General features: G+C 44.9%; 2 protein-coding genes, 1 long non-coding RNA gene and 2 pseudogenes across 14 annotated transcripts in view; 1 reads left to right on the forward strand and 4 right to left on the reverse strand.

The window, feature by feature from the left end:
- Window positions 1–345: 345 nt before the first annotated feature.
- LOC129460261 (programmed cell death protein 2-like) lies at window positions 346–11,990 on the reverse strand (annotated as a pseudogene).
- On the forward strand, window positions 3,609–362,917 carry WSCD2 (WSC domain containing 2). Of its 3 annotated transcripts, XM_063614375.1 has the most exons (10): window positions 3,609–3,840; window positions 11,915–12,054; window positions 305,535–306,467; window positions 316,575–316,689; window positions 320,385–320,569; window positions 335,120–335,241; window positions 338,843–339,017; window positions 344,691–344,855; window positions 352,295–352,495; window positions 360,793–362,917. In XM_063614375.1, exons 3-10 carry the CDS (start codon window positions 306,086–306,088, stop codon window positions 361,143–361,145), a joined length of 1,698 nt encoding a protein of 565 aa, XP_063470445.1. In that variant the 5' UTR covers window positions 3,609–3,840; window positions 11,915–12,054; window positions 305,535–306,085; the 3' UTR covers window positions 361,146–362,917. The 3 variants fall into 3 exon arrangements, with proteins under 3 accessions (XP_063470445.1, XP_063470446.1, XP_055092711.1); XM_055236736.2 differs by lacking the exons at window positions 3,609–3,840; window positions 11,915–12,054 and adding an exon at window positions 238,828–239,761; XM_063614376.1 differs by lacking the exons at window positions 316,575–316,689; window positions 320,385–320,569.
- On the reverse strand, window positions 288,345–292,829 carry LOC134732157 (uncharacterized). The gene is made up of 3 exons (XR_010115041.1): window positions 292,433–292,829; window positions 290,127–290,328; window positions 288,345–288,599 (listed from the first exon to the last, which is right to left on the reverse strand). It is a non-coding gene; the product is annotated as an uncharacterized lncRNA (long non-coding RNA).
- Window positions 362,918–394,578: 31,661 nt separating the features above from the next.
- LOC129460262 (DNA dC->dU-editing enzyme APOBEC-3G-like) lies at window positions 394,579–395,752 on the reverse strand (annotated as a pseudogene).
- A 7,306-nt stretch (window positions 395,753–403,058) lies between these two features.
- Window positions 403,059–576,716, reverse strand: part of CMKLR1 (chemerin chemokine-like receptor 1) — a 224,620-nt gene continuing 50,962 nt past the window's right edge. Inside the window, exons 1-7 of one of the 10 annotated variants that reach the window (XM_063614379.1) lie at window positions 570,511–570,589; window positions 567,833–567,913; window positions 562,855–562,983; window positions 562,482–562,611; window positions 407,657–407,855; window positions 407,150–407,225; window positions 403,059–406,539 (exon numbers count right to left, since the gene is read on the reverse strand). In XM_063614379.1, the coding sequence (XP_063470449.1) occupies window positions 405,421–406,539; window positions 407,150–407,152 (1,122 nt within the window). In that variant the 5' untranslated portion in view covers window positions 407,153–407,225; window positions 407,657–407,855; window positions 562,482–562,611; ... (1 more) ...; window positions 567,833–567,913; window positions 570,511–570,589 and the 3' untranslated portion in view covers window positions 403,059–405,420. Of the gene's footprint in view, window positions 406,540–407,149; window positions 407,226–407,656; window positions 407,856–434,153; window positions 434,218–443,922; window positions 444,136–452,938; window positions 453,224–454,983; window positions 455,034–562,481; window positions 562,612–562,854; window positions 562,984–567,832; window positions 569,127–570,510; window positions 570,590–576,716 lie in introns of those variants that run through there. The other 9 variants (XM_055237627.2, XM_063614378.1, XM_063614382.1 and 6 more) reach the window with 9 other exon arrangements.

Consider the following 576,716-nt stretch of genomic DNA (forward strand, 5'->3'; position numbering starts at 1 on the left):
TTATCAGCAAATTCTGGAATTGCGAATAATGAAAAAAAAAAGCGGCCGGGCGCGGTGGCTCACGCTTGTAATCCCAGCACTTTGGGAGGCCGAGGTGGGAGGATCACGAGGTCAGGAGATCGAGACCACAGTGAAACCCCGTCTCTACTAAAAATACAAAAAAAAAATTAGCCGGGCGTAGTGGTGGGCGCCTGTAGTCCCAGCTACTCGGAGAGGCTGAGGCAGGAGAATGGCGTGAACCCGGGAGGCGGAGCTTGCAGTGAGCCGAGATTGCACCACTGCACTCCAGCCTGGGCGACAGAGCGAGACTCCGTCTCAAAAAAAAAAAAAAAAAAAAGCTATGAAGAGGGCCTAGAAACAGTTGTTTTTCTAGTTAGCTGATGTGGTTTGATTTGTGTCCCTGTCTAAATCTCATATCAAATTGTAATCCCCAGTGTTGGAGGAGGGACCTGGCGGGAGGAGATTGGATGGTGGGGTGGATTTTCCCCTTGCTGTTCTTGTGATAATGAGTTCTTACGAGATCTGGTTGTTTAAAAGTGTGTAGCACCTCCCCCCGCCCCCTTTCTCCTGCTCTAGCCATGTAGGCCATCCCTGCTTCCCTTTCACCTTTCACCATGCTTGTAAGTTTCCTGAGGCCTCACCAGCCATGCTTCCTGTACAACTTGTAGAATCGTGAGCCAATTATACCTCTTTTCTTTATAAATTACCCAGTCTTGGGTAGCTCCTTATAGCAATGTCAGAATGGACTGCTACATTAGCTTTTAGGAGAAATATGAGTTTGGTAAGTCCTGAGCTCCCGTGATAAGGACTCGGTGCTGGTGAGGATGCAGATGTTGAGTTGCATGACAGCTGTTTCCACTCTGCTTAAAAACACTCAGCTTCCTCCTAAGCCTGAGCCCCATACATTAAGGGTACATCTCATCATCATGGACCATGTGATTCTGAGAGTGGTTACAATAAAACGAATTTCTGTTAAAGGATTGTTTCCCATTGAATTTTTTTCCTTTAATTCTCCTTTTATTTTGGAAAAATTTGAACATATACAAAAGTGGAAATACTATAATGAACCACCACATACCATTAATCAGCTTCAACACTATCAAGTCCAGTGTTTCCTTTCTCTGCCACTTCTAACTCAATCACTCTGAAGTAAATCCCACACATATCACTTCATTCATAATTAAGTTATGTACCCCATAAGGCAAACTCTTTCCTTTTATTTACCAATTTGAAAATAATGAATCTGTTCCCAAGTATCCTACAAAGATGATTACTGAGTTTTTTTTAAGTATTATTTTGAACCCGTTAAACATATCTGATGCAGGATGTGCAAACTGTCTATCTTTTGCCAACAGGAGCCTTTTCATGTTTCTTGAGTTCTTCTGACATGGCCCTAGTAATCCTTGCTAGCTTCCTTAATCTTTGATATGACCATGTTGATGCGACCACGTTCCCACATTATTTGAACATTTCCTGACCCAGTTCTAGAATCAACGACCTCTCCAAAGAGCCCGGAGTTCCTTTTAGAGAGAATGGTCAGTAGACACAATCAACAAAATCTTCCTCCCATGCCTAACACCTCAGTTCTCAGTAACACTAACATAATTACTCATTTGCTTTATCCCCCAATACACACACAACCATCTCAAAATAACAGCAACAGTCTAGTAATAACATGTTTATTGAAAATACTAACACTGTTACGTTCTTTTCATTCTCAGGGTATATTCCACTAGAGATGTACTGCCCTACCTACGTTTTGAAGTCACCTAGAAGAGTTCTTAGTGTGGTTATATGACTACATCAAGAGTTTTTTACTTTTGATGATTAGGGACTGCTTCTTAAAACTGATTTTAAAACTGATTTTAGTATCTAAAAATACTCACGCAGTTCCGAAGTCACATTTACATAAACAAGGCATATTTGAAGTCCAGGTTTCATCCTTGACCCTCCTACTCTAGGCTCTTCCTTCTCCTAAAGGTAAGCATTTTCATTCTTTATCCTTTTCATCGTATTGGTATGAACACACGTGTGTCCCCTTCCAGGCAGTCTTCAGTGATATCACATGTTCCCATGACACCTGTATTGTACTCTTATCAGTCATTACATGGAATTTATCTTCCGTAAGTATTATTCAGGCTCCTCCATGAGACTGTGAGCATCTGACCACTGGAGGGTTGCTTCCCATTATATCCATATTATCAAGCACAAGGTCAGGCACAGAGTTAAGACTCAAACATGTTTTGGAATGTATGACTGGTATGAACTACAAACCAGTAAGCTGATGTTTTCATTTTGAGTCTATAAATCTAATTTTGTGGTGGTTTTGTGTATGGCTCAAGGCTCAAATTGTAAAACTTAACATTATGTGTCCAAAGCAAGTTATACCCAGAACCTCAATTTCCTCACCTTCAAAACGGGGCAGAGCTTCTGACTTACTGGTCTACTCTCAGGATTTTAATGAGCTCATGCATAAACAGCCCTTTACATAAGGTTAAGTGCTGGATAAATGTTGGCTACTATAATAAAATAAGCCTCTAAGATACTTGGTCAGCACAGGCAGTACCCAAGAGTATGCACTGCAGATAAACTGGCAAAATTGTGTATCTACAACTGGCCAGATGAAAGAGAAACTTTTAAGGGGCCCTTCTGCATGCCGGACACTGTGCTAGGCACTCACACTATCCAGACCTGAGAAAAAGATCTGGGATCCAGGAGAACTTACCAAGCCTCCAGCATCTTGTGTAGCCCTACTCGTGGGACCATCTGGATCCCCGCCTCCCCTTGTCTTTATAGGGAGCAGAACACACCTGATATATGTCAGGAAACAAAGTCCAGGAAGTATATTTTCACCTGAGGCAATCTCTGAAAATTGTAGGCTCCAGCCTCTAAAGTGAGTCTTCCTCTCAGTACCTCTCTTCTAGACAAATTGAGACCTTTCTTCCAAGCATTAAGTTTAACCACTTAATGAATGAAATCCTGAAACCGCTTAACCATGCTCCCAATAATCTCTGAATAATCTGCCTTTTCCGCAACCTCAGGCATAATCTCATCTTTTGTTTCTATTACAATTTCAAATTCTGGAAAAAGGAAGTCGTGGTCTGGAGTTGTAAGGTCCAAATGATCTGGTTGTGCACAAGCCTGCTTATGTCCCAATCTCCAGTCTAGGGTCTGATGCTCCATGCTGCAGTAATACGCTTTGTGACATCTGGAGCAAGTTTTGGGGCCTAAACAGCCACAAACCCTGCAGAGATGAGCACCAGACTTAAGTTGGAGATACATCGATTCTCCTGTTTCTAGGGGAGGATTCTCAGAAGGTGGCTCATATGAGTAAAAATCATTTTTCCTGGGTAGCTGATTCCTAGAAACTCGCAAGGCGGCACAGCACGGCGACTCGTTGCAGCAGAAGAGGAAGATACCGCGGTGCAAGGCGTCGGCGCGGCCCGGCAGCGACGCGTACCTCTGACGCCCGAAGAAGAGCGACGGCCGCACCGCGCGCAGGCAAGGGGCGGGAGCCCCGGCAGCGCGGCCGCGCCCAGCCACGCCCAGCCACGCCCAACCACGCCGGCTGCCCGCCCACCCTGCTGGGGAACCGCTAGCTGCGCATTCGCCACGCCTGCGCCGACTCGGTGAAGGCCAGCTCCACAGGTCTAGCGGGGCGGCCGCCATGCGGAGCGCGGGCTGGCGTGGGGAGCAACCCACAGCTGGGCCCCCCATTGAATTTTGATGTGTTTTTCTTTGGAAAACTTTCAACTCGCGCGTATTTTTCTCTCCAAGATACTCCAAGTATATTTTCACCTGTGAGGCAATATCTGAAAATAGTAGGCTACAGCCTCCAAAGTGAGTCTTCCTCTCAGTACCTCTCTTCTAGACACACTGAGCCCTTTCTTTAAACTCTGATTTTTACTTTCTTGGCCGAATTGTTATAACATGACACAGTAAAACCATCTTGTTACAGAAACTGGGAAAATGATGTTTTGGGGAAACAGATTTGATACGTTTCCAATGCACCTTCTTATTGGCAATGTTGATAATCAAAATGCAAGGAGAATCTTTTAATTAAGTTGAATTTTATTTTCCACTCGGATTCTTTAATATTTCTGCTGAAGGAATTGCTAAGAGGCCAGTACAGTAGACTATTATAAGTGAACTTGATGATTTTGGAGTAGGCTTTGAACTTAATGACAATAACATTCCATTATTTTTTAGTTAATTCATTCAATGAGAGCAAAGGACATTTGGAAACTTGGCATTTTCATATTGAGTTTTATGGTGAACAGTTAAGACAGCCACGGCTTGTCAATCAAGATTAGACACTAGAACGCCATTATCTGTTTTGGAGTTAAGAGTTTTTATTCCCCTTTTAATAGACTGAAGGATAAATTTAAGGCACTTTTTTTTTCTCAAAAGAAATGGAGCAATTTAGTTAAAACAATCAAAATAAACTTTTGAATGGCTAATCTTCATCTGAGATCAGATAGTTCCCTTCAACTTCCAAATTCACGAAAGGCTCTGTGAGTCTGTCTTTGCATTTGCAAGCCATGGAAAACTTTGAGTTTCACTTTTACCATTTAAAGGAGACCTGTGTGCAGTTCTTATCTAACTGGATCTTATTATTTGGTTTATATTTCTATTAAGTGACTGCCACTTCATGTACATGTGTACATATATATACATATATATTTAATTGCCTTTCAGAATTAGGATAGACTATATTACTTTACAAATTATTATGTGTACCTGAAGTGTTGCTTTTTGGAGGAGTCTCAAGGATTTTTCTCAGGCTATCATATTGTTTGTGTGGCTTTGCTTATTAAATAGTTATTTGTTTTGGAGGAGGTGACATTGGTGTAAACTAAGCCCTGTGACAACCATTAGAAATAAGGTTACTACTTGGGGTTATTTATTTTTTTTACTGTGGCAAAATTCGCATAACATAAAATTGACCATGTTAAAGAGTACAATCAGTGGTATGGTACTGAGTGCATTCACAACGCTGTATGACCAACACCTCTATCTAGTTTCACATTTTAATAACCCCCAAAGGAGACCCCCATACCCATTAGAAGTCATTCCCCATTTCCCTCATCCCCAGGCTCTGGCAACCACTAATCTGCTTTCTGCCTCTGTGGATTTACCTACTTTGGATATTCCATGTAAATGCAATAACACAGGATATATTATTTTTTGAATGGCTTTTAAAAAATAGTATGTTTTCCAGGTTTATCCACATTGTAGCATGTACTAGTACTTACAATGGAGTGAATGTTTCTGTTACCCCCAAACTCATATGTTGAATCCTAACCTTCAGTGTGATGGTATTAGGAGATGGAGCCTTGGGGATGCAATTAGGCATGAGGGCAGACTCCTCATGAATGGGATTAGTACCCTTATAAAAGAGACCCTAGAGAGCTCTGGCATCCTCTTTCACCATGTGAAGACACAATGAGAAGTCAGCAGTCTGCAATCCTGAAGAGGCTACTGCCCAGAACCTGACCGTACTGGCACCCTGGTCTAGGATTTCCAGCCTCCAGAACAGTGAGAAATAAATTTCGATTGTTTGTAAGCCACCTAGTCTATGGTATTTTGTGATAACAGCCCAATCTAAGACAGTACTTCATTCCTTTTTATGGCTGAGTAATATTCCACTGAATGCATAGACCACATTTTGTTTATTCAGTCTTGCAATGATGGATATGTGCATTGTTTCTACCTTTTGTCTTTTATGATTAGTGCTGCTATAAACATTCATGTACAATTACTTGTTTGAATACCTGTTCTCAATTCTTTTTTTTTTTTTTTTTTTGAGACAGAGTCTTGCTCTGTCGCCCAGGCTGGAGTGCAGTGGTGCAATCTCGGCTCACTGCAAGCTCCGCCTCCCGGGTTCATGCCGTTCTCCTGCCTCAGCCTCTCCGAGTAGCTGGGACTACAGGCGCCCACCACCACGCCCGGCTAATTTTTTTTTGTATTTTCAGTAGAGACGGGGTTTCACCGTGGTCTCGATCTCCTGACCTCGTGATCCGCCCGCCTCGGCCTCCCAAAGTGCTGGGATTACAAGCGTGAGCCACTGCGCCCAGCCCTGTTCTCAATTGTTTTGGGTACATACCTAGGAGTGTAATTGCTAGGTCATACCATAATTCTACACTTAACTTTTTGACGAACTTGTCAAACTGTTTATCACAGTGGCTGTACCAATTGACATTCATGCCTGTGATATACAAGTGTTCGAATTTCTCCACATCCTTGGGGAACTTTTGTTATTTTCTGTTACTTTGGCTTGGGCTATGCTAGTAGATGTGCAGTGGTATCTCATTGTGGTTTTGTTTTGCATCTCTGCAGTGACTAGTGATGTTGAGCATCTTTTCATGTGCTTCTTGACTATTTGTTTATCTTCTGTGGAGAAAAGGCTATTCAATTCTTTGTCCATTTAAAAAATTGGGGTTTAAACTGGGTCACTGGTTATTGAATTGTAACAGTTCTTTGGAAACTATTATAGAAGCCTTTTTACTTGTAGCTGTTTTTTCACTAAGGCCAAGTTTGAGTCTAGCAGAGGGGTCTCATGTTCCCTCTAGATAGCTCTGTGCCTGGGAACTCTCAGAAGGATCATCTGTGGGAGCAGAACCTGTCCTGTGAGCCAAAAACTTAGGTTTCCCTTCCCTTTCTTTCTTCCTCAGTTTCTGTTCCTTGGTTAGTTACTGCCTAGGCTTGGCATCAGCAACTGCTAGAAATCTGAACCACTATCCACGTTGCCAGGAAATGTACAAATTTGCCTTATAGGGATGACTTCCCTTTTGATATCTACCTTATAATTTTGGTGTAATAATTAATATTTGGATAACGATGATAAGTTTTGCATGTTACAGATGACCACCCAGGTGAGAAGAGCTGCTTTTGAGTGTTTTTCTGTCATGTTTTTTGAGCAGTAAATCTTAATTCACTTCAGTCAGTATTCTAAGTGTGTAATAATGACCCTTGGTGATCTCCTTCTTACTCTCCTAGACCCAGCTCAAATATTACTGATTCTGATTCCCTGAGATAGGAAGTCATCCTTTGGGTTCTCTTAGGAGCCTGTCTGTACCACTAGTTCCACATTTCTGGTTAGGCGTGTGGGGGTGTGTACATGCACACATGTGGAGATTGTGCAATAATCAATGTATGTTATTTTAAACTGATAAATTTGTGGTAATTTGCTACACAATCGTCTGTAGCAATTACATTAAGTAACCTGTGAAAGGCCGCCCAACTTCTCAGTGATGGAGCTGTGAAGAATGAGGAGGGGGAACCACACACTTCTTGGAAGATTCTTAGCCACAGGAACTGAAAGGCAAAGGGTTTTCTGATTAGCACTCAAATAACTGGAAAATTCAATGAATGAGAGCCTCTCATTCCAGGCCCTAAGATTCATCAGGGGTTTCTGGATTTGAAATCATGGTTTCTGTAGCAATTGGGAAAAATACTGGTGCTACCTTGATGCAGCTGAGAAGTACGGTGACTGCAGAGTTGGGGGAAGAAAGTTCTACGTCAGATGCATGCAAAGAGCTGATTCAGAACAGCTTAGCTTTTCCATTTTTTAAATGTGGTTGGGGTTTCTTATTGAGGAGCAGCTATCTGACTTTGTGCCTCTGCTATATTTCTCTCCATTGGACCACATGGGCTGAAAAATTACGTCTCTGGGCTATGACCTATTCCTTTTAACAACAAAGAATGACTCTGTGCAGGTGGCCACCACCACCGCTACCAAGGTTACAATAGCAGCTCACAGTCATTTCAACCTTTCCTGAATCTGACACAGAGCCCACCTACGAGAGCCATGGAATATACGGGCAGGCTCATAATTTGGCACCCTTTAGTCATCATTCTGCAAAATTTACTTGTCATGTATTTATTGGAGGTCAGGAAAATGAAATTGCTATTAATAAACTCATACACCTTTTTCAAACTTAGAACTTGGTTTAGATTCTTCACACAAAACAGGAAAGGAGAATAGGAAAGGAGAAAAAGTAGGCAAGGAGAAAAATAGGAAAGAGAAAGAGTTGATTCTAGTCACTCACACCCAACAGCCAACACGGAGTCAACGACCTGAAAGTATGGGGCAAGATATTCTCTCCTTTTCTCTACTCCATTTCCTCACTTCACTTTTCCTTTGCAGCTTCTTAGGAGACAGATTAAAGGATCAACATTTGGATCATGAAATAAACCACATTTCCAGGAGAAAGCTCTGTATTATGGCGGAGTGCAGTGCAAATCCTCAACAGACAAGAGTTGATGCTAGTGACGACAGTCTTCACTTGTTTTTTTCACTTGTGTTTGCTATTTTGTCTGGAAGAAGTGTCTGATTTGCATTGTGCCAGTTCTGAGTGTGTGCGAACCTGAGATAACTGGCTATGCATTGCCAGTCTAGTCTAGGGCTAGATTTTGTGCTCCCTGCCTGAGTGGCCCATGTCTTAACCTTGTCAGTCTCTGCTGAGCACTTTGAAGAAGTCACTTCATGTTTTCCTCCCTATCACTCTCTGAGGCAGGTGCTGTTGTTGACCCCATTGCCCAAGCTCACTCAGCCATTAAATGGCAGTGCTGAGATTTGAACCTAGCACAGCCTGCCCCGGTGCCTGTGCTCTGCGATTCAGCACTAGGATTCAGCACTTCCTAGGAGCTTATTTAGTGTTTGTTGAGGGGTGGCCACATCAAAGGTAAACCCCAGTGTAGCCAGTATGAAAGCAAATGTGAGCTGCTTCGTTGGGAGAAGCAAGGCAGGGAAGGTGCAGGGAGGTGTACATGTGCCTAAGCCTCTGTCACAAGTGACAGATTCCCTAGAGGCTAAAGAACCAAGTCTTTAGCATATCTCAGATTTGGACAATACTCATTTGTTTTTATACATTCAATTCATTCATTCATTCAATAGGTATTTATCAGGAGCTCAGAGAGCTCTATGGAGGGTCCCACTGACTCAAACTCCCTCTTCCTTCTCTGAAAATGTCCCTTTACCACCTGGCTGCTTCCTCCTTCTTTTGATTTCCAGCTGCAATTTCAGCTTCCCCAGACTTGGTTAGTGCTCCCTCTAGCGTGTATTTCTCAAGTTCTCATTGTTGGTTCTTCATCCATTTCTCCCACTAGATTGTAATTGCCCCGAGAAAAAGACTTGCCTTTCAGCTCTCGGTGCTCAGTGCCCAGCATGAGGTCTAGCACAGAATCATCACTCTATACATGTTTTAATAAACTGCTATAAAGCACTTGCCTTTTTCTACCACCTGTAAGATGACTTTCCTGGGTGGCGACATGGTTTACAAGGGTTGCATTTTTAGCACTTGGGTGGGGTGGAGACACAGCTTGGGCTTTGGGGTCAGCCCAACTTGTGGTGGAATTGTAGCACTTGTGGTTTAGACTAGAATCCAGCTTATCTTCTGTACCCAAGACCTGTTATTAATTATTTGGGTGACTTCAGGCAAATTACCTGAGATCTTTATGCCTGTCCGTCACTTGTGAATGCGCACTTTATAGGGTGGGTATGAACTTTTTACCCTTATTTTAGTAAAATATCATGAATTTTATCTTCTTTTTCTGCAAAGAGCCCTCCATTCTAAATCTTGAAAAGAGGAAGTTACATACTTAGAGGTACTCTGCTTCTTTTAGGCACAAGTTGATTCTTTTAAGATGAAAAGAATTAATCTGAACTATGTCACATTCCAGACTTACGATTAAGCTTTTTTCCTTTTCTTTTTAAAAGATTTTTTTAAAATTTCCAACTTTGAAGTTCAGTGGTGCGTGTGCAGGATGTGCAGGTTTATTACGTAGGTAAACCTATGCCATGTGCCACGGTGGTTTGCAGCACACATCCCATCACCTAGGTATTAAGCCCAGCATCCATTGGCCATTCTTCCTGATGCTCGCCCTCCTCCCACTCCCCACCCTCTGACAGGCCCCACTGTGTGTTTTTCCCTTCCATATGTCCATGTGTTCTCATCATTTAGTTCCCACTTATAAGCCAGAACAGGTGGTATTTGCTTTTCTGTTCCTGCATTTGTTTGCTGACGATAATGGCCTCCAGCGCCCTCTACCTCCCTGCAAAGGACATGATCTCGTTCCTTTTTATGACTGCCTAGTATTCCATGGTGTATATGTAGCACATTTTCTTTATCCAGTTAGACTTAGTTTTCTATTGATTACAGAAGAGAGTTTTCTCCCTTGTTTGCCCCAGGCCAGGAGACTTGTTGCTGGGCCTATGTTCTCTAGGTAAGATGTATGTGTAAGTGATTTGTCCAAGTTTGAATTAAAAGCAAAAATTTTTGAAAAAGCAATCCACGTTAAAAAAGACTAAACGTGTAGAGTCTGGACTTCTAGGGATGATCCAGTCTACTCTAAGTCAGAGAGCGGTGCTTATAGGCAGGGGTGAGTCCCCCACCCATGCCTTCCTGGGGGCCACTTGATTCTGGGCTTAAATCCGAACCACCCCTTAAACCCCAAACACTATTTAATATTGAGTCCTTATAGCCATTGAGCTGTGCTGCTTTCCACACCCCATTAGGTAGGTTACAGGAAATTTTAATCAGTTAAATCTGTCACTGCTTATATAAGTTGATACTGTCTCCACACTTGATTTATGGAGCAGAGACACATGAGAATTCTTATTGTACAGGAGCAATAACAAAGCTTTGTTATAAGTTACATAGAAGACACACAAGGGTTCTGGGGGGAAAAATGGGAGAGGAGAGTCAACTGTAGGCAGCAGGGGGTATCCTGCCTGCTCTAGGACTGGAGTGAAATAAACCAAGGGCCCTCTGTCTATTGCTGTGAGGACTCTGACCACTGGGATAAGACAATTTAAGAGCCTCACACCACCTACTTTCAGACAAAGCTTCAGGGAAGGGGTGGGACTGGACTGCTACCTCTGTCTATTGCTATGAGGACTCTGACCACTGGGATAGGACAATTTAAGAGCCTCAAACTACCTACTTTCAGAGTAAAGCTTCGAGGGAAGGGGTGAGACTGGAATGCCATATCTCTAGCTCTCCAGGATGGCAGAGGTAGGGGCTAGCCTTGCATTTCCCATCTAAACAGGCTCACACAAAATCCAGCCTGGGGGGTGGTGGACAATGGCTCCAGGAAGTTCTCCTCTCAGACTAGCATTTCCCTCTTGGACCCCAAGGGAGTGAAACCCAACCTGGAGGAGGAAGGCCCTGCAGAACCCTGGACAGGGGATGAGGGAGCCCTAAAGGTGAGGTTCTGCCTTTCTGTGCCCACGTGGGAAGTACGGTTGCTAGGGTCAGAGGCTGGCGCAGGCATGCACCTAGGGGCAGCCTTGCTTGCAAGTGGCATTAGGCCCCCAACTTGAAATGTGGGGTTTCTGCTTGGGTAGTCCTCTAGGGATGTGACTCAAAAAACATGGGTAACAGTGCCTGCAAACAGAATTCTTCCTGGCGCTGGGTCCCATGGTCTGGGTGCTCTGGTTACAGGGACTCCTGCTGTTCAGGCCCAAGCTTCCCCCATGGAAGTGTGTGGTGCTTGGGACCTCTCTCTTTTTTGCTGCAGTGCTCTGTATCTGCCTGATGAGGAGGAGGGAGCAGGGTCAGCAAGTCTGAGACCAGGGAGTGTGAAGAGGTGGCTGGATGGAGCTCTGAGGGGGAGAACAGGGGCCCTGGTGAGCTGTGCTTCCTCCCAGACACAGGAGGCATAGAGGTAGCCACTGCAGCAGATTCCAGGAGGGCTACTGGGCCCAGGCAGTCTTGTTTCCTGCGTCCCTCCTGCTGTGCGTTAGTCCCAGGGGATGGAGGGGGTCTGGAGAGGCAGTGGGCAGAGGAGCCATTGCTGCTGCAGGTGGTGGCAAAATGTGGGAAGGCTGCAAGGCTCCCCAGTCCCAGATGGCCTTGGCCTCACCCCACAGTGCACTGTTGATGCATAGCAGCACTGCTTCCTTCTCCAGGTCCAGGTCTTCAGCCGTGACTCGGAACCCCAGCTGGGAGGGAGGTGGCAGCGTCAGAGGCTCCTCTCACCTGCATGGCAGCAGAGGAAACTTGCATCGAAGGGGCCAGAACTGTGGATGCGAGGGAGCCATTCTTGGAGGTGAGTTTCTGCCCTGGTGTTGCATCTGGTGCCTTTTCACTCCAGATCTTCCTCTGGGAAACCTCTGTAGCCAAAGAGGGAGACCAGGGTCCCTCTTCACTCACTGTCTTTGAGCACCGGAGGGGCAGCCGGGAGAGGAATGAGGCTGGCCCGCTCCTCCTCTTCAGTGGCGGGAAACCTCCTGTGGTGCTGTGTGAGCTGGAGACAGCATTTCGGGGGCAAGAGCTCACCTAGAAAGGCTGAGATTTCTTATTCAATCTGACTTCTGATCTCTGGGCATGGAGGTCTCTCTGCAGAGGCCCAGGCTTGGGCACGATAGAAGAGAGGCCTCCATTGACCCTCAAGGGCCCAAATGTGATCTGTGCACCCCCAGTATAATCAGGGACCTTTCTCTAATTATTGAGAACCTCTATGACTCCAAGGTCCTTGTCCTGCTCAGGCGTCCATTTCCTCAGGGTCCATCTGAGGGCCCTCAGAGGGCCCTCAAAACCAAAAACAAAACACAGGGTCTGCAGTATCTTAGGATGTTGTCTCCAAGAGGCTCTTAGAAAAGCCAATGTAAAGTCACTGAATTCTTGGAGTTGGTCCAGGACCAAGGGTAAGTGCAGAAGCCGGGGCAGCCAAGGAACCGGCCAAGGGCAGGCAGCCAGCTGTCCTCCCAGCCCCCTGCAGGAGGCGCTGTGGAGCAAAGCTTTCGCGGGTAACGGGCAAAGGGGAGCAGTAGTGTCAAGTCAGGTCTTGGCAGCACAGCGAGGTTGGCGAGTTCTCCTTGGCTGCCAACTCAGCCAATGGCTCATCCTACACTATTGGGCCTGTTGCTGGGTTGCACCTTTGGAATGTGTGAGCCAAGAAGGGGCGCGCGTGCTCATGGAACCCGCAAGGGAAGCGCTCCGGGGAGGAAAGGGTGGAGGCAGAGATCATCCTAGGAATGTGCACAGGGGGCAGCTGCCGGAGGAGGGTGTTTGCTACGAGGGAGTCAGGATCATGGGCATCACGGGGAAATGTGGCTGGCCCTCCCGCACTGGGGCCCCAGCGCTGACAGGGGACGGCGTAGGACGGGGGTCCCTTCGGCTAGGAGGGTGGGAACTGCTGCGCCATCAGGTGGCAGCTTTGGGGTCAGCACCCGTGAGATGTCCTGCCCTTTCTCCAGGGGAATTGGGAAGAGCCCCTGAAGGGCTAAACAGATTTTGATGGGTCTGTCGTGGTGGGGAGGGCAGGTGGAGAGAGACATGCTTCCCTTATGACCCAGCAATCCTGCTCCATGTATTTGCCCAAGAGAAATGAAAACTTCTGAGTGGATGTTTATTCACCCATAACCTGTATGTAGATGGTTTTGGTTGCATTAGTCTTATCTCCTCGACACAGGACTTTTCATTTTATCCATTTTGTCTTGAATGTGTATGGAATTATTTTTAGATGGTTGTTCTGGGATTAGAATATGTATGCCACACTTTTCAGTCTAATAAGAGGTGTATCTTACCAACTTGAGTAATATGTGAAAGCCTAACAGTCATATACATTCATGTGGCTCTTTATGTTATGGTTGTCATATGTATTCCATCTACAAGCCTTGAAGCCCCACATCCCCTTCAAATGATGATATGTGTTCATGGTTTGGAAGCAGCTCATCCTGGAAGTGCAGAACCTGCCAGGCGTCTTGCACTTCCTCCTCCCAGTCCCCCTAGAGTTGAAGACTGCACTCTAAGAAGGCACTAGCCTGTCCCCAGGAGTCTATCCAGATCCCTGGAGGGCTCCATTTCTGCAGGACGAGGCTACCCCTTGGAATAAATCCTCTCTGCTTCTGCCCAGCCCTGTAAGGGGCACCTTCCATTCTTTCTCCAGCAGGCTTTCCTCTGCTGACAGGGAAGGAGACAATGTGGGGCAGAGAGGGATTTATCCTCTTCTCCTTGGGCTGAGGAGAGGGCTGGGAAGTCCTCCAGGCAGCATCTCACTTCCTCACTCCTTGGGCTGCTGTAAATGGCCTTCCAGGTCCTTCCTGCTATTTTCATGTTCAAAAACTGAAATTGAGTTTTCTGAGCTGGAATTTCCTCTTTCTGTTTAAGGCTGCTAGGAAAAATGGCTGCCGGGGGTCCTGTAAAGCAAAGCTTGCTTGGGGAATGGGCGAAGATGTATGTGTAAGTGATTTGCTCAAGATTATGCAACCTCCCTGGGCATAGCCCCCACTTCCCTGGGAATTTCCTAGCATGTCCTGGAACGGGCCTCCATCATTCCCCATTTCCTGCTGCATGAAGAGACACTGCCCCTTACAAGAACTAGATAGTGTAATATCTGCCCCTGGTGTGTCCGGAATTGGTTCCTTCTGGTGGGTTCTTGGTCTGCTGACTTCAAGAATGAAGCCACGGACCCTCACGGTGAGTGTTACAGCTCTTAAAGATGGTTTGTCCGGAGTTTGTTCCTCAGATGTGTCTGGAGTTTGTTCCTTCCAGTGGGTTTGTGGTCGCGCTGACTTCAGGAGTGAAGCCGCAGACCTTCGTAGTGAGTGTTACAGCTCTTAAAGGTGGCACATCCAGAGTTGTTTGTTTCTCCTGGTGGGTTTGTGGTCTCGCTGACTTCAGGAATGAAGCCGCAGACCCTCGTGGTGAGTGTTACAGCTCATAAAGGTAGTGCGGACCCAAACAGTGAGCAGCAGCAAGATTTATTATGAACAGCGAAAGAACAAAGCTTCCACAGCTTAGAAGGGGACCCCAGCGGGTTGCTGCTGCTGGCTCGGGTGGCCAGCTTTTATTCTCTTATTTGGTCCCACCAACATCCTGCTGATTGCTCCATTTTACAGAGTGCTGATTGGTCCATTTTACAGAGTGCTGATTGGTCTGTTTTACAGAGTGCTAATTGGTGCCATTTACAAAGCTTTAGCTAGACACAGAGTGCTGATTGGTGTGTTTCTACAGAGTGCTGATTGGTGCATTTACAAACTTTTAGCTAGACACAGCGCTGATTGGTGCGTTTTTACAGAGTGCTGATTGGTGTATTTACAAACCTTTAGCTAGACACAGCACTGATTGGTTGCTTTTTACAAAGTGCTGATTGGTGCATTTACAAACCATTAGCTAGACACAGAGTGCTGATAGGTGCATTTACAATCCTCTAGCTAGATAGAAAAGTTCTCCAAGTCCCCACTCGACCCAGGAAGTCCAGCTGGCTTCACCTCTCACTGAGACCAGGAGGTGCTGACTGCCTGGGGTCAGGGAAGGGGAGCTTGGGCTGAGCCTGAAGGGTCCTGGAGCCTGAGACTAACTATTTTCTAAAAGAAAGTGCAAATACAACCATTATTTGTTTTTTTTTTTCCTTTATTAAGTAAGCAATGAATGTTCTTAGTAGAAAGTGTAGAAATTGCAGATGCACGAAATGAACTAAATGAAACCATTCCATAAAAATAATCCCCAAACCAAGGGACCCTTACCATTTGTATTTGAGTAGGCCTCGTTCATGTCTTATGTCTACATGAGCCCCCTCCCCATTATCCCATAGGAAAGAGAGAATGAGTCCTGAAAAAGTTGTTCATGGGGTAAGGGTTTCTTTCAACTTCATTTTGAATTGCAAAAGGAAGTTTAGAGAAGACACTTGGGCCTTAAAGGATCTCCATTAACATGAATATTGGGACCTAAAGAGGTGTCCCAGGAAACCAGGAAAACAAGTGGTAAAGAAATTGGACTCAGACTTAGCAATTATTCCTTGGAAGATGACCTTACACTTACATTCATGGATGGGGATGTATACAGTGTTTTTACAGTTACTTCAAAGAAGAATCTCACATTGATATTGTGGAGGTTTCACACTTAAAGGATTAATTAAAAAATGTCCTAATGCCACATGAATCCCTTCTTGTGGTCAAGAGTTTCCTGGTTCAAGGCTTCTGTTTCTGCCTCCACTTAGATGAAAGAAAAGATGTGAAGCCCTGGAAAACTGGCTTTGAAGATGCCAAACTCACTTTAGAGAAGAGAAAGGCATTGCTGTTGGAGATGCTTGTGAAGAATTTGAGTTAAAAAATTTGTTTTCTAACCAAATACCACATGTTCTCACTTATAAGTGGGAGCTAAACATGGAGCATCCGTGGACATAAACATGGGAGCAATGGATACTGCAGACTACTAGAGTGGGGAGGGAGGGAGGGAAGAAGGGGGATGGGGGTTGAAAAAGTACCAGTTGGGTACTAGGCTCAATACCAGGGTGCAATGTACCCATGTCACAATCTGCACATATGCCCCCTGTATCTAAAATAAAAGTTGAAATTAAAAATGAATAAATAAATAAAAGATGGTTGGCTGTCTCTGTAAAAAAACTAAATTATTTTCCGGCTAGGTGCAGTGGCTCATGCCTGTAATCCCAGGACTTTGGGAGGCCGAGGCAGGTGGATCACCTGAGGTCAGGAGTTCGAGACCAGCCTGGCCAACATGATGAAACCCCGTCTCTACTAAAAATACAAAAATTAGCCAGTGTGGTGGTGCATGCCTGTAATCCCAGCTACTTGGGAGGCTGAGGCAGGAGAATTGCTTGACCCCAGGAGGTAGAGGTTACAGTGAGCTGAGATCACTACACTGCACTCCAGCCTGGGCAACAGAGTGAAACACTGCTTAAAAAAAAAATGTTTTCTAATGTGAAAGAAACCAGCAATGCTTATAAAATATATCATATAGATAGATAGTTGCATCTAAACTAATATTATAAGTACATATTTGTTTTCCCTAAAAGCTTATATAATCAGGACAACCCCATCATTTCTGTTTACTCACTGGGACATACTTTTTTTTTATTTTTGCATTGGGAAAATTGACTTGGGCATTAGTGGTATGTATATTCCAATGTAATTCCCATTGACTTGGGCATTAGTGGTATGTATATTCATATTTTTAAAAATCTGTATTTTATACAAGCTCTTTGATAATCTATTTTTAAACAATACATTTTAGATATGTTAGTACACCTTTATGATTATCCATTTCCACTTAATGAATAGTAAATATATTTTTTCTTATGATTTTAATGTTTTCTTTTTTCTAGCTTACTTTATTGTAAGAATACAGTATCTAATACATATAACATACAAAATATGTGTTAATAGATTGTTCATATTATCAGTAGGCTTCCAATCAATAGTAGGCTATTAGCTGTTACATTTCCAAAAACGTAGTCAAACATTATATGAGGATTTTCAGCTGCACGGGGTGTCGGTGCTCCAACTCCTGCACTGTGCAGGGTCAATTGTATATCTATGTCATACTTTTTATGATCTATACAGTATAAGAATATCATATTGTGGTTTTGTTTTTGCTTTTGTTTTAAAAGACAGGGTGTTGCTCTGTCACACAATCTGAAGTGCAGTGGCACCATCATAGCTCACTGTAACCCCAAACTCCTGGGCTGAAGTGATCTTCCCACTTCAGCCTCCTGAGTAGCTAGGACTACAAGGGTGTGCCACCATGCCTAGATAATTAAAAAAAATTTTTTTTTTTTTAGTAGAGACAGGATCTTGCTGTGTTGCCCAGGCTGTTCTCAGACTCCTGGCCTCAAGTGATCTTCCTACCTCGGCCTCCCAAAGCACTGGGATTACAGGTGTGAACCATCCATGCCTGGCCCAAAAATTGTACTCAAAATTATTGAATGCTTTTCTTATTTCTTTTATCTCGTGTGTGTGTGCGTGTGTGTGTGTGTGTGTTTGTAAGCCACATGCTATGAAAAGCTTTAGCCTAGTCTACTGGGCCTGGAGTTCTAGCTCTGGCCTGGCTCTGCAGCTTCACATGTCATGGGCTGCCCCCACCTCCTCACTGGCTGATGTCTTTCCACTCCATGTGCTTTTCTGTCACTCTGCCCTTTTCTGTCACCCCTCCTGTCCCTGTTTCCCCTCTAGGCTGAGAGCCCCCAGGGGCCCCACTTATGCACCACTGTATCCCCAGTGCCTGCTGCACGCCTGGCATCTGGGAGGTGCTTATTCAATGGTTTTTGAATGAATATGTGTGAATGATGAGGCCTGAGAAAGAAAATCAGCCCCTGACATCCAGAAATGGGTCTGATGACCAAAAACAGCCCATTATCATTGTCTCTTTATTGGAGATAAGTAACCTCACAGAACATCAACATCAGACAAGGTACTCTGAGACTGTGATAAAATGTGAAATAAAAACAAGCTTCCTCTGCAGCTTCCAAAATTCCAACATCCTTGTTCCTTGTGGAGGGCTGGGTGGCTGCTGCTTCTTTACCAATCAGAACTTTATTCTCACTTGAGTGAGCCTCCCTTTACGTTCAATGTGCTGAGACACTTAATTGTATAATTGTCCCCACCTTCTGGCAGCATCCAATCACTATGGAGCCACTGCTTACTGACACCTAGCCCCAAATGACCAATCTAAAACTGACACCCCACAGTTCCCCCATGGTGCGTGCTTTTCCTCCCTGCAAGGAGTAATAAACCCAACTTGCTCCGCTGCATGTGTGTTCCTAGAGGGTATTGACTGGCCTCTTGAGGGGCTGCCTGGGCTCTGCCTCTCTCATCATGTAAAGATGATGGTGATCGACAACACAGGGCTTTCTGTGTGCCGGGCCCTGTTTTGAGTTCCTCGCATATACTCATCTGCATTTTATCCTCACAACAGCTCTGAGGATGGGTTCTTAGCTCTGTTTTGCAGATGGAGGAGCTGAGACACTCAAAAGATTAACCCCCTGGCCCAGGTCACTGTCTTGTAAGTTGCTGAAGTGGGATTTGAACCCATGTGTTCTGGCTCCATAGTCCATGCACTGAGCTAGGGCCTAACCAGGCTTCGAGCCTAGACAAAACACAGGTCCTGACCTGTCTTCATCCTGTGCAGGTCGTGGAGCTCATTGGAATGTGATGGGAAGGAGGAGAAGAAGGAGAAGGTGATGGAGAGTCTCTGGAGGCAGCTGAATTTTTGGCATGGCCGAGAGGACCTGGGGCGGACCCTTGACCCACTTTGGGCCCACTCTTGCCTCTCTCCCAGGAACTAAGATTTAGGATTTATGAATGCTGGTCTGTCTGTGTAGGAACAGTGCATAAGGGTATGTAAGCTAGGGAACTGACAGGTGACATCTACGCTGGACACTGGGAGGGCATTTGGGAAAGATGGAGCAGCAAGTAGAGAGAGAAGCAGAGATGGGGGAGCAATTCAAGGGGAGAGTGAGAAGGGAGAGAAGCAAGAGGGAGAGGGAGAGGAAGATAGAGAGGGAGGCAGAAGGACAGGGTCAGGGACAGGGCTAGGAAGGAATGGAGAGAGAGAGAGGGAGGAAAGGAGGGAGAAAAACAGACATATATATATATGTGTGTGTATATATATGTATATATATATATACACAGCAGACACACACACATACACACACACACACACACACACACACAATCCATTTCTCCTCTGTCTGCACGTTAGTCCCAGCGGTTCTCTGCTCATGCCTGGGAGAATCTACCGTCCCTTGCACCGGGGTGGCATAGACATGGGATGGTTGGGACCTCTGCTGGATCCTTCAGCAACCGAGACCCTGGTCCACATCTGATGCTGTGGGGGATGAAGGGAATCCCAGCAATTGTTGCTCTCAGGCCCCAAAAGAAGTTGTCCAGTGGAGTCAGGAGGTTTACAGTATGTCTGGGAATACATTTTCCTCCAATCCTGTCTTGCTCTTGCCAACAATTTCTCAGGCAAGTAGTGAATTGTTTTATTTGTTTGCTTTATGTTTTGAAGAGAGGGAGGCAGCATGATGATTTGTGAGGGGCTGAACTCAGACAGACCTAGGTTTAAGTTCTGGCCATCTCACTTGCTGTGTGACCTTGGACAAGTCACTTCACTTCTCTGAGCCTCTCTCCAACAATGGGGCTAATAATCCCTGACTTATAAGGTTGTGGTGATGATTAAAAAGTGGCTGGGAATGGTAGCTCTTGGAAATAGTAGACAGTCAGTAAATGTCAGTTTTCTGCTCTTCAGTCCTTTAAAGTTACTGTACAGCAGGTTCTGGAATAATGCTAAAATGTTTCATTATAATGTTGGTGAGAAAAAGAAAAATCAATTCCCAGCTAAGGCCATCATCTGGGTGCAGTCTATACATTCTCCCCATGTGTTCATGGGTTTTCTCTGGCTCTCTGGTTTCCTCTCATATTCCCAGGATGTGCACATCAAGTGAATTGGCGTGTCTAAATGGGCCCAGTCTGGGCCGGGTGCGGTGGCTCACACCTGTAATCCCAGCACTTTGGGAAACCAAGGAGGGAGGATCACTTGAGCCCAAGGGTTCAAGACCAACCTGGGCAACATGGTGAAACCCTATCTCTCCAAAGAATATAAAAATTATCGGGGGGTGGTGGTGCACCACTGTAGTTCCAGCTACTTGGGAGGCTGAGGTGGGAGGATCACCTGAGCCTGGGAGGTCAAGACTGCAGTGAGCTGTGATCGCGCCACTGCTCACCAGCCTGGGTAACAGAGAGGGACTCTGTTTCAAAAAAAATAAATAAAATAAGATGGCCCCATCTGAGTGAGTGTGGGTATGGGTGTGAGTGTGCTCTGTGAGGGGATGGCATCCTGTCCAGTGTGGTTTATTGCCTTATACCCTGAGCTGCCAGGATAGGCTATAGCCACCTGCAACCCTGAACTGGAATTACTGGGTTAATGATTATCTTACTTGTTTTTATTAGTCTTTCTTAAGTGTATGTATAGCTCACGTTTATTTCAATGTTTAATACTAGAAATGTTTTGGTCTTCATTTAGAAGTTTAGTGATGTTTGGCCGGGCACGGTGGCTCATGCCTGTAATCCCAGCACTTTGGGAGGCTGAGGAGGGGGAACACATGGTCAGGACATCGAGACCATCATGGCTAACACAGTGAAACCCCGTCTCTACTAAAAATACAAAAAATTAGCCGGGCGTGCTGGCAGGCACCTGTAGTCCCAGCTACTGGGGAGGCTGAGGCAGGAAAACAGCATGAACCCGGGAGGCGGAGCTTGCAGTGAGCCAAGATCGCGCCACTGCACTCCAGCCTGGGCAACAGAGCGAGACTCCATCTCAAAAAAAAAAAAAAAAGTTTAGTGATGTTTTTGTGGCCAGAAATATGCCTGTAGAAACTTAACTCTAGTTAATATCCATTAGCCTATGGTAACATTGGTGTTGTAGTACATTGTTTCACTTAAAGTTGCAGTTTCCAAGAATCTGTTGATGACATTAGATGAGGACTTACCCTATTAGTAAAATTTACACTTGACAAGATTTTAAAAAATATTTTCCACTGACAAATAGAAGTGTATTTACTTGTCTGTTATTTCAATAAATTCGTAGGAATGAAACTAACATCTGGCACCTATATTTTAACTTTTTAATGTTCTTAATAGTGACTGTAAAAGATAAATATAACAAGGAAATTTTTATCAACATATAAATGCTTTTCTCAGACATAGTGGGCTCTTTTCTCCTCTGGTTGATTGTGCTGATGAAGATGGCAGTGATGGCTTCCATTTCTTGAGCACTCACTGTGTGCCTGTCATGTTGGTGATGATGAAGATGGTAGTACTGGCTTCCATTTCTTGAGCACTGCTGTGTGCCTATCTTGATGGTGATGATGAAGATGTAGTAACGGCTTCCATTTCTTGAGCACTCACTACCGTGTGCCTGTCCTGATGGTGATGATGAAGATGTAGTAGTGGCTCTCATTTCTTGAGCTCTACCGTGTACCTGCTTTGCACTTCACTTGAGTTATCCCATTTGCCCTTCATAACTCTGTGAGGGGCTCCTATTGGGATCTCCTCTGCAGAAGATGACAGGGAGAAAAGGAGGATAGAGAAAGGGGAAGGGACAGCATGGTGCTCCTCCTTGCTGATCCACGTAGTCGGAATGGAGGCTCCGAGAAAAAATGGGCAGAGCCAGAAATCCCAGGACCTGGTGTTAGTGGGATGTGGGGCCCAGCTGCTAACCTGTGGCCCAGAGCAGTGGAGGATGCCTTGGCTGTGCCCTGGCACACAGCCCTCTACTGCCCTGGCATCTGAGCACTGGGGACTGTGGCAGTGGAGTCAGTGCCCTCTGCTAGACACAGACAGAGCAGAACTTGAGAAATGGCCCCTGAGCCTACAGGACCCAGAGACCCAGCACCCAGGGAGGCTTGGGAGAAGAAGAGGGACGCCCTCAGCTAGCACATGGGGGCTTGAGGTCCTGTTGACTTCTAAGGGACTTCACCTGATCTCCCCGCTGGGGACACCCAGCACGTGCAGGCTTCCTTCCTGGCTCCTCTGTCAACCTTTGTCCCAGCCTTCAAACTTTCTCTTCCCAATGCCATTGTGACACTTCGTCAGTTCCGCTTCTACTCCACTAGATGCTGCTCTGCACCCACCTGAGCACCACCATTTCTAATTCCTTTGATCCTAGTTTGGTAGAGACAGGTGAGCTGGTCAGCCCTTTCCCAGGGGCAGACTGGAGACCAGAGTGCTTACCAGGGCTCTTTGCCCTATGGTAATGATTTAAACTTCAATCACTGTAACTTGTGGAGCTCTTTTCACAGATTAGCTCCAGTAACCCCCACAGGCCCCCATGATGTATGTTCCCATCTTACATATGAGGAAATAGTATCTCAGGGAGATGATGTGACTTGCTCAGGGTTACACAGCAAATACCTGGACAGGGTGTGATTTGGCAAAGCTTTTTGTCCAAGTTCAAATGCCAGAGACATAATATTGCAATAATGCCAGTAGAAGTTGCTATTTATTAAGCTCCTACTACTGGGCGAAGCTTGCAGAATACAGAGATGAATATGACAGACCTATTCCATGGGCAGTTTGTCATGTGTCCACTCCGTTGGGAACCTCAAGGGCAGCACCCATGTGTCCCCAGCACTGAGCACAGAGCACGCCATAGAGGAGGGTCTCAGCTAATGTTGGCTGAATCAATGAATGAACTGCTGTAGGCTATACAATAAGCACTTTGGTCTTGTGACGTTTTTTCATCTATAAAAGGGAAGGTGGAGGACAGATTCTCCCACTTGTCTTATCAAGGGTCCCATTTTTGGGTGTGTTGGCTCAATCACACAGGCCCACCCCTAAGATCCCTCTGGTTCTTCAGTGCTGCCACCTATCATTGGTGGTTTAGGATTATCTTTTCCAGGAGTACATATTTCTTTATTTATCACCGATGTATGCCCCAGAGCCCTCTACTGCCCTGGCATCTGAGCACTGGGGGACTGGGGAGCAGGGGCAGTGCCCTTAGCTGGACACGGACAGATGGAGCAGAACTCAAGATTTCTTTGGAGCCTTAAACACTGTAGGGAATATGATGAACTCTATAGATACTTCCCCCAGAAAAACACATTCGTGCCTACATTTTACATACAATTTCAGGGCTTCTTAGAGCCTAAGTTAGCATCTCTACTGTAGAGGATTCTTGAAGAACGTAAGATATCCAGAATAAAAGAATCATATCTCAACTGGTAGCATTATCTGTTCAATCAGCACATTCTTATTGAATTGCTACTAAGTGCCATATATAACTTTAGCATCCAGATCAGTCAGGAGGGAGCTTTTGGGCAGCAGGGGGTCCAGTCAATGAACTCTCAGCTCTCAGACCACACCTGCTGATGGGGCTCTGGGTGGCTTTCATAGCTTTTCACCTCCGCGGTGCACTTGCAACTTTTTCTCCCTCCTGGTCCCTCTCTTCAGAGCCCTTTAGAGCAGGCTTATACAAGATGAGTGTGGAGAATCCTGAATTATCCCTGACTTGCAGCCTTGTTCTTTAGTGCTTATGGTCCAGAATTTATCCCAAAGTTTAGCAAAATCAGCTGCTCTCAGGGTTATAAGTTCAAAGCCACTCTCATCGCAACTTCCTCAACAAAATGTCAGAAATATCTTCCTCTCCACTTTTGTTAATAATAATTTTTTAAAAGCCTTGGCTGTTCATTGGGCACATATGTATTGAGTACCTTGGGGGTACCTGAGACTATGGGGTGAAGGAGATTATATCTTTGGATGAGGCACGGTGGATGGGAGCAGGATGAACTGATGTCTGGCTGTGTCAATCCATGTTTTATAGGGTTCAAAACTGCCACAGTTTTGTGGACTACTTTAAGAAAAAAAATTGTAAAATTTCAGTTCAAAAGTGAATAGTTATTTAGAATTAGAGGAGAAACTTCAAAAGCCATCAATTTAAGAAAACTGAGAAACATGACTGACATCACAAAATTCGGAAAAAAAACATTTAAAATAATTGTGTGTAATGCTTTATTCCTGACTTATTTATTTTTTGCCTTCATAGTGTTTGATTACTCCTACAGATAGCACTAATTTTATAATATTTGGTATAGAAAGAGTAAAAGTATATTACATGTTTTCTTCCATCATGAAGGATAGAAATCTGTTTTGTATTAATCAGAGTTTAGAAAAAAATATTGGTGTCACATATAATTATTTGTAATGTCATGTTGATTTTAAGGATTGTTGTCAAATTTAGGCAGGCCCTATATCAAGATTCTTACATGTGTGAACTGTCAGATTTCTGGGGATTTTGGGTTGTGTGTGTGTGTGTGTGTGTGTGTGTGTGTATGTGTGTGTGTGTGTGTGAGAGAGACAGACAGAGATAACTGGTTAAACTTAAATACTCCTGGAGGTAATCACACTCATTAATCAGTCACTAATATAAATATGTAAAGAGTTTTGTGTTATCTTCATTTTATGTTAAATCAGTTAGAACTTTATATAATCCTGCAATATGTTGATAAACTTTATTCTTCTTCATTAATTTGGTTATTGAACAATCTAAGTGCCTAGTCTTTGATTCTATTTGAAATGTATCTCTTCCTCTTTATGAATTTCTGCTTTTGATATGATGGGAAAGGTTTTGTTATAACTCTCATTGTTTGGCACATTTATAATTACATACACTGCACTATCAAGTATATTCCAATAGAGAGAACTATTTTGATTTACCTTTGATCAGATTAAAGTCTGCTTCTTGTGATTTTATATATCCTAGCATGGGAACAAAAAATGGAGCCTCTGGTGCCACTGATTTCAAAATTCATTTCTCCTTCACTTCCCACATGGTTCTGGTGCAAGCACTACAGGATGTGTTCCCATCGTGGGATTACATCTGACCCTGCACCTTTGTGTTAGTACATAGAGAGATGAACTGAAGCAGTATCCCTGGAAGTTACTCCTACTCCAGGATCATGAGCAATAACTTACCTATGTACTGAAGTGGCTGCTTACCACACTGATATATCTCACAGAACCTCAACAAAGAACATCCATAACTCAGCTGTCTCATACCCACACAACACGGGGAGAATTAACCAATGGGAAATGTCAGGATGCAAAGAAAAAGATGATTGCTTGGTAGGTTATTAATTACTGCCTCAATTTCAGAACTTGTTATTGGTCTATTCAGGGATTTGACTTCAGATGGATTCACAGCTGAATTCTACCAGAGGTACAAAGAGGAGCTGGTGCCATTCTTTCTGAAACTATTCCAAACAATTGAAAAGGAGGGACTCTTTCCTAACTCATTTTATGAAGCCAGCATCATTCTGATACCAAAACCTGGCAAAGACTAAACAAAGAAAACTTCAGGCCAATATCCTGATGAACATCAATGCAAAAATCCTCAATAAAATACTGGCAAACTGAATCCAGCAGCACATCAAAAAACGTATCCTCCATGATCATGTCAGTTTCATCCCTGGGATGCAAGGCTGGTTAAACATATGCAAATCAATAAACCTAATCCATAACACAAACAGAACCAAAGGCAAAAACCACATGATTATCTCAATAGATGCAGAAAAGGCCTTCAATAAAATTCAACATCACTTCATGTTAAAAACTTTCAATAAACTAGGTATTGATGGAACATATCTCAAAATAATGAGAGCTGTTTATGACAAACCCACAGCCAACATCATATTGAACGGACAAAAGCTGGAAGCACTCCCTTTGAAAACCGGTATGAGACAAGGATGCCCTCCCTCACCACTCCTATTCAACATAGTATTAGGAGTCCTGGCCAGGGCAATCAGGCAAGAGAAGGAAATAAAGGGCATTCAAATAGGAAGACAGGAAGTCAAATTGTCTTTGTTTGAAGATGATATGATTCTATTTTAGAAAACCCCATCATCTCAGCCCCAAAACTCCTTAAGCTGATAAGCAACTCCAACAAAGTCAGGATACAAAATCAGTGTGCAAGAATCACAAGCATTCCTTTACACCAACAGTAGACAAGCAGAGAGTCAAATCATGAATGAACTCCCATTCACAATTACTACAAAGAGAATAAAATACCTAGGAATACAGCCAACAAGGGATGTAAAGGACCTCTTCTAGGAGTACTACAAAGCACTGCTGAAGGAAATAAGAGAGGATACAAACAAATGGAAAAACATTCCGTCCTTATGGATAGGAGAATCAATATCATGAAAATGGCCATACTGCCCAAAGAAATTGATAGATTCAGTGCTGTTCGCATCAAACTACCATTGATGTTCTTCACAGATTTAGAAAAAAACTACTTTAAATTTCATATGGAATCAAGGGAGGCCCCATATAGCCAAGACAATCCTAAGTAAAAAGAACAAAGCTGGAGGCATCACGCTACCTGACTTCAAACTATGCTACAAGGCTACAGTAACCAAAACAGCATGGTACTGGTACCAAAACGGATATATAGACCAATGAAACAGAACAGGGACCTCAGAAATAACAGCACACATCTACAACCATCTGATCTTTGACAAACCTGACAAAAACAAGCAATGAGGAAAGGATCTTCTATTCAATAAATGGTGCTGGGAAAACTGGCTAGCCATATGCAGAAAACTGAAACTGGACCCCATCCTTATGCCTTGTACAAAAGTTAACTCAAGATGGATTAAAGACTTCAATGTAAAACCCAAAACCATAACAACCCTAGATGAAAACCTAGGTAATACCATTCAGGACATAGGCATGGGCAAAGACTTCATGACGAAAATGCCAAAAGCAATTGCAACAAAAGCCAAAATGGACAAATGAAATCTAATTAAACTAAAGAGCTTCTGCACAGCAAAAGAAATTATCATCAGAGTGAACAGGCAACCTACAGAATGGGAGAAAATTTTTCCAATCTACCCATCTGACAAAGGTCTAATATCCAGAATTTACAAGAAACTTAAATAAATTTACAAGAAAAAAGGAAAAGACCCTATCAAAAAGTGAGCGAGGGATATGAACAGACACTTCTCAAAATAAGATATTTATGTGGCCAATGAACATATGTTAAAAAGCTCGGGCTGGGCATGGTGGCTCATGCCTGTAATCCCAGCACTTTGGGATGCCCAGGTGGGCGAATCATGAAGTTAGGAGTTCAAGACCAGCCTGGCCAACATAGTGAAACCCCGTCTCTACTAAAAACACAAAAATCAGCTGGGCATGGTGGCATGTGCCTGTAGTCCCAGCTACTCAGGAGGCTGAGGCAGGAGAATCACTTGAACCCAGGAGGTGGAGGTTGTGGTGAGCTGAGATCACACCACTGCACTCCAGCCTTGGCAACAGAGCAAGAGTTTGCTTCAAAAAAAAAAAAAATAGCTCAACACCACTGATCATTAGAAAAATGCAAATCAAAACCACAAGGAGATACCATCTCATGCCAATCAGAATGGTGATTATTAAAAAGTCAAGAAACAATAGATGTTGGTGAGACTGTGGAGAAATAGGAATGCTTTTATGCTGTTGGTGGGAATGTAAATTAGTTCAACCATTGTGGAAGACAGTGTAGCGATTCCTCAAAGATCTAGAACCAGAAATACCATTTGACCCAGCAATCCCATTACTGGGTATGTACCCCAAAGAATGTAAATCATTCTACTATAAAGACACATGCACACGTATGTTTATTGCGGCACTATTTACAATAGTAAAGACATAGAACCAACCCAAATGCCCATCAGTGATAGACTGGATATAGAAAACGTGGCACATATACACCATGGATTACTATGCAGCCATAAAAAGAATGAGATCATGTCCTTTGCAGGGACATAGATGAAGCTGGAAGCCATCATACTTAGCAAACTAACACAGGAACAGAAAACCAAGTACAGCATGTTCTTACTCATAAGTGGGAGCTGAACATTGAGAACACATGGACACAGGGAGGGAAACATCACACACCAGGGCCTGTTGGGGGATGGGGGGCGAGGGGAGGGAACTTAGAGGACAGGTCAATAGGTGCAGCAAACCACCATGGCACATGTATACCTATGTAACAAACCTGCATGTTCTGCACATGTATCCTGGAAATTAAAGTAAAATTAAAAAAAAACATGATTGCAACTGAAATATTAAAATATATTGTTTCTATATATTGACTACATATATTTCACATACATTTTGTATTTTAATATATATTGACATATAGTACTTATGGAGATTAAAACAAAAACAAAAACAAATTGGCCATGCTTTTCAAGAAATGATTCTGAGTTAATTTCCCATAAGGAAATCTTCAACTCAACCTCACAGTTATATCCAAAAATCAGTTCAAGATTTACTGTGTATCTAACTATGCAAGATAGAACAATAAACTTTAAGAATAAAATAAAGGAGAATTTTTCGTGACTTTAGGGGTAGGCAGAGATTATATAACCAGGTCAAAGTTGCTAACCATGGAGGAAAAATAATGGACTCTTTTAAAACAAAGAACTCTTCATCAATAGACACCATTAAGAGTGTGACAAGAGAAGCCACAGAGTGGAAAATGCTTCCCATAATACACAGAGCCAACAAATATCTTGTATCTAGAAAAAAAAGAGAAAATGGGCAAAAGATGTGAATAGGCACTTTGCAAAAGAGGATATCCACATTACTAAAAAAAAAAAAAAAAAAAAGAAATGAAAACATGCACAGCTTCATTAGTTTGCAGCAAAATACAACTGACAAGCCAACAAGATGCTAACACATTTTCACCAGAATGACTAAAAAGAAAATTCTCAATATCTAGTGTCACTGAGAGGATATGGGGGAACTGCAAATCCGTTCATTGCTGATGTTTGGATAAGTAGATACAAAACTCTGAAAAATGATATACTAAAATCTCCTAAAACTGAATACGTCCACAGCCTTAGACTTTACAGTGACCCCCCTGTATTGTCCCAACACCGATATGTACTTGTGTCCATGAATACACATGATTTGGAATGTTCATAGCATCACTATTGATAATGGCTGCAGGCCTGAAACTATTCAAGTGCCCATCAACAATAGAATAAAGTGTGGTACAGTCGTTCTCTCTCAGTTTTGCTTTCTTAGGTTTCAGTTACCTATGGTCAACCTTGGTCTGAAAATAGATGAGTATATCACAATAAGATATTTTGAGAAAAAGAGAAACCACATTCACATAACTTTTATGACAGTATACTATTGTATTTGTTCTGTTTTATTATTGGTTATTGTTGCTAACCTCTTACTATGCCTAATTTCTAAATTAATGTTATCTTCGGTATATATGTATAGAAAAAATATATACATACAGTATGGTACTATATTGGTTTCAGGGATCCCTTGGGGGCCTTGGGATGTATTCCCTCATGGAAAAGGGAGGACTAACGTATATTTACATGCTGGAATATTACACCACTTTGAGAATGAGCAAATGATAACTGCATGAAAGAATGTGGACTAATCTCACATAGAGGGAAAGAAACCAGACACAAAAGAGTGCCTAGTATTTGTCAGATAATGTGATAAGCAAATCACACACACTACCTAATTCATTCCTTACCACAACACCCTTAGTTACTATATGTATTCCAACTTACAGATGAGGAGGCTGAGGCCCAGAGAGTTTAGGTCTCTTGTCTATGTCCATAGCTAACAAGCTTGAGTTAGCTCTGAGACTTGGAGTTGCACCAAGAGACGGAACACAATGTCCTCCCCCTACCCACTGAGGTACTCATCCCAGAGCTGGGAGGCATTTCCGAACTCCGGGGGGTTCCCACTTCCTTGCCTCTAAAGTGGGAAGAGAGGCTTCACTGTCCCAGGGTTCAGAGGATAAATGGGGTTATCTATGTGAAAGGGCACATTTGTTTTTGGCTAAAGAACAGTGTTGTTTCCAACAGCCAGGAGAGAAAATTCTGTTCTCCAAGTATCATTCTTTTTCTGATTTCTCTTTGCTTTCTAATATTCTGGAAGGAAATCCAAACTTGAACATGGAGTGATTTGATGTCTGATGAAAGGGATCTTTTCAGTCAGGATGGGTGGGTGCAATTGCGATGTACAATTTTTTGTCAATGAGCTGTGGGTACTGAAGACTTGTGTGGTTCCAGAGGAGCGTTTCAAGGGTGGTAGCACATCTCCCTAATTCATTGATTATTCGTCCTTTGGCCTCCAGACTTCTAATCCAGCACTGTTCAATAGACAATTAACATAATCCACAAATGGAAAACACATATATAATTCTAAAATTTTTAATAACCATGTTAAAAAACAGACAACAAGAATTTTAATAATTTTAATTTTATTTTACCTAGTATACTCAAATGTTATTATTTTGATATGGAATCAATATATAAACATATTAGCAAGGAGGTATTTTATATTCTTTTTTTCTTAAGAAATCTTTAAAGAGTATTTTACAGTATATAGCACATCTCAATTGAGACTTTCAAGTGGTCAGTAACTGCATGCCAGTGGTGGCTACTAACAGCAAAGCTCTAGTGTAATCAATTTCATACAATTCCCTAGATAAGGTCCCTTAATCTACACCTAGAGGTAACATTTATGGAACATCTGGTGCATGCCAGGCAGGATGCCCACGCCTTCTCTCATCATAACTCTAAGAAGTAAATATTATTATTCTTTCTATTTTACATACAAGGAAACTGAGAGACAGACAGGCCAAGACAAATGCAAGGTCACGGAGGTTGTAAATGACAGAGCCAGAATTTAAACATAGGCAGTCTCGCATTGCAGCTTAAGCATGTAACCGTAATGGCAAAACCTGCTGGCAAAAACCTGCAAATACTTTTACACCAACCTAATAGAGTAACATATAGGACTCCTTTATAAGAATTATATAAATATTATTCAGATTTTTTTACTATTTCAAGAATCCAGTTCCTGGTTTATTGAATAGCATTTTGGCAACAAGGTGTCTTTCTCCTGAGATTACTTATCCCAGTCCCTACAAGGAGAATATATTTTAATGCATACTGCAGGACACAAGGCAAAAATCTCAAGTTCAGGCCCTGAGGGTCACCTGGCACATTCTAATGAAATGCTAAATGGAGAAAGGTGCAGTTATACCCTGATTGATACAGCAGATCTGGTACTGCAATTAAGGTGACCAACCCTCCAGTTTTCCCAGGATGGAGTTTTCCCTGGCATGGGACTTTCAGTGGTAAAGGTCCCAGACAAACTGGGACAACAAGTTGGCTTCCCTACTTGAAATGGTGCAGGTGGGTGAGGCCCTTGCAAAAGGCATTGCACTTGTTCACCAGCTCACCAGAGCACTACGCATGAGAACTGATTCTTTTCCATTCCGCGTGGCAGGACCCTGAACACCTCGGCTTTCAGTTGAAATATTGGCCTTTGTCCATGTGACTATCATATCGGTACCATCCAGTGGACTCCTAATCTGTCTCCTCTCACTGACTGTAGCCCCTCTGACCTCTTCTCTCTCACTGCAGCAAGGGGATCTTTAAAAATGTAAGCACATCTCATCAATGGACTTCCTCAAGTGCCTGGGGCTAAAAACCTTTCAATGGTTCCCCAGTGTTCCCGAGATAAAGAGCAAGTCCCTGAATGAGCCCCACAGGACAAGGCTTAGCTTCTTGAACTTTGTCTTATGCTTTGTCCCCTCTGCTTGCTCTGCTCCAGCCCCACTGGTTTTCACTCTGGCCTCAGGCGTGTTTGTCTCCCTTCAGCCACAAGACCTTTGCTCATGCTCTTCCTAATGCCTGGAAGATTCTTCCTGCCTCTGTCATATTAACTGATGCCTATTTATTCTTCAGATCTCAGCTCACAAGTGGCTTCCTTGGGGAAAACTTCCCTGACCTCCCAGTCCACATAACAGCCACCTCACAGCATGCCGCCACCTCCCCTTCATAGCTCACAAGTTCACGTGTGTGTGTGTGTGTGTGTGCGTGTGTGTGTGTGTATTTGATTCATTCTCATCTCCACCAGTAGAGTGTAAACTCCTTAAAGGAGTAGCTCTGCCTCTTTTGCTTGACCTTGTATTTCCAGCACCTAGCACCAGGCTTTGCACAAAGTAGATGTTCAATAAGCATTTGTTATTGGAGTAAATGATGCATAGTAAGTGTTCAATGTATATTTGGATTTTTTTTGGAGTGGGGCAAAAACATTGCTAAGAATAGAAAGTTACCAACCTAATTCTTGTTGGATTAGTAGTGATTTTCCTCCAAGCTCAGCACTATATCTTGATCATCAGGAGAAATGCTCTAGATCTTAGATTATGAAGGCCTAGAGGGTGGGAGGAAAAGACATAGGATAGCAATTTTAAAATGTTGTTGTTGTGATTATTATTATTATTACTTGAGACAGGGTCTTGCTCTGTTACCCAGGCTGGAGTACAGTGGTACTGTTACAGCTCACTGCCACCTCAACCTTCTGGGCTGAAGTGGTTCTCCTTCCTCAGCTTCCCAAAGAACTGGGACTACGGGCACCTACAAGCATGCCAGGTTAATTTTTTTTATTTTTAGTAGACAAGGTCTTGTTATGTTGCTCAGGCTGGTCTTAAACTCCTGAGCTCAAGTGCCCCTCCCACTTTGGCCTCCCAAAGTGCTGGAATTACAGGCGTGAGCCACCATGTCTGGCTCTTTTTAAAAATTAATGGCCGGGCACAGTGGCTCATGCCTGTAATCCCAGCACTTTGGGAGGCTGAGGCGGGTGGATCACCTGAGGTCGGGAGTTCGAGACCAGCCTGACCAACATGGAGAAATGCTGTCTCTACTAAAAATACAAAAAAATCAGCTGGGCCTGGTGGCGCTTGCCTGTAATCCCAGCTACTCGGGAGGCTGAGGCAGGAGAATCTCTTAAACCCAGGAGGTGGAGGTTGTGGTGAACAGAGATCATGCCATTGCACTCTAGCCAGGGCAACAAGAGTGAAACTCCGTCTCAAAAAAAAAAAAAATTATTAAGGGCTAGAAATGACCACAACAAACACATCCACTGTCTCCATCATTTAATAAACGAAATACCATTTTAATACTCAAAGAGTAGGAAGGATATAACTTCAGAAAAAAAAACACAAAAAAACAAAATTATCCCTGAGCAGACAGTGGTAGTTGGTATCTTTGCACTTTTGCAGTGACAACTTCTGACACCAGTTTATGGATTCGAATCTTGTCTCCGTTACTTCCTAGCTTGTGACCTTGGATAATCAACTTCCCCTCTCAGCACCTCTCTGCCCTCATCTTGGAGTTGTCGTTAGAATGAAATGATTGGATGTATGTGAAGCACTTAGTGTCTGACTCCACAAATCACAGTGCTTAATACACATAGCAATAGCACCATCGTTACTAACTAGAGACAACAGTGTCACTTAGTGGTTTTTTGCCCCAGCTGAGCCCGTGGAGCAATAATATGGCATCTACAGGCAGTGAATGGGAAACCTTGTATCATGGCCAAAACTGAGACCAGGGCAGAGAGAAAAGCCATAAATATTCATGGAAACATTCAAGGTTCAGGCACATCCGTCTCCCTGAGAATAAAGTTTGTTTCTGGGAAGCCACTGTCCAAGCTGTCGGTCCCATAAGAGGGAGAAAAAATAAAATCTCTCTCCCTGGGCCTCCCCGCAACTGCGGAGCTGATTTACTGGGGTGGGGGAATGCTGTCTTTCCACAGTGGCTGGCAGGGCAGTGGGGCTCTGGCACCGTCCCCGTGGGGGTGGGTGCTGAGAAAGGGGTCGCTGTCAGCCAGAGCCCTCCCTGCCTCCTGCTTTCCTTCGAGGTCTGAAGAATAAAAAAGGATAAACAAACAGAATGTGTTTTGTGCAGGTCACAAAACAGCAACAAATGTAAGCTCTGTGCAATCCCTGATAAGGGTTTTGCATGGATGGAGCCATTAACCGTTGGAAATAACACTGTCCTCAGAAAAGCAGTTGCAGGAGAGTCTATGAGACCTGAAAGTAGACGTGAGCACTCTTTTTACCTTCCTTCCTCAGTGTGGGAGATGGACAGGGATTTTTGTTTCCTGTCTCTGCTTGCAGGCTTTTTCACCTGTGACTGGGAAGGAACCTCAGTGAAGGGCAGAGAAGATTGGCTCTGGAAGTAGGTAGGCTGGCATTCAGATTCCAGTTCTGTCACATGCTGTGTGACCTTAAGCAAGCCACTGTCTCCCTGACCCTATTTCTGTATCTGCTGGGGATGATCATAGTATATCCCTCAGTTTGATTTGATGTTGAGTGGCCTAATCTATTCTACAACCATAGATGCCTATAGGGGCCAGGCAGATGTCGTGAATGAGAGAAGCAGGTCAGATGCAGGGCAGTAGGGAGTGGTGGGGACTGCAGTAAACCAGGGAGCACAAGCCCCGTGCAACAGGTACAGCTGGTCAGCATCATCTGACCTAGGCACTCTGGCATTTGATCCAGGGCATTACAGACATCCTCAAAATCTTGGAGTCTGTTTCTTTGTTCAATAGTTTCTCGGTGGGCTTTGGCATTGTTGAGCTCAGCTGAGCTAAGAGACTAGATTTGGTCAGCAGTGAGTACGGTAGAAGGAAATGTGAGCTCAGTGTTGCTGGGGTTTTTAAATGCTCAAGAGAAGCAGGAAATCAGTTCCATTTTAAAATGCTGCCACTTCAGCAACATTTTTTTTTTTTTTTTTTTTTTTTTTTTTTTTAAAGAGACAGGGTCTTGCTCTGTCACCAAGGCTGGAGTTCAGTGGTGTGATCATAGCTTACTGCAGCCTGGAACTCCTGGGATGAAGCGATCCTCCCACCTCAGCCTCATGAGTAGCTGGGACTATAGGCATGCACCACCATGCCTGGCTAATATTTTAAATTTTTTGTAGGGATGGGGATCTTGCTATGTTGCCCAGGCTGGTCTTGCATTCCTGGCCTCAAGCAATCTTCCTGCCTTGCCTTCTCAAAGTGCTGGGGTTACAGGATAAGCCACTGCACCCAGCTCAACATTTAAAAATTAATCCACCACAATCCAGACAAAAACCCTGTGCCAGCTGTGTAACCTTGGGCAAGCCCCTTAACATCTCTGAGTTTCTGTTTCTTCATGAGTAATGGGGACAAGAATACATCTAGCTCCTGATCTTAGCAATTTATATTTCACTTTTACCTTTTTATGATGCAGTAGTTTTACTATTACCTCTCATTTCACAGATGAGAAAACAGAGGCACAGGAAAGCTAAGGATTTACTTGCACAGGACCCTACAGCTAGTAAGTGACAGGGCTATCGTGAGGCTTTAGAGGGAGATAATGCATGCAAAGTGGTCAGTGAATATTAGCTATTGCTGTGTTGTCGTCAGGTCATCAGGTTATTAATGACAGAAATGGTTCAAGGGCAGTTCTCACACTTAATTCAATGGTCGAAGGAAGCTGCAGGACTTCGATCTGTCAGACAAAGAAGATGGTTTAAAATTATGTGGTATGTACTTTTGCAGGTGGCTCTTGGCCATTTTAATAGTTCCTTTCCACATAGGCATTGGTCAGCCTTGCCAATGGGTTTCCTGGGACAATTATTAGATTTAAGCCTCTGGTCCAGTCAATAGATTCTCATCTCGGGATGACCAAGCTGATCATGACCAATAATTTACAGCTCGAGTTGTTCTAAAATCAATATGAATTTGCTTTTCATCGAGAGGGCTGTAAAACATGGGTGACAGGCAGCCCCCAAAAGCAGTTGACATGGGAGTGGAGAGCTAGCAGAGCTTGGAGAGAGGCCAGACAATTTAGAGGGAGATAAAGCAGAGGGTAGAGGTGGCTGACCTCTGTCCAGTGGGCCGTGGTCACGGCCGGCCAGAGTTCCCACTGGGACCTGCTCAGGACAGTCTTGATGAGAAAGTAGATTTGACTGACAGTGAGGTGTGGTAGAAAGGGAATAAGTTTTGGAGTCAGATAGAACTGGATTTCTATTTCAGCTGTACAGTTTTCTACTCTAGGGAGTTGGGCTCAATTCTTCAAGACTCGATTTTTCTAATCTGCAAGATGAGCAGATAACCGAACTTGTTGCACAGATGAAAGTGAAATGAAACTGTTTGCAAAGTGCTTATTTTGCTGCATGTGAGGCTATCAAATGCACTTGTTAAGAGGAAAGGACTGCAGAGTCGGGTGGACCTGGGGGCAAATCCTGCCTCTTACCTACTAGCTGAGTAAAACTTGGGTAAGTCATTCCACCATTTTGAGCTTCAGTTTCTTTATATTGGAATAGTAATAGGAACGTCTGTCCAGGGTGGTTGTTATAATTAAATTAGATTAGGTGATGCATATGAAGTTATATTAGCACACTGCATGTAACATGATGTGAATTCAGCAAGAAGAGGGCATCATTTTTGTCAATCTGATTCTCATCCATCCCAAACAGGGCACAGAGGAAGCTCTCTGTTAATATTGGCTCAATTGCATGATAAATTAATGTTTTTAACACCCTTAAATCGGGTAATTTGAGGAGAGTTTAATACAAAAATTAATGACACCAAAACATATTTAAATAATAAAACAACCATTAAAATTATACATGCATGATCTATTTACAAATATGTGGATGGGGCTCTGGGAAAACAAGATGCATGCTGAATGCCAGGAATACACCAGTGGGGAGCCATTGCCACTGTGGAGCCAATAAGAGTATTGTTCCAGCACTTTCTTTTTGAGCCATTGCAGTGCCTCCCAGTAGAACAGGAAGAATGAACCTGCCCATCCCATTTGTTGTGAGCTTGACCATATGACTTGCCTGGGTCAAAAGAATATAAAGTAGGAAGTGATTGGAGCAGAGGCTAGAAATATGCTTGCATGGCTTGGCTTGCCCTCTTGTGCTTCTATCATTTGCCATGAGAACATGCTCCTGGTATCTGATGGCCTTGGAATGAGGAGACCCATGGAGCAGATCTGAGCCCAGCTGGCAGCGTGACCAAGATCAGCTGAACCCACTAGCACCAAAGACCTCCTACAAATCCTTGAGCAAAGAAATAAATGCTTGCTCCTGTAGCCACTGAGATTTTGATGTTGTAATGCAGTAAAAACTAACACCTGCCCCCAGATTGTAATGGGTGCAGGAAGGTGAAGTTACTGGATTGGGTTGCCTCAGAGGAGCTGTGGCCTTCAAGAGGGGAAGTCAACAGCTCACCCACCCTCCCTTGCCTCCCTTCTGTCTCCTCCTGGTGCTTCCCATTGGCTGAACTCAACTAGAAGTGGAGAGGAAGGGAGTCAATGAGAGAACCACTGATGAACAGCTCCCCAGGGCACAACATGTGGTAGGGAAGGATGGAGAGTGGATGTGGAAGGGCAAATGGGAATTATCTTGTATTAGTCCATGCTTGCATTGCTCTAAAGAAATACCTGATACTGGGTAATTTATAAAAAAAAATCACTTAATTGGCTCACAGTTACATAGGCTATACAGGAATCATGGTGGCATCTGCTTCCGGGGCGGCTCCAGGAAATAATCATGGCAGAAAGTGAAGGGGAAGCAGGCATGTCTTACATTGCCAGAGCAGGAGCAAGAGGGAGAGCAGGGAGGTGCCACACACTTTTAAACAACCAGATCTCATGAGAACTCCCCCACTCACTATCACGAGAACAGCATTGAGCAGATGGTGCTAACTCATTCATGAGAACTCTGCCCTCATAAGCCAGTCACCTCTCATTAGGTCCCATCTCCAACACTGAGAATTACAATTTGACATGAGATTTGAGCGGGGACACAGATCCAAATCATATCATATCCAGTGCAATTAAGGGGGAAGTAGGGTTATGTGGGACTCACATATTAACAAATAACTGTGCTAAGACCTTTGCCCAGGGGCTCCATCTGTGGCCCTTTGGGCATCTTCTTCCCAACTCTTTCTTGGCCTCCTGGATTTCCCTTGTTCTCCTTGGTCACCAGGAACATTCTTTGGGATGTGAAGCTCAGGAAGTTAGCCAAGAGGGCTTCCTTGAAGAACCCAATTATTTCAGAATTTTTGCCCTTCTTAATCCATCAGCCACACAGGAAGTGTTTCCAAAATTGTCATGGCTGAGAGAGATTCGGGGAATATTTTCTTCTGTCTGTTCCCATTACTTTTTCCTCCTGTTGGCTCTCAACATCTTTAGCAAAACCATATGTTCTAGGGTATCATTCACAGGAGTCCCAGCTCCATCCTGTGCACTCCAATTTTTTTGCTAGTCAAAAAAATTTGACTTTGACAGGAACACTTTAGCACAAAAGTGCAGAGAGAGTTTTGAAATCAGATCTAAGTTATAAAGGTCAACTTATCTTCTTAGCAGCTGTGTGACCTTGAACAGAGGACCTGACCTTATTCCTGAGCCAGCAGAGATCATTTCAGCACCAGATCTTAGAGCAACTTTTGAGAATTAAATGGGATATCCATGAATGCCCTTAGCACAGTACTTTGTTAATGCTTAATAAATTCATTACTATACACTTCCTAAGTGAGGTCAGGGGTGAGACTGACTGTAGAATGGGGTGGCACCTAATGCTGTAGCTGATGCCACAGCACTCAGCTACCCACCCCTGGTATTCGGCGGGCTATGCACAGTTCTTCTGTCAATGGAATTCCATTAGCTCTTGGAAAAGCAAAATTCTTCTTTCCAGGCAGGTAGAAGCTGAGGCATCTCTCAGCCTTCCAGGGCTCCAGGCTGTACTGGGAAGGGGATTTCTCCTTGGATCACCCTGCTGGTGGTCCCTCTCCTGGTACCATCCCCCAATTAAGCAGTCATTCATTTCACTCCATTCTGGAGAAACAAGTATTTGCCAAACCCTGTAATATCCTGGGATTTGTGAATTATTAAATCTAAATATAGATTTATATGTCTCAATTCAATGGTGAATTTGGGTCAGCCTGACTCTTGTAGATAAGTGATATGTACAATATATGATGATTGCAGAAGAAAAGTATAGATTATTCTAGGAAGCTATTCAAATGCGAGAGAAACTATTATCTGTTTCCACTGTCACCTACCTCATGCCCAACCCTATCCACCACCAATCTAGCTGTTCATTCATCCCTCTCCCCACCACCTTCCTCGCTTCTTACCTACTACACATCCCATCCTCCATCCATCCATTCCTCCATCTACCTCATTCCCCTTCAGGCCCATATACCCACCTATCCATCCATTTACCCACCCACCCGTCAACTATGAAACCTTTATTCCATTCACTCCTCCACCTGCTCCATCTGCCATCTTCCCATTCACTACCCACCACCCAACCTCACAGCCACCCATGCATCCATTGCACATTCATCTATCCATTCTCTCACTACTCACCCACCCAATCTATCACCCCATGTCATCCATCTATCCACTAACCACCCATCCTAGCCCCAATCCCGTCCATTTGCCATCCACCAACCACTTCCTACACAGGCACCCACCCTATTCATCCATCCATCCAAACATTCACCACCCACCCAGTTCATCCCTCCATTTAGCAAATATTTATTAATTACCCATATGTGCCAGGGATTATGCTATGGACTTGGCACACACATGCCTAAGAAATGACTTTTTTCCCAAGAACTTCTATACCCAGTGTGAATGAGATATACTCTGAAATAAAAAAGACAAAATAAAATGCCGCTAAGTTTTAATAAGACATGACAAACACGAGGCAGCATCTTGCAGTGATTACGTGTGCATGCTTTCAAGCCAGACCTATTTGACTTTGATTTGGGCTTTGCCATTTGATAGATGGATTTCCTCATATCAATCACAGCACTTGGTTAAACCTGTTTCCCCACCTGCTAAACAGGAATAATAATTGCATTTACTTCAGACGATCATGGTGAACCCTAAACAAGTTAGTGTTAAGTAAGTTAACACATTGTGAGAAGGGGCCATTCACAAGGAACAGTGGACGTCCTCTACCAACCTAGAGCGGCCCAGCTGACAACTGACAAGACAATGGGAACCTCAGTCTTAAACTGCAGGAACTGAATTCTGCCAGCAAACACGTGGACTTGGAAGGGGACCCTGGGCTGAGAAGAGAGCCTACTAACACTTCAATTGCAGTGTTGTGGGATCTTGAGAAGAAGACCCAGCGAAACCACACCTAGACTTCTGACTCATGGAAACTGTGAGATAACAATTGTGTGTTGTTTTAAGCCACTTAGTTTGAAGTAAGTTTTTATGTGGCAATAGATAACTAAGACATGGAGTTACTCGCCCAAGGCTGCATAACTCCTCAGTGATAGAACCTGGATTCAGAACAAGAGCGAACCACCACACCTCCTGAAAGATAACCAGCCAGAGGGGCTAAAAAACCGAAGATTTTCTGATTAGCACTCAGCTGACCAGAAAATTAATTAATCAGAATCTCTAATTCCTTGGACCTTATGATTAGTCGGGATTTTCTGCATTTGAAATCAAGTTTTCCATGGTGATTGCACCAAATACCATGGCTGCCCTGATGCTGCTGTACAAGTGCAGCAACTGTAGAGTTGGAGGAAGAAAGTGCCACTTTGGATGTGATCCAAAGGTCTGATTCAGAACACCTAAGTGTTTCCATTTTGAAAATGTGATGAGCATTGCTTACTGAGAAGTAGCCATCTGGTTTCATGCCTCCACTGCATTCCCCCCCCATTGGACCACATGGGCTGAAGAAATTAGATCCGTGGACATAAGACTTACTCATTTTAAATATAGAGAATGATTCCATGGGGGCAGTGGTCTACCAATCAGACAGCCATGACCACCACTACTACCAAAATGACAATAGCAGCTCACAGTCATTCAGAGCTTTCCTGAGCCTGATGCAGAGCCCAGCTGTGAGACCTATGGGTTACCCAGGCAGGCTCGTAATTTGGCACCCTTTGTGTCATTACGTTTTAATATTTATTCATCATCTATTTATTGGGTGTCAGGAAAACTCAGTTACTATTAATAAAATTGCATGCTTTTTTCTAACTCCAAATGTGGATCAGGTGTTTCACTCACAGTAGGAATGGAGAAAAAGTCACATTTACTCATTCATACCCTGGGGCCAGCATGGAATCAATGAACTGAAAACATTGGACAACATGTTTCTCCCTTGTCTGTCTTACCTTTTCTCACTTGAGTTTTCCTTTGTAGCTTCTTAGGAGACATATTAAAGGGATCAACATTTAGATCATGAAATAAATCTCCTTTCTAGCAAAGAGCTCTGTGGGCTGCACAAGTGCAGTGCTAAATTCTCAACAGACCAGAGTTGATGCCAGTGACCAGACTTTTAAAGCTTTTTCACTTGTTCATGCTGTCTGCTCCAGAGTGAGGGCTCTGGTTTGCATTTGGCCAGTTATGAGTATGTGTAGCCCTGTGTTGACTGGCTCCACATTCTAGATCTAATCCAAGGGTGCTTTGGCACACACTGCATGACTGGTTTGTCCCTCAACCTCATCAGTCTCTGCTGAACACTTTGAAGAAATCATCTCGTCTTTTCTTCCCTATCATGTTGTGAGGCAAGTACTATAATTGGCCCCATTTTCCTGATGAAAAAAGTGAAGCTTAGAGAGGTTAAGAAGCTTTCCCAAGCTTAGACAGCCATTAAATGGCAGAACTGGGATTCAACTCCAAGACCGACTGCCCCCAGAGCTTTTATTCATTATATTTGATGCTCAAATCCAGCACTTTGCAGGTGCACATTTGTTTTCATGGAGAAGTGACTGTATCAAGGATGAGTCCCACTGTAGCCAGCATGAGCTGCTTTATTGGCGGAAACAATGCAAGGGAAAAGCGTGAGGAGGTGCACACTCACCTGAGCCTCTAGCACAGGTGTCAGAAGTACTATGAGGTTGAAGACTCTCAGCTGTAGCACATCTCAGATTTGGTCAGTATTCATTTTATTCATACATCCAATTCAATTCAGTTCAATTCATTTATTCATTCATTCATTTGAGATTGATTGAGAACCCACGATGACAAACAGTGTTTTATGAACTAGCCGGTGAATTAGACAATGTCCCTGCACTTATGGATTGCATTCTAATATGGAGGTAAAAGAAATAAGAAAACCAAGAAATAAAATACTTTTAGAAAATAATAAGCGACATGAAGGAAACAAGGGGGGTTGTGACAGAGCAACAGTGGGATCTGGGTAGAGAAAACAGTCAGGGAAGACCTGTCTGAGGAGGTGAGAGCAGATCTGAGATACAAATGGTGAGAAGGAGGTGGTGAGGACAGGACCTGGAGGAGGAGCATTCCAGGCACACGGAAGAGCAGATACAGTGACCCTGGGCTGGGAGTGAGCATTGCTTAGATGAAGGAGAGAAAGGATGCTGTTGAGGCAAAAGCACAGTGCCTGTGGTAATATACAGGGAAGCCTGGTGTGGCTTGAGACCAGAGAGGTCGGTATGGGACCCTAGGGCATTTTAGGGCAAAAAAAAAAAAAAAAAAGAACTTGGATTTTGGCCTGTGTCAGCAGGGAGCCATAAAAATGAACAGCAGGACCCATGTAATACTTTTTTCAATGATTTCTCTGAATGTCATGGGAAAAATGGAAAAAGAGACCCAAGAGTGATAATAAGAACAAGTGGGAGACTACTGCAGAAGTCCTACTCCATATAGAAGGCACAGCTGAGGGATTTCATGTTTCATTTCACTACAGCCAGACTGGAACCCTTGCCAGTTCCTTTAACTCACCAAGCTCTTTCATGCCTCGGGGTTTCCCCCACCTGCAATACTCTTTCAGCCCCTTTCTTTAGCTAAGTCCAGTTCTTTTTTAGGCCTAAAAAAGGCCCTCTTATCCAATGTCTTTTCATCTAGGAAGCCTTCTCTGACCCCAAGTGCAGGTGAGCGCTCCTTGTTTCTTATTCCCATGGCAACCAGCTCTTCCTCTTAATGGCACCCATCTGCCTTGCAACTACTTAAGCAAGTCCACTGTCCCCTGCTGTCCCCTTTATGAGCCCCACGAAGGCAATAATTACATCACTGCAGCCACAAATAGAATGCACAAAGAAGTCTCTCGGCAAATATTTATTTCATGAAATAATATTTTGTTGAAGTTTGTGGCAACTTGAGATTTATGCTACTGACCCTAAAGGATTTTTAAACAATTAAGTAGGGTCAGTCTTTCAAGCAATTTTTTGTTTTTTTTGAGATGGACTCTTGCTCTGTTGCCAGGCTGGAGTGCAGTGGTGCGATCCTGGCTCATTGCAACCTCTGCCTCCCAGGTTCAAGGGATTCTCCTGCCTCAGCCTCCTGAGTAGCTGGGACTACAGGCATGTGCCACCATGCCCAGTTAATTTTTTTGTATTTTTAGTAGAGACGGGGTTTCACCGTGTTGGCCAGGATGGTCTCAATCTCTTGACCTCGTGATCTGCCCTCCTTGGCCTCCCAAAGTGCTGGGATTACAGGCATGAACCACTGCACCCAGCCCTCAGACAAACTTTTTTAGAGCAATAGCTATGATGGCTACATGCCTTGTATGTGCCGGGAACAATATTAAGCACATTACACTCAGTTACTCATTTAATCATCTCAATAACCATATAGTATAGGAACATTCACCACTGTTTTTCAGATGGGAAGCTGAAGATGATCATGGTTAAGTAACTTGCCCAAGAAGACATTCTGATTATATGATGGAGATAACAATTCAAATTCATGTCCATTTAGATGCAAAGCCCATGCTTTTTAAACTAATCACTCCTGAAGACAGGCACAATCATTCCCTCAGCAAGTATTTACTGAGTGTCAGCTTCAGTGCAGAGGAAGATATGATGTTGAATTAGCCAGAGTTCCTGCTTTCTAGGAGATTAGCATCTGGTAGGAGAGCTGAGACCTGGAGTGAAGAATCTATGTAATGTTTGTAATGTGGGAATCCATATGGCTCAGTTTAGAGAACTGTTGAGATCAAGAGAATTCAGTCTAAAAATCTTGAAAACAATTTCAAAGTAACACACATTCACTTATTGTAATTCTCTAACACGATGAAGAGGACTCATAGTCTATAGAAATATTTCCTAAATCTTTCCCCTTTGCCACAGCTTCCCTCATATACTACAGCTTTTCCCAAACCCTTCAATCCCAGCCTCACCCCAAATCTCTTTCTCTAGTCAGCTGATGCACCTCTTTCCCTTATTCCTTCTGTTTTTTTTTTCTCCGTAAGATTCTATATCATTGAATCTCAAAACAGTTGACAAAACCCAAGCCAGCCCTTTTGCCAATTCTATGAAAACCATGGAGTTTCTTCTAGAGAAATACTCAAGTACATATACATGCAGACCGCCCCCTCCTGCCCCACACACAGACATTCACTTATTTTACTGGTTTGCCTCTAATTTCAAGGGTTCCACAGACCTTCTGAATCTTACCCACAGTTTCTGGATAATAAACCTTGGCATTGGTAATCTGAAAAGCCATTAGCTACTTAGCATTTGCCAAAGCAGTATAGCTCTTCCTCTTTCCATGTGCATGAGAGGACTTCAGAAATTTGTATAAAAATAGATGCTACCCCAACCAACCAAACCCCATGCCTGCTGCTTCAGATGCATGTCTTTCTTCACAGTTTCCAGCTTTAAGTGGCTTTATCTTGCAGGGAGAAGGAAACTCTGTAATTAAGATAGCCAGACAACAAAGGACTTATCTGGTCTCTAGCTGCTGACATTCTAGCTAAAAGAGCTGGACCCAACTCTCTCCTTTTTAAGTCCGGGTTCAGGCTAAAACCTGAACCCTGATACCAAGTGGTTTTAATTAACCCATATGGTATGGTTCTGCAAACCAACTGTTCTCAGCCACTGCATTATGTCACTAGTGGATGGCCATCAGTTATCAGAAATGTTGGAAAGTAATTGGAACTATTAGTTAAATCCTAGAGTTGGAAAATTATTTGCTTAATAAATTTGTGGAGACTTCTGGTTCCAAAATGGCAGTGTAGAAGCAAGCCGGCTTCACTACCCCACACAGAAAACCAAAAACATATATACAGTCCTGAGATTATTACCAGCAAGATCCCAGAACTCAAATATGAGAATGAGACATTTCCCAGGGCCACAAAGAAGTGAAAAAATACTGAGCAGATGGTTAGAGAATTGGATTTCTATATCTGCAATGTCCCTACACCCAATCTGCCTGGCACGAAGTACATGGAAAATTTCCCCCCAACTCATGATTTCTACATTGAAAAAAGTGAGACCAAGGGGACAACTAACTTACCCAGTATCTTATGTTCCCTGGCAGGAGACCTGTCCCTGCCTCAGCCTACAGGAAGCATCAGGAGTGCCTGAAGGAAGAAATATTTCTGAGGACAGGCAGAGACAAAGCAGGGAGGCAAGAGTATCATCCATAGCCCTGAAAGCTCTACTCTGTAACTTAGCCAAAAGAGATGCTAAATCAGAGTGGCTGTTCAGCTGCACCATGCAGAAGGAGGTTTGTTTCACAGGTCTACTGGACATGAACCCCTAGCCAGCCTTTCCATACTACTAGAATATTCCCTTTGAGACCTCATCCATTCAGGACAGGCAGTACTCTGATTATTTACCAGAGCTTGGCTTGGGCACCATCTAGTCCTGAAACAGAGGCAGCAACTTAGCAGAAAAAAAAATAAACAAATAAATTACAAAGACTCTCTAAGCAAACATACCCAGTAAAAATGAAAACAGGCCACACAGAGAAGACTGGCATACATAACTAATCATTCAATGCAAACACACACACACACATCCACAAAAACAATAACAAACAAGGATCCATGATCTCCCCAAACCAAGGAAACAGTGATGAACCCTAATTTAACAGTGATATGTGAGCTCTCTAACCAATAATTGAAAACAGAAGTTTTAAAGAAACTCAGTGATCTGCAGAGAAAAGCAATGCAGAAATTTATTGAAGAAATTTAACAAAGAGATTGAAATAATAATAAACAAACAAACAAATCTTGGAACTGAGAAATACATTTGCTGAACTGAAAAATTTATTGGAGGGTCTCAACAGTAAAGGGATCAAGCAGAGGAATCAGTGAGCTCAAAGATAGCTATTTGAAAATACACAGACGAGAAGAAAGAAAAAAGAATGAAAAGGAACAAAGATCATTTACAAAATACAGAAAATTACTACAAAAGTCCAAATCTAAGAATTATTGGCATTCAAGAGGGAGTTGAGCAAGAGCAAGGGGTAGAAAGCTTATTCAAAGAAATAATAACAGAAAAATTTCCAAAACTTGAGAAAGATATAAATATCCAAGTACAGGAAGGTCAGGGAACACCAAACAGATTTGATCCAAATAAGACTACCCCCAGGCATATAATAATCAAACTCTCAAATGTCAAGGACAAAGAAAGAATCCTAAAAGCAGCAAGAGAAAAGAAGCACATAGCATGTAAAGGAACTATAATTCGTCTGGCAACAGACTTCTCAGTGGAAACCATACAGGCCAGGAAGGAGTGGGACAACACTTTCAAACTGCTAAAAGAAAAGACCTGCTGTTTAAGAATACTGTATGCAGCAAGGCTATACTTCAGATATAAAGGAGAGGTAAAGTCTTTCCCAGACGAACAAAAACTGAGAGAATTCACCACCACAAGACCCATATTATAAGAAATACTAAAGGGATTTCTTTAATCTGAAAGAAAAAAGAAAATACTAATGTCCAGAAAGAAAACGTGAAGATACAAAACCTACTGGTAAAATTAAGTATATGGATAGACCTAGAATACTCTAATACTGTCATTGTAGTATGCAATCTACTAATAACTCTAGTATGAAGCCCAAAAGACAAATCAATCAAAAAGCAGTAATAGTTACAGCAACCTGTTAAAAGATAGACAATACAAAAATATGTAAATTGAGGCAACAAAAAATTTAAAATGTGAGAGGGATAGAGTTAAAGTGTTAGAGGTTTTTTTTCATTTTTTCTTTTTATTATTTTCTTTGTGATCTAAGTTGTCATCTCTTTAAAATATCTTGTTATATCTAAAAGATATAGATCTTTTTGTAAGCCTCATAGTAACAGCAATGCAAAAATTTTGTAATTGAATCACTAAAAATAACAACCAGTGAACTAAAACATACTATTAATAATAGAGAAAATCACTTAACTACAAAGGAAGGCCATAAGAAAGGGAGAGAAGAGCTACAAAATGATCAGAAAACAAGCAACAGAATGACAGTGGTAAGGTATTGCTTACCAATAATAACACTGAATGTAAATTGACTCAATTCTCCAATTAAAAGGCATACAGTGACTGAAGAGATAAGAAACAAGACCCAAATATATGCTGCCTACAAGAAACCCACTTCACCTATAAAGAGACAGATAGATTGAAAATATAGGAGGTGGAAAAATATATTCCATGCAACTGGAAACCAAAAGAAAGCAGGAATAGCTATTTTTGTATCAGATAAAATAGACTATATATCGAAGACTTTAGAAAAAGACAAAGAAGGTCACTATATAACAATAAAGGGATCAGATCAGCAAGAGTATATAATAATTACAAATATCTGTGCACCGAGCACCAGAGCTCCCAAGTATATATAGCAAATATAAATTGATCTAAAGGGAGAGATATACTGCAATACAATAATAGTAGGGGATTTCAAAACCCAACTTTCGGTAATGAATAGATCATCCAGACAGAAAATATACAAAGGAACATAGGAGTTAAACTATACACTAGATAAGATAAGCCTACCTGACATTTACTGAACATTTCACTCAACTGATGCAGAATACACATTATTTTCATTATCATATGGAATATTGTCCAGAGTAGACCATTTATTAGACCACAAAATAAATCTCAACAAATCCAAATAGTAGAAATAAAATCAAGTATTTTTTCTGACCACAGTGGAATAAAACTAGAAATGAATAAAAAGAGGAGCAAACTAGAAATGAATAAGAAGAGGAACCTCAGAAACTACACAAACACATGGAAATTAAACAATGTGCTCCCAAACAACCAATTGGTCAATGAAGAAATTAAGAAAGAAATTTAAAAAATTTTGAAACAAATGAAAATGGAAATACAACATACCAAAATCTATGAGATACAGCAAAAACAGTACTTAGAGGGAGGTTTATAGCAATAAACTCACAGGGCAAAAAGTAGAAAGACTTCAAATCAACAGCCTAAGGATATACCTCAAGGACCTAGGAAAAGCAAGAACAAACCAAACCCCAAATTCAAAGAATAAAAGAAATAATTAAGATCAGAGAAAAAATAAGGGAAACTGAGATTTTTTTAAATACTGAACATACAGAAGAGCAACAAAACAAAAAGTTGGGTTTTTGAAAAGATAAAATCAACAAATCATTAACTGAACTAACCAAGAAAAAAAGAAAGAAGACTCAAATAACTAAAATGAGGATTGAAAAAAGATACATGACAACTGAGAACATAGAAATATAAAGAATCATTAGAGACTATTATGAACAACTATACAACAACAAATTGGGAGACTAAAAAGAAATTGATAAATTTCTGAATTAATATCCTTGGTAGATATTAATCTACCAAGATTGAATCATGAGGAAATAGAAAATCTCAACAAACCAGTAATGAGTAACAAGATTGAAGCTATGATAAAATGTCTCTCATCAAAGAAAAGTCTAAGACCTGATGGCTTCACCACAGAATTTTGCCAAACTTTTGAAGAAGAACTCATATCAATTCCACTCAAATTCTTTAAAAAAAGTGAATAGGAAGGAACACATCTGAACTAATTCTATGAGGCCAGCATTACTCTGATATCCAAACCAGATAAGAACATAATGAAAAAAGAAAACTATAGGCCGATATTACTGATGAGCATAGATGCAATAATCCTCAACAAAATACTAGCAAATCGAATTTAATAACACATTAAAAAGAACATTCACCATGATCAAGTGGGATTCATCCCAGGGATGCAAGGATGGTTCAATGTATGCAAGTCAATAATACAATACATCATATTAACAGAACCAAAAATAAAAGCAATATAATTATTTCAATAGATGCTGAAAAAATATTTGATAAAATTCAACATCCCTTTATGATAAAATCTTCAACAAACTGGGTATAGAGAAACATACCTAAAAATAAGAAAAGACATATATGAAAACCCATAGCTAACATTGTATTAAATTGGGAACAATTGAAAGTCTTTCTTCTAAGATCCGGAACAAGACAAGGATGCCCACTTTCACCATGCTATTCAACATAATACTGGAAGTGCTGGGCAGAGCACTTAGGCAAGAGAAAGAAATAAAAGCCATTCAAATTGAAAAGAGAAAAACCCAAATGCTCCAACAAAAATTCTTAGAACTGATAAACGAATTCAGGAAAGTTACAGGATACAAAATTAGCATACAAAAATCAGTAGCATTTATATATACCAACAGCAAGCAGTCTGAAGAAGAAATCAAGAAAGCAATCCCATTTACAATAGCTACAAAGAATACAAAATACCCTGGCATCAATTTAACCAAAAAAGATAAAGATCTACACAAGAGACACTATCCAACACTGAGGAAAGAATTTGGAGAGGACACACGAAAGATGAAATTGTCATTTTAACAATATTAATTCTTCCAATCCATGAACATATATCTCATGCTCATAGATTGGAAGAATTAATATTGTTATAATGACAATACTACCCAAAGCAATTTACAGATTCAATGCAGTACTACAGAAATATCAATGACATTCTTCACAGAAATAGAAAAAACAATCCTAAAATGTATGTGGAATCACGGAAGACTCTGACTAGGCAAAGCAATCCTGAGAAAAAGAATAAAGCTGGTGACACTATACTACCTTACTTTAAAATATGCTACAAAGCTATAGTAAGCAAATCAGCATGATACTGGCATAATAACAGACACATAGACCAATGGAACAGAATAGAGAACCCATATGTAAATCCACACATTTATAATCAACTCATTTTTGACAAAGGCTCCAATAACATACAATGGGGGAAAGACAGTCTTTTTAATAAGTGATGCTGGAAAACAAGATACCCCATTTCAGAAGAATGAAACTTAATGCTTTTCTCTCACAGTATAAAAAATCAAATCACAATGGATTAAAGACTTAAACTTAAGACCTAAAACTATGAAACTAATAGGAGAAAACATTGGGAAAATCCTCCAGGATGTTGCTCTGGGCAAAGATCTTTTGTGTAAGACCTCAAAAGCATAGGCAACCAAAGCAAAAATGGACAAATGGGATTATATCAAGCTAAAAAGTTTCTGCACAGCCAAGAAAACATTCAACAAAGTGAAGAGATGACCCACAGAATGGAAGAAAATATTTGCAAATTATTTATCTGACAAAGGATTAATAATCAGAATTTATAAGGAGCTCAAACAAGTCAATAGCAAAAAAACAAGCAATCTTGTTTGAAAAGACAACCTGATTAAAAAATGGGCAAGAGATATGAATAAACATTTCTCAAAAGAAGACATGCAAATGGCCAATAGGTGTATGAAAAAAATGTCGACACTGCTAATTGTCAGAGAAATGCAAATCAAAACCACAATGTGATATTATCTCACTCCAGTTAAAATGGCTTTTATCAAAAAGACAGGCAATAACAGATGCTGATGAGGATGTGGAGAAAGAAGAACCCTCGAACACTGTTGTTGGGAATGTAAATTAGTATAGCCACTATGGAAAACAGTATGGAGTTTTCTCAAAAAATTAAAAATACAACTATCATATGATCCAGCAATGCCACTATTGGATATATATCCAAAAGAAAGGAAATCAATATATTAAAGAATATCCCCATTCCCATGTTTATTGGAGCACTATTCAAAATCAGCCTAAGTGCTTATCAGTGGATGAATGAATAGAGAATGAATAGAGAAAATGTGGTATATGCACACAATGGAATACTATTCAGACATAATAAGAATGAAATCTTTCTTTTGCAGCAATATGGATGGAACTGGAGGCCATTATGTTAAGTGAAATAAGCCAAGCACAGACAGACAAATATCACATGTTCTTACTCATATGTGGTAACTACAAAAGTGGATCTCATGAAGATAGAGAGTGGATTAGTGGTTATCGGAGGCTGGGAAGGGTAGGGAGTCGGAGGGATGAATAGGTACAGATATATGGTTTGGTAGAAGAAATAAGACCTAGTGTTTGATACATCAGTAGGGTGACTATAGTTTGCAACAATCTACTGTACATTTCAAAATAGCTAGAAGAGAATAGTTGGAATGTTTCTAGCATAAAGAAAAGACAAATATTTATGGTGATGGGTATGTCATCTTTACAAATTTTATGAATGTGTAAAATTATTACACGTGTGCCAAAAATTGTCCATCTATTATGTATCAGTTAAAAGTATTTAAAAAGAAATATGTTTGAGAACATTAAAATTACCTTTATAATGATACTGCTTTCAATGCCTTGTTTTCAGATGTGCTTTCCTGTAGATGGGGGATGGGAGGGAATGGGCAGTGGGTGCCATCAGGGGAATTCTGAATAACCCTGGGATTCCTGTGTGACTCAATCTTGCCCTTCATGGTTTCTGATTTTAAAAATATTAAAAAAGGCCTTTGGTAACTCCCCAGTTTTTATGTTACCGTTTTTCCCCTCCCAGAATGGCACTTCCCAAACCCTAGTTATTTTAACATTATCTTCAAGATTTTTGTTGTATTTTGACTTATGCCTCTTTAATTTTCAATTTAAGATTTGTTCTAATAGCCAATCCTCTTTAGCCATATCCTAAGCAATAATAATCATGAAATCATGAGATTGATGTGTTTGTTATTTCCGCACATTAAAATAAGTACGTAATTAAAAAAATAAAATCATGGTTCATGTACCATCAAAAATAATTCTGTACACTCCCAGTGGTGTGGTTACCACACTTTGAAGACACACTGTTCCAGTAAGTGCTCTCATGAGTTGAAAACCTTATCTTTGATCCACTTATTCATTGGTAAGTTCCATTTCTTCTTTTAAAATCATCTATTAGGTGCTTACTGTGTGCCAGGCACTGGTCTAGGCATGTGCGTTGCTTATTATTTTATTTAATTCTTTGAACAAAACTTTGAGGTTGTTATGGCTATTCCCATTTTGCAAATGGAGAAAAGGAGGCTCAGAGACATGTCTGCGGGTCTTGCCTAAGCTCACACAGCCTGTGGTTTTTCCAGGAGGACAGAATCAGGTATCTACATTGTGAGAAACTATTAGCAGTGATGGGGAGGCTTGTTGACGTCCTCAAGAACGCAGGCACTGCGTTTCTAAGACGGCCTCAGCTCCTCTAAACAGTCAAATCACAGAGGGGACATTTGTTTGTGAAATATGTCACAGTGTTCCAGCAGCCTAGATTCTTTCCAAGAGTTTCTCAAAATCCAGCAGAATAAATATCAGATTTTTTATTGCCTACCACATAATAGGAATATAACTTATTACCGTTGGAGCGCCAGGCTTTCGGCAGCCTCCATAAATCTGGCGCTCCAATTGACTCCATATGCATTTAAGCAAAACTCAGCCCACATAGGGGAGCAGTGGATGTAATTGGAATATGGAATGGGGCTTTTGGATTAATCACATTCTGAATATTAACTGTGTATTATGCTGATTTCCTTGCGAATATATTCAGAAGTCTCAGCATGTGTACCCGACTCAGGCTTATACAATCAGAATAGCAAATGTCCTGATTGTGAGGTTGGAAACAGTTCCAACTGCAGTGTATGAGGCCGAATTTCATTTCTCCTGAGAAAAAGAATATTTCAACACTCTCCGGGAGGCCTCGAAACACAATGTATGGTTTTTCGACACCAGGGGAAGAAGCAGTGTTTGTTTTCAACCGCCTAGTTCAGAATGGATTTTGCCAAGGAACAAGACCGTGTTTTGTAGTGAATTCTTGGAGGATTTTTCTGACCCAATAACTATTTTATTTTTAAAGGAATAAGCACTCTATAATTGTCTTTACTGGGTGGAGGAGGCAGGAGGGTCGGAAGGTGGTAGAGGAGGGAATAGGAAGAGGCACAGTGTGACCAAGGATTAAGGTTTAGAGGGGAAAATTCTGAATGACTTCATGCTCTGCCAAGGGCACTGCTGGGACGACCTTGCTGCATGACTACAGAAAACATCCTATGTTAGTTACACAATTCATCATTCACAAAGCAAGGCTATACCTGCAGAAACTCGTCTAGTACTCACAGCAATTCTGAGAGGTAGGTGGTATGATTCCCATTTCACAGATGTAGAAACTGAAGCTTGGACAGTTTCTGCCTTGAGCAAATGTGAATAAAAAAGTCATGGGAGGCCGGGCGCGGTAGCTCACGCCTGTAATCCTAGCATTTTGGGAGGCCGAGGTGGGCAGATTGCCTGAGCTCAGGAATTCAAGACCAGCCTGGGCAACATGGTGAAACCCCATCTCTACTAAAATACAAAGAATTAGCTGGGCATGGAAGCGTGCGCCTGTAGTCCCAGCTACTTGGGAGGCTGAGGCAGGATAATTGCTTGAACCCAGGAGGCGGAGGCTGCAGTGAGTCGAGATCGTGCCACTGCACTCCAGCCTGGGCGACAGAGCGAAACTTTGTCTCCAAAAAAAAAAAAAAAAGTCATCGGAGAAGGACCTGGACTGGGCAGGGAGGGGGGTGGCAAGTGAAGCACTTGCTTCAGGCACAATGTGAAGGGGCACCCCCAAACCTCAATAATTAAGAAAAATTATATTTTAATGTAATGATGTTTTAAATTACCGCAAAAAATCTATCAAATACCAAAATTCTAAATAAGGACAGGATTAGTAATAGTGCTTTGATGAACCATATTGTAGCCTAAGGCAAAAGGAAAAATCAGCAATTTTGATCTGGTCTTCATTTATTTTGATGATATAGTTTTCTTTCTTTTTTTTTTTTTGGCTTCCCTTTAAATGTTGTGCCTGAGGCCAGTGCCTCACTAGCTTCACCCCCGTCCTAGCCATGCATGGGAGCCAAAATTATCTCCCTAAAGCCTACATCTGCTCAGATCAGGCCTTGGATCAAAACCTTCCAGGGGCTCCCTGTCACCTAAAGGAAAGAGTCCAGATGCCCAAGCTTGACTCTGGGAGCTTCTGAAATTGAAGGTGCACAGACTGCAGGCTCTCAACTGGACTCTGCGGTTTACATACATAAAATGGGCTAACAGTTCAGGCCTTAGACTTAGGGACTTAGACTACCTGGGTTTGGATCTTGCTCTATAATGTACTAATAGTGTGACCTTGAATAGTGAACTTAAAGTCCCCAAGCCTCAGTTTTCTCACCTGAAAAGGGAGAGAGCAATGATATCCAGCTTATAGAGTTGCTGAGAAGATTAAATAATAAAAACAACAAGAATAATGAAAACAAGAACGATACCATTTATTAAGTACCAACCTTTCCAGCACCTAGCACATAGTAAGTGTTCAGTTAATCCACTCAACAAACATTTATTGAGTACCTACTATATTCCAGGTTCTGGAGCTTTTGAGACTCTAATAGATGTTAATTGTTATTACTATTATTTAATCTTTACAACAGTCTCATAGAATAGGTACTACTATTTTCATCCTTATTTTACAGATAGGGAAACTGAGGATCAAAGGGATTAAGTAGTATACTGGAGGTAAGCTAACAGTTAAATTGAAGAGCCAAGAGTAGAGTCCTATTAATTTTGGCTCCAAAGGCAACAGAATTCTTTGTGAGGTCTAACAAAGCCTTTGAGAGTATATTTGTCTTTTCCACGGGACTGTAGGCTTCCAGAGGGCAGACCTCATGGTGGATTTATCCTTCTGTTTTTCTCAGGCCTTGCAAAGAGTTTTGTACACAGCAAGTGCTCAACAAATGGCTAACAAAATAAACTGAATACTGTCTTAAAGCTTTCTTGAATGTGATTTGTGGTTTGTGTCTGAGTATTTACCCCCACTATGTCGAGTGCATATGGTGCTTCTCTAGTTCTTTGCAAGGAAAGATAACTTGGCTTGGTGGTGGAGATGGATGGGTGTCCAAAGTGAAACTCATCTTCTTCCTCCACCCACCTGTTCCTGCTTGAGGTCCCTATCTCTGTGAACATAGCACAGTCAACCAACTGCTCACACAAGATACCAGGGATTGTCCCTCCCCTGCTCTTCCCCCTCCCTCTTTGTTGATAGCCACTCAACTGCCATGTGCTGGGGATCCCTCCTCCTAAACCTTTCCTCTTCAGCCATATCTCTTCATCCTTGTCCACCCCCAACTTAGTCTAGGCTGCCTCTAGCTCTGGCTTGGATCCCTTCTCATTTCTCTGCCTGCTTCTAGCCTGGGCCCCCATCCCCTCGTCTCATTCCATTCTCTACTGGGCAACCAGAACCATCTTTGTCAACCACAGACAGATCAGACCAGCCTCTTTCTTGCTTCAAACTCTGCATGGTTCTGGTTACCTAGAGCACTGACCTCCAAAATAACGGACCCACAAACTGGGGGCAATGAAGAATGATCCCTTTGAGTATGAGAAGAAGGTATTGAAATTTCTTTTTCTGTTTATTTTCTACTTTATCCTTTAGAAATTATATTTCTGTACATGTTTTACATATTTCATTATATTTCTATGCTTAGTTTACATTCAGTAGACTCTGAGGCAGAGATTTGGTTGCATGGTGCTTACTGCAAGAGTGAGCTCAGGAGAAACCTATGAGAGAATAAGAGAAAAGGGATGGAGTCTCATGCCTGTAATCCCATGACTTTGGGAGGCCAAGGGAGGTGGATCGCTTGAGCCCAGGAGTCTGAGATGAGCCTGGGCAGCATAGTGAGACCCTGTCTCTACAAAGAAATACGAAAATTAGCCAGGCATGGTGGTGTATGCTTGTAGTCCCAGCTACTCAGGAAGTTGAGGTGGGAGGATCACTTGAGCCGGGAAGGCGGAGGTTGCAGTGAGTCAAGATCAAGACCGTGCCACTGCACTGCAGCCTGGGCCACAGAGTGAGACCCTGTCTCAAAAAAAAAAAAAAAAAACAGCAGGATGAGGTAGAGGAAAATAGCTAAGCAAAGGTGTGGCCTCAGCTGGAGTCTAGCTTCAGCCTGAACCCAGGGGGAGCTCTGGAGGGTAAATTGCACTACAAGGAGTCAAGTTGACTTTTTGTGTACCTGTGTCAGCCACCTGACCTTAGGGTGGTGAGGGGTGTCAATTTCCAAGTGAGTCCATTCTCCTTGGCCAAGGGAAATTCTCTGGATAGGAGGACAGCTGTGAGCAGTGAGCAGTAACACTCCTGCTATGTCCACAGGTGTGAGGGACAGATGGGACCTATTTGTTAGTTTCATATGTTCTTTATTTGAAAAAAGATCTTCAAACTATAGGTGTAAATACTTGTTTTATACCATTACTTTATCTTTTTTGGAATAGTAATATTGTGTATGTTGGATTTTATTATTTTTCTTCCATATCTGTTATTTTTCCTTTATTCTTTTTCACTTTAGTTTGTTTTGTTTTTCTCAAATTTTCTTCTGTGTCTCTTATATTTTAATCATGTCAATTTGACTCTGTTTACTTCTATTTTTACTGTACTTTTCATGTTTACACTGAACTTTGTGAGACCCACTTCCATCCCCTTCTGCTGCCTTTGAATTTCTTCCCTGAATGCTTTTTGCTCTGGGCTAGATCCCAGCTGAGGAGGCCACACCTTTGCTTAGCTTTTTTCCTCAACTCCATCCTACTTTCCTTATTCTCCCATAGGGTTTTCTTGAGTGCATGCCCTCGGTAAGCCCCATGCATCCAAATCCTTGCCTCAGGCTCCATTGAACTTGAAAACTAAGATAGTAACATGCAAAGAAATATAACTTTAAAAGGACAAAATGGAACTAGACATTGTCTCTTGTTTCTTAGAGGCAATGGTTGTTTTTTGTTTGTTTGTTTGTTTTTTGATGGAGTCTGGCTATGTCACCCAGGCTGGAGTGCAGTGGCGCATGTTGGCTCTCTTCAAGCTCCGCCTCCCGGGTTCACATCATTCTCTTGCCTCAGCTTCCCAAGTAGCTGGGACTACAGGCGCCTGCCACCACACACAGCTAATTTTTTGTATTTTTTTAGTAGAGACGGGGTTTCACCATGTTAGCCGGGATGGTCTTTATCTCCTGACCTTGTGATCCGCCTGCCTCAGCCTCCAAAACGGCTGGGATTACAGGCATGTAATCTAGCATGTAAACCACGCCCGGCTGGCAATGGTCTTATTAAGCATTTTAAACAATCATTGTGATGTAGTTTGCCCCAATTATGTCAACTTTTTATTATAGAAATATCTGGATATATGCAAAAGTGGGCAGACTTGCATGCTAAACACCCAGGTATGCATCTTGCAGCTTGAACACACAGTCTGTCTGTTCAGGCCAAGTCTACAAGCTGGAGCTACGGCCTGGGAGGGTGGTGGAATCACAGTGGACACCTTTGCAGTCTGTTAACAGCAGTGATGTCGTGAGACATTTGATAGGGGATTGATGTGTCATGCCTAGAACAAGGGCCCCAGAATGACCTTGTCTGTTTCACGTGCTGCTAAGTATTCAAAGCCCAGCCAAGGTCCAGCACAACATGGGCATCCAAACATTTGTTAAGAGAATGACCATTCTAGCTTCTTGTTCCTGGTCTATCATTATTATTATTTTTATCATTATTATTGACAAAATTGCATATAGCACTTAGTGCATGCCAGGCACTATTCTAAGTGCTTGACATGTATTAATAATTTACCCTCAGAACAACCATGTGAAGTCGATATTATTATTGTTCTCAGGAAACTAAGGCATGGAGAGGCTAAGTCTCTTGCCAGAGGCCACTCAACTGGTAACAGAGCCAGGATTCTCATTCAGGCCTGCTGGCATCTATGACCTTGCCTGGGAATGTCCTTGAGTTTACTTGTCTGAGGGCAGCAGTCAGCAGAAGGAGGTTGGGCGGTCCCTGTGGGTGGTGTCGGGATGCAGACTGGAGGAGAAGGGCCAGGGGACTCAGAAGTAGGGCTAAAGAGGGGCTGAGGGGCAAGGAGGTGTGGCAAGGGAGAGGAGGGCCTAGCAGAGTGGTAAGGATGGGATCTGGAAGGAGACAGACCAGGTGTGAAGTCCAGCTGCCCCTTCATCGGCTGCGTGTCCTTTGTCAAGTCATCTCTTTATTGGGAACTTCATTCTCTTGATTTATAAAACAGGCCTCATAACCTGACCTCAGGGTTACTGCTTTGTCACTGTCCTGCCTCTGATACCCCTAGATGGCTCCTGTTGCTCACCCACCCATTAACTGAATGAATGAAGCAGCGCAGCCTTCGATAGCTGTTTAAATCTCTTGCAGTAGTATTACTTGGTGCTGGCTACTGCTCGAAACCTGCAGGTTTGATCAGGATCTGGTGTATATTTTAGTTTGAGAGAGGTTTTCTCAAGGATTCTGGGGGTGCAATGGCATGTATTTTGGGGGCTTATCTCTCAGCATGTGGAAGGGACATAAGGCTTGCTTCCTCTGGGGTTGGCAGACACTTTGGTTCACACTAGGCAGGAGAGTGTATTGGTTGACAGTGGCAGCTCTGGGTTCAAACAAACAGGTTCAAATTTCAGGCCACTTCCTACACACATGATCTTGGTCAGCTTATTTAACATCCCAGGGCCTCAGTTTCCTCATCTGTAAAGTGAGGGTAAAGAAACGTATTCCAGCCCTGTTTTAAGAATTAAATGAGGAAATACAGGTGAACACAGCTTGGACAGTTCCCAGCACATGGTGGTGCCTGGTAAATGCGCACACCCGAATTCCTTTGTGCATCAAGGAAGGGGTGAATGTGAATATTTTCAGATGTGTCCTTACCCACACCTGAGTAGATGCAGATCATCGCAGGGCTCTGCCCACAACTGAGGAACTGCCTTCTTGTCATATAGAGTATGACTGAACACCTATAAAACAATTGCTGTATGCCAGGCACTCTTGCAGATACTTTATTTACATTACTTAATTTAATCTTCACAAAAATCCTAGGAAGTAGATACTATATTACCCTATTTTTCAATAAAGAAGCAGAGGATCAGAAATGTTAAGTGACTTTCCTGAAGTCACACAGCTAGTATGCGACAGAGATGGGCTTTAAACCCAAAGCCAGTGAACTGCACCAAAATGCTATCCTGCCTCTCTAAAGTCAGCGAAACTCAGTAGGAGAGGGATACAGTAACTTTCTGGCTGTCCCCTGTTCTTTTATCTTCTTCAGACAGCAGCTGTTCAACTGCGGTCTCAGGAGGGAGGAAAGGGCCCATTAAGGGAGTGAGGACAGCATCATTTCTGAGCAGACTCTCCAAGTCTCAGATGATGAGCTACTGCACTTCTGGACTGAGTTGATATCTCTGGAGCAAGGCACAGAGAAAGTGAAATGGGCAGAGCTGGTGAGATGTGCAGAGCACATCTTGTGTCATCCACAGAGCTAGGAGTGCTTGGCTGGTTCATCTCAGAGAATAAAATTTCCCATTGTTTACTTCTCAGTATATAAATATTTTTAAGTGAGCAGTATGAAAGAACAGCAGAAGGATTGTTGAATATGAGAGTGGAGGATGGGTGAAGACAACCAGTGGAAAATGGGCAGGAGGCTGATGGTGAGACCCATCAGGGTGGTGGCGGCGGAGAAGACAGGTGGGGTAAACTGACCAGAGAAACAGCAGTCAGCCAAACTCTTGAGAGACCTGGTAGCTTGACTCAGAGGAAGACACTGGGCTTTGGAATTGGAAAGTTTTTAACTTGTCACTTCCTGGGTGGGTAATCTTGGGTCAATGACTTCCTCTCTCTGACCTCAGTTTTCCTATCTGTAGTGTGGGGAAGAGGGTGGCTTGGTAATCTCTTTGCTCCCTGACATAACTCTCTTGTTCTCATATTTTGGGGCATGTTTAAAGATGTTAGGGGTGGCAAGAGTGGCCTCCCTCAAGCCCTCCGGGGATAGGACAGGTCATTCTGCATCTGTTAAAGTTCCTTGCTTCATTTGGCACATGAGGCTGCCAAAATGCAGGCCTGAAATTGGCACTCTTGCCTGCCAGGAGCCTGAAACTTTTGCAACCAAAGGGAGAAGCCTCATTAGATCTTGCCAGACAGCAATGTCCCTGGAATATGTCGAGGGCCCCAAAGTGCCCTGGAATCTTGAGCCTGGAGAAATGTGGACAATGGATAGGCTATGGGAGGAGCCCAGGACGCTTCAGGTAATGGGCGTGCCCTAGCACTCCACATAAGGTGCTGTGGAAGGTGCCCAAGTGCAGGGAGGGAAGCCTGATCTGAGGCCCCAGCGACAGCTGATAGGGTCAGACAAAGGCACCATGGAGAGCTCCTTAGGGAGCCATGGTCTACGGGGTGACTTGGCCAGAAGCTTTGCCCAAGCGGACTGTACCATACTGAATGGTAGCAAACTGGGCCAATCAGGGTCTCTGTTTGTATACGTAAAAATTCTAGGTGAATAAAGAGAAGATGAATCTCTTGGGTCAGGCTGTGATCCATGATGTTGACACTATGCTATCAAGATGGAGGTTCACCTCTGTTTTGGAAGCTCTGGGACCAACTGCGGTGTATGAGGCCAAATTTCATTTCCCCTGAGAAAAATAATATTTCAACACTCTCCAGGAGGCCTTGAAACACAATGTATGGTTTTCCAACACCAGGGGAAGAAGCAGTGTTTGTTTTCAGCTGCCTAGTGGGTTTTACCAAAGAACAAGACCACGTTTTCCAGTGAATTCTTGGAGCATTTCTCTGGCCCAATAATGTCTTCTTCTTTTCCTCCTTCTCCTTCTCCTCCTCCTCCTCCTCCTCCTCCTCCTCCTCCTCCTCCTCCTTCTTCTTCTTCTTCTTTTTTAAGGACTAATTGCTCTGTGATTGTCTTTACTGGGTGGAGGAGGCAGTGATGTCAAAAGGTGGCAGAGGAGGGAATAGGAAGAGGCACAGTTGACCAAGAATTAAGGTTTAGAGGGGAAAATTCTTTTTTTTTTTTTTTTTTTTTGAGACGGAGTCTTGCTCTGTCACCCAGGCTGGAGTGCAGTGGCGCAATCTCGGCTCACTGCAAGCTCCGCCTCCCAGGTTCACGCCATTCTCCTGCCTCAGCCTCCCAAGTAGCTGGGACTACAGGCACCCGCCACTACGCTCGGCTAATTTTTCTGTATTTTTAGTAGAGACGGGGTTTCACCTGTTAGCCAGGATGGTCTCGATCTCCTGACCTCGTGATCCGCCCACCTCGGCCTCCCAAAGTGCTGGGATTACAGGCATGAGCCACCGCGCCCGGCTAGAGGGGAAAATTCTGAATGACTCCGTGCTTTGCCAAGGGCATTGCTGGGACGACCTTGCTGCATGACTGCAGAAAACATCCTACGTTAGTTACACAATTCATCATTCACAAAGCAAAGGTGTACCTGCAGAATCTCGTCTAGTACTCACAGCAATTCTGAGAGGTAGGTGGTATGATTCCCATTTCACAGATGTAGAAACTGAGGCTTGGACAGTTTCTGCCTTTAACAAATATGAATTAACGAGTCATGGGGGAGGTATTCTCTGCCCACAGTCCTACAATGAAAACTTTCACCAAATGCAAAGAATCTGAGGCCCAGAGAAGTTAAGTGACTTATCTGTAGTCACACAGCTAGCAAATGGCAGAGATGGGTTTTAAACTGAAAACAGTCATGTCCAAAGCCTGTGCATTTAACTATTATGTTACACTGTGTTCTGGTTGATCCATCCATCCATCCATGCATCCATCTATTTTTAAATTTACTGAGCACTTCACTGTGTGTGTCCAAAATGTGATTCTTCCTTGACTGCCAAGAGCTAGCTGTCTTCTATCATTCTCCTTCCATCCACCCATCCATCCACTCATCCATCTACCCATCCATCCATTTATCCATCCATCCTCACACTTACTGAGTTCTCTAGTAGGTTGCAGGCACCTAGGCTTTGAGGGTATAATGATAAGCATTACAGGCATGGCCTGCCCCGATGGGTTAACAGTCTATAGGGGGAGACAACAAACAAGGCGACAAATGATTACAACCCTTGATAACCCACAAAGGAATGAATTCGAGGATAAGAATCTCTCTGATCCTCAAATTAGGGAACATTCTGGTAAATGAAGAACAGGTAGGAGTTAGCAGAGCAACACAGTAGGAAGAGGGTTCCAGGCACAGAAAACATGTTCCCAGCCTTGAGGTGGGAAAGACCATGGAGGCCAGTGTGGCTGGAGCAGAGTGACTGTAGGAGAGAGTGTCCGGGGATGACTTCAGAGAAATATGCAGGACCAGATGTACAGGGCCTCATGACTACAGTAGATGTGGGAGAAAGCCAGGAAACGTTTTATCCAGGCAGAATGACATGAATGGACTTGAAGGCTACTGTACCACTCTTAGTACACCTCCACCTGGTTTCACCTGGGGATTGGACACATTCCAATTGCCTTCGGGGATGGTGCTGGAAAAAAATAACTGTCATTTATTAAGTGCTTAGTGCATGTTTTATGTGTTTTTCCTGTATTATTACATTTATCCTTATAACATCCTATGGATTAGGTACCATTATTATTTCCTTTTACAGGGAGAAACTGAGACTCAGAGAAGTTAAGACATTTGCTCAAGGCCAGCTTGAGGGGGATTAGAATAAAGGCTCATGTTTGTTTGACTTATTTAGGTGTATATACGAACTTGCATCCATGTCTCAGTCCCAAGCCACATGGCTAGAATCAAATCATTCAGAGAAGCCAGGGCTGGGATGAGAAGGAATGCCTCTCAAGTAGCTGGAATTTGGCATTAGAGGAGACCAGGCTTATTTAGCTTGGAATCCAGCATTAGAACACCTTGACCCTGTGTCTTCTGGGTGCCTCATTACTCACTGGGAGTGTGAGAAGCGAACGATTGCACCAAGGGGAGTTGCTGCAGCTGTTGTTAGAAGGCCTGATGTTTCTGACCCCTTCCTACCTCTTCCTATGCCTCAACCCTTAGTGGCTCCTCCAGATGCTATGAAATCTACAATCCGTGTCATCCTCGGCCACAAACAGCAGCCAGAGTGGAAAGCTCCATAGGACCAGAGCGCCAACGATACGAAAGTGATCTGCTTCGTCAAAGCAAAGGCTCTTGCTCTGTGCCTGGCTGGCCCTTGACGCAAATTACTCTGATCTGAGCAGCTGGGCCTGGTTCTGGGAGATCTGAATTCAGACAAATCTGGAATAGAGTGCAGTGAAAAAGGAGAGACTCAAAAGTCAGATATAGCTGGGACCCAACCTCACCTTGGCCAAGTACCAAGCCTTCTAGCTGTGTGACCTTGAATAACTTAGATAATTTCTCTGAAGTCAAAGTTTTTACAACATCTAGATCAGTTTCCCAAAGCCAAAATCAGTACAGTGAGCTATAAGCAGAATACTCATAGCTGATAATAACTGAGCACTTGTTATATGCCCAGGACTGTGCCAAATGAGATGTGTATATATTTGAGTATATATGTAATGAGTGTGCATGCATATGCATATATATGTACATATTTTAATTTAATAATCTTGAAAACCCTATTCGCTGCACATACTATCCTTATTTTATAGATGAGGAGCTGAGGCTCAGAGAGGTTGAGTAATTCATCACAGTTTAGTAAGTGGCAAAGCTGAAATTTGAACCAGGGCAGCTTAACTCTTCATCACTCCCTTTCATTGCCTTAAATATCCTCCCTTTTCTAAGGTATTAGGACTTCAAGTACAAACTCCAAAGCCTTCTGAGACAGCAAAGGCCTTATTTATAGGCATCTGGAAGTTATAATTAGAAAGTGGAAGTCATCTTTACTAAATTCCACGTCGTAGTCAGCTGGGTATGGAAACTGCACAATTCCAATGGTATGAATGTCTTCTTTATCCCAGTTGGTGCCTGCCCTAAATTAAAATCCCCTGAAGGTACTGCTCTCTTAATTAACTGTTTGCCTTGTTAGGATTGTAAACATTTTCCTTGTTGTGGAGTGGGTCACACCACTTAAAGGCAGAGACAATGTTGAGCAGGAGGGCAGTGCGTCCAAGCCTGCTGGGAAGCGGAGCCTTCCCTTGCCTGCTGCGGTCCTTGCATTTCTACTGGGAGGTCACAGAGACATAGAGCCTTGGTATGACCGCTTCTCCCTTACAGCAAGCAGCTACCACATATTATGGGCTACCTACAGATGTTGGGAACATGCGTTTGGAGCCATTGAGACCTGGGTGTGAGTTTTGGCCTCTTCCTGTGCCTCAGTTTTCTTAGCAGTGACATGGGATGGGATGGTATTTGCCTCACAGATGGAGATGTGGCTTGAATGAAGAGATATGTGCACTTAGTATAGGGCTGATGCTTAACAATGAAAGCTTTTCTACCCTACTCCTTCCATCTGCTCCAGTTCACATTTCTTATGCTTTTTGACCAGCCAGCAACATTATAATGTTCTCCCTATGTGTAGGTATTTTCCCTTGTTAAGAGTCCTACCTTCCCAAGGAAAAAACCCAGAAACTCACTTTGCCATCTGCTTTTCAATCTTGTGGCCCAGCCCTGGGACCCAATTCAGATGACCTGATTTTTTTTTTAAAGTCTTATTAAAGAATAACAGATGGCCGGGTGCGGTGGCTCACACCTGTAATCCCAGCACTTTGGGAGGTCAGGAGATCGAGTCCATCCTGGCTAATATGGTGAAACCCCGTTTCTACTAAAAATACAAAAAATTAGCTGGGCGTGGTGGCGGGTGCCTGTAGTCCCAGCTACTCGGGAGGCTGAGGCACGAGAATGGCATGAACCTGGGAGGTGGAGCTCGCAGGGAGCAGAGATTGTGCCACTGCACTCCAGCCTGGGCGACAGAGCAAGACTCTGTCTCAAAAAAAAAAAAAAAAAAAGGAAGAATAACAGATATGCAGAAAATCACATAAAGCATTAATATATTGCTTGTTAAATATTTACAAAGTGAATATATTCTGGTAACCAATGGCTAAAACACAAAAAGAGAACACTACCAGCTTCCCAGAAGACCTCACTGAACCCCTTTCCGGTCCTTATTCCATGTAAGTATCTACTATCTTGACTTTTGAAGCATAGGCTAGTCTTGCTAATTTTTTTTCTTTTTTTTTTTTAAAACAAAAACAAAAACGGGATACATGTGCAGAATGTGCAGATCTGTTACATAGGCATACATGTGCCATGATGGTTTGCTGCACCAAATGACCCGTCCTCTAAGTTCCCTCCCCTCACCCCCCACCGCCCAATAGGCCCCAGTGTGTGTTGTTCCCCTCTCTGTGTCCATGTGTTCTCATTGTTTAGCTCCCACTTATGAGTGAGAATATGCAATATTTGGTTTTCTGTTCCTGTGTTAGTTTGCTAAGGATGATGGCTTCCAGCTTCTTCCATGTCCCTGCAAAGGACAGGATCTCATTCCTTTTTATGGTTGCATAGTATTCCATGGTGTATATGTACCAAATTTTTGAACTTTATATAGATAGGATTAAACAGCATGTGTTAGTATGTATCATTTTGCATCTGGCTTTTTCAGTCACCATTTAGGTTGTTGTTGGGATTTTTGTTTGTTTGTTTGTTTTTAAGACAAGGTCTCATTTCGTTGTCCAGGCTGGAGTACAGTGGTGCAATCTTGGCTCACTGCAGCCTTGAGCTCCTGGGCTCAAGTGATCCTCACACCTCAGCATCCTGAGTAGCTTGGACTACAGGCATGTGCCATCACGTCCAGCTAATTTTTGTATTTTCTGTGGAGACAGGGTTTTGCCATGTTGCCCAGGCTAGTCTCAAACTCCTGGGCTCAAGTGATCCTCCTACCTCAGCCTCCCAAGTGCTGGGATTATAGGTGTGAGCCACCGCACTGGGCCTCACTCAACACTTTGTAAGATATCCATATTGTTGCATGTGGTTTATTCATTCTGATTTCAGTGTAGTACATATTACACTGTGTGAATATACCTGTTTATTATTCTATTCAACTGTTGATGGACATTTGGGTTATTTCTAGTTTTCAGCTAATACAAGTAGGGCTGGTATGAATATTGTTATACATGTTTATTGATGAACACATGAGCATTTCTTTGGGGCATATATATATGAATAGAATTGTTGAGTCATAGGTTATGTATGTGATGGCTTTTGTTTATAGCAATTTATACTGCCACCAATAATATATGAGAATTCCAATTGCTCCAACACTTGGCGTTAGCTGTCTTTTTAACTTTAGCCTATTATGGTAGTGATAGGTATTGCACTGTGGTTTTAATTTGCATTTCCCTGATATCCAAAGAACTTTTCTTTTTTTTTTTTTTGAGACGGAGTCTCACTCTGTCGCCCAGGCTAGGGTGCAGTGGCGCAATCTCTGCTCTCTGCAAGCTCCGCCTCCAGGGTTCACGCCATTCTCCTGCCTCAGCCTCCTGAGTAGCTGGGACTACAAGTGGCCGCCACCATGCCTGGCTAATTTTTTGCATTTTTAGTAGACACAGGGTTTCACCGTGTTAGCCAGGATGGTCTCGATCTCCTGACCTCGTGATCCGCCCCCCTTGGCCTCCCAAAGTGCTGGAATTGCAGGCGTGAGCCACTGTGCCTGGCCTTTTCATGTATTTATTGGCCAGTTGGATACTGACTTTTGTGGACTTCCTATTTATGTCTTTTGCACATTTTTTCTCTTGGGTTGTCTGGCTCTTATTAATTTGTAGGATTTCTTTTTATACTTTGGATAAAAGTCCTTTTTGATTTTGCAAACATTCATCTTCATTCTACTTGTTGTCTTTTCATCACTAGTAGATTATATCTTTTGATTACTATTAAGAGTTGTAGTTTTGGTCCAATGTGATATTTCCCTTTAGTTAGAACTTTTGTCATCTATTTAAGAAACCTTTGCCAACGTCAAGGCCATGAGGATATTCTCTCACGTTTTTGCCTAAAAGCTTTATTGTTTTACCTGTCACATTTATGCATAATCCATCTGGCATTGATTTTTGTGTATGCTGTGAGGTAGGGTTCAGGATGAATCTTTTCCTCATATGAATGTCCAATTAACCTAGCACTAGTATTTGAAAATGACATCCTCTCTCTTCTGCTTGCAGTGATACTTTTGTTATAAATCAGATGATTATGTATGTGTGAGTCTGCTTCTGGACCCTATATTTTTTTCCATTGGTCTCTATATCTAACCTTCAGGAAACTTTCCCTTGGAAGAGAGATTTGTGAAGAAGGAGGTGCCCTGAGGAACGCATTTTTTGGTGATGATTGTGGGAGAAGCATAGAGAAATGTATTCAGCTTCTAGAGGCAGCTGTGGAATGGTCCTAAAGCTGTGGTAATTTGAATTACAGTATCTAGGGCCTCTGTGGCACTGGCCGTAGGGTCTCCTTGGAGCAGTCCATGGGTATAATGTGGGCATTGCCCTTGGCTGTGTAGGCTTTAAGCTTCGTTCTTGGTTCCTTCCATTAAGGATGAATACAAAAAATTTGAAACCTCTGTGCTTGCCTTCCCCTGAAACCAATTTGCCACTGCATGCTCCTTTCCCAGTAAGCTGTGAAATACAAGGTCTCCTTGTAATACTTTTATACACTGCTAGCTGCAGTTTAATATATGAGACACTGTATCATAGTCTGGAGGTTCAAAATTACCTCGAAGTAATCATTTCCTAGAGGGCTGGTAGTAAACATTCTGTCATAGCTATAGATTGTTGCCTGTCGCCATCAATCAGCCCCCCAGGGAGATATTAGGGAGAGTGATACAGGAGCAAACTGAGAACTGGTGAGTGTCTGCATGTGGCTGCCAGCTCTCTGCAAAGGGAGACAGGCTTGGTGGTCTGTGGCAAACTGGCTTTGTCGGGGGTGGCTCCTTCAGCACTAAGGAGCTGGAGGTGTGGGTCTGGGCCCTGAGTGGCCTGTTGGCCTAACTCAGTTTCAGGTTCATGGGATCCTCTATCCTTAGCCTTGGCTCTCTGATACCTTCCCTAGTGATTTGGACCAAACCCATCACCTGTGTTTGCAAAGTAATAGTACTTGCCATTAATGAGCACTCACTCTGCCTCAAGAATCTTCTAATCATTTTCATGCATCATCTCAATCTTCAGAGTAACCCAAGGATAAAGTTACAATATTAGCCCTATTTTAAATCTGAGGAGACCAAGGCTTGGAGATCTTGGCTAACCTGCAAGATCATGGCAAAGTTAGGATTTGAACCTGGGGTGTTCTGCTTCCAGAGGCCGGGTGCTAAGTCACTACGTACTCATTCTCTTACACATCCAGCTCTGCACTGGGTCCATTTGCCTGTGATCTCACTAAATATTTAAGGATGCTGCTTTTGTCCTCATTGTATAGATATAGAAACCGAGGCTATAAGTGCAGCTGCTCATCCAAGTTCAGTGAGTAGATGGCATTACTGAGGTTCCACCCCAGGGCTCTCAGGCTATACATCTAAAACTTCCTTTTTGGGTAGGCAGATAAAACATCTCTGTCTGCAGAGTGAAGAATGTTTGCAGGTTCATCTCATGGATCTCATGTCTTGGTGAACTTAGGCCTATGTCCCCAAAAGGGACAGATCAGGTTTTGGCAAACTGACATATAAACAACTTAAATTACCCTCTTAAAACACAAAATTATTAATAAAACTTAGGTATGGACATATATATTTATTTAGTAGGTGCATTCAAGTAAGGGGCCCTGAAACTTATACTTCCTAAACTTCATGGTAAATCCACTCTAGTCTCCAGTCTTCTGTGGACTCCCACTTTGGATGCAAATCTCCAAAACTCAGAAGACTTTTCCTGCCTCTGCTGGACTTTTAGAAATCTGAGCATGGTTTTTTTCCTTGCGATAGTTTACTGAGAATGATGGTTTCCAGCTTCATCCATGTCCCTACAAAGGACATGAACTCATTATTTTTTATGGCTGCATAGTATTCCATGGTGTATATGTGCCACATTTTCTTAATCCAGTCTATCGTTGTTGGACATTTGGGTTGGTTCCAATTCTTTGAGAAATCATGGACACAGGAAGGGGAACATCACACTCTGGGGACTGTTGTGGGGTGGGGGGAGGGGGGAGGGACAGCATTAGGAGATATACCTAATGCTAAATGATGAGTTAATGGGTGCAGCAAAACAACATGGCACATGGATACATATGTAACAAACCCGCACATTGTGCACATGTACCCTAAAACCTAAAGTATAGTAATCAAAAAAAAAAAAAGAAAGAAATCTGAGCATGGAAAGAAGCACAATGTGGATGATTTGGAAGTGTCCAGCATCTCAGTGTCATCTGTGGTCCCAAACCAGGACTGGAGCTGCAAGGGGTGAGGACTCCAAGTGACTCTAAGCTAATGTCACTCAAAATGTGGTCTCTGAGCTGTGGGTCTATGAGATGTTTGTTAACAGTCCAGGACAAGATCAGTCAGACACCAAGAACTGGCATTTGAAAACTTTTATAGCAATTCAATACTGCAGAGTGTCCAAGTGTCCTGTTAAACAGGGTGTAGACAAGTTTCCATCTGACTTTTTTAAACACTGATGAGTTGCTTGTGGTGCCAGCTGGTACTAGTCATGCACAGCAGAACCATGTATCAAGCCATAATATATTGGGAGAAAGCCAAAGCTGGTCCTTTACCATAGACAGTTTGAGAAACACTGGTCTAAGCCTTATTGGGGATGTCATTGTTTTGAATACACCCAGTCATCAATCAGCATTTCATTTCACAAACAACCAAACCTCAAACTAGACCACACCAAGACAATGATAACAGCAACAGCAAAATCCCAAATCTGACCCATTCATAATTTGTTTGTGGTCTGGTTTAGTTTTGATCTGGGTAATCTCATTGGCCTCCATTTTTGTGCAGGCTTAGAAGAAAGTAGTTCCAGTCTCTTTCAAAGTGTAGCCCAAGGACAACTGCCTTTATCCAAATTGCCTGAAAAGCTGTGTTAGTTCCTACTGCTTTGTAAGAAATCACCATGCACTTAGCTTAAAACAACACAAATTCATCTTGCCATTTCAATGGCACAGAAGTCTGAGTCCTGTGCTCAGGATCTCATCAGGCTGAGATCAACATATTGGCCAGAGATGGGCTTGAGATCCTTTTCCAAGCTCACCAGTAGGTAGCAGAATTCAGTTCCTCAAGGTTGTAGGACTGAGGTCCTCAGTCCCTAGTGGCTGCCCACTGTTCTCTGTCATGTGGTCATCTTCATAGTATGAAATTTTGCTTCTTCGAGGCCAATAAGAGTGTCTCTGTTACCTTGATCTCCCCAATGTCTTCCATCTCTGACCTCTACATCCTCTTCTAAAGGACTCACCTGATTAGGTCAGGCTTGCCAAAGATAATATCCCCTTTGATTTACTTGTTAATTGGTTAGGGGCCAAATCCCTTCAGCTTGGCCACATAATGTAAGCTCATCAGAAGAGTGACAACCATCATATTGACAGATCTCAGCTACACTCAAGGTGAGGGAATTATACAGGGGCAGAAAGGGGCAGGTATCTTGGGGGCCGTTTCAGAATTCTGTCTATACAGAAGTCAATTTAAAAAGTAGGTTCTTGGTTCCAAACCCAAGAGAATTGATTTTGCAGGCATTGTGGGGCTCTAGAATGCACATTTTAGCAACCTTCCCAGCTACTTTGAGACTGTAAGTTATACAAATCTGGGCCTGAGTGTCAGATTTGCCACTTATTAGCTGGGAGGCCTCTAGATAATCACTCCTTGTCTATGACATTCAGTTTCTTCACCTGCAAGGTGGAGTGGGCAAGCCCTACCTTGAAGGATTGTAGAGAGGATTAAATGTGATGCAGATTGATGTGATGCAGATTAGTGTGATGTGGATTGGTGGATTTTTCATCGTGACTGCACATTAGAATCACTGGGATGGTACCCTGAGTCACCTCAGACCAACTTAGTCAGAATCTCTAGGATGGTGTCTAGGCGTCAACATTTTTTAAAGCTCCCCAAATTATTATTATTATTGTTGTTGTTATTATTATTATTATTATTATTATTATTATTATTATTATTTGAGACGGGGTCTCCCTCTGTCACCCAGGCTGGAGTGCAGTGGTGCAATCACAGCTCACTGCAGCGTCGATCTCCTGGACTCAAGCAATTCTCTTGCCTCAGCCTCTTGAGTAGCTGAGACTATAGCACAACCACACCTGGCTAATTTCTTTCTAAGTTTTAGTAGAAATAAGGTCTTACTATGTTTCCCAGGCTGGTCTCAAATTCCTGGGATCAAGCAATACTCCTGCCTCAGCCTCCCACAATGCTAGGATTACAGGCATGAGCCACCACACATCCGGCCTCCCCAAGTGATTCTGACATGCAGTTGATATATTGATCAGCCACTGCTACAATAATGCTATGAAATGAATAACTCTGAAATCTCAGTGGCTTACAATAACAAACATTTTTCTCACTCTTTTATCTGCAGATGGGCTACGGTTTGTTTAGTCAGGCTTTGCTCCAGGCAGTGTGGGTCTGTTCTGTTTCTCATCCTGAGACCAGGAGCTCTGTGGGACATGCCCTTATTATGGTGCTGATGGCCGGAGTGTTAGAGATTGGAAACATGTGCCACCTCTCGAAGTTCAGCTTAGAACTGGCCTCCTATCATTTCCTCTTACATTACATTGGCCAAGGCAAGTCACATGACTAAGTTCAACAACAGCAGGGCAAGGAAGTAGACTACCCACAATGGGAAACACTGCCAAGTCACATGGCCAACGACTCAGATGGATGAGTCTGTTGAGAGCGGAGGTGGAGGTGGGAACAGTAACCCAATTTACTGCGGCTGATAACTATGGATGCTAGGAAAAGCACTTCACAAGGTACCTGGCCAGAGTGGATGCTCAATAAACATCATGTACTCCCCTAGAGCATACAATCCCACAACTTCCTCTGAGGCTCTTGGATGGGAATGATTCCCCTTCCGTGACTAGTTCCAGGGATGAGGCGCTTTCCCTCACTGGTGTGAAGTCCGTCTCCAGGAAGAGAGGAGCTCGCCATAATGTACCAAGTGGTTTGAGTTCCTGGGAAGCGAGATCCCTGTGGAGGCTGCAAGAACTATGATTATCTACTTAAATATCCATTTTCCCATCCACCACTCACAAAGTGCTCTATTTATTTGCACACTCTCCATAATATAGCAGCGGAGGGAGAATTCATTAAGGCAAATTGTGAGGATAGCTTTCAAAAAAAAATTCATTGCTCTGTTTTATGCAGTACATAGTTCCCTGTTTAGTGAGAACTCGGCAACTCCATTTTCCTTAAGGGTTTAATAAAAGTATAATTTAAAAAATTAAGACAGACGGAGAAAGTGCCGAGAGAAGCTATTTTCCCCATTAACTTGCAGAGTAGACCTTCTTGATATTGCAAGATGGGTGGAGAGAAGAAAAACTCCAGGAGCTATCAAGAATTCTTTAAGGTTACATAAAACTCCGGCCGGGGTTTATGTCGCCTAGGGATTCTTGCTGAACAGATAGGAATTAGATTTATTAGTTGAGTAATGGGGCTGTTACTAGCTGGCAGTTTAATTAATGCTGATATAGGAGCTTTGCTTTCTCTTAGAATTTGAACTACAGAGCACTGGAGGAGGAGACATTTACATTTTTAAAATTTTCTGAATATTCTTGATTGCCTTTGGATGATAGAGGGAGGGATATTATTGGTGTGGCAATGGCCAATGTCCAGGTGATTCTCAGCTCTCTGCATGTAGTATGTCAGGGGAAAATTGTTAACCACGATTTGGTTTCCTTCCATCCTGCTGCTGATACTGGCTTCTTGAAGCAGGGAAGAACCTGAGAGAGAGTCATTTTAATAATGTTATTAAAGAAGCTAAGAATTAGTATTGCTCACATTTTTGAGTGCTTATTTTATTAATTTTCACTGGGAGGCTAGTGTTATCATCATCAGGAAACCAAGGCTCAATCACACAGACAAAAAATACACAGCTGGGATTTGAACACTGTGTCCACGTCTCAAATTCTGTGCTGCCCCGTCTTATATGACAAATGGTCCAACTGAGGCTCAAAGAAGTGGGGTAAAATTCTCAAGGCTGAATTGCAAGTGAATGCAGAGTGGGAACTAGATTTCTACCTAGGGGCTTTCCCTGGTACAACCCTTGAATTTAATATGGGGATTCTGATGCACTGTGATATTAGTCTGCATGACTCTCATTGAGAGATATAAATATGCTCTCCTTTCTCATCTAGAACACAGTAAGCAGAACTCACATTGATGGAGGGTTTACTATGTTGCAGGCACTCTGCTGAGTGCTTTGTGTTCATTATTACATTTAATCCTCACAATAAAGGGTAGGAGGAAGGTATGTTACTACCTCCACCTTAGAGATGAAGAATTTGAGGCTCTGAGAGGTCAAATGACTTGCCCAAGGTCACAAATCAGGAAATGGTCCAGACGAGATTCTGACCCAGATCTGTCTGAAACTCCCCAGTCTTTGCACTGGTCCCCGAGAAAACATTGCTTGGGTTTTCCACTACTTCATTTTACCAGTGTTCCAGCCTGGCTTCATCCATGATCACTGGGAGTTGACTAATGCAATTCAGACTGACACTTTTGGGAATTCGTTTTAGCAACTTCCCATGCAAATCCTTCTTCTCAAAAGATCAGAAGGGGTCTGCTTTCCTTCCCTGCATTTCCTTGTTGGCATGTGGTTTTATGGCCTCCTTGATGTGCCGTGTTATAAATCAGGAGGCTCTTCTCTTGGACCTTGAAGAGATGAATGGGTCTTTGAGTATGGAGTAAGTGGGTCAGCAGTTTTGGAAACACGCTCTTCTCCATCTCTCTTGGGCTGCCATTTATTACATGATCCTTAAGAGAACCACATTCCTTTCCAACCAAGAAAATGTGTATGGTTTTCCTCTATGTTTGATTCAAAAGTAGTTAAAATTTTTTTCTTGACCATGTTGTTAAAGACATTTGAGTTGATGACTAAAGGTAGATAATATCCAGAGAATGGAGAGAATGATTCCTAAATTTATGTTCATATTATCAGGGTTGGTAACTGGCTTTAAGTATGTTAAGTTGCTTTTTACATTGACCAAAGAAAGTAAGTTTTGATTTTGCAGGGATGTTTGGATTTCCAATTTAGGACCAGCAGAAGTGACTTTTACACCACACAGATCCCTACTCTCCATGTCCTCATCCACGCGAGACATCACTAATAGATCATGACACTATTCCCTGCTCAGACCAGTTTTGATATTAAAATCCTTCCCAGTAGAGGGCTTCAGGCAGCCACTGCCACTCATCAAAACTGGATTATTTTGACTGGTCAAATTTCACTGGATGTTATTTTATATCCTTTTTGAGTTTTCCTGCCAGATGGCCTCAGCTACAGGCCAAACTGGGTTGAATTAAGATGCTAATCAAGGCTTCAATGGGAAATTAAATGATGCTCAAATTCTTTTTATTATTATTATTATACTTTAAGTTTTAGGGTACATGTGCACAACGTGCAGGTTTGTTACATATGTATATATGTGCCACGTTGGTGTGCTGCACCCATTAACTCATCATTTAGCATTAGGTATATCTCCTAATGCTATCCCTCCCCCCTTCCCCCACCCCACAACAGTCCCCGGTATGTGATGTTCTCCTTCCTGTGTCCATGTGTTCTCATTGTTCAATTCCCACCTATGAGTGAGAACATGCAGTGTTTGGTTTTTTGTCCTTGCGATAGTTTGCTGAGAATGATGGTTTCCAGCTTCATCCATGTCCCTACAATGGACATGAACTCATCATTTTTTATGGCTGCATAGTATTCCATGGTGTATATGTGCCACATTTACTTAATCCAGTCTATCATTGTTGGACATTTGGGTTGGTTCCAAGTCTTTGCTATTGTGAATAGTGCCACAATAAACATACGTGTGCATGTGTCTTTATAGCAGCATGATTTATAATCCTTTTGGTATACACCCAGTAATGGGATGGCTGGGTCAAATGGTATTTCTAGTTCTAGATCCCTGAGGAATCGCCATGCTGACTTCCGCAATGGCTGAACTAGTTTACAGTCCCACCAACAGTGTAAAAGTGTTCCTATTTCTCCACATCCTCTCCAGCACCTGTTGTTTCCTGACTTTTTAATGATCGCCATTCTAACTGGTGTGAGATGGTATCTCATTGTGGTTTTGATTTGCATTTCTGTGATGGCCAGTGATGATGAACATTTTTTCATGTGTTTTTTGGCTGCATAATATCTTCTTTTGAGAAGTGTCTGTTCATATCCTTTGCCCACTTTTTGATGGGGTTGTTTGTTTTTTTCTTATAAATTTGTTTGAGTTCATTGTAGATTCTGGATATTAGCCCTTTGTCAGATGAGTAGGTTGCAAAATTTTTCTCCCATTTTGTAGGTTGCCTGTTCACTTTGATGATGGTTTCTTTTGCTGTGCAGAAGCTCTTTAGTTTAATTAGATCCCATTTGTCAATTTTGGCTTTTGTTGCCATTGCTTTTGGTGTTTTAGACATGAAGTCCTTGCCCATGCCTATGTCCTGAATGATATTGCCTAGGTTTTCTTCTAGGGTTTTTATGGTTTTAGGTCTAACATGTAAGTCTTTAATCCATCTTGAATTAATTTTTGTATAAGATGTAAGGAAGGGATCCAGTTTCAGCTTTCTACATATGGCTAGCCAGTTTTCCAAGCACCATTTATTAATTAGGGAATCCTTTCCCCATTGCTTGTTTTTGTCAAATTCTTAAATAATTAGAAATGAAGGCTTAGAAAAGTGACTCGTTGACGATCACATAGCCAATAAGCCAGGGAAGAAGTTTAATAGATTTGGGAGTCAGATAGACCCAGGTTCAAGTCCTGTCTATACCACTTCCTAATTTAGTGATGTTGGGAAAATCACTTCAACTCCCTGAGCCTTGGTTTTCTCATCTGTAAAATGGGAGTATAATCTACTGACCTTGTTGAGCTACGGTGAGAATTAAACAAGATAATGCATATGAAATGCCTAGGGGAGGGCACGGTAGGTAGAAGAAGTACCTCATAAATATCAGAAGTTACTTTACCAGTGTTCTTAAAAGTATTTTGTGAACAAAAAGCTTAATATACATTATTACAAGATCTGAAAACTTTGTGAAGTGGGTACCACTATCCTCATTTACAGATAATGAAATGGAGACTCAGAGAAGTAAGATGGCTTTCCTAACATTATACAGAAAGTAAAATAGCAGAAGAAGAATTCAAATCCCAGATCTGGCAAGGCACAAGTTTTTATCTGCTTAGCCTTATTTAGGTATCCTCATTTCCATGAAACTTACTCTGACCATCCTTTATACATTTCTTTCCTTTTCCTTTCTTTCTCTTTCTTTCTTTCTTTCTTTCTTTCTTTCTTTCTTTCTTTCTTTCTTTCTTTCTTTCTGTCTTTCTTTTCTTTCTTCTTTCTTTTTTTCATTTCTTTTTTTTTTTTTTTTTTTTGAGATAGAGTCTTGCTCTGTTACACAAACTGGAGTGCAGTGGTGCAATTTTGGCTCGCTGCAACCTCTGCCTCCTGGGTTGAAGCCATCCTCTCACCTCAGCCTCCCAAGTAGCTGGGAATACAGGTTCAAACCATTATGCCTGGCTAATCTTTGTATTTTTTGTAGAGATGGAGTTTCATGATGTTGCCCAGGCTGGTCTCAAACTCTTGAGCTCAAGCAATCTGCCCACCCCGACCTTCCAAAGTGCTGGAATTACAAGCATGGGCCACCGTGCCTGGCCATCCTTTATAAATTTCAACACCTCTCTCCACATGACTATTTTCCCTTACTGTTCTTTATTTTTCTCTCCAAAGCACTTTTTAACTGTCCAACATACTATCTTACTAAATAATTTACTTATTTATTAAGCACATATTTTACTCTCTGTCTCTCTCCTACTTGATCATAAACCCCACAGGGTAGGGAATTTTATTTTGTTAACTGCTATATTCACTGATCCTAGTACAGAGCCCAACACACAGTAATAAATATTTGTTGAATAAATGGATGAAGTATACCTGGCTCAAAAGCTTCCATTGTACCACACCATGTCCTAAATAATTTATAATCAGAACTATCATTAGTTGAATGCCTACCATATTCTAGGCATCATGGAGGCATCAAAAATATATTGTTGCAAAGTTTGACCATAACCTTTAATGGAAGAGATTATTTTCTAGGCTTTGCAGTTAAGGAAACTAACATTCAGCATGGTTATGTGATTTGGTTTCATCAGACAGCTGTTAAAGAGTGAGTGAGGAGCCAGGTTTAGGTCAGCTGGTCAGCAAGACCTGTTCTCCTTCCCTGGCTCACATACTGTAGGAGACTTGCTTCACTCACAGGGAAAAGGAAGGTTCCTCAACACCTGTAAGTGTATGTAAGTATGAATAAATTATATGCAGGTACCACTCTAATAAAGTAATATGGATTGTACTAGTTTTCTAGGGCTTCAGTGACAAAGTGCCACAAACTGGGTGGTTTAAAAACAGACATCTAGGCCAGACACTGTGCCTCATGCCTGTAATACCAGCACTTTGGGAGGTTGAGGTAGGAGGACTGTGTGAGCTCAGGTGTTCGAGACCAGCCTGGGCAACATAGGGAGACTTTTTCTACTACTAAATTAACAAAACAAAACCAGAAATTTATTGTCTCACAATTCTGGAGGTTAGAAATCCAAAATCAAGGCGTTAGCAGGGCTAGTTTCTTCCAAGGTCTGTGAGGGAAGGGTCTGCTCCGGGACCTTTTCCTTGGCTTGCAGATAGCTGTCTTCTCTCTGTGTCTTGTCCCACTGTCTTCTCTGTATGCCTGTTTGCTTTCAAGTTTTCTTTTTTTTATAAAGACACTAATCATACTGGATATGGGGCCCACTCTACGCCAGTATAATCTCATACTGGATATGGGGCCCACTCTACACCAGTATAATCAATGACCCTATTTCTAAATAAGATCATATTCTGAGGTAGTGGGAGTAAGGACTTCAACATATAAATTTTGGGGAAGGCATAATTCAACCCATAACACAGATATTTTATATACAAAATTATATATATGTGTATATATATAAAATTGTAAAATGATAAGATAGAAAGATTCTAGTATCTTTTTCCTGGTGAATTAAAAAGTTAGCTTTATTGAGACATCATTCCCATACTATACAATTCACCTACTTAAAGTGTACATTTCAATGATTTTTAGTATATTTACACAGTTGTGCTACCATTACAAGAATCAATTTTAGAACATTCTTATCACCCCATAAAGAAACCTTATGCTGTTAACAGTCACTCCCCAACTTCCCCCATCCCCTGGCAACCACTAATCTACTTTCTGTCTCTATAGATTTGCCCGTTCTGAATATTTTGTATAAATGGGATCTTATAATATGCAGTCTTTTGTCTGTTTTCTTTCACTTAGCATAATATTTTCAAGGTTCATCCATGTTGTAGCATGTATTGGTTCTTCATTCCTTTTGATGGCTGAATAATATTCCATTGCATGGACATACCACATTTTATTGATCTGTTAATCAGTTAATAAGTATTTGGATTATTCCCACTTTTTGATATTATGAATGGTGCTGTTATGATTATTTGTGCACAGGTTTTTATGTGGACATATGTTTTTATTTCACTTGGTAAAATAACTATAAGTGTAGTTGTTAAATGATACAGTCACTGTACATTTAACCTTTGGAAGCAAAGTACCTTCCAGACTAGCTGCCCCATTTTCCATTTCTACCAACAATGTATAAGGGTTTTAATGTATCCATGTCCTCCCCAACACTTATTATTATCTGCCTTTTAAATTAAAGCCACTCTTGTGTGTGTAAATTGTGTCCTAGTGTGGTTTTAATTTGCATTTCCCTGATGACTAACAATGTTGAGCATAATTTCATGTGCTTATTTCATATCTTCTTTGGAGAAATGTCTATTCAGATCCTTTGCCCATTTTTAACTGGCTTATTTATCTTTACATTATTGAATTCTAAGAGTTCTTTACATATTTTGGAAGTGAGTCCCTTATCAGATACAAGATTTGCAAATATTTTTCTCCTATTCTGTTGTTTGTCTTTTCAGTTTCTTGATGGCATTCTTTAAAGCAAAAATATTTTAATTTTGATAAAGTCCAATTAATTTACATTTTTTGTAACTTCTGCTTTTGGTATTGAATTTAAGACATCAAATCTGAGGTTGTGAAGATTGTTTTCTTCTAAGAATTGTATAGTTTTAGCCCTTACATCTAGATCTGTAAAACATTTTGAGTTAGCTTTTGTGTTTAGTATACTGTAGGGGACCAGTTTCATTCTTTTGCATGTGAATATCCATTTGTCTCAGCACTATTTGTAGAAAATATTATTGTTTTTTCATTGAATGGCCTTGGCACTCATGTCAAAAATCAATCAGCCATTTTCAAGTATACAATACATTAACTATAGTCACCATTATGATGCAGGACAAGTGAGCCCCAAAATTGGGGCTTAGCCCAGGAAGGTTTTTGGCTTTTCTCAGGCAAGAATTCAAGGGTGAGCTGGTGGTGCTGGATGGCAACTTTTATTAAAGCAGCAGTGCACAGCAGCAGCAGAGGGACTGCTCCTTGTGGAGCAGGGTTACCCCATAGGCAGTGTGCCCAGAGCAGCAGCTCAGAGGCAGGTCTGCAGTCACATTTACACCCATTTTAATTACATGCAAATTAAGGGGTGGATTATGCAGAAATTTCTGGAAAAAGGGTGGTATCTTCCTGATTGTTGGGTTGTTGCCATGGACAGGGGTGATAACTTCCAGGTGCTGCCCTGGCAATGGTAAACTGACATGGCACTGGTGGGCATGTCTTATGGAGAGGTACTTTTTTTTTTTTGAGACAGGGTCTCACTATGTTGTCCAGGCTGGAGTGCAATGGTGTGAACTCGGCTCACTTGAGCCTCTACCTCCCAGGCTCAAGCAATTGTCCCATCTCAGCCTCCTGAGTAGCTAGGACTACAGGTGTGCACCACCACACCTGATTAATTTTTGTATTTTTTTTGTAGAGATGGGTTTTCGCTATGTTCCCCTGGCTGGTCTCAAACTCCTGGGCTCAAGTAATCCGCCTGCCTTGCACTCCCAAAGTGCTGGGATTACAGACGTGAGCCACCGTGCCCAGCGTGGAGAGATACTTTCACTTCTTCCCTGTTTCAGCTAGTCTTCAATATGGTCCAGAGTCCAAGCTCTACCTCCAGAGTCAGTTGAGTCCCGCCTCCTACCTCAATTATGTGCAATAAATCTCTTGAACTTATTCCAATCAATTAATCAGTAAACAATCACTTGGCCAAAATGTAAGGTATTGCATTGATCTATATGTCTATATTCTACTACTACCCTGTCTCGGTTTCTGTAGCTTTGTACTAAGTTTTGATTGGAACTTGTGAGTCCTCCAATATTGTTCTTTTTAAAGATCATTCTCCCTATTCTAATTTCTTTGCATTTCCATATGAAACTTAGTATCAGCCTGCCAATTTCTGCAAGGAAAAAAAGCCAGCTGATATTTTGATAGGTGTTGCATTGAATCTGTAAATCAATTTGAGGATTATTGCCTTCTTAAAAATCATAAATCAACATGAGATATCTTTCCATTTATTTAGGTTCTCTTTAGTTTCTTTCAACAATATCTTACAGTTAATGGACTGTCTTTTGCATCCTGGGGTAGAGGCTACCTGCTTTGATCATCTCTGGTTCAGGGATTTAGGCACATTCATGAGGCTAATTCTATTACTTGCTGTACAATATTTTCTTTAGCCACCCTTTACTTGACAGCAACTAAGATGGCTCTCAGTGTGACTCTTGGCAGGTAGGAGGATGAGCTGGACCTTCTGCTGAGTGTGCTATATTTCTTATCTATCACTACTGATGATGATGATGAGTACTATGCTAAGTGTTTGTTTTTGTTTTTTTAATCCATCATCTCATTTTGTCTTCAAAACATCCCAATGAGGTAGGAATGATTACCTCTGTTTTGCAGATGGAAAAGTTGAGCTTCAGGGAAGCACACATCTAAAAAGGAGCAGAGCATGTAGTTGAACCAGGTATCTTGACATCCAACTTTGGCCACTTCCAGGCTACCCCACTATGCCATCTCCCAGGTGGGTGTCAAATTTTGCCAATGAGCTGTCTTTCCATTCCCTTTCACTTGTACCGAAGACATAATAGTTACGGAGTACAGGGCATATAACTTGGCCCTGACTTGCTAGAGTCTCCTCTTCAAATTACCAAAACAGAAGTTGGTTGTTTTCTCAGCAGCTGCTTCTGATTTCCATTCTTGGACCAAAATTTTTGTTTGCGAACCAGAAACTTGTTCAACTCATAAAACTCATCAGACCTCATGGGAGGATTAGACTATATGTATGTTCCAGGATAGAGCCCACCAGAATTACTGAAACAGAATCCCTGGGGTGAGCAGGAGTAAAAGGGAGTCTAGGATTTTGAATTTTAATAAGAACCTCAGGTAGTTTATGATCCAGCTAATCTGGAAAACATGAGTAATGGAATTCCCCCCACCCATCCATCATTTTATTCCTTCATCCATCCATCCATCTTCTCATCTTTAAGATTGGGATAGTACTAGTACCCGGCTTATATGGTACATAAGTCAAATGAAGATATATGTAGGACATGCTTAAGAGTGCCTGGTATGTTGTGAGAGCTGATTAAGACTTACACGTGGGCATCTCCTATGGTCCTGGCTTTTTTCTGGTTATTAAAGACACGTTAGAAACAGGCAAGGCCTTGTCCTTCTAGTGATGACCATCTAGCTGGAATGAGGACAGATTTGGGCATCAGATCAAACTGGGTTCAAGTCTTGCCTCTGCCACCAAGACTGAACATGGACACACCACTGTACTTCCCTGGATCCATTTTATCAAATGTAAAGTGAGAATAATGATAGAGTTATTATTTAATAATAATCAGAATTAAATAAGATAATATATATAAACTGCTTCACTACATATTAAGAGATACTTTATTTTTCCTTCTTCACTGATAACTTAAAAAAAGTAGGTAATAGTAGTAGTAATAATGATGTCTGCCATGGATTGAATACTTACTATGTGCCAAGTGCTTTACATTCATTCTCAATTCATACGAAGAAGAATAAGAAAGTAAGTACTTACATGGGGCTTATCACACACCAGAAATTGTTCTAAGCACCTTATGGTATTAATTAACTCATTGCATGCTCACAACTACCTTATGAAGTAGGGATAATTATTATCCCTATTTTATAATAAAGGAGGCTGAGGCTCAGAGAGGCAAAGCAACTTGCCTAAGGTCACACAGCTAGTAAGTGGCAGAGCTGGGATTTAAATCCATATCTCCTTTTAATCTGTGGATGTTAATGTTTAACTGCCATGTTATGTGGCTTCCCACAGAAAGGTGGCTAAACACCCACAGGAAATTGGTAGAAAGGATTCCAAACTAATTGAGGGCTTCAATCACCACACCTGCAAATTGAAGCACGTTCCATGGAGCCCCTGTGGAAATTCTCATGTGACAAAAAGATATGTCCAGACGTACCTAATTTCCCCTCAACTTTGCACAGAGCCAGCCTTGCCAAGTTCTCCTGCCATGCAGGAATCTAGAGAGCCCCTTGGAGAGATTTGATTTCCCTAATCTCGCCAAGCACAAGGAGAATGTGGGAGACATGAAAGGCAGCAGTTATTTATTTCATGAATAGATAACGGCAAGCCATTTAGAGGGAGCAGTGGCAGGAAGATGAAAAAGCTATTAATGCAGTCGGAAGCTCGTTTCTTTCAGAGTGGTCAGCAGCAGCGGAGAGGACAAAAATGAGAAAATATTGCAATGGCTGCTCAAGACAACACAAATTATTCAGGAGATATTAAAGTGCATTGTTCACCATCGTAAACATTTTTTTTAATGTTTATGAGCTCTGTTTGAAGGCATCTTGATGGATGAAACCCAATAACATTTATGGGGGGTGTGCATGTACGAGTGTGTGTGTGTGTGTGTGTGTGTGTGTGTGTGTACTTGCATTTCTTTTGTTCTAGTATCCTAGTATTCTTTGTAAATCCTTTCTTTGAGCTGATCCACTCAGCAGTGGATAGACTGGGTCTACATAATGCAAAGAAGTCCATGCTCCCTAGTTCCCCGAGCAACTGTCCTGTTCTTGGTGTCCGCTGTGCTACAGATGAGGCTCTGGGAAGCTGGGAGCTGATTTGAAGCAGACTAATAGAAGCAAAAAAAAAAAAAATTGCTCTGATTCTGGGAGGTGTGAAACAAGGCAGAGTGTAGAGATATGTGGCAGTATTTCCTTGCATGTGTTGGGAATTGTATGTTGCTATCCAAAGTGGGGCCTACCAGGACAGGATTAGGGGAATCCTTGCACCACTGAGCCCTGTGAGAGATTCATAATGTATGGGATCTTGTTCGAGGCTGTGTGATTCGTGAAGAAAAATGATCCCTTTAACATAGCTTAGTCCACTTTTCCCAATCATTGACCATAGCGCAGCACCTGTAAAACTCTTAATTCCATAGAGAATTCTTTCTGAAACACTACAACTTTTTTTAAGTTAAAAAAATTGAACAAATGTGCCAAGTGCTTTACATTCATTCTCAATTCATACGAAGAAGAATAAGAAAGTAAGTACTTACATGGGGCTTATCACACACCAGACATTGTTAAGCCATGCTATCATTTCCATACACAATTATCAGCTCAATTATTTTGAATAAAATGACTTGTCAATTCAGGTTAAATAACTGACTGAATTAGACAACTTACTGGTTTGATAGCTTTTTTTCCCCCTACTTGAATTGGTTTACTTTTGATTTGGGACTCAGGCACATAACCAACTGAATTGTTAAGGGTGGATTAATTTTTGAATCCATTAACCAGCTTTGTAGACTGGTTGAAAACACCAGTATAGGAGTCCAATGCACCAGGGTTAAATCCTGGCGCTTTCACTTTCTAGAGGTGTAACTTTGGGAAAGTTACTAAACCTCTCTATTGAAGCTTCAGTTTCCTCATCTGTAAAATAAACAATAATAGTTAGACTTGTTTAATTGGATTGTGGGGTCTCATGGAATTAATTCAGATAAAAAGCTTAGCATGGGGTTGGCACATAATGAGTTTTCAGTAAGTGTTGGTTATCATCGTCATAATTATTATTGTTATCATAATTAGAAGGAAGGGGCTGAGGATAGCAGGTGAACTGTAAGTTTTTCTTTCAGTCTCAGGAATGCTTGAGGAAAGTTGGACTCTTGGTGGTATCAATAAAAGGAATGCATCCATTAGAGATAAATGATGGTCTTGCTGGGATGGCTATCTGCTCATCACTGACCCAGAGGTGTCCTGAGCACACTTTGTTGTCGGGTTCTTATTTGTTGGGTGTAATTACAGGTGATGTAATTATGGGCTTCAGGTGCATCAAAAAATGGGAGCGTGACATGCACCCTTCCCATTTTCTATAGAATGTCCTAGGTTCTATGTCACTAGCAAGATATTCAAGCTGAGGGACCTGAGATCCTGCAGCTTCGCTGCGCTGAAGTGACCCACAGTCACACCAGTACCCATCCCTAAAGACCCAAATGGCGACTAGGGCGCTGGACACTGGGTCTGGGTGTCCATGTCCTTTATGATACTGTTAGGCTAACATGCTACACTGCTTCTTATTCCATATTCCTTTTTTCTTTTTCTTTTTCTTTCTTTCTTTTTTTGAGACAGGATGTTGTTCTATAGACCAAGCCAGAGTGCAGTGGCATGATCATGGCTCACTGTAGCCTCAACCTCCTGAACTGAAGTGATCCTCCTGCCACAGCTTCCCTAGTAAGTGGGACTACAGGTGTGCACCACTATACCCAGCTATTTTTTTAAAGTTTTTATAGAGATGGGGTCTCACTTTGTTGCCCAGGCTGGTCTTAAACTCCTGAGCTTTTAAAATGAAGCAAAACTCATGCCTGGTAAGCCTATCGTATCTTGTGAGTTTCGGTGACAATTCAAACCTGAAACTTGCTCCAGTGGCTTTGAAAGTATTATGTGATTTGCAATTAAAAATGTCCGGACTTGAATTAGCATTGTAATTTATTCACTGCATAACTTTAAGCAAGTTACTTAATCTCCCTAAACCTCAGATTCCTCTTCTGTAAAATGGAAATAAAAATACACACGTCATAGAGCTGTGACTAATTAAATGAGATAATATATGGCAATGCCCAGAACAATGTCTGGCTCAAAAACTGGACAATGATTATATAAAATGCCCACAATAATGCTGTGAGCTGAGTCTGGCCAAGGGAATTTTCTGCAGGCTTCTCTTCTGCTTATCAGGGACCATCCTGAGCCAGGCATCACATTTCCAGTTAGTTATAAAGTTGCCCCCTGCCTGGCATTTAGCCTTCTCTGGACATTGACTAGGGGTGTTTTAATCTACAAATACAGCATGAATTCTGTGAGGCCAGAACATCTAATTCATGTCTAGTTCCCTCCCCTAGTCTTTAGCAAAATACTGTAAATATCTACATTATTTTATGGCTGAAATGTAGGACATATGTTAGAGTGCTGAGGACATTAAACCTGGACTGGTTTGATGATGTCCTGTAGTAAAGGCCAAGCTAAGGAGTTTGAACTCTATCCTATAGGCAGTGGGGTGCCATGGAAGGCTTTTGAGCAGGCGAGTGCTAGGATAGGATTCATACAATATTAATAATAATGATGATGTTAATAATGACAATGGTGCTGATGATGAGAAAATTTGAGCTTCTCCTTTGTACCACGAACTGTGCTAAATGTTTTACATGTATCTTGGCACTTAGTCCTGACAATGACTCTATGAGCTTAGAATATTGGATAATCGGCTGTGTGCTGGACAGATTGAGGGCAGAATGACTGGAGTCTTTTGAGACTTGATATAGGCTTCCATTAAGGAAGGACACTGAAAATGGAATTGACAAGCCCTCAAACACATAACGCACATTTGTCAATTTTACTGGTCAGCCAAATATTCCCTTAGTTCAGTAAAATGTTCGACCAAATCCATTTAATCCTTTATGTCAGAACAGCCAAAGTAGTCATGGCTTGTATAGAAAGAGCCTTATTAGGTTTAAAGGGATGTTGTGACTCATTTGTAGCTAGGTCATGTCTCCCAAGAGGATATTCTAGGGAATGTCTGTGGCAGAGGTTTTTATGGTCTAATGCATGAAGTCGCTGATTTGGGGCAATTTTCTCTTATCTAGAGGCTGTGCTCTCCTGACTTGAGACTTCCCTATCTCTTTAGTGAAAAGCTCTTCTGGGACTATTCTGAGAATTCTGATTGGCCACTGGTTATGTTGTTTGTCTTTCACAATTCCATTCTGCATGTCGCCACTATTCCCTCACTTACTTAAGTCACAAACTAGTGTCATCCTAGCAGCCCTCTCTGTCCAGTCTTGTTAATCACCAAGCTTGCCAAAATGAACTCCCCAAGAGCTATTACGTCCATTTCCATCTCCCCATCCCCTTTGCCACCTTCATCCAGGGCACCATTATTACTCATCCCAGGACTGAAACAGCCTCCTAACTGGTCTTCCTGCCCCCAGTCTTGCCTCTCCAACCTTCACATTGCAGCTGGAATGCTATTTACAGTATTCAAATCTGATATGCCATTCTCTTGCTTCAGAACCCAAACCGCATGTCCTGTCAGTTTGAGAGTGTCCAGGCACTCTCAAACTCTTTCGAGGAATCTAGTTCTTAACCTGACACTGAGAAGCCACAGTAGGAGACCCCATTTCCCCTGCCGCTCACTCCCTTTTTCATGCCCCCATCAGCATGGGGGTGGGGGAGCTGGTGAACGAGTGCTGTATTTCCCTGGGAGGTTCCTCTAGGGCTGTATCTGCAGTTTCAGTGGAGATTGATGAACTTTCAGATGATGAGGTTTCTGGGGGCATTTATTGACACATAAATCAAAATCCAATTTTTGTGAAAGAAAATCCCAGCTGGTTTACATGGCAGGATTATGAAACAGTTTTTGCTTTGTGCACAGCCTCCTGTATGATGTAAAATGATTTTATCTTCCATAAAGGAAGCCTGGCTTTTTGACTTCTGCTGGCATTTTCCTGGGTTAGTCCTGGCACTGGGTTCAGTTTGAATATTTCCCATATGATTGGCATCCTGAGACTGCCAACTTTTGAGGAGAGGAAGAGAAGTGAAATTTATTGAGTGCCTACTATGTACCAGGCTTGTCCCTATAATATCCTATTTTGACCTTCACAGCAATTAGTGGGGCCTTACTGTCAATCGTGTGGCCATCTTTCCATCTTCTTCCTAAGGAAGTGTGTTAATTACCTATCATTACATAACAAATTGACACATACTTAGCTGCTTCCACCAAACTCACACTTACTTTCTCATGGTTTCTGTGATCAAGAGTCTGGACGCAGTTTAAGTAGGTTTTCTGCTTAGGGATTTCCAAGTTTTCAATCCAAGTCTGGGCCAAGGCTGTGGTCTCATCTGAGCTTAAACCGGGGGAAGGATCTGCTTCCAAGCTCTCATGGCTGTTTTTAGTGGTCCATTCCTAGTGGGCTGTAGAACTGAGGACCTCAGTTTCTTGATGTTTCTTGGCCAGAAACCCCCAGTTCCTTGACACATGACCCTTCCCAACATAGTTGTCTACTTCTTCTGATCCAGTGGGAGAGAGAGAGTCTTCAAGCAGATAGATGTTACAATCTTATGTAACATTATCCCAGAAATGACATCATTCCACAATCTTTGTCATATTTGTCAGTTGGAAGCCAGGCACAGGTCCCACCCACACTCAAGGGGAGAGGACCATACACAGCATGAGTACGATGAGGCGGGAATCATGGGGGCCACCCTAGAGTCTGTCTGCCACAGAAAGATTAGTACATTCAATGTCGCCCAGCTACTAAGACTCAGGTTGTACCACTATGCTGTCCTGCCAACTGATTCCACAGACTGTGAAAGCACTGCCTGGGGGCTTTACCCTGAATGCTGTTGCCAAAGTCATTTATTCATCCCTGGAGCTGCTGTGCTGATTTTAAACCAGAATCATTAAAACAGTGAGGGGAAGTGAAGCAATTCTTCAAAAGACAACTGGGGTATTGTTACCCTAAATGGAGAAGGGATCCTGAGTGTGTCCACTCCTGCTGGAAACAGGCCTCTAAAGGCAGAGATTCTGTGATGGAGCCCAAGTGACCACAATGCACTGTGGCCTTTGGAAAAAGCACACATGGCTGCTCAGGGGTAAATGCCAAACACAGGCTCTTTCCTTCTGATCATCCTTCACAAAAGAGGTCCATGCCATCTGGCTTATTTAACGAAGTCTTGCTGCTCTGTTTTTATTTTCCCACCAACACTCACAGCCACCAGTTTGATGTTTGGAGCTCTTCCAACTCTTGAATTCTGACCAAGACTTTTAAATCCTACATAGCTGTCATATGTAGTTGTATGGGTTGTGCACTGCATAACAGATGCCAGTGAATCATATGGAGACTTTGTTTCCAATAGCAATGAACACACACATCATCATTTCCCCTTCTTTTTGTGATAACACCCCAGTTTTGTTTTGTTTTGTTTTAGATGCCTTCTCCCTCCATTCTCTAGATTTTGTACTACTCATTAAGCCAGGGAGTGTTTTCTGCCTGGGGGAAGAGTCACCTTTTTCCAATTCACATTCACAGACCCATCTAGGCTTGCAGCAACCTTGATGACTATTTTCAGGTTGGTGAGCCTTCTGCTGGAGTAGGTCATGACATAATCTGCCTAAGCTGACTTTGAGAGCAACTGACTCACAGTTTCTAAAACCAACTGACAGCTACCCAATCATGGTGGAAAATCTGCTTTCAACACACTGCACCTAAACTCCTAAGTCCATATGTAGAATCATTAAGCTGAAGAACGTGCAGCTCCAGCTGTCATGTGCCTTTAAATAAGCCTTAAAATCGACAGCCAAGATTGGACTCAATGCTGATTTTCAGACATAAAGGCTGTGCTAGGGGAGTGAGTATTGAAAAGCCACATTAAAAAATATACAATCAACACCAGCTGTGGTCCAATTAAATTCAATCGATGACAGGTGTTTATAGAGATTACACACATACACTTTACCCAACAAATCACTTCCTTCAAAATGTGAAGTTTGGTAAACATAGCAGTGGTTCTCATAGTGAGGTCCATGGACCATTCACACCAGAATGAAGTCCTTAATAAAAATGCAGATTTTCGGTCCCCACCTCAGACCTACTGAGTCCAAATATTTCAGGAGAGGGAGGTTCAAGAATCTGATTTCTAACCAGCGCTATGCAAAACGAGGCACTATTTTAAGGTTTCCAAGAATACTGAGATACATTGCTCTTAACTCTCAAGCCAGAATAAACTGTTTTAATTGGATTAAGGTTTTGGTCTCCAGGAGAAACCTCTGGAGATGCCCTTAGCAGAGTAAATGTCCTCCCTTTTGGGCCTTTGAAACTTTATAAGAACGTATTCCTCTAAGACTTTGCTCCTGTCAGTTCTGCCAATTCCCTGACATCTCCAAATGACTGCATCAGGAACTTTAAAATTCACCATGTATCAGGACCTGGAGGGAACATTTAAAAGTGACACCTACCTGGGCCCCAGATTTGCAATCAGTTGATGCATCCATCTGGATATGTTTCGCCATAAATAATAGAAAACCTAACAGTGGTTGAAGTTGTAAGCACATTTACCTCCATTAAGAGGAGATCTGGCTGGGCGCAGTGGCCCACACCTGTAATCCCAGCACTTTGGGAGGCCACAAGGTCAGGAGTTTGAGACCACCCTGGCCAACATGGTGAAACCCTGTCTCTAATAAAAATACAAAAATTAGCCAGGCATGGTGGTGCACACCTGTAATGCTGGCTACTTGGGAGGCTGAGGCAGGATAATTGCTTGAACCCAAGAGGCAGAGGATGCAGTGAGCCGAGATCATGCCACTGCACTCCAGCTTGGGTGACAGAGCAAGACTTCATCTCAGAAAAAAAAAAAAGAGAGAGATCTGTAGCAATCCCATTAATAGGGTATACATTCAAAGGAAAACAGATCATTATACTAAAAAGACACATGAACTCATTCATCACCATGCTATTCACAATAGCAAAGACATGGAATCAACCTAGGTGCCCATCAGTGGTGGAGTGGATAAAGAAAATGTGGTACATATATACCATAGAATACTACATAATCATAAAAAAAGAATGAAATCATGTCCTTTCCAGCAACGTGGATGGAGCTGGAGGCCATAATTCTAAGTGGATTAATGCAGGAACACAAAACCAAATACTGAATGTTCTCACTTATAAGTAGGATCTAAACATTGAGCACTCACAAACATAAATGTAGGAATAATAGACACTGTAAGCTACTAGAGGTGGGCAGGAGGGAAGGAGTCATGGGTCAAAAACTACCTATTGGGTACTATGTTCCTGACCTGAGTGCAATATACCCATGTAACAAGCCTGCATATGTACTCCCTGTAACTAGAATAAAGGTTGAGAAAAAGAAGTGGGGAAGTTCCAGGATTCACTTGGGACAGGGCTGCAAGATGGCTCTATAATTCTTCTGCCACTTCCCAGCCCCCTAACACATGGACGTGAGCTGACTGCAACAGCACCAAACCTCATGGCCTCACACAACTGCTTTCAAAAGGTAGAAAGTAGGGAATGAAGAAGCAACAGGGAGTTGGAAGCCATAGTGGTAAGACTGCTCTCGAGACCCTCTGTCTTTTGACCATGGAACATCTAGAAAGCTTCACTCTATGTCTCACTGGCAGAACTGTGTCACATGACTCCTCTGGCTGCAAGGGAGTCTGAGAGAGTGAGGATCTATTGAAGAGTAATGTTTGGCTTACCAAACATGCTTTATCTTCTAGGGCATATCCAAACAAAATCAGGATTCTGCTAACATGCTTTATCTCTTAAGGCATATCTAAACAAAATTGGGATTCTGCTAGTAATAAGGAAGAGGGTATGCTCCAGATGAAATTGAGCAGGCCAAGCTCTCTAGGTGAGTCTAATAACACACCAGAGAAGGCAGAGAAACACAGGATTAAATGCCATTCATTACTCGCAACCAAGGTCAGATTATCATCTCTTCTGTGAAGTCTCTACTAGATCGTTTAAGCTAGAAGTAACCTTTCTTTTTGCCATTCCCCTACCATGGTAGGTCACAATTCTGACTGCATATTAGATTCACTTTTTTAAAAACCACCAATGCTTTGGCCTTACCCAAGACTAGTTGAATCGGAGTCTTTAGGAATGAGGCCTGGAGCATTTGTTCTTGGAAATATCCTTAAGGGATTTGAATGTAAAGCAAGAATTGAGAGCCACTGTCCTAAAATATTCTGTCTCATCTCTTTTAAAAAAAAAATGGTTATACTAGTTGGTAAAATTCGGTTATGCTGCAACAAGAAATGTCTCCTAAACTCAGTGGCTTAATACTCAGATATTTATTTCTTGCTCGTGCTACTTGGTAACATGGGTTGGCTGGTATCTGGTGCTTTGCTAATCTCTCAGTGCCTCAGCTGCCAGAATCTTTATTGCCATGTGTGCTTCTACAATCACCTCAGCCACGGGAAGGGAAGGTTGATGATGAGCACTGGTCATTAAGTTATTTCACTTGGAGGTGATGGATCACTTCTGTCACCATTTCGTTGGCCAAAGCAAGTCTTATGGCCACCTCTAACTTCAAGGAGATAGGGAAATGCAACTTTACTAGGAGGCTGGAAGGTAGAAAGCTGGAATTTTTCATGACCAGCACTAAGGACTATCAAAATAAAGTTCACGGGGCTGTGTGTGGTGGCTCAGGCCTGTAATCCCAGTAGTTTTGGAGGCTGAGGTGAGAGGATCACTTGAGCCCAGGAGTTCGAGACCAGCTGGGGCAACGTGGGGAAACCTTGTCTCTACAAAAAATATAAAAATTAGCTGGTTGTTGTGGTGTGTACCTGTAATCCCAGCTACTTGGGAAGCTGAGGCAGGAGGATCATCTGAGCCCTGGAGGTTGAGGATGCAGTGAGCTGTGATGGGGCCACTACACTGCAGTCTGAGCTACAGAGAGACCCTGTCTCAGTAAATAAAGTTCATGAAGTATAAGTAGGTATTTTATGGCTCTTTCACAAGAATGTGCTAATATATAATAAATACAAAATCTAAAGAAAAACAAGTAATATGGACTAATTGTGAAAATTCAGTTGTGCAGAAATATGGAAAGTAAAAAATGTATTTTCTGTTTTCTGCTATTGCCCTCATCGTCTGATTCTCCTTTTCTCAGTGATTATGACTTCTCCCAGTGGTTGGTGTGTATCCTTTCAGAGATTTTCTGTGCATTATAAACACACACACACACACACACACACACACACACACACACACACACAGAGTTTTCTCTTTTCCCCAAATATGGGATTTCCTATGACTGCTCCATATTTTTTTAACAATGTCCAGGTGATTCTAATGTGGAACTCTGTGAGATTCATAATGAATATGGAGATGAACCCCAGTTTGTTCCTGCCACAAACGTTCTAGCAAGTGAGCTTCTCCAGGGCAAACACATGTAGTTGAATCTGCAGTAAAATGAAACAGCTCTTGTAGCTGGCTAAGCACTGGAACTACTTAATGAGCAGGAGCTACTGGGCACCGTCTCAAAGAGTTGTTTTAAGGAACTGAAATTAATAAACATAAAGTAACTGGCAACCAGTAAGAGCATATAGAGACATATGCAATTAACTGGGATAAAACAATCTGAATGTCAAGGCCATTAATGGTATGTGCATCTTGCACATATAGTGACACATAGTAAGTGCCCCAAATATGTGTATGGAAGAAAGGAAGGAAGGAAAGGAGGAGGGAAAGAAGGAGGGAAGGGAAGGATAGGGAAAGAAAAAGAAAGAAAGAAAGAGGGAAGGGAAGGATAGGGAAAGAAAAAGAAAGAAAGAATTATTCCAGAGAGCAGGATAAATGTAAATGCTGACTAGTGTGAGTTACAAGATTTTTAAGATTTCCTACAATGGGAATGTGTTACAAGACAGAGGAAGGTGGGTCATGAACTGAATGAAGGAGACGAGAGGGGTGGATGCCAGGAATGACTCCAGGTAACTGGGTAGATGGTGGATGGAACACTTTTGTGGAGCAGGAAGTGTGTGTATGGTAGAGATGTTTATTACCTGGCTCTTCTTGAACTTGAGTGACATATTTAGATCAGGGTGGCTTTTAGGCAAGGGAAACTACATGGATGAGGGCACAGGAGATGGTGGAGTTTCTAGGATTGCAGAAAAAGTAGCTAGTTTATAGTGGAGGCTGGTTAACATGAGGGAAAATGGGAAAACAACATCAATCTTATATGTAGAAACAAGTAGAGAAGGATTGTACTAATTAGCCATATTAAATGCATATAAAATGTTCACTTCTTTATTCTTATGAGCCTGGTGGCAGGAAATAGAATGTGTGTGTTTTGGCAAGAAATGTGCACTGCAGATCATAATCTCAGAAAGAAAGATAAAACTTTGTTTATTGATTGGGATTCTGTTTACTCTTGTATTGACCAGGCTAATCATTTAAATGTGATGCTTTATCTTGATCTGAACCCATAAGTAAACAAAATATGTTTAAATTCTGTAATTGTATCACATGTCTCATATTCTACATTTTGTAGCGGGGGATCAGGTAAGGACTATGTAACCTGCACTCAAGCAAAATGTTTTTACTTAACCAAACTCACTGGCTGAATGACCTTGAATTAGTTACTTGACCTCTCTGAGCTTCTGCATTCTCATCTGAAAGGGGGGATAGTGATAGAACCTACTTTATTGGGTGGCTAAGATAAATAAGTGAGCTAAGTGTAAAGCCCTTAGTGCAGTACCTGGAACAGAGTTAAGTGTTTAATAAACACCGGTGCTTATTGATTCTCAGCAAATTTCACCATTAACAACTGAAGTCTATTGAGAATGACCAATTCATGAATTTGTTCCATGTCTGTGCCTGATACAGATATTAGTTACTGTTCACTTCTAATCCACTTCCAAGAAAATCCTGCAACTGGAAATAGTTACTTCTTTACCTAACCTGGAAATGGGAACGTGTTCTTCCAGCTCTCTCTCTGATTCCCCTCAAGTCTGATTCATTATCAGGAGGTGCTGCTCAAAGTCTCTTGGTTAGCTTGCCTCATTCATTCATTCATTCATTCAACCACTTACCCTAAGTCATAGTCTGTAATACACACAGAGATGCAAGAAATAGCCCGTGCCTCCCAGAGCTCATTGTCTAGTGGTGGAGGGAAGGAAGAGAAAAACAGTGACAGCTCTGAGATCAGGGAAATGGGCAGGAAGCTGAGATCAGGGAAGGAAACTATGCCATCTAAGGGAAGACCTAAAAAGAAAAGAAATAGCCAAGCAGTAGAATAGGGAGTGGAGAGACTGCCTCAGCTCAAGAATGTCCTAGGCCTGGGAACTGCAAATAGTTCAGTATTGCAGGAAAGATGTGTTAAAAGAAAAACCTTAGCTGAATTAAATTTAACAGAGTATAATTGAGCAAAGAATGATTTGTGAATGGGGCAGCCTCTTGAGCCAGAGGAGGTTCAGAGAGATTCCAGTGCAGCCAGTAGTGGAAGAGTTATGGACAGAAAAAGGAAAGTGATGTAAAGAAAATGGAAGTGAGGTACAGAAACAGCCAGATTGGTTAGAGCTTGGCGTCTGCCTTATTTGAACACGATTTGAACAGTTGGCCACCTTTGATTGGCCAAAAACTCTGTGATTGACACAAGAGTAGACTACAGTCTGTTTACAACTCCATTTAGGTTATAGTTCACAAAGTATAGAGAAACCTTTAGGACAAACTTAAAATATGTAAGGAGGCAGCTTTAGGCTAAACCTGATCTAACAGGTATGTTTTGGTGAAAACATACAGGGAGAGGTGAAGTAGGAAAGCCAGCAGGAGGCACACACAGACCAAGAAAACCTGTCGAGGAGCCTGGTCCCAAGGGCAATGGGGAGCCATTGAAGGCTAGCAGGGGAGGGGTGAACAGACTCGTTCTTTGGAAAGATGACACTGGCTGCTCTGGGGCTCCTAAACTAGGAGACTAGGAAGCTGAACTGGTCGTTCAACTCTAAAGTAGGGCAGTGGCATGAAGTAAATAGATTGAGATATATTTAAGGAGCATAAGCAACAGGACATGGGGACTGAGTGAGGGAGAAGAGCAGCATGGCTGCTAAGAATGACCCTGGGTAACTAGGCAGACAGTGGATGGAGCGTTTTTGTAGGGTGTGGAGTACGTGTGGCAGAAATGATCGTAACTATTAGCTGGCTCTTCTCCACCAGGCCACACATCTCTTTAAGTCAAATTTAGGAAGTGCTATTGATTTTGCCAGTAATTCTTACTGAAGCTTGAACCAGGGTAATAATTACCTGAAGAGGTAAATTGGGCAAATTCCCCTGAAGGTATACTCTTGAAAGATAAGAAATAAGTCCACTGCCATTACCTACTCGTAGAGCTCCCTTTTGTGATTACTTTTATATCTGGTAACAATTAGGAGCAGATGAGTTCTTGGAGTATACATTCAGAAGATGCTCAACTTTCTGCACAATCTTGACACTCAGTACAACAAGATGTATTCATCCCCTGCTCTGTATCACTTGCTTCTCTCAATGGGTTGAACCAGGTAAACATGGCTCTTGCCCTCATGAAACTTCCATTCTAACATAGAGTTCTAATATCTTCTAATTGAAGTACTAAACCCTAATTTCCTGTAGGGGTGCCTGAACAAGAATAAGAGTGTATCAGTTAGGCATCACTGTATAACAAAATGTACTCAAAACCTAGTGGCTTAAAATAACAACCATTTTATTTGCTTAAAATTTTGCCATTGACAATTTAAACTGGACTCAGCTAGGTGGTTCTTCTTATCTTGGCTGGGCATATTCTTGCATCTATGTTCAGCTATGTTGGGTAGGCCACTTTACTGATCCTGACTAGGCTGTCACACATTGGAGGGCCTCAGCTGGGATAACTGTTCTTAATGGACTCTGGTCCACATGTGTCTCATCCTCCCATAGGCTAGCCCAGGCTGTTCATGTGGCAGCTGGGAAGGTACCCCAGAGAGAATGAAAGTATACACAGTCTCTTGAGGTCTAGGCTTGAAACTGACATAATATCACTTCTGCCATGTTCTACTGGCCAAAGCTAGTCACAAGGTCTGGTCCAGATTCAGGCAGTGAGGAAGTAGGCTCCATTCCTTGATGGAAGCACTAGCAGAGTCTCATTGCAAGGGCCATGGGCACAGGGAAAGGAAGAATTGGGGTAATTTTGGCAATATACTCCAAGGACTCATCTGCTCCTAATTCTTACCAGATGCAAAAGTAATCACAAAAGAGAGCTCTAAGAGTAGGTGATGGCAATGGACCTATTTCTTAACTTTTAAGCCAAACAGGAGACTTATTAAGACCTGCTGTTTCCCATGAGGGAATTTTCAGTGTCCCTTTTGGCTGCTGGGTTAGTCAACTTTTTCTATTTTAGTTTTCTGACTGTAGCTATCCTCTCCTTTTCAATCCCCAGGACAACAGCCTATGGTTCTCAGCACAGATGTCAAAGAAATGAAATGTCAGCAGAGTTCACTGTGACCCTAGAGGCCATTGCCTCCCCCCTCACTCTCCCATCTCCTCACAATTGCCTTTGGCAGGGCTGGTCTGCACTATTAATAAACCTTCTCCCTCAGCACTTTCTCTCAAGGGGACAGTATCAGAAAGACTCCATCTATCTTCCAGCCTGACTCCTGCCAGGCTGGTGAGAAGGTCTTCTGACGTGGAGATAAGAAATCCCAGACATCACTGCCGTGTAGGGGAAGCTCGGGAGCTCCATTTTCCTTATGAAAGGTCAAATCACTTCTTTTGCAGTGTTTGGAAAGAAAAGAGCTAACATAATGTGCTTTCTAAATGCCAATGATCTTGACATCCCTGATAAAGAGAAGTCAATGAAGGAAGAGAGTGGCTCAGTAGGAGAGCTGACTTCTAAGTGCCAGTGGGAGAAGTAAAACATTTTTAATAACTCACGTTAAAGGCTGTGGTTAATTCGATCCTGGGTTGTGGTGATGCAATTATTGCTGCTTTAAAAAAATCCTGCATGCTTGCAGTGAATATATTATATTTTATTGCAACAGTAATAGTTCTCCCTCAAGAGGCTGAGGAGGCAGGCAGGCCAGTCACAAACTGGTCCTATCAACTTTTCATTCCTTCTTTCCTTCATCACTAATCTGTTGAGTGGTCACTGTGTGTCCAGAACTGAGCTGGGATGTAAAAGAGGTAACCAGCACAGCATTTGGCTCTTAAGGAACTCACAGTCTAATTGCAGAGCATGACCAGTCAACAGACAATCCTGTAGAAAGTGATACATGCTACCCCAGGAAGTGCAAGATGTTATGGCAGCATCCCCATTGGAGGGTATGGGGAATCATCTCCTGCAGTTCCTTCCTCAAGCAGTAGAGGCTCCATGAAGTTATGAGCTAGGTCCAGCGCATTTGTTACTGGTATGCCTGGTGTCTGGCACTTAGTGGGAGCTCATTCCTGTTTGCTGGTTGATTTGCTGGTGTGAATCCTATATTCTCATTCCATAGGGCCATCGCCCTTATGCAAACATTCCAAGCAGTTTTACAAATGTGACTTGGAAAATGTGCCTTAGAATATACTGCTGTTTCTGTCTGGAATGTCTTTTTCACAATTTAGCACCTGGAAAGCTCTTATGCACCCTTCAAGACTTAGACCAAATGCCCTCTCTTTTGCAAAATATTTTCAGATTTACTGAGCAGAATTTATAGCCTCTCTTCATAATGGCTCTAAGCATCTTGTTTATATATCAAGTTTGCTTCTTATCGAAGGACTTTCTTATTGTAATTATTATTATTTTTCCTTTGGAATACTTAAAATTGCATTTTATTTTCTGCCTCTATAGATAGTAGCTTATGCCTTTTTTCTTTTATTATTATTTTTAATCAACACATAATAATTGTATGTACTTATGGGATACAGTGTGATATTTCAGTACATGTATACAATGAGTAATGATCAAATCAAAATAATTAAGATATCCATCACCTCAAACATTTATTATTTCTTTGTGTTGAGATCATTTGAAATCTGCTCTTCTAGCTATCTGAAAATATACAATAAATTGCTTTTAATTATAGTCACTCTATAATGCTATAGAACATTGGAACTTATTCCTCCTATCTAGCTTGTAGTTTTGTATCTGTTACACAAATTTTAGCTATCTCCCCAGGTCCCCTCCACCCTTACCTACCACCAATAACCACTATTCTACTCTTTACTTTTATGTGGTCAACTGTTTAGCTTCTGTATGAGTGAAAACATGCAGTATTTATATTTATGTTCCTGGTTTATTCCACTTAACATAATGTCCTCCAAGCTTATCCATGTTACTATGAATGACAGAATTTCATTATTTTTTATGTCTGAATAGTATTCCATTGTGTATATATCACATTTTCATTATCCAGTCATCTATTAATGGCACTTAAGTTGAGTCTATACCTTGGCTATTGTGAATAATGAAGCAATAAACATGGGAGTGCAGACATTTCTTTGACATAAAGATTTCCTTTCCTTTGGATATATACCCAGTAGTGGGATTGCTGGATCATATGGTAGTTCTACTTTTAGTTTTTTGAGGAATCTCCATATTTTTGTTCTCCATAATGGCTATACTAATTTATTTTCCCGCCAACAATGTATAAGAGCTCCCCTTTATCTGCATCCTCTCCAGCATTTATTATTTTTTGTCATCTTGATGATAGCTATTCTAACTGGGGTAAGATGATATCTCATTGTGGTTTTGATTTGCATTTCCTTGATGAAAAGTGATGTTGGCATTTTTTTCATATACTCGGTGGCCATTTGTATGTCTTCCTTTGAGAGATGTTTATTTATATCATTTGCCCATTTCTAAATTGAATTATTTGTTTCTTTTCTTTGGTGTTGAGTTGTTTGAGTTTCTTATATATTCTAAATAGTAATTCCTTGTTGTATACTTGCTAATATTTTCTCCCATTCTTCAGGTTTTCTCTTCACCCTGTTGATTCTTTCTTTTGCTGTGTAGAAGCTTTTAGTTTGATATAATCCCATTTGTCTATTTTTGCTTTTGTTGTTTATGCTTTGGAAGTCTTCTTCATGAAATATTTTCCCAGACCAGTGTCCTGAAGCATTTCCCCCTATGTTTTCTTCTAGTAGTTTCATAGGTTCAGGTCTTACATTTAGGTGTTTAATCTATTTTGAGCTAATTTTTGTATGGTAGGAGATATGGGTCTGGTTTAATTTTTCTGCATATGGATATCCAGTTTTCCCAACACCATTTATTGAAGAGACTATTTCTTCCCCAGTGAATATTCTTGGCACCTTTGTTGAAAATCAATTGGCTGTAAATATGTGGATTTATTTCTGGGTTCTTGATTCTGTTCCACTGGACTGTGTGTCTGTTTTAATGCCAGTATTGTGCTGTTGTGATTACTATAGCTTAGTAGTATATTTTGAATTCTAGTAGAGTGATTCCTCCAGCTCTGTTCTTTTTACTAAGGATTGCTTTGGCTACTTAGGGTCTTTTGTGATTCCATATAAATTTTAGGATTTTAAAAAAAATTTCTATGAGGAATGTCATTGTTATTTTGATAGGGATTGCATTGAATCTGTAGAATGCTTTTAGTAATATGGTCATTTTCACCACATTAAATCTTCCAGTTCGTGAATATGGAATGTCTTTCCATTTTTATGTGTCCTCTTCAATTTTCTAAAAATCAGTGTCTTATAGTCTGTCTAGAAGAGATCTTTAACCCCCTTGATGAAATTTATTTCTAGGTATTTTATTGTATTTTGTAGCTATTGTAAATGAGATTGCTTTCTTGATTTCTTTTTCTGCTAGTTTGTTGGTGATGTATAGAAATACTACTAAATTTGTATGCTGATTTCGTATCCTACAACTTTGCTGAATTTGTTTATCAGTTCTAAGAGATTTTTGGTGGAACTTTTAGGGTTTGCTAAATATATAAGATCATGTTGTCTGCAAACAGAAATAATTTGGCTTCCTCCTTTCCAATTTGTTTGCTCCTTATTTCTTTCTCTTGCTTAATTGTTCTAGCTAGGGCTTCCATTACTATGTTGAATAAACATGATGAAAGTAGGCATCTTGTCTTGTTCTAAGTCTTAGAGGGAAAGCTTTCAAGTTTTCCCTATTCAATATGATGTTGACTGTGGATTTGTCATATATGCCCTTTATTGTGTTGAGATATGTTTCTTCTATATCTAACTTGTTTAGAATTTTTATCATAAAGAGTTGTTGAATTTTATCGAATGATTTTTCTGCATCTATTGAGATGATCGTATGGTTTTTGTCTTTCATTCCATTGATATTACGTATCACATTTATTGATTTGCAAATGTTGAACCATTCTTGCACTCCTAGGATGAATTCTGCTTGATCATGGTGAATGTGCTGCTGGATTCAGTTTTCTAGTTTTTTTTTTTTTTTTTTTTTTTTTTTTTTTTTTTTAAGGATTTTTGTGTGTAAGTTAATCAGAGAGATTGACCTTTAGTTTTCTTTTTTTTTTTTTTTTTTTATTGTGTCCTAGTCTGGTTTTGATATCAGGGTAGAATGAGTTTGAAAGCATTCCTTCATCTTCAATTTTCTGGAAGAGTTTGAGAAAAATTGGCATTAGTTCTTCAAATATTTGGCAGAATTCTGCAGTGAAGCCATGGGGTCCTGGGCTTTTCTTTGATGGGGGACTTCAATTACAAGTTTAATCTTGTTACTTGTAATTGGTCTTTCAGGGTTTCTTTATCTTCTTAGTTCAATCTTTGTAGATTGTATGTACCTGTAAATGTATCCATTTATGCTAGGTTCTCTAATTTGTTGGCATATAGTGTTTTGTAATAGTCTCTAGTGACCCTTATATTTCTTTGATATCAGTTGTAATACATCCTTTTTCATCTCTGATTTTATTCTTTGGATGTTTTCTATTTTTTTCATGGTTAGTCTATGTAATGGTGTGTTGGTTTTTTTTATCTTTTCAAAAAGCCAACTTTTCATTTTGTTGATCTTTTCATTGCTTCATTTAGTCTCAATTTTGTTTATTTCTGCTCTGATCTTTATTATGTCTTTCTATCTACTTATTTTGGAATTGTTCTTGCTTTTTTAATTCCTTCAGATGCATCATTAGGTTGTTTATTTGAAATCTTTTTACTTTTTTGATATAGGCATTTATTGCTATAAACTTCCCTCTTAGAATTGCTTTTGCTCTATCTTGTAGGTTTTGGTATGTTATGTCTCTATTTTCATTTATTTCAATAAAATTTTTAAGTTTTTCCTAATTTCTATATTGACTTTTTGGTCATTCAGGAACATGGTGTTTAATTTCCATGTATTTGTACAGTTCTAAAGTTCCTCTCATTATTGATGTCTAGTTTTATTCCATTGTGGTTGGAAACGATACTTGGTATGATGTCTACTTTTATAAATGTGTTGAGACTTATTTTGTGGTCTAATATATGGTCTATTCTGGACAATGCTCCATGTGCTGATGGGAAGATTGTATATTCTGCAGCAGTTGGATGACGTGTTATATAAATGTATATTAAGTCAATTTGGTCTAAAATTCAGCTTAAATCTAATATTTCTCTGTTGATTTTCTGTCTAGATGACATTTCCAAAGCTGAAAATGGGGTGTTGAAGTCCCTAACTATTATTGTATTGGAGTATATCTACCCCTTTAGACCTAGTACTATTTACTTTGTATATCTGGGTGCTGCAGTATTGAGTGCATATATATTCACAATTGTTATATCTTGCTGAATTGACAGCTTTGTCATTACATAATGACCCTTTGTGTCTGTTTTTATAGTTTTTGACTTAAAGTCTGTTTTTGTCTGATATAAGTATGAAGGGGTGGCCTGCCCCTCCACATCTGGGGGTATTTCTAGTCAGGTGGGACAAGAGACTGAGAAAAGAAATAAGACACAGAGACAAAGTATAGAGAAACAACAGTGGGCCCAGGAGACCGGCACTCAGCATACCAAGGACCTGCACTGGCACCGGTCTTTGAGTTCCCTCAGTTTTTATTGATTATTATCTTCATTATTTCAGCAAAAAGGAATATAGTAGGAGGGCAGGGTGATAATAAGGAGAAGGTCGGCAACAAACATGTGAGCAACAGAATCTATGTCATAATTAAGTTCAAGGGAAGGTACTATGACTGGACGTGCATGTAAGCCAGATTTATGTTTCTCTCCACCCAAACATCTCAATGGAGTATAGAATAACAAGGCAGCATTGCTGCAAACATGTCTTGCTTCCCACCATAGGGCGGTTTTTCTTTCATCTCAGAATTGAACAAATGTACAATTGGGTTTTATACCGAGACATTCAGTTCCCAGGGGCAGGCAGGAGATAGTGGCCTTCCTCTATCTCAACTGCAAAAGGCTTTCCTCTTTTACTAATCCACCTCAGCACAGACCCTTTACGGGTGTCGGGCTCGGGGACAGTCAGGTCTTTCTTATCCCACGAGGCCATATTTCAGACTATCACATGGGGAGAAACCTTGGACAATACCCAGCCTTCAAGGGCAGAGGTCCCTGCGGCTTTCCACAGTGCATTGTGCCCCTGGTTTATTGAGACTAGAGAATGGTGATGACTTTTACCAAGTATACTGGTTGTAAACATTTTGTTAACAAGGCACGTCCTGCACAACCCTAGATCCCTTAAACCTTGATTTCATACAACACATGTTTTTGTGAGCTCCACGTTGGGTCAAAGTGGCTGGGGCAAAGTGGCTGGGGCAAAACTACAAATTAACAACATTTCAGCAAAGCAACTGTTTAAAGTACAGGTCTTTTTCAAAATAGAGTCTCTTATGTCTTTCCTTTCTACATAGACACAGTAACAGTCTGATCTCTCTTTCTTTTCCCTACGTAAGCATAGCTATTCCTTCTCACTTTTGGGTTTTGTTTGAGTGGAGTATCTTTTTCTTTGCTTCACTTTCATTATGTATGTGTCTTTAAAGGTGAAGTGAGTTTGTTGTAAGTAGCACATAGTTGGGTCTTGCTCTTGTTTTTGTTTTTAACCCATTCAGCCAGTCCATATCTTTTCAGTGAGGAATGTAATCTGTTTACATTTATGGTTATTAATAATATGTAAGCACTTATTTCTATCATTTTTAAATTATTTTCTGGTTATTTTTTATATCATTTCTTCCTTTATTCTTCTCAATGTTTATCATTGCTGTTCTGTGGTTTTCAGTAGTGATGAGGTTTGATTCTTTTCTCTTTCTCCTTTGTGTATTTGCTGTACCAGTGAGTTTTATACTTTCGCATGTTTTCATAATAGCGATTATCATCTTTTTGCTTCCAAATGTAGAATTCCCTTGAGAATTTCTTGCAAGTCCAGTCTAGTGGTGATGAGTTTCCTCAGTTTTACCTTGTCTGGGAAAGATTTTATTTTTCTCTCATTTCTAAAGAATAGCCTTGCCTGCTATAGTATTCTTTACTTGCTTTTTTTTTTCTTTTAGTGCTTTTAATATACCATTCTCTCTTTGCCTGTAAGTTTTCTGCAGAGAAAATCTATTGTTAGGCTAATGGAAATTCTTTTATATGTGACTTGATGCTTTTCTTTGCTGTTTTTGTCTTTGATTTTTGATATTTTGATTATAGTGTTCCTTGAGGTGGACTTTTGGTTGATTCTGTTTGGGGATTTTTGAGCTTCCTGGATCTAGATGTCCATATCTCTCCCCAGACTTGGAAAGTTTTCAGCTATTATTTCATTAAATACATTTTTCCCTTCTCCTATTTTTTTAGAATTTTTGCAGTACAAAAATGTGTTCGCTTAATGGTGTCTCATAAGTCTTGTAGGCTTTCTTCGCTTTGAAAAAATCATTCTTATGTCTTTTTTTTTTCTCTGACTGGGCAATTTCAAATGACCTATCTTCAAGTTCAGAAGTTCTTTCTTCGCTTGATGAAGTCTGCTATTGAATCTCTCCATTGTATTTTTTATTTCATTCACCGAATTCTTCAGCTGCAGGATTTCTGTTTGATTCTTTTATTTATTATTTCTATCTAGTTTTTATGTTTCTTATTCATATCGTGAATTGTTTTCCTGGTTTTCTTAAATTGTCTATCTGTATTTTTTCTCATTGAGTTTCCTTAAGATCATTTTGAATTCTTTTTTTTTTTTTTGGCAAATTGTTGATTTCTTTTTCATTGAGGTCTGTTACTAGAGAATTATCATGTTCTTTTAGTGGTGTCATATTTCCTTTTTATTTCATGTTTCTTGTGTTCCTGCACTGATGTCTATGCATCCGGTAAAACAATTGCCTCTTGTTGGCTTTCCGTAGAGAAAATCCTTCACTTGCAGTTGGGTTTTAGTGTGTTAGTTGGGAAGGGTGTGGTGAGTCTGTTTCCAGATAGGTGCAGTGGTATATTCTTGGTGCAACTTCTTCAGCTGTGTTCAATGTCAGCAATAATTGTGGATGCCTCAACAGCCTAGGCTGCAGAAGTTTGTAGCAGTGGCAGTAGTGGCACAGGTCGATAATATCCTCTGCATCAAGGATTTTTGGGATCTTTCTATCATCGTTTTTCCCCAATGTGGAGACTAAAATGAGGGAATCCCTCTTGGTGTCAGATCTGATACAATCTACAAACCACTACAGAAGGACTGGGTTCTGGGTGCAGGTATTTGGAGCAGCTGTGGAGGGGGTGGTTAGGCTCAGGGTCTCATGAATCTATTGTGGCACCTGGGTCTTGGGGTACAAGTTTGCTCTCTGTGGCAGGGTTGGATGAAAGTTGCCCACAGAGCCAGGATCTGTGACTTTGAGGCACCTCCTAGCGTTTCGGTCCCAGGGAACTTAGTTGTAGCTGTGGTCATACCTCTGGAGGGAAGAGCACAGCACTTGCCTGGCACCAGTGAAGAAGGGGTGCTCTGGAGTTTTGGGCTCAAGGAGCAGAGCATGGTTGCAATTTAGGAACTAGAGACAATAGAGCTTAGCGGCAACTCAAATCCCAGGAGATGAAGCACCACATAGTAGTAACTCCATACCCTTGGATAGCAGAGCTGGAAAGTATCCCAGACTCTTTGAGGCCAGGTGCAGTGGCAACAAGTACCCTTGAATGGTGGAAACAGCTGTTTGGATCCTGGTAGGGACAGGGAACTACACAGTGATTCCTCTACTCCTCAGGGGAGTCAGTATCTCCAACTTTTGGAAGCAAGTCCAGCTCCAGGGAAGCGGAGTATTAGAGCTGCTTGGCCTAGAGGGTGGAGTGTCTCAGATCTGCCACTATTCTGTTTCCCTGGGATGCAGGGTACTACATCAGCTAAGCCTTGAGATGTGCAGTTTCTCAGCTCAGCCAGGGCACCAATTCCCCAAGGGGGGGATATCCCACTTCAGCTGAGGTCTCAGGCACCATTTCCCTGAGATTCATGGCACTGCTTCGGCTTAGCTACTGGGGTGCATAGCCACTCTGAGTTGCCAAGGCATCATTTCCTGGGGTGAAAGGTGCTGCTTCAACTTAGGCACCAAGGAGGCATGACTGCTCTGAATGGCCAGGGTACTGTTTTCTCAGGAGGCAGGGTGCTCCTTCATCTCTGGCCCAAGGGAGTTAAGGAAAGGGTAGGTGGAATGGCTCCTCCTCCTCTTGGCCCCCTAGGAAAGAGTGTAGCAGATGCTTGCAGCTTGGCTTGGGGATGTGCCACTGGGCTGTGGTGTTTTGGCAATGGCTTGGCCTCAGGGGTGGACAGGAACCATGGCTACTCACCTCTAGAACAAGACACACTCTAGCCATGGTTGCAACTCCAAGATGGCACAATGCAGTAGCCACATGGGCTACAAGGAGTGGGACACATTAGTGGCTCCTTTTCTAGAGGAATCCCAGCCATATGGACTCCAAGTACTTTCCTCAGCCAGGCTTAGTGCCGTTAAGGACTACAGGGAACCTCAGTGGTGAGGTCTGTAGTGTCTAAGGTATTGATAGGAGTGACTGGGATCCTCTTGCTTACCTCCTCACTGCAGGGAGAAGTTCTTTCTGGTTCCCAGCTGATCCTGGTTGGGGAATGGGGTGGTGGAGGCCCAGAATTTGTCTCTTTTTTATGTGGCCATCCCAAGTTTTTGTGCTCACCAGGGTTTCTATTACTCCTCTGATGCACTGTAGCAATCTCCCTCAGTTATTTTCATTAGAATATAGTTGTTTATCTATTGTTCTGGCTGTGTCTTTGTGACAGGAATGAATACTAGGGGCTTCTAGTTGTCCATCTTGCTGATGTCACTTTTCCTATAACTATTCGTTTTTGATAAGTTTCTGTCTCCTTCACTAGACCATGAGCTTCTTTGGGGGAAGGGTCTGTATGTTAGGAATCTCTGTATTATCTGTTCCTGGTCCACATAGCAGCTCCATAAATGTTTATTGTATGAATAAAAGATTGCATGTAATAATTGGGAACACAGATCAGTGGATGCCATAAAAATGGTCATATTTTCTTACTCATGGGGACAATAGGATAAAATATGGTACCTAGTGAGGAGTACTAGGAGAAGGACCATCAGTTTATTTTACTATCTGCTGCTGTAGGGATGGCATCTATTATCTTTTCTAATCTTAGGGGTAGAGTGGAGGTCAAGGCTCGTGTCTTAGTGCCATAGCCCATGTCCAAGGGCAGATGAAACATTTCCCTCAGCAGAGACTGTGGGGGACCCTTGATCGAACATGCCAGACCTCCACCCCTTAGCCAAGCACAGTGGTAGGTGTGTGCTTTATGTGAACAGTTCTCACAATGCACATTAGAAAAACCTACAAGCCCTACCTTCAAAATATTAGGCTGGTGCAAAAGTAATTGAAATTTTTGCCATTGAAAGCAATACTTCCAGAATCTCAAAACTTCTCACCATCTCCACTGATACTACCCTGATCCAAGCCACCATCACGTCTTGTTTGAATGATTATAATAGCCTCAACTGATCTCTTTGCTTCTGTCCATATTCCAACCTCCACCTCGCCCCCTTTCAGTCTAATCTAACCCCAGCAGCCAGAATGATCTTGTGAAAATAACATCCTTTCTCTGCTCAAAAACCTCCCATGCTTTCTGTCTCACTCAGAGGAAAAATCAAAGTCCTTATGGTGGCCCTCAAGGTCCTACAGAATCAGCTCTTCACTTTACCTCCTGATTGCATCTCTGATCATGCCCTTCTTCTTTCACTTTGTTCCAGCCACATGGACCTTTGTGCTATTCCTCTATTATGCCAAACGTGCCCCTGCCCCAGGGCATTTGCCCTTGCTACTTCCTCTGCAAAGATGATCCTCCCCTAGATGTCCACATGGCTCATTTCCTCACGTCCTTCAGGTCTTCGCTCAAATGCTATCTTATCAGATAAGCCTGTCCCAAGCACCCTATAGAAAATAACACACACCACATTCCCAGGAATTACCAATCCTCTATTCTGCCTGATTTTTCTTCATAACACTTACCACCACAGATATATATTTGTGTGGTCTTACCTGCCTCCTCCTGCTAGGTGTAAAGTTTATGAAAGCAGCAGCTTGGGCCATGCTTAGCCATGATTGTATCTTTGGTGTCTGGCATGCAGTAGGTACTCAGTATTTGATTAATGAATAAAGGCATGAAGGAATGAGCTCATTAAACCCACTAACCCGCTCTGTGAAGGAGATATCAGGAGTATGATCCCCTTTCTTAGATGCAGTGGTGGAAGCTCTAAGTGGGGAGAGGCTTGTGGAAGCTGCTGTCTTACTCAACACAATACCACAATATTTGGCTGCAGGACTGTAGAGAACAGCTCCTTTAGACTGGCTGAAATAAACAGCAAGATTTTACAGGGAGGTACTGCATTCCTTATAGAGCTTCCAGAAGGACTGGAAGCAGGAAATGAAAGGCTGTCAAGAATTGCAGTGCAGGGATGTCACTAGGGGGTGTGGGTCCCAAGGTAAATGCTTACTGTGGATCTCCTGTCTCTGTAAACAATGTGCATCAGCCTAAAGCAGCATGTTGGCACCATTCTGTGGACCAATTGCACCCAGTGCCATTAAGGAAGTACCACACTGGCTAGCAGAGACTATCAGCTTACTAGGCCATGGGACCCAGAACAACTTTAATCTTTGGAGCATCTGGTTGACCCAATACATAGAGAAAAGGGTCAGAGAGAATCATGTGGGGTAGAGCAGAGACTAGAGTTCATACACTTGGTCTGAGTTTGGGGTACCCTGCCTGGATGGCACTGACAGACCCAGCAGGTTTCAGGCTCTAGAGACAGGACTTAGAAAGTTTCCAAAAGGAGAAGTATCTCCAAAGTGTTAATTCTGCTGATATGTGGGGACTGGGAAGGGGCCTTGCTATCCCAGGTCTAAGGAAAACCTCTCTGTTTGTCTAGCAATAACTCTGTCACATGTTCCCTGGGCCCCAACTCTGTTCTTTATTTTATTCTTCTCTCTCAACTTGTCTGAAAACTGGTTTGTCTGAGGAAGGCACTCTTTTTTTTCTCCCCAGCTACCCTGCTTATACCATTGCTAACGGACAGCACAGACTGACCAGTACCTCTCAATCCTAATTCCAAATTTCTGGGAAAGGTGGTTTGATTGCCCCACAGACTAATCAGCACCTCTCAATCTTAATCCCAAATTTCTGAGAAAGATGGTTTGATTGGCCATCAGGCATAAGTGCCTGACCTAATCACCAGTGGCAGGGGGAGGGCTATGGTGCAGGATAATAGCATAACACAAATGCAGCTCTCAGAGGAGGGGATGATGGGTAAGGGGAAATGCCCTCAAAGTAGTTACTGTAGCTCCAGCTGATTGGGGGGGGAGGGGAAAGCAAGGATTAATCCTGGATATTCAAACATTCAAAGTCTATATCTAGAACAACAATAGTGCACCTGAACACCACCCTTCTTAGACCCAGTTGAGGCACTGACAGGGCCACAGAATTCTGGTGACAGCTGCAAGATTTTAAGATGTGTGAACTACACACTGGATTGCAAATCTTCTCTGTTTATTTCTGCAAGTTGAAATGTGGGGGCCAAAGAAAGTAGGAGCATTCTGCCTGGAGACATTCTGAAATGAACAGCAGGCTACCCTCTGGATACCTGGATGCTGAGTGCATGCACACACACATTCATAAAAGTGGCAGATTACACTGGGGTGAAAGCAGGTTAATTGGGTTGCTTGATCCCCTGGGCCTACTCAAGGCACTTATTGCAGACTCTAACTGAGAAGGGCTTTGAACTGCTTATAACTGAATATGCAGATGCTAGCATTAGCCAAGACTTCCAGCTCAGCAATTTTACCTCTATCTCTATAGGCCACCTGATGCTCAGTTGGGATGTGCTGAGGCAGTGCTAGGAGAAAACAAACAAACAAAAACTGTGCTCAGTGATTATTTAGGACCATGGACAGCAACATATGTTTGCGCCTCTCCCAGAAACTCAGGTTAGGCTATATCCAGGTTGTCAGGCGGCATATTCAAGCAGAAGTTGTGTGGCCACCTACCCATAGTTCATGCACCTGGATTCCTATTTATTCATGTATTACATCCATTTGTTCATGTATTCATTCTTTCTATCACACATCTACAGAGAGAGGGAGAGGGAAGGCTAGAGAACCTAGTCATCTGATTACTTCTGATGAGATCTACCTTTGTCCACCTGTCAACTCCTTTTACCTGGGTTAATATAATAAAGTGCTCATTTATTGCAACCAAATGACTTCTTATAAAGACAGCATTATTGGATGCTAGGATGAAAGCCCCACCTCATCCAAAAAAATGACCAGTCTTATCTCTACCCCATAAGGCTTTGGGTATAGCAGGTTCTATGACCCAAACATTGATATCATGGGTGAAGGACAGAGCTTGGGACTGGCCCTCATGAGACAAGTGTTCTAGTCACAGCCAGAAATGGGCTCACTCTCTCTGCCCACGTGGGCAGAGGCAGTCCCCATCACTTTGGTGAAGCAGATGGCAAGCAGCAGCAATAAATTAAACCCCAGTGGTGCTTGCTTTACTGAAGCACTCAATTTAATGAGTCTTTCTTTGACACACAAAATTCTACTTACTACTTCAGCAAATGTGACCTGTTTGGTGTGAATAATTCAGTGTTTTACAGGAAGCCTGACTTCCACTGAGAATGCAGCACTGTCAAAGATTGTTAACTAATCCTATGGAGCAGAACTGAGCTCTGGTCCACTCTGAGCCAGAAAACACTTGGGAAAACAGTCTAAAAAGAGAATAAAAATGGAAAATACTTCCCCCAACTAACAACAGAAACTACCCTCCCCCAAACTCTCCCAACACGTACACATCAGTGTGCAGCTGTTCTCTCCTTAAAGCTTCAAACCTCGCCTGGGGAGGTTTTGATCCAGAAGAAACTTCTGAAGATGCATTTCCATGCTAAATAAAGAATTTTAAATGGAAAAGTTCAGCTCTGGATGAATATGCTGGCTGTCTCTGCCCAGAGAAAGTGAGGGGTCTGGGAAAATGAGAAAGACCTGACCACTCACATTTCAAAGAAGGGGTTCTTTTCTTTTTGTTTCATCTATCTAATTTTGGGCAAGTCACTTCCCTTCTCTGGGCTCTTTTTTTTTTGAGACTGAGTCTCTCTGTGTTGCCCAGGCAGGGTGGAGTGCAATGGCATGATCTCGGCTCACTGAAACCACTGCCTCCCGGGTTTAAGTGATTCACCTGCCTCAGCCTCTGGAGTAGCTGAGATTACAGGTGTGTGCTACCACACCTGGCTAATTTTTGTATTTTTAGTAGAGATGGGGTTTCACCATGTTGGCCAGGCTGGTCTTGAACTCCTGACCTCACATGATCCACTGCCTCAGCCTCCCAAAGTGCTGGGATTACAGATGTGAGGCACCACACTTGGCCCTCTGGGCTCATTTTTAAAACTAGAGCCTTGGATTAGAGATCATAGATTCTTAACCCAGAACTCTGGGGCTGGTCCATGTGTGGTCAATGAAATCTCTGCAATATTGGACAAAATTATGTTCATATGTGCACTTGGGGAAGGAGAGAGGCCACGTAGCTTCTGTCAGATTCTCAGTAGTGTCCCTGGGCTCCAGAATTGCAAGACTCCTGGGCTAAGATGATTGCTCAGTCTCAATTTGGCCCCAAATTGGGATGTGATCGTGATGTCTTCTGTGAATCTGAACAGTTGTGTTCTGCACGTGGACTCCTTATGATAGGGGCTGAGGGACCCTGTGAGAACTTCCACCTTTCAAGCTTGAGAACCAAATTAGGTAGCCCAACTGCTGGATGCAGCAAGCATGTGGCTTGTGTGGGCTTTTATCAGGAAAGAACATATTCATTCATTTGTTTAGTCATTTATTCATTCCATAAATTGTCATTTATGTATGCCAGCTGCTACCCACTGCCCACCTGGAACTCACAGTCTAAGACACAGGCAATGGAAAAACAATCACAAATGACTGTGATCACAAAGCATGGCAAGGGCTCTGAAGGGTCACTAAGCATTGTAGTGAGAGATTGTAAGAGGCATCTCTTTCTCCTTCACTGCCACATCTCAGACATCCAATGAGTGAGTGACACATTGGTCTGCCTCTTCAATCAGCACAGCCAATACCCTATTCCAATTCCCCATCGCCTTGCACCTGAATGTTACCAGAAAGGAGTCCAAATCCAGACCCCAAGAGAGGATTCTTGGATCTCATGCAAGGAAGAATTCGAGGTGAATCCATAAAGTGAAAACAAGCTTATTACAAAAGTAAAGGAAAAAGAATGGCTACTCCATAGGCAGAACAACCCCGAGGACTACTGGTTGCCCATTTTTATGGTTATTTCTTGATGATATGCTAAACAAGGGATGGATTACTCATGCCTCCCCTTTTTAGATCATGCCTGATGTTGCCATGACATTTGTAAACTCTCATGGCGCTAGTGGGAGTGTAGCAGTGAGGAAGACCAGAGGTCATTCTCATTACTATCTTGGTTTTGGGGGATTTTGGCCAGCTTCTTTACTGCAACTTGTTTTATCAGCAAGGTCTTTATGACGTGTACCTTGTGCTGATCTCGTATTTCATTGTGTGACTAAGAATGCCTTAACCTCCTGGGAATGCAGCCCAGCAGATCTGTCTTATTTTACCCAGTTCCTATTCAAGAGGGAGTTGCCCTGGTTCAAATGCCTCTGACACCTGCAACTCTCTTCTTGGTTGCATTCTTGCCCATTGACTGAAATGGGGACATCCTGCAAGGGAGAGTGGGAGTGAGTAGGATCCAATCACGTGCTATGTGTAAGAATACAAAGTCAAACCAGCACAGTCCCTGCCCTGGAAGAACCCTCAGAAGCTCAGGAAAGGGAGTGAGAGGAGGGGTGCTGCAGTGGTAATCTGGCTACTCAAAGCAGAGGTGGGGTGGGGGTGCAGGGAAAGTACCTTCTCAAGATGAGCACTTTGAAGGACAATGTTCACTTGGATATGTAATTTACGGTATTGCAAAAAAAATCATACATTTGGCATCACGCTTGGCATTGCACAGAACAAAATATAATACAGCCATTGCCTACACACTTATAGCTGATGCTGTTGATTCTCAGCCCACAACAGGATCCAAAACAGACTAAATAAAGCAAGCAAGCAACTCCAAACCCACAAACCAGGCAAATTAGGGGGTGATTACATCCATTTGTGTTTCAGAAGCGCTCCTTGATTTACAAAGGACTGTCTTTAAATAGCATCCCTGGAGTGTTTACAGATCTGTAACTGCTTGCTTGAAGGGCTGCAGGTAGAGAGGAAAACCAAAAACACAAGTTGTAGAATCCCTTTCCAGTTGAAGCCATCCTGAGGAGTGTATAACCTGATTCAAACCTATAAACATAGAGGGATCTATCCATGCTGTAAAGAAAAGCAAACCTGCAACCATCAACTCTGGGGAGCAGGCTGGGGTCTGAGTTCTTATCTGAGAAAATGCACATGAAAGATTTGTATGCACATGGCACATAGTAAGTGCACAGTAAACATCAGTTGTCATCATCATTCCCTATGTTCCAACACCGGCTGGGTGTTCTGCAATTCAATTCAATTCTGACACTAACTACCTAGAGTTAGCACAGGCCCCATAGGTTAAGATACTCAGTCTCACAAGACTATCCTCACTTCAGGCAGTAACAGGAAATCCCAGGTGTCCCCAGGCTGCCTACACTTCTGCTCAGCCAGCCACCAATTTAGCGGTTCCTATGACTCCCTTTCAGTTTCAGTAATTCACAAGAACGACTCTCAGAACTCACTAAAGGCATTATATTTAACAATAGCAGTTTTATTAAAGAAGGCAACTCAGAAATACCCACATGGAAGAGACGTATGGGTCAAGATCTGGGAGTCAATGCAGGGGGAAGGAGCACAGAGATCCCATACCATCTCCCATGGAACCAGGGTGTGGCACTCTTCCAGCACATCAATGTATTCATCCACCTAGAAGTGCCCCCAAGCCTTGGTGTCCAAGACTTGTTATGGAAGTTTCATTATGTAGGCACGGCTGATTAAATCATTAACTATGCGATTGAACTAAATTCCCATTCCATCCCCTGTCTCCTACCCAGAGGTGGGGTGTGGGGCTGAAAAGTTCAATCCTCTAATTATGTGCTTGGTTCCTCCAGCAACCAGCCCCTATCCTGAAGCTACCTAGATCCCCACCTCTCCCATAGGTTGTCTCATTAGCCTAAATTCTGGTATGGTCAAAAGGTGCTCATTATGAATAACAAAAGATACTTCTATCACTCAGGAAATTCCAGGGTATTTTGAAACACTATGCCAGGAACTGGGGATAAAGCAGATATGTATTTTTATTATATTACATTCCCTTAGCCATGCTATATCCTGCAAAATAAGGCTGAAGGAAGGTCTTAAGAGGTCTAACAGTTCACCCCTCTGCCTCCAGTTGAGCCTGTATTTTAATTATTGAAGACGGTTGATTATCATTTTTACACACACACTATCTAACAGAATCTTGCTGGCCAGAAAGCTTCCCAGTCAGTTCACTGTGGTCATACATTTCCAGATTTCCAGGGAAGCCTCACAGCGGAAAGATTTCCATTGGGACTGGCCATCTCCTTTCTCCATATCATCCCATATACTTTTATTAAACCTCTCAGTTCTCCTCCATATTCAGAAAGAGGACTGGCCACCAAAGTGTTGACTCTGGCCTGATCCAAGAGAGGAGGAAAGGCAGGTCCCAAGTTCTACCACATTAGGATGTACTTCATTGTACATGATTTTGGCTGCTCCTAAAATACTTCACACACATAAAGGTCTGTGTCTGGAAGAATTTTCAGATTTATTACTTTTGCTGAAGGTGTCTTCCCATGCTTAAAAATGCACTTCATGCTCTTTCCCTGCAATTACTCTGAAGTTACACAGTCAGTAGTGCATATCATCACAGGTACTATGACCCACAGTCTCCTCCTGACATTCTCCAAGGGCTTACTCATTAGGACCTCACAAAGATGGCACTATCCTCCCTCATTGTGCATGTTTCTTCATGAAGAATCTTCTTATGTTGTCTTCATTCACTCAATCCATCAATTATTATTATTATTTTTTTGAGAAAAGGTCTTGCTGTTACCCAGGATGGAGTGCAGTGGTGCAATTGTGGCAGGCCAGGTCTCACTAACGCAGGTCTCCATAACAACTGTTTTAGCACTGACTGAGTGGTGAAGTTAAATATCAAAAGCTGAAAGAGCCAGTGTCCTTATGTAAAGGCTGGAATGTAAAAAAAGCCCACCTAGAGTTTTGCCCAGGCCTTTCCTGGGCCTTGAAGCATGGCAAGACAAGGAAGGAATTCTTAACGGGATCCGCTTAGGATTAAAAAAGTTTTAGTAGGTGTCTGAAGAAATTCCCTAGGCCTCCACAAACAAGTGTATTGGGGGTCTGAAGGAACTCCCCAAACCTCCATGATTTAGCAGGAGATAAGATAAGGGTAATCATTCCAGCACCTGGACCCATTTAGATTAAGTAAATTTACTGAGGCTCCTGAGGAAGGTCTTCAGGACTTAGATCTTAGTTATAAATTAAAAGAAGTTAATCACTTATGTCTTTAGGTAAGTGCACACTTACACATAGACATACAGCTCAGAAGGTATATAAGCTCTGAAAAACTTTGTAACTTTGAATTGGTCTGGTGATATTTTTCAGGCCTTCTCCTTGTAGCCAGTTACAGAAATAAAACTCTCTTCCTCCTCAGTTCATCTGTATCTTGTTATTGGGCTACAAGAAATATCAGCCTGACCCTCAGTTTGGTCCGGGAACACAATCACAGTTCACTGTAGCCTCAAACTCCTAGGCTCAAGGAATCCTCCCACCTCAGCCTCCTGCATAGCTAGGTGTGAGCCACCACACCTGGCTTTTTTGTTTTGTTTTGTTTTGTAGAGATGAGGTCTCACTATGTTGCCTAGGCTGGTCTCAAACTCCTGGGCTCAAGTCATCCTCCTGCCTCAGCCTCCCAAAGTGCTGGGGCAATCCATCAATTCTTTATTCATTCATTTCTGCCTTTCTCTGGATTGCTCTCTCCACATTGTCTAACTGGTAAACTTCTCAGCATTCACAATCCAGCTTAGATATCACCTCCTCTGGGAAGCCTTCCCCGGTTGCCTTCAAGCCATTTATGTAATGTAGACATTGATCTGTGCACCAGAATATATAATGTAGTTATTGATCTGTGCACCTATCATAATCACTTATAATGTTATTTTCTGCATCATGTAATGGTCTTTAAAAATTTCCCTATCTTTTTCCATTAAAGACAATTTTCATTTTTCAGCTGGGCCAGTGGTGCCTTTCCATCAATGACATAATGCATTATCACTCAAAGATAATCCTGTTTGTAACATTTGTTTCCAGCATTATATTCATTTCTCATAATTGAATTGCTGCAATTAAATATTAAACCATAGTGTTTATCCTATATTTATAAAAATGGAATTGTCTTGCTCATGCAGTTCCATAGCCTGCTTTTTTTAACTTACAATGTCATGAGCATCCTTCTATGCCATTAAGCATTCTTTTACGGCATCCACTTTATTGCCTGCCTAGAATCCCAACATCTGAATGTATCTTCATTTATTTGACAAATTCCCTGCTGCTGGATGTTTGGAGGTTTCCAAATTTTTAGCACTGAAAAAAATGTCCTTGTAGCGAATCTTTCCCTGTATCTATTACTTTTTCTTTAGAATAAATCCCTAAAAGTGGGCTTCTCCAAAGTGTATACTTAAGGCTTCCTCTATATTGGTAACTTGCCTTTTCTAGAAAGATCGTACCAGCCTACATACATGTAACAATGTTCCCTCCTCAATCCTGTTCACCACATTCTTAAAACCAGGAGGCAGAAACTGAACAGGTGACAATCTAATGTTCAACACACAAATCTCTTTTGGGCAGGCTTTGTAGGTCTTATGTTTAATGCTCAATAGCCACAGCTGACTTGACTCTATTTATTTCTTTTATTTTATGGCATATATACTCAAATAAACTCAAGGAGATTTTTAAGTAGATTGCATGCATGTTTCCCATGGTTTTAATTCCTTCATTAGTTACATCTTTTGCCTCTCATGGGGGGCTTGATTTCTTAATGTGTTCTATAATTTTTAGCTGTGAGCTCATCTTTAGTGGGATTTTTTTCTTTGGGATTCCCAGGGACTCAAGACTGGGGAAGCTCATGGTATAGGCTTGATGTTTCCATTTCTCTCAGGGGATCTTTTACCAACTTCAGTCTGAGGTGATCAACCCACTTGTATGCCATGAGCCTAAGCCAGTAGGTAGAGCTTTATAGTGCCACTTTCATGGGTGGAAAGCCCTTTATGGTTCCTGCTTTGAGCTTTATAGATCGCTTCATATGGATGCGACTCTGCTCTCCAGGCATTGGTATTATGACTCCCTAGGTTTACAAAGTTCTGATATCTCACGGACCATTTGGCTCATTTACTTTTCTCTTCCTTTATGACACCTGGGCTTCTCTTTTCTTTTTATTTTTGATCCAAGCTATGTATTTGAAGCTTTTGATGCTACATTTTATCCAGTATTCCTATGTGTTCAGAGTCTGAAAGGGCTCCTCATGTCAGCTCAGCTACTGTATTGGCTGGAAGTCTCTGAGCTCTTCCTCTACCCTTAGGGGTGATTTGACACTCTTTGATGATGGCCAGAGGCAGAAGAGCAGTTGAAGCAACAATCACGGCAATTGCTAACAATTCAACACAGGTAGGACACTTGCGACTACATGAATTAATGTACACATGGTTTACTTGCAAGAGTCACAGTCATGTTATTGGGGGAAGAAAAGAAGAATGTCCTATGTCAAGAATTCATGCGTGAGCTCCTGGTTCAGTGTATACCTTTAGAACCACAACCCTAGAATCAAAAACAACAATTAATATGACTATTCATTGCTGAGCACCAGGCCCTGCTGTAAGCACATTGCATAGATTAACCCATTTATTTGTCACACAAAATCTGCGAGATAACAATTGTTATTCCCATTTCACAACTGAAGAGATTGGTTCAGAGAGGTTGAGCAATGTGCCTGAGGTCACAAATGAAATAGCAGAGAAGGGGTTTGAAAGTCCAAGTCCAGATCTCAGAGTCCTGACCACTGTGACACTTGGTATGATTTTTTCCTTGTCTTTTGCAAAACATCCTTCCAAAATCCACTCTGCAACCTCCTTTCTTTTGAGATGTCCTTAGTGCTCAGTCTCTGCTTCTTTATCATTAGACCCTTTCATCTAATTCTACTGACCCAGTATATTCTGTTGCTACCAACAAGAGAAAAATTAAACAATCACCTCTCTTCTTCTCTCCTCCTTTCTCTCTGACTCTCCCTCTCTCTTGCACAGAACTACTTATGAGGTACACGTACCATGCATGCATTCATTCTATTCCTGTATTTTCTTCTTTGTATTATGTTAATTATCCTTCCTGAGCAGTGTCACCATCACCTCTCTGCAGCAGCTGGGTGAACGTCAAAAGGCTAAATTATCAAGCAGAATTTCCAGGTGTATTAGTTCTTTGCCACTTTTGCCACACAGTCTATATGAAATAGAGACACTAGCTTCTCTTCAATGTCTATATAGCACAATCAAAAGGGGAGGCTTTAAAAAAATATGAATTCGTTGGTCCCATCCCCAGAGACTTTGGTTTCATTGGTCTGGCATGTGGCCTAGACATTAGGAATTTGAAAAGCCCTCCAGGTAATTCTAATGTGCAGCCAGGGCTGAGAAACGGTAAAAAGAAATTAGTTACACCCCAGGATTCTGTCCCTGATTGCCTTCTAGTTGGATTTTGGCAGACATCCCACTCTTTTTTCCCCTTATAATCTTAGAACTTGAGCATGCGTAGAAATGTCTGGAGGGCTTGTTAAAACACAGATTCCTGGGCCCCACTCCCGGAGTTTCTGATTTAGTAGGTCTGGAATGGTGCCTGAGAGCTTGCATTTCTAACAAGTTCCAGGTGATGCTGATGCTACTGATCCAGGGACTATCCTTTGGAGACCATTGTCTTAGAACTATTCTTGCTCTTTCAATGCCCCATCTAGGCGCTGTTCACTGCCATCGTTCAGAATGCCATGTCTCCTGTTCCTGTTTTCCTGACTTATTTTTCAAGGTCGTGTTCAAGTCCTTCCTCCTTCAGGTCTTCCAGGACTAGTCTAGCTGAGTGGCATCTCTTCCCTTCTCTGCACTACTGAGGCTTCTTCTCTTCCCTACCACTAATTGTGGTTGTTGACTAAAGGTTATAGATTTTAGAGCTAGCAAGTTTCTCAGAGTCCCAGCAATTCAAGACTTTGCCTTTAAACTGAAGGATTCTTTTTCTTACAAATGAGATCTTATTACAAGTGGCAATATTTAAAATACATGGATGGGGTGAGGCTAGGAGACTAGGGACATCACTGTTTGTTTCTCTTTCTGTCTGTGGGGTCTTGAGGTGTTTTGAGAGGCCACTTGGTTCCTGAGCATATAATTTGGAAACCCCCCATAGCCTGAGTCTTCACTTTACAGATGAGAAAACTGAGACTTAGAGAAGGCAAGTAATTTCCCCATGCATCCATGTGATATTGTTGATCACTGACTCTGTGCCAAGCCCCCTTCCAGGCCCTCGGGGGATGGTGAACAGGATGGGCAAGCCTCTACCCTCATGAGCTTATATTCTAGCTGGGGAGACAGACAATGTGTAAGTAAACACATAGATAAAATGATCACAGATTGTGATAATTGCTTAGAGGGAACCCAACATTTGCTAGAGTCACACGAGTTCAAGGAGGGTTTTTATGAAGCAATCTTCATTCCGAGTCTTGAAGGATGAGAAGAAACCAGCTAGGTGAAGAGCTGAGTGGGGTGGAGGAGGCTTCTGCTAAGCCTTGCTTGTAGGCCACAGTGAAAATTCTGAGTCTTATTCTCAATAGGATGGAAAGCCAGTGAAAGTTTTTAAACAGGAAATGACAAGATCTGACTTTGTTCCTCCTAATATTGTCTCCTTGAAGACTTGGATGGATATTTATCTTTGCATTTTTTTCACTGCACCCCATGCAGAGTAAGTACTGAAAATCTGTGTTGATCACTGATTGCTTCCTTGAAGTCAACAAATATTTATAAGATGCAGTTTCTCATCTTCTAGACAAGTGTTTTTAAATGTATTTTGGGTTTAAAACCGCTTGAAGTGTCTGTTCAGAGCTGCGGACCATTCCTTAGAAAATATTCCCATGTACACGTGCACACTATGCTTTGCATAAATAATTGATGAATGCCCTGAAGGTCAGCTTGGGACTTTGTACCCTGAGATACCTTGCTGTAGAATCTGCTGTCTTGATACTTTTCTTCTGAAGATCCCTTGTTTGGATGGAGATCATTACTATCTTGGATTTAGAGTCCGATTATCTTAATATTTTTAAGTCCTGCCTGTAAAATGGGCAAATAAATGTATATGTCACAGGGGGAATTTAAGAATTAAATGTGAAAATGTGGAAAGGTATCGAATACCTAGGTATACAGTAGATATTAATTACTTCCCCTCGCTTTTTGGAAAGGAAGTATTTCCTTGTGAGGCAGAATCATGCAGTTGTTAAGAACCTAACTGTGGTGGTGAATAGATAAGAACTGAATCCTAGTTCTGTTTTTTACTCAATTTTCTCATCTGTAGAATGGGGACACAGATGTAAAGACACTTAGGGTAGTGCTTGGCACCTGCAATAATTTTTGATAATTAATTTCTGATAATTTTGGTATGAATTATGATATTAACATTGTTCATTCTATGTCACTCTATGTCTGCTTGGGTAAGGAATAGGAAGACTTCTAAGACGAATTGAAAACACAGACCTGATTTTAAGGAGGTTGGATTTTGGCAGTTTGGTTAGCCTGTGGAAAATGCTTCCAGAGTGTTTCCCTGTGGGAACCACCTCAGCTAAAGACGGGCTGATGCTCGTGAAATCTGATCCCTTACACGGCTCTGCCAGCTTTCTGAACCCAAGCAAATCAGGGTGGAGAATAAAATTCCTCAGCTATCAGAAATGGAACTGCTTTTCCCTGGGAACACTTGGTAATGTGGAAAAGATGCAACACCAAGAGAGGGCATAAAACCAACGAAGTGAGGCCAATGCATATGCAAGAGCCTGCTTCCTCCCCAATTTAATTCCATTTTGTTAAGTAATGATGGAATAAAAATTCAGGGTAGTGGAAGATGAGATTTGCAGCCCTATTTGATCAAATGCCTATCGCTGTTGCTTCAAGTGAAATGGGTCGCTTCATAAACAAGTAAATAAATCAGACATCAATGGGAAATGAAAAGTCACGGCCAAGAATGAAATGAGATAGAAATCATTCCCAGCTATGATGTATGTTTGGGGCATCTCTGATGGGGAAGTCATACCTAGGCTGCAGTGGGAATCCCAAAGTGCCCAGTGGAGGATTATGATGGAGTGGGAATTCAACCTAATAAGCAAACCCTTATTAGGGAACCCCACCTACCTAGGCCAAGCTTGTCCCAGGGAATTGTGAAAGGCCAGCAATTGATCTTCCACTATTAGGGCTCCATTTGTGAAATTAACTAGGCAGTGTGGGTAATAATTTATGGGGAATCATTAACCTAATGATATTGGTTCTCTATAAACTGCTTAGCCTGTCTCAGGGAAAATGGATTTCATAAATCTAGGTGGAAAATTCCAAGTGACTCATGGAAGGCTTATCAGCAGGGTGGGGATGGGTCACCAGACAGTGGAACTGCACTTTTGGCTTGGTTGAAGGGCCTTGAAGGTGGCTCCTTCACTTTCTTTTCTGTGCTAGCCCAGGTAGACACTTAAATTAAGACAGGAAGCGTCCAGGGTTGAAAAGCACATGATGGAAAAAGGTGTGTTGATTTTCCTTGTCTTGAGTTTTAAATCCTGCAAGAGACCTGCTCTGGGGATTTTGGCAAAGGGGAGAAAGTGACATCCTCAGTGCAGGAAGTTTCTGAGCTGCAGAAATCATATCTTTCCTCATCTGGAAAAGAATCAACCTTAAAGCTTTAAACAAGTCAGCTTGTATATCTGCCATGTGCCAGGTGGGGAGTTCTACCACCTTGGATGGGCATGGTGGGGAAGCTTTGAGAAGGTGGCTTAAGGCACTAAATGATGAGGTGGAGCCAGCATGCCAGGGTGGGAGGGAGGGGCGCTTAGGGATGGATAGCAAGGAAAACTCAAAGTCCCTGAGGTCAGAGCAAGTTTTGAGATCAGAGAATTTATTACCATAATAAGGTAATATTTATCCCCATTTGCAAGATGGGAAAACTGAGGCCCAAGGAGGTTAGGTAGATAAACCTCATCCTACACTAAAATATGGGCAAACTGGGATTTTGCCCACAACCACTGGCTAGTTGTCAGCAAACTAGGGCTCCTGGTTCAAGGCAGGCCTTCTTCTGTTTTTGTAATAAAGTTTCATCAAAACACAACCATATTGTTAAAACAATTTACATATCGTTTACAACTCCTTCATTGGAACAGGCAGAGTGGAGTTGACATAACTAGCCTGACAAGCCTAAAATATGTTCTATCTAGCCTTTTACAGATCAAGTTTGTCCACCCCTTCACTAGACAGTGATGCCTTTGCCTTTTGTGGAAGCAAGTGGCAATCCTATGGTCCCTGGGAATATGTATCATCCAGTTCATTGTGTGTATCCCAGAAGGAAAAGGAAGAAGAGGACAAGAAGGAGAACAAAACGAACACATTTTTTCAGAAGGGAGAAAACAGAGTTTTTTGAGAGAAGAAACATCCCTTCCAAGTGGGCAGAAGATACTGATATCCAGAAAGAAGCATTTGATTCTTAGGTCCCTGGGGTTACCTGTGATGCAAACAATATAGGGATGGCCACTTTAAAGCATACCAGATGAGAAGCAGCGCTTGGGTTGAGAACACCAGCGGGTGTCTCTGTCAGCAGCAGCTAGGGCTGTGTGTCTCATTATCATGAGGGACACATACGGAATCTTGGCATTTCCCCAAATACTGTCAGGGGTTGGTGCACATGACAGAACCAGCCCAGGATGATAGGGAAGCTGTGATGGTTTTCTCCAAATGCATGGATTCAGAACTGAGTGGAAGGTATCTTCCCCACAGTGAAGCCTTGCTTAAAGAGGATTCTCCTTCCTGCCTTCTGCTGGCATTACAGCATTGCATAGGGAAGCAGAACTCCTAGCATTAGGATTAAACCCTCCTGGGTTTGAATCCTTGATCTAACTGCCATGTTAAATGATCTAACTGCCATGTTAAATCATCTAACTGATTTGAGCAAGCAACTTACCTCCTCCGAGTCTGTTCCTTCATTTGAATGTGCAGATAATAATAGCACTTGTCTAATTGGGTGTTGTTAAGGTTAAGTAAGAAAAATAAAAAACATGTGGTAGTTGATCATTTAAATTCTTGTTCTTGGTGGCAAAGGCTGCTAATATCATCTTGTTCTCCATGCTCCATTATGCATGTCTTCTTAGTTAGGGTGGAGAGTTTAGGGTTAGGGTTAAGAATAGGGTTCTAGCCTCGTCTTCTGTAATAAGAGAATCTCTGATTTTGAAGCTGCTAATAAAGACTACATTTCCCAGTCTCCTTGGAGTTGGATGTGGCCGTAAAAGTAAGTTATGGCCAATGACAGAAGGACAGGGGGCAAAAAAATTTGAGGTCATTTCTATCTCTATGCACCCCTGAATACCTAGAGCTTTGAGGTCCTGTCCACCACGGACAAATACTGCCATAATCTGTCTGCCGATTTGCAAGTCAGTCTAAATTATGCTGTGTTTATTCCATTTTAAGGAGTAAATGCTCTTGTCAGGATTCGTATATATAATGTAGATAAACATTTTAATGATAATCTTATAAAAATAACATAATGCTACATATCATCAAAGCCTTACAAGTTTATATTCTTCTGTTCTGTTAAATATGAGATGATGTATTACCAAAAAGAAAAGCCATTTGTATCTAATACTTCCAGGATGCCTCTTCCTTTTCTTCTTTCCTGGGGCTGAAAGGTGAGCATGATAGCTGGAGCTGGAGCACCCGTTTTGAGCCGTGAGGAGGAAGCCTCATGTTGAGGTGTCAGAGTAACATGCTAAAAGGAGCCTGGGTCCCTGAACTTCTTAACTCCAGTTTTTGATTCCATGAGAGAGAAATAAACTAGTGTCTTGTTTAAGTGATCTCTAAATTTTGCATTTTCTCCTAGAGCAGAGTTAATCCTGGTATACTAGTTGTGTGGGCATGAGTAAATTTTCTTAAATTCTCTGAGCCTCAGTAACCTTATCAACAAAATCGATATAAAAAGCCCTAAGCCCTCAGAAGTGTTATGAAGATTCAAGGACACAATGTGGTGGTCTTCTGCTGCCTCAGTAACATTTTATAATGCTCTTGAAATACAGATCTTCAGACCCCACATCTAATACCAGGTCTTGTGATGGGGCCAAAGAATGTTCATTTTTGTCAAGTTCCCCAGGTGACGTGACACCAAACCATGCTCAGGAAGCTTGGAGTTGAGAGACTCATCCTTTCTTCCTTGCTTTCAAAGTTGGAGTGAACATTAAGAGATGCAGCCTGCACATGTCCCATAAGGAGCTCAGCCTCTGTAAGGGGGCCTTACAATGTCTCCTGCCTGCTCCAAAATACCCTGCAACAAACATCCCTCAGCCCTTGCTTTCCTTCTCCTTACTGCACGTGTGCCCCCAGCAACCACCAACTGCTTCATCCCATCTGAACGACTTACTCTGAAATTCTGTTTAAAATGCAGCAGCATCAGTGGAATATGGCTTGCTGGTTTACATGCTCGTGATGAACCTTTTAATCTAATTAAGGAAGGCAAGATTTGCCCTGGATGCTTTCGGCTGCACAGAGCTCTGGTTTTTAAGCATAGTATACTGGCTGAAAGCACTTTTTTTTAGGGCCAGGAAAACCTGAGCCCTAATGTTTGCTGTGTAGCCCTGAGCAAATCACTTAACCTCTCTAAAGAGTCAGTTTCCTCCTCTAGGAGCTAGGCTTTGGGCCAAGCGCTATGTATACATAGAAAAATCCTCCAACAACCTGATGAGGTAGGCATCTTCATTATCCCCATTTTGCAGATGAGGAAACGGAGGCTCAGAGAGGTTAACTACATTGCTCAGCTCACATAGCAAGTAAATGGTATAAATTTAATAGAAGAAGAATATCTGACAGGTGGTCTATTCTAAGGACAAACTAGTCGAGATCCTCTAGAAAGTTTAGCATGGCTATTCCCCAGGGAGTACACCACTTGCTGTTATAACAATAGCTGCTGTTACTGTCATTATTACATGGTTGCCCTCAATGGAGGAGGCAGGGGATCCCAGGTGCATGAGGCCAGGCCATGGAAAGCAGCATTCCTGTTGCAGGTGGAGGAGCCCAGGAAGCAGAACAAGACCAATTGGTGCATTCTTTAGGCCCACAGACTCGTCTGATCTGGATATGGGCTGATGTTCCAGGGGATGGACGTCTCATTAAACATTGTCTCTTGGTTCTGAAAGTCTTGGTGGTGAAGACCCTGGTTTTTTGGTGATTGCCTCAGTTACCTTCATTCTAGCCACACTGGATTCCCTAAGGTGCTTGAAGCCAGACATGTGCACTCTCTCCTTCTTGTTGTTTCTCTGTGAGTCAGGATTCTCAGGGGAGGAGAAGAGAAACACTGGGGTGGCCAGGGGAAGTGAGGGAAACTGAAGGAATAGAGTAAAAATGGCAGAAGACATAGTTACAGTTTTTTTTAATCTGATATTTGATTAGGAAAATGTTTAAAGTTAAAAGAACATCCCAATGATTGGCTGACCATAAACCTTAAATCTACTGCTAGCATTTTACTGTACTTGCTTTATTATGTTTCTTCATCCATGATGCTTTTCCGAGAAAATTTCAGATGTCTGTAATAAATATTTCAGCCTTTAAAAAAAAAACAAACTTCAGAATCTGTTGTGCCGGTGAAACCTGCCTTGTCAGCCCAGTGTGTGTGGTTCAGATGGACTTGGAACCCCTTTGGTGGAAATGGAGGTGGGAATCAGGGCCCTTGAATTCCAGATCCACCTTCTCATCTGAACAGATCCTCAAGACACTGCGACTCTGAAGAGTATAGTCTGAAAGTCATTAATGTGGTCCAAGTTACTCATTTTAAGGAAGAGGAAACTGAGGCTTGATTGGTTATGGGAAGGCTTATCTCAAGTCATTTATTAATTCATCAAGGATATGTTAGAAACTGACTCCAGAATTCTTACACAACCCCTTTGATAATTTGATAAATGTGGTGAAACTTTGCCCTGAAAAGTACACATACAGAGGATGGGTGGGAGTCGCAGACCTCTGAATCCATTCATGTTTATGATCTCTGAATCATTAAGGTCCATTTGTGGACACTTCAGCCATGTGGTCTCCACAAGGTGCTGGGGGCAGAGGTTGTCCCTCATCTGGAGGCCCCTCAGACTATTAGGCCACCTTGCACAACCTTGCTGAAGAGAGTGTGAGAGGAGAGAGGTGGAAAGATGACTGGGAACAGTCGAGAGAGAGAGAGAGAGAGAGAGAGCACAGAGTAGAGAAACACATGGAGAGAGAAAGAGAAACCTCCATCGCTAGGAGACTCAAGGGTGGCAAACAGAAGAAAGACTCACTTGGAAAGCAGCTGCCTGTTGGCCCTGCCCTCTGGCAGCCTTCTAAACTGCTCCCATCCTGCCAGCTTTCTGCCAATGTCAAAGCAAATATTCTCAGATAAATGCTTGGAACCTAGAAGGTGGGAAAGGATTGCCATCTCCAGCAGCAGCCCAGCCATCACTGGCTCTCAAAAGCATAATCAATTTCACTACCTTCCTCCTTCCGCTCCTTCATCCACTGCCTCTGAATCTAGAGTTTCCCATGGGGAGCAGGCTCAGTGGGAGAGGCACTGGCCCAACACTTGGGGACTATGTTTCATAGGACAGGAGCTGGAAAAGAAGGGGTTTCTAAGCAGCCCTGAGTGGACTCTTGGGGTGAGGGAGTTAGGGTAGAGTGGCCCATAATTCCAGAGAGTGTGACCAGATCCCAAAACCCAGAAGAGCAAGTGAGGGCAGGGGCAGAGAACGAACCTCTGGTCTGAGCTCATCTGCTTAGTCAACCTTCAGAGCACAGGGAGGGTGGTAGAAGGGGTTAGAGTCAATAGACAATGAGAAAGCAAGAAAACAAGGAAGCATTATGGTGGTCAGGGAGGTGGCTAAGAACTTGGTCTGTGGAGTCCCTCCCTCCTTCCAACTATCTGTCCATCTGCCTGTCATCCACTCACTCATCCATCATTCCATCCATTCTCCCACCCACTTATTCATTCCTTCTCTCATCATTCATCATCCACTCATCCATCCATCCATCATCCATGCATGCAGCCATCCATCCATCCATCCATCATCCACTCATTCATCCATCATCTACTCATCCATCCATTATCTACCCATCAGTCATGCACCCATCCATCCATTCATCCATCCACCCAGAATCTGCTTACTCATCCATCAATTCATCCATTTTCCCATTCACTTATCCATTCTTTCTTCCATCATCCATCATCCATCATCCACTCATCCATCCATTCATCCATCATCCATGCATGCCTCCAGTTATCCATCCATCCAACTATCCATCTGTCATTCACTCATCTACCCATCATACACACATCCTTCCATCCATCCATCTGCCCATCATCCACTCACTCATCCATTTCCCATCTGCTTACCCATTCTTTTTTAATTCATCCATCATCTACCCATCCATCTATCATCCATCTATTATCCGTGCATCAGTCCATGCATTTATCCACCCATCCATCCATCATCCATTCGTTCATCTACCTATCCATTTGTAATGGTTTTTTTTGTTTGTTTGTTTGTTTTGAGATGGAGTCTCACTCTGTCACCAGGCTGGATTGCAGTGGCCTGATCTCGGCTCACTGCAACCTCCACTTCCTGGGTTCAAGCAATTCTTCTGCCTCAGCCTCCTGAGTAGCTGAGACTACAGGCATGCACCACCATGGCCAGCTAATTTTTATATTTTTAGTAGAGACAGGGTTTCACCATGTTGGCCAGAATGGTCTCGACCTCTTGACCTTGTGATTCACCAGCCTCAGCCTCCCAAAGTGCTGGGATTACAGGCGTGAGCCACCGCGCCTGGCCTGTAATTTTTATTTTCATTAAGATAATTCATGAACATAGTTTAAAAATTAAAATAGCATACGAAGGCTTATAATGAAATTCAGAAACTCCTAGCTCCTTTTACTCTTCCTACATCTCTCAAGGAGTGGGGAAAAGCTTTCAATCTAGAGAAGATGGTCAGGAAAGAGCTCTCTGAAAAAGGGACATTTCAACACGGATTCGAACAAAGTGATGAAGCAAACCAGGCAAATACCTGAGGGAAAGGTGGGCTATGCAGAGGGAACAACAAGGGCAAAGATTCCAAAGGTCTCAGTGAACCTGCAGAAGGGACACAAGGCTGGCGTGGCTGAATCCCAGGGGGTGACAGCAAGGATGGTGGAGCATGAGGAGGGGTGGCAGGGGCCAGAGCACACAGGTTCATGTAAGCCACGAGAAAGACCGGACTTTTCATTGTGATTTGAAACCTGATCCAAGACTAAGTAGGAAAGGAATGCACTTTTATTTGTGTTTCTATTTCTGTCCGATGAGAGTGGACTGGAGTATAAGGCAAAGGAGTGAAAGCCAGTTACCCTGGCAAGAGATAATGATGGCTTGGACTAGCATGGTAGAAGTGGACATGGAGAGAAGTGGATAGATTCATAATATGTCTTGGGATTATTGCTGATAGAATTTAGTGCCTAATTAGATCTAGGATTGAGAGAACCAGAGGAACAAGGATAAATCTCAAGCTTTAGCTTGAGCCATTGAGTAGAAGGTGAAGCTGTTACTGAGATGGAAGACTCTTGAATGACTAAGTTCTTAGAGAAATTGTCAGACAGACCTGGGTTCAAGTCTTAGCTCCATCTCTTTCTAGTTGTTTTATCTTGGGTAGGTCACTGCATCTCTCTAAGCCTCAGTTTCCTTAGCTGTTAAATGGGTATAGTAAACATACCTACTCCACAGAGGTTTTGGGAAGACCAAATGAAGTTTTGGATGGAAAGTGCTCATCCTAGTGCCTGTCACATAATAGCTAGCCAATACATAACATCTGTCTTTATTAAAAAATTAGAGGGCCTTGGGGAGATGATAGGGATAGAGATAGATGATAGATAGATAGATAGATAGATAGATAGATAGATAGATAGATAGATATAGATGATACGTAGATAGAGTATATGTTTTGTTTTGCCCTCATGTTCAAAAGCCAGGCAACCCTATCAAATCTACTCATATTACCAGCTTTTAGTGGTTTCTGGTATTTTCTTTAAGTGGTTTCCTTTAGGTTTCCAGCGTTTAATGGTAACTGGTATTTTTTCTGCTACCCTTACCCTTGGTGACAGGGTGGGAAGGATGGGTAGACAAACCCTCTCCTTCTGCCTGGATGGCATCTCCTATGATTCTTAGAGAAAACCCAGTGAGTCATGCCCTACCATACATATATTGATGGGAAAATGCTGCCAAGACCAAGCCTTGCAACAGATCTTGCTCCAGCTCATCAAAGCAATTTTACATGTTATGTTATTTGATTCTCACGAAGACCTGTGAAGTAGGAATTATCAGCCCCATTTGACAGATAAAATGGAGGGTCAGGGAACTTAAATAGATTTCATAAAGTTACATTCTTAGAAAATATTGGGACTGAGACCTTTGGGCCTTGGCTTTTATATGGGTTACATATGTAAACTGTGGACCCAGTGATTAATCCTAAGGAAATCATCTTGAATGTGTACAGAAATTTAGTTACAAAGATGTTCACCACAGTGTTGTTTCTAAGACCAATAAGTGGGGGAAAAAACCCTAAATATCCACCAATAGAAAATTGGTCAAATAAATACAGGCAAGGGGAATGAAGGCATGATACTGTTATCTATCTGTCTATCTATTTATCTTGAAAGCAATACATTTATCTTGAAAGCAACACAGATCTTTACTAAAGCCTCTCAAGGGACATCAAATGCAACTTTGTAATCCTTAGCAAACATTTAAAAAAATCATCTTTCCCTATTCCTATTTTCTCACATCTTTGTCTTTTTAGCAGACAGAGTCTTACTTTGCTGCCCAGGCTGGAGTGCAGTGGTGCGATCATGGCTCACTGCAGCCTTGAACTCCTGGGCTCAAGCAATCTTCTTAGCCTCAGCTTCCTGAGTAGCTGGGACTATAGGCACATACCACCACCCCTGGCTAATTTTTCTATTTTTTGTAGAAACACGGTCTTGCCATGTTGCCTCGGCTCATCTCAAACACCTGGGCTCAAGTAATCCTCCCACTTCCTGAATAGCTGGGACTACAGGTGCATGCCACCATGCCTGGCTAATTTTTATATTTTTTGTAAAAATGGGGGTTCATGTTTGGTGAATCTGACAATTATGTGTCTTGGAGTTGCTCTTCTTGAGGAGTATCTTTGTGGCATTCTCTATATTTCCTGAATTTGAATGTTGGCCTGCCTTGCTAGATTGGGGAAGTTCTCCTGGGTAATATCCTGCAGAGTGTTTTCCAACTTGGTTCCATTCTCCCCGTCACTTTCAGGTACACCAATAAGACGTAGATTTGGTCTTTTCACATAGTCCCATATTTCTTGGAGGCTTTGTTCATTTCTTTTTATTATTTTTTCTCTAAACTTCTCTTCTCGCTTCATTTCACTCATTTCGTCTTCCATCACTGATACCCTTTCTACCAGTTGGTCACATTGGCTACTGAGGCTTCTGCATTCATCACGTAGCTCTCGTGCCTTGGTTTTCAGCTCCAAGGAGAACTACAAACCACTGCTCAATGAAATAAAAGAGGATACAAACAAATGGAAGAACATTCCGTGCTCATGGGTAGGAAGAATATCAGTATCATGAAAATGGCCATACTGCCCAAGGTAATTTATAGATTCAATGCCATCCCCATCAAGCTACCAATGACTTTCTTCACAGAATTGGAAAATACTACTTTAAAGTTCATATGGAACCAAAAAAGAGCCCGCATCGCCAAGTCAATCCTAAGCCGAAAGAACAAAGCTGGAGGCATCATGCTACCTGACTTCAAACTATACTACAAGGCTACAGTAACCAAAACAGCATGGTACTGGTACCAAAACAGAGATATAGACCAACAGAACAGAGCAGAGCCCTCAGAAATAATGCCACATATCTACAACTATCTGATCTTTGACAAACCTGACAAAAACAAGCAATGGAGAAAGGATTCCCTATTTAATAAATGGTTCTGGGAAAACTGGCTAGCCATACGTAGAAAGCTGAAACTGGATCCCTTCCTTACACCTTATACAAAAATTAATTCAAGGTGGATTAAAGACTTACATGTTGGACCTAAAACCATAAAAACCCTAGAAGAAAACCTAGGCAATATCATTCAGGACATAGGCATGGGCAAGGACTTCATGTCTAAAACACCAAAAGCAATGGCAACAAAAGCCAAAATTGACAAATGGGATCTAATTAAACTAAAGAGCTTCTGCACAGCAAAAGAAACTACCATCAGAGTGAACAGGCAACCTACAGAATGGGAGAAAATTTTGGCAACCTACTCATCTGACAAAGGGCTAATATCCAGAATCTACAATGAACTCAAACAAATTTATAAGAAAAAAACAAACAACCCCATCAAAAAGTAGGCGAAGGATATGAACACACACTTCTCAAAAGAAGACATTTATGCAGCCAAAAAACACATGAAAAAATGCTCATCATCACTGGCCATCACAGAAATGCAAATCAAAACCACAATGAGATACCATCTCACACCAGTTAGAATGGCGATCATTAAAAAGTCAGGAAACAACAGGTGCTGGAGAGGATGTGGAGAAATAGGAACACTTTTACACTGTTGGTGGGACTGTAAACTAGTTCAACCATTGTGGAAGTCAGTGTGGCGATTCCTCAGGGATCTAGAACTAGAAATACCATTTGACCCAGCCATCCCATTACTGGGTATATGCCCAAAGGATTATAAATCATGCTGCTATAAAGACACATGCACGTGTATGTTTATAGCGGCACTATTCACAATAGCAAAGACTTGGAACCAACCCAAATGTCCAACAATGATAGACTGGATTAAGAAAATGTGGCACATATACACCATGGAATACTATGCAGCCATAAAAAATGATGAGTTCGTGTCCTTTGTAGGGACATGGATGAAACTGGAAACCATCATTCTCAGCAAACTATCGCAAGGACAAAAAACCAAACACCGCATATTCTCACTCATAGGTGGGAATTGAACAATGAGAACACATGGACACAGGAAGGGGAACATCACACACCGGGGTCTGTTGTGGGGTGGGGGGAGGGGGAAGGGATAGCATTAGGAGATATACCTAATGCTAAATGATGAGTTAATGGGTGCAGCACACCAACATGGCACATGTATACATATGTAACAAACCTGCATGTTGTGCACAAGTACCCTAAAACTTAAAGTATAATAATAATAAAATTTAAAAAAATAAAAATAAATAAAACATTTTAAAAAATGGGGTTTCATGTTGCCCAGGCTTATCTCGAATTCCTGGGCTCAAGCAGTCAGCCTGCCTTGGCCTCCCAAAGTGCTGGAATTACAGGCATGAGCAATAGCACCAGGGCATCTTTGTCATTTTCTTGATACTTCTTTCTGAATGACTCTACTTTTTCTGACACCCAACTGTCTTAGTATCTTGCCTTTGCTTACTCTTCCCATTTCCTTCCACCTGTATTTTTTCATCTTATAAAAATGAGAATTCCCTGTCATCTATTACCTAGTTATTTCTATATCAAATGTTGTATCATAAAAACTCAGGAACCCAGAAGGTTAAGAATTCTCTCTGTTGGGAGAAGAAGGGGAAATGTTAAAGGGGCAATCACCAAACTGTCTTTAGCAGGCAGAGGACAGTAAGAAGAGGTTAACAACCAAATGTTAAGATTTTTTTTCCCTCCATCACACATCTTAAAAGCTTTGTTATTTTTGGGCAAAGTCCCTTCCAGAAAATACATGCCACTGGCAGCCCCGTAAGTGTGTATGAGAGCATCAGGAATCCTCTCTGACTGTGAAAGTCTTCAGGATGATGTTTCTGAACTAGGGAAAGAATTCTGAAAATATTCAAAGTCAGTTGTCCCACCATGGTCATTGGCTTTCAGAGAGGCAGAAAGAGCTATACCCCAGGCAGTTGCTCTAAGCTCTGAGAATTGGATCGGAAGCAATCTCCTGGTTCCAGCCTCCAGATGAATGAAAATAAATCATGTTCCGTTGGCACCTGCTTCGGGAGGGAGATGCTCCACAATCTTGTCTCTATTCAGAATCAATTTAACAAGGTATTGACATTCCTGGATGGAGGGAAGTGGCCAAAGACAGACTGACTGGGCAAGCTCTAGGAAAACGTGGAGTTTATATTTCAAGTGACTACTGGAAAGGGGCATTTAGTGAGCTCACCCACACCTGTCTGGGGAAAGTCTTCAGTGTGGAGATTTGAGATGTGTTCCTGCTGGAAACTTCCCAGCCCTCTTCTCCTGGAGTGCAAACCCTTCTTCCCTGGGGTGAGCCCATTTTAAGCGGCTTGGCTTTCTCTTGCCAGCCACAAATGTGGGCATGAAGCCACGTGTAGTTAATCAGAATATCTCCTTCTTCAGGCTACAATGATCGGGTCAATGGTGCAATCATGAACCAAGCCAGCAATCAGAGCTCTCTCTAGGATGTTTCTACAGAAGCTCTTAGGAAAGATGATTCTTCTACTGACATGTCTTTGTCTTTTCAGGACCATGTGACTCCAGGGTTGCCAATGGCTATGTTTCCCATCACATCATGCGAGCCAAACACAGAAGAGAGGTCAAAGGCAGAGTTCCTTGACACAGTCTAATTTGAACTCCTGGATCCAGCTATATCTGAATCCCAAACTTACTTTGAGATTTCCTATGTCATGAACCAATATATTCCAATTTTTGTTGAAGCTAGTTTGTGTTGGGTCTCTATCATTTGCAACTCAAAAGAATTCTAATACAGGTCCAATATGCAAGGGATTAAAGCATTTTGTGTGGTCTCTCTGACCCATAATCTCAGTCTCCACCTACCTAGTGGCCAGAGTTCAATTCAGTTTAATTTAATTTCATTCCATTCAATTCCGTTTGATTCCATTGACTCTAGTCAATTAGATTCGGTTCAACTCAATTCATCTAATTTGTTTTGAGCACCCACTGTATACTAGGACTGCAGAGATGAAAAAGTGTCCATCTTTACTCTTCAGGAGTTTAAATTTATTTATAAATAGTTGCTGACCAAGGTGATAGATGTTCTTATGTGCCAAGTGTAGTAGGACCAGAGAGAAAAAATGAACTTACACAATTCTGATTTTTAAAAATTTATTTATTTATTTATTACCGTACTAGGAGCCAGTGTGGTTTTGTACTGAAAAGCAAGGGAATTGGGACTGGGTAGATTCACCTTCTACTGTTTTTAGCTCGGTGACTTTCAGTGAAGAGGCTTCACCTATCTGAGCCTTACTTTCCTCATTTGCAAAATGGGGATGATAATAGAATCTATGCAGTCTTGTGAAAAGTCAGTGGAAGAATGAGCAAGTCAAATGCCTGGCACGTAGCAAGTGCTCAATAAATGATCGTCACCTCCACTCGCTCCTCTGCCCATCCGGAGTGGTGGTGGCAGAGAGCAGTGGGGGTTAGTGACAGAACTCTCTCTACACTGCCTTTGACACACAGCCGTAAGGCCTTGCATACTTCTTAGCACAAAAAACATGCTTAAAACAAATTTAATAAACGTGTTGAATGAAAAGTCATGAGTTGTGGGTGGACTGGAAGAATTGGAAGCAGACAGAGGTCCAAGCCCTCAGCAGGGGCATGAGTGTTAATGTTAGTGAATTTCTCCTGATGGGGGCGGTTAGGGGTGCAGTTTGCCTGGAACCATTTGCTGGAGGGATTGGCTTGGAGAGGCACAGTGGGCAAAGCCCTCGATCTAACATTCAGAAAATGTGAATTTACATCAACAAATGCAGGCAGGTGATGGAGATTCTAGGAGGGGTGTCTAAATCCACTGAGGAGGGTCACTCAGTCCTTCCTCAGAGCTCAGAAAGCCTCTGGTTATCAGCCTCCTCCTTGGGAGAAGTGACAAGGAGCAGAGGTCAATAACTCAGCACAGCAGCCTCACTTTACAAAAGGGGAAACTGAGGCATGGAGGAACTCATCCATGGTGATCCATCAGGTTAATGACAGAGCCAGGCAGGGACCCATTTGTCCTGCTACTCAGCTGGGTGCGTTCCACCCCACCTTCACCCCAGAGATTTTCATGAGAGCTCATTTTATTTGCACTAGACCTGGAGGGATACAGAGGCAGAGGTGGGGTGGGGCAGTGGGACAGCTTGAGTGAGTCCTATACTCTCTGACAGGTCTTTCTTCTCCCCACCAGCATTTCCTTACTTTTTTAATGAGCTTTTCTTCATGTTTCTTGGCCTCCCAAATGTCTTCTTTTGAGAAGAGTCTCTTCATATCCTTTGCCCACTTTTTGATGGGGTTGTTTGTTTTTTTCTTGTAAATTCCTTTAAGTTCTTGTAGATTCTGAATATTAGACCTTTGTCAAATGGGTAGATTGCAAATATTTACTCCCATTCTGTAGGTTGCCTATTCACTCTGATGATTTTTTTTTTTTTTTTTTTTTTTTGCTGTGCAGAAGCTCTTTAGTTTGATTAGATACCATTTATCAATTTTGGCTTTTGTTGCCTTTGCTTTTGGCATTTTTGTCATGAAGTCTTTGCCCATGCCTATGTCCTGAATGGTATTGCCTATGTTTTCTTCTAGGGTTTTTATGGTTTTGGGTTTTACATTTAAGTCTTTAATCATCTTGAGTTAATTTTTGTATAAGGTGTAAGGAAGGGGTCCAGTTTCTGTCTTCTGCATATGGCTAGCCAGTTTTCCCAGCACCATTTATTAAATAGGGAATCCTTTCCCCATTGCTTGTTTTTGTCAGGTTTATCGAAGATCAGATGGTTGTAGATATCCAGCACTTATTGTAACAAGTCTTGCCTTCTCCAATTCAGCTCCTATACCAAGGGACAAACATTCAAGTTTGTACAGGGGCAATTCCTATAGAAAATGAGAGAGCCAGGCACAATAGTAGGGAATGGTGGGGACTGTGTCTAACTGGAGAGTTCCTGCCTGTTTAAAAGGAAGAGCTGCTACTCAGCTCATATCGATGCAGCTACATGAGAAAAGGTGGGCTTGGTGTAGCCAGATCTTGCAATTTTCAAGGGCAGCCAGAGATGGAGATTTTTGTATACAATTTACTGTTCAGAAAAATGGCATATCTGCTGGGGGAATTAGCCCATGGCCCTCAGTTTACAACTCTTAGTGGTGTCTCCTATCCATTGTTGACCGAGGCCTCAGAGTGTGCAGAGAAACCCTGTGGCTAGAAAGGGAAAAATGGAACCAGCCGGAGGCCTTGGCATGAAGTCAGCAGCTGAGAGGAAGGGGCCTCCACAAAGTTGCTGAGTTTCTGAAATCTCAGGCACTCCATGGTGCAATTTTTTTCTGCTACCCGTAACAGCCCTCCACCAGGCTCCTGGATGCTGACAGCCCTAGATGTGGAATTTACTTTGAAATGCTAATCGTGGGGGAAAAGTAATATTGATGTTGCTCACTAATTAAGGGCTGGCCTATTTTAAATTTTGGAGGGCTCCTGCCTGTCTCCGGCCTTGGCAGGAGCCAGGGAGGATGCTATTTTTATTAAATCAGAGAGATGAATCAAATAGCCTAAGTGGACAGGGAAGGCGGAGGGTGGAATCACAGAGGCGTGGAGACCTATGAGCTCTTCACAACTCATTTACAGAGACAGCAGGGACACGGATCTCACAACATTAGCACCGGCGCCATCTCCCTTCCAGGGTGGCTAATCGTGGTGAGGGGACAGCATAATGGGTCAGGCAACAGGGCCTGGCTTTATTGGAACTGAAAGCCGCACAAGCAGACTGATTAGAGTGGTCAACTGTGATTTACGAGAGGCCTCATTTGCAGATTGTCTCTGCAGGGTCTGAGTTATGCTTAGAGACTGTTCAGAATTAGTAGCCGCCAAGACGGCTACGTTCATGGCCTCTGAAGACTGGCACCCTGTTAGGAAGGAAAACAGGGGCTCAGAGCTGTCTCCCCACTTCCCTGTGCAGAATTTACTGGTCTCTGGATCTGTACTGACAGAGGATGCTTACTGCAGGCTGGGCAGGTGGTGCTCTGTTTGTTTCTACTTCACAGATGAAGAAACTGAGACCTAGAGAGGATCACATGGCAGATGAGCAAAGCTGGGCTTTAGACTCAGTCTGACTTCAGGTTTTAAGGTCTTAGCCCCTTGTTGTTATAGTTTCTTGGTCTCTGTTCAGTGCCTGGCACAGAGGAGATAGATGCTGGATATGTTTATTCATTCACTCACTCATTTACTCTCTTACTCACTAATGCATTCGTTCACTCGTCAACCTTTATTAAATGCTTCCATATGTTCTCTTATTAGATCCCACAAAAACCCAGTCAGGAAGCATGATTCCCAAGTTACAGACGATGACATGGAGATGGAGGCATGTTAACTGACCCTGCTCAAGGCCACAGAGCTGTAAGCATTGACAGCAGGAATCCCATCTAACCTTTTGGCCTTGATTCTATCATTTCTACTACTCTAGAGCTTTGCACTAAAATTTAAGTTCCCTAAAGGCAGGAAAGGGATGTCATATTAATTTTTCATTCCCCAGGGTGCCTAGTGCCAAGCTGAGCATGCTCACTCACTCATTTATTCAACAGACATGGATATGAAATGCTTCTGTGGCTGTGTCATTATCTGTAACATGGGCATCTTGCTTCTTGGCTGGGTTCTTGTAGAATAGGGATAGAGCTGTTAACTGGTGGACATGGTCCTACCCTTTGGAGCCTGTGTCCTGGAAAATTCACAGACAGGCAAACAGACAGTGATAGAAGCAAGAGATGGAGATGGGACAGGGCTATGATACTCCAGAGAAGGAGCTTTTAATTTGTTTATGTCTCTCACACCCAGTGCAGTAGTGAGTGAGAGGATGGAATCAGGTCAGCTGGAACCTGGGAAGGAGAGGTAGGGTCTGAAGGTCACAGAAGTCCCCTTTGTATATTAGAGTGGTTACAGGTATAGCCTTTGGATCCAGAGAGGTTTGAGTTAGAATCCTGTCTTTTTGATTTAGCAACCCTGTGTCCTCAGGATAGCTACATCACCTCTCTGAACCAGTTTGCTCCTCTGTAGAATGGGTATCCTAATACCTGCCTCCCAGGACTAAATGAGAAACAGTATATGACATGCTGAGGACAGTGGCTGCCGTGTCAGTTGAACTATAGCTATTGTTACTGTTATTGCCATCACTGGACTACTATGACTATCTCCTCTATCAACTCTGAAGGCCACCAGCCACATTTATAGGCCTCTGCCCCCTCTTGTTTTATTCTTCCAGCTCTTTCCCTCCTTGGCTGACACTGACTGACACTTGCTCTGTGTCTGATGCTGAGCTGGCCCCAGAGAGGCCAGACAAAGAAGAAGCTGAGAGCCTAGGTCTTGACAAACGTCTATTAGATTGTGCCTGAATGACTTCTTGGTTCACCAGAAGTGGGCCTGAGCTGATATGTGTTGATTAAAGGAATGTATAAAATAAATGAAATATATTTCTCAAAAAACTGCAAAAGAGGTCTCTGACTCTGTGGTAAAATGAGCGGTTCAGACTCTAGAACATAGTGGATATATGGATATTAGCAGCTCCCAGTGAACCTGCCAATACTTAACACCCTTGTGCCGTCCCCTCCCCTTGAATCTGGTCTGGCCCTGGGACTTGCTTTAACCAACAGCATATGGCAGAAGAGATGCTGTGCCATTTCCAGGCATAAGCCTTGCAGAGGGCTGGCGACCTCCATTTTTGTGTTTTTGGGAGCCCTGAGCTGCAGCATCAGATGTCTGGCTAACCTGCTGGAGAGGCCACATGGAAAGGAATAAACCATGAAAGTACACAAAGAGAGAGAGGCCTGTTGCCCCAGCGTGCCAGCTGGGCTCAGCCTCCCAACTGTCCTTGCCAAGGCACCAAAGATTTGTGTGCACCATCTTGGATATTTGAGCCCAGTCGAACTCCCAGATGACAGTAGCCCTGGCTGCCCTTGTGAGCCAGGTCAGCTCACGAAATTGTGAGACAACAGATCACTTGATCACTTGTTTTAAGCCCCTGCATTGTGAGGTGGTTTGTCAGGCATGCAGCCAGGTAATGGATAAAATGCTGTAGGCCTTCAGAGAAAAAAGAAGGACCCAGGATGTGAAGGAGAAGAGTTGGGGGTGGGAGGGCATTCGAGAAGATGGGAGGAGGTACAAAAGTGTGAGTCTGACCAGGAGAGAGTGCCTTTGCTGGGGAATATGGGAAGTTCTGAAGGTTGAATAAGCCAAGGTCAGATTAAGGGGTGTTGAGACCCAGGCAGATATAAGGACAATGGAGATGATAGTGAGTGAGCTAAATCTTCAACTTTCAGGGCAAAGGGTCAGTAGATAATTCTCAAGCTGATAAATTAAGAAACTGAGGTATAATCCTATTGTTTAGGGGTGGGAAGGTAATGACTGCAAGAATTAAAAGCCTTTGGGAATAGGATTAGAGGTGAGGGAGATGACAGTGTCTCATCATAAGCTTTTCTGCACTATTTTGTTTACCTTGTATGTGTATTACTCTAATAAAAATTTCAACAAGTTGAGCACACACACATAATTTATTTATTATTATTATTATTATTATTATTATTGCTGTTATTATTATTATTATTTATTTTTGAGACAAGATCTCCCTCTGTCTCCCAGGCTGGAGTGCAGTACACAATCACAGCTCACTACAGCCTCTACCTCCTGGGTTCAAGCCATCCTCCTACCTCAGCCTTCTGAGTAGCCAGGACTACAGTTGCACACCACCATACCAAGCTAATTTTTTCATTTTTTATTTTTTGTAGAGACGGGGTCTCACCATGCTGCCATGGCTGGTCTTGAACTCCCAGCCGTAAGTGATCCTCCTGTCTCAGCCTCCCAAAGTACTGGGATTGCAGGAGTGAGCCACCAGGCCTGGTCCCAAAATAGACTCCTCTTCTCCACATTTCCTGGGAATTTTCTCTCACCAACTGCCTGTTACTCTTTCATTTCTCTCATTAACCCACCCCCTGAGGGCAGGGACCACATACACTCTCATTACATCCTCATGCCTGGCATCATTCTTAGCACACAGAGAACACTCCATATATTTTTGCAGAAAGACAAAAGTAAGGGGATGGAGCATGTCAACCATGTGGTTTCAGATCTTTAAAATGAGGGACTGGCCTAGGTCAGAGTCTTTTAATGATTTTACAATTTTTGCCATATCCATGAATCACCTGAACCTTTACTAGTCAGCATTTTTTCTGAGGTGATTCACCTTTTGAATACTTACATACAATTATTTAAAAAGAAAACGACATTATCAATACCTTAAGCGGAAAACCTGCATCCCTTGCTGTGAATGGAAGGTTGCCATAGAAACAAACAAGAGGAAAACAAAAGAGTTAGTGAATTCTGGCTGGAGACTGTTGCCTGCCCAAGGGTTTTCCCTGGGGCCTGATGCTCTTGGCTAAATCATGACAGATTAGCAAGTGTGAGGGGTTAAAGACCTAATCAGAAGGATTAAAGGAAATTGAAAAGGGAATGATTTTCTTACTACTATTTAAGATCCCATAAGGGGTGGCTTTCTTGAAATGTTATTTCATGCCCTGCCCCCACCCCCAGACAGCTAGGGATGACCACTGCCCTTTGAGAAATACTGGCTCAGGAGACTGACCCATGGTTTCCTGTAAATTCTGTCTAATCGTGGAGTCTTGCATCCTATTGGGACTTGTTCCCTTGGATGTCCCTGATTCCCAGGGCTCTGGGAAGGGCACTGTTTGCCCACTGTCTGAGTTCTCCATCTGGAATTCCATGCCTTCCCCCTGGACTTCTGGTCAGTTGGCAGAAAATAGTATCTATGGCTCAGCAACCAGATGGAGCTGGAATGTCCTGTATCTGAATATAATGGTGAATGAAAAGTCAATGGATCTCAGTCCGGAGTTCATCCAGTGTGGTTGAATTGCAGTTTTTGCTCTTGTCCCAGATGGGATATTCATTTTGTGCCAGTCACGTCAGTTTCCTGTTAATGCACTCACTGGCTCCTGCAGGTAGGAAAACAATTGGTTGCATAGAGCGGGGTGTGCTCGTGACATTTTCAAACCAGGGACTTAACCAACCACAGCCACTTGCAAAGGATGTGGGCACTTTGGTTTGTGTGCCTTCCTCCTTCCTTACCCCCGATTCCTGACAATTTTCTGTTGAAATTACATACAGGATATTAATAATGATGCTGATTATTCCCCTGTCTTTCTGCTGCTTGGGCCAGGGACCTTTCTGGCTCTCAGTAGTTAGAAAGATGTTAAATTCAGATGGAAACTTAATCACAAGGCATTGAAAGGTCAGCTTTTCAGGGTCACTGGGGATATGCTAGGAGTCTGACTGGGCAAAAGTGTTTCTCATTCTGGGTCAAATTCCTTGACATCTCTTCACCTTCATCATGCTTTGAATTGACTTGACTTATTTTCCTATAAACAAAATTATTTCATGTTGATGTGGACTTTAATTTGATTGACAAGCAGGGATCTCTAGTATATGATCCCTGCTGTCATTCAGGAAGTCTCAGCGGGAATCTTCAGGGAGAGAATTCACACTCTGAGGGAAGAGATGGCTTAGCATGATGAGACTATTCTGACAGCAGAGCCCAAGTTGTGGGAGAGTGACGATCCTGAGTATGTCATGGTGACTGTTGCCCAGATCTAGCCCCAAGCCAGGTCAGCCCGAGAGGAGCAACTTCTTGAAGCTCTGTAGCACCTTGATGCCCAAGCAGCAGCACTGAAACCTCTCTAATATGGGTGTCATATATAGGGGAGAAATTCATTCATATCCTCCTCTTCAGCCTAGGCCAATGGGCAACATCAGCACAAAGAAAGTTCAGGATATTGGAATGGGCTCCTAGTGTTTCAGTGGAAGAGATGATGGTGTCTGTGGAAGAAGAAATAATACCTGGTGGTTGTTGTGCCCAGTGGAGCCATTTAGGGGAGGTGCCATGCCTGGGGGTGATTTTGGGGTACACTGATATTTCCCCAGTAAAAATTGGTAAGAGGGCCTGTGTAATGGCCCAATGACCTGGATATCTGCACTAAGCTCAGGAGAGAAGAAAACTAAAGCAGAAAGATAAGGAGGCTCCTTGAAGAAAGTGAATAGGCTTGCAGATCAGGAAACTGATGGGTTTCTCAAAGTTATGGCACTACAGGGTTAGCCAGAGAGAGGCACATAAAAGGGCTTGAGAGAAGCCAAAGCTTCCCGCAGAGAGCAGCCAATTAAGAAGGATAAATTTTTTAAGCCAGAAAGTTGATGTCCAGTGAACAATCAATGTCTCATCTTGAGATTGTCTCAGAGCACAAGCCAGAGAGAAAGAGACCAGATCAAAGGGGTCCTTGGACAACAGGCTTGAGGTATGAGAGGCCATGCAGTCTTATGGCAGGGGTGGTGACTGGTACCTGGTCCTCAAGTGACTACACTTGGTGAGCAGCCAGAGAGGGCATTGCTTTCCAAGGACTGAGGGCTTCCTAAAAGAGGGGCTTCCCATTCAGATGTTGAGGGGCAAGGTAGAGGTATAGCAGCAAAGGAGGAACTTAGCTTGTATCTGGAGATGACAGACCAAAGGTACGGAGTGAAAAATGAGACAATGCACCAATAATTGGGAGCCCTGATCTAACCTGTGTCAGGGAAATGATTTCTGCCTTATAAACAGCCACATCAGCACAAGGCACACAGAATACAGGAGGAGGAAGAAATCCCATGAGGAAGATGTGGAATGTTAGATCATTGTTCACCAAATATCCACTTTGTCCCCCATCACCAGGGGAGAAGTGTACTTCCCACCTCTTGACTTGGGCTTGGCCAGGTGACTTGCTTTGGCCAATAGGAAGTAACAGGACATGATGCAAATGGAGGCTTGATGTGTATTTGTGCAGTTGGGCTTGCCATCTCTTGCTCCTGCCTTTGGCATGAGTAGAACATGCCTCTCAAAGGTCAGGTTGCTGGTCTAAGGAGGGTGAGAGACCTGTGGAGCAGATGTAGATCCAGCCTGTCCTGAGCCCAACCCAGCTGACCCCAGCCTAGATCAGCCAAACCCCAACCAAACTGAAGATGTGTGAATGAGAAATAAATGCTTAGGTGGTAGAAGGAGAACTTTACCTGCTTCTAGACGCAAATGCTTGGAACCCTTGTAAAACTCACGTCTGCTACTAAGCACGAAGTATGTCCCACAGACAGCCACACTGGACTTGTGTAGACAGTTCTGGTGCCTCTTTTCACATCACTCTCCTTTCCCTGGGGTTTAAGAGTCAATGCTTCCTGGTTTCATATCCTTATTCCAACTCTTTCTAGATTTGTGACTTTGAGCCTCAGATTCCCCATCTGCAAAATGGGAGTTATGACGACCAAACTCAAAGGGCTGTGAAATTTAGATGGGATAATACCTACAAAGCATTTTGAACATCACCTGGCACATAGTAAATATATTTTCAGCAAATAATAGTTGATAATTTTCTTTTCTTTTTTTTTGGTGGGTGGCACTCATTACTCAATTGCACGCATTGCTTTTGGATTTTATTCATGGTTCGTTCATTCAGACTTGGAGGCTTGAATGTCTCAACTCATGTCTCCTTGCTGGTGAACCTGACCTAGCTTCCCAAATACTGTTTCTGGATAGAAGGAGGGCATGGTTCTGAAATGCCCATACACTTTGAGTTCCCACTAGAAAAGCCTCAGTTTCTGGGGGGGTGGAGATCAAATGTTGAGAAATAAGACATGAATCATGGCTTTCCAGGGAGGTTCAAATCCAGGTTCTAGGCAGTTGCCAAGGATTACAGAGAGTGGAGTCAGGTTCTGAATGTCTTGTAAAGCTGGATTTTTTTTCTCACTTCTGTGAGTCTAAACCCTGTAAGATGAATATCAAAAGCACAGTCAGCCAGCCAGGTACGTAAACACACATGCTGGATGGCTGGAGGATTACACCAACCTGGGCCAGAAGAGAAGGTACATCCATTCCATTTTGCCTGCTTCAGCCTCAGTGAGGGAAAGGCCACCATCTCACCTTGCCCAGGAGACCTTGTCTCTCTCTAAAGTGAGAAGGTTATGGGGTTTTTTTTCAGATCTGTGCTCTGTGGATGGAGGGGTGTGTGGGAAGGGCTGCTCATCAGAGGCACAGAGTTGTCCCAATGAGGGTGTAATTGAGAAAGACAGATATATCTCTATACTGCAGTTATTGATGCTAAGATGCATATTTTCCTCCACATTTTAAGAACTCTGAAATCAGTATGTTTCTTGCCATGAACTGACTGAAAGTGTTGTGTCAGAATAATTGATATCATTTTCTTTTTATCAGTGGTTCATGCAATAACAGTGTGTCTTACAACCTATGGCATCTTAGATTTGGAAAATATGGTCTTTTTTAACAGCTCATATTTCTATAGATTTGCTCTGTGCTAAATGGGGCAAAGCTAGTGGAATGACTGAAAGGTGACCCCCTAAACTGAAATTTGGTAAGGCTGGACACAAACCGCAGTCAGCATGTGCCAGCATCACCCAAATCCCATTCTGGAATCTTCTTGATAGTTAGAGTGAGGCACATTCATTGCACAGAATCTAACACCTCCCTGGATATCCACTACTCTTGAAACGGAGCTCCACAGGGAAAAAAACAGCTTGAACACAACCCGCTGACAAAGTGAATGTATTGAACTGATCTCAACGCTCATGCTGTTAAAAAAAAAATCCTACTGCATGAGGAAACACCAAGAAATTAAATCAGACTGATTTGCAAAGGCCAAATGCAGTCCCTTCATCCTCCACAAAACATGGTTAGAATGCAATCATCTGGAAAGATGAAGGCTGAGCGAAGGGATGACCAGAAGCTGTAAAACCAAGGAATGTGGGAAGCAGAAATATAATCCAAATCATTCATTGTCACTGTTGAATGTCAGGAAAGTGCTACTTCTCTGTGTCAATATGCCTCGAGGTAGGTGAGTTCTCTGGCCCACAGGTTACATTGCCCCTACCCAGTCTGCACCCCACAGCCCCTTATATATACTGACTATAGCACTGGTCACACCCTGCTATTGTTTCCCTGCCCCCGTGTCCTGTGATCCCCTAGAAGGCAGAGCCTGTGTTGGCCATCCCTGTGGACATCGAAGGTGCCCTATCAACCTTTGTTGACCAAACACACATGCTTGATGCAGAAGAGGACACAGATGAGACTTAGATCTTGCTCCAAAAAGATGAGACTTAGATCTTGCTCCTAAAAGATGACATTCCAGGACCAACGAAGAGAATTATTGCATCATGGTTGTTGAACAGGAGAATCTTGTTACCCTAAGATATATGATAATGAGGTTAGATAAACAACTAGATTCAAGGAGGGGCTGGGGATATCTGAGGATCACAGAGCCCTGGGCACTGTGAGAAAGGCTTCCACTTTGGAGACTGAGGCACAGTGAAGCCTGTGTCTCCAACAGGTGGTCTGCTGAGAGCAGCACCCTGGCCTGGAGGTGGGGTCTGACCAGAAGTTATAGCAATGAACATTCATTGTGGGGAGTGAAGAAAATATATATATATAATTTCATATATAGATATATCTATATATGAAGTTGCAAAAACACAAAATCATCTAGTTGTGTCCCCTGTGCTTAGCACAGTTCTCAATGCATAGCAGGTGCTCAACAAATGTTTGTGGATTGAATTGTCAAGTGTATAACACAGGTAGGGATGGGGAAAAGGCCTTTCCAAAATGCTTCTTTCACAAGATCTCTTCTTGCCCAGAGATTAACTTACAGCCACCGCCACCACTGACATTTTTGAGCTCTTCCTCTGTAGCTAGTATGGAGTTTCAGTGCCCTCTAAGTTGAGAAAGGAGGTGGAGAACTAGCCTGCATAAAGCCCTTCTCTCTGCTGCTCCTCATTACTCAATGAGTTGGGTCCTATTATTATCATTATTTTACAGATGAGGAAAATGAGGTGAACTAACATATTAACATCACACAGCTTATAAATGTGTGATAGACATACAAACCCAAGTCTGCCTCCATGACCCACCACACTTTGCTACTTCTATCCCAGAGGATGGGAGGAAACCCCCTTCTTGCTAAAACAAGAGCCATGATAATGACATTGCAACAGTAATACTCTGCATTCCCCAGCATGTTCCACTGTCATACCTCAGGAACATGATGGGGTTCACATTCCCTTTGAGCACTTGTTTTATGATACACTATAGGAAGAAAGTGTGTAAATGGGGATATTTTCCCACATTTCAGCCCCTGACAGCCTCTTTCACACCAGTCAATGCCTGGGATACTGACTAGGCTGCATGTTATTGGTGGGTGTGATTACTGGTCCTTAAAGACAGGACCCCAGACCCCACCTTTCTCTTTGTCCTCATGCTTGAGTCCATCTCCTTTTAGTCTATGCTCTCTGAATATTCAGCTTGTCAATAAGTTAGATGAGGACTTACTTTGAAGATCTATCTATCTATCTATCATCTATCTTATCTATCAAATCTATTTATCTATCTAATCATGTTCTCATCTATCCATCTAATCTATCTTTTTTTTTTTTTTTTTTTGAGATGGAGTCTCGTTCTGTTGCCCAGACTGGAATGCAATGGCTCGATCTCAGCTCCCTGCAACCTCCACATCCTGGGTTCAAGCGATCCTTCCACCTCAGCCTCCCAAGTACCCGGGATTACAAGTGTATGCCACCATGCCTGGCTAATTTTTGTATTTTTAGTAAAGGTGAGGTTTCACCATGTTGGCCAGGCTGGTCTCAAACTCCTGACCTTAAGTGATCTGCCCACCTCGGCCTCACAAAGTGCTGGGATTACAGGTGTGAGCCATTGCGACTGGCCAATCTATCTTATCTATCCATCCATGTAATCTATTTTATCTATCTATCCACCTGTCTATCATCTGTCTATCTCCATCTCTCTCTCCCTCCCTCTCTCTCCCTTTCTCTCACTCTCCTTCCATCCTTCCTTCCTTTGTCTTTTCTTGTCTCTCCTACTCTCCTTTCCCTCCTCCTTCCTTTCCCCTTTTCCCTTCCCTTGCCTTTCCTCAGCTCCTCTTTCCTCTCATAAATGCATGTAGGCCTCAGGAGTTCTTGAGTACCTGGTCCCCAAATCTTTCTCTTAACCTATAACACTCCTGATAAATTGATGCATTTTCTCATTCAAAACATATTTATTGAGTATTTACTATTATCAAGGCCCTGGGAAAAAATTATTCTGTGTGAGTTTAATGAAAAAAAAAATACTGATCTCATGAAGTTTACAATCTTATATAATGTACAATTTTTCTTTGTTCTAGGCCGATTAAAACCCATTTAAAATGCACTAGGAAAATCTATCATCAAGAAGTGGTGAATTGCACCTTTCTGTTTTCATGATATAACAGATACTCACAAAAGGTATAAAAAACTCACTTGGACTAGCAGAGACTGAAAAACTCCCATTTTATAACTGGAAGCAGATTTCTGCCTGGCAAGTGGTTGGGATTTAGACACCCTTTGGGGCCAACTGTTCCTTTGTTCTAGAAAAACCACCTGAACGGGTCCTTTAGCTATACTAAGTACAAAGCGAGTGGGTGTCAATTGTTTCAAGGAAAGCTGTGAATTATCAGCTATCTTAAATGCAGATGGTTAAGCCAAGCTCCTCCTAATTCTCTGGAGACTTTGTTTTGTTTGGGGTGAGTGGGGGTATATTTCTTTTTTTCCGGTATGGATTTGGGTGGCATCATGCAGGAGGCCTGGATCCCACTGCTTGTCTTCAAGGCTCGCTGCATGCTGGTGACAGAGCATAGCTGATGGGGAGCTGGATCTGAAGCCCTGGTGGCTGCAGGAAAGATGGGAAAGTCCAGCTTAAAAAGTATGTGGTCCAAGTTGAGAGATCCCAAAATGTGGACTCTGCAGTTGAGGTCATAGATATGGTACAGTAAAAAATACATACATACCACATAAGCTGAAAAAAAAATACAAAACTGAGTCTATTAAGTTGTCAAGCAAAAGAATGCCAGTGAGAAATTTCACTGAGCAGGTCATGCACAGAGGAGATGAAGTCAGGAGTTTTAAGTGCTAAAAAGGGATTTTCATGGCACTATCGTAATGAGGCGTTGAAAGCTAGTCCTGTGGACAGGATGAATGAGCTCATCAGTCTGCACACAGATCCACTGGTCAGGAAAGAGTCTTCAGTTACTTCCAGTGAGGGCTGGCATGCAGGGTCACCAAGAGCTTGTGGTCCTTTATCAGCTTCAGTTACTTACAATTTGTAATGAAACACAATAGTCAGTTTGGATATCTCTAAGCAAGCACTGATATAAATGGAAATGTTTCTTTTGACAGTGCTATTGAAGACTAAATAAGTCAGGCTTCAGGAAAGGTGCTGATGCTGGCAGATTTTATTCTTATGTGCCAACTCACCCCACTGGTATTGATGAAGCTTCTCATAAAGGAAGTTGACCACTCTGAGACTGAACATAGAAATGGACAGTGGCCAGATCATGTATAAAAATAGGACTCTGACCTACAACTTCTGCAGTAAGCAACCCAGGAAGCCAAACCACAACCTCTGCAGCAATTAGCCCTAAACAGCAAGGACTTGATCAATAATGCCAGGTTCCCTAATTTTCACCCCCACTTCCAATTTAGGACAAACCAGGAAAGGAAAATGAGCTCTGCTAACCAATCCTATAGCGTCTTATTCCATTTTTTGTTGCTACAAAGGAACACCCAAGGCTGGATAATTTATAAAGAAAATTTATAAAGAAAATGAGTTTGTTTGACTCACAGTTCTGCAGTTTGTACAAGAAGCATGGTGCCAGCATCTGCATCTGGTGAGGGCCTCAGCCAGCTTCCACTTATTGTGAAAGGTAAAGGGGAGCCAGCATCATGTGGCAAGGGAGGAAGGAAGAGAGAGAGGAGAGGAAGTGCCAGGCTCTTTTCAACAATTACTTATGGTGGGAACTAACAGAGTGAGAATTCGCTCATTACCGTGAGGACAGCACCAAGTCCCATGATTCAAACACATCCCTTGGGCCTCACCTCCAACCTTGGGGATCAAATTTCAACATGAGATTTGGAAGGGACAAATATCCAAACTATATTCCGTAGGATGCCTACTTTTAGTTAGCTCACTTACAGCTTCCCCATGCCAACAGCCTCCAATCAGGGCACACCTGCTACTTTTCATTTTCTCCCCTATAAAGCTTTCCCACTCCTTTGCCAAATGCATGTAATGGTGGTTGACTCTCTTTCTATAGCAAGCTATGAATAAACAGCTTTACTTTTCTCCTTTGGGTGTCTTTTGTTTGTTTCTACAATTCCCACTGTTAAATTAGGGATAAGGAGGACAGTGAAGCTGGCATTTTAGACAAGGGGGTCTGGACCCCAGGAGTGCAGGTGTGCTCTAGGGCATTCCTGGTGGGGCGGGGTCAGCTGCCTGTGGCTCTTGGAGGCAGGACAGCAGCCAGGCAAGGGACAGCCAGTAAAGGCCTCTGGGGCAGGCTTGGAGCCTGGGGTTCTGAGACAAGCCACCTCTAACAGCAGAAATAAATTGCACCCTTGATTGCAAATCCTTCCTGGATGTCCAGCAACTTCTGGACAAACTTGATGGTCAGGTCTTGCCTGTACCATGGAAGATTTAAAATAGGGATTTGCTTCCAGATGGGAACAGACCAATAAAGGGCAAGGGTAAGGTCAGGGTAGGCCTTGAACAAGACAAGAATGCTAGAAGGCATTGGGCTTCCACGTCTATCATGTTGAAGAACCTAGGTACATCCCGTGGTCTCTAGTGATAAGATGTTGCCCTTGATGTCAGAGGTAGACTTCTTTCTTCCATGACAAAGATCAAGTATGGTGTGATCACCCTTGAGGAACTTCAGAAATATCTGGGGGAATAGAAAGTCTGTGAAAAGACTATAAGTCTGGCCAGTAGTATGATTTATAATAATAAGGGCAGATGGCAGGCAACTAGCCAACAAGAGGAGATGGTTAAAGCCATCCAATGAACCATTACACAGTCATTAAAAATAATGGTAATTTATTTGCAAGGCATGAGATGATTCTCACAATACATCAAGCAGAAAAAAATAACACAAAAGTTTGAACAAGATCATGCTATTTTTATAATGAAAAATGACTACAGGTATAGAAAAAAAAAAGATCCTGAGGTTATTTACCAAAATGTTGAGCTACAATCTCCGTGTGGGGGCTTGGGTGACTTTTACTTACTTCTATTTGTTTACTGGCATTCTCTGAAATTGCCATAATAAATAGAAATTATAGATTGACACTAGAAAAAGCAAATGTTATTTCAAGTGCAACTTTAACAATGGAGCTGCTTTGTGTCTTTGAGAGTGGGACTTGACCTTACCCCTGACACTCCCGTGTGCATCTCTCTGGGCTCTGCCTGTCTGGCCAAAATGCCAGGAAATAAACACAAACTGCAGCTTAAGGAGATCTGTTCAGGAAAAAGCAGGGAGGAGAGCCAAATTCTTCATCCAATCCCTCAGCCAACTGTGTCCTTGTAATAATAAAAATGCAAAGCTCTGAGAAAGGAAGGATTTGAGGCTCTGGGGAGAGAAAATGAAACAAAGAGACTGTTTTGGGCATGGGGGCTTGCTGACACAGCCTGGGGTGGTATGGGCTTTATACCCCCTGCAATGATCTCAAAGGCACACCTCAAATTATATTATTCATTGATATGAGTGATGGATATTTTCTCTATTTTATGTAGGTCGGATGTGGATAAAAAGACAATTTGGCTATAGCAATTGAGATAAGATCAATGTACTTGAAGCCCCCAACGACTGAAATCATGCAGCTTTCACTGCTGAGTTTGCATGGAGTGGCAGTGGAGCAGCTGACAATGGCTGGCCTAATAAATGTCAGGAATGTGACCTGTCCCCATCCACACTGACACAGCCACTGTGAGCACTCTGCCTCTGGCCAGCGATGGTGCAAGTCCCTCCTGTCACTCACAGAGAACACAGCCAGACTCGGCATGGCCAAGGCCCTGGGCTGTGCAGAAATGGTGGGGCTGTATCACCCAAGCTCTGATGCCTGTCTCCTCTTCCCTGGGTCAGGATGTCTCATAGTGTGCCCTTTCTAAGCCTCCGGTGGGCTGTTTTTGGTGCTCTATGAAGGGAGCAGAGTTTTGGCCTTTATTACATTCTGCTGTGTAGTTTGATCTTGGCCAAATCTATGTTCCTCTTAGGAACATTTTCATTTTAGATATTCTTCCCCCAGCAGCCTCCCAAATTTCATTTTGCACACTTGTTACTTCCAGGAGGAAAAAGCAAACATCCCTTTGGAAACTGCCGGATGGGTTTGCACCATGATTAGATCCATATGATGGTAAGGCAGAGCCTCCCAGAGCCACCAAGGACAGTAAAAGCCCCAAGAGACAATCAGCAGCTGAGGCAAGTTGAGGTGAAGGATCCACATTTGGACCCAAAATTGTACAGGCAGCAGTTTTGACAACAAGCTAAAGATGTGCAGTGGAGAGAGAAGCACAACTGGCTTTAGTTTATGTCTTTCTGTAATTTTTATGTCTGCATTGGAATTAGCTCCTATTCCCCCTCTTTCTTACTTGAAAAACTAAACTCTGATAATTAAACTTAAAAGTGTGCTGTATATATCCACCATGTCACATACATACATTTCCAGTTCTTGGCTCTCTTATTTTTAAGTGGTACAATTATTTATTATACATGGTAATACATTTCTTTGTTCTCCGGTACCTTCTAGACCCTAAAGCTGAAAAAAGCCTTTAATAAAAATTGGAATACTGTATTATTGAAGCAGGGAGGCTGTATTATTATAGATTGTAGAATGGTTGGGCTTTGGGATGTTTTTATGAATCATTGCCTAATATTTCTCTTCTTGTGACACATATATGATTATTAAATGTTGTCTGCTCACTGATTAACTTTGTTTATTTCCTAATTAGGTTTAGGATCAGCTGTCTTGTCGTTATAGAAATAATTGTTTTATTAATGTGTGGGAATTTACATTTTCATTATACTTCTGAGTAAGTTCTGTCCTAATTAGCCACAATGCCCCATGCTGATCTGGGGCACCAGAATTGCAATTTTCACCCATTAAGTAATAACTGTTAAATTGATTGGTGATAATTGGGTGTAGATAGTAAATACACATTAGCAGAATTTAAATTATGTAGCAACTACTTCTTTCAATTTGCTTCCAAAGTAGCAAAGTTCTAGAGATGGGCACTCATGATTTGGATAGAGTGGGGCCTCACATACTTGCCGATACTCTTTTTGATCAGTAAATTCCATGAAGTTTCAAGAGGAGCTCTAGGAATCAGCCAATCTGCTGGAATTTGATGTCTGGGTTTGTGAATGAGTGTCTCCCCAAGTTTCTCCCTAGGCATCTCTCTTACCTTAGCCTAGTGCCTGTCTGCTACTTTGTTAAGAACCTTCAATGGCCCCTACAGAGCCTGCTCTTAGAGGCTTAAAATATGCTGGCTGGTGCCCAGGAATCTTCAAAATAGGGTTCCTCCTTCATAGCCATTCATTGTGTTAGGCTTTCTGCTGTGAGACCCACTCAAGGTATCTCAGGAAGAAAAGCAGGATACATTGTAAGAACATTTGTGGAGTGGAGGTAGATCCAGGGAGTCCACGAAGGTGTAACTCAGGGTATCTCTACCTGTCTTCATTTCTGTCTCACTGCCTTTCCCTTTGTCTCTGTCTCTCCATCTCTACCTTTGTTTCCATGGCTTTTCTCTTCCCCTCTCTCCTCCTTCATGCACACCTTTTCAAGTCTCTTATCTCACCACCAACCAGGTTTCCTATCTTCTTTGTTGTTTCATTTCCTTCGCAGCCACTCATGGTTTTGGTTTGCTGTGGTTCCAACTCAACCCCTTCACCTTCAGCCCTCACCAGCTACCCAGCCTCTCATTTCCCTGAGGGAGGAATGTAGACCTTGAGACTTTGTCGTGTGTTAGTCATTCGCCTGCCACTGTTTGCCATAGACATCTACCAACTGGGCTAAAAATTTACTTAACACTTTTTCAAAAAAACATTTTTTATACATCTTAATATTATGTATCATAAAGGGAACTTTATAGCAGTATCACAAATGGAAAACAAGCATTTTCCTGGTATACATTACAATGAAAGCATAACAACTTTTTTTTTTAAGTCACGTGTTCTCACCAAAATAGTTTCATGTCAGGTACCACCCACTGTGTGCGTCCTGCCTTTCGGGAAGCAGTCTTAGCCCATCCTTTTCAAGCTGCCACAAGTATTGTTTGTCACCAGCCTCAGGATTGGTTGATCTTCAGTCATGTGACTATGCTGGTTTAATCAGCTGTGACTGGAGTTGGAGGCTGTGGTCACGTGATGTAGAACACAGCCGCGTGGATACTGGGCTTCCCTGAGAAAGTGAGTAAGATGCTTCCAGCAGCCAGGTTTCAAGCCACATGCTGTGCGTACACGATCACAATTCGTCCTCATAGCAACTCCATGAGGAGGGCGTTAGTAGCCCCGTTTCTCTGTCCTTTAAAGCCTAAGAGAGTGGGATAACTTCCTGAGGGTCAAAGGGACCCACCATATGAAGCCCTGGGAAGACGCTGCTCCATTTGGGACCATTCTCAAGCAGTTCTATAAGAGCTGCATCTCTTTACTTAAAATCTAAGGTCAGCCACAATGGCCTCCAAAAACGGAACTCCTCTCCTCCAAATTCCAGAAAGGCAGAACTTTGAGCGAGCGAAAGGCCAATTTGCAGTCGGCCAGGGAGGCTTTCTGCTGAGCGGAGAGGAAAAGCGTTTGGGGAGTGCTGAGAACGCTCAGCGCACTGTCTCCTACAGAGAGACTCCTGCCTCTGTTCCATTCTGATTGCTGATGACCACGCCGTCAGGATCCGGCACCCAGGAGAGAACGGCTCTGGAGGTAGAACTTACTGTGTTTCCTGCATTTGTGGCTAGACTGACCCCAACACAGCGCTCTGTTCTCTGCGTTTAATCTACTCTGACTTTGAGGGTTCTATTGAGGATGTTTCCTGCCTGTATCTTGTTTCTCCTCCCTCAGCACAGCCTCCAAATTAAAAAACGAAACAAAACATTGATTCTTTGTGAAGGGAACTGAAAATATGGTAACCACCGTGTAGATTGTCGACTTTGGAGGGAAAAAGTGCAGCTATATATTTGGCTGTGGTGACACAGTGCCTGACACAGCACTTGACCCGTGGTAGGCTCTCAGTTATGATTTGTGAATGGATGGATGAGACAGAATGGTTGGTGGGGCCTCTGGAGTAAATAGCCAAGGAGGGAGAGAAAGTTCTTCATTTTTAGTAAGTATGTGACCAAAATAGAAGAAGTCCAAAATAGAACAGAAAACCACAGAGTATTTTTTCTGATGACATCAAAAATATCTACTTCCCTTGAAGGAAACCAGAATCATCTTTAGTTCCGGCAGAAATTCTTTCTTGGAGGCTCAGCCAGGAAACATTGCATAATGTAGTTATGTAATGCCTTCTTTTCAAAGTGTATCTCTCAATGGTCTCCATACTTTCCAAGGGACCCAGTGTGGAGTACAGGTTGACAGGGCAGGTTCTGAAGTCAGATTGCTTGGCCTTGAAAGCCGGCATTAGCTGGCTGCGTGACCCTGAACTACAGGACTTAACCTTTATGATACTCAGATTCCCCCAACTGTAAAATGGGGATTATAATAGTAATTACTTTGTAGGAATATTGTAAAGAATAAAGGAGATAATTCATGTGAGTCATCTAGTCCAATGCCCAGGGCTCAATAATTGCTCATGGTAAATTCCTACATCTCCCTTTGAGACTGTCTGAGTTTCTGGATTTGATATACTCTTTTCCTCGAAGGGTGGAAGGATGTTACATTGTAACCTTGCATTGCAAGGTCACCGCTGAGGGACAAGGGAGCTAGGGTATCTATACATCCACTCCCCTCACTTATTGGTTGAGGGCTGCTCCTTCAAGGAGTGAATTCCCCAGCACTTCTTGCTAGCATGCAGAGCAGCCCTCTGAGGTTTGTGGAGGGGGCGGGGGAAAGCTGCACATAGTGGTGTAGAAAGTTATCTGAAGCACACTGGAGTGGTTGGGTGTGAGGGATGTAGGTGAAGAACTGACAGTATCTGTTACAAGTGGTAGCCTGGAGGCGTCTAGAGTCCCCTGCTGGACACGGTTCAGCCGAAGAATATGAACTTCATCTTTGTGGTAACAGGGAGCCATTGAGGATGTTTTAAGCAAGTGGATGGCAGTCAGATCTGAATTTCAGGACTACATCTCGAGAACCCCAAAGAAATCCCAAAGAGTTTGTCAGCCTCAATTAGTGCAGAAATCATACCTCCTCCTTGCTGCATGATTCAGTTATAGAGAAAGCTGAGAGCCACGAGCCAGAAGGAAGGGATTTGGTAGGCAGCGGGGCCATCAAATCATTGCAGCCCAAGGCTCTCGGTGACAGCTGGAGCAATAGCTAATTGCAGAGTTGTTTCAGAAGGCGCTGAAGTTCCACAGCTATCCCAGACTCCCGGAGCCCAGGCAAGGATCTGTGTAGGCTGCTCTCTCCAGGAACATACTTGCTGGGGACATGGCCTGGCTCCTAGCAGGAGGCACAACTAGGACATCCTTCTACATGGGTCAGGTACATCATCAGTGTCTGAGTTCCCTGAGGCCTCGAGGCTAAGGCAGTCGAGGCAACATGACTACCACTGGGGACAGCCCTCTTACGTTCCATGAAATATTGGGTGAGAAAAAAAATGGCTATTTTTCCTGTTTGGTCTAAATTCATTTTTTTTCCCCAGTGTGAAAGTATGTTGGAAAGGAGGAAAAAAGGCTTCCAGCCAGTTCCTCTTCCACTAAGGAAGAAAGGGCATAGGATTTGGGCACAAGAAAACTACGACGTGGTCCTTCATCTGCTGTCAAAAGTGGTGTGACTCTAGTCTAGTCGCTGTGCCACTCTGGTGGGCAATTTCCTTACCTGTTAAAAATGATGGAATTGGGGCCAAGCACAGTGGCTCACACCTGTTATCCCAGCACTTTGGGAGGCTGAGGTGGGAGGATTGCTTGAGCCAGGAGTTTGGGGCTGCAGTGAGATAGGATTGCATGACTGCACTTCAGCCTGAGTGACAGAGCAAGGCTCTATCTCTTAAAAATTTTTTTTTAATTAAAAAAAAAGGTGGGATTAGAATGAGTGGCTGAGCTCAAGGGCTGTGTCATCCACCAGAAACATTTACAAGCCACAAATGTGAGCCACATGTGTAATCTTAAATTTTCTGGTAGTCACATTAACAAAAGCAGCAAAAGAACAGGTGAAATCATTTTTAATAATATATTTCACGTAAGCCAATGTAGCAAAAATATTTTAATCTCAGCGTATGCAATAAACATAAAATATCATTAGCGTGATATTTACATTCTTCTTTTCCCACTTCTTTTCCTACTGTGTCTTGAATTTAGATTGTGGAATTCTAACATGAATTGTGCTTTAGCTGCAACAAGGGAGTATAGGTTAAATACAGGAGAGAGCTTCTTGTGAGAGTAGATATTAAAAATGCAGACACTGGGTCCTGAAGGAGGCTGTGGAAGCTCCTCCACAGAGGAGTCAGACAGAGCTGGGTTCCAATAAATCCCGACCCCACTACTTACTGAGGGTCCCTGGGCAAGTCACTCTGTCTTTCTAAGGCTGAATTTTCTTATGTGTCAAATAGTTGGGATGATATCCTGTGCTAGTAATACAGGTTAAATAAGATAATATATGTAAAACACTTAGCTCAGGGACTGGCATATTTTAAGCACTTGATTATGACAGATATTACAATTATTCCATTGAGGCAAAATTAAAGCCAGAATTACATGCATTGGGAAAAAAATTATACGTTCTAGGCCTCAGAACAAGGATAAAAAACTGTAACTCTAGATCCTCATCATCCCCATCATATGTCCTGCAAAATGTCACTCATCAGTCAGTTTCTCTCTCTCTGAGCCCTGAGGAAACCTCGGAAGCCTTCTCAACACAGGTAACCACTGTCCATCAATCTGAACTGGCAAGTGGATCAAATTTATGTGCCATCCCTGCATTAGAGTTGCGTGATGGAAGATGTCGGAATCCCAGGAGGCAATGCTAAACAATGACAGAAAATGTGGGGAGGAGGAGAGATTGACAGAGAGAGAGAGAGAGAGAGGGAGAGAGAGAGAGAGAGAGAAAGAGAGAGACAGAACAAGAGCAAAAGAGTTTTCAGCAGGGAGCTGGATGTTTCTTTCATTTTGGGGTCAATGTGATTGAGCCTGCACAGGACTGCCTGTGAATCCTGCACTGACTGGAGCGTGGGTACCAGAGTCTCTCTGCAATGCCTTCCAGGGCCATGCATTTGGGCTGGGGTTGAACCCTGGCTATTCCACCCAGGGAAGCAGTTTCATTTAGAATTCCAAGGACCCAATTTATCTGTGTCACACTGCCGGCTCCTCCAAGGCTGGTAACAAATGGCTGATCATTTCCCCCACCACCCTGCTTCCCAATCATCGCGCTTGCTCAGCCCCTCAGTCATGGAGAGTCTCACACGGGAGAATTGCACAGCCAGCCTATCCATCTCCTGCTTATGGAGGGGAGATCTCCTTACAGAGCCTCAGGGCTTCTCTCACAAAGGTGAGAGAAGGAGAATCAAGTTGACACTCCTTTCCCTCTGAGACGATGTGGCAGAAACAGGAGGAAGCTTACAACAAATTTAAGGGAAACACATCCATCTGTCTTTTCTTTGTTTCTTTACTCATTCAACAAATATTTTCGGGGGCCCAGGGCAGTTTCTTAGGACCAGGAAGGATGGCATTGAAAAGATGAGCAGGCTCGGTGTCTGCCCTCAGAATTTACAGAACACCAATGACTAGAATCCAGCTCCAAGCTTGGAGTAAACAGATGAAGAAGCAGAAGAGAGCCCTGGGGTGGCTATGGAGGACATCTTTGGGTTTTGTTTCACCCAGAGAGGCTTGTTGAGTGCTTTACTGGCTGTTTTTTACCAGGAAGGAGGAGAGTGCAAGGATGGATCAGACTTGGTGTCTGCCCTCAGAATTTACAGGACACAGGAGGCAAGTGGAACAACGACCACAATCTCCTAAAGAAGATCATATTGCCCCTTGCTTGCAACTCTAAAAAGCCTTCTGCAGGTCTCTGAATAAAATTCAATCTCCTGACCTTGGCTTTAAAGTGTTATCCACTGGGCCTCACTTACCTCTTGATCTTGTCACCCACTTCACTCCAGCTGCAATGGCCAAGAGGTTCCCAGTCTCTCCTCAGTTCCTGCCTCAGGGCATTTGCACTGCCATTCCTCCGCTTGGGGTGCCCTTCCCTGACCTCCCCTTTCTTGTTCATTCCTTCTTTTCATTCATATCTCAGCCCAACAGCCTCTCCCCAGAGCAGCCCTATCTGACCCCCAGCTGACAGTTCCCACTCAGCTTTGATCACACTGTCCCGTATCATTCTCTGTAAAGCACTTCTCCCTGGCTGGTGTTTCTTTTTTGTTTGTTTGTTTAGTGTCTGTCTCACCTCCAGAATGAAAGCTCCAGGGACTCAGGGACTTGGTAGTTCTTGACTCTCCCCTGAGCCTGACACCTAGTAGAATAACTGTAAATACTGGCTTATTTAGTGAATGAATAAACTAATAGTGAACATTTTTGAGCACCTATCAGACATTAGGAAGAACGTTTCACATGAATTAATCTCATTGTCCTCCTAACGTTCCTAAAAGGTAGGTGGTGTGATTTTCCCCATTTTACAGTGAGGAAACTTAACTCACAAGAGGTTGACCTGCTGGCCTGAGTGCCCAGCTGTTGCGGGGGTGGAATCAAGATTCCAAGCCAGGTCTTGGGAGGCCAAGCTCTTAACTCCTAGCCTGCACTTTCTCTTCATGTAGACATGCCATGTATCTCAGTCCTTCATCTTTGTCATGTCACTTGCTCAGGAGGCTTCTATGTACCTGTGGCCTCCTCTAACTGGAGACCTGGTTTACATCTCAAGTCCTGGCTGTGACATATGAGGAGCTGCTTAACCCTCCCAAAGCCTCACCCTCCCCAAACTGATGAGAAAGTGGTTAAATGAGATTGAGGAGCCTCAGGGCTTCTCTCACAAAGATGAGAGAAGGAGAATCAAGTTGACACTCCTTTCCCTCTGAGATGATGTGGCAGAAACAGGAGGAGGCTTACAACAAATTTAAGGGAAACACATCCATCTGTCTTTTCTTTGTTTCTTTACTCATTCAACAAATATTTTCGGGGGCCCAGGGCCATGGGGGTTGTCAACCTAAGAAGCTCTGCTATCAGCTTCCACATGACCTACAATAGAAACCACTAGGCCGGGCGCCGTGGCTCACGCTTGTAATCCCAGCACTTAGGGAGGCCAAGGCGGGCGGATCACGAGGTCAGGAGATCGAGACCACGGTGAAACCCCGTCTCTACTAAAAATACAAAAAATTAGCCAGGCGTGGTGGCGGGCGCCTGTAGTCCCAGCTACTTGGAGAGGCTGAGGCAGGAGAATGGCGTGAACCCGGGAGGCGGAGCTGCAGTGAGCCGAGATTGCGCCACTGCACTCCAGCCTCGGTGACAGAGCGAGACTCCGTCTCAAAAAAAAAAAAAAAAAAAAAAAAGAAACCACTAAGTAGGCCAGCCTCCCAGGTTTCCTTTACCTTTCACATGCTAGCATCCTCTTCATTCTATTCTGCATCAAAACTGAGTACAATCGTGGCAGCAAACTATGCTTTAAAGTTTAAGCAATTTGATGTGGGGGGGTGGTTGCTGACTTTGTCTCAGTTGATCTCACAAGAAGATAGAGAGCATGTTTAAAATTATTTTTATTTCTTAGTATGTGTGTTAGTCCATTCTCACACTGCTATGAAGAAGTACCCAAGACTGGGTAATTTAAAAAGGAAAGAGGTTTAATTGACTCACAGTTATGCATTGCTGGGGAGGCCTCAGGAAACTTACAATCATGATGGAAGGCAAAGGAGAAGCAGGCACCTTCTTCACAAGGTGGCAGGATGGAGTGAGTGCAAACAAGGGAAATGCCAGATGCTTATAAAACCATTAGATCTCATGAGACTCACTCATTATCATGAGAACAGTATGGGGGAAACTGCCCCCGTGATCCAATTACCTCCACTTGGTCTTGCCCTTGACACGTGAGGATTATGGGGATTACGGGAATTACAATTCGAGAGGGGATTTTGGGTGGAGACACAGCCAAACCATATCATTATCGTTCAATCAAAAATAATATTTTAGAACATTTAGAAAATGAATCAAGATGGAGGACTTATCACAAAAACTTCCTTTCCTTCTGACCCAAGCTCCATAAAAATAAGAGAAAAAATGATTTTAAGCCCAATCTATCTACAACTTTGTTTTGGGGGTGGGGAAGTGGGTGTTTACCATGGACCTGTCATTTTGAAGAACTTCTGAAAGACAATTTAGATGCTATCTAGTCTATAGAGAAGGGACTCCAGAGAAAGCCACAGCGTAGAATCCTGCTCCAGGCTTGGAGTAAGTTGATGAAGAAGCAGAAGAGAGCTCTGGGGTGGCTTTGGGGGTGCTTTGTGGACTTTGTTTCACCTAGTGAGGCTGGTAGAGTGCTTTACCCTCTTCGCTTAGGGTCAGTAGAAGTGTGGACATCAGGACTCAAGTGCAGACAGTGCCCTAGGCTGCTCTGAACTCCAGGAGGATGGGACCTCCCACATGGAGAAACAAGCAGCTGATACTCCCCACCCACTCTGCAGCTTCTCACCCCCACATACCTCAGAGGCAGGTGTCAGGAAATAGAAACTCTGCTCATAGGCATGCAGCCTGTACCTGAAATACGAAGATGAGCATAAACCCAGGATCTTTAAGTATTTGAAAAAGAAACCACACCTGAAAGAGAAAAATGAATGCCCAAGTAAGCAGAGATCACAGAGCAAACAGAAGATGAAAGTCAAGGGTAAGGGAATTATAAGATAAATTAGAGTATGTCAGATTTAAAACATAATACAATTATGTATTTTTTTCTCATTGCTAAAGGACATATACTAATTGTAGGAAGTGTAGTAAATACAGAATACACATAGAAGAAAACTAAAACCACTTGTGATCACAACATTGAGAGGAAATAAGAAAATGTATTTTACTGTCTTTCTTTTCAATCTGCAAATACATATATGTATGCATATATAAATATATGTATGCATATCATTTTTCAAATAATTTTTATACAAAAGGTATCACATTTGTTGGTAACCTGTTTTAGAAGAACTCTCAAACTTAATTTTATATATATGCTGAGCATCTTCCCATGTCATTAACCACTTGTCTACATGTGATTTTTAACACATACACACTATTTACACTGTATGGATTTACCATAATTTATTATGCCAATGCTCTATCTTTAGACATCCAGATTACTTCCAACTTTTCAGTTATGAATAAACAATGCTGGAATAAACATCCTTGAGCATGAACCTTTGAGATGGTAGTCTTTAATTTTTTTTTTTTTTTTTGAGATAAGGTCTTACTCTGTGTCTCAGGCTGGAGTGCAGTGGTGCAATTTCAGCTCACTGCAACCGCTGCCTCCTGGGCTCAAGCAGTTCTCCCAACTCAGCCTCCTGAGTAGAGACCACATGTGGGTGCCACCATGCCCAGCTAATTTTTTTTTAATTTATTTTTGGTATTTTTTTGTAGAGACAGGGTTTTACCATGTTGCCCAGGCTGGTCTCAAACTCCTGAGCTTAAGCAATCCATCAGCCTCGACCTCCCAAAGTGCTGGGATTACAGGCATGAGCCACCACACCCAGCCTGAGATGGTAGTCTTAAAAGCCTATTTGAAGTATGAGATCATCATCATAACAGTTAACAGCTAACATTTTTAAAGCGTGTCACATATGGGCAAGTGACTCCAAACTAGTTTTTGTGTCTCCAGATTCCATGTTTCTGCCTTTGCTCATTAGTGCTGCCTTTATATACTATTTGGAATCTGAATTGTTGGCTTTGCCACTTGCTAGGGGCAAGTGTAACCTTAGGCAAGTCACTACAGCTCTCTGAGCCTCAGTTGTATTATCTGTAAAATGGAGATGACCACACTATCGAACTCACAGGCCTACTGTAAGGATGTCATGAGAGAGTAAAATAATGAGCACAATGCTTGACATGTGGAAAGAACTCAATAAATATTAGCCAATTCTCTTAGTCTGTCCGTGGAGCTAATCAGAAATTAACATTACTCTTTCTTTCACACAGTGGGGAGTGCTTAACCAGCCTGTCTTTAGAATCTCTTTGCCAACCACCCTGCAACTGGGATTTTTCCTCTTTTGGCCTTCAAATGCATCTAAAGAGGAGGGAGTTGGGGGGTGGTGGTGGGGGTGACAAAGTTCCCAGCATTCCCACCAGCCTCCTGCTGGCTGCAAAAATCCTATAGGAATCTGCTTCTGGAGGGCTGGCTTCCCATCTGGCTGTAATCACCCGCCTGCTACTCGAAGCACGAGTGCCTCACAAATTAGGGAAATCAGAGGCCTCCTCTTCAGACCATGCACAGGCAGCAGGATGCTGAGTGGCTGCAGAACCACTTGCTGAAGCTAAAATTAACAAGCTTCTTGGGTTGAAGGTTTTAATTAAAAAAGGCTAGAGAATTATTTCCTTAATTCAGATACTTCTTCTTAGTAATCACTTTCCCCTTTGCTGCCCTGTGATTTTTATCTACAGCAGCCTGAGCTATACAGTACCCAGTGATGGAGTTTGGGGACTTGAGTGCTATATGGAGTGGGTGGTCTTCAGGGATTCATTTTGGGGTCCCAGACCTCTTCATGCTGTGCACTTCCTCTTGGCCGTTGCACCCTCTCCCATGATTTTAGATATTAGCCATGTACTGTTGGCTTCATACTTTGGAGCTCTCCATGAGTCTCTAAACCCATATGTCCATGGGTAGGGAAAATATTCTCCTTTTTTTCCTCTTTTCTCCAATTCAGTACATGAAGTACTGAATACTCAAGCCAAGTTGCTGGGACACCCAAGATTCTTGGGGCAGAAACTGTACCTTTCCAGTATCTCTCATTCTTACCACTTCAGGATGCATCGGACAAATATTCAACTACGAGTTCCTGCATTTTGTGGCCTGAGGGTGTCTCTTGTCACTACAGCCCACTCTGCCGCCTATATGGTGGCTCAGATGCGCTGGAGAATATGTGCCCACCTCCCAGAAGCAGCCCTCAGCTAATACTGGCAGGAGCTGTGTATGCTCACCCCAGCTCCCTTGCTGCTCAAGTGGGATTACTCTGGGGTGATGTTCTACACTGTCTCTCACAGCTCCCTGGCAGGATTAAGCACCACTTTCACACAATGGTAGCTGAGCAGAAAACATTTCCTTTATTTGTTCCTTTCTCTTTTTTTCTTTTTCCCCTTCTCCTCCACCTTCACCTTCTAAATGTAATTCTCCCTCTTGAATCCCTATCTTAGGGTCTATGACTGGGGACCAAATTAAGGATTCTCCTGTCTCCCTCTGAGCTACTATGTCCATCCATCCTCAATGCCTGTCTCCTTCAATATCTCACCAAACTGAGCTCTTCCCTTTCTTCTTGTTGCTGCTTAGTCCAAGTTCTCAGTATCTCTCATCTGGACCGCTTCCCAGCCTCTCAGTCTGTCCCACAGCTTGTCCCCCATCTCACCCCTGAAATCTATCATATAGATGCACTCAAGGCTATCTTTGTAAAATGAAACCTGGTCATGCCATGCCTCTGCTTTATCCCCACAAGGGCTCCCCATTGCCTCTGGGAAACAGACTAAATTCCCTAGTTTGACTCACAAGCTCATCTGTGACATATTCTAAAGCCTTCCACATGGTGTTCCTGGAGACTAGGGTGTTCATCTTCCCCCAGCCACCCCCTTTGTCAGGCTCCCCTACTGATGCTCAATAACCACCCCTTAGCGGAAGCCTTCTCTGACATGTCCTCCACCCCAAACTGAATTAGGTCACTGTATTTGTTTGCCAGGACTGCCATAGCAGAATGCCACAGACTGGGTGGCTTCAACAACAGACAATTTTTTCTCACAGAAGTCCGAGGTCAAGGTGTCAGCAGATTGAGATTCTCTCCTTGGCTTGCAGATGGCCACCTTCTCACTGCATCCTCACATGGTCGCTCCTCCTTCTGTGTGTTGTCTGTGTCCTAATCTCCCCTTCCTATAAGGACGCCAGTAGTATTGGATGAGGACCCACCCATATGACCTCATTTTAGCTTAATGATCTCTTTAAAGGTCCTATCTTCAAACACAGCAATATTCCAAGGTCCTGGGGGTCAGGACTTCAACATGTGAATGGGTTGTGGTGCAGGCGGAACAATTTAGCCCATTATAGACCCTTCTCTTTTTCCCCACAGCCCTCACTCCACATGTTCCTCTAGCTCGGAAACCCTTTATCATAATGTCCTGTACACTTATCTTTCTCCCTAACTCTAGACTACACCTGTGAAGGCAAGGACCCTTTCCACTGCTGCATCCCCACAGTGACTAGAACACTGCCTGGCACACCATAAGTACTCAACAGCTATCTGTAAAGCAGATGCATGTAGTTGCCATCCTGGTTATCCTTAGAATCAAGTGAGGGGCAAAAGAAGGAGGACCTGTGTACTCAGCTTGAGGCTGACTGTAGCTGGAAGACAAAGGTGAGGTAATGTGGCATGGCCACACCACCATGCCCAGTTTCCCCTTTGGGACATTATCCCATGGGTTTTTCTTTCTTGAGCTGCTCTCCCTATCCTCCTTATTCTGATATCTCACCCAACTAGACGAGTGTGGTGAATATATCCAGCAGCGCCCAACAGCCCTGCAAACTGACAGGCTTTCTTTGACCATAACCATCTCAGACAGATCAATGTGAGTCCCTTCCTTAGCAGTTGCAAGGAAAGAGCAGTTAATCTTGCCCAGGGTGGGTCACCCTGCTTTAAAGGTGTGAGTGGAGGTAGAGGTGCCTGTATTGTTTCATGTCTAACTTTGACAAATCAAGTGATTTTTTTTTTTTTGACGGAGTCTTGCTTTGTTGCCCAGGCTGGAGTGCAGTGGCGCGATCTTGGCTCACTGCAAGCTCTGCCTCCTGGGTTCACGCCGTTCTCCTGCCTTAGCCTCCCGAGTAGCTGGGATTGCAGATGCCCGCCACTACGCCTGGCTATTTTTTTTTTTTTTTTTTTGTATTTTTAGTAGAGACGGGGTTTCACCATGTTAGCCAGGATGGTCTCGATCTCCTAACCTCCTAATCCAAGGTCTGTCTTAGCCTCCCAAAGTGCTGGATTATAGGTATGAGCCACTGCGCCCAGCCTCAAGTGGTATTCTTAATGACTTAGTGTGCATGTTTCAGAGAGGACTTCTTTTTTCTCATTGATCTGTTTACCAGCTGCCATCATCCTTTAATTATAAGTCTCCACTTCCTTCCAGCCTCTCTGACAAATAGATAATAATGATCTGTAAACAAACACATACGTGCACCAGGGGAGCAACTCTTGATAATAATTCTGCATAGCAGGAGGCAGGCAGGCAAGCAAAGCATGAAGTCACTCAGACTTCAGTTAGGATCATGGTTTTACCATGCCATCTGATAGAGCATTCTGTGCAGATGGAAATGTAGCATACCTGTGCTGTTCAATAAGGTATCCAGTAGCCACATATGGCTGTTGAACACTTGACGTGTGGTTAGTGTGATTGAAGTATTGGATTTTAATTTAATTTAATTTTAATTAATTTAAGTTTAAGTAGCTACATGTGGGTAAAGTGGCTACTCTGCTGAAAAGTGCAGCTTAGAGACCAGTCATGTCACATCTCTGAGCCTCTTCTTTCTCCTCTGTAAAATGGAGATTAAAATCCCTATTGCATTAGGATAATACTAGCTTCTATTACAAACAGGCTATGTGGCATTAGAGGCTCCAACAAGTCAGAAGTTTATTTCTCACCCATGTAACAGTCTAGGGCATGTCCCCTCTAAGGAATATTCAGGGATTCAGGCCGATTGGGTTTGCTATCTCCAACACATAGACATTTTAGTTATTCCCATCTAGTCGCCAGGAAAGGGAAAATAGCAGAATTCCAAAGCTAGGGATTTTCTTTTAAGCAATTGAGGTAGAATTTATAATGTCATTTCCGCTCTGCCAATTCTTGGCAAGAAAACACTCACATTACCACACATAACAGCAAGGGGAGCTAAGAAATTTAGTCCTCAGCTGCGTACCAGTGTCCTAACTAGAATTATCTTAGTGTAGCATAAGGAAAGAATATATTTTGGAAGACAGATAACTGTATCTATTACACCTACTTTGGAGGACTGCTGTATGGGTTAAATATGTTATGTATGTGACACGGTACTTGTGTAATAGTCAGCTTTTGCTGTTAATAAGAAAACAACTCTACCGTTTGGTGTCTTAAGTCAACAATGCTGAGTGAGAGTTAGCAATTTGGGCTGGGTTCATGTAAGCCGTTCCAGACTCAGTTGATCTCAGTGTGGCTTCCATCAGTGCTGCTTCCATCAGTTGCTGGGTCAGCTGGGGCTGGCTGATCTAGGATGGGCCTGGCTGGACCATCTTTCCTTGCTCTATTTAATTTTTTTCCTCCAGCTGGCAAGTGACAGGGTCCAAGACAGTGAGGGAACACTCACAGGGCCTTTTGAGGTTTAGGATTGGAATTGACACCCAATCACTGCTGTCACATCCTGTCAACTAAAACAAGTTACAAAGCCAATCCAGAATCAAGGGCAGGAAAACAGACTCCATCTTTTAATGGGAGGGGATGCAAAGTCACATTGCAAAGGAGTGTAGTTATAGGGAGGGGAATAATTCGAGCCATTTTTGAAACAGTCTACTATAATTTGATATACAATTTATTCAGTAAATGATGTTTAATGTTATTTTATTAATTCACTTATTAATTCTATATGGTCCCCTCATTCAAAAATTTATTGAATGTTTACTATGCATCAGGCGTTAGGCCAAAGACAGTGACTGCGTTTGGATGTGTTAGGCATTGAACTCTGTAAGAAGAAGTCAAGTTAACTTTTGTGTCATAAAAACAGAACAAATAAACCTCAGAATAGTTGTGGTTTTTCATTCTTTAGTCCTTGACTGATGCCTAGTGTCCTCTTGTCATTTCCTGGGTACCACTGATGAAAAGGTACCTTGTTAACCATGACCCCTGTTGTTTTGACTATGGTGTGGCCATCTCTCTGGGCCTGGGTGAATTACCAATGAGGTTTGCTGCCTGTGGCCTTGTCTGCTGGAGGGAAGCATTTTAGGATGAACCTGGACAGATCCAGCATGAGCTGACAGAGCCTTTGGCGAGAGAGAATAAACAGCCCACTGATTCAGAGGACTATTAAAGGAATCTTTCTTGCTTCAGCATAAAACAACTTGTCTTGCCTGCAAGATGAATCAGAAGCATAAAGGGTGATGAATGGAAGTGATTTCCAAAGCACTGGGAAATATCACGGGCCCCACAGTGAAGTCACACCTGGTGGCTTCAAGATATGTCTTGTGCCCAATGGCATTCATCTCTGTCACTTCCCTAGGTACCTATGGCCTGCTCCCACTTTCTTACTATCAAAGCCAGCAATCTCAGCTGAGAGCCTTATTAGGGACATGCTCTCCAGAACTGACAGCTTCCAAACAAAAGGAAAATGCAAGAAGAAGACTGAAGTGCTCAAGATAGGGAATCCTAGAAAGATAAGCGCTTCCAGCCCTCACCTTACTCTGCCTCACCTGTGTCTTGCTTTGAATTGCTTTGGGCATCAAATTGACTTATCAAAGGAGCAGACAGGGACCACTGCATCAAACGAGAATCACTTGGGAAGTCTCCCCAACATTTTGTTATGAAAAGTTTCAGACCTATAGCAAAGTTGAAAGAATTTTATCCACCCCCATTTTCTTTTTCATGCTTTATGGCTTATCTATCAATTTGCCCCTCCTTCTTTTTTGATACATTTCAAAGTAAATGGCACTCATCAGTGTACTTTGGTAGAGGATTTTTTAAAATTGCTCAAATCATCAATCCATATTCAGGTCCCTGAATCACTAGCCAGGGATCTGCATTTTAAATAATTATTAACCCCACTTTGCAAGTGAGAAAACAGGCCCAGAGAGGTGACAGGACCTGCATTACAAAAGCTGCCTAGGAGTTGAACTCCTCTCAGTCTCTTGGCCCAGAACTGCCTGGGTAGGAGGAGTTCAGGGCACATCAGCTTAGTGACTATGTCTTGGAATTCCCCCGGCTCTCTTGCTTAGAGTATGGGACTTTGGCCAGACTCAGGCTTAGAGCCTGTGTTCCATCTTCCTGGCCTAAATGTTCCTTGAGGAGTGGGGCTGTGTGTAAGACTTTGCTTGTAGCCCTTGCGCCAAGAGTTATTGAACCTCTTGAAATCTGTAACATGGAGATAACAATGATTTTCAACTCATGGGTTTAATGAGGTCATTCATAGAAATGTACAGGTGCTAAAAAGAAGTAGCTTTGTTATGATATTCATTAATAAGTATAACCTTTGTAAATCTCAGTCTGTAAACTCAGGCAGGCATGAAAACGTAACTGCATTTTTTCCCTATAACCAAACTCAGTTTTATTTTGAGCACCTGTTTTACATTAGAACCCTCAAAAAACACCCTGAGATGAAGGTTCATGTACAAGTGACTTATAAGGAAGTGGCCCCAGGAAAATCTGATCAAGGAATAGGTGACTGAGAGCCCAAGGAAGGGAGGCAAGCAAGGTCTCATGGAGGATAAGCTTTGCTCAGCCCTGCAGGGAGCTGGGGACAGTGATGGTCACCTTCAGAGTCTTTCAGATCAGGGGGCATGGAAGCTGGAATATTTGTATATCCCTCCCGCATACTATCAGGCATTAGTTAAGGGTTGTTCTGCGGGAGTGAATACCTGGGCACTCTAGGTTCTCTAGGCAATTAAGCCTAAGGGGTTCTAGTAGCTTGAGGGTGGTCCTCCCACCGAGAGATTTAAGTGCTGGCCATGCAGAGTCAAAGCACGTAGGAAGAATGGGTGGATGAAAATGATAAGGTGCCTGAGGGATGTACGTGGAACACTAGTAACATCTGCTGCAGAGCCCATTCTGCCACAGCAGAAATTTAGTCCACTTGGGTTCCCTGGAGAGCATACCTTGTATCAAAGCATGGCAGTGAGATGCAGATGAGTCCTTCCTTTCTAGTCTGTTTGTTCTGGCAACAGCTGCAACATCTTTGACCTGCCTGGCCTTTGTATGTCTACCCATCTAGGTCATTGCTGAATGAGTCTGCAATTCTGACCCACATGACCTCTCAGGCCCCCAGCCTGGCCTGTAAGAGCCCTTCTACTGCTATCACACCATTCTGAGATTTAGGAAACCCCATTCACAGGACCCACCTGGACACCTGGATTATTATTCTGCTCCCAAACCATGCTACAGCACTGGAGTCTCAGAAGGATGGGGCTCTGGTCCACCCTTTTACAAGGTACACCCAGGGAAGGGCTGGGGCAATGCCTGCTGCTCTCAGGTGTCCCAGCCTACCTGGGGGTGCTGCCTCACCACCAAAATCGACCTGAGAGTGGATGGCTGAGGAGTAGAGTTCTTTCTCAGGCTCCTAATACTGTCTGAGCACTTTGAGTCTCTTCTTACTCTCTTCTTCCTTAACATCAAGGGAGCATTTCTAAATATAGGACGCCTTGTCCTTACTAAATATTTTTCCACATAGGTTTTCTAAGCAGCACAAGAGTGCTTCTCAAACTAGTGTATATCAGAATCACCTGGGGAGCTTAATAAAACCATGGCTTTACATAGGTCAAATCTCCAAAGATTCTTATTCTGGGAAAGACTTGAAGACTCATGAGCCAGGGACTTGACTACTTTATTATGTCTACTCTTCTGTGTCAACTCTTTCTTGGGCAGAGATGCCTTGCCAGTCAATTACTGTTTCAATGAAGGGAAAGATGAGCTATAAGCAAATGCTGTGGGTAAAACAACTTCAGTTATTCCAGAACACTGTGCTACTTCACAAATCTTTATCCTAATTTGTGAAGCCCTTTTTAAAAATTATTATTATAAACTCTTTGATTATTTAGTCTCCGAGTGCTCTCCTTACTTCCGTTCACATGTCCTCATTATACAGATACCCCATTGTGATTTCTGTAATTTGGGGTGACTTTCTCTTCCCTTCTTACAGCAGCCTCTTTGCCAATTCCTCCTCACTGGATCTTTATGATAGAGGTGGGGGTAGACACAAATCCACATGGCCATTAATTCTTCTTAAAATTCAGATTGAAACGTTGCTGTGTGTAAAAGAGACCACTTGCTTTGGGGGAAAGGAGGTGGCAGAGCACCATGATCAAGAATGTGGATTCCTGTCTCTGCTACTTTTTAGCTGTGTGATAACTCAGCCAAGTTAATTTCTCTGAGTCTTGGTTTCTTCACCTGGAAAATTGGAGTAATACTATCATCTACCACAGAGGGGAGCTATGAGGACTTAAATGAGCAAAAGTACGGACTGCTTTGCACAGGAAAAGTGTGCAGCTGTTACAAGTAACCATAAAGGTGTTTAAAGTTGGGGTCTCAACCTAGGGTTTATCCTGGTTGTTTTCAAAGTACCATTTCATTTGGTTCCCACCACTGTTCCATTTGGGTATCCATTCCCATGTGGCTGCAAATAGGGGAAGGACAGATGAAGTGGGTTTAAGAAACAGTGGGAATTGGAAAGTAGTCGTGGGTGGGAAGCCAGTGAGAGTGAAGGTTCTTAGCTATTCTAGAGAATGTCCACTTTCCATTAGACCAGAAATAACTTTTGGGATCCCGTTGGCTCTGATCTGGCTTTGTTGGAAATGACACTTGCAAAGAGCAATGCATAGGCGGATGGTGAATAGTAGGCTTAGGTAATTTCTAATTTTACATTTTAGAGAAATTTCAGTTTGGGGTTGGGAGAAGAGGGAAGGGGAGTACAGAAACCAACTTTACGGTGGGTACCATTTATCAAGGACTACTATGTGCTAAGTTTTCTTCTAAGAACTTTACACATGCTATCTCATTTCATCCCTGCAACAGCAACCCTTTAGACTAGGTATCATCTTGACCCCCATCTTAGAGATGAGGAAATGGCTTCGGATGGCAACCCACTCACATAAGTTCTATCTCTATTTAGCAACAAAGCCAGAATTTGAACCAGTTCTGGATCCAGATCCCACATGCTCTTCACTGCTTTATGTGATGCCTTTCATCAAAGGGGAACCCCTGTTCTGTCTTCAAACAATCCTTTAAAGCAGTGGTCTTCATTTTTCTGAGGATCTGATGAAAGTCATGGATCCTGTCCTCAGAAAGCACATAAAATGCCCTGAACCACTGACGCTGTGCCTGTTAGGAATGCCCAACTTAATGCCAGCTTTTTGCAGCTCAAATGTCTCTCTTGGGGTGTCACCCTCACCTTATAACCCCTGGGGTGTTTGGGGCAGGGAATCAGCAATGAACTAAATATGTGGGGAAACATAACAACAGAATCATTCATCTATTCATTGGGGGTACGTTGTTATGACCTTGTCCCTGTCATTTTACCCTGCTAAGCCTCAAATTCCTCATCTGTAAAATAAGATGGTAACAGTATCTACGTCTTGGGTTTTGTGAAGATTTAATAAGATATAGTATATAAAGCTTTTAGAATGCAGTACATATCTCATAAGCTTTTAGAATGCAGCCTGGCACATCATGAGTTTTTATTAAGTATTTGCTATGATATTAATATTATTAGTCAAGAAATAATAGCCCTTACTGCCTTCTCTCTTCTGTTATTCATCACATTTTTCTTGAGTATGTATGTTGCCTCTTCAACAAGGCAGTGAGTTCTTGAGTGCAGCCAGGCTGCTTGGGATTGGATCCCAAAGTTATCCTTCTCAAACGTGTGGCCTTGGGAAAGTCTCTTCACTTTTCTAAGCCTCAGTTTCCTCTCCTGTAAAATGGGAATAATAATAACATCTATCCTAACAACATGCTACAGCAGTGCCTGAAACATAGCAAGAGCTAACTGCATGTTAGCTATTATTATTGTTGTTGTAGCTACTGGTATTATTATCAGTAATACTATCACACTGAGAGCTGAGCCCACAGATAGAGCTCAATAAGTGCTGGTTGGTTGACAAATGATCCCTTTCAGGTCAGATAATTAGTTACACTCCAATCAGTAGATTTCCTCTTACCAGGAAGGAGCATGGGGCCTTCTGTAATACATAAAGCAGCGGATCCAATATCCACCCTAGCCCATCCAGGAACAAGAATCTGGGGTGGAAACAGACACTGAAATATGATGCTTCCGACCCAATAAAAGTGTCAGATGGGCTGCTCTGAGCAAGTGCCTGATGAAGCGAATCTAACTGCAGCTGCAGGTTACTCCTCAGCACCATCGACAAGCTGGGAATCGATCGACTCAGCTAGAAGCAGAGGTGGTGTGGGGAGGTGAGGGTGTCCAGGCAGGCCTCCACTAGCAGAAACAAATTAATTATGTATCCAGGGCTGCCTGGCAGGAGGGCCATAAATCATGGCGATAATCAATGTTTTTTGGGGGTGGACAACGCTGAGATGGACGTGGGGGCTCCCAAAGAGGCGAAAAGACCTGGATCCCAGCAGGGACATATTGCAAAAAGTCAGACAGCCCCAAACCCAGCTCTGCTCTTTCTAGCTGTGTGACCTTGGGAGAATCACTTAACCTCGTAAGCATCATTTCCTCATCTACAAAATGGAGCTCTTGATACCTCGTGGGGCTACTGGGAACACTAAGTGAGAATCCGATCATCTGCTACTGCCCTGTTCACAATGGCAGCTTCCTGTGTCTATCGTGCAGTTTAAGTGCAGCAGGTCCAAATTAAGGTGTGCTATAAGTGTGAAAGTCCACATCCAATTCCAGCGACTTAGCATGAATAAAAGGAATGTGAAAGAACTCATCAATGGTTTTTCACATTAATTGCATGTTGAAATTATACTTGGGACATATTGGGTTAAGTAAAACATATGAACAGAATCAATTTTACCTGTTTAGTTTCATCTTTTGAAATGTGGCTACTATAAAAAAGAACAAGATTGTGTCCTTGCAGAGACATGGATGGAGCTGGAGGCCATTATCTTTACCAAACTAACACAGGAACAGAAAACCAAATACTGCGTGTTTTCATGTATAAGTGGGAGCTAAATGATGAGAACACAGGGACACAAACAGAGGAACAACACACACTGGGACAACACACACTTGCTTCCCCACTTCATAGCTCCACAGAGAGTGGAGAGCAGGACAAGGGGGAGGATCAGGGCAAATGACTAAAGGGCACTAGGCTTAATACCTGGGAGATGAAATAATCTTCAACAAACCCCCATGACACATGTTTACCTATGTAACAAAGCCTGCACATAAAATTAAAAGTTTAGAAAACGTCTTGAAAAGATGGGGAAAAAGTGTGGCTACTAGGAAAAAATGAATGCAAACTACTGAAATTTAAGTTTTCATAGTGATCATATGCTGAAATGATACTATCTGGGATATATCAGGTTAAATAAAATGTTATTAAATTAATTTCACCTATTCTTTTTTTTTTTTTTTAAAAAAAGTGGCTGCAAGGAAATCTAAAATCACTCATGACTCTAATTATATTGCAATTGAGTGATGCTGGTCTAGTCTTTTTCTTTCTATATGCTTTTTCTTTGTGAATTTTGATGAACCGCCGTGCTGTCCTGGACAAACTAACGTTTTCTTCCTTGAGTCTCAGTTTCCTCACCTGTCAGGAAGAGAGAATAAACATAGTTTACATTTATTGAGCCTTTATTAAATGCCAGGTACTGTTCTGAGCATGTTACATGCATTAGCTCATTTATTCCTCAGAACATCACTGAAAGTAGACATTAACCCATTTCACAGATGAGAAAACTGAGGTCTGAATGGTTAAGCCCTTACCAAAGCTGTGTAACTAGGAAAAAGCAAACCAGCCCAGATCTGAACCTAGCTCTACCTCACTCCAAGCCTATATTCATCACCACTACTCTATACTTGTTCTTTTTCATTGGTTTAATTTTAGGGTCTCAAGCATGTCAGGACACTTGGGCAGGTAGGGTATTTGCAAGCTCAGGTAAAATTCTTCCTTCAGCCAGTGAGATTTAAGTACCACATGATAGTGTCTTCCAAGGGCCAAAGTCCCACTGGATGACATCACTTCCTTTCTGATATAGCCACTCTGACAGCCAAACACCAAGGAGCATGTGGCCTGAGTAACCACCACCCTGGGGCTATTTTGCCCAGGGTTAGAGTGGAGTGCCTATTTTAATCTGAAAGCCAGCCCCCAAACTCTTCCTACTCATCCTCTTTGTGACATTTTCCTAGGTCTCTGAAATTGTTACTCTTATTCCTAAAAGGCATATTTCCAGATAAATAGACTGCTTTATTTGCCCTTTTCTCACTGAGGAAGCGTGCGTGTGTTTGTGGTTGTATGTAGAATAATTGCATTGTGATGTCAGTTTGTATGTACGAGAACAGTGGGTGTGGGCAGTAAAGGGGTGGGATGAAATGAGCATCTATGTGTGTGTGTGTTTGTGCACATGAATGTGTACACACATATGCACACACATGCCGATTATCTGCTCTCTCCTTATTCTAAATTACCCCTGCCCTCTTTTATTAAATACTCAAGAGGATCTTGTTCTGTTGCCCATGCTGGAAGGCTGGAGTGCAGTGGTATGATCATAGCTCACTGCAGCCTCAAACTCCTAGGCTCAAGCGATTCTCCCACTTCAGCCTCCTGAGTAGCTAGGACTACAGGTGTGCACCACCACACCTGGCTTTTTTTTTTTTTTTTTGGAGAGGAAATCTCGCGGTGTCTCCCAGGCTGGAGTGCAGTGGCCTGATCTCAGCTCACTGCAACCTCCATCTCCTAGGTTCAAGCAATTCTTCTGCCTCAGCCTCCCGAGTAGCTAGGACTACAGGTGTGCGCCACCATGCCCTGCTAATTTTTGTATTTTTAGTAGAGATGGGGTTTCACCATATTGGCCAGGCTGATCTTGAACTCCTGACCTCATGATTCGCCCACCTTGGCCTCCCAAAGTGCTGGAATTACAGTCGTGAGCCACCACAGCTGACCCACACCTGGCTATTTTAAAACTTTTTTCTTTTCTTTTTTTTTTTTTTTTTTTTGTAGAGACAGAGTCTTGCTGTTGCCTCGGCTGGTCTCAGAGTGATCCTCCTGCTTCAAGTGATCCTCCTGCCTTGGTCTCCAAAAGCACTAGGATCACAGGCATGAGCCACCACACCCAGCCTAGATTGCCTTTTTTAGGGAACTTTCCCTCCACCTCTTTATGTCATGCCAGACACACATCCCTAACTCTCTTCTGACTGCTGCGGTAACCATGTAACCCAAGCTAGGTCCTCAGTCTCTTCCTTGAAAATTTGAATCTTGGGTAGATACAAGAATAGTTGATTTATTTGTCCTTTGGACAGCCCACCATCCTGCTGCTGAAGTCCTGGCACTGCTTGGTCACTAGCCTTCCTGAGTCCTGTTGCTTAGCTCATGTTTCAATTCTGGGAGCTTCCCAGTAACTTTCCAGTTTACTTTTTCATTGCTTTTTTCAGTTAGATTCGATCTGTGCATTTTTGTTTTTAATAGAAAGAATCCAAAATGATGCAGAGCTGGCCACTAACCAAGAGGAAGGACCCCAAGTCTCTGGAATGTCTGCTTTAAAAAAGGATTTTGGTGGGGGGCAATGGGAAGAAGTCTTCACATAATGAGAGCTCAGCAGTGGCCTGAGCATTTCAGAGCCCTCCTCCAGATTTCTGTCAATTCTCAGAAGAAGCCATGTTTCCATGGTTCTTGCTTCCCCACTTTGTAGCTCCACATCAGTCCAGACATGAAACCGAGCTTCTTGCTTGAATCTAATTGTTTTAAAAAATAGAAAGACATCCAATTACATGACTCATTTTTGAGGTTAGGAGAATTTTCTGCAGATTTCAGGGGTGGTGGTGGAAGACAGAGGAGGGGTTAACTTTGCTTTAATGCAGACAATTTCCAAATGGAATGTTAGGTATCATGGCTTTTCAAATGTCCCCTGATCAACACTCTTTGGGGTGGGTGGTGGTCAAGGGGTGACTCAGACTCCCTTTCCCTCACCAGCTCCAGCTCTTGCCATCTTGCTAGATTTTCTCTTCCTCTCCTCTCTCTTTTCTTTCTAATCTCCCTTCCCGACTCCACACCCTGGAAGAAAACATAAATTATTCTTTTTGTCGAATACAGAACCAATTCTGACATTTCTCTAAAATCTTTGGAGATTTGGCATCCAGGTCTTTGTAATTTCCCTTCTATTCAGTAGCCAGCTGTTGGCATAATAATACTTTATCTACCTCGTTGCAATGATTATTTTTAGATGTGATCACAGGTAAGTACAGTAACCATTGTCATAGCCTCTCCCTATCACTTTCCACATAGCTTTCCAAGGATGTCATCCCAGGAACCAGGGATCTGTCTGCAATTCCAGGCATCTGCTGAGAACATATGAATTGGTGAGGTTCAATGTCAACATGTGGGTTGTAGGAGGAATAAAAATAAAGAAGAATGGCTTCCGTTTAATTGAGCCTCCATCCAAGCACTTTGCCTGCATTACCTTATTCAGTCTTCATGAGGGCCCAAGAGGTGGAGTACCAAAATGACCTCCCGCCCCAGATACAGAAATTGCAGTTTGGTGGAGCCAGGTATATCTGGGTCCCCAAGTCCCATGACCTCATCTGTTCTCTGCTGCCTCTGGCTTCAGATGGAATAGGAATCTTTCTGTCCCGCAGTTCAGATCCCCACCTCTACCCTCCTGTGAGCTGGATTGCATTTTTTAAATCCATTTTTGGATCATTTTTGCCCTCCAAATGGCATGGTAACAGCAAGAGCCTAGAGTCCTGCTCTTCACACTCCAAATTGAATTACATCCATCAGCCCCAGTGCCAGCACTATTGTTCCCAGGGCTTACCCAGCTCTAATTAGAATATTTTTATTTTCCCTGAGAGAGAGAGGACAGCCGATCTCAGCTTCAATAACCTTGCCGTGGGCTACAACCTGGAACTGCAGGGCTCATGGGCTATCAGATAGAGCAGCTAGCAGGGGAGGGCATGGGAGGCTGTGATGCTGTGTTTGCGTGGGGGACCTTCTGCCTTTTCCCACCATCTGTGCATTGTGATGTTAAAAATGGTGAAGAGGAAGCCTGGCAGGAAATGTCTTTGAAGGGGACACAGGAGCATGCACCCCCCCGCCCCAAAAAAAAAACAACACACTAAGGTGTGAGGGACAAAGCAGTTAATTCATCAACACAGAAACTGAAGTTCAAATGCAGCAACTTTGAAAGGCCCCATGTGGACAGGCTGGGAGGCCAATGTATGGTTCACCCCACAGAAGGAGAAAAGCAGCACAGTGTAGGGTGGCACTGCCCAGCAGTAATAGAATGCCCGCCTCCCATGCAACTTACAATTTTCTAGCAGCCACATTTTTTTTGAAAGTTTAAAATTTATTTCAAATTTATTTACATGGAATTGATCAAATACGTTTTTTGTGAGTCTTTTATTTCCTCAGTTTCTGTGATTATTTACCACGTACCAATTTTGTATTGTTTTTATAAGCTTTGCAATTCTTTTCTTTTTTTCTCTTTTTAAGCTTTTATTTTGGGTTCAGGGGTACATGTGAAGGTTTGTTACAAAGGTGAACTCATGCCATGGGGTTTTATTGTACAGAGTATTTCATCACCCAGGTATTAAGCTCTGTACCCAATAGTTATCTTTTCTGCTCCTCTACCTCCTCCCACCGTCCACCCTCAAGTATATCCCAGTGTCTGTTGTTCTCTTTGTGTTCATCAGTTCTCATCCTTTAGCTCCCACTTATACATGAGAACATGTGATACTTGGTTTTCTGTTCCTGCGTTAGTCTGCTGAGGATAATGGCCTCCAGCTCCATCCACGTTCCTGCAAAAGACGCTATCTTGTTCTTTTTATGGCTGCATAGTATTCCATGGTGTATATGTGCCACATTTTCTTTATTCAATCTGTCATTGATGGGCATCTAGGTTGATTCCATGTCTTTGCTATTGTGAACAGTGCTGCAATGAACATTCACGTGCATGGGTCTTTTGATACAACAATTTACATCCCCCTGGATATATACCCAGCCACATATTTTTTTTTTTTTTGAGATGGAGTCTCGCTCTGTCACCCAGGCTGGAGTGCAGTGGCACCATCTTAGCTCACTGCAAGCTCCACCTCCTGGGTTCCCGCCATTCTCCTGCCTCAGCCTCCCAAGTAGCTGGGACTACAAGCGCCCGCCACCATGCCCAGCTAATTTTTTTTGTATTTTTAGTAGAGATGGGTTCCACCGTGTTAGCCAAGATGGTCTCAATCTCCTGACCTCATGATCCTCCCACCTTGGCCTCCCAAAGTGCTGGAATTACAGGTGTGAGCCACTGTGCCCAGCCCCCAGTCACATTTTTAAAAAAGTAAAAAGAAACCAGTGAAATTAATTTTAATAACATCTTGCCTTTGACCCAGTACGTCTGAATATTATCATATTCACATGTAGTCAAAAAAGTAATGGTCAATATGTAATAAAAATATGAATGATATCTCTCAAAGTCTTCAAAATCTGATGTGTATTTTTTTTAAAAAGTTTTATTATTATTATACTTTAAGTTTTAGGGTACATGTGCACAACGTGCAGGTTAGTTACATATGTATACATGTGCCATGTTGGTGTGCTGCACCCATTAACTCGTCATTTAGCATTAGGTATATCTCCTAATGCTATCCTTCCCCCCTCCCCCCACCCCACAACAGTCCCCGGTGTGTGATGGTCCCCTTCCTGTGTCTATGTGTTCTCATTGTTCAATTCCCACCTATGAGTGAGGACATGCGGTGTTTGGTTTTTTGTCCTTGCGATAGTTTGCTGAGAATGATGATTTCCAGTTTCATCCATGTCCCTACAAAGGACGTGAACTCATCATTTTTTATGGCTGCATAGTATTCCATGGTGTATATGTGCCACATTTTCTTAATCCAGTCTATCATTGTTGGACATTTGGGTTGGTTCCAAGTCTTTGCTATTGTGAATAGTGCCACTATAAACATACACGTGCATGTGTCTTTATAGCAGCATGATTTATAGTCCTTTGGGTATATACCCAGTAATGGGATGGCTGGGTCAAATGGTATTTCTAGTTCTAGATCCCTGAGGAATCGCCACACTGACTTCCACAATGGTTGAACTAGTTTACAGTCCCACCAACAGTGTAAAAGTGTTCCTATTTCTCCACATCCTCTCCAGCACCTGTTGTTTCCTGACTTTTTAATGATCGCCATTCTAACTGGTGTGAAATGGTATCTCATTGTGGTTTTGATTTGCATTTCTGTGATGGCCAGTGATGATGAGCATTTTTTCATGTGCTTTTGGCTGCATAAATGTCTTCTTTTGAGAAGTGTCTGTTCATACACTTCGCCCACTTTTTGATGGGGTTGTTTGATTTTTTTCTTGTAAATTTGTTTAAGTTCTTTGTAGATTCTGGATATTAGCCCTTTGTCAGATGGGTAGATTGTAAACATTTTCTCCCATTCTGTAGGTTGCCTGTTCACTCTGATGGTAGTTTCTTTTGCTGTGCAGAAGCTCTTTAGTTTAGTTAGATCCCATTTGTCAATTTTGGCTTTTGTTGCTATTGCTTTTGGTGTTTTAGACATGAAGTCCTTGCCCATGCCTATGTCCTGAATGGTATTGCCTAGGTTTTCTTCTAGGGTTTTTATTGTTTTAGGTCTAACATGTAAGTCTTCAATCCACCTTGAATTAATTTTTGTATAAGGTGTAAGGAAGGAATCCAGTTTCAGCTTTCTACATATGGCTAGCCAGTTTTCCCAGAACCATTTATTAAATAGGGAATCCTTTCTCCATTGCTTGTTTTTGTCAGGTTTGTCAAAGATCAGATAGTTGTAGATGTGCAGCATTATTTCTGATGGCTCTGTTCTGTTCCATTGGTCTATATCTCTGTTTTGGTACCAGTACCATGCTGTTTTGGTTACTGTAGCCTTGTAGTATAGTTTGAAGTCAGGTAGCATGATGCCTCCAGCTTTGTTCTTTTGGCTTAGGATTGACTTGGTGATGCGAGCTCTTTTTTGGTTCCATATGAACTTTAAAGTTGTTTTTTCCAATTCTGTGAAGAAAGTCATTAGTAGCTTGGTGGGGATGGCATTGAATCTGTAAATTACCTTGGGCAGTATGGCCATTTTCACGATATTGATTCTTCCTACCCATGAGCATGGAATGTTCTTCCATTTGTTTGTATCCTCTTTTATTTCTTTGAGCAGTGGTTTGTAGTTCTCCTTGAAGAGGTCCTTCACATCCCTTGTAAGTTGGATTCCTAGGTATTTTATTCTCTTTGAAGCAATTGTGAATGGGAGTTCACTCATGATTTGGCTCTCTGTTTGTCTGTTATTGGTGTATAAGAATGCTTGTGATTTTTGTACATTGATTTTGTATCCTGAGACTTTGCTGAAGTTGCTTATCAGCTTGAGAAGATTTTGGGCTGAGACGATGGGGTTTTCTAGATATACAATCGTGTCATCTGCAAACAGGGACAATTTGACTTCCTCTTTTCCTAATTGAATACCCTTTATTTCCTTCTCCTGCCTAATTGCCCTGGCCAGAACTTCCAACACTATGTTGAATAGGAGTGGTGAGAGAGGGCATCCCTGTCTTGTGCCCCTTTTCAAAGGGAATGCTTCCAGTTTTTGCCCATTCAGTATGATATTGGCTGTGGGTTTGTCATAGATAGCTCTTATTATTTTGAGATACATCCCATCAATACCAAATTTATTGAGAGTTTTTAGCATGAAGTGTTGTTGAATTTTGTCAAAGGCCATTTCTGCATCTATTGAGATAATCATGTGGTTTTTGCCTTTGGTTCTGTTTATATGCTGGATTACGTTCATTGATTTGTGTGTGTTGAACCAGCCTTGCATCCTAGGGATGAAGCCCACTTGATCATGGTGGATAAGCTTTTTGATGTGCTGCTGGATTCGGTTTGCCAGTATTTTATTGAGGATTTTTGCATTGATGTTCATCAAGGATATTGGTCTAAAATTCTCTTTTTTTGTTGTGTCTCTGCCCAGCTTTGGTATCGGGATGATGCTGGCCTCATAAAATGAGTTAGGGAGGATTCCCTCTTTTTCTATTGATTGGAATAGTTTCAGAAGGAATGGTACCAGCTCCTCTTTGTACCTCTGGTAGAATTCGGTTGTGAATCCATCTGGTCCTGGACTTTTTTTGGTTGGTAAGCTATTGATTATTGCCTCAATTTCAGAGCCTGTTATTGGTCTATTCAGAGATTCAACTTCTTCCTGGTTTCCCTTCAAAAAAAATAGTGAATCCAGGAGCTGGTTTTTTGAAAAGATCAACAAAATTGATAGAACGCTAGCAAGACTAATAAAGAAGAAAAGAGAGAAGAATCAAATAGACGCCATAAAAAATGATAAAGGGGATATCACCACTGATCCCACAGAAATACAAACTACCATCAGAGAATACTATAAACACCTCTACGCAAATAAACTAGAAAATCTAGAAGAAATGGATAAATTCTTCGACACATACATCCTCCCATGATGTGTATTTCATACTCACAACACATCTCAATTTGGACTCGGTTGTTTCAGCGCTCAATAGCCACGTGTAGTGAACGGCCGCCATGTGGAAGAGGGTAGGGTTGGGGCGTGCACTCCAGATCCTGATTTTCTGGGCTGCAACCTTTCACTGGTGTTGGTTAACAGCATTATCTTAGAGATTTGTCTTCTCTCACTTCCTTTGTGGGGTATGCAGTAATAATGTCCCCTAACACTCAGGCTGTGAGGACCAAAGAGGTAATTCATGCAAACTCTTTAGCAGAGTGCCTGTGCACAGTAGGTCTTCACATATTAGCAGTTAGATGATCAGCTAGAATTAGAATAATGACAGCTAGTATATATGATGGCATTATACTAGCCATGCCTTTTGCTGGTTGCTTGATGCTCCTCTTCTATTTTAAGCCCCATTAACACTCCCCTGAGATTCAAAATATTGTCTATATTTACAGATAAGGAAACTGAAGCTCACAGAAGAGCTAACTCCTTTTGTCTACAGGATGAAACTGTAAAAAGGCTGATTAGGGCCTTCACAGCCTGGCCCCCTCTACTTCGTTAGCTGAGCAGAATGACTGCAAGAGCGGATTCTAGACCCAGCTGACCAGGATTAAAATCTTGTCTCTGCCACTCACTGGCTATGTGACCTGGCAGCTATGTGACTTCTCCTCTCTGAACCTCAATATCATCATCTGTTAAATGGGGACAATCTATTGCAAAGGGACCTTGTGAAGATTTAATGAGTTAATATATGAATGGTAGGCACAGAGTAAGTTGTGCATAAGTGAAAGTCACTTTTATTAATGGTCACTTCCTATCTCCACTCTAAGCTCCAGGAGGACTGCATTACTGACAGTCCCCTTCCCATGTAGACTACATTTTCTCTTTCCATAGTACGGGTCTCTGCCCAACCTGATGCAACCTAATCCCTGCATCATGTTTCTTCCTCCTCTATTTCTTTGCAACTTGCTGCCCCTTCCTGCAGGAGATCTGGACTCAGTCCCCTCCAAGGAGCATCAACTGTCCCTGCTCCTCCCTCTCCATGTTGCCCTGGGATGAATGCTTGTCCCTGTCCCAGGACAAATGCTTCATCAGGACAGGACTGTGTCCATCTTTACCCCAACCCTAAGCACAGGACCTGGCCCAGGGAGAACACTCAAAAACACCTTTGACCCAGACAGAGTCTTCCCAATCCTTTTAAAAGAGGCAGTGGCCGTACTTTTACTGCCTTGATTCATACTGGCTGTTGGACAATGGCATAGCTCATTTTCCACTTGTAACAGGGTGAGTCTTTTTCCTCCAATACTCAAGGCATAATTTTCACACAGCAAAATGCACAAATCTTAAGTCTACAGCTCAACTAATTTTGCCAAATAAACACCCCTGGAAGTATCACCAGATCAACTTATATAAACCAACTCCAGAAGTTTCCCTTGTACCACTTCTCATTCAGTAACCTTTCCCATGCAGGGCAGCTGTTCTGATTTCTATCACCTTCTAGTCACTTTGCCTGTTCTTGAACTTTGGATGGATAGAATCCTACAATATGTATTCTTCTGTGTCTAGCTTCTTCCACGGAGCATAATTTCCCTGAGATTCTGCCATGCTCTTGCCAAGATCAGTGTTCATTCCTTTTTACTGATGAGTAGTATTTCATTGTGTGGAGACATATTTTTTATCCATTCTCTTGTTTGTGGACATTGGTGTTGTTGGCTGTACAAATCTTTTTTGCACATGTATGTTTTTGTTTCTTTTACATAAATACCTCAGAGTAGAATGGTGAGGTTGTATAGTAAGAGTATGTATTACTTTATTATAAACTGGCAAACAGAGTTCCAAAGGGGTTGCACTATTTCACTTTTGGCTTTAAGCCTTTGTTTTCTCTGCTGTAAAATGGGGTTGATGCATGACACTCTGTGATGCAGGCATGTAAGGAGATACTAGTGTTGTTAGATACTTGCATGTCAACCGGCTTAGCTATGATAGCTGTCATTTGCATTTCCTCTCCTAGGGGGTAATTCGCATCAGTGGTTAGGGGGCAAAGAAAGGGGAAGGTCCTAGTCCTGTGGGCACCTGCAGGAAGCTCTCAGGGCATCATGGGACCCTCATGTCAACATTGAACAGGGGGAGTTTCACCTTAGAGGTGACCTTCCTCACCCACTCCTTGGTAGGATTTTATTTTCTCCTTGCTCTGTAAGACAATTCAAATAATGGTGATTATTTGCACATCCTCAGATGAGAGAGAGCAGAGGACAAATGACCCGCATAGCACACCCCTACCACCTTGGAGAGGGACATTCAGGTGTCCTTCCGGAGCTGGTGTAAACCTCCTCCCTGCCTGGTTTACCTTGGGGACGAAGGGACTTTCTAAAAGGAATTCGTAGCCTGCTCCCCATGTCCTGTAAGTGCAGCATAGTATTTAGGCTGTTGTAATTAAGGCTCTGTCACAGCTTCGACAGAAACAAGTGTTTCCTGGGGATCCGGATTCAGTTGTCAAAATGACTTTGCTGTGAAACCCTGCATATGATTTTCAAGCCCTGAAGCCTGTGAGTTTGAAGGTGTGTCTCCGTGTGTTTGTGGAATTTCTCCTCTATATCTTTTTATATGGGTCTCATTTTTTTCCATTAAAAAAATTATTGTGGTAAGTACACTCATGTTGAGTGTACAATTTGAAGTGTACAATACATTATTGTTGAGTATAGGTATAATGTCGTGCAGTAGATCTTTAGTGATTTTTCCTTTTACATAACTGATATTTCATGCCTGTTTATCAATAACTTCCTATTTTCCCCAGCCCTCAGCCCCTAGTAGCCACCATTCTAGTCTTTGATTTCATGAATTTGACTATTTTATTTATTTATTATTTTTGACTGTCACTATGTCCTTTTTATTTTTATTTTAAATTTTTTGTTTCCATAGGTTTTTGGGAAACAGGTGGACACTGCTGGTGGGAATATAAACTAGTACAACCACTATGGAAAACAGTGTGGAGATTCACAATTTGTAATTGCAAAAATGTGGAACCAGCCCAAATGCCCATCAATCAATGAGTGGATAAATAAACTGTGAGATATATATATATAATCTCATATATATATCTATCTCATATATGTATCATATATATCTCATATATGTTTCATATATATATCTCACAGTTTCTTGTGTGTTCATATACATATATGTACACACACACACACACACACACATATATATATCTCAGTTACAGGTACCTCAGGAATGGAAAACCAAACATTGTATTCTCTCATTCATAAATGGGAGCTAAGCTATGAGGATGCAAAGGTATAAGAATGGCACAATGGACTTTGGGGACTCGGGGAAAGCGTGGGAATTGGGTGAGGGATAAATGACTACAAATCGGGTTCAGTGTATACTGCTCAGGTGATGGGTGCACCAAAATCTCACAAATCAAGACAAAAGAAGTTTTTATATAGATTTCAAAAGACCCAGTGGCTCAGGGCCAAAGAAACATTGGTTCAACTCCTGGCTCTGCCATTTACCATCATACCATCTGCCATGTAGCATCATACCATCATCATATGGTACCATATACCATCATACCATCATCATATGGTACCATATACCATCATACCATCATCATATGGTACCATATACCATCATACCATCATCATATGGTACCATACCATCTGCCACGTACCATCATACCATCACCATATGGTACCATGTACCATCATGGTCACCTGTGATAAGTCACTTCCCCTCTTGGAGCCTCAGTTTCCTCATCTGAAAAGCAGGATTGTTAATAGTAGTGGCACTGTGGCCGAGACCACAGTCATCCTCCTTGCATCCAATAGCCATCCTTCCCATTTCTTTCCCTTACTTTTAACTTTTTAATTTCCACGTTCACCTGGAGTAAAAACTTCATATCCTAACACTCCCTGCTATTAGAGGTAGACATTGTGACTACATTCCTACATTCTGGTGGAGAGATATAAGCAAAAGTGTCATATGCAGATGCCTAGAAGGATCCTAAAAGATAAGAGGGAGGCTTTCTTTCTTTTTTTTTTTTGAGACAGAGTCTCACTCTGTTGCCCAGGCTGGAGTGCAGTGGCGAGAGGAGGGAGCCTGTCTTTGTCCCTTCCTCCTTCCTGCTGGTTGGAATGTGGTTGTGATGCAGAAGCTCAAACAGCTCTGTTGGGCCCCGAGGAGAAAGCCACATGCTGAGGATGGCAGAACCTCAAGAAAGAAGGAGTTGCAGTCATTGACATATGTCCTGGACCAACTATGCTAAGCTTGTTTAACATTGTAGAGAAATAAACTCCTTTTTTCCTTAAGCCACTGTTATTCCTGTCCTTGCAACCCATTCCAATCCTAATTAAGACCTGCTATTGGGAAAGAGGACAGGCTAAATTCCCATAAAGGCTTTAGCATAGTGTCTGGTACCTAGTAATCACTCTGTATATTATGGATATTTGTGTTATCTTAAAGGCAAGAGTAAAAGAAAGGGTGAATTGTGGATGGGCAATCTGGTGTCTCATTTCAGGTTTAATTTGGGTGAGAGAAATTAATTCCAAATGGAGCTCATTAAGTGGTGTGTGTGTGTGTCTGTGTGTGTGTGTGTGTGTGTGTGTGTTTGTAACACCCAGGGCCTGTACTTCTACCAGAAGCTCATAGATGCATGTGTGGAGTCTGTGTATTCCCAGGACTTTTGTCTCCATAGAGCTGGACCCCTCTCCTCAGGCAGCTCCTTCTTTTTCTGCATCTGGAATCCCATTTCTGCATCTTTAATCACCTGGTTTGGGGCCATGGTCTGGAAGCCCTTGGCTGTGCTGTTATTCCTAATCTTTTCACCAGCACACAGAACACTGCACTGATGAAATTGGCCCTAATGATTCTTTACTGCCTTTTAAAACTAGCAATTAGGTTCCTCTAGTACAGCTCCAGAGGAGGTTGGGGAAGAACAAGGAACCTGTTGCCCCGGCTCTGATTTCCTAAAAGAGGAAACCTGAAAACAAAGGCCCTGCAGTAGCCAGTGCAGTCCTCCCTCCCTACCTTTGCCCTTGCTGTTCCCACCAGCTACGGTGCTCCCCTCACCCTCATCCATGATAGCAATATTATTACATATGGACCCCTGCTCTGTGCTAGGCATGGGCTAACCTTCATGGCTAGTATTGTGCCCATCTTGCAGTGTGGAAGCAGAGGCTCAGCGAGGCCAAAGAACTTGCCCAAGATCACACGCCAGCCTAGAGTCAGGCTCCGTGGGCTCTGCTGGTAACCGTTCCTTCCCCAAGTTGCCTTTTCCCTCTGAGCCCTCTGCCATGAACCACGCATAGAGTAGGCACTCAAGACTTACTCATGGGCTCTCTGAGAATACACATGCTGTTGTTGCCATGGGAGACGGGGTTCTCAGACATAGCTGGCCTCAGAATCCCTCTGCTCATTCTTATTAAACAAACATTTTCCTTCCAAACAGAAAAAGCTTTATTGTTCCTTTTTGATTATAAAAGTAATCTGTGCTCTTTTTAAAAATGCAGATGGTACATGAAGGCACAGAGAAAAGGCACTTCACCATCCAGAGATTAATTTATGTGAATATGTTGAGCTTTCCTGTGGGTCAGCCCCGAATGGGTGCACAGCAGTAGACAAGGCTTACCAGCACAGATTCACCCCTGCTCCCAGGGAGCTTCCTACTAAAACCTGGACACAGATCCTTCCAGCCCCTTTTCTATATGAAAAGTCATGCAACACACTTTTTTTTAAAAAGAACGAGGCCATCCTACAGAATTGTCATAATTTTTCTCTTACTAGCAACTAATGATGCCTTTCCATTTGCTCCCAGAAAATAGACTGTGGAATGTCTATTCTGGAAAATCTGAAAACAAATTACTTTGGGTTCTGACAACCTGGTTGAGGACTGCTCTCCTCCAGCCTCAACTCTCTGCTCTATTTCCCTGATTTGCAAAACAAATGCTAATTTCTTCCCAATGTTCTGTTGAACAGTAATTGAGATGACACAGAGAAAGCCCCTAGCAATAGTGTCTGATACACAGTAGGTGTTTTTAAAATGCTGGATTCCTTATGCTATGACTTAATTTTACTCACAAGCCTAGCTGAGTGGTTTTGTCTTTGTGTTTCTTTACTTTTTCAGATCTGGGATGCTGAAGCTTGAGGCACTCATACTCCTTGGCTTATGACACATTCACATTATTGTCTGCAAGCATCTCCCGTGCGCCATTCATTCATTCATTTATTCCCCTTGATCTTCATGCCTCACTCTCCTCCTCTCCCTTCTCCTCTCATACACACCCCACAGGCAGCCAACCTAAACTGTTTGATGTATATCTTTTTATTTGTATTTGTTTCTGGGAAAGGTTTCGGGTGCATGAGTTTTTCATTTACCTAAATGATACTCTGCTGTGGTTTTCATCCTGTCTATTATTTTCTTCATGGCACTGTGATTTTAAGATCCACTCATGCTGTCATTCATACATCTAGGACTGCCGCATGGTACTCCCTGGTATGTGTTCTCCATATTTTAATCATCCAAGTATTTAGGGACAGAAACCTAGAGGGCTTCAGCTTGCTACCACTGCAGACTGCATGGTAGTAGTGTACATCTTCATGCATGCTCCAGTGTGGGTCTGAGTGGGAACTTCTCCAAGGTGGAGAAGTTCACCTAAACCCTCCAGGGCTGCTCTGGGCTGCCCTTGCAATCAATATCTTCATGTAATGCAAATGTCAGCAAGTATCTTCTGGTCAACCCCATCTGTATCCCTTTGCATCAGGGCCCTCCCCATCCTCTGCTTAGGATCATTTCTGAAAAGGCAAAGGTTTGATATTTAGGTGTAATTGCATAAAGCTTCTAACAGCTGTTCGGCATCTCTTTCCACCTCAGAACTGTTACCTCTCAGAGCCTCATCGTCCTCACTTATACCATGAGTGGGGTGGATGAGATCACCTAGAAAACCAGAGAGGGAAAAGTTGGAAGACCTTGGGTTCAAATCCTAGCTCTGCCACTTCCCAACTGTGTGTCACTGGGCAATTGTCTTCACTGCATTAAGCCTCAGCTTCCTCCTCTCTAAAATGAGTACCTAATAGTAGCTATCTCATAGGATTGTTGCAAGAACAAAATGAGACAATGCACGAGAACCCCTTAGCACCTTGCCAGGCAATACATATCAGCCACTTTTAGGCTATTGATGTGAAGATTGATGATAATTACCATAACAACAGGCCAACAACAACATGTCTCCAGTTCTGATCGTCCATGAGCCTATAATAATGGTAGTGGCATGATTGATTGACTGATTGCCTTTCATGTCTTCCTGCATTTTTTGGACCACCTTGAGGGGCACTAATGTATCATGGACCTGTGGTCTGAGTGATGAACATACAGTAGATGCATCCAAAACCTTCTGCTGAACCTCTTTCTGTGGGTTGCAAACCATGGGTCTTGCTTTTAGATCTCTTTTCTGTGCTCCCCAACTCCCACCCCATGCCAACTTGTTAAGAAGGCTGATGGGCAGTTGCCAGTCTTCTATGGAAACTGCCAGGCTCCACTAGTGTATCATTTATATTTTAATGCAGATGCCCAGGTTTCATTGCTTGTTCTATCTCTGGGCCCTACTCCAATGGGACTATATGTCTCACTTTTATAGAATCCAGTAGCTGTATGCCTGGCTGCAGGTTGGCTTTTCTCTAAACCATTCTCTCATACTGAATTCCATTTTTTTAGTATATCTGTGTATTAGTACAGTCAACAAATATTTATTGAGCACCTACTATGGGGCTGACAATGTGTTTGGCTAGAATAAAGCACTGTTCTCGTGAAACTGTCAGGCCATAGAAGGAGGATTTTGAAGAACTAATTACATAAACAATAAGTGAAATTAAATTGTCATAAATCATTAATTATTAATACAAAGTGCCATATGATAGCATATTATAAAAGGAACTATGATTATATTATACAACACATACACACACACACACACACACACACACACACATAAGAAGTATGGAAGGAGACCTACCAAAATGTGAATGTTGATTTTATTTGGGTGATGGATGTATTGAACCAGATTCTTTCAGTTGCAAGAGCCAGAAACTCAATTTCAACTTAAGTAGGAAAGGAAATTTGTTTTCTCATGTATTGAGTTAAACCATATGAAATCGTCATTTTCAGGTCAAAAATTGTCCAATACTGGCAATTGAATATGATTCAATTTACTACCTGAAAAGTCTAAGTGCACTGTCTTCAGGTATAGTTGGATCCAGACACTCAGATAATATCAAAATTCTACTTCTACACATGCCTCAACTCCCCTGTGGAACTGACTTTATTCTCAGGTAAGCTCTCCACAGACTGGGTCAAGAATGACCACTATCTGCTCCCATCCTCTTTGCAGTTAGGAAGAGGTAAAAAAAAAATGTTTCCTAATGATTCCATTGAAAGTTTTGGGCAGAACTCTTATTGGCTAGGATTGGTAGTATACCCTGCCATGAGCCAATCATTGTGGCCAGGGCTGTGATGCTCTGATTGGCCATTCTGGGTCACATGCTCCTCTAACCGCATTAAGGCGGGGGCATGGAATAAGCTTTACCTTAATGAGTTGGGTGGAGAGTGGGGGATATACAGCTTCTCAGGGCAAAATTGCAACATTTGAGTCCTATTACTAGATGCAACAGGATAAAATGACTACTTCAGGGAGATTTCAGGTGATTGTTTTCTTTCCTTTATTTTTTAATTTTCTTTTGCCTCTGCATTTTCTAAACTTCTGCAATGAACATGAATTGCTCCCCCAAAAATGTTTTTTAAGTTATAAAAAAAAAACCCCAAAAGTATTGAGAATGGAATTTGGACATGAATGTGGTCTGGCTTTGTTCCAGGCTGGTAATGGTTTTCTGTGTTATCCCTTCCAGGTATGATTTGCATTTTAACCAGAGTCAAAAAGCTGTGACTCCAAGGAGAGTGTAGTGAAGGAATTTAGGGCACTGAGCAAGCCTGCGAGGGCCCCAGTCTATTGTCTGCTTTTGCCAGGGTCATATAGACATGAAATCCAATCGGCCTCAAAGAGCTTTCCTGAGGATTAAATCAGTGACCTTGGAAGTGGCATTTAGCTCCAAATCTCAGTTTCCCCACCTTCGAGGCATGAGTAATGACAGTATAATTCCTCCCTTACAGAATTGCTGTGGGATGAAGGAGATAACAGGACTTATAGGACTTAATCCTTAAACAATGCTCGCCCCATTTCTTTCCTCCCATAGGCCCTCTTCCGGCCAGGTCATGTGGGGAAATGGTGACAGCATAGGATTTGGGACTGAGCAAAACTGAATTCAAAGCTAGCTTTGCCACCTACTAGCTGTGTGTCCCCAAGCAGGACATGTGCAGCCTCACTGCACCTCAGTTCCTGCACCTGAGAAACGGGGATGGTGATGCTCTCTGCACAGAGTTGTGAGAGGATCTGACAGGGTAGCATTTAATTAAACAACTTGACCCTTGGTGGACACTCAATAAATGCTTGCTCTCATTCCTTTCCCAGTGGCCTTTGACCTAATTCTATTCCAGAGGCATCAATAGAAATTGTATCCATGTATTTACAGACTGTCTTTATAAATACGTTTACATGCATGCTTGTGATTGTTGCATAATGCAAGTGAAGATGACAAATTCATGCAGCCAGCAAATTCTTAGCCTGTGATTTTTAAAATTTGGTTTACTTGTTCTGTTTTAAAAACATCACATACCTACCTATTCCAAAATGGTAATTTACCAAAGGTATTCATTTATAACATTTCTTAACCATGACGTGGGTCTGATATTTCACACTATGATTTGTCCATCCGTCAGTCCATCCATCTCTATCTGTCTGCCTGTCTATCCATCCATCCATCCATCTATCCATCCATCCATCCATCCATGCATCCATCCACCCATCCACCTACCTACCCACCTATCCATCCATCTACTTAACATGTAATGACTACTTTGTACCAGGCCCATGTTTCAGACACTGGGCACACAGTGATACATAAGCTAGGCATGTTTCCTGACCTCATGGAACTTACTCCAGATTCTTGGGAAGTGGGATATGACTAGCAAGCTGAGGCTAAGCACTGCAATTTGGTACGTGGGAGTGGAGCACTCCTCTCCTGACATCCAGTAAGTGGTTTGTGCAAAGTCCATTCCAGACTTGCAATGCTGCTGACCAGGCCACATCACAGCCATCTTCACAGCAGCCCAAAAGTTAGCCAAGCACAGCAATGGTGCCTTGCCTGGACTCCAGCCTTTACTGTCTTCTGGGGAAGCTGCTCCCTGTGGACATTCTGCCCCTGGTACCCACGAACTGTTCAAGAAGTGTTGGCCAACACCAAGTGAGGGTGCAAGTGGGATTTTAGGAGGAAGATGTTGAACTTCCTGCATGTGGGGGTCTGGAGTGATTGCTTGAAAATTTGTACATGACGTGACTTATTTTGCATCCTAAGACTGGGTTTGTGTCCTTTCTGAGCAAATCCTCACCCTGCTTTTTTCTGCTTTAATTAGTCTGAGTGGGTTTCTGATACAGCCAAAATGTCCTCAACCTCAGCCCATGAGGATTATTTTGCTTAATCTTTGAAGCAATCCTGTGAGGCTGAATCAATTACTGACACCATTTGAGAGATGAGGAAATAAATGATCATATAGATGAAATGACTTGTCCTGTGTCACAGAGTTAGACAAACTCAGAGCTGAGATTTGTACCTACAGTTCTAAAGGGTTTTAAAGACAAAAGTAGGAAAGGACATTCCCTGAAGTGTAAATGCACATGCAAGAGCTCAGAGGGGGCAGCAGTTCTGCAGTTCTGCTTGAAGAGAAGGAGGAGATGAGGTGGGTACAGAGGTCTTAGTCTTATTCCTGCACTCCTCTAATACATTTGGCCCTTATGTGCTAGAGAACACAGTCAAAGGAAAGTTGCTTTTCACAGCTCAGAATAGAACTATCATGAACACTCCTTATCCCTGCTTGTGCCTCCATTGGAGGTGACTGCTCTAGTGACAGCCTGGACTGGGGCCTTTTTCTGCAAACAGATTACATCATTACCACAAGAGAGGCTTGAGTTGTGAGGATGACAGTTTTATGGCCCATAGACCCCCCACGACTGGAACCATCTGGACTTTTAAAAGCTTGGTAATGTAACATCATAAACAACCCTCTGCATGAGATGCACAGTGTGCTAAGATTTAGAATCAGGAGTTTGCCATGGGGGAGGCAGTTAGTTCTAACAGAGGACTCGGGTGATAAGGTTTTAGGTAGGGTGATTGCTGTATGACCTCATGTGGATGTCTCCCCTTCTCTGTGCCTCACTTTTCCTCTTTAATCAGCCTGGTTTACGGAGCACATAAGGAGACTTAGAACTAAGCATTATAGAGACGTTCTTTGTTAAACACCACCCAAGCCCATTCTCTCAAGATCTAAGGACTTCCCATTATCCTGCATTATGGAGACATTGGCTCACAAATGGCTGGGAAATGGGATGGGTCCCAGAGTGACAAGGGTGCTTATAGCAGAGGTCTGCCTTGGAGGCTCTAAGTGATCCATGCCAGGCAGAGACAGAGACAGTTGTAGAAGTGCGGATGCACACCAGGGGTATGAAGAAAATACTCATTCTTAAGAGCCAGGTCATCTCTCTACCACAACATAGGCCTCCACCCCTGCAGCCCAGGTTTTCAAAACCTGACCTGAGAAAGATAAAGAAAATGTTGCTTTTAGAGTGAGCTTATAAACCATCTGCTCTCAAGTTGTCATGGGGAAAAGATAGAAAGAGAGTGCAGGGACATTTCTAGGTGTGATGCATGGAGGATTTCAGAGATTTTCATCTGAGCCACTGAGCTCAATGAAGGGGAAAAGACAAAATAAAATGGTGACAGACTAGTTTATATCATTTGGCTCATTAGCTTCCATGGTATCATTTCACAGAGCAAGCAGATTAAAAAGAATGATAATATGTAATTAGGCAATTGTGGACACATGGCCACTCTCATGCCTTTGAATATAAATTGGTCCAGGTAGGAAAATTTTGCAGTATATATTAAAAACTTTGAAATATATGCACTTTGATCAAACAATTTTTCTCCTAGAAATTTATTCTAAAATAAAATTGGACAAAGTCTCAATACATTTATTCATCATAGGGTCACTTCTAATCATGAAAACTTGAAAACAATCCACTTGGCTAACCAATGAGAGCAGATGACTAAATTACATGATATCCCCACACTGGAATATATATGGCTATTTTAGTGTGAGCATAAAATACTTTTCTAAGTTAGAAAAATGATGTCTATTTCTATTTCAAAAAGTGAAATACAATGACGTCAGAAAACTAGTCTCATATTCACAGAGTTGTTTCTTATTTTACTCACTCCCCATGCTTTTGCCCTCAGAGTAGTTCCTTCCTAGGCAGTTTCCTGGAGTTCATTTTGCACAGAGTTCATAAATCTTCTCTGGGGCTCCCAGCCCAGCTGGAAGTAAATGCTCTGTTTTCTCAACTGCTCTCTTCTGTTGGTTTTTATTGTCTGCCTGGTATTAAGATGATATGTGCCTATGATTTACATCCCTTCCTGGATGTGGAGATTTATGAGGGCTAGATCCACATCTGATTCACCTCTGATTCCTAGGCATGGGTGATGGTAGGGGAGAGAATGAAGTGATGCTTGGTAAATGCTCTAGCATGAGAAAGGTGTTTAGATGAAGTACTGTAGCCAATTTTTATACCAAACATGTTAGCTTCACTCTGATGTCCTAGGTGTTGTTGCCTTATACGCACTCTCTGTCCTCATCAAGGTTGGCACCACTTTTTGCACACTCAGAGCAGAAAACCTTCGAGTATCAGGTCTTATGCTGGAGGAAATTGGCACCATGATGCTCTCTAGTCCAATGAGCCAGGGTGAGCGACTTAGAGGTGTTTGTGGTAAGTGAGAGAAACCCCTTTCTGTCTGCCTCTGTGAAATTCTTGAGTCTAGGTTGAGGAGTCCACTCCCATCTGCATTCCTGCTTCCAAAGTCCCTTCAACCACCAGAGAAAGCCACAGAAAAAATTCAGAGAAGCAAGCGTGGCATCTCAGAATTGGAAACGGTTTGTGCCTTGATCCCCAGCTGCAAGGGAAGGCAGAGGTGCAAGGCACTCTCTTTAGGTTGGAGGCAGTATTCTTGGGGAGTGGTAATTTATCTCTCTAGACATCATGATTGATTCTTACTGAAGATAGTTTCAACATCCATTTCTACATTCTTTTCTGTTGTTTTCACTTTTTCCCTTATGATTACAAAAACAATATAAATTTTGACTGTAGAAACTTAAGAAAACACAGATAAGCAAAAAGAGAAAAATTTTAAAAGTCTAAATACCTTTTATTATTTTCATGAGGTTACCATGCCACTGATAATGAAGAAATAGATGCTAAAATAAAATTATGGTCAACCATCCTTTATTAAATTATGCAGAAAAATCATTAATCAAGTATTAACAAATCATATTCAGCTGTGTGTGTGTCGGGGGAGGGGAGCATATATGAAGGATATTACATGACTGATATGGTTTGGATCTGTGTCCCTGCCCAGTCTCATGTTGAAATATAATCCTCAGTATTAGAGGTGGGACATGGTGGGAGGTGTTTGGATCATGGGGGTGGATTTCTCATGAATGGCTTAGCACCATCTCCCTGGTGATGAGTGAGTTCACGTGAGATCAGGTTGTTTAAAAGTTTGTGGCACCTCCCACTCTCTCTTGCTCCTGCTCTGACGATGTGAGATGTCTGCTCCTGCTTCACCTTCCACAATGAATAATATCTCCCTGAGGCCTCCTCAGAAGCCAAGCAGATGCCAACATGATGCTTCCTGTACAGCCTGCAGAACCGTGAGCCAACCATTACCCGGCCTCAGGTGTTTCTTTATAGCAATGCAAGAATGACCTAATGCAATGACTAATGGGAGCTTCCTTAGAAATAAAAAATAAAGGCCGGGCGTGGTGGCTCACGCCTGTAAACCCAGGACTTTGGGAAGCTAAGGCGAGCGGATCACGAGGTCAGGAGATCGAGACCCATCCTGGCTAACACGGTGAAACCCCCTCTCTACTAAAAATACAAAAAAATTAGCCAGGCCTGGTGGCGGGCACCTGTAATCCCAGCTATTCGGGAAGCTGAGGCAGGAGAATGGCATGAACCTGGGAGGCAGAGCTTGCAGTGAGACGAGATCACGCCACTGCACTTCAGCCTGGACAACAGATAGAGCAAGACTCCATCTCAAAAATAAATAAATAAATAAATAAATAAATAAATAAATAAATAATAAAAATTATAACTCATGATATTATCAGATTAATGGAAAAAAACATATAATTTTAAGAAAAGCATTGAACAAAACAATTTTCATCTGCAATATTTAGAAAAACTCTCAGAAAACTAGGAAGAGAATGTACTTTCCTCAATCTGAAAAGGGACATCAGTAGAATACCTTAGGTAATGCCATACTTAATAATTGAATATTGAATGTTCTCCCCTTACTAGCAAAACAAGGACAGGCTGGACCATTTCTATTTAACATTTTACTGGAGACCATAATCATCCAAGAAGGCAAAAAGAAAAAAATATTAATAAAAAGCATGCTGATGAAAAGGAATGAGTTAAGTAAAATCTATTTGTAAATGATGTGATTATTTCCATGGATAGTATTTATAAAATCTACAACTAATCATAGGAAATACAAAATGAATATAGAATTCCATGTTAATATGCAAAATATACAAAAATCAATTGTATATACTTGCTACAAACTATTAGAAACTGAAATTAATTAATTCTATTTACACTGGTGTCAATGAGCACAGAAAAGTTAACAAAAAGTTAACAAAAGAATTCCAATAATGTTAAAGTAAAAAAAAATCATAGTATTGCTGAAAGAGCTTAATAAAGAATTAAAGAAATGAAGTGGTGTGCCATATTTATAGACTGAAAAATCAAGGTGCTAATTTTCTGCAAGTTGATTTCTTAAAATTTTATTTTACTTTAGATTCAGGAGGTACGTGTGCATGTTTGTTACATATATAAGGAAAAGAGGCAATTTAAAGACAACATTCTATTTCATGTTTTCTGTATGTTTATATATACACAAAAGTATGTATATTTTGTGTGACCAAACTATCCCCGTATTGTATATACAGTCTTTAGTTGCTTTTTACTCATGTAAAATATATTATGAATATTTTTTCATATTAAGTATTTATCAACACATTGTTTTTAATGGCTGGCTGGTGTTTTTCTGCAGCCAAGAGGAACCTCCAAAGTTCTGTATGTTCCAGATAAATGCCCTGTCCTCTGCCTTAGTCAGCACTGGCAGGCGTGAGGAGTATGCCTCAGGAGATCTGTATGCTCCTCATAAAACTCTCACCCCTTCCTCCTTCTCTGTCTCATCAAATGCTCACAGCCTCACTACAACTGTCTGCCAGGAGATGCTCGGAAACAATTTTGTCCTTTATACTTTTCACATTAGCCACCACAAGTAGCTCAGGACACCTTGAGTTTCTCTAATCCCAAAAGGACTCCATAGGCAGTGAGGTAAATCACCCTGCCAACCACAGAGGCATTGCCTAATGACCGTCCCTGATTTATTTTCTTCCTACTCCTACCATCATCAGAATATGTATGTGTGTGTGTATACATATACGTGCATGTATGTATGCATATATGTGTGTCTGTCTTTAATTACTAGGATACAAGCTATATGAGGTATATTGGATTTTTGAAGGCAGGAATTTTTGTCTTTTCTTGTTGGGTTATAATCTCCAGTGCCTAAAATAGTGAATAGCACACGGTAAGCACACACTAAATATTTATTGAATTGATGGATGATTTCATGATAATAAAAAATACTGCCATAAACATCCTTATAACAAATCATTGTACTCATTCAGAATGATTTACTTTTGATAAACTTTTAGATGTGGAATTTGCTGGATTAAAAATAAAAAATAGGCACCCTTTTTCCTTTTCTAAAAAAAGACATTTAGGCCATGAATGAGCAAACTGCAACATGTAGCATAACAGAGGCCTATTTCTTCATAATCTCAGTGATACTATTTAATAAATATTAGCATTTGAAAACATCATCACCCATTCTGGGAAAGACAAAACTGAAGAGAGAGTAAAATGAGCAGTTGATGCTAGGGATTTAGAGAGAGGGTATAGGGATGAGTAGGTGGAGCAAACGGATTTTTAAGAAAGTAATGAAATTCTGCATCATACTGTAATGGTGAATGCAAGGCATTAAGTATTTATCAAAACCCATAGAACTTTCAAGCACAAAGAGTGAACCTTAATGAATGCAATTTAAAAAAATCATTTAAGGAGCTGGGATCCCAGGAGGGAAAGCAGACTATGACAAAGAATCTAACTGTATGACAAATGCCTGAAGCAACCACATTGAAGGGAGTGTGAGGGGAGATGCTGGCATAACTTTGGAAATAAATGGAGTCTGCAAGACAAAAGGCACAAGGAACTGTACATAAGACTGTACTCTAGTTGATAAATTTGTTTCCCACGGGAATACAGGTTAACAATTCCAATACTGCTATACATGTATACTAGAGTTGAAGAATTAAGTAAATGGATATAAGTTGGTGAAAGTCATGTTTCTCACTGTTGGAGTGCGAGTTTACAGATAAGCCAGGGCAGGAGGCTGGATGATCCGTGTGGCGATGAATCGGAGCTGGGGACATCAGTATGAACTCAACGTTTAGCTTAACATGGATACAGATGGTTACATACAGAAATATTTATAGATATGTGTATTTACACAGGTTAGTGTATTCACAGTTCATAAGAAAATATGTCAGCTGAGAGGGCCTAGAAGCAAAGACACCCCTGTAGCAAGAAGAACACCTAATGCCCAGACCCTGGTTACTAATACCATTCTCTAATAAAAGTAACCAGAGGTACTTGGAGAAATAGCTGTTTCAATGACTGGGGCAGTAAAAGCACAAGATGAGCCTGGAGCATTTTATAGTGTCAGATTGCAAGGATGTGCTAAAACAAATGATAAGTGTATATCAAAGAAGCTCAGAAGCCAAGGAGCTTCCAATGGCCAAAGCTGGAAAAATTGGAACAAGATAAATAAACAAAGAATTGAGTTATAACTCAAGGTATAAATCATATATCTCTGAGTGTATACTGATATAAATAAGTGACTGAATAGCTTAATGAATGGGGGAGAAGAGACAAATCTCTCATGCAGGCTAATTCCAAACAATTTACCTAGATGCTCTGTCCTCAAAGAGGGATAGCATAACTCCTCACTCTTTCAGTGTGGGCTGGAGATACCTGACAAAGACTACCTTAGCCAGGTTATCAAGGCCAATACCAACAGTCATAAGTCATGCTGTTAGTATGTACCCTTGATATAATGTGATGAAAACTGCAATTACCTCTCTGGTCGTACTCCCACAGACCCATAACCTGAGTCAATCCATTAAAAAAAAATCAGCTAATAGAGGGACATTCTATGAAATACCTGACCAGTGCTCCTCAAAACTCTCAAGGTAATAAAAAACAAGGAAAGTGCCTAACTATCATAGTCAAGAGGAATGTAAGGAGACACGATAGCCATATGTAAATGCTACCTGGATGGGATTCTAGGCTCAAAACAAAGGACATTAGGTAAAACATAAGGATGTTTGACTAAAATATAGACTTCAGTTAATAATTTTCTATCAATATTGGTTCATTAGCTGAAACAAATATATCACATTAAGATAAGATGTTACTAATAGGTAAGACTGGGAACTCCAAACTCTCTTATTAAATTTTCTGTCAATCTAAAACTGTTCTAAAATGTAAAGTCTGTATTTTAAAACATCGCCAATTGGACATAGGTGAAAACTAACACCTTGTTTTATCTTTATTTGCCTTTCTTTGTTTACTAGCATGATGAAGCCTTTTTATGTGTGCATGCATTGGCTGCTTATATTTCTTCTTTGAATTGCCAATTTTCATGTGTCCCTAAGGTTTTATGGTTATTTATTGTGTGGCATTATTGTAGTTGTATATAACTGATACAATCTCATAGAATTATCATAGTCCTATGAAGTATTATTTACCCGTTTTCCATAATTATATAAATATCCATTTTACGGGTGAAGATATGGAGGCTGAGAGAGACTGAATAATTTACCCAGTTCGTAGAGTAACACCTAGGCTTTGAACTCACATCGGTCTAACTCCAGAATCCCCTAGCCACCATGTAATACCGTGAAGTACCAAGTGATGATGTTGGCAGAGGAAGGGGAGGGAGTCTTGGCAGATAGCTTGGGGTCCAGTGACAACCTTTGAATTCTGGGCTTTAGAATAACGACAACAACCCAGAGAGGGGCACCACATAGTCAAACTATATAGGAAGTCTCTGAGTGGCCGATGTGAGAAGTGGCTCGTGAGGACACCAAATTTCCTGCAGGTCTCTCCAGACTCTGCCGAGAACAGCAAAATGGGTTCTCTGGAGTTGTGCCTGGAAGAAATGTAATTGTCAGGGGTTAGAAGGCAGCAGAATTCCATGCCATATATCATCATAATTTAATGTTGAGCCTCTTAAAACTGAAGCCAGGAAGGAGAACCTTCCTTCCCCAGAGCGCGTTAACAGCATCCAGGCTGCAGGGCCTTCCACTCGCCAGTACTTGCCTTTGCAGGGCTTGACCTCTAGGACCTGGGATGTAAAGGGCCAAAGATGTGGAGGTTCATAGCCACTAGTACTGATAGATCTCCGATGAGTGGAGGAACACCAGGGTTCTCCGTCTCGCACTGAATTGGATAAAACGACACGGACACATGTGGAGTGGTTTTAAGAAGCAAAAACTTTAATAGGCAAGAAAGAAGTTAGGAAGAAGAAAATAGCTCCCTTTAAGAGAGAGTGGGAGGGGGTACTCGAACAAAGAGAAAACCCGTGTGTGGAACAAAAGTGGCTGCTTATATGAGGACGTTGGAGGAGGTGGTGTCTGATTTGCATAGGGCTCAGGGGATTGGTTTGACCAGACATGTCACTCATGTAGCCCGCGAAAAACCTAGCCTTCCCACCCTAGCCTTTTAATATGCAAATGAAGGACGCCATGATGTTCTACACACATGGGGTTATGTGGGGGCAGCCGTGTTGCCAGGCACATGTGAGGGCAAGGGCAAGAAGATGGCAGTGGGAATCGCTATGTTTGGGTGGACCCAGTTTCTAATGGTCGGCATTTGCATATCAAAGGTTGCCCCCCACTTCTCCCCCACCAAGAGCTGGGGCTTTCCTGCTAGACAAGAAACTTTTCTGAGGCTGCTTTAAAAGAAACGAAAACTTCCCAAGGACCCCTTTTCCTATCTGGCTAAAACAATTTCTTAATAACTCCTATAACAGTACCTGCCAGCTTAATGCTTGACCTCAAGGAGTTGGGATGATACCCAAAGAGTCTAGGCTCAAGGCACTAAACTTGATCTCTGACTTGGCTGCTTGGTCTTATGCAACCTTGGGCAGGTCAACTCGCCTCTCTGCTCCTTGGTTTGTTCATAACAAAATGAGGACCATAGTCTTGCTCTACTGACCTCACAGAATGTTTCAGTGGATAAATAATAGTGCTGATGGCTAAGAACAACTTCATGCTCTCTCTCGACCACCACCTTGCATGCATCATCTTGTTAAATATTCACAGAAATCTTTTTAGGCATGTGTTCATCTGATCCTCATTTTGTGGACAGGAAAACTGGTCCAGAGAGATGATGTCGCTTGTCTGAGGTCACCTGGCTTGCAAAGATTAAATTTAAACTTAGAGCTCATCCCAGTCGCCAGAGACTTATGTTACTAATCAAATTCCGACATGATGCTAGACAGAAAAAATGCTGCAAGGAACAGACTTCTGGGGAAGAAATTACGGGCTGGCTGGGGAAGCTGGACATGTGGGATGTGGCCAATAGCTGGAACTTGGTATTGATTGCAGGGTGGGTGTGCATGCGGAGGGAGTTTAGAGGAACAAGGTGGTTGAGGACAAGGGGTGGAGAGAGAAACAAGCATGACTGAAGAAGACTGGCAGAGAGGGAGAAGGGAGAGGCATGGCAACTTCCAGAAGAAATGGAAATCTAGGGAAGGCAGAGACACCAGAAGGGTAATTTTAGGGAGCTTTACTCTTGGATATGCATTGTAATCTCCATTCTCTAGGCACCATTAAACCATCAGTAAAATCCAGAGTTTTTTGTCAATGCCTTCAGAAGTGCATTCAAGTTTGCTTTGGGGATTCAACAGCTTGAGAGACTGATCATGGGGTGGGCAGAGCCCAAGAAGCAGCTCAAGGCTAAGGGCCACACCCACTCTCCTTCCCCAGGCTCCTCGGCCTGCGCCTGCCTTGGGGCCCAAAGCTGTCCCAGGGAGCTCCAAGGCTGCAGCTTCCATGTGCCTCACTTTGGGGCCACAGAGGAGACAGCTTTTTACAGGAGGTAATCATGCAAGGTGTAGGAGTCTGGCTAGATCCTGGGAGAGATAACTTCTTGAATATATGTTAGTGCTTTAAATTGAGGCAGAATCATCCTTCTCTCTCCTTCCCCTCCTTTCTACCTCATTTTTTCTTTCTCTTTTTCTCATTTCTCTCCTTTCTCTCTCTCTCCTTCTGTATTCCCTTGTTGCTCATCCAGCCCTCCCTCCATGTTCCAGGGCTGCATTTTCAACCTCTATGTGCAAGTTACTGTGCTCTGCCCAGGACGCAGGGATGAATGGCATCAATGTCCTGTGTTCTCTCACACATTTTTTATCTACCCTAGCTGGGCAACAGGGCTAGGAGCTGGAGATTTTACATATATCTCTCACAGTGCCTGGTCCCTGCTCCCCAAGTACCCAAATCCAGTGGGGAGACAAGCATGCGAGCCAATCCCCAAAATACTCACCCCTCCAGATTCAACTCCCCAGGGCAACCAGATCCTTACGAAGTTTCTTTTGTTTTCTCATTTAGTAAAATGCAGTTTTCACCTTTCACTGCCAGACTTAGTTTGTAAGCATCTTTTCCATGTTGCTACACAACCTTCATCCTCATTCCTTTAATGGCCACATCATATGACACTAAGTAGCCTAATTTACATAACTGGCCTCCTGTTGTTGGACATTAGGTAGTTTCTAGTCTTTTTTTTCATCTTTATAGTTTTAAAAGTATTAACTTTTTAGAGCCTGCCCTTTCTGGAGGATCATGGGTCCAATTTTAAATGAGAGAATGGAGGCATGGGTAGAAGGTTTGTGTCTTCCTGCCCTTTTCCCACCCCTGGTGCCACCGTGACTATATAGCATGGCTTGGTGGAGAGTACCTGCTGGCCCCTATTCTAGGACCCATCACATTGCCTTAGAACTCTCCATGAAAGTGTCATCTCCAACACCCGTGACCTTTTTTCTTCTTTTCTTTTGTTAGAGACAGGGTCTCGCTATGTTGCCCAGGCTGATCTCTAACTCCTGGGCTCAAGAGATCCTCCCGCCTCAGCCTCCAGTGTAGCTGGGAGTACAGGTGCACATCACCATGCCTGGCAAGACTGTATCTTTTCCATGGCCTTTTCATCTCTATGTCCCCAGTGCCTGACACAGGAAAGCCCCCTCAGAAATGAAGGGAAGGAAATAAAGAAAAGGAGGAATAAAGCCAGAGAATGGTTTCCTTTCTCATTCTGGCCACCTCTCATTAATAGGGCCTGAGACTGCTGAAGGGCATTAGTGACTGAACATGTTGACATTGTGTAATTTATTAGCCTGAACTGTTCAAATTATGCCTTCCCCCTAGGACTTGCCCACAATGAAAGCAGATTTTATCCTGGGGCCCTGAATAAATACTCAGAGAAACAGAAACCTCATGAATTTTTTAAAGAGCTTATTGGAATCAGGGAAAAACCTGGCGTTCTGAGTCAAAAGTATCCAGTAGATCAGCATTTGTTTCTCTTTACCCTCTTTAATCTTTTTTAATCCCCTTGCTTTCCAGTATTAATCTGTGCTTCTCCCCCCTGAATTCCCCTCCATTTTGGATCATCCGGAGAAAAATACCCCACCCACAAGACTCCCACCTCCATCTCCCATCATACTGGCAGGACTGGGGAACGTTGCCCAGCCCCTGTCAAAGGACAGGTCCTGGAACTCCAGAGGTGCCAAGACCCTGTCCCCTGCCTGCACCTGTTTGGGGGTGAGATTAGAGGTGTTGGGATCATAATGCTGAGGCTCTCGTGTCCTCTTGAGAAAAAAAGCTTCCTGGCTATGAGCGACACCTGAGCTTATCAACCCCCAAATGTCAGCCTTGCCGAAAGTTAAGCGGTTTACAAGGTCTTGCTGAGAAATTCTGTTTACTAGAAGCTAATAGAAGGTCAGCATTTTCCATTTCGATTTTTTTTCCTTCCCACTGCCTAGGGTCTCAGTAATGTTCCCTTTCTCTGGCATTTTGACACAGTTCCTATAAATTCTGGCAAGGTAGCTAACTAAACACTTTGACTTTATGCTCCCCACAAGCCTGGGAAATATGGGTTGTTGTTATTTCCATTTTATACACGAGGAAACTGAAGCTTGAACAGAGAGGGGTCCTTTGCCCAAAGTCATACACAGCAGCTGATCCAAGTGGCTTCAGAACTCATGTCTGTCTGAATCCAGAGGTCATGCATCAGTGTGCTATGATTTCTTCATTTCTTCTTCTGCTTGGCAAGCCAAGAATGACTCCTCCCCTGCCTCAGGTTCCCCCCTTGCAGTGACTTATAGATTTGATGTAAACAGCCTGAGATCTACCTTCCATCTCTGGTTTCCTTTAATTTCCTAGGTTAGAGGTGAGCAAACCATGGTCTAAATTTGGCCCACTGCCAGTTTATGTAAATAAAGTTTTATTGGAACACAACCATACTCATTCATTTACATATTGTCTGTGCTTGCTTTCATGGTACAACAGCACATTTGTGTAGCACAACAGACACCACATGGACCACAAAACCTGCAATACTTACAATCTGGCTCTTAAAGACAAATTTTCTAACCCCTGGAATCTAGGATAATCATTGCCCATTATCACAGAGTCTAAGGTAATGGATGATAACAACAACAGTAATAAGAATAGATCACATTTATTGAGGGTTATGTGATCTATAAGAATAGATTACGTTTCTTGAATGCTAGTTGCTTTCTGTGGAATATCTCATGGAATCCTTCAACAATAGTGTCTGGCAGTGCTCAGAGAGGTGAGCCGTTTCCCCACAGTCACAGAGCTAGAAAGAAGGGAATCTGGGACTTAAACCTGGAGCTCACTAACAAATAAATTCCGAAGTGCTCTATACTACTAAGGGCATAATGTTCACATACATTGTCTACCCAGTATCTGGCATTTGTGTTACCTGTTGGGATGGGAAGTGATACAAAATGAGTAAAGAAACATCTCTGTTTGTGGGAAACTGTGGGCTTGTGGGAAAGTCAGCCCTCCATATAGACCAGCATCAAGATGGCTGTCACAGACAACAAAGAGCCCAGAGGAGGGGATCAGGAAAGAGGGCTCCGAGGTGACCCATCACACCTTTAATGGTGAACAGAAATGTCATAATTGAGATGGAACAGAGAGGCGCATCCCAGGCCACAGGAACAAGTTAAGCAAAAGCTTAGAGCAAAGCAATTTTCATATGCCTGAGTTTAGAGTGAATGGAGGGGTAGGAGAGGATGAAATGTTGACAGAAGTAACAGTAGGGATTTGTTTGGAGTCAGGTGAGAAGAGTCTTGGATGTGAGGCTGAGAACTTTGGAATGTATTTCTTTCCCTTATCTAGAAAGAACCTCGGGTTTCTCATGGCATCCCATGTATTTCTGGTAAGCAGTAGGTGCTCAATAAATGCCTTTAAGAACAGAATGGCATCCCTCAGTAGGAGGGAGTGAGTCTCCTCTTGGCTTCTTCTACAGGATGCTCACACAGTGGCAGATGCTGAGATCTGTCCAGGTGACAATGACCCATCTGCCTGGGACCACTTCTAGACCTTCTGTAGAGTTACGAATTTGGGGTCAGATCAATGGGTCTCTGGAGAGGGGCTTTCCAGAATAGGCTTCTATTTTTCTGTCTATACCCAGATGGCAGAGCAGCGGTCTTGTGCCCTTAAGGAACTACACTTCTGTTCTTCTTTTTTTTTGAGATAGGGTCTCATTCCAACCCAGGTTGGAGTGCAGTGGAGTGATCTCGGCTCACTGCAACCTCTGCCTCCCAGGCTTAAGTGATCCTCCCACCTCAGCCTCCTGAGAAACTGGGACCACAGGCATGTGCCACCATGCCTGACTAATTTTTTGTATTTTATGGTAGAGACAGGGTTTCATCATATTCCCCAGGCTGTTCTCAAACTCTTGTGCTCAGGCAATCCACCTGCCTTGGCCTCCAAAGTGCTGGGATTATAGGCATGAGCCACCATGCTTGGCTGATGCTTGTATTCTTGATCATTCACTTGAGTGCAGCAAAAGAGAGCAGGACAATCTAGCCTTTGGGGCCATTCAAATCCCAGCTCTGCAGATTTCGGATTCTGTGACCTTGGACAAGTCCTCTAATTTCACAGAGCTTCAGTTTTCTCATCTCTAAAATGGAGATAATTATTCCTGTCTCATGACAAAGCCAACTGTATTTATTTATTTAACAGTCCTGTTGATCATCTGGGGATAGCTCTGCAGGTTAGGAGAGACCCCGCTCCCTTTGTCTTTCATTCTGGAGCTAGTGGCCTCACAGGACATGCTCTTCTAAAGGAAGGGAACAGAAATCTCAAGACAGCACATGAAAACACAGGCAAAACTGTGTAAGGCTTAAGCTCAGAAGTGGCCCAGAGTTACTTCAGCATTTCTAAACATTTACTGTTGGCTAACACACGTTGTATGGTCCAGCCCAGTATCAATGGGATAGGAAGGTACACTCCACCCACAGTGAAATGTGTAACAGTGGAGAAGGAAAAAAACTGTGAGCAAATTGTACTCCTGCCACAATTGCCAAAACTCACAGCATGACTGTGGGCCATATGATCCCATTTTCTACCCAGCATTGCCTTCTATGTTTCTCAATGTTTATCATGTCATCGAAACCCCACCTTATAGGTGGATAAACTGAAGTTTGAGCACCTTCCCATGGTTTGTCTCCAACCACAGAGAGTTGCCAAAACTAGGTTGGCTATTTACTCTGGACAGCTGTGTCTGTTATTAACCATACTCGTAGTGGTGGGGATGCTGTATCTCTCCTTTCGGTTAGTTGGGTTCTAACTGGTAGCCTTCAGCATGAATTCCCAGAGGGAGACTAATTTACTGGTGGAATGTGAGGACAGCCACTGTCCTCTCCCACTGTGCCTCCAATGTGAGGCAAAATAACCAGCCCCTATCTTGGATAGAGACCACCAAAATTCCAGTTAGAGGTAGTCAACCCTGCCCATTTTATTTCCTCTGGCTGAAATGTTTATTCTCCCACTGCCAAAACTAGGTTGGCTATTTATTCTGAACAACTATGTCTGTTATTAACCATACTCATAAAAAGGTCTTCCAAAATTATCTCAATACTAGGGACAACTCATTTAGAACACTGGCAGCAACACCACCACTGACAAAATCAGTAAGTGAGCCACGTGGTGTCCACCCTAACCCAAGGGAGTCTGTTGACAAGTTGATGAGTATTTTTGGACATAGACAACTTGGGCTTGGCCCAGATTCACTCATCTCTTCAGTAGAGCTTTCCAGAGAGTTCAAATTATTTCCTAATTTGTTCCAGATCCACCATCTTTTGTGGCTCATTTGGGCATTGAGGTCATCCAGAGATGGTTGAGTTGGGCAATGGAGAAAGCAATGAGAGGAAAGAAATTCTTCATTCATTCATTGACTCACTCATACCCTCACTCACTAGTTGCTGAGTGTTTCCAGTGTCCTAGATTCAAAGTTGAAAAAAAAAAAAAGCAGAAGTCCCACTGGGCTTGCCATTTAGCACACCTTATCCTTTTTGAATGCATTGATTCAAAATAAATAGTTGGCTTCTCATCAGACATTGCACTGCAGATGATTGGTTCCAACTAATCACAGCAATACTATTCCCCTTGCCAATGATTGGTTTAAGGGTTAGCATGTGACCCGGTTCTGTCCAATGAGAGGTGAGAGAAAATTTGTTAGGGGCTTTTGGGAAACTTTCCATTACTAAGAAGGAGGCATAAGAAGGGAGGGATACTCTTTACTGCTTGTAGCTATGTATTAATAAATGTGACACCGGCAATTCAGACAGCCATCTTACTATATGCCAGAAAAGGAAACTAACTCTGAAGATAGCAGTGTTGAAACATGAGGGAGCTACATCTTCCTTGACATTGTTGTGCTGCTAAATCTATACCCCAAAGGGGAATCTGCCTGGTGGACCTCCTGTTATGCGAGATGATAGATTCTGTCAATGTTTTGGCCAGTGTGTGTTGGGGTTTCTTTTACCTGCACCCCAAAGCATCCTAATGGGTGCAGCGCTATTACTGTAGAACCCTGATTTATCTCTGAAGGAGCAGGTGGACAGAGCAGTGGATTAACTTGTTTATAATCACACAGCTGGGAAATGTCTGATTAGGGTGTGAGCCCAGGACTCTGCCTTCAGTCCACCTCCCTCCCCACAGGTGACTTACAGCTAGCCTCTAAGAATGAGCAGCCAGAAAATAACAGTTATTGAGTACTATCTAGTTTTGGGGCAGTGCTGGGTGCTGAGTGGTCAGGAGTTGATGCATAAAGAAAGAGAAGACAGTGAAGATCCTGATGGAACACAACATGGCAGGTGGGATTGAGGGATCATGCATGTGGGCTCTGGGCTAAAGTCCCTGCCCCATCTGCCTACACTCTTCATAACCCACACCCGCTTTACCTGGGGTAATCTTATACAGTGGAGGACACTTCTGGTTTGGATTCAGGTAGACCTGGTCCAAATCCTGTCTCGGTTACTTCCTAGATGTGCGGGGTTGGGCATGTCCTGTCACCCTTCTTGGCTTTGGTAAACTCATGCTGGGTCACAGTGAGGAGCAGACATGTAGCATGACATCGCCAGACACCTAGAAGGTGCTGAATGAAGGATGACTGTGGGCACAATCATGACAGTTAGGACTATCCAGAAACCTGAGAATCATACAGCAGGAGTGCTAATCTTAGTCCCTGCTCTGCTATGATGGGTTGTGTGACCTCAAGCAATTCCTGCCTTCTCTGAGCCATTCACTTATGCCCCTGATCCTCGGAAATTGTGGGATTGGGCTTGATAGCCATTTTCAAACTCTGTTCCATGGAGATCTAGAGATTCTTTGGCTGTATAATGAGGATAGGGGCACAGGAGGAGAGACTGAAACCATCCCTTCCACACCCAACCTCATCTTCAACCATAGCAGCTCTTTGCTATTTCTTTCATGAGACTAGGACTTTCTGTACGATGTTATTTGGAGAGAGATTCTGCTGCTATATATATGCAACTTGAAAACCCTCTAGATAGATCTCTACATTCCTTCTAGTTATTTAGTAGTTAATAGCATAAGCTTTGGTGCTCATTGCATCCAGATTTGAATGATGACTCTGCCGTTTATTATGTGTTAACTTGGGCAAGCTGATAACTTCCTCACTCACAGTCTCCACATCTACCAGCCATTCAGGAGAATGTCCTTTCCCCTCATCTCCACCAGCAGGAGGTGTTATAACTCTTTTTAATTTTCGCCAGTTCAATGGGTATAGAATAATATTTCATTGTTACTTTAATTTGCATTTGCCTAACTTCTAGAGAATTGGAGCATCTTTTCCTCTGATTCTTGGCCATTTGGATTTCTTCCATAAATTTCTATTCTTTGCCCATTTTCTCTGGGGCCATTTGTCATTTTTCTGGTCAGTTTGTGAGAACTCTTTGACATCATATGGACATGATACTAATATAGTATGGATTTTATCTTTCACCTGCATTACAGTTTTTTTTAAGAACCATCTTTTGTTCCTTCTAAAATGTTGCTATAATGGTATTACTGCACTGTCACATGAGGATTAAATAGCCTAATGTATATAAGCACATAGCAGAAATCCTGGTAATTTCAATACAGCATTTCTATTATTTACAGGCTTTGAGTGTGGGTACATGGTTCTGGAGTCACCTGAATGTGTGTTGCTGATGGAGTTAGCTAAAATGACAGTGCCAGGCAAGGAAGTACTTGTGATCTATAATGTAAACACCTAGGAGAAGGGAAAAAAGAATGTTACTGTCTTGTGTCTGCTCATCTGGGAGAGTGAGCAGAAGAGATTGTCAGCAGAGTCGAGTCTAATATGCATGTGACTGATGAACTGTGGAATTGACAGGGCTCCATTATTTACTCTGTGATAGGAAAAAGTATACTCATGCTTGAGAGCTCATGAGCAATGGAGATACCAAATAAATCAGAATAATAACTGAGGGGTGACACCCATGAGTCAGCTCTACCAGCAAGTCCTGCCCAGAACATCCCTTTTGCCAGAATCAGACTCCACCAAACACAGGTCAGCATTAAGGGCTGCTCTTCTGTGCAGTCAGCGTGAATGGGTCCAAATTTGTATCAATTATTTACTGCTACCAAATGCTGCCTAACAAACAACATCAGTGACATTAAACAATAAACACTTATTGGTCATTGGTCATTTGTGACTACTGGGTGGTCAGCAAAGCAGCTCTGCTGATCTTGGCTGGGTGCACTCACATGTCTGGGGTCAGCCGGCTGTCAACCTGTCCTTCCATGCAGGATGTTGTCAGTGGCTTATGCATCAGAATTACCTATGGAGAAGAATATTAAAATACAGATTCCAGGGCCTCATTCCTAAAGAGTCCATTTTAAAAGGTCTGAGGGTAAGCTCAGGAAACTGTGTTTTAACTAATTGTAGATCCATGCTATTTCTATTTTAGACTGGGACTTCTCGGTGCTAATTTTGGGTGACAGTGGTGGATAAAGAAACATCGTCAACAGTGATGACTGGACTCTCCTCCACGTGTATCTCATCCTCCAACAGGCAGCCTGGGTGTGGTCTTATGGGAGAGGTATAGGCACAACCACTTTTTAAGCCTCATCTTGGGTCATGCTTGCTAAAATCTCATTGGCCAAAGCAAGTCACTTGGTGGAGCCAACTTGAGAGAGGAGGAGCATTACAGTCACATGGGCAAGGACATAGGCACAGGGACAGATGAAGAATTGGGGCCACCACTGCAATCTACCACAATGGTTCAGCATGGAGGTTAAGATTACAGGATATAGAAACAGTTGGACCTGGACTTTGGTGCCTCTTCCTGCTGGGATTTTCGTACTTCCTCCCATTTCTCCCCTAGGTGCCTACACCAAAGCCTTTTCCTGTAAGGCTTTGCTCTCAGCTAGCTGCCACAGTCAGAGATTTTCTTCAGTGTTGCCTCCCAGCTGCCAATGCCCTCTCTCTCTTTCAAGGATATTTGCATTAAAAGAGTCTTACTGCTTTTTCTGATTACAAGGGAATATGTGCTCTTTGCACAATGCTCAAGCCATACAGATAATCATGACCTAGCTCCATCACCCCTCTCTGAGAGAGAACTTTCCACTGTCAGTATGTTCTTTTCCATACAGACTTTTTCTTTGCCTATTTGAGATCTCTTTGTCAAATACGGGGTCAAGCTTTAGACAAGTTGCTTTATTCACTTAATATCAACAACAACAGCAACACTGTGTGGGTGTCTTTCCGTGCAGGATGTTGTCAGTGGCTTTTACATCAGAATTACCTATGAGGAGAACATTAAAATACAGACTCCAGGGCCTCATTCCTAAAGAGTCTGTTTTAAAAGGTCTGAGGGGAAGCTCAGGAAACTGTTTTAACTAATTGGAGCTCCACACTATTTGTATTTTAACAGGGTCTCCTTGCCTGGTGCTAATTTTTGGTGACAGTGATGGAATAAGAAATACCCAGTGAAGGGAGTGATTAGTGTAGGGGCTCTAAGCACTGTGATAGCCGCTAGGGGAGACACTTGTGGTTGAATCACATCACCTCAGGAGGCCCATTTTTTTGTTGTTTTTTGTTTGTTTGTTTCAGAGAAAGGAGGCTGTATTGACTTGCACCTTCAGTTTCTTTGGAACCTGTCCAGGTATGGCCCTGTAAGTAACCAAATAACCACTAACCTAGGTTCAGGAATTTCCCAGCTGTGTGTTCTTAGGCAAGTGACTTCACCTCTCTGGGCCTCAGCCAGTTCATCATAACATGGAAATCATAATATCCACCTGGCTCAGCAGTTGAGAAAAGCAATGAGTTCACACCCAGAAAACGCCCACCCAGATGGGCTCATAATAGGTCTTCCATAAACAGTAGCTTCCCTTCCCCCTTGCGATGTGGCGAGCAGGGACTTACTGGGCAGTCTGGGAAAAGCCAGAGAGTCCCCGAGGACAGCAGCAGCCATACCGTGTGCCTTGATTAGTTAATTATGGAAAATTAGGGCAAGTCAGGTTTCTGCCTTCAGGAATCTCCTATTAAGGTCTGGACGATAGTGCGAGATTTTAATCATTCTCCAGGGGCTGGTGACAAGGAAGGTTCTTCCTGCTGGGACTGATAAGTAGGGGAACCAATCAAAATGTACAAATACAGCCAAGAAAGAGGCTCGGGGAGGCCTTTGGAGTAGGCCACAGCCTTTTTTGGATGTTTGCTGGCTGGGGAGTCTGATCAGACAAATTCTGAGTGGGGCATTCCGGGTCTCCTGACATCAGAGTTATGTGTGGTAGATGCAGAAATGGTGGCAATTTGCTGCCCTTCTCTGTATTTACTCTTTTTCCAATGTGCTTTTGCAGCTCCTCTCATTGAAAAGTGGAGTCTGGTTCCCGAAAAAATCCTTGAATCTAGGCTGGCCTTATCACTTGTATTGGCCTATAGAGTATAGTGGAAGTGACTCAGAGAGTTCCTAGACATTCTCAGGGGTCAAGAGGACTAGAACACTTCTACTTTCTCTTTTGAGATCTTGCCCAGCCACCATGGGGACAAACCCAGGATATCTGCTAGCAGATGAGAACTTGTGGAGGGGAGCTCAGTCATTTCAGACAAGGTCATTCTATATCAGCCTACAGCCAGTTGACCCTCAAATACTGAAAAGCCCACCAAGACAATGAAGCCACCTACCTGACCTCCAGCTGTACTCAGACACTTAAGTGAGTTTAGCTGAAGCCAGAAAAATCACCCACAGACAATGAGAAAAACAATTAAAGCAATGAGTTTGGGGATGGTTTATTAGGCAGCAATGGCTAACCAATACAGTGTGTGTGTGATGATAATGGTATAAAAATAATACAACTCTAGTAACAATAAGGGCTACATTTACCCCATTCCAGAGACTTTGCTAAGGATTTTATGCCTATTAGCTTATTTAATTCTCATCAAGCCCTGCAAACTAGGTGTTATCATCTTCATTTTATAGAGGGGGAAATGGAAACTCAGGAAGTTTTATGTGCATTGTCTACTTTCAGTTGCTTTCAAGTGGGGGAAGGCAGGAGTGGAACTCAGGTCTGTACTGCCTCCTAAGGGGCCTGATCTGTAGAGAAGCCATTCTCAGAGTAAGGCCAGAATCCTTAGCCTGGTATATAGCAGACCTCCATGACCTGGCCCCTTGTGATTCTTTCCCTCTACCTTAGTTGACCTTCTCTCCTTCTTCACCTGGAAAACTCTTACTCATCCTTCAAAACCCAGCTCAGGTTTCCCCTATATTAGCTCTTAGAAGCAATTAATATAAATCATTTCTTCAAATTGGCAGAACCAGTAAGAACATTTAATGTTTCACATGAATGGAACTTCAGAAGTCAAGAGGGGAGGAGAGTCCTGGTTTGGTCAAGGCAGCAGTTCAATGGTGTCCTCAAGCATCCCTGTCCCTTCCATGTATGTACTCTAGAAGTGTTATGCCAGGCAGGTTTCAACATGGATGTAGCAGACCTGACATCATAACCAGACCCAGAACATGCAGAGAAACCAGAATTTTTTTTTTCTTATGCCTTGTTTTTGGAACCAAGGAAACTTTCCCGGCAGCCTCATAACAGACTGTCCTTCATGTGTCCTTGGCCAGGATTGGTCTCATGTCCTTCCCTGAGCCAATCACTGGCAGGAAGGAGAATTGCATCAGCATCAGTGGCTTTGACACATCCAATCACTTTTAATGGAGTGGATCTGGGAGAATCAACCACTATGGTGTGATATATCTCCCCTAGGAAGCCACCTCGGACTTTCCAGCCTGGATCAGGTGGCCCCACTGGGTTCTCTCAGCTTCCCATGCTTGTCTCCATCACAACTCTGGCCACCATTTGTCATAAAGGTGGCTTTCTTGGTAAGACTTCCCCTCCAACTTGGCTCTTTCTCTCAGTCTCATCCATTGTTTCCTGTGCCACCCTAACTCTCCCTACACTCAGAATTACTTGCCCAAAATCCCTCTTCCCCCATAGAACTTGAAGTTCTTAAGAGCAAGTGTTATTTCTGCCTCCCTTACTGCTGCGTTCCCAGCCCCTAGAAGAGTACCAGGCCCATCAAGAAGCATAATATTTGTTTTGGATGACTTATTTGCTAGGACTAGGACTCTGAATCAGGGATGGGAGATGCTGGAGAAGGAATTATAAGATAAATATTGAGATGTCACATTCAACGGAACCTTATGCAAATTTCCACCAGGGGTGGTCCAAAGCTCAGAAAATGCCCACTGAGCTGAGCCACTGGGCATCACACCCATTAATGGCTCTGAATAATACCCAACAACCGTGGGGTGTTCATGGCTCACAAATGACCTGCCCATATACTAGACCTCCTGCTTCTCTGGGCAACCCCATGTAGGAGGCTCATTTTACAGATGACACCTGGGGAGGTGAAAGGATAGGCTGAGAGGCTCAGCTGTCAATTCATGGTGCCAAGGCTTGGATCCTGAGTCTGCCTTGACTGCAAACTGGTGCTCTCTCCTCTTCATACAAATACCAATGGGTTTCTAGCCTCCAACTCTATCACCATCTAGGTGACTCTCCTTGGGATAATGAGTAACTGTCAACCGCCCCCTGTATTGGGTTTTGTGGGAGAAACTTTTTTTTCTCCCTTATAAAGAAGTTTATTAAACATATGGTATTTTGTACTATTACCCATCAAATATTCACTCTCTCCTTCCTGGTCAGTGGGCAGAGTATATTTCCTCACTCTGCTGATGTTGGGCTTAGCCATGTGGCTTTATTTGGCCATTGGAATGTGGGCAAGAGTGATGACATGGCATTTCCAGGCAGTAGCCTCCATTAGGCATGACAAATTTCTGCCAATTCTTGCTTTCTCCTAAGAGAATAGTATGCCTACATATTGCAGGAGGGCCAGGTACAGTGGCTGACTCCTGTAGTCTCAGCACATTTGAGGACAGGGTGAGAGGATTGCTTGAGACCAGGAGTTTGAGACCAGCCTGGGCAACACAGTGAGACTCGGTCGCTACAAAAAAATTAGGAGCCAATCCTATAGCCTTGATTGCAAAATGACAAGACACATGGAGCAGATCCAAATCTGATCCACAGCTAACCTGCAGACATAAGCAAGAAATAACTATTTGCTGAGGACCACTGAGATTTTGGGGGTGTTTGTCACATAGCTTTATCATCACAAAAGCTGACTGATACAACCACTCTGTGCCTGACTGTGCAGAGTATTTTGCATGCATTCATTCATTCAATCACCACAATAACCTCTGAGGTACTATGAAGTCCTCTGCTGATCTATAAATCCTTTTGTCCATTCCTGCATCACCAGAGCCCAGCACACTCCTTGGCATATAGTATATGCACAAGAAATATTTTTAGATGAATTAGTAAAGTAGAAACCATGTGACATTGGCCTGATTTGTGAACAATGTCTGAGTAATAATAATGCCCTACTCTGTGCCAAGTACTGTTAGGTGCTTATTTAATTAATACATTATTTCACAAATGTTTTTTGAGCACCTGCTTCATTCTGGGAATATAGCAGTGAACAAAACGGGCAAAACCTCTGCCCTCTTGGAGCTGATATTCTTACTGGGGAGAGAGAGACAACACATAAAACATATAAAACCATAATGTAGTGTGGTTAGTTGTAAATGTTATGAAGAATAAAACAGAGCAGGGAAAGGGAATGACAAGTGCTGGGGTGGAGTCGCAGTTTCTAAGAAGGCAGTGCTGAAAGGCTGCATGGAGGAAGTGGCAGCTGAACAAAGACTAGGGAAATGTGAGTGTGAGAGTCAAGCAATGTCTGGGGAAAGATTGTTCAAGGCAAATGGAATAACAATTCTTACATCCACCTTATGAATGAATTAAGGGGCTCACAGGCATAGAAACATAAGTACTGCATGATCTTACTTCTATGTAGAATCTAAAAAAGTAGAATTCATAGACGTAGAGAGTAGGATGGTGGTTACCAGAGGCTGGGTAGGGTGGGGTGGGATGGGGAGATGTTCAAAGGGCACAAAGTTTCCGTGTTCCTGAAGGAATAGGCTTTAGAGGTTTATTGTACAGCATGGTGGCTGTAGTTAATAATAATGTATATTTCAAAATTGCTCAAACAGTAGATTTTATTTATTTATTTTTTGAGACAGGGTCTTTCTCTGCCACCCAGGCTAGAGTGCAGTTATATAATCCTAGCTTACCACAACCTTGAACTCTTGGCTCAAGCGATCCTCCCACCTTAGCCTCCCAAATAGCTGGGACTACAGGCACACACCACCACGACCAGCTAACTTTTTAATTTTTTACAGTGACGAGGTCTTGCTGTGTTGCCCAGGCTGGTCTCAAGCTCCTGGCTTCACGTGATCTTCCTCCCTTAGCTTCCCAAAGTGTTGCAATGACAAGTGTGAGCCACCATACCTGGCCCTGAAAGAGTAGATTTTAAATGTTGCCATTAAGAAAAAAAAGATAAGTATATGGGATTATGAATATGTTAATCAGTTTGATTTAATCATCCCACAATGTAAGCCTTGTACTCCATATATATACAATTGTTATATGTTAACTAAAATTTTTTTAATAGAAAAAATAGGGGCTCAAAGGAATTAAATTGCTTTCCCATTGTCAGATGGCAAGTGGCAGAGCTGAGATGTGGACCCAGAAAGCCCAGTCCCGCTGCTTGTGCCGTTAAGCACTTTGCAGATGGTCTTATCAGGACTGCCCTGACTTAGCAGTTGTTTTAGGAATCCACCCACTGATCCTGGGGCCTCTACCCTGAGCCCTGAGCTGTCCAGTCATCAGATTTCAGCTAATGACAATGGGAAACCACTTTGGTCCCTAATGGATTCAGCATTCCCCAAACGCTCCATCATATTAGCCATGGAAATGGGCTCTGTCTCATCCAGGGAATTGCTTGATGAAATAAGCAGGCACTCAACCTCCCTAAGCTAAAGGTGATTTAAAATATTGCAGGAGGGCTGGGCACCGTGGCTTACATCTGTAATCCCAGCACTTTGGGAGGCCAAGGCGGAAGGATTGCTTGAGACTAAGAGTTTGAGACAAATCCAGGCAACATAGCGAGACCCTATCTCTGCAAAATAAATTTATTTAATTACCGGATGTGGTAGTTGCATACCTGTACTCCCAGCTACTTGAGAAGCTCAGGCAGGAGGATCCTTTGGGCCCAGGTGTTTGAGGCTGTAGCAAGGTGGGCTGGCACCACTGCACTCCAGACTGAGCAACAGACCAAGACCTTGTCTCTAACAAATAAAATAAAATAAAAATGTAAAATATTGCAAGAGCAAGCCTTGGATGAGGCTTATGCAAACAGTATCTTTGATTTCATGGGGTTGGGGATGGTGGTCCTCTGGCCCTCTCCAGTGACCAGGTGTTCCCGCTGTGGGCAGCAAGTGGAGAAAAAGCTCCCCAGGCTGGGCAGTCAGTGTCCACCACTTTTGAGGTCCCAGGCTGGGCTTGTCTTTGACCTCTCGTGGAATCAGGTTGACCTGGAGAGACAGGGTGTGAACACTGTCTCCAGCAGCTACGGTCAGAGAGGCAGACAACAAGGCTCCAGCCCTTTTTTGGAGATGTTAGTTCTGTTTCCTGCTGGTATGCTCTGGAAGATTCCCTTCCTACCTTCCTTTCTTCCTATTTCTCCATGTCTTTTTTTTCCATTCCCAATCTGACCTGTGAGTGGAAAGGTTTTCATCTCACACCGTGTTGTTCCATACAGCAGCCATGAGCCAGTTGTGGCTACAGAGGACTTAACATGTGGCAAGTCCAAACTGAGATGATTTGTGAAGGTCACATAAACATGGGATTTTGCAGACCCAGTACAAAAAAAGGTATATAATAGCTCATTCGTATTTTATATTGATTTCCTGTTGAAATGATCATTATCTTCAATATGTTGGGTTAAATAAAAAATTTAAAATATTGTAATATTATTTCACCTGTTTTATTTTTCTTTCTTAATGTGACTCCTGGAAAGTTTAAAATTACATGTGTGTGTTCTCACTTATAAGTGGGAACTAAATATTGGGTACACAGGGACAGAAGGATGGAAACGATAAACACTGGGTATTCCAAGAGAGGAGAGGGAGGGTGTGGGGTAAGGGCTGAAAAACGACCTACCAGGTTCTGTATTCACCACTGGGTGACAGGATCCTTAGAAACACAAACCTCGACATTACACAATCTACCCATGTCACAAACCTGCACGTGTACCTTCTGAATCTAAACTTTAAAAAATTAAATGAGAAAAAAATCAAGATGTGCACTTTAAATATAGATGTATATATATATAATTTTATGTGTTAGTGATAGCTCAATAAAGCTGTTAAAATAAAAATGCAAAAACAAAAATAATAAATATTGTTACTTCTATCATATTTCTATTGGAGAGCATAGGCCTAGAACCTGTTTCTCATCACCCCACATTTTTTTTTTCGAGGCGGAGTCTTGCTATGTCACCCAGGTTGGAGTGTAGTGGTGCAATCTCGGCTCACTGCAACCTCCGCCTCCTGAGTTCAAGCAATTCTCCTGCCTCAGCCTCCCGAGTAGCTGGGATTACAGGCACGTGCCACCATGCCCGGTTAATTTTTTTTTTTTTTTTTTTTTTTTTTTTAGTAGAGATGGGGCTTCACTGTGTTGGCCAGGGTGATCTCGATCTTGTGATCTCATGATCCACCCACCTCAGCCACCCAAAGTGCTGGGATTACAGGCATGAGTCACCACGCCCAGCCCACATTTTTAAATTAATATGTTTTTCTTACAACACATCAGTCAGGATAACTGTAACAGGTTAAATTCTGGGTGATTATAAAAAAAGAAAATAGGTCAGGTGTGGTGGCTCACACCTGTAATCCCAGCACTTTGGGAGGCCAAGGTGGGCAGATTGCTTGAGTCCAGGCATTTGAGACCAGTCTGGTCAACATGGCCAAACCCCCATCTCTACTTTTAGTATTTTTAATTTTTGCATTTTTAATACAAAAATTAGCTGGGCTTGTGGGTGCAGGCCTGTAATCCCAGCTACTCGGGAGGCTGAGGCAGGAGAATCACCTGAATCTGGGAGGCGGAGGTTGCAGTGAGCTGAAATTGAGCCACTGCACTCCAGCCTGGGGAATGGAACAAGACTCTATCTCAATAAAATAAAAATAAAATAAAATAAAAAAGAGAAAGAAAATAGAAGGGAACTAACATTTTGAGGGTAGCTACTCTATATCCACTTCAGTGCTATATGATTTACTTCTGTCAGCGTTTCTCAAAAGCAGCACTATTAATATTTTTAAAATTGTGGTAAAGATACAGCACATAAAATTTACCATTTTGGCCATTTTTAAGTGTACAGCTCAGTGGCAGTAAGTACATTTGTAATGTGCAACCATCACTGCCATCTGTCTTTAGAACTCCTTTCATCTGGGATGAAAGAGATGAGACTGTATACCAATTAAACAATAACTCCTCACTCCCTTTTCCCCTAGCCCCTGGCAACCATCATTCTGCTTTCTGTTTCTATAAATTTGACTATTCTAGGTACCCCATATAAGTGGAATCATACAGTCTTTGTCTGTTTGAGACTGACTTATTTCACTTGGCATGACGTCCTCAAGGCTCATCCATGTTGTAGCATGTGTTAGAATTTCCTTTCAAGGCTGAATAATATTCTATTCTATGAATACACCACATTTTGTTTGTCCATTCATCTGTCAATGGAGACTTGCATGGCTTCACCTTTTGGCTAATGTGACTCATGCTGCTATGAACATGCATATGCAAATATCTCTTCCAGGCTCTGCTTTTAATTCCTTTGGGTATTTGTCCATAAGTGGAATAGCTGGATCATATGGGCACTATTGACATTTTGTATCAGATAATTCTTTGTTGCTGGGGCAGAGGGATGGATGTCCTGTGCATTGTAGGATGTTGAGCAGCATCTCTGACTTCTATCCACCAGATGTCGGTACCATTGCCCCAGTTGTGACAACCAAAAATGCCTCCAAACATCATCCAATGTTCCCTGGGAACAAAATCAACCCCATTTGAGAAGCACTGATATAATTTATTCCTCAAATCCTCACATCTCTGTGAGGTGCTATTATTATCCACATGTTGCAGATGGGGAAACTGAAGCACAGAGAGGTAACGTCCCCTGCACAAAGCCACAGAGCTGCTAAAGTGGTGAAGCTGGGATTAGAACCCATGTCTTTCTGACTACAAAGGCTGTATGGCCACATGCAGGGAAACCCAGAAATTCTGTTGCACTTTTGGGAATATTGACCTTTAATATACTCACTTTAATTAGAGGTCAGAGTGAAAGTCATGGCTAAAAACCAAACAGGGTGAGCAGGAGGTAGTTGAGCTTTGGTTGGGAAGGACGCCTCCTTTGGGGAGGATGTGGGTCTGGATGGTGAGATAAGATCATTTTATATCCCTTTAAATGTTTCCACCATGGCCACCATGTTGTACAACCCCAGGCGTCACCACTCTCTGGAGCTTTTGCTATAGGAGGTGTTGTTTCTAGTCTTTTTTTTTTGGATTCGGACTCTCGCTCTGTCTCCCAGGCTGGAGTGCAGTGGCACGATCTGGGCTCACTGCAACCTCCGCCTCCTGGGTTCAAGTGATTCTCCTGCCTCAGCCTCCTAAGTAGCTGGGATTACAGGCGCACACCACCACACCCGGCTAATTTTTGTATTTTTAGTAGAGACAGAGTTTCATCATGTTAGTCAGGCTGGTCTCGAGCTCTTTACCTCGTGATCCACCCACCTTGGCCTCCCAAAATGCTGGGAATACAGGCGTGAGCCACCGCGCCTGGCCTGTTTCTAGTTTTAATATGAATAGTGGCCTGAAGATGGGCAGCATAGTAATACCTGTCTCAGGACAGCTTTGTCAGTGGAGAAGGACAAAGACTGAGGAATCCACAGAGAATGAGACCTGGAAGTTCATTACCAGTGAGATTGTCTTGAGCTCAAGGATGGTGCATAAGTCACCAAAATCACATGGGAAAGAGAAGTGGGCCACTGGACATGAAACCTGGCAGCCAACCAATCACTCATTCATTCACTCACTCCTTCACTCATTCATTCATTCACTCATTAGTTCATTCAGTCTTTCAAACATTCAACTATAGGTTCTTTCTGCCTATTTCCTAGGGAAGGAGTTTCCATAATGGTTCTGCAACTCCTGGACTTCAGAATCAGATCTGGGTTCAAATCTTAGTTATGCTGTTGTGTGACCTTGGACAAGTTACTTAACATCTCCTAGCCTTCCTTGCCTCAGCCTTAAAATGGGGACAGTGGAATCAGCACCCTATTATAGTTGTCAGAAGAGATGAAAATAGAATGTATACAAATTGCTCAGCACAGTCACAGAGACACAGTAAGTGCTGATAAGTGGATTGAGCACCTAATGTGTGCCTGGTCCCATGTTGAGAGAGAGAGAGAGTGTGTGTGTGTGTGTGTGTGTGTGTGTGTGTGTGTGTGTTCAGAGCTGGGCTGACCTTCAGGGCAACGTGGGCTTCCTCACTAGGTCATAGACTCCATTTTCAGGGAATATGAGTTCTCAGGGTTACGCATGAGCACAGCTAGTGTGGACTGGTTGGACATCTGGGGTATATACACGAGGGCCCTAGGAGGCCTGACTCCTCTACCACACGTCCCTTATGGGCCATGCCTTCCTTGACCCCCATGAACCAGGGTGGATAAGACAACAGAAGCCAGGTTACACTGCTGCCTTGGACATTACCATTAAAACTCTTACCTTCTCCCCTGAGCCCACCAGCTGAACAGGCAGAGCCAGGCTTTGAGAGGACCTTAAAGCAGTAGGTCTCTACCCTGACTGCAAATTGGAATCACCTGGGGAGATTTCAAACCTGCCAGTGTCCAGGCCACACCTGTAATAGATTTATCAAATCAGGATTTCTAGTGCTGGAGTGCAGACATCACAATCTTCTCCACCTTCTCCAGGGCCAGGTGCAGTGGCTCACACCTGTAATCCCAGTACTTTGGGAGGCCAAGGTGGCAGATAACTTGAGGTCAGGAGTTCGAGACCAACCTGGCCAAAATGGTGAAGCTCCTGTCTCTATGAAAAATACAAAAATTAGCTGGATATGGTGGCACACACCTGTAGTCCCAGCTACTCGGGAGGATGAGGCAGGAGAATCGCTTGAACCTGAGAGGCAGAGGTTGCAGTGAGCCAAGATCATGCCACTGCACTCCAGCTTGGGGGACAGAATGAGACTGTCTCAAAAAAAAATCTCTATCAGGAAGACCTCTTGGACCTCTGCTTGGCTGACTCCCTCTGATAAATGCTCCCTGCACCCTCATCACCAGGTCCCCAGAGCCCTGCACAGTGTCTGACACACAGTCACACCCGGCATAGATTTCAGTACATGGACTTCTGCTTGGCTCAGGCTCCTGGACTGCAAATGATTTCCAAAGTCTCTGGAGCTAAACATAAGCAGGAAGGAAAGTAGCTGCAGTGGATAGAAACCCACACCAGGGATCACAAGGCCACAGGCTGAAGATTTAGGGGCTAGTCACAGGTCTGCTTGCCTACTCCACCTGTCACCTTCATGAGCCCTGACAAAGAAAAGCCTGGCCCCTCAAGGTGAGAGGCTTCCCCACTCTTCCCAATCAGGAGCCTCAGAAAGTGTTTCAGTTTGAGCATCTCTAGAAGAAGCAGACACTGAGGCAAGGAGCAAATCCTTAGAAACGTCAGTAGGGAGGAAGGGAAGTGAAACAGGGAAGAGAAGAAAGTCAACACAGGTATGTTGATGAGCAGGTGAGTGGTGTGACTGTGGGAGGCAGCATAAGACTTGCTCACATGCTTGGAGTTATCCCACCCCAGGGACAAGGACCTGGGGTGTTTATTCACCAATTCCCATTGTCCTTGTTTTAAGGATCTTCCTGTGGGATCCACTCCCTAGCACTTCTGGATGGCCTGGCTCAGGGAAATCATCAGGAAAGAGACCCAGGCTTGCACTATGAAGCTGCTGCACTGGGTAGGAATATAGGCCAGGCACTGACAGCATCTGCCCCAGAGGGTGTAAGGGCCGGCTCCCTGCAAACGAATGCAGTCCTAATGGAAAGCAGCTCCGATCTCCAGACATGCCCTAGACATAGGTGGTTCCCCCAACACAGCAAGACAGTGTTCTCTGCAACACACAAATTTGATTCGAGCTCCCGCTCTTGGGGCTTGCAGTCCAATTTCTCTTCTACCATGGAGAGTTTAAACCAAGCAAAGGGAGATCTCAGAAAAGGCTGCAGCCCCAGTGGTGGGTGTGGAGGTAGCCTGGTTATTCTTAGCAGTGAGCAAGGGGAGGCAGAAGGGCTAGGCCAGCGTCGCAACTTCCAGCAGGGGCAGCCAGGCCACAGTCTTTCCTGGCTTGCCAAGTTTGGTTGGAAATTCTTTCCACCCTGAGGCAGTGGAGAATGCGGGGAATGCAGGGTGGGCCTTCAGAGCCCCTTAAAGAGAATTTCTCCATCCTGCTGTCAGAGGGGTGGTCAGAAGTAACGGGGGCTATTCAGACTGCCAGGCCTGGCAAGCAGGACCCTCGAGGCTGGGCTCCTGGCCCAGCTGTAGTTTTCCTTCTGCTCAAATGCTTTGATTCATGCCAGGACTGGCCCAGGGAGGGCGAGAGAAGCTGAAAAGGTACATGTCTTCAAAACCCAGGCAGGAAGCAGGACACTGTCCCAGCCTTGCTGAAACTCTGAGTTTGGAAGGTTCTAACAGAGCTGAATGCAATTGAGATTTGGCCTTTTGGTTCTAACTTTTGTTGCCATCTGGGAAGTAAACAAAGTATGTGCCTTAGAGTGGCCAAATGGAGGAGAGTATGACTCCTGGGGCCAGAGTCCTGGGTTCAAATTCTGGCTCTGCCTCTAACAACAAGCCACGTGGCACTGAGTAGGTCAATTCACATTGCTGTGCCTCAGTTTCCTCAATTATCATAATCTCTACATGATGAGGTTGCTATGAGGGTTGAATGAGCAAACAGTTCTTAGAACAAAGCCTGGCATAGAGAAAACAATAAATAGTAACCCATGAATCTTGCATACAGAAGTACTTAGAAAATAGGGACCACAGTGGGTACTGACTGCTTTTCTTTCCCTCTGTCCAGTTATAGAGTATTTCAGAACATCAGATGCAAAGTCAGATGGATCTGGCCTGGAATCTCTGACTTACTACTTGTTACCCATGTGGCAAATGACTTGGGTTCCTCATCTGTAAAACGGCAATAAACCTAGTAGCCATTTCATAAATTTGTAATGAGGATTAAATGAGTAAGTGAATATAAATTACATAGCACAGTGCCTGGCCCGCAATACACAACTGTTTATTTCTGCTAGAATTATTCCTTGATCCACTCACTCAATCATCAAACATTTATTGTGCTTCAGGCATGAGCTCTCAGAGAGAAATCAAGTGTGTGCTGTTACTCTCAACAGGCTAGTTCTAAGTACCTGTGGGTCCCCTCAGGAAAGGGGGGTTTGTTTCCAGAAGAAAGTGGAGAGAAATGTTGGAAAGTAGAAACAACTATATCCAACTCCAACTCCTAGATCTGTGGGTATAGTTGGAGAGGTGTGAGCTGGTGTTTAAAATGGAAATGTTTAGAGTGCCAGGAAGCAGGGCTCATGTTCTTGTCTTTCTGACTTTGAGTCTTTAACATACTGTTTGGGAAGCCCAGGACAGCATGGTGGATTGAAAATGATGTACATTCTATTGAGAAGCAGAGGCTATTTCACCTCCTGTGAATCTGGGCAGACCTTAGTAACTTGCTTGACCTATAGAATGTGGCAGAAGTGACATCCTGGAGGCGAAGCTTGCAGTGAGCCGAGATTGCGCCACTGCACTCCAGCCTGGGCGACAGAGCGAGACTCCGTCTCAAAAAAAAGAAGTGACATCCTGGAGCACCTAAGGCTGGGTCATAGATACCTTGCTGCAAGTTGGGTGTGGTGATGTGCACCTGCAGTCCCAGACTTGAGACTTGTGAGGCTGAGGCAGGAGGATCACTTGAGCCCAGAAGTTCAAGGTTGCAGTGAGCTATGATTGCACCTGTGAATAGCCGCTGCATTCCAGCCTGGACAACATAGTAAGACTCTGTTGAAGAAAAGAAAGGGAGAAAGAAAGAGAGAGAGCAAGAAAGAGGAAGGAAGAAAGAGAAAAAGGAAGGAAGAAAGGAAGGAAGGAAGGGAGGGAGGGAGGGAGGGAAGCCAGCCTACCTGTCTGCAATTGTACCATTGTATCCAGAACAAGCAGTGCCTCCCAAGTGGGCTGTGAGCCATGTTTTGTGAGATCACTCAGAGAAATAGGTGCATCTTAATTCAATAAACTTGCGAAATGACACAGTAGACCTGCCTCCCCGCTTCACACCAAAGAGACTTCTCCATACACGTTAGCATTTAAAGGTCCTGAGAAGTCCTGCATTAAGGAATCCTTTCACTTCTGTTTAACCTAGAGTTACCTTGTAACACCTACCAATATATTCCCCCGTAATTTACCAACACTTCAGGGAATGCTAACCTAGACCCACGCATTAAAGACCTTTGGGTCAGAGAAGTTTTACAGCTTGGAGAAAAAGCCTTTTTCTCTCCCACCTCCACACCCCCTCCCTCTTTTTCATTTCCCTCCCTCTGTCATGAGTGGGCAGGGCCAAGCATTGTTCACCAGCTTCTGCATCTGGTTCAGCTAAGTAGAATAAACTGGCAACATTAAAGCAAAAAAGTCATGCTGCAGGCATTTTCAAATTACCTAGTCTCTCTGGAGAAACCAACTGGGGGTGAGGCCCAGAAGTTGGGGAAATGTAATGCATAATAATAACCATTAAAAAAAACGGAGGAAAATGATTTGTAGGCTTATTGAGTGCCAGAACCCCAAAGCTATAAACAGGATGTTTGAAACGATTTCAAGCGTAAAGGTCACAATCTGCAATTTAAATGTAGGTAGTTTGCTGCCTTTTTTCTTGGTTATGGTTGGGTGCCACCAATTAGTTCAAGCGTGTGTGTGTGTGTGTGTGTGTGTGTGTGTGTGTGTGTCTGTATAAGGGTTTTTCAGAGTACATTGGGCTTCTCAATCAGGCTGAGTTGGTTGGCAGCCTGGAAACCCACACAGGAGTGGGCAAATCCTTTACAGCATGAAAGCAAGGAGGACCCTTCTGCTACACAGTGAAAGTCTTCTTCCTCTTTCTGCAAAAATAAAAATATAACATAACACAAACTCTTCACTCCCTTCAGCAGTCTGTAGTTATTTTACCCTGAAAAAAATGAATCATTGAAAAATCGTTCCTGGGGTGGGATTGCCACCAAACCTCAACCTAGTCTGGTGGTCTTATTAATGCCAATCCTATATTCTGACTTGGCAAATGCCTTGAGAGGGGATTTGTTGGGGTGAACATTGGGGTTGTTCCTTGATGTTCGTGGATAAACACCTTTGGAGTTTATTTTGTGGCTGGGGGAAGAGGTCAGTAAGCTGATGACCATACATGCCTGTATGTCTCTCTTGAGGTTGGAACCATCAATCCTGGACACAGGAAGGTGGGTTGTGACAGTCAGGAAGAGGGGGCTAAACTAGGAGTGGCTGTCAGGATGGGGTCTCTCAAACTTTAATGTACACGTGAGTCACTGGGAATCTTATTGAAATGCAGATTCCGGCTCTATAGGTCTGGGTTGCAGCTTGAGATTCTTTATTTCCAGCAAACTCCCAGGTGAAGCTGGTGCTGCTAGTCTTAGAATTAACACTTTGGCTAGTGAAGCTCTAGACCAGGCTGTCTGATAGAGTGATTTGCTCTGATGGCAGTGTTCTATATTTGTGCTATCCAGTGTGGTAGCCACTAGCCACATGTTCCTACTGAGTACTTGACATGTGGTGCGAGTAAATAACTGAATTTATTTGGAGAAATTCTTTATTTTTAAATACTTAAAAGGACAAACTTCTTGCAGGAATTTCCAGAGAATGTAACATCTGTGTTATGATGACATTCCATTTCTGGAATCTCTTGCTTAGAAATTGGCATCAGAAGGCTTACCAAACCTTTGAAATATGTGTGTGTGTTTGAAATGTATATGTGTATGTTTGTGTGTATGCATATTTATTTTTTCATATACATATGTACACACATGTATATACACATATATATTCTAGGGTTCTATAAGGACTTCAACATCAACTATCAAGTAGCTCTCAGCAATGAACTAAATTTCCTCCTTGAAAAAGCAGGTTAAGTATCAGAAGAGGATGAAGAAAAGACACTCTGATTTTTTTTTAACTAATGTGTTCTTTTTTCCACTGCTTTATTGAGGTATAATTGGCAAATAAAAATTGTATATATTTAAGGTGTATAACATGATGTTTTGATATGCATACATGTAAACATTGTGAAGTGATAACCACAATCAAGCTAATTAACATATCCATCACCTCACATCTTTATTATTTTTAATTTTTTGTGGTGATGTTATGGAACCAAACTGGGTCCATTTGCGAACATGTAATGCCAAGTCACACACTGAAACACCAGGTTTTTGCAGTGATAAAGGTTTACTGTGAATTGACTGGCAAGGAGACAGGAGGAAACGCTCAAAACTTGTCTCCACAAGCTGGGAGTTGGGGCAGGCTTTATAGTCAGAGGGTAATGAGGTGTGATCTGATTGGACCTTGCCATGAGGTGATACCAGGAGGTGTGTTCTGACTGGACCACACCGTGAGGTGATGCCAGGGCTCAATCTGATTGGACCCCAGACCCTGCCGTATGGTGTCCATTTCTTAATTCAGTATCCCCTCCTCCAACCAAGCACTTAGGTTCTATCCCTGGTTGCATGCTTGGTTCATCTGGGCATGCTCAGGTTACGTAACCTTCAACCTGGGAGTCCATGGCAACTGAAAACTCACAACTTTCTTACATAAAAGTTGAACCACAATAGTCTTGTGAAGTGACAATAAGAACATTTAAGATCTACTCTTTTGGCAAATTTCGAGTGTACTATAGAGTATTATTAACAATAGTCATCATGTTATATATTAGATCTCCAGAAGTTATTCATCCTGCATAACTGAAACTTTCTGCCTTTTAACCAACATCTCCCCATTTCCCCTCCCACTCTTCAGCCTCTGGCAACCACCTTTCTACTCTCTGCTTCTATGAGTTTGACCTTTTTTAGATTTTACCTAGTGAGATTGTGCAGTATTTGTCTTTCTGTGTCTGGGTTGTTTCACTTAGCATAATGTCCTCTAGGTTCATCCGTGTTGTTACAAACAACAGGATTTCCATCTTTTTACAAGCTGAGTAATATTTCAGTGTGTATGTGTGTGTGCCACATTTTCTTTACCCATTCATCTATCAGTGGACATTTAGGTTGATTTCATATCTTGGCTATTGTGAATAATGCTGCAATGAACATGAGAGTGCAGATGTCTCTAAAATATACTGACTTCATTTTCTTTGGATATGTGTCCAGAAGTGGGATTGCTGGATCATATGGGAGTTCTATTTTTAATTTTTTTAGGAATCTCCATACTGTTTTCCATAATGGCTGTACCAGTTTACACACCCACCAACAATGGACAAGGGTTCCCTTTCTCCACACCCTTGCCAACCCGTGTTATCTCTCATCTTTTTGATCATAATCATCCTAACAGGTATGAGGTGATAGCTCATTGGGATTTTTATTTGCATTTCCCTGATGATTAGTGATGTTGAGCACATTTTCACATACTTGATGACCGTTTGTGTTTCTTCTTTTGAGCAATGTCTATTCAGATGCATTGCCTGTTTTTAAATCAGGTTATTTGTTTTCTTGCTCTGAATTGTTAATTTAACTTAACTTTAATTATTTTAAATTTAAATAGCCACAGTGGCTAGTGGCTACTGCATTGGACTGTGCAGTTCCAGCCTGTCAGCTCTGTATGGGAGGGACCATATCTTTAGCTCACTGTTGTGTCCCATTGCTTAGCTGAGTGCCTGGTCCACATCAGTTTCTTAGTAAATATTTATTGATGACATTATGGCACAATAAAACTGGAGAAGGAGTTTTAAACCATTCACATGTCAGAACCCTATGATTGTAAGTCACCAAAACCCATCTTAAACTTGAACCTACCAAAGGCCTACCAGTTGGCTCTTTTGACCCAAATTGCAGAAAGATCAGGGGTGTAGCTGGTCTTGGGGTGGGAAGGTTAGATCCAGGAACTAATTCATCAACATATTCTTTCTCTCGCGTTTTGTCTGCGTTCATTCTTTCAGGACAGTTGTCCCCACTGGGCTCAAACCAACATCACAGGTGGCTCTGCACCTCCCAACTCAGAGCCTCATGACCACATCAAATAGAGCCGTTTTCCATTGTAGTGAATTCTGACAAATTTATGTTGCCTTAGCATCTGCTTGGAACACAAGTTTAATTTTCTCAAACCAGAAGCAGGGCTCGGTGACTCCTGACACAGTTTCAGTTCTACACCACACCCAATGGCTAGAGCCAGTGGCTGAAGATAAGAACTTGAGGCCTCTGTCCTGCCTAGCAACTGGGCTCCCCACTTTCCTGTTGAATCATTTAAAGGGGCCATTCAGACATTTCCTTGCAAACTGAAAGTGACCCACACCCTGTTCCCTTACATGTACTGCACACCATGTCCTCTCTCTCTCTGCCTGACTCTTCATTTCTGCCTTGCATGACCTGGGGACAGAAGACTGTCCTCCCAACTCATTATGCCCTCCTTGCCTTGGATCTTCTAGTAGAAAATTTTGAACTTATTTCCTCTTGTGACGGTGTATTGAATTTGCATCTTGCATTTGAAGAACTAGGGGCTGCCCCAGGCTGGGTTTGCCCCAGGCTGGGTTTACCCCACGGACACCAGGTAAAACAGAAGGGCAGGATCCCAGTGCCAATGCAATGGTCAGACAAGGATAAACTGGCTACAGGTCAGATGAGAGCCACAGGGTGTCTGCCAATATAAACAAGTTTCCCATGTGAGAGATCTCCTGGTCGCAGGTCAGACAACTAGGCATTAGGTCATCTGCCAGGTAAAATAAGTATCTCATGAAAGGCACTGTGTAGACACCCATGTCCAGCTCCCCTTTGTTTCCCATGAGAGCAGGGCCACTAGCCAGTCTGCTACTGGAACCCCAGTTGAGCTGGGGGCTCTCAAAACACCCACCAAGACCAAGTAGAACAATTATCAGGGAATGTTTCTGATTGGCTGGGCTTGAGTCATCATGTGCCAATTGCTGGACCAATCACTGTGGCTAGGGCGATGGAGTTCTAAGACTGGCCCAGCCAGGCTCAAGGGCATCCCATCTACATCTACATTCAGGGATGACTTCCTCCACACACATGTGTTGTAGTTCGGAGCAGCAGTTCCTACAAAGATGAGGTATGCTCTGCTGGACAAATGAAACAACAAATGCATGAGAGGAGAGGAAGGGTTTCAAGCTCATGAAAATGGTTGTTGTGATGTATTTCTTTGCACTAGACCATGGATACAAGGTAGTTGTGATGTATTTCTTTGCGTTAGACCACGGATACAAAACTGCCTTCTTTGATCATGTCAAAAGGTATAATGAGGGTAGTAAGATTCAACTGGCCACACCAGTTTCCATCTGTTCTCCCTGGCCCTGCTATATTAGTGAGGGTTCTAGAAACTAAGACATCCCAAAGGAAGGCAATATGTGAAACACAAGGCTGAGCAGGAGTTTGTTGGATGGAAAAATGGAAGGGAGGAAAGAGCAGTTCGAGGAGAGAAAACCACTCAAAGGCAAGGCAGTAAAGGAGTAGAGCATGGGGGGAGGCATGGAGAATCCGCCCTGGAGGGTGGAGGGGAGCTGTGGAAATGCAGCAGGAAGTGGATCTGAGGCCAGATGTCAAAAGGCCTTAGCAATGAGTGGAGGAGTTTGGGCTTTTAGCTGTGTGTGCTAGGAAGCCGCTTAGAGGTCTTAAGCAGGAGCGGGGTGTAGCCAGAGCTGTGTCTGTCCTAAAAGATTGCTGTGTCTGGGTTTGGGGGATGGACAAGATGGTGAGAGGAGGCAGGGTGCCAAGGACAACGATGTCCCCATATGTCTTTAAAGAGCTCCTGCTTTAGAGGTGGGCGGTGGAACAGCAAGCTCCATTCTGGCTGCCTGAGTGTTGACTCCCTGTCTCTTGCTCAGACCCTGGCTGGGTGAGGTCCAGATCTCAGCTGCACCAGTTCCCAGCACTGTGACACTGGGCAGGTGATCTAACTTTTCCCTGAGCTTCTGTCTTCCCATCTGGGGAATACCTGCCTTTCACGGCAGTAGTGAGATTGCAAAGCCAAAATGGATGTGAGGGCTCCGGCTCAGTGGACCCTGGACCTACACAGAATAGGAGCTCAGTAAATGTTGCTGTTGTTATTAACGGGCTGTGGCTCGTAAGTGTATTCACATGGAAAAGGTTTGAACTGTGAAGTCCTGGGGGAAAAATGACATTCAAAAGACTGAAGCTTCTTGGAGCAGTTCTGTAACCAGGTCAGGCCGACTCCTGCAAACTGCAAGGTAAAAATCATCCATCCAGCCCGTGAGCCCGTGGCTCTCAGAGTTCCCAGGAGGCTTGTGTGTCTAAACTGGAACGTGCCAGGAGAGGCTGCTTTCCAAGATCCTTTCTCTGGAGGCCAGGCTGGAGTCCCCTGAGAGAATGAGGGCATCGTGCTACATTTTAGACTGCATCTTGGATTGACCCATTTGCCAGCCTTGACAGCCACGTGTCCCAATGGAAAATCCCCAGGGTGGAGCCAGAATAACCTAGGCCTGAAACCTGCAAGTTCTGTGAGTTTGGGAAAGTCACTTCATCTCATGGGCCTCAGTATTTCAATTTGCAGGATGGAAACAATACTAGCCATGGGGGTCTGTTGCAAGGATTAAATCAACAAATGCACGTGGCATGTGGCTGTGGCTCCAGCCGGGGGTCAGGAACCTGCGTGTATTGAGTCCTAACAATGTGTAAGGCCATTGCTAGGTGCTAGCGATACACAGACAAATTAGATACGGATCCTGCATTCAAGGGCAGGCTTGTGGTACAGCTAACTGAACAGATAACAAATGATGATAAAAGATAATCTCTGCTCAGTACTGTTTCTTTCAACAAGAGATGTGCCAGTGTGTGCTGAATATGAGTTATCCATGGAAGTAAAAATATACTTCAAGATAATATTCATGTCTTGGAGACTGTGGCCCTACAGTTTATGGAATCATAGAAATACTGAAAGTAACCATCTACATACGATAAGTCTGTTCATTTTAATAATAATGGCAAAAATACTGTTATAGCATTTGACCTTCAAAACAACTCCACAGGTGGAGATTATTGTCCCCATTCTACAGATGAGTAAACTGAAGCTCAGAGAGGTGAGATGGCCTGCCTAAGGTCACACAGTTAGGAAGAGCTGGGTCTAAGACTCGAACCCAGATCCAACATCTAATCCCTCACCTGTATCATTAAAATACACCACATGGAACATCTTCAGGAAGTGCGTGGCAATCAACAGACACAGAGGAACTGGTCAGAAGGGTCTGTAAGTCCACAGATATTCATGGAGCATCTACTCTGCCAGGCTTGCTCTCTGAACAGGATGATTCCTGCCTTTGTGGAGTTTATAGTCCAGAGGGGAAGACAGCCATGCAATAAACAATTACCATGGATGCTCTTAAGAGACACTCTGCTCCCCACTCCATAATCAATTCACTGAATAAACTAATGCTCATATTCGCCTTCTGTAGAACATTTGGAGTGAACCCATGGGCTACTGAAGACAAGCAGGCAGGGCCATCCATGCCTAACCTGAGAATCCAAACCCACCAAAGAGCAGTCTTCTCCAGGCTCTTGCTAGGCTGGCTGAGACCTTCCCAGGGCTGTGCTGCAGTCTGAAGCTCTTTCTGCATAGCCTTCCTTCCTTCCTCCTCTCCCTTCCCAGGGGTCAGATCTGCATCACAGTCTGAAGGCACTGTCTGCTCTCTCTCTAACCTCCCTCTCTCTCTAGCCTCCACCTCCAATGAAAGTTTCCTCCAGTAAATCTTTTGTGCTTCCAATTCCATCTTGGTACCTGCTTTGCAGAGGACTGAGTGAATTGAGCGTCCTGCAGAAGTGAGGTTCACACCAAGGCCTGATGCCTCAGTAGCTGGGGCAAGTCATGGGGAGCAGTGCTCCTGGGGGAAGGAAGGGTAAGAGAGGGTGTGGCTGAGGAGAGAATCAGTTCAAAAATAAATAATTTAATAAATGACTTCACTCCTTTCTGGTGTTCACACTTGGGTGACCCACCGGAGCTTCAGTTTCCTCCCTTGCAAAATAATAAAAAATAATAATAATGCTATTACCTCCCTCCTAGGCTGTTGGATTAAATGAGGATTAAATAAAATAATCCATGCTCCATGGCTCAGAGCCATGTGTATTCTGGCAAGGGTATGGGAGGAATCACAGGGCAGGATGGCAGGAGGTGGGGGCCTACCAGGAGCCCCTCGGGCATCCCAGGCTGCCTTACCTTTCCGTGGCCTCTGCAGTCTCTCAAAGAGCTCCCACGGCTCTTCTTGCAGAAGCCACACCCGAGGGAGGCATCTGTTCTCTCTGCCCACAAATATGGCCCCAGTGAAAGGGTCAACCTCGCAGATATTTTGGCTGCAATATGTGGTGTCACTATGGCAGTTTGACCATTATCTGGGTCATTTGAGCCCGAGAATCTGCCAAATCAGATAATTTTGGTGGTTTACCTGTCTCTCTGGATCACATGTCCTGAGTAATGGCCCTTGTCTCCACCTGGCCTGGTTCTACGTTGACAATCCTCTTTTCAGAGAGCCTGAAATGAAAGCTGGCTCTGGCTGGTATGTTCAAGGTCAAGGCTTAATAGGGGATGCTAATTTAGAGTCCTACATTTACCCCCCTTATTATGTGACTCCATCCAGGATGGTGCTTAGGCATTGGTAACTGATAAAGGTTAAAATACTGAAATTTGCAAATTTTTACATTTAAAAAACACTTTTAACTGCAGTCGAACATACGTACACAAGTGTACAAATAAAGGTACAGCTTGACGCATTTTTACAAAGAACACGTTCACGTAACCAGCACCCAGATCAATATTTCAGCCCCAGAAATCATCCCTGCCCCACTAGCCCCCTTCTAGTAACAACCTCCCATCCAATTATAACCACTCTCCTAGCAGCTTGGTTAGTTTTGCAATTTCTGAACTTACATAAATGGCAGCAGACCACGTGTGCTCCCCCAGGTCTGGCTTCCTTTGTTTAACATTCGGTTTGTGACATGCATCCATGTGATTGTATGGTAGCCATGCTTCATTCATTTTTACTGCTGTATAGTATTCCACGGAATACTATATTCCAATGAAAGTTTCCTCCAGTACACCTTCTGCACTTCTAATTCCACCTTGATGCCTGCTTTGCAGAGGGCTGAACAGATCGAGCATGAGTGAATACAGCACTATTTACCCATTCTTCCACTGATGAATATTTGGCTCCAGTTTGGGGGTATTATAAATAGTGCATTCTAGGATGTGTATTTTTGTGCAAATATCTGCCCATTTGTGTTAAGTATCAAATTTTAAAAATCTTTTTAGAGATAGGGTCTGGCTGCATTGCCTAAGCTAGAGTGCAGTGGCATGACCTTGGCTCGCTGCAGCCTCAACCTCCTAGGCTCAAGTGATCTTACCTCAGCCTTCTGAGTACCTGGGACCACAGGCATGCACCACTATGCCCAGCTAATTTTTGTATTTTTTTTTTTTATAGAGACAGGGTCTCACTTTGTTGCCCAAACTGAGTCAAATTTTTTGTTATTTAAAAGTTTAATTAGAAAAGGATGGCCTTATAGGATTATCATTCTTAATCTCTTTCAAGATGATATAAATATGTTTTTGATTGAGAGAAGGGGTGAAACCATGTTAGGACTCCTGAAGCTGCACTTGTCCCCTGCCTCTGGGATCTGTGTCCTAGCTTTCACAGGTCTGCCATCTGACTGTCATTGGTCCCCTGGAACAAGGTAAAGGTTTCTGGAGATTTTGTAGGAAGTGCATTAAAGTGGAAGTCCCATACAGTACCTCACCCAGGAGGACCCTCCATGCACATGGAGAATTCATATGACCTCGGGCAACTTAATCTTGTTAGTCTCAGGGATTTCACCTGTAAAGAAATGTTAGCAATGAATGATCTTCTGAGATGTTTCCAGCCCTCAAATAATTTGAGACTGACTTGCTGTTGACCATTCATAATTATGACCATAGTTATCTGTTGAGTGTTTATATTGCTTTAAACAATTTCTACAGATTATCTCGTTTAATTATTCAAGGAAATCACATTGGAAGAATCGTAATGTTTAGTAAACTGAAGCTCAGAGAGGTTAAATCCCTTGCTCAAGGCACACAGCCAACAAACTTCAGAATGGGGTAGAAATGAGGCCAGTTCCACTCTGGCCTTGACTCTTAGCTGTGGCCCTATTCTTTTTTTTTTAATTAAATATTTCAGGCATACAAAAACATGTAAAAAATAATAGAACAAGCTTCTGTGAAACAGAACATGAAAAACACACTTAAAGCTCTTTGCAAACCCTCCCAAACCACTTTCTTCCCAGCTGTGGTAACCTCTGTCCTGAATTTGGTGTTCATCATTCCATCATGTTTTTATGATTTTACTATATATATATATATGCATAAAAATATACTGAATTGCTTTTCAGGTTTTTGCATGTTATTAAATAGTAAAATTCTATATGCGTCCTATGGCAACTCGCTTTTTGCCCCCACTCAACACTATAGTATTTTAGATTTATCTGTGATGATACATAGAGTTCTAGCTCATTAATTTTCACTGCTGCATGGTACTCTCCTTTAAGAATATGCTGGAATTGATCCATCCATTCTCTTGTTGGTGAGCATTTAGATTCCTTCCAGTTTTCCACCATTAAAAAGTGCCGCAATATATATTGTTCTACATTTGTATACTGAAATTCTGAGGATGAACTCTCCTGATCATACCAGGGGCTCTGGTCTGAATATGTGTGTCCTTCCAAAATGCATATGTTGAACCAAGCCTCCAAGGTGATGGTGTTAGGAGCTGGGGCCTTTGGGGGTGATTAGAGTAGGAGGGTGGAACCCTCATGATTGAGATGAGTGCCCATATAAAGGAGTCTCCAAAGAGCTAGCTAGCCATTTCTACCATGTGAGGGCACAGTGAGAAGGTACCATCTATAAACCAGCAAAAAGCAGGCCCTTAGCAGACACCAAATCTGCTAGTGCCATGACCTTGGACTTCTCAGCCTCCAGAACTATGAGAAATAAACTTCTATTGTTTATAAGCCATCCAGTTTATCATATTTTGTTATAGCAGCCCAAACAGACTAAGATACAAGGTTTTCTTCTAATTTCTATGTATCTATGATAATACTGGACAGTTTTCTTCATTCGTCAACTTTTTCCTGAGCACCTACTATGTGCCAGGCCCTGTGTCGGGTGCTAGGAACAGAGAAGTGGTTACAAGACACAGCTCTTTATCTCCAGGAGTTTGCTTGGGAGACCAAGCATCAACCTCTGTCAGATGGGCTAGGAGGATGCTGGGAGCTCACAGTAGGGCTCTAAATGGAGTGGCCAGGGAGTGGAGAGATTCCACAGATGATGGAGAAACACAGGGCTGTGGAGGTTATGACCAGCCTATCTTGGACACTGCGCCCAAGCTCCTTGAGTTCAAAGACCTCTTTCAGTGTATATTTGCCCCTAGGACAAAATCACAGTGACCCCTTGCAACTCCCTCTTCCCAACCTCATTCTCCCTTTCACATATTAATAATAATGTGAGTCAGTTGTTTTTTTGCCTGAAAAAAAAATCTGTGACAACTACACATGCTTGAATTCCAGGACTAGAATTCTCTCCAGTGCCCTGAATAAATGACATCCACACTTTGCCTTGGATATACACTGTCCATCTGGAATCATTATAATAACAGGTCATGGCTCGTGTGCATAATACATGTATGGTCGACACGATGGTAAACTGTCTGTATGAGCCTATCACTTAATCTGCACAAAATGCTCATAAAGTTAGAAATACTGTTCTTTCAATTTTGTAGAAGATAAGGCCCAGAGAGGTTAATTAACTTACCCAAGGTCACCCAGCTAGGAGATGGCAGAGCTGGGGTTCCATTCCAGGTCTGGCTGACTCCAGAGTCCTTCATCTCAACCCTTTGAGCTCTGTCAGGATATGCCTGACATTTCTGAAGGCAAGTCGCCTTCTTTCCACAATAGAGCAATACCATCTAAGGGAAGTTACTTACCGCCTGACACAGCCCACTCACTACTCGCACATTCTCTCCACTTGTTCCAGCTACTGAGGAAATTAGAGCAAATCCTATTTTTAGACACTGTGGTTCAAATGACAGTGATGTATGGGGTAGTGACTCGTTTTATGAACGTAGTTCGGAGGTGTCGGCGGATCTTAATGCTCGGAAACTCTCTTACATCACCCTGTTTTGCTCTTTATAATTTATTTCAAAGATCGCTTTGTTTCTTCTCCCTTCTCCTTGAGTCCTGCAACAGACTTCAGCCAGAAACAATAAAATTCTGAGCTGAAATAAAAGGCAACGAGAGAGGATGAGGCTTCTCTCAGAAACCTGAAACACAAATCATGTCAGGGATACATAGGGGTGGAGCACAAGCCCTTAGCAAAAATTAGAGTGTGCTCAATGGTTAGGTCTAGAAAAAACAGACTTCATCCCTTCTTAGCAAAATTGATTGTATGTGTGTTTTAGATGAAAATCCTACAACTTTACTGCTTTTTTTTTTTATGGCTAATTATAATCTGCTAGTTTTGAAGGCCAGCAAGAGGGCTAAACAATGCTTGTGCAGAGCCCTGGCAACCTCAAGACAGGTAGGGAAAAAGAGGAAGAACAGAAGAGGAGGGAGGGAGATGATTGACAGGAAGTGTAGGGAACAAATGTGGAGGGCTTAACATGTGCTGCTGGTAACACCCACCCACTTTAATCAGTTTCATTCTCTTGTCAACATTAGAAGAAATCTTTAGTCCTATTTTACCGATTGGGCAACCAAGGCCGGAGAGGCTAAGTCATTTACCTTAGGACACACAGCTGGTAATTACGGAGTTAGGATTGCAAGATGCAGCAAAATAAAATAAAGGACATCCAATTATATTTGGATTCCTTGTAAACAATGTAAAAAAAATAGTGAAAGTATATCCCATGTAAAATTTCAGACTTATACTAAAAATTTAACTGGGCATCCTGTATTTTACCTGGCAACTGTTGAGGAGATTCAAATTTAGTTCTCTTTGTTATTTCCCAGACACCCCTTACTATGGGACATATATAATACTGTAGAATATGTGATCAGTACCAGCAGATACTGGTTGAGTTCAGGCCTCAAGCTTTATATCTGCCATTTTGCTTGAAATGCCTTTAATCCTTATATCACCTATCCAGTAGGTACTACCATTGTTCCCATTGTATGGATGAGGAAACTGAGGCTCCTCAGGATGAAATAACTTGGTCACAGTGACACAACCAGAAAGTAATAGAGCCCATGCTTGAACCCAGTTCTGTTTTGCTCAAGAATGGTCACTCAAAAACAAAAACAAAAACAAAAAACAAAAATCAAAAAACAGTTAAGATTTAACCCATGTACAGAAAAGCTCTTGATATGTAAATATACAGTTCAACGACTTGTCACAAACACCTGTGGAGCCACCAGCCAGATCAAGAAAGAAAAGATGTCCAGCTCCCGTTAGGTGCCCTGCCCCATCATGAGAGGGGCTGTTCTGCCAGAGCTTCTCTGGGAATTCTTTGACTACGGGCATTACGGTCCCCATTTTACAGATGGGGACACAGAGGTTCAGAGAGGTGCTGTGACTTGCCCAAGGTCACAGAGCTTGGAAAGCAACAGGCTCAGAGAGGGCGAATGATCACCCAGAGGTCACACAGCTAAAACTTACCACCTGTTAAAACTACAAACGAAATACCAAAAACCGAAACTGCGCTTTATTGGGTGTTTACTATTTGCGAGGCACCGTGCTAAGCTTCTTGGTCGACAACAGTAGCAGCAGCAGCAAGCACTCTGCCATTTGGGGTGCATACTCCCCGTGTCAGGCAGCTTGGCACTTTGCGTAATCCGCCCAGTGAGTTCTTCCAGCGACCCTATGGCTTGGGCTTGGGTCTCGAACCCATTTTACAGAAGAGGACACTGAGGCCGGAAGTCAGAGACCCCTGCCCGATATGCTCAGCCGGCCTGGCACCGGCTATGCCCGGCTCCCCGAGAGGCTGCGGGAGGGCCAGGTGGCATGCAAGGAGTTAAGCGGTAGGCAGTGCTGTGGCTCCGTGCGAGGAGCGCGCCAGGCTGAGGCGCGCTGCTGGCGGCGGCGGCAGCGGCGCGGGGAGCTAGGGCTGGAGACGTGAAGTCCAGGGGAGCGAGCAAGGCAGCCGAGGAGGCAGCGGCGAGGCAGCGAGAGAGAGCCAGGCGGCCGGAGCTCCGCGCCGAGCCGCAGCCGGTGCCTTGCGCGCACCGGGCCCGGACATCTCCATCCCCGGGGCGGGTGCCCGCGCGGGGCCTCGCCGCGGCTCGGGGCACCCGCAGTGCCGCCGGCCCGAGCGCCAGGCTCGCAGGAGCCCGGCTTTCACTTCCTCTCGCTTCCGCCCGCCTCCCTGGCTCGCCGGCTGGCGTCGCCACTGCCTCCTAGTCCCCGGCCACCGCTGTCGCCGCTGCTGCAATTCAAGGCGCACGCTATCCCACTTTCCCGCTGGAGGCGCAGAGGACGCCCCTTGAGCCAGACCTGGAGAAATAGCCCCAGGGCCCGGCAGGAGCAGCCTTGGTGGCGAGAAAGGAAATCCAGGCTCCCCTTTCCTTAAAGCCACTGCAGCAGCTGGGAAGGCGCCCACAGAGCGGGCGCGCCAAGCGGGACGCGGGAGTCGCAGAGAGGGACCCCGGGCGCCCGCTGAGCTCCGCTGGCAGAGTTTGCAAGTGGCAGAGACCCTTCAGGTAAGGACTCAGGTGCCTGGACCTGGGAAGAGGGCTCCAGGAGGGAGCCGGGCGCGGAGCTGGTGCGAAATGTCTTCTGCCCCTAGATCTGGGCTTCGCTTTCCAGACGCTTCCCCGCCGGTTGGGGGCTCGTCGTCCAGAGCCCAGCGAGTGAAGAACCCAGAGTGGTGACAGCCCAGCTCTGCGTAGATGACAAACTTTCTCTCCTCTGGCAGAGGGTGGGACATTCCGGCTCATCCAGGCATCCTTCCTCTGGGCATTCCTGTGCCCCCTACAGGCATGCATTCAAGGGCTTCTCCCGCGGAGGTGGGCCAGCGGGGAGGCAGTGGGCCCCGTAAATTTGATTTATGAATCACCCTCTTTCTGGCCAGTGCAGAGTTCCAAGGGAGAGGGAGCTAGTCACATTTCCAAGTTGGCTGCAGAAGATGTTTCTTGGGGGTGATACTCTGGTGAATAAGGCTGCCTGTCATCTGATGCCAACAGCCAGAGCTGCCCAGGCAATGGGTTTTGTGTAGGGTGCCTTGCAGATTTGCTTATGTCTATTCTGGTGTGTGTGTGTGTGTGTGTGTGTGTGTGTACAGACAGAGAGGGAACTAGAGACTAGGGGACCAACTCAGCCAAATCACCTCCTTGCAAGCCTTTCCAGCAGCCCCAGGTATCTTGGAAAGAGCCAACTCACCTCCTTGGCAGAACCACTAGGAAGGGTGGAGGTCACTTCCTAATTCTTACAGCTTCAAAGGGGCTGCTCCTTAGGTGAGCAAAAAAATAGGGGAAGTTTCCTGGCTGCTCAATGAGACCATTCCTATTGGAGCCTGGGGAGGTGCAAACTTTTTGCAGAAAAGGGGCTGGAAGGGCCAGGTGGAGAGGGGCTCCCGACATTCTCATCCCCACACTCTAGGCCCCTAGAGGCTCTGCTGAGCCCCATACACCGTTCATAAGTTTGGCTAGATGATTTTTTTCTATTAGTAAAAAGCATGCTCCAAGGAGGTCACCTGGTCTCTGAGGATCATTTTTGAGCCGCCCCTGTGGTCACAGCCCCATAGATGGCATGGTGCTACCTACTTGGGCTGGGCATCTGCCTCTGCAGAGTAGCATTGCTGTGTTGTTTTTAAGACAGTTCTTGGGGTGTGAGGTGGGATTCTGATCTCAGGCCAAGTTAGAGCTGCGTCCCTAGGCTGCCAAAACCCAGGAATTCCTCCAGGGCATCAGAATCTGGTGCTTGATGTCCTGGAAAAAGCCCTGGGTCTGGGTCAGGAGATTGAGCTTCAAGTTGGCTCTCATTTGCTGTGTGACTTTGGGCAAATCACTAGACCTCTCTGGGCTTCAGTTGCTGCTTCTCAAAAATGAAGAGATTTCATGTATCCTCAGAGGTCCCAGTTCAGTTGAGACACTCTATGGCCCTGAGTGATTGTCGCTGATGAGATTTTTGTAATCCCAGGAGGGGATCTTAATTTAGAATTTAAGAGACCTAGGTCTAAGATCAGATCTAAGTTTGACCAGTCACTTCCCTCTCCACACTTCGGCTCCTCCACTATAGGATGGGAAGTTCACAGTTCCTACTTTAGAGGGCTGTTGAGAGGACTAACTGAGATGGTACCCGGAGGGTGCTGAGTATAGAGTTTAGCAAGGAGTGAAGCTCAACGGTGCCAAGGCTACCTGCTTTTGGGTCTTGTGTGTGGGCATCTATCTGGGTGCTCTTTTCCCCAGGGAGACTGGCCCTGTCCCACCGAGCACCAGGTGATCCTTGACTTCATGGCAGGGCCCTTGTTCTCTCCAATCACCTGACACTGCAGTCCCCGCCCTCTCTCTGCTTTCTCATAAAATCTCTGCTGGACCAGCCACTCCCAGTGGGGAGTCCAGGGTGGTCTGGGAGTGCTGGATGCACCCAGCTGCTGTATCACCAGGACATCGGGAGGTGGAGGTAGGCAGTCTCCATGGCTTCAACTTCGCAGCTGTCTAGGGACCAGGGCAGAGAAGTTCAGAATGTCTGCGTGTAGGGCACTCCGTCAGCTGACGCTTGAGAACTACCTCATGCTGGGCAGACAAGGCTACTGTTCTTGGCAGGAAAAGTCAAGCTGGGGAAGAAAGTGTCTTACAGCATTGTGTGTGTGTGTACGTGTGTGTGTGTGTGCTTGCATATGCACACACGGGGGGTTGCTGAAATTGTCAGGGAATGCAGTGGACTGGTCAGTGTGATTTTTTTCTGTGTGATTCTGAGGCTTGTGAGTTGCCCCAGGTTTATGCTGAAACCATCAGTGGGGAAGGCAGACCCCATCCCAGTGACATGGAGTGAATTCATGGGGGACAGGAGCAATTCCACTGTGTGCTTACTTAGACTTGACTTTTAAGACTCTGAGAAAACGAACAATTTGCTTTCATGGTAGAGTAAGGTGTATGTGTGGACACGTGTGTGAATGTGTGCATATGTGTGCATTCTCATGCAGGTGTGGGCTCATGTGCTTGTGTGAGCATAACTTACATGAGAACCATAAGTGTGTGCACTCATGTGATAGTGTCAGTGTGAGTGTGTACTTGGTGTCTGATGGATTTGTGAGTGTGAGTGTGCATGTCTATGGATTTGTGAGTGTGTGTGTGCATGCCTGCAAGAGAATGGGTGCACTTGTGAATCTGTGCAAGGGTGGGTATGTATATACACTTGTGAATGTTAAGCAGTTGTATATATGTGAGTCATGTGTGTCTGGGCTAAGCAGGTGTATGCCTGCACAGATGCACGTGTGTGCTCTAGGGGACCTGTGCAGAAAGATCCGTGTTTAAGAAGCTGTACTGTCTGCCTGGTGCATGTTTTCATAGCTGTGTGTGTTATTTGCACGTCTATGTGGGCGTTTCTCAGTGCCTGCATATATGTGGGCATTTCTCAGTGCCTGCACACATGTGCATACAGCCATGTGAGTGTGAGTTTGTGCTATGCACTTACAGGCATTATGTATCTGCGTGTTTTTTAATGTACCTTTGTGTGTGCCTCTATGTGCATATGTGTGTGTAGCATTGCACACCTGATTGTCTCTGTATGTGTGTGCATCTGTTTGTTGTGGTGTAATCTCTGTGAATGTCTCTGTGTATACGTGTGAGTTTCTGAACATGTGTATCTGTGAATGTTAGCGTGTGCATTTGATTGTGTCTGTGTATACATGTGTGTTTCTGTAGGTGTGTGACTGTGTGTATTGCAGTGTAAACTTTTTGTAGATCTCTCGACATATACACAGGTGTTTCTGAGTATATGTGCCTCTGCGTAGCATTGCATACTTGAGCGTATCTCTGTGTATGTGTGTGTTTGTGAGTGTCAGTATCTGGGTGTGTCGGTTGAAGTGTACATTTGAGTGTGTCTGTGTGCATGTGAGTGTCTCTGAAGGTGTATTTCTGTGTGTTCCAGTGTAACTTTTGCCTCACGTATGAGTGAATTTCTGAGTGGTGTTGTACTGTATGTTTTTGCACGTCTCTGGGCGTACATGTGTGTTTTTCTGAGCGTGTTTGCCTGTTTATGCAGCAGTGTAACTTTTGTGCATGCCTGTGTGTATGTGTGTACTTCTAAGCATGCACATCTCCAAGGGTGTGTCTGAGTGTCTCTAGGGGTATAACCAAGTGTGTGGGTAGAGGGGTGTGAACATACCTGTGAGCTTCCAAACAGAAACCATCTCTGAACCTTTGAGATCACTCTTCTCCCTGCTCCTCAGGACTGAACTGTGCTTGTGCCGTGCACCTTCCGAGTGTTGATTCAGCAATTGGTGCCAGCTCTGAGCAGAGTGTTTGTTGTTGCGTGCTCATTTTTCCAAGTGCCTTTGCCTTGCAGTGCTCCAAAGCCCGGTGTATCCCCCTGCCCCCGCCTCCCTCACCTTCTGTAACAGCCCAAATCTATCTTGCCAGAAGCTTCCACTTAGGACGGCTGCTGAACAAACTCGCAGATGTTAAAGGCACAGGTATAATTTTAGGCAGAATGTCTGAAAATAGGCAGCCTAGGATGTGCTGAACATCTCGACAGCAGTGTTTCTAATTAGGAGCAACTTGTTTTCCTTAAATAAACAAATCAAGTGAGGAAAGAAATTGCCCGAGATTAATGGCTCCCTGGAGCAGGTCCAGATGTTGGGAAGATAGGGACTGTGGTGGGGTATGGGTGGGTCTCTGGTTCCCCATGGACCGCAAGTGTTGCTGCTTAGGGGCCTTCCAGACTTTGCCCAAGAGCTGATGAGGCAGAACCTTGAGGTGAGAAGCTGGTGAGGAGGGCAGGACTGGGCCACTGTGGGGCCCCTTTTCAAGGTCCGCCAGTGCCTGATTATCGGGATGGATGCATCACTGTTCCCATTTCCTCCCTTCTCCCTGTATCCATGCCCTTAGCCATAAGACATCACTGCTCTTCTCATTCAAGGAGCAGGCAAAGCTTATGCCCCTGCTGCCTCCCTTTGGGGTTCGGCCATGTGACTAGGTTTGGCCATTAGAGTGAAGTGGAAGAGACAGTGTACCCATTCCAAGCTTACGCCTTAGGGGACCTTGTGTGTTTCTGCCATGGCTAGGTGGAGAGCTGCTCTCTCAGCCTGGCCCTAAAATGGGCAGATGTTAAGCCCAGACCTTGGTGAAGGGATGAGTCCAGCCAAGTTTCAGCTGGTCACAAGCAGATCAGCAAAATAAATGCCTCTCATAGATACCTCACTGGGGTTTTCTGGTTGTTTGTTACACACAATTGTCATGGTCATAGCTAACTGGTGCAGTTACCAGTAAGTCATCTTTATTTCCTTCTCCTGTTTGACCCTGGTACTTATTCAGAGGTGCATAATGAACACCTGTACTTCTCACTGTTGGTGCCCTATTCCTACCTTGCTTTCTGTCCATCCTAATATCAACACTAATAATAATAAGTAACACGTACAAAGTGTTTACCAGGTGCACACGCTGTGCAGGAGCTTTGTATATCACCTAGTCTTCTGTCAGAGAGATGAATGACTTGCCCAGGTGACACAGCTCAGAAGCCAGGCTTTCTGGGATTTGCACACAGATCAACTGATGTCAGAGACCGTGTTTTTAACCATGATGTCATATTGCCTCCCCAGTGCCAGCAGGCGTGTTTTATGTAACTGATGTCATAACATACATTTGACATTTCCCCCTTCACTCACCTGGAGGTTTGGTTGGCAGAAATGAATCATGTCACAGAAGTGGGAAGTGTCTATTTGAATGTGGTGAGATTTCTTCATCCATCCATCCTTCCATCCGTCCATCCATCCGACCATCCATCCATCCATCCATCCATCCATCCATCCATCTATCCATCCATCCGTGCATTCATTCAAGTATTCATTCAGCATCAGTATTTGCTGATATTCAGTGTTTGCTCAGAATCTTCTCAGCATATACTCTGTGCTGGGCACTGAAGATACAGAAATGAGAGACCCCAGCTCTGTCTTCAATGAGCTTACAATCTGAGGTAGAAGTAGGAGAACCTGGGTTCTGAAGGCAGATGAAGCTGGGCTCCAGTCCAGACTTTACCCTTTACTGGAAGGAACTTCAGGCCCGCCTCATTGGATTGTTGTAAGGATCAAACAAAGTAATGTTGGCAAAGTCCTTACACAGTGCCTTGCCTGCTGGAAGCCACAATAAACTCTTCTTCCTCCTATTCTTTTTCCTCCTCCTCCTTATGGTGGAGACAGTTGAATGTCACTGCCAGAGCAATGCAGAGATAAGAGAAAGTAGGGGCCTCCAGATCCCAGATAGGGTGACCAATCATCCTGACTGTCTGAAACTGAGATGTTTCTTTAGGATACAGGACTTTCAGTGCTAAAACTGGAAGAGTTCCACACAAACCAGGACAAATTGGTTATTCTCATCCCAGAGGAAATATTGGACCCAGCTTGGAATGGTCTAGAATAGAGGCCAACAAACTATGGCCCACAAGCCAAATCTGGCCCACTGCCTGTTTTTGTAAATAAAGTTTTATTGCAACACAGCTAAGCCCATTCATTGACCTATTGTCTATGGCTGCTGTCAAGCTACAACAGCAATGTTGAGTATTTGTGACAGAGATCACATGGCCTGCAAAGCCTAAAATACTTACTCTCTGGCCCTTTACAGAAAAAACTTGCTGACCCATGAGCTGAAAATCTCAGCCAGAGTCCTGGGCTTTGGACTAGGATGACCAAGGCAAAAATCTGATGGACTTGACTGAATCATTGTGAGTCAGGTGACATATGGGGTTTGCATTCATCCACAGGTGAGGCATCTGGAGGGTCAGAAGAGGTGCAATAACTCCAGAGACTGTGAGCTGGAGAATTCTTAGATGGAGAGATGGAGATCCAGAAAGGGAGAGAGACAATCCAAGGCTACATAGACAGTAGGAGGCAGGTGACAGTGGTCCTGGGGAAAGAGTTTCTGAGTGGGAACTGAAGAGGTCTGAATCCCAGCTCTGCGCCAACTGACTTAGTGGCCTTTAGCAAGTCCCTTCCCCTCTTTGGGCCTCAGTTTTCCCATCTATAGAGTGGGAGAGAAGTTACATATGATCACAAAGGACTTCTCCAGTGCAGCTTTTTATGGTTCCATTTTCTTTTCTAATTGGAGTAGCACTAAAGCCTTAATATATGTTGGCCTGTGCTCCAAGGTGGCCCTGCAGGACCCTGACCTGCGGACCTTCCTGATCACCATGGCTTCTGTATGCAAGGTGTTTACAGTGCCTGGCATTGTAATCAGAGCTTCACTTCCATTTTCTCACTGAATCCTTGTGACAGTCCTGTGAGTTAAGGGACCCCAGTCTCCACTTGACCCATGTGGACACTGAGGCTCAGAGAGATTCATTCACTTATCTAAAGTCACAGAGCCAGTGCATGGCAGAGCCCAGGTCTCTCTGATCTCAAAGCCCGTGTTCTCAGCTGCTCCTCCCCCTGCCTTCCAGCTCTGTCTTTCCCAGGTGGGGGTGATGCACGGTTTCAGGAACTCCTCAGGGGAAGCTTTCCCTTTTCTCTCCCTCTCATTTGTTAACCTGGAAATGGCATGCAGCAGGCCAGGTCCATCCCCACAGGCCTGAGGATGGTAAACATCGGTTTATCAGTGAGGCTGAGGCTGGGCAGGCTTGGGTGACTGAATGGCTGGAGGGTCCGCTGCTAGGACAGTTAAAGGCAGACTACTCACCAGGACTGGGGGCTGAGCATGCTGGGCTCTGGGTTTGCAGGTTCATAGAAAGCCCCTAAGCTTCCAGAGACAGTGGATCACCCATGTTTCTTCCCCACTTGGCTAAGATGGCCCTGATTTCTGCCTCTAGAATATCTGTTTACACTCCAGTGTCCTGGGCTCTTTGCATTTTGAAAGCTTCCCTGATGGGACAGGTAGAAAAGCTAGAATCTCTGGAACAATTAGATTAGTTTTAATTTTCACATAGCTCTTAGGTGTATCACCATCATAACTGCATGCCATTTACCCTGGGAACTCAACTCTCTATAAAACACAATAAGAAAGTCATCTGATTTAATTACTACAGTGCCCATATCAGAAAAGAGCCAGCATTCCCTCACTCAGGGCCTGTTTACTCTTTCTCTGCACACCATTGTGATGAGCTCAGTGACCTGATTTCCCAGGCCCTATAGCACATAGAAGAAGCAAGTGATGAGACTGTAGAATGGTAGAGAGTACACAGTGACAGCATGCAGAAGCAACAGCTGACAGCCTGGGAACAAGGGTGAAGATGAAGAGATTACAAAAATAAGAAGCATAGAAATAAAAGAATGACAGCTTGGGGGAATTTAGTGTAGTGGTCCAGCAACCTCATCCTGTAACTTCTGTCCAGCTGAATTTGTTATAGGACACTGAAATGGCCAGCCTCTGTGCTGGCCCCAAGAAATAGTTAAATCCTATTTAACAGGCAGGAGCAAGGGCAAGGAATAATTCATTGCATAAAGTATTTGATCGCATGGCTAAACTAATAAATGTTTCTGTGTAGGTAACCTCTGGTGTCTGAAAAACTCACTTACATAGAACTCTTCATTTTTCACAATGTTGGATAAGTGACATCTAACTGTACCTAGACCGTATCTGGTGTGTGATAGGTGCTCAAGAAATGAACATTCTTTGAAATCAGGAAAATCTAGGTTCAGATCTTAGCCACTTAACAGCAGCCAACGGCTCCCTCTCAGCCTCAGTGTCATCTGCTATACACCGAGGACAGCTGTACATGAGCTACAACTGCTGCAGAAACCCAAAGCACCTTGTCTGTGCATGGTAGAAGAAACAGCACCACAGCCTGTCTCATGACATTTGCTTTCAACTTCTATGTCTCATGTGGGAGGTGGGCACATGCAGAAACCAGGCTGGAGAGGACTCTGAGAAGTGAGGTTCTATCGTTTGATGGCCAGCATGCGGGAAGACCCACCACTGGGACGGGACATTGGATGGAGGTGGGTGAGCCAGCCTGCCATAGATGCCCCGGCCTCAAAAAAATACGATGACATCTTCATACATGTCCAGTAGCTGGGTAAAAAAATGACCCATTTAACTCTGTTGTGCCTTAGGAGTGAGGGCTAAGAACTTGGGCTTTGGGATTGAACAGGTTCACTTCCGATCCCAGCTCGGTAGCTTATAGGCTGTGTAATCTTGAGCAGGTTGCATGGGCTCACAGTGCCTCCATGTCCTCATCCGTAAAATGGCAATAATACCTACCTCATAGGGTTCTTACAGGGATTCAGTGAGATCATGCTTAGTGTAGAGTAAGTACTCAACAATGGTCATCTTAGCCAGAAGATAAGTCATTTTCTCCAATGGGCATAACTAAGATTCTTCCTAGCACTAATGTGTCTGTGGGCATCTGTTCAGGACTCGTGATGAATCAGTCGGTTTCTGCCTCTTCACACCATCTGGGGCATCTCCAATAAGTTTTCTCTTTGAACTTCAGCCTCCTCTGCTGTGAATGTTATTTAGTGATTTGCTTGATTCATAAACATATTTGTGCATCCATTCATTTGTTTAACACTCTTTATTAGGCACCTATTTCATTTCAGAGCTGCCAGGTCCTGTGCTGGGCCCTGGGAGATGAGCCCAACTTGATAGACCTGGGTAGCGATGCCCCCTGGGAGGACAGAGGAGACACATGGATAATTGTCCTGGGAGGGCAGCAGGCTTCATGTTCACAGCTGTGCGTCTGCACCAAGGTGGGACTGGTGCATAGTAGGTGCTCAATGTTTGTTGAGAGAATGAATGAATGAGTGTTCTGTACTTAGCACCATCAGATGGGTGGATCCTATTGCTATCTGAGCCTCAGAATTCTTGAGTCCCAGACTGAGAAGAGCAGCCTCAGCTTACCACCTTAGGAAAGAAAATAACGAAGGTGTGAGTTCCTGGATCATTCCTTAGGCATTGGAGGTCTATCTCCAAATAAAATTTGATAGATGCATGGGATAGAATTAATTGGGGGAAACATACTTTCAAACAAGAGAGAATTTATGGCTGAATGACTTGTAGTAATTCTAGGAGGTGTTCTTCTTGTTTCCATTTTTATGGAAGACTCCCTCACCAGCCCTTGTGAACTGGGGACTTGGAACAGACCCAGCGCCTGCACCTAGGAAGAGTTTTCCCAGCTCAGCTTCAGGTGGGGAGGAGATTAGGATCCAGAGTGGTACATGCTCCAAAGTGAGCGAATTCGAAGCTGTGTAGTGTTGGAGTCACCAACATGGGCTCTAGACTGAAACTGCTTGGCTTCACAGCCCAGATCAGCCACTTGCTCACTAACTTTGGACAAGTGTCTTAACCCCTGTGCCTCAGTTTCTCATCTGTAAAATGGGGATAACAATAATGCATTCTCCAAGGGTTGCTATGAGTGTTTTATAAGTGAATTCACATAGAACCCCAGCACAATACCTAGCACATAGTAAATGCTCAGAACAATATTCATCATTATTAGTAGGGAGAGAACAAGCCCATATGAGGTTCTGAAATGTCAGAATGGGACACGGCAGGTTTTAAATAACAGAAACTCTCTCACACTGGCTGAAGCCAGTGGCGAGTGAGCAGGAACCTAGCTCAGCAGTGAAAAGCTGAGAAGAGGCACCAGGCTTGGGTTAGAGAGACCATCGGCTGATCACACAACCTTGGGCCACTGGCATCACCTTTCTGTGCCTCGGTTTTCTCACCTGCAAAAGAGAGAGGGTGAGCTGATGTGTCTAGGATTGCTGTGAAGATGACGTGACCTTATGCATGGAGAGTTCTCAGCCCAGGGCAAGAACTCAGAAGGCACACGGGGTAGGATGATGGCATCATCCCGAGTCACGCCCAGGGTCAGCCTGTCTGGGTTTCAATCCTAGCTCTGCTGGTTCTCAGCTGAGTGGCCTTGGGCCGTGAGTTAACCACTCTTCACCTCCATTTCCTCATTTGTAAAACTGAGATACAAAACTGGAAGGGCTGAGTGAAGATTCAATGACGTAAAATGGCGCCTAGCATATGGTACAGGTTACATAAGTGCCAGTTAGTAACGTAATGATTGTGATTGGGTGGCTTTTATTTCAGGTCTTGTCAGAGGTGAGCTCCATCATAGAGTGGTGAGGCACCTCCTAACTGTCTATGAGCAGAGTGAAGAGGCGTGGGGATTCTCTGGTCATCAGGTCCTCTCCCCATAATCCATCCTGGCGTAGCTTTTACGGCAACCTTCTGCTCTGTCTGTCCGCCTGATTTTGGGCACTGGCTGATCATGAGAGGTAAACCTGTGTGTCACTCAAAAAGAACCAGGTGGTAGTAGCTGGGGGCCCACACAGCTTGTTCCTCAAGTGCTGGGGATTGAGGTGTCAGTGTCTTCTCCCCTGGACTGCCCAGATCTTCTGCCCTCACCCCTCATGATCCCCCCAGCCAGGGGCCTTTGCTGGCCCCCTGATCCCCTGCCAGCCCTTGCTACAGTCCTGAAGCCTTGGGCTGCTGTGACCACTGCCCCTGTGTGTGTGAACTTCAGCAGAGCAAGGCTGCCAGCTCTGGAAGGGGTCCCAGGGAGCAGCCGGCCAGGCCTCCCAAACCCTGGGCATCGTGGCAGAGCTGGGACTAGAACGTGGGCCTTTCACATCCTGATCCATGACAGGTCCTGTGGCCCCTTCGCTCCCAGGCTGCTTTTCAGCGTGAGTGGATGAGTTCCCTATGAACAATATCCACAAAGGTAGTGGCTTGAGCAAGACAATTTTTAAATTCTTTTCTTTTCTTTCTTTCTTTACTTGTTTATTTTTTAGAGATGGAGTCTCTCTTTTTTTTTTTTTTTTTTTTTTTTGGAGACAGAGTCTGGCTCTGTCCCCCAGGCTGGAGTGCAGTGGCACCATCTCGGCTCACTGCAAGCTCCGCCTCCCGGGTTCACGCCATTCTCCTGCCTCAGCCTCCCGAGTAGCTGGGACTACAGGCGCCCGCCACCACGCCCTGCTAATTTTTTTGTATTTTTAGTAGAGACAGGGTTTCACTATGTTGGCCAGGATGGTCTCGAACTCCTGACCTCGTGATCCGCTCACCTCGGCCTCCCAAAGTGCTAGGATTACAGGCTTGAGCCACCGCACCCGGCCGAGATGGAGTCTCTATCACCCAGGCTGGAATGCAAGTGACACGATCATAGTTCACTGCAGCCTTGAATTCCTGGGCTTAGGTGATCCTCCCACCTTAGTCTCCCAAGTAGCTGAGACTTACAGGCAAGTGCCACCACACCCAGCTAATTTTAAAAAACTTCTTGTTCTTTTTTGTTTGTTTGTTTTTGTGATTTTTAAAAAATTTTTGAAGAGATAGAGTCTCACTATATTGCCTAGGCTGGTCTCGAACTCCTGGACTCAAGCGATGCTCCTGCCTTGGCCTCCTGAGTAGCTGGGACTACAGATGGCCACCACCATCCCCGGTTCTAAACAATACAAATTTACTATCTGCCAGTTCTGGAGGTTTGAAGTCTAAAATGGGTCAGCAGGGCTGAGTTCCTTTTGGAGGTTCCAGGGGGAGAATCCGCTCTGTTACCTTTTCCAGCATTGGAGGGCCGCCCGTATTCCTTGGTTCATAGCCCCAAGCCACTCTGATGTCTGCTTCTGTCATCACATCTTTGTCTCTGGCTGCGACTCTCCATCAGGACCCTGGTAATGACATTGGGCCTGTTTGAGTAATCCAGGATAATCTCTCCATTTCAAAATCCTCCACTTAGTCACAGCTGCAAAGTTTCTTTTACTAGGTAAATGTCTCATAGTCACAGGTTCCTGATTTTGGGGTCGGAGGAGCTGGTATGTGATGAAACTGGAGTGTCCTCGGGGCCTTGTGAGCCCCTCCCAGCAGTGGGAAACCTTGTAAAGAGTTTAAGTAAAGGGGAGTTGAATGATTCCATTAAACCCTGGCCAGAGCAACAAGAAGAAAGGCCTCCCAGCTGTCCCCCCTCAACTTGAGGTGGGAGCCTATTGAAATCCCTGCAAAGAGCAGAGAGAACAGGGTGATTTCAGCTTTATTATGCAAAACACACAGCCTTCCAAGGCAGAGGTGAGCTTTGGAGAAAAGAGTCAACAAATTAGTTTCTTAATCTGCTTTAAGTTGCTAAAATTCCCCCGTCTTCCTTCCTTTGTCACCTGATGGGCCTGTGGGCTATTTTAACTTTTATTAGAACATTTTTTTTTTTTATTAAAGGAGCTTTTTCCTTTTTGAAAAACTAATCCCAGCTGTGTTTTGATAAGGTAGAATTAAAAATGGCACTGGGTAAATGCCACAGAAAGCTTTGATTTTTCTTCTTATGGCATCTGAACTGATTTAAATAGCAATTATGTATTTCATTTTTATGCAGCCTCCTCTCCTCCCTCCCTGGCCTCCTCAAAACACCACAAGTACCAGCAGCTCTGAATACATGCTATTTCTAAAATTTCCAACCCTCAGATCCTGGAGACAGAGGGACAGCCCTATAAGAGACCAATATTTCTAACCCAGCAGCTTCAGGTGTAAGGCAGATCTTGCTCAAGTACAAGTGCTCCAATTCACAGTTGTGTGGTCTTGGATAATTTACTTCAATCTCCTTGGCCTCTGATTCCTCATATACATGAGTAAAATAGAAATAATGATAGTGTTTGCATTCATCTGGATTCTATTGGTTGTAGGTGACAGAAAACCCAACTTAAACATCCTTACACTCTTTTATTCTCAGGCATAAAATGAAATTTATTGGCTTATAAAACTAGCAATCTAGCTTCAGGCTTGGCTGGATCCAGGAGCTTGGCATCTTAAGGTCTCTCTCTCTTTCTTTCTGGTCACCTCTCACTTTTCCTTCCTTTTTCCTTCCTTCTCTCTCTTTCTCTATTTTTTTTATTCCTCTTTAGAGACAAGGTCTTGCTCTGTCACCCAGGCTGGAGTGCAGTGGTGCTGTCATAGCTCACTGCCTCGACCTCCTAGGCTCAAGAGATACTCCTGCCTCAGCCTCCTTAGTAGCTGAGACTATAGGTGGGTGCCACTGTGCCCGGCTAATTTTTAAAAAAATTTTTGTAGAGATGGAGTCTGGCTTTGTTACACAGGCTGGTCTCAAACTCCTCGCCTCAAGCGATCCTCCCACCTTGCCCTTTCAAAGTGATGGGATTATAGGTGTGAATCACCACATCCAGCCTCTCCGTCATGCTTCACTAATCTTTTGGCTCCCATTTTCTCTGTGTGGGCTTCATTTTAGACTAGCTATCTTCTTCTAAACACAAATACCCATCAGTCTCTCCCTACTTATATCATGGCATCTGAAAGCCCAGTTCCAGGAATTCTGAAATTGAGACCTACAGCCTCCTGGCACCTGTCACAGCGACTAGGGAAATGATCTCTGCTGTTTGATCAGGTCAGGGTCATGTGATCAACCTTGACACCTCTTTGGGGGAGGGGCATGAATTACTGTCTGTGGCTTCCTGAGCCACAAAGACCAATAGCTAGGGAGGGGGTGAGCCCCCAGTGGAAAATCAGAACCTAGTTAACCAAGGAAAGGGAAGAGATAACTGGTCAGACTGAAATGACTGGTCAACAAGTTATCTAGTCCCCATCTCAGAGCCTTGCTGCGAGGATGATATGAGATCAGGCATGCAAGGTACTTAGCACTGCCCCCAGCATGCAATGTGCCTGGTAAATCACGCCTATTACGACTAATGTTACAATTGTGATTATTATCAGCATGGTGATAATATAGGCCAGACAGGGGCCCATCAGTATCCAGGGCAATGGGAGGCACTCCACATCCTGAAGACTCAACCTGAACATCCCACTAACCCTTGTGTAGCCTTGGATCAGTCACTTCCCTCCCATTTGGTTGACAAAAGTGGCTGTTCCCTAACAAGCCCCCACCTCCTGTGTCAGTTTACCAGTGGAAAGCTGTGATGGCACCAGGGATGCAGGGGGGGCAGCCACAAGTCCAGATGCCTCCAGGACAGGTGGGTCTCATAGGCATGAGACAGGCAGGAGGACTATGGTGAGCCAGAGACCAAGTGCTCCATCCACAGGGCGCTGCCCCTCCCAGCCCCAGCCTATTGTTGCCACACAAGAATGCCTGCTCAGGATGGTCACATATCTTGATTTTTTTTTTTCCAAGAGAATTCCACCAATTCGGGCAATTTTAAAACATAGGGCAGGCTAGATGAGTGTGTCTGTGAGCCCTGCTGGACCACTTCTTGTAAAGCCAAGTCTCCTCAGCATGTGGGAACCAGAGCCTGTACTGTCTGTACGTTGAGAGCTTGTGTTATGGATGACCTCAAAAGACACACTGGCCCATTGTTCTACCAACCTGGGTCATACGCGTTATGCATTCAGCATCCTTTTTCATGGCCATGGGAGCACCTGTCTTCCTCTGAGCTGTGCCATTTGTAACAGGCTTTGTGGATGGAATTCAGCGAGAATGGCTGCTTCGAAGCAGTTCATTTTGCTGCCTGAGATTATTAATGTTCTCTCTGATTTCCTGCTTCACACTATTGATTTCCTGGGATAAAACTCTCTGCAGAGGCTGAGAAGGTAATTCAGCTGCCGTCCTTATGTGTGCGGGAGGATTCTATCCTAGCTCTCTCCCAGTTTGTAGCTGTGTGATGGAGAGCAACTCACTTCACCTCTCTGAGTCTCAGTTTTCTCATCCGTAGCATGGAGACCCTTGGAGCTCCTGCCTTCTAGGAGGTGTCAGGAACATGGTAGGTACACAACAAAGCTTAGCCCCTCCTGTAAAACTGCAGCCCCAGCAGCCTGGTGAAAGGGAGTGAGATAATGATGCCCCTTATCGTGAGTGAGCACTCACTCCATACCAGGCCCTTTCCCAGCACAGCCTCCTTTACTCCCCAGCAGCCCTGAGCTTGGTGGCTTTCCCATCACTGTCCTCTTTTTTACAGATGAGGAAACTCTGAGAGGCAAAGGAACTGCCTAAGCTCACACAACTCGGACATGGCAGAGCCAAGATTTGAACTCTGGCCTGCCCGAATCCAGGCCCTGCCTCTTGTGACAGGGCCTTGCATTTCAAGGGAACCGGTTTACATTTGCACTGGCTGCATCCATGAGCACCAAGGATCCCTGAGCAGTGGAATCCAGGCCCGGCTCTGCTACTCACTTACTATGTCATCTCAGGGGACTTTCTTGACCTCTTTGGGCGTTTGTTTCCCCCAGCTCCTTAAACACACCTTGCTGCCTCCCACCTCAGGACCTTTGCATGTACTGTGTCCTTGCCCAGCATGCTTTGCCACTCAACCCCCACCCCTCTTCACCTGATTAATTGCAACTCCTCCTTCAGGTCTTGGGTGAAGCATCACTTCTGGAAGTTCCTCTGGGGCTCCCCTTGGCATGTGCTCTCCAAGCTCCACAGCATTCCTTAAGGCTTTGTGATTACAGCGTTGTGTGTTGATCTAACCAACCTGCATCCCCTCTACCGGACTGTCTACTTTTGGGGGCAGGGAACCAGCTGGGTCTTGTTCAGTAGACTTCCCAGGCTAACACTCCAAGCCTGCCACATATATACAACAAAACTGTGGAGTTAATAGATGGAGTTCAAAGAGGCCTTAGGACCCTCATACACTGCTGGTGGGAGTGTGAATTGGTACAACTGCTTTGCAAAACTGTTCAGCAGTATTTAGGCAGCACAATACATGCCCTGTGACTCTGCTGTTTTATGTCAAGATATACACTCAACAGAAATCGGTATACACATTCTTTTATTGTTTTATAATACTCGTAACTGTGAAAAACAGGAACTGCTGAAATGTCCATTATGGTAGAATAGATAAGTAAAATGAGGTTTAGACATACCAAGGAATAGTACACAGCAGCAACAATGAACAACCTACAGCTATAAGCCATGAAAGGAGGCATGGTGCAAAAATAATGGTGAGTGAGAAAACCAGCTACAAAAGGGCACATACTACAGGATTCTTGTTATAAAATGCTCAAAAGAGAAGCTAAACTACATTATAGTGTTTAGGGATGCATGCATGCTTTGGTGGAAACATAAAAACAAGGAAGAAATTAACACCATCGTCCTGAATGTAGTTACCTTGACTGGGGAAGGAGAGGGGCATGTTATTGGAAGGGGTCTCAAGGTGCTGGCAGTGTTGTTTCTTGTCCTGGATGGGAGTTACATGGGGTGTGCATTCATTGTGCAAACTGCACATCATTGTACATGATGCAAATTGTACATCTTTGTTTTATGTTATCTTCTGTATTGTGGTCATGAAAAAAATCCCTTCCATCCCCCAAGATGATTATCTTTGGGGGCCCCCATCCACCAGGACCATCACTGGTTGGGCTTTATGCACAGAGAACATCCTCTGAAATCCTGTTTTAAGCCAAGTTACTCTCTAGTTGAGTGTGGGTGTGCACCACTCTGTCCTGTCCTTCCCCCAGGGGTTCAGATTTACATGTGTGAAAAGAACCAGAGCAGCTTTTGTCCTGGCACAGAGGCCACCTGCCTAGAGGATACAGTTAGCCCCTTTTCTCAGAACATGATAAGGATGGAGGATTGATTTCATCAGAAAGTATTTTTAAAAGAAAATATGAAAGAAAAAGGAAACTAAAACCTGGGGAGAAGCATTTTCAGATACCTACTTTTGCTGGCCAGGGAGATAAACTGTCCCAGATGGAGCTCAGATGACAGGGCTGGGCAGGGATTTGAATCAGGACACAGGGCTCCAAGGTGGGGCAGCTGAGGCCCAGGCCTAGGGTGGGCTGGCGTCCAGGTTCAGGAGAACTAGGTCTTTGGACTCAAATGCTCCAAGTGTTCTCCAATGGCCTTGACCTCCCTTTCTGCACAGACTGACAGGTTGGCCTGGGCCCTGGCTAGAGAGCAGAGACGCTGTGATTTTTATAGGTCCTTCAAGCTCCAGTCAGGATGGATCAGGGTTAGGGTCTTCCAGGGGTTCCCAAAATTCCGGCTAGTCCTTTTGGATTATTAACTCATTAAAATGAACTTCATCCATCCATACAAAACATGTATACATCTCTTGCCATTTATTAAACAGATATTAATTGAGCTTAGCTGGGCCTAGACTCTGCTAAACATCAAGTATATAATGAGAGTGACCAACTGGTTGTGGATTGCCTAGGATTTTCCCACTTTTAGCACTGAATGTGCAACCGGCCTGCAAAACTGGATCCCAGGCAAACCTGGATGGTGGGTGGGTCACCCTGGAATGGTGAGCAAGAAGCTCTGATGCCCACCTGCACAGAGCTCAGGTGGAGGAGACAGGACATCACAGACCAGCATGCTCAGCAAGCACTTTGCTTGAGGAAGCTTCCTGGAGCAGGTGGCATCTGACCTGAGCCACTCAAGAGAAGCAGGGTCAGGCAGGGGTAGAGAGTGGGAAGGGGAGGAAGATTGGGGAGCCTGCAGGGCTCATGTCATGGTAGGCCTTTGGGTCAGGGTGGGTGCCAACAGCCATTGGGAGCCATGCGGGCTTAGAGGTTAGAGAAGGGAATAGAGGTGTAAAATTTCTATTTAAAGACTCTCCTGGCTGCTGTGTAGGGAACAGGGGAGAGATTGGCAGGGGAAGGGAGGGTTATGAGTGGATATCAAGGGATGCTTGGATTGGGCTGCCCTACTCATTTATTCTTCTAGACGCTCAGGTCAGAAATGTCAGGGACAGCGGGTATGGTGGCTCATGCCTGTTAATTCCAGCACTTTGGGAGGCTGAGGCGGGCTAGTTGCTTGAGCTCAAGAGTTTGAGACCAGCCTGGGCAATGTGGCAAAACTCTGCCTCTACAAAAAAAATTACAGAAATTAGCCGGGTGTGGTGTTGCACACCTGTAGTCCCAGCTTCTTGGGGAGCTGAGATGGGTCGAGGCTAAAGTGAGCTATGATCACACCACTGCACCCCAGCCTGGGAGACAAAGTGAGACCCTGTCTCAAAAAAAAAAAAAAAGAAAAAGAAAAGGAAAGAAAATGACCATACTCTTTCTCTCCTACCCCACATGAGATCTTTGGTAAATCCCATCACCACCACTTTCACCCCCTGCGTCCCATTCCTGGCCTCTCCCACCACAGCTCTGTCTTTTCTCCATAATTCTTATCACCTTCAAATCTACCCTGTGAATGACTTATTTATTTTGTTTCCTGCCTGTGTCTTCCCTCTAGAACAGTTTTGCCATATTGGCTTTATTGACATTTTGAGCTGGGTCATTCTTTGTGTGGCGTGGGGCCGACCTGTGCATTGTAGGATGTTGAGCAGCATCCCTGGCCCCCTACCCAGTAGATGCCGGTAGCATGATTTCTGTGACAACCAAAAGTTATCTCCAGACATTTGCCGAATGCCCCCTGAGGTGGGGAAGGGGTGGCAAAACCACCCCCAGTTGAAAACCGCTGCACACAAAGGCTGGGATGTTTGCCTGTGTATTTGCCAATGTAGCCCCAGTACCTAGAAAGGGGCCTGATAGGCGCTTTGTGGTGCTCAATACGTGTTTGTTGAATGAATAAGTGAGTGTGGTGTGAGATGATGAGGCCTGGGCTGGGGCAATGGCAGTGGGGGTAGTGTGGGAGGTAAGGGTTTTAGAAACAGTTCAGTGATAGAATCAATTAATAAATGGAACTATCATTATACTTATGATGGTGATCATTCTCATCCACTTCATTATCCTCTCCAGGGCTTGAATTCCTCTCATCATATGATGGAGGAAGATCAGAGAGGTTAGGGGTAACATGATGTGAGTAAAAACCACTCATTAATGAGTGGTAGAACCAAGCTGGAACCTAGGTCTTTGGAAGTCTTTGCAAGTGTTGGATGATGTCATACAATAACAATGACTGCTGTTTACTGAGCTCTTACTAAGTGCCAGAAACCGGGCTAAACATTGTGGATGGATCACTTCACTGAAGCCCCTGACAATATCCTGTGATTACTGTTATCATCCCATTTTTACAAATGAGGCCTCTGAGGATCAGAGAGGTGGAGTGAGTTGCCCACAGTCACACAGCAGATGTGGAGCTGGGCATGTCTGACTCAGAGTCTGAGGCTGACTTCAAGGTGGGGGCTCAAGGAGGCACAACCCACCTTCAGGTAACAGGCATCACCCCAATGTCCCTTTCCTTTCTGTTTAGTCAGCAGAGGAGACATGATCGAAGGATTCTCACTGGCATGCTAATTATGGAAGGCTTCACTTTAGAGTGATTTGCAGGAAACCCTGTAAAATTCACAAAGACCCCTGGCCATGTGAAACCTCTTGGTCCTTACCCTTGATCTCCCTGGCCCAGTGGGATGGGCAGGGACTGGGCAGAGAATGGGACTGAGGGATTGCAACAGATTTGCAGTCAAGCTAAACATTGGGAAACCTCTGAGCAAATGGACAGTCTTTTATTTCTTTTCACTTTCTAACTCGATGTTAACTTAATTAAATGCTGGAATGGAAGCCAATCACAACACTGGCTTTGCAGCTTAAACAAACAAACAAAAACTCCCTACATTTTACCACTCTATCTTTTTGGAAATCTCCCAAGTAGGCCTGTCAGAAGCTTTCAGTATGCACCAACATCGCCCCCCACCCCAGCCGGGCCCCCGTTCCTGTGATGAAAGTCCTGTTGAGGGCCCACTTGACAGATGAGGAAGCTGAGGCTGAGCCTTCAGTGCTCAGGCTTCCTGGAGTGGCAGGGGGATGCTCTCTGGAGGCCAGAGTATCTTATTTACCCCTACATATAGCCCCAACCAGATGGTGATGGTGTGGCTATGATGTGCCCCCCACCCCGCCACACACACACAATTAGGCTGTGTGCTACTTATGCAGAAACTTGGTGAACGAGTATTTATTGAGCACCTGTTATAGATACAGCAGTGAACAAAACAGACCCAGCTCCTATCCCCTGGCTCTTAAACCATGATTGTAACAAACCGTTATGTTCTGCCTACCATGCCCCAGGCACTGTTCTCAGGACATCACATACACTGGCTCATGTGATGTTCTCAATAACCCTAAGGGGTAAGAACTATTATTGTTCCCATTTCACAGACAAGGAAATGGAGGTCCAGTGAGGTTGGGCAATTTGACTTTGGATGCTTGGCCCAAGAGTTCATGCTTTTAACCACCATGCTAATGATGGTAATAATAATTATTGTAATCATGATGATAGATTATTATGTGCTGGGCATGTTGCTAGGAGGATCTCATTTAATCCTAACAACAGCCCTATGAGGGTGATGTTATTATTACCCTCATTTTATAGATGGGAAAACCGAGGCTCTGAGAGGTGAGGGAGTTTGCTCAACGTCATGCAGTTGGTGGCAGAGCCAGGGTTTGAACCTGCCTTTGACTGATGCCAAAGGCTGTGCTCTTAACCATTCTTCTGTCTTTCCCCTCTGGGCAGAGGATGGAGTACAGAATTCACCCCCTCTAATTGTAAATAAGTTCTTTAAAGGAAGTGTTGTGAGCTTTCAAAGGGAGAGGCTAGAGTGTTACGGGAACATGGAGGAGGGAGACTTGGTTTATTTCGGGGGACTGAAAGGGTCTCTCCCAGGAAGAGGTGTGGAGTCTGGGATGGGAAGGATGAGCGGGACTTGACCAAGCAAAGGAGTGTGTGTGGTGGGGATATTCCAGTGTGAGGGATGGATTTGCAGAAAGTCCCCTACAGAAGGTGGAGTTGGAGTATGGTAGGAACACAGCATGCCTGTCCGGAGCACAGAAGCAGAAGTAAAGACGATGCAGTGACACAGGAGAGAGGCAGGCAGGACCCCAATATGCAGTAGGTGCTCAGTGTATGCTTGGGAATGGATCCACTTTGACCTTCCCTTTGGCACTCTCTCTGCCCACCCTGCCCGGATACGACTGCCCCCGCACACAAGTCCAGGTGCCAAGCCCAGTGGGGTTGCTGCTGGGGCTGAATGTTGCTGGGCCCAGGAGGCACTTGAGCAGACCTCCATGAGAAGCTCTGGAAAAAAGGCCCCTTGTTGGAGCCTCCAGGAGCCGGCCTCCTGGTGCAGCCTGGCTTCGGTCCCCACCTCACAACCCTTCCTCTGACCTGAGTTTCTCCTTGGATTTGGGCTCCTGCCGCCTGAGCATGAGCCCACGCCCTGGCCCCTTGGTGCCCCGGTGCTCAGCTTCTGCTTGGCTGAGTCCAGTGTGGTCAGCACTCGAGCTTCCCTCACTGTCCCTCACTCCTTCCCTGTGCCATCTCCCAGGGAGCTCACTCCCATGAGGTCCCGCAGATTCATCTACTGGTCAAACTGCTGACCTACCATCTACTGAAGGCTTTCTCATCCTCAACCCTGTTGACATTTGTGGTGAGATAATTTCTTTTTGCGGGCGTTGGGGGCTGCCCTGTGCATTGCAGTGTGTTGAGCAGCATCCCTGGCCTCTGCCACTAGATGCCTATGGCACCTCCTCCTCAATCATGACAATAAAAATGTCTCCAGACATTGACAAATGTCCCCTTGATGCAGGTGGAGAGGGGGAAAAGTTAGCCCCAGTTAAGAACCACTGGTTTGGGCCAATCATAATACATTCCCTGGGAACTGGCAAATGACCTCCTTCCCAGGGGTGGGGGTTCTGTTAGCTAGGAAGAGGGAAGAGATGGAGTACAGGATTCACTGAATCAAGCTCAGAGGTGGGTTCAACTCTTATTATATATTTGGGGAAATTGATGTTCAGAGGGAAAGGGACTCGCCCAAGGTACACAGCCATTTAGAATGAAAGTCAAGATTAGAATCTAGGCCTAACTCTGCCATGCCTCCTGATCCATGCAGCCCTCCTGGGAATCTCCCAGAATGCCATGAATATTGATTAACCACACATTCACTAGGAACTCCCTTGAGGCCGCTCTCTGGGACCTGATCTAGTTCCCTCTCTCTCACCTCTGAGGGTTTTTAGAGATGAAAACCTACTCCATGGGCTAATGACCAATTAATTGCTCTCTTTGGACAGATAACACTTCTCATCTTTTTCTAGCATTGCGTTTGCCTCCCCTGAGGTCAAGCCAGTTCTTTCCAACATTCTCTCAGCTCCCTCCCAGCCCTCCTTCTGCATACACTGGCCCAGACAGGAGAATGGTCTGCAATAGAAGGGCCATCGATCTCCTTCCACGGGAGTCACTGCTCTCCTGGATCCAGCTCCAGGCATCAGGGACGCTGCAGTTGCTCTCACAATGAGGGCATTTAGCTGCACTCTGCTCCCCCCGGGGGAATGCTCAGAGGAAACCCGAGGAAGGGCCAAGAGGAAAAAGAAGAGAAGCAAAACCCAGCAAAACTGCCCACTCTGAGTGTGCTGCACTTGAAGAAGGAGGCCTAGCCAGCTCCAGTTTCAGAGATTTTTAGAAAGTGCCTCTGTTTGGCTTGGTTTCCCCGTTGGTGGGCTGTGACCAAGGAAGGATAAAGTGAGAGCCCCATTCAGGCCAAGGCAAGGGTTCAACCTGAGCAGGGCAGGGTGGGAGGCCAGGAGAACAAGGGCTCTGTGTGCTCCTGGGCACAGGACATGTGTGCTGGGCTCCCACAGGCTCCAGTCAGGCGCTGGACACAATCAGAAATACAGGGTCGGGCGGGTACTGATGCTGTGTAATTCAGCCCTGAATAGTGCATTTTCAGGGTGAGCCACATTAGGGATGATGACGAACTTCCCCTCTTGGTGGCAGAGCCTGCTCTGGGATAAAGATGAGTCCCAGGAATTAACCAGGGCCATCCCAGAAGCCCAAGGGGCCTTTGGAGGCCAGGTGGGTGGTATAAAAAGGGCCTGTTGCAAACCGTGGCAGAGCGAGGAGCCCATGCCACGTCTGGAGGCTCAGCTTACCAGAACCAATCGATGTGCTAGGTTCAGATCCCTAAACTCAGGCAAGCGGTTTAATCTTTGTGCCTTTGTTTCCCCCATTTAAAACTGAGTTTGGCTAGGCATGATGGCTCATGCTGTAATCCCAGCACTTTGGGAGAGAGGCCAACGTGGGCAGATCACCTGAGGTTGGGAGTTCAAGGCCAGCCTGGCCAACATGGTGAAACACCGTCTCTACTAAAAATACAAAAATTAGCCAGATGTGGTGGTGCACACCTGTAACCCCAGCTACTTGAAAGGCTGAGGCATGAGAATCGCTTGAACCTGGAGGCAGAGGTTGCAGTGAGCCGAGATCACACCACTGCACTCCAGCCTGGGTGACAGAGTGAGACTGTGTCTGAAACAAACAAACAAACAAACAAACAAACAAAAACTGACTTAGCATGAGTACTTACGTTATAGAGTTGTGAGGATTAAAGAAGTTAACACAGAAAGCACTTAGAATGGTGCAGCTCATTTTATCTTTCAAGAGACCTAGAGACTGGGTTTGTATTTAAAAGCTCCCACTGGCTCAATGTTAGTGATGAATTCAAGTCAAGAAAATAATTAAATAAAATCTGTGCTCTGTGGGTCTCTGTAGCCCACACTCCATGAGCCATCCTGGCAACCTCTGGCGGAGGGTTTTAGACTCAGCCTTCACCACTGTCTCTACCCCTTATTGGTTCCTGACCTTGGAAAAGTGATGGCATTTGTCTGTGCTGCGTCTGCATTTTCTGCAGTATCAGTGGGGATGCTGGTAAGAGTGAGGGCTTATAACCATAGGGGCAGGATGTGGGAAAATCACAAGGGATGGTGCAGCACCCCAGAGTTAGCAGTAGTGGGGAGCTATAATCACCCCAAGCCTGAAAAGGCAAAGTGTAGAAACCTAGAAAAATTAGCTCTATGGAGAGGGTCACCTGCAGTGCCATGTTCTTTGGTAGAGGGGCTCAGCCAACCCTGGTGGCTCCACAGAGGGAGAGGTGATGGGGAAAGAAATGTATGCCCTGACCGTCCTTGACCCAGCTTCCAATATCCTGCCAGGGCCTCCCGTTGGCCAAACTCTAGTGGAAGTTAGGGAAGCAGAAAGCTCATTGATGTGGTTCCCCCAAGCCACCTCCAGGTGGACAGCAGGGCAGATGAAGGGGAAGAGCGTGTCTCAAGGGGCAAATGGAAGATAGCAGACAGATCTGAGAAATGGGGGTGGTGGTGGTACTGCTTGCCTTGACACTGCTGGAAGGTTTTTCTTAGTCTAGATGAAGTGTGATGCTCAACACATGGTTGTAAAGCATTAAGTTGAAGGCATCTCTGTTGTTACTGGATTAGAGAAAGCAGAGGCACCAGGAGGGAAGGTCAGGGCCCCCTGAGTGTCCTCAGAGTGGGTAGATGGTGTCCTGGAGTTGCAAAGGGTGTGTTAGTTTCCAATAGCTGCTGTAACAAATCACCACAAACCTGATAGCTTAAAACAGCACGCATTTATTCTACTACAGTTCTGAAGGTCAGAAGTACAACGTGGGTCTCACCAGGCTAACATCAAGGTATTGGCAGGACTGAGTTCCTTCTGGAGGCTCCAGAGGAAAATTGGCTTCTTGCCTTTCCCAGCTTCTAGATGTTACCCACATCCCTTGGCTCATGACCCCTTTTCGTCCTCAAAACCAGCAGTTGTATGCCTCTGGGTTCTGTGTCTGTTGTCTTCTCTTTTCTCTGACTCTGACCCTCCTGCTGCCCTCATGAGGATGCTTGTGATGATACTGTATCCATGAGATAATCCAGGATAATCTCCCCTTCTCAAGATTCCTAGCTTAATCACATCTGCAAAGTCCCTTTTGCTTGCATGACAGGTCACATATTCACAGGTTATGGGGATTAGGACGTGGATATCTTTGGGGGAGCATTCTACTCGCCACAAAAGGGTTCCAGGAAGCTTCTCAGAGGAAAGGCATCTTCCCACTGTCATGCACAAGAGTCCATAATCACCTCCATTAACATTTCTTTTTCTGATTAATAATGTCCACAAACTCCAGCATTTATTAATCTATCTTCAATAATTTTCCCAGAGCTGCAAATTTTTCATGAATCCAAATGAACTCATTATTTATTATTGCTTTATTCTAAGCAATAATACATATGCAATCAAGGTGTGATGGGCACTTATGATTTTTGTAACTATTCCCATTAAAATAATTACTTAACTATTGACATTTTAAGAAGAGTTTACCTGTGTACCACCTAGAAGTACCACGTGAGACATGGTGACTATGCCCCAGATCCCAGCCTGCAGCTGCAGGGTAATGTTGTGGAAAGGATTCTGAAAGAGGAGTGAAGAGACCTGGGTTTTGGTTCTGGATCTTCTCTGTGACCTCAGCCAAGTCACATTCTTTTGTGGGGCCTCGGTTTCCTGATCTATATAATGGGGACAATTCCTAAGGTTAACTCCAGCTTAGATATGATAAGGTTTTGCTATTAGCATATTAGTATGTTGGAAGTGGGAGAATGGGGCACAGGACAGGTAAGTTTCGATATGGATGGAAGAGAGTTGGTATATGGGGGTACCGTTAGGGGCATGATTGTGGCCCCCGTACCCTAGGACCAGAATTACTGTTCTTCCTGATGCACAGCTAGTACCATATGCATACACCAATCAGGGCTCTCAGCAGGGAGACAAAATTTTATTCAGCCATGTGTGTCTTATTAAGCCTAGAATAAGGACCCGTTATATTTTCTGGTTGTTGACTGACAGAAGAAATGGCAGTATGATTCTTGTGATAGTCCCAAGAGGTCAACACTGACTGAAAGGCCCTGCTTACGACCGGAAGACCCCAGGAAACTTAGTGGTGGGTATGTGATCTCTGTGAGTCAGAGACCTAGGTTCAAATCCCAGCCCTAACACTTGTGAGTTTTGTGACCTTGGGCAGTTTACATCACTTCTCTGAGCCTCAGTATTCTTATCTAGATGATTGGGATAAGAATAGTACCTCCTCTGTAAGTTTGTGGTGAGATTTAAATGATATAATCTATGCAAAGAGCACAGCCCAGTGCCTGGCACATAGCTCCATAAATATTAAGAATGACAAATACTGTTGTTATCATTCTGCCTCCCATATTGTCTGGGAAGATGAAGATGATCTGAAAAGACTCCCAACCTCTTCCAGGCTATTCAAAAGATTTAGGAAACTGTTGGAGACCCCACATGGGAAGTGGTATGTTGAGTTCTTTGAAATATACATCTACACCACCCAGGCTGTGCCCCCCACACACATACCAACAAGCCATCTGCTGAAGTTCAAATATTGTTCAAATGTAATATTTTGAAAGTGTTTTTCAGATGCTTCCTAAATGCTTGCCAAAACTCTAAAAATCTCACGTGAGCAAAAAATATAATTTTTATTTGGCTTTGCGTTGTGTGAATAGATTGTCAGATGGTGAGAAGATGAAGGCAGTAGATTTGGATCTTCACAAAGAGGAAGGGGAGGAACACGTGCTCTGAAACTAGGCAGGCTCAGGTCCGTGTCCTGGCCCCACCACTTAGCATCAGGCAACCTCAACCCACCATTTAGTACCTCTGAGCTGTTTCCTCCTCTGTACAGTGGGTTAACTCACAGGTTAACAAGTCAGGCTAGCTCAGCACATAGTAAGCACTCAATCAATAGTAGCAGTTATAACTTTCTAAAAGAATATCCATGTACTGGCTGGTGCATAGTAGGGTCTTCATAGGTGTTCATTTCCCCATAAGCGGGACCCAGTAGTAGAGGGATGACCTTGGGTTGTTGAGCAGAGCCTTTCTAAGAATGGGTTGAAATCCTACCTCGTCTATATATTTAAGGAGCCAGCACATTAAAAAATCTGATCTGACAGATTGCTGATTTCTGCTAAGGTGGACAGATGTGGGTTGTGGGTATCAAGAAATCTATTTAAGCCCACAAATACAGGCATACCAGAATTATCAACTTTCTTAAATCTTTTTAAATTAAGTCAAATTCAACTTGGAGTCTCTACTGAGTTGTAGAAAAACTCTAATTTCAGTCATTACTGAGGCTCCTCGCTCCCAGGATGGATGAATTTCTCCCTGGTCACCACCAAACCCCGACTAGCCATCCAGCATGTTTCCTCTAAGTCTAGAAACTCTGCTGTTCTGAGCCAAGCTTGGAGCAACAGGCGAACCTCTGCCCACATTGGTATTTCTGGCACTGCGTGTCTAGACGCTTCCCTCAGGCACTGCCACACTTGTTTGGAACCTCTGGCTTGTTCCCTGTCCCAGAGAAATCAACTACTCACCTCCACTTTCCTCCCCAGGACCCCACCCTATAAGCTCATCAATGAGCTTTCAACAGAATTTGCAAACAGGCAGTTGTAATTGAATGAGGGCCCCAGATGTTTCTCTATGGCTTCTTGGTTGTTTGTTTGTTTGCTTTTTGTTTGTCATAATAGACTTTATTTTGGAGGGCAGTGTTCAGTTTACAGAAAAATTGAGTAGCAAAGTACAGAGTTCCTCCATATACTCTTTCCACTCTGTCCTTCACTCCACCATTATATGACCAAGTTGTCTTAGTGAGGGTCATTTGGCACAACCGATGAACCAATATTGATACATTATTATTACCTAAAGTTCATGGCATACATTGGAGTTCACTCTGTGTTGCACAGTCTTTGGGTTTTGACATGTGTGTAATGACATATGTCCACCATTACAGTGTCATACAGAAGAGTTTCATGGCCCCAAATCCTCTGGGCCCCACCTATTTCCCTCCTACCCCCGGAGGTGCTGGCAATGACTGATCTTTTTACCCTCTCCACAGTTTTCCCTTTTTTGTATCTTTTTAAATTAATTACTTTAGCTTCCAAGATTTAAAAAGTGGAATATTTTATATGAAAACCCAGATGTCCAAAGTCTCTTAAAAACTTAGGATATTCCAAGCAACCATGGGCTGGAGCTGAGTGCCAGCTGCTGTCTTCCCCAAGTTCCCTATCCAGAGTGGGGTGAGCTCCTCAGTTTGTTCTTCCTCATCATCTTGCAAGCGGCCTCCTCTCCCTTCCTTGGCCCTGGTAGACATTTGGGTTTGTGGGTCTAGCCTGGCCTCCTGCAAACACTGTCTCCTGCTCTGCAAATATATTCTTGGGGCTGAGGATCACAAAAAAATTGGCCACCTGCTTGAAATGAGAAAGAGAGAAAATTTTAGGGAAATCAAATACAAATGAATTCCTCTAGAAATTATCTCGTAACTTGTGGGAGGCTTCACTGAGGTCACACAAGCACCCAGCCACTACAGGCTGTCTGAGGCTGGTACCATGTCAGCCAACATCCTACACTCGGCAGATTCCTTCTGCGTTCTCCGCACAGCCTGTACTTACGGGATGTCTGAGGCTGTGAGCCCGGGTGTGGGCTACACATAAAGTCCTTCAGTGGCCATACACCTCTGGGTCAATAATTTATGCTAATGCTGCAATTCACCCTACTGACCTCGTTTCTGGAGCATGTCAGAGAACTGGACACCCAGAGATTAAATTGCCCCTGGAGAGGCGTGGGTGATAGCAGCCACAAAGGGAGAGAGTAGGAGAGGTTCAAGTTCAAAGCACACTGCTGAGACACAGCCAGCAATGAAGGCCACCCTTTAACTTGGCTGCAAGATTTCATTTTGCAGAAGAGCCTGAGGCTCTAAGCAGTGAAATATAACCTGGCGTTAGGCTGAGCATGTTCCCATCCTTTCTCCTATGACAAGTCCCTGGGGGGGGTCCTTACACACAGGGCCACTGGGCCAGGTGAGGAGTGGCCAAAACAGCCCTAGATGCAAGGCCCAGTATGTGCCCCTTCTGTGCTGTGTGATCTCAGGTAAGTTGCTTTGTCTCTCTGAGTCTCCATTTTCATCTCTGGAAGATAGAGGTGGCAATGATGCTTCTCTCACAGCAGAATAAAAAGGGATGTTATATCCCAGGGGACTTCCAGGTCTCCTGTCCCAGCCCTGCATCCCTCCCTGACGGTACCAACATCCTGCCGACTGCCCAAGTCATCATACTCAAGTCCTCCCTCTCCCTTGCCCTCCATGTCTACTCAAGCCACAAGTATTACCTGAGCACCTCCTATGTGCCAGGTACTGGCAATACAATGGTGAACAAAACAGATCCCACCCCACCCTCATGGAACCAGCATTACCCTCCTTGTGTCTTTGATGCTTGTACCTTCACCTCTGGCTATTCTGATCCAAACCATCTATCTTTTGCCTGGATTCTGTAACATCTTGCGCACTACAGCCAGAGTTCTTCCTGGAAACACACATCTGATGGTTAAAGACCTTCTGTGGCCCCTAGAATAAAATCAAAGCTCACTGTGCTCCAGCCATCTTAGCCTCTTCTGTGTCTCTGAAAGGGATCTAGCCCTGTCCCACCTCTGGAGGTTGCCCTGGCTGTTCCATCTGGTTTCCTTTTCTTAATATGACATCATCTTCTCAGGTGTCACTCTTGACACCTCCTTCTCCAGCTGACTCTCCTTAGTCCTTGCTGCTTCCCCATCACAGCTCTAGTGATGATGCTGGTGCTGATAGCCAACGTGCATGTCGTGCTTTCTGTACACCATACTCAGTCCTAAGCCTCTTTTGTTATAGTGACACATTTAGTCCTCACAACAGCTCTGTGAGATAGAAACTACTCACAGTATAGCCATTCTACAGATGAGAGAACCAAGGCAGAGAGGAAAGTGGCTAAGCTGGGGCTCTACAGTACTACAGTCTTATGCCTCTGGCCACTCATTTGTGATCCCCGTGGAGGGTAAGACTCTGTCTTGCTCATCTCTGCATCCCCAGCACACAGAGTCTGGCACATTGTAGATGCTCAGTGAACTCTCATGGAATGATGAATGGCTGTCTTGCTGAAACAAATGAGCTAGTGATGTTCTGAAATCCCCGCTCCAACTGCTTGAGATCATCTGAGCATGAGGGATTCTTATTCTTGCTCTTGGACTGTGAGTTGGTTCTGCCCAGGGGAGGAATCTGTCTCCTTGCCCCAGAAAGCCCCCGGCAGCCCCTGCAGCATCTCTTGCTGGGGAATGCAGGCGTGGGAGGACGGTCCTTGCCATCATTTGTTTTTTTTCAGCGTTGGCTTTTCTCCTATACAATCTGCCCCTGGCAGACAACAGAATCCAAGGATTCAGTACTGTTGAGGGTATTTCTGGCTGTGAGGGCTCCTGAGGTTTCCCCCTGTGCTGAGACAAAGGGAATTTGCCCAACCAGGGCTCTGCGAGGGGCCTTCGTGGAGATATTAGACACGGTACGATAACACGAGAGCCATGTTACATTCGTTACAGCTTCATAGTTAATTTAGGATCTTAGCTGGATGAAGGGTGTGGCTGCTTGGCCTTTAGAGGCTGCCAAGGATGGCTGCTGAAGGTAAGCTTCTTTCAAGACCCAACGTGAAAATGAACCGTTTCTGTGAGTTCTGCAGGAAGATGGTTGGTGGGATGGGCTGATTCTAAGGACTCACTTCAGAGCCTGCAGTCTGAGGTGGACAGAGCTTACTTTAAATCCCACCTTAGTTACTCTGTAGCCATAGGATAGGATACGACAAGATAGTATATTGTATTGGTCTGTTCTTGCATTGCTGTAAAGAAATACCTGAGACTGGGTAATTTATAAAGAAAATTGGCTCATAGTTAGGCAGGCTGTAGAGGAATCATGATGCTGGCATTTTCTTGGCTTCTGGGGAGGCCTCAGGAAACTTACAGTCATGGCAGAAGGCAAATGGGAAGTAGGATCATCTTACATGGCCAAAGCAAGAGAAAGAGAGGCTGGCAGGGGAGGTGCCATACACTTAAACAACAACCAGATCTTATGAGAACTCACTCACTATCACAAGAACAGCACCAAGAGAGAAATCTGCCCCCATGATCCAATCACCTCTCACCAGGCCCCACCTCCAACACTGGGGATTACAATTGACCTTGATATTTGGGTGGGGACACAAATCCAAACCGTGTCAGATATGATATATGATGTGATAGATAATACAACACAATATACTGTATTATATTATGCTATACTGTGTTGTGCAGCACACCCAGGATTTCTCAATAGGAGAGGGGTGAAATTGTCAAGAGCACAAACTCAGGAGGCAGGTGCCTGCATTCAAATCCCAGCTCTGTCATTGATGAGCTTTGCAAGCCTTGGCCTTGTCTCATCACCTCCCTGAGCTTCAGTTTCCTCATTTATAAAGTGGTAATAATAACAGAAGCCACCTAACTGGATTATTGGGATGATAGATGAAAGCACGTGTATGGAGTCAGGCAGGTGTGTGGTAGAGAGAATGAAATTTGGAATGGTGCAACCTTATGTTTAAATCTTGGTGCTGCCATCACACACATGGTGTATGTGGCTTTAGGGGGAGTTTTTCAGCTCTCTGAACCTCACTTTCTTCATCTGTAAAATAGAAATATTGATTCCAATTTACCTTGCAGAGCTGTTATAAGAAAATATCATAATGCATATAGGGGCTGTAAAGGGTTGAATTGTGTTCCTCCCTCCAAATTCATATGTTTAAGTTCTAACCCCCAGGACTTCAGAATGTGACTTGATTTGGATGTAGGGTCATTGCAGATGGAATTAGTTAAATTAGGATGAAGTCATAGTGGAGTAGAGTGGGCCCCTAATCCAATGTGACTGGTGTTCTTAGAAAAAGGGGAAATTTGGACACAGACTTGAACACAGGAGAAAGGACATGGGAACAGGAAGGCAGAGATCAGGGTGGTATTTCTATGAGCCAAGGAATGCCAAAGATTGCTGGCAAACCACCAGAAGCTTCAAGAGAGGCCTGGAACAGATTCTCTCACTGCCCCCAGAGGGAACCAATCCTGCTGACACCTTGACCTCTGACTGCCAGGCTCCAGAACCAGGAGAGAATAAATTTCTGTTGTTTAAGCCACTTGGTTTGTGGTTCTCTGTTGGCAGCCTGGCTTAGCACAGAGCCCGGCAGAAAGCGAGTGCTCACTGCGAAGTTCTTGTTTTGTTATTCCTATGACCAGCATGTTCAGTCCTGTGATGCCTGGGAAGCTTGTGGTGGGTCCAGAATGGGTCAGAACCCAGAACACAGCTGGGCTATGTGATGTGGGTGAGTTGCTTTCCCACTCTGGGCCCTCAGTGCCCTTATCTGTAAAACAAAAGCTCCACCTGATCAGAATAACGAATGAGACCCCTCACATGCAGGTTTTACCGTGGCTTCACTGTGCACTGTCATCTCAAGCCCTCACCATGGCCCATGCATCACCATCCTCCCCACTTTACAGATGGGGACACTGAGGCTCACAGAGGGAAGAAGTCGCTTGCCCAACGTTGCACAGAAGCCAAGTGGCAGAGATGGGGTAAAATGGTGGACAGTCCATGCTAAGGCCTGCCCTTGGCCACAGAATACTGATGAGGGTGGAAAGGAAGGACAGCAGAGGGACTGTGACCTCAGATTCTCTTCCAAGCCTGAAGACAACATTGGCCACGTTGTTCTCATTTCCTCCTTTGGGCTTCTTCAGCATCTTCCTTGCAGGCTCACATCTCTTCAGAAGCTCTTGGAATCCTGCCTGTTCATAGGGAGGAGTCACCAAGCCCCCTTCAGACTCACGGGTGGAATAATCAAGCACATATGCCTTGGAAAATGGGCTGGGGGATCCCCAGCCCCCCAACCCATTTCACACTCAGATGCAAGCAACACCCTCAGTCCCCAGGGCTCCCAGAGCTTTCTCATTCCGTTTGTATCAACGTGCCCCACACATGTATGAGCCAAGTTCTACTTCTGGGGGAAAGAAAAAAATCTATTTCTTTCTGCATCTTGGCATCTATTTTTCCCAAAGTGCCAAGGAAATTCCATCTCTGATAAATGACAGGCAGCCACCAGAAAAGCTTGGATGTTTATTCCCTGCTGGGGAGAGGAACAGGGCTCAGACCCCCTTCTCCGCATCCTGGAGAATGCATTTCCTCCATTTTCTGGAGGGGCTGGGAGTAAGGCCTTCTCTTTTCTCTCTCCAAACGACCTCTGCTCAGACCTGGAGGCACTTCCAGAACAGTTTCTGATGGATTCTGAAGTCCGACAGACCTGGTTAGCAAAGTACCCTGGACTTGGTAAATGGCTGTTTCCATCAATATCATTCATTCATAAGATATCACTGCATGCACAGGCTGTGTGTTGAGCCTGTATCTTGTGCCAGCCTCTGTGTTAACTGCCTTAAACATCACTTCACTTACTCCCCACAAAAACCTGGAGGAAGTAGAGTGATGCCTCATTGTATAGGCAGGAAAACTGGGGCTTCAAGAGAGGCTGAATCGTATTCCTATAGACATGAAGCTAATAAGTGGTAGGTCATCAGCTAAGTGATATCATTAATAAGTAGTATTTGAATCCAGATGGGTCTGATCTGATTCCAAGTCTGAGCTCATAAAAAGTCTATACCATCCTCCTGGCTAACACGGTGAAACCCCGTCTGTACTAAAAATACAAAAAATTAGCCGGTCGTGGTGGCAGGCGCCTGTAGTCCCAGCTTCTCGGGAGGCTGAGGCTGGAGAATGACTTGAACCTGGGAGACGGAGCTTGCAGTGAGCAGAGATTGCACCACTGCACTCCATCCTGGGCGACAGAGCAAGACTTTGTCTCAAAAATAATAATAATAAAATAAAAATAAAAAAAGAAAGAAAAAGTCTATACCATCCTTCTTTCTAAGTGTGGTGGGTTGAATAATCCTCCTCTGCCCCACCAAACCTGTCCACGTTCAAATCCCTGGAATCTGCAAATATGGTACCTTAAGCATGGTAAGAGGTACTTGACAGATGTAAATGAGTTAAGCATCTTGAGATGGGATATTATCCTGGATTCTCCAAGTGGGCCCACTGTCATCGCAAGGATCTTTATAAGAGGGAGGCAGGGATGATCCGAGTCAGTAGCAAGAGATGCGATGATAGAAGACGTTGGAGTGGTGGAATGCAGGCAGGAAGGGGAGGGGCCAGGAACCAAGACATGCAGGCAGCTTCTAGAAGCTGAAAAAGCAAGGAAGCAGATTCTCCCTGAAGCCCCCAGCAGGAACCAGCCCTGCAGACAACTTGATTTTACACTTCTGATTTTCAGAACTGAATAGAATGAACTTATGTTTTTTTTTTAAGCTAGTAAGTTTGTGGTCATATGTTACTGCAGCCACAGGAAACTAATATACTAAGCATGGATAAAAAAAATTAAGGAAAGATACTAAAAGAATAAGTGAATGCCTGGAAAGGTAGTGAATAAATGAGTGACACATAGTGGCATCAATGATGGCTTGCCTTTGACATCCCAGTGGGTCACTGTCTTCTCTACAGCCCAGGACCCATGACAGAGTGGTTGGCATTACCACTAGACCTGTAGCCCTTCACTTATTTATACTGTTGTTTAATCTTAAATCTTTTTTTTTTTTTTTTTTTTTGCAGAGAGGGAGATGTTTGAAAACTTCCTGCGATGGTGTACCTTACATACTGTAAAGTACAAAATCAATAAATTTTTACAAACTTATAGAGCCATGGAACCATTGCCAAGGTCAAGATACAGACCATTCTTATCACTCCAGAGAGGTTTCTTTGCATTGCTTCGTAATTGATACCCCTGTCACCAGAGATTAATTTTCCTGTCCTTGAACTTCATATGAATGGGATCTTGTACTGTCTTTTCTTTTGTGCCTGGCTTCCTTTGCTCAATGTTATTTATGTAAATCTGTGAGATTTATTCACGATGTTGCATATATCAGCAGTTTCTTTCTTGTTTGTTCAATTTTTAATCCTTTCTCCTTTTGAAGGACACGTGGCTGATTTTCTCCAGTTTGGGACCCTAATGAACAGAGGTGCTAGGGACATTCTTGTACAAATCTTGTGGGAGATTTAAGCACTCATTTCTTGTAGGTGTATACCCAGGAGTGGAATTGCAGGGTCCTAGGTATGTGAATGTTTCGCTTCAGTGGACAACACCAGTCTCCAGCCTGAATCTAACTTGAGGAATGCCTTCCTTGCCTGCAACAGCTTTCTCTCCAACAGATCTACCCACATCTCCACATTGTGTGGGTCACAATGCTTAGGAGACAAGGAGGCCCAGTAACTCCTCACATCCCAGTCCAGGAAAGCCTCATCTGACCTGATGTGTTTCAGAGCTGTGATGTTGGAGAAGGTGGGGACGAAGAGCGTACCCAGTCTCCTTTTCATGTGGGCTTATTTGCTAACCAGCAAATGGACTTGCTGCCCAATGCACATAAAAGCCAACAACTATGGCACTGGTTTTTGAGAAAAGAAAGGCGTTATTGTAAACCTGGCTGGCAAGGAGACAGAAGTCAGGCTTAAATCTGTCCCCCCAATTTGGGATCTGGAGCAAATTTTAAGCGATCAGAGGGCAAGGGAAATGATTTAGGAATGGTGGATTGGCAGGGTCTGATTAAAGGGCTTACAATTTGACCATTTATAGTAAAGTATGTTGAGGCAGATTTTAACCCTGGATCTTCTGGGCCAATAGACCCCTCACTTCTGAAAGACTTCCAGAGTTTAGGTCCTGGTCATGTCCCAGTCTTCTTGGTTCCAAGGGGAGGAATCATGGTTCCGGGTGTTGTTAAAGGTCAAAGATTTTTCTGTTGTGCATACCCAGGCTCTGTTACCCCAAAGGGGACTCTAATTTTTTTTTTGGTACAGACAGGGTCTTGCTATGTTTCCCAGGCTGGTCTTGAACTTCTGGCTCAAGTGACCCTCTCATCTTGGCTTCCCAAAGAGCTAGGATTATAGGCATGAGCCACTGCACCCAGTCTGCTCAGCATTTTGTCTTCAACAGAGCAGGCCCAGTTTGGGCTGGTACCAAGGTTACATGTTCTTTCTATGTGGGACCCTCCCATTTGCTGAGCTGATGAGACAGAAGTTTGGAGTTTAGTTGAATGTGAGGTGGAGACATCTCCCAAACTTAAATCATCAGCACACCACCCTTGCAATTTTTCCCACATTTGCTATTTTTCTTGGAATTGATTTACTTTTTTACTGAAAATTGTTTATTTAGGAAGTTAACTAACCTGCGAATATGAAATCAATATGACTTTCCCTAAATAGAGGTTAATCACTACAAACACTCCAAACCAAGACAAGGTAGATCAATTCTAGCCGGGCACCATTACCTGCCTGGGATTCTGCGCCTGAGGCCTCTCTCTGTTATAAAGGCAGATTAGCAAGCATTTGAGAGGTGTTGAAGCTCTATTAGCACCAAACTGAGATTTTTTATTGATGTCATCAGAGATATTGAAGGAAAATTAAAAGTGAATACTTTTCTCACTTTATGATAGAATGGTATTTAACACTGGAATCTTCCCTTATGATGAGATGGCTTCTACACTTTGAGAAACACTGATGTATTGAAAAGCCTCCTGGTTGGGAGTCAGATCTTTGTCCAAATGCTCTGCTAGGTCTGTAATATTGGATCAGTGACTTCATCTCTCTGAGCCTTAACTCCCTCATTTGTGCAGTGGGATGATCATAGCACCTGCCTCAGAGGCCTGTGAGTGCGAATGAAGAACTCAGTAAACGAATCTCCTCTTGGTATTTTTGTGATGGGGTCATCTAATGAATCTTACGTCTAAAGATTGATGCTAGCAGTGGGAATGGACATCCCAAAGATTTCTACATTGAGATTCTTAGGGTGTCTGCGCCTAAGCGAAATCTTCTGTTGGCTTCAGCAAAGTTCTCTGCCATTTTGGGGGAATGTTTATTGCCCTTGGGATTCTGCCAAGGTTAAATGGAGAAAGTGGTCCTAGTGAAATTCACACACTTTGTCATTGGCTCGCAGGCACAGATACTAAATCTGATCCACCGGAGAGTAAGCAGGATCTCTCCCATGCATCTGTTCTTATGGAGGTGGTGATGTGTTGGGACAGGAGATTCCCTGTCAGACCTACCTGTGTCCCATCCCAGTTTCACTGTCTATTTGCTGCACTTTTTTGCCTTTCTTTCTTTCCTTCTTTCTTTCTTTCTTTCTTTCTTTCTTTCTTTCTTTCTTTCTTTCTTTCTTTCTTTTCTTTCTTTCTTTCTTCTTCCTTTCTTCCTTTCTTTTTCTTTCCTTTCTTTCTTTCGTCTTTCTTTCTTTTCTTTTTTTTTTTTTTTGACAGAGTCTCGCTCTGTTGCCCAGGCTGAAGTGCAGTTGCATGATCTTGGCTCATTGCAACCTCTGCCTCCCGGGTCCAAGTGATTCTCCTGCCTCAGCCTCCGGAGTAGCTGGGACTACAGGTGCCCACCACCACGTCCAGCTAATTTTTGTATTTTTAGTAGAGGCAGGGTTTCACAATGTTGGCTAGGCTTGTCTCGAATTCCTGACCTCAAATGATCCACCCCCCTCGGCCTCCCAAAGTGCTGGGATTCTAGGCGTGAGCACAGCGGCCGGACTATTTGCTGCATGTTTTAGGGGATGCCACTTCTCCTCTCTGGGTTTCAGTTTGCTCATCTTGTAAATGGGAATATTCGAACCTTATAGAGTGATATGAATGATAAGATGAGATGAAGCACAAAATACAATAACCAAGTATTTAATAGACAAAAATCATTGCTATAATTGTTCTTACTTGAGGAAGCCATAGGCTGCATTTAAATGTTCTGCAGAGCTTACTCTGCCTCTTGGACTCATGATCATTCTAAATCTTTGTTTTGGAAAGACCCTTCCCCACCCCACTCCAACCCCTCAATTTTCATTCTATTCCAGATGTTCGCTTGTGTGTTCTCCACCGCCCAAACCCAGGTGGTCATTCTGCAATAGCTACAACTTGAGTAAGACCAAAACACAACTCAAGTGGACTTTCAAAAAAGAGACTAATTTATTTTGGCTCACAGACATCAAAATTCTCAAGGGATTGCTTCAGGTATGGCTTGATCCAGGCTCAAAGAAAGCTCATGAGATCTTAGTTTCTCTGCGTCTCTACCTTCCCCTAGGCTTCAGCTGCCCTGATGGTAGCAAGATAGTGCCAGGAGGCGAAGCTCACTTCTCCCAGATGCCCAAATCCATAAGAATCTAGAACCTTTCTCTCCCAGCCAAAGGCTTATTGTTTCTGATTAGAATACCTGCTTGTTTCTGAACCAATCACTGTGGTGGGAGAGGGATATGGGCCATGTTGATTGGCTTAGGCTAGACAGGACCTATTTTTGGAGGTGAGTGTTGGGTCAACCCCACACAAACCCCACTGTTGGGTGAAATGTGGATTCTGGAGAGCATCAATGCTAGAAGAGGGTGAGGGGTAAAATGATCCCGGGGCTGCAATCAACTGATGTCCCATTGTTTTTTCTAAATAAATAACAAATTTTCCATTAGAAACTCAGCAACGGAGCAGGATTGAAGGAGCCTCTCTCTCGTTTTCTGTCGCAACTCATTCTTAGTGCCATGTTGCCTGAAAATAACAAGGTTGAAGTCAGAGTGATGAATGGGGGCAACATTGACTTGGCACTAATTTTGCCTGGAAGCCGTAGCTATTTTGGGCTCCTGCTGAGCCCTGGTTTAGCTTAGCTGGTTAGACAGGAGGGCTCACGAGGTCAAGGGTATGAAGAAGGAGCAGAAACATGGGATTGGAGCAGAAGTCCTGGATCCTGATCATGCTCTGCCACTTTTCAGCCAGAAACCTTGAGCAAGTCACATATCTTCCCTGGATCACCATCTCCATGTCTCCCTCAAGTGTCCTTTTATTCTGCCCCCATCTCCTCCATTAGGTCAGCCCTACACATCTCTTATCCCAAGACTGACTGCCCGTCCCAAGACTGGGTGGGATGCTCCTCCGTGTGCATATACAGCCTTAGACTTCTGAGTTCAAATCCTAGTTATTCCACTTACTTACCAAATGACTTTGGACAAGTTTATCAATCTCATTGTGTCTCAGTTTCCTTGTCTGTCAAATGGGGAAACTGTGACTAGTACCTATCTCATGGGGTTGTTGCAGTGATTACAATGGATAATTTATGTAAGCATTTAACATAGGGCTGGGCTCAGCAAATGCTAGCTTGAAAGAATGGTTCTGAAATCCGAGTGGAATAACAAGCCTGTGACATAAAATTTCTCCCTTACTGTATAAGATTCACGGAGCTGTGTTTTTATACCATTCTCTACTGCACCTCAGTATCTAGCAATGGGCCTGGTGTATAGCAAGTCCTCAATAAAATTTGTTAAATCAATGTCCTAGTTCAGCATGTTCTAGGGTAGGGGTCCTCAACCACTGGGCCACACAGCAGGAGGTAAGCAGTGGGCCAGTGAACAAAATATCATCAGTATTTACAGCCGCTCCTCATTGCTCACATTACTGCCTGAGCTCTGCCTCCTGTCAGATCAGTGGTGGCATTAGATTCTCACCGGAGCACAAACCCCACTGTGACCTGCGAATGCAAGAGATCTAGGTTGCACACGTGTTATGAGAATCTAATGCCTTCCATCACCTCCAGATGGGAATCTAATGTCTTCCATCACCTCCAGATGGGGCCGTCTAGTTGCAGGAAAACAAGTTCAGGGATCCCGCTGATTCTACATTGTGGTGAATTGTATAATTATTTCATTATATGTAACAATGTAATAATCATAGAAATAAAGTGCACAATACATGTAATGCACATGAATCATCCAGAAACCAATCCCCCCCACCCCCTGGTCTGTGGAAAAAATGTCTTCAGTGAAATCAGTCCCTGGTGCCAAAAAGGTTGGGGACCACTGTTCTAGGGTATTCCCCTACCTCTGCTGAGAGCAAAGAATTGCAAAATTAGGCTGTCCGTGGGCCTTGACAGAAACGTCAAGTTTGAAAGGTCAGTGTGAGCTGGTAGGAGGCTTCGTCTGTGACTGATTTGAGTGGTGCCAAAGTCACTCCCCTTCTTGAAATCCCATTCTTGGCTCTGTCTGCTTCCCGCCCACCCAGAGCTTGGAGTTTAGGAAGACCCCTCTGACATGCAAACATCTGCATAAAAATCCACAATCACCGTCTTGTCACTGGCTTTAACGATCTCATTCGACTGGCAGCATGTTGGGGAACAGGGCACAGCACAGTTTTCCAGGGTCATGGATGGAGGAATGAAGAAGTCAGAGAGAGGCTACCTCCCTGGGTGAGAGGAAGGGTAGCCAGAGAGCACACTGTTGGTTTTGCCCAGAGCTTGACTGGCAGTGACTCTGTAAATTTTGTTGGCAGTGTTGACATAACACCCCAAACAAGGTCCTCACTATTTGAGCAGCACATTAAAGACCCAAGGGAGGTTATTTTACTTGGCGGCTTCCCCACAGGGTGGCCAAGAAGCTGAAGGCAGAGACTGTGCTCCCAAAGCCTTCTTGTACTGAGAAGGGGAGAATAAGCCCCGCGGAACCTGTGGCAGGTAGCTTGCTTTTCTCTCCCCAAAGGCATTCTTAAAGCTGTATGCCGGCAGTGTTCTGTAGCCAAAGAAAATGTCCTGGATGTATGTGTGTGAGCTTGTATGTGTGTCTTCCAAACAAGAACCACCTTTCAGCCTTACCTTTATTTTTTTTCTGTTATGGGTTAGTTTTAGCACAATTTATTGCTTAGCTAAGTTAGGAAACTCACTTAATGCAGGTCCAGCACTATGCAGTGTACTCACTACACACACAGAGAGAAATGGGAAAATAAGTGATAATGATGACATCGATGATGGTGATGACAAAGACAATAACAAGACAACAATGATGATGATGGTGATGATGTAAATATTAATGCTGCTGCTGATGATGGCAGGGTTGATGATATTGACAACAATGATGATGATGGTGATGATGTAAATATTAATGCTGCTGCTGATGATGGCAGGGTTGATGATATTGACAACAATGATGATGATGGTGATAATGAGAACAAAAATCTATTGCCCAGTACTCTTCCAAGTGCTTTAATTTACTAATTTATCTAAGTCCCATAATCACCCTATGAGAAAGGATCTATGGTCATTGAATCTATCACTGGCTAGTTGTGTGTGGCTGGGCAAGTTATTTCACCTCTCAGAGACTCAGTGACCCTATCTATAAAATGGAAATAAAAATAGCAGTTCTGGGTAACATGCTTAGTCAATGTCTGACATGATGCCAGCGTTCAAGAGATAAAAGTGATTCTTATGTAGCCCCACTTGATCCTCCTGTCAACTCTGTGAAAGAGGAAGTATTTTTCTGACCCTGATTTTACAGAATGGTAGGCAAGTTCTCCCAGCTAGGAGTGGCTGAGCTGGGTCTCAAAGCTAGTCATGGGATTTCAGTCCTGTGGGCTTGCAGAAGCTGTTTTAGGCATCTCTGCAGGGCTAGTTCTGATCCACAGGGGTCCCTGGGCTAAAGCTGGGCTCAAAGGTCCACATGAGACCAGACTGGCTTCAGAGCATACAAAGCCCTCAGCCAGGGTAAGGTTGTGCTAAGGTGGGAAAGGCTGGTGCTTTTGTGCCCATGAAATGAATCGCTGGGTACCTGGACTAGTCTGGGTGGCAGAGACACAAGTCACTCAAATCTGTTACCTCCCGCCCAGGAAGGCCGGTGGTGCTTCTTGATTTGTAGCCAAAAGAACCTAGTTTTCTAGCTCTTAGGAAGACCCCTCTGACATGCAAACATCTGCATAAAAATCCACGATCACCATCTTGCCACTGGCTTTAACGAGCTCATTAGACTGGCAGCATGTAGGGGAACAGGGCACAGGACAGTAAATTTTCCAGGGTCATGGATGGAGGAATGAAGAAGTCAGAGAGAGGCTCAGACACCCATATTGCTAGAATTACACCATTTATTACAGTGGCCACTGGCCACGTATGGCTGTTGAACATTTGAAATATGGCAAGACTGCAGTAAGGTGTGCTGGACATGTGAAATACACATCAGATTTTTAAGACTTTGTATGAAAAAAAGAATGTGAAATATCTCAATAATGCTTCACATTTATGTTGAAATGACATTTTAGATCTAATAGATTAAATATATTATCAAAATTAATTTCACTTGTTCCTTCTTCATTTTTTTAACATAACTTCTAGAAGATTTTAAGTTATATATATGGCTCATATTCTATGTCTCTGCTCTATAGTTTATAGTCTACTGAGGTGATTAAACAGCTGGATTAAGAGTTTCCATCCTGGAGTCAAACAGACTGAATTCAAATCCCCATTTCACCTCTAATCAGCTGTGTGACCTTGGACAAGTTACTTCCCTTCTCTGGGCTTCAGTGTACCTGCTTGTAAAATAAAGGTAAATATTTGGGAAGAATTTTGTCAAACTGTATGATTTTAAATAAGAATTCTTTTTATTCCTAAACAAAAAAGAAATACTATCAGAAACACTGACAAATATTATTGACGAGGAATTCTACTTGCCTTGAGAAAGAATAGGCTTTGCATTCAGTCAATTCAAATCTAGCCAAAAGCACAGAGCTGCACCATTGTTGAGAGTTAATATATGATTTCTAGGGTTTTTGGAAATCCTGAGGGGTCCCTTGGACCCTAGAGGGCTGTCAGAGACCTCTAAGAAGCTGGGACTATGGGAGAGGAAGGAGGACTGTGATCAATATTCACTCCTTACAGACAGGGGAATGGATGACCAGAGAGGTTAGGTAACTTGTTCAAGGTCACACAGCAAGTAGGTGGCAGACTAGATCCTGCCAGGGTCTGTGCTCATGATCACTTGCTATACTTTGTCATCATACCCAATTATCACAAAAGTCCTACTTTTAGCCCTATTTAAAGATGAAGAAACAGGATCAGAGAAGTTAAGGCACTTGTCTGTGGTCACACAGTGGCAGGTGGCATTTGATGCCAGATATACTGGGCTAAAGAGTGCCCCCCAAAATTCCATGTCCATCTGGAACCTCAGAATTGGATCTTATTTGGAAATAGATTCTTTGCAGCTGTAACTAGTTAAGTTGAGGACGTACTGGATTCAGGTGGGCCCTAAATTCAGTGACTAGTGTCCTTATTAAAGAAAACAGAAACATGTAGACACAGAATGCCACGTGAAGACAGAGAAAAAGATTGGGGTTACACCTCTACAAGTCAGCAAATGCTAAAGATCGCCAGCAACTGCTGGAAGCTGGAAGAGGGGCACGGAACAGATTTTTCCTCAGAGCCTCCCCAGAGGGCCAACTGTGCCATCACCTCGATTTTGGATTTCTGGCCCACAGAGCCATGAGAGAGTAAACTTTTGTTGTTTTAAGCCACCCAGTTTGCAGTAATTTGTTACAGCAGCTTTAGGAAGCTAACACACCAGGTGCTATGGTGTGAAAGTTTGTGTCCCCCCAGATTCACAAGCTAATGCCCTGATCTTCAATGGGAAGTGATTAGGTCATGAATGAGATTAGAGATCTTGCAAGAAGAGACAGAAGATAGCTTGCTTCCCTCCTCCCCCACCCCTCCCCCATCTCTGCCATGGGAAGGCACAGTGAGAAGACCAGGAATCGGGTCCTCCTTAGACACTGGATCTGCTGGCACCTTGATCGTGGACTTCCCAGACTCCAGAACTATGAAAAATAATTGTGTGTTGTTTAAGCCCCCCAGTCTAGAGAACTAAGACACAAGACATGGCACCCTTGCTGCTGCTTCACTGTCAAAGCCCCAGCTCATCCTGGGGCGCTGTCGAGATGTCCGCCTCCCATCCTCAGCCCAGGTCCTCCCACCAGCCACCAGCCTGAGCAGCTGCGGAGTCTCAGAGTGGCCCCACTGGCTCTTGGCTGTGAGAAAGGCCTTCTGCTCCAGGCATGGTAGCTCTTGCAAATTACTGTTTTCAGTTGAAAAGAGGCTCCAGAGGGCTCTTCAGCTGCTCAGCAGGAGACGTGAAGGCTCTTGAATTAACTCAGAGAATCAGAAGCTTCTATGGCTGATGGCCAGGAGGCCCCCCACCCTCCCCTGCCTTCATCCTATCCCTTGGTCAGGCCTGGGAGGGGAAGTGGTGCTTCTCAGGGGTTCCCACAAGAGCAGCCTTGGTGGAGGCCAGATCCAAGTCGCCTGTGGACTGGTTGCCAGGTAGATGCTGGGGTCAGGGGATGCTGAATGAGGTTCTGCTGTTTCCAGGGCGTCAGCATTCTTCTGACTCCTATGGTGAAGGGGCCCGAGTGTGCTTCCTGTCCAGCCAGGAGTCCTGTCACTGGTCTGCACACACAGTCGGCCTTTATTTGATCCAATCAGAAGGCAGGAAGCCATTGAGGAAGAGCTGATTCCTGGCTCAGTCTGTGTGTGTGTGTGTGTGTGTGTGTGTGTGTGTGTCAGGGACTATCAGGGGTTTGAACACCCTTCCCTACCAGATGATCTGGCATAAACTCACCTCTATCACCACCTTAGTTTGGGCCATTCTCCCCAAAGCCTGCTGTGCATTCATCCAACCATGCTCCTTGAATGTGGGGTGTTTGCCAGGCCCCGTTATGCACTTTACAGCGTCATCTCACTTGATACAAACCGCTGTGCTGAATTATGATCACTGTCCCCACTTGACAGATGACAAAACCGAGGCCCAGTCACTTGCCCAAGTACCCAGAGCTGACAAGTGGCTAAGCAGGATTTGGATGTTGGTCTGTCTTGCATCAAAGTCCACACTCCTTCTCGTAGTAATCTGGGCAGCTTCTCCACTCTCCACCCACATTCCCTCCCCACGTGTGTAGGCATCTTGCCCTCAAAAAATATTCAAGGCTGAAGCTGCCTTACATAGAGTGTTATAATTAAGAGACTGGGCTCTGGTGTCAGACATTTCCAGGCTTAAATCCCAGCTCTACCACCTGCCAACAGAGTGCCTCAGTTTTCTCACCTGTAAAATAGAGACAATCATGGATTTTGATTCGAGGGCTCCTGTGGGGATTTGGTGAGGGAATATGGGAACAGCCTGGCACTTAGTACATGAGTCCCCACATGGTGGCCAGAGTCTGATGTCATTGCTGGACAGTGTCCTGCAAACCAAGGAAGCTAATGAACACTGGGTCATTCCTATTGCCAGGGTTTGCTCATCCCACAAAATGTGTTTGAGCTCCTAATTTTTAAATTATTTTTCATTTTTTAGAGATAGGGTCTTGCTCTGTTGCCCAGGCTCGAGTGCAGTGGCACAAGCATAGCTCACTGCAGCCTCAAACTTCTGGGCTCAAAGGATCCTTCCGCCTCAGCCTCGTGAGTAGCTAGGACTACAGGTGCATGCCACTGCACCTGGCTAACTTTAAAACATGTGAGTTTTTTTGCAGAGGTGGGATCTTGCTTTGTTGCCCAGATTTGGCCTTGAACTCCGGGCTTCAAGCAATCTTCCTGCCTCGGCCTCCCAGAAGGCTAGGATTATAGGTGTGAACCACCATGCTCCGCCTCCTTGAGCTTCTAAAATGGAAATGTGTCAGTCACTGTGGCAGGAGCCAGGGACACAGAGGTGAGAGAGACAAGACTCGCCCCTCTCTTCAGAGTGCTGATGGTGGTCTTGGAAGGGAGGGGGACCCTGAGCTGAGCATGCATCAACTTTCTTTTTATAAGCAGGTGATTCTTCACAGGGGACAATTCCTTCCCTGCCCGAAGAGACATTTGGCAATGTCTAGAGACAGGTTTGCTTGTCACGACTGGTGGGTGTTACCAGCACACGGGGCAGGAATGCTAAACATCCTGCAATGCACAGCACTGGACAGTTCCCCTCATCAAAGAAGCATCTGACCCAAAATGTCAGTAGTGCAGAGGCTGAGAAATGCTGGGACATGCACAAGTGCGCCCCATGAGCACTGCTGTGGCCTTTGCACAGAGACCCCAGGGTTCCACAGACTAAAAGAGAGGAAGAACGTGCCCGCACCACCCTCTTCCAACCTGCCTTCTCCCATCAGCTGCTTCCAGCCAGATAATCAGGCCTCCCCTCAGTTTAATAGGATCCAGGCCGCTGAGGCAAATGTAAAAACAAAACCCTGTGCAAATGTGTTTTTATGTAAACACAGCAGGGGGTGGTGGCTGCCTGCAGAGAAAGAACCCTGTGGCTGGTACTTCTCAGAGCAAAAATAACCCCAGTGTTACTGCTCTGGGAGCAAAGCAGGCAATGGGATGAGGGGTGTGTGGGAACCCAGCTGTTCCTGGGAGCCATCCCTGCCCCACTGAGCCATCCCCTGCCTCCAGGTGAACTTTTCAGGTGCCTAGAATAAGTGAGCAGGTGTTAATCCTCTTGGAAGCATCCTTTCCTTCAGGGAAGCAGCCAGCATAGGAGGGAAAAAGCACAGCTGGTTATTGTTACATTTTCTTTTTCTTTTTCTTTTTCTTTTTTTTTTTTTTTTTTTGAGACGGAGTCTTGCTCTGTCGCCCAGGCTGGAGTGCAGTGGCGCGATCTCGGCTCACTGCAAGCTCCGCCTCCCAGGTTCATGCCATTCTCCTGACTCAGCTTTCCGAGTAGCTGGGACTACAGGTGCCCGCCACCATGCCCGGCTAATCTTTTTGTGTTTTTGGTAGAGACGGGGTTTCACCATGTTAGCTAGGATGGTCTCCATCTCCTGACCTCATGATCCGCCTGCCTTGGCCTCCCAAAGTGCTGTGATTACAGGCATGAGCCACTGCACCTGGCCTATTGTTACATTTTCTTTAATGTTTTGTATTGAGTATCATTTACTTACAGTAAAATGCACCCATTTTAGTGCACAGTTTGGCAAGTTTTGACAAATGTGTACAACCATGTAACCTCTACTGCAATCAAGATAAACACACGTTCCATCACCGTCAACAATTCCTCTTTGCCCCTCTATGGTCAATCCCTCTCTCATCTGTCGCCCCTGGCAACCACTGATCTGTTTTGTGTTGTCTTTTTTTTCTGCCATTACTAGAGTGTCATATAAATGGAATCATAATAGCCTTTGAGTCTGGCTTCTTTCACTCGGCATAATGCATGATGCTTTTGAGGTTTATCAGTGCTGTTGTGTCATCAGTAGCTGATTCCTTTTCGTGGCCGAGTAGTACTCCACTGTATGGAGGCACCACGGTTTGTTCATTCACCATTTGGTTGCTTTCATTTTTGGCAATTACAAATAAAGTTGCTATAAATATTTGCATGCAGGTTTTTGCCTCAGCATGGGTTTTCATTTCTCTTGGGAAAATACCTAGGAGTGGACGTTTAACTTTTTGAGAAATGGTCAAACTGTTTTCCAAAGTGGCAGTATACCTTTTTACATTCCTACCATGGATGGATGGGAGTTCCAGTTGCTCCACATCCTCTCCAGCACTTGGGATTAGTTTTTTTTGTTTGTTTGTTTGAGCCATTCCAGTACAATGTGTGTGTACTGGAGTTTAAAAACCTCCTGTTTAGACGATTAGAACAGCCCACATGAAAGCGATTAGAGGTGACTGGAAAAAATCAGGTGTGTGGTGGCATCTCATTGTGATTTTAATTAAAGCACAGTTGTTGAGTTCTGTGGTCCTGCTGCTGCTCTTAGCAGCAGGTGGCAGGAGGCAGCTGATGTCAGTCGTTATGAGCACGAGTTCTGCAAGCCATCCCAGCTCTGCCGCTTGCTGAGTCTATGACCTTGCATCCATTATTCAATGCTCTGAGCCTCAGTTTACTCCTCTGTTAAATGGCGCTTGTATTAGTATTTCTCACTGGTAATATTATGAGGTATAGAAAATTTAGTATGTATATATATGTAATATATATTATGTGTGTTATTTTATATAGATATATTTTTAAAATACTAAATAGGACTGGTGTGCGAGTTAGATGAAGTAATGTGGAGAGAGCTGGCATGGTGCCTGGCCCAGAGTGAGAGCTATTGCTTGTTAGAAGTCGCTGTGATTATAGTTACTGGGCACTTGCTGTGTATTTAAAAGCAGTAAGTACAGTGAGTGCAGCCAGACTTACCCAGTCAAATCCTGGCTCTGCCTCCTACACCCTAGCTGTGTGACCTTGGACAAGTTACTGAAGCTCTCTGGGCCTCTGATTCTACACCTGTAAAATGAAGATAATTATAGTGCCTGTCTCAAGGGGTTTTTATATGGCACAAATGAGTTTAAATGTAAGGGGCCAGCTTCCTTTGTTCAACATTGTTCAGCCATTTATGAGGCTCAACAGCTGGGCGTGATGGCTCACACCTGTAATCTCAGCACTTTGGGAGGCTGGGATGGGAGGATCACACTTGAGCCCAGGAGTTCAAGACCAGCCTGGGCAAATAGTGAGGCCCTGTTTCTAAAATAATAATAAAAGGCTCAATAATGTACAAAGCTAACCTATGGTGATAGAAGTTAGAAAAGTGATGGCCCCTGGGGAGGGTGATTCGCTGAGAGGGGACAGCAGAGAGCCACTAGGAGCCAGGAGAACATTCAGAGTCTTGATCTGGGTGGGTCACCCGGGTGTGTACATATGTGAAATTCCTGTGCACTTGTTTTTACCATGCCACATATAAATTCTCTCTCATTAAAAAAAAAGAAAAAGGAAATGTTGAGGTCAAATGCAGAGCACTGGTGTATCAGTTTGCTAGGGTTGCTGTAACAAAACACCACATGCTGAGTAGCTTAAACAACCAAAATTTATTATCTCACAGTTCTGGAAGCTGGAAGTCCAAAATTAAGGTGTCAGCAGGGTTGGTTCCTCCGAGGTCTGTGTGGAAAGAATTTGCTTCCCACCCCTCTCCTTGGCATAGATGGCCGTCTTGTCTGTGTCTTCATAGCGTCTTCCCTCTGGATGTATCTGTCCTGATTTCCTCTTTTTGTAAGGACACTTATAAAAGGGCTTGGTGGTGACCAGCATCTGTGGTGACCAGCATCTGAAAAACACACCCCCTAATAAAAAGTATAATCACTCATTCATTGACCTACCAGCACCATCAAATCTCTCTGCATGGTGAAACTTTGGCTCGCTTCTAGGCATTTGCCTGACCCTTCAAATCATGACAGGACTGTTCCTTGCTATGCACTATACATCAGATACTTTACCACCTTCTCCTCAGTCACACACATCTGTCAAGATGTAAACTATGGCTGAATCATTCGACATCTACATGCCAACGGCGCTTCAATATTCTTTATCCACTTAGTTTTACATGTAAGCTAAGGCCTATACTACAGATCCTACACCTTCTTAGAAACTTGAAACACTGGTATTATTCTTGTAGTCACAATAATAGCAACAATACTCATAGGCTACCTGTCATATTAGATTAAAGCACACCCCAATGACCTAATTTTAACTGGATTACCCCTGTGAAGAGACTGTCTCCAAAGAAGGCCACACTCTGGGGTACTGGCAGTTAGGATGTCAACGTATGAATTTGGGGAGACATAATTCAACCCACAACCACCTACATAGAAAGCACCCTCTGAGTAGTAGTTTGTGGTAATTATTATAAGGCATTCATTCTCATTTAATTCTCACAACCTCTGAAGGAGATACTATCCACTTAACATGTGCAATCTGAGGCCCAGAAAGGTTCTGGGACACGCCCTGTGTCTCATGGGCACTAATAGTAGGCTGGCCTTTAAGTCAAGGTCCACCTATCCCCTCACCGAGGACCAAACTCTGAGCTTTTTTTCCAGCCTCCTCTAATCACTTTCACATGGGCTGTTCTAATTGTCTGGACAGGAGGTTTTTAAACTCTAGTCCCTAGACCAGCAGCATCAACCTCACCTGGAAGCCTGTTAGAAACGCACATTTTCAGGCGCCACCGGAATCCTGCTGTGTCAAGAACTTTCAATGTGGGGTGGGGTCGGGGGTGGGCAGAGCCTGTATTTTAACAAGCCCCCCAAAGGATTTCCAAGCTCACTCCAGTTTGAGAACTCCTGCTCTATGCAGCCCCTGAGCATCACACTGTAGCAATGAGTTGCCTGATTGGATCAAACCAAAAGGCCAAACCAGATTCCATATGGGACATAAAACTGCAGCAAGCATGTGGCTAATGGCCAGTAGCTTTCTCTGGGCTGGAAGGTCTTCTTCTCTCTGATTCAGGAGACTTTAGAGACCAACTTGCTGTGTGAGGCCTCCCTCTCTCTGGTGGGATTGGCAATTGTACATGAGATTCCTTCAGGAATGGTTTGATCCAGACGATCTTCCAGGACTTGGCAATGAGCTAGCCATAGAGGAGAGGGGAAGACCCAGCTCCAAGGAGTGCATGTGTCCTCTGGGGAGGTGAGCTTCAGTACCAGAAGCAGTTGTGTCACTAAAATCCCTCTGGAGCCACACAGCCCTAGGTTGAAATTCCAGCTCTGCCACTTATGACCTGTGTCACCTTGGGCAAGTCGCTGGACCTATCTGAGCCTCAGTTTCTCATTTGTATAATGGGGAGAATAGCACTCACCTTATAGAGTCATGGTGAACATTAGAAATTGTGCATTTCAAATACAAAAGAAAAAATTAGTTGGGCGTGGTGGCAGGTGCCTGTAATCCCAGCTACTTGGGAGGCTGAGGCAGGAGAATCTCTTGAACCTGGGAAGCAGAGGTTGCAGCGAGCTGAGGTCGCTCCATTGCATTCCAGCCTGGGTGACAGAGAAAGACTCCATCTCAAAAAAACAAAAAAAAAAAAAAGAAGAAAAGAAAAGAAATCATATATTTCAAGGTTCTGGAAGCCCAACAAGTAAAATTGGGATTGATTATGCTTGAAATTAAGACAGACTCCAAGAGTTTACAAGCTAAAAAATAAGATTGTCATTTTCCTGATGGCAGGGGTCATATCATCTTCATGGATGTATTCACAGCACCTGACATACAATAGGTACTCAATAAATATTTGTTAACTGAAGATATAAAAACATGCCACCCACCCCCCTGCAGTGGAGAATATTTGGCCTCCACTGATTAGAATAGAGGTCTTTTCAGCCAAGGAGGGAGAAATTTTCCTCAGAGATGATGCATTTGTGCAGTTTGTGCAGGATACTCTCGCTATGGATAGATCCCTTGGTTCAGGCCAGGCCCGTGGGACAAACCTTGGCTTGGCAAGTGGCTGTCAGTCAATGAATGTTTGTTGAATGAATGGATGAGCTGTAGTTTGAATGTCGGGGAAGGGAGAAGTAAGTAGGAACCAGAAGAAATTTTAAGGTAGTTTTTATTTTTGTGTTTTACTAAGCAAGAGCCAGGGGAACAGAAAGCTCAGTCCACTTGCTCCAGGCCACACAGTCATTAGAATGAGGTTAAAAGGTGGGGACAGGAAGAAGGAAAGTTTGAGACCACAGCTTGAGCCTACTCCAATTCTCACAACCACCCAGCATCCATTACATAATTTGCAGGGTGCAAGGCAAAATGAAAATGTGGGGCTCCTTCTTCAAAAATTGTTAAGAATTTCAAGACAGTGACAGCAGAGCTTTAAACCAAGCACAGCAGGCCTTCTGAGTATGTGTCCTGTGGGACCACACAGTGCAGCCTGTGAGCCTATGAAAATGGCCCTGCAACCACTTCCTCTACAGATGGGGAAACCCAGCTCAGAGAGGCTGCAAATGTCACCCAGGACACCCAGCCTGTCCTGCAGGGGAGTCCGGATTCAAGCCCAAGAACCTTAGTGGTCATCTGGTTGACCTCTTCATGGAACTAGCCTGTCTGACTCCCTGTGCACTGCCATGGGCAGAGGGTGTCCTGTGCTATCTATGAGAACTGAAAGGAGCTTACCCATCCCCTCAGGAACCTGACATGCTGCAGCCGTCAGCATCCTATTCCAACCCTCGTGTCTTGCTCTTCCTCCCTGGGATGCAACCAGACAGACCTTCCTCCCTCCCACCCCAGCGGATTTATTCCTGGGGGTGTGTGGGCGGGTGCGTGTTTGTGTGTGGGGTGTTCATCTAAATTTAAAGACATCATGACAGCAAAGACCTATTAATGTTGGGGCTGGTGAGGACTCTCTTTTAAAAGAATCCCAAATAAATTAAGAGATACAAGACCGCCCCAGTTCTAACTTCTGTCCCTGTTCCACCTTACTCTGTGCCGGTCAGCCCTCTGGCCTGGGATAAGAAGAGTAAAGGATACCGACAGGGACTAGATGCCTGTCGGGGACCCTGAGAGGTGGCATGATGGCACCCACTTACAAGTTGGGAAAATGGAGGCTCAGAGAGGTGGCATGCGATTGTTAAGGGTTTTTTGTTTATTTGTTTTTAGCGACAGGGTCTCACTCTGTTCCCCAAGCTAGAGTTTGATGGCATGATCATAGCTCACTGCAACCTCAAATTCCTGGGCTTAAGCCTTGCCATGGTCTTGAGTTACAAAGTGACAGAGCTGGAGGAGGACTCCTACACATTCCAGAACTCACCTTCCGCCAAGCCATAGCTGCGCCTGTTGATACAGACGTGCAATTAACAATAACTGTGGTTGTGCTGAGGCCCGGGAATTACCTGGCCCCATGGTATGCATTTTAAACAGTTACTGCAGGTAACTCTGTCAATACGCAGATGGTTCGCATGCCATATTCTCATCCCATTTTATGGGCAAGGAACTAAGGCTTAGAGAGATTAAATGGTTTCCTCAGCTTTCTCACTGCTGTTAAGTGACAAGCCAAGATTCCAACTCAAGTCTAACTGACATCAAAACTCATGCTCTATCTCTTTCTTTAAATCACAGCTAATTATGGAAAACAGAAACACAGATCTGCAAAATGAAAAAATAAATCACTCCTAAACCTACCTCCAAGAGGTAACATCTTTCTGTACATCGTTGTGTTTCCATCCATCTGCTTTTCTCTGCCGAAGGGGAGGTTCTTGCTCCCGGCAGCTGACCTTGCTGTTCTGTAATTGCCAGGCAATTTAGAGATGACTTGAAATATATAATTCATGGGTGCATCTTTCATCCTGGTCACTGGAAGGCAGCAAGGCATGACTGTCTCCTGGAGAGAATTTCAACCTTGACATGGGAGATGAGATCTTAGGAGCTTAGAACAAAATTTCAGAATTGGAGAGCCCACCAACATTGAAACTGTAAACCAAAAACTATCTGAGACAGGTCTCAATCAATTTAGAAGTTCATTTTGCCAAGGTGAAGGACATGACCAGGAGAGAGGTCTGTGCATTTCTCCAGAGATGACTTTGAGGGCTTCAGTATTTAAAGGAGAAAAGCAAGCTGGAGGAGAAAGAGGGTATGGTCACGTTACTAAACCCACAGGTTGCAGGAGAAAAGGAGCAGGAAGAGGAGTAGTCAATTACGTTATTTGTCTCCCACTCAGTAAATCAGCACTTTACATAAGATAAGGTGAACATCAAGTAGCTACCTGTGGAGATATTTCACCTTTTATCTGTAGCTAGCTGCTTAGGAACAAAAGGAGAGGCAGTTTCTTGCCTGACTCAGCTTCCAGCATAACTTTTTCCTCCTTTTAATACAATTTTTTTTTCTTTGCACAGAACGGGCCCTAGTATCCCAGCATAGAGTGCTAGAAGTTGGGGATCCTAGTGTGGAACCTCACAATAGGATCTTATGATGGAGAGCTAGGATAAAAATCTTAGAAAGGAGCTCTAGAATCTGGCACCAAAACTTTGTAAGCCTGGATTCAGATGGGTCCACAGGCAGTGTTCTGGTTCTCTCTTCTGTTAGGTGCAGGCCAGGGATGCTGTCAACCACCCTACAGTGCACAGAAAAGCTCTCTCCAACAAATTATCCAGTCCAAAGTGTCAGTGTCACTGATGATGAGAAACTCTGGTCGTGACTTTTCAAGATATGTGCTTTTTTATTCTTTTGACAATCCCAGGGGATGAAGAAACCACCTTTGGTCAAAATGAGAAGATCCAATTTCTAGTTTTATCTCCAAGACTAACCATGTATCTCAGGTGGGTCCCATGGTGTCTGCTGTTTCTCACTCATGAAGTGGGAATAAGGATTCCTGCCATGTGTTATAAATGGGTATGGCCTGATAGGGCTGGTTAACTCTGTGTATGTGCTGGGGGTGAGGGGGATGACAGCCATGGGGCTGTGCACATGTTCAGCATGTGTGAGTCTCTGCACATATGTGTGGCCTTCTGGCACCTTCTCTTTGGTATGATGGTGTCCAGGTGATATCTTCATGGATGGAATGGTCAGTCAGTTTCTGGCACTTGTTGCTTGCATATGAGGGGATATCTCTCTGTTGGATGCCAGCAGAACTCCTTGGGCCACTGAAGGCTTGGGAACCCCTGTGCCTTCAATGCAGGCTCTGAGCATTCAGAGGAGAAAGGCTCTCTTGTACAGAAAGCCTCCAAATCACCCCACTTGCCCCACAGAGAGGAGGCCCTGAGGTCAGAGGTCAGAGGGTGGCACTTACACAGAAAACAATGTCACATAGAGGTTAGGATTAAGGGTCTGGAGTCAGACAGGCCTGGGTTGAGTCTTGTTCTGCCACTCACCAGCTCTGCCCTTCGGCAAGTTGACTGACCTCTCCAGGCCTTGGTTGTCTCATTTGTAAAGTGAGATTAAACCCAACCTACCAAGCAGAGCCCGTGGGGAGAGGCAATGGCACAGGGTACATGGAAGGGCCTGGCACATAGTAGTTGTGCAACAAAAGGTGTTTATCCATTTTTCTTCTTTCTCAGGAGGGTGCCAAGGCTGAAGGCTAGGATGCAGGAAAACTGGGTCTGGGTACAGTCACCCTCCACCTCCCCTTTAGGCCTCAGTTACCCCATATGTCTGTGAGGAAGCTAACCTGGAGGTTATGAAGAGTCCTCCCTCCTGCTTTGATGGCTGTGAGCCCACCTCTCAGTCCTGCTCAGAGCCGGCAGTAGGTGCTGGCAACCCCTCCAAGGGCACAAGGTTCTCCGGAGCAGGGGAAGAGAATTTGAATCTGTAGAGGTGGGCTGGGGAGCACAGAGACCACCTCTCCACCACCACCCCCCAAACACACACACACTGGCTTGGACAGAAAGATTGGGCTTGGGTGATGTGGGGGTGGGGATGGCAGTTATTTTTCACTCTGGAAAGTTCCTCTCTGGGGAAGGGTTGCTAATAGGTGCTGTCACCATTCCTAAATTAGAGTTCAATCCACTCTGGTCAGTGTGGAACCAGCAAATGGCAATTTGCTCGTGTTTGCGGCTGGGAGCGATGGGGGCTGCCAGGGAGCAGCATGTGCTCTGGGAAGAAACTTGCAGGGCAGGAACCAGCTCAGCCCTGGCCTGGCTGTGTGACTCTGGACCACTCCTCCAGCCTCTCTGAGCCCCCAGGTTCCTCATCTGTAAAACATCAGACTTGGACTAGCTGGTGTCTAAGGGCCCTTTGAACTCTAGGATTCTATGGTATCATAATCATAATCTTGGTAATAGCTAAAAAGTATTGAGCACTTACTTGGGTCCAGGTCTGTGCGAGACATTTTATATGGACAGAGGTTATTTCATTCAAGTTTCTCCGAGCCTCAGTTTCCCCTTATGTAAAGGAAGGCTGTTTCACTAGGTGTTGGATCTCCAGGCTTTCTTGTAGCTCTGTCACTTGCTGTAAGGAAGAAGCTGAGTGACCTGAGAGTGGCCTTTGAGCTCTGAAGAGGGACAGGGTGAACTCCTTCAGTGGTCCTAAGCCCCTTCCCCCATAAACTCTGTATCAGCTTCCATTGCTGATGAAAATTAAGGGTCAGCAAACACTTTCTGTAAAAGGCTAGAAGGTAAATATTTTAGGCTTTGAGGGCCACATTCCCCTGAGCCCCAGCCAGAAAGAAATTCTAGATCCTCCCACAAGCCTTGCCAAGCACCTGGACCTTGGCCCTTTCTAAGTTCCAGCAATCAACAAGCATTTTTCAGCTCAGCCTCTGAGAAGTGATCATATCCCACTGGGACAGGAATGTCCTCAATGTATTATTTAGGAAACGGGCTCCGGTCACACTGCAGTCCAACAACAGTCCTGAGCAGAAACTCTAGGCCCTTGTGGGATGGATGCCCACCGACCCTTTTCCACCTCCCAGTCTCTGCATGGTGTCTCCCGCTTCCTGGGACATTCTTGACCCAGATCCTCCCATGACTGTCTCCTTGTCATTTTGCAGATCTCAGCTCAAATGCCTTCTGAGAGGGGCCTTTGGGAACCACCCTACCGCACACAGCTTCCTCCTATTCTCCATTGCTAGGACTTTCCAATTATCTCAGTGACCCCACAGTGAGAAATGCATTTGACATTGTGATGCGCACACACAACCGAGGCAAAGGTTCACAAAATAACATGTATCCTTACTGCATGTGAGTCAATGATAGCTTACTCCATGCCATTCCCTTTCATCCTATCCTAGTCCGTCCTATCTCCTCACTCCTGCCTTCCTCCCTGTTCTCTGCCATTCCCTGTAGGTCTGCTTCTTGGGTAAACACTCTGCCCAGAACCAGCAGAGCCATCCATTATCTCCCCCAGACAATTAGCAGCCTATTAAAGAACTCTATGCAAATGTGCCCTAATTGACCCAAGACACAGCAGCTCCTGGAGGAGAAGGATGACTCCAGATGGCTTAATGATAGGGATTTAGAAGTCCCTTCAGAAGTCCCTCTTGGGGAAGAGTGATCTGCACTTGGAGAAGGGCTGCCAGCTGCCGCATGGGTTGGCCAGTGGACTGGGTGACCTGCGCCTTGGGTCCCTCTCATCAAACCACTGTACAAGGGAGACTGTCAGTTCACCCCTTCATCTCTCTCCAACCCCCTGACCCTTTCTGCAACATGGCCCCTTCCCCAGAGCCCACAGTTTGGATATTTCGTTGACATATACCTCCGTGGGTCTCTGCCTTTTCAAATAAATTATTGTCCCCCCTTTTTAAATAGACTTTTGAAAAGCCATTTTAGGTTCATAGCAAAATTGAGCGGCAAGTACAGAAGTTCCCATATAACCCCAGACCCTCCTCCAACAGCCTCCCCCTCCATCAACATCCCACACCAGAGTGGTCCATTTGTTACAGTCGATGAACCTACACTGACACATCATTATCACCCAAGTCTGCAGTGTCAGTTAGGGCTCACTCTGGGTGTTGTACTTTCTGTAGATTTGGACAAATGTATGACATGTGTCCACCATTATGGTATCATACGGAGCAGTTTCACTGTCCTAAAAATCCTATACTCTACCTACTCACCCTCCCTCTAGCCCTCAGCAACCACTGATCTTTTTACTGTCTCTATAGTTTTGCCTCTTCCAGAATATAATATCGTTGGAATCGTACAGTGTGCAGCTTTTTCAGATTGGCTTCTTTCACTTGATAATATGCATTTAAGTTTCCTCCATGTCGTTTAGCCCTGAATAATACTCCACTGTCTGGATGTACATACTCCTTTGGGTAAATTCCCATGAGCATGATTGCTGGATCATATGGTAAGAGTATGTTTTGTTTTATGAGGTGCCCTTTGAAGACTAACTGTAGCTTATTGTGCCCTTTTGGTGTACCTAGCACCATGGTAAGAAGAGACAAATGAACAGTTTTCTCATTCAGTGCTGTCTATAACCCTGGAAGGCTTGGCCCTACGAGATCAAGGACCCAAGTCTTCCTCGGGTTCTTTGTCTTTTCTTTGTCTCGGTTCAGTGTCTCTTCTCTGCTCAGCTACTTTCTTCTCCTTCTTCTCTTTGCAGACTTAACTTTTGCTCTTTCTTTGGGCACCTGATGACAGCTCCTGAGGCTACAGGTCCATAGTCTAAGTGATCAGCAAAGATGTGAATGTCTCAAATCCCAACTCCATATTTCTGGGGCCAAGAATGGATTGATCAGTTTTAGATCTGAGCCTACTTATTATCCACCAGCAATGCCAGTGGGAAGGGTAATATGCTGCAAACACAGCCCCTGGGGTCTGCCTCTGTAAGCAAGGGGTGGGTGTCACACACTAGACAGATTCCTCAAAATGTGTCCTCCACACCTACCTTAGGTAATCACCAATCATTGCACCAACTCATTGAACCTTTATCTTTTTCTGAAGTCTGGGCAAAGGGTATTGTCATGAGAAGAGGTAAATGTTTTGTTTAGTTGGCCAAAGTTGTGGCAGAGAATGACTACCTACCAAGAAACTGTCATGACAGGTTTAGCATATGGTTAAGAGTGCAGGCCCCAGAGCCAGACTCCCTGGGCTGGAAGCCTGTTCCACCACTTGCTAGCTGTGTGATGCTGCACAGATGACTTCTCTGATTTCCTAATCTGTAAAATGGGGCTAACAAGTGGAACCTTTCTTATAGGGTTGTTGTAAGGATTACAAGTTACTCTCTAGACAGTGTCTGTCACATAGTCGGTGCTCAATAAATACTAGCCCACATTATTATTAGGGTGCTATATATTTTAAAAACAGTAGCTCATTTAACCCTCCTACCTTTCCAATGAGACAGGGTGGATTGGCCCTATTTTGCAGGTGAGAAAACTGAGTCACAGAGAGGCCCCTTGCTGAAGATCACACAGCCACCATGGCCCTAAGGCAGGTTCACATGCAGGAGTGTGTGACTCTGGCCCTGACCCCTTTCCATGTTTCCTCTCCATGGCCATTCCTGTCCACAGTGGCCCAGCCTGACTCCCTGCAACAAGAGAAGATGGCTGTAAAGATTGCCCATGGAGCAAGAGGCACTAGAGTCATTACCCAGAGAAACAAAATTTTAATATTTATTTATAATGGACACCATATGCTCCCTCTGATTTTTTTATTTAATTACATCATGGCAGATGGCTGGGTGTTAAAGGCCATTAAGCTAATGGCACTTTGCCTTCTCATTTATTTTCTTGAGTTTTGGGGAAGATAAATGAAAGTGGACATGGTTGGCAGGCTGTGAGCACAGGGTAGTGCTGAGTGAGTTTCCTTCCTGGGAACAGAGAGAAGTTGGGGACCCAGGGGATTCTTTCTGGAGGTGGTGTGAGCAAGTGTAGGGGGCAACATACGGGTGTGCCTAGGAACCTGGTGAAGCTTTCCTGGTGTGTACATGCTTCCTGGTCAAAAAAGTGGGATTATTGTGTCAAAGATTCTGCAGAATTGTTGCATCAAAGATCTGCAGAACCACAATATGTCCATCATGAGCACGATGGAATCATTAAATTACAGCACACCAGTGAATGGAAGGGTGTGTCCCAGAGAGAGTCTACCCACTGTATGGGGTGCAAAAGCCTTCCCTAGTGTTAGCTGGGTTAGTAAAATTCTGGATTCCTAAGACAATGAGTGAAAGGACTTGGCATTTATAATGGCATTTCTTCTCAGGCTGTTTCATTAAGTCTTTCACTTGCCAAATGGCTGGTCCACCACCAAGAAGGGTGAGAAAGAACTTCGATTAAAGGAATTGGGGGTTATCTACCTGGAGAAGTGTTTGAGGCATGGCCATCCATATCTTCAGGCTCAGAAAGGTTCCTTTCATCAAGGCGTGGATTCAACTGAGGGATTAGTGGTTAAGACAGGGAATAGCTGCCTTGCTGGTCTGCATAGTGTCTGCCATGGCATCATGACACTGAGGCTCAGTTTTGCACTTGAATTCATCCTCCACTTTTTGTGTGCCTGGGCAAGTTACTTAATCTCTGTGAACCTTAGCTTTCTCATCTGTAAAGTGGGTATAATATGCCAATGTCTCATCATTGTTGAAAGGTCCTATATTGCTTTCCGGGGATCTGTATAAAGATTTACTTACAGAGTGTTTATCATAGCATTACTTATTTATAAAAGAGGGAAGACTGGAAATATTTTACATGTCTAATGATAAGGAAAAGGTTGAAAAACCATTGATATGATATGAATCAACCATATTGATTCCTATTCTAAGGAATCAACTATTCCAAGAAATAAATACCACTGATAAGTAGTTCATTTAGGAAATAAAGAGTACACTTACTCCTGTCCTTCCCTGAGCGGGGAAGTGAGACAGGGAAGGGAAGAAATCAATAAAGGGTGTATTATTGAGTCGAGTCATCTATTACAGAGGGTGGTTGAGACTAAGTCCCTCTGGAGAAATACACACTTCAGAGTTATTCCAGCTGAGGAGCAAGGGAGCTGGGGCATTTATACACCAACTCCCATCAGTCATTTTTTGCAGCTTCTTCCAAATGTTAATATTCTAGCATGTCTTGCCTGCCAACCACACAAGCACAAAAACCATTCAAGGTGCTGGAGAAACCCTTCAGACAACCAGATGAACATTCAGAATTTAACTCTGTGGGTGGGGCACATACAGCATCTGTTACAGATCTACCAAACTACCAAAAAGAAAAGGACTGACAACATTAAATGTTGGTGTGGATTTGGAGCAGCAGGAATGCTCAAACTGTACTGGGGAAGTTGTGACTACAGCAACCTTGGAAAAAAACTGGCATCTTTTAGGGTAATCATAAGATGCTCATACAAAAACAAAAACAAACAAACAAAAACTAGTGCTTTCACTCCTAGGTATATATGCACCCTACATTAATTCTTATATACATGCATCAGGAGGGAGGTGTGGGAATGTCTGCAGCAACTGGCAAGAGGAATCCATTCTATCCAAGCCACATGATCTGAGAATTAATGAGGGGGAAATTCCATGAAGGAAAATGGAGTCCTTGTATCAGAATGAAGGGGCACTGAACAGGCAAAACCACATGTATTCTCCAGAAATTATTATAAGATGTAGCATTTGCACCTAATATATATAAATACGACACATTTGTATATATTGACTTATTTAGTTCTCATGCCAACCCTAAGAGATAAATTATATTACATCATCACTCTATAGATGGGGAAACTGATGTTCAAAGAAGTTAATGACCACCTCAAAGAATGATAGTGGGGATTAAAAGGCACAATGGGAATAAGATGACTGGCACATAGTAAGTGCTCAACAAACACCAGCAACTTCTGATATTTTTATTATTAGAACAAGACTGAAATTTTACCTGGGCTCCCCAGTTTCTTGGAAACTTCCCAGATGGGTCTCCTACCCAGAACTCTTAAGAAATCAAACCTTCGTGAACCTGATTTCTCGATAGCTATTTCTTGGTGAAGCTTGGGTGGTCTGGGGGTCAGTTGGTCGCTGGGCCTGCCCAGTCCCTCCGAACTGCCTCTGCCCCCCACCAAGTCAGGTGCTGGGGATTGTAGAGAGGGAGTCAGCCCCCTACCCAGCCTCACAGGCTTCCATTCTGACCTACCCTAGCCTCTAGAACCTGGAAGGGGGAGGCACACTTTTACTCCCAGGGGAGGTAAGGAACCACAGGGCAGGCTATGCCTCTGTTTTTCTTTCCCCTGCAGGCAGCTCTTCCCCACCCATCTTCAAGTTGGCAGCTCAACACCAGAGCCTCATTCTGGTGCTAAAAATAGGCTGTGTTTAGACACTTTGAGGCTCCTGCTGGAAACATGAACTGCAGTAACCGAATGCTGCCACTCCCACAAAGGGGGCCTCTCAGCCTCCTCCCTGTGGAAACTCATGCCAGCCCTGGGAGGGAGGCAGAGTAGAGGTCATCCACCACATTTAACAGATGGGGAAACTGAGGCTTAGAGAGGTATCACTTAAAATAAAGGGGGATGAAGTCATGATAGCCAGCCCTGTGGATTATCTCATCGAATCCTCCCCACACCTCTGGGAGGGGCATTCTATGGTTGACTTAACTTTACAGAGAGAAGATGGCAGCTCAGAGAGATGAAGTCCCCTGTCTGGACCTCACACCTGTAAGTGAATGACAGGAGGGGATATTAATACAATTATGATCCTCAACATGCTATGAACAAATAGAAACAGAGAGAAGTGGGTTGCTGAAGGCCAACAGCCCCCATCTCACCCAGGGTTGTAGACACATTATCTGTGGATTGGGAAGAAACATCACACCTTGCCTTGCAGCTATCCCAGAGGGAGGAGTGTGGGAGAACGTATTTGTAAAACCTTCACACACAGTATCCAGCATATAGTAGGTATTCAACAAATGCAGTTAGTTTCATTTCCCCATTCCCTTTGAGGCAGAATTTCTCTCTGGAGAGAGATAGCAGAAAGAGAGACAATGACAGACTAGAGAGAGACTTGGAGAGATAGAGATGGAGAGAGAGGCAGGAGAGAGAGAATGACAGATGGATGTGGGAGGCAGGGGAGTCTGGGATACCTTTGAGGACATGGGGCTTTGGCTCAGCCGAATCCTGGAACCCTTGAACCCCAGAACCACCCAATGCTGAGTAACACAAATGCTGCCTCCACAGAGCCCTGGATTTACAGTTCTCCAAGGCTGTCACCTGAGTGTTTTGTCCAGTATGTGAAGCCATGGTTGTAGGTTTAAGCCCTGGGGGGATAAACCTGACTGTTTTTATGCATTTTTCTCTACCAGTGTTTCTTGGGACCCTCCTATGTACCAAATAGCATCACCTCCGGCTCAGATTCCAGAGGGCTCTTCCTCTGGGTGAGCCCCCGCCTCCTCCTAGCACCGGCAGGATGCTGTGGGATGACTCAGGTCAGCACCTTCCCTCCCCAGGAGGAAAGGGAGCTCTGAAAGTCGGGGGTGGACACAGCCCCTTTCCACACGGTCCACATCCCTCCAGCAGATCTCCTTCATTTTCCACATCGCCCGTGCCTCAGTCTCTTTCTGTTCCCTGCCAGCTCCTAACGAGCTCATTATCCTCTTAAAGCCCATTTGGCACCCACTTAGAGAAGAGATGTGTTGGAATATGAAAGAACAAAGAGGGAACAATGAAAAAGGACTAGACCCAGAAATATCCTCAGAGAGGCAGAAAGCCACAGGGAACACTACAGCTGAAAACTTTGCTGTCTCCACAACAGCAAATGTGCTGAGGTGGCAAATGGCTTTCAAGTGTCTCACATGTGCCCTTGAGGGGGCGGGGGTGGGGCTTATCTTGAGCATCTCCTATGCGTCAGGTATTCCTCCTACAATGTTTAATTCAGTCCTTCCAGCAACATACTTTTTAGGGGAGAAGTCAAGATCCTTTAGGCCACTTTACAGGTGAGGAAACTGAGTCTTGCTGAGAAGGGATGTCTTGCCCCAATCACTCACCTGGGGGAATAGAAGAGGAGGATTTGAACCCAGGTCTGTTTGCCTGTGGAGTCCACCTCTGTTCTTGCCTGAGTGCCTCTGGAAGGGCTGGTGTCCCCTTGCCCATCCCACGAGGACTGCTGACTTTTTCTCATCCCAGCCCAGCTGCAGAAACATCTGGCACATGTGTTGGCACAACCATGAAACCTCAGTGGATTCTCATGCGCGTTTTGAGGACACAGTCCCAACTCCTGAGCTTGGCATCCAAGGCTTCCCATGATCTGGCTCCTGCCCACTGCTTGGCTGTGTTCCCAGCCCACAGTCCCCCAAGCTCCTTTGTTTCTTCCCCCTCAGTGATGCACCCTCATGTGGGCTGTTCCTCTTCCCTGGGCTAACCTTGGGTTGCTCCTTCACCCAAAGAATTTTGACTCCTTTTGCAAGACCTGCTGGCTCAAAGACTCCTCCATGGGGAAGCCCTCTATGGTCCCCCCAATTCGTTGCAGACCCTCACTTCCCTTGGCTCCCACATTCCATGGCTTCTCAACCCAGGGTCCAACCAACCCCCGCCCCCGATATTTTAAGCCAAATTCTGGGAGCTTACGTGCAAGGGCTTTTTTTTCTTGGCATAGATCTATAGTTATGAGATCCTCAAAGAGTTACAAGACCAGAATAGACATACAGTTAGGAATATAGGCTTTGAAATCAGGTGGCATTGGGTTTACCACCCTGCTGCCACTTACTCGCTCTGTGACCCTGAACAACTTACCTAATCTCTCTGATACTCATTCCCCTCTTGTATAAAAATAGATACAGCTCTCCCTCTTAGAACTGTTCAAATGAGAGTATGTATATGTGTAGAAGAATGCCTGGCATGTATTAACTGTTCAGTAAACATTAACTATAATATTGATTGCTGTATCTTGTACACACATCTACTATGGGATTTATCATAGTCTGTCTAGCATAATGATTGTTTACATTGCTTTCTCCCTCAGTTGACTGTGAATTCTCTGAAAGCAGGGACTGTGAATTATTTATTCCTGCATCTCAAACACATACATAGTAGGCAATCTGCATATGTTTTTAAATAAATGGAAGAATGAGTGGATGACTGGATGGGTGGAGAGTTGGGTGGATGGATGGGCTGCTATAGCTCAGATGGATAGATGAATGGATGTATAGTTGGACAGATTAATGAATAGATTAATGGTAGGTGGTTGGGTGGCTCAATGAATAGATGGGTAGATGAACTGCTGGAAGGCAAATGGATGGATGGATGGATGAATGGATGGGGGGGTGGATGCTGGATGACAGACAGATGAATGGTTGGATGGATGGATAGATGGTTGGCTTAATGACTGGATGGGTAGGTGGACTGCTGGATGACAGACAGATGGATGGATAGATGGACGGATAGTTTGACTTTACAAAGGCATGGATTTTTGTCTGTTTTGTTCACTTATTTATTCCAAGTGCCTACGAGGGTGACTGGTGCATAGTATGTGCTCAGTACTTAGTTCTTGAATAAATGGGATGGCGAACTCTACCTTAAACCACAGTTAAATGCCCACACTACTGTCTGGATTAGGAGAGTATGTTACAATTTGTATCTTCCATTGGCTGACTATGGAATCTCAGGCATTGGCTAAGATGGTCATGGGGCCCCCTGCTGGTGGTAATATGAAAAAGCATTGCCTAAATGGGGTTTTCTGTTTTCTAGTTTACATTCTATCTTTCCTCTTGACTGATGATCCTGAACACTTACTCATAAAGCTGTGGTTCTCAACTCTCTGTGCTCATTACCATTATCTGAGAGCACTGGTTACAGCTGTGGGTTTCCCCCTCAACCAGACATTCTGGTTGGAAAAGTTAGGAATCTATATTCACCAGGTTCTCAGGTGATTCTGAATCAGTTGTTTCTCAGACCCACACCTGGGAGACCCTGACAAAGGGCAAGCCATGCTGGTAACTGAGAGGCTGTAAGGATGGGCTACTGTCTGGGGGGCTGTCTCTGAATTCTCAAGTGATGTCCAGACTATGTTGGAAAGAGGCAGAGTCAAAGAGACACTGATTAAGAGCTGTGATTTGCGATTTGGACTGTCCTGGGTCCAGATCCCAGCTCCATCACTCACCAGCTGTGTGACCTCCATTTCCTCATCTGTAAAGTAGGGAAATAGTTACCTCCCATAGGAATGTTGGGAGCAATAAAGGAGACAAGTGTAGATGGCTGGGCACAAAGCTGAGCACATGGTAGACACTCAACAAACACTGAATGGACAAATATGCTGCTAAATAACCCTACTTTCCTTCTTTTTCCTTTTCTTCCTTGGATAGAGGAGAGGGGCTATGGATTTTATTTCTCCCACTAGAATGTGAGCTCTATGAAAGACGGGATTTTGCCTCTGCTGCTCACAGCTTAATTTCCAGCACCTAGGACAGTGCCTCACACAAAGTAGGTCTCACTGAGTGTTTGTTGGAAAAAAAAAATGAATGAATCTGGTCTGGTTCAGAATTGCCCAGGTTCAGCAGGTAGTTCAGCAAGGACCTTGAAAGTACTTTTCGGACTTAAGGTAATCCTTGGATCAGTGTATATTTGACAAATATATAGGAAGTATGGAGCAAAGCAAACCACTGGCCCATAAGAACCTGTGCTTGTCCAAGACAAAGTTTGTCCCCAAACTAGGGCCCACTAGGATCCAGGCCCCCAAATTCCCAGTTTGGTGTCAAGAAAAAGGCAGTGTTCTAGAAGACTCAGAGATGCTCTTTATCCGGCACTGCTCTTAAGCTGTTTCATGCCATTGGTGGTTTCCTCCCCTCTCCGGGCCACTGCATTTCCCTGTAGGATGCTCAAGAACCCTCTGGGTTCTGTGCTTTGGTGAAGGGGCTTCTCATGGCTGTGTCTCTGCTGTTTTGCAGGTGGCATCCCTGAGTCCTGATGCCTGACTGGATGGAGACCCACCAGCTTCTGTTCCCATGAGGTAGAAAGGCCAAGCTTGGTCTTCAGCTGGGGAAGAGGCCAGAAACAAGGCCCCCAGTGAAATAACCCAGATCCATTGGCCTGAGGAGCAGAGAAAGAGCAAGAAGTGAACTGCAGCTGCTGGTAACCCTCAGAAACCTTCTCCAATTGCTATTGTCACAGTTCTTTGGGAACACTCTGAAGTGAAGAACAATATGTAGGAAAATGGGACCAACTTATGTGTGTTCTGAGCCTCAAAACCCCTTTGTTGGCCCAAAGAAGCTCATCTTGAGTTTGGGAAGGCTGGTAAGCTCCGTCCTTTCTCATGGCCTCAGCCAAGCATTGAACTTGCCCTCCCCTTCTGGCCTTGGTGATCACTTTTTCAGGAAGAGTGAGACTGAGGACCCCCAAGTGTTCCATCCCTAAGGAAAACTTGGGAAACCAAGCCCCTTCCATCCCCTCCCAAGCACCTCAGCCAAGCCCCAGAGAGCCAGTCCGGAATGATCCCGTTATGGCCAAGCTCTGGTTCAAATTCCAGCGGTACTTCCGCCGGAAACCTGTGCGTTTCTTTACCTTCCTGGCACTCTACCTGACTGCTGGGAGCCTTGTCTTCCTTCACTCTGGCTTTGTGGGCCAGCCCGCTGTCTCGGGGAACCAGGCGAACCCCGCCGCTGCAGGAGGCCCAGCTGAGGGTGCTGAGCTGCCCTTCTTGGGCGACATGCATGTGGGCAGAGGTTTCCGGGACACAGGTGAAGCCTCGAGCATCGCTCGCAGGTATGGACCCTGGTTCAAAGGCAAGGATGGGAATGAGAGAGCCAAACTTGGTGACTACGGTGGAGCCTGGAGCCGAGCCCTCAAGGGGAGGATTGTCCGGGAGAAGGAGGAAGACCGAGGTAAGAGCGAGGAAGATCTGGACACTGACGGGTTGGGGAGAAGGGAGGAGATTCTAACAATGTAATAACAGCTGTCAGTTTTCAGTGTTTAACAGGAACCAGCTGTCATATAGTTGTAGCTATAAATAGATAGCGCCTGCCATTATCATCCCCATTGCACAGAGGAGAAAAATGAAGCTCAGAGAGATGAAGCAGCTTGCCCAAGGTCACACAGCTTGTCAACAGGCAAGTTTGGATTTGAACTCCACATCTATCAGAGGTCAAAGTCTGACTCTCCCCTGCAGCCTTTCACAGTCCTTGTTAAATATACATGAAAATAAAAACAGTGAGCATTTATTGGGTACTTACTAGGCACCAAGTACTGTTTCCAAGCACTTTACACATATAGAAACATCACCACAACTATAGGAGATAGATTTTATTTATTCCCGTTTTAAAGATGAGGAAAGTGAGGTACCAAGAGCACAAGATTACACAGCTAAGTGGCAGAGCTTCTGCTCCACCAGACTATCTCTTAGTCCATCTTGCTGGGTCCCTTGGTGATGGAACTCAGGGGAGATCATTGCCCTGGATAGATTTCATTGCATTTTCTCAGCCATTTATAATCTAAAAAGGCTTTTCTTCATGAGTGCATTACCTTATTTGATTTTCATTACACTTCATGGGCTTAAACAAGGCCCCTATGATCCTGTGCCCAGTTAACAGATCTGGAAACTGAGGCTTGAAGAAGGGAAGACACTTGCCCAAAGCTGCGCAGCTGGTCAGCGGCAGGAACAGAGTTTAAATCTGATCCATCTGGCCTGAACGCTCAGTTCTCTAAGGCTGTCTCCTAGAGTCCACTGGCATCTACCCATCCAACCAGCATGCTAGGGAGGAACCCACAACCCCTACAATTCATAAGATTAACACAAATGGACATTTCAGAAATCTGGGCCAGATGGTTTGGGAGAATAAACCACCAATCAAGGCAGATGGAAAACCTCACTAGCCTTTGTGTTCTACTGTGATTCAGCTCATAAAAAACCCTTCTACCCTGGAAGGAAGCAGGATTAATGGGAAGGAGATGGGATTCATCTTGGAACACATCCCAAGATGGGATTTATCTTGGAACACATTCTCCTGCCCCAGTCCTGCCCCCGACCTGGCCTGGGAACCATCTAGAAGACTCTATCTTTCTGCCCTCAGGAATTTCCTAGACTTCTGCTTCTTCAAGAACCAACGCTCACAGGAAGGCAAAGGAGATGTTGGGGGTGGTAGAATGGATCAGAGGATGTGGATTCATATTCCGGCTCCACCCCCACCAGCCATGTGGCCGAGGCAAATGATTTTACCTTCTCCGGCTTCAGTTTTGAAATCTGTAAAATGGGGATTTTACTGGATGCTCCAGAGAGTTCAATGAGACAAGGGTCATGAAGGCCTAGCACTGAGTAGGTGCTTAGAGGTGCTCAGGAAGTGCTCCTGGGATCTCCCTGGGGATCATCTTATAGGTATAGGTGAGGTGTGAAGTGCTGCACCCCAGCCACTCCAAACTCCATTCTGGCCTTTGAAAGCCCCAAAGTCCTCGCCAGCCAACACCTTGAGATATGCTCCCCATAATGCTTAGGATAAATTCCAGACCCCTCCCATAGTCCACCTCTCCAACCTCATCTTATAACCCCACTCCCCTCACCATGCTTTGCCCCACTGTCCTTGCAGTTCATTGAACACACCAAGCCTGTTTCTACCCTAAGATCTCTGTATATGCAGTGCCTTCTATCTGGGATGCCATCTCCCCAAATGTTTGCATAGCTCCCTTCTTCCTTTCCTTCAAGTCTTTAATCAAACCTCGCCTTCCCACAGAGACCGTCCCAGAGCATCCTAACTCAAATAACCCCACTTCCTACCCAGTCACAACCACATTCCCTGACTCTATTTTCATCATAACACTTATCGCCATCTGAAAGCATCTCATTTATGTGTTTGCCTCTTTGTTTAAGATCAGCCTGTTCTACTGGACTGTCATCTCCAGGAGGGCAGGGCTATTTCCTGTCCCGCCTGTCTGTGTTCTATCAGCACCTGGGACAGCCCCTGGCTAAGTGCTGTTGCTGAACACCTATTTGTTGAATGGGCGAATGACTGGATGAATAAACGAATGAATGACTATCCCTCTGCCTGGAGTACCTCTACAGCATTAGCTCTACTCTTCCTCCAAGTCTCATCTTTGCTAATCTTCAAGAAATTTTCCCTGATCCCCTTACAGGCTTGATCAAATGCTCCTCCTCTATGCTCCCTGGCATGGCCCTTATATGAATGGCAATTGTGTATGTTTGTCCATGTCCCCTGACAGAATATGAATTCCTTATGGTGTAGATGATACACAAATGACAACGCTTCTCATTTGTTGTGAGAATGAAATACTGCCATCAATACCACTAATAATAATAATGACCATTTCTTGAGTACCTACTTCACACCAACCACTTGTCTATTTGCTTTTCATGTATTATTTGAATGAAATGATATATGTAACATGCTTATAATATCCTCTGGCTCATAATAATAGGTCACTTAATAGTTGCTGTCCTTGTTATTTGTAGTAATATTAGCTGATATCTAGTGAATGATCATTACAGGCTAGACCATGTTATGTGTTTCATTGACTCATTTAATTACTACAACCCAGTAAGTTAGGGATTGTTATTCCATTTCACAGACGGCAAAACTGAGATCCAGAAAGAAATCACTTACCCTAGTTTACACAAGTCAATAGTGGAGGAACTGAGGTTTAAAACAAGGTCTGTTTAATTCCAAAGCTTGTGAGAATTCTTCTATACCATGCCAATTGCATCCCCACCATGCCTTACCCAGCAATCTTATATATTGTATAAAGTGCAGAGAGAAGGAAGAGAAAATAAGAACGTAGCCCCAAGCCCAGGGCTCTCAGCAGACAGCCTTTGGAATCAGGCAGTATTATTAAGAAAGCACAAATCCAGCCTGTCCTTGATTAACTTATTCAGAGTTCAGCGAGGAAAGACAACATATTAGATTAACACTAATAAAAATAAGACACTTCTCCAGCCTGACGCTAAACTCATTTTGTTTTCTCCAAGGCTGGCGAGGGCTCTGCTTGATGCAGTGATGCAGGACTCAAGCCGTAGAGGATTCAGAGCCCATCATGGCCCAGGAGTGGGAGGGGAGGAGCTGCACCCAGGCTGAGCTGAGGCTGGGCAGGAGTCTGAGTTCTTTGGTGTAACTGACACCTACCATGTGCCAGTCATTTACCTAGGCCTCTCTAGGTTCACATGGCCGTGCGAGGGCCTGTATTTTGAGCAGCCAAATCAGGGTTCAAATCCCAGTTCTGCAACTTGCTGGCTGTGCAGCCTTGGGCAGGTCGCTTCACCTTTCTGACACACCATTTCCTCTTTGGGATAAAAAGTACTTAACATCAGATGGCATTGTGATGATTACATAAGGTCAGTTCAGCGTGTGCTCTCTAAGTGCCAGGTGCTGTTCAAAGCATTTATGTCTGTTACATCACATAATCTTCCTAGTAATGAAGGAAGATAGACACTGTTATTAACTCCATCTTACGGGAGGGAAACTCAGGCACAGAGAAGTTAAGTAACTTGCCCAAGATTACCCACCTGGGGGAGGGAGTAAACCAGTATGTGAACCCAGGTGTTGTAAGTCTTACACCTGAACCTTAACCACTACATCACGTCACTTCTCAGTGTACAGAAAGTACATGCCAGCTATTATTATTATAATAAGCTGGCATACCACCTTAATACATGCCAGCTATTATTATTTATACTGTAATTTTGCAGGAGAAAATGGGAGAATAGAGGTAATGTGAATTTCCTAAAGTCACACAGCTAATCTGGGGCAGAGCCAGGAGCTAAACCCACTTTGACTTCAAAGGCTGTGCTGCTTCTATTTCCATGAGATTACAGAGAGGCTTGGGCTGGGTGTGAAGGTGGCCATGGGAAGATTTAGTCTGCATTTTTTGGAAGGATAGCAGGAGCACCCACTTCCCATCTCCTCCAGCTGGAGATGCAATGGCTGCAGGTTACTGAGGTGCTCTGTGTCAGGGACTGTTTGTCCATATTCTCCTTTCAGCTTTATATCAGGTAAAAATATTGAGTGCCATTTCACGATGAAGAAACAGGCTCAGAGAGGTTCAATTATTTGCCCAACATCACACAGATGCCAAGAGGCAGAGCTGACTCCAGCCCAATTTGATCAGAGTCCAAAGCCCTTATTCTTAACCACTGGACTTATACTACCTCTTTCTTAAAATATATGATCTCTAACTTCATTCATTCATTCATTCATTCCATATTTATCAAACACCTACTACATGCCCAGATCTTTGCTGGGAGGTGGAGATACAGGAATGATTCAAGCACAGGTTGTGAATATTCCTCAGAAGAAAAAGCTGTGCTTTTCCCCATTATAACACCTTTTCATTTTATTAAAAATTCTTCTACAATAAGCCAAAATTATTTCTAATTTGAAAAAATAATGGACAATACTAAGAAAATTTAGAAAAGTTTTGGGGGACCCCAAAGGAGGGACCTCATTCAGTCATAGGGTATCACAGCTGGCTTTCTGGGAGAGGAGATGGGTGAGCTTAGTATGTAGGATCCTTATGCCTTGACCAAAGTGAGTGGTGCATCCCTTCTGCCCTGGGGAAGCCTAGATATGAGCAGGAAATTCCATCGCCGGTACAAGGAAATCCGGGCGGCACTGGTTGGTCTTCTGGAGGGACCACCTTCCAGTGTTTCAGAGAATCTCCAGGAGAAAAAGTATTTCTTGTGTCTTCCTTCTGTGCCAGACCCTGTGATAGGCTCAATGCATCAAATTAATGTTACTTAGGTCACACTTAACAATATCTTTGTATTAGCTTTCTCAGGCTGCTATAACAAAGTATCACACACTGGGTGGCTTGAACAACAGATATCTATTATCTCACAGTTCTGGAGGCCATAAATCTGAAGTCAGGGTGTTGGCAGGGCCATGCACTCTCAAAGCCTCAAAGGGAGACTCTGTTCCATGCCTTTCTCCTGGTTTCCAGTGTTCCCCGCCATCCTCAGCAACCCCTGGCTTGCAGCCACATTACTCCAATCTCTGCTTCCATTTTCACATGACCATCTCCTTTGCGTCTGTGTCTTCATATAGCCTTCATCTGCCTCTGTGTCTTCATATAGCCATCTTGTTATAAGGACACCAGTCATATTGGATTGGGACACAACCTACTCCAGTTCAGCCTCATAAAAAATTCCATCTGCAATAACCCTATTTCCAAATAAGGCCACATTCTAAGGAATTGAGAGTCAAGACTTCAACATGTCATTTTGTTGGGCGGGGGTGGACAGGGCACACAATTCAGCCTAGCAACCCTAGTTGAATTTTTGCTCCCACTTTTCAGGTGGAGAACTGCACCTCCAAGTGCTTGAGTAATATTTGAGGCTATTGCAGCATCATATGTGGGATTTGAACCCAGATCTGGTTGACTCCAGTACAGCGTGAGGCCTCCTATTCGTGAATCTGTTCACAAACTATAAATCAGAGGCATACAAATTAGTTCATGTTTAGCTACCCTTTCAACAAATCACCTTCATTGAAGAGAGCAAAATTTCATGAAAAGATTAATTGTAGCAGAAGAAAAAAGTAAAGGGGGAAAAAAAACTGCCACCAGGAGGGTTCTTTTCAGATGCCGGTTTCTGTACTGGAGATAAATAGCCCAGCCGGGGTGACTTTGCCATTTCAACAGTCTACAGACCGCTGTGGAGATGAACTGATAGATTATGTGAACTTGGCCATTAATCCACCCTCAAGTGGCCGGTGATTTTGTCCCTGTTTTACATATCTGACCTCCTGTCTCCGAGAGGTTCTGCTACCACAGCAGGATTTGAAGGTGGAGCCCTGAGGAATGGCTGAAGAGGATTTTAGTGGGCTGGCAGTAACCATGCTAATGAGCTCAGCAGGGTGATACAACTCTGAGGACAGGGACCATGGTTGTATTGGTCGCAGCCTGCACCAAAGGTCCGTGGGAAAGGGGTCACCAGATCTTTCCCAAGACAGGAAGGAAACTGACTCAGTATTGATATCCTGATCCATGGAGGTCAGCCCATTAATCAGGCCGTGATGCATAACGTGCCTGTGTTTTCCAAAAGCATTAATAAAGAACCATGTATCTTCCTCTCCCTCCTGTTGACAGATAAGGAAACAGGATCATTCGTTCATTCAACAAGTCTTTGAGCGCCTGTTGTGTGGGACATCTCAGCCTGATGCCTGGTCTGGTGCGAGGAAGGGGATAGAGCACCATTTAAAAGCCCAGGCTTATAAAAAAGAATAAGATCATGTTTCCTGCAGGAACATGGATGGATCTGAAGGCCATTATTCTTAGCAAACTAATGCAGGAACAGAAAACCAAATACCGCATGTTCTCACTTAAAAGTGGGAGCTAAATGATGAGAACACATGGACACAAAGAGGGGAACAACAGACACTGGGGACTACTTGAAGGTGCAGGGTGGGAGGAGGGAGAAGAGGAGAAAATATAACTATTGGGTACTACGCTTAATACCTGGGTGACAAAATAATTTGTACAACAAACCTCGTGACATGAGTTTACCTATATAACAAACCTACACATGTACCCTGCACTTAAAATAAAGCTTAAAAACAAATAACTAAAAGCCCAGGCTTTGGGGAAGATGGTCCTATGGTAAAAATCCCAGATCTTCTCCCAAGGAACCATGCCACTTCCCAGCTCCCTCCTCCTCCTGGGCAGGTCTCTCTGGGGAGACACCTCCTCCCAAAACATCTCCTCCCAATCCTGGACTCAGTGTGGCATATAGGAAGGGCAAATTTGAATAGACAGACCTGGGCATGGATTTGGTCTGAGACCCTCACTGTGGGGTGGACTCGGGCAAGTTGCTAAGCTTGAGTATCAGTGTAGTAGTTAGTGCTCCCCCTACCCCGGTGCCAAGGGACAAAAATCCACCTTGAACCAGCTTAAGCTAAAGAAGAAAATGCATTATGTCATGTCATCAAACTACAGCAGTGGCTCTGATGGACTGGATTTTCAAATATATAATTGGTGGTCTTCTTCCTGTCACTCTCATCTCTGCTCTTCTATGCCTTGGCTTGTTTGTTCTCCTACACAGATTGGCCTTGGTGCCAGGGACTGGGCTGGTGGTAGCTCTGGGGTTATAGCACCTGGGAGAGGCAGATTTCTTCCTCCCAGCTTTACTCTATTGGAATGCAACAAATGGGTCATGTGTCCTTCCTTGAAGCAATCACTGGCTGCTGGGATGGACAATATGATTGGCCTTGGCAAGGTCATCATGTCTCCTGTGGTCAGGGAAAGTAAGGTCTGCTGATGGAAAAACCTATCTAGAGCAGATGCTTTGAAGGCACAAACAGTCCACTACAGTCCACCCCTTCACTTCATGAGGGACATGCAATGGACATGCCCACATACATCTTTACTCCCATTAATTTGCTTATAAAAATCTTATCTAACATGATCCACTCTTCCATAGGTAGCCGAATGTGCCTATCCTTACCCTAAGGTGAAGTCACCCAAAGTCCTATCACATCCAACTTCAAGCCCAGCATTTCTGCAGCATGAGCATTCCTCCCCTTCAGGTCTTGGGGTGGCCAAAGAGAATTGAAACTTCCTCAAGTATAAGATGGTTGGAGGACAGACCTGGGCTTTAATTTGAAGTCAGATGCTACAAGCTGTAGGAACTTGGACAGATGACATAGGTTCCCATTGCATTTTGAAAAGAGGAAAAGCAGATGTGACATGAGTAGTTACCAGTCAGAACATACACAATATGCCTAAACTAAGATTTGCTTCTAAGGTAAACATATAGAAGAGTCACTATGATCAGTTGCCTCATCTCTAAAATGGGTTCATAAGAAGTTTGTGAAGATTGAATTTTTAAAAAATGGACATGGCCCATAGTAAAGTAGATAGCATGTAGTAGGTGTTCAACTCATGATAGTTTTGTCTCCTCTGTTTCTGTCTTTGTCTCTCTCTCACACACACACGCACACGCACATGCACACACACACATACACAATCTGTTGATCTGATGACAAAGACTTCAGGCCACCAAAATAAATCAAACTTTACCCCCTCTCTTCCCTTCCCTCTCTCTCCCTCCCTACTCCATCATCCCTCCTTCCTTCCTTTCCTTCCTTCTCTTTCTCCTTCCAGCTCCCTCTATTTTTCCCTCCTGCCTATCCTACAGTGCATCTTTAGACACTCAGTCCTCTAGGGAATGGCTGAACTGAAGTTAGTGTGCAGCCCTTGCCCACGTGGCCACAAAGGGCTCTCTCCCAGCTCAGGTATGAACAGCATTTGTGCCCCAAGTCAAGGGCTGTGACTCCATCTGTGATGGGAGGGGCAGGCGCTGTTTAACAAGCACAGAGACAAGACCCGGGCTTCTCCAGGGCTGTCACTGTCTGGTGTGCCTGCTCCAGGGAGACAATGCTTCTTTTAAAGATGGACTGTTCTTAGTCGAGCAAATCACCTCTGTCTTATGAAGGAAATTCAAGGTGATCATGTCAAGACACATCTCCAGCGGGGCTGAAAAAAATAGTGCACTTAGCAGAGCCATGTCCAGGGGAGTGATTGCTCAGTAATGAGCCTGCATTCTCTGCTAGATCCTGCTCTCCACCACAAGGAAGTGGGGAAAGAAGCTCACAGTTTAAACTAGACAGCTGCCTAGCCAAGGAAGTGAGTAAGTGGCATTTAGCATTTTCTTCAATCATTCCCCTATAAGGGACATTTAATTCCAAGCGCTGGCTGGATCCTCAGTCTAACCTCCAGTTACTGATTTGGGGGTCTCATAGACCTGGATTTAAACCTTTATTCTGTGAAAAATTAGCTGTGGGTCTTAGGGAGGCCACTTCACCTTTCTGGGTCACTGTTAAATCGTCTAAGAGCATGACAATGTCAGTGTTCTCCACTTCACATGGGGGCATTACAAAGATCCCCCAACTCAGAAACAAGCAGTTCAGAACACAGGCTCTGAAGCCAGATTGCTTGGCTTCAGTTCTGAATCCACACATATGAACTGTGTTACTTTGAGCAAGTGACTTCTCCAGGCCCTTTTCTCTTCTGTATAAAATGGTAATAATATTCTCATAGGATCACTGTAAGGCTGCAAGGAGACAATGTATATAAAGCACTTACCAAAGTGGATGTCCAAATAATAATAATAATAATTTAAAAAACATATGGGAAAAGACATTATAAATGGTGAAGTGCAATTTTCATGTATGGGGGTTACTATTTACCATAAAGTACAGGAAAAATGTTTACTACTTTAAGAAAACTAAGTGTATGATTTATAATTGGATGGCTATTTCACATTATTTAAAATTTTCCTTTGAATGGAAACTTGATCATCGTGACCCACAATAGAGGAAAACTGTAAAGTACTTTACACAGCACTGTGAATGGCCAGTTTCTTATTCTACTCATCTTAATTTGATGCCCATCATATGCAAGACACTATGGTAGAAACTTTTACATAAATCATTCTATTTTAACCTCACTGGATTGTTATTTTTGTTCCTGATTCAAATAAAACTAGGTCTCTGAAAGGTTATCTGGCTTAAACTTTCTAGGCCCATGCTAGGAAGTAAACAAAGTGAAATGAGGACCTAGACCTTGAGATAGCTAAGTCCAGGGCACTTTCCAAGGAAAAATAAATGTCTGAAGGCAGCTTGTAGAGATAGTAACATGTTGTCAAATGTTAAGCCTTTTAGAGCTGTCTTAATGCAAGAAACAGGAAGCTCTGTTTGGTGCTTAGGGAATGGCCTTGGCTTGGGTTCCTGGATGCCCAGCTGTCACCAGGTGACCTCAAGGGCTTGGCTGCAGCCCACAGAAGGCTTCCCTCCTTTCTGTTGGTCTCCACTGCCCTGACTAGACCAGGTTCTGCCAAGACAAATGACTTTCACTCTCTCATTTCTGCCCAAAGGAAGGACTTGACATTAAAAGGTCAACAAGGTCACATAACCAGAGACACATTGGTGAGGCTTCCTCCTGTAACCCTTGCAGCTTTGTCCCCAGCCATCTCTGATGTTTTCCTTTCCCCAAAGCCAAGTACATCGGCTGCTACCTGGATGACACCCAGAGTCGGGCCCTTCGAGGAGTGTCCTTTTTTGACTACAAAAAGATGACCATCTTCCGTTGCCAGGACAACTGTGCTGAACGGTAGGGTCCCAACATCCCAGACTTGTCCATTTCAGGCCCTTCCTTCTCAGATTCCTGCCTGTGGCATTCTTTGCTCTGCTATGGGAGGGTGTGTTGAAGGGTGAGCATATGACCACGGGAAAGGTTGATGCAAGGGTGTGTGTGCATGGTGTGTATGAGCACATCCACACAACTGAGGACTGCTCAAGAGTTGATCTATGGAAGTCTGTGGTTGTGCAACTGTGTCATACTGTGTCTAGGAACAATTTTGTAGCATACAGGGTACAGGGTCAGCTAGCTGTGTTTGTGAGCTTAGTGCCAATATGCCATAATCTTTAAATAATAGTGGCCGTGTATGCAGGAGTCTTTGTGAATATGTGTGCAAGGACTGAGAATTGTGCTTGTGTGTGTAGGTGTCTGATTGCATTTGTTGAATGTACAACACTGTGTTGAGAGCATACAAGATTGTGATGAATTGCACACAACTTAGAAATACTCCATTAGATGTGCGTGTGCATGCAGATGAGGGCTGTGAGCATAAGGCTTGCAAGATGTCCACATGAAGGGTAAGGTGAAGGTATCTAATAGTTTCTCAGTATATAAACTCCTTGTTTTTCTCCAAGGGAGAAACACTTACCTGTTCAGACAGTGTTTTCCAATCTAAGAAGACAACGATGATTTTTATTAGACATGCACTGGGAGTAGGGGGGAGGGAGTTGATGTTTTGAGAGTGGACAAGTCCCCAGAGGCCTGGTGAACAGGGACAGGACCCCTGGGGGCACCGTGGGGCTGAGCTGAGCTTCTCTTCTTGTTTCTTGGGCCCCTTGATCTTGTAGTAGCTCAGGAAGAGGCTCTAATATGCTCACCTTCAGGCTCCAGGTGGCTGTCTCTGACAGTCACAAGCTCTGCCAACCTCAGCTGCATGCCTGGTGTGGAAATGGGCAAGTGGGTGACCACCGAGAGACTCTTCCTGCTGTTCTTTATTTTTTATTTTTTTGAGATGGAGTCTTGCTCTGTCACCCAGGCTGGAGTGCAGTGGCATAATCTCGGCTCACTGCAACCTCTGCCTCCCAGGTTCAAGCAATTCTCCTGCCTCAGCCTCCTGAGTAGCTGGGACTACAGGCGCATGCCACCATGCCTGGCTTTTTTTTTTTGGGGGGGGGTATATTTAGTAGAGACAGGGTTTCACCATATTGGTCAGGATGGTCTCGATCTCCTGACCTCGTGATCCGCCCGCCTCGGCTTCCCAAAGTGCTGGGATTACAGGCGTAAGCCACCAAACCCGGCCCCTGCTGTTCTTGATTAGGAAACACTACCCCCTTTAAAATCAGCTGCCTGGGGAGCCCACTATTAAAATCCTGAGCCCAGGACCCTCTCCAACTTGAAAAGGATTCCAAGTCCTTGATAATATGAAATCACTAACTTATCTGTCAAACTTGGGTGCAGGGGGGCGGGGGAAACAGAGGTGGAGTCCACACAGCCCCTGGCCTTAACAAGCTCACAGCCTGCAAGGGGAGACAAACATGTAAACAGAGAGGGATAACATAGTCAGATAAGCGTTGAGATGGAAGAATTGCAGGCAGTTTGACATGCAGACAAGGTCTAAACTGCCTGGGGTGAAAGGAAATACTTTTCAGAGAAGGTGACAGCCAAGATGAGTCAGAACTACTCATGTAATTCAATTTGGTTCAGCAAACATTTGTTGACTGCCCATGGGTGCTGGACCTGATTCCAGGTGCTGGAGATGAAGAGATGAGCCATCCACAGCCCTGTCCTCAGGGGGGCTTCCCATCTGGTTGGGGAGATAGAGGCAAGAACAATAGGCTTGGGCAATAGAATAACAACAGCCTACAATAGTTTAAAAGCATTTGTTCTGTGCCAGGCACTGTCTGAGCATTTTGCAAATATTAACTCTTTAACTTCACAAGACCCCTGTGAGGCAGGAATGTTATGAGCCACATTCCACAGATGAGGAAACCAGGGTACAGAGACATCAAGTACATTGGGTGCTGGGGTGGATGTGCTTTGCAAGGTGCAGGAAAGTCAAGAAGATGGAAGGGATGGAGGGCTCCATGTGGAGGGTTTAGGAGGAGTTATCACGGTGAGACCATAAGCTGGGTTTTGAAGGATGAGTAGGAGTTTTCTAGGTAGGGCAGAAATAACAGCATGCTCAAAGGCCAGGACTCCGGAAATACACTGAAACACTCAGGGTGCTCAGATAGGCAGCATGGGAGTGCACAGAGGGTACAAAGGGAGTGTCAGGAGGGGAAGCCACAGAGGTGTCCAAAGCCCAGTGAAATGGTGACTTGAAAGCTAACTAAAGCATCCAGATTTGACCAGGAGGGCAATGGGGAGCCACTGCAGGGTGTCTATCACGGAAGTGGTTTACATTCATTCCATGAATGTGTATTAATCATCTCTCATATGCCAGGCATTGTCCAGGGATAGGTGGGCAAGACCCACAGGGTCACTGCCCTCCTGGATATTATATTCTAGAGAACAAGAACAAAAGCAATTTACAAACTACATTAAAAATCACTAATATCATTTCAAAAGTGATGAGGGTGTCTAAAGATATTATATTCTAGAGAACAAGAGCAAAAGTGCTCCCTGAAGCCTCTTTTATGGATTTCCCTGAACCTCAGTTTTCCTCCATCTCAGGTTTTGTCCTTCCTACTCCCGGAGCCAGAGCAAGCAATGCTCTTTTCATTTGTTTACAGAGTGGGGTAGCCACTAAGAGTCCTTTTTAGGAAAGGATTCCATCACTATGAAAAATTTCAAAAAAACTTGAAAACCTTGCAGTGCCTGGATTTTTATTTTTAGGAATTTTTCCTTGGTGAATATGTGAGCTCATTTTTGTCCTCTCCCAAAGGGATGTAAGAGTCCCTACCTCCCTCATGAGCTCCCTGCGCCTCTTCCCCTCACCCTAGCTCCTCTCAAGGAACAAGGAGGCACCATTCCTGGTGATATTTCCAAGAATAAAGAAGCTGGACTCTGGAGAGATGAATGTCTCAGGTTTCCAGACAGGGAAGAGCAAGAAAGAGAGTGGGGTAGGGGAGACCACAGGATCCGGGGTGTGTGTGTGTGACAAGCGTACCATGTGTGGGTGTGTACAGGTGAGTGTGAATATGGACATGGTGTGTCTATGTGAGTAGGTGTAGAAGGGTGAAGATGAAGGCAGGTGGATGGTCCCTGGGTGTTCCTGTCGCCTCCCTGGGTCTGCCTGTCCTCTAGGGGCCTCCCTGTATTCCTTCTTGGCTTTCCTGCTTCCACGCTGCCCCGCTGCAAGGCTAACTCTGTAGCCTGCCTGACTCCTCTTAGGGTCTCCCTATCCCAGACCCAGATCCCCCTGCCCCATGGGGCATGCCTGTCTCACAGATCTCCTGGAGTCTCCCTGCCTACCTCAGGGTCTCCCCACACTCTTTCCAAGGTCTTCCTGTGTGCTACCTCCTTAATCTCATTTCTTTGGGGTCCCCCTGTCTCCCGAAGGCCCCCATCTCCCAGGTCTCCACAATGGGTGAGTCTCCTGTCCCCTGAGGTCTCTCCTGTCCCCTGGGGTCTCCCAGTGGCCCCAACCTCCCATCAGCAGTCTCCCTATTTCCCCTGGGATCTCCTGGTCCCCAGAGCCCTCCCATCCACCAGGTCTCCACGTTGAGTCTCCCTGCCTTGGGGTCTCCATGGTGGCAGCTACCCTGCTTGACAGCAGCCTCCCCCAGGGGTTACCTGTATGCCGGGCTGGAGTTCGGCGCCGAGTGCTACTGCGGCCACAAGATCCAGGCGACGAACGTGAGCGAGGCAGAGTGCGACATGGAGTGCAAGGGCGAGCGAGGCAGCATGTGCGGCGGCGCCAACCGCCTCTCTGTCTACCGGCTGCAGCTGGCCCAGGAGTCGGCCCGCAGGTGTACGTGAGTCTGCCCTGCCCCTCTCTGCTGCTCTTCCCTCGGCTGCAGCCCTTCCCACCAGAGTAAATAGTCCCACATGTCTGCCCTGTACCCTCCATGGCTCCCCATCACTCCAAGGCCACCACCGTCCTGCCCCAGCCTCGCCTCTCCCAGTCCCTCACAGAACCCTTTGCCTCAGCTCCTTTGAATGGTCCTGCATGCGCTTTTCTCTCCCTCCCACTCTGAGCTGCCTCTGGTTCCAGCTGCATCCCTCATTCTCACCAGTCTTCCTCCTTCTGAAACTGAGTTGGAGCCTGAGCCTCGCCTTCCCATCCTGATTTTCTCAGAGCAGATTGTCTCTAATGATGATGATGGTGGTAATGACAATAGCAAACACTTTGTCCTTTTCTCCATGCCTCATATAGAATAGCACATCTAATCTTCACAATGACCCTTGACATAGACTATTATTTACTTATTCCCATTTTACAGATGAGGCAACTGAGTCTCAATGTCACAAAGCTTGTAAGCAGCAGAGAATTTAAACCGACTCTGGAGTCCTTGATGCTTTCAAAGACAGAATTCATCCTGGCTTGTTCAAGCTTCTGGTTTGAGTCTTGTTGGAAAATCTCTCTGATTTCCAAACCAACAGAAGGAGGGAGTGAATAAGAGGACAGGAGCTGGCTGCTTGTCTGAGGGCACTGTCCCATCATTGTCCCCTCCTGGGGACTGGGGGGGAATGTTTAATAACAGCTAGTAACTATTTATCAATAATCTGCTGTATGCCAGGCACTGTCCTAAGCCAATTACAGACCTGATTTCATTTACCTTCCCTATAGCCTTTTCAGGTAATTACTGTTGTTCATTACCCCCAACCAGTCCAAGGTCACACAGCCTAATTCCAGATGACCTTAAGACCTATGAGAAGAGTTAATGGGCTTGATAAAAGATGGGGGGTGCTGACCTTTCTGGGGGTTACCCCTCCCACACAGTCCAAGGACAGAGGCAGAAATCCACAGCTGCTTCTCTAGCCCTCTGGCCAGTGCTTCCCAGATTTGCATGTGTCTGAGAGTTCCCCTGGGAGATCTTGTTAAAATGCAGATTCCAACTCAGCAGGTCCAGTGAGATGCTGCATTTCTAAAGAGCTCCCAGGTGATGCCAGGATGCTGGTCCACAGACCACATTTTGAGCCTCTCTGGATCTCATCCAGAATGTAGTCCTGCCCACCCGGGTGGCTTTAGCAGAAAGTTAACAGCTAGTCTGTTTGCAGAGAAGGGCCTCTTCCATGTGAATTTCATCGTTTATAGAAACTCATTGTTTGTTTGCTTGAAAATGTGTTCAGTGTTTCAAATCCCAAATACATATATGTGTATATATATACACACACACATATATATATATATATATTTTGAGACAGAGCCTCACACTATTGCCCAGGCTGGAATGCAGTGGTGTCATCTCAGCTCATTGCAACCCCTGCATCCTGGGTTCAGGCAATTCTCCTGCCTCAGCCTCCCAACTAGCTGGGATTACAGTTTCCCGCCACCAGGCCTGGCTAATTTTTTTTGTATTTTTAGTAGAGACAGGGTTTCACTGTGTTGGCCAGGCTGGTCTCAAACTCCTGACCTCGTGATCCACCCACCTCAGGCTCCCAAAGTGCTGAAATTACAGGCATACGCCACCACATCCAGCCTCAAATCCCGTATTTTTGAAGCTCCATTCAAGCTTTGCTGTGCAATAGGGTCAAGCATGCAGTCAATTTGCAAACTGGCTGGCTTTTCCAAATGAACTGCAACTTCCACCTCCCCATAGTCACCTCAGTTCAGGTATGAAGGCCTAGGAGGGCAGAGGGCAGAGGGCAGAGGACAGAGGTAGCATGTGAAATCCAGGCCAGAGAATGTCCATAGAGTGGCTTTCTGGTTTGGCTGCTAATATTATGAGTTTTTAACTTAGTGGCAGATTTATCACCTTTACAACTGCTCGCCTTTATGTCAATATTTATGTCATTTTGATAGCAACATTTGGACCATCTGAAGAGATGACCTGAAAGTCAGGGATATTTGGAGGGAAAGCTGCTGCCAGTAACACATCCTAGTGGATGAAGCTGAGATAGGTAACAAGAATTGGACTGTGTATGTCATTAGCCAGACACTAGCCAGACCTCCTTTTGGTTAACTTTCAGGTTGGCCGAATAACCTGGACACACTCTCTCTCAATATCTCTTTCTCTCCTCTTTCCCCTCTCCTTCTCCCCACCTCTCTCTTCCTTTTTCTCTCCCCCACCTTCCTCCCTCTCTCTTCCTCTGTCTCTCCACCCCCATTTCTCTCTCTTTCTCTCTCTCTCACACACACACACACACACATTCAGACACACACACACACACACACACTGCTGCGATCACCTTGTATTATATAAAACACTTTCATTGACCGTGGGTGAGCTGGGGGGCTGCTGGCAGGAACGCTGCTGCACCCCTCACCTGCCCCCTTCTGTGTGGCACAATTATTTGGGTGGTGCTTTGTACCATCTGAGAATAGCATTTTTGTATTATGTCCAAGAGGAAGAAACACACTTATTTCTACTGAGAGTAGAGTCCTGGATTCTCTAAAGTCCATCACCGTTGTTCCAAATCATCACTGTGTAAGGTTTGAAGCTTGAGCACCTTCAGCTGGAGACCCTAAATGAAAATCTAAGCCTTATTAACCTCGAGGCTACTAAGGCTGAGACTTAGAAGGGAGGCAGCTTGGACAAGGAGACAGATGGCTGACAGTGTTTCAAATCCAGTTGGCAACATGGTATACAAAGAGAGTGCAGGGACCATTCATTGAACCAAAACACTTGATGAGCTCCTCTGTGGATGAGGTATGGAGAGGCTCAGTGGTCCGTAAAGCACAGTGCCCGAACTCAAGGAGCTTTCCATCTCATGGGGCAACAGACCTGATACTAATGAAAATGGTTCAACCATGAGTTAAAAGGATAATTTTGTGCAGACCCAATACAAGTAGGATTGGTTGAACCAGAGACCCAGAGGGCTGTGGGGGCTCTGTGTTCAAGAGCCAAGGGAGCAACTTTTGAGCTGAATCTCATTCTAAGAGGATTCCAGGTGAAAGGGACAGCCATGTGTTCTAATTCGTGATCAAAAGTCCAGAGTCAGCAAAGGTCATGTGTTGAATGCTATGTTGGAAGCACCTTTCTCACTGATGTCTGCATTTTGCATTTGTAGAAACTGTGGCTCAGAGAATAGAAATGGCTAAATTGAACAGCACTGGGGGAGGCTCCCTAAAGGAGGGGGCAGCTCAATAAAGGAGGGGACATTTGACGAGAGCCTTGAAAGGTTGTTGCCTGGCGGAGAAGAGGAGGATACCCAGACTCAAGACAAATCACCAAGCAGTGGGAGAGGAATTAGGCAAATAAAAGAGTGCACAAAAGCCTGGTGCCTATTGCAGGAAATGACTGGCAGGCATGGTTTTTCCAAGGCTACTGTGCCTCTTAGGGACTGAGCATGGGCTTGAACCCAGGTCTGTGAATCCCAGTTAGGATACCCGCTTGCTACAGTGTTGTAGACACCCTGACCCTGGAATTTGGTTCAGAACACCATCTTCTCTCTTTTAGGGGAACTCCTTGGCTCCAGCTCATCTCCTCCCTTCCCTGACCCCTGATCCCTCCTTCCACCTTGTTTCCAGACTCTATGCAATGTGAAATCTGCAGTGTCTTTGCTCTGACTCAGTGGCGCCTTCGATTTCCTAGGATTATGCCTAGAATTTGCTTTGTACACAAAGAAGTCAGAAAGGGATGCCTTCCAAGTCACTGGCACACAACTCTGGCATGTATTACATCAGGCAAGAGAAATGAGTGAACCCTCCAGCAAACAGCTGTGGCAGAAACCAGATTTCATTTGTAGAGTCATTAGTTGGTATTAACACTGTGTCCTAATTGTGTTTTCCTAAGCAGTGGCACAGAAGGCTTAATGACTGGAGAGATCTAAAGGAAGCTTGTTATCTCCCAAGGACCATTCTGGTGGGGCATCTGCCTCGCACAGGGTGCCAGCCTACGTGTTTCTGAGGTGAGGTGATGGAATGCTCCCATAATAGTGAGCACATTAAAAGGTTAGCAGAGCAAATGTCTGCAGGCACCCTGCTATTCTGCCTTGACACAGACTGTCAGGCACGTGGACTCTTTGCCCTTGTTACAAAAGAACTGAGAAATGGACTTCTTTCTTGGTCAGATTACATTTTTCACAGTAGTTTGCTAAATGTGTCGGCAAGTGTAGCTCTCCTCCCAGGGGTAGAGACCTGCTGGTGACTTGAGAACATTATGGCTTTATGGGATGTTGCAAGAAATTTCATTTGCCTCAAAGATTCTTGCAAGATTTGGGTTGCAAAGTTCATCAGAACGGGGCTCTTGAGTCCCGAGGGTGGCTGTCCATGGTGCTGACCACTGCACTGCCTAAAACCCCAATGATGGCAAACCAGCCTCTCCCAGGGATCTGTACTTTTTTCCTTTTGTTTTTTCCTTCCTAGTTTAGTGAAGACATTATGAAGCTTACACTATCACTGAAAAAAATAGATACCTTATTTATGGTTCACAATTTACATGGTGGTTTTCGTGTACTGTTGTTAATTCTGGCAATTTTTTGTCTCTCAAAAACTTTTGTAACTCAAAAGTTAGGAGAATTTTGTGCAGTGCTTTGCTTTATGTTCACTGATACTCCATTCCAACTACTTTTACTGAGGGGAACCCTCAGATGATTAGGGGACAGTCACATTTGCTGGAATGGACCACGTCTGGTTCCTTCTTTGCTAGACCTGGAGGCTTCTTCTACCTCCCTTTGCTGTAGGTCTGGGAGCCCTGAATTTCATAATTCATATGGGACCCCATGAGCTCTTCTCTGTAGGGCCAAGGGAATGATAGAAAATATTTCTTCTTCTGCATCATGATGGGAGAGAATTGGTTTGCTCTTCTCCCCTAAGCAAAATCTAGGTCATTGGACAGGAAAATATTGGGAGCAATGCAGGTTTTGGAATCAGGCATAAAGTTTCTATCCCAACTCTGTCACTTGATGGCTGTACTGACTTTGGCCAAGCCACTCGTTCTTTCTAGGCGTCTGGTGCTTCATCTATAAAATGAAAGCCATCCCAGTCTTTCACAATTTCTGTGGCCACCGAGTGAGGTAAAGACTAGAAAGCACCTAGCACAGTGCCTGTTACAGAGTAGCTTTTTCCTAATGGAAACTCCCCAATTCACTCTGAGAAGCACCCAATTCAAGCGATTTGAATTTCCAGCAGCCCACAGGAGCCTTTGGTAATGTCTAAAAATAGCTGGCTTGAATTCTCTTTGGACAGTTAGGCTCTTTGTGTAATTCAATCTCTCTCTGATTATAGGTAGCTAGGTAGCCATTAACAGCTTCCAGCTCACTGCCTTTCCTCCTCACCAGCATCTTTAATGCAGTGGAGCTTGGCCTAATTACCCAGGGGGTGGTGGCTTCTTTCAAATCAAGGAGAACTCTTCCACGGCTGCCTCTAAGCTGATGCCTGGTGACATTTACCTCATTTTTGTGAAGCTCCAGAACAAAGAGATGATAGGACTTCAGAGACACTTGCAGCTGGTTCCGGGCTGTTCTTCGTCTGCCCCCAGCAAAGGGAGTTGATGAACAGTTGCTCTGCTTGCTTCTTGCTAGTAAAAAGCCCAAGCTGCTGAGGTCATGTACCATCCCAGCTAGCCTGGCAATGCAGAGCTGACATTGTCAGAATGTGGGGCATGGGCTTTTGCAATCCTTGGACTCCCACTGTGGGGCCTGAGAGGATTTCTGGAAAATTCAGGTAGCTGGAATGGGAGTCTATGGAGCCCAACTTGTTAAAATTGGGCAGACCTTCTTCAGGATAGTAGAGATGGGAAACTAGGATGTGATGTCAAACAAGATTGGGGTCAAATCCCAGCTCTGCTGCCTACCAGCTGTGTGACCTGGAAAAGTAATTGAATCTTGCTAAGTTTCAGGGTCTCTGCCTATAAAATAGGATAATAATATTGTTCACCTCATAGGTTGTTATGAGGATTAACTGAGATATAATACACACAACATACTTAGCACTAATGACATAAACAGCTGTTATTGCTGCCATCATTGTTATTATTTAGAAAGGGTTGATCATTAGGAAGATGCCATCCAGGGCTACTGCTGTTGTCATTCATGACTCCGGGGAGTACCATTCACATATACTATGAGCTGTGAAAAGCAGTGGCCCTGAAATCTGTGAAGAATTTTCCTTGTAATTAAAAGTGCTCAAAGATCCAAGATGTTTTAGGTTGGGTTCCCCCAATACAGGGATGTGAACCTTGGCTACATGGAAAGTGTTGCCAAGATGCACCCATAGGGAAATAGAAAGGTTAGATGGGGAAGAAAGCTAATACAGGGTGCCTGACAAAGCAGGTCTCTAGTGAGGACAATGAAAGCTTAACCCCACTGGAGAGCTCTGGGGGATGGTATTGAACAAATCTCAGACGTGTTCCACCCGAGGAGCAGAAAGTTGCTGTATTATTTTTTCCTCCAACTGTCATCCATCATTGGCTGAGGGTGGCTCCTGGGGAAATTAACTACCTGGCAGGCCCAGCCTGTCCCTCACAGGCCCTAAGGCAGAGTGATGGTCACTATCAGCCAATAATGGAATGGCAAATGCCAAGAGCAGGCATATTAATGGACCACTGACAGCAAACAGTGCATGGGATCTAGCCACCTTCCACATATTATGGGCAAGTGATGAAAGGAAGAGGAAGTGTCATGGTTTAAGTACTTGTTATATCTCAGACTCTGTTGTAAATGCCATCGCATAGACTTTCACCCCAGCTGTGCAGGGTGGATATGACAATCCTCCTGTACAGATGAGAAAAACTGAGGCTCAGCAAAGTGAAGACACCTGCCCAATGGCACACAGCTAAGTAAGCAGCTGACCCAGGTCTGTCTGCCTTAAAGCCAAGGCCCTCTCCTCGGGACACCAGAGGCTTTTGCAAACAAGAAAGCATCTTTTCACTGCTATGGAAATCCAGAATTCTTTATACCACAGGACAGTGTCAGGGAAGCCAAGGGATTCCCTAGCCACTTCCCTTTCATTTTCAGACATAAGAGATGAGAGAGCCTCTCACCCACTGAAGGGGAGGGCCAGGTGACCCATATTACAGATGCAGGAAATGAGGGAAGTGGGGAGATTAAATGTCTTGGCTACCGTGTGTATTCTGTGTCCAGATCACCAAGACAGTGGAGAGCCACCTGCAGAGAGAGATGGCCTCCAGAGAGCTCCCCAGGTCCCTGGGTGTCGAGCTAAATCCTTCCCTTCCTGGCTTGGAAGGCTCTCCAACCTTTCCGCCAGACATCAGGAAGCCCTCTGTGACTTCACACAGTTTCCTCACAAAGTAGAATAGGCCAGACTTCAGGAATACCTGCCACCCAGGAGATTAACTGTTCCTGGAACTGACTTCCCAAGCTGTTATCCCCCTCACCGCACCCCCAGAACACATCTTGCCCAAAGAGGTGCACAGCAGTAGCTTCTAATCCATCTCGGGCCCTTTAAGTCCTCTAAAAATTTTACCTTACTTAGTATTCACAGCATTCAGTTTAGCTCTCCTCTCTAAGCTGGGAGAGTCAGGGACTCATTAGCAGGTGCTTAAATGTCAAAGGGAGGCCAGTCTCTGCAGAGCTGGATCTACAAAGACTTCCTTCCTCTTCCTACTCTGGCCTCCTAATATCTAGGCCGGCTGGAAGAAATCACATGGAGAAATGCCAGCTTAGGGATTCCACATGGCTCTCCCCTTCTTTTCAGTCTAAGGACAGCTGGCAAGGAGACAGACCTTTGACTGCCCCCTCTGTAGTACCTGCAGCTCACAAAGTTTATCCATGCCCATCTCTGAATGATCCACCCAATATTTATGCCCCCATTTTAGAGATGAGAACATTGTGGCTCTGAAATGAGAGGGAACTTGCCCATGGTCAAAGACAAGGAAGGGCAGAAGTGCCAGTGGGTGCCATGTGAAGGAGAGTTCCCCATTTTACAGCTGAAGGTGCTGAGTTCCAGAGAGGAGAAACAGAGTCGGGATTAGAACTCGTGTTTCCTAGTCGCTGAGTCTTCTGTTCCTCAGCCAAGATGGCTCATCCTGAGCCTGTCAGTCCAGGGAAATGCCATGGCTCTCTGGTGTGGTGCCAGGATGGAAGGCCTCTCCTGGGGCTCTGGGCCAGGGTGGGTCCCCTGAGGCTCATCTGGAGATGCATGTCAATGTGACCCATCAGTGGACTGAGCCCAAAAGATGGGTGCCCAGCTTGGGGGCAGGGGAGAGGGCAGAGTGCTTGGCCAAAGAAGCCTAGAGGAAGTTGCATGTGTGCCACCCACAGGCCCTGAGTGATGCCCCAGTTCCTTCAATTATTTGGGGCCATGCTCTTAGAGGATGCAAGGGTGACTCCTGAGGGTGAAGGACCCCAAAGACCACCCTGGGCTTGCTTCAGCTTTCACATGCCCACAGTAAGACATGCACACTACCATACAGAGATGACTTGTATATGAGGTCCACTGTGATGCAAACAACCGGGACAGATACCAGCAGTGTCCCTGGCTGTGGGCACCAGGTGCAAGGGTCCCCAGTGCTCTTGGCATCCTGAGAAAAGACTCCACCTGGGCTGGACTCCATCAGAGGGACCTACCCATCAAGTTATTCTCTCTTCTTATGGTGCATTTCCCCTTGCACGGGGGAAATAAGTATTTTTATCTGAACCTAGGTGCCAGCTGTTGGGGGGCTGGTCAGGAAATGTCAAACCCCTGGTGGCATTGAGCTGGGCTCATGAGGGACTGGCTGAAGCCCAGCCTCATCCTCTACTAGAAGAGGAGCCCTCTTCTCAGCCAGCTGGTTGCCGGGCAACCCAGAGAGAGCCCGTGGGGTTATTGTCTCCATATGCACAAACACCTTATGGTAAGACTTGCCCTCCTAGAGGTTGATTTGATGCACAGCCACACAAGTTATCTACAGAAGCGCAAAGTCAAATGCACAGGGCCAGAGACTCATATGTTCCCCCATAGACAGACCCACTATGTGCAGATGAGCACGGTCCACAGGATCACATTTGCATTCTCAGAGGTCGGCATCCACATGCCTAGACAGGGGGATCTGCACTCACACTGGCATGAGCACAGTCACACATACACATGGGATGCACACATCACCACTCACACCCTTTCATACACAGATGTGCACTGTGTGCAAAGCAACAGACACACATTCGGTGTCACGTCCCACTGCCCAAACAATCTCAGTGCAGCCAGACCCACAACTGCCCTCACACAGCCTCTCCTGCCCCCATTAATGCGCGCACACACACACGTGCACAAACACCACTCACTTCTTCAGACACGACTGCGTCTTCTCAACACACTGCTGTGTTGGGGGCCTCAGACCCCACCATGGTAGTGGAACAGGACTCAAGAAAGGACCCACATTAGAGGATAAGAGCTGGTGGGCTTGGGATCCCTCCAAGGGTACCCAGGACTGCCCCAGCCCCAAAGGGGCCTCCGTTGGCCCCAATCCCCAAAATACTGTCTGTAGCAACCCTCCAAGCTCTAGGATTTCATGATGGTCCCTCAAATAGGATCCTGGTGGGGAAGAGGCAGGTTAACAATTTGAAGTTGGTTCTAGAGACCCAGGGTCAAGATCTGGACATTTGAGGATGCTTAAAGAATAATCAGACTCCAGTGTCAGGCGACCTCAGAGTGACAGCCCTGACTTTCCGAATGATTTGTGGTGAAAAGCAGAGTGGACATGAAGGGTGGGAGAGAGAAAATCAATGTCCCACTGTTGTGAAATGCTAAAGCCAGGGGTGGCTTTTTAAAAAGGGACAGCCCAGGACAGTGCAGACTTGGAGTTCAGACATTCCTAGATGGAATCCAGATACTGCCACTTGTCAGCTGTGTGGCCTTGGGCAAGTCACTTCCCCTCTGCACCTGTTTTCTCTTCTTTATAATGGAGAGAATGAGATCTTCCTGCTAAGGGTTAGGAGGGTTCCATCGGATAAGATATATCAAGCGTTTACACAATGCCTGGCACTTGATAAATATCAAAGATGTCAGACTAACTCTTGCAAGCTGGGTGACCTGTATCAAGCAGTTTCAGTCCTCTGAGACTTGAGTTTCCTCATCTGTAAAAATGGGAAGCCCCACAGGACCAGGGTGAATGGGAGAGTTCAATGAGACCACGTGTGTGAACAGCTCAGCCTACTTCCCATCATATACCACACAATCAGTACGTGGTAGCAATAATGATCACAACAATATTATGATTTTTTTTAAAGACAAGGTCCCACTCTGTCAACCAGGCTGGAGTGCAGAGGCATGATCATGGCTCATTGCAGCCTCGCCTGCCTGGGTTCAAGCAATTCTTCCATATCAGCCTCCTGAGTAGCTGGGACTACAGGTGTGCGCCACCACACATAGCTAATTAAAAAAAAAATATATATATATATATATTTGTAGAGATAGGGTCTTGCTATGTTGCTCAGTCCGTCTCAAATTCCTGGGCTCAAGGGATCCTCCTGCCTTGGCCTCCTAAAGTGTTGGGATTAGAGGTGTGAGTCATTGCACCCTGCCAATACTATATTAATATAAGCATCTATTCATAATAGTATCATTATTATTGGAAGAAGCACAGGCTTTGGAGACAGAGAAACTGGCTTCGATCTCACTGTGTTGTTTGTCAGCTCTGTAACACTGGAAGCCAGCGAGCCTCCCTCAGCCTCCTCAGTTTTCTCATCTGTGAGATGGAGGTACTCATAGCATCTATCACCTATGGCTGCTATACAGACTGAATGGACCCAGAGTTCCCAGCATGGAGCCTGGCATCAGCAGGAACTCAGTAAATTCAAGTGGAGTGGAAAGAGAAAGGGAAAGCCAGCATCTCATTGCCCAATGACCTGAGTAAGCATCCGGCTAACTGAGTTTTCTGGTTAAGTGAGGGTTCATCCACAGTGCTTGGGACTTCCCGTCTCATTGCCATAAATCTTTAGCTCAAATGCCCACTTCCCCAGCGGGTATGGTGATTCACACCTGTAATCCCAGCATTTTGGGAGGCTGAGACAAGCAGATCACTTGAGGTCAGGAGTTCCAGACCAGCCTGGCCAACATGGTGAAACCCCATCTCTACTAAAAATACAAAAATTGAGCTGGGTGTGGTGGTGCACATCTTTAATCCCAGCTACTCAGGAGGATGAGGGAGGAAAATCACTTGAACCCAGGAGGCGCAGGTTGCAGGGAGCCGAGATCCCACCACTGCACTCCATCCTCTGGGTGACCTTACAGGGCATCCCTCTCAGCACCCCAGGCCACAAGATGGAAGACTGTCCAGTGTTTCTCTACGGGGCACTAGTGGCATGTGGATGTGGCACGTGCTTATTTAGGAGGTGAAGGATTGTCCTGTACAGAACAGGCATGCACATTTCTGGCCCCAGCCTTTCAAGTGCCAGTGGCCTCAAATCACTGGAGCCATCAAAGGTGTTCCCACACCTCTTTGAATGTTCTCAGGGTAGTAGGCATGAGAGTTACTGCATAGTTTAACTCCCAGTCCTTATTTATATTTGGGGAAACTGAGGCCTGGAGGGACCACGCAGCAGATCAGCAGCATCCTGACACTATCACCACTACCACTGCCACCTGTCTCACCAGGATAAAGCCAGAGACCCAGAAAGCTAAGACAGCAGGAGTCTGGGGGATGCCTTGGAAATTCGTCATTTAACCAAATTCCTAATGTCCTCTTAGTTTTCTTGGCTTGTCACTGCAATGAGCAACTTCAGGCTATCAGGCGCCATGTGGTAGAAAGAATCACTAGGGTGTCTTTGATGGCTAAAATATAAAATTATCATTCATAAACACCCTCCCCCCACCCTTCTACTCAGGGAGTTATTCCATATCCTCTTCTCTGCACATAAATATAAATATATATGTGTATGCTAAAAAGCGCTTTTACACTCTAGATAGACCCAGACACCGCTACAGAGAGAGACATATGGTTTTTACAACTTGCTTTGCTTTTTTCCAAGGGCTAACACTTTGCTTCTGAGATGAGCCTCAGTAAGTTTTTGCAAACGATGGGTCCTTAGATTTGTCTTGTAACCTCTTCTCTCGAAGCCCTGTTTCTCTCATCTGTAAAATGAGAGTTTACAATGAACGTTGCAGGATTTTCAAGAAGGTGACATGAGCTGACGTTTCTGAAGTGCTCAGCAGAGCAGATGACACATAATAGGGATTCAATAAGTGGGGTCTGTTCTTGTGCTGATGGTTTTGATCACACCGTGTTAACAATGCCCTTTGTTATATGTGGATGGCTATGCTTCTGGAAGGGTATATACAACTCAGAATTTGAGAAATAACCCAATTTTAAATGTGTATCACCAGACTTTCAAAAGATTTAACAGTGGCCACTTAAAATTTTTTTTACTAGAGACGGAGGTCTCACTATGTTGGCCAGGTTGGTCTTCAACACCTGGCCTCAAGCAATCCTCCTGCCTTGGCTTCACTTTTTTTGTCTTTATTACATAAAAATACATATTCATTGTAGAAAAAAGTTAGAAAAGAGTTTTACAAAGAGATGGAAATAAAAATTACCTATATTCCTACTTGATTGGTCAGAGTTCTCTAGGGAAACAGAACCAACAGGATTAAAACCAATAGGATATGTGGATAGATATATTAAGAGATTTATTTTAAGGAAATTGGCTCACGCAATTGTGGGAGCTGGCAAGTCCGAAATTCGTATGGCAGGCCAGCAGACTGGAAACTCAGGCAGCAGTTAATGCTGCGATCTTGAGATGGAATTCCTTCTTCTCCAGGAAGCCTTAGGTTTGCTTTTAAGGCCCTCAACTGATTGCATGAGGCTCACCCACATTATCAAGGGTCATTTCCTCTACTTAAGGTCAACTAATGGTAGATGTCAATCACATACATAAAATACCTTCATAGCAACATCTAGACCAATGTTTCGCTGAACATCTGGGCACCATGGCCTAGCTAAGTTGACACATAAAATTTATCCTTCACACCTACTGTCCAGGGACATCACAGTTATTAACATGTTGGTATATGTCTCTCTAGAGATTAATTTTTTACAAAATTGATATTTTATAACCTGTAGAATTTTACATTCTCAGTTTTTATTTAACTTCGTATCTTAAACGCATATTCATCTGGCTAAAATAACATTTAACACCATTCCTTTCAATGGAATTCCACTTTCAATAGAATTCCATTGTGAGAATGGAATTCCACTTTCAATGGCATTCCATTGTGTGTTGTCATTTCAGACATTATTGGCCTAATTATCTCATTGCTAGACACCTAGGTTGTTTCTACTCCTTCACTTGTTAATTTTTAAAATGCTGCAATGAACATCCTTATTGATAAATCTTTGCGCACATCTGTAGTGGATGCTATAGGCACCCACCCAAGTCTCCTTTCCTGTGGTGACTGTTGGTGGCGATCAATGGCTCACAACTGCCCCCTTCTCTGAAAAATAGCTTTGGGCCCAACAGGAGCAAGCAGCCCCTCCCAGGAAGTTATGCCCCACCCTGGGGGACAGCCCACAGCCAAAAACTGACTGACATTGGAGGCTAGGATAGACAATGCCAAGGCAAGCCAGCCCCCTTTCCTTAAGGGGGTGCCAACTCTGTAGTGTAATTTCTCATCCAGAGCCCCCTCCTGATCCCTGCCGTGAGACCAGGATGGAGGTGGCACCCAGCTGAGATCACATCCTCACTTAGCTCTGTCTGGTCCTGCCTCTCACTTTCTTTCTCTGAGAGCACAACTTCAACAAAACATTTGTCTCAGGCTCTGCTTCAAACATTTGTCAGTAGCCCCAACCTAAGACAACATCTCTGAATATTTTCTTAAGGGATGACTTCTACTGAAGATTTGACAACGGGTTCCAAATTTTTTATTGTGTAGCTGCACTATTTCTGGGTTAAATTTTCTTAAAGAGATTGCCTCTGACATGTCAGTCCCTTGCAGCTTGTCAGTGCCCAATACTGGGTAGGTAGAGACTTCTGAGGCCCAGGACTTTTCCCCTAAAGCCCAGGGCAATGAGAGGGAGAGGAGAACCCTGCTAGTAGTGAATAAGGACAGGACAGCCCCAGACTCCTTGCTTCGCTCAGTCCTCAAACACTCAGCCCTGATGAGATCACAAAAATCCTCCGTGTACTTGATCATTTCCCTGAATGGGGCATTGCCATGGTTGGGAATGAGGAAGTGAGGCATGGGAATCTGACAAAGAAAGGGGGATAGCATGGCCCAGGAAGAATCTCATCTCAGCGACCTGGGTTGTTGACAAAGGGGCCAGGGTTGAGGAGAACGTTCTTTGATGTATCGAGCTCATTGACTATCAACAGACATGTTCAAGAACAGAAGGCATGGCCACTCTTTCCATCTCTGCTTTGGCTTGCTCTGTGACCTTGGGCAAGACTCTTGCCTTCTCTGAGCTTTCTTCAGAAGGTGGTTTTCCCAACCAGATCTGACTCCTTGTATATCTGACTAGTCCTCTTCTCTCTGGCTCTTCAGATGGAAGTGCAGTGTTCCGGGGCTGCTTCCGCAGGCCTGACAACCTTTCCCTGGCCTTGCCCGTGACAGCTGCCATGCTGAACATGTCTGTGGACAAATGCGTGGACTTCTGCACTGAGAAGGTAAGCACAAGGTGGGGCCCATGGAACTCAGTGGGAGGGAACCGTGCAGTAGTGCTGAAGGAACCACATGCTTGGCTGGAGAAGCAACAGCTCAATCGGGATAGATGTAGTCGTTGACTGGGATCTATGACATGGGAGAGGGATGTGACCATTTCACATGGATCTAAGGGGCTGGAGCTACACAGAATAGATTTTCCTGCCTTTGAGGAAGTGAGTTTTAACATTGATGAATACTTAGGAATGACGGTTATTAGTCCATTTTCATACTGCTATGAAGAAATACCCCAGATTGGGTAATTCATTTGAAAAAAAGAGATTTAATGGACTCACAGTTTCACATGGCTGAGGAGGCCTCTCAATCATGGTGGAAGGCAAAGGAAAAGCAAAGGTATGTCTTACATGGCAGCAGGCAAGAGAGCATGTGTACAAGAACTGCCCTTTTTAAAGATGTCAGATCTCATGAGACTTATTCACTGTCATGAGAACAGCATGGGAAAAACCCACCCCCATGATTCAGTTACCTCCCACCAGGTCCTTCCCATGACACATGGGGATTGTGGGAGCTACAATTCAAAATGAGATTTGGGTGGGGACACAGAAAAACCATATCGGGGGTGACATTTGAACTGGGCCTAGAAGCATGAAAAAATTACCAGGTAAAGGTAAGGACAGTCCCACCTTGGGACAGAGGGAATTCCCCACTGGTGGAGGTGTGCGAGCAGAGGCCAGGCAGCAGTGTCACCCAGAGCTTTGGGCACTGGATAGCACTTGAGTTGGATGATCTTTCTTTGGCCTAAGGAGCTAGATGTCTGACTGTTTATGTTTCCTCCCTAGCCAGGCTGTGAACTCCCGGAGGGTAGGGGCTCTGCCTTGTACATTTTGTGCCCCCCTTCAATACCCCCAGCACAGAACTGGGCACATAACTGGCACTTAGCGATGTCCAAGGAGCTCCAGCTTTTTCTCAAAATGAGCTAATTACTCAAGTGTCCAGAGGAGAACCATCCCTCCTCCACCACAAAAAGATGGTTGGGCATTTCATTCATTCTAGAGAGTAGTTGAGGGTAGAGAGGTATAAATGCTTAAACACTGAGATGAAGCTTTCTCCTGCAGGACTTGAAAGAGAACTGAAAAAGAAATCCCTTTCTCACGGTCATGCAATACACCACAGTAAATGCCCCCTTGGTGTGATGGTGATATGGGACCCATGCTTTGGGAAAAGCTGTCTGAGTCTGTTCTCAGACTCAGTGGCTCTGAGTCACACAGATCCACTGGCTAGTGGATCCAGCCACACAGGAGTGACCCTGGTTTGCTACCAGATTAGTCCTGGACTGGCTACCAGAGAGAAGTAGGGGTGGTGGGTCCAGTTTAGAAGCAAATTGGGCAAAAGACAGACCCTTGCCCACCAGATCTCAGGTCCATCCTGCCCCCACTTAGCTGTTTGATAGAACAAATAAAGCAATCAGAAGCACATCTCCCAACAAAGACTCTGAGTACACAGAGGTATCAGGATCTCCTTTGGCTTAAAAGAGCAAATTCAGAAAGCTTTTCCCAAAGCATGGGTCCTATATCACCATCAAGCCAAATCTGCAAATGTTTAATAAGACACTACTGTATGTCAGGACTCCTGCTTAGTGCTGGGGATGCAAAGTAACAAGATAACAATCTCTATCCTCAAGGATGCAGGCATTCGCTAGACATCTGCATTGTGGCACCTCCTGGGTGCTCAGACTACACCCTGAGTCCTGGATGCCCCCATCTGCTCTGAGTCATCCTTTTTGGCTATTTCTCTCATTGGGCTTGTAATGCATGAAGCATTTCTCTGGAGTCTAAAAGGCTGGAGCATCACGGCAGTGGCTGCTTGCTGAGAACATCCTCCATGCAGCCCTCTGCACCATGGATCACACGGTTTACTTCTCAGGCCAAGTCTATGAGTTGGACATTTTCAGTCCCATTTCACAAATGAGAAAACCAAGATTCAGAGAGGTGAAGTCATTTGCTTAAGCTGTCAGCACAAGCAAGTGGCAGAGCTGGAGTTCACACTGGGGACTGACTCCAAATTCAAGCTCTTAAACTTCTGAGCCACCCTGGCGACCCCACCAGAGAGGCTTCCCAGAGCCATTCAAGAGGGACCAGGCTACCTCAAATCACCAAGCATTTCTTAAGGGCTTGCTGTGCTCCTAAGAGGCATTCTAGAAGATGGGAGGTAACATTTATGAGATTAAAGGAGGCTTGGCTATCATTTGGTCCAGCTCTCTCCCCTTAGCAGGAATCCCTCCACCCACATGGCATTCCCTCACTTCCAGAGGGCCCTGGGGAACCCTACAGATTCCCTGGAATTGGGGGGACAAACAGGCATGTGACAGTGAGATTATGGGGCAAACTAGCGTAGCAAAGTGTCAGACTGTACACAGGACTGGAGAGAAGCGAGGGTGTGTATGTGTGAACAAGAAGTCCCCTTGCAAACCTCCCTCTTCCTGTTTTCTCTGATCTCCTTAGGGGGCAAAGGAGAGAAACTAAGGGGATCAAGTGGACAGGGATACAGAGCTGCTTGTGTCGTGATAGAGGGTCTGAAGTTTAGGGTGTCAGAGGAGGCTCCAGGATTCTCATTATTTAGAAAATGTCATCAGTCATGGCCCAAGCTGACCCTCCAGTATATCAGCACTTCTGCCCTTCAGCTAGGCGCCGCAGTTCCTATTGAATATCTTTTAGGAAAGAAACCAAAGCTACCATGGCAAAGCTGGCTGGATCCAGCCACACAGGTGTGACCCTGGTTTGCTACCATATTGATTATTCCTGGGCCGGCTACCAGAAAGAACTAGAAGTGGTGGGTCCAGTTTAGAAGTAAATTGGGCAGAAGACAAACCCTTGCCCGCCAGATCTCAGGTCCATCTTGCCCCCACTTAGCTGTTCAACAGAACAAATAAAGCAATCAGAAGCAGCTCTCCCAACAAAGACTCTGGGAACACAGGGGTATCAGTATCTCCTTTGGCTTAAAAGAGCAGACTCAGACAGCTTTTCCCAAAGCATGGGTTTCATATCACTGTCTCGTCAAGGGGGCATTTACTGTGGAGTATTGCATGACCATGAGAAAGGGATTTCTTTTTCAGTTCTCTTTCCAGGAGAAAGCTTCGTTTCAGTATTTCAGCGTCAACACCTCTCACCCTTAACTACTCTCTATGCAGGAAACATGGAGCCAGCCCCAGGCTCACAGTCTTGGTTGGCCAGAGTGCCTAGGTAGTTGTTTTGTTCATCGCTTGTTTTGTTTCTATATTATGTGCATTTACACTATGGAGATGTGTGGAAGTGCTACTTGTCCACAAGTACTATTAGTGGTAGCAATACAAAGTATCCTTTGAAATTTAAGTTTCAAAAAGTGAATCGACTTAAAGGAAACAAATAAGTAAACAGTAGTACAGTAGGTGCACAGATAGGGCAAAATCATAAAAGCAGGGTTTGTGGATGGAATTTGGGGACCTTCAAGTTGAGGGAGACTGACAGAGAAGGCAGTGGTTGGAATGCAAATCCTGTTCTCCATTTGGAGTCTGAAGCTGTCCAGGGATTTAGCAACTCTCTTCCTCTTCTTCTCCCACTCCATCCCCAGGAGTACCCGCTGGCAGCTCTTGCAGGCACCGCCTGCCACTGTGGGTTTCCCACCACCCGATTCCCGCTCCATGACAGAGAGGATGAGCAGCTCTGTGCCCAGAAGTGCAGCGCGGAGGAGTTTGAGAGCTGCGGGACTCCTAGTTACTTCATTGTGTATCAGACACAAGTCCAAGGTGAGCTAGGCCCTTCCCCGGTGGACCCCAGATGCACTCCCAGTGGCTTCCCTCCCAGACTTGTCGCTGCCAGTCCATCCCACACAGCCTGCAGCAAGGAGAAAACCATGCAAGCCAGGGGGCAGGGCTGATGAACTCCACCAGGCTTAGAGTTCCTGGATGGGCAACAGAAGGAGTTCCCAGGATGAGAAGCGTTCTGATGACCCATCCCTATCCCTCATCACCGAGGACCCTTGGTGGCTCCTGTAGTGAGACTGAATGAGAAAAGAGACTGAGTCTCCCACTGGCTCCAAAACAGATTCACTGCGTTATCCTAGACAAGTCATTTCCCCTTTCTGGGCCTCAGTTTTTCCGTCTGTAAAATGAAGCTGTAGACTGTTGGCCTCCAATGTTCCTTCCAATTCTAAGATTTTGTCATTTTATCTATAAGTTCTTCCTTCTTCTCTTTCCCTGTCTCACTCATCCTTTCCACTTCTAGTCTTCTTCCTTTGCTAGTGGAATCTACACTCACTGTTATCTCCTCTTCTGTCTCTTGGGGCTACCAGACATGCTGATAATGATGGTGATGATGATGATAATGATGATGATGATGATGATAATGATGGTGATGATGATGATGATGGTGATGACAATGATGGTGATGATGATGATAATGATGATGGTGATGATGATGATAATGATGATGGTGATGATGATGATGGTGATGACAATGATGATGATGATGATGATGATAATGATGGTGATGATTATGATAATGGTGATGATGATAATGGTGATGATAGTGATAAGAGTGATGCTGATAGTGCTGATGATAGTGATGATGAAAGTGATGATGATGATGATGGTGATGAGGAGGAAGAGGAGGAGGCAGCAACACTTGGAGTTTCTTGAGGTCTTACTCTGTGCCAGACTCAGTGTTGCATCCTTCATATACATGTTTTCATTGAATCCCCTCAACTCTCTATGAGTTGGGAATGGTAATTATGCCCTCTTTACTGTGGGGTGGGGGAGGGGCTTGAGACTCAGAACAGTTGAGGAACTTACCTTAAGTCATACTGTTTGTAAACTTTCCCAATAAAACCCTTTTCTCCTGACCAAGGTATCATGAAGGGAGGGTGGCACTTGGGTGGGGATTGGGGGGCATCCCTTGCTAGGACACTCAGCCCAAAGGAAGCCCCTGAAGGATCACCTCAATGTCTGAATATATTGACCATCTACTATGTACCAGTCCTTATGCCAAGCCTCATCTTATTTAGTGATGTGAAGTCCACAGTAAACCTATGATCAGGGCAGTATCATCCCCAGTTTACAGATGACAGAACTAATATTCAGAGAGATTGGGAACTGGCCACAGTTATACATCTACAAAACAATTTGTTTTCAGGAGTCTGACTCCAAAGCCCCGCTAGAAACCTTTGTCCATGCTCTAGTGACACTCCCCAGAGTCTGGAGAGCCAAGAAAACACCACTGGGCTAGACCTCCTCCTTCTCATTTCCCAGTCACCAAGCTGCCATATGTGGTAGAGCAGGCTGAGCATTGCACTGGCACAGCCAACAGAAAAAGTGGTGCCTAAAAGCCAGCCACATGTTGTGTGCCCTGGATGGCAGAACATCTGTCCAGAGGAAGGAGTGGGCACCTTTTTCTGATTTGCACAAAAGTGCTGTATGAGCTAGTGGCAGCCCCACCAATAGCCTGTCCCTGTTTGACTGATGGGGTACCAGTGGTGATCAACTGTGGCTGTTTCTATGGTAGCTCAAGTCCTTCTGAGAGCCTAGTGAGCATGTGGCTCTTGGCCCTATTTACAGTCCGATGGGGAAGGATGGGTCTTTGTTAGCTTTCGGGGAAGTGCTGGTTAGTCTGTGCAGAGCTGTGCTGCCTTAGCCTGCAGGGGAAAGTCATACACAGATTAATTACCCTGTGATCATGAATGGCTTTGAGGTGGCCAGAACAGACAATGGAGCCTTTTCAACAGCAGATAACAATTCCCTAACTGATGAGTTTGCTCATTCCCAGTGCCCTACCCCCAGGCCATTACTAGGGCTTCCATTTTTCCATGTCGCTCTTGCAGTTTCTACACACTGGGGAGGTTTGACAGTTATGTAGCTCATCAGCCTGCCAAGAGCCTGGCCCACCAGGGCTGCCATTTATTGAGCACCTACTGTGTGCTAAGCCTTGATGCCCCTTATGGGATAATTATTGAACACTTGCTCTGGGCCAGGCTCTGTCAAATCTTTTACCTGCCTTAAATCATCTAATCATCCAAACAGTCCAGTTGCATAAGCACTGTTATTACCATTTTACAAATGAGGTAACTTGGCACAGGGAGGCTGAGTAACTTGGCCAAAGTCAAATAGCTCAGACATGGCAGTGTAGGGATGCAGACCCAGGCAATCTAGGTCCCAAGACTGCACTCTCAACCTCAGCTTCTCAAAATACATTGTGAAAAATTCACACTCATTATCCCACATAATTGTGTAAGGTTTATTAGCCCTGTTTTATAGGTGAGGAAACTGAGGCTTAGTGAGGGGAAAGCCTTGTTCTGTGTCACACAGGTAGGCCATGACAGTTCTGGATGGAAACCCAGGTCGGTCTGATTCCAAAACTGCGTATAATACTGCGTCCAACAGCTGCTTAATGGATGGGGCTTAGGAACCAAATCAACTTTCTTTATAGCACTGAAAACCACAACTTTTACCTTGGGGTTGGCCTTGGCCTCTCAGGAAGTATTCGAATAGAGAATTCTGTTTTGGGGGGAAATTAAGGCGCCTGCTCTGCCCCACCCAACCTATCAACCCAACATTTTATTCTGGAAAAAAAAAAAAAAGTCAAACCTCCAGAAAACTCGGAAGAATTATGCAGTGAACACATATATACTCATTCCATAGAATTTTGTAACATACGTTAACTTTTGCTGTATTTACTTTATTGTCCATCTCTCCATTTCTCCATCCCTCAATCCTTCCTAATTTTTGGTGCATTTCAAAGCAAGTTGCAAGCATCATTGTACTTCAGGATGTTGTCATTGGTTATAATTCAATATTAGCTTTTCTGAAGTAACATTTCCATAGAGTGGAATGCACATATTTTAAGTGTACTAGTTAATGCCAACTGGGTAATCTACTCCACTATCAAAATATAAAACATAACCATATTCTAGAAAGTCCCTGTATCTGAGCTCCTTTTTGCAGTATATTCCAGTGAAAACCATTCCCTGAAGCTTACTTGGCTTCGACACAGATGTCCCTTGGTTTATTTTCTCCTAAATCTGATCATCTCAGAACAAAAATTAAACAGGCAGGAGAAGAGAGCTGAACCTCCAGCTAGCAGCAACAATACCAGGAACGCGATCGATTCTGTGGGCACTTCCAGCATGTTTGTCTTACTCTAACACTGCATTCATTCATGAATTTCATTCTCCTAAACAACCTCAGGCTGTCATCACTGCTTAATAGTCCCATTTTATAAGTGAGCAAACTGAGGCTCAGATAGATCATTTTTTTCCTATGTCACCCAACAAGTAAGTGGAATAATTGGAATTTAAACTAGGACTTCACATTTCTCCTTCAGAGGGCTTTTGTGTGAAATCAATGAGGCTCACAGTAAGACTTCAATAAATAGCAGCTAATGCAGAACAGGAAAGACCCTGGTAAAATCTTGGGAAGGAATTACCTATAGGAGGGCAGAGTGATCTGCCCTCGTGCCCGAGTAATCATGTGAGGTGAGCTTGTCTCTTGAATTGAGCATGGGGCAGTCACTGAGGACCTTGTCCATAACTGGTTCGAGGCTGTGAACAGGGAGGAGGCTGAGTGCAAGGGCCAAGGAGTAGATAGAAGGGAGGAAACATGAAGGAATGTGGACAACTCTGCTGGCAATGTGGCAGTGATGGGGTGAAGGGGAGCTGGTGGTCGCTGGAAAGGGCTCTTTCTAAATGATGGAGCTACTTGTTCCTGTTTGAGTGCTAATGTGATTGAGCCAGCTGAGAGAGAAAAAATATTGGGGTTTGGAAGGAGTAAGGAGCTTGGAGAAGAAGGAGGGAATGGAGTCCACACACATGAGTAGGGGATGGGTGGCTTCCCCAGAGAGGGGAGAGATGGAGATGAGGGGCCATGGGAGGTGAGGGAGGTTTGCTTGCCTTCCCTTGGATGGTAAATAAGGGTGGAGCTCATCTGCCCCGGGCAGAAGAAGGCAGCACTGAGACCTGGGGCCTCCAGGCCTGGATCTGGGATTCTCTCATCTTCTTTTCTGCTCCAGCACCCCCTGCTCTGAGCCTTCCCTCAGCTGCCTTTGCAACTGAGGGAACCAAAAGAAAATCTTGTGCTTTCTTAGCCCCCTCTGGGGTTGCAGTGGGAGGTGCTGGGGCTTGCATTTTCTGTTAACTCTGATGGTAATGGCATTCTGCGGGCTCTGAAAAGCCAGAGAATCAAAAACATCCAAATGGTACTCACCACCTCCCAACCCATTTTACAGATGAGGAAACTGAGGGCTAGAGAAAAATGATACCTATGCCTTTTGAGCATTTTAGACTATTAACGTATTACATGCTTTGTTTCATTCAATCCTTCTAAGAGCCCTACAAAATAGATATTATTGTTATCCACCCAGTCACCATTCTACCCGTTCATGCATCCATCCAAGAAGCAGTTATTAAGTACCTGCTGTATACCAGATATTGCGGAAACAAAATGGTGAATCAGCAAAACACAATACGGGCAGGGTTTCTGACCACACGACTAATTGCATGAATAATTATCTGAATTGCAATTGTGATCAACAATATGAAGGAGATGGATGTAGTAATGCACTAATGATAGCCCAGGGAGTCAGGAAAAGAGGAGAGAGAGGAAGGGAGGAAGGAAAGAGGGAAGGAAGAAGGAAGGAAGGACAGACGGAAAGATAGTGAGACCCATTCAACTGAGAGCTGACGAACAAAAAGCAAAGGCAGGTAGGAGGCAATGGAGAGGGAACAGTATGCATGAAGGCGCTATGTCAGGACACAGCAAAGCACAGGAGAGGAAGTACAGAGAGACCAGTTGGCTGGCATGTGGTGGAGTGGATTAGAATGAGCCTGTGAGTTTGCAAAGGCCAACCATGTGGGCTCGGAGGCCAAGATAAGAACCCTGGACTGCATCCTATGCTCAAAAGGCATAGGTATTATTTTTCTCTAGCCCTCAGTTTTCTCATCTGTAAAATGGGTTGGGAGGTGGTGAGTACCATTTGGATATTCCTGATTCTCTGGCTTTTCAGAGCCCTCAAAATACAAGAATAACAAAAAATACATGATGGAAGCCGTTGACGGTTTCAATCTGAAGGAAAAGGGTAGGGGTGAATGGGAAAGACTTGCTCTGCTGTGGGGAAACTGGGGCTGGAGAGAAGATTCACCCTCCTAGCTGACTTCTATTGGATCCCTACTATGGGCTAAGCACTGTGCTTATCCCTTTCCGTCATTATCCCATTTAACACTCACCTCAACTCTATGAGGGAGGAACCATCTCCCTCATTTTACAGATGGGAAAGCTGTGGCCCAAGGAAGCTTTCCCGTGACCCACCCAAGTGTCCTGTGCCCTTGATCACCTGGCTGAGAAGTGGCAGGGGTGGGGCTCATACCCTGGCCCTTTCAGACAGGCTCCATCTGCCCCTGGTGTTGACCTCTGTCCATGCTCCGCCCTTTTCAGACAACCGTTGCATGGACAGACGGTTCCTGCCAGGCAAGTCCAAGCAGCTCATTGCTTTGGCCAGCTTCCCAGGCGCTGGCAACACGTGGGCTCGCCACCTCATTGAGCTGGCCACAGGCTTCTATACTGGCAGCTACTACTTCGATGGCTCCCTCTACAACAAAGGTGAGGAGATGGCAGGGAGGGCAGGGCAGGAGGTTCCCTGGGCTTGGGAAGGTCCCCACTTGGAGAGTATGGGAATACTCCTCCTTGAGTATCTACTGTGTGCCACTCAACTCTCCCAGGCACACTTTTTGAGACTCACTGCATGCTTGGCACCCCCCCTTCCTTTTTGTCCCACAAACATTTCTTGAGTCATGTCCTGGATACTCCACCAGCATCCATTCAATAATTGACATTTGTCAAGTACTTATCCTATGCCTGGTACCTTTCCTCCATTTAGGTTACAACCAACATTTCTTAAACACCTACTGTGCGCTGGTACCTCATTACAGATGTTTACTGACCAGCAACTCTTTGATGTAATAGAGGTACAAGAACTAAGTTCACTTTGGGGACATTTATTGAGCACCTACTATTCACCAGGTGTCCTCTCCACATTTAAGGCGACAATACTCGCGATGCAGGATGCTCTATTTTCATTCCATTCACAGATGTTTACTGAGCACCGGAATGTTCTGGATGCACTTCCTAAGTTAGGTGTCCCAACATGCATGTGTGGAGCACCAACTGTGTGTGAGGCGCCTCATGTAGGTTGAGATTGCCAAAGATGTTCTCTTGGCACCTAGTAGGTGGCCAGGTGCTGTATTCTTATTTAACCCTGCATAGAACCCCTGTGAGGTAGGATGATGATGTTCTTTCCCAGAAATGAAAACTGAGGCTTGGAGAGGAGAAATAACTTGCCCAAAGTCACACAATGTTTTTTTTTTTTTTTCCACAAGCTGATTGGGGATTGCATTCTAGTGTTTCCCAGTTTCAAAGCCCACATCTTTATTACTCTATCACACAGGTAAGAAATTCCTGGGTTTCTTACTGAGGAACAAGAAATCATAGATGAAATGCCCTTGGGCTTGAAGCCCTCTCCTGGGCGTGGTGGGAGACATCAGAGAAGCAAGGCCTCCTCCTGTGGGAGGCTTTGCATCTACATGTGGAGCAGCCCTTGGCCATGGTCTTTGTGTCTGCAAACCAGCTGAAGACCACTTCCTGGCTGTGTGACCTTAGGCAACTTGCTGTACCTCTCTGATCCTGTGTCCTCATGCACAAATTAGAGATAAGAGTATGTACCTCATGAGGTTGTTTCAAAGCAGGGATGTCCCATCTTTTGTCTTCCCTGGGCCACGTTGGAAGAAGAAAAATTGTCTTGGACCACACATAAAATACACTAACACTATTGATAGCTGATGAGCTAAAAATAAAATAAAAATAACAAAGAAATCTAATAATGTTTTAAGAAAGCTTACGAGTTTGTGTTGGGCTGCATTCAACGTCGTCAATAAAAGTTGGCTCTGGGTACTCTGGTCTGGGTGCCAGGCACTAGCCAGGCACAGCTTGGTGCTGATAGAGAGTCATCCCCGAACCCTAGCTCAGGGAGAGCCAGGGGGCATGTCTTTCTCAGGGTGAGACACAGGAGGGAGGCAGAGACTGGGGGAGAAAAGGCAAGAAGGGTGAAGAGGGACAGGCTGATGGTTGGAGTTGGCAGCGGGTCAGGCAGGGGAATCTGCTTAAGAATCCCAGCTTTTTATATATTTATTAATTTCCAGTTTTGGCCTGAGTGATTGTTTATTAAGCACCTATTACATATGAGGTTCCATGCTGAGGGTATTGCATGCTTATATCAGGATTTGAACCCAGGGCTGGCTGTCAGCAGTCCCTATGATCTTAACCCCTATGCTGTGCTGCCTTGTGGGAGCTTCTGGGAAGAATACTGGGATATTCCGGAATCTCTCTGGCTTGTCCTGGAGCAGCGGCTGTGGAATGCAAGTTCAGAAAGGATGCCATGGCTGGCCCACATTCTCACCCTCCTGACTGTGGCAGCAACCCTACTCATGCAATCCCAGAATGTCACAAACAGAAGGGTCCCTCAGGATGATTTAGTTCAGGGATCAAAATTGGTTTCATCTAGTGTTGATTCCAATGAATTTTTGCTTAAGGATGATGTGTTAAGAAAGATTCTGAGGTTCTATTCTCTCTCTGAAACAAAGTGCCTTAATCTAGTAGTGACGCCTGTTGAAAGTGGAGAATGGGGAATGGTGGCCTATACACCAAGTATTCGCCATCTGATCTAACTCAACCTCCTAACTTCAGAGAAGAAGAAATGGAATCTTAAGATGGAGTCAGGAGATCTGATTTTCAGTCTGAAAGTTCACTCTGATACTTAACAGCTATGAGAGCTTGTGCAAAATTCTTCACCTCTCTGAGCTTTAATTTCCTAATCTATAATACGGGGATGTCAGTACTGAACTCAGAGATTTTCCAAAAAATATAACAAGATAATGTTTGTGAGATACTATGTGTGAGCCTGTAGTGTAAAATAGACATTTTTTCAATGCTATGTATGTAACCAGGACAGTCATTTACTTAGTCAAAGGCAAAGAGGATTGGTTTCTGACTACACGTTAGCATTGCCCAGGGAGCTTTTAAAGTCTTGACACACAGGCTGCATCTCAAACCATTTCCATCAGACTGTCAGGAGTGGGCCCAGGTGTGGGTGTTTTCTATAAGCTCCCAGGGGATTTCAATGCAAAACCAGAGCCAAGATCCCTGGCCCTAGACGAAGAACCCAGCATTCTTACTTCCAGACCCAAAACATTCCAAAAATTCATTTTTTCCCTGTGTTTGTTAATACTCTAGTGTGGGCATTATTAATTGGTCATTAATGGAGTGAGCCACCTACTAAAATTTTAACTGGATTTAAAAGAAAAAAAAGAAAACATAACCCCCTGTGGCAATTCCCTGCCTCAAGCTGTGTCTAGTTACTGGATGTTTCCTTCATTCGTTCTGAGACAGGCAGGGGGTTGTGGGCTGGTCACAGGCAGCTGAGGCTTTGAATGTAGTTGCCTTTTCATTAGGAGCTTTAAAATCCTTCCTGCAGCCTGAGCCCTTGCAGTTAACATTGAACTCTCCCTGGGAGCTTGGAGCTGGCAGTGGGGTGTAGACAAAATGAAGAGCCGCTTGCCCCCCAACAGCATCAATCAATCTAGCTAACCCTGCCCAGTCTCTACCCACATCACCTTGCAGCTGAAAGATGCTTAACTTCATGAAATCCTTTGCCGCATTTGCCACCCTGGGGCAAAGTTCTGCAGCCCCTTTCAGACTCCAGGTATAATGGGCTCTTTGTAGTTCGAGAATGCACTGGAGATTTGCACGTGCTATCATCTGCACAATGAACTGATCCCCCGGCAACTCTTGCTGATTTATCTAAGTCCTTTAGAGTTTCTTTTCTTCTGCTACCAACTTGCTGGATGGCTGGATGCATGTTCCCCTGCCCCTCGAGACCTCAGTTTCCTCCTTTGTAAGAAGCATGTATCAGATGAGTGGTCTCCCAGACCCTCTTAGGCCTGACAGGCTGTGTGACATTTTCTCTCTTTATTCCATATTTTCTGCAACCTGCTCTTCCCTCAGACTGGAAAAGGGTCCACTCCACCAGCAAGCTGGTGAGGGAGGGAGGGAGGAAATTAATGAGTGAATGAATGAAGAAATGTAGGGACCTTTCCCTCCCAGAATCCAAGTGTCTGTCCCACTTGGGTCTTTCTTCCCTTTCCCTCACTGGGTGCAACTGCCATTTGCAAAGCATGGTTTTCTCTGTCTCTGTGTCCATCTGCCATCTGGCGCTCCCTCTCTCTCTCTCATTCTCTCTCTCTCTCTCTCTCTAGTTGTCCTTTCTCTGCATGTCTACCTCTGCCCAGTATGTACCTCTGCCTTTCTGTGTTTCTCTCTTCGTGTCTCTCTCTGTTCTCTCTCTAGGTGTCTATCTCCCCTTCTCTGTTTTTGTCTCATTTTATTTCTGTGTCTGTTTATCTCCCCCAACTCCTGCCTTCTCCCCCACTTTGTCTCAGTCCCTCCCTCTCTCCAGGTAACTGTGTCTTTCTCTCTCACCGTTCCCCTTTCCCTGGGCTTCATCCCCCCTCTCCCTGCCTCTCCCCATCTCAGAGACCTCATTGGCCTAATGCAGGCTCAAGCTCTGTGGTATGTGAGGAGCCAGAGCCCTGACTTCTGAAGGAGGGGAGACAGAAGAGGGAAGGGCAGGATGATGTTCTCAGACTGGTACATCAGCCCACAAAGTGGGCAGCCTCTCAGCCCACCTGATGCAGGACAATGATTTCTGAGGATTTCCTTGTCCTCAAAACAAATCCCGCTGTCCTGGAGAACCACCAGCCTTCAGGGGTGTCCATGCCTGGAGCCAAGATGGGACTTTCCTGTCCCAGTAAACTCTAGGACATGCAGAGATGTGCAGTCTCTGCCACTTCCCTTCTCTGTACGTTAGCTCCCCTAACTGAAAAATGCATGAGCAACTATAGTAACAGAGGTTTGGAAGAGAGAAGGGAAAAACATATCTTGTTCTCTCTGTGGCCCTGAACAAGGTTGTTTCTCCAAATCCTGGGACAGTTGGGCAGCTCCTTAGAGTTTGAGGGTCACATGGGTGCCCAAGATAAGCTGATATTTTGGTGACTCTTAAAAGATAGGATTTAAATATATCATGTTTATGTCATGGAGATGCTGGATCCTGGGTGTCAAGGACAGTAGAGAGGGGGACACCCTGGTGGTGGAGTCCAGCAATTCCGCTCTGGCTCAAAGCTTGCATCCATGATTCCCTTGCAATTACCTAGCCAGGCCTTCTTTAGAAGACAATTGAGCAACTATCTGTTGTTCCTCAGGCAAACCTATTCCATGTGCCTTCTCAAAAGTTCCTTTCCAGACATAGTACTCTTCCCTCTCTGGGACACATTCTGCTAAATGGAATTTTCTCTACATTTGCAATACTCCTATAGATAAACTCCTCAGGCAACCAGAATCTGGAATATGAAACAGATCTTTCCCAATCTTCATAGCTTTTCTAGGTTTTTTGTTTTTGTTTGTTTTTAATCTTGATAAATACTGTGCTAAGTTGACCCCATCATGAACAAATAGAAATGTTGTAACTTGGGTCTCCCAATGCATGGAGCTGATTGAAAATAGTTTGACCATCCTTCCATGTTTCTGGCATTTTTTTTTCCTCATTGAGAATCTATGTGAGTTCTGGTATACCCTCTGCCTGTGTTTTCCATTGCTGTGCTCATAGTGAAATAGATTTTGGTAAAGATAAAATGTAACCATGGATGGAAAGCCCTTTGTCCATGTCATGCAGAGCTCTACCAGAATACATGACATGAAATTATATCCAGTGTTGCCTTGCATAAATGTTTATGTCCAAAGCTCTCTCTCTCTCTCTCAAGCCCCCACATCCTATTCCTCATTCTCCTCTGGAGGAGATTTTTTCCATGACACTGTGCTTCCCATCGACCTCAAAGGCTGTGGGTTAATATTTTCTCATGGGCACGGGTCAGTGCTAATTTGCAAGACTAGGCTTATCCCAGGCAACTTAACTTGGCAAGTCCCAGAATGGAATCTGATTGAAAAAATCACATTCCATTCTTGGTTCTTCTGCTCAGTGGCCATGTGAGGGAGGCTGCACCTCTCTGGACCCCTGTCTCCAGGAACAGGAGCAGGTATCAAGCCAGTCTTCACCTCCATCCATCTTAAAAGCCAGAGCACAACAGGGAGGGAAGAAACTATACTCCAAGGTTTGATGATACAGGGAGACTTCTCAGTCCATGATTTCACCCTAAGTCTTATTCTGCATTAGCTGCCATTTATTGAAGTGTTACTGTGGGCCTCATTGACTTCTCACAATGGCCTTGTGAGGGAGAAAGTGCATGGACCCATTTTACAGATGAGGAAAACTGAGGCCCAGAGAGGTGACATGATATCCAGAATGACTCATTGGGTTGTAAACACAGCCAGTATCTTGAAGGCCTACTACAATAACATTTCTACCTGGCCTTAATATCATATCCAAATGCCTTAGCTTGCATGAGCTAAGGGGCACTTAGAGGGTGAAGGACACGTGTGCCCGGAGCCCAGGTTTGTATCTCGGCTCTGCCTCTTCCATAGCTCTGTAACTTGGGCGAGTTATTGGACATCTCTGCCTCAGTTTCCTCATCTGTAAAAATTCCTCATAGAATTGTTGAGAGGATTGAATTGCTTAATATATGTAAAGGGCTTAGACTAGTCTCCAGCTGCACAGAACTTCTCTCAGCTCCTCAGCTTTTGAAAGGAAAACCTGATCATGCCCCTCTTTTTTGCTTAAATCCTCTTAAGTGTTTCCCAGTCTTTCTGGTCTAGTGCTGGCCTCTTTATCACAGACCCCACAACCCTCTCCAGCCCCATGCTCCCCTCTTGCTACCTGCATTCCCTCTGCAGTCACTCGTATGTGACAGATTTCTTCCCACCCACCACAGGCCCTTTGCACCTGCTTTTCCCAGCACCTGGCCCTCCCTTCCCAGCTCTCTTGAGCTAGTAAGTTTCTCCTCATTTTTCAGTTCTATGCTTAAGCATCTCTTCCCCCAGGAAACCTTTCTGGATGCCACTTGACTAGGTCAGTGATTTTGGTTGAGCTGACTGGGCTGCCCATCTCCAGGCTGCAGGTTAGGACCATGTCTATTCTATGTGTCTGTCATCATCTGGGACCAATCCCCCACCCCCCACCCCCAAGGCATGTCCTTTCATGGTGATAGCAGAGCTCCCTCATGTAGAGTAAGCAGAAACATATGATGTGTCTTGAGACTGTGCTGAAGACCTACTTCCACCCTCATTCTATGGGCAACAGGAAGTCACATGGCCATGCCCATCATCAGTGGGGTAGGGACGCTGACTCCCCACAAAGAGGAATCACCCAGTACATCACTGGCCCCTCTCACAGCACCCAAGCCTTTTCTCTTTTTTTCTTTTTTTGTCAAGAGACAGGTCTCACTCTGTCATCCAGGCTGGAGTGCAGTGGCATGATCATAGCTCACTGCAGCCTCAACCTTCTAGCTCAAGCAATTCCCCCGCCTCAGCCCCCCAAGTGGCTGGGACTACAGGTGCATGCCACCATACCTGGCTAAATTTTTTTAAATTTTTTATTGTAGAGAATGGGGTCTCACTATGTTGCCCCGGCTGGTTTCAACTCCTGGGAGCAAGTTATCCTCCCACTTTGGCCTCCCAAAGTGCTGGGATTACAGGCGTGAGCCACTGTGCCTAGCCAGCACCCAAGCATTAATACTCCCCTTTTGTAACACTCACCAGGGCAGTGGTTTTACACTTATTTGTGTTCACTATTTGAATAATCTAACTCTGAAAAACAGGAAGACTCGTGAATATTTTTGAAGACCCGTGAATGTTTTTGTAAGTCATTTTAATCCCAGGGTCCTAGCACAGTGCCTGGCACATAGTAGGTGCTCAATAAATACGCGAATGACTGAGTGCACAAATGCATGAGGATTCCTGAGGTGGCCCAGAAGAGAGTGGGTTGGGCTTCCTGCTTCCCCAGCTCACCAGTCCTGTTCCTCACCTCTGGCTGCGGGAAGGGTTTAAAGGTGAGCGGGACCACTGGCGCAGCGGACGGACCATCTGCATCAAGACGCACGAAAGCGGTCAGAAAGAGATCGAGGCCTTTGACGCAGCCATCCTGCTCATCCGCAACCCCTACAAGGCCCTCATGGCTGAGTTCAACCGCAAGTACGGCGGCCACATAGGCTTTGCTGCGCATGCCCACTGGAAGGGCAAAGGTACAGCTCGGGGGAGGAGGGGAGGGGAGGGGAGGGGAGGGGAGGGGAGGGGCGGGGAGGGGCCCCGGGCTGCAGGGGGCGGTGGGAGGGTCCCGTGCTCCGGACCAACGTGGCCAGCAAGGAGGCAATGCCTCATGCGAGGAACCCTGGAGGACATCCTGGAGGGCGCGTGTCATGCTCTAGTCCTTGCTTCCAGTAGAGTAGGTGCCTCCCACAACCCCCCACCACCCACAAGCAGCACCTTCTGTGAGCCGGGCTGCTGCATCGCACAGGGGATTAAAATCATGGGCTCGGGAGAAAGACTCTTTGGATTCAGATCTCAGCTCTACCACCTCCCATAAGGGCTCATTAACCTCCCTGAACTTAGATGGGCCCATCTATAAAGTGAAGATTATAAAACTGTGAGGCTTTAAGAATTTTACAAACACTCAGTAGGTGTGACTTTCATGGCATTGGAGATGCTCATGAAATTGATGTGGGATTGATGGAAGCGGGTTAAAGAGCCCCACCCTGGAAGTCAAGAGACCTGAATCCAGCCCCAGGTCAGTGCCTGTGTTGCCACGAGGTCCTGAGAGCACAGGTACAGGGCATCATTTCAACGAATACTCGCAAGAACTCTGGGTGGCGAGGCTCAGAGAGGTTAAGTGACTTGCCCCACATCACGCAGCTGGGAAATGGCAGCATGGAGCCCCAAGCATGGAACTTACTAAGATGACCTGGGTTTGAGATTCAGCTCTGGCACTTACTAGGTGACAGAGGGCTGTGTGGATCATTTCAATGCAGGGCAGCCACCCAGGGCAGTGGCCAGAGCTTTGAAGTCAGACCCAACTTCTGCCATCTTGAGCATTCTTAACCCTTCTCAGCCTCAAAGTCCCATATCCATTATAGGATGATCTCTACCACCATAATGAAAGTCACATCTACTGAGGGCTTTGGAAAAGGCTAACTTCCTAAATCCCCACCGTAATTGCCTCCTTTGAGAGATGGGATAACCGAGGTCCAGGGAGGTTAAGGAGCTTTCCCAGGGTAAGGGGGATATAGGGGGTTGTTGTTCAATGAGTATAAAGTTACAGTTATACAAGATGAGTGAGTTCCACAGTTCTGCTGTACAATAGTGCCTCTAATTAACAAGAAGGTGTTCTTTACTTAAGATTTTGGTAAGAGGGTAGATCTCATGTTAAGTGTTTTTTACTATACACAAAAATGAACAAAGAAAACAGACTAAAGGAAACTTCCAGAAGTGATGGAAATGCTTATTACCTGGATTATGGTGATGGTAACATGAGTGTATCCACATAACCAAAGTCACTAAATTGTATATATTATGTGCAGTATTTTGTATATTAATTAGACCTTAATAAAGCTGGGGTTGGGAGGAGTTTTTCCATAAAGTGGTAGAGCTGAGATTTGAACTCAGGGAATCTTGCTCCAGAGCCCACACTCTTCAGCACTGCACTGTGATAATGGATTAGATGAACCATTGGTGGCTATGAATCACCGAGTCCAGAGCCCCCGACACACAGCAGGCGCTCTGCAAGTGTGAGTTGTCCCCAGCTCATCCAGCCTCCAGGAACCAGGCTGCTCCAGTACTCCAGCCCCTCTCCAGAGAGGAACAGAGCAGGGCAGGATGACATAACTCAGCAATTCACCGGTAACACCCTCAATACTAACTTCGTTGATTAAAATCCTTGGGCCTGCCCCTTGGGTCCCAATTCACTCAAGGCAGTTTGTCTGTTCCTCCCTCTGCCTCACTCCTCTTCTCAGTGAGGGGGTGGAAGCTTGGATAGGTGGTGACATTTGTCCGGTTATTCCCAGGGGTAGAGAGGCCTCTGAATTATTTATTGGTAGAACAATCAGTCAAAAGCAAAACTGGTCGCCAGGCTGAGATATCCATATGTGCAAATGGTAGTAGCCTGTCCTAAGAGCACAGACTCTGCTTGTCAAAGCTGGAAAAGACCTGGGAGATCAGTGACCTCGGTGGGCCTCTGTGCTGGCTGCTCCTTAGGGTCCCTGGAGGAGAGTGGGAAAACCCCAGTGCCCAGGCTGCACCCTGGACTATTACTGGATGGAGCCTGGACATCAATATATTTTTTTTCAAATTTTATTTTAAGTTCTGAGGCCGGGTGCGGTGGCTCACGCTTGTAATCCCAGCACTTTGGGAGGCCGAGGCGGGCGGATCACGAGGTCAGGAGATCGAGACCACGGTGAAACCCCGTCTCTACTAAAAATAAAAAAAATTAGCCGGGCGTGGTGGCGGGCGCCTGTAGTCCCAGCTACTCGGAGAGGCTGAGGCAGGAGAATGGCGTGAACCCAGGAGGCAGAGCGTGCAGTGAGCCGAGATTGCGCCACTACACTCCAGCCTGGGCGACAGAGCGAGACTCCGTCTCAAAAAAAAAAAAAAAAAAAAAAGTTCTGAGTTACATTTGCAGGATGTGCAGTTTAGTTACATAGGTAAACGTGTGCCATGGTGGTTTGCTGCACAGATCAACCCATCCCCTAGATATCAAGCTCAGCATACATTAGCTATTCTTCCTGATGCTCTGCCTCCCCAACACCGACAGGCCTCAGTGTGTGTTGTGCCCACCCCACTCCCGCGTTGTGTGAATATTTTTAAAGTTCCCCAGCTGCTTCTAATGTGTGTGGAGGGCTGAGAACCACTGATTCCTATTGAGTAGTGGGGAAACTGAGGCCAAGAGAGAAGCAGAGACCACCAAGGCTGGTCTAGCCCAGGCACCCTGCTCTCCCAAGTGAACAGAAACGGGGCTTACTTGGGAAGCTCTTGTGGGCACTTCACATTTGATATCTCATCTAAGCTCTCTAGGGACCACATGAGGTAAGAAAGGCAGTGATCATCAGTACACCCCACTTTACAAGTGAGAGCCATCCCAGGAAGGGACAAGTCTCTTGACTAAGACCCTAGGTACTGACTAAGCTGGGATTCAAACCCAGACGTTAATCACCAGGCTCTACTGCCTGAGACGTTGCTGACCCTTTGGTAACATTCAGATATTTTCCTCTTCCAGAGGAAGAGGAACCTCAACCCCGTCTTAGGTTCAGACAAGTCTCCTAATTCCCAAGAACCACCCGTCTCTCCTCTTTTTCCTTATTCAAAACAGCTGGGAGCTCTAAACCAACACTAAGGAAGGAGTCAGAACAGGCTGAACGGAGAGGCTGCAGGGAGTATGGGATAAGGGGATCCACCACACTCATCTCATATTGGGGGCCTGGGGTCCCATGTGAGTCTGAGATGGGAGAAGAGATCTTCTCCAAGTGCCCCCTCCAAGGCATGACCCAGGTACGCAAGGGCTCTAGTAGAGAGGCTTCCTTAAAGAACAGAACCCCCAGTCTCCACTCAGCCCATTCTTCCCTTTTGCGTTCACCCTCTGGCCCCTGGAGACACTTGAGTTTGAGACCCTTGCTTTAAGGTCCTGAATTAGTGGCATCAGCATCTCTTGGGAGCTTGTTGGAAATGCTAAAACCCACTGAATCAGAAATTCTGGGAGTGGGACTCCAGAAATATGTGTGTGTGGTTTTTTGCTTTTGTTTTGTTTTGTTTTGTTTTGAGACAGAGTCTTGCTCTGTTGCCTAGGCTGGAGTGCAGTAGTGTGATCTCGGCTCACTGCAACCTCTGCTTCCTGGGTTCACGCCATTCTCCTGCCTCAGCCTCCCAAGTAGCTGGGACTACAGGCGCCCAGCATCATGCCTGGCTAATTTTTTGTATTTTTAGTAGAGACAGGGTTTCACCGTGTTAGCCAGGATGGTCTCAATCTGACCTCGTGATCCACCCATCTCGGCCTCCCAAAGTGCTGGGATTACAGGCGTGAGCCACCGCACCCAGCCACAATCTGTGTTTTAACAAAACCCTCCAGGTGATACCGATGAGCACCCTAGTTTAAGAACCATTGCTATAAGTCCCTGCTACTCAAAATGTGGCCTGTGGACCAGCAACATGGACATCACCTGGGAGATTTTTAGGCAAGCAAATGTCAGGTCCTATCCCAGGCTTCCTGGGTCAGAATCTGCACTTTAATAAGATTTCCCCAGACACTTCATGTGCACTTTAAGGTTTGAGAAGTGCTGCTGTTGGATGCCCTCAGTGACAGAATGTGAAGGTCACCCTGTAAGAGCCAAGGTCACCTAGCTATTGAGTGTGTCCACCCCACCATGCCCTTGTCCCCCTCCCAATTACAGCCCAGTCCAGACTCCTAGAACCACCACCCCCACTCTGCTTTTGGTTCCATAGAGTTAATTTTACAATCTCCCTAGAGTGAATTCACAGCAAAATTTTATGTGATATGATTATACAAGGTGAATTGTCCTGGATCTGTTTAATGAAACAGATACTGTGTTTAATGATTCCATGGGGAATTAAGTACAGTTAAACTATTAATCAGGCCCCAGTTCTTTCCATCAACAAGAAGATGGAGGGGAGGCTGGCCAGCCTGTGCCCTGCCAGGCACACCTGTATGACAGTTCCGGTGGAACCAGAACTCATTACCGATGTTCCATGGCTTTATTGCCCAATTTGCAGACAGCAGTCAATGATCAGGAATCCTGAGTTAAACGAGGGCTTTGGTTTCTAATTTTTCTTCTTTTTCTTTCCAATGAAGTAATTTGAGAGTTTCAAGAGAGGAAGCATTGCCATAGGAGGGGGCCAGGTGGTCAAACATCTGCTGCTGAAACAGCTCGGATATCTATTGTGCTTTTGGAGGGATGTTTGAACTAAAATGATGGAGCATGTGGGGAGTCAGGAGATACAGGAGGACAAATAGCATCATGGACAATCGTAACACTAACCAGTATTTATTGAGCACCTTGCTTGTCCCAGGCGCCGTACCAGGATCTTTGCAAGTCTTATTTCACTCAATTTGCACAGCATCTGTAGGAGGTAGGTCTTATCCAGATCACCATTTTGCAGATGGGTGAACTGAGGCTGAAGATCGAGTAATGTCTCCAAAGTCACATAGCTCATGTGGGGAGGAGCTGGGTCCTGAACCCCGGCAGTCTGACTGCAGAATCATCTATAAACAGACCCCACGTCTCAGACAATAGCCTGAAGGTAAATTGAGCAGTAGGCAGCCTAGAAGTCATGCTTCCCTGGTCCCAGAGTGAAAAGAGGGCAGGAGCTGATCAGACCAGGTGCTCTATTTTTTCTTTTTAAAAATGTATTTATTTTTATATATTTAGGATGTACAAGTGCAGGTTTCTTGATATATATAAATAAATGTATAAAATCAATATTTTATATATGCATGCACACGCATGTATATGTACCACATTTTCTTTATCCAATCCTCCACTGAGGTTGATTCCATGTCTTTGCTATTATGAATAGTGCTGCACTAAACATGTGTGCAGGTGTGTTTCTATGTAATGATTTCTTTCTCTTTGGGTGGATACCCAGTAGTGGGATTACTGAATTGAATGGTACTTCTATTTTTAGTTCTTGAGAAATCTCCACACTGTTTTCCATTGGGCTCAGTCTGGGATAGGTGTGGGTTGGAACTCTGCCTTCAGCGCCCATTGTGTGGACTTGGGCAAGTTGCTTCCTGCTTCTGAGACTCCTTTTCCCTGTGTCTAAAATGGAGCCAGTATTAAGAATTCCTACTCTCTAGGCTACGTGAATGCACGGAATGAGATCATGCATGCAGAGTGCCCCACATCGCTCCCAACACCCAAGAAATGCTCAGGCAACATACATTCCCTTCCTGCCCCTCAGACAGAGGCGCCTGGTGACCCACAGAGGTTTGCAGTCAACAAGGACACACTGTCATCTCCATGCCCCCTGCATCTAAGACTAGGATACCTGGAGCTACCTGAGAGACTCCTTCCTTTTTCTTGAGCCATCCTGCAGCCCCCTTTCAGCAACCATTTGAGATGGTGAGAGGAGGCCAAGCCTAGAAGTTTGGATCTGTGTTGTTGCTGGGTGCTAGGCGACGAGCACCGTCTCTATCACCTGGGCAACTCCCCTGAGAGTAGCAGCTATTCTGAATCATCCGTGATGCTGTAAGATGATGCAAGAGTGGGGAAATTCTGAAAAGGGAAAACAGAGCATACAACATGCTAGATTTTTCCTAATCACTCAGATACATCTGGTCTTAACCCATTATAACAGTACGGGCCCAGTTAGCCAGACATATTATAAATAATCTATTTTAAGGATTAAAAATATCCTTGTCAGCAGCATAAATATCTCCCAAGCAGCTGTGATGTTCCGGGGGACTTGGTGGGGAAGGAGTCTTGCCACAGATTCTGATGTGTTCTGCAAAGAAAGAGAGGCCTTTGCCACACTGCAATTTGGCAGTTGTGAATTTCAATTTAGTTCAACAACCGTTCACTGAGCACCTGCTGAGTATAGGCAGTGGGAGGAAGTGGCGATGAGGCTGCTGGTGCCTGGGAAAGATCCATCCTGGAACCAGGCAGGCCTGATCTGGATGGTGCTTCCTGGCTGTGTGGCCATGAACAAGTCACTTCACCTCTCTGAGCCTCCAGTTTCCTCCCTGGTGAGGAGCAGACAGTAGTCCTTTTCCTTTCAGGGTAGTCAGCAGGATTAAATAAGATAATGGGTATCCATCGCCCAGCAAGGGTGTAGGAATTAATTTTTAAAAACCAGCTGGGCTCCCCAGTGCAGCCTGGGGACTCACCACCCTCGTTCAATAAACAGAGTTCTTCTGTTGCCTGCTCTGGCAGGCGCCGGGTAGTGTTTGTCCTTGCGAGAAGCAGCAGGTCTCAGTTCATGGTTTTGGAGCTCCTGCCCTCTAATTCTCCAGCTGGGGCTCAGAATTGAGGCTGTGATTCCTTTTCTCTGTTCCCAACACCCTCCAGGTCCCCCTTCTGCACTTTCCCCGGCTCCTCCTTCTGTGGGAGTTTTAGCAGCTCCAGGAACTGACTGCCTCTCCCCATGGAATTCCCAGGTTCTCTGTAACCTGTCTTTCAAGTCAGACAGTCCCAAATGCACCCTCCAAGTTTGCATGACAATCCATCCTGTCATTTCACCATGACACTTCCATGAAAAATAAAGAAAGGTAGGACAGAAATGTGTGAAGATGATGTTAAAAATAGTCCCACTTAAACCCTGCCCTCAGATAGCTTACCATCTGCTGGGGAGACAGACTACAGAAGTGGGGGGTTTCTGCACAGCATAATGAGTGCTGTGGGGGGCTGCCGGGGACGGAGAGAGGAACTGTGAAACCTAGAGGAGGCACCCGCCTGAGCCCAGGGAGTCTGAGAAGATGACCTGAAAACAGAATAATATCAGTAATAACAGTAGCCAACATTTATTGAGCACCTGCTGAACTCAACACGCCATGCTAGAAACTTTGTATCTTTTTTCTACTTTGTATAACAGCTCCATTATTATCCTGTGAGGAGATACCACTACTACACAGAAAAATTTGGTACTTAAAAGCCCAGACTTTGAAGCCAGACTGCTTGGGTTCAAATCCTGACTCTGCCAGTTATTAGCTATATGACCTTGAGCAAATTACTTAACCTCTCTGGGCCTCAGTTTTCTCTTCTATCAAATGGAGATAATGATGATACCTCGTAAGGTTGTTGTGAAGATTAAGTGGAATTAAGAGCTATATTAATATAGTTATTAATATATAAGTATGTAATCTAAAATATACAATTAATATATATTAGCATAAATAATATATAACATAATAATATGTTGTATATTATATTATAGTAACACATACTTATACATAGGGTTTGCCTGGCATATAGTAATCACCAAATGAGTAGCATTGCTATCCCCAAAGAGAAGGTGGTGGCCAAGAATATTCCAGGGAGAAACAGCGTTGAGGTGAGAAGTATCGGGGTGTGTTTAGAGCTCTAAAAGGAGTGAATTGAGCTAAGTTGTTATTCTTTTTGTTTCTGAGGTAGGGTCTTGCTCTGTCACCCAGGCTGAAGTGCAGTGGCATCATCATAGCTCACTGCAGCCTCGACCTCCTGGGCTCAAACAATCCTCCCACCTCAGCTTCCTGAGTAACAAGAACTACAGGCATGCACCACCATGCCCAGCTATTTTATTTCATTTTTTGTAGAGACAGGGTCTTGCTGTGTTGCCCAGGCTAGTCTTTAACTCCTGGCCTCAAGCCATCCTCCAGCCTTGGCCTCCCAAAGTGCTGGGATTATAGGTGTGAGCCACCTCACCCGGCCTGTATTATTACACTTAATTGTTAATTGTGTTACTGTGTTGTGCTGTGAATAACAGTAACCACTGCCAGCACCATCTGACTGGGTCTTTCGAACTCCTCCTCCCTCTGACTGTGTCCTCTCTCCTCTCTCTGCAGAGTGGCCAGAGTTTGTGAGGAACTATGCCCCATGGTGGGCCACTCACACACTGGACTGGCTCAAGTTCGGCAAGAAGGTGCTGGTGGTACACTTTGAGGACCTGAAGCAGGACCTCTTCGTCCAGCTGGGCCGGATGGTCAGCCTGCTGGGTGTGGCTGTCAGGGAGGACCGGCTGCTCTGTGTGGAGAGCCAGAAGGATGGCAACTTCAAGCGCTCGGGGCTCCGGAAGCTCGAGTATGACCCCTATACTGAGGACATGCAGAAGACCATCTCTGCCTATATCAAGATGGTGGATGCGGCCCTCAAAGGGCGGAACCTCACGGGTGTCCCTGACGACTACTACCCAAGATGATGCATCCACGTAGGGGAAGGGTAGACTGGGAGTCCTGACCACGCAGGCCCTGGGGACTCAAGAGCCCTGGTGACCCCCACTCATCTGTCCTCTCTTTGGTCTGGGAACAATCCCCTTGGCTGCTCTTTGCCTTCAATGAGTTTCCTGCATGACAGAGGAGGCTCAAGGGAAGAGACTGTCCAGGCACTACCACTCTGCTCACATGTTCCCCCCTTGGCAATGTGGGGCATCTTGTTTGGGGGGTTCTAGTTACATGGACTCTTTTCTGTCTCCTGTGTCCCTGCCCCCACCACTGTGGGTTCCACTTGTAGGAGGGAGGGCTCATCCACTTCATGGAGACTTGCTGGATGCCCCATGGCAATTGTCAAGGCTCTTGATGCATGAGCCCAGGGGGCTATTGTAAAAACTTGGCCCCAGATGCTTGTCCCTTCTGGGCTGAGCTTTCTCAGCCCCCTTCTCATCTCCACCCAAGAAGTGCTGGCACCGATGTTTAACTCAGGCCACCTTCTGTTCTAAAGAAAGATTGCTGGGAAGTTTCTCCATGGCCTTAGGTTTCTGACATCCTGGGTAGTGTGGGGAGGCAATGGTGCTCACGGCAGGTTAATTGGAGACACCATGTGGGGCCATTGGTGTCATGAGCCCCCCAGGCCACACTGCTTCTCAGAAACGAGCTGCTTGCCTTTCCACCTCCAGGGCATGAACCCTGTCCCTTTCTATCCATGCTGTGTCCAGGAGGTGACCTTGAGACCCTGAAAGCACCTTCAAGGAACCTCAGGCACCAACAATGAGCCCACAAGGATGGTCACATGCCATGTGCAGAATTTGACTTAGGAGAGAGCCCTAGTGACACATCTCTCCGTGGCGGGCTTCAGTCAGTCTTACACTGCCCTTCTGGCCCCTACAAATGGGTCCTTTGCTATCCAGGTGAGACAGCAAGAGTGTTCTTAATCAGGTGGAACCACACCCAAAATGGACCCCCACTACCTTCCCAGACCATCTATCTCTCCTTGATCATAGTCCAACAGGGCCAGCTTCCCTTGGTGGCCCTTTAAGGAATGGAGTGAATGAAATTGTGTCATTCTGTACAAACACTGCTGTCTTGATGCTGAAATGCCAAACCAAAGGATTTCTGAGGACCTGAATCACGGAGCATCAATCTTACAAAGTGTTGGTCCAGAGCCCCATCTCTTCCCCAACCCTGGACACCAGTGGCTTCCCACTCAGTCCAAACCTGCACCATCCATCATTGTGTAGATGAAAAAGCCATAGGTCACAGTCTCTTTGCTATTCTGTTGGAGCAGCCTCCCTATGCGGTCCCTCTGAAGACTTGGGGAGCAGGTAAATGCTCATTCCCAAGTAGCAAAGAGACCACGGAGAAGGTGCGTGTAAAGAGTTATATTTTTGTAAGAGGAATATGATTAATACATTCCGCCCTTTGGAACCTGGCCATGCAAAGGAAGGGCACAGGGATTAGACCTGTGGCACCCTTCCCTGATTCCCTCATCTGTAGAATTTGGGCTGCCCCAGGCCCACCCAGGAGGCTCTGGTATTTTGTACCATGTTTCTTTCCCCCAGGAGAATTTCTAGTCTTCTTTCATGAAGCAGTGGAGGGGTTGGCCTCCCTTCTACTGGGAGGTTGACTCTCTCTGGGAGACTCTTGGTCCAAGACCTGGGTCAGTTCTTTGCTGGTGGTCCCCTCTGACCACAAGCTTCTGTCTGAAGATTCCTCAGGTCAACACCATCATTAAATGCGAGTTTTGTTGATGATTCTACCATGTGGTAGAGTGTTGTGTAAGACAGGTTCACAAATGGGATGTTTTCCTAGTGTGTGTGTGTGTGTGTGTGTGTGAGAGAGAGACAGAGAGAGAGAGACAGAGACAGAGAGAGACAGAGAGGCATAGAGAGACAGAGAGGCATAGAGAGACAGAGAGAGAGAGACAAGAAACAGAGGTAGACAGAAAATGTTCGGGGTGGCGGGCGGGTTGGTATATAACTGCTTTTGTGCCTGTGTGACTCTGGCATAGCTGCTCAGGAAGAATTACGTGCCTCTGTGTGTAAAATTGCCTTTGTGTTCTCCTGCCTCTCTATGTTTTGCAACTGTATCCCACAAGTTGCCGTTATGACCATCTTATTTGTAATGAGTCTGTGCAGGTCCTTGTGTATGGGATTGCACCCGCGTAAAGGAGGAAACGGTCAGTGTGCATGAAATCCATGTGTGAGAAGCTGCCTATTTTTGGCGGGGTGAGGGGGGGGCAGGTCTTCTGCATATACCTTTTGTCCTTGGCTGCTGTGACAGGGAGGGGATGTGGGGAGAAATGGTGGATGGGACAAGGTCACTAGAGTGTGGTGGAAGTGTTCCTGCCTGAGTATGTGCACAGGTATGGAAGAGGTTATCTATGAGAGGCATCCCTTCTGTGTATGTCTGTAAGAGAGTGTGTGTATGTAAGAAAGAGAGAGAGAGACAGAGAGAGAGAGAGAGAGAGCAACAGAGACACAGAGAGAGACCCTGAGTGTCATGCTTTGCACAGCCATATGCAGCAGGGAAGTCAGTGAGAGTCCAGGAGGACAGAGAAGTCCACTCTGTTCCCTGTGGGTGGGGATGAGTGTTTCTAAACCTCCACATACCACTGAAGGAAGACCCTGTGTTCTTCCTCCTCATGCATCAGAGGGGCTTCTGTGAGGAGGTGCTGATGTCCAGGGGCTGTTTCCCAGCCAGAGGGAGAGGCAAAGTGTTATATACTGCCACATGGACAGCACGCGGGGTAGGAGCTGGGCCAGGCAGACGAGAGAGAGGGGCTTCTCCTCCCCCAGGCACGGAGAGCTCAGGAAGACTGAGAATGCGGGGATGACTGTGGTGGGGAGGGGAGAGGAAGGTCTCAGAAAGGGTGTGAGTTTGTTCCAGAATCCAAAAGAACAGGGCATTTCTCTAGGGGTTCATCTTGGCTCACAAAAGTCATTCTGTGATGACTGAGCTCTGATCTGGGGCCCAGACTACACTCTGTCCCCAATATTAAACCAAGTCTGACCTGGTCACAGACTGAGCCCAATCCTCGAGCCTTGAACCTGAGTCAAAGTTAAGCCCTGATCCTGATCACAGACTGAGCCCTAATCCTGTGCACATACTGATCCACAAACCCTCATTCCAGCCCCACATTGACTGAGTCACATTGGACTGAGTCCCAAACTACTTAGACTGAGCCTTGACCCTAGTCATTGACTACACTCCAACCTGGGTCACAGACTGAGCCCTGACCTGCCCCAGAACTAATGCTGATAGTGTCTCCTGACTGAGCCCTAATCTCTATCATAGACTGAGCCCTGATTCTGGCCACAGGTGGAGCCCCAGTCCTGGCCCTGCATAAGTCATGATCTTGGTCACTCCGAGCCCTGGGCCTGGTCCTGCCTCTGATCTCAGATCAAGCCTTGACTCAGGTCACAGGCTGAGCCCTGAACCAATGTGCCAGTTTTCTTTCACTTTTCTAAATATTATCCATGCCACCAAATCCTCCCAACTGGAAGTGCAGGAAGCCATGCAGCGTCTAGCCCCAAGCTCTCACGGGTCCTTCTTAGAACTCTCAGATTCTGTGCCTTATGCAACTCCCTGTTTTCCACCTGCCCCCAACCACAGATCACTGTCAGGTGGGAGGGGGTGATGCGAAAGCCCTTTATGCCAAAGGTGGGGCTGGACAGTCTACCAGCCTCTTCTTTGGCTAATTTCTGCCCTTCCTATTACACTTCATCAGCCATCTGGAATAAAATCTTTGTATTTCAGACCCAGAAAGAACCAAGGTAGCATTCATTCATTCAGCACATATTTACTGAGCATCTACCATGTGCCAGGCACTGCTCTCAATTCTAGGAACTAAAAAAATAATAAGACAGACAAAAATCTATGCTCCAGCAATGTACGTTTTACCAGTACTGAGCAGGTATCTCAAAGTGATCAGAAAGCTTTCAGGGAGAAGATAGTGAGTCAAAGAAGGAAAAGGACTCGAGTGGCTCCTGACCAACCCCATGAGGTTGTTAGAACAGAGATCATTAACTCCATTTTATAGGGGGGCATCATTGCTAAGAGTGGCTGGCCCAAGCCACACAGAAACTAATAGTGTTACCCACACAACCGGTGGGTTCAATTGCTTGCCGGGTGACCACAACCAAGGAGGATTTAACAGGGGGATTTTATTATTTGTCACGAGTAAGTAGGACACTAGAGATGGCTCCCAAAGCAGTGCCTCCCTGAACAACAGTGAACACACGGCTCGTATTGAACTGGTGAGCTGAGCCATTGTATGCAGAGGTGGGGTCAAAGCCGCAATGTACAGTCAAGGATCATCCTTCCACATATGTCGCATGCATAGAAAATGGCCAATAAGTTCCTCCCTGGGGTTGGGCAGGGTGTGGGGTTAGTATGGTAATCAGGAGAGTTCGCCAAAGTTCATCTCCAGCTCAGGCATCTGTGGATCCAACTGGGTTTTGATTTTCCAGGGCTGAGCTTCTTCCTGGAACCTTTTCGAAACAGCAAGAACTCAAGGTGCAACAGTCACAAGTGGATACTTGTTCACAGTGCATTCCCCAAAACCCGGAAAGCCTAGGTTGCTATAGCAGAGCTGGGGCCACTGCTGTCTCCTCCGAGGGCCTAAAAGTCCTTTCCACATACAGAGAGTGACAAGGCCCTTGCAACCAAAGAAGAAGGAAAGCTTTGGATCCAAGCATTCCCCAGTGTAGGGTCCATGCCAGGCCTGGAAGCCAGGGCACCTGGACTCTCCTCCTGCTGCTGCCTGGGGCTCACTGTGGCTCCAGGACTCAGGAGAGAGACCAGGGCTCGGAATCTGCTGATTTGGGGGATTTCTTCTGGATTCTCCTATAACCCCAGAAGAGGCTGCAGACACATCCCAGTGGAAAATGTGGCAGTGGGCAGAGGGGGAGGCAAAAAGGATGCCGGGAGCAGATCCTCAGGGACCCAGCCTCCTCCGGAGGCCCAGGCCCCTTCCTTCCCCTTTCTCTCCTTCATTGTTTTCTCGCCACATCCCTCCCCCTTTTCTCTCTGTTTTTCTTTACCCAGCCTCCTGTTCTCAATTCCCCTCTTTGTGGTCTCTGATTTCCTCCAGCTGCTCATTAAATCTCTTTTCTTTCCTGTCTTTCTGCCCCTCCTTCTCTTCTCTCTTCTCCTCTTCCTCCCCCCCTTCTCTCCCTCCCTTTCTTTCTTCCTTGATTTTTGTTTCTGCCTGTGCAAAATCTCTCCATCTCTACCTCTGGATCTCTGAGCTCTCTGCCTCTCTCTACCCCTCCCTTCCCCCACCCCTGTTGTCCTCTCCCATCTCCTCATCCTCTTCCTGAAGAGTGGGGGCGACTCAGCAGGATCCAGACATAGTGAGACAAATGCTACCCAGGCTGGTAACCAAGGAAGTGGTTTCCTTAGCAACAGAATCTGCAGGCACGTGCTCCACTGCCCCAGCCCTTAGCTATTACAGTAAGAGAGAAAGAGAGAGAGAGGATGGGGCGGTGGGGGACAAGCCTTAAAACAGTAAAGAAACTGCTATGTGCTCCTCACGAGAGGGGACAGTGCTCAGAGACTAGATCAGTGCCTGGAACTTTAGGGGCACTCAAAAATATGAGAAGTGTGGGGCTTTGGGGTCAGAGAGAGGCACAGAGTATGGAGAGAGCTGGGGAAGAATCTGCAGGACACAGTGACACACTGAATGTGGGGATGGGGAGATGACAAGACGAAGAGGACCCCAAGGTTCTGGCCTGAGCAGCTCCAGGGAGGGAGCAGAGGAGCCAGGGAGAAAGGGAGAAAAGACATTGAGTTGGCATGGCTTCCTGTCCCCAAGAGTTCACCACCTAAGTTGGGGGTGTGGGGAGGGAAGGTATAGAGATGACAGAAATATCTCATTCAATTCTCTCTTATAAATAGGCAGGGAGGAACATGGGAGAGGGAACACATATAGTTTTAAATTACTGAACTCTGAGAAGTTAAATGATTTCCTCAAGAGACACAAAAGTTAGTGGCAGCACTTGGATTTGAACCTGGGGATGATCCAAGGCCTGTCCAGAGGGTGGAGGGGACAGAAGAGGGCAGAATATGCAGAGAGAGAGAGAGAGAAAGAGAGAGAGGCAGAGAAAGGACAGGGAGAGAGAAGCAGAGAAAGAGAGATTTACATCATTGATCTTGCATTTCTTCCCACTGGGAAAACAAAAATATGTTCACTTTTAGAGAAATGAGAGGAGACAAAGGCGCCCCACTGTATGATAGCTTTGGTGGTTATAAATAACTGTCCCCAAAGAAAACACCTGTCAAGACACATTCACTTCCAGAGAGACAAATTGTATCCCCAGTCCATGTTGATATTTAAGTGACTCAGAGTGGATGTCAGGGGGCGGAGGGCAGAAAGTTGATCAATGTAACACGAAAACCTAGCTCGGCTTTCCCAAAAAGCAATAAAACGGGTAGGTGCGGAGAGCTGTAAATCTGGATGATAATAATATCCGTCCTCGCAAAAGCAACATGGTTATTTATCATGTTTGCAGGTTTACTATTGCCCCTCAAATTTACAGTCAGCAATCTGCCGGTGAGCACAGGGAGGAACATGAGAATGAGAACAAACTGGCGGAGCACTGAGGAGGAAGAAATGATAAAATATTTATCCCCTCACCCCACCCGCTCTGCCCCGGCTGCCTTAAATCCAATTTCAAACAAAGGTGGTGATTTATCCAAGCAGGGCTGGGCAGCTCTATTTCAGGCCTCTGACAGCTAATTGAAATGAGCAGTCGTTATGGAATGGAATGTGTTGCAGCAAAATGATTTTTGTGTATTCTGGAGTCATTTGTTGAACAATTATGGAGAAATGAACATTCAGCCAGGGGTGAGACAGAGGGTATAGCACTTGATGGCGACAAGACTTTTGCGTGTCCTTTCAAAGTGGGAGACAAGAGGGAGGAAGGGAAATTCTTTTCTGAGACACAAGTTAGGTACCTAATCTGTTACCATAATTACCTGGGCTTCTAGGACTTGGAATGCCTAATTATTAAGACCTCCTGAATCAGATTTTCTAAAATATGGGGACAGGAAGTCCTTTTGTGTTTCCCAAAGCTTCCCAAGTACAGGGAACACTGCAATAAGAGATGGTGCACCTGGAGGGTGGGTTACAATGATCCTGTAGACTTGCCGTGAGGCAAAGGTGTGCTTACAATGGACCTCTTGATAACTACTGGCCCCAATGTAGGCACTGCTATGACAGCAGAGCACAAAGCATTGTTGATATTATCCGGGCATCCATGGCTTTTCATGCATTTTGATCTATGTATTCCTATAGTTAGCATAGTACCTGGCGCATAGTAAGTGCTATGGAGATGTCTATTGATTTTCTGAATAAGTGAATCAAGGAATATTAAAGGATATTGAAATATAAGCCACAAGCCACTTGCCAGACCAGCCCTGACCTAGTCCTTTAGCTGCCCTGAATATTACCTCTAGTAATATAGAATTGTTTTTTATTGTCCCAACCCCATCTTGGACCCCCAAAGCCAATGGTGTGCTGCAGTCCACCAGCCCAGCTCTCAACAGCCAGCATATCTCTTCCCAAATTCACATTCAGTGGCATCCCATGGGTAGTTTAAAATTGGTCATGATAGGAATATACACCATGGAAATTGGTGCTACAAATCAGGTTTTTCTTTTCATTTCTTCCTTCCTTCCTTTCTTTCTTCCTTCCTTCTTTCTCTTCTCTTCTCTCTTCTCTTTCTCCTTCTCCTCCTTCTTCTTCTTCTTTTTTGGAGAAACAGTTAAGTATTTACCAGCACACCACTGCCCAAAGCACACAGGCACTTACCATGCTATTTCTTTTCTTTTCCATATCTTCATTCATACTGTCTCCTCCACTTGAAAGCCTTTATCTGGCTGATGTCTTGGCCTCCTTATAACTTCTCTCAGCCTCCTCCTCTTCCAGGCAGCTTCCCCTGACTACAGAGACCAGATTTTATTCCTCCTCTAACCTCCCTAATCACAGCTCTGGACATAGCCATTTAGTTTAGTAATCCAGTGTGTGTGTGTGTGTGTGTGTGTGTGCGTGTGTGTGTGCGTGTTTTACAAGGATATGAGCTTCATTATGATGAAACAAAATCTTCATTTCTGGATTCCCATTGTGCCTCCTGGCACAGACTATATGATGTGCAAATGTTCAGCTGATGAAAGAATGAATACATCAATTATATTTAACACCATCTACCAATCTGTTGGCCTCATAAATCTTTGAGTCAGTGGGTAGAAGGATCTGCCTGCCCAGAGATTGGCCAAGGAGAAAGGGAAACAAGAAACTACAGTGATTATAGTAGCTAATATTTATTGAATAATAATTCTGTGCTGAACACTATGATGGGAGCTTCACATATGTAACATCATTGAAGCATCCCTGGGGGGGCAGGAACTCTTATTGCCCCTATTTTTCAGTTGGGGAAACCAAGGCTTAAAAAGGTGAAGTTATTTTCCCAAGGTCACACAGCTTGGAAATAATGGACTTTGAACCCAGGAGTCTAGTTTCAGAGTCCATATATTTAACCACTATACTGCATCCTGATGGGGGAGGGGGGACATGTGTGTCCAGAGTCAAGAAGACAGGGTGGGTCTTGCAAGGCAGCAGTGAGGGTTGTTGGTGGTAGCATCTAACAAGAAGGAGACTGCTGCAGCACAAAAGATGAGGGAAGAAAACAGAGCCAGCAAAGTGCTAGCCTTCTGGGGGCTGAGGACCCATGGGGTGAGGTGAGTTGAAGATCAGGCCACTACAAGGGAAGCAGGCTGGGAGCTGGTGGTACAGACGCCTTTGGGTTCTTAGCTGCACAGTTGGTTTATAGGTTCCCATGGCAACTGCCAAGCAATAATCTCTTATTCCACAGCTCAGTGGTTCCCTAGAAATTCTTTCTTCCTCGCTTCCACCACCACAGCCCCCAGCCCATGGAGGCAGGGTGGCAGTTTCTTCTCCAGGAATGACTACACTGGAGGAGAAACCATAGCCCAAGACCCTTTTGTTACAACAATGGAGGAGGGAAATATGAGTGAAGGCAGAAAAAAAAGAGAAAAGGGACTTAAAATCTCAAAAGTCATATCATCCAACTGGGAAGGGGCTGGGAGAGGAAGAGGAATTCTCAGACCCCCTTAAAAATCTAATGAAAACCATGAGTTGTTTCTCCAGGAAAATGAGTGCAAGCACATATACACATGCACGCAAAGTTTTATGTATAGTTTTAAGGAATATTTGGACCCTTTGGGACCAAAATTAGGAAATTAAAAATCAGTGACTCCAGTGGTTTCCAAATTAGGGCCGTGGAACCCTATCTTTGATCAAAACCAAGTGCAAAATCCTAATCTCTAATAGTGGTTCTCAAGCAGAAATGATTTTGCACCCCAGAGGTTAGTCAGCAATGTCTGGAGAAATTTTTGGTTTTCTTTTTTTTTTTTTTTTAAGACGGAGTCTCGCTCTGTCGCCCCGGCTGGAGTGCAGTGGCGCAATCTCGGCTCACTGCAAGCTCCGCCTCCCAGGTTCACGCCATTCTCCTGCCTCAGCCTCTCCGAGTAGCTGGGACTACAGGCGCCCGCCACCACGCCTGGCTAATTTTTTTGTATTTTTAGTAGAGACGGGGTTTCACAGTGGTCTCGATCTCCTGACCTCGTGATCCACCCGCCTCGGCCTCCCAAACTGTTGGGATTACAAGGGTAAACCACTGCGCCCGGCCAATTTTTGGTTTTCCTAACTAGGGGAAGGGGGAGTTGCTAATGTCATCTAACAGATAGAGGGCAATGATGCTGCTCAATGTACTCCAATGCACAGAACAACCCACCACAACAAAGTGTGATCTGACCACAAAATGTCAACAGTGTCGACTTTGACAAGCCCTGGTGTAATATAAATAAAGTTGGGGAGTGGGGGATGGTACACCTCCAGTCTCAGACAAACCTGATTTACATTTAAACTCAGCTGTGTGACCTAGGACCAGCTGTCAAATGTCAGAGAGCCTTAGTTCTGTCATCTCTAAAATGGAGGTCATCATGGAGTTTAACTTATGGGAGTGTTGTATTAGTCACCATGCTGTATACACAGGGAAAAAAAAAAGACTGACAGTATTATTGTCTTTATTATCATCACTATTATTGTTAATGTTGTCATGGAAGATTTTACAAATTAGGAAATCAGCTTGTAATAACTCAGAGAAGTGTCTGCCATTGGCTAACTTGAGGGATCAAGGACATGATTAAGCCATGAAGTGCTTTGTCAGCTGAAAACCTGGCACAACAGTGTGGTCATGAGGCTTTTTTTCTCCGTGTAGTTTATAAACTAGCCCTAAAGGGTATGAACTTCTCTGAGTAATGTCAAGTGGGGAAACCTGTCATAGGAACTACCTTGAAGAAGCCAGAAAAACCCATGTGGACATGTCCAGTGTGGTGGATTCGTGCAAAACCTCACCTTATAATTGTACAGATATATTTCCCACTTTCACCTATTCAAACCTCAATATTCATCCTTGGAAAAAATCTTGATTCAAGAAATCTAAGTATGTTGACTGTCTTTGCTTGGGGTCCTTTGAAAGCAAAGCCTGAGGCAAGGATTTGTTTATAGGTTGTTTAATTGAGAGATGGCCCTAGGGAGCAGGAGAAGTGAGACAAGAAAGAGAAAGATCATGGTATACTGCATTATCAAGTCATGACTTTGGGTCGTGAGGGTGCGATTCCACTAGGACCTCCTAAGAAGTATATAGAGTGCCTCCCAGGATCAACTGCCAGAAGGAGTTGGGAGCATCTGTTCATCAACTCTCCACTTTTACTAGTTGAGGGTTGTCCCTGGGCTAATAACTCCCCTTGCATAGGCCCAGGCAAGATACAACCAAAGTTCATGACACTAGAGAAGCCAAGGGCCAAAAATAGGGTGTGTGGCGTATGCTTGAGGTGAGAAACAAAACTTTGGGAGTGAATGGGAAGCCTCACAAAATGGTCTATGCCAGCCACAACTGAAATCGGAAGTGGGCTGACAGGTGCAATTTACAGCACCAGATGAAATATTACAGCACATAGTATCATGGACACAAACTTTCTGAGGTTCTTGCTGGGTTTAAGTCTCACCTCCACCAAATATGAAACTCCCTGAGTCTCAATTTTCTCTTCTGTAAAGTAGAAGTAATGGTACCTATCTCACAGAGCTGTTGGGAGAATGGAATAAGCTTGTGTTTATGAAGCACCTGAAATACAGTAGGTGCTCTCTAAACAAGAGCTACCAGCCTTATGCCTGAGGAGCAGGCCTGGTCTCAAAGCAGTTTTTATTGGGTATGGAATCTACTCCACTTTCATTAACCTGTTTGACATGATTTATGTCAGACACAGAGTAAATTCCCAGAAAATGAAATTTGGTGACTCTGGAGAACTCTGAGGCCAAAGGTCAAAGGAAGGACAGATTGGCAAGGGATAAAGGGAGAAACAAATCACCAGTAGACTCTTTGGAGATTAATACTGTAATAATTATCTTCCACTGGAAGACCTCATCAGAGTCGTCCCCAAGTCCTTATTAGAAGCTAATATCCAGAGTAGGTTTCAACTGACATTGTCTCGATAGAACAGAAAAAACTTTTTCTTACTTTCCAAGTAAAGAAACTACCAGACCAATCAGTAGAGGGTCTCAAATTCACATGGCAAGAGGAGACAGATGTGTTTCACAAGTGAGTTAAGTGTGAAGTAATTTCACATACTGAACACAAAAGAATACTTCTCATTTCCACAAAGAAATATATTCTACCCCTGTAATTTTCATGAAACATGGGGTTCTCATAGCCTTTGTTCAATTCTCCCTTTTGATAGAGACATATTGAGAAATGCACTTCTCTACTACAAGAAAAATATGCCGGCACAGTACTAAATGGCAGCTAACTCTATATCAAAGAACCAATAGGGAGTGGTGGGAACTGGGTATCATCTGTCTCAGTGACATCACAGAAAAACATAGAGTAGGGAATTAAAAGAATTAGTCTCTCCACTAAAACAACCATAAGCTGGTGAAGACTGAAAGAATAAACTTTTTGGAACTTGGGAATTTAATCCAAAACTTACAACAACCAAGAGAATGCTTAATGAAGAAAAGAGAAGCTGAATTTCAGCATTTAAGGAAATCTTTGTTGGGTCACTGTCTAACCACTGAGATGGTGGAACAGAGACTTCACTGACCACACATGACAAGGAATGCAGACTTTGTGAAAATAATTTGGAAAAGTTACTAAACAAATGAACAGTTGCAGCCTCCAACAATCACCAACAGTAAATCCTGGGAGCAGGGAGAATATGATATCCAGAGTTACCACTCTATAATACTCAACACAACCAGCTTTCACAAGGCATGCAAAAGAATGGGAAAGTATGACTTAGTCAAAGGGAAAAATAAATAAATTAACAGAAATCATCCCTGAGAAAGCCCAGACATTGGAGCAACTTGACAATAACCTTAAATAAATGGTTCCAAATATATCTGAGCAATTAAAGGAAACTATGAACAAACAACTAAAGTAAATCAGGAAAATGATGTATGAACAAAATGAGAATATCAGAAACAATATTGGAACTATAAAAAGAAACCAAATAGAAATTCTAGACCTGTAAGGTAAAATAACTGAAATCAAAACTCACTAAAGGGGTTCAGCAGCTGATTTGAGCAGGCAGAAACAAAGAATCAGTGAGCCAGAAGATGGGAAAATTAGAATGATCTAGTCTGAGGAACAGAAAGGAAAAAGAATAAAGAAAAGTGAACAGAGCCTAAGGAACATAGGACACTATCAAGAATAACAACATATGCATATAGGAGTTCCTGAGGAAGGAGAGAAAGATAAAGGGATATAAAGAATAGTTGAAAAAATAACAGCTCAAAACTTCACAAATTTGAATAAATACATGAATCTATACATCCAAAAGCTCAATAAACTCTTAGTAGAATAAACTCAAGGACATTCACTTTGAGATATAATCAAATGGCCAAAAAAAAAAAACAAAGAGAACCTTGCAAACAGTAAAAGAGAAGTGATTTGTCCCATACAAGGGATCCTTAATAAGATTAACAGCCAATTTCTCATCAGAAATCATGAAAGCCAGAGGGCAGTGGGACATTAAAAGCCCTGAGAGAAAAATAAAACTGCCAGTGAAGAATTCTATATCCTGCAAAACTATCCTTCAAAAATAAAGGAGAGATGAAGACATTCCTAGATAAACAAAAGCTGAGGGAGTTCCTTGCTAGTAGATCTGCCCTACAACAAATGCTAAAGGGATACATTCAGGCTGCAATGAAAAAACAGTAGACAGTAACACAAGGCCATGAAGGATTAATGAACTCTGATAAAGGCAAATACATAAGTAAATATAAAATCCAGTATTGTTGTGTTTTTATATAATTTGTGACCCTACAACAAAAAGGTGAGGAAGGGAGATGGTGGAGCTGTATAGGAGAATTTACATGCCATGAAGGAGATGGCTACAACTTAGCTTTAGTCAATTATTCCTACATAAGCTACAGTTTCCAGAGCTTCCAATTTTTTCAAGAAACTTTTAGGTAAAATCTCTTACCTTTTTATCATTTAAAACACAATGTTGGTCAAACAGAACATATTTGTAGATTACATGTGGCCCCATGATCAGCTGGCTTGTGAACATTATACTGGAGAAGCCCAAAACCAATGGCATTTTACTCTCTGTGATCTATACATAGCTTCAATCTTCCTTCTTCCTCCTAATAAGTTTATGAGGCCAGAAATCTGCAGTTGACAATAAGTGGATGCCCTGGGGTGGATAGTGCCTGGTCTCTCAGGAAGAAAGGCAGGGCTTTGAAGAGGGAGGATAAAGGTTTCTGCCCCAGAGGTAGAACCCTCTGGATCACTCTGAACAGGGCTTTCTTGATCTTTAATCTAGAAGACAGGTCCTCAGTATATGGTGGTATAGATTGTGCACTGCAAACTCTGGTTTGTGTTGGACTGCTGGGAGGTAGTGTGTGGCCTGGGGTCTAATTCCCTTCCCCCAAGCAGGTGAGTATGTAAATTAGTCCCAGAGCTAGAGAACCAAAACCAGAAGGGAGCTTGCAAACCACTGGCTTCAAACCCTTTATTTATCACAGTGAGATTGGGACACTGATAATGGGAAGAACTTGCTTGAAGCAAAATCAGTGGCTATGATGAGTAAAGAATTGCTGACATTAAACAAGAATTGAACCAGTTCAGGCACTCTGCTAAACACTTTACATAGATGAACTCAATTAACCTTCACAATTCTATGGCATTTTGCAGAAGGGGAAATTGAAACTCATGGAGGTGAACTCACTTGCCCAAAAGTCACACAGAGGAATAGAGATTCACGCCCAGGCTGTCAGCACCAGAACCTGTGCCCTTTATTGGTTTATGAATGTGTAGTCTGCACAAGAACAGCTCATCCCTGTTCCACTGGGCATTGGCTGGCAACTAGAATCTTCTGACTGCTCATCTCTCATATGTCAAGGGGTTGGAACACCTGGGCATCTCTCTCTATCCCCATGTGGTCTCTCCAGCATGGCAGCTTATTGGTGGTCAGGATTTCTTACTGGTGGTCAGGGATCCCAAGGCATGTGTCCTGAGAGAGGGGGCAGGCAAGTGTATTGATTTTATAGATCTAGCCTCAGAAGCCACAGTGCATCATTTCCTCATAGTCACAAGCCCACCCAGATTCAAAGGGAGGGGACATGGACTCTATCTTTGATGGGGGAGGCAACAGTCCACTGTAAAAACAGTACACGGGATTTGAGATCACGGTGTGGCATCTTTGAATAGTATCAGCTGTCATGTTGGTTGAGGAAAAGTAGAGATACTTTAGGGAGAACTGACTCACCTCAACTGGGGCACAGTTCTGGGCTCATCCTTGGTTTGACTCACTATTTGCTTCAAGGTACCTCAAAAGGGTATGCATGGGGATCAGAAGTAGAGAATTGCAAGTGGTAGAAAATTTCTAGGAGGGGCTGGATGATGTCTGTATGCCCCTCTGAATCCATTCCCCTGCCTCTCCTCCTTACCCTCTTCTCAGGAGGCTGACCTGTGCGGGCTGTGTCAGAAGAGAGCTGGCAGGAGATGGGGGCGGGAGCAGAGGGAGGTAGGAAGTTTATTCTTCTGGCCTCCTCCCTGCAGGGCAGCTGTAGACTGGCTCTGCCTTGGATCACAGCCTTACTTTTGCTTCTTTGCACATCCTCTCCTTCCAACTTCCAGGAACTGCCCCTTTTCTTCCTCCTTTTGAGTCCGGAAGTGGAAACAGTTTCCTAGGTCACCACACTCTCCTGAGGGTCCCCCACACTCTGATGACAACTTCATAAACATCCATCTGTAATAAAATCTTCCTTGGATTATCCTAATCTCCTCCTGGGATTCTGACTGAAACATACAGAGACTGACATCTAGTTGCCTCTCTAATATCATTCATTCATCGATTCATTTATTCATCCATCATTCATTTATTTGCATGTTCACTCACCCCTTGGCAATTCCTTGGTTCATACAGTCACTCAGTACTGCGCCTTCCCTCCACTTATCCAACACACCCCACAAAAGCATCCAGTCCCCCTGCCTCCAGATCCAGGCTGCTCCATGAGGACTGAACCATAGTGTGACTTTTCCAGCAACTCTTTCTTCAGCCAAAATCTATGTATTCCCCTCTCTAATCATGGAACTGGATTTTGTTCAGAAATACTATACCAACAAAGCCCTGCCTTCTCCAGGTCTCAGCCCTCCCCGCTGTAACCCCAGGGTGCTGGGCTGAGTAATCCCCTAAGGATTCAGTGCATCCTTGAAATGGGAAGTCTAGGGGTGTATGTAGGACTTGGAATCACATGAACCAACTCATTGAGAGAAATGAGGTCCAAGAGGGAAAGAGCCTTGCCCAAGGGCACATAATATTTCACACCTACTTTCCCTGTCGTCAAAACTCTGATTTAGAGGGGGCGACAGGATTGTGTGCCTTCTCTCTGCATGTTGATGGGCTGAGTGAACCATGGCCAGAGGGCCCCAAACTGAGACTGGCAGGAAGCCTGACCTAGGAAAAACCGCACCCAATTCCTTGCCTTTGTCCTCTTTCCTGGAAAGCCGGCCATCCACCATTCCCTCACCTCCCAGTGCTGTGCAAAGGGTTTAATTAATAAACACGCCTTTAAAGCAAGCTGGTGTTACAGAGAGATGGTTAAGTGCTAATTATTGTTATCATAGGCCGCTTTCCACCTCATTAAATACATGGATTTGGTAATTGTTAGCTAATTCCAAAGAGAAACCAGGGGCCCCTCACATGTTAGGATTACATCTTTCCCCACAATTGACCTAATTCTCAAGCCACAGGATGGCAGTCTGGTTGGTCTCAGGGCCTGAATGGGGTCCTGTGGAAAGCAGATGGGCTCCAAGCTCACCTTCCTGGGTTCAAGTCTTGACTCTGCCACTTCCCAGTGGTGTGGCCCTAGGAATGTTGTTTCATGTTCTTGACTCTCAGTTTCCTAATCTAGAAAATGAGACAAGTGTATGTGGAGTGCCTGGCCTATCAAAGCTATTTAATCGGTATTGTCAATATTAATACATCCTGTACCGTGGGCTTAGTGGTTTCTTTTGTCATGTTCTTTGGTTGGCTTTATTGAAGTATATTTCACGTACAACAAGGCTTACCAATTTCAGGTAAGTGATTTGACGAGTTTTGACAGTCAAGTATACAGTCACGTAATCACCATCACTATCATGCTATACAACATTACCATTTTCCCAAAAAGTTCTTTCCTGACATTTACAGTTGATTCCCTTCCTCTGCCTCATGACCCCCTGGCCATCACCAATCTGCTTTCTATCATTACAGTTTCGCCTTTTTGAGAAAATCATATGAATGGAATTATACAATGAGTCTTGTTTCTTTCAGTTGACTTGCTGCTATTGTGACTTATCCATGTTGTTGCATGTATGAGTGGTTCATTCGTTTTCACTGCTACACAGTGCCCTACTATATGGACATACCACAGTTTTTTTGACCATTCACCAATTGTTGGTAATTTGAGTTATTTCCAGTTTAGAATAGCTGCTATAAACGTTCACATGTAGGTCTTTGTATGGACATATGCTTTCATTCTGTTGAGTAAATACCTATGAGTGAAATTGCTGGGTCAAAAATTAAGTGTAGGTTTAACTTTATTTTTTTTAAAAAAGAAACTGTTTCCCAAAGAGGCTGTACCATTTTGCACTCCCACCAGCTATGTATGAAAGTTCAGTTGCTTCACATTCTCACCAACACTTGTTATTGTCAGTTGGTTTTTTGTTTGTTTTGTTTTGTTTTGTTTTGTTTCTGAGACAGGGTCTCACTCTGTTGCCCAGACTGGAGTGTAGTGGTGTAGTCATAACTCACTGCAGCCTTGAATTCCTGAACTCAAGTGATCCTCCCACCTCAGCCTCCCAAGTAGCTGAGACTATAAGGTTTATGCCACCATGCTTGGCTAATTTTTTATTTTTACTTTTTGTGTAGAAACAGGGTCTTGCTATATTGCCTAGGCTAGTCTTGAACTCCTGGCCTCAAGTGATTCTCCCACCTAGTAGCTAGGATTACTGGCATGAGCCACCATGCCCAGCCATGGAATTGTCAGTCTTTCTACTTTCAGATATTCTGGTGGGTTTGAGTGACATTTCATTGTGGTTTGTATTTGCATCTCTCTGATAATTAATGATACAGCACATCTTTACACGTTTACTTACTATCTCTATATTTTCTTTAGTGCAGTGTCTGTTCAAATATTCTGCCTGTTTTTTAATTTGGTTGTTTGTCTTATTAATGAGTTGTAAGCATTATTTACATATTCTGATAACAAGCTTTACTGAATATACGTATTTACATCAAGTCGATGGCTTCCCTTTTTATTTTCTTAACAGTATTTTTTGAAGAGCAAAAAATGTTCATTTTAACAAAGTTCAACTTCTCAATTTTTCTGTTTTAATTTGTGCTTTTTCTGGTCTATTTAAGAGATCTTTGTTTAAATTTCACATGCTCTTGTGAACCCAGGCATATCAAGGTCTCCTAATTGCCAGTGCCTTCCAAAGAACATTACTGTCCATTTCTCCCATCCTCTCCCATTCTCTCAATTCCCTTCTCCTTGGCATGGCTTCGTGCTTTGTGTTTTCTGTCTCTCTATGCTACCTCATTCTTACCATCAAAACACATCTGCCCTCTGCCTCATTCCCTCCCCAGTTGGTGGACAGCTTGCTAAGCTGTTTTAAACAGGGATAACTATTCACGTGCCTCTATTCTTAGTAACTTAGTTACCTTTCCAAGGAGACCTGCAGGTAGTAGCTTCTTACCCCAAGAGAACAGTGTTCATGAAAACATTTTTTCTCAGTCATTACAGCAAATTGCTGGGAACCATTCGGTTCTTCTCCTGATGCTAAAAGTATACCACACCGGTGGATATCTCTGGGTGAGGCCAGAGGCTGTACATGGGAACTGGCAGCAAATTAGTAGAAGGTGTATTGTTGACAAATTGGATTAAAGCTAGTAGCTTGTTGATTGCAGCTAATGGCTGTTGCCCCCTATGGTGCTGGTTGTGTCTCTCAACTTGATTTCATAATCTGAGTGTTGTTTCTAACTCATTGGATGCGCTAGGAACACCTGACCACATTGCCTTTATTGTTGAACAACTTATAGTTTCCAAAATTGTTTTAGGTTCATACCTTTTTTGATTATTTCAAACATACTCAGAAGAGGTATTCTTATTTTCATTCTATACATGAAGAAAGTGAAAACAAGTGTGGGTTAAATAACTTGCCTGAGGTTGGACAGACAGACCTTGGTAATGCACCACTGACCTTTCCGTCTGCTCCTGATAATGATGTCCCTGAAAGCCAAAATTTATGGTGCATTTACTTTTTGCAGGCACTGTTTTAAGTGTTGTCCATGCTTTATCTTATTTGTATTGGCCAGCTATTGTCTTGATAATTCTGCATTGCAAACCACCCCAGGTCGGTGATTCAAAACAGCAATCATTTATTTTCCAGGTTTAAGTGTGTGCTACAACATGGCAGGGCCAGGCTGGACTTCAGGTCTTATGCTCCAGACTAAAGGTTGAGCTCAAATTTTTCCATGTAGGTTGGTTCTGGGGTTCAAGCTGAAGACGCAATAACTACCTGGGGGAAGCTTTGCTCATCACAATGACAAAAGCACAGGAGATAATTTCTAAGCACATTTGTAGCCTCTGCTTATAACACATCTGCTAATATCCCATTAGCTAAACAAGTCACATGGCAAACCCAAAATCAAGGAATGGGGAAATATACCCTGACCCCAGTAGAATGAACTGCCAAGTCACATGGCATGAAAACAAGTAGGGATGAAGAATTAGAGCCATTAATTCAACCTACCATGCCACTTAATCCCGACAACTCTAGGAGTTAGACACTTTTATTTTTCCTATTTTACTGAAGAGGAAACAGAGGCTGTGTCAAGCAGGTAGTAGTGAGAGGGGGTGGAGTGACACTGAGACGTGCTAACCCCAGACTCCAGCTCTTAACCACTTATCCATTTCCTGATGAAACAGTGCTCTGCAGACAGGAAAATTAAGCAACAGACTTGTCCTCCATGGGCAGTGTGATAGGCATACCGTGTCTACTGTGTCAAGGGCTTTATCTGTGGTCCTGAAATATCCTTTATGCCTAGGCACCATTGTTTCCTTTGGGATGCTTATAACTTCAATCCATCCCTTCTGGAGATTCTAATTCAGGTGAAGAAAGAGAAAGAAAGATATGAACAAAAGTAAGACACATAAATGCATACAGGCTGACGATTTTCTGAAAAGACTGACTAGGTGAAGATAGGCTGTTGTTTGGACAAACTTTCAAGTGGTAGCAGCTCCCAGGAAAGAAATTGCATGTGAGCATGACGAGAAAATCTGAAGAAGAGTGGAAACCATGTGTATCCAGTGGCACAGAGCTGTGTGGGTGACCACACAAATAAACAAATCCTTGAGTGCAGGAGGGTGAACCAAGCACCACACAGGCAAATGCGGCATATTGGTGTGCCAACCTCAGTTAGTTACATAAGTATGCTCAGTGCTTTTCTTTTAATCTTGATGAAATTCAGGTGTCATGAAACACGTGGAACTTTAACTTATGTTCCACTATTCATATGGCTGATTTCATGAGTCTTTGACAGTCCCTTCATGTTTCTGAGCTACAAATCATCCCTCTCCCCATTCAGGGACACTTGGGTGGGAATCACAGGCTCCTTGGTTCTCTTAGTGTAATTCTTAAATGTGTGGATATAGCTCTAATCCACTGAATCCCCACTATAGGTATCCATATTTGTCATCACAGGTATATCTGATCAACATCTAGCTGGTCTGAGGTATTTAAGCCCAGGTGTTTCGTAGCATACACCCTAAGAACTAACCTGCTAAACCATGTGGTCTAATCATTGAAATGGAAAAAGCCACTTCCTTAAAATGGGGTTCCTGTGGACCTTTCAAGGTCATACATTTAAAATCAGGAGGATCCTCAGATACCACATGTGTTACATTGTAAAAATGGTCCTAGCTTCTTTTTTTTTTTTTTTGAGACGGAGTCTCGCTCTGTCACCCAGGCTGGAGTACAGTGGCGCAATCTCGGCTCACTGCAAGCTCCGCCTCCCAGGTTCACGCCATTCTCCTGCCTCAGCCTCTCCGAGTAGCTGGGACTACAGGCGCCCGCCACCACGCCCGGCTAATTTTTTGTATTTTTAGTAGAGACAGGGTTTCACAGTGGTCTCAATCTCCTGACCTCGTGATCCACCCGCCTCGGTCCTAGCTTCTTACCTCTCCTTACACCCTTCATCATGTGACTTTGCAGTACTTTCCCACTCCATCTGTGGGTTTGGCCACGTGGCCTGCTTTGGTCACTGGGCTGTTAGCAAATACGATATAATCAGAGGCTACAAAAGTGCTTGCCTAATTAGGCTTGACTGCTGTCTTTCATGTCTATTACCTCTGCTGAAAGGTGAGACTTAGAGAGGAAAGCTTAGTGACCCAACTGCCCAAGCTGATTCCATTCTAGATCAGCCAACAATCAGCTGTGTACCAGACATATGAGTGACCCCAGCCAAGATCGGCAGCATTCTCTAGTTAACCAGCCCACATGGTGAGCAACAAGCTCTTATTGCTGTATGCACTGAAATTTTGTGATTGTTACACAGCGTCATTGCAGCAATAGGTAACTGATACACCACCATCCTCAGTTTGAAAACAGGATTCCCCAGAGATCTGTGGAGGTGCCCAAAGGGAGGTAAGTATAGGAGGGAAGGTCTAAGTTTCCAGGTTTGCTTTAACTACAACAGCTCTGATTTCATCTTCACATATAAGTTTCCATGCAGGGTTTCATAAGGCCAAACAATCCCTATTAGTTTGAAACGCTTTGGACAATAAGTAATAGAATATCTGACTCACAGTACTTAATACGATCTCTCACTTAACAAGAAGGCTGGAGATCAATGGTTCCAGGCCTAATTCAATGATTCAACAATGATACGAATAGCCTAGAACCTTTCTCTTTTATTTCCTTTTCTTCTCTTTACTTTTCCTTATCTGTTTTCTTATTTATTTATTTAATTTTCATTCTGCCATCCTAATGTGATGATCCTTTGAATGCATATTGCCTCATGGCCTCAATAGAGCTGCTACAGCCCCAGGCATCAATGACTACATCTGGAGGAAATGTAGGAATGAAGAAAATGGAAAAGGGTTATCAGTCAAATTGCCCTTTCAAACCTATCACTTTTAGTCAGAAAGCAAAGTATCTTTTTCAGGACCACTATTTCTGCAGGCTATCTCCTCCATCACTGCAGACTTCTCCTTATACCTTACTGGCCAGAATTGGTCCCATGATCACTGCTAGCTCTAAGGAAGACTGAGAAGGAAAAGATGGTAAAGGGGAAAGGGAGAAAGATGAAAAGCTTGAACAAGTGAGGGAGTCAGGATTTAACCCTTAGGGCTGGTCATCAAACAAATCAGAGCTCTGTCAATAATGAACAGGCTGGGAGTGGCTGTGGGGCTAGGTGGGGGACTCTAAAATGTACTGTTTCTTTCAATGAAGTCCTTGGGCTCAACTGTCAGTTATTCAGGGATTGCCTCAGCTTTCAAGGTCATGCCCTTCCTGGGGCAGCCTTTATCAAAGGACTAATTGATATAAAGTAAAAGGTCTGAACACACAGCACAAGTTAAGACAACTCCCAAAGAGGCATTCTATGTCTCTAAGGAGTCAGCTGAAACTGTCATTGAGCCTGCATCACACTCAACTTCTCTCTCTGGCCGGTTCCACTTCCTTCCCCATCCTTCCACAGGTGTTGATTCAAGGGCACTCCCTAAAAAAAAAAAAAAAAAAAAAAAAAGTCCTGGACACTACATCCCATCTCAGAGTCCACTTATCTGAAAAATCCAACATGCAACAGGTAGGCAACCGAGAGTGTGCCCTATATTAGCTAATAAAAGTTTGCAATTCACTAGACTAGCCCAGGGAACATCAAATATTTTTATGTAACAGGTAAGATAGCAAATATTTTAGGCTTTTGGCCATAAAGCCTGTCATGACTAATCACCTCTGTCTCTGTAACAAAAAAGCAGCCATAGACAATATGTAAATGAAGGAGCATGGCCATGTGCCATTAAAACTGTAACTACAAAAACAGGCTGCAGTCCACAGGATATAGTTTGTCAACCCCTGGACTAGCTCAACTTTTCCATTTTACAGTTGAGTACATTGGGCCCCCAGAAAGCAAGAAAGTAACATTTGCTCTTAACAGCTTTTGACAGGGTGCTAGTACAAGCCCCATTTGACAGATGAGAAAACTGTGGCTGAGAGGTGAATAATGTCTTCAGGATCACACAGCTGTGAAAAAAGCAAGACCAGCTCTGGAACCCAGGCCTGGCTGTCTCTGCAGACCAGACTCCACCCTACTGCCCTGCTCTGATGCCATTGGAGGCATGATACCAGGATTTTTACTTCCTTCCTCAGATAAGAATTTGTGTGTAAACAAAACCCCACCACACCTCAGCACATATGCCTTAGTAGTCAGGCCACGATGCAGTCTGGGTCAGACAGTTCCATCCCCAAAAGCATCTGTGAATTGCTGCCCAGGCCAGTGATCACATAGGACCAGCACTCCCTGGAGGGACCATGTGGGACCATGTCGGACCATGTGGGAAGGCACAGCTTGGGACATGAATTTTACTGGAACATAGAAGAAAAAATACATTCAGAGAGGGGAGTGTTATTTTTACATAAGAGCAGGCTCAAATATAGCACATTGTCAAATGCAAAACAGCCATGAAGTGTAAGACAAAATAAGGAAATGTTGATATAATTTCCCACCCAGGCTACAAGCTTCTGAGACCCATCTGCCCTGCTAGATGCCTCAGGATACCTGTTCCCCATCCTCCTGCTGGTCTCTTGAGGAAGCAGAGCACAATTAAAAAGGCCAGCTTTGGGGGCAAGCTGGCTGGCCTCAAATCTTGCCTTCATCAACTCACTAACTTCTACTAACTCAAGATATGGCCCTTGGACAAGCCCAGTCAGCATCACCTGGGAGCTGGTCAGAAGTGCAGAATCTCAGGCCTACCTCAGATCCTTGGAGTCAGAAACTGCATTTTAACAAGATCCCTAGGGAACTTGCACACACATTAGTTTGGGAAGTGCAGCTCTAGCCAGCTCCTATTCATTCTTTAAATGCCACCTCCTCTGGGAAGCCATCCTGGCCCCTTCGGCTGGGTTAGGTGAGTCTCCACTGAGTAAGTATTACACTTACAGGTGGCTGTCTCTACTTAGCTGGGACCCCAGCTAGATTTTGGCTCCCATGAGAGCAGGGGCCGTGACCGCTCCAACTGGCTCATGTTATTAGTGGCTGCCATTTTGATGAACCTATTAAGTGGCGGGCAACTTACCAGCATGTAATGCTCACATCAAACCTACAGGGCAGAAACCAGCACCATTCCTTTTCACCGTGGAGGAAACTGAGGTTCAGAGGATTAAATGAATTGCTCAAGATAAGCAGGAATGTGACAGGGTCAGGGCTTGAGCCTTTGATCTCAGACCAAAGCCGGTGGGTAGAACCACTTGTCAAACTGTACATAGCAGGTAGGAAGGGAGAGTGGAGGAAAGACACCACCATCTCATGTGCGTCTGTGTAAAACATGGACATGAATACAATAGCGCACAATTTATTCAGCAGGAAGCCAACGCCTTTTGCAGAATGCCCCAGGGTCAGGGAAAGGGTGTGGTTGGGGGTGGTCCAAAGAAGCAGAAAATCTGAAATCTCCAAGAGCCCTTTTTCTCCAGCCCCTCTGTGGTTTACGGTCACCAAGCCAAGCCCCCCTTAATCCAATTATAATGGACTTCTTTATGCCTATCAGCTCTTTATTTGGTTTGTTTAAAACGTGCAAACTACCCAGAGGCCTCTGCATCGCCTGAACCAAAAGGCATCAATAAGACTATTAAGTTAAATACAATTACTTGTAGCTGCTGGAACTTGAGTCTGGTGGAGCAGAACAGAATTGGGGGAGGGGGAGGCAGGATTTGCTGGAGAGAGAGGAGATCCTTCAACCCCCTCACTTAGCCTGGCTCCTCTCAAGCATTTTCTGAATGTGGGTGGGAGAAGGCAAAGAGAGCCCATTTGCCATATGCTGAACAGTGCAACCTGTACTATATCATCTAATTACCTCAGTAGCTCCACCAGGTGGCCACTATTGGACCCATTTTGCAGATGAAAGAACTGAGGCTCAGAGAAGTCAAGCAACCCTTCCCGAATGTCACACAGCTAGAAAGTGGGAGAGGCAGGATTCGCCCCTCTGCCTGGAATCTTGGAATGTCAGAGATCAAAGAGTCCCGAGAGGCTGTCTGGCCAAGAGTATGGCTCTGGCAACACACCAAGTTGAGTCTCCACGTCTGCAAAACATGCACAACCACGCCCACCTCCCAGGTTTTGGGGAGGAGTCAATGAAGTAATGTGAGTCTCAAGAAGAGGACTCGGGGAATAGTAGATGCTTGTTATATGCTAACTTCCAATAATGGCACTGGTGTCAAAACTCATCTCCTTCCCTTTCCCTTTCCATAGTTTTCAGAAGGGAAGGCTGAGATCCAGATAGGAAAACTGACCTTCGCAAGATTGCACTCCTGGGACAGAGTTAAGTCCCAGGACTTGAGCACAAGTCCTTGCCTCCCAGTCTAGCATCCCATTTCAGACCCTTCATTTTGAAGATGAGGAAACTGAGGTACACAGTGTAGAAACCAATTGCCCAGAGTCACTGGGTTCAGTGTTGAGCACAGTAGTTTGGTAGCAACAGTGTCCTGGGCATGGTTGTCCTTTAGCTGTGTTGCTTGGGCACATGGCTTGACTTCTGTGAGCACCTGGTCCTCCTCTTTAAAAACGAAGCCCATCACTCCTGTCCCAGTGAACCTGTAGAGTGGGATGAGGTCAGGCAGATGAAGCCCTATGTAAGCCAGAAAGTACCATCCAGAGACCCATTACAAAGAGCATCACATAGAGGACATTTGGGGAACAGCTTGAGCATCTATTTTCTTAGTCTCCAAAGGCCCCAGATGGGTTATTAATTCCTGGCAATCCTCAGACCCAAGGGACACACAGAGCACAGGAGAGGGGGACAGATGCCCAGGATTCCAGACAACACTAATCCTATTACAAATGCATTAAGAACCTTAGGGAATCACACCTAGCACACCCTTTCCATGGATATTTTCCAGTTCTGTCCCTGGCCAGTCCCCAGGTTCTCAGAAGTCTAGTAAGCAACTCTGCATAAGTGAGCAGAAAAATTGTGTGCAACTGAACAGGAACCTGAGTACAGCAATACCAGGCTGTCCATGGATGAGGTTCTTTGTGTTGCAATGATCAACATCTGGAAGTCAGATGAAGCTGTGTTCAATGCTGTCCTTCGTGTTATCTCACCAGCTGGGCCACCTTGAGCAAGCACTGTCACCTCTCTGAGCCTCCATTTCCTCCTCTGTGAAAGGTGGAATAATTGTTAACAATGATTGAAGAATTTTTGATAATTATCTTAATAATGATCATTTTGGCTTTTTATTCTAGCATTTAAGATCCAAAGCCTGTTGGGAATAGCAGAAAGAACTTTTAAAAATTGTATCTGATGACTCTTCTGGAAATTATGGAGGAACTCGTATGGTTAGGATTTCAAGTACATGATCTTGTCCAATTGGCCCCCAGAGTTCATGTGCATGGGAGGAAAATAGGATCTGTTATATAAGAGAAAGAATGATGGGATATTCCGTTTCTGACATGCAAAATAGAATTGTGCAGCAAGGCTATCAACTGAAGTCAGGCTATTGCCTTGAGGGAGGATTTTCCAGCTTTTATTCTCTTCCTTTGACACATGACAGCTAAGCCAGAAAGGCTTGGCTTCTGGATTCTGCCAGAGCGAGGAACTGACCGCCTTCCATCTATAACTTTGGGACTTGCCATTAGATGACAGGAGAATATTACAAATGGAAATACAGAGAAAAGCTGACCCTTTTCCAGAACCCAGGCTAGTGAAAGAAGAAGAGAAAGGGGATTCAGGAGCAGAAGAGCAGACTGGCCAGTTGAGCTTGCTTGGTTTTCCCTCTCTCCACTTTGTTCCAGGTGCACAGAGGGCAGGAGAGGCTCTCTGGATCACATCCCCACTTCCCTGGCTTTCTTGGGCCCCCTCAGTTTTCACATGACATGGATGTGGGGTTGACAGTCAGCAGGGCAGCCACGGGACAGGGCTGGGTGACCTTCAAGCAACCATGCCCACCCTCCTGGGATACATCATCTCAATCAAAGCTGGATGGAGGGTGCTATGGCTTCATTGTGTCCCCCAAAAGTGTATATGTGGGAAACTTAATCCAACAGTGTTGGGAGGTGAGATCTAATAAAAGGTGATTGGGACATGAGAGTAGAGCTTTCACGAATGGATTCATGCCCTTATTGATGGAGCAGATAAGTTATAGAGACAGTGTTATTATAAAGCCAGCCCAGCCCCTGGTGCCTCTCTGTCTTTTGTGTTCACTTCTGCCTTCTGCCCTTCCACCATGGGATGACCCATGCCAGATGCCAATGCTGTGCTCTTCGACTTCCTAGCCTCCAGAATCATGAGCTAAATAAATTTTTGTTCATTATGAATTGTCCAGTCTCGGGTATTCTGTTATAGCAACAGAAAAACGACTAAGACAAAGGGTAAGGCAGGGGTGCCTTGAATGACAGGTGTATTACACATAGAGGAGCCCAAGGGAAGCTTGTTGGCTGAGCCCAGAGTAAGCTCCCTCCATCCATTGTATTCTACCACCTGTGGCATGGCAAGCAGCACAGGGGAGAACAGAGGACCCTAGTTGCTCCTTACTCTTCCATACTCTCCTAGGACCATCAAATCATGCCCACCTTCCATATGCCCAAAGCCTCCCCAGGAGAAAATGGAGGAGGGCAGAGTTTCAGAGAGGATGCGTATGTTTATCCATAGGAGATCTGCCTCAGGAACTTGTAAAACTATCAATAGGACAAATATTTTAAAACTGGATTGTATCAGTTTGCTAGGGCTGCCATATCAAAGTGCCACAAACTGGGTGCCTTAAACAATGGAAATTTATTGTTACAGTTCTGCAGGCTGCAAGTCTGAGATCAAGCTGCTGGCAGGACTGGTTCCTTCTGAGGACTATAAGAGATCTGTCCCAGACCTCTCTCCTTGAGCTGTAAGTGGCCATCTTCTCTCTGTGTCTTGTGATACCATCTTCTCTCTGTACGTGTCTGTGCCCAAAATATCCTCTTCTTATAAAAATATCGGTCATAGTGGAATCAGGGCTCACCTCAATGACCTAATTTTAAGTTGATTCCTTCCGTAAAGACCCTATCTCCAAAGAAAGTCGCACTGTGATGTATTGAGAGTTAGGCTATTAACATGTAAACTGGGAGACGGGATACAATTCAACTCATAACAGGGGTATAGCTTAATTTTTTAAACTTTCTTTCTTTCTTTTTTTTTTTTTTTTTTTGCCAACATAGGGTGTGTGTCAGAGAGGGAAGAGAAGACCAGATCAGCTACAGACAAATAAAATACATTTTCTTCACACAACCAAATAGAAGCAAGCATTAAACATGCAACCCCAATACATAATTTAGGCGAATTTGTGCAGCCTCCTGAATCAATGGCCTGGATTAGATATGGCCCTCCAGAGATAACAAAGCAAATGCAATCTTGTAGCTCCAGTTTTTGAAAGAAAAAAAAGAATAAAACATTACAGCAGTGAGAGCTAGCAATTTCTTTTTTTTTTCTTTTTTCTTTTTTTCTTTCTTTCTTTCTTTTTTTTTTTTTTTTTTTGTGGAGACAATGTCTCGCTATATTGCCCAGGCTGGTCTGAAACTCCTGGGCTCAAGTGATCCTCCCACCTTGGCCTCCCATAGAGCTAGCAACTTTTTAATCACATAGTTTTCCAGACCATGTGATAAACTTTATAAATGGACTATTTTGCAGAATCCTCATGCAACCCTGCGAAATGTTTGTATTATACTCCCAATCTTACAAATGGGAAAACTGAGGTTCAAAGAGGGAGAATTATTTACCCAATTATAGTGGCTTGATTCCAGAGCCTGTGCATGTGATCACTGCCTGCCTACCATCCCCTCTTTTCCAAGCTGACTGACCTCTTCTTAAAGGTTCCAGAGAGCTCTTCCCTCTGCTCTAAGAGGGAGGCAGGGACCCAGAGGTCGTGCTAGTGTGCAGAAAGCCTGGGTTAGTTAAATCTGCCGGCTTCCTAGGGCTTAAGTGTGGGGCCTCGGAAACTCAGCTGTACTGGAGGAAGAACCCATCAAGGAATTACAAAAACAACAATAAAAAGGAACTAACCTAAGTGTCCATCAGTAGGGGATTGGTCAGATAAATTGCAAAACTTCTACTATGTCTACTAGGCAATCACTTGAATAACCAAACCTGCATAGAGGAACATTTGGTGAACTGATTTTTTTAAAAATTTTTATTATTATTATACTTTAAGTTTTAGGGTACATGTGCACAATGTGCAGGTTTGTTACATATGTATACATGTGCCATGTTGGTGTGCTGCACCCATTAACTCGTCATTTAGCATTAGGTATATCTCCTAATGCTATCCCTCCCCCTCCCCCCATCCCACAACAGTCCCTGGTGTGTGATGTTTCTCTTCCTGTGTCCATGTGTTCTCACTGTTCAATTCCCACCTATGAGTGAGAATATGCGGTGTTTGGTTTTTTGTCCTTGCGATAGTTTGCTGAGAATGATGTTTTCCAGCTTCATCCATGTACCTACAAAGGACATGAACTCATCATTTTTTATGGCTGCATAGTATTCCATGGTCTATATGTGCCACATTTTCTTAATCCAGTCTATCATTGTTGGACATTTGGGTTGGTTCCAAGTCTTTGCTATTGTGAACAGTGCTGCAATAAACATACGTGTGCATGTGTCTTTATAGAAGCATGATTTATAATCCTTTGGGTATATACCCAGTAATGGGATGGCTGGGTCAAATGGTATTTCTAGTTCTAGATCCCTGAGGAATCGCCACGCTGACTTCCACAATAGTTGAATTAGTTTACAGTCCCACCAACAGTGTAAAAATATTCCTATTTCTCCACATCCTCTCCAGCACCTGTTGTTTCCTGACTTTTTAATGATCACCATTCTAACTGGTGTGAGATGGTATCTCATTGTGGTTTTGATTTGCATTTCTCTGCTGGCCAGTGATGATGAGCATTTTTTCATGTGTTTTTTGGCTGCATAAATGTCTTCTCTTGAGAAGTGTCTGTTCATAAATAAAAATGTTATAGAACAGAGTATCTTTTTTACTAGATAGATATTAAAAGATACAGACATATAAATTAGACTTTAGATTATAAACTAAAATTATAATAGTACTTATTCCTGGGTTCACAGGTAGTTTTCCTTTAATCAATCTTCCTTTCTTTCACTTTCTCTTTCTTTCTTACCCTTTCTTTCTTTCTCTTTATTTTCCTTCCTTCCTTCCTCCTCTCTTTCTTTCTCTCTTTCTTTCCTTTTCTTTTCTTTCACTTTTTCCTTTCTTTCTTTCTTACCCTTTCTTTCTTTCTCTTTCTCTTCCTTCATTCCTCCCTCCCTTCCTTCTTTCTTTCTTTCACTTTGTCTTTCTTTTCTTTTCTTTCTTTCTTTCCCTTTCTTTCTTTCTCTCTCTCTCTTTCTCTTCCTTCCTTCCTCCCTCCCTCCCTCCTTCCTTTCTTTTTTTCTTTCTTTCCTTTCTTTCTCTCTGACTTTCTTTTTCTTTTTGCTGGTTTATATATACTAAATTTTTTGCCAAATATGGTGAGCTAATATAAAAAAAGAGAAAAATTATTACTCTCAAGGGATAAGGCATTCTGATTTTCTGAGAAATAAGTTCTTACTTTTTAGGAGAGCCCACCCCATCAAACACCATAATTTTGCTCAGATCCAATAATTTATGTTTTCTCCTAACAAAAATGTGAATCTCTGGCCTGAACAGGTTGGTCATTATTTTTTAAAGTGTCTCCTGTCTCTTCTGTAGGAGACACCACTCAGTGCCTATCCCTAACCTATTCCCCTTCTTCCACGTAAATGAAACCCTGATCTTGTCTGAATGTCCACTTCTTTGTCCTGTGTCCCCTGGGCAGATTCTGACTGGTCTAAGCCAATCTTCTTTCTGTATCAGTGATTGGTTTAGCAGTAGCCATGTGACCCAGTTCTGGCCAAAGAGGTGTGAGGGGAGTTCTGCTAGGGGTTGGGCGGGGGCAGATTCTCTTGCAACATTCCGAAATAATCAATGGCTCTTCTACTTGATGCCATGGGCAGCTGCAACATCTGATACTGTGAATGCCATCTTCTGACCAGGCGATATGTCATTTTGAGGACAAAGCCAATCCTCTGAAGATGACAGAGCAAACAGAAGGAAACACTCTGGGTTCTTGATGCTAATATTCAGCTGCTGAGTTCTCAACCTTCAGGCATTCTTAGTATGGAAATGAATGCACTTTTCCTATAGATTCTACCATTTTGAATGAATTCTCTGTTACCTGTAGTCCAATGCATTCTAACTGATATAATCTTATTTCTTTCAAACTTTGCTTGGTTTATTTCAAACTGTGATTCCTAAGATACATGTTAAATAGCATAGGGTATCAAGACTTTTATTCATGTAATGTATATTCCTAGCCTTTAAAGATATATTGATTTTCTGTTTCTGTGCTTCTCAAGTTTACAGGGATTGATGTGTCTGAACCAAAATGTGAGAAGACGACTGAGCAGTTGAATGAAATGGAGGATCACACCGTGGAGTGGGAAACAGGAGCCGGGCATGGACACGTCCAAGTTTTTAGCCATGTCTCACTGCTAATGTATTGTGAGACTAATTTTTCATCAGAGATCCTGGGATGGGCTTGACAATACTGATTATAGGGCTTTTTATCTCTGACATGTTAAGATTGAACCAGCTGTTTCCATACATCTATCTATATCCGTGAGGATTCTGTGGCCAGAAGACCGAGATGAGGTTTATAAAAGGATGGTATGCCCAAGGAATTCAGGAATCAGAAAGTGGTGACATTTCAGATTCTAATAAACTGCAAAACCAATCGTCCCTATGGGGAGAATGGAAGAAGCTAGGGAGCCTCCACGCATTCCCTGTTTCTTTATGTTTTAACCTGCCTCGGTTCCTGCAATTTCACCTTTAGCATGCCATTCACTTGGGTTAAGCAGCATCATCTTTTACTGCTTTTTCAAAGGAGGGAAATACTATTGGATTAGATCACTTTTCTGTTTTGAGAATTCAAGGATGGGGGAGCAGTTACTGACAGGTGCATCATAAAACCCAGAATCAATCTCGACTCAGCAATCCCTAGCCAAAATGAGTCTTCTCTAACTCCTGACAAGTTCAAGCCTTTATAACATGAAGTCTTTCCCTTTGTTCTGTCCTAATTCCTCTGTATCTAATTTATTTAACTCAGGAAGGATATGTAGTAAAAGAGTATAAACCATACAGTTATACAGCCATGGGTTCAAATCCCAGCTCTGCTGCATGCCAATACATTGTAAGATTCATGAAGATCAGGATAGCATCTGCAGCTGTATCCCCAGAGCCTAGCACATTGCCTGCCATATAGTAAATGCTCAATACAAATCAATGGGTAGATTCTGTGTGGTTCTGGGAAGCTTACTTGTTCTCACTGAACTTCACTTCTTCGTTTCTTTCTTTTTTTTTTTTTAACTTTCATGCAAAATCTTTATTTGGAACACGTGTGTTACTGAGCAGGCCAGCCGCCATCCTGAAATAGCAAGGGTATTTACATTGTGCAGAGAAACATAACAGCTCCTTGAAGACATTCATCTGTGCTTGGCTGGTATTTTATTTGGTACTTTGCTCTGCTTCTCTCTTCCCTGTGCTCATTATTCTTCATGGACCCTCACCCCTTACCACCTTAAGGCATCCTGTACCGCCTGACCTGCGGGCAATGACCGAAGCCAACAATCAGCCACTACCAATTGTGTCTTTCTGGGACCCATTCTACCTGCCTTAGGTATTAATGGTGCCTAAAGAAAGAATAAACAGATGAAAGTTTCTGTAATTAGCTGGCCATGGTGGTGCATACCTGTAGTCCCAGCTACTTAAGAGGTTGAGGTGGGGACAGCACTTGAGCCCAGGAGCTCGAGGCTGCAGTGAGCCATGATCCCACCACTGCACTCCAGCCTGGGCTATAGAGCCATACACTGTTTCAAGGGGAAAAAAGTTTCTTTGGCATTGCCAAGCCTTGTCTTCACCAAATTTGAGAAGTTCATTTTTTTTAATTTAGTATTTCATTTTATTCTTCTACATATAAAATCAAATGGTCACTGGATTAGTAAATTTGAAAACTTTCTGTGTGTATTGACCATAATCTTAACTACTATATCCTTGAAACATGGTATAAATTTTTGATTAAAAGTAATTCACTCTGATTTTTTAAAAAATCTACTTGTCAGCCAGGCGTGGTGGCTCACACTTGTAATCCCAGCACTTTGGGAGGCCGAAGTGGATGGATCATGAGGTCAAGCATTCGAGACCAGCCTGGCCAACATAGTGAAACCCTGTCTCTACTAAAAATACAAAAAATTAGCCGGGCGTGGTGGTGGGTGCCTGTAATCCCAGCTACTCAGGAGGCTAAGGCAGGAGAATCGCTTGAACCTGGGAGGCAGAGGTTGCAGTGAGCCAAGATTGTGCCACTGCACTCCAGCCCGGACAATAGTGTGAGACTCTGTCTCAAAAAAAAAAAAATCTACTTGTCAGGAGCTCATTGGTTTGCTAGTGTCCACTGCTCAGCCGGAGATAGTGGTGAATGGCCTGTCTGCATTTCTTGAAAGATTTCCATTCTGCTGCTCAACACAGGTTTTCTGCCTTCTTTAGAGACTGAGGTCCATCCTATGGTTTTCCTGATTCTGGAGAATGGCCTGCAGCCTCCCACTTAGGGCTTGACTGTGCTCATCTAGTCCATCCCAGGGCTGGAAGGGACGTCCCTGGTGGCCCACAAAGGTGACCCAGCAGTGCCTAAACTTCCAGAGGTCATGATGGAGATGTGGGTCCCAGCCCTCTGCAGCGTGCACAGCCCCTCATATCCTGGGAGATAATTATAGATGTGGGCAGCGAAGATGTGCAGGCTCACACGTCTGTTCTCCCAATGAAATGTAGCCACTTGCTGGGCACAGCTGAAGCAGGGACTCCAGGAGATGAACCAGGTGACCCTGTAGCACTGAGCCCAGTCCAGCTTCCAAAAGGAAATCAGGTATAGGAAGCACTGCTCTGCATGGAAATCTTAATAGCAACTGAGATTATTCAAAGCCTGGTTGGGTAGGATGCCCTTGTGCTGGTCCAGAGGGACCAAGGTGTCATTGTTTTGGCACTCCACCTTGTAGCCCAGGTAGGTCTGGTGCTGCCCAGAGACTGAAGGGTCATTGGTAAAGCTGTAAGTGAATGTGCCTGGATCTACCAGGTGTCTGAGAATCTCCCCCAGCACGCTGTGCAGTAATGCATAATTTGTATTCAGTTGCTTCCAAGGATCAAATAGCATTCTTTGGTTGTACACAAATTTGTCCCAACAGTGTTGAAATTCATCATAGTTCATGATATTCATGCTGGCATGTGGACTGTTTTTTCTGACACCATCTGTGAAGCTCCTCTTGGTAATCTGGTTCCCAGAAGTAGTAGAGGTGGGCAACAAAGATGGTCAGGGTGACCTTGCCATCCTTGGCCAGGAACTCTGCCACATTCCCTGCATATTCTGGGCAGGGACTCCAGGACACGTACCAGATGACCAGGTAGTCCTGGTCATGATGCAGCCTCTAGTTGCAGAACCAATCTGCGAATCTCATCTCTAGGTGGTGTTCAGGCTTGGAATAGACCTGGCCTCCAAAGATCCTTGCGTCCAAAGGGGGCTTTGAGGGGTCCTTCTTTGTTTTCATTTTGTAGCACAGCCAGGTGATGTTCCAACCTGAGAGGATGGGTCTGTTTTCAAAGTTGTAGTAGAATGTGTCTGGATACATCCCCTCCATCAGGTTTCTGATCTGAGGCTTCATGCACAGCCTTGGCAGGCTTGCCCTGACCATGATCTTTGTCTGAAATTTGTTCCCCGTGCTTACCTCTAAGATGTTTCTGCTTAGCTTCTCTGACAGTGAGGGCTCGAATTTCAGCTGACCCAGCATTTCTTCGTTTCTGAAGACAAGGTGGTTTTACCATTTAAGCTTCTGACAAGGATGAAATAGGTTGACCAATGTGGAGTTCCCTCTGGCTGCCTGTCACCATCCCTAAAATCCCATCACAAGTCAATCCTTCCCAGTAAGGCACTGGTGCCCAGGCAGTGGGCTAGGCATTGTAAACTGCCTGCCATCAACCAGGCTATCATCTGCCACCAGGCAAGGCTGAGAGCCTCCATTCCACCTCCCTGTATGTGCTCTTGCTCCACAACCACAGTCCCAACATCTGGAGGCAAACTGGAGACTTGTTCAGTCATCCAGTTGTTGCTCTGAAGGTGGCAAACATCTGCATAGTGGAAACCAGGGCAAAGATACCCTGGATCTGCCTCTTTCTGTGTTAGGCGTCTGGGCCCCACAGGACCCCCAGGTATTTGGCTGTGCGTTGGTGTCTTAGCGTCATCCAGTGTCCAGCACAGACCTTAATGCCCAGTTGATTATGATTTCTAAGTGAAGGGATAAACACAGGAAGTTTGTGGTCACAGTGGTACCAGCCAAACCCTTAACAGAACCCTGGTCCGGAAAAGAACTACAAAACAATATGAGGAGGAGGGAGGCATCTGGTTCCTTTATTTTCTGGCTGTAATAAATCAGACAACAGGGAAAAGAAAAGGCCAAGGGAGGTGGAAGCACTTAATGGAAACCTCCTTTGTCTGTGATTACTCTTATTTTTTTTTTTCTGAGACAGGGTCTCACTCTGCTGCCCAGGCTGGAGTGCAGTAGTGTGATCTTGGCTCACTACAACCTACGCCTCCCAAGTTCAAGCGATTCTTGTGTCTCAGCCTCCTGAGTAGCTGGGATTACAGGCATGTGCCACCATGCTCAGCCAATTTTTTTTGTATTTTTAATAGAGACGGGGTTTCTCCATGTTGACCAGGCTGCTCTCAAACTCCTGGCCTCAAGTGATCTGCCCATCTCAGCCTCCCAAAGTATGAGGATTGCAGGCTTGAGCCACCACGCCCAGCCTGTGATTACTCTTAATGGCACAAGTAAAGAACTGTGGCTCCTCCACTTCTAAACTAAGTGACCTGCAACCTCAGTTTCCACGTTGGTGAAATGAGGAAAAATCCCACCCTCCCCAAGTTTCATTAAGATAGGAAAAAAGTATGAAAATACTTTGGAAATGGTGTATTATAAAAGTGATTGTCATGAAACTCAATGATGATGATGATGGCAAAAATAATGTCAGCTTATGGCTATGTCTTCATTCATTCAACCAGAAGTTATGAGCAGCTTTTCTGGGCTAAGCACTGCTGGGGATACAATAAGATGGCCAAAGTCCCTGCCATCTTGCTGTATCCAAGTAGGGGCCAGACTTAAGGCCACTAAATACACACATAATAACATGATTTCAGATGGCAGTAACTAATGTAAAGAAAACACTAATACAAAATAGGAATCTGATAGGCAGCGAGTAGGGATGGAGGCTACCTTAGCATGGCCTGTCTGAGGAGATGGCATTTGGACTGAGACCAGAAGGAGGCGGACGAATCAGTCATGCAAAGGGAAGAGGCAACTGGGCCCAGGAACAGCAGGAATAGCAAGTGCAAGGGCCTGAGGTGGGGCCAATCTTGGGTGTATTGTTGCTGTTGATCTGTTTGTTTCGTTTTGCTTGTGAGAGGCAGAAGGGATCACCTAGCTGGAAAGCAGCATGAGATGAACTTAGGGAAGGAGGCAGTAGCTGATCACATAGGGGTTTTGATGCCATAGTAAGGGCTCTGGATTACTGTATTCTGTGATAAAAGCTCACTCTGGCTGCTTCCTACAGTGTGGGTTGAGGGAGCAAAGACAGAAGTGGGGAGGCCAGCAAGGAAGCCGATGCGTGTTCAGATGAAAGAGCCTGGCACCTGCTAAACGCTAAAGTGCAGCAATCTCATTGAATCCTCAGAGCAACCCTGAGAGCTGCAAACCTTTATCATGCCCTTTGTCATACAGAGGAGAAAACTGAGGCTTCGGAGGCATTGAATAGCTTGCCCAAGGTCACAGAGCCTAACTCTAACCCTGCCCTTAGCTGACATAAATAGCAGAGCTTGGATTTGAGCCCTCACAGTCTGATTCCTGAGCCTACCTGATCCCGTGTCATAAACATCAAAGGCCCTTTGAGTCAGGTGGTGAGGCTGGGGAGGCCCCCAGGAGGGCTTAGTCCTTCCTGAGACTCTACCTCTTTGGATGGATGCTGCAGGAGCCACTGCCCTCTAAAATGCTCTCTTGAATCAAGGACAAACCCTCAGACCTGGTCCTGTCCTGCCACTACCTGTCCTGGGTACCAGTGGAGGTGGGAACTCATTTCTGCAGACATCATGAATTATTTTATTTTTACAAAGACTTTTGCTGAGGCATAGTTTACTATAGTGAAGTGCGTTCATCTTCAATGTACAGATAATTGGGCTTTTACAGATGAACCCCCACTCCCCACCCCTTACCCCGTGTAACCACTATCTAGGTCAAGATGGGGAGCATCCCTCACTCATATTCAGGACAATCTTTCAGAATAACATTTATGCCCCCAAACAAAGCATGTCTGCCCTACAGCAGTTTTTGCCAAGATCTCCCGCCTCCCCTTCAGCCAGGACTCTGCTGGAAACTCCTCAGGGGAGCCCAGACCCTGGGCGGAAATTCTTTACAGCAGATTAGCACCAAAGTGCTTGTCAATAAACTAAGAAGTGAAGCAGGGTGGCTTGGTGAATGCTCAGGTCTATGGGGTGATGGTGTTTTAAGAGTGACTCAGGTGAGCATTTTCACACACTTCTCATCTCCCAGCAGTCAGTGAGGCAGGTGGTCTCCATCTTATTTGCAAAGAGGTCTTAGTTTCACCATCTGTGAAATGGGGGAATGGGAAGGGACAAACTTGAGGAAGTAGTCCTTTCCAAATTCAAAAACCCTAAGATTCTCAGGGTTGTGTGAAAGTGACAAGCCCATTCAAATGCAATTTCCTCCTCTCAAGGAAAAAGCGATTCCTCAGACTCCCCCACTCCCACATCCTCAAAATTTGACATGGGAAAGAGAATATGTTCTTGTCCTCTTCTCTCCAGGGAAGGGTCTCTACAGAGGACATTCTGCATTTGCACATTTCTGGGGAAAACAGCAGGAGCTTTCAAGATAAACATACTGAGATTTGAATCCCAGCTCTGTCACTTACCAGCTGTGTGGCATCGGGCAAAGTCACTTCACCTTTGTGAACCTCAATCTCTTCACTTGTGTATGGAGATAGCAATACCCCTACCACGGGATCCTTGTTGCAAGGATTCAGTGAGATAATGAAACTGAAGAGCTTGCCCAAAACTTAGACAAGGCTCAATTAATATTTGCTATTATTACTGCTGTTGCTGTTTCTGCATCTTTGAGCACAAGGGAAGTGGGAAGTGTTGTATAGACCTGTGCTTCTTCCTCCCTTACCAACTCTCATCTTGCCCCCACCTGTCTATTGACTAGATATCTAGAGCAGTAGCTGCCTGACTTGTCTGGGGGTATCCCCATATCCCAGGGGGAGAGACTTCTGGAAGATTCCCCAGGACAGAACTCAGGTGACCTCCAAGGTTAAACCCCAAGTCCAACTGCTTGGCACCTCATCTGTATAAAGTCCCCACAGCACAACCTGCAAGTGCAGCATTGATATGCCTCTGTTCCTCTTAGGTTAATATATGTATTATTTATAGGGCTTTATTATGTGTTCAGAGGGCTCCCCTGAGAAATATAATTGTGCATAGGGAGGTACATTTGAATAGTATTTACAATTAATTTCAGACAATAAACCAATGCACCGAGGCCTCTGTGTAGCAGAAATGGGCCCTGGGTTGGTTTCCCACTAACCACTCCCTTGAGAAAGCTTGGGTAGCTTTTAAATATCTTCCCAATAGTCCATTTCTCTCCAGCATCGCCTCTGTTTCCCCAGTCCAGATTCCACCACGGCTCATCTGAGGCTGCAGTAGCCTCCAGGCTTCTCACCCTGCCCTTCTCCAATCTGCCCTCCCCAGAGCAGCTAGGGGCATTGTTCCAGCATGCAGATCTGAGCATGGCACTCCCCTGCACATGGCTGCCCCATCTCAGGGTGAAGGTCTTCCCTACTGCCTGGCCCTTCCACTCCACCCCCACCTGGTCTCACTCATCCTACACCCTCCTTGCAGCCAGCTCCCCACCCCCTCCGCTTCCTGTCACTGAGAGCACTGCTCCCTCCTGCATCAATGCCACTGCCCCTGCCGTCCTCTCCACCTGGAGCACCCTCTTCCTGCACCTCCCTACCACATCCATGCCCACCCATCTTCCACATGTCAGTTCAAGTGTTCCCTCCCCAAGGAAGTTTCCTTAGTCTTTGGACAGGATCGGATCCCTCTATAAAATGTGTGTAGGCCTGGTACCATGGCTCACGCCTGTAATCCCAGCACTTTGGACATCTGAGGCAGGAGGATCACTTGAGCCCAGGAATTCAAGACCAGCCTGGGCAACATGGAGAAACCCTGTCTCTACAAAAAATAAAATAAAATAAAAAATACACAAATTAGCTGGGTGTGATGGTGTGTGCTTGAGGTTCCAGCTACTCCGGAGGCTGAGATGGGAGATCACGTGAACCCAAGGAGGTCTCTCTATACATGTATGTGTGTGTCCGTGTGTGTGTGTGTGTGTGTGTGTAACATTTCCTGGGGTTGTTTTCCACTGGGGGAAGTGTATAATTTTGGTTATTGGCTGTCTCTCTCATAAGTCAATGAATGAGCTCAGGAGGACAGAGACTGTGTACGTCTTGATCATCTCTCTGTATGTAGTGCCTACCACAGAATTAGCCAAAGAGTAGGTGTTAAATACATTTTAATGGATTGGATGAATGGGTGGATAGATAGATGGTTATATAAGTGAATGTGTGAGTGGATGGATAGCTAGGAGAATGTTGAGATGAATGGCTGGGTGAATGGATGTTGGAGTCAGTGGGTAAGTGGGTGGATGAGTGGATGTTGGGGTGGATGGGTGAGCTCATCTTGGGATAATGGGTGGGTGGATGGGTGAATGGATCTTGGGGTGAATGAGTGGGTGAATGGGTGGGTGGATGTTGTGGGTGGGTATTAAAGTGAATGGATGGTGGACGTGTGAGTGGATATTGGGGTGAATAGATGGGTGGATAGATGGGTGGATCTTGGGGTGAATGAGTGGGTGAATGGGTGGGTGGATCTTGGGGTGAATGAGTGGGTGAATGGGTGAGTGGATGGGTGGGTGGATCTTGGGGTGAATGGGTAGATGGGTAGATCTTGGAGTAAATGGATGGGTGGATAGGTGGGTGGATGTTAGGGTGAATGGGTTGGTGAAAAGATGAATGGATGAATGTGTCACAGGAGCATCTGTCCTTGGGCCACCTGATGCAGTGCCAAAGAGTATAGACCTGGCCATAAGGGGGCCTGGCTTTTGTCCCTTATCTGCTATGGTTTACTATATTATCTTGGGTGAGTAACTACCTCTTTCACATCCTCAGTTGCTAGAAAAGTAAAATAAGTGAAAAGAATTTTTTTCAAAATGCAAATTTCTTGGAGCTCAAAGGTTTGGGAATGGCAGGTTGGGGACTTCAGGGCTTCTCCTGCTGCCCACAACATAGCTCTGTGACTTTGCACTGGCCGCCTCACCTCTCTGAGCTTCAGCTGCTGTTCTGTAAAGTAAGTGGGGAAGGCAAAAGGGAGGTGATGGCAGGAACCTCCAGAACTGAGCCACACACTCTTGCTTCAGTCTCTTTATTCGAGAGAAACTTTGTCCTCAAAGGGAGGAAGTAAGCAGACCCCCTGCCGAATTATTTCACAGTAGAAATAGGAGATTCCTCTCTGGTCCTAGATACCACCCCCAGCGGCAATTTTCCAAACCCAGGATTTGGTAACCGTGGACATAGGGCATCCCAGCCCCAGCAAGAGCATAACATGTTAGGGAGGAATGAAAGAGGGAGGCAGGGCAGGAGGTGAGGAATCACTGACCACTTCCATCCAAACCAAACACCACCTCGTTTTGCAGAGTCCTCAGGGGAAGCTCTCAAAATCTCAGTTCCCTCATCGTGAAATGGGAAACATCTGGGCAAGATGAGTTTGAAAGTCCCTTATGGTTTTCACGATTGGATTCTATCTTCTCCCACCCATCCAGGCTCTCAATCCCCTAGAGCTGACTCTGGGGTCAAATTTGAGCCAATCCCCTCCCTTTGTCAGTGCCCAGTTTCCTCACCCCTTCTGAACCTTGCTGCCAGAATCTCTATGCCTCTTCTCTGGAGAAGGACCCCGAGAACCTGCAGGGCTCTGTGTGCCCTGGGAATTATCTAAGGCTGGCAAAGGCATCCCAGTGCCTGAGGCCCTTCGTGTTCTTGCTCTTCCCTGCTCCCTGTCCTTGCTGGCTCAAGGGTCAGCTGGAGATAGTTCTGAAATCCAATTCCTCCCGCTCTTTGGACTTCCATTCCTCTCCCCTTCTCTCTTCTTTCTTTCTTCCTCGTCCTCCTTTTCCTTCTTCTTCTCCCCACCCTCTCCTTCCAAGGGCTGAAGAAGTTGGGCATTTAGGCAGCTGACCTGATTCAAAGCCCAGCTCCATACCTCACTAGCTGTGCAACTCTGAACTAGTGAAGTCTGTTCTTGAAACAGAAACTCACTTTCTGCACACCCCCACCCCCACCTTGCTATGATGGTCCCCTTCTGCCAGGGCCAATGTGAGGTTTCAGTGTTTGTGCCTGAACCATCGTAGGTGCTTCATAAATGCCAGATCCCTTTCCTTCATCATCATGCTCTGGGACCTTTCTGTCCCCTCTCGTGTCCCTCCCCTATCCTCAAACACTGTCTTCTTTTCTTTTCCCTCTACCTCTTGTCCTCATGATCCCTCAACCCCCGACCCCACCCAGGAGGCAGGGCTAAGTAAGGCCCCATCACTGAGTCCTGGGCCCAGAGAGAAGGCTCTGGGCACTAAGTGTGTTGGTTGCCTGTGCAGCAATGCAGGTGAGCACACTTTGCACACTGCAGGGACGATATATGCATGACCCATGGAGATGTTCACATGAAGCTGTGGGGACAAGACTGTATGGGATGTTAAGGCTGCATTTAAGTACTTGACAGGAACCTAAGTCAGAACAGGAAGACCCACAGAGCAGCCAGAAAGAGGGAGGCCAGACTCTAAGGAGGAAAACAGCCAGTTTGAATTGTGCTCCTGTTTATCAGCTTTTCCAATGACAACATGAATTCTTGGCTCACCCATCCTGGCCTGGACTGCCAGAAGCCCAGGAAAAGCAGCATCCTACAAGCCAGGAGGGCCAAGTCGCTGACGACTGCTGCTGTGACCTGGGACAGGTCCCATTCCATCTCGTGCCTCAGTAAATGTGGGAAGAGGGGAGATGGGGGCCACTGAGCAATATTTAAAGCTCCCTTTTTGCTCTCAAACCGTCTATGTTCAAACTCTTTAAAGCATTCAGAGGCTCCAGCTTGGGGTCAATTCAGAGCTGCCTTGTCATAAGCATTAAGGCACAATAAGGGAAGGAACAGTTTGTCTCTTAATGAAGTGTGATTCCAAACAGCCCGTGGCCTCGGGAACTCGCCCGGCGCGGGGTAGACAATGCATCTGTTCGCTGCATCTTGTTGGAGAATCAGCTTAACAATGAAGGGACTTGGAAGAGAACAGAATGTGGACACTTAGGAGCCAAAGGGCCTCGGGCCCACAAGGGTCTGCCTCCTGCCAGCCTTCCCTCCCCATTGCCTTGATCTCTGGAGACACAGGAGGTGGGAGCCATGGTAGGAGGCTGTTAATGGCTGTTGAGGGAGCTGGAAGCCAAGTGCATTTTCTCTGCCATGTTGCATCATTTTTGAAAACTATTTGCAAAGTTTCTTAAAGGCCATTAAGATGTTCATATTCATTTGCAGAAGAATCAATATCTATGGCAAAAATCTCCAAACTTTTTAGGTCCTTCCCGACTCTGCAGCCTCATTTGAGCCAGGCAAACTGAAGTTCAAATCCGAGCTCTGGCAGAGACTAGCTGGGTACCTTTGGGCAAGTTACTTAACCTCTCTAAGCCTCGGATTCCTCCTATGTAAAAGGGAAGTTATAACCATACCTAACTCAGTGTTGCTGTAATGATTAAATGAGAAAACATATGTAAAGTGCATAATATAAAAAGTGCTCAATAAATGTAGGCTATCAATATACTGGAATAATCTCCACAGATAAATTCCAAATAGAAGAACAGAGTTTCTGGAGCCAGACAGAGCCAGGTTCAGATCTTAACTCTGCCACTGATTAGCTGTGTGATGTTGGGCAAGTTACTTTCCCCCTCTGGGCCTCAGCTATGTCATTTGTAAATGGGGCAATGACACTCTGTGGCCAGAGGGACGTGTCAGTATTAGATGAGAAAAGCCATGCCAGGCACCTGTATCCAGGAGGTATTTGGTGTCTGCAGCTCTGAAACACAGTTCAAGGAGTCCAGCTCCAGACTCTGTCTCAAGTGACTGAGTCCTCGGACATACTCTTCTTCCCAGGGGACTCTCCGGAGTTGCTTCCCAAAGCTGCATTTTGGACCCGTCTCCAAAGGCATTGAGGAAATTAACCAGAATGAGAAGCCCCGCCACCAGTGTTTTATTCCAAGCACCTCCAGCCAGAGCTGAGTGGATTAGGAAAGGCAGAAAAAAATCCCTGTGATGGGGTGAGGTCTGCTGGTGAAGATGCCTGCCACAACCCCACCCCCAGGTAAGAAGGGCAAGGTGAGATCAGGGGCTGGCACCACCCTGACCCCCCAAATAGCTCCAGCCTAAAGCACCATTAGCCTGCGATGTTCTAGGGTGAGCTGCTCCATGGCTGCATCCTTTGAAGGTTCTTTTCTCCTTTCTCATTCCTTTGCCAAATCTCAAGTCCTCGTTGCATCCCTCACTTGTCTTGCCCTTGCAAAGAGCCCACAGGACCTCTCAGGACCATTTCTCTGTCTTCCTAGCTGATCCGAAAGCCAAATTCATGGTCTATGGAGTTCATGGGCTGATATGTCACCTTCCTCTCCCAGATCACCTATGCATTTCCACATACTTTAACACAGAGCAGCGACTTGAAGGTAGGGTTTTCTGGCCAGCTACTGATAATAGATATACAAGGGCCAAGTGTGATCTGCATCACACTGGGTTTGCTCTGACCCCCTCACTGCTCACACCAGGAATGGACCTTGGAGAGTGTCATTTCTGGGGCACACACAATAGGCAGCTTAATCCCACCACCCTGTGCCAATCCCAGTTCATGGCAATGCTTTTGAGAATTCTTCCTTTTTTGCTTTGAATCAGTCAAGGCTGGCCTCCCAAGAAGCATAAATTGCTAGTCCAAGGCTGTGTGGAACACAGCACATTCTGTCCACTAGGAGAAAGGGGTTCCAGGCCCTAGATTCCCAGCATAAAACACTGTTCATCCCATGCAAAATGCAGTGGAAATTGGTGGATGCTAAAGAGGTTCTTGCCTTGATCTTCAGAAGATATATCCTTGGGTGTCCCTGGGTTGAGAGAGTCCATTGATGGGTTCCACAGTGAGGCTCAAAGCATGCTGGTCTCCCTCTCATTCATCGAAGTCCTCTCATTCATTGATGACATCTTGGTAAAGCTTCTATGGCTGGGGTAGGAAGAGTGGCCTGTGTCTTCACTTAGAGCATTGACCAGGCGGGAGAAGAGGGCCACCTTGAACTTCTTGAAGTCCTGACCCATGAAAACGTACAGAATGGGGTTCATGCAGCTGTTGGCAATGGCGAGGGCAGTGGCCAGGGGCAAACCCAGGCTGAAGACAGAGCCAGGCATGGCAGTGTGGTGGAGCTCTAGGAGGTTGAGTGTGTGGTAGGGGCACCAGCAGCAGAAGAAGGTAATGATGATGGTCACAATAATCTTGAAGGGCTTCTTGGTCTTGGCCAGGCGGTTGCGCTGCAGTTTGCAGACGATGGTGAGGTAGCAAGCTGTGATGATGAGGACTGGGACCAGGAAGCCACAGAGGAAGCGGGTGACAGTCACCACCATGTGCCGGCTATACCCCACAGGGTCCATTTGGGAGTGAGCAGGCCACGAGGAAGACCCAGGTGTGGACAGGCTGAAGTTGTTGAAGCAGGATATTTTCCCATGCAGGTTGGCTGTGTCCCGGAAGACGAGAGATGGGGAACTCAAGAAGAAAGCCAGGACCCAGATGACCATGCAGGCCACGTAAGCCAGGCGAACGCTGCGGTGGTTCTGGGACCAGACAGGGAGGAGCACAGAGATGCAGCGGTCAAAGCTGATGATGGTCAGCAGGAAGACACTGGTGAACATGTTGTGGATGAGAAGGAAGTTGCTGATCTTGCACATGGCTGTCCCAAAAACCCAGTGGTAGTCCATGGCGGCATAGGTGATATGGATCGGGAGGAAGACATTGAACAGGAAATCTGCCACTGCCAGGTTGAGGAACCAGACCGTGTTCACTGTCTTCTTCATCTTGAAGGTGGCAATGATGATGACCAGACCATTGCCCAGAATCCCGAGGAAGCAGACGATGCTGTAGACCACCACCAGGAAGATCCTGGTCACCCTGGCTTCCAAGGGGGATAACTCCTCCAAAACCACAATGGAGTCTAAATAATCAGGGTATTCATCACCATAACTGATGGAAGTGTTGTAATCTTCATCCTCCATTCTCTGCAAGAAAAGACAGGGACCATTAGAGGAACCCTAGAGCTGGCTTTAAGAGGTTGACCAATACCAGCAAGATCAACAATGTTCTCCCTGACTCTGAGCAAGTCCAGTTTTGTGATTTAACCATTTCCTCCTTTGCTATTTTATTTATTGAACAAATGCCTCTCCAGTATAGTGCATTCTACACTCTCTTAATCTTCACAACAACTCAACGAGGTAGGTAGGTTGTGAGCCTCATCTTACAAATGAGGAAACTGAGTCACAGAGTGCTTATGTCACTTGCCTGAAGTCCTACAGCTAGGAAAAGGCAGACCTGTGATTCGAATCCAAGCTTCAGAGTCTATCCTTTTGACAACCATGTTTTCTGTCTGCTTGGGGCCCTCTCTTCCTCTAGAGCCTAGTGGAGGAGACAATTGTTGATCAAAAAGTCCCTCAAATAATGGGAACATTGCAATAATGCTAAGTGCAATAAAGAAGAGGTACATGGTGCTGTGAATTTGATTCCAACATGCTTCTAAAGCTGAGTGGACAGCCTTGTTGTGATCCCCCTGTGCACCCAATCTGTCAGTGGTCACTGGTCCCCTTTGGAGTTCAGACCACAAGATTTCCTCACCATTCACTGTTATGTTGTCTGCAGTTCTCCGATGTGAGTCCTCAGCCAATCAGTCCCTGTACACAGCTAGAAACACCTGTAGGGAAGAAAAAAAAAAAAGCAGCAATCGGATCCAGGTCTAAGAACCAGAGGGTTGCGTGAACCCAGCCAGAAATAAGACCTGTTGTTCTTATTCCCATTTTACAGAGAAGGAAGCAGAAGTTCAGAAAGGCTGTTACTCAGCCAAGGTTATGCAGCCAGGAGGGGATGGAGCCCCTTGAACCTAGGTCAACTGACTCTACCCAGGTCAAGTGTTGGACCCTTCATTCTAACCACTCCCCTCCCCCAGCACATCCCTAGCTGACAGCTGGAATCGGGCATGAGTAAAGGAAGACACAGAGCAGGCACATGGATGGCTCAATCCACTACCAGGTCGGGACCCAACTCCACTACCAGGGCAGGACCCACAAAATACTGTTTTAGGCAGTGTGAGCACAGAGAAAACAGAAGAAGACCCGCACAGGGTACCTGCTATGTGCCAAGAACTTCTTTTATTCTTTCTTGTTATTTAGTCTTCCTTGGGACTTTTCCAGGCAGGTGTTATTCCTTTTGTGTTAAGAAATAGGGAGACTGAGGCTCACAGAAAGAAGCGTCATTCTTGCTGGATATTCTCTGGGCCCTATGGGAACCATGAATGAGATGCAGGCTCTGAGGTCACAGCAGTCTGCTGTGAAGACAGACACAAATATATCCACTGAGCCTCCGCTGTGCAGACAACTTAAGTGGCACTTTAAACAAGCCCCATAACAATCTTGCTGAGTATTTTTCCGATCTATGGAAGAACAAACATATTCTGAGGAGTTTGCGAGTTTGCAAGATCTTGGAGGCAGTGATCACATGCAGGGTTCATACCTAACCCCGGACACTTACGAGCTGTGTGGCTTTGGGCAAGTGCTTTCTCTTCCCTGAATCTCAGTTTTCTTATCAATAAATGGAATTCTCACTTCACAGAGTGGATATAAGAACTAGAGGCATCAGGAATGTGGAGCATTTAGCTTGGTATTGGCACATAGTAAGCCCTTAATAAATACTAGTGATTGCGTTATTGCCTAGAGGTGCACAGCTGATGAGCAGGATTTAAAACCAGGGCTCTGATACCCCAGAGCCCATGCACTTTTTTCTGCTGCTCAAGATCTCCCCATCTTATCAAATGGTCTCCAAACCAGATATTTCAGCTTGGCGAGACTGCTAATCAATGCTTTATTATAAATAACTCCAACCTTCCTGCACATAAATTCATTACTGGTCCTTACAGGCTTAAGGTTATATTTTATTACATAAAAGTCATCTTTTGCTTTTATTAAATAAAAGCCACTTGGAAAATTCCATTGAGGGCTTTGCACTCAAAGGGCTCACAATCAAAGCTTGGGTGTCATCCACTCTATGCTGGGACAATATTTCAGAAGTGCCCACCAAGGGGTCCCCAAGGGTTTTCTATGGCACTGGAATGCAGAGAGAAGATGGGGACACTGGAGCTGGCCTCCCATGACTGGAGGAAACCTGACAGGTGTGCATGAGAGTAGTGGGGAATGCACATTGGGCTCTTGTGTGTGCCAGGGACCATGCTGAGCCCTCAGTCCAGATGGTCTCACTTTAACCCCATGAGGGGCTACAGCAGGGTTCAGAGAGATCAGGACCCATGCCCAAGCATGCAGGCAGGGGCTGGAAGAGCTGGGATTTGAACCACATCTGCAAAGCCTGGGCTCTTAACCGTCACTCCACACTGCCCCTGAGACCATGATCTGCTCAGATTGATGACCATCACCAACCTTCCTTTTGGAAGAAATGACCAAGTTGACATTCTCTGTGCCAGACTGTGCAGGCACCAGGGATGAGGACAAGGCCTTACTAGGGTCCCTTCCCAAAAGGAGCTCACAGGTACTAGACAAAGAGACAGTGTTGAGGCTGGGGCAAGACTAGAATGCCCCAAGAAGCCCAGAGGAGGGGCTGTTACCCAGCCTGGGAGTCTGAAGCTTCCTGGGGCCAATGGCATCTGAGTTGAGTTTTAAGGACAAGTATGAGTTAAGAAGGTGGAAGGCAGAGAAAGGAGGAAGGGCATGCCGGGCATCTCCCCATCTCTGACCTTCCCCTCCCGCATTGACAGTGGGCTGGGTGTGTGAGTCCTGAGAGGAGGTCGAGGAGGATCTGGGACTCAGGACTGAGTGCTTCGCACAGTATCTGCAGAGATGCAGCCTGAAGCAGATGACATCATGTCGGGCTCTCTGGCTGGGCTGGGAGCAGCTTGGGGTCAGAGGCCATGTTTTTTCATATTAGAGCTGGGGCCAGGCTGCGCTGGCACAGAATGGCACTGACATCCTCTAGGCATGTCTCTCCTTCCACCCCTAACTCCTCATCCTTCCAGGAATTGAGTGGATTCGTGTCCCCTGTTGGTACATCCCTCCCACCCCAAGACTCCTCTCTCTCTGGAAGCGTAAAGGAAGCACAAGTCACAGGTTTGCTTTGATCCTCTGCTCTGTCCTAACACACATCCCTCCTGTCCTGAGCACATTTCTGCTACCAAACCAAGCGGAGGAGCAGACTCTGGGGCCCAGCCAGACTGCCTGCATCCACATCCTGGATCTGCAGGAACTCCCCTGCGACCTTGGGCAAGTCAGTTACCTTCTTTGCAACTCAGTTGTCTTATCTGTAAAATGGGCTTGACAATAATAGCTCCTGCCTCAAAAGAAGATGGTTGTGAGGATTAAGTGCTTGGAACAGGTCCCCTTATGGGGTAAGCATTATATTGTTGTTATTGTCGTTGTTATTATTGCTCAGGCTTCCACTCTTAACTCCCTTCTAAAATGGTCTTTGCCTGGGAAGGTGGTATAAGGCTAGGAAGCCAGAGGACCAGTGAGTTCCTGCCCACTTCTCTCTCCAGCTGTGGGATCAAGGGCAGGTCAGAGGCCAAGCACGGTGGCTCATGCCTGTAATCCCAGCACTTCAGGTGGCTGAGGCGGGAGGATCACTTGAGGCCAGGAGTTTGAGACCAGCCTGGGCAACATGGTGAAACCCTGTCTCTACTAAAAATACAAAAATTAGCCAGGCATGGCGACACGTGCCTGTAATCCCAGCTACTCAGGAGGCTGAGGCAGGGGAATTGCTTGAACTCAGGAGCAGAGGTTGCAGTGAGCCAAGATCAGGCCATTGCACTCCAGCCTGGACCACAGGGTGAGACTGTCTCAAAAAAAAAACAAAAAAAAAAAAAAGAGGGACACAGGTAAGGATTTTGCTTCTCTAAGCTCCAATGTCCTCACCTCTCAAGTGGGGGTAAGAACACCTCCCTCGTGTTGTTGGGAGAATCATGTGAAATGACAATGAAGCCTTTGCCATTTGTGAATTAGAAAGAGCTGTAAAATTCTAGTTACCCAAATTCCTTAAATCCTCCACAACAGGAAGCTTATGAAAAAAATATGTGTCACTATGTATACCGTTGACCCTTGAACAATACAGGTTTTAACTGCGTGGGTCCACTTATTTGTGAATTTTCTTCTGCCTCTGCCACCCCTGAGACAGCAAAACCAACCCCTCCTCTTCCTGTTCCTCAGCCTACTCAACGTGAAAACAATGAGGATGAAGACCTTTGTGCTGACCCACTTCCACTTAATAAATAGTAAATATATTCTCTCTTCCTTATGATTTTCTTAATAACATTTTCTTTTCCTCTAGCTTACTTGATTGTATGAGTACAGTATATAATACATATAACATAAAAAACACGTGTCAATTGGCCGCATATGTTATTAACAAGACTTCTGGTCAACAGGAGGCTGTCAGTAGTTAAGTTTTGGGGGAGTCAAAAGTTATATGTGGATTTTTGACTGTACAGTGAGTTGGCTCCCCTAACCCCTGACTTGTTCAAGGGTCCAGTGTACATAATATGTACATACATATAGTTAATGTTTGCTTGATCTCTCACTGTATGTGCTTTGCAAGACTCCATAATAGCCCTGTAAAAATAACTCCTATTTGCAGATGAGAAAACTGAGGTTCAGAGAGGTGAATACACTTGCCTGAGGCCACACAGCAGGGAGCTCTGACTCCAGAATCTGACTTCCAAGGATCCCAAGTGAAAAGGCTCTTAGGTTCCTCCTGTTTCCCTGAGGGATTATCAGCTCTCATCCCAACCACTCTGACCTCTGTAAGCCTCAACCGTCAATCCTGATAGCCCAAACCTTTGTCACATTCCTGGTCCTGCCACAGAGTTGCCTTCTCTGAGCCACCTTCATAGATTTCCCTTCATCTCCTCCCCAAGGCCTCTGCAGTCAGTTACCACATGAAAATCACACCTGCAATGCTATGTAATTCCTAGTCAATGATGTTGCTCCCTGACTCCCTTGGGATACCCTTTATGAAGCTCTCTGCCCAGTGAGAAATACTCTGGAGGATTCAGGGTAAGGAACGATGTTGCTTCTCTTGAGGAACTGGGTTGCTTTCTCGTTCTTGATCATCCATGTTCTACAACTGATCGCATTTCCCTTTTTGATGTGACCACAAGGAAGCTCAGAGTCATGTTTGTTGGTCAAAGGCACAAAAACCTCTAGTCTGCAGGTTTCTGCACTGGTTTTGGTTGGTCCTTATGTCTACATCGAATTATACTTTATATTGGTTTTACTTCCTTGTAATAACTAATAATTGATTGGGTGCACGTAAGGGTCCACACACTGTATCAAGCACTTTCATTGCATCAGCTCATGCATCTCCAACAACCTCCAGGAGTGGTACTGCTATCACTCCCATTGTAAACGGAGGAAGTGATGCTAATGTCACAGAGTTCAGCCAGTGACGGATCCACATCTGGGTTTGCTCTGACTATGAGTCTTGCTCTTCACCACACTGCTTACTGGAAAGGAGAACACATTTACCGATGTCTGTTCACACCTTTCCTGATGCACCAGGTCGTCCAGCTCCACCCTACAGGGACACCCTCCTTGTTGCTCCACTTTTCCTAGCCCCTCAGGGAATTCGCCCTCCCAGTTTTCAGGACAATCTAGCTGAGGTCTGGGACACACACACGGGGGTTACTCACCAGAGACCACATCATTCATCACAGCCCATGGAGACAGGCCTGCCTGACACCAGTCTGCCTCCCTTTCCACCCTCAGCTGTCCAGAGAACCCAGGGGAAGCCCATTCTCCAGGCCCAGCACCAAGATTCTGCCTGAGACCCTGAACTCACACTGGATTTGGCCCCAGGGCAAAAGCCACCCCGCTCTTAGCTCCCTGAGTCAGAACTCCCTAAGCCAGTCATACTGGTCCATTCCCTGGGACGGTCCCAGGAGGGCTCCAGAAGGGAATGCCAGGGAGGAGACGGCAGCACAAAGTCCACATGTGGGTGGCAGGAGACCTGCTGTGTCACCTGAGCAAGTTGCTTCTCCTGTCAGGGCCTCAGATGTGCAGTCTGCAAAACGGGGATGACAGCAATACCCATCCCATATGCTGTGCGGGACTAGAATAGCTAAAGTGACAGGAATTTGTTTTTGGAGTCAGGACTGGGCAGCAGACGGTCTCGAGAACACTTTCGGCTCTGGGATGCCCTGCATATGCCTGCACCAGGTGCTCCTCCCAGCTCATCAGTCTTGGCAAGAATGTCAGAGAAAGACCAAGAAGGTCAAGGCCCCAGAGGTCTGAGAGCTGTGCTTTGTGGGAGACGCATGAACTGGAACAACTGAAACTTTTCTTGACCAACACATTTGCTAGGTGGCAGTCTCTAAAAATCAAAATCACTTTTTTTTTCAGTGTAGGAGTTTCTACTCCCCTTTAAATTCCTTCTCTAAGCTCAACCTCATCCCTAGCAACCAGGTTCAGGCATCCTCTCTAGGAAGCATCCCCTCTCCTCCCTGTAGTAAGTGGAAGGATGCCCTCTGCATTCCACCCCCACCCCCAAATGGTGCATCCGCTAGAACCTGTCAGTGTGACTTTGTTTGGGAAAAGGGTCTTTGCAGCTGAGATTAAGGTAAGGATCTCATGATGAGATCATCTGGGATTAGAGTGGGCCCCAGATTACAGTCACCGTATAAGAGGAAAAGCAGGGGGAAGATTTCACATGGACACAGAACAGAAGGCCATGTGGGGATGGAGGCAGAGATGGGAGAGATGCTGCCCCAAGCCAAAGAACATCTGGAGCCACCAGAAGCTGGCAGAGTCGAGGAAGTACCCTCCCCTGGAGCCTTCAGAGGGAGCACGGCCCTTGATTTCAGACTTCTGGCCTCCAGAACCATGAGAGAACAAATTCCTGTTGTTTTAAGCCACTCAGTTTGTGACAGTTTGTTATGGCAGCGCTGGAAAACAAACACACACCCCATTCTGGCTCCTACAGGATCCCGCTCACCCACGTGGGGCACGTGGCATTTATGTGATTATTGCTGGCTTATGCATCTGATTAGATAACAAGTTATCTGAGGGCAAGAACTGGGTCTTATTCAGCTCCATTTCCTCAGACTGGAGCAGAATCCAGGTACCAGACATGTCCTCTGGATATTGGGCTTTGTTCAGTTTCGTTTTGTTTCTCTGACACTACGGACCAGGGCGCCATGTGGCTTGAGCTTACTCACAGCATGGCAGCTTCAGGGGAGTGGGCTTGTTGCCTGGCAGCCCTGGGCTCCAGGAGAAGGTGCGCCAGGGAACACGGCCTTTTACAACCTAACCTTGGGGGTTAGTGCTTGGAAATCACATAGGGGTCACTTCTGCCTTACTCTTTTTATAACTCTATTTTGAAATAATTACAGACTCACAAGCAATTGCAAAAGTAGTACAGAGACGTTCCACGTACCTATCACCTAATTTCCCCAATAGTAATATTTTATGTAACTCTAGTGCATTACTCAGAATATTGTTTGATGAATGAATGAATGAACGAATGAATGAATGTACGAATGAATGAATGCTTTTTTTTCTATCTCACCGGATCTGTCTGGATATTAGAAATAATAACAGTGACATTGTTGATGCCATAGAACATAGAACAACATAACAAAGGGATTAAGGGTCCAAGATATTGCTTCCCATCCACCAGGGCTGGAGTCTCGCTCCACGACCTGTGAGCTGTGCGACTCTGGGCACATTACTTAGCCCTCTCTACAGCCTCCATTTCAATACTGGTGCAGTGGGGATAATCCAAGGACCCACCTCCTAGGGCTGTTGCGAGAATTGAATAAGTGGCATTGGTGAAGCATTTGCAGCACCGCCTAGCATAAGAAAGTTCACCATTAATCATTAATAAAGTACTTCCTTTGTGCTGGACAATGAGCCAAGGAGTTTATCCCATCTCACCCAATCCTCATGATCACCCTACAGGGTCGGGACACGATTACATGCATTTTCAGACAGGGAGGGACACAGAGGCTCAGGGGGGTGAAATAAGCCCTGTGAAGCACGTTGCATCACTGTACAGCAGAAAGCCAATGTTGTTATTGTTGTTGTCGGTGGTGGCTCTGACCACAATCACCATCCACCCAAGTCTTTTTTGTGAAACGAAGTCTTGCTCTGTTGCCCAGGCTGGAGTGCAGTGGTGCGATCTCGGCTTACTGCAGCCTCTGCCTCTTGGGTTCAAGTGATTCTCCTGCCTCAGCCTCCCGAGTAGCTGGGACCAGAGGCGCATCCTACCACGCCCAGCTAACTTTTTGTATTTTTGGTAGAGATGGAGTTTCACCATGTTAGCCAGGATGCTCTCAATCTCCTGACCTCATAGATCTGCCCACTTTGGCCTCCCAAAGTGCTGGGATAACAGGCATGAGCCACTGTGCTCGGCTGCGTCCACCCAAGTTTTCTATCAGTACCTGGTTCTGACTCTCACTCTGTCCAGTTCCCCGGGCCTCTCCCTCTGCTGCAGACCACGTCTTACGTGACAATGCCACCCAGGCTACCCACACAAAAAAGCCCTACTATGTAACATGTGCTCATCCTCCACCAGCCCCCAGCTCAATGCCTGGCACATAGTAGGCACATAATAAGCACATGCTTTACTATTGCTGACATCATAATTTATTAAGCACCTACTATGTGGCAGGAGCCGAGCCCATTAGAAATGTTGTCACAGACTTTTCCAAAACAACCTTGCAAAGGGGGTGTATCCTTCCCCATCTTACAGACGAGGAGACTGAGGCTTTGGAAACATATAGAGCTTAATGCCCATGTTGTTGTTGTTGTGTTATTGTTATTAGTGTTGCTATTTGTGGCTCCACTCAATTGCTCATCTTGTGTTTCGGAATCTGACCTCCACCTCTCTGCCCTGAAGCTTAGCTCATGCAGGAGCCCAGATCCCACCCTTATAATGGGCTACACACACAAGCATGTGTGCTCACACAGACACACACATTCAAATGCACACACACACACTTCCTGCCTCCAATGGAGGAAGATATTTACAATCTCCAAACCCAAAAAGGATTGCTATCTAGCGTACTCAAGGAGCCCCTTCCTGCAATTCCAAAAAACAGCGACCCTGACAGGACAATGAGCAAATGATAAGAACAGGCAATTGACAGGAGGGAAACCCCCAAACCCAGGCATATGACAAATTGAAGATCAAAGAAATGCACATGAAAACCACAACCAGATGACATTCTACACCTTCTAGACTGCGGCAAGAACTAGAAAGCTGGATGCTTCCCAGGTTGGCTGGGTGGGAGCACAGGCACCTCATGCCATGCTGCTGGTACCTGCCAACCCTCTGTGATGGCTCCTGAGTGAATATCCAGGCAGTGCCCCACCTCCCGGGAAGGAAACACACAGGGAGGTGTCCATGTGCATTGTTTTTGGATATGTCTTCTTTCCCCAGAAGCAAATTCTCAACTGACGATTCTGGCAAAAGTGATTTATTAAGGAAGCATTTCAGGAAAAACTGGTGAGGGAGTGAGGAATTGGGAGGAGGCCAGGCAGGGGTGCAGCATCCCACAGAGTCCTACAGAGGGTGGCCTTGGCTCACGCCCATCGAGGACCCTGGAAACAGTGCAGGTCACATTCCAGGAGTATTTGCATGCCTCCGCCCTGTCCTGGAGTGTGCATTCCCAACCGCTCCCAGCCTCTGAGGTCAGTTCAACAAAGAGCCGCAGATGCTGGCTCTCAGGACCCTAATAGTGCTGTGGTACATTGTGAACATGGCTGCAAAGCGGCAACACATGTTTTGCAAGAATCCAGCCAAATAGCAAGACGCACATTGAACACATTAGAATGGCTCCATGGGAGAGAGGGTAGGAGGGGTCACGGGACTAGGAAATAGGGCTACTGGGAAATGAGCAGAGTGAAGAAAGAAAATACAAGTGCAGGGACTTCTGGGGGCCCCTGATGGAGAAGTGGAGGGATGCAGGGGTATAATTATGTCAACCCTCCCTCCTCTCCTGAGGTCCAGAAAACCCCAAAACAGACAAACAAACACCCCAATCCCTGCCTGGGGCTCATGCTTGGGTGATGCCCAGCTCAGAGTCTTGGTTACTGAATCCCTGACCAAGCCACAGTGGCCAGGCAGGGGGCCAAACATGCAGCCCTCAGAGCTCCACCCATTTTCCCCGTTAGGCGGGAATGAACTTGGACCAGCCAACGGAAGTAACAACGTCAGCCCAGCCAGGAGAGGCTGTGCAAAGAGTCCTGGGCCCTAGTCCTTCCTTGTCGAGCCCAGCCCCTGCTGGGGATGGGACGGTCACCAGGCAGATGGTTGTGTCCTGCCCACACCCCCGCTGCCGGACCCTTGCTGGGAAAGGGACAGGGCCTCAAGGTCACATCTGGCTTCTCCTGCCATGCAGAACAAAAGCCTCCAATGGACATTATTGGCTTAAGTTTTATTAAACAAATACACATACAGTCCTCACTACAGTCCAGCCACTGTTCTAAGCACTGCTACTAATGAGAAAACAGGTACAGAGAAGGTAACTAACGTGTCCAAGGTCACACAGAGAGCTCAGGTAAGTAAGGCAGGTCCAATTAGCCATTCTCAAGGAATGCTCAGAGACAGGCTTCAAACCCAAACCCTGCTGAATTGACACACTCACTCTCTTGGTCCACTGCTTCGCCTCCTCGGAACATTCCACAAAACTCTAGCTTTTGCCCCAGTGGAACCTCCCAAGGGCCCCCAGAAAATCAATCTGGCAAGACTCAGGGAGTGCATTTTACAGACGGAGCAAGGCAAGGCTCCGGGTCCCCTGCAATTTTCTCCCCCATGTCCCTCTGCCTCTGGTTAATAGCCTGAATGTGAAATGCCTCCAATCTCGGTTACAGGAGAAGCCTTTGGAGGTGGGGATCATTCATTTATTAATCCATCCTCCAAGGACATGTGGAGCCTTCTGCGCCCCAGCGCTGGTGTGGCTGCTGGGATGCAGCACACCGTGGGTGAGAGCACACTTTTTCTCTCTGCAGCCTCCCACTAACCCTGCAGGGTCACTGGTATCAGTCCCACTTTACCAACGGGGATGTCTGAAGCAGAGGCAGGGGAGCGAGTAGCTTGCCTCACACCTGCCTGGTTGGTTGATCGATGACAGTGTTCAGCAGGGATTGCAGGGCTGGAGGAGAGCAAGGTTGGGTGTTTACCCTCCAGCTCCTTCCCTGTAGGGTTTCCATGGGTCTAATTGGCCACAGCTACACTCTCCAGGCACCAAGAACCACTGCTCCCTCTTGCCCCTCAGCCTAGGGACAGTGAATTCTCCTTGCCATTACCAGGACTGGGATTCAAAACCCCAGTTCATATGGATCCAGGGCCTCACCTCCTCTGGCTGTTCCCCTGCCGGTGTGTGTCCTGTGAGCTCAGTGTACAGCAGGGCCGGGGACCACCTGGGCAGCAGATATTCACCTTCTGCTTCCTTGATTAAACCTCTTTGCCCAATGGGTTCCTTACGTCACAAAGCACTGGCTCCTATTCTGCCCTGCTCTGTCTGTCCTTTGTCTCTTTCCCTGCTTCCACCACTGTCCTGTTCTTACTGTCCTCTGTCTCATATCTGACTTGTTCTTTCTGCCTCTCTCTCTCCCCCAGTCTCTGTGTTTGCCTCGCTTTTTTCCTGGCCCTCCGTCTCTTCCATCTCTCTGAAGTCTCCCTGTCTTCTCGGTCTCCACCTCCTCTTTCTCTTCCCATGTTGCCTCCATCTCCTGCATGCCGGTCATGGGTCAGCCCTCCCCCTCTGACAGGCTTGGCTGCCCCTCACCTGCAACATTCCTCACCTGTGCACCTAGCCAGCCCAAGCTTCCCGCAGCCGCTCTGTCAATCTGCTGTCTCTTTCATTGCAGCCTACCACTAACCTCTTCTTGAAAGCAGGCCACAGGCCAAATGCAGGGGCTTTATCAGAGGCTGTGGGCGTAAGAGCCCATCAGGGAAACTGGAAACATTCCTCGCTCTGCAAATGACCATGTTTGGCCTGGCTCCTGTCCCCATCTCCTCCCCACGTGACCCACCCTGACAGTCCAGCTGGATGGCTCAGACACCTCTCCTCCAATTCTGTCAGCCTCCAAAAGGAGCTGGGAGGCCCCTCGGAAGACCATCTCTTGTAGCAGGGAAAACTAAGGCCCAGAGAGTGCATGACCCTCTCTAAATCATAGAGAAGAGGGACTTGGTCTCTCTCATTTATGGTGTATCCCCAGAGCCTAGAACTGTGCCTGGCACTTCCGTAACTTGTGCCTCAGTGTGATCCACACAGACTGTTGCATAGATTTACAAATAGGGACTCAGAGAGGTGAAGTGACTAGTCCAGATTCACACAGCCTTTAAGCATCAGCTCAGGATTTGAACCAAGGACATTTTGACCCCAAAGCACAACATCACAGCCTCAACCAGCAGCTGAAATGGAATGAGGCGGGCCAGTCACCACTCTTGCCCTCAAAAATGTCTCTCCTGAGCAGCATACCAGCCTCCCCCAGGCCTGGACGCCTGTAGGTGCTGATGTCTTTGCCTGCTGCCAGTTTCTAGGCTGGTCCGTTCACCAGGTCTCCTACCCTCTAGGGCAGAGAGAAGGGGCCTCTCATCTCCCAAGGATGGCTCCAGAGACACCTCCAGATCCCTGTATCCCCAGGCTCTGAGAGACGCGGGAACCTGGAAACCACACAGTGCCTGCAGATGTTCCAGCCACAGGCCTGGCTGCCAGCCTCAGGACAGAATTAGCTCCGTGTCAGGAGAGAATTTCCTCCCTGGTCCCACGCCCACATGTGGGAGCTCGCACTGAGTCACTGCAGCAGAGCAGAGCGGCACGGGCTGCCTAACAGACTGTCCCATTTTCTTTAGGGTTTGGAAGGGGCCATGACGGAGCTTAGGACTCCATAAGAATGGGCAAAAACAAGGAGCTTATGCCCCTGAACCCAGACAGCCCACCTGCTTAGAGGCCAGGAAAAGCAGCTGATGAGCACACGGATGCAGGGAGACCCCCCCACCCCGCCCCCTGCCAAAATATTCACGCCACTGCCTGGCATCCTCCCATTAGAACACTACTCCTTGCGCCTTAAAAGCGTTTCCTTCCTCCCCAGGGATCTCTGTCTCCAGATCCCTGTCTGTTCAGTGCCCTACAGGCTGACCTGCTTGAAAATCTCAATAGGCTGTTTGCCCTCTGACCTCTGGTTTGATCCACAACTGCAGGCATGGAGCGTGCGGTTGGGTGCAAACCCTCCAGCTCCCTCCCTGTCAGGGGTGTGCGGGTTGGCCACAGCCACACTCCTTGGGTGCCTTAACTACCGCCTGCTTCAGCCCCTCAGTCTAGGAACAGTGAGTTCTCGCCTTCACTGGACCCGGAGCGTGGTAGGGATCCCTTGTACTGTCTGCCCTTTTGTCAGTCCTCCCCTAAGTTCTCATTAATCACCTCATTCGAGTGGGTCGTCCATCTCCTGCCAACACTCTGACTCAGAAACAAGACTCTCCACACTTTCCCCTCCCTCCCTACCCACACATCTATCAACAAGTTCTTCCCATTTTGTCTTCCCAACAACTCACAGCTGTGAGCATCACCTCTGCTTACCTATGTGGCTACCAGGGGCTCCTAACTGGTTAGAAACCTATCTACCTAGTACACAGACCATTTTATTCCTAGTAGACAAATCTTTTCAAGAAGCAAACCACATCATGTTACTCCTTGCTGAAAACCTCTCAGCACCTCCTTGTTCTTAGAATCAAGACCAATGCCCTACTATGGGCTGAGCAATCTAGACCCTGCCTACCTGAGGACTGAGCTGAGGCTCGACCCCAGACCCAGACCGAACTCCGACCAAGTTCCATGAGAACGTGCCCTTGCAAACTCAGCCTCATTATATTATTGGACAGCTAGCTGCCCTTGTAACCATCTCCCCAGCAGCCATTCCTAGCCACAGAAGGTCCCCAGCAAGAGCATTTGATGGACATCTGTCCTTCCAGGCCAGGAAGCCCCTGTAGCCCCCAATAATGGGTCCCGTGCACAAGCCCTAAGTATCTTCCCAGCCACCCAGCTTGTGCCTCTCCCCATAAACACTGCCCCAGGCCCTGGAGCTAGCCTGTAAACAAATTTTCTCCCCTGCGCATATCCCACTGGACTGGGAGGTCCAGCACCATATTTAGTTAATCCCCTGACGTCAGCCTTGGGTCCACTCATGCAAATAATCCCCAAGCTATGAACACATTGTAGCTAAAGGGTGGCTGGTGCTGGGGGTGCTTACAGCTTGCTCAGGATGTGGTCAAGAAGGCAGCTGGGGTGAGTTGACTTCTGCCCATGCTGGGAGCCAGCCCGTGGCATGCACTTGGTGTGCTGTTCTGAGTGTGGGCTTGGAATCTCGACTTTGGGAGGTGGCGGAGGCCCCGCATGCCTCCAGAAATGCCCCGTGAGAAGTCGCTGTTTTCTTACAACCAGGTCAGCACAGCTCACCCTCTGCCCTTGCTTCTTTTCTCTGGCACCCCGAGATACCTGAAAAGTGGCAACCCAAGGAACTTCCCCAGCCACAGGGTCCCAATCTGCCGGCGGGTGGGGAGGAGGGCGAGGAGGTGGAGAACCCAGACTCATCCGCTCTGGAGCCCTTGTGTTTAAGTCCCACGCCTCGCTCCTTCCTTTCTGTGGCTCTGGTGGGCTGGATGAGGAAGCCATGGCTTCTGCCATTCCCAGCCTCAGCTCAGCCTCCCACCTCCCCAGCATCCCTACATCCTCTGCAAGAGGCTCAGCAAAGCGTGTTTCACTTTATTCAAGTCCCTCAGTTGAAACCAAGCTATTGTCTGGCCTCAGTTGGGCCAGGGCATTAACACCTAACAAGGAGGTGGCCCTGGCTGGGTGACCTGGACCCGCTCTCCACACGTCCAAGTCTGTTTTTCCACTTCTGGGGCATGTGGACCACCCACCATACCATGAACGTGAAGGAGAATAACCTCTGTGGCACACCTAGAAAAACAGCCAGCCCTTCGTCAGGTCACAAACAATGCCAAGTGCCCATTATTCTCATTTCACAGATGAGAAAACTGAGATTCAGATTCAGTGAAGTGACCGAGTGAGCAATGGGTAGAATCAGGAGCTCCAGGCTGGGCTTCCAGCTTCTCCTCCCTTGGTTTTCCATGGAATCGTGTCACATATCATCTGGAAGTAGGTTTCAGTTCTAACTCTAGCACTTCCTGGCTATGTGACCTCATATAGGTTACTTACCTCTCTGAGCCTCAGGAGCCTCATCTGTAGCATCTGTCTCAAGGATTTGTGAGGATTCAATGAAACAAGGCTGATAAAGTGCTTGTCACCACCACAGCCACTGCATTAATAGGGAAAGGGGATTTCTTTCACAGGGTGAAACTGAACTGTGTTTCTACTGCTCCCTCCGTGAAGTCCACTGTTTTAGGGTCCCAGGAGAACTTGTCAGGGCACAAGCCCCTTCCCAGCTCTCTCATCTGCTCATCCCCTGAGCACATCTGGTACAGGGTAGCCCTGCCCGGACCTCTCGCTGGCCACTCAACAGCCTGTTCCCTGCAGGCCACCTCCTTCTGGAGACCTCCTGCCCCCGCCTTGACTGTTCCCCTCCAGGGCTCCCTTCACTGTAGGAAGTGTGCTCAGCATGGGCCCGGGGAGCTGGGAATGAGGTTTGGCACCTCTTCTTGGGAGAGGTCAGAAAATAGAGGTTCTATTGGAGGGTGAGGACGGGCAAGGCAGGGGCCCCTCCAGACAGGCTGACTCAAATCCCTCAGGAGGCTGAGAAGCTTCCGACAAGACAATCTTGATGTTGGGCTCAGCTCTGAAGGCCAAAGATTCTTCCTTCCAATCCTCTAATCCTCCTGTTTCCCTTCCTCCATCCTTCCAAGAAATAGTCATTAAATACCTATTATGAGCCAGGCCTGGATCTGAGTACTGGGGTTGCAGCAGGGAACAAACCAGACACATCCCTGCCCTTGGAGTAGAGGGGTAGTCAGGGGTGACAGATGCTAAACAGTCAAGTAAACAAATACATAATAAGGAAGGCAAACACATCTGGAGCCAGATTGCCTGGGTTTGAATCCCAGCTCTGCTGTGTGACCATGGGCAAGTCATCACACCTCTCTGTGCCTCAGTTCCCTCATCTGGAAAATAGGAGTGATCATTGCTCCTCCCTCACAGAGTTGTTACAAGGATTAAATATTGGTAATGGGTTTATGTTGGTAACATTTTAGAAGCATGCCTGGTTCATCGGAAGCTCTATGTAAATACTGAAAACATACAGTGGATATAATAGCAGGCAGTGATTTGTGCTGTGAATAAAATACAAAGAGGGTCATCTTCTCAGAGAGGCTTCTTGGAGCGCTCTCCCTAAAATAGAATTCCCCTCCCCCAGCATTTATGCCCTGTTCCACCTTTGAATGGAGACCTGAATACACAGAGAGGGAGACATGGGCTGGTGTTGTGGAAGAGCATGGTAGGCAGTGGGAACAGCAGATGCAAAGGCAGGAGGATCGCCTGAGCCCAGCAGCTTAGGGCTGCAGTGAGCTATGATTGCACCACTACACTCCAACCTGGGTAACAGGGTGAGACCTCTATCCCCCACCCAAAAAAAAAAGCCAGTAGTGGACAACGTCTAAGGGTCACACTCCTTGCCAAATGCTGTGGGAGTAAGATGGCCCAGTCACTGCCTTCATGTAGAGAAAGTGGGTACAGGAACAGATTGTGGCACAGTCAGTATTCCGAGATGTCACCTAAATGCCAGGCTTCCAGCAAACTGGCCATGCTGGGCTTGCATTACAGAACAGGATTGTCCACAGTCCCCACCCCTCCCTATCATCCCCTGGGGTAATAAGCCAGTTGCAATTTGCCATTGAGTTTGTCCAGGGTCTCTGCTGTGGCAGAAATAAGTGCAATCCAGTGAGAGAAAGAGGAACCAAGTCATTCTCACTTTCAGCTTTCATAGGAGAGCACATATTTCTTTGTAGACATGAAAAATGGTCATAAATGGGTCACTTGGGTCTCCTGCCCGGCCCTGTTGGTCACTGAGTGTGTGGCCCTGGCTCTGCACAAAGTAAAGAGAAAGAGCTGGGGAAATCAGGGGATGCTTCCTGGAGGAGGTGGCATTTAAGCTGAGCTTTGGAGGGTATGAAGCCTTTGCCAGATGGAGCAGCCGAGGGAAATGACATACCTGCAGAGGAACAGAGGCTTGATAAAGTGTGGATAGGGGATGTGTGTGTGTGTGTGTGTGTGTGTGTGTGAGTTGGGGGAGGGGAGAAGGTAGGAGATGTGGCTAAGGAAAGAAGAGGGTTTCAGATTGTGAGATCCCTGCAAGCCATCAACTTTATCCTATGGGCAATAGGGAGCCATGGATGGTTTTAAGCAGAGGGTGCCATCTTTCTAAAAAGAGTCCAGCTTCTAACCCGGGTGGCTGATGTGGGGGCTGTGTTGGAAGAGGAGAGGCCGGAGGCAGGAGAATAGCAAGAGGCCTGGTGAACTGAGGACCCTTCCGCCAGTTCCAGGCCGACCCAGAAAGTGCAGTTTTTGGAGGCTCCAGGCATCAGGATGTCCCATCAGAGAGCCAGGAAGCCAAGCAATCTCTTTATTTTTCTTGAGGATTTTTCCTCAGCCCACAGGGACTGGTTTGCTTCCAGAGCCATTTCCATGGCAACCACCAATGCTCCAAGAAAGGTCTTGAGTGAGCGGAGGAGTGAGGACCAGAGATACTCAGATGGGTCTTCACGGGAAAAGCCAGGTCACAGAGAGGGGCCCATGCTGTCCAGTCCTAGGGGCTAAGAGCCATCTTCCCCCGGAGTCCATGATGCCACAGATAAGCTATGGTTGCCATGGTAACACCAAGTCCCCCATCCCTGGACCTCATGGACCCAGGGCCGTTCAGCAGGGGGGTAGGCAGAGACAGGAGGAAGGCAGTGCTGAGGGGCAGCCAGAACCTGCAGCTCACCAGGGAGGCACATCCCAGGACACATGTGTGAGGCAGGTAAGTTCGAAGACCGCCCCCCCACCCCCTGCCCAGGAGATGAGCAAGGTGCAGATGAAGGAGCAGTCAGCAGTCTCTGGGGTCTGGTGTTGGGGTTCTGGAAAGGCATCCCCCACTGCAAATTGAGGCCAGATACACGCTGCTGCTATGCCTTCAATTCCACCGTCAGGGTCCTGCTTTCACCTTTCCCCCGGTGAACTGAAGTCAATGTCGTGATGATGATGGAGAAGCAGAGGCCCACACACAAAGAGGAAGGAGGTTTTTGGCCACAGTTATACAGCAAAATGGCATCAGGACTGGGGCTCAGATGCCAAAACCATTCCTACTATGTCAGATCCAGTTAGTGGTTGACATGAATGTGTGTATGTGTGCGTGTGAGATATTAACACTTAAAAGTGCTAGGGAGACCAGGCACGGTGGCTTATGCCCGTAATCTCAGCACTTTGGGAGGCTGAGGCAGGAGGGTCACTTGTAGACAGGAGTTCAACACCAGCTTGGGCGTCATAGAGAGACCCTGTGTCTAGGGGAAAAAATTTTAATTTAAAAATTTAGCCAAGTGTGGTGACACACACCTTGTAGTCCCAGCTACTCAGGAGGCTAAGGTGGGAGGATTGCTTGAACCTAGGAAGTCGAGGCTGCAGTGAGCTATGATTGCACCACTGCACTCCAGCCTGGGTGACAGAGCAAGACCTTGCCTCCTAAAAAGAAAAAATGTGCCAGGGAAAGGATGCTAAGGGGAAAAGGCAGCACAGAGGGGGAGAGCTGGTGGAGACAAGAGGCAACAGGAGGAAGGGTGGGCCACTGAGCATGGGCATTAGCCTCCCTTCCCCTTGGACAACCCAAGTGAGGTCAGCGACCCAAGGCCACTGACCCAGGACAGGGCTGCAGGACTCATGGGAAGCCCCAGGCTAGGGGCACGGAGGGACTGCTGGGGGGACTTCAGAGGCCAAGTCCTTCCCAACCAACTTGCTCCCTTTGCTTAAGGAGCCCAGTACCCCTGAGCATGGTTCAAAGCACCTGGGCCTCTGCTCTTGCAGGTCCCTCTGCCTGGGGTGTGCTTTTCACAAGCATCCCCTTGCTTCTCCCAGCCTCATGTGCACAAATCCAGGCAGAGTAAACAGCAAGGTGACAAGAGGAAGGAGACCCATCCTGTTACGTGCCAGGCACCTAGCTGTGAGCCTGACACCCCCTCATCTCCTGGTGTCCTGACAACCCGTCTTTCCCCTGGCCTGAGGACATTACCCCCATTTCACAGATGTTGAAGCTGAGGTTCTGAAAGGAACCAGATCAGGATCGCCACCCAGTGCCTGGTGGAGCCAGGACTTGAACTCAGATCTGTGGGAACCCAAGGCATCTATGCCCTTATCACAGCACTTCCAAGCATCATGGATGGGCTGACAGGCCCCTTTCACCACAAGACTGTGAAACGTGTCCAGGCAGCGTTCCTTCCTCTCCCTAGGACTTCCCTTATATCCTACCAGCATGGCTTCTCCATGGGGAAGAGCCCTCACCCACTGCCTGTCACGGGGTCCTGGGGTGCAGCTCTGGGGTGACAGGAGCCAAAACTGAGAGTCTGGGGCTGATGGAATCCACCCCCTGCTTATTAGGCACTGATGGTATACTCAGTGCCTCCACTCACAACAAACCTTCAAGGTAGATATTTTCATTCCCATTTTTCAGATGTGGAAATCAAGCCATGGAGAAGCAAGGGCACTGGCTCAAGATCTCACAGTAGGAAGGGGCAGAGGAGAGATTTGAATCTGCACTGTCCTGACTCTGGAGTCCAGGTCTTCAGTGACGGTCACTGTCCTTTATGTTCTGTGGCTTGCCTGCTGCACGCGGGGCCCTGTGATCTCATATTAGTTGTCCCCACCTGTGCATCTGTCCGCACCTTGCACATTCACAATGCTACCTCATTGACTTGGGGTACTCAGAGACTCCAAATCACCCCCCTCTGCACAGTCTCCACAGGCTGGCCAGACTCCCAGGACAGGGGGGCTGTAGAGGCCTGTCTAGCCACATGGAGCTTTGAAAAATCCCAGAGCCCTGAGCTGCCCCAGGGTCCTCCTGCCTAGGCTGCCAGCCCCGAGCACAGAGGCCTTGGAGTGCTCAGGCAGGCTCTGGCCCCTTGGAATTCCCTGGCTCCAGTCCAGGCAGCTGACAAATGGACTGGCACCACTGCCAGCAATCACGATGGTGGAGTATGAGATCCCACCGTGTTCCCAGGCACAGGGAAGGAGGGGCAGGCTGCCCTTCCTTTTGACCCCGTCACCAGGCTGTCACCTCTCCCAAGGCAAAGCCCAAGCCTTGACCTAGGAGGGGTCTTGCTGGAAAAATTGCCCCCACTCTACCCCACCCCACCTTCCATGGAAAACGAAAAGCTGCTTGAAGACCAGAGGAAATTCTAGAATCCTAAAAGTCATTGCTGGAGAGGCTTTAGGCTCAAGGGGTCTCGCACCCTCATCTTACAGGAAAAGGGAAGTGGCTCAGTGCAGCTGAGAGCTTAAGCCTCGCTCAGTTACAGCAAATCCACATGTGAATCCCAGCTTGGCCCTTCCCATGCTATGTAATCTTGGGTTACTAAATCACAGACTCCTCGTCTGTAAAGGGGGCCAATGTAAAGATTTCATGAGATCATATATGTAGGGTGCATAGGGTGACCAGTTGTCCTGGTTTGCCAGACACCAAGGGGCGTCCTGGGATGCAGAATGTAAAGTGCTCAAACTGGAATGTCCCAGCCAATCAGGGCCCGCCGGTCACTCTATGAACATGAAGAGACTGGCTCAAACAAACGTGCCCTTTGGCTGTTATGTTTAAAGAGAGCTATGTCTGGAGTCAGCTATCAGTGAGTTTGAAACCCCCACCAGTAGAACTTCTAGAAAGACTTGTCAAGTCATTGGAAAGATCTTCCTTTTTTTCGCTACACTGACCTTGAGCAACCTGCCACATTCATGTCAGTGTTGGTATAGGCCCCTGGAGTCACACAGGACGAGCCAGCCACCTCCCTCCCCAGGCAGCAGCCACTTCCTCCCTTTAATCTCGGCCAGCACTTCCTCTGCATCATTCTTAACCCCTTGCCAGCCGACCCCCACCAGGCCAACCGAGCTGCTCTCCTGGGTTGGGGAGGGGTGCCACAATACGGTTTTGCTGCAGGCTTGTCGATTTTTTATTTTTGTTCACTTACATATTGGCGTGATGCAGCTGTGGATGGCGGGAGGTTCAAAAGAGGCTCACTTACACAGGGAACATAAAGTGAAAGAATGAAGGGAAACATGTGTAGAGACAGAAAATGGAGCCACGGCTAAGGGTGAAATGCAGGGGATACAAAATGTCCTAGATGCTGACAGTGGCTGGACCATACACTGGACCCCCAGCTTCCTGAAAGGGGGACCCAGTTACATGAGTCACATGCTCCTTGCTAAAACTAAACCCACTCAGGGGAATGGCAAGGCCTCCTGATGCTGGGAGCAGAAGGACTGTCTCCAGAAGCCTGTGGAGAGAAGACATGGGGGGATCTGATCACGGAACCGGGCCTCCAGTTCCTGAATGTTTTAAGGGAGGCTTCAAACACTCACTGACGGACAGCACTGCCCCAAACTGCAATTCAGTAAAAGCTGCTTTTCCTAGATGTGACTGTGAGTTTCAGTCTACACATCCAGGTGTATGCACTGCTGGTGTAATCCAAAGAATTTTCTAGAATATCTGAGAAGGGGCCTGAACTGTGGCCTTTAAGTCACTCTCCCTGATATTTTTTCAGAACTGAAGCCTTGGTAGCAGTAGCAGTGATAAGTGGGACACTACTCTTTCATTCTTCCGCCTCCCTTTTTAAGATTTTATTATTTTAATTTTTGGAGATGAGGTCTTGCTATATTGCCCAAGCTGGTCTTGAATTTCTGGCCTCAAGCTATCCTCCCACTTTGCTTCCCAAAGTGCTGGGCTTACCAGCATGTTCCATCATGCCCAGCCAGAGGGACATCGTTCTCCATGGCCCAGACTCGAACACAGCCTTTTTTTTTTTTTTTTTTTTTTTTTTTTTTTTTTTTTTTTGGGATGGAGTTTTGCTCTTGTTGCCCAGGCTGGAGTGCAATGGCACAATCTCAGCTCACCGCAACGTCCACCTCCCAGGTTCAATAGATTCTCCTGCCTCAGCCTCCCAAGTAGCTGAGATTACAAGTGTGTGCCACCACATCTGGCTGATTTTTTATTTTTAGTAGAGATGGGGTTTCTCCGTGTTGGTCAGGCTGGTCTCAGGTGATCCACCCACCTCGGCCTCCCTAAGTGCTGGGATTACAGGCGCGAGCCACTGCACCCAGCCCGAATACAGTCTTTCTCCACACCCGCTGGGGGTGGGCCTGGGGCATCCTTACACTCACCTATCTGTGAACATATTTTATGAAACAGACAATCCTGACAAGGACACACTTGATACATAGGTGGAGTGACCCTCCATCTTGGCTTGCCCACGACAATCCCTATTTATGCTTCTTCTCATGCTCCTTTCATTCTCAAAGTGCCCCAGTCTGGACAATAAATCCTACAGTTTCCCTACTCGTAGATCACTCCCTCCTCTGGCCTAGAAGCTCCTGTGTACTAGCCTTGCCCACCTACTTGTGCCAGGCCCTAAGCTAAGCACATGTCCTGTGTCATTAAATTCCCATAAGGGTCCTGTGAGGCAGGTACCACCATGATCCCCATTTGACAAATGAGAAAATGGAGACTCAGAAAGGCTGCGGCTGCTGTTTCAGGAGGTAGCCATGTGCCAGGAACTTTCCAGGATTTAAACACCAGCTGGTTCTGCACAGATGGCTACTTTCACTACCTCTATTTTCCAGATGCAAAGACTGAGCCTTAGTTCACTGATAAGAGGGTGGCTTACCAAAGCCCCTATGGTTTCAGCCAGGAAAGGACCACAGAATGTCCAAATTTCAGAGTCAGCTTCCTTCAATCCAGGCTCATGAGCTGTGGGTCCCTGGGCAAGTGACATGGCCTCTCTGAGCCTTGATTTATCTCATCGGTAAAATGAGGATGAATCTTGCTGCTTACTATTGGGTGAGTAAGGAGCAGATGCAGGACCGGCACTTGGACCCTGCACCTCAGCCCAGCTCTTACAGTCTAAGAGGAGGGGATGTGTTCCCCCCAGGAAGTTCACAATCCTCAGCAGAACCAGTGCATACTTCATGGAGTCACTGCAAAATGAAAATGCAGCCCCTTATTCAAAAATTACCGAGAATTCAGGACGGCAACTGCCAAGTGTTAAACCAAGTGCAGGCCTTCTGCCTTCTGAGCCCTGTGTGGCTCAGACCAGTGGGTCACCAGCCTGAGATGCTGGCCCTGCCCCTCAGCTCTAGGGAATTTGAGAGAAGAGCCCTCTTCACTTCAGGCCCCAGCAGGGCAGGGGCTTGGTGGGTGGGTAATCTTAGGAGGGAGGAAGGAGCAGCACAGCCAAGAAAGAGCAGAGGAACAGAGGATGACACCTCCTCAACGTAGACAGAAAGAGAGGGGGAGGAGGGGCAGGGAGAGGAAAGCCAGCAGGAAGAGGAGAGACGCACAAGGACTGGAAAAAGGCAGACGGAGCGGCCAGGGCAAAGCTGCAAAGTGGCAGAAGAAAGACGAAGGCAGGGCGAAGAAAGTCCCCAGGAAGAGAGACCCAGAGGCAAGAGGAAAGGGACAAGGCTAAAAGGAGTCTTCTGCCAACCTCTGAGAAGGTTTAACAAGACCCAATGGAGCCACCCGGTGTGGGCAGGGAGGGGCCCCATGAATAGCTGTCCTCCTGGGGTGAGGGCCATTTGCTGTTGCATTTGCATACATTTAAAAGCACAGGAAAGGCAGTGCTGGGGATTTCCAAAATTCCCAAAGATCGGGAGCTACGGGCAAGGTGTCAACCCCATAGCAGAAATGGGTGGGGCTTTTGCTTTGGGAGGGAAAGCCACACGCACTGGTTGGAATCGCCAACGGGAGCTCAGTCACAACTCACTGCAGCCTCAACCTCCCTGGGCTCAAGTGATCCTCCCACTTCAGCCTCCTGAGTAGCTAGGACTACTACAGGCATACACCACCACACCCCACTAATTATTTTTGTATTTTGTAGAGATGGGGTTTCGCCATGTTGGCCACGCTGGTCTCCAACTCCTGGACTCAAGTGATCCACCCACCTCAGCCTTCCAAAGGGCTGGGATTACAGGCATGAGCCACTGCACCCAGCCTCAATGTCATTGGTTGATTTTAACAGGAAAAGGTGTGATTTAACACGCAGCCTGTTTGGTGGTGGGCTGGAGGCAGTGTTTGGGAAGGTCCTGGCAGACACAAGATGAGCTAAAAGCCATCCCAGGCAGTTCTCTTCATTGAGCATGGGTTTCAGTCATTATCTGCTCTAGAGGTTCTCTTCATCCATGGTTATTAGCGTCAAGGAGAGCCCAAAGAACGCATTGTTTTCCCTACAAACATTTCACCAAGAGCTCAAGGGTACTCTTGGAATGAGATGGCAGGTCCACTATGAGACATAGGTATTGACTACCCATGGCCTCAGGAGGTCACCAGGAGTGCATCACAGTCACGAGGATGATGTGGACACTGGAGGGAGGGGGGGCTCTGTGTAAACCCCACAGGACTCACTCAGCTGGTTCAAAGTGGGCCAAAGATGGCCTCATTCTGACATCAAGGAAAGCCGTAGTCAGCTGGACAATAAATCCAGCTAGTTTGAAAACCCCAAATGTGCTTATGTCATAGTCAAGGAGAAAATAGGAATGAAAACCAGGGGCCTTAGAGTTTACAACACACATACTATTCACATAATAACACTGTTAGCCTAATGGCCATCCATCCACAATTCTAATAGGCTTTTTGAATTTAAATTGCTGACCAGGCATCACAACTCCATCTAACTGGTGATATTCAAACCATCTAGAACTATAGAAAGATTAGAATGAAAAATCTTGCTCCTACCTGCCACCATCCATCCAGTTTCCACTGTACCCACCTCCCCATGTTAGTTCCTCATGTCTCCTTCCAGAGTTTCTCTGAGGAAATACATTCTCTTTTCATTTCATTTCTCTCATTTTGCATAAATGGTAGTATACTAAACACACTATTTTGCAACTGGCCTTTCTTGCCTAACAATATCTCTTGGTGATGATTTCTTATTAGTATATTCATATGTACAAAGCATCTTATCCTTTTTGATAGCTGCATAGCATTCCATTGGTAGATTTGCCAGCATTTAATTAACTAGTCCCAGGGATGGGCACTGGAGTTGCTTCCAGTTTCTTGCTGTTGCAATGTTATAATAAATCATTGTGTGTGTTACAATGTTACCATTAACTACATATGTGTATCATTTTCCACATATTCTTAATAGAGTCTGGAGTTCTCAAGCCCTGGTCTTTTATAATGAGCAAATGGGCTTTCAGCACTCCCTTTGCACTGACTGTGCTGTGTTTTGATCCATCAAGAATATCCTTCAGAGCCACTTAGACCTTCAGTCCGCATAGAACCTGGGGCATGTCTTTAGCACGAAGTCTGTCTCGTGGGAAGTCAGAGAACCTTGGTTCTTATTCTAGCTGTACTGGCTGTTCCAACTCCCTGTCCTCAGTTTCCACATTTATCAAAGGGAAATGACAATTGTTTGCAGGGTCACTGTGGGGATCAGGGATCAGAGAGAATTCTGTGGATACCTGACAGTATCCACAGTGTGAGGGAGATTTCTGCCTGAGGCCTCCTTGTCACCCCAGAGGGCAGCTCTGTACTCTCTGGGTTCCCAGAGAAGATGCCAGTCAGGCTGGAGGAGGGAGTCTCCGCAGAAAACAGAGCAGCCACCCGCCAACGGCAGGTTTCCAGTGTGGTCCCTGATCCCATAGCATCCGGAGCCTAAGCCCGCAAGGAGCCATGTTCTGGAGGTGGCTTTGGTGGCCCCAAGCAGCCCTGAGAACTGCCAAGTTGAAGCTGCTTTTATTCTGTTTTAAAATAAAACAGTGATCACATTCCCAAGGTGTGGAGACACCCCTCCCCTCCAGGAATTAGTCTCAGCTTTCCCAGCCACTCAGGAAAGAATCCAAAGGAATTTTCCACCCATGGCTTATGCAGAGCAAATCCTGGTGGGCAACAGGGTGCCCACCTCACTTCCAGGCAAGAGTCCTCATCTCCCTCTTTGTAGCACTCACATCTTCCCAACTTGCCTCCCCTAGGGCTCCAAGGTGCTGACAAAGAGCCTTTGTCTCCCTCTTCCTGGCCTCCATGCCCTTTGCCAAAGAACCCTGGCCATGACGTCTCTGCTGAAGCAGGTTTCCAAGGCTCATTTTGTAACCATGAGCAGAGATCTTTGAAACCGCCGCCTCACTGAGCCATGAGAACCATCACTGTCAACCCTCAGGGTCCTCTCCATCCCTTACTTTGCCCCAGCCTCCCAACAACATTGAGGACCTCCCCTACCTCACAGGTGAGTAAACTGAAACTCAGAGAGGTCAAGCACCTTGCCCAAGATCACACAGCTAGAAAATGGAGGAGCTAGGACTTCAACCCAAAAGCCATGTTCAATGTGTGATGGTTAAGGGTATAGGTTCTGAAGCCAGACCACCTGAGTTCAAAAGCCAGCTCTGTCATTTACTACCTGTAAGACCTCTTTGTTGCTTAAATTCTTTCCTCAGTTTCCCAATCTGTAAAACGGAGCAATACATGCCTCACAAAGTACATACGTCATAAATAGTATATACCTTATAACGTTAGTATTAGGATACAAGAGAAGGAATATAAACAGCTAGAACAATAATACGTGGCCCATGGTAAGTTCTCAGCATATTATCCATTGTTATTATTGTTGCTGTTGTTGAGTATAATTATGAATCTTACCATTATATGACTTGGCCTCAGACATAAATGCGGCATGATTGTAAGGGAGTATGGTTTAAAAACAAAACAAAAACCTCCTCTCAGAATTTCTTTCACACTGAGGTATAAATATCTGATGACATATTACACATTTCTCATTCTTCCATTCAATAAACCTTACTGAGCACATATTACCTGCCAGGTGTCAGGCTGGGAGATAGAATACAAAGATATAGTTCCCACTCCCAAGAAACCCAAAGCCAGGTAAGGGCGACAGACGATGAGTAAATCATGACAGAGTAAGCCCAGGGCTAGGGGGACCTGTTGGCATAGTATCAACTCCAGCTGCCAAGTCAGGGAAGGCTGCCTGGACACAGCGAAATTTGAAGGACAAGCAGGAGTTGGCCAGTGGGCACCCCAGGCTGAAGTAACTTCAGAGGCACAAAAGCATTGCACTTTCACATGATACAGCTGGAGAAGAAGGTTGTGAACTGAGTTGGGATTTAAAGCTGTGATGGTGGAAACTCAGGCACTGTGTGGAGTAGAGGTAGAGTTTCAGCCAGAACATATGGACCCTGGGGTCTCTAAAATCCCAAAGGGGTGGCATGACTAGCGGACGAAGTCCTGAGCTTCCCTCCCCAAGCTCTGGGAGGTATGAGCCAGGTAAGGGGTGCTTTCTCTTGAGCGCCAGCAGGAATCCCAACCCACTCCAAGGATCCGGGACTCAGATTTAACATCCCAGCCCTCAGACTGTGAATACTTCTCCCCCACATTTAGAAAGAGCCAGAAGTGCCAGTCCACCTCCCAAGCCCTTCATATAACATATACCTGATTACCCAAAAGCAAAGATTTATCCTTCCTTCCCTCCTTCCATCTTCCCCTCAGCCTCTTCCTCCTCCATGTCTCCTTCCGTGGGTAGAATGACAGACACCTGTTCCACTTTGGCCTTCCTCTCCCCAGCTCCCACCCTCCAGGAACCTGAGCCAGCAGCTTAGGACAAACCAGGTCCTCAGGTCACACCCACATCCACACTGGCTCCACCCACCCTCCTGCTTATTCATTCACTCTACAAGAGGAATAGAAACTGGACCCCAGAAACTCCAGCACAGCCATATTCAAAGAAACACAGTCCAGCAGCCAAAAGTGCTTGTAGACCTTTGAAATTTTTACTGCCGCTTCTCAAAGAACAACAGGATGGTATTGTAGTGGATGTTTTTGGCACCCAGTCTGGGTCCTCTTCACTAGCAGGGTCCCCCATCTGCCAGCTGGAGGGAATATTAGATGCTAACAGCTCACAGCTGCCCTCTCCTCCTAAGAATTGCCGTCAGCAGAGCAGGAGCTGCCTCTCCCTGGCTGCCACAGGGCGCAGTGCTCACTCCAGAGGTCCCCGTGGGATCAGACTGAAGCTAGTCTCACCTGAGGCCATAACCTCACTAACCCCTTCCCTCATTCCCCTTCTCCTGAGAGCAGAGCTTGGACTGGAGGAGACAAGTGAGGCACTTGCCTTGAGTGCAAACTTAGGGAGGAGGGTTGCCAAAAACCTCACTCATCCAAAAAATAATAATGTAATGCAACATTTTTTCAAAATCAAATTTACAGCTATGCAGGAGGCTAAGGCGGGCAGATCAATTGAGCCCGGGAGGTCAAGGCTGCAGTGAGCTATGATCATACCACTGTACTCCAGCCTGGGTGACAGAGTGAGACCCTGTCTCCAAAAACAAAATAATAAATAAATAATAAAAATTAATGCAAAATATTGCATGATGAGCAAAACATCAAAATAAAGATGGGATCCCATCCTGCACTTTCATGTGCCTGCGTCACTCACCACCCCCTAACTTTGACTCTGCCGGAGAGCACACCCTAACACAGAACGTGCACCCAAATCCCTGTCTCAGGCTCTGCTTCAGGGAAACCCAATCTGAGACAGGATCCAGATCAGAAGCCACTGCAGGGGTTCTTAGAATGTACTTTGACTCATTCCTCTCCTCTGTATTCCCGGATCTAAGAGATCCTGATGCCCTTCCCTAGCTCCTCCCGACACAGCCCCCTTCCAGCCAAGGCTCTCTCTCTGCTCACTGCCCTGACTGAACTGGGAATTGATCACATATGGTGATACAGTTTGAATATCTGTCCCTCCAAATCTCATGTTGAAATCTGATCTCCAGTGTTGGAGGGAGGGCCTAAGGGCAGTGTCTGGGTCATAGGAGTGGATCCCTCCTGACTGTCTTGGTGCTATCCTCCAAGTAATGAGTGAGTTGTCTATTAGTTCCCACGAGAATTAATTGTTTAAAAGGAAGAGGTTGAGGGGAAGGTGGAAGAAGAAGGGAGGGGAGAAAGGATAAATCTTTGCTTTTGGGTAATCAGGCATGTTACATGAGGGGCTTGGGAGGTGGGCTGGCACTTTTGGCTCTTTCTAAATGTGGAGGGAAAAGTGGTCACAGTCTGAGGGCTGGGATGTTAATTCTGAGTCCTGGATCCCTGGAACGGGTTGGAACTCCTGCTGGCGCTCGGGAGAAAGCACCCTTTACCTGGCGCATACCTCCCAGGGCTTGGGGAGGGAAGCTCAGGACTTCGTCCCCTAGTCATGCCACCCCTTTGGGATTTTAGGGAGACACTGGGGTCCATATGTTCTGGCTGAAACTCTACCTCTACTCCACACAGTGCCTGAGTTTCCACCATCACAGCTTTAAATCCCAACTCAGTTCACAACCTTCTTCTCCAGCTGTGTCATGTGAAAGTGCAATGCTTTTGTGCCTCTGAAGTTACTTCAGCCTGGGGTGCCCACTGGCCAACTCCTGCTTGTCCTTCAAATTTCACTGTGTCCAGGCAGCCTTCCCTGACTTGGCAGCTGGAGTTGATACTATGCCAACAGGTTCCCCTAGCACCCTGGGCTTATTCTATTAGTTCCCACAAGAACTGATTGTTTAAAAGAGCCTGGCACCTTCCTTTCCTCTCTCCCTCCTCTCCTCATGTGATGCTGGCTCCCCTTCCCCTTCCACCATGAATGGATGCTCCCTGAAGCCATCACCAGAAGCAGATGCTGGTTCCATGCTGTTTGTGCAGCCTGCAGAACCATGAGCAAAATAAACCTCTTTTCTTAGTAAATTACCCAGCCTTGGGTATTCTTTTATAGCAACACAAAAAGGACTAAGACACATGGTAATCATTTCATCCAATTGCCACAGCTGGGCACCTACTATGAGCCAGGTGCATTCTCCCCCTGCAATCCAGCCATGGATCTGGCAGCAGATACCTTTCCCTCCAAACCTCATTCTCTCGAATTCCCCCTTCAGCCAGACAGTGCCCATCTGAATCCTCCACTGAGCTCAAAGAAGCCCAAGAGACCAGCTTAGCTCAGTCAACTTCACACCTTGGGATTTCATGAACTGGTTACATTTCCCACAAATTTTTGAGACTGTCATAGAGTTGCCACCTTTCTACATTTGCCAAGTAAGGACACTGCAAAACTAAAACCATCCTTTACCATCACCACCACTTCAGAAAAGAAACAACACATTCATACCCACAAAAACAGGTGAGACACACACTCATCTTTTTCAGTTGAAAATGTTTCACTTTATGAAAAGCTTACTCTGCTATCTGTGATTTTCCCTTTTTTATTTATTTATTTATTGGCTTATCTGCAGACTGGTAAAAATGTGGACACAGATCCGCTCCGGTGGGCTGGGGTTGTCAACCCTTCTGTTTGACATTGGGGGAAACTAAGACCCAAAGGACAGCTTGCCTTCCCCATTCAAACCCTAGCCCTTGAATGTTTCCCTGAGGGAACCTGAGGAATGAACAAGGTGCAGTGGAGACAGGAAGGCTGGGTTTTAGTCCTAACTCTGCTCCAAATGTTCTGTGAACCTGCACAAGTTTCTACCCCTCTCTGAACCACGAGGCTGCAAATCTTTCAGATGACACTGAGCTGGAAGTTGCCATCTGGTCCAACGTGTAGGACTTGGGGCACAGTCCCTGCCTGAGCTCACAAACAAGCTTGGCTGGAGAAACAGGACTGGATGCCAGTCCTCTTTCTCTGATATCCAATCTAGCGCCTCAGTTTCCTCTTCTGGAAATGAGTTCTTTGATCATTGCCAACTCCAGACTGCCACACAGTGGCACAGGGGCCAAGGGAAGAGAACTGGCAACAGCTAAGCCACCTGGAGGAAGAGGCTGGCCCCACAGCCAAGGACCTCTGATAGGAGGCACACAGGACCACTTCCAGCTCCAGAGAGACCAGGGGTCTACAGTCCCGGCCTGGCAGGTCCCCTCCCTGTCAAAGACCCAGCCCAGGCCAGAGGTCTAGGGCTCCAGCAGGGAGACCCCAGAGTTTACATCTCTGGGAAAAACCAGGCATTTACCTGTCCCCAGTGGAAAGGTACCTGGGGTCCCCGGTGACGACTGGGTTCTTGGTGGTCTCTTTTCTGGGAGCTGGATGTGATCACACTTGTTGCAGAACAAGCACATCTCAGCTGTCCGGGAAACATGGCCTGGCTGCCCAGACACAGATGTAGGGGGGCAGATAGAAACAGGGCTCACCAAAGGGGCATCTTTTCAAGTGTTGTAGTGAAACCTGCCTGGATTCAAGCCCTGGCTCTGCTGCTTACCAGCTGTGTGACCTTGGGCAAGTCGCTTAACCTCCCTGTGCCCCTATTCCCTCCAATATACAACGGAGAGGTGAGGGGAAGAGGATCGTATCATGTGGGAGCACTCCCCTCAGACCTGAAAATCCATGAGTTCTCTACTGCAAGTTTCTCCAAACAAGCCACGCAGACAGGAAGCCAGAGCACAGACGAGGCGCCTCTCCCTGGAGCTGACCCAAAGACTTCCAAGGGGCTCCATTTTCATCTTTAAATGCATGGGCCTATTACGGCGCTGAAGGCAAAGTTCCCAAGCTATTTTTTTAAAGCATGTGCCCTCAGAATAATTGTATGCAGTTTAAAAATAAAACACATGGCCTTGAAATAATTTTAGTGAGGGTTTGGTTTTCCCTAAGGGAAAGAGATCCTATTCCCTGAGGGCTGAGGGTGCACCCTTCTGCTGTTGGGCTCACTTGTTCATTTCCTTGCTAGTGTTTACTGAGCACCCACAATGTGCTGGGTGCAGAGGTGGTGGGTGGCCTGAGCACGCTTCCTCCCACAGCCTCCAGTCTGACCACAGCCGGTCCCAGAGGGAAGAAACCAACAAGAACCCTGTCAATACCCAGGGCCTTGAGAACCCTCCCACCGGGAATAAGTGCTTGGTTTTGCCCAAAGTTGCTGCACTCAACCTCTGGAAGACCACAGCTGGTTCAGAGCACTTGCTACAGAAGAAAGACGGCGAGAAGAAAAGGAGGAGGTAGAGGGAGACGGGGCAGCAGAGACGGGGCAGCAGAGTCGGGGCAGTGGGAGGTGCACTGAGAGGACAGGAATCAGGCAGCCTGGAGTTGCCCCCAGCATTCCCAGAGGGTTTCCAGACACCACCATCCCTTGAGGAGCCAGAAGACACCCAGACAAGCCTTATGAGTCGTTCTGGAAACTTGTCTTGGGGGCCTGCCTTGGACTGTGGCTTCTTTCATTTCACCCCTGTCCACTCTCGATCACCTGAGAGGATGAAGATCAGAGCCACGGAGCTTCTTACTAAATCCACATCGTGGCTGGGGATATGGGTAGCTGGTAACAAAATAGGTCAGGCTGCACACTCACTAAGCGCAGCCCTGTGTAGACTCCTGGCAGGTGCAAGGCAGCTTGCACCCCTACTGTTATCAGCCCAATTCCAACTTCCCCAGTGGGTAATAGCTGGCTGTGGCAAATACCAAAAATATTTAAATAGCTGGCTGTTGCAAATACCAAAAGCAAGAAAAGAAATAAAACATACCCTCCCACAGATCCATCTCCCCCTGCCCCACCCAGACAACCCTATGAGGCAACATCATCCTTACACCCATTTTACAGATGAGGAAACTGAAGCAATCAAGCAAGGAAGTCAAGGAATTTGAAGCCAAGCCACCAAATTCCAGAAGCTTTGGCCGTCTTGCCATCCTGCCTCTCTAAACACACCTGGATAAAATGCACTTCTACCCACACCAACACAGCCACCAACACCACATCCTCTCTCAGTTCTCACTCCCACTCCCTGCACAAGGAGGGAAGGAAAGTGAGTTGAAAGACAGTTTTACCAGTTCCGCAGAGAGTGGCAAGGACCCCAGGCTCCTCATCCAGGGCACGGGACATGTTGGGGTAACCACTCCTACCCCCAGGCTCTGTCAGAAAAGCTGGCGGGTGGGAGGGCAGTGTAGACATGAGTGTGCCAAGATTGGGACACTCACCTCCATGACCTCCCAGGCCTGCCCTATTTCTCTGAACTCTGCTAACGTGCAGCTTTGTCATTTTTTTTAAGGTAATGCAATTCTGGCCATTCTGTCTACAAGAAAAGGGAGGAACAGAGAGGCCCCAGTGGAGGTGCGAGTAAGTTGGAACTACAAACTTCTCCTAAGAAATTGACTCAGTAGTTTTCTTTCCTCAGGTCCTTGCAGCAGAGGAAGCTGTGGCTTGCTTGTCTCTGAGAAGATCCCCAACCAAAAGCTGCCCCTTCCCTGTGCTTACGGCCGCAGCACCTGAATGTCCCCCACCCTGAGCACTCTCTGCTGGCTTAAGGCATCCTGCTCCCAAACCCTCCACTCCGGCAAGCTATCATCAGTTGCAAACACCTCAGTGTGAGTGAGTTTATTGCTTTGGTTTCCAACTGGCCATCTGGATGAGAACAGGCTTCTGAGGCAATGGGCCATGGCACCGATGAGTCAAGCCATGGACGATGAAGAGACAGTCCCATCATAAAGGCCATAATCGGCCGGGCGTGGTGGCTCACGCCTGTAATCCCAGCACTTTGGGAGGCTGAGGCGGTTGGATCACGAGATCAGGAGATCAAGACCATCCTGGCTAACACGGCGAAACCCCGCCTCTACTAAAAACACACACAAAAAAATTAGCCTGCCGTGGTGGCGGGCGCCTGTAGTCCCAGCTACTCGGGAGGCTGAGGCAGGAGAATGGCGTGAATCTGGGAGGCGGAGCTTGCAGTGATCCGAGATTGTGCCACTGCACTCCAGCCCAGAGCGAGACTCTGTCTCAAAAAATAATAATAATAATAATAAATAAATAAAATAAAAAAATAAAGGCCATAATCAGTATAGAAAGAGTCTGCAGCAGAAGAAAGGCAGAAAGGCCTGGAAATCACAGGGGAGGATTCATGGACTCTGGAGAAGGGGACTGGGAGAACAGGGTCAGCCTGGGCGATGTGGCCTTGGGCACTCAGCTGATGTCTTTGAGCCTCAGTCTCTGAGCCTCATCATGCACAGGAGAAAGCTGGCTGCTAAGGGGCTGGGGGCTAGAGCAGAGGAGGTGATTGCAGAATTCAATCGCATTTCAGAAAGTATTTCCCAAGGGCCTGGCATGCACCCTGCCTTATTTTAAGTGCAAGGAAGTCTTCAGTATGCATCTTTTACAAGGGATCTACTAAGCACTGGTCCCACTGCTATGTGTTTTTTCATGGATTCGCTGATTTAATCCTCACCACACAACTCATGGCAGATCCGGTCATCAACTCTAATTTATAAGTGAAAAAACTGAGGCTGAGAGAGAGAGAGAGAGAGAAACTGATCCAGGATCACCCAGCTGGTAATCAAGGGACTCAGAATTTGAACTCAGGTCTAACTCCAAACATGGAACTGTAACACGATAGAACCCACCAAAGAGCAAAGAGCTACAGCTGCTAGAGGGTGGCTGCCTTTCAAAGACAGAGAGGGGGGTTGGCTAAGAAAGATGTCCTGAGGCCGGGCACGGTGGCTCGTGCCTATAACTCCTTCACTTTTGGAGGCCAAGGCAGGAGGATCACTTGAAGCCAGGAGTTTGAGACCAGCCTGGGCAACATGGTGAGACCCTGTCTCGATAAAACATTTTAAAAATTAGCTGGGCATGGTGGCACATGCCTGTAGTCCTAGCTAACTTGGGAGGCTGAAGTGGGAGGACGGCTTGAGCCCAGGAGTTCAAGGCTACAGTGAGCCATGATTGCACCACTGCACTCCAGCCTGGGCAACAGAGTGAGACCCTGTCTCTTAAAAGAGAGAAAGATGTTGTGAATTAGAGAATGAAGGAGTGAGTGAACACACATCATCTCTCTGGGCCTCCGTTTCCCTGGCTATAAAATAGGACTGTTTTTCCCACTGCCCACACATCTGATGAGTGTCTGTGAAGCCAGCAGGTAGGTACTTGGCTTATAAATAGCCTGTTGTGATCAGCCGAGAGGTAGGACTGGTCCCAGAGGACAATCTTGGAGGCGGGAAACAGGACTGGGCAGCAGCCCAGCCTGAACTCCACGGGTGAAGGCTACCTGTCCCTTCAGGAGGTGGAACCAACACAAAAGGCTCTTGGAAGGAAGAACGAGGAGGTGCAGTGGGCTTCCTGGGCCCCAGGAAAATGTGAAACACCGGATGGGGTGGGACGGGGCTGAGAAAGCGTGGATCAGAGGCCAGCCTTCCGGGACATGGAGGATGTCTGGGGTCCCAGCCTGACAATCTCCTCCCAGGAGACCTGTCAGAAACCCTGTGATGGGGAAGGGAAGGTGTCTCCCCACCAGCTGGCCTCACAGGCTGCTCACAGCAGTTCTCTCCCCTCCCCAGACTCGTGTTTATGATTTCCTGATTTCCTTCACATCTGAGGCTTTTCATGGGAGGAGAGGGAAAAACAGTAAAAGAAAGGCCTGTTTAGGCCAGACAGGGCCAGCTTCCCCCGGGAGAAGTGAGGCCAGCAAGTCAAAGTCTCCACCCAGTCCCTACCATGTCTTTTGGCCAAGGCAGGAAGCTGAAAGGGAAAAGCTTGGAACGAAACTATGACTTTGGCATTGCCTACAACCGGCATTTCTTAGCCTTTCATGGTTCAAGAATGCTGATCTCCCGCATCCCTTCCCCACCAGGCCAGCCCCCTGACACCAAGGCCACGTTTTATTTTTTAGCCCCAACCCCGGGCCACACGTGACCTCGTTTAAGCCCCACAACACTTCAGTGAGGAAAGCCCTTTTAAGATCCTCTTCGTAAAGTTGAGGAAACTGAGGCTCAGAGCAGTTAAGCAACTCTTCTGAGGCCTCCCAGTCAGCATGCGGCTGAAATGGGTTTCAAAAGAGGTCTGGAGAAAGCGGAGCAGCTGCCTCTATCCACCCGGTGGCCATCCCTTCTGACTCAAGGGAAGCCCTTTTTCTTCATGACCTAAATCCCTGACAGCTGAAGAGGCCCCCTGTGAGTTGAGTCTGTCATAAAAGAGACCGAAAATTGCCTGCACTCCCTGAAGACCTGTTCTTGATGTCAGTCAGCCGCACTTCCCCATAGCTAGGAGGCCGGGGGGCCCTTTAATGCCCAGCCTGGATTAGTCTGGCTGCCGCAGCTGGTGGCCAAGTCTGCCTCTCTCCAGTAAAGACATCACCAAATGGCCTTGGGCAACCCAAAGGTGCCATCTTAAATCAACTCTCCTTTAGGATCAAACCGAAAGGAAACACCTCATTTCCTCCCAGCCTCTATGCCTAGGTCCATCAGCAAGTCCTGGGAGTGGTGGGAGGGGGTCCCACCATTCAATCGAGAAAGCCACCAGTGGAGAGAAAGATTCTCTTCTCCAAGCTGGTTTATGGGCCAGACAACCCATGAGATAAAGCCACAAACCAGCATGCCCACTGGAATTTCAAATTTAATTAGCTTCGGGTTGTCTGGAATCTTCCATTGTCCAAATGTTCAAATTTAATCAACTGAGTTTGGAGAGGGCAAGGGTTGGAGGCAGCAGGATGCTGTTCCCATGAAATAAAGCACATTGGATCACCTGGAAAATTGGGTGGGGCCTTCAAGGCCCTGAGGAGCATTCTGACCCCCTCCTGCCATCCCTGCTTCCTGCCCACCACGCCAGACTCCCTGCACTCATCATCTCTGGATCCATGTTCATGCAGCTCTCACTGCCTAAAATCTCTCTTAAGTCTAGCCAACTGCTTCTATAGGCAACTGAAGGCCAATTCACCCTTTGAACCCAGCTCGAATACATGCTTCCTTCTCGAAGCACTATTTCCTGGCTTCCCCAGTGAAAGCTACCTCCACTTCACTCCTGCAGTACTTTGCACACTAAATGTATCAAGCAGGCATAAATGGGAGGGTATTTAACGATAAGCACTCGATAAAAATGGCCCAGTAGTCACTTACTGTTCTGAATGGATGATGAATGGAATCATCATGGGTGACTGTGACCTGTGAGCAACATTTGTCCCAAGCACCCAACATTAAAGCCAACCTTCTGGCTAGATGGGCCTCCACTCTGTCTGTTTACTCACCTGTCTCCCACTCAACGGGGAGCTCCCCGTATCCCATGCTCCTAGCACACAGTTAGTGCTCAGTAAATGCTTGTGAAGTGAACGGAGGTTCCTTTAAACAAATCCTTTTTGAGTTTCAGTTTTCCCATCTGAAAAATGGGAGTGTAGACTAACTTAGGGTGACAAATGATTATCTCAGATGGCCACTGTCATTCATTGTTTTAAGATGAAGATGGCAGACTGTCTTTAAAGAGAGACTCTAACATCCCACCCTGCCCCAATACTCACATGTCACACCTCCCATCAAGAAGTGGACTCTATTTCTCCTCCCCTTGAATCTGCACTGGCATGGTGAGTTGCTGTGACCAACCGAAAGTGGTAGAAGTGATGCTGTGCTAGTCCCAGCCTAGATCTCTAGATGCCATCAGCTTCTGCTATCATTGTTGCAGAGCCCTGAGCCTCCTGGTAGAAAAATCCAAGCAGTTCTGCTGGAGAGATGGGCTACATAGAGAGAGAGAGAGAGAGAGAGAGAGCTAGAGAACGCACAAGTTCCGGGATGTGAGATCATCTTATATATCCCAGCCCCAGTCAAGCTCCCGGCTGAATGCAGCCCATGAGTAATGCAGTCAACACTATGTGGAGCACAGATGCACTGTCCCTGCAGAACTCTGCTAAGTTGCGTAATTATAAATGAATAAGTCAGTTCAAGCCACTAAATTTGGGGGTGTTTGATCCACAAAGATAAATGACAAAGACATCTGGGCTCAACTAGAGGAAAAGTCATGACTGATGTGTGACGTCTGCCACAGCACATGGTAAGGGGTGTGGACTTCCATCCCTGGACTAGATCATGTCAAGGTCAGTGCCAATTCAATTCAATGCCAATTCATGATTCTTCTGGGACCTTCTAGAAATGCAAGTTCCAGATTCAGAGGGAATCCATCCACCATCAGAGAGAACCCCAGTAGGGATCCAGTGTGGACTCTGGAAGGATTAAATGAACCAATGAGGTAGCCCCTCTTGGGGCATATAAACAGTGACTTGGAAAGAAAGTAGAGCAGTTGGTAGCAGGACTGGGAGCAGAAAGAGGTAGACACAGGAGACACTGAGCCCCATTGATAGTAGAACAGCTGAATGGGGGCTGCAGGCTCTTGCAGCCTAGGGGACAAAGATAATCCATCCCTCAAGCCAACTCATATCCCGAGAGCCTTCCAGGTCAAACACAAGCCTGGCTGGGCAGCTGGCACCTTCTCCCCTCCCAGTTAGCATCCACATCCTCAAAAATGAACCTCCTTTCTTATAGGGAGGAACAGAAGGAGCCCTCGTGCTCCTTGCAGCCCGTGAGCCAGACAAGCATGTCTCCCTAGCATGGGGCAGAGACAGAAAGCTTCTCATAACTAGAAATCACCAGTACCTGGGATGGAGAGACTCAAGCTGGGAAGTTAAACTCCTGGGGTATCATTCATTCATGTTGAGCCTCCTACCAGGTGCCAGACACTTAACTCTTGCTATCTCCTTCCATCCTGACAACTACCCTATGTACAACATGCTGCCATCCCCATTTCACAGATGGGAGAATCCCCTTGCTCAGAGTCAGCAGGTTCATAAGTGCAGGGACTTGAACACAGTCTAAATGATGCCAAAGCCTGGTTCCTGGGTCGGTCCTGATAATCACTGAATACTCCCTGGTAAAGCCTCACTGGTTGCTAACACTTGCATCCATTCTAATTGGTCAATACTCTGCTGAACCAACTGTCGATAGATGGCCACCTGAACTCCCAATATCTAAATTCGAAATTCAAGAAACAATCAGATGCAGACCAATGTCACTGTTAGACAGAATAACAGATCCCCAAAGATGTCCACATTCTAATCCCCAGAACCTGTAAATATGTCATCCTACATGGCAAAAGACACTTTGCAGATGTCATTAGGAATCTTGAGATGGTGGGATTATGCTGGATTACCCAGGTGAGCTCAGGGTCTTTAAAAATGAGACAGAGAGACAGGGGAGTCAAAGCGATTTGATGTGACAAGGACTCAACCTGTGGTTGCTGGCTTTGAAGGCTGGGGAAGGGGACCGTGAGTCAAGGAATGTGGCAGACTCTAGAAGCTGGAAAAGGAGGGCAAACAGATTCTCCCTTAGAGCCTCCAGAAGAGATGCAATCTTTGATTTTAGCCCAGTGAAACCCATTTGGGACTTCTGACCTCCAGAACAAATAAGATAATAAGTTTGTGTTGTTTTAAGCCACTCGGTTTATTGTTATTGTTACAGCAGTAACAGGAAACATATACACTTGCTACCTGAATTCTTACTTCATATAACACTCAGGAATTCATAGATTCTGATAACTGTTCAAACCATTTCAGGTAACAAAGGATGGGCAATTGAGTGTCCCCTGCCCTTATTCCCCACCCTAAGTCATTTACTGAGCACCTACTCCAGGCCAAAGAACATGGCAGACACTCTCTCAACAGTCCTGGACAGGAGGAAACGGAGGCCTAAAGAGGTTATATGTATGTGACTTGCACATGCTCACAAAAACAATAGGTGGCCGGGTGCGGTGGCTCACGCCTGCAATCCTAGCACTTTGGGAGGCCAAGGCAGGTGAATCACTTGAGTCCAGGAGTTCGAGACCAGCTTGGGCAATGTGGTGAGACCCTGTGTGATGGTTAATACTGAATGTCAACTTGACTGGATTAAAATATAATAAGTATTAATCCTGCTGCCTGTGTCTGTGTGGGTGTTGCCAAAAGAGATTAACATTTGAGTCAGTGGGCTGGGGAAGGCAGATCCACCCTTAATCCGGTGGGCACAACCTAATTAGCTTCCAGAGGCTATAAAGGAGGCAGAAAAACCTGAAAAGGAGAGACAGGCCTAGCCTCCCAGCCTCCGTCTTTCTCCCATGCTGGATGCTTCTTGCCCTCGAACATCGGATTCCAAGTTCTCCAGTTTTGGGACTCAGACTGATTCTCCTTGCAGATGGCCTATTGTGGGACCTTGTGATCATGTAAATTAATACTTAATAAGCTCCCCTTTATATATGTAGAGACAGAACCCTAAAAGAACCCTGACTAATACATCCCATCTCTACAAAAAATACAAAAACTAGCCAGGCATGGTAATGCATGCCTATAGTCCCACCTACTCAGGAGGTGGAAGGATTACTTAAGCCCAGGAGGTCAAGGCTGCAAGTGAGCTGTGATCATGTCACTACACTCCAGCCTGGGTGAGAGAATGAGATTTTGTCTCAAAAACTAAAAAATAAATCAGTAGGTGTCAAACCCAGGATTAGAACTCACATCTGCCTGACCACAGGGCCTGCCCTCTTCTCACTACAACATACCCTCTCCCCATTGACTTCCTGTTTCTCTGACCCCTGATTTCCAGGAGGAAAAACCAAGTGTGCTCACTGTTGTTTTTTGTACCCATCTCCCCACCCACCCACCTCCTTGCACAAGAGCTACCCTCAGCAGGAACCCAGGGCTGGAATCTGAGGACCCAAGTCCTATACCCCAAGAAAGCAGAACCGATTCCGACATTCTGCCTGGATAGCAGCTGACCTCCCTGCTGAGTCAGCCGCTGGTACTTCCAACATTGCCAGAGACTGTCTATGGTGGAGACAGCGAGGCCCAGGGCACTCTCCATCAGCAGAGCCCAAGACCTCCTTGGGGCCAGACATGGAGACAAGAGACTGGCCCAAATGACATTTTCCATTCTGGGAACCCAAGATCACAAGGCACCAGACACCCAGATGTGCAAAGGCCAATTTCAAAGCTCACTGTCCCAAAAATAAAAATAGAAATGCCTTCATTGAACTGACCACGTGCTGTACTCAGTGCTTGATGAATATGGACTCATTTAATCTCACCATAACCCTGACAGGCAGGCACTCATAGCATGCCCATCTTATGAATGAGGAAGCTGAGGGCCTCAGGAGGTTAAAGTCCAGAGCTGGGATCTCAACTCTGGAGCACTTGGATCTGGGATCTATCATCACCACAGTGTGATACCAGCCATCAACATTTCTTTCTTTGATAGCACCATGTAGAATTACTGCCTCTTGATTCCATCTGACAGTGCAAGGACTTCTACTTTTTCTCAATCATACCTGTGTCCATTGCTACAAAAATCTAGAGGTTCTAAAAAGAAATAACTGGTTTCCTGCTATCGCCTGAAATCAGCATGTCCTGAGTCCAGCAGCAGCTCAAAGTGGCTGCCAACAGCAGGGGCTCCTCACTGCATCTCGGTCCTGGCCTACGGCCACCTCCTCAGCAGGAGGTATGGAAAAAGTGCTGGGCTGGAAGCCAGGTGTTTCAAGTCCTAATCTGGCCAAATGATCTTGGGAATGTCACGTAACCAATCAGGGCCGCACTTTCCTCATCTCTCAAATGGGTTCCACAAGGGTAGGAATCCTGCCTTTCCATCGTTCTTGCCCTGTGGAGAGCCAGACGTGTAGTAGATGCTAATAAATGTTTGTTGAGTGAATTAATAAAAGTATATGTTACAAGTTTGTCTCTCCTTCCCTGAGGGCCTCAAAGACAGGAAGCAGGTCTGATTCATCTCATTTTCTCACAGTGCTGCAGCTGTTACTCCCACGTGCATTTATTCACACAGGAAATTGCTCCCATGCACCCACTATGTGGCCAGCCCAGTTGAAGCCTCAGTGTCTTCCAGGACCACACAACATCCTCATGTACTGTCCCTTCTCTTTTACACAGCCAGTGGCTGTAATACGTGGTCACACTGTACTTCTGCACCCCAGGACCTAGGACAACCACCCAGCTGCGTTACAGTCAGCAGCCTTGGCCCATTCTGGGGAGTTTGAGCATGATTCTTGGGCTTTCACTTCCCTCATGCCCAGCCCTGGGGGAGCCCAACCCAAGGAAAATCCCGACTCTAACCACACCATGTACACGTACATGCACACCAACATTCAAATGTGCAGTGGGGCCCTAGGACAGGAATAAGATGTTTTTCGTTCAAATCCCATTCTTTTGCTATAAGCTGTGTGACTTTAGGCAAGTCCCTTTACCTCTCTGATCCTCATTTTATTCAGCTATAAAATGAGGGTGATAGTCCTGAGGCCTTTCCATGTAGGCTTGTAGGGAGATTCAAGTAGATAATGGATATAAATACCTTTGGCTTAATAACCTGCAACATGCTCTATCAAATCATTATTCTTATTTCCTTTTTCCAGGGGGAAAAGAGAATGTCAGTTGCCTATGTTTCAGAAAAATCCATGTTTAGGGGCCTGGAGTCTGGAAATTTACTTAGTATATTTGATGGGAATTACCTTGAGGATAGGTGATGTTGTAAGTCCAAAATCACCAGGTTAACTAAGATTGACTAATGAAAATGTAGACTTAGAATCGAAGAATGGAAGCAACCCAAGAGGTCACCATATTTGTGATAGAGACAGGTAGCTGTCCACAAAAATTCATTCTCCCTGTCCACAATACACGACTGTGGCTGGGAAAGAGCTGCTGTTTGCCAAGAACCTCATATCCTTGTAATTCCATGTCCTGGCCTCCTTTGCAACTAGATTGGCCACATGATAGTTCTCATGTGTGAGTGGAAGTGATGTCTGCTGCTTCCAGGCCAAAGCAGATAAGCAAATATGCCACCTCCCTACTTTCTTTTGTCTTCTGCACCTGGCTGCAGACAATGAGGATATCCCAGGAGAGAGTGGGACCACCAGATGAGTCACTGAAGTACCACGAGGAAGAGGACCACCCTCCATTCACAAATACTTGCCTTATAATAAAGCTCCATTTTGCTTCAGCCCTTATGCCTTTGGGGACCTATTTGTTACTGCAGCTACTACCCTAGCTGATACATCATTCGACCTCTTTATTTACAGATGAAATTACTGTGGCCAGAGAGTGAGAGTGCCTTGCCAAGGTCACACAGTAAGCTCAACAAATGTCTAGAACTTTGGTCTCTTAACTCCTTGGAGTAGAGGAGTTGCAGTTTCCTGCCTGCCCCATGGAGCTACAAAGATTCTTAGAGGCCCTTCAGCAACAAGAATGAGATTTAGTGGCAGCCTGGAGTCTTCCACCTCTGTTTCAACGAGAATAACACCACTTTTATCTGTTTTCAAATTACACTTCCCCATAAGACTTTCATTTGTGGAAAGGATTCTGCAACTGAAAATAATTTCAAAGCCCCCATACTGGGGGATTGCTAACACGATCTGACTTTCTGTGGTACTATAAGACAAAGTTTCGCTTCTTCTCTGCCAAACCTTCTGGCCTCAACTGCTGACACAGAACATGTGGATTCACAGAAGTACATGAATATTTGCTTAGAAAGGAAAAAAGAAACCTCATTGTGCAGCAAAGAACCCAAGACCCCAGTGTGAACAAAGGGCAAAAAGGAAAGATTTTAAGTGCTCTAAGTTGGTGGTTCTCAAGTTTTGGGGTGCATCCGAATGACCTGCGGTGCTGGTTCAACATGCAGACACTGAAGCCTCATCCACAGAGGTTCTGATTTCCAAACTGAAGCTTTAAGAAACACTCGCAATTGGCCGGGCACGGTGGCTCACGCCTGTAATCCCAGCACTTTGGGAGGCCAAGGTGGGCGGATCACGAGGTCAGGAGATTGAGACCATCCTGGCTAATACGGTGAAACCCTGACTGTACTAAACATACAAAAAATTAGCTGGGTGGGGTGGCGGGTGCCTGTAGTCCCAGCTACTTGGGAGGCTGAGGCAGGAGAATGGCGTGAACCCAGGAGGCAGAGCTGGCAGTGAGCCGAGACTGCACCACTGTACTCCAGCCTGGGCGACAGAGCAAGACTCCATCTCCAGAAAAAAAAAAAAAAAGAAACACTCGCAATTATTCTAATGCAGGTGGTCTAGAGATTGCACTTTGAGAAGCTCTGAGTCTACTTCATAGCCTTGCAACTGGCGGTAACGACTGCACCCGTGTGGTGTAGCTCAAAGAGAATGAAATAAGCTTTTGGTTTTCTTGTACATCAGTGGGAATAAAAGCATTAATAATCCACTAAAGAAATCAATAATAATTTCCATTTGGCTCAGGTGAGTGTCACAGGTATAGACAGGCACAGTGGAATAGAAGTGATCATCAGAACAATAGCTAATATTTATAGAGACCTTATTTTACAACAAATCCTCTGCTTACTGCTTTACATGTATGATCTCATTTACTCTTTAGAATAATCTTATGAGGCAGTTACTGATCATATTCCCATTTTATAGATGAGGAAACGCAGGCACAAAGATAAGGAATAACTGATTCCATGTCACTCAGTTGGCAGGTGGCAGACCAATTCAAGCCCACCCCCAGAATGATAATAATATCAAATAATATCATCCTTATTTACAGATGATATTATTGTGGCCAGAGAGTGGGAGTACCTTGCCTAAAACCAAGGTGCCTCTTCTTGCACAATGTTCTATTCCCTCTCGTGGGGAGGTCTAGCATCAGAACTCTCCAGGCTTCAGTTTCCTAATCTGTAAAATGGGCATGTTAATAGTACCTTCATCATATGGCCATGGTGAGGACTTGATAAAATCATCTCGAGAAAGTGATTTGCAAACTGAGAGGAGTTATTAGGTAAACATCTAAGAGATGGGACTTCAGTCCAGCTTCCCCCACCCCATTTTACAGATGGTGAAACTGAGACCTGGTTACTTTATTCAATGAACACTATTCAATGACCCTAATATATGCTAATTCTTGTGCAGGGGACTGAGGATGCAGAAAAAAAGTAATATCCCAGATCTGGCCTCTAGGAGCCTCCTGGCTAGAAGGAGAGACAGACAAGATGACTGGTCATTAGAACACGGTGTGGTAGGAGCCGTGATAAGGGAGGGACAGGCCCTGGGAGAGCCCAGCAGACAAGCCGTGACCCAGTGCGGGTGGGGGACTTCTCAGAACAAGTCAAGCCGGAGACAGGCATGACTTGCCCAAAGTTAAGGTTATCTATTCCCTGAAATTTTGGGGGAGTCCAAAGAAGGCCCCTGTGCATCAAGAGATAACTCTCCCGTGGACCTCCCAAGTGTCTGACACATCATCATTTGCGTGTCACTGGTTTAGGTTAAAGAAAAGGCCAAGCTGCCTCCTCCTGCACCAGAGGCCTGAATGACTCAGTCACACTCACCTCAGCAGCCAAGGCATTTAGAGGAATCTTTCCTTCAACCAGTTTGGAAGGGGCAGGAGATACAGCAAGAACCACAGAGAAGACTGGTCTTGAGAAGGAGGTAGGGGATGCAAAAGGGAAGTTGAGGGCTTTCCCTAATAGAAAAAGAAAGACTCAGAACTTGGACATTCAGGTGTGTGACCTCAGACCAGTGATCTGGCATCTCTGAACTGCACAGGTCTGAGTGATTAGGCTTATATCAAGTAGTAGTTCCCTGATATTGCAATGTGTTGTTTGTTTATAATTTCGCCAAAGCTGACTTGCCCATTTAAAATGGGCTATTCTGAAGACAGAGGAGGGAGTGGAATATTTGCAACAGAGAGTGCTGGCAAAGGGTTTGTGTCCTTCATATACAAAGAACTCTTAGATATCAATAAGAAAAAGATAAACATGCCCCCAGAGGAGAAAAAAATGGGAACAGACTTGAACAGGAGAGCCAGACTAGAAATGTGGAAAATAAGTTTATAAAAGAGAATCAACACTAACAAAGAAATGAAATGCCTACTGAAGCATCTAGATATTATTCTCCACTTCACATCGGGGAAAGTTTAAGGGATGGGTAGCAAGAAGGTGGGTTTAGGATGTGAGAATACTGTGCCCTGGTATAACACAGAGAGGTCAAGCTGCCATGGCCTTCCAGGATACAGTGTGACCAAAAGCTCAGAAGTCTTAAAAACAGGCAAACCTTAAATCTAGCAATTTCTAAAAGGTATTCATAAGACATACACACAAAGATGTCATACTAAATAAAATGTTCATTGCAGCACTGTTCTAATAGAAAAAAAAAGAAGCAAATCTATTATGGAAAAGTCAAATAATCTTAAGATATCCTTTCTATGCAGCCATGAAAAATGTATATTGGAAGAATGTAGGTGATATGGAAGAAAATTCACAATCTGTGGTTAAGCAGGTTACCAAATTAGATGTGGAAATCCACATTCATATATTGAGTTGTGTGTCCTTGCTATTTCTTTAAACAATGAACATGCATTACTTTTGATATCTGAAGATAATAACAAAACTCTTCCTTTTGACAAATATGAAATTATAAAAAGAAACAAATTTTCTCTCTGTTAGTATTCATTCCCCTTCTCTGGCCCCCCTCAGAAGACACCCAAGGCAAGTGCGTGATGATACCTTCCCTCTGGTCTCTGCCCGGAAGGTCTTCCTGAGGGTTCCCTGTGACTGCAGGCCACTCGAGGCTGTTGGGGAGACTTGCACACCCTGGCTTCTTTCTCCCAATCACAGGCTCCTCTGGCTGTGGCTGTTTGCCCAGAAAGCAGTTCATTCATTTGTTCATTCAAGATCCCCCTCTGAACCCCCAGAGCGCCGCGGCTGGAGCACCCCTATCACCGGGAGGCTTCCCAGGGAGGCTGCTCTGTCCTGAGCTCCCTGCTGGCCGCCGGGGCTGCTTTCCTGAATGGGACTGGGACAGAACTCAGCCAGAGAAACAGCTGGAGGGAGGAGAGCAGGAGGGAGGGGCAGGAAACTGGGCTGACCGAGGGCGGGGGCGGCTAGCTGCGTGGAGAGGGGGCTGCGAGGGGAGGGTGCCCCTACCAGCCTGGGACTGGGCTTGTGGGTGGCGGCGGGGGCCCGCTGGGGACGACCCGCCCCTCTGGCAGCCTCTTGCAGCCAGGGAGCCGCGCCCACTGAGCGCAAACAGGGAGCACACGCGAGCCCCCGGCTGCTGGGGGAAGTGCAAGCGCCTCTGCTCCCGGTGAGGGACTCAAGCTCCACGCTGAGCCAGAGATTGGCTGCCTCTCACCCTGGGCCTTTGCAACGCTGTTCCTCCCACCTGGATGCTATTCCTGCCCTAATTCATGGCCCGATGGTCTCCTACTGCCTCTTCAGGTCTCAGGTTGAAGGTCACCTCCCAGGGAAGCCTTCCCCAACCCTCAGGGGCTGCTCTGCCCCTCAGGGTCACCCCATCACCTCACTGATGCAGTGCTATCCTTGCCTGTTAAGATGTCTCTCTCCTTGCACCGAGAACTCCTTATACCAGGAACTCCGTAGGGAAAGAACTGTATTCTGTTCCCTGCACTATCCCGGCACTAAGGGCCTGGTTCATCAGCTGTGTGGTCACCATCATTAGTGGAATAATCAAAACAACTGACAGCCAGGCAGCGTGCTAGGCGACGCGTACTTACTCTTCATGGCAACCCTAGATAACAGGAATTATTACTACCCCAGTCTTACCAATAAGGAAACTGGGGTACAGAGAGATTAAGTCACTTGCCCAGGACCACACCACCAGCAGCTGACAAAGCTGGGATTCCAACTATGTTGCCTGGCTCAGAGACCCTCCCTTGGCCTCCAGACTGAAGAAATAACAGAAGTGCCCATGTGGGCCCCTGTGCCAAGTGCCTCCATGGAGTAAGCCGTGTGAACCACCACCCACATCGGGGGGGCATCACTTGCCCACTCTACCCATGAGGATGCTAGGGCAGCAGAGCAGAAGTCGTTTTGCCCAAGGCGCCCAGCTCATGCTGACCGAGCCATGGCTGGATCCGAGTCTGTCTGATTCCAAAGCCAAGACTGCCTACGACTGCCTAAAATAATATTTTTAGAAAGGAAAAGAAAAGGGAAGGGCAGGGGAGGGGAAGAGAGGGGAAGGGAGGAGAAGAAAGAAGGGAAGAAAAGGGAGGGCAGGGAGGAAGGCAATGGGGAGGAGGGGAAGGTGAAGGGAGAGGGAGATGGGGAGGGAGGGAGAGAAGGAGAGAAACCTGTGTTTTGGGCCTCAAAGTCTTGGGCAGGTGGAGGACTATGTCCTCATCGTCTGATCAGCCTTAGAACCCCACCGACCTCTCCCCACCATCCTCAATCCTTTAATTCAGTGAGCTTTACACTTGGAAACCATATAATTTCATTTTTCCATTTCACAGATAACTTGAAGCCCAGAGAGACTGTCTCTTGCCCGAAGTCACACAGGTCTCTACAGTCAGAAGTCAGGCCCAGTCTACCCAACTCTCCTCTTTGCTCTCTTCTGCTTTGTGCTTATCTAGGGAACAAAACATCTTATCCAAACACTTACTGTACAGATGAGAACACTGAACCCAGAGGAGGCAAGGGACTCACCCAAGGTCACCCAGAAGTTAGTAATTGTATTAGTCCGTTCTCACACTGCTGTGAAGAAATACCCAACACTGGGTAATTTATAAAGAAAAAAGGTTTAATTGACTCACAGTTTCACATGGCAGGGGAGGCCTCAGGAAACTTAAAATCATGGTGGAAGATACCTCTTCACAGGGTGGCGGGAGAGACAATGAGTGCCAAGCAAAGGGGGAAGCCTCTTATAAAACCATCGGATTTCACGAGAACTCACTCACTATCACGAGAACAAGATGGGGAGAAAACCACCCCCATGTTCAATTACCTCCCACCTGGTCCCTCCCATGACTCGTGGGGATTATGGAATTCCAATTCAAGGTGAGATTTGGGTTGGGACACAAAGCCAAATCATGTCATTCCCCAAGTTCTCCTGGTAAAAGGAGAGGATATTTCCATAACGTGGCAGGGATCTTGTATATCATCATCTAATAGAGACCAGAGGTTCCTAAAGTCCACTTTCCAACCAGCCCCAGCAGCCTCACCAGGAAGTTTGTTAGAAACACAAACCCTTGGGCCTCACTGCAGACCTAGGCAATCAGAGACTCCAGGAAGCCATCTGGGTTTTAAGGAGCCCTCCAGGGGATTCTGATGCTTGCTCAAGTTTGAGATCCACTGATATAGGCATTTCAATTAGGAATCCATTGAATTGGGTCCTGGAACAAGTCACCTTGCCAATGCACAGAATAGTGGCTAAGAACAGAGGCTTTGATAGCAGACGGACCTGGTTTGAATTCCTGTCTCTGTCACTGTAAACTGTGTGACTTGGGCAAGGCCTTTCACCTTTGGAGTCTCAGTTTCCTCATCTGCTGTGGACAGTGGAAGAGGAAGAGGAGGAAGAGGGAAGGGGAGGAGGGAGAGGAAAAGAGGAGGGAAAAAGGAGAGGAGGAGGAGGAGGAGGAAAAAGGAGGGGCCAAGTAGAGGAGAGGGGAGGGGGAGTAGGAAGAGGAGGGAAAGGGAGGAGGGATATGAAAAGAGGAGGAGGAAGGGAGAGGAGTAGGAGGGAAGAGAAAGAAAGAGGAGGAGGAGAGGATGGGGAGGAGAAGATGAGGAGGAGGGAGTAAGGAGGAGGAGGGAAAGGGAGGAAGGAGATGAAAAGAGGAGGAGGAAAGAGGAAGAGAGAAGGAAGAGAGAAGAGGAGGGGCCGAGGGGAGGAGAGGGGAGAGGGAGGAGGAGAAGAGGGGGAGGGGGTAAGGAGGAGGAGGAAAAGGGAGGAGGGAGATGAAAAGAAGAAGAGGGAAGAGGAAGGAAGGGGAGGAGGGGGGTCAGAAAGAGGAAGGGGGAAAGAGAAGAGGGGAGGAAAGGGAGCTAAAGGAGAGGGGAGGAGAAGGAGTAGGGGAGAGGAGGGAGAGTGGGAGAGAGGAGAAGGAGTAGGGGAGAGGAGGGAGAGTGGGAGAGAGGAGAAGGAGTAGGGGAGAGGAGGGAGAGTGGGAGAGAGGAGAAGGAGTAGGGGAGAGGAGGGAGAGTGGGAGAGAGGAGAAGGAGTAGGGGAGAGGAGGGAGAGTGGGAGAGAGGAGAAGGAGTAGGGGAGAGGAGGGAGAGTGGGAGAGAGGAGAAGGAGTAGGGGAGAGGAGGGAGAGTGGGAGAGAGGAGAAGGAGGCCAGAAGGCAGCCTCCAAGGAAGATCAAGCACACAGGGAGTATGGAAGAGGAGCCGGGTAAAGCCAGCCGGAGGATGGACTCCTGGACATGCCTCTTCCTCCCTGGAGGTGGCTGTGGCTGTGGCTGTGGCTGTGGCTGTGGCAGTGGCTGTGGCTGTGGCTGTGGCTGTCCTCCGTCTGCCTCTGACCTCCCAGCCAACCCTAGGCTCGGGTCTCATCAGCTAGGAGCCACAACTGGCAGAGCAAGGACACTGGTCCCCCAGCCAGCTGGGCCCCTGGGCGGCTGGCAGAGGAGGTGGGAACCCACAGCCCCACTGGGCCAGTGAGGAAGGCGTGGGGCTGCCTGGCTTATGTGACTCTCCACCTGGTGGCTGTGGGACAATCTGAAGCCACGGGCCTTTGGCCACCCTTTTGAACAGGGCTGAACAGTTTGGCTTTTATTTCTTGGAGCAAAAAGTGTTTGTTTTGGTTGTGGGGGTTTTTATGCTTTTGTTTTAAATAGGATTTTGAAATTTAAGGGCTGACCTGGGGATACTGGGACTTGAGAGAGAAGCAGTCTCCTCTAGGACCCTCAGAGAAATCTCTGTGTACACCCCCGGCAGCTCCACATAAAATCAGGATGGAAGGTCAAGCTTCCTTTTGAGGTCCAGCTCGGGTTGACTGGTTCTTGATTCCTGGAGCTCTGTGTTAAAGGGAATCTGAGGCCACATCCTGGCCTGGCTGGAAGGGACTCGGTGATCCGTGAGCAATGCCTGCCCTGGACCTGGAGTGGGAGGAGGGTTGCCTTTCTCATCCCATGCTGTCCTCCAACTAAACTCTGTCCCATTGGCACAGGGTGGACTGGTTCAGCAGGGACTGGTTCCACCCCTACCACTCCCTCTCCCAGTACTGGCTGTGCCTAGTGTAATGGAGCTTATATCTCATTCCCAAGCCACTGGGTAGCTCCTTCCGACAGATCTTTAGTGTTCACAGATTCCTAACACTCTACTTAAAGCTGAACAGTTTCCCCAGCCTCCCTGATCATCAGTGGCTAAACTAGGCTCACCAGAGAGGCTCCCAACCAAAGGAGGCCTTCAAAGATGCTTCCTGCCACATGAAGGATCCTCTCTAAGTCCAAACTCTGCCTACTTTGGACTTTCTTTAAGGCATAGACAGGCCACATGGGAATGAGAGCTCCTCTATTTCAGCCAAAGATGGGCTGTGTGACCTTGGGTGAACAAGCCTGTGGCAGGCACAGGCTGGTGAACAAGACAGCCATGCCCTATGCTCAGGAAGCTGGCCTGCTGGAGAATTCATTTTATTTATTTACTTTTTTAAAAAATTCTTTGAGACACAGTCTCCCTCAATCTGTTGCCCAGGCTGGAGTGCAGTAGCAAGATCTGGGCTCATTGCAAGCTCAGCCTCCTGGGTTCAAGTGATTCTCTCACCTCAGCCTCCCAAGTAGCTGGGACTATAGGCATGCACCATCACACCTGGTAAGTTTTGTATTTTTAGTAGAGACGGGGTTTCGCCATGTTGGCCAGACTGGTCTCGAACTCCTGACCTCAAGTGATCCGTCTGCCTTGGCCTCCCAAAGTACTGGGACACAGGCGTGAGCCACCGCACCCGGTGAAACTCCCCATTTTAAATGAGATATGATGCTTTCTAAGAACCCCTTAATTACCAGGAAAGATTCTCAGGCAGGCTAGGCATGGTGGCTCACGCCTATAATCCCAGCAGTTTGGGAGGCCGAGGCAGGACAATTGCTTGAGGCCAGGAGTTCAAGACCAGCCTGGCCAACATCGTGAAACCCTGTCTCTACTAAAAAAGATATTAGCGAAGCGTGGCAGCACATGCCTGTAATCCCAGCTTTATGGGAGACTGAGGCAGGAGAATTGCTTGAACCCAGGAGGTGGAGGTTGAGGTTGCAGTGAGACAAGATGGCACCACTGCACTCCAGCCTGGGCCACCATGCAAGACTCTGTCTTAAAAATAATAATAAAAATAAAAATAAAAGATTCTCAGGCAATTAACACATCCTGAAGATGCAAGCAGCCTTTAAAGGAGCAGAGGGCAAAATAGGCTGGAAGTCTGTGACAGGCAGAATAATGGTCCCCCAAGATACCCACATCCCAATCCCCAGAACTCGAGAATATGTTACCTATGTTACCTTAGGTGGTAAAATGGAAAGGATTTTGCAGATGTGATTAAATTACAGATCTTGAGATGGGGAGATTAGCCTGGATCATCCAGGCGAGCCCAGTGTCCTAATAAGAGTCCTAATAAGAGTAAGGCAGGAGATCAGAGCAGGTAGAAGGCAGTGGGGTGATGAAGGAAGCAGAGATTTACTGATGTGACCACAAGCCAAGGTGTGTGGGCAGCCTGCAGACACCAGAAGAGGCAAAGAACAGATTCTCCCCTGCAGCCTCCAAGAGGAACGAGCCCCATGAAAACTTTGACTTTAGCCCATGAGGCTCATTTTGGACTTCTGAGCACCAGAACTGTGGGGATACAAATCTGTATTATTTTAAGTCACTAAGTTGTGGTGATTTATTATAGCAGCAGTAGAAATCTAATACAAGAGCTGTTTCAAAGAAGACCAGAACATTGGGCTTGGGGGCAGGCAGATCTGGGTTTGAGTCTCTGCTCCACTTGCTAGCTGTGCGGGCTTGTGCAATTTCCTAACCTCCCTGAATCTAATAGAGTCCCTACCTCAGAAGGTTGGTGGGAAAATTAGAGTTGATACACATAACATGCTTAGAAAAGAGTCTAGCACAACTGTCATGTAGTAAATATTGGATTTCCACCCCCCTTCTATTGAGCATTAAAAAGGCCACATACCTTGCACAGGAGGTGGGTTTTATGAGCGGGAAAAAGGCCACATTCCCAAATGCAGACCCTCAATTGTGTCTTGGGACACGCAGAACTGGCCATCCTGATGTTCTATTTTGTTCTGTGTCACTCCACTGCTCAACAACATTCCATGGCTCCCTGTTACAGTGTCTTGATTCTGATCTATCAAAATCCCCCATAACCTGGCTCTTGCCAATCTCATCTCCCAAGATGGAGAAAAACTAAAGGGATGGCACAGCTGGAAAGAAACCTAGGGGGAGCAGGACCTTCAGAGGTCAGCTGAAATGTCACTTTCTCCCGACCTCTCATGGCACCCTGACCTCCACCGCAGCACCATCCTCAACCGTAATGCCATGATGATGTGTGCAATGTATATTTCTTCCCTCCGCACCTAAAGCCCCAGGGGGACAGGGACTGGGGCCAGGGATGAAGAAGCTGCTCAATACATGTATATGTTAAATGAATGAATAAATGGATGGCCAAAGTCAGCAACGAACTCAGGCCAGATGGGCCAAGGACCCAGGGAAGCCTTCCTGAAGGCTGAGTTTTAGTTCTTAACCACGGAGAGGACTTCAGAGTTACCAAGACAGGAAAGTCGAGCATTGAGTTGTCACCAGACACGTGCTATGCCCCCAGACAAATATTTTACTGGAAACAGGATTCATGTCTGTGCAGTGTGTTTGAGGAACCGTGAGAGTTACTTGTGACCTATAGACCAGGCTCAGAGAAGGAGGAGGGAGTTTCTTGAGGACTTGGAGACTGAGGTGGAAAGACAGACAGTTGTGAAGTTGAGGTTTTGGAACTGAGAAAGAGAAACAGAAGGAAAAAACTGGCAGCCTAGTCTGTTCCATCCATTAGATGAGCATCCAGGCCCCCAGACTTTTGTCCAAGCTGGAAAGGGTTAACAGCACTGAAGGCTTAATGGCCCCCAGTGAGGATGGGGAGTCAGGAGGCCCCACTTTTAAGGCCAGCAGAGGGGTTTTCTCTGATAGGGGTGGGCAAGGCCCACTGCTCCCTGGTGAGCTCTGGGGACCCCACCTACCCAACCCCTTCTGCAAAAGGCAGTTTTCCACTCTGGGGGTGGTGGGACCACCCTGGACGCCTGGGAGGGCTCGGAGGGCTGGTCAAGGTTGTTCTAGAGCATTTTTCCTGGACCCCAGACGGGGATGGGAGGAGCTCGGAGCCGGTGAGACCCGTGGCTGTTCCCCAACACTCAGGTGATGTCCAACTGCACATAGCTTCGTTCTGGGAAAGCTTCCATTTCTGGGGGTGTGAGAGACATGCAGTGGGGAGAGACATGGGGAATGGAGGCCCAGAGAAGGTTAGTGACTGCCCAAAGCCACACAGCAAGTCCTGAGCAGCTGATCTAATCTCCCAACTCCCAGAGAACTCCACCAGCCCCCATTTCACACACACAGACACAGGGGCTTCTGGTGGCCTCACCCCTGGCCATCCCACTAGCTGCATGGCCTACCTCTTCCCCTCCTTCTCTGAACCTATCATGCAATTTAAAGACTCCACACCTTTGTTAGAACTGCCCCTTTGGCCAGAAATACCCTCTCACTACCATGTGCCCAGCCACCCAGTAACCTCCTGGTCATCTTTCAAAACCTAGCTCAGATGTCCTCTCCTCCAGGCAGCCTTCCAGGATTGTTTCTTCTCTTCCCGTCTACCTGGGAACATTGATCATCCTTCTGCCAAGCAGATCTGTACTTGGCCAACACATTCATGCTCTCTCAAATCACACTGCTTTTTCACTTCACCATGTGCACATCTGTCTCTCTGGACTGCCACCACCCACCAGGTCTCTCCCCCAACATTGGGAATTGCAATTCGACATGAGATTTGAGTGGGACACAGAGTCAAACCATATCAAAATCCTTAGACCCAAGTCCTGGGGCACCTCCACAGCCACCAGTCTCTGGCTTTCTTTTTAAAGGACCCCTTTTTCCCCAGAAGAATCCATATGGAGCCCCAAAATACAAGGCATACAGAAATGGACCTGCTTAGTTAAGGAAGACGGGGACAGTGGAGCCACCTCTTTCGACGTGCTGGGTCCCCTGGGGCCATCCCAGGCTTCATCTGAGCACAGCTCAAAGTCTCCCAATTAATCCAACACCCCCTCTTCCCACCACTACCTGGGGTGTGGGGAGGACTTTTCATTTTTATGTAATTTCAAATTTACAAAAAAGTGGCAAGAATAGTACAAGAAACTCCATTATAGGGAGTTTATATTTATAAAAATATATTTATTAAAGTATTTAAAATAATATTTTATTTATTAAAGTATTTTAAATAAATATTTTATGTGGTAGAATATGTTAAATAAATATTTTATTTAATAAACTATTTTAAATTTATATTAATTAAAATATTTTAAATTTATATTCATTTATTAAAATATAAATAATTGGCAACCGAGGGTAAATATAAACTTAAGAACTTCTTAAGTTTATATTTACCAATTTACCAAATTATTTATATTTTGTAAATATATATTTTGTATATATTTTGTAAAATATATATTTTGTAAATATATATTTTGTATATATTTTGTAAATATATATTTTGTAAAAATGCATTTATAACTATAAATATATTTTGTAAATATAAATAATATGGTAAGTTTATATTTATTTATAAATATGTTATTTATAGTTGCCAAATATAAACAATTTGCCAATTATTTGTATTCTATCCCATCGATTTCACCATTATATCCTCTTTCTCCTTCCTCTTTCTCCCTATCTCCAGCTTTCTACATATTTTATCCTGAAACACTCCCATTTTGCATATGGGTAAACTGAGGCCCCAGGAGTTGCTTGGTGCTCCTGACCCTGGCCCTGCCCCCATGGCCCCACACTTGGGGCCCAGAACCTGGAGCCCACCAGCTTGTTAAGGGCCCACAGAGATATTTGAAACCTATAATCATAAGCTAGTTGGCCCCAGAACACCAAAAGGAAACTGCAACATCAAAATTAATAAATGTCTGGTTCAACGTCTGCAATACATGAGTGAATCAGCTGCACCTCCACGGCCCTCCTGTCGTTGGAAATAGAAGAGCACAAGTCATGAGAACACGATGAATAATTTATTTTTCATAAGAGCCCAGATTGTATGAACTATTTTAAAACCTTTCCAGATATTTTTATAAGAAACACGCATTTTGAGGTTCACCATGATGTGGGGTGGGGCCCCCAAATGTCAGAGATCCCAGAGCCTTCAAGGCTTTAAAACAAGCTCTCCTTGCCTCACATCTTGATCCTCACTTGAATCGGGCATAAGATAGAGGTTTTTCCATGTATTTTTACAACGAGGCTGTATGTACCTTTTTATGTGGGTCATAAAAAAAAATAAAAAATTTTCAAAAACACGGAGCAACACGAGGAATTCGTCATAGCAACGGGGTTGCCTTTCCTATTTTTGAAAAGTAAGCTTCCCCCTCCTCCTCTTAGTACAGAAAGTTTATTTTCCTGTGGGAGCCTCTGACTCAGGACTCAGGCTGCTGCCACTGCAGAGAGACGGGAGAAGTGGGGGCGCTGGCCCTGGGCCTGGGTGGGTGAGGCCCAGGGACTGAGTTTATTTGCTCAGGGGTCCCAGGCCTCAGATCCCTCTACTGGCATCTGCGCTAGGAACCTGATGCCCGGGGAATTCTAGTCACCACCTGGGCCTCCTGCTCTCCTCATCCACGCACCCCACCACCCAGGCCGGCCTCCTTAGAAAGCCCTCACCTTACAGTGGCACAGCTAGGAGAGTTGTACCAGTTCTGTAAATATTAAAATATTTCCTGATCAGTTGGTTAAACCCAAGCTACACAGGATCGTCTCCTAGGACCAACCCATGATCCAGGAAATAAAAGGGTATTGCTTGTTAGCTGGGAGCCCAGGATCTTCATGTAGGGCTACATTGCTATTAGTCAGGGCCCAAGCCCTATCAGATGATAAATGGGATATTATTGTAGCCTGTGTGGGCTTCAAAATAGCAACCGGGGGAGGTAGAGGGCACAGTGTAGGTTTGAGTCCTGCCCTCATACTAGCCAGCTGTGTGACCTAAGGCAAGTGGCTTAACCTCTCTGTGCCTCAGTTCCCTGATGGGCATAATAATAGTAATAGCAGGTTGTGGTGGGGATGATTTGTGTTAATCAGCATGCCTTCATCCATTTGGGCTTCTGTAACAAAGTATCATAACTGGGTTGCTTATAAACAACAAACATTTATTGCTTACAGTTCTAGAGGCTGGGAAGTCCAAGGTCAAGACACTGGCAGATTCAGAGTCTGGTGAGGGCCCTTCCTCACAGCCATCTTTTCACTGTAACTTCATGTCAGAGTGGGGGAGGTCCTCTCTGGGGCCTCTTGTAAGGGCACTAATCCTCATCAAGACAACACAATCACCTCCCAAAAGTCCTCACCTCCTAATACCCTCACCTTGGAGGTAAGGATTTTAACATATGAATTTTTGGAGGGACACACAACATTCAGACACTAGCACTGTAGGAGGCACTTAGCATAGTTCTCAGCACATAGAAGACTCTCGAGAAATGTTCTTATTATGTATTGTTAGTTGATACTTATAATAATTTAATAACAATATCATTATGTCTCTAACTTCCCATCCTTCATAATACTTTTTGTAACCATTTCTTAGAAACAAAGCAATGAAATCAGAATCTCTGCTCCATCAGTTACTAGCGGAGTGGCCTTGGGCAAGTTATGAAACCTCTCTGAAACTGATTCATCTTCTGTGAAATGGGGATAATACCACAAACACATAGCTCAGCTCCTGGCTCATGGTGAGTGTTCATTCCTAAAAACTATTATAATATTATCAGGGGTAGGAAAACTATAGCCCAAGAGCCAGATTCGGCCCACTGCCTGTTCTCGTAAGGGAAGTTTTATTGGAACCCACAACCACGCCCATTCATTTATGCAGTGTCTGTGGCTGTTTCCACACTGCAACGGTGGGCTGAGAAGTTGCAACAACAGATTGTATGGTTCACAAAAACCTCAAATATTTACTCTCTGGTCCTTTAAGAAAAAGTTTGCCAACACTTGATTTTGATTATTGTAAGCTTCTTTAATAGCAATAATTGCAGTACATACCACATTTCAGCTCCCTCAGTGGACTACACAAGGTAAGGTTTGCTTTCCAGGGACTACCAGTGACCCATGATTGTCCTGCAATGATTCAAACCCCTCCTCAAATTGTTCACCATAGTGTATGGGGAAAGAGTCCAGAGCTTTTCAAAGGAGCCTGTGACCGATGAGAAGCCCATAATCACAGGAACATAAGCATCTGAGGAGCTGGCCCATGCTGAAATCAACAGCTGCCTCCATTTTCCCAGGCTTACCTGTTCTCAGACAGTCCCAGTCCAAGACACCCAGGGTACATAAATAAGGTTTTGTTTTGTGCTCCTTTAGTGCCTGCTCTGCAGCAGCTGGCTGCCTCCTGGTCCATACATTTCCACATTCCTTTTGTGTGATGTTGAGGAGAGAGAAAGGAAATGGGAGCCCCAAGAAGTTACCTAGCATTCAGCAAAAGAAACCTGTGAATCACTCATGCCAAAAAGATGTCACTCACCCCAGAAATCACTCACCCCAGAAAGATTCCTATATCTGCTCAGATGCACTCCTTCAGGATGCAGGCGAGAGAATCTGCTCTTTCTCCTTGGTTTAATAGGATTTTGGTTGTGTGATGTAGAAAACACCATAAAATGTCATCATAGACCTTCCAGATGTTGAAGTTGTTTGTGGCCACACTCGTTGGCTTTGTTGCACGCCCACAGATGTCCCCTCTTGGTTTCTACCAGTCGAGGTGTATTTGCTCCCAAACCCTTAATTGGGCCCTGATGTCATCTAAAAGACCAGGCTGGACTGAGTAACCTGCAACACCCATCTTCACTGGAGGTTCCCAACGCTGGTGTGATCGAGGCATGCTGACAGCACTGCCTGCATGCCTCTCTTCTGCTCATCTCATCCTTGATTCTTCCTGGCCCACTGTTTTTGTTTTTTATTTCTTTGTTTCTATTTATTTATTTATTTTGCTTTTTTAAAAAATCAAATTCATTTTTTTAGAGGTGGGGTCTGGCCATGTTGCCCAGGCTGGTCTCAAACTCCTGGTCTCAAGCGATCCTTCCACTTCAGCCTCCCAAAGCACTGGGATGGCAGGCATGAGCCACTGTGCCCAGCCCTGGCACACTGTTGATGAGAGCCAGAGCTCAGATGATATCATGAGATCCATCAACTATTTCTGAGAGAGCCTAGGTCAGGTGTGAACAGGAGTCCATCCCCAGATTGCAGGCTTCATGAGGGCAGGGAGCATGCCTATAGAGCTGCCCAAATACCCCATGCATAGAGCCTAGGCACCCATGTTCAAATACCAAAGTCCACAAATCCTGCAGTAGGAGGAAGAAAATCTTTGATTAGGAATCAAACTTCAAAGTGTTGTATAATAATAATGACACAAATAAGGCACCATATTTTTTGTTCATTTATTGGAATATAACCATGATTCTGAACCTGGAAATCTTTGTATGACCTTCAAGAAGACTCCCTAATAAATCTGTTGATCATCTTCAAGGAGGCCATAAACACATAAAATTATGCACGTATGTCTGTGTGGGCACAAGCTTTTCTGGGGAGGAGATCCAAAATTTTCATCAGATTCTCAAAAGGATCCTAGAACCTCAAGTGGTTATAAGCATAAAACCACAAGTCTGATTCATATTCATGTACCTAATGCCTGGCACTGTGGCTGGCACATGATAGGTGCTCACAGAATGTTTGCTGAATGAATGAATGAATCAACTGATGACAGCTGAAAGCAGCAAACTGCCTGATAGGAGATTTCCTGGATGGTCAAACTCCACTAATCTGGAACTTTAGGGTAACTTGAGTGAACTCTTATCAGAATATCTTTGGTCACTAGGGGAAAAAAGAGGTAAACTAATGGTGCAAACAAGAATGAGTGGTGACTGATGCTGAAGGGTGCCTACTTGTCAGCAAACGAGTGTTTGCAGAATTGCCGTTTAGTGCCCTGTTTGTCGAAGCAGGCTCCCCAAGGAACTTTATAAAGTTTGGAAAGAATGTCATGAAATCAGAACCCTCATACTCTGCTAGAGGGAATGTAAAATTGTGCAGCCACCTTGAAAAACAGTATGGTAGTTCCTTAGAAAGACAAAAGAGTTAACTTACGACCCAGTAATTCCATTCCTGGGGAAAATTAAACTATATATCCACACAAAACCTTGTATACCAATGTTCATAGCAGCATCATTCATAATAGCCAAAAGGTAGAAACAACCCAAATGTCTATCAACTAATGAAAGGATAAACAAAATGTGCTATATGCACACAATGGAATTTATTCCAACATAATAGGACTGAAGTACTGATCCTTGCTACAACACAGATGAACCTTGAAAACATTACATTAAATGAAGGAAGCCAGACACAAAAGGCCACATGTTGCATGATTCCATTTATATGAAATGTCAGGAACAGGCAAGTTTATAGAGACAAAAAGTAGATCACTGGTTGCCTTGGACTTTGGGAGGGAGATTGGAGAGAAATGGGGAGTGGCTGCAATGCATACAGGTTTTTTTCTTCTTCTTTAGAGACAGGGTCTTGCTCTGTCACCCAGGCTGGAGTGCTGTGGTGCTATCTTGGCTCACGGCAACCTCTGCTCCTGGATTCAAGTGATTCTCCTGTCTCAGCCTCCCGAGTAGCTGGGATTACAGGCATGCACCAACATGCCCAGTTAATTTTTTATGGATTTTTAGTAGAGCTAGAGTTTCACCATGTGGGCCAGGCTGGTCTCAAACTCCTGACCTCAAGTGATCCACCGCCTTGGTCTCTCAAAGTGCTGGGATTACAGATGTGAGCCACTGTGCCCAGTCGCATACAGGGTTTCATTTGGGGGTTTTTTGAGGCAAAGAAATGTTCTAAAGTTGATTGTGGTAGTGGTTGCACAATTGTGTGAACATACTAAAAACCATTGAAATGTACACTTTAAATGGATGAATTGTATAGTATGTGAATTGTATATAAATAAAACTATTATGTATTATTTAATATGTTATATAATTTAATGTTATATAGAAGTATATATATGTTAAAAATATAACTATAATATGTATTAAATATATAATATTACATTATATATTTACATCGTACATATTAAGTACATGGTGCCTGGTGATTGTGATAGTCCATTTCCTGTTGCTATAAAGGAGCACCTGAGGCTGGGTAATGTATAAAGAAAAGAGGTTTATTTGGCTCATGTTCTGCAGGCTGTACAGGAAGCAAGGTGCAGCATCTGCCCAGCTTCTGGTAAGGTCTCGGGAAGCTTTTAGTCATGGCAGAAAGGAAGGGGAGCTAGTATGTCACATAGCAAGAGAAGAAGTGAAAGAGAAGGGAGAGATGCCACACTCTTTTAAATAACCAGCTCTCACATGAACTAATAGTGAGAATTCACTCTTTACCCCAAGGACAGCATCAAGCCATTCATGAGGGATCTGCTTCCATGACCCAAACACCTCCCACTAGGTCTCACCTCCAACACTGGAAGTCACACTTCAACATGAGATTTAGAGGGGACAAACATCCAAACCATATCAGTTAGAGAGAGAGAGAGAGAGAGAGAGAAATACTTATCCTACCTACCCACCAAATGAATGAATGCATAGCTCTGCAGGTTTCTGGTGAAGCCCAAGACACTAATGCATTTTTCAGTGAAGCCTCATAATTTCTTTTACAAACTTCTGGCACATTCTGCCTTCTATTTCAAAATGTGGCCATATTAATTTTAATATAAAAAATAATTTTTTTCTCCAAATTCATGAATAAAATTTGTGCTCTAAGAAAAAAGAAAAATAAAGCATGTATAAAGCTCGTGTATGTGTGTGTGTGTCTGTGTGTGTCTGTGTGTGTGTCTGTGAGGTCCCAGAGGGAAACATCAGGCAATGTTCTTCTGGAGACCACTTGGCACAGCCCTCACTGTGATGCACACACCCTGACCTCATGCCCCAGGCATCACAACTGAGCCCTACTGGGACGTGTGTGCACACAAGGAAGCTTCCAGCATTCCCTGCTTTCTGCAGGTGCTGGTAGAGAAAGTGGATTTATTCCCAGATAATAAAGCCAGAGCCTTTGCAATATTCTGAAGAAAAAAAAAAAGCAGATGGTCATTATATGACAACAGCTAGAGGAGGCACATAAGGGCTGGGCATGACATGGGGGACAGAGCTCTGGACTGGACATTAAAAGACATGGGTTCAAGCCTCTGATTTGCTCCCAACCAGCTGATGACCATAGTCAAGTCACTTCCTCTCTCCATGCCTCAGATTTCCCCTCTATTAAACAAGGGAATTGGGTCCTTCGGATGGTTTGCGATTCTGTGGATTTACATCTGCTGTCCTCGTTTCCACCATTCATGTAAAAAAGAGTAGGGAGCCCCTCCTATTGACTGCCCAGCACAGCCCTTGTTCCCCAGGAATCTCAAAAACCATTCTGCCCCAAAAGACAGTCTCTAAATTGACACATGCCTCTTTTCCACCCACCTAATTGGAGAAGACATTCTTAAGAAGGCAACATGAGCAAACACTATTCCCCACCCTTTGTACCCTCAAACTTCCTCAAATGTGATGATATGTATTGAGCGCAGACTAAGTGCCAGGCCCTAGTGCTATGCAGTGAATAAGACAGACACTGCCCTGCTCGCTCAGAGCTCACAGGATCCACAATGACCACCAATTAAGGACCACCTGTCATGTGAGAGGGGATTCACATGCAACAATTTCTTATAGGCCTTACATCAACCCCATGAGGCTGATACTACCATTCACATTTTACAGCATAGAAAATGTAGCCTTAAAGAAGTGAAGTGCTTTGTGCCAGATCAGGGAGCGAACGTGGTAAGGCCAGGGTTCTGACCCTGATCAGTTACACTTCAAAGGCACTTGTGATTTGTCAGTGGTTCTTAACCTCACAGTCCAGGCGGAACAAAGGACTTCAAAATGAGGTGGGTCTTGAAGTCTCCATCTGATCTCCACCCTTTTGATCTGGTTATAAAAAATAACTGGAGAAAAGCAAAATAAATTGCAATAAACTTGATGCCAAAACATAAAACTTGCTATTGATTTTATAAGAGCAAGCTATGAGCTCAGACAAGTCAATTTGTATTATAAAACAATAGCCTATAACACAGACAAGACACTAAATAAATATTGAATCACAACATGAGAAAGTTGCTTTTTCAATTCTTTTTCCGTCCTTCTAATTATACCAGGGAAAGTCTCAATTTGGTGTTACCAGGTCTTTAACACCTTCTTCAACATTTGCCAATCTCCCTTTATAACAAAGAAAGAGCAGGCCTCAGGCTCAAAGCCTTGGGCAGGCAACAGTATCAACCAAACTTTAATAACTGTGTTTTATTTTCATTGTTTATGTAGGGGTGGTATTTTATGGTGACTTTCTATTTGAGGAAATTGATATTGGTTTTCTATTTATTGTGGTCATATAAATTTCCCTTTTGAGCTACGTTTACTGATATTTTAACGAGTACATTCACTGACATTTTTAATGAGTAGATTTAAAGGACAATATTAAATTCACAACACCATAGAAATGGTATACAAGCAGGGCAAAAATAAAAAAGGTGGCATTGGGATGGCTGAAGCTTGAGAAATGCTGTCCCATGAAATTAAAAATAACCCAGCCATGTAATTATATTGTCCTGAAGGTAGATTGCAAGTTACCTAAATAGCACAAATCCGCTATAGCCCATCACTATTAAAGCAAATTTTTGAAGGCTTACGTAGCAGTTACTTTAGCAACAGAGGTATAACAGAATCATATTTGAACCACAAGACATATGTGCCTGAAAGTCTAATTATTGGAAAATTATAGACCTCAGAAATACAGCTATGCCTCACTGCACACTGCAGGGCTGGCTGAATAGCTCATGGTAATTGGATAAACCACATCTACATAGAGGTTGCGTGGAAAGGAAGAACCCTTCCCCCAACACCCTCAACAACCTCAATGATTCATTCATTCATTCACTCATTCAGTCATTCATTGCAATGTTTACTAGGTCCCTGCTGGATACACTGGAATACCATGAAGGGCTACAAAGGCCTGACAACTGCCCCTAGCAAGTTTCCAGTCCAGGGTGGGGTCCCCGACTTCAACCCCAGCCTTCCATGCCTGAGTGTCTAACTGCCAACTAGGCTCTGAAAAGAGCCCCATTCTTTGAACACATTTAACAAAGGAACCTGCCTACCCAGGGGTGGGTGGTCAGGGGAGGCTTTCTGGAGGAAGTGAACATCAGGTTGAGATCTGAAGAAAGAGTAGGAATGAACGAGGGAAAGTGGGAGAGGAGAAGGATGCGAAAGGGCAGGTGCTTCCATGTGTGGGTGTGGCCTCGCATCCCACGAGCAGCCCACAAGGTGAGCATCTCGCCCTGGGAGTGCGACTCTTGGATTCCAAGATATGCATTTCACATGTCTTGACCCCTAAATGCAATCCAGTAATGGCATCTATTCTTCAGTAAGAAAACAGCTATCTGATCCCAACACTGAGGAAAAATGTAGGGACGCTGAGTGGGTTTCTGCATCGCCCCCACCCCCATGGGATTTTAAAGAAGGATTGTGACCACTCAGAACTTTCATCAGATGCAGCAACATTTTAAAAATATATAAAAACAGTTGTTCTTGACCCTGGCTGCACTTTTGACTCCTTAGGGAGCTTTCAAAACCTCCAAGCCCAAGTCACACCCAAACCAAGTTAGTTAGATTCTCTTGGGGTGGAGTCCATGGGTCAGTAATGTATAAAGCTCCCCAGGGAATCCAATGTGCAGCCAAGGCTGAGAACCACATAAGGAACCTGACCTCTATGGTGGATGCAAATCTACAAAGACTCACTAAGCACTTACTATGTGCCAAGCACTGGGCTGGGGGTGGAGTGGAGATTCGTGAGAATCGGATCCCACTGTGGTTTAACAGTAGTGTGGAAGACTGCACCCACTTTCAAAGTATGCACTAGAACCAAGATAAAGATGAAAAGTGCTTTGGTCACACCAATTGCCTGGGGAGCTCAGTGCAGATTCTGTGTCAGTAGGTCTGGGTTGGAGTCCAGGAGTCTGCATTCCTAGCAAGCTTCCTGTGGATACCTGAGATGCTGCTGGACTGAGAACCACACCTGGGTGGCAAGGTTCTAAAGGAAATCTCTCAGATCCAGGCTACTTTTCCCCACCATGTCTCCACCACTCTGACAAGGCTGAGCATTGTCTGGAGATGATTTTTTCTAAAGTTTAGGAAAAGAAGGAAATGCACCCTCGCAGCCTGCCAGGTGTGGGCTTATATCCCCATGTCAGCTCCCAGCACACACCTTCAGATTCAGAGCAAAGGGCATAGCTCAAGAAGAAAGAGAAGGGCTGGGGAGGGGGGTGCTGGGTCGCAAGTTTTCAAAAATAGCAAACTATCTGTGCCCAGCAGCCCCCACTGCCTAATGAGTCCCCCATCTGGAGCCAGAACAAAGGCAAGGAAATTCAAGAAGCATAGAGATCAAAACCGCCTCTGAGGCTCTCCCACAGTGAGTCTTCGTTTCTAATTAATCATCCCATTCTTGGCAAATCAATTGTGCGTGTTTTAAAATCCGTACACCAAGGGCAAGCGAGGTGGGAGTTGAAAGCAAGAGGGCTTTGGAGCTGAGCTCAGGGCCATGAATTCTTGCCGGAGTAGCTGAACAGCAGGAGGGAACAGTGGAGTCAGCCGTGACCCATTCGGCAGAACCAGAAAAGAATAGATCAGGGGACACAAACACGTGCAGAGACCAGGCAGGTCATGGGAACTGGTGGACTGGACAGGGGTTCGTTGAAGGAGATATAGGAGCAATGGTGGACCAGTCCATGACTGTCCAGACCCTCTTTGCCAAGCAGAAATGCAGGCCTGGCTTTGCTGGATCTCCCTTTTTTTATCTGAAAATATCTGAAAGTAAGATTCTTCTAAATATGAAATATCCTGATTGATAGAATTTGTCTCAAATGGTTTGGAAACACCATGCCATCCATCAGAATATATTGGAGAACCACATATGGAGTGCACGCCGCCAATGTGTAACCTCTGAAATAGAGACTGGAGGAATTACCTGGAAAATGAAAAGTTATTTCCAATTAATTTAAGTCCGAACCCATCAGATTCTCTGGGAGTCCTCAGATGAAAGAATGAAAAAGAATGTATATTCACATCATGCCTACTGGCAGCAGACACTGCACCCATCTCTCCAGTTGCTTATTCATTCAAACAAGACCAACTGAGCAGCTACTATTTTTCAGGCCCTTTGCTATATGTGCTGTCAACAGGTCGTCCCTAGGAGCAATGAACATAGACGTCCACAAAATCATTTCAGATAGTGGTAAGTACTCAAAGGTGCATAAAACAGGGGGTCGTTGGCCAGGTATGGTGGCTCACGCCTGTCATCCCAGCACTTTGGGAGGCTGAAGCAGAAGGATCACTTGAGGTCAGGAGTTCGAGACCAGCCTGGCGAAGATGGTGAAGCCCCAACTTTACTAAAAATACAAAAATTAGCCAGGCGTGGTGGTGCACACCTGTAGTCTCAGCTACTCAGGAGGCTGAGGTGGGAGGATTGCTTGAGCCCCAGAGGTGGAGGCTGCAGTGAGCCATGATCACGCCACTGCACTCCAGCCTAGGCAACAAGCAAGACTCCATCTCAAAAAAAAAAAAAAAAATTTGGGGGTGTCATGATGGCAGTCAGGAAGCAGCTGTGTGAGCAGGCAGGGTGGGCTACCTGAATCTGAAGGATGCAATTATCAGCCATCAAAATCTCAGGATGGACTGTACAAGCCAGAGGAAATTGCCAAGGCAAACACCCTGAGGTAGATTTGAGCTTGAATTATTTTCATTCATCATCAAGATAAATTTATGAGGCATTGTTGTGCCCATTGATTAGATAAGGACACTGAGGCCAGACTTGCTCCCAAGATCACATGGCTAGTGAGTAGCAGAAAGCCAATTACTGATACCGTGTCTTGAACCAGTAACGTCACTAAAATGGGTGACTAACTTGGGGGTCATTTTCCCACCTTTGCACAGCTAAGGATTCTTCCCTAAATCAAAGGAGCCAGCAGAAGAGGCTGTAGTCTGTTACCCCAGAACATTCTCTATGGTGGGGTTCCTCATGGTCCCCAGGCCAGCAGCTGTCCCTGTATTTGGAGCATTCAGGGCACTCATCTTTCTCATCAACATCCACACATACAACACCACATTGAGACTTCAAGACCTCCTCCCTGGGGACTGTGGGAAGCCCCCGAGGTTTTGGTGGAAGCATCTGCTGAGATCAGGGCATCCGACCAGTGACTGGGCTTGACCCACATGTGTAGGAGAAATGAATCATCAAAGTGGCTCATTATGCTTTCTAATACCTTTCAAGCTCTTCCTCCCAGTTTTATGCTTCTCAGCCTGGAGCTTACTTCCCCGGAATTCCCCAGTGGCTTGCTAATGAAAACGTCCTTGTGGAACCTCTTTCTTCAATGTCTATTTGACTCAGGAATTACGTAGTGGAAACCCATCATTTTCCCCTAAAACAAGCACAGGTACTTTTGTGTCCAGATTTTGCCATCTAATGCTGTCTAGCAAAGCACCTAAGATTCTGTGGCTTAAAACCATAATACTTCATTCTCACTCACATATTTGTGAGCTGGGGGGTGATCAGCTAACCTGGATGGGCTTGGCCAAGCTTGGCTATTAGCCACTGATTGGATCCCGATCTGCTCCAGGTGCCACTCACTCTTGCTGGACAAGTCGGCTAGCCAGGGCACGTACTTCTCAAGGTGATGGCAGAAATTCAAGAGGGGTGAGAGTAAGCCCATGAAGACTTTTAAAGCCCAGGTGAGGAACTGGCACATCGTCACTTCTGCCCACATTCCATTGGCCAAGCAAGTCACAGGGCCACACCCCATAGATGTGAAGAAGAAAGTGAATAATCACAGTAGACAATTATATCTTCCAATACTTTTCAAACCCTTTCTCCCAGCTTAATGCTTCTCATAAAACTGACCCCCTGTCTTGACCCAGTAATGTCACTAAAGTGAATGACTCATTTGGCATCATTGTCCTATCTTTGCCTGGCCAGGATTTCTTCCCTAGATCGGGGGAGCCAGCAGGTGAGGTTGCAGTCTGTTACCCCATATATTCTCTATAGAGTTCCTCATAGTCCCCAGGCTCAACACCAGTAGGGGGGAGTAGACTTGCCCCCTAGTGAAGGCATTGCCAAGACACATGACAAAGGAATCAACACCTGCATGGGGACAGAAAGGATGCTGCATTGGCAGAGGGAGAAATCCGGCTGGGACATAGCTCAGTGGAGGCTTCTGTTAACCCCACAGAGAATGCTGGAGCTGAGATGATCCTACAGAGCCAGGAGGAGGGGGGACAAGATACCAGACCTTATTACTCCTGCACTGTAATCAATGTGGGCTGTTCCCTGAAGGGACATGGCTTTGAGCAAGTTAAGCAAGAGTGATTTCTACATCAGAGGGGACCCCTGCAGAGGCTGATAGTTGCAGCATCCCCAGCTGCTGGGACAATAGGTTTTCAGTTCCACATCCACTTCACAAGTCCATCCTGACATTTGTGGGGCCGGGGGCAAGAGGATAAATGGAGGTCCACATAGCATATGTCTAAATGCTTAAAATTATCAATCAAGCTTGCTAACGTTAAGCAGAAAATGTTCTATCCTCCTACTTTGACAAATGTACCTTTCCCAACAATTTGGAAGCCCAGGTTCTAATGAGGAACTCAGATTTCTCAGTGCTCCATGCTGGAAGACAGCAGAGAGAAAGCTGGTCACCCATCTATTTCCCACTCCTCTTAATTTCCCACCCCAGCTTCATCCCACACTAAGAAGGGCCTTGCACCCACAGATGAACACACACAGCCCAATGCTCAGATCCAAAATCTGTCACTCTTTAGCCATCTTTGGCCTGAGTGCACTGCTCTTGGGAGAAAAGATCCAGGGAAGAAGCCCTGCAAGCCCCTTGGGCAGGGACTTCTCAGCTCCCAGGTACTCAGGACATGCACTAGAAGGAGGAGGAGGTGAGCTCTGGATAACCACTTTCCTGGGGAAGGCAAGGCCAGAGGAGTATCAGAGCAGGCCTCTGTCTTCCATTGCCCAGGGAAGCCCCTCTTGCCCAAGACCAACTGCAAGGCTGGTCTAGAAGACAAGCAAGTTTTCCTCTTAGGAAGATCAAGCCCACTGGAAAGGCAGCAGAGCAAGGTGGTTAAGAACACAACTCCTGTGGAACCAGACAGCCTGAGTTTCATCCAGGCTCCGTCACTTACTAGCTGTGTGATCTTGGCCTTTGTTTCCACATCTGTGAAATGGGAGTCATAAGGCTCATAGGGCTGTCGTGGGGGTTAAGGGACATCACACATCTAAAGGCCTTAGACCTGGTGCCTAGTAAGCATTACGTAAATGTTTGATGAATAAAACCACCTCCCGAAGCACAACTTTAATGCAATATTCTAGTAAAAGAGCCTTCTTTCTCATAAGGGGTGGGGAAGAGGAAGAGTGAGATGGTGAAAGTGACAGTAAATCCCATCCTGCCACACGAGTGAATTGCTTAACTTCCCCATACCCCGGACATCCAGCAAAATACATACCCTTCAAGGACAGGCCATGGATGGCTGTGGCACCATGGAGCCACCCCCAACATGGGCAGAACAGCCCACTCCCTGCAGTTCACGGGGCCTGGTCTCTCTGACAAGAGCCACAAAAGTAAAACGTGGCTCAAACTGATTTGGAAAAACCGTGGAAGAGAAGACCTGACATGGTCAAGCTTGTTCCAGAGGAGGAGCTGGGAGAGTGTGCGTATGCTTGTGTGTGTGCGCGTGGTGTGTGTGTGGAGTGGGGGAGGCATGTGTGTGGTGTGTGTGTAGTGTGTGTGGCATGTGTGTGGCATGTTTGGTGTGTGTGTATGCATGTGTGGTATGTGTGTGGCATGTGTGTGGTGTGTATGTGATGTGTGTGATGTGTGTGGGGCGTGTGTGGTGTGTGTGTAGTGTGTGTGGCATGTGTGTGGTGTGTATGCGCAGTGTGTGTGGTGTGCATGTGTGCATGTGTGTGGTGTGGTGAGTGTAGTGTGATGTGTGTGTGGTGTGTGTGGTGTGATGTGTGATATGTGTGGTATGTATGATGTGTGGGGGGTTTGGTGTGTGTTTACGTGTGTGTGGTGTGTCTGTGGTGTGTGTGCATGTGCATGTGTGTGGTATGGTGTGTGTGTTATGTGTGTAGTGTGTTTGTATGTGGTGTGTGAGTGTGATGTGTGTGGGGGGTGTGGGTGTTGTGTTCGTGTGTATGGGTGTGTGGTGTGTGTTTCTGTGTAGTGAGTGTGGTATGGGTGTGTGTGTTTGCATGTGTGTGGTGTGTGTGTCGTGTGTGTGATGTGTGCGTGAGTGTATGTGTGGTGTGTGTTTGTGATTTGCGGGGGCTGTGGTGTGTTTGTGTGTACATGTGTGGTGTGTGGCATGTGTGCAAGTGTGTGGTGTGTGTGGTGTGTGGTGTGGTGTGCATGTGTGTGTGCATGTGTGTGTGCATGTGTGTGTATGTGTTGTATGTGTGATGTGTGGGGGGTGTGGTGTGTATGTGTGTGGTGTGTGTGAGTGTGTGCGATGTGTGTGTGATGTGTGGGGGCTGTGGTGTTCGTGTGTACGCGTGTGGTGTGTGTGAGTGTGTGTGGTGTGTGTGAGTGTGTGTGGTGTGTGTGATGTGTGGGGGCTGTGGTGTGCATCTGTGAGTGTGTGTGGTGTGTGTGATGTGTGTGTGGTGTGTGTGTGTGGTGTGTGTGATGTGGGGGGGTGTGGTGTGTGTGTTTATGTGTACGTGTGTGGTGTGTGTGAGTGTGTGTGGTGTGTGTAATGTGTGTGTGGTGTGTGTGAGTGTGTGTGGTGTGTGCGGTGTGTGTGTGGTGTGTGTGATGTGGGGGTGTGTGTGTGATGTGGGGGATGTGGTGTGTGTGTCTGTGTGTACGTGTGTGGTGTGTGTGGTGTGAGTGTGTGATGTGTGTGGTGTGTGTGGTGTGTGTGTAGTGTGTGTGGTGTGCGTGTGTGATCTGTGTGGTGTGTGTGTGGTGTGTGTGGTGTGTGTGTGTGGTGTGTGTGGTGTGAGTGTGTGGTGTGTGTCGTGTGTGTGTGATGTGTGTGGTGTGTGTGTGGTGTGTTTGTGGTGTGGTGTGTGTGTGGTGTGTGTGGTGTGTGTGTGGTGTGGTGTGTGTGTGGTGTGAGTGTGTGATGTATGCGGTGTGTGTGGTGTGTGTGTGGTGTGTGTGTGGTGTGTGTGTGGTGTGAGTGTGTGTGTGGTGTGTGTGGTGTGTGATGTGTGTGGTGTGAGTGTGTGTGTGGTGTGTGTGGTGTGTGTGGTGTGTGTGTGGTGTGTGTGTGGTGTGAGTGTGTGATGTGTGTGGTGTGTGTGTGGTGTGTGTGGTGTGAGTGTGTGATGTGTGTGGTGTGTGTGTGTGGTGTGAGTGCGTGTGTGTGGTGTGTGGTGTGTGTGTGGTGTGTGTGGTGTGTTGGGTGTGTGTGTGGTGTGAGTGTGTGGTGTGTGTGGTGTGAGTGTGTGGTGTGTGTGGTGTGTGTGTGGTGTGTGTGAGTGTGTGGTGTGTGTGGTGTGAGTGTGTGGTGTGTGTCGTGTGTGTGTGATGTGTGTGGTGTGTGTGTGTGGTGTGTGTGGTGTGTGTGGTGTGAGTGTGTGATGTGTGTGGTGTGTGTGGTGTGTGTGTGGTGTGAGTGTGTGATGTGTGTGGTGTGTCTGTGGTGTGTGTGTGGTGTGTGTGGTGTGAGTGTGTGTGGTGTGTGTGTGGTGTGTGATGTGTGTGGTGTGAGTGTGTGTGTGGTGTGTGTGGTGTGTGGTGTGTGTGTGGTGTGTGTGTGGTGTGTGTGATGTGTGTGGTGTGTGTGTGGTGTGTGTGGTGTGTGTGTGTGATGTGTGTGGTGTGTGTGGTGTGAGTGTGTGATGTGTGTGGTGTGTGTGTGTGGTGTGAGTGCGTGTGTGTGGTGTGTGTGTGGTGTGTGTGGTGTGTGTGGTGTGTGTGGTGTGTGTGTGGTGTGTGTGTTGTGAGTGTGTGTGTGGTGTGAGTGTGTGATGTGTGTGGTGTGTGTGGTGTGTGTGTGGTGTGAGTGTGTGTGTGGTGTGAGTGTGTGATGTGTGTGGTGTGTGTGTGGTGTGGTGTGTGTGTGGTGTGTGTGTGGTGTGTTTGTGGTGTGGTGTGTGTGTGGTGTGTGTGGTGTGTGTGTGGTGTGGTGTGTGTGTGGTGTGAGTGTGTGATGTATGTGGTGTGTTGGGTGTGTGTGTGGTGTGAGTGTGTGGTGTGTGTGTGTGGTGTGTGTGTAGTGTGTGTGTGTGTGTGTATATTGAAGAGAGAGAGAACACAGTCCTGGAGAGATGCTCAGAAGGTACTGCCAGGAAAATGGAGTTCATGGCAGAGACCCCCTAGACAGAACAGATGGAATCAGAAGCTCAAGGAGTCACTTTCATGAAAAATCTGGGAACACTCTGGGTTCAAGCAGTTCTTCTCTGGGCCAGCTGACCGAGGCAAGCCTGAATGAGAAAGAAGTCCCTCCACCCCACTCCAATATGGGCTATGGAAAGCAGACAGGAGTAGAATTACCCAGGGCCCAGGAGGGAAGCAGTGTCCTTCGAGAAGACTCTGGCAACTGGGTCCTTCTGGAGGGGCCTCCCTCACGTGGCCTATGGCCAGGGACTTCCTCTGGGAGCTCGATGCAGAACGTGGATGGACAACTTCCGGAACACAAGGAGGTGCCCCTGAAGACCCACTGAAATCACTGCGGGAGATACTGAAGAAAAAGTGAGGTCTCACAAGTAGAGACTGAAAGCCATGTCATTTGGACACTTCTGTTCCTGCAGCACCATTTGTATAAGGCCAGGTACATTTGCTGCAGTTACATTTTCATAGCAACAATGCTTACTGAGCACATACTATGTGCTGACACTGTGCCAAGGGCTTTATTTATATTAACCTATTTAATTCTCACAACAACCCTATAAGATAGGCACTGCTGGTACCCACTTTACAGATGAGGAAACAGACCCAGTTAAGTGACTTACCCAAGATCACACAGCTAGTATGTGATAGAACTGGGATTCAGACCTGGACAGTCTGGCTCTAGAATGCAATCTCTCAACTGTACACAGTCCTACCTCTCTTAACTCCCACAGTGCTTTGCACAGAGCTTAGCCCATAGAGGTGCTCAGGGAATGTCTGTTACATTGAAGCAAAGTCTCCATGAATTGAATCTGTTGGAATCAGGTGCTGTCGTTCCCACCGATTTTGTGTTCTTGTTTTGGACCATGGTTTCTGCTAAGGCAGGGCCTTGGTCCAGATAATGTCCTCATCACTGCGTTTAGCAAGTGCTAAGTCCCCCAGGCACCATCTGCAAACAAGGAGCCTGGTCGTCCCTTCCACTTCCTCCCCTGTCTCTGCAGCCTCTTGTTTCTTATATATCTCCCTACCTTCCTCCAGCTCATGGGCTCATGGTTCCCTCCTGGGCTACAACTAAATCTTCCGGGCCTATTTCAGATGCATCCCTACGAACGTCTCTTAGCATCAGAGCTTTCAGAGTAACTTCTCTCACTGCAGAGTTCACCTGAATGGGGAGGAGGTGGTTATCTGGCCAAAGCTACGCATTGAGGGTGCTGGTTTAAACCTTCTTCCTTTTCTTGGGGCTTTTAAAGCCCTTACAAGAAAATTCCCACTGCCTGAGATGCTGAGCTTCCACCTGTGGGAATCCTGATCCCCCATCCACTGTTCATTACCACATGAGAAATACACAAAACAGGGCTGAGCTGTGCAGCAGTTAGGCTGCCACTACTGAAATTGGCCATTGAGCCCCAAAGGAAGCCTTTACATCACACAATTCCAGTTTCTGATCTGCTGATAAGCATTCATTCATTCAGAAAATATTTATGGCATCTGTGACGCTGTAAGCACTGAGGTGGGTGGCAGAGAGGCAGCACAAAACCAAACACACCTTGCGAATTTACAGCCAGGAGGTCAAGCGCCCTTTCCGAACCTCAGGGGTTTTGTTCTGTAAAGTGGGGGTGCTCATAAAGACGTAAGGTCCCCTCAAAAGTCTTTTTTTTTTTTTTTTTTGAGACGGAGTCTCGCTCAGTCGCCAGGCTGGAGTACAGTGAGTGGCACTATCTCGGCTCACTGCAAACTCCGCCTTCCAGGTTCAAGCGATTCTCCTGCCTCAGCCTCTTGAGTAGCTGGGACTACAGACACGCACCAACACGCCCAGCTAATTTTTGTATTTTTAGTAGAGACTGGGTTTCACCATGCTGGCCAGGATGGTCTTGATCTCCTGACCTCATGATCTGCCTGCCTTTGCCTCCCAAAGTGCTGGGATTATAAGCATGAGCCACTACGCCCTGCCAAAAGTCTTTTTCTTACACTGTGCAACTAATACCCAACTCTAGGAAAAAGGAGCAATGGAGGGAGAGCTAGGATACAGCCTCTGGTTGAATTTCCCATGATTAGGTCATTTCCCACTCCGGGCCTCAGTTTCTTCATCGGTAAAACAAGATGCTGGACTGCATGGTTTCAGATAACTCATCTTACTCTAACAGCCTGTGACTCTTCAGTTCCAACATTCTGATTCTAGCATGAGAATACCTTCTGAGTCCAGGAACGGACTCTTGTCATTCTCAAAGCAAGTCTCCTCCACACAGGATGCTCACATCATCACCTTCTCGAAAAGCAGCAGAAAGGGAATTGCTTCTCACTGGCTTGAGCGTGAAGGTGTGTGGAGACCCTCCCAGGAGCTGCTCTCTGCAGATCTCCCCAAGTCACTAAATTTATCTTCCCCATCATGCTCTTAATCTCTGAAAATTAATGGCATGACCATCAGCTGCCTGAAGAACACAGCTGACCCATCACCAATAAATCAAAAACTCTCAGTGATGCTTCTGAATAAATGATAGCCACTTGGATCATCAGGCAGGCTGGCTGGAGATGTTTAATGTACCCTGGGAGATACCTAAACCCACGCTGTGCTTGGTGGGGAGGTAGGGAGCTTGGTAAAGAAAGCAAGAGGTGAGAAAAGCTGAGAAGGCAGGGGGCTTGGTAAGGACAGCAAAGAGGTCCGCAGAGTCATCCCTGGGTATTTGCACAGATTCAAACCCAAAAGAGCTCTTCTAGTCAGGCCTGGCTCTGCCTTGCCTGAAAGGAAAATATTTCCCAGAGGGAGAGGAAAAGATGTCCCAGACATTTTAATGATATCTCAAAAGATCTTGAAAACCTGTAGAGGGGCTGGGCGTGGATCCCAGCACTTCGGGAGGCTAAGGCTGGAGGATCACTTGAGCTCAGGACTTCCAGTGCAGCCTGGACAACATAACAAGACCCCCGTCTCTACAAACAAACAAAAATTAATTAATTACCTGGGCCTGGTTGCTGGTGCGTGTAGTCCTAGATTCTCCAGAGGCAAAGGCAGGAGGATCACTTGAGCCCAGGAGTTTGAGGCTGCAGTGAGCTATGATTTCACCACTGCACTCCAGCGTGGGCAACAAAGTGAGACCCTGTCTCTAAACAATAAATAAATAAAAAATAAAAACCTAGAAAGGGTTAAGGAAAGAGATGTCAACTCAGAAACCTCAAGGACAATCCTAACTTTTCTAAAAATTTTGTTTGGCCAGTTTCTCCATCTACAAATGGGGGACTCCACTAAACAGAGATGCGTCCTCCCCTTGGCCTTGCATGCACGGTTCGTTGGTAAGCACCGACTAGCCCTATTTTACACAAATATAATAGGAAACAGATGCTCAGGAACGTGAAGCAACTTGTCCAAGGTCTTTCAGCAAAGTCAAGGCATGAGCCCAGTGCTGTGCCTTGTCTCCTGCAGACAGAAGTGGTGGGAACCCTGTGTCTTATTTGGCCACTTTTTCACTATTGGGGACTGGAGCCCACAAGGAAGTCCCAGGCTATACACCCCACCCAGGGCCTCTGAGGTTTGAGTTGCAACAGATTGATGTGACTCACACAGTCTTCCTACACATACCCCCAGCTCTGTGTTTCCTCCCACGTGGCAACTCTGAGAAACTGGCAGATGGGCAGCTCCGGCCATGGCCGGAAGATCCTTTGGAGTTGGTTCCAATGGATGCCGTGTGCAAGGACATCCCGTGCCCTGCCAGGAGCTGTTTGAAAGTTCCAACCAAGCTTGGATCATGGGAAGCAAGCTCTGCTTGGAAATGGGTAAGGAAATGCAGTCAGGGCTACTTATGCTCAGCCCCTTACCAACATGCAGGCCTCTCTGGGAGCATCTTAGCGCATCAGGCATCCAACTGTTCTGCCCCAGAACTCAGTGGTCCTACATCTCAGGGAGATATGTGGAAGCTCGCCTCTGTGCCATCACTGCATTCTGCCAACTGGAAACTCCAGGTCCAGGGCCCAGAGTCTCCTGCACATTTCCCCCATACCCACAAGAACATAACCATCAACCTCTAGAGCTGAGAAGGTGATCCAACACGATGGTTTTTAAACTTAAGACATCAAAGCCTTTCTTTAAACAAAATCTTACTCAAAATCCCAACAAGCAAAACAGATGAAAGGGAGAAAGTGGAAATGAGAATCCCAGTCCCATCCTACCTGACTTCCTCTTTCCTTCCAAAGCAGCCCCAGGGACCTTCCACAGAACTCTGGGGCCCCAGGGAACCCAGTTTGCAAACCACTACTCTAGTCAGGTGGAGAAACAGGCCCAGAAGGGAAAATGTCTGACAAGGAGGTGATGCAAAGGTGAGGCCCCTTCCCAGGTGGGGGTGCTGAAAACCTGAACAACAGAGAGGCAGCCCTTTACCTGGGCCAAGTCAGAGTCTGATTGTGAGTATTTGCCTAACACCAGCACACTTTGGTTGATTTGTTGGTTAGTTAGTTTGTGGGTTGGCTGGATAATGTATTAGTTGCTCAGTGAATGGTTGACTAGTTGATTGGCTGGTCCATTGGTTCATTGATTATTTGGCTGGTTGGTTGGTTAGTTGGTTATTCAGATGGTTGAATGGTTAGTTTTCTGGTTAGATGGTCAGTCCATTGATTGGCTGGCTAGCTGGTTCGTTAGATTTTTAGTTAGTTTATTGGCTGTCTCTTTAACTGTCTGGCTGGACAAATGAGTGAGTTAGTGGTTGCATGTGTAGTGTGTTAGAGAAGGCTCCCAGACGTAAGGGGCACATAGGAAGAAAGAGGCATCAAGCAAATGGACTGAGAGAAGGAGGGAGAAGCGGGGTTCACTCAGGGATTTCAGTAAAAGTGAAGGTTCAAAAAAAGTATTAGTTGCTATTGCCAGAGCCTGTTTGTCAACTTCTTGAACAGGGAAGTGAACAGGTAAACCAATGAATATGAGTGTCCTATATAAACTTTAAAATCCAGTATGCACATCAAGAGTCTCCCCTTCTCCCTCCAAGTTTCCAGTCCCTCCTGTTTTCTCTTCTTCCACTGCTTCCCCCAAACGACCTGTTCTTCAATCCTTTACCCACCTAGGAATGTCAGTGATGGATAACAGCTCTCTCTTACCTCTCCGTCTCTCTTTCTCTCTCTCCCCCCACCACCCCTCACATCCCCCCAACACACACACAGAGATATAGCATTAATGGGAGTATTTTAGCCATCCTAGAGCAGATGGAGCGATTTGAAGAAGAGAGTTCTTCTAAGACTCAATAATTAAATCCTATGAGCAGCATGTCTGAGCTAAAGAAAATGGCACAGTTTTACATAACCCTTAAGCATTCTTCTGCACAAAGTATTGGTATAATCGCCATGTCAAAGATGAGAAACCTGAGACTCAAAGAGGGACAATGATCAAAATTCAAACACAGAGAGTTTGGGGCGGAGCGGGGGGGCGGTGTTCAGACTTGAAACCCAATCCGTGATTGTCTCCCAATTCAGGCATCACACTCTCTCACAACCCTGGAATCACCAAAATGTTTGAACCACACTGGGTCCTCCCCAGCTTGCTGTTCTCCAACCCCATGGTCCCTTCTAGCTTCCCTTGGGTTCTGGGCACCAGCTCCAGTGCCAGTGCTGGTGGGAAGCTCCGAGCATCACCCACCAACAGACCAGAGCCAGAGTGGGCTGCCACATGCCACACAGCAACCACACAGCAAAATGAGCCCAGTGGGTCCACTGCTTAGAGCCCTGCCTAATGAGCTCTGAACTCAGTTCTGATGCCACAATCAATTAATGTGAAAACTCCCAGCTGCGGTCACTCCATGCATTTGTTGGCAAGATTAATGGCAAATACAAAATTGCTTGTTCACCTTGGGATAGTCAGGGAAATCTGGAGAACACCCATGCAACAGCCCCATAAATATTCCCTGAGGCCACTCCTGCATTTTGCCACATCCATTTTTATCAGAATGTAGGATCCCAGTGTTTTCCTGCTCATGCTTTGCAAGGCCAAGGGACATGCCAGGGAATGGGCATGATTGTATAATTGAGAGGAATTTCAGGGCCCCTTCTCCCTCCTGGGAGCAAAGGGCAAATGGAGAGGGCCTCCATTTGCCCTTCCCAGGGCTATGGGAAGAAAAGATGCTTCCAGGAGGACAACAAATGGCTCCCTCTCCTGTATTTTTTCTTCAGAAACCAGCTTTAAAGATTGAATAGAGGCTGGGTGTGGTGGCTCATGTCTTTAATCCCAGTGCTTTGGGAGACTGAGGCAGGAGGAATACTTGAACCCATGGAGTTCGAGACCAGACTGGGCAATATAGTGAGCCCTCATCTCTATTTTGATAAAAAGTAAAAATAAAATTTAAAAAGTTGAATATAATAATAATAATGGTACATTAACTTACCCATATTCTGAGCTCACCAGGAGCCAGGGACTTTACACTGTCTTACTTCATCTTGGCCACAGCCCTATCTATGAGCATGAAACAGTTATTATCTCCATTTCGCAGACGAAAAAGACCAAGGAATGAGGTCATACAATGATTTAGTTGGACTTGAGCCAGGGCCTTCTGACACCAGAGTACCAGAGCCTGAGCCCTTCACCACAGTCCACAGAATTCAGGCTCCACACATCTTGCTCATCTTTCCCTATGGGTCTTCACAAGGTGGGGTTCCCTGGTCAGGACTAGATGAGGAAAGTCAGCTCCTGGGGACTTCCAGGACTGGACTCTGAAATATCACCTGCATTTAATCCCTGACTTCTGTTGGAGCCCCCATCTCTGCTGCCCAGTAGTTGAGAGCTCATGTCCTAGGGTCAGACAGGAGGTTCCAGCCTCAGCCCCTCTACTTTCCAGCACTGTGGCCTTGGACTTTCCCTGAGTCTGTTTCTCCTCTATAAGAAAAGGTTTGTTGTAAGGTGTGTTTTGTTCTTGTGTTTTGCTGGGTAATCAATGCTCAGGATAAAAAAAATTCCAAATGAGGCCGGATGCAGTGGCTCATGCCTGTAATCCCAGCAGTTTGGGAGTCCAAGGAAGGCAGATCACCTGAGGCCAGGAGTTCGAGACCAGCCTGAGCAACACGGTGAAACGCTGTCTTTACTAAAAATACGAAAATTAGCTGGGCATGGTGGTGTACACCTGCATTCCCGGCTACTCGGGAGGCTGACACACGAGAATCACTTGAACCCGGGAGGTGGAGGTTGCAGTGAGACAAGATTGTGCCACTGCACTCCAGCCTGGGCCAAAGAGCGAGACTCTGTCTCAAAAAAAGAAAAAAAAATTCCAAACGAACAAAAGAGGAAAATCTTTCTTCCACCGTTGTCTCCCTGTCCCCTCTACCTCCCAAGATCTCCCCAGCTGTGACCACCACTACCAGTTTCTTACACATCCTTCAACAGCAGCCCTGCCAGGCAGCAATGATGGAGACATTCCATATCTGCATTCTCCAAAACACTGTCTGTAGAGTACTTGAAATGTGGCTAATGTGATGATGAACTGAATTCTTAATTGTATTGAATTTTAACGAATTTACATTTAAAGAGCCACCTGTGGCTAGTGGCTACAATATTGAAAGGTCGGTGCAGGTATAGTAACCCACTATGTGGCAGGCCCTGCTCCAAGCATTTCCCACATACTAACTCCTAGGTCTCATAAGAAGCCTATGACATAGATACTATTTCCACTGTTTTCTCTCTGGAGAAAATGAAGGGTGGTGAGGTTAAGTTCTTGTGAGTTCACACTACCAGGATGTGGAGGAGGTTTGATCTGAGCCCAAGCTGTCTGATACAGAGCCTGGGATCTTAGCCACTGTAATGCAGAGGCTGTTCTAAGATAAATAAGCAGGCTAAATGAGAATGTGTATAGTAAGCTTGTCACCACGCCTGGCACAGAACAGGTCCTCGGTAGGACCTCCACCCATCCCTTTAATCAGCTCTGTCTCCTTTCTGGTCCCTGTTTAAGCCCTACTTCTCCCCACCCCTGAGCCCTTGCATAAGCTGTGCCCCCTTTCCAGAATATCACTCTTAATCTTTCCACTTAGTCAAATCCTCCCTATCCATCAGGCACCAAGGATGGGAAAAAGTGCTTGAAGCATGAGTCGGCCTGGGCAAGGAATGAAGGAGCACGGAGTATGAAGGAACTGGTTGCCAGAACTCAGACAGAATTGTGCAACAGAATCTGTGGCCTTCTGGAGGTGGATGCAGCAAAGCCACAGCCCAGAAGGGCAATGAAAAGACAGACATCAGTAGGGTGTGGACTGCACAATGGGGAGCAGTAAGAAAGGAGGTAGGTAGGAGAAGCTAGATGGGCCATGGGGGCCTTGACCACCAAATATTAGTGTAGTGTAGATCTGATTTAATAAGTGGTAGGGGGCTGGTGTTGATGTATTCATCCATTTAGCTAATATTTGTTAGGCACCTGCTGTGTGTACCTGGCCCTGTGCTAGGCACTTGGGATACAATGGTAAACCAAAACCAAAGTTCCTATACTTAGAGGGTAATTATATTACAGCTATATAGGAGCCATGATGGGCATGCTATGATGAGGCAGAGAGAGGTAGGAAGATGTATATCCTCCACTGTGGAGGGAAGACCATACCCAAGATGATCTCTGAGGATGAGCAGGAGGTAATGAAGTTGGTGGGAATGTGAAAATAGTGCAAAGGGGGGATATTCCAGAGAGAGGAAATAGAATATACAAAAAACTGAGAGAGTAGAGAAATAAGCATATTTGGAGAATTTAATATAGCACAGTGTTGCTAGAGAGTGGGATGTGGTTGATAAGGTTGAAGATGTAAGCCTGGGCCAGACCTTACAGGACCTGGCAAAGAGTTGGGACTATCCTGAGGGCAATGGGGAGCTATTGAGAGTTCTAAAGCAGGAGCAACATGGTTAGATTTGTGTTCTAGAATATCTCCCTGGCTTTCATGATGGAAGTGGGTTGTAGAGTGGCAACAGGAAGCAAATCAGTTAGGAGGCTATTGCTGCAGTCCAGGAGACATAATGATGGTCTGGCATAAGGCAGTAGCTTTGAGGATGGAGAAGAAAGCAAGAGAGATTCCAGAAAAGTTAAAATTGACAGAACTTGAGGACCCTATGGGGGATTAAAAAAAGGATGGAGGTGCTGGAAGCAAAGTCACCATCAACTTTCAAGTTTGCTTAGAACTAAGAGGCTGAGAATTTGCACCTGCATTTCCATTCCTGAGCCCCAGGAGGCACTATTGGGTAGTACAGATACTGACTGGCTCCTCTCCCCCATTGCCCACTACCCAGATTCTGGGACCCTTCGATTTACTCATCTTGCCATCCAACAGAACTCCTGTCTGCTTTTCATTTTCCAGAATGTTTTCAGCAAACATTCATTGAGTGACCATCCTAAGCCAAACCCTAAGTTAAGAACCACAGCTATAGAAGTAACCAAGTGACCAGACAGAGCCTCTGCCCCCAAGGACATTTCTAATTCTTTCTCTCTCAGTCAAATTAATGTTTTTTATTCCCACTCCTCAAAATAACACATCACATAGCTGTAAATGCATGGATTGGGACATGCAAAGTTCTGAAGGAAGGACATTCCTGGTAGAGGGAACAGCAAGTGCAAAGAACCAGGGCTTGGAATTTTTGGTGTGTCTGAGAAATAGCAAGAAGACCAGAACGGCTGGAGCAAAGTGAGTAAAAACTTGAGTACTAGAAAGTGAGATCAGAGAGGAAATGGGCCAGATCATGTAAGATTTTGTGTGCTGTATTGATTACCTGCTGCTGCATAACAAATTACTACAAATTACAAATTAGTAGTAGCTACAAATTAGTAGCTTAAAAAAACATGTATTTATTATTACACAGTTTCTATGGGCCAGGAATCCAGGCATGCTTTAGCAGGTCCTCGTGCCTCAGGGTCTCTCCCAAGGCTGCAATCAAGTTGTCAGCTGGAGCTGAGGTCTCATATGAAAGCTCAGCTGGGGAAGGACTGCTTCCAAGCTGGCTCTGGTTGTTGGCAGAATTCAGTTTCTCAAGGGCTATCAGATTGAGTCCTCAGTTCCTTACTGGATGTTGATCAGAGGTTGCCCTTAATTCCCTGACATGTGGACCTCACCAACACAGCCCTTCATCCAAGCATGCAAACTGAGAAAGCAATAGAGAGAGTCTACTAGAAAGACAGCCCTTAGAATCATGAAAGTAATATCCCACAATCTTGGTTAGAAGTGAGTCACAGTTCCTGCCCATACCAAATGGAAGAGGATTACACAAAATGTGAATGCAGAAACTGGGGATCGGGGGACCACTTTGGAGTTTGTCCACCACACGACTATGCCAAAGGCAAATGGGCTTTCTGGCATACCTCCTCACAATATTAGCTCTTCTGAGTAAGAGAATGTGTAGGGGCAACAGTTAGGTTCTTTGCCTTCATCCTATTAACAAGACTCCACAAGAACTTCCTTTGTACATAAATCTATCCAATACCCCAGGAAGAAAGTAAAACAAGTACCATGATCCCATTTTACAGATGGCAAGGCAGAGGCTGAGGCTGAGGTTAAGGTGATTTGCCTAAGGCCACTTTACCTGTTAGTAGATGAGTATGTGGGCCCAAGTCTGGATTTCTTTCTTCTTTGTCTAGCTATTCCCATTCAGGGCACTGAAGTCCATAAATTCCATCTGCCACAGCAGGTCTTGCCAGCAGAGGCATCCGGGAGTCCCTGGCACTGGCTCAAAGGACTATCTTCCTGCTGTGGAGGGAGGGAATCCTTTGGCTTGGCACTCCTCCTGCAATTTTCCACCTGGTGGGTTTTAATCTTTCAGATAACAGATACCTAAGCATCCCACCACCCTGGGGAAAGCAAAAGCTTAAAGTAACTTGGGAAGGAGAAGGGGGACACAAGAATATGCCCTGTGTCTGAGCACAAAGGAACAGTTGTCATGGTCAGGCATCCAAGTGACTAAGAAACAGAGCATCCTACACAGAATCTTGGGGGAGAAAAAAAAGACAGAGGCTGCCCCTAGATCCAGCCTGGCAGCCAAGTCTTGAGTACCCACTGGGGAGGGAGGGAGGCTCATCTAGGCACCTGAGAAGGACTCCCTGCCAACTTGCTTCCCACTGGATCTGGGCCACTTTGTCTTCATATCTACACTTCACACTTCCCTGACCCAGCTCTGTATCTCAGGGGGCCTGACCCTGTTGGCTGAATTTCCCAGGCTCCTTGGTCAACTGGGTTCTCTCTGGGTTCCACCAATGGAAGGCCCAGACAGGAGATATGAGGGTGGAGAAAAGGGAGAGCCAGAATATTTCTCCCTTTCCTTCTCTGATTTGGGTAGTGTCTTAGTCTATTTTGTGCTGTTTTAACAGAATACCACTTAGTCTATTTTGTCCTGTTATACCAGAATATAACATAATTTTGTGCTGTTATACAGACTCGGTCATGTATAATAAAGAGAAAATTATTTCTCACAGTTCTGGAACCTGAGAAGTCCAAGACCAAGGTGTTAGCATCTGATGAGGACCTACTTGCCATGTCATAACATGGTGAAGGGCAAAGGGAGTGGAAGGCAGGGACTGAAGCTGCCCTTTTATAATGAACCAACTCCAACAATGACAGAATTAATCAATTCATGAGGTTGGAGCCCTCATGGCCTGATCACCTCCTAGGTTCCCACCTCTTAATATTGTTATGATTAAGTTTCAACACAAGTTTGAGAGAAGAAAATTGTTTAAACCATAACAGGCAGTGTGTCTGACAGCGTTGGATTCCTTTTTGGCACCTGCATTTCCATTCCTGAGCCCCAGGAGGCACTATTGGGTAGTACAGATACTGACTGGCTCCTCTCCCCCAATGCCTGGAGAAGCCCACTCTAATTCCAACTTCTGCCAGGTGACACTAGCCCCAAGACACCAGTAACACTGCCCCTCCTTGCATTCTTCTAGCCCTAAGGGATGTAGAAGTTTCATGCTCTTGCCAATCCCTGGAGTGTCTCCTATCTTAGATGGGGTTACCCTCAAAGCAGATCCTGAAACAGACAAGGGTGCATTGAATTTTTTTGGAAGATAATCCTGGGAGGCACAAATAAGGGGGAGGGGAAGTGAGATAGGGAAAGGATAACAGCTGATAAAGGATGCATTAAGGACTGGTTACTACTGTGGGCAACTGGGACTAAATCCCACAGGGGCCCTTATAAGAATCATTGTGAAACACACCCCAGAATCAACCCCCTGGAGGAAGAGGAAGCTGCATTGTTTATCTACTAAATTCCATTCGCATGACTAAGGATGGTCCCTGGGGTGTTAACTCCTTCACACCCCCAGACTGGCCAGTAAGTACATGAAAAAATGCTCAACATCATCGGTCATATTAATTACAAACCACAATGAGATAACACTTCATACCTTTAGAAAGGCTAAAATTAAAAGGACTGATAATACCAAGTGTTGACAAAGATGGGGGAGAAGTGAAACTCACACATCCTTGGTGACAATCTAAAATGTGGCAATCACTTTGGGAAAATATCTAGCTGTTTCTTATAAAACAAATAAGCACTGACTCTAAGATGCAACTATCTCTGTCCTGAGTGTTTATCCAAGACAAATAAAAACACATATTACCACGAATACTTGTACACAAATGTTCATAACAGCTTTACTCATCATAGACAAAGATAAGTTAACTTGAATGAGACAAGGATACCCACTCTCACCACTCCTATTCAACGAAGTACTGGAAGTCCTTGACCAAACAATCAGGCAAGAGGAAGAAATAAAAGGCATCCCAAATAGGAAAAGAAGTCAAACTATCTCTGTTTGCAGATAACATGACTCTATACATAGAAAAGCCTAAAGACTCTACCAAAAGGCTCCTGGAACCGATAAGCAACTTCAGCAAAATTTCAGGATGCAAAATCAATTTACAAAAATAAGTAGCATTTCTATACATCTATAACGTTCAAGCTGAGAGCCAAATCAAGAATGCAATGCCATTTACAATAGACACACACAAAAAAATACCTAGGAGTATACCTAACCAAGGAGGTGAAAGATCTCTACAAGGAAAACTACAAAACACTGCTAAAAGAAATCAGAGATGATACAAACAAATGGAAAAACATTCCATGCTCACGGATTAGAATAATCAATATAGTTAAAATGGCCATACTGCCCAAAGCAACCTAAAAATTCAATGCTATTCCTATCAAACTACCAATGTTATTTTTTACAGAACTAGAAAAAAAAAGCTATTCTAAAATTCATATGGAACTGAAGAAAAAGAACCTAAATAGCCAAAGCAATCCTAAACAAAAAGAACAAAGCTGGAGGCATCACATTACTCAACTTCAAACTATACTGTAAGTTATACAGTAACCAAAACCACAAGGTATTGGTACAGAAACAGACAGATAGACCAATGGAACTGAATAGAGAACCCAGAAACAAAGCCACACATCTGTAGTTATCTAATCTTCTATAAATCAACAAAAATAACAATGAAGAAAATGATGCTGGGATAGCTGGCTTGACATATGCAGGAGAATAAAATTGGACCCCTATCTTTCACCATGTACAAAAATTAACTCAAGATGGATTAAAGATTTAAATGTCGGCCGGGCGCGGTGGCTCATGCTTGTAATCCCAGCACTTTGGGAGGCCGAGGCAGGTGAATCACGAGGTCAGGAGATTGAGACCACGGTGAAACCCTGTCTCTACTAAAAATACAAAAAAAAATTAGCCGGGCGTGGTGGCGGGCACCTGTAGTCCCAGCTACTCGGAGAGGCTGAGGCAGGAGAATGGCGTGAACCCAGGAGGCGGAGCTTGCAGTGAGCCGAGATCGCACCACTGCACTCCAGCCTGGGTGACAGAGTGAGACTCTGACTCAAAAAAAAAAAAAAAAAAAAATTTAAATGTCAGCCTTCAAACTATAAGAACCCTAAAAGAAAACCAAGAAAGCACGATTTTGGACATTAACCTTGGCAAAGAATTTATGACTAAGATCTCAAAAGCAATTGCAACAAAAACAAAAAATGATAAGTGGGACCTAATTAAACTAAAAGGCTTCTGCACAGCAAAAGAAACTAAAACCTACAGAATGGGAGAAAATACTTACAAACTATCCATCCAACAAAGGTCTAGTATCCAGAATCTATAAGAAACTTAAACAAATCCACAAGCAAAAAACAAAGAACCCCATTTTTAAAATGGGCAAAAGACATGAACAGACACTTCTTAATAGAAGACATGCAAGTGGCCAACAAGCATATGAAAAAAATGCCCAACATCACTAATCATCAGAGAAATTCAAATCAAGACCACAAATGAGATACCTTCTCACACCAGCCAGAATGGCTGTTATTAAAAAATCAAGAAACAACAGGTGCTGGCAAGGCTACAGAGAGAAGAGAATGCTTACACACTGTTGGTGGGAATGTAAATTAGTTCAGCCACTGTGGAAAGCAGTTTGGAGATTTCTCAAAGAGCTTAGAACTACCATTCGACCCAACAATCTCATTACTGGGTATATACCCAGAGGAAAATAAATCATTCTACCAAGAAGACACATGCATGCCTATGTTTATTGCAGCACTATTCACAATAGGAAAGACATGGAATTAACCTAGGTGCCCAACCACAGTGGGTTGAATAAAGAAAATGTGGTGCATATACTCTATGGAATACTACACAGCCATTAAAGAGAACAAAATCATGTTCTTTGAAGCAACATGGATGCAGCTGGAGGCCACTATCTTAAGCAAATTAATGAACGAACAGAAAACCACATTATCACTCAAGTAGGAGCTAAACGATGGGTACTCAAGGATGTAAAGATGGCAATAATAGACACTGGGGACTACCAGTGGTGGGAGTGAGGGAAGGGAGCAAGGGATGAAAAACAAACTATGGGGTACTATGCTCAGTATCTGGGTGACAGTATCAACTGTACCCAAACCTCAGCATCACACAATATACCTAGGTAATAAACCTGCACATGTACTCCCTGAATCTAAAATAAAAGTGGAAATTTTTTTTTAAAGAAATTATGGTCTATTCCTATAATAGAATGCTAGTCAACAATAAAAATGAAAAATTAGTGATACATGCAACAACATGGATGAATCTAAAAAAACAATGCCAGTGAAAGAAGCCAAAGACAAACTATGATTCCATTTACATAAAATTTGAAAGGCCAGGCGTGGTGGTTCATGCCTGTAAGTCTAACACTTTGAAAGGCTGAGGCAGGAGGATCACTTGAGGCCAGGAGTTCAAGAACAGACTGGGCAACATAGTGAAACCTCGACTCTACAAAAAAAAAAAAAAATTAGCTGGGTGTGGTGGTATGCTAGCTATTAGGGAAGCTGAGGTAGGAGGATCACTTGAGCCCAGGAATTCGAGGTTACAGTAAGATATGATTGCACGAGAGCAATCTGGGCATTACAGCCTGGGTGACAGAATAAGATCTTATCTCTAAAAAATATAAATAAAAATTAAAAAATCAAACTCCAGGCCGGGTGCGGTGGCTCACGCCTGTAATCCCAGCGCTTTGGGAGGCCAAGGCTAGTGGATCACCTGAGATCAGGAGTTCAAGACCAGCCTGGCCAACATGGTGAAACCCCGTCTCTATCAAAAAATACCAAAAAATTAGCTGGGCGTGGTGGCACACGCCTGTAGTCCCAGCTACTTGGGAGGCTGAAGCAGAAGAATCGCTTGAACCCAGGAGGCAGAGGTTGCAGTGAGCCAAGATCCCACCACTGCCCTCCAGCCTCGGTGACAGAGTGAGACTCCATCTCAAAAAAATAATAAATAAAATAAAATAAAACTCCATAGTAGAAAAAACTAATCTATGATGATAGAGGTCAGGATAGATGTTGTCTAGGAGTAAAGATGGTAATGGCTAAAAAGTGACATAAGGCTACCTTATAAGGATGCCTTCTAGAGGTATAGGAATGTTTTGGATCTTTATCTGAGTGGTAGTTACACCACATTCCCAAATGTAAAAATTCACCAAGCAATACATTTAAAATGTTATGCCTTTTATGTAAATTGCACCTTAATTTTTTTAAAAGCAAAAACATGAAGTCAAATGAATGAACAGCTCTATTCTTAAAAGTCCTGCTACAAGCCCTCAACCAGTTGCCAAGGATGACTCTACAGTTGGTACCTCCAGCCTCATTAGGGTAGAAGGCAAGAGAGAGCTGGGGCTAGGCCAAGCCTCTGGAGCTGCCACTGTAGAGAAAACACTTGCTCCCACCAGTGAGCTATGATTGAGAATTTTCTTTCTGGCCTCCAAGTGTTTTACTGGCTCATCCATCAATCTGTCAGGGCAGCCATCAAGACGAGAGCAGCAGAAAACTAACAGCTCACACCCAAATAGCCTGAATAATTCAACACCCACCACACCCTCCAGACATCAGGATCATGAAGCTAATTTTTTATTTATTTATCAGGCTCTGCAGTTTATTTCCATGGCCCTTGGGGCTCAGAGAGTAGGTGTGGCACATCCATAGGCCAAGAGGGGACAGACTAAATTTATAAAGGCTGGGGTATCCCATCCTGATATTTGAGGCAGAGCAAGGGAGAATGGACACCCAAACCAGTAGATGCTCTGAACAGGGAAGAGAAAAAGCAAATATAAAAGTCACAAGACATAGGTGTAAGACCCTGGGGTCAGCTACTCCTTGTTTATATGGTCTTGAGCAAGTCTTTTGATTCTCTGAGCCTCAGTTTCCCTGTTCCAAGATGAGCATGGTGACATGATACTTACCTAGTGCTTACTATGTGCCAGCTTCCATTTAAATAACTTACATACATTAACTCATGTAATACTCAAATGACACCGTGTGGTAGTTATGGCATCATTCCCATTGTACAGATGAAGCAACTGAAGCCAAGAGCTCACCCAACTGAACAAAAGCACCTATGTCATGGGGTGAGAATTCAGGAGTTAGAATTTACAAATCTCCAGACATCATGACCGGTACACAGTAGATGCTCAATAAAACATAGCCAATGCTGTTGTCATTGTTAAAATATCTTTCAGGGTCATTGTTGCATTCAAGTATAACAACAAATATGTGTGGTTGATGAGCATTGTATAACTGTAGGATGGGTAAACTGAGGCAGAGAAAAGTGAAATGGCTTGCCTAAGGCCATACACATTTACACTGAAGACTTTGCTCTTTTCTAAGATCCACCTTGGCTCCTTTATGGAGTTTTTGAGACCAAGTCCCAAGTTTCATAGACCAGACCCCAGCACACAGGCCTTGATTCTGAAAGACCTGGATCCAAATCCTGCCTCTACCACTCCCCAGTTGTGTGAGTAGAACAGGGTCCTTTTTATCACCCTCCCTGTCTGAGAAATAAGATGAAAGAATCAGGCACACAAGAATCATGAGCAGAATTGGATGAGAGGGAGTGAGAGACCAGGGTTTGCCCTCAGCCCTGCCACTTACTCCCTGCAGGACCTTGGACAAGCTGACTTCTGCTTAGCTTTCTCATCTGCAAAATGGGGATTATAATTCCATAAGATAATGTTAGAAATCTTGGGTTTGTCCAAAACCAAACCCAAGAATAAGGAGGACCTGAAAATGTATATTTCTAACAAATTCCCAGTCAATGTTGATGCCACTGGTTTGGGGACCACACTTGGAGAATAATAAATCTATAGGAAAGACAGGTGGGATGGAGTTCAGATCAAAGCTCTGCCATTTCTTTGCTGTGTGACCTTGGGAAAGCTACTTGGCCTCTCTGAGATCCAGTTTTTCTCTCTTAAAATGCAGCAAATGATGTCTACTTCACAGAGTTGTTAAGATCAGAGGTAATAGAAAAAGAACCTGATACTTAACAGGATCTCGACAGAGGGCAGCTCTAGGTGACAGTCTCTTGAGGTGCATGAAAATAAGATTTTCAATGAAGACCACCACAAACAGAATAGCCTCCTTGAATTTGTTTTTCTGATGAGTAGAGAAGAGAGAGAAGTTTCACAAAACGTAGTTCCATGAAGTCAGCAGCAAAAGACTGGGGCTGGGGAGCTCAGAGGAAATGCTCAGTGACACATTAGGCAGAATGGATGCCCAGATTTGTCTGTGCACACAAAACAGCGCTACCCTAAAGAATCAATTAGCTCCCTGCCAGACAAGCTGTCTCACCCCAGGCACCCAGAGAGGGCCTGCCTGCCCCAGCCACCCTGAGCACCACGGGAACAAATCTTCAAAGTCATTTTCTTTCTACTTCCGATGTGATTAAGAGACAAGCTGCCTTAACTGGGGGACAACTCCATTAACAACCCTCAGATGGCAAAATGTCATTGGCCAAGATGTCCTGGGAGGAACATTGTTCATGGGGGGGGGAAAGACAGATGCACTTGCAGGTACAATGTGACCGTTGGCAAATCTGGGCTCTGGGCCTCGGTGTCCTCTTTGTACAAAAGAGAGGAATTAGATTAGCTGACTTCTAAGAACCCTCCAGCTTCAATATTGTATGATTCTATATACAACAGTCTTGAGTGGGGTCAGAAACAGGGATCTGAACGGGATTAAGAAAGTCAGGGGCTTGAAGTGTGGTCTGCTTCAGCACCACAGACAGCTCCGAGCCTCTGGGCATCCCAAGAAAAATGCCTGAATCTGTGTGAAGGCAGATGTGTGTATGAATGATGTTGACATTATAGTTTAAGTCAAGGGTCCTCGATCACAGCACTATTGGCATTTGGGGCCAGATAATTCTGGAATTTTTCCCGTGTATTGCAGAATGTTTATAAGCACCCACCCCATACCACCCTCAAGTCATGACAATCAAAATCTTCTCCCAGACATTGCCAGACATCGCCAATGAGTGGGAACAAAATCACCTCCACTTGAGAACCAGCAGTCTAAGTAAACAGCTCTCCCTGCAGTGCACAGGTGGGATCACCCTCATTGCCCCAGTCCTGAGTCTGTCCTTCTAGACTTAAAGAATCCAGGAACCTAAATCTCTATATTTGTCTCTTCTGGTGAGCAGCAGTAAACAGATTTAAAAAGAAGGCAAACAAGTTTTTAAAAGAATTACAGACTACAGTAAGTGCTGTAGAAAAGATCAACAGGGGGATATGATTAAAGAGATAATATGAGAACACATGTCACCTTAAATAAGGTGGTTGAGAAGGGCCTCCCTGAGGAGGTGACAATTGTACTGACACCTGAAGGTTGAGAAGGGACTGCTTGTAGGAAAATGTGGGGACATTCATTTCAGGCAGAAGAGACAAAAAGTTCCAAAGCTCTGATGTTGGAGAGAGTCAATTATGTTTGAGGAAAAGCAAGGAGGTCAATGTGGCCTCCTGTAGAGTGAGAGAGGGAAGAACAGCAGAGATGAGGCAGGAGAAGAGCAAACAGGTTGTGTTTTAAACTAAATCCTTGGGGAACACTTCAGGTGCTAGTGGAAGCTTCCCCTCCTGGGTCCTCAAGACCCACAGCAAAAGTCTTAGGCCTCCTTCACTGTAAGAAGCCACCAAGGCTGCAGACCAAGCCCACACTTTCAGCTAAAGGTGAGGTCAGTGTCTTACGGGCTGCTCAGAAAACTAAGTTTTTCTAAAGTTTATGAAAGTTCCCCCTATTTCTAACCAAAGGTCAAGATCAAGAAGATGCAGCACATTTTGTAGCATCCAGGGAACAGGGTCTGCCCTTCCTTAAACACATGTCTTGCCCTAGATCCCATGGTGTTCTTAAGCTTTTGAGAGCATCTTGTGACTTGGTAAGATGGCATGGTGTGGGGCAGAAGAGAGAAAATAGCAATTTCCTGCGGATTTATGACCATATAATTTAGTTTTCCTGCCGGAATCATTGTCTCTTCTCTCTTCCCCCAAGCGTCCTTCAAAAGTCAATGACTTCAACACTTTGCAAACCTGTCCTGGTCCTACCCTCCCAAGGGGAAGCTCAGAGCACCTCTGTCATTCCTGTTTATTGAATGGAGCATTAGGGGGCAGTGAGGTCTTGTGAGAAGTTCCCAAAGCCCCCATATTAAAAAGCAATTCTAGGCACCTGGCTCCTTCTAAATATACATCTTTATTCATCTCTACCTTTAAAAAATGTATCTATAGGGGAAAGTCAACAGCTTGATTCCCAGAAAATTTCAATGAAGAGATGGACACCACTTCAGACCTTGACAAGGACAGTGGAAATTGAATTCCACGAAAGAGAATTATAATAGTGGCACTTACACATAAGAATTCTAGAATCAAACAGAACTGAGTTCAGACACCAGATCCTCTACTTACTATCTGAGAGGCCCTAGGAAATTGATTTTACCTTTCTGAGCTCAAGCGCCCTCATTTGTAAAATCGAAATAATGATACCAATATTTTTATAGCGTTGTGGAGGAGAAGTGAACTACATAAGATTCTGATAGAAGGTAAGCTTCATGAGAGCAGGTCCTGAGATTGTGTTATCATTGTAAGCACATGTGTTCCTTCTATAAATATTGGTTGAGTTCATAATCTTATGAGTGAGTACATGTGTGAATAAATAATGAACCAGAGGAAAGGGGATGCTTGTTATGTAGTGGCAGAGAGTTTAGCCATACTGTCACCTGTAGTAAAACGGAAATCAAATAATATGTCTAGTCTACTCAGTTATCTAAACAAGGGGATTTCCAGGTAGAACATTGAAGATGACACCTGGTTCTTCTTGCTGCTTATAGTAAAATGCAAGAGGCAAGAGACAACCTGAAGGAATGACTGATAAACAAAAAGAAGCCAGGACTTGCTGGTTTTGAAAATTGCTTGTGTCTCTAGATGGCAAGTGATGCCAAAATTAAGAAATATATCTTGGCAAAGGTTGAATCCAGGACACTGTCAGGAAATACAGTATAAAGTTGAGGGTGTGACTGTAAAATTCATTATTAATGCCTCATAAATACCTAAGATGACCAATCAGTCAAACCATGCAACTTTTAATAAGCAAGGATATTGTGCCTCCACTGCCTTGGGATTCTCAGCAGAAGTTCGAGGTAGAGAAAAGTTTATGCCAATGAGATTCATGAGTATGGCTTTTTTTTCTAACAGAATGAGCCCCCAATAAGATCCACAAAAGACCCACAAAAGTTTTAAGAGAAACGTACTGGCAGAAACACAGCCCACTTGTATTGAAAGAAGCATAAACTGCACAAATTAAAAAGAGGACTTTAGACCCACCCCCGCCACATCTACAGAAAAAAGTAAGCTAAAAGTACAGCTCATCTTCATGCAGGCTACCTTCGTGGAGAAGAAATGATGACTGGGTGATAAAACCAAGAGTTCAAAAGGTGAAGCCAAGAGCCATGGAGATTTAGTCTTAGGCCTTGATTCTTGTTGAGTAATAAACAGCTATATTATCTGCACATAAGCAGAAAAAATTTGCCTAGATATGACTGCTTAACTCAAATATTTTAAATCAATAAAATTCATCTTTTAAAGTGAGTTTCTTGAATTAGAAAAGAAAGTCATTGAAGCCATGGAGGGAACATTTGTGGCAAAGCGTCAGCCATCCTGAACTCCTCCCTCCTCACTGTTAATCCATGAGGTGTTAAGATCATGCATGGCTAAAGGAATACCAATGAACAGACCTGGCCAATCTGAGTCCTGCATTCCTCTGGTCAGGGTGTTGGTCAGGGGTGGGGACATATGGCTCCATCTGTCAATGAGATGGTAAGAGGTTTTGCAGAGACTTCTGGGACAGGGTCAAATTCTCCTTCCCACTGGCCTCAGTACTGAAAAGGCACAGGAGTAGGAGCCACCATTAAGATTACTCAAGCACAGAGGAGGAACAGAAGGGGAAAAAGGCTTCACAGTGGAGGTAACATGAGCTGGGTCTTGATGACTAATTTAGTAGGCAAACAAAGTAGGGGAGAAGAGAACTCCATGAAGAGGGAAGAGTGTGAACAAGGGCTAGGAGGATTCAGACAGCATAGAGTGTTTCATGGAAATAGAACATCCTGGCTGAAGAGAAAGGAGCATATGGAGGTAGGATGAGAGATGAGACTAGAGCAAGCTGCAGGCCTAATTATGAAAAGCCTTGTAAGCCATGTAGGTGACTTTGGAATTGAGGGCTCTGGTAAGGGCACAGTCAGGTTTTATTTTGTTTTTGTTTTTTGTTTTGTTTTGTTTTGTTTTTTGTTTTAGAAAGATCACTCTGGCTACTCCCTGGTGGAATGACTAGAGGAGTCTTGCATAGTCTAGATTCATCTTAAACAGCCTTCAAGACCACAGACTATGAGGGCCAGAACTTTGTGGGTGGGGCCTGGAGGACAGGTCCTTGAGGCCGAAAATCTGGGAATGCAACTTGTTTGAATTGAAGTCTTCAGTGGCCCCATCACATACAGCCTCTTGGCATCTGATTTAGTTTAGGTTCTCCAAGAAGCAGACCCTGAGACAGATTTGGGCACAGTTATTTATCTGGGAAGTGACCCTAAGAAGCACTGGTAGGAAAGTGGGGAAATAAGATAGGGAAGGATAGAAGCCAATAGATAGGGCATTGATGAGCAGGGCGTGGGTGACTGGGGCTCAATCCCACTGGGCGCTTCTGAGAGACAGTGTAGAATATGCTGAGTGGTCTCACTTGGAAGGTGAGGGAACTAGGGTATTTATCCACCAACTAACCATCCTTGCTTGGTTTGAAGGGCTGTGTCTCCCCAGCATTTCTGGCCAGCCCCATTGCAGACTGAGTATGCCTATGGCTGAAGAATGCCTTCAGACAGGAAGACTGCAGGTGGGACACCAACAGCATTTGCTACAGGATGCATGAATAATTCTTGACAATGAAGGAAGGAAAAGAAAAGGAAGGGAGGGAGAGCAAACAAGAGGTAGAACAGAAGAATGTAAACACAAAAGAAAAGAAAGAGAAAGGAAGGAAAAAGGACTATTTACTGAGCACTTACTATTTACCAGGCATTATAACAAAAGTCTTCATTTATCTTATTTAAATTTCACTGTGCTGTGAGAGAAACTGATTGTTCTGTTTTCCAGATAAGATATAAAGGCTTGGATAGGCTGAAATAAATGACGAACAGATCTAGAGTTAAAACTCATGACTCCAAATTCTGAAAAAATTATCATTATCCTTCTCACTCTTTGGTGTGATACGGGGTTGACACGTCTGGAAATGCAGGCCCCAGGCTGCAGTCCCCTGGTCACATGACACTCGGCTGGTGGTAGCAGGTGTGCTCTGTCAGACCCATTGACCCTGCAGGAATAATTTATGCCTGAGGTTTTTGCTTATTTGAAAATAACTGGCTGATGGATGGTGCTAAATGAAGACTATCTGCAGATGTGAATTATTTAAAGGCAGGAGCATTATTTGGGTGAAGGGAAACTCACTGGGGCCCAAGCAAGGGGCCTGGATCCACTCTCTTGTGACCCATCACATCCCAGAGAGGAAATACTCTTGGAGGAATAGATTTGAAATCTCCCAGAAGCAGCTCTGCCCCACCCCTGCCTCCCACACAGTCCCCCAGCTTCTCTGTCATGATTACTCACAGACGACCTGGATGAAATCATCTCATAAGGGAGTTATTGGGGAGAGAAGTGATGCTACTGACAAGATATGTGAGCTTGGGCAGGGACAGGTCACATTACCTCTTCAAGCCTCAGTATCCTCATCTGTAAAACAGGCATGATATGGTCTGGATCTGTGTTCCCACCCAAATCTCATGTCGAATTGTAATTCCCAGTGGTGGAGGTAGGGCCTGGTGGGAGGTGGTTGGATCATGGGGGTAGAATTCTCATGAATGGTTTAGTGCTGTCCTCGAGATAGAGTTCTCAGGAGATCCGGTTGTTGAAAAGTGCGTAGCACCTCCCCCGACTTGCTCTTCCTCCTGCTTCCACCACATAAGATGCCTGCTCCTACTCTGCCTTCTGCCATGATTGGAAGCCCCCGAGGCCTCTCCAGAAGCAGATGCTGCCATGCTTCCTGTACATCCTACGGAATTGTGAGCCGATTAAACCTTTTTTCTTTATAAATTACCCAGTCTTAGGTATTTATTTGTAGCAATGCAAGAATGGACCAATACAAGGGATTATATTAGGGATCTCCAGAGAAACAGAACCAATGGTGGACAGAGAGGGAGAGAGAGAGAGGAAGGGAGGGAGGGGGGGGAGGAGAGAGAGAGAGAGAGAGAGAGAGAGATTGGTTCACATGATTATGGAGGCTTAGCAGTCCTACAATCTGCCATCTGCAAGTTGGAAACCCAGAAAATTTGGCAATGTAGTTCAGCCCAAGTCCAAAGTCCTGAAAACCAGAAACACCAGTGGTGTAAGTCTCAGTCTGAGGGCAGGAAGAAATCGATGTCCCAGCTCAAGCAGTCAGGCAGAGAGCAAACTCAACCTTCCTTGGCTTTTGTGTTCTAGTCAGGCTCTCAATGGGTTGGCTCATGCCCACCCACCTCGGGAGGGCAATGTGCTTTTTTCAGTTCACCTATTTAAACACTAATCTCTTCCAGAAACATCCTCACAGGCACACCCAGAAATAATGTTTAACCAGATTACCAGCATCTTTTAGTCCAGCCAAATTGACACATAAAATGAACCTTCTCAGGGATCATTAGCACTTAACTGAAAAATCCATGAGTCAATACACGAGTTACAGACCCTCTGGTGCCCACCCATATCCCCTTGCCCTCACCACTTCAGGGCACATTGGCCCAATTCTCTGTTGTCAGCACCTGAGGGCTTTCTCAGGTCCAAGGTTGGCCTGAAGTGCTGGGGCATTGGTGCCTCCTGGCAACATCCTCAATGATCAAATACTGAAGCTCCTCAACTCCTCAGGTAGGATAACTCTGAGGCATGTTTTCCACACAGTTTCCCAGAGCCTCCCAGTGGGATTGAGCTCCAGCCACCCGCAGTGATGACTGGTTTAATAATGGATGCGTTTTAGGCTCCTTCCCTTCCTTGTCTCACTTCCCTGTTCCCCTTCTGTTTCCTTCATTTCCCATATAAACTAATTGCACTCAAATCCTTGTCGCCAGATTTGCTTCCAGGGGAACCCAAGCTAAGACATCATTTCAGTTGCTGTTGTTGTTTTATGAGGTTTAGAATCCTGGGGAATAGACAACACCCATATTCTGTGTGGGTCCAGAAGTCAGAGCCAGCATTAACCTGGAGGAGCTTCAGGGAGGCAGATTTAGCCTCTACAGAAGAAAAGCCCCTCTTCACTTTCCCTAGGCAAGATCACACGAAGGAATAACTGTTGTAAGTGATGCCCATGTGATGCTGATGCTGTTACACAACTGGGACCCCTGCAGGGCTCAGGGCCTGAGACCCCTAGGCTCACCTGACTCTGTGATCTACCATGATCACTGAGCCTGCACTGGCAGCTCTCACTAGACCTGCCCTGGCTCCATTGTCAGTCATCACCCTACATGGGGCCCAGCCTGGCTATGGATGGTGCTGGCCCCTCATTAAAGTACTTGATGGGGAGGGAGGAAGAAGAGCAGATGAGGGAAGGATAGCTGCTAGCTAGTAGGAGGACATTACAATGAAACCCCAGGGGAACTAAGGGACACTAGTCACCAGCTTGGAGGGCAGCCCAGAAGAATGCTGGCTGGGCATGGAAATTTGTGCCAAGACTGGTCGAGCACTCCCTAATCCTCCTCTTCCACCACCATCATCACCACCACCATCATCACAATCATTATCATGTTCACTACCACCATCATCACCATCACCATTATCACCACTACCAACACTATCATGATCATCACTATCACCATCATTATCATCCCCATCATCGTTATCATTACAGCCATCACCACCATCATCAGCACTATCCCCACTATCAGCATCACTATTATCACCACCACCATTATCACAATATCATCATCACCACCACCATTATCACCATTACCACCACAATCATTATCACTACCACCATCATCACCATCACCATTATTATCATCCCCATCATCATTATCATGACAACTATCACCACCATCATCACCACTATCCCCACTATTACAGTCATCATCATCATCACTATTATCACCATCACCATTATCACAACTATCATCATTATCATCACCACCATTATCACCATTACTACCACTATCATCACCATCATAATCACCACAATGACCACCATCATCACCATCATCCTCATCATCACCACCACCATCATCATCATGGCAGTATTACTCATTTTTATGAGCTTGGCAATGTAAATGAAGTATCTCTACCCCTATCATAACCCTGCCTCTAAGGACTGTTAGTTATCTCATTTTACCAAGGAGGAAACTGAGGGTCATACAGGTAAAAGATCATTCCTAAAGTCATCACAATCACAAAATACAATCAAAATACCTGGTTTGAGGTGGGTTCATACCAGATCCAGCTGGTGTCAAAATCCATGATCTTTCAAACACCCTCCATATTCATCCATTCATTCAAAAAAACACATCAATCTGTTGAGCACCTACTATGTGTTGGTCACTCTATTGTATTATGCCCAATCCTCTGAATAGCCCTGAAAATTTACCCAGAAGATTGAGACTCAGAGGGGTAAAGAGACTTGCCAAAGCCACACATCTGGTGAGTGCCAGAAGTAGATTCAAACCCAGGTCTGTATGGCTTTAAAGCCTGAACTTTTGCAACTTCATGGTTTTTCATTCACTCATTCATCCTTCATTAATGAATGAATTAATTAGGCAAATATCCATTTTACAATCACTTTCTGCTAGCTGCCTGGACACACCTCCTGGGGACCTCCTTTGTGGTAGGGTTTTGGGGCAACAAGCAAGGGCACACAGATCTCAAACAGAAGTTTGGGGAGGCATATGCTCAAAAAGACCAGAGAAAGTGCTCTGTGAATTGAAAGATCACTTCTGGCTGGGGAAATCAAGGCAGGCTTCCTGGAGGAGGAGGGTGTCTGGGCTGAGCCCTGAAGAGTGAAGAGGCATTTCCCACAATGAAATAAGAGAAAAGCATTCTAGGCAAAAGGACCAGCACAAGAAAAAACATGGGGCTGGGAAGTTGGTGGGGGACGGTACAAACAAGGAGTGGATTGGTTAGGCTGGAGGATGTGGCAAATACAAGAGTAAAAATGGAAGCTGGACAAGGGGTCAGGAAGGTTCACGGGGGCTGGGGGCCAATTGTGCAGGGTGTTCAATGTCAGCCCAAAGGAGCCTGGGACTTCATTTCACTGGCAAAAAGCAGCCATTGAGGGCTGTTAAGATTAGGAACATGAGAGCAGTTGGGGTTTCTGACTCCCCGCAGTGCACAGAGGGCAGACTCCAGCAGGGAGACCTATTATAGAAATCTTTGTAGGAGGCTGCTACAATAGTCCACGTGAGACTCGGGGCTCAGACTGGGACAATGAGTTGGGAAAGGGCAGCTATAAGTGGAGAAGCTTCCTAAGCTGCAATCTGCCTGCACCAAGAAGGGGCTGATGACCTCTACCACCAGGTTGCATGGCCTCCCAGCTTGATATGTACACAGGAGAGGAGGTGGGGCTGGTTCTGTGAGTTTCTAAAACTAGAAGGTCCTTGCACTGGTGCATTCCATTTTTGTGAGCCTCCATTTCCTCAACTATAAAATGAGAATGGTAACATTCACCTTAGCTTTCCACTTTTATTATTGTTATTATCATCATCATCATCAGTATTATCAGGAACAATTGGTATCACACAATCTGAAACACTCATTTTTTAAATTATGTTACAAACATTTATTGAGCACCTACTGTGTGCCAGGAACCGAGGATATAATGAGTAAATAAGCATCAGTTCCTGAACTTGCAAAGTTAAACGTCTAGGAGACAGGCCAGAGCATTTGACAAATGATGTGTGATCCAGTGAGGGTCTTCGTGGGGACATCGGGAAAGATTCTCAAAAATGAACTAACTTGAACCAAGCAAAAAGGGAGATGGTGTTCCTGGCAAAGGGAACAGCATGTGCAAAAGCCTGGAGGTGCCAGTGGTGACAAAGCTTAGTCAAGAAAGTTAAAGACATCCCTTTTGCCTAAATCATAAGGTGAAAGGCACTGAGGCAGAGATGGAGAGAGGGCAAGAACTAAGGTTGGAAAGGTCAGGAGGGGCCAGATCACAAAGGGCCTTGTAGATCTTTATCAGAGGTCTGGGATTTATCCATGGCAATAGGGAGCCATAGAGGGCTATTAACAGAAGAGAGACAGATTGCTCTTTGGGAAGATCAGCCTGGCTGCAGAGTAGAGCACAGGTTGCTGGGGGGTAATAGTGGAAACAGAATGATGAGTAGAAGGTGATGAACTGAAAGTGGCAAAGGCTTGCAGGATTTGAGAATGTTTTGGAGGACCTCTTCTTCAACAGCCAGTTGGGGGGAAAGTAATTAAACTCATGGCCATCACTGTTTTTATAAACTAAAGCACAAGCAATGGGAAGGCCAGTATTGGGCACTCTGACCATATGTCCCTTTTCTTGTACCCCATCACTACCCTATGGCTCTGTCTGGAGTAGACAGAGAGGACAGGCTGACCTGGGTCACCCAACTCCCTCCAACCACGTGGCCAGGAAATAATTGCACTTCTTAGCTCCCAAAGGCAGCCAACCCAGATGAAGGGGACCCAGAGTCAACAGCGGTGCCTGGAGGTGCTCCTGAGTTAATTGGGGGCATGCAGGATGTGCCATTTCTCTGTTTTCATCTTGATGGATCTAATTAGACTAGCAGTGACCATACTAAATGGACTGACCCCAGCGGACTGATGCCACGGCCAGATGTTCTGGGACGCAGGCACAGAGCAATCTCTGCAGAGATAACTGTCTTTCTGAAAAGAAAGTGGCGGGGGAGGCGGAGAAGTGCAGCTGGGACTTACTGGACACATGTAACCTGGAGAAGTCAGAGTTCCATGGTCACAACAATGGAGTCATGTCAGGGTACACCAAGATGCATTAGGTATTTCTGGAGCTTCCACTTACAGTGTAAGTGGGTGTGTTGGGTGCTGGGACACAGCTGTGGATGAGACAGACTTGGCCCTACCCTCCCAGAGATGACAGTCTGGCGGGGGAGACAGGTATAGTCAAATGGTCACACTTCAGAGGAAATAATAATCGTGGCACAGCAGCAAAGGAGAGGACCCAGGGCTGCAAGAAGGAGTCTGTATTAGTCTGTTTTCACATGGCTATAAAGAATACCTGACACTGCGTAATTTATAAAGGAAGAGGTTTAATTGACTAACAGTTCAACATGGCTGGGGAGGCCTCAGGAAACTTAAAAATCACAGCATAAGGAGAAGGGGAAGCAAAGCAGGTCTTACATGGCAATAGGAGGAGAAGGCAAAGGAAGCTGCACACTTTTAAATCATCAGATCTCTTGAGAACTCCCTCACTATCAGGGGAACAGCATGGGGGAACCACTCCCATGATCCAATCACCTCCCACCAGGTCCCTTCCTCGACATGTGGGGATGACAATTTGAGATGAGATTTGGGTGGGAACACAGAGCCAAATCATATCAGAGTCCCAAGAACTGTCGCTGACTGAGCTCTTAGCCCACATGTGTATTAACATGTAATTGTTCATTACAACAACCCCAAGAGGCAGGTTTTATTATTGTCAGCCCCATTTTGCAGAGGAGGAAGCTGATGCCCAGAGAGGGGAAGTAACTTTTCCAAGGCTGCCCAGCTGGGAAGTGGCAGCACTGGGATTTGAAGCAGGTGTTCCAGCTCCACAATCTAGGGGCCAAACCAGAAGGAGAGGGCTGCACAAAGGCCCTGTGAAGGGAAGGGGCCTGAATAGGGAAGAAACCACCAGCAGGTGGGAGAGCAAGAGGGCAGAGTCAGAGGGGCTGGGGTGCAGGCAGGCCCAGCCCACACAGTCACATCCGGGACACACATCTTTATTTTGAGGGCAGTGTGGAACCACAAAAAGATTTGAAGCAGGGGAGGGATGTCATCAGCTTTGATTCTTAAACCCCTTTACCCCAACCCTGGCCCCCAAGCAGAGGCAGCAGGTCAGGAACAGAACATACATTTGACAGATGAGGAGCTTGAGGCCAAAGAAATGAGGTGCCTCAACATCCAGCCGAGTCAGGCAGAAATGGGGCATGATAGCAGCTCTCCCTCTGGTATCCCCCACCCCGGGATTCTCCAGAGAGAAGTAGCTAGGGAGACTTGAGGAGGTCCACTAGCTGGGGACCTTGGGCAAGCCCCTTGACCTCTCTGTGCTCCCACTTCCCTTTCTGTAAAATGGGGACATAGGGTGATCATCAAAGACTGTTTTAGCTCCAACCTGCCAAGGTCACATGGCTTCTTTCTTTCCCTTTCTGTTCTTCCTTCCATCTAATTCTATATAAAGCACCTACTGAGTGCCAGGCACTGCGCCTGTACCAATCCCACCGTGGGAAGAAGATCATGGACCATGTTGGGGTTATTTCATGTCCTTACATTGTGCCCCTGACAAAGGAGGTACCCAGCACCTGCCAAGTTCACCCAGGACTCCCGCCTCACACCACCCTCATGCCACCCGCTCCAACAGCTGTGGCCGCAGCAGGCCTTCCATCTCCACACACAATCATTTTCCCTCTGATGAAAACAGATGGAGAAACTTGGAAGGAAACACAGCCCAGGTCCTGCCCCGGAGCTCATGGCTCTGGGATGGGAAGAGGGCCAGAGCTCATTCCAACACCAGCTGCCTCAAGCAGCTCCAGCCTCTGAGGCCAGCTTCCCTGGAGACTTCGAGTGCCTTCTCTGCAGACCTTGGGGAGCTCAGATTGCACTTCCTTTAGCTCCAGTCTCTCCAAGCCTGGCTTCTCCTTCTGCTCACACAGCCCCAACTCCCTTGGCAGGAACCCAGTGCAGCCTCCATGCATCTCTCTCTCCAAGGACTTCAAGGCCCCCTGGCCCACCCCCACAAACCTCCACCCACCCCTAGATGCAGGAGTGCAAGAACATCCGCTTCCATAGCAGCCTCAGCTTAGAACAAACACTGCTCACAGGGCGATCTAGGGTGGACATTTATAAACAATTACAAAAAGTTTTAAAATGACAGACTTTTCAACCCAATATTTTTTTCCTAGAAATTTGTCTTACAGAAATATTTGCCCAAGTATGTAGTCATGTACTTATCTATAATTTAAAAATCCAAGAAGCTTTGAAAATTGAATGTGTTTCCATCCTAAGTTTGGAGCCAACACTTACTTGGCACAAAACCCTCCCTGAAGAAACGTGAGGCTATTTATAGTCTTTATTTATGCCACTTAGTGGGAATATTTATGTGTTGCACTGAAGAATTTATCCATGTGTTTGATTATAGGATGCTGTTCTAAGCCCCCTCCAATCTCTGGTTTTATTACATAGTATATGATATATATACCTTAAAGCCCACCTAAAATCTATAAACAATGAATCCCAAAACACAGGTGGCTCCAGATGGTCAGATAAGGGATTGTAGACCTGTACTAGCAAACAGTGGAGATTACCTAGAAGTCCACCCATCAGGAACTAGTTAACAAACTAGGACCCATCCACCCATACAATGGGGTTGCATTATCAATACGAAAGGGTCACTGCCAACACTCTGAGGCAGATTCTGTCATCATGCCGATTGTACAGATGAGAACACTGAGGCTAAGAAGTCACTTTCCCAAGAAAGATTATGCTAATATAGAAAGAATACGGTAGTGCTACTTCTGCACAGCAAAACAAACTACCATCAGAGTGAACAGGCAACCCACAGAATGGGAGAAAATGTTTACAATCTACCCATCTGACAAAGGGCTAATATCCAGAATCTACAAAGAACTTAAACAAATTTACAAGAAAAAAATCAAACAACCCCATCAAAAAGTGGGCGAAGTGTATGAACAGACACTTCTCAAAAGAAGACATTTATGCAGCCAACAGACACATGAAAAAATGCTCATCATCACTGGTCATCAGAGAAATGCAAATCAAAACCACAATGAGATACCACCTCACACCAGTTAGAATGGCAATCATTAAAAAGTCAGGAAACAACAGGCGCTGGAAAGGACGTGAAGAAGTAGGAACACTTTTACACTGTTGGTGGGACTGTAAACTAGTCCAACCATTGTGGAAGACAGTGTGGCAATTCCTCAAGGATCTAGAACTAGAAATACCATTTGACCCAGCCATCCCATTACTGGGCATATACCCAAAGGATTATAAATCATGCTGCCATAAAGACACATGCACACGTATGTTTATTGTGGCACTATTCACAATAGCAAAGACTTGGAACCAATCCAAATGTCCAACAATGATAGACTGGATTAAGAAAATGTGGCACATATACACCATGGAATACTATGCAGCCATAAAAAAGGATGAGTTCATGTCCTTTGTAGGGATATGGATGAAGCTAAAAATCATTCTGAGCAAACTATCGCAAGGACAGAAAACCAAACACCACATGTTCTCACTCATAGGTGGGAACTGAACAATGAGAACACTTGGACACAGGGTGGGGAACATCACACACTGCGGCCTGTCATGGGGTGGGGGGAGGGGGAGGGATAGCATTAGGAGATATAGCTAATGTAAATGACGAGTTAATGGGTGCAGCACAAACATGGCACACGTGTACATATGTAACAAACCTGCACGTTGTGCACATGCACCCTAGAACTTAAAGTATAATAAAAAAAGAAAGAATAAGTTAGTGCTGATCTGAAAAGAATTAGAAGAAACACCCAAAATCAAAATGCGTTGTTGATTTTTTTAAAAAGCAAGTTATAAAAACAATAGGTAGGATGTAAATCCATTGCATAGATCCAATCCACATGTTTGTGTGTGCACAGGAAAATGACAGAAGGATCCACTCTGAATGGTTAATAGTGACGCACCCCTGGTAAGGGAAATTAGGGATGGATGAAAGTGTTTTGACTTTATAATTTTTCTCCTCTTAGGAGTTATTTGAGTTATTTGGGTTTTTACCAGAACTACGAACATGACCTCAGCCACTTTTAAATTCGCTAAGGTCAAAAAGCTCCTGGAACGAAGACCCCAGTGGCTTACCTGATTCACCCTTAGGATTCATACGAAAGCCTAAAGGACCGAGCAGGACTATTGCTGACAGCAAGGAGGGCGTGGTCTGGTAGGAACAAGGACAGGGGGCCCTGAAGGGAAGGAGGAAGGAGATGAGCAGAGGAGGAGAAAAAGCATGGCACTTGAGTATCTGGGGTGTGTGTGTGTGTGTGTGACCATTTCCTTTAAAAATCAATGAGAATGTTTAGAATGGTGAATAGTGGAAACGGGGACTTTCTGTGTGTCATCCCATTTGATCCTCATTATGATCCATGGGGTGGGCATGCTCAGCCCATTTTACAGATGAGAAGACCAATGGCCACAGAGGCCAAAGAACCTGCACAATGTCATCCAGCCAGTGGGTAGAAGACACAGGATTCAGCCTGGGGTCAAAGTAAGCAGTCTCTTCACTCTATTTGCAATTTGTCTCCCAAGGGGAAGGGAGAGGAACTTACATTCTAAAAAGGCAGTGAATAATTAAATAGAACATAAGAAGTGATAAGTGCAGAAGTGGGTAAAAGGATCAGAGCTGTGACATTTAAATGGGCTAGTCAATGGAGTTCACTGAGAAGGTAGCAGTGACACAAGACTGGAAGGAAGGGAGGGAATTGGATGAATGGACGTCTAGGGGAAGGGCACACCAGGTGGAGGGAACGGCCAGTGCAAAGGCCAGGAGGTGGGAGAGATCTGACATTTGTAAGGAATAAGAAGGAGACAGTGTGGCAATTCCTCAGGGATCTAGAACTAGAAATACCATTTGACCCAGCCATCCCATTACTGGGTATGTACCCAAAGGATTATAAATCATGCTGCTATAAAGACACATGCACACGTATGTTTATTGCGGCACTATTCACAATAGCAAAGACTTGGAACCAACCCAAAGGTCCAACAATGATAGACTGGATTAAGAAAATGTGGCACATACACACCATGGAATACTATGCAGCCATAAAAAATGTTGAGTTCTTGTCCTTTGTAGGGACATGGATGAAGCTGGAAACCATCATTCTCAGCAAACTATGGCAAGGACAAAAAACCAAACACAGCATGTTCTCACTCATAGGTGGGAATTGAACAATGAGAACACTTGGACACAGGAAGGGGAATATCACACACCGGGGCCTGTTGTGGGGTGGGGGGGTGGGGGAGGGATAGCATTAGGAGACATACCTAATGTAAATGACGAGTTAATGGGTGCAGCACACCAACATGGCACATGTATACATATGTAAGAAACCTGCACCTTGTGCACATGTACCCTAGAACTTAAAGTATAATAAATATATATATATATATATATATATATATATATATATATATATATATATATAAAAGAAGGAGACAGTGAGGCTGGAGCATCGTGAGGGAGAGGGAGAGGGAGAGGGAGTGGAGCGGGAATCAGAATGACCAAGAACAACAGCTAGGTGGCTACAGGTGGCTCTTGTGAGCCACTGTGACTGGGTTACTCTTCGTTATAAAGGACCATCGCCAAGCTTTAGAAAAGTGTTAAAGATGTAGTCACACCAACTGGCCTTTCTCCATTAGCAACCAGAGAAAAAGTAAATACCATTCTCACATGCCTCACTGTCATTTGATTTCTCATTGCCGTGTGTGATGGTCAGTTGTATGCCTCACCTTGGCTAGGCTATAGACCACATTAATCAATCAAACACTCATTTGGAGCGTGCTGTAAAGGTAGTTGTTTTGTTTTTCACCTTTCTCTATTTTTATTCACATATAAAATAAAAAGGCTCTGGAGATAATTTCTTTCTTCATTTATTAGTAAACTCTTTCTTGTTTGTTTGTTGCTCTGAATTAAATCCTAGTGGAGCCTTGGGTTAGCCTTTGCTTTGAGAAATGACTGTCTCTCTCATTCCAAGTAGTTTGAGGAGTCTGTTAGTCTAGACACTCTCCCCTTCCTTGGTTACAAGGTGGCAGTTGTCCAAAACTAGGCTAGTCACTCTGAAGGTATTTTGTAGATGTCACAGATGTTTATTATCAGTTGACATTAAGTAAAGGAGATTACCCTACATAATCTGGGTGGGATTCAAAGGCCTTAAGAGGAGAACTGAAGTTTCCAGGAAGAAGAAATTCCACCCATAGACTGCAGATCCAGGTCCTCCTCGAGAGTTACAGCCTGCCCACCTGAGGGCTGCATGATGGATTTCAGATTTGCCCAGCCAGCCCCACACTCAGGTAAGCCTTACAATAAATACATCTCTTCACATACACCCCCCACTTGTTCTGTTCCTTGGTTGAAACCTGACTGATATTCTATGTAACCTAACATTTTCTGTATCCTCCACTCCACCAGCTGTGGGATTATTTTGCCCTGTGTGAAATGCTGAGAGGGGTGGGTGGCCATCCTAAAGTTATATGTGACTGCCTTGAGTGGGCACTCTGTGCTGGACCCTGTGCCAAGGACTATCTCACACAGTCCTGACAATCACCCTGTGTGGTGGATGCTATGATTAGTCCCACTTGACAATAGAGAAGCTGAGCCTCAGAGAGGTTAAGCAACTTTCCCAAGGACGCACAGACGTGTATGATGACTCCATTATGCCTGACGCCAACACACGGGCTCCTAACCGCCATTCCATCAGAAATATCTCCCTGAGACAGAACAAGGAGGACAACAAAAGGGGGCTTGACTGTCCCTCCAACCAAGTGGCCTGGGGACAAGTTGAGAACAAGGCAGTTGACCAGGACTTGTATTTCAAGGCAGGGACAATAGCCACCTTCATCAGCTAGTTTTGTCTCCTGCCTGTCCTATCCCTGTGTCTCCAAAGAGGACCAGCTGGTGTCCACGTGTCCAGACTCCTGAAACTGACCCCTCTCCCTACACAGTCAGCAGCAAAACAACTGAATTGGCAATGCACCAGCCTCCAGATGGATTAATCAAGGGCCAGGAGTCCTTGTATGGGAGAGAGAATGCTGGATGAGGACTCAGGACACCTGGCTTCTAGCCTGATTCCACCACGAGAGAGCCACGTGACCTTGGGCACATGACTGAACCCCTCGGAGGCCAAGACTTAAGGAAAGCAAGAATTAAGCATTTACACACTAAGTCCTAAGCTTCTCCCACCTCTATTTCATAGAACTGGGCTGGGAGGTCACATGGCTTGCTCTCATCACACAGCCAGTTAATTGGCAAAGCTGAAATGAAAATCTAAATCCACCTGACTCCAGAGCCCAAGGTTCCAGGAGGGCCCCTTTGCAATTTCATGGGCCCCAGAGGAGTTTCCAAGCAGCGGGAATTCTGGGCATATGGGAGCCAACCCGGTTCATTGCCCTCTGAGTAGAGGATTTATCGATCTCATTGCAGCTACAGAATGGCCCACAGTTGGAGCATTCCTAAACAAGAAAGCACAGCAGCCTCTGATTGATGAGATGCATGGAACCATGCCAGGCAAGCCAATCAACTGGTTGAAATTTGCATATTAATGAAACCTCATAAATAATGCAGAGGATGACAAACAGAGTTGAGGCTTGCCACCAGGCAGCAAGCACCAGCCTTCTAAACAGAGGGTCTCAAACCTGAGTGAGCATCAGAGTCTCCTGCAGGGATTGTTATAACACAGATGGCTGGGCTCCACCCCCAGGGTGTCCATTTAGGAGGTCTGGGGTGATGTCCAAGAAGTAGCCTTTCCAACCAGTTCCCAGGTGCTATTAACACTGATGCCAGCCCAGGGATCACATTTTAAGAACTGCTGTTCTAACTCACTGCTGCCTGCTCCTTCCCTCCCTCCCCACGGGGAAGGGCATTGACCACCATGGGTGCCAGGTAGAGTCCTGGGTTTGCTGCCCACCAGCTGAGTGACTCCCAGCAAGTTCCCTAAGCTATTTGATCCTTAGTCTTTTTGTCGTAAAATGGGGCAACAGCACCTATCTCAAGGGGTTACTTGAGGATCAAATGAGAGCATGCTCCAAAAGCTCTGGCCTGGTGCCTGGAGTGTAATAAGAATCCAGGAAAATGACCGTTTTTACAAAGGAAATGTCCAGCCACTGTGGAGAATCTAAGTCCTTTTTAACGAGCCTAGTATTGTTGTAAGATTTTTTCTGAGATAATTTCAGACTTAACAAAACAATTGCAAAAATAGCACGTAGAACATAAGACCCAGATTCCCCAAATGTTAATATTTTCCCACATTAGCTTAATCATGCTGTCTCTCTCTAAATATATTTAGAAAGCTTTATTTACGTATTCATATACTGTATTTAGAAATACATAACCACATGCATGTATACATAACTATATGCATAGGTAGAATATTCATTTGCTGTTGCTGCTGTAAACACATTACCACAAATTTAGTGGCTTAAAACAACATAAATGTATTGCTGACACCTGCATGTCAGCACAGTAAAACTGATTTTGGACTTCTGGCTTCCAAAACTGCAAGAGAATAAATGTGTGGGGTTTTTTTTCCTTTTGTTCTTGTTTTCATTTTTCTTTTGCAGAGACAAGGTCTCGCTGTGTTGACCAGGCTGGTTTCAAACTCCTGGCCTCAAGCAAGCCTCCCTCCTTAGCCTCCCAAAGTACTGGGATTGTAGGCATGAGCCACTGCACCCAGCCAAATGTGTATTGTTTCAAGCAAATTTGTGATAATTTGTTATAGCAACCATGTGACACTAATGGAGTAATTGATAAGTATTTGGTTTTGAAATATTTTGATTCTATCCTGTCTTGTTCCTCATTGAAATTTTACCCTATTTACTATTATATTTATTGTTATTCTTGTTATTCTTGCTAACATATATTGAGAAATTCCTATGTTCCAGGAGCTAAGTACGAAATGCACATTATCTAATTTCATGATCACCATAATCCTCTGGGGATGATACTCTCTGTATCCATTTCATAGATTAAGAAACAGATGCTCAGCGAGGGAGAATCCTGCCCAGTGTCACGCTGCTCATAAAGGGTACAGCTGGGATTTGAACCTAAGTAGTCTGGTTGCAGAATGCACTCTCTGAACCCCTTCACGTACTCTCTCTCATCCTCAGGAGTGATCTTATCCCCTCACTACAGAGATGAGGAAACTGTCCCCTGGGAGGAGGAGTGACACTCTTCAGTCTTCCCAGCCATGTCTCCTGCCTCCATCCCCAGCTGTCTCCCCACCACACCTGAATAAGCTCAGTTATATTGTCCTCCCCTGGTACCTGGCATCCAAGTGGGAAAACCCAGGTCTCTCTCCTTGCAAACCAAGTAATCATCCATGTCATTTCACTGGAGAGAAGTGGAATTTGTCACAAAATACAATGATAACAAGTTGCCAAGGACCTGAAGTTCCTGCAGACTAAATCTCAGGGTCAAGCAAAGCAAGGCACGTGGGAGTCTGGGGGCACCGCCTGGGGATGCTCTCATTTCTCTGCAGTTCTTGTGCGTGGGCTGTCTTCTCTCAGTGTTGTCAGCTCAGCCAGGGCAGCAACAGCTTCCATGCATCTAACACAGCCCTGAGGACGTAGTAAATACTCGCTGAGGTCAGAGCCATGATGCTGGTATTTACTGAGCCCGAGCTGTCCTAGGTGCTGGAGATACAACTGTGACTAGCACAGACATTGCATCTGTCCCCCTGAAGCCCCTGGGCTAAAAGGGACATTCATCTATTGACAACCTCGCCTTGATCACTCCATTTAGACACTGCTTGCGCCTGTGACTGGCATATTGGAGGGTGGAGTATGTCACTGTTTCATGAGATTTAAAGGTCCTTTTATGGTGGAACACAACACAACACTGACAGATGAAAGGCAGAACTCCATGTTACTTACATCTGCAAACAAGAGAAAAGGCTGCCATGCAGGGCCATGCATGGGCTGCTCAGACTAACCAGAGTAACAGAGTGACAGCCAGCTGGGGTTGGAAGGGGTAGCCTATATATGACAAGAGGGATCGGGGATGCAGCTCATCTGTGAATCAGCTAATTTGAAGAATTCGCAGCTCAGGAGCGTAGGAGCTGTTTCTAGTTGTCTGGTATGTGGCCCTGATGTAGGCATGCACATAGTGTACCTCCCACATAGTGTGAGAGCTAGATAAGAGAAGTAGCTGGGGTGTAAACTTCATCCACTGCTTAAGAAGAAGAAGTGACCGGCCTCCAGCCAGGGCCTCAAAACTAGGTCAAGGCAGCATTAAAAAAAAAAAACAAAAAACCTGCATTACAGTCGTGTCCTCTCTGAGCCTCATCTGTAAAATGGGACAATAACATCTACCAAACAGGATTGAGTGAGGATTAGAGAAAGGCAAGCAAAGTGCCTGCACACAGTAAGTTCATGAGGAGAGTCATCCCTTATGCCAGGACTTAGGCAAAAAAAAAAAAAGCATAGCTCAAAAGTAGCTCTTGGAAATGCCTGAGAAAGGTGCATATCCATTCCCACAAAACCACACAGCCAGCTTTCCCCCAGTGTTGAAGCAGGCTGATATTTACCTCAGGGAGCAGCAGAGGTAGGGGTTGACTTGCATTCATGCTACATTCTGGAAGAAAGGTGAGATGCTCAGCATGAGAAGAACATAGCGCCTGAAGGAACAGCCATGTTTGATGTCTATCTCTTGCTCCATGGAGTATTTACTATGTGGGTGGATCTGTCTCTCCTCTCCTCTCTTTTCCTCTCCTTTCCTTTTCCCTCCCCTCCCCTCCTCTCCTCCCCTCCCCTCCCCTCCCTTTCTCTCTCTCTCTCTCCACCACCCCCTGGCCTTTTTTCCTTCTTCTGTTATTCCTCTGTCCTCTCCCTAATCCACAACATAATGTACATTTGTCATCCATTCCAGTTTGAAGAAATATCAAGATCCATGGAGACAAAGCCATTCCTCCCACTACAAAACTTAAAGACAGGCCAGGCACAGTGGCTCATGCCTATAATCCCAGCACTTTGGGAGGCCGAGGCAGGTGGATCACATGAGGTCAGGAGTTCGACACCAGCCTGGCCAACATGGTGAAACATCATCTCTACTAAAAATACAAAAATTACTCAGGTGTGGTGATGTGCACCTGTAATCCCAGCTACTCGGGAGGCTGAAGCATAAGAATCGCTTGAGATCATACCACTGCACTCCAGCCTGGGCAACAGAGCAAGACTCTGTCTCAAAAACAAACAAACAAAAAAACTTAAAGACGGTTCCCCTCCGCCCTGCATACACCCAGAGCATGGTCCATCATTTGGCCCTACCCTAGCTTTGAATCTTGGGAGAGTGGCACAACTATTCCAAGAGATATTATTCTTGCTTTAAGATTGTGTCCCTCAGTAACCTCGGACAAATGCTCATCCACTCTTTGTATGTCCAACAACAACCTCCCCTCCACCCCAGTGCTATCTGTGGTGCTGGATCTGGCATCCAATGTGTCCCGGAGCTCTCTAGGGTGAGGATCAATTTCAGCTTTATCCAGCTGCTCCTGACTCTTTCCCCAGCTGCCAAAATACCATCCAGGTGTCTGTTTCCTACCCCCTGAGATGTCATTTGCTCTAAAAAAAATCCCTGGAAGTGTATTTGTCTGCCAACATCCACAATCAGTTCTGACCCTTACCCAAACAACCACATCTTTTTTCAAGCTCTAGTTCATTCAGTTTACAATGAGTGGGACAACGACTGAGATTAAACAACTGGTTCTACCCATTAATAGCTGTTGTGCCCTGGAAAAGGCATTTATCTTCTCTTGGCCTGGGGTTGGAGCAGATACTCTCTAAACTTGTCCCCAGCCAGCCTCACATCCATCTTCTCCATAGATGCTACTGAAATATCAATCCAGATTACCTGTAAATAGGGTTCTGTTGAGCACAGAAACTTAGAATCAGGCTGGAGAAAGGAGAGAACATGTCTTCTGACATATATTTTATACTTTTTAAACATTCCTTTGATTGATGGATTGGCCTACTACATAGGATACTGAAAACAATAAACTCTCTAGAGTTGACAATCAGGATGTGGAAATCAAAGGAAGAGGATGATCATTTAGAATACAAAAGTCTCACCTGTAATCCCAGCACTTTGGGAGGCCAAGGTGGGCGGATCATGAGGTCAGGAGATCGAGACCATCCTGGCCAACACGTTGAAACCCCGTCTCTACTAAAAAAAAATACAAAAAATTAGCCGGGCATGGTGGCGGGCACCTGTAGTCCCAGCTACTTGGGAGGCTGAGGCAGGAGAATGGCATGAACCCAGGAGACAGAGCTTGCAGTGAGCCGAGATCACGCCACTGTACTCCAGCCTGGGTGACATAGCGAGACTCTGTCTCAAAAAAAAGAATACAAAAGTCTTCTTGACTTGGATGGCGAGAGTCATGTTAGAATTCCTTGAAATGAAAATTTGATTTAATTTTCAAGTACAATTAATACTTAATGTTTAATTTATATGGTGAGAAAGTCACTTGCATCAACTAAAAAACAAAGTAGATCTCCAACTCAAGGGTTTCAAGCTGTTTCAGTCCTGAGGTTTTCAGGATTGATAACATCTCATGCCAGATTTTGTGACTCAGAAAAGTTAAATCCCAATGAAGGACCATGGCAAAGATTGATAAGAGAATGAGGTCAGTCCAGTTCCAACTTAACTGATAATCTCTTTCTCAATGCATAATCAAAGGCAGCAACGCATAGCCTTCTCATTGCATATTTGATCTCTTGATTACCACCACATTTCCAAGTAGGATGAGCCTCATCTGTTTCCAGGGAGGAGAGAGACTAAAATATTGTGGTTAAGCTCCAGACTCCTGATAGGTTAGAATCCCATCTCCCCTTATTCTGTGGCATTGGCCATTTTAAGAGCCCTTCTTAAGCTTCAATTTCCTCACTTGTAAAATGAGCATAAGAGATGTGCCTTCCTCTTCGGGTGGTTTAGTGCAGTGTTTCTCAACTGCACATGAATCACTTTGGGCTCTTGTTAAAATAATTCTGATTCAGTAATTTGGGGCTCTATTTCTGATATGGCAGAGTAAGACCCTAACAGACTAATAATCCCACATATAACAACTATAAACTCTAGACAAAATACAAAAAGAAATTACCTTAAGTGTCAGGGGAGTGGAGGAAAAAAAAACAGGTAGATTTTGGAGAGGAGTCAAATTTTGGAGGAAGGGACCAGTACAGGATGAGTTTCTCATTTTTGTACTCTGATCTGAGGGCAGGCTACAGCTGTGGCATAGTACAGAGAAGATAAAACTCTCATAGAAAGCCTTCCAACTTTCTGGCCTGCAAAACTGAGAAAAGAGCACAGGGTAACCAGAGCCACAGTGAGGGACAATCCTAGAGGGGAGAGAAAAGAGAAAAAGAACCCCAAATTCTGGGTATATATTTAGTCTACGTTTCTAGCTCACCACTTGACCATGCAGACACAGAAGAGACTAAAAGTAAATTATAGGTAAGACTCAAAGAATTCAACTAAGATTTTTAATTGCTGCCCACATAGGTGACACAGAGTTTGCAATCAACAAGCTTAATTGACTGCTAAAATAAAAACATCAATACTCTTCAGAGCAATATAACAGAATCCATAATCACAACAAAACTTCAACAACATCCAGCATAAAATCCAAAGTCACTTAGCATGCAGAGAATTGGGAAGATGTGACCCATTGTCAAGGAAAAGACAATCAACAGAAGCCAACCCTGAGATGACCCAGATGGTGGAATTATCAGACAAGGATTTAAGTCAACTATTGTACCTATGTCCAGTTACATAAAGAAAAATGTGCTCATAGTGAATAAGAAGATGGGAAATCTTAGGAGAGAAATATAAAATATAAAAAACAAACCAAATGGAAATTTTAGAATTGGATAGTACAAAAAAAGAGTCAGCAAACTTGGAGATAGATCAGTAGAAACTATCTATTCTGGCTGGGTATGGTGGCTTATGCCTGTAATCCCAGCACTTTGTAAGGTCAAGGCACGAGGATCACCTAAGGCCAGGAGTTCAAGACCAGCCTGGACAACTTAGTGAGACTCTATCTCTAAAAAAAAAAAAAGAAAGAAAGAAAGAAAAAAAGAAAATATTAACCATTCTTGAGAAAAAAAGATTGAGAAACAAATTAACAGAGTCTCAGAGGCTTATAGAACAATATCAAAAGGTCCAAAATGAAGGTAATTTGAGTCCTGGAAGGAAAAGAGAGGAGAGAGGGAGAGAGAGAAAGAGAGAGAGAGAATGAGGCAGGACAAAAAAAAAAAAGGATTTGAAGAAATAATAAAATAAAATCCATAAACTTTTCAAATCGGTGATTTAGCAGATCCAAAGAAAGGGCTGAGATTCTGCCTTTCCAACAAGCTCATAGGTGGCATGGATTAACCATACTTTGAGTGTATGGGGTCTAGACCAGCACTGCCCAGTAGAACTTTCTGCAATGAGAGAATATTCTACATCTTCACTGTCCTGTATGGTAGCCACTAGCCAATGTGACTATTGAAAACTTGAAATGTGGGTAATGTAATTATAATACCTAATTTTGCTTTTAGGTAATATAAACCTAAATTGAAAAACCACATGTGGCTAGAGGCTTCCATATTGAATGGTGCCATTCTAGAGGATTTAATGAGATAGTACTTGTAAAGAACTTGCAGGATGCCCAGCATAAAATAGTTCTCAATATGAACTATGAACTAACCATTGTCACCAACATCATCATCATCAAGATCCACCTACTTCATCCTCTTGCTCAGGATCACCTGCTTTTCCCCCAACAGACTGGGACAAAGCACTGTCCCTCATAACCTCTAGCTCCTTCCACCATCTAGTTGTTGTTGACAAAGTTTCTGCAGCCTCTTCCATTGTCCCATATAGAATGGGAAGATGACTTTCGTCTCACCTCAACTCCTTTAATTTCCCTGTGAGTCAATCTTAGTCCTCTCTGGATGAGGCTGGGGTTCCTTGTACTTTAAAGAGTGCTTCCACTGAAATGGCATGAAGTTTTTATTCTTTACTTAAAGAACGAGTTGTGAAAGCATGACACCATGCAGGCACAGGGGAGCCCTCCTGTTCCATCTCTGCTGTGCTCTTGTCAAGTCTCATATCAGCTCATGCACTCATAAGAATCAAGCCTAGATCGGAATAGCTATTAACTTTGTGAGGAGGAGAGGATATCACCACAATCAAGCCGTTTCTGTACAACAGTATTAAGCAGCAGCCGCTGGGAGCATCTCCAATTGGCATGTTCCTATTCTAGCTGGAAACAGTATAGAAAGAGGGAAGGATTGCAAAGTAGCTGCATCCCACTTCCCCGAGAGTGGGAATAGGGAATTGGTGGGGGGTTACTTCCTGGTTTTAACTAAACTAAAAGTCAAGGAGTTATATACTAAAACTTTGAAACAGGCTTCAAAGGAGTCTGTGTGGGCTGTGTGACTTTAGGCAAGTTTCTTAGCCTCTCTGAGTCCCAATTTCTTTATACGGTAAGTGGAGGCAATAATAATACCTGTAACGTAGAGCTATTTTGAGGTGTGACAGCAGAGTAGTCCCAAAGAGAAGTCAATATGAGCATCCTAGCAATCCTACAAAATGATTTTTGAAGCCCCTTGGATCAGAAATATCTCCCTATCTCAGTGCTTGAAATTTCATTATAAATATCTTGGCTTAAAGCAATAGTGGAGAAAGACACCTGAGAGGGATCCTAGGCTCAGAATACTCTAGTCCAAGCCTTTTCGAAATTTAAAGTGCATGTGGGTTACCTGGGAATCATGTTAAAATGCAGATTGGGATTCATTGGCCTGGGCTGGGGCCTGAGAATCTGAATTTCTAGTAAGTTCCCGGCTAATCCAGATGCTTCTGTAGCACAGGCCACAGTTCAGGTAATGAGGCCCTAGGGATCTTGCTGCATCTCATAAAACCAGTTCCCCTCATGGGGTTATCTTGCTCACAGTGACACACCAAATGTAAAAAATGAAAATGCCAGATAATAATAATTCTATTATCAACCTTATTTTATAGATGGAAAAGCTAGATCTCAGAGAGGTTAAGATATTTGCTCCAAGGCACACAGCTAGTGAGAGAAAGATCTGGGATTTGAACCCATGGCTATCTAGGTCTATGTGCTTCACCATTACGAAGTACTTGCAAAGGCCCACAATAAGGCTATTATCTCAGAATCTTCATTTTTTTTTTTTTTATGGAAGGGAGGCTCCGTAGCCTAAAATACTAGCCCATAACCTGTCAGTGGTATGCCTTTTTGCATCTTAGAATCACCTGGGGGAGACATTTAAACTATTAATGCCCAAAGCTCACCATGCACAAAATAAATCACAATCTCAGCCAGGTGCAGTGGCTCACACTTGTAATCCCAGAACTTCGGGAGGCCAAGGTGGGCAGATCATTTGAGCCCAGGAGTTTGAGACCAGCCTGGGCAACATGGCGAAACCCCATTTCTACAAAAAATACAAAAATTAGCCAGGCTTGGTGGCTCATGCCTGTAGTCCCAGCTACTCTGGAACCTGAGGTGGGAGGAATGCTTGAGCTCGGGAGGCTGAGGTTGCAGTGAGCTGTGATCACGCCACTGCACTCCAGCCTGGGTGACAAAGCGAGACCCTGTCTAAAAAAAAAAAAAAAAAAAAAATCTGGGATGGGGACCCCTTGGTAGTTTAAGGTGTTTCCAATTTGGAGCTAAGGAAGAGAATTATTGGCTTCAATCCTGGGCTCTGACCGCCAAGGAGAACAATGCAATTGAAAAAGCCAGAGGGCTCGACAGAGACGTGGCCAATACGATTGATGTAGCCAAGAAGGCAGTTCCTACCTTAGCCTTGTGCCAGCAGCCACTCCCCGATTTTCATCAGCATTAACAGTTACAATCCTAATGTCTCTCTATTATCCATGCATAATGAAGCCTGATGAGGATTAAGATGGGTACACAATGATGGGGGATGGTGGGAAGAGAATAGCTGTGGGTATGTAATTAGACCCACTAATTGTCCAATGTTAAAGATGCTTTTCCTGCATCTCATCGAGATGTTTAGTAAACAAAGGGGAGGGTGGGGAGAGCTCAGTGACAGCTACAGCTGCATTTCCCAGGGCTTCACTCAGCAGAATTCTAAAAAACCCAGCATTCCTTGGTTGGGCGCTGATTACGCTGAAAGACCCAGAGGGCCTTGCGTGGCAAGAGTGGGTGGTGGGACAGAGAGGAATTTAGAATCGATGTACTCTAATGCAATCCTTCTACAGATGGGGAGAACCAGCAACCCTTATCCCATCTCCTAAAAGAGCTGCCCAGACTCGTGGCATCTGTCCCTCCCTAAGAAGCCCTCTAAATGGACCACTGCTGAGTGTTGCCTGCCTGACATCCCTTTCCCTTCATTTGCTACCAATAACTTCATTTTTATTTGGAGACTTGTTCCTGCCTACTCACTCCCATTGAATGCATTTCTTTGGGGCTGTCCGTCAAAATGCTCCCTCTTCCCTTGATTCAATCTGAACCACTCAGCTCTCTTCTAGGAGTGAAATCTTAAGCACAGTGAAGACAGACTTCACACTCCGGGGACTGTTGTGGGGTGGGGGGAGGGGGGAGGGATAGCATTAGGAGATATACCTAATGCTAAATGACGAGTTAATGGGTGCAGCACACCAACATGGCACATGTATACATATGTAACAAACCTGCACATTGTGCACATTTACCCTAAAACTTAAAGTATAATAATAATTTTTTAAAAAGAATTTTTCTAGCACTAAAAAAAAAAAAAAAATAGGTGGAGCTGACCCATCATTGTCACCAAGCCCCAAAACTATTGGTTTCCACAGCCAGCTGGTTCCCCAGGGTGCCAAAGTCCTTTCATTCCTAGGGACTGTCATTCAGCTACATTTGGTCCCATGAGATAATCCTACCAATTCACTTCTGTTCAAATTAGCCAACAGCTTGATAATACTGTGTCCCATGTTTCATAAGCAGAAGGCTGGAAATAAAGTGGAGGAGTACACAAAAAACCCTTGCTTCCAATATCACAGGACTTTGAGTTCACAGAATATTAGAATGAGAGTGGACTTAACTGACCAACTCCCCGCCAAGTCATTGTCCAGCCTCCCAGTGGGAAGTCTTCACCTCCCAGTGAATCTTCTTCAATGGGTTTTGCAGCTCTGCCACTCGCTAGCTGTGGAGTAAAGGACAAACCACTTTGCTGCTCTGAGGCTCAGTTTGTATATGTTGCTGCATTGTGTGTTCTGAATGAGATAATGTCTGCAAAATGCTTTGCATATATATGGTATACAGTAAGTATTCATATAAATGCAGTTACCATATCTTGCATGGAAACAAAATCTGCCTAGTCCCAGAGCACCGCCCCCCCACCATCCCACTTACCTCATAGAACCAAAGGTCTTTGACAAGGAAAATGTTTCTAGGTCTTCATGTTACTAAAATAACAGACCCAGAGAGCCTCAAGAGGTAACCCAGCCTCACACAGCCGCAAGAGGTAACCCAGCCTCACATAGCCACAAGAGGTAACCCAGCCTCACGTAGCAAGTAACTGTGGTACGGGACTTGAGTTCCATAATCTCTGGCTGCTCTTTGAGCCGCACCTTCAATGTTGTCTCCAAGGTCCAAAAGGAGACCCGAAACCACCAAGATGGACAACAGGGAAGAAAACTGTTTCTTGTGGAAAGAGAAAGAGGAAAGGAAATTATTTGGTCCAGTGCTCCCAGATTCCATCTTGAACATGTCCATCACCCATCACCTCGCTGGGTAATTGCCCACACGGTTACTGCATTACAGCTCCAATTAGATACTGCGGCCTACATTTGGGAAACAATTCACTCTGCTAAATTTGGTGCTGGGATTCTGCATTTATAAATCCAGCCCAGCGTGAGATCCAGGACAAATAAAACTCTATTCCCTAGACAGGTTAAGATGAGGCATCCATTCTTATTACAAACCCAATTAAAGCTTCCTAGAATCACAAGATGTGTAAAGGGTTGGTGAGGCATGGCCAGAGATCTCAAACCCAAATGCCTGCAGATGCTAGGCCAGTAATGTCAATGAACGAAGACTGACAGGTGGGTGCTATTGTGACCCGAGGGGTATATGCTTGGCCTAAGGAAGGAAGCCACCACTCAGCATCAGCTAATCATCGCCACGTGGGAGTGTGGGCCCAGGGTTGCCACTCTCAGCTCCATCATTCACCAGCTGTGTGACCTTGGGCAAGCCACTTAACTTTTCTTGTCACTCAATTTTCTCATCCACAAAATGAAGATAATAATAGTGGCTACCTCTTAAGATGGTTCTGAGAATTAAATGTGTCATACATTGAAGTACTTAGAACGTTGCTTACCCCATAGGAAGGACTCAATAACTACTAGCTTCTTGGTTGTTAAGTCAATGGTTTTGAAACAACGGATTCTTGGAGCCCATTATGGGGGCAAGGGTATTCAAGCTATTCTCAATATAGAAAGGCTAACTACAGGGGATAAGACCAGGTTGACTAAAGAATCTTTTATTTTGGCTGGTATTCTGACATTCTAGGAGACTCTAGAAGAATTACATTAGGACTATTGTGATCAGAACCTTATTTGACTCTTGATTATCTTTAACTTATTAAAATTTGGGCAACTAATTAATTCTTATTTTATGCAGTGGATTTAGTGAGCAAGATATTTTCAATTAAGGAGTCCTGGGGATAAAACAACAGGGTTCTTGGTGAGCAAAAATTTGGGCACTGTTGTTCTGTAACTAGAATATAGAAGATCTGGGTTTGGAATCAAAATGCTTAAATCCTTGACTTCATTATGATAATCGAAAGGAAACTCACTGATCATGGGTGGAGGATACTAGTGAACAAACTCTTGTGAAAACTAGTAAATAAAGGGAAAGGAGCATGCATTTATTCTGCCTTTCCTCAAAAAACTGTACCTCAGGCTACCCAAATATTTGATAATACATTATAGATGTATTATAGGTAATAAATAAATATGGAATTATAGAAAGAGTATCACCCTTTTACAAACCCTACAAAATTAATAGATTTAGGCATTGAGCATCAATAGCTGCTAATATCACAAAAAGTACACTACCTGCTATGTCTTACAAAAAGAACATAAGTCTGATAAACCCTCTAGATCCAACTACCAATTTTCAAGGAAAACCAAGAAAAGAACACCTTAAAGAAACCATGAGACTATAGCAAAATATAGACTGGAGGAATCTTCTAGAGAAAATAACCCAGTTCTTCAACAATAAATTGCAAAGACAAAAAGGATTATAAAGGAAGGGGACAGGTACAGTGACTCATTCCTGTAAACCCAGTGCTCTGGGAGGCTGAGGTAGAAGGATAGCTTGAGGCCAGGAGTTCAAGACCAGCCTGGGCAACATAGTGAGACCCCCATCTCTACAACAAATAAAAACACCAGACATGGTGGTGTGAGCCTGTATTCCCAGCAACTCAGGAGGCTGAGGTGGAAGGATTGCTTGGGCCCAGGAGTTCAAGGCTGCAGTGACCTATGATCACGCCACTGCACTCCAGCCTGGGTGACAGAGTGTGAGACCCTGTCTCTGAAAAAAGCAAGAGAGAGAGAGAGAGAGAGAGAGTTAGAGAGGAAGGGGATCTACAGATTTAAAAAGACAGGCATATTAACCAAGTGAAATATATGAACTTTATTTGGATCCTGTGGTGGGCAGAATAATGGCCTGCAAAGATGTTCATCTCCTCATCCCTAGAACCTGTGAATACAGGGTATGCAAAAGAGACTTTGCACACGAGGTTAAGGTTAGGGATCTTGAGATGGGAAGATTACTTCAAATTTTTCAGGAAGGGTCAGTCTAATTTAATGAGTCTGTAAAAGTGGAGAATCCTTTCTGGCTGTAATCAGAAAGCAATGTGACTATAAAAGAAGGATCAAAGAGGAGCGATGTGACTGGTTTAGATGGTGGAGGAAGGGAGCCACAAGCCACAGGATGTGAACAACCTCTAAGAAGGTGGAAAACACAAACAGGCAGGTTCTCCTACAGAGCCTCCAGAAAGGCGCATGGTTCTAATGACGCCTTGACTTCTGCTCAGAGATATCCGTGTTCAACTTCCAGAACTATAAGATCATAAATTTGTATTGCTTAAGCCACCAAGTTTATAGTGATTTGTTATAGCAGCAATGGAAAACTAATATGGATCCAAACAAGCAAACCATAGTTTTGGGATGATCTGTGCAGCAAACACCATGGCACATGTTTACCTATGTAACAGACCTGCACATCCTGCACATGGACCCCTGAATTTAAAATAAGAGTTGGAAATAAAATAAATACATTTAAACATTTTTTAAATAAATATTAAATCATTGGGAAATTTTAACACTAGATATTTGATGATTTTAAGAAATTAGTGAGCTAAGAAATTACTTGATAGTATTAAAGAATTAGCTGATCATGACATTTCAAATTTTTGATAATCCCCAGATTTTTGTGGTTTTGGTGCAATGCTCCTGAAAGTGATGTTTTGAGTGAGTACTCACAGGAGGAAGGAGATAATGGGGGCAAAGCGGGGAAGAGGGTAAAATCTAAGCAAGGGTATGGCCAGCTAGAGAATAGCCTTAGCCTGGCCCCAGAAGGATCTCTGGAGCATAAATTACATCATAGAGATGATAAAACTTAGAGGCCAGGGATCTGGATTTTATTCCTCTGTGTCAGTTCCTGGCTCTGTGCTGCTGCCAGGTAATAGAGGGTGCCTGTTGGCTAAAGTTGACTCACCAGAGAATGAGGCAAGGCATCCACGAGCCATGCAGTCAGCACTCATAGCACCTGGAACACGGGTCCACCAGCCCATTAAAGGGATCTGGGAGGGACACCAACAGCGTCTATTACAGTCTACCCCTTAAACTGCTCTAATCCATCGCTTCTCACATGAAGTTCATTCCATGCAGCTGTAGCTTCTCTCTAGGACTCTGGCTGGTCACCATTTGGAAGAAATTTTGACAAGAGGAAGATGAGTGGGATAAACTAGAGCTCCCATGGCTGCAGGTGGTCTCGAGGCTATCACTAATACTCACCATCTCCCTCCTCCACCACTCATTCTAGATCACCCTCTCCATCAGTTAGCACTTCTGCTGGACTAAAAGGTTGGTCAGATGGAGTGATACACACCCTCATCCTGGAGGGTCTGAGCCCGTGGTTACAACGCCCTTATCAGGCAGTGGTTGCTAACTGCCCATTTTCAGTGACAATTAGGCATGGGGGTACCAAGTAATGCCCCGGTGAAGCACCTGAGCACCAATAATATCTCTCCCTGTTCTCGTGGTGCAGCTGCAGCCCAGTCTCATCATGATAAGCAGGGTCAATGACCTCTGCCAGGATGGTGACTATTTTCTTTGCCTTATGGTCTACCCAAAGTGCCCAGATGGCAGGCATAGATTTATGTTTACTTCTATTGTGTCCTCTGGTGGAAATTGCCCCCACTGGAAATTATAAACTCGAGGTTCACAGAGCCTGATGACACCACACAAATCCTCCAAGCTCATCACTAGGAGGTATGGAGAGTGAGTCAATGCCAATTTTCACTTCTTGGCTCTCGAACCCAATATTCTACCTCTCAATGACACAGCAAGATATAATGGCCATTGATTTACAGAATATTCTGCATCCTTAAGGATAGTGTGCCAAACTTGCAGGGTGTCATCTCCAAGCTAACAGATCATCTATGCGTTCAGTGGGCCATTCCACTGCTCTAACAGATGTACCCGCCTCTGGATAATGCAGAATACGGTAAGACTAGTGGATCTTATGGTCATGTGCCCACTGCTGCATCACTTGGCACAAAGTAGGATTCTACAGTATCACATGATGGCACATACATATGAATCCTTAAACAGCAGTGTTGGCTGAGGCCCTGAGAGCGGGAAAGGCAAACACACACCTGGAATATACGTCAATCCCAATCAAGATGTCCACAGTGTAAAAATCTTATACAGTCAATTTTTCACTGTATCATCCACATCAGGTGTAGGTGGTTTCCTCCAGGGATTATACCACGTGGGAGACAGCATAGTTTCTGTTGGGAGAAGATTAGTGATTGAGCAGCAGCAGTACCTGGATCAGCCTTGGTAAGACGGATCATGCTGTTTGGCCCATGCATCATCTCCATCTCTGCCGCCATGGCTACTTCATGGTGCAAACCCTGGGTTGGCCACAGGGAGAGGATAGCTGACACCTACTGGCTAAGTCATCCTGTCCATATGGTTTTTTAGTGCTTTTTCCACAATAGATGTCTTCTGGTTGGCATCAAAATACGAAATAAGGCCAGGGCACAGTGGCTTATGCTTGTAATCCCAGCACTTTGGAAGGCTGAGGTGGGCAGATCACCTGAGATCAGGAGCTCAAGACCAGCCTGGCCAACATGGCAAAACCCCGTCTCTACTAAAAATACAAAAATTAGCCAGGTGTGGTGGCAGCCCTTTGTAATCCCAGCTACTCGGGAGGCTGAGGCAGGAGAATTGCTTGAACCCGGGAAACAGAGGTTGCAGTGAGCCGAGATCATGCCACTGCACTCCATCCTGGGCAACAGAGTGAGAGTCCATCTCAAAAAAAAAAAAAAAAAGAAAAAAGATACAAAAAAAGGAATCTATACTTTGTAGCCAGTCTCATATCTCTATCTGCATACCTTGTCCCCAAACTCTTTACCTCATCTTCCAATATTTCTCCAGGCCCTTGAGCAATCAGCCAAATCATTCACCACTTTCCAGAAGTTCATGTCTGTATTAGGCTATTCTTGCATTGCTATAAAGAAATACCTGGCTGGGCATGGTGGCTCACACCTGTAATCCCAACAGTCTGGGGGGCCAAGGCATGCAGATCACCTTTGGTCAGGAGTTCAAGACCAGCCTGGCCAACGTGGTGAAACCTCATCTCTACTAAAAATACGAAAATTAGTCAGCCATGGTGGCACACACCTGTAATCCCAGCCACTCAGGAGGCTGAGGCAGGAGAATCACTTGAACCCAGGAGGCAGAGGTTGCAGTGAGCCAAGATCGCACCATTGCACTCCAGCCTGGGCAACAAGAGCAAAACTCCATCAAAAGAAAGAAAGAGAGAGGGAGAGAGAGAGAGAGGAAGGAAGGAAGGAAAAAAGAAAGAAAGAGAGAGAGAGAAAGGAAGAGAGAAAGAAAGAAAGAAAGAAAGAAAGAAAGAAAGGAAGAAAGAAAGAAAGAAAGAAAGAAAGAAAGAAAGAAAGAAAGAAAGAAAGGAAGAAAGAAAGAAAGAAAGAAAGAAAGAAAGAAAGAAAGAAAGAAAGAAAGAAAGAAAGAAAGAAAAGAAAAGAAAGACCTGAGACTGGGTAATTTATTAAGAAAAGATTTTTAATTGACTCACAGTTCCACAGTCTTTAAAGAAAGGCACCAGCATCTGCTCAGCTTCTGGTGAACCCTCAAGGAGATTTCACTCATGGTGCAAGGTGAAGCAAGAGCAGGCATATCACATGGCAAAAGCAGGAGCAGGAGGCAGGGAGGTGCCACACACTTTTACACAACCAGGTCTCATATGAACTCAGAGTGAGAGCTCACTTATCATTAAAGGGGTGGCACAAGCCGTTCATGAGGAATCCACCCCATGACCCAAACACCTTCCACCAGGCCCCACCTCCAACATTGGAGATTATATTTCTTTTTCTTTTTTCCTTTTTTTTTTTTTTTTTTGAGACAGGGTCTTGTTCTGTCACCCAGGCTGGAGTACAGTGGCACAATCATGGCTCGCTGCAGCCTCGACCTCCCAGCCTCAATTTATCCTGCCTCATGAGTAGCTGGGACTACAGGTATGTGCCATCATGCCCTGCTAATTTTTGTATTTTTTGTAGAGATAAAGTTTCACCATGTTGCCCAGGCTGGTCTCGAACTCCTGGGCTAAAGCAATCCACCCATCTCGACCTCCCAAAGTGCTGGGATTATAAGTGTGAGCCACCATGCCCAGCCAGGAGATTACATTTCAACATGAGATTTGGGTGGGGACAAATATCCAAACTGTGTCAATGTTTATCCTTAACTTGGGCCATTTCTCTCTCTACACAAAGTGAATGGCTTGGGAGGTGCTCAGAGATTGAGAGGATCTCCCCTCACCAGTCCTTCAGGGCCAACTCCGAGTGTACCTGTAGTGCTGCCACAGTCCATTTTTGGCTTACAGCCACAGACTGGGTCAAGCAAGCTTATTCCTCTTCCATCAGCTTGAAATCCCTCCATGTGTCATAAGTGAGAGTCAAGAGAGTGGCCCTGGGTGCTTGTGTTCCCTGGACCTGCTTGAGCCCAGACCAATAGATACCACCTCCAATTTACAACAAACTGCTGCTGGGCCCACCTGACCTTATGCCTTTACAGGCCTCATAGTGCCCAGCTCTTGCTGAGACTGGCAGCTTCCAACTACATGGTTACTTGATATCACACAGTCAGACACTCAGTTCTTACCAGAGCCCAGTAGCAAGCCCAGAGCTGCTTTTCAGATGGTATATACCGTTGGGTGCTTTAGATGGTGTGTTTGTTTCCCAGAGCTGCCATAACGAATTATCACCAACTGGGTGGCTTAAAACAACAGAAAACTCATTCCTCACAGTTCTGGAGGCCAGAAGCCCAAAGTCAAGGTGTTCACAGGGTTGGTTCCTTCTGGAGGCTCTCAGGAAGAAACCATCCCATGCCTCTCTCCCAGCTTCTGGTGTTGCTGGCAATTCTTGGTGTTTCCTGGCTTCTAGAGGCATTGCTCCAGTCTCCGCCTCTGTCTTCATATGGCGTTCTCTCCCTGTGAGTAAGTATACCTCCAGATCTCCCTCTCCTTATAAAGACACAAGTCATCCTATTTAGGGTGCACCCTAATACAGCATGACCTTATTTTAACTTGATTACATCTACAAAGACATTATTTCCAAATAAGGTCACATTCACAGGTACCAGGAGTTAGGACTACAACACATCTTTTTGAGACACAATTCCACCAACTATAGATAGCATGGCCATATGCCAAAACCCCATCACCCTTCTCTACCAAAAATCCCCCTAGTTCCCTGATGTTTCCTAAGTCATATGGTCAAGCAATAGGGCTGCTTGTGCAGCAGCTTGGATCTGCTCCAGAGCCCTTTTTTGCTCTTGGCTGAACTCAAAAACTAGCAGCCTTCCCTGTCATTCGATAAATGTGTTGGAGAAGTATTTTCAAGTGCAAAGTATTCTGTCTTCAAAACCCAGAAAGGCCCACCTAAGCATTGTGCTTCTTTTTATTTGGTGGAAGGTGCAAAGTGCAATAACTTGTCCTTACCTTAACAGGGGATGTGCTGGCAGATCACTGGACCCTTGAAAACTTCACTAATGTGGCAAGCTTCTGAATCTTAATAGGTTTTCTTTTCTATCTTCTGGACCAAATTTGACTTACCAAGGCATTCAGGGTTCTTCCCACTCCTTTTTTGTATTTTAATCTTTTTAAATTTGATTTTCTTAATTGGCCCACAATAATTATATATACCTATGAGGTACACAGTGATGTTGTGATACATATAAAGTATAGTGGGCCAGGCACCATGGCTCATGCCTGTAATCTCAGCACTTTGGGAGGCTGAAGCAGGAGGACTGCTTACGTTCAGGAGTTCAAGACCAGCCTGAGCAACATAGCAAGACTTTGTCTTTACTAAAAAATAAAAAAATAAAAAAAATGGCCACGCATGGTGACATGCACTTGTAGTCCCAGCTACTTGAGAGACTGAGATGGGAGGATCACTTGAGCCTGGGAGATCGAAGCTGCAGTGAGCTGTGATCACGCCACTGCACTCCAGCTGTGATCACCCCAGGGCAGTCCAGCTTAGACAACAAAGTAAGACCCTGTCTCAAAAAAATAAAAATATAGTGATTAAATCAGGATAGTTAGAAATATCCATCACCTCAAACATTTATCATTTCTTTGTGTTGGAATATTCAGCACCCTCCTTCTAGCTATTTGAAACTATATACTTATTATTATTATTACTATTAGGGACAGGTCTTTCTCTGTCACCCAGGCTAGAGAGAAGTGGCATGATCATAGCTCACTGTAACCTTGTACTGCTGAGCTCAAGTGATCCTTCCACCTCAGGCTACCAAGTAGCTGGGTCTACAGGCATGCACCACCACACTCAACTAATTTGATTTTTTTTGTAGAGACAGAGTCTTGCTATGTTGCTCAGGCTGGTCTCAAACTCCTGGCCTCAAGAGATCCCCCTGCCTCAGCCTCCCAAGGCACTGGGATTACAGTCATGAGCCACCACGCCTGGCCCTGAAACTATGTAATATATTGCTGTTAACTATAGTCATTTGCAGCTACACGGATGGAACTGGAAGGCATTATATTAAGTGAAATGCAGGTTCTCACTCATATGTGAAACCTAAAAAGAGTTAATCTCATAGAAGTAAAAAGTAGAACAGAGGATACTAGAGGCAAGGCAGAGTAAGGGGACAGGGGCAGAAAGGGAAAGATTTGTTAAAGGATACAAAACTACAGCTAGATGGAAGGAATGTGTTCTAGTACTTTATAGCACACATAGAATGACTCAGCACTTTTTACTCATCAGGTCTGATTAGCACGATGTCACTAAGGTGGTGGACCAATGTGATGTCCTGCAGACTTTCTAGGGGATCTAGGCCCCTTCAGACTATATTGAGACAGAGAACTGGAGAATTAACATGGCCCTGAGGAAAGACCATTAATTTATCTGTTATTTGTCCCATGTGAATGGAGACTGCTTCTGATGCTCATTCTTGACAGGTATTAAAAAGGACACATTCACTAGATCAGTAGCTGTACATCTCACATCAGAGGCTGTGCTGCTCTGCTCTGGAAAAGATACTACTACTAGCATAGCAGTGAGATCATAGCTGCTACTTGATTGCATTTGAGATAGTCCACTGTCATCTGTCATGATCTGCCTGGTTTTTGCAGGGGTTACACTGATTAATTTAAAAAGAAGCAATGGGACCAAACCTGTGTATCATAGAAATCCTTGAGGGTGAAGCTTATCTCCATTTTTCCCCCAGGATGTAATATTGTTTTTTATTTACTATCTTGGCTGGGGCTGGAAGGAAGTAGTCTCAAGGACTTCCACTGGGCCTTTCCTACTACAATAGCTCTTACTTCGTAGGTCAAAGAACCAACAATTAAAAGTCATACCAACAATTAAGTATGTCTATTCCAACTGTGCATTTGGAAACAAGAATGACCAATAGCTAGTCTGTAGAATATCACATGGGTCAATTTCCCAGGCAAACTGCAGGAGATGAACCTAGTGTAGGGCTCCATGTATCATATTAGTTGGCCTTCATGTGCCACCACTCTAACAGGAGCCACGATGGTGCTTTGGCTTTTTGGATATTAGCATCAACCCATACCCTATGTCCAACAGTCCTCAACATCCCTGTATTAATTTTCTATTGCTGCCAAAACAAATTACCACGAACTCGATGGCTTAGAATAGTACCCACTTATTATCTCACAGTCCTGTAGATCAGAAGTCTGGTTATAGCATGACTCAGTGGGTCCTCTGCTTAGAGTCTCACAAGGCTGAAATCAAGGTGTTGGCCTGGATCCCTTTCTGAAGGCTCTGAGGGTGAATCTGCCACCAAGTTTATTCAGGTTGATGGCTGAATTTGGTTCCTTGTAGTGGTAGGACTGAGGTCTCATTACCTTGCTGGATGTTAGTCTTCAATCGTAGAAGCTGCTCACATTTTTTTCTCATGCCTTGATGTAGCCCCCTCTAGCAAAGGCAGTTTGAGTCCCTCTCAGCTTTGCATCTCTCTGATGTCCCTTCTGCCTTCTCTCCTGCCTCTAGCTGGAGAAAGTACTCTACTTTTCAAGGTTCCTGTGATTCGTTCAAACCCACTTGGATTATCCAGGATCATCTTTCTATCTTAAAATCTGTAATCTTAATTATAGCTACCATGTCTCTTTTTCTATATGTAATATATTGAGAGTGTCATAGTTTATTTCATGTTGCCATAACAGAGTATTAAAGACTGGGTAATTTTTTTTTTTTTTTTTTTTTTTTTGAGATGGAGTCTCGCTCTGTCACCCAGGCTAGAGTGCAGTGGCACGATCTCGGCTCACTGCAAGCTCCGCCTCCCAGGTTCATGCCATTCTCCTGCCTCAGCCTCCTGAGTATCTGGGACTACAGGCACCCACCACCATGCCCAGCTAATTTTTTTGTATTTTTAGTAGAGATGGGGTTTCACAGTGTTAGCCAGGATAGTCTCGATCTCCTGACCTCGTGATCCGCCTGCCTCGGCCTCCCAAAGTGCTGAGATTACAGGCATAAGCCACCATGCCTGGCCAAGACTGGGTAATTTTTGAAGAAAATAAGTTTCTTTGGCTCACAGTTGTAGAGGCTGGAAAGTCCAAAAGCATGGCACCAGCATCTGGCAAGAGTCCTCTCATGGTGGACAGGAGGAAGGCAGAAGCCCAAGCATGAGACAGCAAATATATAGGGGTCCAATTTATCCCTTTATCAGGAGCCCACTGCCACAATAATTAACCCAACTCCTCAATAATGGCATTAATCCATTCATGAAGGCAGAGCTCTCATGACTTAATCCCTTCTTAAAATCTCCACTTCCTAATACCATTACAATGGCAATTAAAGATCAACATGAGTTTTGGCAGGGCCATTCGAACTACAGCATACAGGATCCAGGAATCAGGGAATGGACATCTCTGGCAGTCCATTATTCTGCCTACCACACACCAGTATACAAGTCCCTGAATAAGTGGCCATAAACCTTTTGGGAAGAACTAGGGGAACAACTACTGTACACACTTCCACTAGGCCTTTCCTACTACAATTGCTTACTCCACAGGTCAAAGAATCAACAATCGAGAGTCCATTAAGAGTACACACTGCCATGGTGTTACAAGGTCCTTTCTCATGGGGACTCTGTCCTCCCCCTTGGTCAATGGGTTCTAAGTTTGAGAACTGGTTCAATTATGGAAACTGGGTAAGGGATCATGGCATTCCTTGGGGATAGCTGACTTCATCCTTCTGCTCATCCATTCCTGATCTTCTTTGACTATACATATTAAGTAACAGCCTGTTAGCAGCTTATCTATCCTTCCCAGGAACGCCATGCTCCATTAACCATCTCCATGGATCCCAGCAGATAAGGCTGCCCTGACTGCCATTCTGACTTGCTGCCCATGACAGTAATAATGCCCTACTTGCCTGATGGGTAAGTGTTGCCACCTGGCTTCTGCTACTCCACAATCCCATCATTCTCATGGCTACTAGAATACCAGTTCTGTTGCAGCATCTCTACCAGCCCCACCCTCAGAGCACAGCCCCTACAGAGCTTCCCAGTGATGCTGAGGCCTCCCTCATGGACACATTCCTTACAGCCTTGGTAAAAGGAGTGCCTACCAGGCCTTCCCAGTGAGTCTCGTCAGCAGATGGCTTTTTTCTTTTTTCTTTTTTGAGATGGAGTCTTGCTCTGTCGCCCAGGCTGGAGTGCAGTGGCACAGTCTGGGCTCACTGTAACCTCCACCTCCTAGATTCAAGCAATTCTCCTGCCTCAGCCTCCAGAGTAGCTGTGAATACAGGTGCGCCACCACACCCAGCTAGTTTTTGTATTTCTAATAGAGATGGGTTCACCATGTTAACCAGGCTGGTCTCTAACTCCTGACCTCAGGTGATCCACCCATCTTGGCTTCCCAGAATGCTGGGATTACAGGTGCGAGCCACCACATCCTGCCTTACTATATATAGTGGATCCACTTGATCATTCCCACTACTCTGAGCCTTTTAATCCTTCAGTTTACCATCCCTACTTCACTCAATGTGAGCCATTTTTCCAAGCACCCCAGCAGCATATCAGGACTGGCACCTGAGGCACTTAACAGGATGTTGAATCTTATTTAACAGGATTGGAAGAATGCCCCATAATGACTCATTATCTTTTACCCAGCTTTCTATCCTCCTTGATCCAGCACCTTCAGGATCCACCCTGAGGCATGTCTCCATATTCCAGGTCCTGCAAACCCTTTAGAGTTTATCATCTCTCTTCCGTCAGCAGATCCAGCATTTTCCTGATCAAGCCACGCTGGGACTTAACTCTTCTTATTGGTCTGATGTCCAGGTGGGGAAGGGAGGGAATATTATAAGGAGAGAAAGCATTGTCTTGTAGGCTAATTTGAGGTTTCTGCATAATTTTCAAGCAAAGGAAGGCCACTGTCTTATAACAAAGGGGAGTGGGTTGCTTCTGCAGGCTGGAAGCATTCAGGAAAATCAGGAGATTTGAGGTCCTCAAGCTCATCTACCCAAATACCTTCATCCCAATTCTCAAGCTCTCACTTCCTCCCTATCAGGGTACTGACCTTGGGAAAGCTGAAAATTCTGCTTTCTTTGAAGTTCAATAACTTTTACAATGGAGTCCTGTACATGGTCTTCCACTTGGTTTGCCTTCCAGCTACAGAAGATGAGGGTCTCTTTAAAATGTTCCCAAGGAGGCTCCCTGACTCTTACATTTGGCTTTAAATTATAAGGAATAGATGTGAGCTATTGTTTTCCCTGTCCAGTGGATTCAGTAATTCATGAAAACTTATCAACAGCTGTTCAATTTTATAACTCTCACAGTTGTTATTTCCCCATGTCTTTTAAAACCCAGAAACAATGAACAAGTTATTGCATTCTCTTCCACCATAGTCCAGACCAGTTCATTGCAAGCGAAAGTTCATTACAGGTGAACATGCAATTGTCCTGAGACACCAAGCCACATCCCATCCATATTCCGCCTACCACCAGTGCATGGGTTCTTCATTGCCTTTAAGCCAGTAAGTGGTCCAACTCCACAATCCCATGTTTAGGACCAGGGTTTTGTTTTGGTTTGGTTGGTTTGGTTTTTGTTTTGTTTTGTTTTTTTGAGGCAGGGTCTTGCTCTGTCACCCAGGCAGGAGTGCAGTGCTGGATTCACCGCTCATTGCGGCCTTGACCTTCTGGGCTCAAGCGATCCTCCCACTTCATTTTTTAAATTTTTGTAGATATGAGATTTCATTATGTTTCCCAGACTGGTCTCTAACTCCTTGGCTCAAGCATTTGTCCTGCCTTAGCCTCCCAAACTGCTAGGGATCTTAGAAGCAGAACCTGAGCCAGGCATTTGCCCAAGGGATTTGTAAAGAGAGTGCTCACAGGACAAAGGGACTCAGGGAGGCAGCAGAGGGCACTGGGAGGTGGGGCAACGAAACAAAAGATGTGGTCTCAGCTGGAGTCCAGCCTCAGCCTGATCCCACATGGAGCCCTGGAGCATAAGTGGCACTATACCTTTGGTCCCACCTTGAGGCAAGGGGACCAGCATTTTGTTCCTCATATCAGTCAGCCTTGGGCTGCAGGCTGCCTCTTTGAGAGAGGGCAGCCTCCTGGGGAGAGGCAGCTCTCAAGCAACAAAGGCAATTCAGTGGAACAGGGGTAGCTCTGAGCCATCAGCCACCAACACAGCAGTTGAAGATGGGTATATCAGGGGAGGTAATGAAAGGGGTGTGCCATGCAAAGAAGTGGGAAGTGGGGATAGATATCTTAAGCAGAAGAATCATCCCCTATAAAATTATGCAGACTTTTATTATTTAAAAAGTATTTTTCAAAATCAGGCACAGTGGCAAGTGCCTGTAATCCCAGCTATTCGGGAGGCTGAGGCAGAAGGATCACTTCAGCCTAGGGATTTGAGACCAGCACGTGCAACATAGCAAGACCCGATCTTAAATTTTAAAAAAAGTATATTGAGCTTCACAAAAATAAAATTCATGGAGTTAGAATAGGCATTATTATGACACACAATAGCATGGATGAATCTCAAAATAATTATGATTGGTAAAAGAAGGCAAACCAAAAAAGCACATACTGTATCCTTCCATTTACATACAATTCTACAGAATGAAAACTAGTCAAAAGTGGCAAAAAGCAAATCTGGTTCCTTGGGAGGAGGTGGGACAGGGGGGTGCAGGAGAGATGACAGAGGGCTCAAGGACACCTCTTCAGTGATGGATGGGCTCACTATCCCGAGTGTGCTGGTGACTTCAGAGGTATACACGTATCAAAATTCATGAATCATACACTTTAAATATGGGCAATAAAACGTATGTCAGTTATGCCCCAACAAAGCTGGAAAAGGGGTTTAAAGAAAGAAAGAGCACTTTGTTCAAGGACTGCCTTATTTGAGACTTGGGGAAAAAAAGTTGTAAAAGAGCCAGAGCAGGCACCACAACTGTATATATAGATAGGGAAACTGAGGCTCAGAATATGTCATTGACCTCAGGTTACACAGCTGGGAAAAGGCACGGCCAGCACTGTAATCCAGGCCCCTTGGCTCCAAGTTCTGTGCTCTTACCAGATGCCAGAATTAGCCAACATGCTTAGCTGGGACCCTCCCTCCTCCTGGTCATGGCCAGTGGTTGCAAATAACAAAATCAGCATAAGTCAAAGAGGAATTGACTGGCTCAAGTGAACGTATTGCAGCAAGGGCAGGGGTAGAACTGAGCATTGGTCAGCTGCTACTCCTCTCTCTCTCCACCTTTCATCTTTGACTCTCTCTGCACATCGGCTGCATTCTTTCAGACTGGCTTTCTCCATGAGGCTCACAGCATGGCCACTGGCAGCTCCTGAGTGCACAGCCCCTCAACTCTGTGATGATAGAGGCTAGACTCTTTTAGGCCTCTGTAGATCCCCTAATTGCAAGGGAAGAGCTCTGATTAGCTAGCTTGAATCACCTGCTCACTTCCAGCCAGTCACTGGTGAGGATGGAAGAATATGGCTGCCCTCTTGTCAACTCCATATTAGTTGGTGGAGTCAGGGGTGCAGACACCACATGCAAAGAACCATACAAAGCTAACATACCCAGATAGGGCTGTATCCCACCTGGTCACAGAACCACTGAACTGTCTGCTCTAGTGATATCTCACTAGGTACAGGGTCCCAGGACCTTGTGGAAGGTGGAAGAGAAAGCACTCAGAATACAGGCACTGGAAGGCTCTAAGACAAGCTTGCTCAATGCTAGACTTTTGCCTGAACAGCCATCCTTCAGCACGAGGTCAGTTTGGGTCCTCTGAGAAGCACATGCCAAGAAAGGATTTGATTGATTGAAGGAAACATCCATCAAGGGAAAGGGGAGAGGAGGCAGGTACAGGCAGGAGAGTTTTCGAACCAAACCAAACTCTGGGTCTAATATCTGTGAAAGCAGAGAGGGGAGCAAGGATTGGACTGGTAGAGAATTGGACTCGGAGAGTTCTGAGACAGTCTCAGCCAGAGAAAAATTGGGAGTTCCCAAGCAAAGGTTGCCCATCGAAGGGTGTGGTGGGCTGAGAAAGGCTCCCCAAAAATATCCACGTCAAATACCTGGAACCAGGCCGGGCACGGTGGCTCATGCCTGTAATCCCAGCACTTTGGGAGGCCGAGGCGGGTGGATCACAAGGTCAAGAGATCGAGACCAGCCTGGCCAACATGGTGAAACCCCGTCTCTACTAAAAATACAAAAAATTAGCTGGGCACCTGTAGTCCCAGCGACTCGGGAGACTGGGGCAGGAGAATCACTTGAACCCGGGAGGCGGAGGTTGCAGTGAACTGAGGTTGCGCCACTGTGCTCCAGCCTGGTGAGACAGCAAGTCTCCGTGTCAAAAAAAAAAAAAAAATCCCTAGAACCTTGAATGTTACCTTATTTGGAAAAGGGATCTTGGAAGATGGGATTAAGGACCTTGAGATGGGGAGATTATCCTGGATTATCTGAATGACCCCTAAATCCATTCCAAACGTTCTTATAAGAGAAAGGTAGAGAGGGGTTCAAGACAGACAGAAGAGAAGACACCAAGAGAAGAGGAGAAGGCAAAGTGAAAACAGAGGCACAGACTGGAGTTATGCAGCCACAAGGCTGACAGCCATCAGAGGTGGAAAGAAGCAAGGAAGGCTTCTCCCCCAGAGCCTCGGAGTGCAGCCAACACCTTGATTTTGAACTTCTGCCTTCCAAAATTGGTAGGGAATACACATGTGTGTGTATGTGTTAAACCATCAGTCTGTGGCAATTTGTTACAGCAGCCACAGAAAACTAATATGGAGGGGTCCCATGCTGGGCAGGACTGGCCGACATCTACTACCCCAAAGTGCTCAGTCTTTGGCCAAGAGCATTTGGGAGAAGCAGAGCTAGACCTGAACACTATGGTGGAGCCACAGATGCAGCAGCAAGAGGCAGTCAGCTGGCTGCCTCTGAGGGGGATCTGAGCAGCACATCTTTCGGGCCACCAAGAACCCAGCACCTACTATGCACCGACTATATCTAGCACATAGTAGATACTCAGAAACTATTGTTAGATGTTGGCTGCAGAATGGATGAATGCTCTGTTTGGGATCTCAAGGTAAAATGAGTGGATGAGAAGTACAGGGACATGGATTTCAACTTGGCATAATAACCATAGCCAACATTAGACAGAAACTACTGTGTGCTATGCACATGTACCAAGACACATGTATCTATGTATATGTTGATGTATGTGTATGTGTGTATACAAACACATGTAGGTATATGTGCACACACACACACAGTCAAATCAGCTTAGACTTGATTTAAAATTTGCAACAACCCTTTGAGATAAGTTTTATTAGCCCCTTTGAGAAACTGTGTATTTGCTAAGTGCTAGGTGCCTTGTTAAGACATTTCTCCATACTTGCTTATTTAAATTACCTGACAAGTCTACAGGAAAGGTAGCATATTCTTTTCTTTTCTTTTTAATTTTGAGACAGGGTCTTGCTCTGTTGCCCAGGCTGGAGTGCAGTGGCACGATCAGGGCTCACTGCAGCCTCAAACTCCCAGGCCCAAGTGATCCTCCCACCTCAGCCTCCCGAGTAGCTGGGACCACCAGTGCACACCACCACACCTGGCTAATTTTTAAAAATTTTTGTAGAGACAGGATCTCACTAGGTTGCCCAGGTTGTCACCCTGCATTGGTCTCCCAAAGTGCTGGAATAAAAGCAGTGAGACACTGCACCTGGTCACATTATTCTTATTTTATAAAGAAACAAAGAAATTATTTTATAAATATATAAGACTCAAGGTCACATAGCTAGGTCAACCTAGTTCTGCTTCCAAAGCCCTGCTCCTAATCACGACTTTGTCCTGCCTTCCATGCACACGTGATGATTCTGTTCCAGGATTCCACAGGCCATAAGCCCACAGATACACCAAAAGGCATCGTGATTTTTTTTTTCCTTTTGCTGCCTGTGGTGTCTGAGATGGAAAGTATGCCAGCCCCTGCTTGGAGTGACCGCAGAAGCTCCAGAAGAATGCCCCCACCTTGCCCCTCTCAGGTTCTCTGTCTCAGACGTGGTGCCATCATTGACACTGTCTTCCCAAGCTAGCGTGTTCTGACAACTTGCTGGTAATGGGACACCAGCAGCAAATCATTAGCCTCCTCCATCCCCACCGCACACAGCCAGGCTTGGCTTGTTGCTGCCGAATGCCCGGCACATGTCAGCTCTGTTTGGAAATTGGGTCCAATCTGGAAAGTCACTCAATCACAGTGGGGATCTGAAAGGAACAGCTGAAACTCCCACCCGGATTCCTGCTGACTGTCCTTCCCTGGGGCTTTGGAGGGGTCCCAGGCACAGTGAGGTGGGTTTCAGGCTTGAGAGGCTTCGCTCTGGAGGGAGGGCTGAAGGTCAGAGAAGGAAGAACTGAAGGAAGGAAGGTAGCTGGCATCCTGGGCCAACCTCACCTGTACCACTGCTCGCCGTGTGACCTTGGGCAAGTCATTCGCCTGCCCTGGGCAACGTAGTGTGGACCAGATGCTCAGACTGGTGTCAGACAAACGCAGGTGAGAATCCAAGCTTGAACACCACCAGATGGATGACCTTGGGCAAGTCCTTTAACCTTTATAAGTCTCAGGTTATTCATCCATGAAATGGATATAAATAATAGCCCTTATTCATAGGGTGACTTTGAGTGTCCTACGAGAAGGCATGCAATATGTTTGGCACAGTGCCCAGCACATAGGAAGTGCTCCATCAATACAGCTGTTCTTAGCCAGGTGAAATGGCTCACGCCTGTAATCTCAGCTGAGGCAGGAGTATCGCTTGAGCCCAGGAGTTCAAGACCAGCCTGGCCAACATAGGGAGACTCTGTCTCTACAAAAAAAAATTAAAAATTAGCCTGGTGTGGTGATGTACATACGTAGTCCCAACTACTCAGGAGGCTGAGGGGGAGGATCTCTTGAGCCCTGGAGGCTGAGGCTGCTGTGAGCCATGACTGCACCATTGCACTCCAGCTTGGGCAACAAAGCAGGACTGTCTCTAATAATAAATAAAAAGTTAAAAGTTAAAAAGTACAACTATTCTTACCTGCATCACCACCACTAACTGGACTGGCATACATCTAATCCACCTGGCACACCCACTCCAGCAAATCACTCACATGGAGCATGAAATTTGGAACCAAGATCTAGTCAAGTGTGGCCTCAACCACAGTCTGATATGAAACGATTCATTCATTCATTCACCTCCACTTATTGAGTGAATGCAATCAATTGTCATATCTAGAATAATATGTGACACCACCACTTACTGAAGGCTTCATAAAGAGAAGACAAATAAAGGTAACTATGACCCATCATCTGCCTTTGAGAAGTTCTCAAATCTCAGTTTTCCCATCTGTGGAATGGGCACAGAGATTCTGCATTGCCTTCAGATTGTTGTGCAGATCTAATGGGATAACTAGCATTCCACACACATTACACATTTAATCCTTCTGGCAACCCCGTAGGGTAGGTACAACTTTCCTCCCCATTTTATATGTAAGAAAACTGAGCCTAAGAGAGGTAAAGTGGTTTTTCAAAGGTTGAACAGCTGGAAACAGGAGAAATGGGGAGTGAAACCCAGGCATTCTGGCTCCAGAGCCCATGCTTTTGGACACTCCAAGCTGAAGTCAACCATAAACAGAGGCCAACATTTTCTTTTCTGGAATTTCTCAGCATCCTTCCAGCCTAGCCTGCCTATTTTGGTCAAGTCAGCAGACAAAAAGACTCTGGTGGGTACTTGCTCCCAAAAGTCTCTGAATACAGCTCATGTTTCCTGATCCAAAAGAGATGGAATCCCAGACACACAGGCCTGGGCTTAGTTTGCCCACTGAATTGGACACATTTAAACATCTCTTGGGTCTTCAGAAGGCTTGCCCAAAAGAGCTTCCACCCCCCACCTTGCAGCCACAAGAGCAGGACCTTGACATCCTTTTGCAGTTGGTGGTTCTCCCTTCTTCCTGATGGAATTTTTTTTTTGAGACGGAGTTTGTCTGTCATCAGGCTGGAGTGCAGTGGTGCAATCTCGGCTCACTGCAACCTCCGCCTTCCAGGTTCAAGTGATTCTCCTGCCTCAGCATCCCAAGTAGCTAGGACTACAGCTGATAGAATTATTATTCCTACTCACTCCACCATCTCAATCCTTGCTTCCTTCCTGCTCCATGATTCCAGGGAGTGCAGAAGAGAGAGCTCTGTTTAAAGGGCCTAGTACACAGATGTTTACTCCCCAGTCACAGGTGACTATCTCAGACCCCAGGTGGGATGGCCTATCCCTGTGCTGGCCCAGGCCACTGCTAAATCTCCAGAACCAAGCACAGGGCTTGGCTCCTAGGAGGTACCAGACAAATAATTGTTAAATGCATACATAAACATCCAACTAGTAGAAGTATGGGTACTGCTAATTACATTGCATATGTATCTATCACGTGCTGGATGTTTTGCATACAATATATAATCTAATGATTTTTCCTCTTACAGATGAGGAATTTGAGGAGCACAATTGTTCTTCATCCTTCCCCTATGTACACGATTGGAAGCAAGAAGAGGAATCAGTAACCAAGGAAATACTATTACAACACCAGCAGCACCTATCAATTCTCAGGCATCTCCTACATGCCAGGCCCTCCACTCCTCATTTTAGGACCATTATCTCCAATTCACACTATAACCCACAGAACACATATTCTTATCCCCATTTTACAAATGAGGAAACTGAGAGTCATGGGATTTAAATAACTTGCATCCTTGTAGCAGGGTCAGGATTCAAACCTAGGTCAGCCCAGGTCCAAAGTCTGTGTGCTGAACCATGAGGCCAACAGGAACAGGAAGTGCAAAGGAACATTGCTATGATCAGCTTGTGCAGGGTACGTACTTATGTCACTTTGAGGTGATCAGTTCCCAGCAACTCCAGAAAGAGAGCCCAGCTCCCACCCTAAAGCTGTGCTGCATCTGCCCTTCCCTTGGTCCCTGACTCCCCCAGCCAAGCCTTTGGTGTTGAGTCTCCATCCTACAAGGACTTCAGGAATGGGCAGGCAGGAGCTCTGTAAGGCAGGAGGAAGCTGACAATCCTCTCTGGAAATCTAAGTCTTACCCGAGGGAGAAAAATAAATAGTCTCTAACAAAGAAGTGGGAAAGAAAGACAAAGACACAATTGTCCTTGAAAACTATGTTGGAGAATGCATTGTTGCCAGGGCAACAGCAGACAAGGTAGGGTATCAAACAGTGGAAATCACTGTCTATATCACCTGTGTCGAGAATCACTGCTCTATAGTGTAATGATGTATTAGTCGGGGTTCTCTAGAGGGACAGAAGTAATTTTATATATATATATATATACATACATATTTATATATATGGGACTTTATTAAGTAGTATTAACTCACATGATCACAAGGTCCCACAATAGGCCATCTGCAAGCTGGGGAGCAAGGAGAGCCAGTCCAATTCCCAAAGCTGAAGAACTTGGAGTCCAATGTTCAAGGGCAGGAAGCATCCAGCATGGGAGAAGGATGTAGGCTGGGAGGCTAAGCCGGTATAGCCTCTTCACATTTTTCTGCCTGCTTTATATCCTGGCTGTGCTGGCAGCTGATTAGATGGTACCCACCCAGATTAAGTGTGGGTCTGCCTTTCCCAGCCCACTGACTCAAATGTTAATCTCCTTTGGCAACACCCTCACAGACACACCCAGGATCAATACTTTGCTTCCTTCAATCCAATCAAATTGACACTCAATATTAACCATCACAAATAGAGAGAAGCATGCACTTTGTGTATTTATCAAAATGGAAAGATGGTCACAATATTTTAAGTGACTATCATAGATTGAAAAATGTTATAGACAGTTTATTAGCACTCCTGGAGTAGTTTAATGGTTACCCTCCCAATACCATTCTGCCTCCTTTGATTTGACTTTGTTAAAAATATGTTCAACTTGCCGGGCACGGTGGCTCATGCCTGTAATCCCAGCACTTTGGGAGGTCAAGGCGGGTGGATCACTAGGTCAGGGGTTCGAGACCAGCCTGACCAACATGGTGAAACCCCGTCTCTACTAAAACTACAAAAATTAGCTGGGCATGGCGGTGGGCTCCTGTAATCCCAGCTACTCAGGATGCTGAGGCAGGAGAATTGCTTGAGTCTGGGAGGCAGATGTTGCAGTGAGCCGAGATCGCGCCACTGCACTCCAGCCTGGGTGACAGAGCAAGACTCTGTCTCAAAAAAAAAAAAAAAATGTTCAACTCATTGAACAACCCTCATAGGGTGAATTACAATTTGTCTAAACCAGTCATGGCACATCAATTCCTCTCTTCCAGTGACTGGTCTAGAAGTGGGCATGTAACCCAGATCTGACTGATAAGACATAAGAGAAATCTGCTGAGAGGTTTTCAGGAGGTAATCTTCACACTCCCTTCAATAAAAGAGTGGTACATGCAGAGAAAATGCCTTTCCTGCTTTGGCTGTCTTCCCTTCCTGGATCTGGATGCTATCTCGTGAGGATGTGATTCTCAGAGCTGCGGCAGCCATCTTGTCACCACGAGAGGAATCATTGCCTACACACCAGGGAAGGCAGCACAAAAAGATAGTTAAGTACCTATGCCTTTGGTAACACGGAACCATCCTAGAACTACCTTCCAGAACTATCTTTCACCAGGCATCCTGGTAAATAAATAAATGTCTTCATGGTTGGGTTTTTTTTTTCCTGCCACTTGCCACAAGACCCTTGGCTGCATGTAACAGAAACCCTTTCCATCTAGTTGACTTGGAAAAGGGAGGTTTGCCATAAGGATACTTCGAGAACTCGAGGGTAAGATATGACTTGGGTGTAGGAATCATCTCCAAAATTCTCTCTCATTGCCCTCCTTCTACTCCTTCACGGCAGACCACTCATCTCAGCTCCTAAGACTATTCTATAATGCAGTGTGCCCCATTCCAGACTCTCGCCTGCTTCACTTCAGGCATCAACAAGACTGAGGCTGGAAGTTCTTGGTCTCTGTCTCAAGTCCCTAGTTAAAAGACTGTTGAATCAGTATGTGCCAGGAGCCTGTGCCTGACTTAACCCTAGCCAGGACTGGGTGGTGGTGCCCACGCATGGCTCCCAGGAGCTTGCCAGGGAGGCATAGATGGGAACGTGGCCAGCTCCTAAGGTGGGGAGGGGAGTGCTCTGTAGATGAAATGTATTCACTGTAAATTCTAGAAGGATTACATACCAAAATTTGTAAATGCTTACCTATGTGTGGTTAGATTTTAATTTTCTTTTTCTTTATGCTTATCTGTGTTTTCTAACTTCCCTACCATATACATGCAAGAAGAATCAGTAAGACCTGGGCCTTGTCAGTTACTAGCTGTGTGACTTCACCTTTCTGAACCTCCATTTCCTCATCTCTAAAAATGAGCGTCACCCTCTCTATTTCATCAAGTTTCGTGAAGAACTCAGGAGGATAAAGCAGGTCACTGGCTTGATGCACTGTAAATTGGCAGGTATCGGGAATCTATGTGGTTTTTCTTTTTTCTTTTTTTTTTTTTTTGAGACAGGATCGTACTCTGTCACCCAGACTGGAGTGCAGTGGCACAATCTCAGCTCACGGTAATATCCGCCTCCCAGGCTCAAGTGATTCTCCTGCCTCAGCCTCCTGAGTAGCTGAGATTACAGGCACATGCCACTACCACCCAGGTAATTTCTGTATTTTTAGTAGAAATGGAGTTTCACCATGTTGCCCAGGCTACTCTCAAACTCTTGACCTCAAGTGATCCACCTGCCTCAGCCTCCCAAAGCGCTGGGATTACAGGAGTGAACCACTGCGCCTGGCCGCAATTTTTCTTTTTTTTTAAGAAATGGGATCTCACTCTGTTGCCCAGGCTGGAGTGCAGTGGGGCAATCATAGCTCACTGTAGCCTCAAACTCCCGGGCTCAAGCAATCCTGCCTCAGCCTCCCAAAGTCCTGGGATTACAGGCATGCGCCACAACTCCCAGCCTGTGTGTTTAATTTTTATTTTAATAGTTTTGGGGATACAGGTGGTTTTTGGTTACATGGATAAGTTCTTTAGCAGTGACTTCTGAGATTTTAGTGCACCCATAACCTGAGCAGTGTACACTGTACCCAATCTCTAGTCTTTTTCTCCTCACTCCCCTCCCAACCTTCCTCCTAGAGTCCCCAAAGTCCATTATATCATTCTTATGCCTTTGCATCCTCATAGCTTAGCTCCCACTTATAAGTGAGAATATATGATATTGGGTTTTCCATTCCTGAGTTACTTCACTTAGAATAATGGCCTCCAGCTCCGTCCAAGTTGCTGCAGAAGACATTAGTTTGTTCCTTTTTATGGTTGAATAGTATTCCATGGTGTATATATACCATAGTTTCTTTATCCACTCGTTACGTGATGGGAACTTAGGTTGGTTCCATATCTTTGCAATTGCAAATTGTCTGGCCTGAGTTTTTTTATCTCCCCTACTCAAATATTAGCTCATAGCAGTTGGCCATCAATCTGTGTATCCCCCATAGTGCTTGTGCTGGGTTGAATAGTGTCTCCGCTAAATTCATGTCCACCAAGAACCTATGAATGTGACCTTATTTCAAAACAGGGTGTTTGCCGATGTTACCAAGTTAAGATGAGGTCATACTGGATTAGAATAGACCCTAAATCCAGTGGCTGGTGTTCCTATAAGGAGAGGGAGATTCAAAGACACAGACATACAGAGAAATGGCCATGTGAAGACAGAGGCAGAAATTGGAGTTACGCTGCTGTAGGGCAAGGAAGACCTTGGGCACCAGAAGTTGGAAGAGACAAGAAAGGATCCTTCTCTGGATTTGTTCTTCCAGCCTCTAGAGCTGTGAGAGAAAAAATCTCTGCTGCTTTAAAGCACCTAGTTTGTAGTCATTTGTTAAGACAGCCCTGGAAAACTAACACAGTGCTTAACCTAGTACCTTGTACATGATCCATTCTCAACAAATGTTTGGTGGGTGGGTGAGTGAGTGAGTGAGTGAGTGAGTGAGTGAATGAGTGAATAAGTGAATTGGGAATGGAGTCTAACTGGGCTTAGCTAAATAGCTGTGCCAGTCTCTCTCAGCAATCACAGCTAATGTTCAATGATCTCTCCTAATCATTCGTTACTGTAATTCACTCATTCATTCATTCACTCATAATTTCTCATTTATATTTATTAAGTTTCTGCTTTGGGCCAGATACTAAACACTGGGTGGTAATCCCATTTTAACTACAGCAAGAATTTGAAAACTGGTCTCTTTAGCCAGGCCCCAGCTCCCCATGCACCTGGGTTTTGATCGATGGCTCCCCAGAAGCCACCCAACCGTGCTCACACAATAAAAGGAGAGAAGAAGATTTAATAAGATTCCAAATTGCCTTCCCTTGAATTCAAATTGCTTCATATATTATGTTCATGATAACTACTGTAGTTCCTATTTTTTCTCAAGCCCCTTCTTTGTTTCTAATACAAGACAAGTTCTTGTGTTAATGAATTCTAGATTTTCATTTAATAAATGTTGCGTGGGAAGCTTCATTACTTGCAACTTCATCAATCTACTGCAGACACACAAATGCCCCTTTCTAAGTACCTGGGATCAATAGAGCATGATTCTCACGTATGGGGGCCCTGCACGCTGCCACCAAGAAGAATTCAGTAATTGAAAAGACCTTATAAATCAATACAGCCAAATTGAAAACTCCAAGAGAACTTCGCATCATTCACTGAGGCGCTTGTTAAGACCTCTTTACTTTTAGAGGGGAAAAAAACAACACTGGGAAAAAGGTTGAAGAGGAGGAGAAAGAAAATAGATATTTCTATTTAATCCTAATCACTCAGCAAAGATGGTGGAACTTCTACTTAGCATGCAGATTCAATTTCACTTTGATTACTTGTCCTGATTAATTTTTTTTGTCTTTACCTTTATTCAAACATAAAATCTCTCCACAGAAGACCACCTAGTGATGGTTTCTACCTCTTTTCCAGGGAGGCATTGAGAGACAGAATTCCAGCGCTCACCATTAAGCCTGCCATATAACAGGGACTCAATAAACAGGGATTTTGATTGAATTGTATTGAATTAAATAGCTGTTATTCTAGAATCTTTGAAGAATGGGAATAAAGTACAGAACCCCTTCCTCTCTGTACTCCCTACATATTTTTGTTGCCTGACAATTCTCTGCCATGGCTACAAGAGTTGAAGAAAATTTTTGTTGAGTTTCCATGATGCTGTTTGGGCTTGTTCCCCCACCCCCACCCCCTTATTTGCTTCCTGTAATAAATAAAGCTGTAATAAAATCAGCTTTAGAAATTTCACAGCCTGGGCAACATAGTGAGACCCCGTCTCTACAAATAGGGCCGTTGCAACATGTCCCCTCCCTCCATCCCTACTGGCTCACTGCTCAGCAGCCACAGCAGCCTTCTTTCTGGTTCTCAGGCAGCAACTTCCTCCCTCTGAGCCTTTGCATGTGCTCTTCTCTCCGCCTAGAACGTTCTTCCTCCCACCCTTTGACTTACTGAGTCCGACTTATCCTTTGGGTCTCTGCCTCATTGTCTCCTCCTTGAAAAACCCTCCCCTGACCTTACAGAGCTGAGTTCAGTGAGTTTATTGTGTATTCTAGAAGATCCCTGTATATATTTTTTAAATTATAACACTTATCACAAGTATAATTAAGAAATTTTTGTGTAACTGCTTGTTTAAATTTTTTCTGTCTAGCTAGACTGTAAGCACCATGAGATAGGGCCCCTTCTCTCATGTCCAGCACCCAGAGAGTTTAAGACTCACAATAAACATGACTTAAAGGCATAAATAAACTTGTTCTTGGCAAATTGAAAGAATGGTGATTATTTAAATACATTTGTTACATGCTGTCAAATGAAAAAGCAGTGTATGTGGATGCATAGAAAAAGGCTGGAATAGTATACAGCAAAAGGATAAAAAAAGGTCTTATTTAGGATTATGAGTGGTATTAGTCAATGTTCACCAGAGAGACATTATGTACTTACATACATACATAGAGAGAGAGAGAGAATCAGGACCTGGCTCATGCAATTATGAAAGCTGTGAAGTCCCAAGACCTATAATTGACAAGATAGAGACCCAGGAGAGCTGATGGTGTAGTTCCAGTCTGAGTCCAAAGGCCTGAGAACCAGGAAAGCTGACGGTGTAGGTTCCAGTCTGAGGGCAAGAGAAGACAGATGTCCCAATTCAAGTAGTTCAGAAGGAGAAGTTTCCTCTTACTCCAGTTGCTGTGTTCTGTTTAGGCCCCCAACTTACTGGGCTAGGCCCACTCTCATCAGGGAAGAAAATCAGCTTTAGTCAGTCTACAGATTCAAAAATTAGTCTTATCCAGAAACACTCTCATAGACACACCCAGAATAATGCTTCACCATATCTGGGCACCCTGTGACTCAGTCAAATTAACACACAAAATCAACCATGACATTGATCATTTTAATATCCTTTTGGTTGTTTCTATTTTCTAACTTTCCAATAACAAACATGCATTACCTCTTTAATCATAAAAATAAAAGTCATTTTGTTTCTTTAACAAGTTTTTGTCTTAATTTGTCTACCAGTGTGTGACAATGCTGGCTGGTAAGTGTTTGGTGCTTGTCTACAAGACTAAGATAAACATTCAACAAGAAAAACATTGACCTTTAGGGTCTTCAGTTTATTCAGTTGTGAGGGGGTCGAAATGAAGGAGCCGCATATTGAAATCCTATGTTCAAGTCCTGGTTCCTGCATTTACCTTTCCTAAGCCTCAGTTTCCTCTGCTATAAGGATGAGGCTAATACATTTACCTTATAAACTAAAAATAAAATATTAAGCCCCCCAACTGACTGAAAAGACCCCCTTCTTGGCCAAGAGGATCCCAGAGAAAACTGAAAAACTGGATGCCTGGCCATGATAGGAAGAAAAATCAGACACACCTCATTTGTTCCACCCCCTCCCTTTCGGAGTTTAGGCACAACCAACCAGCACTAACATTACAATAGAGATCATAACGCAGCAGGCGCCGGAACCAGAGCAACTCCATTTTGAATAAGGGCTGCATAAAATAAGGCTGAAACCTACTGGGCAGCATTCCCAGGTAGTTAAGTCATTCTTAGTCACAGGATGAGATAAGAGGTTGGCACAAGATACCGATCATAAAGACCTTGCTAATAAAACAGGTTGCCATAAAGAAGCCAGCTATAACCCCACCAAAACCGAGATGGTGATGAGCGTGACTTCTGGCCGTCCTCACTGCTACACTCCCACCAGAACCATGTCAGTTTACAAATGCCATGGCAACCTCAGAAAGTTACCCTATCGCATCTAAAAAGGGGAGGCGTGAATAACCCACCCCTTGTTTAGCATATAACCAAGAAATAACCATAAAAATGGACAACCAGTAGCCCTCAGGGCTCCTCTGCCTAGGGAGTGGCCATTCCTTTATTTTTGTCTTAATAAACTTGCTTTCACTTCACTCTATGGACTTGCCCTGAATTCTTCCTTGTGCGAGATCCAGACCCACTCTTGGGGTCTGGATCAGGACTCGTTTCCGGTAACAAGAAGACTGACAAAACAGACTCTGTGGCAATAAGATACCAAATTCCAACCTGCATGTGGTATAACATCACATGACAGACAGCAAATCTTGAAGAAAATCAAAACTTTTACCCCAAAATACATTTGACATATTGTTTTGTTTTGTTTTGTTTTTAGACAAGAGTCTCGCTCTGTCGCCCAGGCTGGAGTACAGTGGCACGATCTCAACTCATCTGCCTTCCAGGTTCAAGCGATTCTTGTGCCTCGGCCTCCCAAGTAGCTGGGATTGTAGGTGTGCACCACCACGCCCAGCTAATTTTTGTATTTTAAGTGGAGACAGGGTTTCGCCATGTTGGCCAGGCTGGTCTCGAACTCCTGACCTCAAGTGATCCGCCCGCCTTGGCCTCCCAAAGTGCTGGGATTACAGGTGTAAGCCACCGCACCCAGCCCACTTCTTTGACATATTTTGAAATGGCCCTGCAAAGCCATATCTTGTGGGGGAAATTTGCATCTGTAGAGAATCTACAGATTCCTTTTTCCATGCTTTCCTGGATCTACCAGAGATTAACTAAGGATCTGACACCTTTTAAAGTCCAAAAAGAGATATTTACCACCTATTCTCTCTGAAGGCTACTACCTTGAGGCTTCATCTGCATAAAAAGAACCTTGGCTTCCACAACCCCCCATAGCTTAACTTAAGCATCCCTTTCTAGTGGCATCAAATCTTCAGACAAGGCTTAACTCTTTCAACCAATTGCCAATCAGAAAATCTCAGAATCTGCTGTGGGTGGTGGCTCACGCCTGTTCCCAACACTTTGGGAGGCCGAGGTGGGTGGATCCCTGAGGTCAGAAGTTCAAGACCAGCCTGGCCAACATGGTGAAACCCTGTCTTTACTAAAAAAAATACAAAAATTAGCCAGGAGTGGTGGCAGATGCCTGTAATCCCAGCTACTCAGGAGGCTGAAGCAGGAGAATTGCTTGAACCCGGGAGGCGGAGGTTGCAGTGAATTGCGCCATTGCACTCCAGCCTGGGCGACAAGAGTGAAACTCCACCTCAAAAAAAAAAAAAGAAAGAAAAAAGAAAATCTCAGAATCTAACTATGACCTGCAAGCCCCCACTTCATCCGATCTTTTCAGGCCAAACCACTGTATACCTTCCATGTACTGATTTCTGTCTTTGCCTGTATCTCCTGCCTCCCTAAAATGTATAAAACCAAACTGCAACCCAACCTCCTTGGGCACACTTTCTCAGGACCTCTTGAGACTGTTTCCTGGGCTGTGATCACTCATATTGGCTCAGAATAAACCTCTTCACATATTTCACAAAGTTTGGTTTTTCCAGTAACAATCTCACCGGTGGTTTATGTGAAATCAAGTAATATATGTCCAGGTGCATCTTTAGGCTGTACAGGGCTAGCCCAACATTACCTTGAGGTGGGAGGCAGTATTTGCAATGTTTAAGAAGGAGCAAGACAGCAGGAGTTGGAGTCCTAGTCAGCCACCTACCTGCTGTGCGGTCTTAATCAAAGCAATTCAACTCTCTGAACCTTGGTTTTCAGATTTATAAAGGGGGTTAACACTAGAACCAACTTCACAGGGTTTTAGTGGGGACTACATAAGGTTATACATTTCAGGTCTTCAGCGCTCTCCCTAGCACATGTGCATTTTGTATTTTAATTATTTATTCCACCATTTCCCGACTCACATACACCCTTAACCCCTAATCCTGACTTGCACATCTTTCTTTGGCTTTAATTGCAAATCACCATCAATTTAAGATGTCCCTGGGGTCCCAAGAAGCCCTTCCTTGCCCTCAACACCCTTACCCCATTCTCTCTACCAAACCCACTGGCAGCCAGTCCTCTAGGGAAATCTCAAACATGAAAGGCCCAGACCACCACCACCTCCTGAAAGTGATCAAAGCCATTTTCCTAATTTCCTTAAATGCAGTGTTGAAAGGAAAGTAGTGAGTGGCTTAAAGCCAGGGATTTGGTTATGCTAATTACACCCTTGAAGAGCCCAGCCCTGAGGCCTCATAGCTTGAAAGGAATTCTGGCAGCTGGGTTCACTTGGAAAAGAAAGGAAATGTGGAATCTAACAGTGGCAGGAGGTGGGACAGTGAGTGGATTCAAGAAAAAGGAAGTTGTTGAAAGTTGAAAAAATAAAGGAAATTCATTCACATTAAAACAACAAAAGGATATCTTTTCACCAATCAGATTAGCAAAAACAAGACACTGGATATTGCCCAGTCTTGACAATGCAGAGAGTAATAGGAGCTTAAACTCACCAATATGACAAGGCACAGCTTTTTCCAAGGGCAATGGCAGAGTCCATCAAACTTCAAAACTTGCATAAACTTCTACCCTCTCAACTCTATTTCTAGGACCCATCTTTCCTACAGACATACACATGCACAAATATATATGGAGAAGGATGTGCTTGAAACAAACACAAAAAAGATGAAAACAATTAAATGCCCATTAACAAGGGAACGGATAATATTCTGTTGAAATATTAAATATCTCTTTAAAAATGAAGATTTCCTTGTGTGCACAAGACCCATTTATAACATAAGTATTATTAAAAAGAAACGAAACGGTCTTGGGGAAAAAACATCAGAATCGTAAATCGTGAACGTGAACTTTAGACTTTTAATACATTTTGTTAGATATGAGTTCTAAATTTCTTTTCAAAGAATCAGTATGTCAGTATATTCAATTCTTTGCCTTCTACTGTTAAACTTCCTCAAAAAGCAACCTTTTCTGATTACCTGCTCCACCCTGACTCATTCTGATTACCTGCTACCTGATCCGCCCTAACTCATTCTCCACCCTGCATAACCATTTTTCCCGCCAAACCACTCACCGCTCCCCCCGCCCCGCGTCTATCTCTTTAAATTAGCCAATTGGAATTAGTTTAACCTGTGCGACCTAACCCTAGCCAATTGGGGAACAACACAGCAGCAGGGGCCACATGAGTCAGGGTTAAGAACCCCATCCCCTCCCTTGTCCAAGTGGGCACTCACCATTGCTCCATCCGTAAGAGTGCAATAGAATTAACTTGCCTTGCTAAGAATTAAAAAGAAAATTTTATATTTGAGTGCTATTCTTTTCCAGCACCGAAACTTTAAGTATAACAATTTCAAGTGGCCCAGGCTTCCAAATGTGTTTCTAAAGTAGTTGTTTCCTATACCTCAGGTATCCAGAGAGCAAAGACTATGGGAAATACTGATGTCACTCAATACTCACCAAAGATGAAAATGAGTTCATTTCCTTAACCACCTAGTTGAAACGGTCTTTAAACTAGGCCCTATTTACGTGCCAAGAATCTATGTTACAGCAGCACCCAGACGCAAAAGGAACACATATTAGCCATAATTCCCTCATACATCATCAACCATGGTGATGTTACAGGAAAGAGGTCCGGATCCACACCCCAAGAGAGGGTTCTTGGATCTTGCATAACAAGGAATTCCGGGTAAGCCCATAGATTAAAGTGAAAGCAAGTTTATTAGGAAAGTAAAGGAACAAAAGAAGGGCTAACCCATAAACACAGCAGCCCCGAGGGTTATTTTATGGTTATTTCTTGATGATATGCTAAACAAGGGGTGGATTATTCATGCCTCCCCTATTTAGACCATGTAGGGTAACTTTCTAGGGTTGCCATGACATTCGTAAACTGTCGTGGTGATGGTGGGAGTGTAGCAGTGAGGACGACCAGAAGTCATTCTCGTTACCATCTTGGTTTCAGTGGGTTTTGGCCGGCTTCTTTACTGCAAGCTGTTTTATCAGCAAGATCTGACCTGTATCTTGAGCTGACCTCCTGTCTCATCCTGTGACTGAGAATGCCTAACCATCTGGGAATGCAGCCCAATAGGTTTCAGCCCCATTTTACCCAGGTCCTATTTAAGATGGAGTTGTTCTAGTTCACACGTCTCTGACAGTGAGAAGATCTCTGCCGAGCTGGAACTAAAGAAGAGTGTCTGGGCCGGGCGCGGTGGTTCACGCCTGTAATCCCAGCACTTTGGGAGGCCGAGACGGGTGGATCATGAGGTCAGGAGATCGAGACCATCCTGACTAACACAGTGAAACCCCGTCTCTACTAAAAATACAAAAAAAATTAGCCGGGCATGGTGGCGGGCGCCTGTAGTCCCAGCTACTCGGAAGGCTGAGGCAGGAGAATGGCGAGAACCCGGGAGGCGGAGCTTGCAGTGAGCCAAGATCGCGCCACTGCACTCCAGCCTGGGCGACAGAGCGAGACTCTGTCTCAAAAGAAAAAAAAAAGAAGAGTGTCTGGAATTGAGTTACTGTCACACGCGTCCGTGTGGAGAGAGTCTACCAAACAGGCTTTCTGTGAGCAACAAGGCTGTTTATTTCACCTGGGTGCAGGCGGGCTGAGTCCCAAAAAGGAGTCAGCAAAGGATGGTGGGATTATCATTAGTTCTTACAGGTTTGGGATAGACATACAAAGTACATTCTCAAGGGCAGGGAGAATATTACAAAGCACCTTCTTAAGGGCGGGGGAGAATATATGTATCAGTTAGGGTGGAGTGGGAACAAATCACAATGGTGGAATGTCATCAGTTAAGGCTATTTTCACTTCTTTTGTGGATCTTCAGTTGCTTCAGGCCATCTGGATGTACCCATACAGGTCACGGGGATATGATGGCTTAGCTTGGGCTCAGAGGTTTGACACTACCACATATGCAGCCCATAGCCTGGTGTTCACCAAAGGGGCCAGTCAAAAATTTCCAGCATACTTGAAGCTATTGAAAACCACATATGTACACAGTATATGCAAGATAAGTATTTATAGTAAATGTATATACCTTCTGTTCTGAATAATATACTATATTTCAGTGACGGTCTAAAATATCTTGAAGAAACAATGGTTATCACAAGGTCTCCCACTTTCTTATCCAGAACAGTGTGTACTTTTTTAGGAATGAAATTTTAAAGACATTGTTCTGTGAGTTCAAGAAATGGTCTTTTTCATACCAGGATTATGAGCTATTCTGCTTATAAACCACTCTGGGTGTGTCCACTTCTCTTGGATCTTTAGAAACATCTCACAATTCAATGAAAGATAGTTTATACCCAAAATAAACACCCTTGTTATGTTAAAAATAAAAAAAGAAAGGAAATGCAAAACTACATATATGCAGATATATATGTGTGCAAGTGCATAGAAAAAACCTTCAAGAACACACTCCAGCCTGTTAAAAAGTGAGCACCTCTGGAGAGAGAGGAAGTAGAACTTGAACTTCGTAGGCCAGGCGCAATGGCTCATGCCTGTAATCCCACCATTTTGGGAGGCCGAGGCAGGCAGATCACCTGAGGTCAGGAGTTCAAGATCAGCCTGATCAACATGGAGAAACACTGTTTCTACTAAAAAAAAAAAAAAATACAAAAAATTAGCTGGGCATGGTGGCGCATGCCTGTAATCCCAGTTACTTGGGAGGCTGAGGCAGGAGAATCACTTGAACCTGGGAGGCAGAGGTTGCAGTGAGCCAAGATCACACCATTGCACTCCAACCTGGGCACCAAGAGTGAAACTCCGTCTCAAAAAAACAACAACAAGAACAACAACAGAACTTGAACTTCGTATTCTATGCAAAAAAGGAAAAAATCTAAGAGAAAAAAAAAAGAATACATAAGGAATATGGTTTCTCAATTTAAAAACCTCCCCCTTCCAACACCATCTTCCATCCCTGTCATTCTTTTTTTTTTTTTTTTTTTTTTTTTGAGGTGGAGTCTCGCTCTGTCATCCAGGCTGGAGTGCAATAGCGCAATCTTGGCTCCGTGTAACCTCCGCCTCCCAGATTCGAACGATTCTCCTGCCTCAGCCTCCCAAGTAACTGAGATTACAGGCATGCACCACCACGCCCGGCTAATTTTTTGTATTTTTAGTAGAGATGGGGTTTCTCCATGTTGACCAGGCTGGTACTGAACTCCTGATCTCAAGTGATCCACCCACCTCAGCCTCCCAAAGTGCAAGATTACAGGTGCGAGCCACCAGGCCTGGCCCATCCCTGTCATTCCTAATAAGAAGATAGATTTAGGACCTAATTTTAACTATTCAGAAAGCTTTTAGATGTATGCCTTGCTTAGGCTTCTCTGGCAACTCCCCAAGCCTGCATCAGCTTAGCATCCAATCCATTAAGGTCTCCCCATGGGGCTGAGGTCCCTGTCACAGGGTGCCCTAAATACAGAGAAGGTCTAGGCGAAATTTACACATGACACAGTTATGGTCTTGCATGATCTTTCACTTTTGTCTTTTTGTAAACCTTGATTTATTTTGCTTCCCTGGGCACATTATCTCCCCTTCCAGATATTTTTGCAATGGATATTGTATTCTTTAAGACTTTCTTGATTGCGAGTGAGAGAAACTAAATTAGCAAAAGGTGGAATTCATTATAAGCATTCAATAAATGTTTGCTGTTGCTGCTGCCCGGCTGTTGTTATTGAAGGCAGGATTTGCCTGGGTTTTGGGAACAGCTGTATCCAGGAATTTGCACATTCTCAAGAAATTTCTTAATCTCTATCTGCTGCTTCTCTCTGTTCCTGTTTCAGTGAAGTCCCTCTCACTTGTGAGACTCAAGTCAAACCAAGTTTAGCAAAAAAAAAAAAAAAAAGGGAGGAAATACTGTCTCAGATAACTGAAAACCCCAGAGGCTAGCTTCAGAAACTACTTCATATTGGTGCTAAAACCATGTAAATTACATAATCACCCAGGAAGTTAGGGCGTGCAGCCAGATCTATCGAACCAGATGAACACAGAGAGGGAAAAGAATCATTTACCCTGTAAAGGTAAATCCGGGTTTTGTCACCCAAAAAAAGGTAGAAATAACACACACACCCCAGTCTTCTCTCTCTCTATTCTCTTGTCTCTTTCTCTCTCCCACTCTCCCTCTCTCATTTTGCCCTATCTTGCTTGAAAACTGGCTTCTCCTGGCATTCTGATCTTTATGATAGGAAATAATGTCTGCCAAGAGATCCCAAATCCCAAATTAGCCTGACTCTCTCCATTTCAAGCCCAAAAGACTCAGTGAAGGGTCTGGTATCAGTTATCTACTGCTGCACAATGAATTACCCAGAAACGGAAAGGCTTACAACAACACCATTTATTATCTCACTTCGTGTCTTGCAGGTCAGGAATCCAGGGGCAGCTTAGCTGGGTGGTTATGGTTCAGTGTCTCCCATGCCAGAAATCATCTTATGAAAAAAAAATAGAATTATGCGACCCCAAACTCACTATGCCAAAGGGAAAGTTAAGCTTGGGAATTCAGCCACCAATACTGTCTTCCTTTTGTTCCCAAACAGACAGCTGGAATTTCACAACCCAAATCATGAGCTCATTTCCTCTAGTCCCTCTTTTCATGTTTATCTTATGTAAAATGTAGATTTACTGAGAGGGAGATAATACATAATTGACTTTTTCCTCTACTCCCTCTTTTCACATGTATAATGTTGATTGATTGATTGATTTTTTGAGACAGAGTCTTGTTCTGTTGCCCGGGCTGTAGTGCAATGACGCAATCTTGGCCCACTGCAACCTCCACCTCCAAGGTTCAAGCGATTCTCCTGCCTCAGCCTCCTGAGTAGCTGGGATTATAGCTACACACCAGATAAGTTTTGTATTTTTAGTAGAGACAGGGTTTTGCCATGTTGGCCAGGCTGGTCTGGAACTCCTAGCCTCAAGTGATCCACTTGCCTCAGCCTCCCAAAGTGCTGGGATTACAGGCATGAGCCACTGTGCCCTGCCTAAAATTTAGATTTATTGAGACTAATCAGGGCTTCACAAGAATGTAACCATCTACCTCATTGCATATCTCCCTCCCTTCCTCCCCCGCCTCCCACTCCTTGCTCTTTCTCCTTTAAATACCAGAATGCACACAAAGCCCCCTTTGGAGAAAAGCAGAGATCACAGATGCTCCTCCGATTTCTGTTTTTCCTGGGTGCATCCTCAACCTTGGCTAAATAAACCTCTAATGGCCTCAGTCACTTTTTGGTTAACAATCGGAATGCTGTTAACTGGGGCTGGAGAATCCATTTCCAGAAGAAGTCACTCACATAGCTGGAAAGCTCCTGCTGGCGATGGCAGATCCTCTCCGTGTGGGCCTCTCCACGGGAGGCTGGAGCCTCTGCACAATATGGCAGTTGGCTTCACCTGAAGGGAGTGATCCGAGAGAGAGAACATCACCTGAAACAGATTTGGATTGAAAATAATAAATAAATCAATATTTAAATATTTTTTTAAAAGACAGAAAACATCTGGCAGAAACTATCCTTTTTATGATCAGCCTCAGACATCACATACCATCATTCTATTAATTTAAAGCAAGTCCCTGAGTTCAGCCCACGTTTTATGAAAGGGAGAGCTTCACCTTTTGAAGGAAGGAGTATCAAAGAACCTGTGAATACGTTACAGGACCCCACCACTTACCCAAAGTCAGTGGTTTCCTCACTATAGTGCCTTCTGTGGACGCCAGAAATATGTTACAGAACAGTGGTCCCGGCGCAGACCCCAACAGACAGTTCTTGGATCTCGTGCAAGAAAGAATTCAGGGTGAGTCTGCAGCGCAAAATAAAAGCAAGTTTATTAAGCAAGTAACGTGGTGAAAGGACAGCTACTCCATAGACAGAGTAGGACGTTCCTGAAAGTAAGAGGAGGAACACATCCCCGCTAGGTACAATGTTTGTATATATGGGGAGATGTGCTCTAAGGGTTTGTGATAGAGGATTAATTTTCTTAATAACTATATTTTGCAAGAATCGATATTATAATCTTTAAAGCAAAATTAGGAATGCCTATGTTCTCCAGATATCAGGATATCCGGACACTCCCAAGTCTGGGTCGGTTAGTAAACATTATTAATTTGTTCCCTTAACCGTAAACATCTAGAGGCTCGGAATGCCAAACTTTCTGAGGATGCAGCCCAGCAGGTCCCAGCCTCATTTTCCAGCCCTCGCTCAAGATGGAGTCGCTCTGATTCAAACGCCTCTGACAGATATGTTTTTAAACCAGGACTAATTAGTCTTTCTTGGGTCAAGTGTTTTCCTTTAAAATAATCAACTGTGACCACAGGCAGGGTTCTACTATAACAATGGCTGCTCCCTCTACAATCTTGCAGATTTGGGTGGAAAAAAAAGATTTCTAGAAAGGGGGATGCACAAACAGAGAAAAAGAACTCTTTTCCTCCAGCTCCAGAAAGAAAAATCCCAGAGGAGGATTCTGATGGGCTCAGCTTGCATCATATGCCTCTTCCAAGAGCCATCAATCACTGTGGTCAGGGGCAGGAAGTAATGTTGAAATATGAGAATGCAGGAGGGGTTCCAGGTGGTCACTCATGATCATCTCCACTATGTGACTTCAAACCATGCCACTTAATCTTTTTATGTCTTAGTCTCAGCATCTGCTAAACAGAGATTAGAAAGCCTTGTACATAGAGTTGTTATGACTATTAGATGATTATCTGTGAAGCATAATGTCTAGATACAAAAAAAAAGCCTATTAAGATTCTTAAGTACTTAAAATTCATCTCAAAATGGCATTTATTTTTATTTTACTTTATTTTTTGTGTGTGTGATGGAGTCTCGCACTGTCACCCAGACTGGAGTGCAGTGGTGCGATCTCAGCTCACTGCAACCTCCATCTCCCAGATTCAACCGATTCTCCTGCCTCAGCCTCCCTAGTAGCTGGGATTACAGGCGCCCGCCACCACGCCCAGCTAATTTTGTGTGTGTGTATTTTTAGTAGAGATGGGGTTTCACCATGTTGGCCAGGCTGGTCTCGAACTCCTGACCTTGTGATCCGCCCACCTCGGCCTCTCAAAGTGCTGGAATTACAGACATGAGCCACCGTGCCTGGCCTATTTTTTTTTATTTTATTTTTTGAGAAGCATCTCTCTGTCGCTCAGGCTGGAGTGCAGTGGCGCAATCTCAGCTCACTGCAACCTCTGCCTTCCAGGTTCAAGCCATTCTCCTGCCTCAGCCTCCTGAGTAGCTGGGACTACAGGTGTACATCACCACGCCCGGCTAATTTTTGTAATTATTATTATTATTATTATTATTATTTTTGAGACAGAGTCTCGTTCTGTCACCCAGGCTGGAGTGCAGTGGCACGATATCGGCTCACTGCAACCTCCACCTCTGGGGTTCCAGTGATTCTCCTGCCTCAGCCTCCTGAGTAGCTGGGATTACAGGCATGCGCCACGATGCCTGACTAATTTTTGTATTTTTAGGAGAGACAGGGTTTCACCATGTTCAGGCTGGTCACGAACTCCTGACCTCAAGTGATTCACCTGCCTCAGCCTCCCAGAGTGCTGGGATTACAGGTGTGAGCCACTGTGCCTGGCCACAAATTGGCATATTTTTAAAAGCAATTTATAATTGGAAAGTCTCAGGGCTCACTCTTCACTTCTAATTCTCATAATCCTTACTTTCTCATTGTGGCTGACTTCATCCACAAACAGGCTTTCCTTGGGAGAACAAAATAGCTGCAGTAGCTCCAGGTCTCATGTTTGAAACCCATGGAATCTACGGACATGAATTGCCTTTCTCCCTACTCACAAGGAAGAGTCTTGACATTCACTCAGATTGGCTGACTTCAGGCACCTGTCCACTTATGAATCAATCACTCTGTCCAGGGGATGGGGACTGGGGGCAGAGAAATGGAATGCTGATTGGCTTAAACCAATCACAATCCACCCCTGATGACTGAAGATGGAGTCAATCTCCCAGGAGCACAAGGGATACAAGAGAGGGATGATATGAAAATCAGGTCGTATAAGGAAAGAGGATAAGAGAGGGTGGGTGCTGTAGGCCAGAGTCAGCTGGCCTGCCAAACCCAGCCTGCTGTTGTAAATAAAGTTTTATTGGAACATAGCCACAGTCATTCATCTATATATTGTCTATAGCTGCTTTTGTGGTACAATGACAGGATTAAATAGTTGCAACAGAGACCATATGGCTGCAAAGTCAAAAATCTTTACTATCGGGGCCTTTACAGTAAAAAGGTTGCAGATCCCTGCATGTAGGCAAGCATACAATTTCCACTGCAGTCATATTCAAAACACATTTTCTTCCCTCCTCCCATTCCTTCTCTGTTGAGATACATTATGACAAATCAGCAGAGCAGGCATCTGTCGGCAGAATCCTCCCAGGGTCCATCAACTCCTACCCCATTGCCAATGAGTAAACACACAGCCTGTGGAATCACATCAGGCAGAGGACTGGTTTGAGAAGAGATTTTATGGCTGCTGGAGCGTACAGGCTCTGTCTCCATTACCCATCATGGAACTTCACCATTCAAAGATCAATGACGTGCAGCCTAGATGATGCTGGCAAGCCAGGGGCTGTGGATCCCGATTTTTCCTCCATGATAAATGGGGAGCAATCTCCAGGAGCTCTAGCCTGGAAGACAGTCTTAGTTAAATTACTTTATTGCCCAGCTGAGAGATGGCCAGCTTAGAGGAGATGTACTCAAGCAGCATGCTAACTAGACTCAGCATCAGCACATAGACCCCTCCTCAGAGCAGCACACTCCTCCCTCCTCTCTCCCACCAAAGAGCAGAAGAATTCCACCCTGATATTGGCTTGTGGAGGCTGCTCTCCCTGACACTTCCATAGTAAGTAAGATCAGGGGTCTGTGTAGTTCCCACTCACTTCACATGCACATATCTGAGATCACTGCTTTCAAGCTTGCCAAGTGGCAGAGAACTTGTACATCATGGAGTCCTTGCAGACACTCAAAATGCTGGTATATCATGCTTAAAAGAAACTTCTAGTGCAAAGACTAAGTGCACAGGCATTAGAGATAGGCAGAACAGGATTTAGATCCCAGCTCTGCAACTTACCATGGGCAAGTGTCTTAGTTCAAGATCCTTCAGAAACTTACTTTAAGACAAGGGTTCAAGTGCACATAGTTGATTTAGAAAGTGACCTCAGGAAGCACCACAGGGGAGTGGGGAAGAGGAGGAACCAATAAAGGATGTGTATCAAGGAAGCTATCACTGGAGCTGAATTCTGCTGGAGAACCTATGTTAAATACTGCCTCAATGGTACTCATTCAAGCAGCAAGGGTGCTGGGGTATTAATACTGCAACTCCCATATGTTATCATTTGAGGGATGCTGCCAGAGGCATTAACCCCCTTGCACTTCTGGCCTATGTACTGGGGATCTGGTGGCCAAAGAGAGCCCTTGGGCAAAGAGCTGCCAATGCTAGGAGATGGAAGTCCTGCCCGTGGACTCAGAAATGGTAAAACCCAAGGGGGTAGGAGTGGGGCTTGAAGGGGCATCAACAACATATGCTACAGCAAGCAACCTAATCTCTCTAAGACTCAAGTTTCCTCATCTACAAAATGTAAATTACTTATAGCAAATAATGTCTAATATCATGGGGTTGCTTTGAAGGGTAAAGTCAATACTGCCAGTTAACATATTCAGCTCAGTGTGTGGCACTAGTAAACATCTAATAAATAATAGTTATGTTTACAAAACATCACCTGCAAAACAAAATGTGTAATAAATGCCATGCTCATTTTCCAATCAACTCTGAGCCCCCAACCTATGGAGTTGGCAAGAAATCAATCTCCCTGTTTTGAGGTGGTCCTTCTACCTCCCTAAGGTCACATTAGAATCTGAGAGGTTTAACTTGGGGCCAGGAAGCAAAGGATAAGCTCTGGACTTCAGTTTCCCATGACCTTACTGTTGAGTTTATAATCCAACTCTGCAGAATCCATTAAGCTTGGCCACAGGAATCTTTGTGGAGGCTGGGGGGCCTGGTACCCAGGGTCCGGCTTCTTTCAGCGTACCCCAGCCATTCCACACCTCCCCATCCTGACCACCAGTGGGGGTCCAGCCACCTCCCCAGGATCCCATGAGAGAGTAGACTGAGGCATCTGCAGATCTCCTACCACACTGGTGTTGAGGGAACTCCCTCCTCGCTCATTGTTTCTGCCTCTTCCCCACTCCTCAAAGTCACTCGTCTCCCTATCTTTTGAGCCATAAGCCAAGGGCTGCAAGCTGAAGGGCAAACAGAATGGTTCAAGTTCCCTGAGATTACCGAGTGCCTTCTTGGAACTGGGCTCTGCAGCTCCTGGCTGCCAGTATTATCTAGGATGTACATCACTGATCTTTGAATGGTAACATTCTGTGATGGGTAATGGAGTCAGAGCCTATGCACTCCTGCAGCAGCCCTGAAAGCTCTCATCTACCAGTCCTCTTATCTGATGTGAATCCACAGGCTTCGTATTTAGGTCATTGGCTATGGAGTAGGTTTTGATGGACCCTGGGAGAATTCTTCTGCCTGCAGACAACCGTTCTTCTACTATGTTGCAATGTTCTAACAAGACAGAAGAGGAAAGAGTAAAAGAAACATTTATTGAGTACCACTTGTAACAGACATTGCATGTCCACCTACACAGCACTCCTCTTTCCCCTTCTTAACAGTATGCAGTAGAGGAGAATTTATAAACAACTTCCATCCATTCTGAGTCTTTTCCTGTAACAAAACAAAACACAAATTAATGGTGTTGCAATGAATTATCCTGTCACATAAAATTTTGTGCTAAATCAACTATCATATCAAATTGTAATATAAGCTAGTAGCAAGAGCCAATGATCTAATGAGAAAAGGATGAAAGAAAAAGCCAAAACTATAAATTCTATTCATTCAGGGATATTTTTGTTGGGATATTTTTTCCGTGAATTACAGAGACACGTTAATTTCTGAAGAGTGTGAGCAGTAAGCAGAGAAGCTATTCCATTCTAGAGACACACTCATGCTATGAGAAACAGAGTTTATGTTATGTCTCTAGGAGTGGCCAGATGTCTAGCTTTTCAAAATGAACAAAAATAGTTCCTTTTCCCAAGGGCATCAGAGAGTGACCCAGGAAAATATAACCTTGCCTCATTCCCAGCAAAGGTAACAAATGCATGGAAATTTAACACAGATAATTTGCTGCTATTTGGGGCTTTCACACAGCCCCAAATTTTACCTCATTTGTTACTATGCAAGACTGAAAGTTTCAGAAACTCAAATTAAACTGATTTAAGCCTAAAGGGGGATTTACTGGCTGGTATAACTTGAAAGTTCAGGTGCTGCTTGATCCAGGTGCTCCAAAGACAGAATCAAGATTTGGTTCTTCTCTCTTTTTTGTCTCTGTTGGCTTCACTCTCAGGTACATGTTTCCCCCAGCATAACAAAATAAATGACAGCAGCTCCTGGCTTACATCCCACTAGCTCAGACCCTCAGCAGAAGAAGAATGCCTCTTTATCAGGATATCTCTCACGAGTCCTGGAATTCACTCTGATTGGATCGGCTGGAGTCATGTGCCTTCCCTGAACCTTGTTGTGGCTTGGGATGCAATAAGTCCTCTGACTGGCCAAAGCTAAAATCGTCAGAGGCGTGTGAACCAGAGCAACTCCATCTTAAATAGGACCTGGGTAAAATGAGGCTGAGACCCACCGGGCTGCTGTCCCAGATGGTTAAGGCATTCTTAGTCACAGGATGAGATAGGAGGTCGGCACAAGATACAGATCTTAAAGACCTTGCTGATAAAACAGCTTGCAGTAAAGAAGCTGGCTATAACCCACTGAAACCAAGATGGCGACGAGAGTGACCTCTGGTCGTCCTCACTGCTATACTCCCGCTCTGAAAGCCCCAAATGGCAGTTTACAAATGCCATGGCAACCACAGGCAGTTACCCTATATGGTCTAAAAAGGGGAGACATGAATAATCCACCCCTTGTTTAGCATATCATCAAGAAACAACCATAAAAATGGGCAACCAGCAGCCCTCAGGGCTGCTCTGTCTACAGAGCAGTCGTTCTTTTATTCCTTTACTTTCCTAATCAACTTGCTTTCACTTTAATCTATGGACTCACTCTGAATTCTTTCTTACGTGAGATCCAAGAACCCTCTCTTGGGGTGTCAGTTGGGATCCCTTTCCTATAACAAAATTGCCTACCCAGGGAGCCAGGAATGGGGCTAATCTACACCACATTAAGTCAGAGGTCGGGAAAGCTAGCTCAATACATCAGATAGATGATACCAGAAGAAGGGCCACACACAGCTGATGCCCCCGCAGGATCCCCAGCTATCATCTGATTTTCAAAATGACCCCCAATGTGATTAGTTGGGTTTTTTTACTCTTTTTTCATCTCAAAGTTATACACGCACATTGTAATAATTACCTCCATTATATAGACTAAGAAACCAAGGCTCAGAGAACCAAGTAACACCCAAGTTCTCCTAATCAAACAAAGAGGAGCTGGGACCCAAACTTTCCGTCTGTGTGACTCCAAAGTGAAGTCTGCCCAGGGTCTTTTCTGTAAATGTCCATTTATAGGCCAATGAGTTTTTTTCGGGATTGTTCAAAGTCTTCCACTGTATACACAAACCAAAGATACCAGTGGCATTCCTGTCCCCTCACTCCCACATCCCAGAGCAAGCAAATTTCAGGAGCCCATTTGCAGCCCCTCTTGAAGAGGAACTGAAGACTGAGTTAGTAAATCTGTGCTGAGCTAATGCATTTTTCTGGTTGACAACTTCACCGCTGCCACCAACCTCAGTGCTTTGCTGATGTCAGGCAAGAAACGCAAAATATATTCTGCCCTGTCATTCTAGTCACCTCTTCCTGTCCAACCCCCATCCTAAAAACAGGCAAACAGGATTGCCATAGTCAACTCAGTGTGGTTGAAGGGTGTTTCAAGGCTCCATATCCAGAGTGTAGCCTGAGGTCCCCTCTCTAGAGAACGGAGTGATAGAAGATACCAATAGCATTATGTTAGGGTGTCCCCTTCACCTAGAAAATCCACTTCTGGACATTTACCCTAAAAAAAAAAAATCAGAGATGTGAACAATCATGGATATACAGATATCTTCTGAAATATATGCTCAGAGTGCCCACAACAGATTACCCTGGGCACATGTTAACAAGGGGCATTAGGCTGTGGTTCACACCTCCAATCCCAGCACTTTGGGAGGCCAAGGCAGACAGATCACCTGAGGTCGGGAGTTCAAGACCAGCCTGGCCAACATGGTGAAACCTGTCTCTACTAAAAATACAAAAATTAGCCAGCATGGTGGCACACACCTGTAATCCCAGCCACTCGGGAGGCTGAGGCAGGAGGATCACTTGAACCCAGGAAGCAGAGGTTGCAATGAGCCGAGATCACACCACTGCACTCCAGCCTGGGCAATGGAGCGAGACTCCATCTCAAAAAAAAAAAAAAAGTTAGGGGGGCATTAGCTGGGCAAGTGGTGGGGGTGGGGCAGGATCTCTGCATTCCACTCACACCTGCAAAATCAGAATCTCCTAAGCTCTGGCATCCAGCTTAAGTTCAAGGCTGCAGTGAGCAATAATCATGCCACTGCACTCCAGCCTGGGCAACAGAGCAAGACATCATCTCTAAAAAAAGAAAAAGTAAAAAAAAAAAAAAGTAGGGGGGAGGGTGGGATCCCTGCATTCCACTCACATCTATGAAATCAGAATCTCCTAAGATGACTCCCAGTGATTCCTGCCTCCTGCTGTGTCCCTGGTATTCACACCCACCTTGTTATATAGTCTCCTCCCACCTTGAACAGGCCTGGCCTCTTTAACTAACGCAATGGCATATTGCAGAAGTGACAGAGCGCCCTCTGAGGTTAAGTCATAAAAGCCTTGTCTTGCTTTCTCTTGGGTCACTCTTTGTGGGGGAAAGTCAGCCGCCATGTCATGAGGACACTCAAGCAGCCCTATAGAGAATTCTGCAGGTCCAGGAGCTGGATTCTGCCAACAGCCAGCACAGATCTTGTGAGAGAGCTGCCTTGGAAATGGATCCTCCAGCCCCAGTTGAGTCTGAACCACATCTTGACTCCTGAGAGACCTCAAGCCAGAAGCAACCAGCTAGGACACTCCCTAATTCCTGACTCTCAAAACCTCTGTGAGAGGTTTTGTTTCATTTGTCATTGTTTCATTTTCATTTGTTTCATTTGTCATTGTTTCAAGCTGCTAGGTTTGGGGGTAATTCGTTATTAAGCAGTAGTTATTACACAGGGTGAGCCCAGGATCTACATGTTTACAAGCTCCTTGGGAAAGTTAGACACACTGAAGCCACTGGAGGCCAAGGATGTCCCTGCAACATTGTTTAGATTCAGAAAGTAACATCGGTGCCCCCTAGGGGATTAGAGAAGCAAATTATAGTCTACCTGCAGGATGGCCAACAATGCACGTAGGAGACAGCTAGTACCTACCTTATCTTTTTTCAAAGGCTGCCAAGCATTTATGACATATTGAATACAAAATCAGTTCACATGCACAATGCATAATATAATCCTATTTTTGTTTCATATAGAGCATTATTATATAATCCCTCATGTCCCAGGCCTTAGCCTGAGATGTGTGTGATTATATAATAGTCTTTTACTCCTTGAAGAAGTTCTTGTCACTCCTAAATTATTAAGGTGCAAGCCCACAGCAGCCTAATGGCTTGGAATTAGCCCCAGCTATTTCTGAAGTTTCCGCAGGAATCCTTTTACCTGAGCTCAGGAATGTGCCCACGGGTCCTTTTGGCGTTGACATCCTGCTGTGCCATTGCCATGGTCTGCTGGGGCGGCTCCCACCCCCAGCCCAGGAGGCAGGACGGCTCACATTCACCCACGTGGGGATACAGGCCCTTACAAATATCCAGGTGAGACCAGGATGTAGTTATTTGTTTCACACATATAATACATAAAAATAATCCTACTGTAAAAGCTGGCTTTAAAGGAGGGGAAAATAGAGGCAATCAAGCATAATAGCTCAAGGTCTGACTCCACCTTTTACTTAAATCAGGAGCATTCGCCTCATGTCTTTTTTTTTTTTTTTTTTTTTTTTTTTTTTTTTGAGACGGAGTCTCGCTCTGTCGCCCAGGCTGGAGTGCAGTGACGCAATCTCGGCTCACTGCAGGCTCCACCGCCCGGGTTCACGCCATTCTCCTGCCTCAGCCTCCCGCGTAGCTGGGACTACAGGCGCCCGCCACCTCGCCCGGCTAATTTTTTGTATTTTTAGTAGAGACAAGGTTTCACCGTGTTAGCCAGGATGGTCTCAATCTCCTGACCTCGTGATCCGCCCGCCTCGGCCTCCCAAAGTGCTGGGATTACAGGCGTGAGCCACCGCGCCCGGCTCCTGTCTTTACCGTCCCACTGCGCTGAACAATTCTAGGGCCACAGTTCCTATTGTATTCCTTGTATAGAGCACCCTCTGGAGTCATGCCTTTATTTCCTCATCTGTAACATGGGGATTATAATCACAGCTCATAGGGTCATTATTAGCATTGAGCAAGTGAATTCACGTAAAGCCCCTCAACAGTGCCTGGCCCAGAGTGGGCACTCAACAAATGTCACATCTTAATTACCACCATTATTATTCATCTGTACTCCACACATATAATTCCACTGCCCTCCCTAGAGGTAGCTCCATTTATTAAGCGGGCACACTTGTAGAATTTTTCTGTGCATTTACATACATAGATTTCGGCACTGATTTTTTTCTTGTATGAATAGGATTGTTCTCTATTCTCAGCCATATGTTTCAGAGAAGCTCCCATGTCAGTGCGCATAGATCAGCCTCACTCTAGTGCAGATATGCCAAGCTTTATCTAACAGTCCCCTCTTGTCCAGTACTTTGCTTATTTCTAGTTTTATGCTATTGCACACAAGTTGCAAAGAACATTGCTACATGCTTCTTTGTCCATCACACTAGTATTTCTTTAGATGAGATTCCTAGAAGTGATAATTCTGGGGTAAAGGATATTTGCATTTAAAATGCTGATAGATCCTCAGCCTGTCGGGTGCTACTACAGACAACAGAATAAGAGGAGAGATATAGTACCATGAAGATTAATTTAAAATTATTTCTAAGAGTGGTTGCTAAGACTCAACATCCAAGCGCTTTACTTGGAACTTCCTGCGTAAACACTCACCCTGCACGGAGGATGTTCTGGGAAAATTGCCACACCTCCAAGTTCCCACCCAGCTCATCTGAACCAAGAGAAGTGGGGAATAAGCCTTCCTGTCTAGTAGACCAACAATACCCCCTGGAGAAACATGGGAACGTCTCTCCTCCGAAGGACATCCCACCATCACCCCGTAGTCCAAACAAGACAACCACATAGGCCAGGAGGGCAAGTCCAAGTCCGCTCATTGGATTTGGTACATTACTACCGGGAGGAAGACCAACCTTGGAGACCAGGGTACTCCTTACCAGACGTGGCACTTCTCTCCAGCCTCAGGTGAGAGCAAGAGCAAGTCTGCATATCCCTTCTGCCACCATCTGGTCCTCAATCCTCAACTCCAGCAAGCAAATGCTTGGATGAGAATGCACACCCTGTCTCCCAAGAGCAAACAAGTGTGTTCAGGCCTGGGGCAGCCAAACTCTAAGTTTAGAAACAGATTTTGCTCCAACCCTGCAGGGGCATGTTCTACCAACACACACAGTTTGCTTTAGGTTCCCTTTAGAATACTTAACTGCTCCATCTGCAGCTTCGGTATTTGAGCTTTCAGGGCATCCCCAAGAACCGTGGATAGTTATTTTGCTTATTTTCTTCTCACCAAGTGCTCACACCCAGAATCAAGGGATGGCCCTGCTCAAAGGTAAACTCCAGTCCCCTTCCCAGAAAGCAGAAAATACATGTAACATTTTAAATGAGGGTTTTACAAGCTTTGGGGGAAAAATGTAGAAGCGGATTCTATTCCAGTAACCCTACTAAATATGCATTTATAATTTTGCATTCATTTAACAATATTTACCAAGCATTTGCTACATGCCAGAACTTCTTCAAGGTGCTGAGGACACAAGGGTAGGTAAAGCAAGTCAGGACACTACAGACAGTCCCCAACTTATGATGCTTTGATTTTTTCATTTTATGATGGTGAGAAAGCAATAGGCATTCAGTACATTCCTTGACTCACAATGGGGTCACATCCATATTGTAAATCGAGGAGCATCTGTATAGAGATTAGATTCTAGTGTGCACATGCATAGAAAAAAAAGGCAAGAGAATATTTTTAAAGTGATAATGGTTATCCCTGAGGATTGTGATAATAGAGATCTTTATTGTTTTTTATGTTTAGTGTTGTTTGAAATTTTTCCAACTGGAAAAAAACTCACGGTATAGATGAATATTTATAGTTATGGGACTATACTCACAAGATACTGCTAAGTGAAAAGAACTGGCTACAGAAGAATATACAAAGTATATTTTTTGTAAATATATATTTACACTGTGTGTGTATCTGTTGTGATGAGTCATTTTGACTAAAAGGATTATGGAGGAATGTGTTGTTCGATTTTCTGTGTCTTTCTGCATTTTGCAAGTGGTATGAATTGAATACATATCGCTTTTATAAAAAGGGGAAAAATGGGTCGGGCATGGTGGCTCACACCTGTAATCCCAGCACTTTGGGGGGCCAAACTGGGGAGATTTCTTGAGCCCAGAAGTTCAAGACCAGCCTGGGCAACATGGTGAGACCCTGTCTCTACAAAAAATACAAAAAAAAAAAAAAATAGCTAGGCATGATGGTGCACATCTGTGGTCCCAGCTACCTGGGAGGCTGAGGTGGGAGGATGACCTGAGCCTGGGAGGTCAAGCCTACAGTAAGCTCTGATCATACCACTGCACTCCAGCCTGGGTGACAGAGTGAGACTCTGTTTCCAAAAAAAAAAAGTCGGGGGAGTGGAGGGTGGGGAACGTTATTTAGCAATAGGAACTTCGACCGAGCCCTAAATTATTCTATCCCTAAATTATTCTATCCCTTGGTCTACCAAAATACCTGAAAATTCTCCGTTAGAGTCAGTCATTTGGCTAAACATTTCATTCCCAGAGGCTCCTGCTATACTACTTAAGAGGAATAACACACTGGTCTGTCACTTGCAAAATGGAAACGTGAACAGGGAATCTGAAAATGAACTGTCACTTTGGAGAACGAGGAGTCTGCCTGCCTCAGCAAGACACAGACAGACAGGGAAGGGCATGGAGAGTCCCAGTGGTGCATGAGGACTCTCTGCTCTGAAAGTGAGGAGGAGGAGACTGAAGAAAAATCAGATGAGACATGAGATAAGAAGGACCTCCATGCATGCCCCTCTCCCAACGCCCAGCACCCGCTCTGCAGCCAAAGTCAGAGCTGTCGAAGAGTGATGAGCAACCTGTTTACTAAAAAGAAAGAAAAACCTACCTATAAGAGGTTTTTATCATAGTGAGCCGCTCTGCCTGAGTCTTCAGAAATTATCAAGGGTGACATCACTCTCCCCAGTCACAACCCCAGGACTCAACATCCCAGCAACACCCAAAGGACTCACCCACCCACCTCCCTGTCATTGCAGCAGCAGAACTGTCAACCCTAAAAATGAGGATGGTTACATGAGGAAATATGACGATCACTCCTCTCCAAGCTGTCAGCTAGAATATGAGCCTGGACTTAGACTAGCTGCAGCAGGGACCATGTTTAACAAGGGGCACGGTGGACTGCTTTAATATTCAATCCAGACCTCTGATGATGAGTTATTCATTAATGACCAACTGCCTCAAGGCTCCTGTTTTGTTGAAAGCTTTACAAACCATCCAAGAAATGAGATATTGAGCTAAACATTTCATTCTTCCTCTTTTCATCATTCATCCAACATTTTTTGCAAATACTTACCATGAGCTAGGGACTGGGGGGTTCAGGTATAAGATTCTTTTGGGCTTGAACATATCTGAGGACACCTTGAATTTTTATAAAAATGTGTATTAGATTTTCTTAATTATGCAAGTAACACATGCCTTGCAATATGCTAAACAACAAAGTAAAGCAAAAAATCAATAATCTCCCCCACTGCATTCTAACTCTAACCCCTTGTAGTTAGCAATGTTAATTGTTGTAGAGTTCCCTTCTCTATGCCTTTTTAAAAAAATGTTCATCTATTTATTTGAGACTTGATTATGAGACTGGCTAATTTTTGTATTTTTTGTAGAAACAGGGTTTCATCATGGTGCCCAAGCTGATCTCAAACTCCTGGGCTCAAGTGATCTGCCCACCTCAGCCTCCCAAAGTGCTAGGACTACAGGCATGAGCCACCACACCTGGCCCTCTACGTCTTTTTTTACTTACCAAAATATATATATATATATATATATATATATATAGAGAGAGAGAGAGAGAGAGAGAGAGAGAGAGAAACTATACACATGCTTCTACAACTCATCTTTTTCACTTCATTGTGTATTAAGAATCTCCCTTCAGGGTGACACAGAGATTGAGCTTGTCCTTTTTCATAGCTGTGTGATATTCCACAGTATGGCT

This window comes from Symphalangus syndactylus, chromosome 13 (assembly GCF_028878055.3).
Source record: "Symphalangus syndactylus isolate Jambi chromosome 13, NHGRI_mSymSyn1-v2.1_pri, whole genome shotgun sequence".
NCBI lineage: Eukaryota > Metazoa > Chordata > Mammalia > Primates > Hylobatidae > Symphalangus > Symphalangus syndactylus.

Bases quoted from the DNA above. Each gene is read 5' to 3' on its own strand.
- WSCD2 (XM_063614375.1), top strand. From the start codon at position 306,086: ATGGCCAAGCTCTGGTTCAAATTCCAGCGGTACTTCCGCCGGAAACCT. The intron at 339,018-344,690 runs GTGAGCTAGGCC...CGCCCTTTTCAG, and splicing joins GTATCAGACACAAGTCCAAG to ACAACCGTTGCATGGACAGA. The intron at 352,496-360,792 runs GTACAGCTCGGG...CTCTCTCTGCAG, and splicing joins TGCCCACTGGAAGGGCAAAG to AGTGGCCAGAGTTTGTGAGG.